The following is a 576,716-nucleotide window of genomic DNA, read 5'->3' on the forward strand; positions in this document are numbered from 1 at the left end:
GGTTTTTTACTTGTCTCACAGGGATGTGGTGGGTACTTTTAAAGCCTTTGAAAGCTGCTTGCAATTCCTCAGATGGCATCAGTGAAACTCACATTGGTGTATCTGGCTGGAGATACAGGGAGGTTGCCTTCACAGACTTCATGAATCTGGCTTTCCTCCTACATCTCCAGGCCATGGGAGGGTTAACCAAAATTCCCTTGTATGCTGTGCTTGAATGAAAATGCCAGTGAGCTCTGGTATGATAATATTTATATCTGAATCATTTCAGACAGTCTTGGGATGAATGAGAACTCACAAAGATGAAGGTTTGCTTTCCACTTCACTGTTTTTCCCTGGTGTTGCTCTTTTTCCAAGAGAAGGGACAGGCAGGAGCAAACCCCTTGGGGCCCTGGGTGCTGCCAGCATTCCAAGCAGGGCCCTTTGCTCCCTCTCCTGCCTCCTGCAGCTGGAACATGAGCTGGTATTGAAGGGCAAGAGGTATGAGTCCCCATGCTCACCTCCTGTGCTGTGGCTTTTTTGTTGTTGTTGGGTGTTTTGTTGGTTGATTTTTTTTTTTTTTTAATTTGTCCACCAGATCTGGAACTGAAACCATCAATTCATTTCACTGACAATCTCATTCTCAACTCAAGTCAGCAGCAGCTACCTCAGCTAGCACAGGGTTCTACCAACTGCATCAGCTATCCCAGCTCCTATGGGAAAGAAGATTCATGTGCTGTGATATGAGAGAGCATTTTTTTTAAGAAAGCAATGTGAGGAGCTTCCCTAGACACTCATCACACATCTTTGTGTCCTTCTTGGAGACACATTAATTAACTCTGCTGTGATCTGCTGAGGTGGAGCTGAGGAGAGGGGTGAGAGTGGGAAACATGGGGAAGGTCCAGCTGAGCAGATTTCCCCTCCTGAGCCACAGCACATGAATAGTGAATTAACTCCCACAGTCTCCAAGTGTGTGAGTTTGAGATCCATTTCCCAGATCACAGATCCATGTTCCTATCACTGCCATCACCCTGTGTCACACTGGCTGTGCTGAGAGGATTGAACAAGAGTGGGGATCACAGCACGATGGCCGTGGGAAGGAGCTCTGCTGTGTGCTGGTCTCACTGTGCTGTGTCAAATAGTGACAGTGCTGTTCTGAGCTCCAGAAACCCAAATTCTCAGTATCTGTTCTCATATCTTTCAGAGCTGAACCGAAGTCCTCTGAGATCAATGGAATTTTCACACTGGCGACCATGAGTTTTACATTCAGCTTCCTCAGATGAAAGTGCAGGAGACAGGCAGGAAATCATCCACTAGGAAATCTGTTTCAATCATCCCTTTTTATGACAATGCTTTGGAAATGATTATGTGCTGTATAAAGAAATATGGCTGAATTCATTCAGGGTAATTCTGAGCGATCCCAAAGCTCTTTTATACTGTTCAGGCTGTGTAAAGAGTCTTAACACACACAGAAATTAATCTGCAACCCATCTAAATCACCTTTGTTCTTTCAGAACCTTAGAAAGCAATAAGTCCTTAATTTTCACACTTGTATGTTGGTAAAGAGTGTGTTTTTCTTTAACTAGTGCAGTTAGGGTGATGGAGTGGGCATCAGAGTGATAGGCAGGTAGAGTAATTCCCTAGGGTGAATGTGGTGCTGGCTTTGTTCAAGTCTAATTTATCCCACTTCTCATAAAGGAATAAGTCCCACACGTATAAACACCTCTATAGAGTTACAATTCCAAGCACAGCAGGGAAGTTTCCTGCTTTCCCACATGCAGCACAGGATTAAAATAAACCCTGAGGTCCAAATCAGCAAGGATGTCCTTGTTGCATATTGTGGGATGAGTTCAAAAGAAAGCAGTGGGACAGATGATTAACCTTTTGACAAAAATCTCATTTGTGATGGCCTTGACAAAATTCTCTTGCCTTCTGTTTGCTGGAGTTTCATGTTATTTGCCACATACCTTGAAAGGTCTCCAACTTACATCAGTGGGCTTGAGTCTACCTGAGAGGATCTTTGAACAAAGAGTTTTCTCATCCCCACCACCAACTCAACCCTGGGCTCAGGCAACTTCCAGCAAGAGCAATAAAACCAGGTGTACCAGTCAGGACTAAGTAAAGCTGGGTGCAAAGCAAAGGGAGATCACAACTTATTTTGTTCAAACAGGAGGGCACTGTTTCATTCCCTACCTGACTGTTTTGGGACAAGCTTCCCAAATCCATCTGAATCTCAGGAAGGACAGTTAAAATGTCACTTTTGTTCCCCACTGCAGCATCTCCAGGCTTAGGACAGCACTGAGCCCACTGCTGCCAAAAGGCCCCTGTGCTACTGGCACACAGACTGGTCACCAAAATCAACCTCCCTGTGTCTCCTCAGACTGAACCTGCATTAATGGCTGGCTTCAGCCAGGAGACATCTGGCACAAGTTGGGTGCCTGCCCTGCTTCCCAGTCCAGACAGAGATATTCACCATGTGAACCACACTGCTACTCAGTCAAAACAACTCAAAATAAAAGCGCCATCGACTAACAGAGAGATGAACTTTTTTTGTATAGTTTACTTGGCAAATAACCTTGTACTTCAGATACATCTCAGGAAATCATGAGCTATTTTTGGATGACTTTTCATGTCCACATGTGGCAAAATTCCTCTAATAAATCAGTTGTGGTGAATAATTTAATTTAATTGTTGTTGTTGTTATTATTATTATTATTACCTGCTTTCTCCACCTTAAATATTCTGAGACAAGATGAAAGTACTGAAACTTCTAATGCCTCCCTGCTGAGTCGCTGTTGTAGGAGTGAAAAAGAGCAGAATGGATCAGCTTTTAGTAAAATCTCTGGTTTATGTAAAGCATCTGATTCAAAACCTATTTTCTATGTAGCCTTTTCTTGTCGACTGAAATAGTAGGCTGCATTCAAGCTAGACTTTGAGCTCAGTGAAAAGGAAACGCTGATGAAAATCACGACTCAAATACCCTTGCATCATATAATTCTGTTTGTTTTATTGGTGAGATACAACCTAGGCCCCATTCCATGGCTGCAGGAGGAAACTCAGCCTAGGGCAGCAGGCCAGGCTCAGGCTGAGGCAGTGGCTGGACAGCAGTCAAACCCAAGGGGTGGAATTTGGACCAGACCAAAGTCCATGGGTACTTCACCATCAGCTTTCACGGGCCCAGATTTCACCTTAATGACCACCCCAAGGGCAGCTCTGCAGAAATAAATGTTTCTGTTGTTAACACAGGTGTCTCTCGCAGAGTTCAAGCTCTCCCAAGGACAGCCCCTCCTCTATCTTGGCATCCAGTACAAGTGTCAGAATGCAGACACACAGCAGGTGCCAGGTAAATCCATGCCCCACTTTCCTGCCTGTGGATGGTGGGGTTCCCCTCTCTTCAAACACCCAGGCAGAGCTCAGGGCATCTTTGCTGGCTGCCTCAAGGCTTTGTGTGCCATTTGCGTGACTTTTGGGACTTGATATGTCTGCAGCAACTGCAGCTTCTGAAAAACATTTCAAACATTCCTGCCTGGGAGGCTTTTGGCTAACAGGTCATCATCATTTGGGAGAAGTGAAGCTAGGAGGCAAACCCTACGTGCAGTGAGTGTGCACACACGTGCTTGTGCCTGCAGAGATCTCGGCAGGAATCGCCGTTCCCTCTCATCTCTATCATCTCTCATTCTAGCTTGCTATTTTCAACATATGAAAAAAATATTTATAGCTATCAGGGAAGTGGTGACACGAACTCATCCTAAAATGCCTTGCAGCAGAAAAGAGACAAAGTTCTTTGTTGTGAGTGTTGGGCAAACCCTATGACTTGTTTCCTCACGTGAGCAGTGCCACGGTACCAGAGGAGCTCAGTTCAAGGGAAGGCTGTTGCTGTGCTATGCTGTGGAGCAATGATGCTCCACATGATGGTGAGGTGTTGCCTGCTAGGAGGAAGGACTCTGGCACTGTGCAGTTCCAGGAAAAGGATATCTCTCTAAGGAACCTGTAGTCAACACTTGAGAGGCTGCACAATGGTCATAAAAGATGCTCAGCCCACAATGCCTGATGAAATATGGATCAGTGTAATTGTTTCTTAGGCTGCTGAAGTATATCAAAAAGGAACAGAGAGACTTGAAGTCCTGTATTACTACTGCACCCTTCACTGGCTACAGCTAACATCTTATTTTTATTTCCATGCTGACAGCACCAGGGAACTTGATTTATTTTCTGGGCTGTATTAAATATCAGAGGAGATATGCGTCTCCTAGAATCCGAGGCATGGGATACAGCTGATGAGCTAAATGCCTGCTATCCAAAGCCTCCTTTTGATTCACTTTGACATACCTGAGTGTTTGCTAAGTGAAGCTCTTCAGAGCATCTGTGAGCACATCCACCAAGGGTCTTTGCATGTGGCAACCGTGATTTGCTGCCGTGGCTCAAACAAGCCACAATTGCACTGATCATTTCCTACTCCCCTCTCTTGAACTCCTTTGTTGTACACTTAACAAATATTGCTCCCAATCAAGAAATGTCTGTGAATAGCAGATTTAGATGGAAGATTTGTTTCATTATTATTTGCCTTCTGGCTCTGAAGCTCTGTGGAGATGTTTTCAAGTTTTCTCTTCAACCACAAGATTTAGAACTTGCTTTTCTTCCCCCCCTTTTTTTAAAGAAAGCTGAGATTCTTATGTAATCACTTACCTTCAGCATCTGGGACTTAAAACACAGGACCAAATATGGCTTGAAGTGGAAACAATGAACGATCAGCTTTTCTCACATGAGTAGTCCCTTTGAAGGCTAAGTGTCTGTGCTCAGGAGCAAAGTTACATGTATATTGTGAGAGCTTGCAGAACCAGAACATGAACAAAATACAAAATCTAATTGACCCTAGAAATACAAACCTCGTATAAAGTTTTCATTATGTAGTTAGAGGAAATACTCTTTTTCCTAAACTAAACATACTTTTAATCTTTTTTTCCTTCCCTTTGTAAAAATACATGCTTTGATACAGAAGTCTTGTAAGCCTTACTGTTAAGTCTTTCATTAAATGTTTCAGTATTAAGCAAGCTTAAGGCAATAACAGAAGTTTATGACTTTTTAAAAAGAGCTTGTTTCTTTTCCTCCCACATTATGTTGGGGTTTTTTTATTTTTTTTTTTTTAGAGTCACAAAACCTACATCTTGATCTGCTCCAGTCTGAAGGCTTCTATTTATAGTTTTTGGTTATGAATGTTTTTTCCTATGAAAAGGTCAGACCTCGCACATATACAATAGTGGAAAGCCCTGCTTATTAAAAAGCAGGCAGATGGATTTGTTAAAAAGAAGTAATTTCATAATGCAGCTGCTGTGAAAGGAGGCTGCTTTAGCAGAAACATACTCATGCTGCTTTATGAGAAAAACAGGTAGAGGAATTCTGTTTTGTGGTGGAGGAGTTTTTCCTGTCCAAGCCTCCATCCTCATTCACATGGTGAGTTTTTCACCTCTATTTACACACTTTGTCCTATACACACACACACACACACACACACTCCCTTAGCCCATTTTTCCCACCTCTGCTGCCCTGGAAAGGCTGGAGGAGGTAATGGTGCAGCAGCTCAGTGTATCCTGCATGGATCAGTGACTCCTGATCTGCTACCAGGGCTCACCCAGTACCAGCCACACTCAGCTTCTCCTGCCCAAAGCCATTGTCCAGTACCTTTGGTCACACAGGAACTTGGGGTGCATTGGGAGGTGGGTCCTGGCCCTGGGGCTGGGGTCGGCAGGCCAGGACCACGCCTGGCTGAGCATCTCTAGCTCAGGGTGACCTGTGAAGAGTCAGTGTTGACAGAGAGATATCCTTCACCAGCACCTGGAGGGGCTGCTCTGCTCAGACAGGCATGGGATTGCTCAGGGTTTCAGGGTAACAGCAACCTGCAACTTCCTGCATGATGACAGCCAACAGAAACCTCTCTCATTTGATAATGGGAAAAAAGGAGAGGTCTTGGCTGCTTTGTCCTGGCTCTTAGTGAAGAGCTTTGATTAACTGAACAAAAACCACTTCATCCCAAAAGCTTTTCTTTTCCTCCTTCCTCCTTGAAGCACCCTAAGCACTCCACACACCTGCAGCACCCTGGAGTGATGGAAACAGCACATGTAGCCTCACATTTCCTAAAAATCTGTGCTATTAGGGAAGATCTCTTCTGTGTTGCATGAAATCATATGCAAAATGCTCAACTCCTTTAAATTAAAAGTTGAAAATAGCTACTTCTCACTAATTCTGGCTACTTTGTAAAAAAATAGTCCCCAAACTCTGACCAATCTCTTCTGCTTTGAAGGAGCAGCCAATGCAGGAGGGGATGGGGTCACTGCTGAATGCTTACGGTGTCCTCCAGCCTCCAAAGGCACATCCCCATCAGGGTTTAACTTCCAGGGGAGTGTTGCTGTTATGTTCACTCTGAAGGGCTTTGTCTGCATCAGCTCCTGCTCTGCAGCATCCCCCAACAAAGTTGTTCCCAGGGTGTTAAATTCCACCTGAGAAGGAAATAATTTGCCCTATTAGTGATTCCACCACTGCTGCTATCCATCATGTCAGTCCTGTGAGGAAAAATGAGGATGGATTCACTGAAAACCTCTCTCTCCAGAGTGGGCTCAGCCCAGCACCTCTGGGCTTATTAATCAGCTTCTCCTACCATGGAATAATGCTCTGGGTGCCTCCTCCACATCCATCCCACGGGTGCCAGCTCTGCTCCCATCTCGCTGGCTCCATGTGAAGTGGCAGCAGTGGGAGAAGGGCCAGGGCTGTCCCCACAGGCACAGCCTATTCCAGGGAGACAATAGTTCTGATCAGCCCCAGTCAGCACCACTGACCTCCCTCTGGATGGTGATGTGGGTGGGCAGCTCCACCACCCTTCACACCTGCTCCTGGATGTGTCTCTGCAATATCTCCTCACTCAGGGCTGATGTGGTCCCCGTGTACCTGCAAGCAGAACTCAGCATTTCTGGTGGAATGCCAACTCACCTGAGCTTCCAGGAGCAGAGCCCAGCAATGCCAGTCAAGTTATTCATGGAGAGGTATGGCTGCTTCCACTTACCTGCAGCACAATATGAGTGTCAGCACATTCCCACCCACAATTTTCACCTGGTTTCACCAACAGGGTGAAAACACAAATATTCTGTAACAACAGAACTCAAGGGATTTAGATCTTAGGTGATGTATGGATATTTTGCCCCAGGTTAATCTCACCCATTTTGAAATCTAATCCAACTTCTTATGGGATCTCTTATGTACTGATGGTATCAGTCACCAGTACAGCTGGAAGAATAGCACTGGAGATGGGCAGGAAATGCACAAGATAAGTGGATCTAGCCCAAGAGTCAGTGAGTCTGGAGTTTGGAAGCATGGAATGAAACATTGGCCTTCATGACAGACCATGTAGGTGTAGTAGTCATGTCTTTATCTCCACTGAAATCAATAAGAAGGTTTAGTAAGGCAAAAGTGGAAAAACAAGAAAAAACAGTCTTTCCAGGTGACCTTGTCTTGATTGTTTCAGATATGAGCTTCTGATAGCCATTCAACCCTGGCTTTAGCTCACCTCACATGTTGTGTCCCACTCCCAGCTCCCAGGCTCCTGCATAAGCATTAATTACTATTGCCTTTGCAAAAGAGAGCATCTAATTTCACCACAGGACCTGGTACCTGTGCAAGAGGATACATCAAATTACAAACCACTGTTCCTCTAAGCTGCAATGTCTGTGTGTGCATTGGGTGCAAGTTACTCTGGCAAGAAAAGACTTGTTACAGATTTGTAAAGTGTGGTGTGCATTAGTCAAAGTGGTCATTAAAGCAAATATTGCAGTTGTAGGGGCAGATGTTAAAATACTTGTATCTTTCATGGTAACCATGCTAATCCAAGAGGAAATCAGTTTGTGATCAGTTTGTCAATAGCTTAGAGTGAGATTGTCAAGGTTTCCCCCCCTGCAGGACCACAGAGGAGGCAGCTGTGCAGCCCAGCTATGCCATGCCTGCCAAGCCAAACCTTCCCTTGCTCTGAGCATCCCTGGGACCTGATCCCCACCTGATGGCCCTCAGCATCCCCCACGTTACCCTGCCTTGGTATCCTCAGACCTCTCTGAGGATTAGGAAGCTGTGAGCCATTGACACGCTGGGGAAGAGCCCCCAGATCTGTTGGAGAAAGGATTATGCTCAGCAAGGCTGGGAGAGGGCAGGAGGTGTGCAGGGCTGTACACCTGCCTGCCCACCTGTGAGCTGCAAACCAGGGGAAAGTGAAATAGCTCTGCCCACACCACTGTCACTGCAGGGGGCTGGGGAGCGGGGAGGGCTTAGTAATACCGAGAGCAGAGAAGTCTGCCTTAGTCAGATATTTTTAATGGTTTCTCCCCACACAGGGCAGGAAGTGAAACTGAGGTCCCAGCCAATGTGCTGCCCCGGCAGGGCCCGCCGTGCTGGTGTGGGGCAGGGGGTGACACCAGCTGCTTCTGCCAGCAGGGCTGGGTGCTGGGACTGGGCTCCCACACCAGCACCAGCTCCCTCCCACCCCCACGCCACCGTGCTGCCCCCAGGAAGGGTGCCCAGGCAGGGCTGGGCCATGGGAGGGGGCCAGGACTGCATTTCTGACCTGCTGTCATATAATCTAGGATGATCTCTGCCTGACCTTGTTTCCAGCCCAAACGGGACCTGCAGGGCCTGGTAAAGCCCACAGTGACCATAGATCCCAATTCTCGAGGGACTGTGTGAACAAGCTGGGCCTTGGCCATTGTCCTTTGAAATCTGTGGCAGCACTGATTTTATTGCTGCCATGCTGGAGCTGTCCCCCCAGCTCTCCTGCTGACCTAACAGCAGGTGGTCACAGATTGGAGGGGCACCATCTGACCCTGTGCAAATGAAACCCTTTGTGGAGCAGAATGCAGGTGCTGTGTGATGTTGCACAGCCAGAACACCAAGCAGCTCAAAGCAGACACTGGAAGGAGAGCAGGCTGGAAAGCAGGAAACTGTTGCTGCCTGCTGAGGCTCCCAGGTGGAAGAGCAGTCCCAGTGCTCAAGCTTTTACCAGCAGAGCTGCAATCAGCTGTCTTGTTGGGAAAAGCCTCTGGGACAAAACACAGACTTGATCCAGCCCTGTTCTGTGATTCAGCTTCAGTTGCTGAGGGTGGGTGTCTCAAAAGTGGCACAAAGAGATGATGATTTGGTCACCTCAGATTCCCAGGAAGATCCTTGGAAACTGAAATCACTTGAGTGTAAGTGGACTGAGGAAGACATTGCATTAGAAGCTCTTCTCTAGATGCTTCTTGATATCTGTTCCCATGGGGCAATTGAAGGAAGGGAATGTCTTAACCTCCCATCCCTGTGCTGGACCCTCAGGCAGGTGCTCCAGCCTCCCAGGTGAGACCCTGCAGGTGCCCTGCCCCCCTGGCTTCAGGAAGCCACAGCAAACTGTTCAGTGCTGCTGTGCCCCGGTGGCTTTGGGTGGTCAGAGCACATTCCTGCTGTGCACAAAGAGGCCAGGCAGAAGAGATGGCTGGCAAGCAAATTGGGACCACGGGTCCATTCCCTCTAACAAGGTCAGCTCAAGGGAAGTGACCGAACAGCGGCACGGTCCTCCCCTCCTGTTAGCCTCATCTGCAGGGCTCGGGCAAAGGTCTTTTTATTACTGTTCTCTGCTCCAATTAAAACATCCTACAGATTGTGCTTGGCAGGCTCTCAACACCATCCAGAACTAAAGCCTGTTAACAGGATACAATCAGCAAGGTTCAGGGCTTGAAGTAAGCCAGAGGGGTAGGGAATGTTTGCCAACTGCAGAGTGCCAAGTCCTATGGCCTGCCCATTTTAATTCTGGCTGTTAATTGCTTTCTAGAAGCACCCACAGGTCCCAAGTGACAATCAGAAGCCGGTGGCCAAAAATGCACATGCCCAGAGCAAGAGGAAGTCGAGCTTCAGAGAGCTGCGTGTCCCCCGAGCACCCGGGATGTCCCCATGGACCAAAGACGGGTGGCAGGGCAGAGTGGTGGCCTGTGCCAGTGGATTTCTGTCAAACCACCACGGTGGCCTTGAGGATACAGTGCCCCCCTGCCAGCTGAGTGCTGCTCAGTGTTATCTCAGGTGTTTCACACACCCTGATGGGATTGCTTGGGCTGAGTGAGAATTCAGCCCTTGCAGGAGCTTCCTGGGACACGTCAGCTGCTTCCCAATGATCACCACATCCCTCATGTCTGCACACAGCTCTGCAGAAGGATTCCACCAGCAGCAAAGCAGCCAAGTAGCATTTCTCTGGGATGCAAAGGAGGAATTAGAAACAAACAAAAGATGTAGTCACCTCATAGTGAGAAATAGCATCTGAAGTGACAGAAAGAGATTTGTGTCCAGGAGTCCCTTTGTGACAACTGAAGCCTATAACACCCAGAAAGAGGGTTTCTTAGAACCTCTATGGGAGGGGAGAGAAAAGGAGTCACAACCAAATTCCCACATTAATTGGTTTATTGGGAAAGCATCTAGCACAGGGTCTGAGGACCCCTTTGACACGTCTGGGGCAGGACCATGCTGCCTCTGCTAAATGCAGCTCTGGCCAGGGGAGATGGAGGGGAGAGGTGATCCTGAGCTGTAACACATTGGCACTGCCATGGGAGAGTGAGAGATGAGGTGAGCACGGGATGCTCTGCCAAGCTCCTTGCTCCTGATAGACCAGCACAGCCTTGCAGCAATGCCAGGGATGGGCAGCAAAAGAAACACACAGATTTGAAACATGAAATGACCAGTCTGATTTCTTCACACAAGCCAGGAGAGATACAAGGTGTGAACCAGCCCCTGAAAAAATAATCAGTGATTCACACCAGTGTGGAGGCTGTAGGGTCCAGCAATTTTCTTTCTAGCTCAGTTGTAATGACAAGTGAATTTGATTTGTACAACTCATTCACTTTCAATGACCTATGGCTGTCATTAATGACTGAGCTCAGGACACAACTTTTGGATAGAAAAGGCTTATGTTGACAAGTGGGTCTTCATAATTACTTCCTCTTGTTTGTTTTAGTTTTCTCTTCATTTCCAAACATATACATTTTCTTTATTGTTTCTGACACCTGTCAGCAAAAAGCACAGCCTTGTGTATCTCCTGCCATTCCCAACCAATGTGCAGGGAAATAGCTCTGCATGCTGCGTGGGAACTGTGCCAGCAATTCCAAAGATCAAGGAGAGAAACAGATAATGCAAATAAATCATAATGCAAATAAATCACAGGCGCAATGGAAGACTCTCCCTATAGGGACTGGTGGCCTTAACCTCACCTAGACCAACAAGAATCAAAGGTTAATGCAGGTGTCACTTGAAAGGTAATTTTCTATTGATTTGCAAGTAAGTCCCTGACCTACTGACCTCCCTGGTGCAGGAAATAGGAGTTCCCCTGGAGCAACATATGTGCAGGCAAATGTGTTATTTACTTTGGTAGTCCCTCTAGTATTTATAGGCCCAGGCAGGACCAATAGAGATAACCTAAGGAATGTGGTAGCCCTTGTAAAGATTTCTGTCTCACGCTTAAATATTTGGGCAGCAAAATTGCAACCTTGATCATAATTTGACAGAAGAAAACCACAAGGGCGCTGCCTGATTTCTACATCCTTTTACAGGCAATAAAAACCACCCATAAATAATTTTCATGCGGTGCCTCAGGAGCTCCTTGCAAGGGTCAGCTCAAGACTCGCTGGACATGACTCATGTTGTGCAGAGGTGTAAATCAGTGCAGAGCTGTTCCTGGGGTGCACTTTGGGAAGCACTGGATCAGCTGGATTCAGGAACGTGCAGCTGAACTGATGGGGGCCAAGGTTTGGGCTGGTGTGATGAGGCACTCCCAGAGACTCAGCTCTGAGCACCATCCCTGGCTAGACAAGCTCTTGAGTTTGGAAGCAACAGTAAAACTGTGGCTTAGGGTTGGGGACTATGAAGTGGGAAATTTTCCACCTGTTTGTTCAGTAGGAAGTTGGGGATTTTTAAATGAAAAACTGAAAGCCTCAACAGGCTTAGCACAGAGAGTTGGCAGCAGCTCTCCCTGAGGATTTTAATTACCTCTTGCTCTCCCTCTGCTTGCAGTGCCATTGATGGTCCATGATTCACAGCTGATGGGAGAGGAGATAGCGTGTGCAGGGACTCACCTCCCTCCCGGGAAGCACGAAGGGCGTAGGGCTTCCAGCAGCACATTTCCCAACGCAGAGAGATTTACACTTACAAATGGAAAGTGAATGTTTTTGGTGGCTGGAAGAATAAGGAGAAAAGTGATGGAGAAATACACAATTTTTGACGACATGCAGCGGAAATGCCTCGGTCACTTGCACATCCTGGCCTGACCTCTATTTTCTCTCAGCAATTAAGCATGTCAGAGTCTACCACACTACTGAAAGCTATGTTTAATAGCCCTCCTGCTCCCATCCCTGGAGCTCCAATGCTGCCCTGGGTACTCCTTATGCTTCTCCAGTCTGTCTCCTTCCCATGCAATGTGAGGGGTCAGTATCCAGGAGCTGGATCTGGGGTAATGCAAGGAAAATGGCACAGAACATGGGCCTTCTCCTCCACAGGGTTTTCTACCAGCTGGGAGGTGACAAAGCTTTGCAGACCTCTTGCTGTCATTCCCCAAATCCCCTGGGTACTGCTGAGAGCAAAGCTCAGGGTTGGGGATGCTGCAGAACCGTCATGGGAAACATCTGGATCAGGGCTCAAGTTTGCCAGCTCCAGGGGAATCCAAATCTTATCCTCCCACAGAAAGACTCTCAGATGTTTCCCTTGAGCTCTTCTTCCCACAGCCCATCACAGCCCAGTTCTCATTCCTGGTTGCTCTCCTTTTCCTTCCTACTCCCAGGGCCTTGATCTCCCTGCCAAGCTGGGTCTCCTCCATCAGGCTGCAGCCTTCTGCCAGTGGGGCACCCAGACTCAGAATTTGGGACACAGGGCCTGGCACCTGCACCCTGACCCACCCAAGGTGGGAGTCTATGGCAGCCTGGAAACCCAGCCCAGTGAGTCAAGCTGCTCACTACCTGCCATGGCATTATATATCCTGAGCTCCTGGCTGGCTTCCCAGGAGACCCAATTTCACACAAGGATTTCAAGGATGGTCTTGACACATCGTGGTGGAGTTACAGCTTCAACCCAGCCAGGCAGCTCCCTACCTGGAAAAGCCAAATGCAGCAGACTTGTCCACCTGAGCCTGTCTTGCAATGCATCCCTTCTCTCCCACCACCCCACACACCTCACTGCTCCATGGAGCAGGGAGTGCTTTGCTTTTCCTCTTGGTGCAAACCAGGCCACAGTGGAGGCATCATTGTGCTTATTTGCATAGCAATGGAGTCATCACAAAGATGCCAAGCCATCTCTATGATGCTGGGAGGGGTTAATGCTCCCAGAGCCCATTTGGCTCTCTAGGGAAGCAGGAGGGACAAGTATTCAGTGGCTGTGTGACCCAGAAAATTGTTTATGATGTTTTTATTCTCTTTGCCTCCAGCCAGGAGTGTGGGTTATGGAGCAGCCCACCTACAGCCTCTGCTACCTGCTGGCACAAAACCTGCTCTACACAGCCTGTGAGCCCACAAACAGGCAGCCCTCTAAACATAATTTGCCCAGACCTGGAGGTGTTATCCCACCTGCAAGCCTGAAATGCTACAGCACTAGATTTGGGGAGCCAGAGGATCTGTGATAAACCTATTGTGAAGGGCTCTGCTCCCTGATACCTCTCCTGCTCATGTTCCTCCTGGTACAGGAGGGAACATTTCTCTCCTTATTCAACAGCTGCTAGGAGCAGTTGCTCATTTCTCTGATCTTTAGGTCGTGAGAGAAACCACTCAGTCCTTGCTCATTCCAGTGCCCCCTGAGGCAGCAGAGATGACTGAGGGATGGAGAAAAAGGAAAACAAGCCTTCTTCATGGGGCTGAGTCAGTGTCCACCAAAGACCCCAACCAGACTGCACTGCTGTCTGCATCCCTGTGCAGGATTCACCTACCTTCTGCCAAGAAATAGGGGTGATATTAATTTGATTTTACAGTGGAAGAAACAAGTCACAGGGAGGTTTAACCAGAGCTTTTCCAGAGCTGCCCAGTCCTTTTGTGGGACCACAGGGAATCCAGGTGTGAACTGTGTTGGATACTGCTGAACTTTTCTCCCTGAGATGTGCACCACCTGATCCATATGCTGCTGTTGTTCCTTGGCTGAAAATGGTATTTGCTCACTGAAAGAAATCTCTGGATAAAAATATTTTTGTATTAAGAGTGAGGACAAGAAACCCTACACAATAAGCAAGTTTAAACAAAGCTGTCACCATAGGTGACTCTTTTTTAACTCCATTGCCCACAATTGGCCAGTGCCACTGCAAAGAGTAACATAGCTAAAGATGAGGACCAAAGTACAAAAACACACTGCCAAAGCAGTGGCTGTTCCCACCAGAAAACTTGCAGATCTGCCACAGCTGAATTCTGCTCATCACTGCTGAAGGCCCTGACTGCTCCAAAAAGGTGCTCTCCACCCATATTCATATTCACAGGGATGCTCTTCACAGCCTTCCTTCTGTAACACTGTCACCTTTTCACTGATACAGTGGGCACCTTTGCCAGCTCCTCTGCAAAGGGCAAAATGAGGTTTCAAGTGCAAAACTGGGGCATCTTTCAATAGGCCACAATAGCAGAAGATGGGTAAAGTAGGAGAAAATTCACAACATAGCCCTCCCCTAGAGGAACCCTTCTAAAACAATTACCTTGCAGCCTTTGACCCCTTTGACACTCACGAACCCAGGTTGCAAAGCAGAGGGATGCTGCTGGGTAGTGTTAGAGGTTGATGGCTGCTCCTCCCTGCACAAGCTCTCCCAGATGCTGCTGAGGAATGGAGCAGCAGTTGGTTATTATTTTTAGCCCCCCGTTCACGTGGCCTGGGGATCAGATGCACATTCCCAGATGCTCATTGTAGACATGCCGAGATCCCTGCAGCCCTCGCCGCGGATGCACAGGGCTGGCACAGCTCCTCACAGGGTGGGGGGACAGCAGGGGCTGGGATGCAGCTCCCCCAGCCCCAGACCCACTCCTACACGTGCATGGACACGCCACCTGCTTCTCTCAGGAAGCCCCCAGTGAAAAGGGCTTTCTAGGAAACTTGGATAAATGAGCGTGAGGAAGTCAAACTGAATCAATCCATCAGGCTGACGAACAGCCCGTGTCCCCTGAGGACACAGCTTTGTCAGGGAGGTGAAGGGCTGTGTTTCCATGGGAGAAACCAGGCAGAGGCAGGGGGAGCAGGGCCTGTGGGAGGAGCAGGATGTTAGGCAGGGATGCAGGAGAGCAGGAGCTGGACTGGACCATGAGGGTGAACCAAGCAGCTGCAGTCCCTCTGCCAGCTGATTCTGGGATGGGCACCAATTCCATCCCTCAGAGGAAAGGCTGGTCCAGGAGAGTACAGAGAAGGAAAAGAGAAAAATAAGCTCCTGAAGAAGTGAAGGGCACTGAGTGTATTCTTAGATTTATCTCGATGTCTGCAAGAACTGTCTGAGGTGTGGGGAGCAAATTGGGCACGTGCAGAATATCCAGAGGAAATGCATGGTCAGTCTGACTCTGGGAAAATGTGTGTGAGCTCCTTCAGCCATGCCCACACAGCTCTGTATGGGCTGCCTGGCACCTGAAATGTCAAATGAGAGACTGAAACCCCCACCCTCCACACAGGCAACATTTCTGGGCAGGGAAAAGTAAAGCCTGGGGTAACCCTGGTCCAGGGAAGTCCTGCTGGGAGGTGATGTGGAATGGGAGTGGAATGACACCAAGCTTGCCCAATTAGGGGAGGTAAAACAATATCCAGTGGCTGCAATCTGAAGCCAGACAAATGCAGATTAGGTATAAAATGTGTTTCTATTAGAAGGCTTAATTTAACACTGGCACAACTTTGGAGAGCTGTGATGGATTCTCCATTACTGGCAAGAGCCCCGTTTGCATTTGGAGGCATCTCTGAGCTCTCTGCTCTTGTTCAAGCACACATATTGATCGAGTGGTACAATTGTCAGAGAAAAAGCCTGAGGCCTGGGCTCCCAAAGCAATCAGCAGCAGTGGAGCATTCTTGATGGTGTCAGTTTTGGCACCAATGGATACTTGAGTTGGCACCAAAACCAAGAAGAGACAAAGCCTTACAGATAAGACTCAGGATACCAAAACACCTCTGGTCTCAGTGGTGGATGTCAAATGACCTTGAAACCTCTAAGAAGAGGAAAACATGTCCCTGCTCTGTGGAGAGGCCATCCCTGTGAAGTCACTGCTGAGAGAAAGGCATGGGTGCCCAGGGCCAAAAGTGAGCATGGCTTTGCCAGCTCCACAGGCTGTGAGCAGTCTCCAAACCATGCCACCCTCCTCTTCCCCTGCTCAGGGTGATTGCACAGCTGCTGGGCTGGGAGAGGTTCAGGGTGGGGTTATGGGCTCAGGGGGACTTTTCCAGCTACAGAGTCTGCCCCAGGCTTGAGTGCTTGAAGAAAACTGCTGACCTTGCTTATGGAAAATTGTGTTTTCTTGCAAGGCTCCTGTCCCATAGACGAGTTTCTGACTGGCAGATAGCTATGGAGTGAGTCACTTCTCTTTGTGCCCCAGTTTCCAAGCTGGTGAGAGGCTGAGTCTGTTCACCTTGATTCATAGTGCTGCTGAGGGAGGGGAAGAGGCTGGAACAAACCTGGAGCCTTAAGCCCACTACTTTCCAGGGGCAAAGCCTCACAGCTCTTGATATCACACTTCTCACCAGCACAGTCATCCTGAGAGGGTTGTTGTGATACCCAGAGAGGCTTGGAGCCCACGGACACTCAGCAGCTGTGACTGCAGCACAGCACTGCAGTTGTGCATCTCCCTTGAGCTCTGCTCCTTCCCTGTGTGTCCAGGCACCCCAGAGCCCAGTGCTCACCTCAGGGGACCACTGTGTCTGTTCCAGCAGCTCTGCATAGCCAGCCTTGAATGGAAAATGGAAGAAAGGGTGAAAAAATTACTTCTGATTAGCCAAGCTTCAGGTTCACAGCAATCCAGAGCATCTCTGGGGAGCAGGCAAACCTTTCCCAGAGGCAGCAGGATCTCCACATGTATAAGTGATGCCTGTAATAATCCTCACCAGGGCATGGCATTCTTCCCATAACAAAAATTGGACATACTCAGGCTAGTAAGCAAAGGAAATGTTTGCTGCTTTTATTAATAACCTGAAGTGACCTGTGCCTTCTGTTCTTTAGCTGTATACCTTCAGCCCCATGCACAGATTTGCTAATGATCCTCCAATTTCCACTCTATTGAAACATATAGAATAATTTATTTTCCCATTTCTGTTCTGCTGAAGATCAGTAATTTGTGAATTACTGCAGCAGTGCTGCAGCCTCCTGTGGGTCAGGAGCACTCTCCTCTGTTGAAAAGCACAAAAAGGGGATCAGACCTTTCTGCCTACCCAATCTCCTGTGCAGCAAACAAGAACTACAAATATTGTGAAATAATCTCAGAAAGAAATCTGGTTGCTGTTCCAGCCTTTAGAAAGCACTTTCCTGTGTCCACTGCTGCCCTTTAAACTCCAAGCTGCCAAGGCAGGACCTGCTTTCCCAGCTGACCATTGAATTGATTTCCTCTTTGTTTGTTGTTGTGTCTGGGATCCTTGTCTCTGTAAAACCTGTGGACCCACAGTCAAACACACAAGCACACACACACACACACACACACACACACATCCTGCCCATGGCAGATCCCACCTCTGCTCCAGGGGCAAATGTGGTCAGTAAGTGCTGGGGTGGGGGCAGATCCCAGATGTGAAGAATGCATCTGTGCAAAGTGTGTGCCTCAGTTTCTCAGTTTGGGGGGTGTGTGATTCAGATCTCCTTCTCAAGGTGCTTTCAGAGTGAGAGACAAGAGGAGCTGTGTTGTGTCAGTGGTATCTGAGCCTCCTGATTCTATCATTATTTTGCATCAATTTGATGCCCTTGAAATCAAAATATCACACTGTGATTTCATTAGGTTTCAGAGAGGATATCAGCAATCTTTGTCAAGTGTGTGCATGAGTCAGGTGAGGGGCTGAGGGTGGTGGAAGTTACCTGAGATGAGTATTAATGACTAACAGCTCCAAGCTCCAGCACTAGAAGTGGGAACATCTTAATCTAGATTGAGGTGCATAATTAAACCTTTATTAAACTTCCTTCAATGCATGGGCATAATTGTCTCTTGCTTTTTGAAACAAGGATTTTTGTCCTTTCACACTTAGGATCATGTTACTTCTACTTTATAGTAGACATGAGTTGGTATTTGAGGAGTAAGAGCTGCCAGTGTCCACCTCTCCCATTTCATCACTCCTGGCAGCAAAATTAAAGTCCAGAAACTGGTGTTTCATTGTATCAAAGCCCTGATGCAGCCAGAGTATTTGCAGGACTGAGGAGGTCGACAGGCTGTTTTTGGATATCTGTTTCAAGGCAGCTTTACATTAGGATTAGAATTCCCCTCAACTCTGTTCAAGAGTGTCTGGACTCACAGGATAGAAGATCCTGCTGCCAGCCAAAGTGGATCCCAGCCCAGCTACGACCCATGTTTGTCAGCATTTTGTCCCAGTGGCTTTTGTAACCCGTGTATAAACCTTCATTTGGCACAGCCCAGGAAGGTGGCCCTGCGGTGCTCCTGTTGCCATGGCTCTGGCTAACCCACAGAAATAATAGTATTAAAAATCCCTAGCATCATTAAGCAGCTATAATAATTAATCCCTAGTACTTAGCCCTACCTTTTATGCTTTCAAGAAACACAATGATATTCCCTGACTGTGTTCATTCACCTTTCTTCTCCTTGGAGGAAACTCTGTGTCACATGCTCTGTTATAGAGGGAGTGAAGAATAACACGTCCATGGCCATCCATGCATTTCAGTGCACCAGATGGGAATATGGTATTATGTTTTAAAGAGTTTGCTGTCCTTGAGTGGCATTCCCAGTGTTCCCTGATTCATGAGGAGCTGGAAAGTTGCCAGGACAGCCCCAAGCCTGCATCTAGGTCTTGCAAGTTTGGGCAGATTAGCCCAAAGGATTCCTCTGAAGATCTACCCATGCTAGGAGTGATTTCTCTGTTGTTTTTTTAATTTTTTTATTGTACAAGAAATGAAAGACATATTATTCTGGAGCTGTGGTGAGTGCCCCAGCTGTGATGTCTAGAATGTGCTTGGAGCTTCAGGAGAGTGAACCTCCTCAGAGAGAGGCACTGGTTGAGTGCTGCTGGTCACTCTGCTGGGCAAAAGCAGAGCTGAGCTGGGCCCGTGGGACACGATCCTGCTCCCTGGTGCTGTGCTCACACAGTCTGAAACACGGGACACAGCACAGCAAGGCTTTTGAGTGTGCTCAGCTCTGAGCAGAGGAGCAACCTACAGCAATACAATACTGGCTTTGGAGCCTTATCTTTACTTAAAGGTCAAAGCATGCTTAATGTCTCAGCAGCTTAAGGCTTCAGCACTCTCATGAAGGCAAGTTGAGAGCAGCTGTCCTTGCCAGCAAAGTGAAGCCTGAAGAGCTGGGCTCTCCTTTCCCTTCTTCCCAGTCCCTTTGTTGATGTACACAGCACGTGCTCTGAATCTGTGCTGGGGCAAGGGGAGCAGGACCCAAGCTCTTCTCTTTGCACTAGAGGGATGGTTGGACCAGTGGGGTGAGCCAGATGGGAATAGCCCCTGCTTCCCAGCAGAGCCCCTACACCACCCTTGGCTCAGGCATAGCAGCCACATCTGGTGTGCTCTGGTGCCCTGGGGGAGGCACAGAGTGCTGCTCATCTCCCAGGAGACCAAAGCCTCCAGAGACCTGTAGGTCAGAGTCTGGGGAGCCTGGCAGGATGTGGATGTGGCCACGAATCAGCCAGTGCTTGCCCGCCACCCGCAGCACATCCTCTGGCTGCCCCATGGTGTCCACCAGAGACCCCCCTGCCCCCCTGCCAGGAGGTATTTTGAGGGCCTGTTTTGATCTCCTTTGCATGTCAGTTATGCTATTTCTGAGCAATTTTATTTTAATTGTTTTCCGGTGGTGAGCTTGTTGTCTTACACTCTCGCCTTGATCTTTTCCACTTCCTCTCGCTTTCATGCCTCTTTCTTTCCCCACTGGGCTGACAGGTTGGGTGTTTTTGTCACAGCTGGTGGATGAGCTGTGCCCATCCCACGTGTGCAACCCCCAGTGGAGACTCCTCGGGGTGGTGGGAGTGCAGAGTCAGCCCCGGGGGTGTCTGTGTGGGTGCGTCACCCTCCTGCCTATCTCGGTGCCTTACCTGTTTCCAGCCACTGTCATGTGCAGAAAGAAGTGTTGACTCATTAATTATCACAATGTAGGTTATGGTTAGATGAGTAAAACTTCTTCCAAGTGGTGCAGCACTGCAGAAAGGAAGGCTTTGCCCTTTAATCACTCAATTCCAGAAATGGTAAAACAGCAGGGTGCTGCTGGAAGGGGCCATTAGGTGACCACATCTGCTCCTCACTGAGCAGACTCAGCTTTCACCTGGGAAATTCAACTTCTCTTTCATTTTGGCTACTCTAAACAGTCATTCTTCATCCAAAAATGGGGAGAGGGAGAGCTGAGGGGCACAACGTTGTTTGGCAGCTGAGGCAATAGAAAGAGAAAGGTGTGTCTTGAACTTTCTTTTGGCAAAACCTGCCTTTCTGCACCATTTTGTTGTTGTTCCTCTACAAATCCTCAAAAAAAAATTTTTTTAAGAATCTAGTTTTAAATAAAAAAGACCCTGAATCTAAGCAAGTATCAATGCCAAATCTGTTGTAACCTTAGCCTACGTTCAAGCCTCGTGGAAGAAATGCACTACCATGAATCATCACGGTTCTGCTTTAGCAGGGTTTTATTGAAGCAATTCATGTGGTGAGATACAGGTCAGAATCTGACACGCTGACAGGATCAGCACCCACATTTCCACTGAGAAGGGGCAAAAACCCAAATGGTGTGACTCCAGGACACCAGCAAAGACCAGCAAGCAAGCTGTGACCCGGGTAAGTACTGCACACTTGTGGCAGAGCCAGCCTGGATGAGCGCTAATGAAAGCCCGAGGATTCAGTGCAGCAGAGAGAATTGCAATAACAATGAATCATTTGTTAGCATTGTACCATCAGGTGGTTAGTGAGGGTTTTCTCTCCAGATAGACTCTTGTCTTCCTGTGCAGCAGCTGGGATCAGCCATTTGGGGAGGCAAATGAGTGGCATGCATGCCTTGAGAGCCTGAGCCAGGCTGCTCAGCCTTAGGCTCCTCTGAATAGCCAGCAGCTCCCTGCAGAAGGGACAACAACATGCCCTTCCTCACTCTTCCTCACACTTCTGCTCTCTCCTTCTCTTGCTTCCTTTTAATCTTGCACTTACTGGACCTGGTCTCACTCTTTTCTAACTCACTGTAAGACCACCAAAATGAATGAGGCAAAATCCTCCATGGCACATGCTGGGCTGCTTCCAAACCCTTAGTTCTAGCCCAAATACAGGGCAGGTGGTTAGTTAATAGTCAAGTGGCAAGTCCCTAGTCACTTCAGTTAGGGTCAGCAGTCCAAAAGGTCAGGTGGAAATCATCTGATAATCTTTCCCAAGGGTTTGTTTCTCATTTATAGCTGCAGGGGAAAGCAAGGACACCTACAGCAGGGACAAGACATGATAAAAGCACTGACACAACCCATGGTGCTCAGATGCAATGATACTGGCAGTCAGAGAAGTGCTGAAGTTAGACAGGAGGAGGGAAAGGGGACTCTGGATTTGCTTAGGTGCAGTTTGGATGGTCTGACCAGCTGATCTCCATCTTCTCTCCAACCCTAGACAGGTCTTTAAGGAGTATCAGCTTTTTGGGGACCTATCTTATTCCTGTTTTCTGGAGTAGACTTCTTCCCTACTGTCTGTGCTCTTTACCCTCACTCTCCTTCCTCAAACAGATGTAGTTCTGCAGAGTTCATCAGGTTTGAAGCCATATACCAGCAAGAGCCCACAACAAGTTTTTCTTTTTTAAAAAAACATGAAGATACCTTCTGCAAAGCAAATCTTGCTCATCTTTCCCGGAGAACCTGCTCCCCAGGGCTGGGTTTGACCGTGGGTTTGCAAGTGTGATAAAACAGACAGGAAATTCAGGGTCTGGCTTCAGTGCACAGGCACTGCCCTTTAGAGATGCCCACACCTGCTCCAGCCCTGCTGACACACAGCCTGCGAGCAGGACAGTCCCACTCATCTCCTGTGGGCCTGAGTCAATTGTGCTGCAGGGGAAAGCAGGTCTGTCACCTCCAGCAGGGACAGAGCTGCCACGAGTGCCCTGCTGTGGGTGCCTGAGAGAGCAGGGTAGCTCTGGATAAAGCACAGTTGGTGCAGATATACCCATCAGTGGCAAGACAAGGTAGTCCCCTTCCTCTCCTCTCACCTGGCTCTGTCACCTTGGCTTCACATCTCTCTGCAGCTTCTCACACCCAGCCTGTGTCAGGAGTTTAGCCATTCATGCCTGGCACAGCCTTGTGCTGCCCTGATCCTCATTGTATCAGACAGAAACGCCTCCTATCCCTGGCTCCATGCTGTGTTGTGTCTGCTCCTCAGGCAGCGCTGGCCCAGGAAGAAAATCCCAGACCAGGATTACCCTGCCCAAGCCCCTGCACTACCCTGCCCTGTCTTTCTGCTGTTGTGATTTCTGCTGAGCAGTGCTGCTCTGAACCCCCTTCCACCCACAGCCGCAGTTCATCCCTCAGCCACCTCCTTCTGCTTGATTTGGGTGTTAACTTCCCCCCTGAGCAGGGTAGCTTTACTTGTCTCTCCATAAATTCACTTCCCAGCCCTGCTCAGCCCTGTCCTTGCTGTTCTTCCAGCAGTTGCCCTGCACTGTCCAGTGCTGCCTTTTGCTTGAGCAGAGCCAGGCAGGAGCCCTCAGCAGAACACTCCTCCAGGGGCAGCAGCACATGCAGGGGAGCAGTGGGGATGCAGGGATAAATTCCAGAGGGGATGAGCAGAGGAGCTCGTCCCACTCCCTCCCCTCAGCACAGCTTGATCAGCCTCTTGCTTTTTTCCAAGTGCTATATTCCCACATGGAGTGAGAGAGGTTTCAGGAAATTTCTGCTCCTCTCAAAATCACTTCTGATTTTTCTAGTAAAAGCGTCTGCCAGCCTCCTGCCGCCAAGTTGGGTTTTTTTTAATACATATACGATTCAAGCTGCGTTGGCTCTATTCCTGAAGTCTGGCAGGTGCTCAGTGACATATGTTCTGTGATAAATGTTTATTACATAAGTTCATTCAAGCTAACATGGATTTTGAGATATAGTCAGCTCTCATTATACAGCCTGCCTTCAAAGCTCAGTGTCCAGATTATGTCTTTTCTTGTAGGGATGTCTCCCAGGGTTTGTTTGCTCCTTCCTTGATTTAGCCAACTCTTGATTGGTTCATCAAGGTAGTTAACGAAGCACTCAGACCAACTCAGGGGAGGGGAGGAAAAGGAGTAATTATAACTTCAGCTTGTTCCAGCTCATTATTTTAATCACTGTGTATCATATTTGGTGAAAACATCTCTCTACAAACATTAAAACTTCGAAGCTGTCATCGCTCAGAAACAAAGGGTCTGGTTTTGCTGATTCCCAAGCACTGGTCCTGCCTTAGAGGTGGATTGCATCACTGTGTCTCATTGGAGGAATTCCTCCTGATTCCTGCTCTTTCAGGGCTATGGATACAACTCACAGTGTCCAAGATTTCCAAGTGTGTTCATCTTCATCCTGGCTGTTTTAAAAACTTCTTATATTGTTTAATCTTGTTGTAATGAATTCCAGTCACTTTGTGAGCTGTTCTTTGGAAGGATGAAATTATAAGTGCTGTACCATAAAATCCTGAGCACCCTGCACAAGTCCAGCACAACACTGGTATCAAATTTCTCCTCTTAATGTGCATCAGATGGTAAAAATCAGGATAAACTCTTCTTTGCTCTGGATGAGGAGTTTGGGAACAGCAGGAGCCAGAGCTGCCTTGGGGCTGCCTCCCATGTCACCACATCTGAACCGCTCTCTGGGCTTCACAGAGACTAAAACTCATTTTGCTCTGCAGTTTTTGGCAAGGTTCACAGGAGAGGTGTGTACATGTGTCCAGGAGCAGTGTGGTGTGCCATTCTGGGGAAAACCCTGAGTCTTGGCTGTGTGGGACATGGATCTCCATGTTTGCTCTTAGGGATCAGGCTGATCCTGCATGTTATCACTCTTGATGTGCAAATGCTTGTGCAAACGGGATGATTCACATACATTTTGCAAATGCCTTGTGACTCTGGACTCTCTGGTGAGTCCAGCCTTGCTGAGGCAGAGCTGGGTTTTGGAGAGTACAGCAGCAATGAAGGTGACTTTTTCTCACAGGATCCCCTTAGTCTCATCATTTGGGGCTATATCAAAATATCAGGACTGTCCATAGGCAGGCAAAATCCTGCACAGGAGGAACTCTCTCCAGTGAGGCTGTCAGGGCTCAGCGAAGGGGAAAGCAGAGTGTGCATTTTACACTTGATCAGTTAGGGCCAGCAGTAACAATAAACATTTTCTAGTCAACACATATGTCTTATCTGGAAAATTCTGAAGCAAACACAGGGCAGCTGGGCTGTTACTAAATGTCTGTACCTCTCTTGGTCTGCAATCCATGCGTTTTCCTCCTATCTTACATTTGCTGCTTGAGATCTCTTAGTCAGAAACAAACCCAACTCTGGAGACGTGGCAGATCTGCAGATGGGAGGTTTGCAGTTAAGGGACAGCACTGGACTATGAAATGTGGTTAGAGCTACAATGTGTGCCTGGGCTATTATGGTTGAAGGGGCAGGGTGTTTTTAATACAGCTGCATAAGATAATATGTCAAGCCTTCACTGAATGCACCAGTTTTAGCAAGACGTGTGCACGTTATTCAGAGAATCTAAGGTTCAACTTGCTGAGCTGCAAGTCTCAGTGACTGGCATGTACTGCAATTCCAGGGTGTCCTGAAGCATGCCTAGGAAAAGGACCTTAGGGTCCTTGTGATCAAAAATGCAGACTGCAGAGATCAGCTGACTCTGCTCATGCTTTAACCTCATATTTTGGAGGTTTGGAAGGGATAAAATCTAGTGGGCAGAAGAGAGAGGATGCAAAAAGGAAGAAAGGAGCATTAAGGAGAAAGCAGTGCTGCTGAAGACTCCAGACTGGTCTTTGGTTTCTCTTCTATCTTTGGGAGGAACTGGGTGTCCTTCCTGCTGAATAATGCAGAGTGGAGAGTACGCCAGAAACATCTCCTGCACAAATGGGAAGAACCCAACTAGAACAGCAATTAATGTGCTTTTTTAATTGATACAGGCCAAAACTCCCCCTCCATGTCTCTTGGAGTGAATAAAGCTGAAGTGGGTGGCCATCTCAAATAGACATGGTCAAAGCAGGAGATCACGTGTTGTACACCAAATCATCCCTTTTAGAGAGTTGCCTCAGAAAAGGTTGTGGAAAAAAGAAAAAATTATCTGAGTTAAATCCCAGCTGTGAGAAACTGGCAGGTCTTGAGGGGCAATTTGGCACACTCAGTCCCAAAAGTTGTGTGGGTTCAGAGTTTCTCCCTAGGACAGGGATATGCTGGGAGCAGGGATGGGAGCAAGAGTCAGTCATGAAGTGGGACAGGAGCATCTTTGGTTTCACATAATGTGGAATGGAATAAGAGCACTGAAAATAATAAACCAGCATCCCAGAAAGAGCTGAGTAATTAACCTGTCTCTCTTGTGAGCTTCCCTGCCAGGCTTCCCTCTTTGTTGTAACTGGTGTCCAGCCCCTAAAGAGGTCAGGAAGCACCTGCTTCGGTATTTGCATGCACTACAAGGTTTTTGAGGCAGGGACTGTCCTTTTGTGGCTTGTGCTGGCAGCCTTCAGAGCCAGAGGTCCTGGCTGGGGCACACCTGCAAGGCAAACCTTAACAACCAGGTGCCCATCTCAGCCACTGAAGGTGAAGCATTTTGTCTCTGGCTGGGCAGATGACTCAGACCCAGAGCAAATTAGAGTTTGCTTAGGTGGAAGTATGATGTGAGTGTCTAGCCACCACTTGTGGGGAGGGTCAGTCACAATGTCACAGCTCCATTAGGAATGATGCAGGCATTTCTCCACCCACAGAGAATTTGGCCCAGACCTTTTAAGTCAGATCTTTGTGGTAATTTGATTTCTCTCTGCATTAAGGCCATTAACATTTTAAGTGTCTTAGTTGCTGCTGTGACACACAGACCAGTGGAGATGGTCGTTTTGCTTGTGCTGACATTCAGCCCCTCCAAGCAATGTCCCAAACACCAAATCACTTTTGGAGCATCTTTGCCCCAAAAAGAGCTGCTACACTACTGAAATTAGAGCCCAGATCACTCTTCACATAATCAATTTGTCTGACAACCCTGATCCTCTGGGGATGTGACATTAGTGTGGTGGCTATCATCAGTCAGTCTGCTGCTGAGGACTCCCTGATCTGCAGGCATTTGAGTACTCCCCACTCTGGAATGGGCCACTGAAAGCATTTTAAAACTCTCAGATTTTGGGAAATCCAGCCTAAATTTTTCAGGAGGCACTGTGAGGAATGAGACCAAGAAAGGTATCACTGGAAATGGATGTGCCTTCAGGCTTGCAAGACTGCTCACTACAGAGTGCTTCAGGGCTTTGTGACCTAGGTTAAGTTCACAAGCCTCATTGACTGTAAATGAAAAGTATGAAGCTGGTTTGATGTTTATTTGGTTTTCCAGAGGGTTCAGGATTCAGGCTTTGTTATTGAATGGACATCTATATTCTCTGTCAGGCATGAAGCAACTCCTTCTGTTGTCTCTCCTATGAAAAGGTCTGGCAAATACTAGCTTTTGCTGCACAGCCTTGGGATTAAGCTTTTCAAAGGCAACTCTTCACCATGGGGCCTTCATTTCTGAGATGCTTGAGCACAGCTTGCAGGAACAGCCTCTTCTTTGGAGGTCTCCAGCTGCTGCATCCTTCAAAGATCCCTCCAGGGAAATGCTTCAGACACAGAGCCTCCTAAAGGTCTGGTCACTCCTGAAAGCCCTGGTATGCCTGTAGTGTGACTTTGCTCTCTCCCAGACCTTTGCTCTTGCTCGTTCAGCCCATCCTCCAGTCCATTTTTAGTTCAGCTCTTTGCTGAATTCTCTCACACACCTTTGCTCTGCTGACTTTCCTATTCAGCATGTGGATGCAGGAATCAGCTAAGACACTGGTTGTGGTGGATTAGGCATTAAGTAATTTGCATTTCCTCACCACTGCCAATTACTACTATTGCAGTAAAAGACAGAGTGCACACTGACTGTGGCTGCTGCTCCTGATGGGAAAACCAGAAGGGAGCACTCCTTCCGTCATAACATGCGCTGTGCACACTGACTGCAAGTCCCTGCATGCTGCCAGCTTGTTTTGTGTGCCTCTCCTTCATCACAGCAATGTGCACACTGCAATAACCACCCCAGCTCCCTCAAAAACACTTTGGGGTTTGACCAAAGGAAAAACACCCTCCTTGGCAAAGAGCTGATATGAGGGAAGTGATTTTGTCAGAGCTGCTCGCTAAAGCACGTGGAGACAACTGCTCAGGGTCAGCCATGGATAACAAGCCTTCAGATGACAAATGGCAGTCCTTGGCTGTACAGTAAGGGGTGTATGTTCCCAGCATGCTCCCTCTGAATTATTGCAATGGCAGCACTCACTTCCCTTCTCTGGGAAAGAAACAAGAGCAAAGCAAGCAAGAACTAGCAGCAGATGGTCCCTCCTGTGCCCAGATCGTTCCAGCCAAAACAAATCTACATCCCCAGCTGAAGGGAAGGGTACAGGAATAGAACAGGAGTGTGACTCAGATCCAGTGACTCAGACAGCAAGGCGAGGGGAGAGAGGGAGGGGGAGAGGCTGAACCTGGCGCAAGAGCCTCTTACGGATGACAGTGATTATTGCTATTATTCCTGCGAGTGCTTGCGGGCACTGACAACTCTCACTCCTGTTCTCTTTTTTGGGGTTGTTTTTCTCTTTTATTTTTTTTTTTCTCTGTGTCTCTTTCTTTCTCACTCTTCCCTTTTGTGGGAAAGCTGTGAGCACCCTCCTCTGCATATTTATCTGTTTGTGAGCTGGTAAATAGCTGGCCAAACACTTGTGTGCCAGATATCAGATAGGCTCAGCTGTTTGCATGCCAGTGGAAAATGCCACATACCCATCTTCCCTCTGTTGGGGCAGCAGCCTGAGAGATTCCAGGCATGGTCCCCAGCTCTCCTCCCCCTCTCATCCCCAGGCCACTGGCCTGTGGCACTTTTGCCAGGTGCCTTCCCACAGCAGTGGTCGTGTTGAATGAGGATGATGTTTGCCCAACCTTAGCAAGTCAGATTTTAAATAATGAGCTCCAGTGCTGAACTGTTGGTATTATTCTGTCAGAGCTGCCACACAGGTCAGATCAGTTACTGTCACTTACTCATGGCTAAGATGTTTTTGTGGGGCTTGGTTTTACCATGGAAGGGTGGATTCACATCTTGATACCCCTCAGATTATATGAAAGGCTTTGCAAAGCTCCTGAAAAGCACTATCACTAGAAAAACTAGGCCATTGGGTGAGATCATGCATTAAGCACTAGGGGCTGGCTGAACAATCTGTCCCAGAAACCAGCCTTGGATTAGTGCTGTGCTGTGCTCTGGCCCTTGGCACAAGCACAGGTGGGACGAAGGGCCCAGATCCTGCCTGACCGCATTGGAGGAAAATCCCCCTGTGGAGCAGAACATCCTGCCTTGCCAGGTGCCCAGGTCCTGAGCACGAGGGGGCTGAGCAGAATGTCCTGTGGAAAACCAGACTCTGATGTGAACCAGCAGAAATTCTGTTTCTCCATCTCCATCCCAGGTCATCCTCCGGGTGCCTTCTCCACCCACCCAGGCAGAACTCAGAGGCTTCTAATTTGTGTCAGACCCCAAACTGCTCCACGGTAACCCTACAAATAAGCTCTATGCTATGGCAATATGCTCTGTGAGGGCTGGCATTGTATGTTGGTTATCCCTGTGCAAAGTCCATAGTGAAGATGTATAGCCAGCACACACAGCTTGTGCTGTGCAATTGTGTCCACTGGGAGGTTTGGAAGAGTCAGAATGGCTGGCAAAAATTGGTCTCACTGACTTCCAGCTAAACCAGCTAAACTGAGTAGAGTTAGTTAGCAGTGCATAACCCATACATGTTTTGGATTTCATGGATGAGAATAATCAGCATATGTCTGTTTTAGGTCGTAGAGGTGTTTGAATACACAATCCTCTCTCCTGAAGTGGGTCCCATGACCAGTATAGTGCCTCTGGACCCAGCAGAGCTGGCTGGGGACTTACAGCTTACTCATCACGAATGCAGACACTGACACCCCAGTCCTAAAGTGAGGGGTCCTCAGGGACAGGGCCAAGGCACAGAAAGGAGCATGATCCAGCCCACACACTGCTCACCAGCCAGCAAGGGCTTCAAGAAAGCCCTGTGGTCACTGGCCCAGCCAACACATCTGGGCTGAGGGAACATGACCCAAAACTTGAGACCCCCTGCCTGCTGGGTTTGGAGGGTTTTATCCTTGGGGTAGCAAAGAAGGAAGGCAGAGACTGTCAGACCTTGGATCATTGCTGAACAGCACCAGCAGGTGGGATTTGGACACCCAAATTCAACACAAGTTTGAATTTATATTTAAAAATATATAGATGCTGTTATAGAAACTGTATAGCTATTTTTAACTTTGGTACCCACTCTGGGTTTCATTTAACCGAACAGGATACAGGAGGTAAAACCTTTTTCAGGGTTACATGATGTAGAGGTCCAGTGGCCGTCACACATGAATGGCTTCCCCCTTCTTTGCATGTGTTGGTGACACATTATAGGCCATGGCAGTGCTATATTTTCACACATATAATGTGCTTTTTTTTTTAAAAAAAAAAAGTGATTCAGCAGTAATGCAGTCTGCATGCACATGTGGGTAACTCAAATGGAACTTTAACATAAAGCCCTTCTCCCCAGTTACTGCTCCAGCCCTGCCAAGGGCATGAAAATACAACATGTTTTCTTCTCTTTCTGTTCTTGACCACCTTGTATCATGCTGTACAGGATGAACTGCCTCAATAATGAAGGATGAGGGAGAGATCAAAACTTTAGGGTCAGACCATCCATCTGCACTGGGATGTTGGGAGCAGTGAACCTTTCTTTCCCAGCCTGAGCTGATGGCTTGGAGGCACAACCTTTACAGCACATACACTAATGCATGATCTGATGCTGCGTCTGCCACACCGTTCTTATACCCAGAGGCTGTTTCTGGGTGAAAGTTTGGATGACCTAGATGCAATTTTTTGGTTCTTTCAGGGAAAAAAGTGTCTGAAGTCAAGACATTTGGGTGGGAATCAGGGGTTATTTTACAATCAAGCTCTAGCTTAGACTTCCTATGTAAATTCACTAAACAACAGGGATGCTAACTATGTGACCTAGGGTGCTGTTCAGATGGACAAGGATCTCTGTGTGATATCAGGAATTGGTATCAGGGCTGAGAGAGTTTGGGTGGGGGGAAATCATTAGATTGTAGTCTGACCCATAGAGTGAATAACCATTGCTCTTACCTATCTATCCCTTACTTCTGCTCACCTAAAGCATCTCTGCCAGAAACATGTCTAGTCATGGTCTGAAGATATCAAGAGAAGGAGAAGCTGCCCCTCCCTTTGGTCATTTGTTCCAGTGGTTGATCACCTCTTTGCTAAACACGTGCATCTTGCAGCTAATTTGAATTTGTCTGGTTTCGGCTTCTTGCCAGTGGTGCTTGGTGTTTATGCTATTATCTACTACAATGCAAAGCCCTGTTGCACTCTCTGTTTTCATTCAATGGAATTATATGCTGATCTTAACTCACTCTTCAATATTCCCCTCCTTCCCCCTTTGGGTGCATGAAACAGATCGAACAATTTCAGTATCTTGCTCTAAGGCATTCTCTCTACTCCTTAATTCATTTCTGTGGCTCTTTCCTGCCCTCACTTTAACCACCTTTTGAATATTAAAATGTGAGCCCCAGGCCTGGTTGTGTTATCTTATCCACTTTAGTCTCAGTGCTTTATGTGAAGGAAAATTAACCTCCCTGATCCTACTTACTACTTTCCCTGTGTGCTTAATCCCAGGCAGCCCTTGCCCCCATTTGCTAGGAGAGGTGTCTGCACTGAGCCTCTCATCCATGACGACCTCCAGCCCTCCTTCAGGAGCTCTGCTGTGCTTCCAGCCAGTCCTGCTGATAATGAGCAGCCTCCCATCTTCCTCCCTCCTGGGCTGCAGCAATGCACTGCAAGTGAGCCCTGCTTGCCCAGCAGCCACCATGCCCTGGCACAGCTGCCTCTTCAACCGCCTCACCACTAAAGGTGGCTATCAATGACCTCTGCCAGTGCCCTTTTACATTGTCTTCCAGATTGATGATAAAAAAAACCATGGGGTAAAGCAGGGCTGAGTCCCAAACCTGCTTGGAATTTGTTGTTTGGTGATGAGTCCTCACTGACAACAACATTTTGAGATCTGTCAGTTATCCAGCTCTCAATCTGTCTCACGTATCCTCTGGTTCATACTATTCTGTGCTATTTTTTAAGCAGGATGTCATGGTTTTAGCTCAATCCCCTTGTAAAAAATCTAAGTATAGCATATCTGCGTAGTTACTTTTATCAGGCAACTTTGTAATCTCCTCGAAGAACTAAATCAGGTTTGTTAAGTGCTATTTTCTCTGCAACAACATTGAATCACATTCACAGAAGAGGGGAATGCTGAGAGGCTACTAAGTTTATTATTCTTAAACTTACTATTCTTATTTTATGTATTCTTCTCCTGTCCTCAACTAATTGGGAAGACTGATCTTATACTGTTGTTTTCTTGGATGCAGGACCTACCAGTAGAGCCACTGAGCTGGACAAAGCCCCCTGGCCTAGGGGGTGGCAGTGGCTTGGTGGGTGCTGTGCACATCACTGGGTTTGCACTGGAGAGCACAGCCCAGAGCAGATTCTTGTGTGGTACAGCAGGACTGTGGATGCTGCTGCTGGGTGCATCTCTGCTGGCCATCTCTTGGGTTTGGGGATGTGCCACCAAAGCATGCTTGCCTCAAACACCAGCTCCAGGACAGAGGGGGGGGAAGGGGTTCTCCTGCTCCTTTCTCCTCCAGGTGGTCTGTCAGTACCTGATCAAGGGGATACCATGTCTTCATTGTGATAAAAATCTGGAGAAGGAAAACAAAAACAGGGATGTTCACAGGTGTTGGATGCTGTCTTTCCTGCAGAACTGCCTGGGAATGGCTGTGCTCGGGTCCCTTGGGTCAGCCCAGCTTTAATACACTAAAAGGCAAACTGAAACCTTTGGACCTAAAGTTTCACTGACAGAGAGAATGTCCCACACGTTTCTAACACTGCCCTAAGCCAACCTGCTTGGTGAATTTTCCCTGGTGAGAGTTGTAAAAGTTTGTCTCTCCTTCCCAGCTACAAAGGTGCAGTGCAAGGAGGCAGTGGAAGACTGTGCAGCACCTGCAAGGACCTAGTCCCCTTCTGTGTGGGATGTGACAGCAGCTGAAGAGCTGAGCTCCTGCTTTTCTTTATGTGCTCTCCTGACTCAGCCGATCTCTGTTACAAGCACAGCTGCACTCAAGAGAAGAATATTTTGTAAAGAGAGTTCAAACTGGCTCTTCTGCTGTGGTAAGTTTTCAGCTACCACCTCTGAAGCACATCCTTCCTTCCTGATGGCCACGTCAAATGGTTTTGCAAAGACACCGTGCAAAGGACACGTATGCAGTGTTTGACAGCTCCTCTTTGCAGAAATGCTGAGGGTCCTCACCACCTCCTGTCTTTGTGTGATTATTAACAATAAAACAAGTCTGAGGGATGGGCAGATTTCAGCAATTAGAAGAGAAACACCCCAGCCTATGCCTTCTGAACACCCCAGATGTCACTGGCCTTGGGGTCACGGGGCGCTGGGAGTTCGAGTTTTGTTTAACTTGAGCTTTAAGTCTTTCCTAGGAAGATGGGAGCTCTCACGATTTGTGTCACAGTAACCAAGATCTAAAAAATATGCCATGTTTCCACTGCAATTTTCTCCCTCAGATGTGCCAGCTGCTCTCTTTTCACACTTTTGCTGCACATTTACGAGAGTGAGAAGGAATGCACACACACACACGCACATACACACAGCTGCAGCTGTGAGACCAGCCTGGCCTTAGCCCACACAGTGCTGTTAAGCCCAGAGATGTATTTAGTTAGAGCAGAAGAAAGAGGAAAAAAAAATGAAAGAAAAAAGAGCTGGTGTAACTATGTCTGGATTCCCAAACACCTGCATCAGGGTTTCCTGATATTTCTGCAGACATTTGCATCAGAGATACAGCTGCCACAGTGCTCACACAGACCTTAACCTTCATTTGATCGTGGCTCTATTCTCCTTTCATTTTCCCTTACTTAAAACAGAGCTGAAATCTCATGTGCACCCAGAGCTGCAATGGTTAGGAGTCCACGCTTGTGAAAAGTATCCAAGTCTATTACACCAGTTTAACATCATTTAGTCAAAGGCCTGCAGGAGGCTGTATGTGCTCTGTCAGCTTAGTTGTATTTGAATACATGAAGAACAAGCTTAAACCACTATCTGTAATGGATTTTAAATAAAAGTGAAAGTTTGTGTGCAAAGAAAGCCTAATTTCTTAGCTTTAGGAAGGGCAGACCTTTTTGCTGTTTTAAGGGAAGAGACAAGTTTTAATTTGTGGTATTTTTTATTCCTTCTGCTCTATTGCTTTCTAGATGAATACATTAGTTTATCAGATGCTGAGAACTTAAATAAGATAATCAGGGCCAAATTTCCACCTGCTGAATACATTTAAACAGGTTTTTCTCTCAGGTGTTTAGAGTTTTCTCCTTCTACTGACTTTTCTGGGGCATGACAATATTTACCACTGTGGTCCCTTACTGAAAACTGCCCAGGTATATCAGAGCTGCCTTAGACAAGTAGTGCCAGGAGTGAGAAATGTGTCAGGCAGCTCATTCATTCATCTTTCTCAGCTTAGAAAAAAGAGAATGGGGACTGCCACTTGGTGTTTCTACACAGTTTCACTCTCTGATTCTCATGAGGTAGCAAAAAGCTGAGGATTCTTTAGAGGAAGTCAAGCAAACAATTTCAAGGAGATTTCTTTAAAAGAAAAACAAAACAAAAAAACAAACCAAGCCAAAAAAACAAGAAGAAAAAATCCAGAGCAAAACACAACAGTAACAGCTGAAATGTTTCTCTTTTTCTTGGAGATTCCTGCTTAACTAAACCTAGATTTGGAACCTATACCAACCTGAGAGCTTTCTTTAATTAAAACCTCATCCGCATTTCAACTTAGGAAAAAATACAATGACAACAAACACAAGCTTCCAAAAAAAAAAAAAAAAAAGAGATGACATCTGTTCTTTAGGCAATACTCCTTTGTCCTGAATTCTAGAGAGCTGGTTATTTAAGGAGAGAATTATGTGAACAACTAAGATTAAACAGCAACACACCCTGATGCAAGCTCGAGGGTGTTGAAATTGCTCTGCTCTTCTCCTCCAAGACATTTCAGATCCCATTTCTTGAACACTGTTTGTGTCGAAAGCGCTCACATTCTGATTTCCTCCACAGCCAGTTCACTGCTCTCTGCAGTCTCTAAAAGCATCATCAAGCGTTTCCTCATTAGATAATATCATCACACACCCTAATGATTAGGCTCAATGAGTCACCTTCCTTTTTGGAGCCCTGCATTCAATCCAAAATTGTGTATCCTCTCTCTCTCAAAGAGAACTCCCTCCACACAGAGATGTCTCAGGAGACCAGCCCAGCTGTAGCAACAAGTTCATTAGCCAACCTATTGTGGTGGATTCTGAAACCCCTCTGTGAGACACCAGAGACAGTCAGAGCAGTGCCAGGGCTGGGGGTGCTGTGTGCTGGGAGCTGGGTAGACACTTCAGAAAGCCTTGAAGAGCTCTGACATCTGAAAAGCAAGAGGCCAGCTAAGTGGTTAGTGAAAGCTTTGGGGACCAGGAGGATGACAATCAGAGTAACTGCAGGTGCTTGGGGTGAGTGGAGAGAAGGGACTAAATATACCACGCCTATGGGGAAGGGTAAGAAAGAAGAAAATGCTCAGTTGAGACAATGAAAAATGTTGTAGGCAACAAAGTAGAGGCTAATAGAAGAGGAAAAGGGATGGGTCCCTCGTGTTTGATTACAAAGGCATTTTCCTGTCATCTTGCTTGCAGAACAGGTTTTATTATTTATCTCATTTATTTTATTTCAGGCAGCATTAGCAGCAATTATAAAAATAATAGCATCTCTCTTGCCATATGCACTATTTACATTCCTGTGAAGCCTACAATCAGGGGCCAGGGAGAGGGCCCTTCTCCAGGGTCTGTGGCTAGCAGAGGGGACAGGCTGGGTAGGGCAGTGACCCATGGCCACCTGCACAATCAGCCAGCTTGGCTGGGACAGTAGCCAGGAGGGGAAAGCCTGTTACTCTCACTGAGGTTTTCATCAAAGGGCTTTCCTGCCCTTCCCCATCAGCAATAGTGAGTAGTGCACTCTTCAGGACTTTTTCTGGTTTAATTTATTTTTATTTTATAAACATTGCAAAAAAAGAGCTACACTCCCTGAGAAATGGCTGTTTGCATCCCCTTGCTCACAAGTATTTATAGGGCTCCCCACTCTGCAGCTTCCTTGTGTTTTTAATTGGATCCAAACTCAGATTTACCCCTCCCATGCAGGGTAGTTTTGTGCAGGCACATACAGCTGAAACTGAGGCTGTCAAGTCCAAAACATAAACCTAGAAGTGGCCACCCCAGATGCCATTTAACACCTCCAACATCCCAAAAACAGATGGAGAAAGACCTTAATTCCCAGAGGGACACTTTCTAGAAGATGTTTTCTGAACACACATAAGGCTTGCACCAAACAAGTTGCTGCCCTTTTAGGGAGGATGTTTGGATGTTCCCTCTCCCTCACCCAACCCACTGATAGGATGTGCCACCATGCAGGAACACATCCCCACTGCCAAGCCACAGGGCATGACTCCCTGGTGTTCCTGGTGAAGTGGTGACTCACTTCAGCCTCCTGGTTGAGGAACTCATGAACATCCCTCCAGTATCAAATGAGGTGTGTTTCTTCTCTTCATAGAATCACAGAATGGTATAACCACTTAGATTGGAAAAACCTCCAGGATCATAAAGTCCAACAATCAACCTAACACAGCCAAGCCCACCACTCAACCATGTTCATAAGCACCACATCTACACATCTCTTAAATACCTCCAGGGCCTATTCTGAATTAGGGACCTGCTCCCCATTATACCCCTGATCCTTGGAAATCCCCCACCACCACAGGGGGTTTCATAGCAGAGGATGGAGATGTGGGACCAGCAGCCCCATGTACCTGTTCACAAACCAACCCTCCTCTCCAGCAGCCTGGGTGCTGCTGCACAAAAGGGTTGGAAAGGTGCCCATTTTGGGAGCCTGGGTGCTGGTCAGAGGCTCTGTACCCTCTGTACCTGCTGCACGAGCCATGCAAACAACTTTGAGTGGAGGGTTACTGGCTCTCATTGAGGACAGCAGCTTGCATGGAGCCAACTTGTACCTGTCCTCTGTTTTTCCCTCCCTGGGGAATCAAGTCTCTCTTAAGCTGCCTTCCTGATGTTGCTGAGGACTTGTGGTCCTCCTGGCTCTGTGGACCCAGGACATTTCTCCTGTTTCGCTCCCCTCCTTCCTCAAGCATTGCTTAGGTTTTGTTGTTCTCATCACCAAAGAGGACCTCTCAAACACTGTCCCAGTCAGTCTTGCCTGACAGAGGAGGTTTTGTACCCTGCAAACCAGGGAGAGGCACAGCTGCTCTGTTTTCTGTCTGTTCTGCCTTGATAATTTTTTGCTCCCAGTCATCCGCCTCCTCCTAGGTCTTTTCTCCAGAGGAGGTACTCTTGTCTCCCTGTCATTGTTTCATAGACACACGCTTAGAGATTTCCCAATGGTAGTATGTGGCAACAATGAATCCCCAGTGCACGGAAATGCACATGAAATTGTATTAGTCACACACAATTAGGCAACGCACAGTCACCATGCAAACAGGGGAAGCCTAGATGCAGATTATTGAGGTGCAGAGGTTTTTGATGAACTGTATTGTCACCCAAAAATGCTAATATATGAGAAATAAAGCATTTTCCCTGAAAGGGTTGTCCTGGGCAGATTTTTCAATTTGAATTGTATTTTTAAGGTTGGAAATTGCCCTTTTATCATTTCCGAAATGAAAAATTCATTTCATTTAAAATTACTTTTGATTTCACAATTTAAACTAATGAGGTTTTTTTTTTTTTTTTTTAACGTGGCTGAATACAAAACACTTCAAAGTTATCAAAATGAACCAGTGCTGATTGCCCCCATAGAGCTTTTATTCACACTTCCATTGCAAAAATGCTTATCATCACCTATATTTGCACATAAGGAAAAACATTTAAACACTGAAAACGTTTGCAGGACAGAGCAATCATGAGTTGCTCAGCTCTAACGCAACAGCAATTTCACCACCTCCTTGTTACATGATTGTGATATGCACTCTTGTCTTCTTGACATCTTCCAGAGGATTCTTGCTTTCTGTAGGAGAGGTTCCTGGCTATGCAGTATTTACAAGCTGCAAATCCACACCAGACCTTTCAGGACACTTGCTAGACCATGCAGAGATGGAGGAAATGGATGTGGTTTGGTTTGCCCGAGCTGGGTGGGGTCTCAGTGGGACTCCAATTGCAGAGCAGAGGGAGACCTTTGCGTGCTTTTCAGTCTCCAAGTGAGATTTCCAGCATTGTTTCCAGGCTGCAATCGGAGAATTACCCATCATTATAATTCCATTATAATAACTGGAGGCATGTTCAGTAGCTCAGCATGTTTCCCAGAGGTGGAATATTTGCACACTCCTCAGGTGCTGCTGGTGTTTTCTGGGACACAGGGTCTCCCCCAAGGGGGGCTGGGAATGCAGTCACACATGTTTGGGGGAGATGCCCAAAATGCCTGTGTGGCATCTTGCTGACCTCTATGGAGCCCTCTCTTTGGAATATAGAGCCAAAAATCTTGGTCAGAAAACTTGGTATCACCCTGTCTCTGTTTTCCTTGGATTGCCCCCTCCATCCTACACACCTACAGTGTCACCCAACATGTTCAGCTGTCACAGCAAGGCCACACTTGCAGGAGAGCCTGAGAAGTCCCTGGGCACTGCTGAGGTGTCCAGAGCCATTAAACTATGTGTTCCCTGAGAGCTGTTGTAATGGGGAGCAGCAACATTAATTAAAGAGCAGCAAAGGGGAAGTGCTGGGATCAACCTCTAAGGTGCTGCTTGCTTATTTGAGCTTCAGCCAATGAAGAATACGTGGCTTTAGGAGCCCCAGGGTTTTGCTGATGTGGTGTGTTGGAAATTCTGTAGAGCAAACCTTACTAGCATAACATTTGTGCTTTGGAGTTAGCACAGGATGAAGGGATGTTGGGGGCTGCCTGACTTTTTGTAAGTGGCCTGTGCAAGGCACCAACAGACAGTAAATTGTTCAGCTTGGGAACAGATGCCAGGGAATCTGTATCCCAGTCCTTTCCCTTCCTGAACAATCAGTTTTTCTCCTTTGCTGTACAGAACAATTTATAACATACCAAGAGACACTGTGTCTGATGCTGACCAGAATTCTTTTCAAAAATCTTGCATAATGCAGATGAAACCAAAACTACAGTGTGCTATGAACAAAGGTAATCCCAAATGCAGTAAAAAACTGAAAGTCTGAGATTTCCCTTAGAGAAGTCTCATATGCCCAGGCTTCACAGGAGTGAGGTGACAGCTAGAAAAGAAGGCTGTGATGCCTCGACAGCCATTGAGAACATGACAATAACCAATTTGTTTTGAATTATCTTGCATTCAGTATTTCACAGTAGGAACAAGACAAGGCATAAGACAGGAAGCCCAGTAACCATGAGCCTTTTTCAGCAAGAATAAATACATTTAAAATAAAACAAAATCAACATCATTAAACCCCAAAATATTTATGTTTAAATATTATATTTATGGTCTCTTTTGAAATACTCTTGTTTCAAACTCAAGAGGCAGGGCTGCTCACATGCTCAGCTGGCAGCATCTGTCCTTACTGAAGCAAGAGTTGTATCAGTCATCTGATTCCCATCTTACATAACCCAGAGCTCTGCCTGGCCACGCTGCAGCTGGGCAGGGGGTAAAGAACCTGAGCTTTGCTGAAACACATTGTCACAGTGCTGTGTTAGTGTTGGTTCACCATGGTGCTTCCAAAAGTTTATTTCAGTAAAGATATACAGGGTGTTCAATCATATCAAGAGGCCTCTCCTCTAGCTGTAAAAAACCAGGAGTTTGATTGCTCTGAAGTTACTTATTTTTGGACTCATCCTGCCATGTGGGCTATCCTTTTCAGAAAGTCTGTGTGCCCCAGGTAATTTGAAGGGTAACATGCATATATACATATACATAAACACATATTTACATATGCTTATGCCTGTGCTTATACACACACACAGATACTTATTATGTGCACACATTTTGGAGACCCTAGCCATTCTAGCTCAGCTCAGAACCCAGCTGGCACTTGCACAATGTTTCCCCAAGGCAGTCTGACCAGCTCTTGTGCTCCAAGATCCCTGGTCCTCAGAGGCTGAAGAGCAGAGTCAGGGCTCAGTCCTGGGACAGTTGAAAAGCACAAAAAAGGTTTGTTGTTTTGGCTGCTCCCCAGGATCTGCTACCCTTGCTCAGAGTTTCTTACCATGCCCACAGCTTGTACCCAAAGTTTCCCCAAGCATTTTGGTTAACAAAGATGGCCTGACCAAGAGGAAATTAAGCTCTTCTTTTTTTTCCTTTTATGCAATCACACATCTGTCTCTCTTGTCCTGTCACCACAGAGGAGATGTGGTTGCTGGATCCTGTGGTTGCCTCCCACTGCCCTCTGAAGCAGCCATAGAGGACAGTGTTAGACACATAGAGGAACAGCAGGAATTCCAGTCCCACCACAGTGTGTCTCACAGCCTTCAGACGCAGGTTCCTCAGTGGTCCTTAAGAGCCCTTAACATAGGTGTAGGTTTGTGAACCTGCCCTGTTACCACATTTGTAAGAGTCCTTGTTTGTCTTGGTGTAGCAGGAGTGCAAAGCATTTTGAATTTTGCTTATTAAAAAAAAAAATCTTGCTATTGTGTAAGCTCTGCATAGGAGGATCCTACTTCACTCTAGAGTTAGTTATCATTTAAATAGGAAAGCATTCATCAGGAGTAAGGAGAAACATCTTTTCCTTACTCTGATTAGCCTCAAGAGCTCAAGGAAATCTTGAGCTTGAAAGAAGAGCAAAACTTGGGGCTTTCTGCTAATGCTGCCTTTGAAGCACCATCTCTTTTTCAGTCTCATATACACATCCACAGCAGCACCTGTGCTTGTTGGTGTATACTCAACTGACTAATTTGTCCTGATATGTGAAATGCAAGCCACCATGACTCACTTTCTGCTTCACCTCTCAGGTATGTGTCCATACCACAAGAGCAGAACACTTCCCAGGGCTGTCAGCCCTGCACAGGCAGATGCTGCTCAACTTATGGAGCACTTCAATTCCTCTCCTTTTCCAAGTGGAGGAGACTTTACACAGGAAAGGTTTGCACAAGGAGGGGTTTACATCTTCAGTTTTTTCACTCTCTGTGAGCTTTTGCTTCTCTCTGAATACCACATGGAAGCTCTGCAAATTGCTACTCTATGGATAAACCAAATCCCCTGGAAAATATGCTTCTCCATTGACCTTTTCAATCCATTGAGCTTTTATGTGACTTGGATGCTTTCTTTAGCTAAATATTTATATAGTAAACATTCAATGTATGGATGATTGTTAGGATTGCAAGCTCTGTGGGACAGAGGCTGGTTCCCTGTTCTGCACCTTGCACAGCCACAGCCAACACAAGGCACAGCTACAGCAATAACATTCCTATGCTTTGGAAGGCACAGACTGTGACTGGCTTTGTCAGGCACAATGGAGCTGCTATCAAAAATTGCTCTGAGAAAGAACTTTCCAAATTCACCTTCTCTGCAACATCTGAGGAGAATGGAGGGGGTGTTGAATTCTATCACGACAATATTAGAAAGGAGATGAGTCAAATATGCCACAAGGGTGTCCATCAAAGAGCGGAGATAAAAGTACTGAATCCCAGCAGCAAATTGTGCCTGGCAGACACGACGAAATAATGCTGCTTGAAGGGAGTGAGGGGAAGTGTCACGGCACCCCAGGTGTCAGAAGTGGCTCTGTGAACTCCACAAGAGTGAAGCTGTCCTGGCTGCAGCACTGCAGACTTTCTGTCTGACGCTGAGTGAGTCACTGACGTGTGGCTCACTGCAGGAGTGCAAGTGCCTGACTGCTGTGGAAGCCAGTGCAGGTCAGGTGCTGAGAAAAATTTAAGGATCTGAGTGTCTTCTATGACGTACAGATGATACTTCCTCTTTATTCCTCTTTATGGCAAGGCCTTTGAGGAATTAAGTCATTTATGCTCAAGGCTGAGCTTTGGGGACACTCTTCACTGTTGCTTTGGTACAGCAATAGCTGGGGAAGTCCAAAATTTGGTCTGTTGATTGTGGAGAAGGAGCAGCTTGTGGACACTGCAGCCCCAGCACAAGCTCTTCTTGCTTGGCAGAGTGGGTAAAATCCCACATGGGTCCAGGTGATACACAGAGAAACGACCTGGCACCCTCAATGGCCCTAACTCTGCTCCAGCGCCAGGGCAAGGGAGCTCTGCTGTGCCCCACTTCATGCAAACAGGGTGCCACACTCCTGGTGGGCAATGCTTGGGTTTCCCTGTCACAGAACGATGAGCACAGCCAGTGCCTGGGAAATCCTCCCCTGACGATCCCCCGTGTCTGCAGGGCACACCCCGTGTGGCCAGGGCTTGCCAGCCAGCCCTGGAGGAAGCTGCCTATGCTGTGAAATGAATTTTTTAACCAAGAAACAAAGTTTCCTTTCCTGTAACCCCAGACTTATGAGTCAGCACTTCACACATCAATTATTTACAACAAAAAGCAAGAAAAGCAATTTTAAGATTTTGTAGGATGGAGGGAAAGTGGAGATATAGCCCACACCACTCCGAAGTTAAATGCGTTCCCTTTCACTGCTCTGCAGGTCCCCAAGAAATTTTCTTTATCTTTGTACAGTCTTCTGTGTGGAGCAACTCCAGGGCTCCATTTATGTTTAGCCTCAAGGTCAATGCAAAGCAAACATGTTTTACAGTTAGGGAAACTAGGCACAGAGAGCTGCAATAATTTGGCTATGCCTTTAATTTCCCGTACCAGCTATGTCAGGATCCAAAAGCAGCATGTGTGCACTCCCTCCTAGGAGACACAGGAATTCATGTGAGGACACCTCTTCTGTTTGTGCAAGGTAGCTGAAGGCTTTCATTTATGCACCCTTTGGTAATGAGTGCACACCTCTGGGCTGTAAATGAAAACTGCTTTGAGTTGCAAGGAAAATCCATCCAGCCCAGAGCCTGCCTGTGTAACCGTGCTGCTGAACATGGAGCCACGGAGGCTGACGGGGCCTTCCTCAAGTGACAAAGGCATCATTTGCTGCCTAATGCCTTTTCCAGCTTCCAAGAGCTGTTTGGCTGCCGTGATGATGTTGTGAGGTGGTGACAAAGGATGCAGGAAGTTCTTATGAGAAGGACGCTGTGATGAGGAAGCAAACAAGATGAGCTGTTAATGAAAGACAAAAAGCACTGAAATCCCTCAGAATATGTGGGGATTTTTCTGGTGAGTAATACCAACATTTTAGGAACAGAAAAATGAGTCACTCCTGCTCCACATAAACTCTTCTCATCCTGCCATGATTCAAGAACAAGTGTAGTCCCATGGAGCCTCTCACCATGGGATAGAGTAAATGATCTCTCCTCTAGGGAAGCAAAGTTTCAGCATTGCCCCAGACCCCTGTGTCCTGAGGCACCTGCTAATGGGAAGAGTCATTAGGGCCCTAAGGGAAATGTAAAACACCTTTGGGCTCTGTCCAGAGAGAAGAGCAGCTCTCCTGCTCTCCCACCACCCAGCTGGCAGCACCAAAAACTACTTAAGGGATTATATTACAAACACCTTTTCCTCTCTTCCTCCAGCCCTCAGTTGTGCAGGCTGTGTTGGGTACTGTGGATGTGAAAACTGCCAGCCCCATGTCGTTTGGAGTGATGCAGCTGGTTAAAGTAAATTGGGTGGGTGAAGGTCTTTGTTATGATGAGCTGGTCATGGCCTCTTGCACAGGACCTCACGGGAGGGCTGTGAGCAGTATCTGTAAACAGGTTTCATGCAAACATCGTTATCCTTGGCAGCTGCAGTGAAAAAGCTGTGGCTTAAACGAGCGTCTGGTTCCTCAGTCTTTCCTGTGCTATGATCTCATGTTACAATGTGAGCAAACTTCCTATCTGTAAAGAAGGGAAGTAGAGAAGCCTCTGGGGAGCTGAGGTGGATTTTCCCTTCTTCCCATCAGGTGCTACTTTTAGCACAGGGCTGTGGTATAACCAGGAGCCCAGGTCAGGGCTGGTCAGGGGCTCCTTGCAGCCCTGCTGGAAGATGCTGACCCTCCATGCCTCTTGCTGAGTTGCTGCTGTGCAAGAAGTGTGTGGTGTGGCCTCGGGTCCTGCCTGCTTTGGGGCACTGCCCTGCCCCAGTGGGGCTGGGCTACCTTGAAGAAGAAGGCATGGGAAGAGATCAGCATGTCCAAACAGAGCCTCCAAGAGGCAGAGGGCTGGTGCTGGCATGGAGGGGCTGCATACAGCAAACCGTTCTGGCAAGCTGCTTTGCACCTTTATTTTTATTCCTAGTTCAAGATCTGGGGCTTTTATTGTGCTTAGGGCACCCTGGTCACTCAGGGAAGAGGGGAGGGTCTGTGTATTCCCATACAGCAGGAATACTGGAGACCCATGGCAGTGTAGATGGGAACGGGTGAGTTTCAAACCATCCTGGATCCAGTGCTAACCATCTACAGCAAGAACTTGTCTGGATACCTTTGGGATCCAGGTGTTTATTTTGATAGCATGGCTGTGTTTGGATTTGTGCTTGTGATTTTTCTTTTTTTAGAAGCAGAGTGGATTAGTCTTGGCTTGTGCAATTGTTGTACCACGCTCTGGCTTTGTGTTGTGCAGGGCTCGGCAGTGTGTCAGGAGACATGCCCCTTAAGTACTCTTATTATTTATCCTCATTGTACAAGCTGCACCAAATAAGTACCAGGCATTTCCAGAAATTGCTATTGATTGGGCAACTGCGTTTACAAAGCTAATCAATAAGTTCCCCCCCTCCACAATTTATTTGTGATACAACTGCTCTCTTTGTGTGCCTCATGTGCTTTCCAGAGCTTGTAATTTGTCCAGTGTAAATAGCTGATTTCATTCTTTTTCCTGGGGAAAAAATAGCCCTGCTATTATAATGCCATGCCTCTTCTGGTGAGGGAGGTGTATGTGTCTTCCTGCCTTTAGGGTGGGTAATCTCACCCTTCACAGGAAGAAGATGAAGGGATGGGAAAGAGCCTTGTTGTTTCCTGAACACCAGAGTTACTGAAGTCTCCTGTGGATTTTTGTCCTTTGGCCTTTTCATCCTACTTCTGTTTCCATCATAATGAGCCCAGCTCTTTTCACGCTGCTCTTCCTGTGGCTCCATGACACGGAAGATAACGTAATGCTGTACTGGGACAGAGCTGAGCAAGCTCTGGTTTGCCAGGCAGCTGCTCCCCAAGGGCTGTTACCACGTGCCCTTCCACACTGGGAACTCCTCTGCATCTCTACCTTCTGCCCTCTGTGGGTTCTGCCAAATCCTGTAGGCACTTCTTGTCGAAATTTCTACCACTCTTCCAAATGTGACCCAAATGAGTCAAAACCTTCAGAAGTTCTTTGAGAGGGGTGGATGATGGATTATCTGAGTGTCAGTCCAAAATGAATTTTTTGTGTTGATGGTTGAATTGCCAAAATATTTAGAGTTCTATTTAGGTTTCAAATTAAGAAGTATTTGGACATCTTCCTCTTCTGGCCTCAAATTACTTAATTTATGCTGCCCCTCCAGGCCTGGTTTGCCTGTGTCGAGAATGAGAAAGCACATAAAGAGCTTCTAAAGGATTTCCCCACAAACTGGAAATGCCAGAATTTTGCAAGACCTTTTTCAGTAGCGTGGGGCTATGACTAAAGAGACATTGGCTTTTCTTGCTCCACTATGTCTGACTATGCCCTGTGTGAATTTGGATACATGAATGTCCCAAACTCTCTTATCCATTGAGGAGAAACAAACCAACATTTGATTTTCAAAACCCCATGTATCCCACATTTCTTTCGGAAGTTTCTCAGTTTGATTTCTACAGTCACCACATTTACTCCTATTTTGCACAATTCACTTACACACAGATCAGCTACTGGATCCAGGATGGAATTTAAATCAACAGGCTTACGTACTGACAATATTTTTCTAAGATTTTGAGAGATTTTCTTAGGAGCTACTGCCCTGGCCACAAAACTAAGCAAGGCCAAAACCAAAGTAGAGTAGAATGTGGCACATAAGAATATTAATTATTTTCAAAATAGTAACACTGGTGTCTTTATTGTGTTTTTTCAGAAATTGTAGAACCAGTTGGTCAGCCAACTTAAATAGGATAACCCAAATAGTCCTTGTTACAAAAGCATCTTAAAAATCAATGGAAAGGCAATAGTACACTCTGTATAAGGGACTTGGGGAATTTTCAAAAAGTTATAGGTGCTGTTTGGCCAAGTGGGTTACTGTCCAGCTGGAGCACAGATAGCCTAAACCAAACCACAGTAAATGCTGCTTTTGTCCCAGATGATCCTCACAGGCCATGGGAAGGAGCTGACTGTATTGGGAAGGGGCAGAGTTTTGAGAGTGCTATGGGTGCAGGGCTGGATGAGGGGAAAGTTGTGGTGACTGCACAGAGAATCTTGAAGCACTGAACAAAGAGAAATGTGGAGGACATTAGAGTACATGTGCTGGTGGAGGGAAAGGACGTGAGATGAAAATTCTTGGATAATGAAAAGAAAAATCTTGAGGCCTGAAAAAGCTTGGAAAATAAAGGTGTGTGATGAAATACTTAGTTTCTCCTTCTATTGCTCATTTTCATACGGTTTTTAAACAACAAAAGAGCTTTCTTTGGCACTAGGTACAGTATAATACCATATCCTGAAAAAGTCAAATTGACCTGTTTATAATTAATGCTTCTTTTTAATATACATGAAGGCTTGCAGCCAGTGGAGCTAAACTCTTAAAATGTGAACCTTTGTCTTCTGACTTTGGTTGAGATTACATTAATTCAAGGGTCTAGACACAATTAAAATTATGTCCTATACCTTCCTTCTGCTCCTCTGTACACTCAGTTGCTTGTCCACTCCCTCAACTTCTTGGATCATTGACTCAGATGTTTAAATGGAAAAATACTTAGCACAAGTTTATTGCAATGAGCAGGAGCAATGAGGGTCTGCAAATATCTTGGTTCTTTGTATGCAGCTGGGTTCCCCTTTGTTTACTTGACTTCCCAAGTTATTTCCAAGCTTCTAAGGTCATTGCTAGTTAATAGTTGGCTAGAAATCAATAGACAGAGAGATGGTTAAAGATAAGTTTTAATAATGGGTGCAATCAAATTCTAGCAACTTTTATCTCTCTGCTGCTGCCAGTGGTGGGTGGTTTTTGTGCATTGACTCCATTTATCTTCCAGCTGTACAAACTCCAGGCAGGATTTTTATCTTTGTAAACTAAAAAGTAAAGCCCACCCTGATGCTTAGTGCCCTGCTGCTGCAGAGCTGAGCCCAAAAGTGCTTCAATGCTTTCCATCAGTTTCAACAGGATTTTCATCCATGTTCACCATCGTCCTGCGGAGCAAAGCCCCTACACATGGAGAAGAGCATCATCATCTTTTGACTGCTCTCTCAATGGATGGGGCATCTCCAAGCTTCAAGGAGCTTTGCTAGTCAGCTCAGTTGTTAAGTGGCTTCTGCATCTTTAATCGAGCATTTTGTTGAAGTTGGATTTTAAAATCTTCATCTTGGAAGAGAAAGTGCTGAGATTTGATTTATGCCTTTAAACACAGGGTTTGCTTGATTTGGAGTGCGTGCAGGGCACTGCAGAAGTCTAATAGTTGTCTCCTGCCAGCTGGACATTGCCTCACCAGAGCAGATCTCTGCAAACCGCGCTGGTGTTGAGTGACCGCGGGAACGAGCGTGTTCAGAGGGTGCTGCAGACAGTGGCTGCTCTGGGCTTGGCATCAGCTGCTGCAGGAGGCTGCTTGTCCAGAGCTTCCCTGGCTGCCCACATCTCGCCTGCAGATCCCGTGCCTGGCACCAGGTTCTGTTCCCAAGGGCTTTGCAGAATTGTGTTGGGCTGTGACACGGTGGCTTCCCTCCTGTCCTGCTGCAGCAATTCACCCACAGAGGTAGGGCTGGCACTTCCCTGCATGCTCAAGCAAGTGAAAATCTTACATCTTCTGCCTAAACCCTGCCAGATGTTTTCACAAATATGACAGGCTGTTGGGTTGGCCTGGGCTTGGAGTGCCTGCCAGGAATTTGAGGGACTTGTGCTCAGTTCCCTCTTCTGTCCCACACTTCATCTCCTGCCCCAGGCAAATGACATCAGTGCTGTGGTTCAGTAGTACAATGGGAATAGCAGAGTGCCCCAATTTGTGGGATTATTGTGAGGGTAAACACCTCTAAGACTGCAGGATACTGTGATCAGGACAGCCATATCAGCAACTGTATAAAAAGTGACTTGAGCTCTTGTATCTCCCAAATGCTTCAGGGAATGGTTTGACTTAAGGGAAGGTTTTGGGAGTGCTGAATCTGCTCCAAGGTGTGGGAAGGGACTAGGTAACCATCTGGGAGCTCAGGACCTTCTCCTGTGAAAACATTGGCAAATCTTGAAGGTGTTGCCAAACTGGTAGGTCAGCTGAAAATTAGCAGAAGCACCACAGGCACCTGAGGTTCCCCTGTTGTAAAAGCTCTGTCCAGGCCATAAATCAGGGAAATAAATTTAGTCTATGAATTCAGGGCTATGGATTCATTCTGTGAGTGAATGCTGCAGGGCATAATTATCTAGCCAAAACTACGTCTCAGGAACTGCCAAGAGCCTGCAAATGTTTTCAGCTTCTCTGGAGTACTGAGACACTTCAATGGGTGCAGGGTTGGTAGGAACTTGCAAAGCTACCAGTGGCTGCACTGCCCTCTCAAAGCTTGCAATCTCCTTACACACATCACATCTCCAGAAGAGCTCTTCCTCCTTCCTACCATCTCCACCCCTCCCTCCCTCCCTTCTCTAAGGGTTGGTCTGCCTGGACAAAAACCTCCTTGCCAATGGTATCACCTGAGAATCCACTACTGGCAAAAGCTGGTTTGGAAATTTCAACCAGCCCAAGGGACACCTGTTTGAGTAACTGAGGAACACCTCATTACTTATAATAGTTTGCTGGTGGATAAGATGTGGACTGTTCATTACAAGCCCTCCTTGAGATGCATGTTCTGAATGAGTCTAATAGTAACATCTAAGTAACTACATAAGGTATTAGATAAATGCAAAGTGGCACAACAAAGAAGGTAGAAGGTCTTGGAGGGAAACTTGTTGAACACCCAGACAGCATATGGAGTCCATTTTCACTATGAGACATAAATGAAAGCTGTTCACATGTTGACTATTTTGCATTTATATGTAAATAGAGTATGCCTTTTCAAAATTAATAGGTGAAAGCTGAGTTACCAGTTTGTTGTTACTACTTTGCAGTAACAGGACACCTCAATGGATTCAAGGCAGTCCTGTTTGTATGGGTATCCTAGGATGCAACCTCTCTGCACTGGCATTGTCTAGCACACCAGCTCATCACATTGTCTAGGAATTATTTCCAAGGTGGCCTATCTCTTGTGTATGAATTTTAGTTCACCTTAGGAGTAAAATCTCTGCATTAATGCTCCCAATAATACATTAGAAGAGAAATTGTCTTGCCCCAGTTTTACCAGCCTTCCTTCGCTATGCATTTTGGCCACAGAGTAGTAAAATTGAAATACAGCTGCGAACCTACTCCTGCTTTCAGTGGGCAAATTGTACCATAGCTCTCAATCAACCTGCTAAATACAGTTCAATTCCTCCTGATCCATCTTGCAAGGCTAGAGGCCGTTTGTTTGTCCGTGAGGATCAGCACGTGAGAGCAGAGTTTCTAAAGGACAGCCTGTAAGCCTGTGCATGCTCCGTGCCCCTGCCTCTGCTGCTGTGAGTGCTGTGTGGCCAGTCACACCTGGCACAGAGCCACACCTGAAACCCAAACCTTTGCTGGGCTGATAAGCCAAGCCATGTAATGAGAAAGGAACGCTCTGCCTTGCTTTTGAACACACTCAAGGACGCACACAATGTCAGCTTGTCCAAAGGCAGGAGGGATTTGTTTGAAAAGAGATGCAGGGAAAAAAAGAAAGTAAAACCCATATTTTTTTAATACTGAGCAAACAGAGTGAGGGTTGGGATGTGTGTGGATTAGGACTTAAAATCTGTAAGCATTAAGCTTTCATTTGTTTTGAATAAGGCCAAGGTCACAAATGACCTGAAGTTGTGGTTGCATTGCTTTGCATGAAGAACTGGTTAGAATTTGTGAATGAACAGTAAATTTGGCTCAAAACTGCTTCTCAGAGGCCAAGCCTATTTGCTCCTTAGCATCAAATATGGTTTGAGTTTTGGTCAAGGCAAGAACAGGGATGTTGGCATCAAATGGTTTCCCATGGCTTGCAGACATCATTTTGACTTGTGCTTCAAAAGGATATTTTTGATGTGCAAAATTTGGGTTTGAAAGTGCAGAGAGAGGGAGGGCAAACTCCAAACACAGAATGTTGCTTATCAAATTAAATGTTTTGGACAGTCTCTGAAGTAGGTTTCCCAATAACCTTTGTTTGTCTGAAATTGTGTGTTTTCCACTTAGCCGTCAAGGGCGAAGAAAGGAAAGTCTTCCTTGTAGTCCCACCTTAAATCAGAGTATCAGCCAGGAGATCACATAAAGGTTCTGGGCTCATTACTTTGGGTGCAGCACGGGCAAGTAGCAAAAACAACCTTCCCCTCCCTGACGAACGCCTGAACAGGAATTAGACAGGATGCAACAAGTGGGCCAAACGCAAATGGGAGTGCTGGAGGAGGATGAAATGAGGAGGAAGCTGTGCCTCGCCACGGGCGAGCCTGCTGCCAGATGGGTGTGAGGGGTAGGCTTGTGGCAGAGAGGTGTTTGAAGGAGCTGTGTGAAAGATGCCACTCTGCCTGTTGATGTGAATTTTGAAGCCCACATGGTAAAAAATAATCTCTGCTGTTTTTGGCATTAGTGACTGGTAGTTTCATCAACAAGACCTGAATGTGAATGCTGTCATGGGAGTTTCTGTTTTCTTCACTGTCTCAGATAGTGCTATAAGTCATGCTCAAAGCTTGTTGGCGTTGTCTGGGCCCACTGCCAAGGCCCATGCAGAACTATCTGGGGGCAGGGGGCTTTCTCTCGTGGGCAGTCAACCCAAAGGCTTTTCATCTTCAGAAAATGTCAGTTAACAGATCGAAGATGCTCAAAAATGCCGATTGCTCCTGGTTCCTGTTGTCTGCAAGCTGGAGTGCTGGGTGCTCAGGTCATGGCTTGAATAAACATCAGAGTAGGATTCTCAGCAGCAGCCAAATGCCTGAGCACTGTGCAACCCAGTGGCTCCCAGACACCCACAAAGATATTCTTGTTGATCCTTCAGCCAGTGCTGAACTGGAGACTTAGATCAGACTCCTGCCTGGAGCCTGTGATTCTCAAAGCAGGAAGATACGTGCAAACTTTTGACTTGGTTCAGCTCCCTTTGACACCTCTGGGAATGTACAGTCAAGGCAGAGAACAGGGATAAAATAAGAGGCAGAGCAAGATAGCACTCAGCTACTAAATAATTGTCAACACTTTTTCTTCCAGGGTAACCCACAGCTGATCAGTAGGATCAATTAAAACTGTGATCATGATCAAGCAGTTGATCTGTCCTCTCAAGGCTTCATAATTATGTTGCCATTCAGATAAGGACCCTCTTAGTGTGCTTCTCCAAAAGAAATTAAAAAATAGCTACTAAGCTAAAGGAGAATGCTATTTGCTAACCACAGATCCTGGGCAGATAATTAGGAGAAAGTTTCTAGCGGAGTTTGAAATTTCTTCCCAGTGGGAGTGACCAATGTAAGAATGTCCTGCACAAGGATGTGGCTTGAAAAACTTCAAAAATTTTTCACAATTATAAGAAAAAAAGTTTGCAATAGCAAAAGCTTAAATGAAGTAATATGTGAGTCATTCCAACTTTCTGTTCCAGTTGTGATCATCCTGTAATCTTAGCTTTTTTTTTAAAGAAAACTGGACTAAAACTGAACTCCTTGGTATCATTTTTAGTCTATTCCCATCCCTAACCAAGCTATTAACTTGCAGTATTGGTTATTAAAGGCACCTGTGACCCCCTACAAATCTCCAGAGCCAACTGGCTGCCTACTTCTCCTTCCTGATCTGGTTTGAGGTCAAGATCTGAATATGCTTCAGCACTCCAGTCCAATTAAAAAATTCAATTTGTGTTTAAAATTTGTTTGGGGGTCTTTAATTCCCTGCCGTAGATTCCTCCCCTCCTTGCAAAGTTGTAGGGAAAGGCATGTTCAGTGTTATTAAATGACTCACCAAAGTAGCCCAGTGGCTTAGAGGGCTTATGTGAGGCTTAGTGTACTCAATGGAGCACGGTGGGATACCCAGCACTGTCTGCCAGGTCAGGAGTTGAATTGGAGCTATCTGAGTGATATTATCCAGGATGCCTGGGGACAGAGGAAATTAAAAGTCACTAACGCTTACTGCCCTGAGCCAGGACTCAATTGCAGAAGCACCTGCAGGGCTGGCCTGCACACCTACTGCTATTTTTTTTTTTTTTCCCCTTGGTTGACTCTTAAATGTGATTTTATTTCCAAGCCAGCGGATGGCATAAGGCTGGCTCTGGATGGACGAAATAGTCAGGGAAGTGGCAGAATGGGATTCACTGATGTGCAAAAGACCTTGGACACTGTTGGGAGTGAAGGAGAAGAGTGATGGGAAATGAGCAGCTCTTTCCCTTTTGACTTGTGATCTCTAAGCCTACAAAAAATAAATGTGGGCGATGGGCATTGCAGCTTGACTGGGAAGGGTGGGAGAAGTGAGGGAGAAACAGGCTGAAGTTGTCTCAAAATTTTCATTAAAAGATTTTTTCCAAGGAAAATCTGGGGTTTCAACTGATCACAATTTTCTCTTTAGTGGGTGAAATATCTGCTCTTGATTTCCTTCCCCCTTCCTCTTCTTTTTTTAGCTGAAAGTTAAACTAATGGAAATAGTTTTGGATCAAATGAAGCATCCCTCTCCCATTTTTTGCACTTTTAAGAAGATAATAAGTTTTATTTAAAAGATATTGGAGTAGAAATGTGAAATATCAAGGTGAGCTGAAAGTTCTGGAAAAAAAAATTCTTCAGTTTGACTCAAAATAAAACCTTCAGATTATTCTGAACTGCCGGTGAACCGAAAAATCAGTCATTTGCACTAATGATAAGTAACTGGCAGGTTGTTTTGCCTGTCAAATTCTGTGTCTTGTGGAGTGAGCACATTGTTGTCTGCTGACATGATCTACTGAGCTGTTTTAAAAAGAAAATCAAATACAGCTCCTCTCTGTTGGCAATAAGGCTTGCTGACAGGTGCAAGGCACTTGGGTTCTCGTGTCTGGGCTGCAGGGATGAGGGACCCCAATCCCAGTTGTGTTCTCAGAAACCACCATGGCCTAATAAACACACCAAAATTTTCCTCTGAGTGGTGATGTTCAGACACTGTCACAGCAATAAGTGCTGATTATCTGGATGGCAGTGCCATCTGCATGCAGCCACCCGTGCCAGGGCAGGACACAATACCTCAGTGTGTCCCAACAGGGAAATCAGAGGAGAAGGTGCTGGGGGAGGAGGCAGAAACTCTGCTTTACTCAGCCCTCTGCTGATGGCTGGTGTCACCTACCACCACAAAAAATCAGCTGGGCTGGCCAGTGAGGTAAAGAAAAATGCAAAAAAGAAAAAATGAAAAAAAAAAAAAAAAGGAAAAGAAAAACTGGGTGTCTCCTGTTTCCTCTTTCCAGTGGGAGATGGATCTGTGTGTTGGGAAGAAAACTACCTTTTCCCACACATGTATATTACATACCCCATATATTTTGACACTTGTACCTTGGTGCTTGCACTTGTTTACCCTTGGGTGCTCTTCTGATAACTGTGCCAGGGGAGCAGGCTGCCTCACAGACTAGATGGACAGGAAAGAACAGGGGAAATGTAATAACTGTAATTTCGTGGTACCTCTGCCAGGTGACCCGAGACTCGCTGAGTGAGGTGGTGTCTGAGCTGGAAGGAAGTTCTGGGAAACTGTGTGAAGGTCTGGGTTTCACCTGAGGTGCATCTGGTGGTTGTGGTTAAGGCAGAAATCTGGTAGTTTGGCAGCTAAACCAAATCAGAGTTTAGGGTTGTGTGTGAAATGAGCTGCCAGTGTGGGCTGGATCTCTCCTCTTCATATGGTTCCTTCTGTCTGCTGAGCAGCTCCCAGGGGGTTTGTGGCCCTACAGAAGCAGAGGCAGGAGCTGCCAGTGCAGCCCTGGGCTGGCTGCTGGGGAGGCTCTTGGCAGCTTTGCCACAATTTGGGGACAAGCCTGAGGCTCCCCTCCATGGAATGGGAGCTGTGGCACTGGATGGTTTTGGTAGTATAGTGCATTTAAGGGCTCTAAAGCTTAGGCTATGTTGGTTATTGGGTGTTTCAGCTCTGCTAGACCCTGGATGGTTGCTGCCCTAAGGAAAGGGAATCTGTAGAGATCAGAGCATGCACAGGAGCCAGGTCTGATCTACCTGCCACCTCTGGGATTCCCTGTGTAGGTAAAGAGCAAGACCCAGTAACTATAAAACTTATTTCTCAGGAAAAAAAATTAAAATCAGATCATGGTAAAAGAAAGTTTCAATTTGGAAGCTAAACAGGCTGCAGCAAACCAGAGTACAGTAACACAAGGGACTGTGCCCCCATCTCCCACTTGAAGAAAAGAATTCCTTTCATTTTTTTTCCTCCACTTAGCTTTATTCTCTAAAACATGAGGTGCCAGGTCCATCAGGTGCCTGTGAAGAGGCACAGTCACTGTGAGTGTGGTAGGGGAAGGGAGGGCAGGGCTGGAGCAAGTACTCATGGTTCATTTCCTCAGAAGCCATTGTGCACACAGTTTTCTTTGTCTTTTGGCTTTTTTTCCCTAACTTAAAAAATTGCAAACCACCGTCTTGGGTCCTTGGTGCCTGTTTTCCCAGACCAGCTGGGTACCAAATCATGGTGCAAGTAACACTGCCAGTAAATGGCTGCTTTCCTGTGCACCCTCCTGGTGCCCCCACACTTTTTTTCTGAAGCAAGTGGCACGGAGGCTGCAGGAGTGTTGGTGCTTTCTGCAAGCCCCATGTGAAGGCTGAGGAGCTGGGTCCAGAGGCAGCACTGGCTGCCAGGTCCTGCCTTCACTTGCTGGTTGCATTTCCTTATCTGGTGATGGCTCCTGGTGCCAAGTCCTGACTGCTCTCACGTACGCTGGCGACTTTCTGCTCCTCTGCCATGAATGTGACCCAATTCATGTGCTCCTGCTTGGTCCTGACCCTTGTTGTGGGGAGAAAGGACAGCAAGAACTAGCTCTTCATCTTCAGATGTGCTTGGTATTCACACCCTGGGTGCTATGTCATGCACGATAATTACCGTGCTCTCCTCAATCTTACTCCTTTTGCCTTCCTCCTGTTACACTTGTCCCTACTGAGCTCTCAAGCTGAAGAAATAATTTTTGGTTTGTAAGTTGCACAGGTCATCACAGAACAAACACATCTCTTTTTGCCTCTTTCCTGTTAGTCACCTAACAGGATCTCAACTCCAAATAACCCTCTAGCCCTCAAGGATCTAGCTACTTGTCTCTTCTGCTTCCTACCCCTGCCAGGCACAGGCTGCCCACAGTCCTTTCTGACTCAGCTCTGCTCAGGATGAACCAGTAGCCCCCTTCCTTGACCACTTCTGCCAAAGGTGGAACTTTCCAGATGGATTAGAGCTGTAGCTTAAGAGTTACAGCACAAAATGTCTGTTGAGCTTTGATAGTTTCTAGAAAAAAAAAGCCAGAACAAATTAATTTCATTTGTGGAAGGACCATCTACTGTATTTTTAAAAATCAATACGGAAAAAAATCCCATGTGTTAGTGGGGGGGTGTATATTAGTCTGCAGCTATCACTATACCAACTTGAGATCAAAAACTGCCAAAAGGTTTGGTGACATTCCTTAGTTACACCAGACAGGATAAAAACACCTGGGGAACACGTGCTCCAGGACAGAAATCAGCTGTCCCCTTACCAGTGTCACCTATATGTGCACCCAGATGCTTCATGAACAGTTTGCCCCATCTCAAGAAGCAGCAGGTGTTGACCATGCAGGTCATGGGTGGCAGTTTCCAGGAGAGAAAGAAATAAACTTATCCATAGCAGCCAAGTAATTCCTGACACCCAGGACAATGTGCTGGGTCAGTAAAACTTGTAGCATCTGGTCTGTGCCCCGTCTCTTAAAATAATAGGCTCTGCCCTGGAAAACAGATTATAGGATGTAATTCTGCACCACCAGGAAGAGGACAAGGCAGGATTACTGGGTCTTTTTCACTTATCGTAACCTGTGACCTAATTCTCCAGAAAGAAGGTGAGTAGGTCAGGCTGGAAGGGGTGACAGCTCTTTCCATAAACCTGATCCAACTTGGAAGAAATTGCCTACACAGCAACAGGAAGGAGTTAAACTCTAAGACAGGGATGCAGAAAATCTCCACTGGACAAAAAAAAAAAAAAGAAAAGTCATGCTCTTTAATTTTTAGCTTTTCTTTATGGAAGTGGCAGGACTTTGTTTACACTGAATGTAAAGCCAAACCAAGATCAACATGTCCTTGATTTTGCTTTGCATGTTAAGTACTGCATATTTACCCCTTGCCACCTAATTTGTGAATTTGCCAGGAATCAAAACAGCCATTTAAACTAGCCTGGAAGACAGCAAAATATGAGTACAGCTAGATCATTATCTAAGGCATGGTTATGATGTACTGAGGATGGCGTTTCAAAGTCTGATGAGCTATAAAAATGCATAATAGGAGAATAGGAGAATAGAACAAAAATTAAAAAATAACACCACCACTATTCCCTCCCCTCCCACCCAAAAAAAAGCAAACCCACCAAAAGCAAACCAAAAAACACCACAGAAACATTTTAGTTGGTCCAAAAGCTGATTGTTGGTAGGAATTATACTGGAACATTTCAGGTTAAAAATACTTTCCCAGTGGAAAAGCAGTAGAGGCTGGGAACTATCCAAGGTTGGATGTTGCAACCTGCTTTGAAACAGGCCCATGGGTGAATTCAGCCTCTGCTGAAACTCTCTGGCCTATTCCCCAGGGGAGAAGGAGGCTGCAATTCACCCTTGGGCTAAAAATCTGGTAGGAAATGGAGTCCATCTGGAGACCAGGGGAAGAGAGACCCCTAATCCTCAATGTTTGTGCAGGCCAAGGGTTTTTCAGGGCCTGAGAAGGAGTGAGAGGTCAGCACAGGGTGGAAGTGATGCATGAACTGTACACAAAGACTTCAGAATTCTTTATTTTTGTGGTGCAGTTGGTCTGATTTACCCTGAGTTGTCTGTCTTGATGAAGGTGCCATGGCCATGTAGAGAAGAGTCTGTCTTGTTTACATGGTTCTTTATATTCGGTTGGTTTTCCCCTAGAAACAATTTGGTAGGGAACAGCAGGTTGTGAAGTTAAACCTAGTCTTTATGAGAAAATGCTGTTAAAAATGTTTTTTATACAACTTTCCATCTTAATGATCTGGGAGGATTTCTGACTTTCAATACTTGCAGTACTTAATATTTCTCAAACCATAATGTTCAACAGGGGATAAAAAAGGTAGCTTTTATCAAATCTGAGACTGTTAGCACTTTATTCTGTTTTTCCCTGGTATCAGAAAATGCAGGTATTGGTCCATTAGAACACTGAACTGGGAAAAACTTAGTTCCTTTGTGATCTGTGCAAGTGTTGGGATGTCTCGTGATATTTGATGCCTTAGTTTCCCCATTTGTAGAACAAAAATTGTTATGGTTTTCTTTTGTTTTCCAAACACCTTTGAAAGCTGGACAGTGATGCCCATATAAAGTTTTAGTAACCAATTCATGAAAAAAAAATATAGATGAAATAACATAAGCTAAACATGAAATAAAGGAGATTTTTACTTTCTAGCTCTCTTTGTAACCTGTCTTACAAAGACAGGGGAAATCCTTCTGCAGCTCAGGTTGCAAATTGAGCTCAGCTGCATTATTAGACATCAGAAATCCAGCCTGGCAGGAGTAAGAGGAAGGCAGCCTTCCTACGCATCCCTGTCAGGGAGCTATTGCCTTCACTCCAGTGTGGGGGTAATGAATTATCTCTGCAACTGTTGGGCTTTTTATTTCTGCATGTAGGCTCTCAGGAAAGGAAAGTGCACAGGATTTTCAGGACTGCCAAGAAAGCAGCAAGTGACATCAATATGAATCTTATATTGTTGTTGCTGCACAATGGAAATTAATCAGGTTAGCTGGAAGTGTTAATTGTTCTACACTGCTTGCTGTCTATGCTTGCTCTGGAAAATTCATGCATAGCAGCAGCTGAAAACTCAGCAAAAAGTGCTTTAACAGAGGAAATGGGCAACATTTGGCCCAGTAAAATCATAATGCAGGTGGCTGAGAAATCACTCACTCAATTATATGCATGAGGGGGACTCCATTTAAGAGCAACATTTGGAGCTTTATGGGCAACATAAAAGGAGAGAGAATGAGGTTTTTATATCGCTGCTCTCGGTTGTGGAAGAAGCAGGAGGTTGTTTCCCAGCCTTTTGCATATGCTTGGACTGTGCAGGGAAAATGAAAATGTCTGCTCAGAGATTTGGATGACACCTGGGGAGGATGGGCTGGAGCTGTTCCAGAGACCCCCTGTACACTCCCTGCTACATCCCCTGTTACAGAGAGATTTGTGCGTTCATGACTGGGCAATGGCAAAACAAAAGCCATACTCTAAAAATAAAATCTTTGGCTCCTTTACTAACAGTGAACTCTCAAAGCAAAGAAGTTTTCAAAAAATATGATCATAATTAATTGCTGCTTTTCCTGTCCCTTGGCAGTTGTTACAGCAAGCAAAGTAAGATTATCTCCCAGCAAGCACAGCTCCTGCCATTTTTATCATCCTTCTGTCTCCTGTAGAGACCCTGCCCCTGGAATATCACAGCCAAATCTCTTTATTAAAGTTTACTTTCTAAGAAAAATTTCAGCTTATATTGACTGAGGGAAAAAGCACAGGTAAGAGACTACACCTTCCATGTCAAAGTACTTGTATTTTCCTATGCTTTAAATTCTTCTAGTGCCTTAATCCCTGACTTTTGTGAGGATGGGGCTGACAGTGCTGTAATTCTGACACTGCAGTGGCTGTGACCATCCTTTCTTCCAGGCATGCCAGTACCTGCACACTCCATCCATCCTTCCTTTCTACTGTGGATTAGAGGACCCAAAACATTTTCTTTTCTGCTGCTGTGGACAGTCCTTTTAATCTGTTTAGAGAAGATCCATCCACTAACTCAGTGCTGTCTTCTTAACAGAGAAGTGCCTAATTTATTTTTATATTAAACAAAATAAAAAACTACCACAAATACCTTATTTTTTTTTCCTGCTGTAAAGCTTGACATCTGGGCCTGTAACAGCTCATCAGTGGATTTGTGAGATGAAGCAAATGACATTTCTATATAGAGCACTGGCTGCTGTAGAAGTCAGATGGTGAAATGGAACTGCAAAGAATTTGGTATTGAGTGATGATCTCAGAGTACAGGAGTCCCCACTTTGCTGACACAGATGATGGGTGGCTTACTCCAGCATGCACAGCAAAATTGGCTTCACAGCTGAGTGTCTCTGGAGACCTGCACACAGAGCACAAGCACTCTGGAGCAGGACTCACATTCTGTGTTTTATGAAGCTCTTTGCTGTAACAAGGCTCTGACCCTGGTGTGGACAGAAGTGCATCTGTAAGTAGCTGTACATGCAGCACTCAGTCCATCCTTGATGTGTGCAACCCACCAGGGTGTTTGGGCTGTGCCTTGGCAGAAGAGAACTTGCACTTTGCTTCCCTGCACACAGGCTGTTTGGGCTGTATTCTGTACAAACACTGTGTCTGTGTGTAAAAACACAGCAAGAGGTCACGGCAGCACTGCCTGCCCTGCCCTTGCAGCCCCACTCCAGAAAAGGGCTGGAAAGCAGTTCCCTGCAGAGCTGCTGGGAGTACAAAGCCAGCCCAAAACCCAGACTGAAGCAGTTTTAAGATGAACCTGGTGCAGTCCTAGATCTGTTTACTGCCAGCAGCAGGAGAATGGGCTCAGCAGCCTGAGTGTCCTCGGTTTGTCCCCCTGATTGCTGGTGCCCAGGTCTCTGTCCTGGCCGCTCCTGGTGGTGTCTGGGGCTGAGTCCAGGCTGAGCTTTCCCCTTCCCGCTGGTGCTGAACGCTCAGCTCTGCTTCCCCAGGAGAGCTCCTTGGTGGAGCACAGGGAGTGCTGTCCCAGACTGCAATGCCGTCACTGCAGAGAGGGGACCAGGGGCCAGCTCCTGCAGAGCAAACCCAGAGCAGAGGCACGCTGCTGGCAGGGGTTTGTGCTCCTCAGGATCGCTCTGTTCCTCCCCAGGTGCCCAGCAGTGCTGTGATGGTCCTGCTGCTGCCTCTCTGGAAATTCACTCTGGAAATGCCAAGCTCTTCACAGCACACAGGAGTTGGTGGAGTTCAGGGATGCTCCTTCCACAGGTATTTTCCAGTGTGTGACTGTGTGGATGGCAGGGAGGGTTGGAAGGAATGGGGCACACAGTTATCACCCCTCTTCCCAGTGCCAGCAATCTTCATGTGTTGAGACACATGATTATATCCTGATTATCACCAATTACAGCACCTCTGTGGTTCTGGTGTTGCTGAACAAATCCTCCATCTCTCCCTTCTCCTTTTAACTTCTGAAGTAGCTGGGCACTGCCAGGCAAATTCTGCCCATGATGATGTTCATAAATCTTGTGCAAAGGTAATTAATGTGTTTCAGCAAAGGCTGGAAATCTAGTTCTGTTCTCCAGCTTGTATATTCAATACCAAAGACATTCAGACCCAGCTGCACCATCTCAAGCCACATCTGATCAAATCTGAATCAGCAGTGAGAACTTGCTGATTCCCAGAAATTCCATGCCTTGTAAAGAAATAGTAGTGATGGTTGTCTGTCAGCCAGTCAGTCAGCACTGTGCTCCAGCCCCTGGCAGGACGTGAGGGTGTTAAACTGCTGTCCTAGGAGGACATTAGTGGCCATCAGGAGCTCTGTGGCACTTTGCTAGAGAAGGACCATTTGTGTGACTCCTGCTGCCTCCCATCCTGGGGAGTTACATTGGCTTTTTTCACTTTCAGCTGAACCTTCTGTTGTAAAGAATTGAAAAGCTATGAGAGTCCTATTGTTACTGAGATTTCAGTTTTGCTATGACACAGGAAAAGGTTCTGACAACATCCGTCTTCAGGTATTTTTAAATGAAACCTTTCAACTTTGATTGCAGTGACTTTGCATGTAAACATATGTGAAAATACAGACATGTATACATGTGACCAATTGGTAATTTAAAAAAAATACATCTAGTTGGAATTTCATTTTCTGGAAGATATTTCAGTGTGATCCCTTTCTGTCTGGAACCCAAGCCATGCTGAAACACCTCAAATTCTCCTGTGGAACTGAAAACATTTCTTTACCTTGCATGCATCTCACCTGCCTATTAAAGGCCTGGATAGGGCCAAAGCAGGTTTATGGCTTTAAAAACTACTTTGGAAGCTGTTAGGAGCTGTGTGGGTATTAATGGAAGCCACCTCAATAGCTGTGAAAGTGTTTTTTTGCTGTTGGACCCTACTGTGTTCTGATGAACTGAGAGAGTTTTCCTTCTTTTTGGTGCAAACACAAAGTTCAGCATTTGGAAGCAGGAAAACTCAGCTCTGTTCCTGCTCATGTTATGAGCTTTCAAGTGGCCATTGCTGTTTCTTTAGACAATCTATAGGTGAAGGCATGTCCAGAGTTGTGTGCTAGAGGTTCTTTGCAGTTCTAAAAGCAAGTTAGTGATGAACCCAGGGCAAACTGAGTTTCCTTTCTGGAAACATTCACTGTGCTGAAGTGGCTCTGAAATATGTAAGACCTGGAGAAGTATAGGAAGAGACATGCCAGCTTGAGTCTGTCTAGAGAGGTGCAGAGTGATCTGTCAGTGGAAATCTATCTTTATGGAGCTCTTGTGAGGTGGTCCCTGCAACCCAGCACTCTATGCCTGACAATGCCTCATCACTTCCCTAAGAGCAAGGGAGATGAGGAAATAAAAGAATGCCAAAAATGGCTTTATCAACTAGCAACTCTATGTCAGGTTTTCATTAAAACAGTGGAGAGTGGGGCCAGCAGTCTAGAGCTTTGCTTGGTAAAGAGATTTCTAAACATATCAAAAGAAAAAATTGTTGCAAACGCATTACCTTTTGTCTCTGTTGTACAATAGCACCAAGTGGAGAGTATTAGTCACTTCTGGAAATGGGAAAGAAATTTTACAACACAGAATCACATCTTGCATCTCTCTTCCTTTTTCCAAGATTTTGTCCATCTGTTCCCTTTTTCAAAAACAAACAAACTATTAATACATTGCTTTGATGGAGCCTTCTGTTCAAGGCTCTTAAAGGGCTGTACAGATATTCATTATTTTATTTGTCAGGAAAGGCTCCAAGAGATAAATATTAAATTCCTTGGTTCCCATGGGGCAGATGCCAGAGAGGTTGTGTGTGTGCATGTGTGTAGTGCTGACATCACGACTGGCACCCTGACTTTAGACTCTGGAGAACTTGCTCAGTCCCTGGCTTTAACTCAGCATTCCTTTTTCTCAGCATGTACTCAGGATTGTACACTAGCTGCCTATTCCATCTGTGTCTCAGTTCCCTATTTGTAAAACACAGGCATTTCTTTTCTTTTGCTCTTCCTTGCCATCTGCACACTGTGACCTGCCTTCAGCTGATGCACAGGCACACGGTGATCTGTTCCCTGTGGAACTGCCCTTGGCTGGGGCTTATTCCTGCAGTGTGGCATAACCAGAGATTTTAGTCACAAAATACTTGGTGCTGGACTGGCTGGGTCAGCTACCAGGATCAGTGTAGTCCTGGCAACAGCACTCACTCACAGCTACCCTAATGCCTGCTTGGACTCCTAGGCAGGTTTTCTGCCTGCACCAAGCTCTTTGCTGCTGCTGTTGGTCCTAAAGGTAACTCAGAGGGGTCAGAGCCACTGTTGCTCCTTCTTCTGCATCACCACCTCTCCAAATCCAATGTGGTACAAGGATATGGGACAGTGCAGCTTTTGGAACCAGAACCCCTGATCCCAAATCTTGCTGCATTTTCTTTAATGAAGCTACTAGTGGCACCTGTAAAGCACCAAAGAAAATGTATGTGTGTGGGGGACTGCAGATTGAGGATCTCCCCTGGAAATTACTTCCTGAAAAATCTCCTTGTTGACTGAAACATCAGAGCTAGGGACTGCCAGCCTGGGACTGTAGCCCAGTCATGATGCTGTCTTAGTCTTATTTTTTTGGTCCTTTTTGTTGGTGGAAGAGACAAAAGGATAAATTGCATTAGGTACCTCAGATAGAAGGCTTTTGTTACCAGGGAAAAAGCAAAGGCATCCAAGAAAGGAAGGAACCAAATATATCAAGCACTGAAATGTATTCAGGAACATCCCATTTGCTGCTTATCAGAAGTCAGAACCATGGAACCCCAAAACAATGGCATTTTAAATCCCTTAATGAGAGAACAGCCAATTTGTAGTTTTGGGTTTTATAAAGAAAGATACTGTCTCTTCTCACTCTGTTTTGGAAAAACTCATGGTGGTTTCCAAAATACACTCTGCAAGACTGTGTTGTCTTGTGAGCCATTTATTCCAAACACAGACCCACAAATTTGGCCTGACCCAATTGAGAATGGTTTTCAGCAGAAGTGGCCAGTTCTGGTTCCTCTATTGCAAAATAGTTACTGCTGGGCATAAGTGGCAGGTTCTTCTCAGGAGCCTGGGTTCAGGAGTGTGGTGGGACTGTAGGATGTGGTCAGTGTAGCAGACAGTCCTTGGGTCAAAGAGAATAAATGAGCAGACTTTGTATTAACATGGAGGCAAAACTGCTTGGATGGACTGAGTGGCAGTGGAGAGCATCTGAATCCTTTACAGGAGGGCAGATATCAGAGTGTCTCCATGCAGGAACAGGGTAAATATGGTGGAAGTATTCAGTGTGTATCTAAAGCAGATGCTCACAGGCAAAACCTACTGGATAAGAAGACACTTGCTGAAAGGATCAAATGTTTTTTTCTTTGCCCCAGTAAGAGTCAGTCTTGAGGGAAAGTGCCTTTTTATCACAAAGATAACTGGGAGGAGGCGAGGCTCCATCAGAAATCCCAGCCTGCAGGACTTGGGTGCCTGCATCCACTTTTAGAGTGCGGGGATCGACCCTAAACTATTTTCTTTTCTTTTTTTTTTTTTTTTTTTGGCTCATGAACGTGCCACGTGTAGGCAGAGAGGACTGAAAGAGGGAATATGGGTCTGGTGGCATTCCAGAGTAAACAGAGAGGCACTGCTGGAGAGCAGAGTGGAGAGACTCCTGGGCAGCATGTCCATCTCTGGAGGGGTGGGAGGAAATGAGGTTTCAGAGGTCAGCTCTGCTCCTTCTCTGACTCTCACCACCTGCCACCATAGAACCATGAAAGCCACTGAACCTCTAAGCAAAGTCTCTCTTTTATGAGATCTCATGACTACTTGGTGGCAAGTGACAAGGTATCTCTTGTATTATGGCAAAACAAGATATTTCAGGACAGGTAGAGAACAGTGAGAGTTCAGCACAGTGTGTACTGGAGAAATTAAACTAGACAGTGTTGTGCAATTTCTTGTCATGACTTGGCATGACCTCCATTATACCCATGAGATCACCTCCAGTGAGTATCAATAAGCTCTTCCACTATGTCTTAATGTATTTTTAATACCTTGTAACTGCCAGAAAAATCATATTGTTTCTGGAAGCTTTAACTGCAACATTTACTTATGCGTTTATCCTATTGTGTATGAATTCAGGATCCTTAGTTACCCTGAGCCAAACACCTGCAAATGGAAGTTTTAAAATAAGATTGAAAGTCTTTGTTATTTGTCCTTGTTGAGTACAAAGTCTGATATAAACGATGAAAGGCAATTTCTAGCATCTTGACTGGGATATTTTGAATTATTGTAACTTAGTGATGAACTGGTCAGTTAAGCCTTTCACATAGCTTTAGCTTCAGCTTTTTAAGTTGTTAATCAAATACCAGACCTTTTCACAGCACACATATTTGGTAGCATGTGAATTGTATGCTCTCCATCACAAGTAAGCTCTTGTAGGTTTTTTTGCTAGGTCTTTGCTTAGCTCACACCTTAGGATAAAGTGTTGCCCATCTTAAATCAAAATTAAGTGGGATTTATGAGGCTGTATAAGGACCCAAAATGTTCCAAGCAGTAAATATGGATTGGTGAGAAGAGAACACATAAAATGAGTGATGATAAGGACTGTGCCATAAATATAACTAATCTTACAGCTATTACCTCTACTTCAGTTGACTGTGACAATAACACTTAACACCCTTGATCAGGGGACCTCAGGTCACTCTATAAGGAATTCTTGTTCACATTATGTACCGGCAGTGAAAATTCATATCTGGGAGATAGAGTGAACATCTGAGGCTTGAACAAACCATTACATAATGTAGAATCATATAATAATATGGGTTGGAAGAGAACTTTTGAAATCACCTAGTCCAACCCTCCTGCCAGGGGCAGGGCCACTTTTCATTATACCAGGTTGCTCAAAACTCCTTCCAACCTTGTCTTGAACAGTTCCAGGGATGGGGCATTCACAAATTCTGTGGGCAACTTGTTCCAGTGTGATATCACTCCCATTTAAAGAAACTTTCATTCTATCCAATCTGAACCTGCCCTCAGACAGTTTAAAGTCACCATCCCCTGCCCTGTTGCTTCATGGCCTTGGAGAAAGTCCCTCTGCAGCTCTTTCATAGGCCCCCTTATGATACAGAGGAGTACAAACCTCATTTCCCTGTACTTCCAGTGGGATGTCCTACTCACTCGCCATGGTAGATGACTGGATGGGATTACAGACACATCTGTAAGCAGAGACAGCTTCAAAGCAGAATAGAAAAGTCTCAGGCATCCCAGCCAGTTCCAGAAATGCTAGGTGGATGGCACATGAAAGAACTAAGGAGAGAAAAGAGGCACTTTTTGATGGCTTTCCTGGTAAGGGAATGAAGTGGAAGGCAAATTTTTATTTTCTCTAAGCTAAAATCTCACAAACTCTGATGTTCTGGTCTTGCTGGAACAGGAGACAGAAGCACAAAGAGCCTTGACCTGGGATCCAGTCCTGCTTGGGCCTCCCATGTCTTTCTTTGTTCTTTCTCTGTCTGTCTCTCTGTAAATCTGCCTTCTGATGTCTCTGTGCCACTGCAGTGTAACCTGCACCTTGTGAGCAGCTCAGCTCAGCAGATGCTGAAGGGATGAAAAGCTCCCTCAGAGAGCCCTGGAGAGGTTGGCAAGAGCAGGTTGATAGCCTGATTCAGCGACAGCACTCCACCCTCCTCTGTAAATGCCTCCTATCTCCTGCTACCAGTCATTACAGAAACAGAGACTTAGCTTTCCTCTGGAGGATCTAAATGTCCTGGCTGCTGCTTGGTAAGGGGCATATTTCTCCAATTAATTATTAAGTGGAGCTCTGGCTGGAGGAAGGGGCTGCAGAGATGTCAGAGTGAAAAGGGGAGAGTGTTTTAACCTTTCTGGAGCTCTCCTGCAATCGGCAGCAGGTTTGCCTTGTGGGTGCTGGCCAGTTCTTGTTCTACAGCACATCAGCAAGGCTGGCCAGCAGAGAATGGCCTCACGGGGACCCTGCCAACTTCCATGGCTCATGGGCCATCTTTTCTCCCTCCTTGGCAGCTTAAAAATGCTGCAAAGAAGCTGTTACTACAACACTTCATCCTGCCCTTATTCTCCCGAGCTGCATGGAAGCAGGGGAAACACACCTGGAAGAGCAGTTGTAGGGACAGGGAGAAGATCCATCACCTGAGAAGGAGCAATGAGAAGGGTAGCATGGTGTACTGGACATGGTGCTAGACTGGAGTCCAGAGACCTGAGCTTTTATCAACCAGGATTACAAGGACAAAGGAGACTGCAGTGACCATGCACTGGCCCTCATTCCTTGGGAGCACTATGGGAAAGCTGCAGTTCTCCAGGAAATCAGTGTATCAACTCATGCTTTGGTTTTTTCAGCAGTAAAAGAACACTCTGCTATGCTGTGGTTCTACAATGAAAGGCTCTTTTCAGGGGTTGAAGGGGGAAGGATTAATTCTGCTGTCTTTTCCAGATAGCCTTCCCAGGCCAAGCCTTCCACTGGTATGAATCAGCACAGGTCAGTATAGAATATTTACCTTTGGACCCCACAAACAGGAGGATTTTTCCTGACCCCATGCTTTTTTTTTTTTGAGATGACTTAACTGTCCTTACAAAGAATATAGAGGAGAATGTGTGAGACAGGGTTCAGCTCCATTAATTACAAAACAGGAGATTGTCCTGAATCAGTTGCTGCCTCACTGCTCCTCCTGCCTAACCTGTGTGACTCATATTTTTCCTTTAACCTGTTGGTTTTTTGTGTGATTATCATGTCCAGAGTTGCTTGTGATCCTGTACACCCTTGTTTTGGAGCAGTCCCCTTTGGCAGAGAAGGTTGCCCAGTGATCCTCAGGTTGCAGTGTATCTCTACATCCAATTTCTGAGCTATGTCATAGAATTTGGGGACAAGCTCCTTGCATTTGTGTCCCCTTGTTGCTCTCATCAGTGCAGTGTGGTTGGTGACAGCTCTTTCTTGCAAAAACACCAGCAAAGACACACTTTGCTGGGGGCTTTGGAAGACGAAAATCAGCCCAGAGTAGGAAAATATACTGACTTTTAACATTAAGCTTTCAGCAGGATGTGCTGAGGTGTTTAAATATTGATGCAAACACGAAAGAAAAAGTTGTCTTCTTCCAGGATAGGTGAGGGATTTATGGTATAAAGCATCCCAGAGCTCTTTGCCAGCACTGTGTAGGTCACAGCTGTCCCTCCCTTGTACAGCACATGAGAATTGTAGGGATGGAAAATCTTCATCTCCTGCCTGCACAGACCCAGAGAGCTGAAACCCAAGTAGGGCAATTCTTGGAATGGCACAGAGTCGGATTCATGGTTGAAAAGGCATTCCTGCACCTGAAGAGAAATCCCCAGTCTAGGGTAAAAATACAGTGGAAATGTTAGGAGCTGAAAATGAACCTCTCCTTTGGGTCTGGATGTGACTCTCTGTCCCAGGAGAGGGGACAGAAAGCTGCTGAGCCAGAACTTTGCTGTCTAGGAGATGGAGTTTTGTTATTCAAGCCTCCCACTAAAATCAAATATTTGTAAATGGAGGGAAACATTATTCCTGGGGACGTTTGCAGTGGGCTTCCTGCTGAGGTTCCTGCTAGTAGTTTGTAAGTGTGAGCCAGAATCACATACACGAATATTTTGGCATTTTTGTACATCCTAATACTCAGTGTTCCCCACTTGTGCCCAGGAGAGGTGCAGAAGAAACCTGACTTGTTCCTCAAGGATGTTTTTCATAGTTCTATGCTGGCACAATTGAGCTTCTTATTCCTGCTGTTTTTCTTAAAATGTTTGGGAAAGGGGAACGTAGAGGAACTGAGGGGGCTTGAACAAGGTGTGAAGGAAGGTTATGAGCAGAGCCAGGCTTTAACCATTTTGTGGGCACTTTGGATAGAATGTCAACTTCTTTGAGAGGGTGGAATCAGCTGCAAGTGTCAACTCCTGGCCAAACCTCTACTCCTCTTAGGGCCAGTGCCTCCTTTTGTCATATATGAGAATGAGCAATAACAGGCTGGCTTCACCTGGGGTCAGCATCATGTGCTCAGAAATCTCTCCTGAGGCCATCCTCCACCCACCCAGCTCGGGGGTTTCCTAGGCTCAGCTCCTGGCTGGCTGGCAGAGCACCCCTGTGCACATCTGCACAGACAGGGCTCATCACAGCCTCAGTTGTATTTTCATAATGCCAGTTTTTCTAATTATAGGCCTGTGGCTATCAGCCAATCGACTCCATCTTTGAGACTTGTTATTGGACTTTGGATGTCAGGCTGAATTTTCCCTAACTGTCCATAATAACAGTAATAGCTTGACTTCCACCATGAGACAATTAACCTTCTTAAAGTTTAGTGCCTCGGGCTGTACCTCAGAAAGATTCCCTCTACAAAGCAGACAATTACCTTTACTTAATAACCTTTCTCTTTCTAATCTGATATTAGTGCCAAAGTAAATGTAAAGGGCAGTGCTCTATGTCCCCTCTTAAGTACTTTAAATGCCTGTCCATGAAAGCTAATGAGCTGCCATTTTGCTTAATCTAGATTTGCTGTGGATCTAACAGTACTTTGCAGCATCTTCCCCTTTTAAGAAACTTAATAAAAGGATATAGAACTGTTTTAGCTTGTATTGAAACTTACTATGAAAAAAGGAAAACTGATGAAGTGGGAAGAAAAATAATGATGTCCAAATAACAAAACAAGAAAAAACATAATCAACACTGGTCAATTGCTGGCTTAAGGCTGGTTTCAGTGGGAAGTGCTGTCAGATTCTGTAAAGCAGGAACTTGTTGCTGAGCTTTACAGGGTTATTGGCAGCCCCTCCTATCGACTCTGCAGATGTGAGGTGGAGAGACAAGGCTGGGGAGTTTTTCTGTGCATCTCTGTCCCACCAGCCAGCAGCACTGACCTCTCTGCTTACGGCTGCAGCAGACCTATGGCAGAAGCACAACTCCTCTGTAGATGTAATTTCTTCATGGATTGCTGCTCACAGTAATTAATATGTATAATATTAGTAACTGTTGAGACAGAAAATGCTCTCTCAGCAAAGAAGTTATTGCTCTGTTGACCCTGTGTTCTGTACTTTCAGTGCGGGTTCTCTACTAATATTGAAAATTGCTCAAAGATTTCTGAGATAAAGACAAAGCTGTAGGCATTTCTTTATCATGTGAGCAAACACCATTTTTTCAAGAATGCTAGCTAAAAACAGCAACAAGAAACAAGTTTAAAATCCAGGAAAAACAAGGCTACAGATGCTCTTAGCAAAGATGCCTAATTCCTCAGTAAGTCTTAGACATATATCTTGGGATGCAGAGTGTTTCCCCACACAGCAGAATGTCACCTTCATTTGCTTTATCATTGTGTCCCTGCTAAGTCCATTCCCTGCTGCTGAGCCAACATTTACTCTCTTCTCGTAAGAGTGCTCTGGTTTCATCATCTCAATATAATGAGGTTTGTATTATTTTTTTATTGTAATAAAAGCAGCCTCGGGTCTTAATCAAGATATTGGGCTAATTGCTATGGAAACCTAATTAGGCAGACCATGCCTCAAACTCTGTAAATATTTATACATGCACTTAACAGTCTGCCTGCAAACCAACCCACCCTGGCCATGGGAATGGGGCTCAGCACATGCTGGAGTGTTGATAGGGGTGGGAGCTGCTTTTAGACAAAGTTTAGCTGTGCTGCAACACGTAGAGAGGAGCGAGTAGCGGAAACCAGATTGGGATCGTGTGAGAGCAGGCAGGGCTCGGATCAGATAGGGGCTGGGTTATGGGGCTGGGTTAATAGCTGTACACAACTGCTGCATTTTTAAAATTATCCTATAGAATAATAATTTAAAATATGTGGTTCTCTGCACCAGACACAAGCATTCAATGATAGAGAAATGCAAGGGTGTATGAAGTCTCCCCTAGCTAGAATAAAATAACAGATGCCCTATGCTGCTTCCCAGCATAGCATTTTAAAACATTACTCGAAATTGTTCTTGAACTCAGTCTTGGAAATTGTTTGCATGCATGAATCAGTTCATATTTACATGTTTATTGCAGCAGAGAGAAAATTCAGTGTTAGCTTTGGTACAAACACTTTAGATCACTCCAGTATTAACTCTGGAAGCTGAATATATGGAACTAATCAAACCCCTTTCATAAACAGTTTAATGAGGAGACAAAAATGCACAAGTACAAGCTGCTAGGCTTTGAACAGTCACATCTTCTGCATGTCTTTGTTTATTTATTTAAGTTAACAAGTATTTTAATTGGTTTCATTACATGTCAGGTTTGGGAACAATGAGGTGGGGTGAATTTGCTGAACAGGAAGAGCTGCTGTCAGATAGAAATATAATAATGTAGATGGAGATCTCTGCATGAAACCCCATGCTGATCTTTTATTTATGGTTTTTCTCTCTTGGTTTTCTCTCTATTATGGTTTGCTGCACCCTCTTGTCAGAGCTCTGCTCTCTCATGTGGAGCCCTTCAATTTTGTGTGCAATATTTGGTCTCCAAGGTGTGAACAGAGGTAGAGAACAAGGAAGGGCATTTAATTTAGCATAACCAGTATGACAGCATCCAACCAAGAATAGTAGATGCTCTACCACAAAAGCTGAGGATCCCTTTCCCAAGACTTTCTGCTCAAGCATGTTGTCCATTTATTGTCATTTACTTCTAGTAAATAACCTTCTACACAATGAAACACTCCAAGAAAAAGAATGAAAAAAAAAACCCTAAAAGCAAAATTAAAAGAAATTACTGTGGCCTGTTGGTAAACTTTGTGTTTGGAGGAGATGGGGCCGCTCAGAACAAACGTTTCCTGTGCTGGCTGAGTCACTGCAAGGTTCAGCAGCTCAGTCCTGCTGGGGACGTCTCGCAGACCTCACTCCCCATTCAAGACTGTAAATTTCCTTCCTGAGTTTGTTAGCTGCAAACAATGTGTGTAAAAAAAAAAACAGCCCCCAACACCCAAGCCCACTGTAACTGCTGGTATTATGCAAAAGAACTAATGCATAAGCAATCTGCTGCCCTTGGAGGGGCGTGCAACGTGACACCAGCCACCACAGAGGGCAGGGCAGCAGCTTTTCCAAACCTGGAGATAGAGAGGGGTTCTCTGTGGAGCTGGCTGGAAATTTTCCATTCACCACGTTTCTTTTAAACTGGCTCTTGAGTAACCTTATTTTTTCCTCCAAAGTTATGTCATTTCTGTACAAAACATCACCTTCTTACTAAACCAACCAAACAAGAATCTCCTCTCTCTTTGCTAATCTGAATAATTTTGACCCTGGGAAAATGTCATGGGATATGCCTTGGCAAATTTTTAGTGCACACACACCAAGTCCTCTTCAGACTTCAAGGACAGGTTTCCAACCTGTTGTCCTAACTTCAGGAAAGGCTCTGAGGAAAAGGGTATTAATGGGCAGGAGTGCCAGATGCTGCATGGGAAACCAAGTCTGGGCAGGACAGCAGGCTCTGGGGGAGAATGGGGCCTGGATCTTCATCTTCACAGACAGCAAGCCTTAATTTCCATTTCCCATTTTTCAGTGTTTCACTCAGTTGCCGAATTTTTTTCTTATAGGAAAATTACATTCCAATCACTGCTGAAGTTAACCTAAGAAACTTCCAACTTTTTTTTCTAGCTGAGATGTCTCTTTCAAATTTTGCCTAAAGCTTCAAGAAGAAAGAATAAAAGCCATGGGATTCAGAGAAACTTGATATTTCTCATGTTTAAAGGGGAGTTAGTCATATTAAAGTGAGTTTCTCTTTATACGTCAGAAAAGAGAGTAGCAGAAGTGACAACAAAACACACAGCTATTTTTTGATTTCCAGCTCACTGTGAAGAGTTGTTTTCACCCTCTCTCCCTTCTCCCTTTAGGAAGAAGTGTTAAATTAGCAATAAAAACAGCACATTAGCTGACAGGTACTGCAAATAATCTGATCATGAGACAGCATTAAAAAAACCTATTCAGCATGTTGTGGATATCAGGGTTATTCTCCTCAGCAATTACATCTCAGGGAAGCTCTCCTTAGATATTTAATGGGCTGGAGCTAAAGAATTTTTAAAGCACATTTCAGATTTGCAGGTATTGAAAAGGATGAAGTATTTCATAGTCACTGCTAAGTTTTACAATTGATTATGGCACATCCTAAGTTAAGCTCCTTCAGAAGGAAGCTGACAGGGCCTAACACGGAATTCTGCCGAAGAGTCTGTGTAGGCATAAAAGGAGAAGAGGCAGAACGCGATGCTGGGCATCATGAATAAAAAGCTTATTCAGCCAGGGCCCAAAAGTGACTTTTTATAATGCTTATTTTTAACTAACTGTGAACTTCTGCAATAAGCACAGAGTGCTATTTGGCTCCTTAAATAGCTGCAATGATGAGCTGGCGCTCGCTTCTGTTACTATGTGAATTTATGGAGCTGTTGTCACACGCTTTGTTGGAGGAAATATATGGTGGTTCTGTCATAGGGACTGGACACCTATAATTCTCACTTTCTTTGCCTGCTCATAAATCCCTGCTGCTCAGCCACAGCATTATTATACTTGGTTGCTGCTATAATCCCCTCTCTGGAGCAGTGCCTTGCAGGGGAAGCGCTGAGTCACCAGTATTGCTCCAGTGGAGATGAAATGCTGCTGGTGACTGCCTGCCTGGCAAAGGAGATCCAGGCACGTAGATCTGCCCCAGGGGCATGCTGACAGATAAATCCCGGGCTGAAAGGCACTGGGTGCCTTGGAAATGTCACTTTGTGTGGGTTTTACCATACTGAATGAGGTTTCATGGGTTTTAGTGCCTGATGGGCACCAAAGCAAAGGTGCAAACTTTGCTTCTTGATTTTTTTTCTGTAAGACTCTGCCCGAGAAAGGGCATTTGCTGCTTCTTGTTGCTTGGAGAAACACTTGTCTTACTGGATCACAAGTCTAAGGAGGAGCAACTGATGGAGCTGGAGTTGTTTAGTCGGAAAGAAATGGAGTTTGGTGGGACCTTATTGCTCTCTACAAATACTGGATGTTGTAGGCAGGTGAAGGTCAATCTTTTCTCCCAGGTGACAAATGATAGGTCAAGAGGAAAGGGCTTTAAGTTGCACCAAGGGAGGTTTAGATTGGACAGCAAGAAAAGTTTCTTCACTGAAAGGTTTGTCAAACATTGAAACAGGCTGCCCAGGGAAGTAGTGGAATCACTGTGCTACAAAGCGATCAGAAAATGCATAGACGTGGTGCTTAGGGATATGGCTTAGTGGCAGATGTGGCAGTGTCAGGTTTATGGTTGAACTCAATGATCTTAGGCATCCTTTCCAACCTCTACTCTCCTATCCCATCCCATCCCATCCCATCCCATCCCATCCCATCCCATCCCATCCCATCCCATCCCATCCCATCCCATCCCATCCCATCCCATCCCATCCCATCCCATCCCATCCCTCTTTGCCCAGGCTGGTGCAGCTGCTGCAGAGAACGTGGTTGTAGCTCATTTGTGTGCAGAAAGCCGTGCCTGGCCCCGCAGGGCTGGGGCTGCCAGCACAGGAGCAGTGTGAGATCCTTTATTGCTCAGACTCCGGTCTGGGCTCGGGATGGGTTTGATCTCTGGGCTGCTCTCGGACCCGGCGCTCCTTTGTGTCTGATGCCGGGGCTGTGGCTGCCTCTGGCTCTGCTTTTGAGCCGCTGCCATCTCTGCTGCTCCGGCCCCGGAGCCCTTTCATCTCCGCACTGCAGCCGCCTCCTTTCATCTCCCCATCTGCCTGTGGGAACAAATGTCCTTTGGGCAGCGCTCTCTGCCTGGTCCCGGTCTGGAGGAGCAGCCCCGGTGCAGGGACAGGTCGCTCTCTGCCTGGTCCTTGTGCAGGGGACACTGTCACTGCTCACCCCGTGTGGCAGTGTCACCTTGCCGAGCCCCTCGCCACCCCCCTGCTCTTCCCTGTGCCTCTGTTTCTCCTCCTGGCTCCCATCCATCTCTGTTGCTCGGGCTGGAGGCTGCAGTGTGTGACAAGGCTGGTGGTCCATGGCAGCCTGATCTCAGCTGGGAATGGGGCCATAGCACAGATAACAACCACAGCCTGTCCCACTGTAAACCCTGCTCAGTCCCTGTCTGCACAACTCCCATCTGCCTGTCTCTCATGCCCACTGCTCAGAGACAAGAAAGCCCTCCCAGGGAGAGGGTTTGGGTAGTGTAACCCTTCCTGCACTTTTGTGCGAACAGTAAAATCTAAAATGTGTCTGTGTTTTGCTCCCAGCATCAGGATGTCTCGGTCCTATGTTGGAGGTAGGCTGTGTCTACCTGGATGGCAGTCCAGGAGCCACCAGGAGCAGCACCTGGTGTGCTGCTTGGTGGGCTTCTAGTGCTCCAGGTTCTCTCCAGGCTCTCAGGGAGCTACTGAGCATCTGACCATCCCAACAGCTTGCAGGGAGCCAGACTCAAGGAGAGCCAAACCCTCAGGAAGTGAAACTCCTGAGGAGAGAGGACCACCACAATTTTTGTCTCATGAAGCTTCTAGCCCTCAGGAATGACACTGTATTATCTTAAGTGGCTCCTGCAGAGACTTTATGCATGGCACATTCACCACCACAAGGACCAAATCCTGGCAGCAGCCATGCACTGAGTGTCCCCTCAGCCTCTGGGTGGCTCAGGGATGTCCCCCACCTGTGCTGTAAGCAAGGCTGGGCAGAGTGGATGGAGACAGGGAGTCTCTGTCCTCTCCTCCAGCACTGTGTGTCAGCCCATTGCGCTGGAAAGCATCTATTGATCAAGATCCATTGCCAGTTATTTCCCGGAGAAGCAAGCAGTGATTGAAGAAAAGTCTGTGCCTCTGAGACATACTTTTCCCCCTGGAGCAGTGCACTTATCTCCTGTTCCACCACCAGAACAAGAGGGAAGGGCATAAACCAGCCCAAGGCCATCGTTGCCTTATAAAAGGCAGTGTTGGAGATGGGCACCAACTGGAGGGGCTTAATCCCTGCTCATCCCATTCTGACAACGTTTTGATAATAAAAGCTTCCACCTGAAGAGCTTGATGAAAAGCACAGGGAAGTGTTGGTTCTAGGCAGGAATTTGCTTTGCTATTCTGCTCCTCAGGAGCTTTCATAAGTAGGTTTCTTTGCTACCACAACAGAAAGAACACCCCTTTCATAATGAATTTCCTTCAACTACCATGAGCCAAGCTTAGGGGTTTTTTTGTTTTTGTTTTTTTAAATGTGGGAGCATAGAAAATTAAATCTCTGTTGCATTTTTTAAAGCAATTATTTTAAGCACTGTGAATAAACAGGGAGTGTCTTACAAACACCTGTTATTTTTCCCATCGTGAGTTTGGCTGCTGCTGAACAGTCAGAAATGCTGCTCTTTATAGGATAAAGTGTGTTTATCTGGCAAAGAATAGGGTTTGTTTTCACCACAGAATAATGCACTGGCTGCTGTATAAAGTGCAGCACCAACTTTTATTGAATAGGAAGCATTTGTTCCCTGGCTTCCTCCTGGTTGCTGACAGATTGGTGAGACTCAGTTGCTCCCATCCCAAAAGAGGCACCTCAGACCTGGGCAGAAGGAAATGGGGCCATGTCACTGCCAGCTTCACAAAGCCTCTGGGTTTGCTGTGAATATGGAGACGAGCTGCAGAAGTGATTCAGATCCAGCCCTCAGCCTTCTTTCTAGAGAAATCAGAGGGTGCCAAGTCTGGACTTCCAAACTTTAGTAGGAGTCAAGTCCATCTCCAAGTCCATGCTCTCAAAACTGCAAAAGGAGGATATGGAAACAGTTCTGTGAGATTGTCATGATCAGCTGCTTTCTCTTTACCCCCTTTCCCCATCTCCCTGTCTGGATGCTGCAGGCTGACAGTACCATGGGGACAAGGCTGCTGCTCATACAGTAGCACTCAGAGCACGAGCAGAACAGCACAGGGACCTGAGGCAGAGGGATTACAGCAGCAGCTGGGTGGCTGAGCTGACCTGATTGAGCTGACACTTCCTTCTTTTTCAGCCTTAACCTTTGCTGAAAGTTGTCACCTCTTCTTGCCTGTCCTCCCTCCGGGTGGGGGGAAGCTGCAGAGCAGCTGAGCAGGAGCCTCATGAGCAGGACATGGCCTGGAGGAAGGGAAAGAAGAGGTCAGAGGTGGCTGGGACTCCATAGATGAGACAAAGCACAAGGGCTGACAGCAATGGATTTGCAGCATGCACTTGGTATTGCAGGTCAGGCTTGAGGTGACCTGACCAGTGACCATTCCACAGAGACAGCCGGGATCCTTTGTCCTTCTTCCCCCAGGTAGCAACCAACCACCAGCATTGTTTCTCAAGTACATGTCTAAAGACAGCAAGGCCCTCTAACAAGCTAAGACAAGCATCACATTAGCCCCTAGCAGGGATGATTTTAGCAGGGACACTTGCAAATCTCTATTGTAGCCGGCCAACAAGTGCTCTGCCTCCTGGGTTTTGCTAGTTGAGAGTATGGGAATAGGTTTTTTTACTCCATTTTCCTGCTTCTCAAGAGCTTCCAATAAATCAGGGCTATTTCTGAGGCTCAGTTAAAGACGAGAAAGGGAGTATATAAGAGAGGAGAAGGGGCACTGGGATTAACTTGTTCCTGTTGGTGCTTGTGCTTTTGAGCAGTTCAGATATCCACCTGGCCAATTTTCTCCCTTCTCTTACTGGTCTGTTACTGGTTTTGCACTGGATCTGTGCTCTGCCAGGCTGAGGTGTCCTAAGCAGGACATGGTAAAGGGACAGAGGGGAGAGATGATGCCATGTGTGAGATAGAGCAGAAGTTTACACACCAGACATGCTGTTTTAACAAAGCACTGCAAGTCAAGCAAAGCTGCCTGGGCTCTGAAGAGCTGAAAATGAAGCAAAAAAATCTCACCATTTTTACTCCTGTTGTTGATCTTTTAAAGTCTCTAGCTGAAAGCATGTAGGCAGCCAGCCTGCACTGCTAACTCTGAACCTCTGCATGGCAAATGGGGACACTCAGGAGCCTTCACCTGAGGCTTGGCTAGTGGTAGAAAGGATGTTTTCAGTGGTTAAGGTGTAAGACAGGTAGCAGAGACCAGGCTTCCATCCTGGGCGTTGTTACCAGTAAACTGTGTGTGAACAAATCCCTCAGGCCAAAATTTTCATTGCCCTGCCCTTCTGAAAATCAGGCCACAAGTTGCGTAAATATGGGTGTAGGTACCTAGCAGTAGGCAGCCAGTTTGGAACATTCTGGCTTTAATCCCTGTGCCTGAGTTACCTCATTTATAAAATGGGGATAATTCTTTGCTACCTCGAGGGATGCTCTGAAGCACAGCCCTATTGATGCTGGTGAAGCATGTCCCAGCTCGCTGGATAGCTATTATTCTACACTTGACAGGAATTGGATATGGCAGAGCTGAACCAGTGCTCTTGGTGTAGTTTTTTGTGTTGCCATTGGACAGCCTTTGAGTCACAGTTCCTCCCCCTCAGCAATGAGACAGAGCAGACCAGGGACACTTTTGGCACTGCCACAGATCCATGGTGCAGCTTTAAAAAAACCGAATACCCCAATAGTTCTGCCCCTGTTACTGTTCCAGGGTACTCAGATTGAACACAGGACATGCATCTTTCCCCCTGGGGAGGGAGATGAGTTGCCAGCACACTGGGCTGGGTGGCTTTGAAAGCTCCTTCTGTTAGGAACAAATTGTGTTTGTATCTTCTCAAGTTTATGTGGTTTGTTTTCATGTAGCATGAGCTCAGCATTTCTGCTGCAGAGACAGACGTCTGCACAAGACAATTAAAAGAGCAAATTGATTCAGAATAGCTCTGGATTTTGACACTCTTCTTCTGTGAAAAAAGGATCTCTTCTTCTGCTTCACATGAGCTGTTGATACGAGGAAGCTTTCCCATCAATTTTCCGATATGGAAAAATATTTAATTCAGCCCACGACTTCTACATCTTTTTCATAATCAGCAGCAAGACATTCTTTCCAATAGCACTGTGCTCCTTATTCCTTCTTCCCAGCAACTTATCCCAGATACTCCTAGGAGAAACATGGATGATACACCACTTTATGCTAAGAAACATAGATTTATATTCCAAAAACTCTAATGCCACAGGATTCTTATTTGCACAATGCTGGCAAAATCTTGCACTTAGAGCCACTTTCAGACTTAAATCAGAAAATGCAGGGAATAAGATTTCTTTTTAATTGAAAAATGCCTGCTTGGTTTTCATCTTCTGTCCTGCTGGAAACTAAAGCATAGAGGAAGTCTTGGGAGAAGTGTGTTCCTAGGACTGCCTCCCTGGTCTCACCCTGGGGCAAGGTGATTTCAGTTTGGGTCCCTATCTCTAATGACAGCTGCTCTATCTCCTGAGTTTCAACCCTCGACACAATGACAAATGAACTTCCATGCCCACCTTTGCACCCAGCTGGTTTCATATCAGGCAGTTTCACTGCCCACACATAGGTTAGATAAAAGAGGAGTCTTCAACCCTTTCGCAATCCCCTTACCTCCTCAGAAACCTTCTGCAATCTGCATTGTCTTGAACAAAGGGTGAGCTAAAGGATGAGTGGGATACTTCATTATAACCTCTGGCTGTGCAATGAGTCACACCTGTGATTTTGAAATACAAAATAATAAATTAAGAGGGCAGTAGTGAGATTGAGCTGACAACCTGATAATAAAAATACTGGGCAACTTGTCAACTTCATCTGAGTAACCAAAGAACGACACTTTCTGCCAGGCAAATGAAAGGCTCTCTTTGCTGCACTGTTTTCATGATGTGGCCAACAGCAATGTCTAGTGGTTCAATAAAATGTAAACACTGACTATATTTTCTGGAGCCAGTTTCTCTTTTTGTCCTCATGGAGAAGGAACATTGGCATCCAGGAGTCTGAAGTAAAGATTGAGAGCTGGGACTCTGCCTTGTATTTATGCCAGCAGAAAAATCTCTATGACTTTGTTTACCTAAATGTAGATGACTCTATAGATAGGATTTAGAAAAGCATAATTACTATTAGCCTGATTCTCAGAGGGAAGGCATTCATAAATATTCTCTATTTATTAATCATCATATACAGTCATTTTCCTTCAGCTGTCAGACTATAACTGTCAAACTCCTCTCTTCATTGACTTCACTTGCTCAGTGGTACAAGGGTGTGTGGTATGGGACAGTTACCTGGGCCAGCTCACTGTCCACAACACTGCAAAGCCACACTGCTAACAATTTGGGAAAATTCAAAATTCAGTTTGACACTCCTTACATAGTGATGCCTTAACAACAAAAAAAACCACACCCCACCCCCCCCCCAGAACAACCAACCAACCAACCAAAAAAAAATAAACAAAACAAAACCCAAAATACCAAATAAACAAAAATGCCCAAACAGAATTTGGGTAAAATTAATATTCTTCCCTATGGAAAGAACAAAAAAAAAAAAAAAAAAAAAAAGGGATAAGACTTGTCACCAACACATATTCTCCTTTGAGTGACTACAGGAATAGGTATTTGCTACCAGGAAAGCCTCTGTTGTTCTGGGCACAGAGCTCACTCTCTTTGTCTGTGAGGGGGAGGAATGCTCTCGGTGTTTCTTGGCAGAAAGGTGGGGCTGCAGCTGTGTAACTGAGATGTTCACGTGGAGATTTGGCATGACCCAAAATTGTCACCAGGACAAAAACATCCCCAAACAAAACAGAAAACTTCTCAATGGAGTAAAATGCCTGTTGAAGGCCTGTACAGAAAGCCAATCTCAGTAACAAGGTGGCACAGCTCCTACCAGAACCAAAAGATTTCTGGACTTAAGAGTAAAACATAAACAACCCCTCCCCCCCCTCAAAAAAAAAAAAATTGCAATTGTTTTTCTTTTCCTATTATTCCAATAAATGTGATGTTAGGGAATGGACCTTCTGGTATGAGGAAGACCCACTGTGTCACTTGTAAGTGGACAAAGTACAGGCTACTTTTTAACACTCTAAGCAGGATATCTTGACTTTTGAGCATTGCTCAAATAAAACAAAGCACTGGAGTTTTTGCCCATCATTACAACTGCACGTTTAGTTTCATGATTGACATCTGGGCTGACCATGTATATATTCTAATGACAGAAAATCAACATTTCCAGCCAATGGGACAGTAGTGATTGAACTGTTAAGGATGTACCCATTTGTACCAGCTGTGAGCTGGTGGATGGCTCATGGAGTGGAGAGCTGATTTCTTTGCATTTCTGACCCAATCAGCACTGTTCCATTGGTGATTTCGTGTCTTCAGTTTCAGAGCTTGTAGAATGATTTGGCTTGCCAGGGACTGGACACTGAAATGACAGAGACAGATCTAGATCGAGTCTAGTTGGCAAGTGGAGCACACAATTTTAGCAGGAAGTACATATTTTTAAATATGGCAGTGAGATAATCTATGTGTTACACTAGGTCAGCACTGTCTTGAAGGATTTGGGGCCATAGGATTTGGGGCAGTCTGTACCCCAGTGCCAATCACAGCCCCATGTTCACAGTACCTCCTGCAGTAGGACATGCCTGTATCTGTATTTTACTAAAAAAAAAAAGCTCCAGGTCAGGATGCCAAATTTTTCTTGAAGCAAGGGAATCTGGCAGCCAAGAGCGAGCTCAGGCCATCTTCTTGGACATAAAATGGTGATGGAAAGGTGAGCAAGACAGATGGTGATTGCTATGTCAGGCACTTAGCACTGCTAATCCTCAACTATTCTGTCATTTTACCAAGTGCAAACCTTAAGAAAAAGCCCCCCTTTCCCAGGAATGTTCAGGAATTTAATCCAATGGGGCCAGGAAAAGCCAATCAGCCACACACCCACAGCGAACAGCCCTTCAGCAGGTGTCATGGCTACACTTGCAACCTGTCACTTCTAACTTCTCCAACTGAGTGGCCACATATTTATTTACATCCTGAGACTGGAATTCATACTCTTACCTGGGCAGTGAGACATATATCTCTTTCTCCACCGCTGCTGCTTGCCAGGGAATGCATAGATAAAGCAAGGTGCTCCCTCCTGCCACCAAGGACAACGTGCTCTTATTAGCCCTGGAGGCTGGACACGCTTCTTGTTTCAGCAACCTGGAGTGTACATGGAAAGCACCTGGCTACAAGGGCTGTAAACAAATAGAAACCTGACTGGGAGTTGCCACATAGCACAGGAGGTTAAAGGAGATACAAAGCCAGGCACCTCCTATTACTAAGGAAAATTCAAGCTGCCATTTGTCCCGGCACAGTTCTGTTTTCCAGTGCCAACACACCCCAACCTGAGACAGTTTGGCATGGAGGATTCACTGGGCCTGATGCAATGTTCCCAACCTGGGATCAGATTAGTCCTAACCCAGGATCTTATGCAAATCCGAGGCTGAAGGAAGCTTGAGAATGAAATAAGAGAAAATCCCCGTGATCAAGGTTGCTGATAAAAGCAGCCGCCTCCAGCCGTGAGCAGCACCGCCCGCAGCCGTGCTGGCGTGCCACGATGGGCAGGGGCTCAGGGCTAACCCCATCTACTTTCTAGAGTGGACAAGATTTGGGAGTTAAGAGGGTCTCCAGTGTGCCTGTGTTTCCTACCTGCTTACAGACAGTACTCACAGGGTGTTTGTTGTGGTGCCTCTTTAGTTAGACGGGTTCTACTCCAGATATCCCAAATATTAGGAGTGGAGCTAGGTCCCACAATCTGTTTCACACCGATAAATGATAAACTTCTCTCCTCTGCTCTCTATGCACAGGGTACACACACTGCAGCGAAGTAGAAAGTGCTGCAATTGCAGAAGCAACTTCTAGTAGCCACTGTGATCCCTGGTAATTACTCTTCCCAACCTCCCCTGGTGCCTTGCAGATGCTCGATGGCTGCTCAGCCAAGCCAAGCCCGTGTCCTGCCTGCACAAGGCTCTTGGTATCTGGTATCAGCGTGACTAAGACCGACCTGCAGGTTCCATCCCTTACCATTCCCAAGAAACTTTCTCCCGGAGGCAGTCAAGGCACAGGGCTGCCACAGCAGGTATTTTGCCCAATTAAGCAAGTGAGCAGTGCTATGCGGCTGGTTGATATTTAGAGCAGAGCAGAGGAAGACAGACTGGAGGGAGATGTTGCAACCTTGTTTGTGTTGGCAGAGGATGGGGTTGCGAAAAAGCCCTTAGAGAAAGTAACAAACAAAGGGTGTGTCTTGAAAGCAGGTTGAGTTCAGAAAACTTTGCACAACGTGCAAGCAACACGTGCAAGAGCCAGGTGATTCAGAGCTGCCTTTCCTACGCTCTTGTGACCTAAATCCCCCAACAAAAGGGACTTGTATGTGCGAATACAACAAGAGCCTCCTGGCCTCTGGACCTGGTTTTCCAGGAAGAAAACCTGGCCCTGTTGTACAGAATGACACACTGAGGTGCAGCACAGGATGTACTTAGGGCTGTGTTTAGAGACTCCAGGACTGTTTAAGATTAGACTCGGGGGCCCGATATTTTTGTTTTCATGTGGCTGAGTTTTTTCTAACATAAAGCTCCTCTTTACATTGTCTCTTGTAGGTCAACAATTATATGAATATTACAGATTCTTTCCATTTGATTATTTTGTTCTTGGTTATTTTTCTGGGGGGGGGGGGGGGGGGTTGGTTGGTTGTTTTGTTTTGTTTATCCAAAATAGGAAACAGCATCACACATATGGAGTGTTAACCCTCCTCTCCCCCAACCAAATAAAAGCTTTCACACAATCGTAGAATAGTTTGGGTTGGAAGGGACCTTAAAGAATATCTGGTTCCAAACCCCTCTTCATGTGCAAGGTACCTCCCAGTAGGCCAGGCTGCACAGGGCCCCATCCACCCTGGTCTTGGACATTTCCAGGGATGCTTTAAGAAATATTCTCTCAGTCCTGAAGGAAGAATTACCCTGTACCTGTTAGTTACAGGGGGGAATATACTTTGCAGCTTTTTTGGAGCTCCAGGAGTGGAGTGCAAGTGTTCCTTGTTCCTTCATTTGAACACACAGTGTGAATTATTGTTCCATCTGGTGTGGGAGCACTCCTGTAGAGCACTGCTGTGTTACTGCACAGTAAATTTTTCTGAGCCCGTGTTATTTCCTGGAAGGGATGCTCATAAGATGACCATGAGTTTTTTAATCCCATTGGGAATCTGTTTAGAGGTCCCTCTGTGCTTTCACGATTATGGGCAGCCTTTCACCCCACCTTGTGTTGCCAAGAGGAGATCACACGGAGGTGCTGATTCAGTGCTGTGGAGAGGGGTTGTGTCAGGAGGCACTGATGAGGTGAGATGAGGCAGTGATGTCAGAAGGGCGGCATCTGCATATCCTGTTGGAATAAACAGATAAATGCCAAGTCAAGCTCCTCCATCATCTCTTGCTTTTTAGATTTTTTCACTGTCTTGTTTGTGATTCAGCCTTGGAGGCACCTGGTGTTTGTCTGTATTTTTCCCACCACTGAATCATGTTCTCATTTGCACATTATCCCTTGCCTGAATTTCCCCAATCAGTGTCTAGACACAGATATCGCTGCCTTGTGGGGAATACAGGTGGAAAAATATACTTTTATTCCAGAGGATCTCAGAAGCTTTTCTGAGAGGCAGAAAGTTTGCTCTCTTCTTTGAACAACACACAGACTATCAAAACTCAGACCACGACATGGGCAGAGATAGGAACACAATGTGTAGGAAACACAATATTCAGGTAGGGCAGCCAACACTGGGCTCGTCTGTGCCTTAGTCTCTATAAATCAGCCAGATGTCTCACAGGCAGAACTGCACAAATAAGGTCTCCAGAAAGCACTCAAATCCAGTGAAAGGAGAAACTTTATGAATGAGCATGGTGTGCACTGAGGTCAGTGAGGAGAAAGGCAGAAGGACATTAACATGAGAATAATCATTTGTTAAAACGCTGCAGCCCTGAGAAAGCAGAGAAGGAATTGTTGATTTCAGAGATCGTGTGCAACAACTGTGAGACAGGGGACTTCCCTTCTTCTCTACTGGAGTATGACCTCCATTCATACTTAGCTGCTCTGGTTTATATCTATATGTTGTAGCTCTAAAACCCTCAGAGCCGAGTTCCTCTGCAATATTTTTTACGTAAAGCATTTATTTTAACAGCTTCCCTACATGGACTGTGTGCAGTTCTTTGGGGACAAGGCCATTTTTCAAAGTTAGTGCTGCAGAGACAATAAAAAAGAGCTAAAAGAGATTAGAGTTTTGACTCTTACTATATATCAGGGAAATCTTACTGGAAACCTCAGACAGATGCACAGTAAAAAGGCTAAGCATGCTGCTTCTGTGATATATTTGCCTGAAATTGCTAGAAGACTCATAACTTTTCCCTGTTTGCACTTGAGAAACAGATTGCTTCACTTCTTGATCCAAAGTTTCAGCAGTTCATGCTTGAAAAACTGCAAGCCAAGGGGCATTGGCTGATAATCATGTAATTGTGCTGGTTTTTTGTCTTTTTTTTTTATTTTTTATTTTTTATTTTTTTAGTGTATGTTGACAGCACATAAATCATCGTAGCTTTCCAGATAGTTATATTGGTAGAGCTCTGCTCCCAGAATTTAAAAGCAAAGTCTTGCAATGTGAGGGCTGAACATCAGCTGAGCCATGGCCACTATCACTGTCAGCTTAGGTGACAATAAAAGGAGGTTAATCCAAACTGCATCGACTGCAGGCCTATGTACAGCAAAGTCACGCTGGCTTTGTTTATTATGGGCTAAGAGGGAGCACATGGGGAGTTACCACAGCTCAGCTTATATATGGTAAATTGCTAAGCTTGTAAGCCTTGAGTCTCTATTTTCTGATTCACATCTGACACAGGAAATGGAAGACAATAATTAATGAGTGGAAGAGGAGATATGACTTTACAATAGAGAGAGATGGTGAGATAACCTTATTACATATTTCACTGGATCTTTTACCAAACAGATGATAGACTCATTATAAAGGGTGCACAGAACAAAGAGAACATTGACATTTAAAGAGATTCTGCTCCGGAAAGCAGCCACAGAATTGGCATGATGGGTTTCCGTGACTTTTATGTTTGGCTTTCGGGTGAAGGAACAGCTTTGTGCCTATTAGACCTGCAAAGTGTTGCAATGTGGGAGTTACACTGATTTTTAGTCTGATGAGATGTTGGTCTTGAAGTATGCTTCTGTTCTTTCCTCCACCTCTTTTTTCTTTGTTTTCCTTTTTTTTTTTTGGATTTCATTTTCCATGAAGACCAGCTAGCAGCAGCCATTGCTCCACTGTTTTCTTTCTTTGTTTTTTCTCACTTGCTCACAGGGCAGGGCTGCTTTTCCCACTATGCTGTTGCAGCTTCAAAACAAGCTTCACACAAGCTGATACCACCCTAATTTAACCAGTGTGAACTTTTCCATTTGGTGTTCTATATCAGCAGTAGAATGTCCTATTCTTGTTCATTTACAAAACTCTTCTAACCAACCAGAGATGAAAAATCAGCTCTATTGGTACTAAAATAAGAGGGTCTGCATGGCCTTGTGCCCTGATTTAGTTAAGACTTTTTAAAGCTTCACTCTTTTAAAATTTAGTACCATTGATATGCACTCGATATGTTGGAAATATTGTGTCAGGGCTCTACAAGCTATTGAGTTATATCTTTTGCTTTCAGTGAGCCCAGAAACTGAGAATTAAAATGCTTGTAAGCTTGAAGTCTGTGAGTGCACTGGTAGAATTGAAGCAGTGGCAATACTAGAATAATGCATGGGGTGAGAGAAAACCTCACCTGGCTCTGTGTCACCTCTCTCTTGCAAAGAATCCTCGGCAGACACCACAACTCCCTGAGTGACTTTGGGAACAGTGGGTGCTGCCTGGTTGGGTTTGGGATCACTTGGAACATGATGTGTTTAAAGCTAGCTTAGTCTCATAAAAACCTGTAGATAACACCCAAACAAAAGGCTTCACTGAGGCCATTTTGCACTTTCTGAAATGTTTCTCAGAATTTGGGCTCACAGGAAATTGCAACTTTCCGGTCTGATTCAGGAAAACATGAAATGTCAGATTTTTCTGTGGAGCAGAGATTTCAGAGCTGATTCAGCTCAGCCAGCAGGTGAGAAGAAGCTTAACAGTAGCACATGGAGTTAGTGTCCACCACAGCAATTCCTTGAGCAACGAGCACATGAGGCTGGAAAACTCTGAGAGGGAAGTCAGGATGACCCTAAGGGCAAACTTTTCCTAAAGGAAACCACATCTGTTCAAGCTGGCATGGAGGACTGTTCTCAGGAGGAGCCAGATGCAAAGTTCAAGGGAACTGCCTGAGAAGACACACGGTGACGGTGCTGGGTTATATAATGTGCCTTAGTGTGAGGAAGCTCTTTGTTCTATTTACAAATCCCTGTATTACTGACAAGGAAACTTTGATGGCTGCTTTCCAAAGACAACAATGAAGAAAGAAAGAAAGGTGGGTTTTCCTTTGTCTTGCACCTCCCATAAATCCCATCCTATTCTGAAATGTGATTTTAAAATTGTTTTTCTTTCCCCCATGTGTAATTCCATTGCAGGTTTTACAAGTATAATTACAAAGCAATTAAATGTGGGAGCAGTGAGGAAGGCTGCACCAAGGAATGCTGAGCCTATTTGTTTGTAAGCTCCACAGGTGCTGGTTACAGCTTTGAAACACCAAGGTTCTTGTGTCTGAAGAGTATTGTTTCATCCACAGAGAGGTCAAATACCGGAGAACATTCTTGGATATTATGTGAGATTTAAGTGAGACTTGTTCCTCAAAGACCACCTTATAAACCAGTTTATCTGATACAAAAGCTCCCAAACTCTGAAAAAAACTCAGGGTGAGAATGGAATGCCAAGGAAGAGGGTAGAGCAGAGGTCACAAAATCATGATAAATGCAGACTAAAGTGATAGAGAATGAATAATCAGTATTTGATACATCACAAGAACAGTGATTTTCATTAAAAACAATCAAAATGATTTTTCTTTGCAGCAACAGGCTCTTATTAAACAGACTCCTCTAAGCCAATCTCTGGGACTCTGCCTCTACCATTCACTTTTCTGTACTCCTCACTAAATATTTAGACTCAATGTCATAAAGCTGTAATATACTCTGGGAACAACCCTTGGTACCTTTCACTAAATCCATTCTATATATTTTTTGGTGAACAGTTTGGCTGTAGGCTAGATGCTGTTCTTGCTATTCAATCAGCCCATAACAAAAATTTATTTTGTGAGATTTTCACTGTTATCTAAAAAGAAGTTCCCTTTAATTTCCTGGGTGCTTTGGGGGGAAAAGGCATTTATTTGGTAAAAATATAAAGAACATTATATTACATTATAAAGAATTACAAGGTAGGGATAGTCCTTCCAAGTTTTGTTCAAACTCCATTTCAGACATCATCAGTCCTTTATCTCAGCTCTCTATCTAGGAAAATATTTACCCATTATAATGACCTAATCACAGGAAGGGGCCAGGGCCCAATTTTCTCGTTTGCCTGCCTGTCTCATTGTGGGGTGAGGCTTGATGCAGGGTGTGTACCCATCCCAGATCCCTGTGCACAGCCTGCAGCTGGTGCTCAACACCTACAATGTTAACCAATGCAGTGCTCTGGGTGCTGGGGACAGAGTCTGAGTGCTCTCAAACACTGCCTGGTGGTATTCAGCTTCTCCATCAGTGCCTTTACTATGTGAGCAGCACGACCACCTCATCTAGGAATCTCTGGAGCAACACCAACATGGCTAAAGCAAGATTGTTATTCCTACCCAAATGGAAAGAATGAATGAAAGATCATAACTGAAAGACATTGGAACCCTTCTGCTTAGGACAAAAGCAGAGCAGGAAAGAGCCCAGATGAAGTCATGGGCATTCAAAGAGCTGAGCTGCTGTGTTTCCACAGGTGAAGATGCAAGCTGATCTCTGTGTAATAAGATAGGGTGGGAAAGGTTATATAATTAGGTTGCTTGTTCCCTTAAACCCTTCTTCTCTGTAATGCTAAATAAAATAAATGCTTCAAGGATATAGGTCATTATACCTGATCAGCTGCCCAAAGGGAGGAAACAGGATGATAAACAGCTGACCCATGGGTGCAGACAGCTTTTGATTTAATAGTGGAGAAAAGTGGCATTTTCAGTCTATGCTTGGGAGGGATGAGATGTTGAACAGGTGAGATGGGCCTCCAGAAGTTCTGCAAATACTGGAACCTTGTGGCTGAAATGTTGACTGGAAAATGCAAATACCAACTGGGTTTTTTTTTCACCTCTTTTCCCTGCAGTAGATGTGGGACTAAGAAACAAAGGTGACACTAAAATGTCAGCTTTCCCGAAGCTTTGGAGCCATTTGACTATCTCTAAAAGCTCTATGCAGATCAGGTATTTGTAAGCATATTGCTTCAGGCTCACAACCTCAGCCAGCCCTTGCTAGGAGCATTCCTGGAGCTGTGGTGGCTGTGGTGTGTCTGTAGCATCAAGCAGATACTGGAAGTGTTCTGAGAAAGGGGTCAGAATACACATCTGACATCTTAAGGATTTGCCAAGGCACCAGTGAGATCCTAAGGTTTCTCCAGTGCAGCCACACACTCAGTGTTCTCAGGTTATTACTTTGAAGGGAAGATGGTGCTTCCAGCACATATTTACTCTTAAGTTGTCCACTAGATTAGAGACAATTTAGAAGAGATCTATGAGCAATCTGGTTTAGCTCTCTGCAGACATTCCTCTCCAGCCACAAGTAGCTCATGAGCAGTTTGAGCCCAGCTCTGGTGCCAGGGATCTGTCACCTCACTGGCAGCAGGGCTGGGCTGTCTCACTGGTGATCCAAATTTTTGGTGGTGTGAGGAAATGTGCATTCAGGGATGGCTGAGCCTGGCAATACTGAGCTGCCCTGCATTGCCTCTGTGTCCCAAAGTGGGATGGAGCAAATGGAGCAGCCTGTGGGCAGAGACACTCTTGGTCAAGGTCAAACATTGGTTGAAATGGGTCTATAAAAATTCTTGAGTCAGTCCATACTTACCTGCTGTAAGGTATACAGAGTTCTGAGAGTAACTAATGGAGGCAGGGAGTCATTTTTGTAGCCCAGGGTGATCTCTCAGAGCTTAGGAAGGGCTGTTGTCTCCTTTTATTGATGGTGCACTGAGGCACAAAGCTCCAAAATACTGGGGAGAAACATGTTGGACAAATGTTTCTCATTAAGAAATGTTTACTTGTCAGACATGATTCCTTTCATGTAGTGTGTGTGGGAGTGTATCCATTTTAGCAAGATACTCTAGGAAATGTTTTCTTGGAGTCAGCATGGAATTTCTGGCTGAGATGGTCCTTTGTGGTGGCGTGGTCATTCCTGGGCTGGCTGGGAGTCTGTAGGTCAGGTCTTAGAGCTGAGGCTGGCAAGATGGGGAATTAAAACAGGCAAAACTGATTCTCAGTTACTTCTGGCACTGTGATTTGCTTTTCACTGTATGCTTTTTGTCCTCTGTTACAAGGGAGAAAGTCCTCCAAAATGTTGAGAAGTCCTGTTTTTGTCACAGTGGAGATGGGAAAGATTCCAGACTCTCCAAGATATTGGCAAATGATGGAAGCTTTTCCAGCTCAGCTCAAGCTGCAACTTTCCCCAAGTCCCACATCTGTTCTGTTGCAGATCCACATACTTAACTCTGGTTTTCTGTACAGAAAATTATGTAAATAAAACAATTTGCTGTTGAAAACTATTACTGCCTCATTGCCTGGTGGAGAAAGGGCAAAGCTGGCAGCCAGAAACTGGAGACCCAGCAACCATGTCCTCTCCTTTTGACTTCATTGTCCTCTGTTTAGAAGCTGGTATGTCAGATTGGTCAAGCTTTCAATTCTCAAGGCAGTTGTTTTCCAAAGTAAATACTTTTCTTTACATAATTTTCATTGTATATATATTAAGCATAAACCAAGTTAACCTCTTGCTTTTTCAAGGCTTTAAGTCATTTAGGACCTGTGTAGGTGACAGGTGGGTGTTTTGAAGCATTCCATGGAGGACATCTCCTGATGCAGCAAACCCAGAGCTCTGCTGTGGCATAGGGCACTGTCTGATGGCACCGTGGGATTTGGGCTCCCTGCTCCTCTGGGAACATCCACCTCAAGTTACTTGTCTTTGCCATTACCAACTGCAGAGCTTTTGATTTCTGAAACTCTTCTCATCAATCCTGTTCATTACTCAAGTCTGCCCAAAGGCTCAGAAAAGGAAATGGAAATGTCCAGGGGTCAAGCGCAGAAATCAAGTTTTGTTCAGACGAAAACTATCAAGAGACAATGTGCTACCTCTGAGCAGGGAGGCCATAGGGTCACTGGCTTATTTTGCAGTCTTGCCAAAAAACTCCTCTTGAATCTGTTGTTCAGTGCAGCTCAGACTGATTTTCATCTGGAATAGCTCTTCATATTTTAATTTTGGTTTCCTTTTTCTTTTTTTTTGTTTTTTTTTTTCATTGTGAATTATTTATCCTGTGTTTCACCAAAGAAGTCTAATTTTCTCATCTCCCTTCCCAATATTTAAGATCTCTCTAGGTGTCTCTGTAATGCACCCGTGTTCCCTGATTGGAGCAGCTACAGACAAAACCCACAGTTGGCATTTTTAGATTGCAGAGATAATATTTTCGTGGCTGTATGCATTTCCATGCACTGTAACTCTATTTACTCTAGCAGAAGAGCCCTTAAGATTGACGAATGAAGAAACATATTTAAAATATGTGTCTTGCAAATGTGTTAATGCCTATATAGGCTATAGGTCCCTGTGGAAATAAGAAGAGGCATTCTTTTAATAAACAATGGAGTGCATCCAGTTTTTCTTCCTACTTAGTTATTTCCAGCACATTCACTAAAATGCTACCAGATTCAATAATATTTGTCTCTTTCTTGGCTTCTTACATATATAGCTTTCTTCCATGACAACAAGTCCAAGATTTTTTGGAGCCAAAGCAGGAATGATGATGTGTTTTTGTTGTTGTTGTTCTTCTAACCAGCTGTCTTTGCTCATCTTGCTGTCACTAGGAGAAGACATCTGCTTAGTACATTCAATATTTTCACTTTGATTCTCAACAGGGAGGTCAGAGCCCATGCAAAAATGTCCCCCACAATATTTTGTTGCCACAAACATTTCTTTTAAGACTGGGGTACTTTGTTTATTCAGTGTAGGCTCCATGAAGTATTTAACTGCTTCTCTTCCTGTAAAGCAAAGCACTCATGATATCTATGCTCAAATCTGGACATGAGACATTTACCATTAGTGAGATACTGTGCAAGATACCAGATGGTATAAAATACAAAATCTAGTGACTTCTGCTTTAATTATTACACGTCATTCTGATGAGATACTAGAAACCAGCTTTTTTGTCCCCACTAAACTGAGACCCAGAGAGTGAGGATTGTTTATGAAATTATCAACTTCTTTACCAATTCTTTGGATTAATTTCATCAAAATTCATTTTGAAAAAAGGAGTAGTGCTAGTAATGGTTTGGATGTGCCAAAATGCTTCAGGCAGTTATTTTTTCTAGGCACTAGCAAGTCTCCTTCCTCATTAACCAAAGATACAGTCTGGCAGAACACTTCAATCCTTAAATCCACACTGTTCAATGGAACGCTTAAACCTAAGCTGAAATCTCTCTGGGCTCAAATTGGATTTAAGTATGTCTTTAAAATGAAGTATGCAACAGTAGCACATTGCTCAACTGTACTTCTCAGCATTGGAATATAGCAGTTTAACAAAACTTTACCATTCCTGAGGCACAGGTCCTAGACTGTAGATGGAGCAGAGCAGGGAGCAGAGCCTAAAATGTTTGCAGGAAGGTTTATACTTCTCTGAGCTAGCCCAAACTCACCATGGCCAACAGTGAAACTATCTGGAATTAGACAGGACAGATGGCCATGTAAAACTGAGCATCTTGTGAAGCACTTGCAACTACAGGATGTGCACTGAGATGGAGGGTTGGATAATGGTCACTATCTCTGATACACTCTCAGAAAATTGAGGAGTTTGTTGGCAATAGAATTTCTCATCAGTGAAGATTCCCTGGGGGTTTTGGCCCAGCCTCAGTTGCTGTCAGAGCTCTGTGACTCACTGAAGCCTGCTCAGTACTGTGCCTTGCATTCCTGTCTGGGTGCAAACATACCTGCAAAGTGGGGAATGACAAAGCTTGGCCCCACTGCCATTTCTAGATTCCTTCTACCAGGCAGCACACTCGTGTATCTCTCAATCAGAAACAAGCATCCTGGTTGGAAATTAATTCAGACTTGCAGGATGAGTCTTTTCCCTCCCGTCTGCCTAGTATCCATGCTGGTGTTTCCTCATTCCTTCCCAGTGCCACAGGAATGCTACTGCTGTGAGCTCAGGTTTTGCATGTGCTTCCAAGAATACCCTTTGGAGACTGAATGGTCAAGTGTGACACTGCATGTCTTGGAGGAAACTGGCGTCCTCCTGGCGAGGAGGGTGAAAAGTGCTGTGGTTTGGGGCAGAGGAGGCTCCAGTTGATCTAACACTAATTGCATCTGATCTTTGTCTGTAAATTAGGTGGCAGCTCTCCCAAAAATACATGCTTAGTGTGTTTTCCAGCCTCTTTGGCTTTCACCCACAGAAGAATTAGTTCACCAGGTGGGAGACTTTCCTGTTGTTCTGGAATTGTTGCTAGTGAGGGAATATGTCAGTTCCCCACAACTTCATCTGATTAAGAGCTGACTTGCAGAAAAGTGACTTGGGTTAGAAATGAAGTAAACATATCCAACTGCGAAGCTCTGGATTGGATCCTCTAAATATTCTTATGAGCAGGGCAGGAGAACCCCTGTCAGGCACTGCTTAGGTAGTGCTGCTTCTGCTCTATGGCCTGAGAGGTGGAATTACTGTGTCTTCCTAAGGGCTCTTCCCATCCTCAGTTTTTTGATTTGTGAATTTTTGCGTATGAGATCTCACTGAAAAGGAGACCTAAACTTTGAAAAGCAAGGTTTCACTTGCTGCCTTCTAGAAATTTTGCACAGAATGGGGTCTTATAGTAGGTCATGGTGTGTCATTCCCTGTTCTAAACCTTGTGCTGTGGGTTTCTAAGGGCTCCTCCAGACGTATGAAGATGAACTGACTGGTCTAAAGTCACACGGTACAGGGAAAATAGGAGCAGAAGCCAAGTTTCCAATCTCCTAATCATGCACCTTAAACACTAAAAAACTCAATTTCCTTGAATTAATACTGGCCCAGCTGACTCCTGTATTCCTGCCCCCTGACTGGCCTATGCAATGTCAGGCATTTCAGTCTTTTGCTGTTTAATTCATTTTGCTGTATGGTAGATATTACCAAAGGAATGATTGTATGTTTGCCAGTATTTTTGATTCTTTCCAGGCAAAGAGCAGATTTTCACAGCCAGGCTCAACACCTTGAATTTTCTGCTTTCAATTCCAAAGTGTATGATATCGGTCATGATAGGAAACTGAAAAAAAAACCTCAGAAAACTGATGCTGTGTTTGACAAGGCAGTGACCATTCTGAGCAGCACGTCACAAGGGTAATGGGCTGCAAATCAAACTTCTGCTGCTGTGCTGCAGAGGATTAGTCACAGTTCATCTACCAGCAAAATGGAGGTAGTAGTAGTTACTATCTCAAACTCTGGAGGCTCAAAGCTTAAAACTTTTGGGAATCATTTAAAGTAGGCTGCTATGGATGGACACAGTATTCTATCTTCTGTTAACGGCACTGGAAAATTTCATAAGCTTGATGGATAAAGAAGCAATAATTGTTGGATATGGGACCAGGAAAATATTTTACCACTGGTCTTGTCTGAAATACTAAATGGACAACACTTGTCTCTTATCTCAGGCCAAAGGGGTTTTTTTAGTGTTCATATACTTCCCCTAGATACCAGTTGACACAACATAAGGGCAGTTGCAGCTCTGCAAGAAAACTTGGAGAGAAAAAAACAGAACAGGCAACAGTTCTGTGTGTATCTGCCATCAAGAGCTCCACCACTCTGAGGCTGACAGACATGGGTGCCAGGAAACCCCTGGTGATGACCACTGTTCCTGGTGGAAGAAAATCCCCTTGTGAGTTGTGCTCAGGGCGCAGTGGAGGAGCATGACCTTGCAGCCCAGCACTCAGCTGGAAGGAGACAGGTGAACTGCAGGTCCTGCAGGAGGGAACTGGGTTTACAGGGCCTCAGGCAAAGGCTTTGGCTGCTCAGCTGGAGCTGGTGCTACAGTCTCTTCCATGTGGAAATCAGCCTTGCCCTGTCTTTCACAAGAGGCCACGATCACAGAGCACTGCTGGCTCTCTAGGTAACACCTACAGCACGGGGCCCTGGTGATTCATGCACCATTCAGCTTTGGTTTGGGATCCAGCAGGGTCTGAACACCAGGTAGGTGCCTAGGACAAGGCTGAGGTATTTCCAGAAAACACCTGCAGCCATGACTGCTCACAAATTTAGCTGCAGTGCTTCTAAGAAGATAACCTGGCCCTGGCCTCTGTACCTGGAGGGAGTTTAGCACCCTTGGTACACAGGGTCAGTGTGGGACACCAAATCAACCCTAGATGGGGGGTTTGCACTGAGGACTGAATTTGAGAAATGCCACGCTTTCCCTTCTGAGGAGTCTGCCAGGGTGGGGTGAAATCTCTTGGGGTCTCTGATTGGGAAGTACACTGGTTTTGGCAGCCAGGGAAGGTGGAGAGAGGCTGAATCACCATTCTCTGCTACAGCTTAAGTCCTTTAGGCACTTACTGTCCTTTTTTTGTGTCCAAACAAGCAGTCTTGCCCTCCTGGGGCTTTCAAGCACTGACTGCGGACATTAAAGCTGGTAATGGGATAAGATGTAAACATCTTCTGAAAGCACACACCAGAGTCCTTTATTTTAAAAATGAAATACATTTTGAAGTGCCTACAAACTCACCCAGAAATTTCTTTCCAAATGAGTAAGGCTTGGCAAGGCTCCCCTCCACAGCCTGAACACAATGTAACCCTTCTGTCTTCCCATTCTCTTCAGGGCAGATGCAGATAGCGAACAGCTACTTAAAGGGCAACATTCCATTATAAAAACAATCACACTCAACATCCCAATTTATTTTAATTGCACTCCTTAGAGATAGCCACAAAACAATCAAACAGAAAGCAATCAGAAAATAGTTTCCCTTCCCCCTCTCCTCAGTATTCCTGACAAGTCTTGTTTTGAATCTGTGAACAGGCAGCTCCTTTGGAACTCCCTGCACCTTTTACCTTCCCTCACCTTGTTCTTTGCCTCAGCTGGGCAACCACAGATTAAAAGTTGGTTCGAAAAGCAGCCAAAGAATCAAAAGCAGTCCCGGACAAAACTTCCCTGTGAAAAGCGGGGTCGTGCAAGGCACAGGGTGCATTTCTGTGCGGAAGGCTCCCCTGGCTCCGGGATGCAGGAAGGTGATGCTCGCAGCCTCCAGCCCCGTTCCCGGTACCGGGAGCCGCCGCCGCCGCCCCCCAGCCGGAGCACAGCCCCCTCCCGTCCCGTCCCGTCCCAGCCCCGGCCCCAGCCCTTACATGGACAAATCTGCCTGCAGGGAAAGGCAGGAATTTGGGCCCTTGACGTCAGCCGCGGGCAGAGCCCGGCAGAGCGGGAGGCAGCGGCCGCCGCTTTCGCTTTTTGTTTCGGGGCCGTCCCGCCGCGCTCGGGGCCGCGGGCCGCCCCTCCCTGCGCCCCGGGGAGGTAAGGGCCGGGGGGCACGGAGGGATGCGGGAGCACCGCGGCCGGGGGGATGCGGAGAGGCTGCCGGACCGGAGGGAGGGACGCAGGGATGGGTGTGCGGGGCGGAGCGCGGCAGGGGCGCGGGGGGACCGCGCTGGAGCGCGGGAGGGGCCGGGCGGGCACGCCGCGGGCAGGGGCCGCCGGCGGAAGGAAGGGGCCGGCGGCGGGGCCGGGGGCGGGCGGTGCGGGTGCGGGGCGGTCCCGGTGCCGCCCCCGGCCCGCCCCCCGCCGCCTCCTCCCGCCGCCGCCGCCGCGCTCGCCTCCGCTGCCTCCTCCCCCGAGGTATTGTTGCAGATAATAACTTGCCCCCTTCCTCCCCCCCCCACCCCCGTCCGCCCGCCGAGGCAGCTGTGCCACAGCTGGAGCCCCCGGCCGGGGCGGGGAGCGCTGCCGGCCGCCCGGGGGGGCCGCCCTGGCTCCTCCCTCCGCGCGGGGCGCCGCGGCCGCCGGAGGGGCCGGCGCGGAGCGCTGAGGGCTCGGCCGCGGGGCGGGGGCAGCGCCGGCCCCGGGGCCGGGGCCGCTTTCCCCGGCTCGGGCCGCCCCGCTGCTCGGCTCCCGGCCGGTGCTGCCGGGCCGGGCCGGGCCGGGCCCCAGCGGGCGGGCCGGTGCCGCAGGTGCACCTGGCCCGGACTGGGGCTGGGGCTGGGGCTGGGGCTGCTCCCGCCCCGCCCCGCCGCCCGCCGACCCCCGGCCGCGGCTCGTAGTAAATAATAAGTTGAGTAAAGCTCCGGCAGCTTTTTATATGCCGGGGGAGGCCCTGCCTTCCCCACCAGGTAAGGACGGAAAACTTTCCCACACCCTGACGTCACCCACGGATTTTTTTATTTTTTTTTTTAGTATGAAGTTCTTTTTTGCCCTCCCCTTTTCTTGCTCTCCTCGGTTAAGAGGCAGACCGTACCGTGCCGTGCTTGGAGCACTCCCCGCGCCCCGGGGCTGTGCTGGGGAGCCGATGATGGAGCAACTCCTGCCTAATTGCTCTGCCGCCTGTACCTCGAGGTGCAGCTTGGCCCTGCCGCTGAAACTAACCAGAGCTGGATCCTCCTGCTTTGTTTTGATTAGTTTTTGTTTGTTTCTTTTTTCCCACACCTGTAGAAATTGACTTTTTTTAGCCCAGTGGTGTTGTTCTTGGCTTAGTTTCCTGTCTGTTTCTTTCTCTTTTGCTAGGCAGTTCTTACACAAAAGTTTAAGGAGTTTGCAGGAGCCTCCTGATGTGTCTCTCTGGACATCTGCAACACCTTGGTCTCTCTCCACAAAGGGGTTTTGACCCATGCAAAAAAGGAAGGTCTCACACAGAACACAAGTGTTTTTGGACACATTCCAGAACTTCTTTGTTTCCGTGACCTTATTTACCTATAGAATTTGTCCTTATACATTCCAAGAATGATTTCTGGGGCAAAATCTGAGAGAGTAGGGAGTGCCTGGGAGCCAGGTGATACAGCAGGTGCTGGCTCACCAAGTCATTAGAGAAATGGGATATTAGGAAAGTATGGGAACATGCAAAGCTGGAGAAGAGGACACAGCATTTCATCTCTATGTTAATAAAGTGGCTGTGTTCTTGTTGAAAAATGTTGGCTGCTGTCCTGTATGTAGCTTAGCCTGCTGTGCAGCAGCAGCACAGTTTAGGGATGTGGGGGACTTTCTAATTATCCCCACCCTTGCTGAAGCAGGACTGGCCCACAGAAGGCTAAACAATACTCTGGGATTTCCCTTGGGAAATAGTGTGTCTGTGGATAAAGATTTATTGTTGAAAACTTCTCTCTGCCTGTCTGTCTCCCTCTGCCCACCCCATGACCTTAAACCCGATTGCTCCTAAATGTATTAGGTCTGTTATTCCCCTATGTCAATTGTTTAGCCTTTGTTGGAGGGTTTTTTCCTACGGGATGGGCCATCAGCAGGTCATGGTGTGGGTGGTGGCCACTGAGCCACCTGTCAACAACCCTCCCTGTCAAATCCTGCCTTTAACTTTGTTATGATGCAGGTGCTGCTAATGGACCCTTCAGGCCTGTTGCCCTTGTTTCACAATGGTTTTCCTTTAATTGTTTTATTCAGGTTTTCTTTTTCCACCTGACTCAGTTTATGTAGGCTGGGTAAAACTGCCAGATCAGGGATACCTGGGTCCAGCATAGCAGTAAGTTGCCATCAGTAATGGTTCTGTGGAGAGCTGCTTCCCAAAAATCTCTCCCACCCTGTGTGTTGTGTGGTTGTGGCATGTTGGCTGTGTGTGTCCCATGTTGCCAGCACTCCTGGGTGGTGGCATGCAGCCCTTGTGTGCTGCCTGGGTAAACTCCTAGGTGGAAATGAAGGACATGTCCAGGAAAGTGGAGCTAAAACTGTCTCATTAAAGCTTCTGTAGGTGCAGCTCCAAGCTGCTCTGAATTACTGATGTTCAGTCTCCATGGTGCCTGGGTCAGTGAGAATTACTGATGTTCTCACTGTACAGCTGTCTCTGTCTTGCCAGCCCTGATTGCCTGGTGTGGTTGGTACTGGCAGGGCAGAGATGCTGGTGTTGAGCTGGGAGAGAAACTCCAATTCCTGTCACACAGAGGTGAGATTTTTACCTTTGGAACATATTTGGAGATCAGTCTGAATGTCAGGGTAGGATGCTGGTGGACATGCCCATGTCAGTGTGGGCTCCAGCTCTATGAGTCCTTTATCTTATTTGTGTTTGGTGCAGAGTCACCCAGCTTTAGGGGATAAAAGTATTGAATGATGTCTGTGATGTGCTGTTGTGAAATGGGGAAAAACTGGCAAAAGCCTGGCTTTAGTATGTATTTTTATTTATACCTCCTAGTAAGAATTATGGTGTGGAGGTTCATGCTCAGAGTGGAGACACTATTCCATTTTGAAGCCTGGCTGTTGTCTTGTTTATTAAAATCACTGCTTGTGTTCTATCTGCTTTATTATAAAACTTAAGATGTACCCTTGTAATCAGTCAAACTTCATGTATGCAGTTTTGGAACGAGATAGTAAGAATGGTTGGGAGCTGGATAACCTGAGGGAGTTTTACCAGCAGTATGGGATCACTCCTATTAACAGGACACATGCTAGGAAAGTGTCAGAGAAATGGTAAGTGCTGTGGAAAAGGGATGTCTATTCCTTTGTACAAATGAAAATGGTGGATTCAAAATGAAGAAAGTTAAGTGCTTTTCAGTGTAAGTAATGGTGGCATTTATCATGCAGAATGTTGCTGAGAACAAGAGTTTAGCCAAGTCTGAAAAGAAGATGGGATGACTGTACAAGTGTCAGGTACATTCAGTGTTGTACCAGCCCGTGGTGATGCCCATTGTACTATTAAACATCTAGTTGGAAAGAAGAAACAGTTTCATGTAGGTTTCCATGAGGTCTCTGGCTGGCACTAGATAGACACAGATAGAGAAAAGCAGTAGCTTGGGTGGATGACACATTGTTCCAAGAACACAGTTTCTGTATGTCTGTGGAAACAAATACTCTCAGGGTGCCCGCAGTGGTTTCTCTATTGTTCGACCCATCATGGTTGTGTGAACAATACATCCTCATTTTGTTGCTCCTCAAGCTTCTTCTGAAAGCCTGACCTACACAGCTATGCCACTTTCCTGAGCTCCTTCCCTGATATGGCTTTGAGAAACACTTGCACACTCTTCCCTGGCTGGCCCCAGATGCTGGGTTTCACCTTTAATTGCTAATCCAGGCTTTGGTGTGCTCTGTGGCAGCCCTGCTAAGATGGAGCTTAGTCCTTGTGAATGCATGGAGAGGTTTTAAAGATGGCATCAGGATGATGAAGAAATATACACTGGGCAAGAGTAGGTCCCTTCTAAATCATAGTACATTCTATGATTCTTTAGGTATGTGTGTGCTTTTTAAGTACTTTGTTTTGGATGGGGCAAAACTTTTGGGGAGGTAACAGGAATATGAAGTCTATGTGACCCAGCAGAAGTCGGTGATTCATCATCTGTATTTGCTGTGTGCATGCAACAGTGGTGCTCCTGTCTGCAAGACAAAGTCCTCCACAGCCAGTCTTTTCACCCCAGTGGCTTCCTCATCTGCCTTTGCTCTCACTCTTGTAGCTGCATAATTCTGTGAAAAGCTAGAGAGATTACTGCAATTGCAGCCAGAACAGAGGAGGAAGGAGCAAAGGAGGTGGAAACCATAATTTATGAAAGGATGTGGGTTATGTGATGCACAGATTCACAAGGAATAATGCCTTTAAAGAGTGTGGCTTATACATAGGCAAATGCTTGAAATAACTTTACAAACAAGGGCTCCAGAGGAGGAATTGGAGGGAAGATCTTGTGTTTGGTATCCATGGTGCATTAGGGTGCTGGAGGAGACCATCAATAAAGTTTGAAGAACTCAGTGTTTTCCTCTTTCTGATTTAGGAAGCTCTTTGTTTTGCAAAACAGAAACAAACAGAGAAAAGAAAACAACAAATCAAACCGAAAACCACAGACCAGAAAAAACCCCACAAAACATTAAAGCTTTTGAGAGTTTATGCCTGCCTGAGAAGCAGACTTCAGCAGGCCTGGTTCTTTTCATTCATCATGCTCCTAGGCATTGCAGGCCATGTAGGGCTGGTGATGTTTTCCAGTCCAAATATGAAAAAAAACTAAAACCCGTTACCCACACTTAATCGTTGCAATTAAGGTTATCACTAGAGACAACTCAGTGAAGATTCTGTTTTGATCTCCAAGAGCTGGTTTCGATCAGATTCTGAGCAACTGAAAGAGCTGGCATGAAAATGATCATTTTAAAGTCATTGTCAGCAAGTCTCTGTCATTTTAGACTGTCAGTATCTGTTGTTGGGATCTGTGGGTGACAGTGACACACATGTGTGAGTCAGAAGAACTCCCAAACTATCACAATATGCTCAGGGAAGGAAAACAAACATCGGTGGAGTTGTGGGCTGCTGATAACCTTTTCTTAGACAAAGTTATAAGCTTTTGAGTGTTGCAGGCTGTTAGGATGTTTTCTATTGCCCTTGATGGCACAAGAAAACCTCGAGATGCTGTGATTCTTTAGCTAACAGATAGATTACTTAGGTTGGTTTGGGGCAGGGAGTGATGCATGAGGGTCTCTGGCTTATGCTAGTTTTGTTGCTGTGTAATAGCCCATCTTTGGGGTTTACAGATCTGGCTGGGAGGGATCTTGTTGTGTGTCTAAGAGAGTTTATGCACATGAGCACCCTCTAAGTGGGTGCCATTCAGTTCTTGGCTGCCTTCCTCCCCCTACTCCTGTTGCTCAGTGATGCTTCAAGGCAGGAAAGCTTCCGCCAAATCTTGGATGATTGTGCTGCCAGTGGAATAGTTAGTTGAGATTTAATATGGCCATTATCTTTAGGTAATAAAGTATCAGCTAACTTGCCATAACTATCTTGTTTAATGTCTATTAAAAGCCCCACATACTTCACTCACTGGGTGAAATTTAATAGAAGTTCATCTGCGCATTTACTGCTTATTTAATTTAAAAATAAGTTGATCGCCATGACTGGAGTAACAGGCACTAAGGATTTAATTAACATTTAGTAAACTGCCCTGTTAGCTCTCAATTGTACAGTCAGGTCTTGTTTATGCATCATTTTGTAACTACCCTCTCCTTTATTTATTAATTTTTTTTATGGCCACTTGATCTCATTGTGGGGAGCTGCAGTCATCTTCTATTCTCCCTCTGCTCCTGATCTCTTCTCACATGGAAAGCCTGTGTCAGGGCTGGGAGCTGGAATAGTGCCGAGGAACCAGGACCCAGCTGCTCACTTGTGAGACCAGCCCAGACAGCTGGGCAAAGGCAGGTGGGATAGAGGAGATTGCATTGACAGGTCCCACAGGCCTTGAAAAAGGATCTGTGGAGCCCCATGGGGTGGGTAGGGTTGCACTGTGTGGTGGGGTAGAAATGTCCAGCTTCAAACCTTACCTTAAATTTCGCTTTTGTGTTTGAGTATGTCCTGTAGGGCTTTTCCAGTGGTGTGGCTGCTGCATGGAATCCAGGTTGGCGAGGTTTGTTTTTTGGATGGAGAGTGTTGGGGTGTTGTTGCAGGTGATTTGTGGGTGGTCCTGTTGCAGTGGCTGTGGTGGTTGTACCCCAGCTGGGGAGGTTTCTGTGTCAGTAACTGCATGTGCACTTTCAACGTGCTGTGTGCACGTACCCTAAGGAGCTCTCTGTTTCAGCAGTTTATTACCTCACCTTAACAGATTTGAATTACTCCACTTAGTGAGGCATGAATGAAATCAAGGAGTCTCCCAGATAGCTCAAGCAGCAGTGGCTGGGTTGGGAGAGTGATTGAATTAGCAGCTGATAAGTGGTTGTAGCTCCAGCTGCTGCATCATCATTGCCTCACTAGCCTTGGGTGTCAGTGAAGTTCCTGTTCCAGCTCTTTGCTGAAGGACATTGGCTGGCTTTGGGTTTAACACACTTTGTTGTTTGAGATAAAGATTTGATTTGCTTATCGTGGGTTTGAGCAAATCTTGAGAGATACCTGAAGGTATTAGTGTGGCCAAGGCAAGTCTATAATCTGGATAGCCCCAGAAAAAATGGATAGTGATTATAGCAGCCGTGTGGCAAACCTATAGTTAATTGCATGCTGTTAACTTTGTTAAAAGAATGGTGTTAAAGTTACGAAGTCCAAGTGCTCCAAAGCTATGAAATGCCCGAATGAAGGTCGTTCAAAGCTTAATTTCAACCTCCCCTGCAAGCAGGTATTATGATATAGCCACTTAATTGCCAGAGCACCTACTCTTTGTGTCCAGAGTGGAAGGTGATACTTAATGAGCATCTTTCAGTTGCTTTTCTTTTTGCGCACTGTGTGGCCTCAAGTCTTGTTTACCATGTGCTGTTCAAACTTGAGACAGAATGCAGGCTTAATTTTCTTTTTGTGCTTTTCTGGAGTGTTCTTTGCTTTTTCATTGGGGTGCTTTGGAAGTTGGAGGAACTATTTTTGTAGTGCCTTCCCAATGTGAAGGAAAATTGCTCTTTTTAGCCATTTTACTGATGGGACACTGGAGCTTGGAGAGGCATGAAACTAGCTGTCTCACATCACCCTTGACACTGAAATCATGGAGTAAAAAGAGTTAGACCAGGGTTGTTCTCTTAAGTGTGCAGTCATAACTGATAATAAAGCAAAGAAATGGTTGGGAAGAATTGTTTGCAATTACAGACTGAAGTTAACATCCTTTCTGCTCAACTCTGGAGATTATGCTGAACTATTCCTTTCACTTATACTTGCTTTCTCCCATATTTCTTGCCTCTTATGCATTATTATCATTATCCTTGAGTAGGGGCAAAGCCTGTACTTACCTTGCATGACTATTATAATACCTAGCTCAGTGTGGAAGCTGGCCTTTGGCATTTGGAGGCTAGAGCAGCTTAGTGCTGTTGGAACTGAAATGTGGTGGTGAGGAGATCCAGAAATGAGCCACAAAGGTGATTAAGGTCCAGGGGGTATTTATGTATAAAAACATATTTCAGGGAGCAGAAGTAATGAGGACTTCACATTATCTGCTCAACACTTCCTCAGTGACTTGTTTTCCCATGTACAGTGTGACTGACATTTTTCAGGGTAGTTGAAGCTTCTTTTAAAGCTTTTTCATCACTCCTAATCCTGCAGGATATTTTATGGAGAATGAGAATCATGCCTTCCTTAGCACTGTTTCACTTTGGTGCTTTTTCAGGGAATCCATTTATTTTTTGAGTTCCTTGGGATACAGAGCTGAGCTTGGAAAACACAGCATTGCATCTTTGCCATTTAAGGAGGTCTTGGTGAACCTTCTGCATAGTAAGTTTGAAATTCAAGTGTATGAGTAATCCAGCTGAACTCTGCAGTTACTTGTGTGCCTGAAGATAAGTGTTTTAGCACTGTCCTGTACCCAAATTCTAACCTGCTCCCAAGGCAGAGGGGTGGGGGACAAATGAAGTGCAGAAGGGTTAAAGTTACTGGGGAGATGTCAGGCTTCTTTCCTTCTGTAGTAGGCAGAGCCTCACTGCAGTGAAGACTCATCTTATACAGAGCAGGAGATCCTATTGTGAGTGGTGCAGGCATTTACAGACTTTTCAATGGCATTCAGTAAAGGACTGTGGGGCAGAAGCATATTTGGGAGCTAGGAATGGTGCCTTGGACCACTGCATTGCTGCAGGAATGAACACAGGGTTCTTGGCATGTGGTGCCTCTTTTGAGTGTCTCCATCTGCATCTGAGGTTTGGGAATGTGGCCAGAGCAGCAGGTGAACTTTAAACAATAGAAATGAGCATGTCTTTCTGAGGCACCCACTCACCCAGGTCCTTGAAGTGTCTGGGTGAAGGAATGGCAGCTCACAGAGTGCCTGTGTGCCTCCTTCCATAGCTTGGCACAGCATGCTTTGCTCTGTTGTGTGGGAGAACTGTGAACCTGGGGTGTTGGAGGCTGGGGAAGTTAGCTGAGAAATTTTTGAGGGCTACATCGTTCATGGGAAAAGAGCAGAGCTTGCTGCCTTACTACACACAGGGATCCCTGAAGGGTGTGTTCATTTATAAGTCATTCTGGATGAGGTTAGTTACTCCATGCCCTCATTGCACACACGGCCTACAGGCCGTGTGTCATGGGCACTGCTCCTACAAATGTCCCTGAGAATGCAGGGCAGGTGGCTTGATATCACCTCACCTCTGCACTGCTGGGTTTATTGCTTTTCTGTGCTCTACCCTGGGATAAGATAGAGAGGATTGCTCCAGTGTATTACAATGATCAGCTGTGCTGCTTGTCCCCACCCTGTCTGGAGTCAGGCCACTCTCTGGGCTCCTGTATCCACATCACTCTGCTTTCTGGATGCCACGGCCCAAGCCTCCAGTCTGTATTCATTTGCACACCTGAGGTGCTGTTTTAGGGCTTGGGATATGCTGTCAAGTGCCAGAAGCTCAAGTGAAAGTGATCTGCTCCAGCTTTATTGGCTTCAGGGCAGCCTGTTAGCTGTTCCCTGGCCCTGGAGCTGCAGTAAGGCACAAGCAACCTGATGGGTTTTTGCAACAACTCTTGATAAATTTTTTGTGTCTCACGTGATTTGATTCATACCTGATAAAGGGTGTGCCCACTTCCATGGGTGGAGCTGGATGTGCAAAGGTAGCTGTGTTATCAGAAAGTCACTGGCTCACCTAATTTAGTTTCAACTCCCTTAGTAGAGGCACGTGCTAGAATGGGAATATATTTTGCCTAATTTAGTTGTGCAAATTCTATCAGATGTAGAATGAAAGTGATTCCATGTGTTTTTGATCTCCAGAAAGATAAGACCTGTCCATCTAATGAAAAACATAAGTAGTTCTGGGTATGGTTTTTGTATACTCCTGTGTTCCTTTCATCCTTTGTTTTTGCTTCCATATCCCATAGCCAGCATTTTCTTGTGTTGTCCATATCTCTAAATTTGACCAGTAGCATCTTGGGCTGGGCCTGGCACTTGTTTTGCTGCCTGAAGGAGAGTTGAGTCTGCAATCAGTGTGCATCAAATTCCTTTGAACCCTAGCACAGAGCACAAGTTGCACCCATGAAGTGATGTCTGGGTCTGAGGAGTTCCTGCCCTGGGAGATGAAGAACGGTGAGAGAAGAGCCAAATGATTGACTTGTGAACATACTGACTGATAATGAGCAAAGATCAAAAGGGTGTAAAAAGCAGAATGTGACTAAGATAAAGACCTGATAAGTATTGAAATGTGTGGAGGAAAGGGAAGCAGTAGCTTCTGACAGAGCAAATGTGTACATGTAGGACTTGCAACTTGGTGCAAAACAATTCTGGGTCGTGGGAACGTATGGCTGCTGTGGCTCTGCCACTGTGAGCCATTGCCACTTTTGTCCCTTTAACAAATAGGCATGGTTCAATCTGGAACCTGCTAGAGCTCTTCCCGTCCTTCCTGGGCAGTTCATGTTCCCCATGGCTGTTTATCACTTCAGTTTCTGAGCTGTGCACACTCACTGTCTCATTCCTCAGCCCTTACTCACAGGAGTGTGTGAGGGAGGGACACCCAAGAGAAACATGAAACTTGTAAAGTCCCTTACCACAAGGAATTTGGGTGGCTGATCTGCTGCAGCTGGGTGTTTGGGAGCCTGCTGGAGGTCTGTGGGCTGTGAGTGTGATCTGCAGCACTCCAGAGCGTGGGATGGAGCTTGGGGGAAGGTGGTTTTCCCCTGCAAAGGGCAACCCTCATCTGGGGGCTCCTGGTAGAGCTGTGCTGGCCCAACCTGTCAGCAAAAGTCAGTTGTGCATTTGGATGGGGTAAAGTGGAGGAGGGGAGCATTATGACTCACTGAAGTTATCAGGGACCAGAAGTAGGCTGTGAGCTGCAGGGGATACCTCACACCTCCATCCTAAAGCAGTGAAATGTGTCAGGGGAGATGCAGCCATTTGTGCAAGTGCAGTGTGGGGCTTTGGGTTTTGGTCCAGCATTGGCATCCATAAATAGGCCAGCCCCTTCCTTAGGCTAGTGTTTGTGTGCACTTCTCAAACATGAACCAGATAATCCCAACAGATGTTTGGCAGCCTCCAGAGGCCATAAGGAAGTTAAATATCACTGCACTTTGCTAGGGAGATGCCCAGGATTCCTGCTAGAAGATCCCATTGGAGCTGTGTGTTGGTGGCTGTGTGGGCTCAGCTCAGCAGGGCACCTGCTGCCATTGCCTCAGGCTGCTCTGTCAGTGTGAGAGGGCTGGGCTGGGCTTCCATTGATATCAAAGACACAACTTCCTTTAGTTTGTGAGGGAGAATGGGATTTACCAGTATGTTTATACACTCCCACTTTAATAAAGTTGAAAGGACGGAGCTGGGGATTTTTTTTGCTGCCTGCCTTTGTCCATGTGCTGATGTGCCCACCTCTGTGGGGGTTGTGTGTGAAGTCATGATGCTCCTGGTTGGCCTGTACCCTCTACTAGCCTCCTTCTCTTTCCCCAAATGTCAACATTTAGTTGCAAGCTTAAACAGCTTCTGAGGACCAGAAAGTGGTGATGATTTATTTTGCAGTTATCTCTGAATTCTCTTGTTTGTGATTCAAGAAGGACTGAGGATCATATTCATTTGTCCTGGCCTCTGTTTTATGCTCTGGCTAGGTGGCTGTCCTGATTTTTCAGGCAGAGTTGTAATTATAAGGCTGCTAAGTGAAGTGCTTGGAGCAGCAGCAGGATGATTCTGGATTACTAATAGATAAAAAACTTTCCTTTGGTGTTTCCCCACTCAGTTCTTTATCATCTCCATGAAATAGCAATGATGGCTCTGAATACCTATGTGTGGTTAAAACTTCCTGGAGTCCCCTCAGGGCACAGACCTCACCAGTTTTTGCCATTCAGCACCTCAAGGATAAGTGTTGGTGTCTTCTGTGATGACAGAGGCTCTGTGGGGCTTGTCCTGTCCCTCATTTCTCTGAACCTGCTGCAGTCCCTCTGCTGCACCATGTGTGCATCTGACTCTGGCCTGTGCTGCCAGTGGCTGCTGCCCAGCCTTTTTGTCTGCATTAGCTTAATTGAGTGAGGAGCTTCCAGCAGAAGCTATTCATTCCCCTGGTAACTGTGCTTGACAATCAGAAGTTATTCTGGGGGTGAAGGACTAGTACAAATTTGTTTTCCTTGGTTGGGGATCCATAACCCTTAATAGTTTCTTGCTCATAGGAGCTGAGTGGACTTGGTTTGCTGCTAATTAGAAGCCAAAAGGGTACATAGTCTTTTCCAAAATAATTACCATCTTTGGTGAACAGAACAAAACTATGCTGACTTCCTATTGGTTTCCAAACCCTTTGCTTGTGATGTGTTACTTTGCACTGGCACATAGGAGGGCCCCATCAGGGCCAGCAGCTCCATCCTGGTGCACAGGGAATTTGTGCTTGAATCCTTTGTTTGCTGTTGGACCAACAGATAAATATAGAAGAAGCACAGGATTGTAAGAAATGTTATGAAGCTAATAATTACATTTGGAATTGAGGATGTGTTTTCTTGGTGGGAAGCCATTAAAGGTGATAGAAATGAGTGTGTATACCCTGTGTGCCAGAGTGTGTTTTTTATCTTGGCTTTTTAAGGGCTAAAAGCCAGCCAGAAGAACAAAAGGTTTTGAATGTATGTGTGTGCTCACACATTCAGTTCCTAGACAGTTTCATTTCTATCAGTAATTGGTTTCAGCTATACATGAACTTCAATTCATATGTTGAATTGGGCCTGCTTTTACAGTGGAAGATGCCTCTTTTCCTTTCTGTTTACCCAGTCTCTGCTTCTGTCAAGTTTTTGCCTCGACAGGACTGAACCTGCAGCATGAGGGAGTCAGAGGGTCTTCTCCTTTTTTGGCTGGTTCTGAGTGTCCATGCAAATGTTTGTGCTCCTTCTGTGTGAATTGGAAGGGTTGACTGGTGGCACTGCTGGGTTGAGGGCTGGAAGATGTCCAGTCCAAAGTGGCTGGGCTCCCTGGAAGCAGGACCTCGAGCTCTGTAACTGCTGTTTGCTCTGTGTGTGAAAAGCAGAAGCACCTCTCCAGCCTTTCATTTATCCTCACTGTTTACCACACTCACCATACCTCGTGCTGGGGTTTGGGCTCTGAGCCCCAGCTGGGGTAGGAGGAATGGCTGGGTGGGCAGCAGTCACTGGCTGAACAGACATCCTCTTGAAGGAATGGTACCAGGATGGGCAGGAATCTCTCAGGACTAGGTTCAGAGGCTGGGGCAGGATCAGCTCCTTTCAGAATGCTCTGGAAATGAATGTGTTTGACCTGCTGTAAAGGCTGATGATGGCATATGTGCTCACTCATCTGCAATGCCCCCTTTTGCATTCCCACCCTGGGTACAAAGTGAGTTGTGCTCACTTTGCACAGGGAGCATTCCCAAAATTGCTGTGCTCTGCTGTGGCATGTGCAGGGAGCAGCAAAGGGGCTGTATTTTCTTAATCTGCCTGTTTGATGAGGCAGTATCTGGCTGTGCCCTTAGCAACGGTTTTTTTCATGCAGATCAAGTCTCCTGTTTTAATTGACTAAGAATAAAGAACTTGAAGAGGGTATGAACCCATGACCTTGAGATAAATAGTTTCTTATTGAGTTCCTGAGCCCCTAAGCCGCCCCCTCTTGTGAGAGTAGCGTGGTTTAATCAAAGGTCAGAGGCTTTGTTGCCTCTGAGCGCCTCAGTAAAAGAGGGTGACATGAGCGAGTTCTCCCCAGTCCTCCATGACTGCAGTCATTTTTGGCCTGTCAAGTTCCCTTTGAGCTTGCTGTGCTTGTCCTCTGTTCCTGGGTGATGGCTCTCTTGACCTTCTGTGGTCTCTGTGAATGCTGATAAAGACCTGGTGATCTGGCTATGGGCAAATGGCTTTTGCAAGGCTGCTGTGAGCCCTGTGTGCAACATGCAGATTCACAGCCCTGACAGGACACAGCCTTTACTTGCCAGCTCTTCCCACTCTGCTCCCACACGTGTCTCCTGTTTCTAGGCTAAAGGCCAAGTGTGGTATCTCACACAGTGCTGTGTGGTCAGTCTTGGCATGTGCTGACTTGTGCTTGGCCACTGATGCCTAAGATGCTGCAGTTGCTCATGAAGGTTCTCCCCTCATTTTATTTGATGCTCCCTTCTTGGGTGGTGACCAGGCCTGTCTGTACCTCTTGTGAGATGAGCAGTATTAGTCTGGCTTTCTATCTCCTCCTCTGCCTTCTGTTTTTCTGACTGCAGTCATCAATGCTCCTCAAGCCTGGCTGATGGCTGTCATGGAGCTGGTCTTGCTTGCACATTGGATGCTGACTTCCTTGGTGCTGTGCCAGTTCAGTCTTTAAAAATACTGTCTGGCAAGTCCTGGAGAGATCTTTGCCTCCAAAAGCTTCCACGGCTCTGTTCTAGTTTTCCCCATCACCAAGTAAAAAATAAAAACACTTGGCTCAGTAACAAATGCTGGCTTCAAATGCTAGCAGCAAAATTCCTGCTGACAAGCTTAGTATGGTAGGGTAGGAGTAGGTGAGGACAGGTGTGATGGTGGTGTTATGCTGTTAGGTGCTCCTGTGAATCACACAGTGAGACAGAAGAAGGCTGAAGAAACCTTTCCTGGTCTCGAGTGGTTTGTACCTTTGGTGTGATGTTGCAATCACACCCTGTAGCAAATGTTTGAAATGAGTAGATCTGCACTCTTCCAGAATACCGTGCTCAGGTGTAGCAGGTTGGAGGATATCACATGGCAAACTCTTGGAAGAACACAGAGATTGAGGAGCCAAGAAAGCTTTGTGCTGAGAAACCATCAGGTACATGGGAAGAAGCGTGATCTCTCCCTTCAAGCACCAGTGAGATCCAGTAAGGGTGCTGGGAGGTGTGTAATTGCTAACTTTGCCACTTTGCAAACCATAAGCCTCTTTCTTCTCACTGAGAAACAGGAATGCAGACAAAGTGAAACAAATCATAGAGGTTCAGGGGTGCAATTTTATAGTCATTGGTGCTCTAAATAAAGGAAATGCAGTGAAAGTCCAGTGTATTTATTTCCCCATGTCGAGGTACAGTGACATCAAAGGTCTAAATCCTTTTCATCATCTATTTTTAAGAAAAATTGCCCTTACTGTGCTGAAAAATTACATGATAAATAAGTCTCCTTTTACAGACAATTAATTAAGCTCCTTCAATGGGAGAATATTCCACAGAATTCTCATGGAAGTCTGTGTGTGCTGGTTCTCTTGCACAAGGTGGTGAAGGAATATCCAAGCTCTGCCACCTTCCCTTTGCTTGTGCCCAAGTCCCAGCTGGCAGGATGGGGCTGTTTGTAGGGCTGGTGTGCTGTCCCCACCTCTGTCACCTTTTGGGGGAGCAAGTCCTTCCCTGGCATGCAGGGGAAGTGTGTGGAGCTGTGTGCCATCCTGCAGGCAGGTCAGCAGGCTGTGCTGATAGATGGGTGTTGGGCACCTGTGCTGTGGGATAGCATGTGCCTGGTCCTGCTGGGCTGGGACATTGGGATGGCTTTTCCTTCCCATTGTGCTGCTGTGAGTGCAGGACACCCTCTCATTGTCCTTTTTTCTAGTTATTAGTGTCAGGCTGGGGTTTGCACACCCCAGGGCTGGTGTGGTGATGTTCAGGTGTCCTTTGGGGAAGGAGAGGGGCAGTAGCTTTGTCTGTAGTGAAGGTCCAGGGCTCTGTGTGATGGTCATAGCAGGTTGTCACCCACAGCAAAAGGCAGCACCTTTGCCATTGTCCCTTCCCCATCCCTACCCTGGAATGGGGATTCTGTGGGAGCAGCCCAGTTCTCCATCACATGGAGCAAAAGCATAAAGCAGAGCCTCAAGTGCTGCCCTTATTATTTGTTTCTTTTTTTATTCCTTTGGCATAAGGGCCAAAAACAGGGAGTCTGGCTTCCAGCTGAAATCAGGATAATTTAGAAAGTAAACCAGCCTTTTAATGTATCTTCTGCATGTCTCAGTCCCCATCTGTGATGGAAGTAATGGTGCTCTCTTGTTCAGAGCTTCTCTGGCCCTTGTACTTTTCAGATGTAATGAGGGCAGGTATTAGGGCTTGTCAGAATTGCTCCAGAAATTTTTATCTATATTTGGAATAAATGAGTCCTTTCTCAAAATTGAGCTTTCTGAGGGAAACGTCAGCTTGCAACTCATTTCTTGTAAGGAAAAAAAAAAAGCCTTGGGTTTTTTCCTATTATTCTATTTGTGACAGTAAAAACATTTGTTGAAAACAGAAATGTTTTTACGAGGTGCAGTCAGTGGTGAGACCATTCCACATGCTGCTGGGCTATTGCCACATGTCCACGTTTACCTGGGCCTCTCTGCCCCATCCAAGCTTTTTCTTTTTTCTTGAGGGAATATGCTTCTTTGGCCTCTCCAAGCAGATGTTTGGAAAGGGGAGCAGGAACACTGAGAGGATCTTATTTTATTTTTTTCATTTTTAATACACTCTTACCCGATCTGGAGGCATTTGTTCTAAGTCTGAGATAGGGGCAGGCTAGTCCTGGACTTAAATACCTTTGCTATTAAGATATAAAGGTGAAAGAAGATGGTTAATGCTTGGAGAGAAAAAACATTTCTAAACCAGAGAGATTTACTGATCCTGGTTGATTGTGCTTTTTTAAACATCTCCATGGATTATAATGTTTTCAAAAATACCAGGCCTGACCACGTGGGCACAGGAGTGTGGAATCCAGTTGTCTGCCAGCTTTTTGTTGCTATTTTCAAATGATCTGGCCAAAAATTTAAGCCTTTAACAGGAAGGCTGTCTAGTCTAGGCTTTAAGTTTTGAGTTTCTTTTACAAATCATTTGAAGGACCACAATAAGAGGGCCTGCCATGCTGCCAAGGGTTGCATTGAGGTGGCACCTGAGCAAGCCTGGGAGAAGGTGTTTTCTGCCTTCAAATTTTGGCCATGTAAAATCAAAATGGTTAAAGGAGCATCATGCTTTATAATAAAATGCCCAATAAAATGCTTAGACTTGGCACAGCAAACATGAGCCACCTCTGCCCTGGGAGATTTCAGCTTTAAAGTGGGTTGCAGAAGACCCTGGGCTGGACTCCTGCCTTGGGCACAGCTCTGCTCTCCTCCCCTGTGCTCCTGGGCACTGTCAGTGTGTTTTTCTTGACCAAGCACCTTACAACACAAGAGGTGTATTAGGGCACTGTTCTGCTGGTGCTGCCTGAGAGGAGGATGACTATTCCTTAGGAAGTGAGGGAATGACATTTTTAATGTTTTGGGTTGAAAAATGTTATCAGTTGTTTGAAACCCAGAATCTGTGGTACTCTGATACTGTATGATTGATTGTCCTTTTTTGATTAAGAAGCTGGGGTGCCTTGAAGTGAGAAAGTGAAAGTGCCTCTCTCTTGCTCAGGGTGTCTCTGACCAGGCTTAGTGAAATGCAGACATCAAGCAGTGAGGGGGAAAAAGAAAAAATGAAAATAAAATTCACTGAGGTGGTTTTGAAAATCTTGCATTTCCAGTAAAGTGAGGGAGTGTGAGCAGCGTGAGGTCAGTAGTCTGTGCTTGGAAAGGCAGGATCCAGTCCTGGTGTCAGTTCCAGACATGTAAATCACAGGCAGCACTGCTGGCACTGATGGGAGCTGCTGAAAGGTTGCTCCAGCATGGGACCCGCAGGCTTTCTGGCACAGGCATGCTGATTCCTCTCATTCCTTAGCCACCCTTTTTTTCTAGCTGTCCTTGGGCATTTATAATAGCAGCAGTGCAGTGTGGCTGGTCCTGCTTTTGGGTTGGTTTCTGGCCATCATGGCCCGGTGGCTCCTGGCTGCTGGGATGCCATAGGTAGGGCTGTCTCACAGCTTCCTTAGCCACTGTTTAGATCTGTTCTGCTCCAAATGATCTTTTAATTTCCTATAATACAGCAGTCTCTGGGGAGCTGGATGTCATCTCTTCTGTGCTGCTGTGTTCTCTTTTCCCCCCTTGTCTCCTAATTTTCTGCCTCTTGTTTTAGTTACGTTTAATGAACACCTGAAAATCAAGTGGGACAGCAAAGATGAAAACATGTATCCTGGTCCCAGAGCCTGCTGTGCACTGCTGGAGGACCTTGGAACTCCCTTGGGGCAGTGCTTTTAGCACCAGGCTCTGCACCCTGCAGCACGTAGGGGCTGCCAGAGAGTTTGCTCTATTATGGGAGCTCATTTTCTCCACCCAAGCTGATGGTCTGTGCTGTGGTCGCCATCAGCCTTCCTCCAGGATGAGGGCTGGAGCAGGAGCTCGGAAGTGATAAGCCCTATTATAGCTAATTTTGACACTTGGGGTTGTGGTGGGATTGGAAGCAGCTCTGTCCTGAGTGTTGTCTATCTAGGAGGGGTGTGTGCTCCCTTGCAGACTGAAACCATTCACAGAGTCACTGCTTTTCACCAGCACAGGATTTGACAGCCCACAGGGCAGCAGCCGGGCTTTTTGTGTTGGTGACTCCCTGAACAGGTGCCGTGCTGGCAGCAGAGTGGGGGAAACACATCCTCAGCTTTTGTTGTCTTGTGTGATCCTTTTGTTAAACTTCAGCAGTGTGCTGTTGAACCGAGCAGTTTAATTTTAATCCATGGAACCTGAGAAGCACAGATGCAAACACAGAAAACTGTTAGGGCCAGACTCTGTGTGTGTCACTGGCCCAGTGCAGAAGGAGGAGTACCTGTCTCTGTATGGCTGTGCTCAAGTGTAAAACTACCAATGCTTGTAAACTGAATTTTTAGTCAGAGTGGGACTCCAAATTTGCGTGAAAGGGGTCTGATTTTTCCAATGTGTGAGAATGTGGAGACCTCAGTGGCTGCAGTGCCCGAGGGTCAGGGCTCTGGCAGTGGAGGAGATAACGTGAGATTTCTGAGTTTGGGAGCTTTGGCCAACAAATAGCACATATATTGGCACAGAGTGGGAAAGACATAAAAAGACATATGTCAGAACAGGGCAGGCTTTTAAGTGGTTTTCATTTAAAATGAAAAGGTCAGATTGAATGAGGTTGGCATCTGGGAAACTGTTCATGCACCTGCCAATCAAAGAGAGGGGGGGACCCATGTCAGTTTGTGCTGATGAGTGACTGGCTGAGAGCTTGTCTGTGTTTAAAACTTGGTGACTGGAACAGTTAAAATGACAATTTTCCTTGTGGCTGTCAGGTTGAGCCATCTGCCTCATGAGGGAATGGAACAAAGGATCCCAGCATGAGGCTGCTTTATCCCACTTCAACTGGTGTTTGCACTTGGGCTTCAACAAGTACAGCTATGCTGACTTAAGATATAATAATAGTAATAAATAGACTCTAAATATTGGTAACACTTTCAAGTGTGAAGGAGATTAAAAGTGAATGCAGCTTTTGAGTAGTCAGAAAAACAGATGCCATTCAAACCAGGCTGTTCTGGGAGAAGTGTAATTAGCTGAAGTCATTTTCACAGGTAAGATTTTTGATTTAAAGGGACTGTGGTGTCTGGTTACTTCCATTTCTACGTGGCCACTGTGGGGTTGTGTTAGGGACGCCCTGTTTGTCTGAAATTGCTGACTGCTGCTTTTTGAAACTTGGAATTCTTGCAGGGGATTTTTCCACTGTTCATTCCTGAAAAATCTGAACAATCTAAAAAAACTCAACCCATAGTGGAGGACTGATGCTTAAATTCAGGCATTGTAAACTACTGGTTTTAGATTTAAATCTGCAAACAGAAAAAGTTGCTTTCTGTACTTGTGTGTTAAATTCATATTTATTTTTTCTTGAAAAACATTGATTCTTACTGTCAGTAATACAGTGTGAGTATTGTCAGCCAGTGAGTGAATGAACTGCTTCTGATCATTTTGTTGTTAATGGAGTTTGATAGAGTGGCTCTGGTGGATATTGCTGTGACTATTTGGGCTGGCCCTGTCCTGCTCACCTGTGGATGTGCTGCCAGGAGGGAGTGCCTGCAGTGCCTGCCTGGGCATTGGTGGGTGCTGGGCCCTACTTGTTGCTGAGAGGGTGGTTTCACAGCAAGTTTTCAGCCTCAAGGAGCATATGTAGTGTCCTGCTCACCTTGCTGCAGGAACCCCAGTCACAAGTGACAGGGACAGCTGATGTGGGAAGCAAAGCCAGGAAGATGCAGATCAACTGCTCAGATCCTATCAGTAGTCTTGTAAATATTTTGTGAGTTAAATCTGGTGAGAGACAACCCTGAGCCAAGATTTTTTAAACACGTTGGGTCCCAAGAAGTATTGTCTTACCTGGAGCTCCTGGAGGTGCTGCTGTGAGTTGAACTGAAATAGTGTTGGAATCAGCAGGGAGTGTTGTTGTCTTCTGCCTTTGCAGATAAGACTGAAGGGCATTTTGCCAGGAGCCTGTGGGAAGGACCTAAATTGTATGTAACTCTACATAATTTTAAAATGAAAAGTAAACATGCACAACCATAATATTTGCTTGTACTTGTCTCCTCGTTGATGGATGGAGAGAAATTGCTCTTTGGCTGAGTTCATCAGCAATAAACCTCTGCAGTTACTCATCTTCACCCCTGCAGTGAGTGGGAGAGGCCATTGCAATTTCCAGTTGGTTTTGTCCTTGTAACACCTGAGGGGAGCTCTGATGGTCCTGGGGACATTCAGAACCCCCTGTCCCTGTGGGGTTCAGGGCTGGCTGCCAGCACAGGGACTGAGCTGGGCCAGAATGAAGCTCAGTGTGCTCTTGTGATGTTGGCACAAGGGACATGTGCCACTGCTTGAGAAAGCAAAAGCTCTGTCACTCGTGGCTGTCATGGCCTCAGACATTACATGGGGGACAAGGGGTGTTGGAAGGGCAGGAAGCCATCTCACTGTGTGACAGGAGTCACTGTGAGCCACCAACATGTTTTGCTCCTTATTTGTTGTAGTTTTGTGGGCTCACATGCACCATCATGAACAGCACAGGTACAGCAAACAAGTCTGAACTGAGCTATTTCATAGTGACAGCAGCAAATAGCAGAAACTTTCTCTGCTGAGCTGTGATGACAAGCCTGTGCTTGTCATGGGCAGAGATAGGGCTTTAGAGTGACCAGGATGTGGCTGGGATGGGATGCTGGCCAGGGACTGATGGGGACAGGAAGGAGTGTGTGCCTCAGATGCTGCTGGTCTCTGTAGGATGCACCCTGACATGGGTCCTGGCATGTCCCATCTCACGTGCAAAATAGTGGCCACATAGCCTGGTGATCCCCTCTGCTCTAACTTCATCATCTGCAGAAAGGGAAAACACAACATTGAGCAGGTCACACCAAGAAAAGGTGGTGTCTGCTGCTCAGCTTCAGGTAGGGCTGAGATAGTTCCCACTGAGAATTGTACAGAGCTCCAGAGAAAAAAAGCTGTGCTGAGGGAGAGGGCTGGTGGTGTAGCTCTGCTGACAGTAGCGGTAACCTCATGAGCTTCAAAATGCCTTAAATGGCACCTTCTAGCTCTCTCACTCTGCTCAAGGCCAGAGATGGTTCACCCTGTTCTCTTATTTTATGCCTCATTTGGTATCTCCTTATTCCTCTCCCTTCTCAATGGCATTAGGAGCAGTAAAGGAGTGGTGCCTTGAGGAGGTGTGAGTTGTTGGCCAGACTCTGGCAGCTGACATTTCTGGTCATTGCTGGTCACTGGCCCAGCTCAGGGTGGTGGGTCTTACTTTTGGAGGTGCTGAAAAGAGTCCAGGAGTATGGACACTTCTGCTTAAGAATGCTGGGGAGGAAAATGCTGCTTTTCCCAGAAATTGTGTGGGTTAAACTGCTGGCTTCAGAGAGAAGCTGTTGGGAAGCCCATACAGTGTGCATCACTCAAGTCTCTCTCTTTTCAGGGCTGGAAAAGAAACCCAAAGTCGTGAGTCTGGTGGAGCCCTGCGTGTTTCCAAACTCCCTGCTCTGAGTTCATCCCACCAGTAAGGCTGTGCAGTGTGAGAACTGGTATGTAAACACAATTCACAGGCACAAGGGACAAGAAGGATGTCAGGCTATTCTGACAGTGGCACCTTGTTCGTGGCTCTTGAAGTTTGGAGAGAGAGTGGGATCACCAGGAAATACAAGACAAACTGATGGCTCCCTGGTGGTGCTTGCACCCAGAGGCTTTGGTGGGGAAGGGCTGAGCAGTGAGTGGCTGTGAGTGTCCAGAAGTCACCCCAGGCTGTGGTGCTGAGGCTTCAGACACACTCTGTGATGTGTGGTGTCATAGCACGCACGGAGAGGCAACGTGGGGGTAATGACAAGTGCACACACCAGAAATGCATACACACACAGACACAGGCTGTACAAGTGTAGGCACATGGAAACAAAGATGGCAATGCATATATGGTATATACTATACAGTGGCATATGAGAGCTTGGGGGTGTATATACCAAATGTCTGTATATACTATATATGGTGATTAAAGAATGCATATGCATTCATGTTCTCTTTTTTCTTTCTGTCTCTTCTGTCTTTCTGTGGAGCTGTTGCAAAACTACCAGATTCAACCTCCTGGGGAGCCTTTCTGGCCAAGGTTTTACAAGCCAGCACCTGCTTTGCCTGCCTGACTTCTTTCTATATTTATTCCTCTGCACCCGGTTTTTGCCTTTGCCTGCGGAACTGTCACAAACATTTGTGCTGGCTTTTGACTGCACAGGACTTCAACTTGCAAGTCCTAAATCTGCCTTTGTGCATGGTGGAGGAGCAGGTGTGTGTGTGCATGGTTGTGCATGTGTATGTCTGAGCATCCCTGGTTCTTGCTGTCTGCATTACATGGCCTGTGTCCCTGTGATTCTGCAGCAGTCCCTCTGTTCTTTGCCCCTTCAAGATGTTTTTATGAACCAAATATTCTCAGACATCCTGCATATGTAATTTGTAATTTTTCATTTAAATTGGCCACCCCTGACCCAGTGGCTGCTTTGTAGCAATTTGTACTGCTGTTCAGGAGGCTTGAGTTGGATTTTATTCTCCGACCCCCAAGGTTTCACTTCCCAAGCTTAGTACTGTGGCAAGGAGGAGGATTTGTGTTGTTGCCATGTAGCAAGGAGCTCCTGGTTAGGCTATGGTTGGACATGGATGTGTCCATCCCTCTGATTTCTCTCTTCTGTGTTGTTTGGAGTGGAAGGTGCTCTGAAGCAGAATCACTGAATGCAGGTGCTTAGGTACCTCTGGTTATAGTGATCACAGTAGCAAGGGAGAGGGTGTAAAGCCATTTCAGCTGGAAAAAGGAGAGGAGATCCTAGTGCTGTGCTGGGGAAAGTCAAGCTGGGGGAGTAGCAAGTGCAGCCTGGAAGAGACATGTGCTTGTTCCCAGTTCGATGGCTATAACTTGCACACACTGAAAAGCAGTGCTGGGCTGCCTGCCAGGAGCTGGGGAATGGCTTGTCCTCATATGCTCAGGCCCCTGCACTCCCACCCCTTCTTAACAGTTCTCTTTGCTGCTGAAATGGGAGTCCCTCTAAGGTCACAAAAGCATTAGTCCCAGGTTTCAACCCCAAGAGCCATAAAGCATACCCTGCCTGACCCCTGCTCAAAGGCAAAAGCCATGTGAGCAACCCTCAATCCCCTGGGTTTCGTGTCCCTGTCCCCACCATGTGTGCCACTGCAGCCTGCATTCCTCTCCCATTCTGTAAGCCCTCTGCCTCTCGTGCTGACACAGCTAATGTTTCTCTGCTGGCAGGGCAGGCAAGGTGGTGGCATTTAACTCTTAGGGAGAGCTTTGATCTGTTCATCTCTGGTGGGACACCAGAGCTGTTAGGGCTGGTGTCTGCCTGTGATGGGGATTTTGCTCTTCCAGGTGTTCCCCTTCCATGCTTTTGTTCCTTTCCTTTGACAATTCTCTACTTCATTCCACTGTTTGTCCTTGCAAAAAGCAGTACCTTGGGGATTGTTTTCTGCAGAGGGCTGGAAAACTTGAGTCAGAGTTGGTAAAAAAAACCTGCACAAACCTGACACTTTTTACCTTGGTTTTGAGAGTATCTCTCGTTTCTGACCATGGAGAAATCTCTGGGTGACCCTGCTGCTGTGGGAGCACACAGCTCCTGTGGGAGGTTTAAGTGGGCTTTTGGAGAAATAATTAATCAGCTACACATGGAGAGCTAGTCCCATTCTGCAATGCATTGAGGTTGTCCTGGTGTACCACTTAGTGCCACTTGGACTGTTGGCTCTTTAAAGCTGCTGTTTTGACCACCAGTGTAATGAACGTGTGCTGGGGCTGCTAGGCAAGGTTGATTTTTTTATTTTTTTTTCCAGTGGTAATAATGGATCATTGAGTTAAACGTGGGTGTCTTCTAAAAGGCAGAGACCTTTGTTACCTTTTAAAGCAATGATTTAAATGTTTTCTGTCACCTGTGGGTGCTAAACTCTTGCTGCCACGGGCCCCAACCACTGTTGAGTTCCTGGAGGTAATTGCAGAGCTTCTGTCACTGCAAGATTTCAGCTCCTCCCAAAGCCTGTGCTCCAGTACCAGCGAAAGCCAGATGTATTGTAGTGTCACTTTTTTACAGTTTGTTTTGGCCATACATGGGCAGAGTCAGCTCTGGAATTCCTTCCCTATAAATTCAATAGCATCTTGTGGGTGGTGCTGGGGAATCACTCTGGTCTGGTTGGATCGCCTTGCCTCGGCAGCCTGTTTGCCTTGCAAATGTCCTGCTGTGCACATTCCTGAGAGGCTGCCTGCCCCTGGAGCCATGGCTGCAGCTACCAGGAGGCTGCTGTCCCATGCTGGCAGGCAGAGTCAGCCTTTGCTGTTGAGGCTTGGTGCTTGTGGCAATGCTGGCATGGGCATGTTGCTCTGGTGTTTGTGCAGGCTCTGCAGGGAGAGTGATGCCCTCTGAGGAAACTGCCTCTTAAACTTGGTTATGAGTTTGAGCATTGACACTCAAGTCCCTTTTCCAGGGGTGGGGAGGCTGGGTGCTCCCCAGTTCCCACCTGTGTGTCCCAGCAGGGTTGATGGGTGCTGCCGTCCTGGGGCACCTTGTACCTGCAGGGATCTCTTGTCTTGTCCTTCTGTTTGTGCCTCTCTTCAGAGCTGTCTTTTGTTTTTGTGGGACTTTTTTCCCATAATGCAGGTTTGAATACGTGCTCTTTATAAAGCCCTAGCTTGATAAGCCAGGTGAGGGGAGGTTTCCCTGTGCCAGGTGAGCAGCCAGTGTGGGATGTGGTGTGACTGATGGCTGAGCCTGCCTTTTCTGGGCCAAGATGATGTTGCTATAACCACAGCCTAAATCTGCCTATTTGCCTTCAGAGAACACTCCTAAAAGTAGTTCTAGGAGGCTTTCTGTTGGTGAGTAGAGAGATGAGAGAGGTTTGTTGCAGGAGTTGAGTAGCAGCAACTCCTGGAGTTGCTCCCATTGAATCTTCTGCGCATCCCTCGTAGGGGACAGAGATGCAGTGCCACCCATCCTTCCAGGAACCCCTGAAGTGCAACTGAAGGTGATTATGTGTGGCCCCATGTCCAGGCTGTGTGTAGGTCAGCAAAGGCAATGTGCTCAGCTCATGCTTCAGAGGGGCAAATCATCCCTGTGCCAAAGCCAGGGAGAGAAGGGTGATTTTTTTTTTTTTTACATCCTTTGGAGTTTTGATCTCCATATTTGGAAATGTTTACCCATTGCTCTGATCTATTGCAAGGGAGGGGAGGTGACTCAGGGTCTGGTGGAAGCAGGATTTGAATTCCTGTAGTAAGGTTTTTTTTTTGCCCCCCCCCCCTTTCTTGTTTTGGAAGCTTGTTGTGGTCAGTTTTCAGTTCTCTCTTGCTCCTGGACCTTGTTCCAAATTTGATGTGCTCGAGAGGGAAGCATGTTAGCAAAGGAGCTTGTCTGAATGCTGGTAAGTGCATCATTGCTATTATAGCAAGCAACTTGGGATTTTTTTTTTGTTGTTTTATTTAGTCAGATGGATTGCATCAAAGTTTGTGCATTGCTGGTGGAGGCAGGCATGTGGTTCAACAGCAAGGGACCCAATGAAACCTTCTGTAGCAGGGAAAGTTGGCTTAGTGGATTGGTCTCAAAGGCAAAATGTTTCTTCAGGAGTAGGTATAAAGATAATTTAAGCCAGCTCCCATTCAGTCACACTTTTCCTTCTAGTTTCACTGGTTAGTGCAGCAAGGCAGTAGATCACTATAGAGTTAAAGGAGGATATATTCATGTGGTCAGCAAGGAAAACAGCTTATGTATGATTTCTGTCTCTTAAGGAAGAGTGTGTGTGTTAAAAGGCTGCATAACACATGGACATATTTCTCTCAAAGGTTAATATTTAACTCTATACTCTTAGTTGAAGTTTAGCTGCTGTAACTGGATAAAGTTTGAGTGTCTGAGTTTTTTCTTTTTCTGTATTTTTCCTTAGTGTTAGGTTTCTAACGTCTGATATTGTAGCTGGCTGGTTCTTTTTGCTCTTTCCTTTCTATTTCCTGAAAGGAAGCTGCAGTTCATCCAGACAGTCAGGAGTGTGGGGGGAACCTGGAAGATGCTCCTTCCTGTTTTATTCATGGCAGCTAAAATCATGCTGGGGAATCTGGAGCAGAGATCCACCATCCTGCATTCCTCTTGTCTTTTGGAGCATGTAACAGAGTGCTTTTAACACTGCTCTGGGGGTCATGGAGCAGCCAGTCCTGTGCCTCAAATGGGAAGCACTGCACTTCATCCTTTTACTTTGCAAGGGGCATTGGTGAAAACCCTTTTATAGTTCCCAGTGCTGGTTAGTAATCCTTATATCTTCTCAGCTAACTGGTACTTTTAGGCTTCTTCAGACTTGTTGCTTCATACTCTCTATCTTAAATTTAAGACCACTGTTAGCAAGTTAAACCTCTTGTCAATTTTCATTTGCTCTTTTAAATAGGGCTTAATGCTCATTGTTTTTTCCAGAGACGTGGATTTGTAGCAGGTCCTTGAGGTACAAAGCTGTCTAGATTGTCCTGAAGAGGGAAAGATAGTTTGCTTGAGGGTGGCTGTGTGATAAAAAGCACTCGGCCACAAAAAGTGATGAAGGACTGCTGGAGCCTTTTCTGTGGCTGGGACATGCTGGGGGTTTGTAGAGTTCAGCTGCATTTTAATCTTTGTTGTTTCAAAAGACTGATTGGATTACTGCAGCTTTTGGGGTCAGGGCCTGGCCAGGCTGAGCTTGGTGCAAAGGAAAGAACTGCTGTCCTGAAGAGTGCCCAGCCTGAAGGGGCAGGGCAGGTGATGAGTTAGGAAACAGAGCCCTGGGAGCTGTCACAGCACCTGAAACCTCTGCCCAAGGACTCCCCCAGCAGACACTCATCCTCTGTCGTGCATGGGGTGCCAAGCTGTGGAATTCTGGCCATGGGGCCATGGTCTGTGTTGGTCCTTGTGTGCTGTGCTTGCCTCTGTGTGTGCACACGTGGCCCTGTGTGCTGGCCGTGCTTCTGGTGGCACATGGATGTGGCACACGCAGGCTTCACCAGCTGCCTGTGGCTGAGCTTGATGCTCTGGGAACAGCATGGTGGGGCTGGAAATGATGATGTTCTGTTCCCCTCGCAGTTTCCTCCTTTTCCTGCTCACCAGGACATGCTGTTTGCTGGAAGACAAGGATGAGCAGTGCCTGGGTGCTGTTAGTCAGTGCTCCAGGCAGGGCTAGTCTGGCACGCCTGGGAAAGCGCTTTGTGAATCTTAATGTTCACATGCTGATCCTTCTCTGTGCAACATCTCACCCCTGCAAGGATGTGACTTGAGAGCTGGACAGACTGTGAAGGATGAGCTCCCATGTGCTGCCTGTGCCCCCCTTTCCTGGTGGGTGCTGGGCAGAGCTGGGGGAGCTCAGGAGGACGAGGCGATGCCCACGGCTGGGACTGCAGGCTGCCAGGGCTCTCCATCTGGTGTTTCTCCAGGACCTGAGCAGATTCAGTGACCACTGATGCTATCCAGGATCCACAAAGGATTTTCTCCTGCTCCAGAACAGAGCCATTAGGGGCTGACCTGTAAATTAATACAGCTGTCTAAAGATTTTTTTTTCCTCCTCTAGCCTGGCACCTGGTAAACACTGCAGCCTGAGAAGCCTTCCATGGCACTGGCCCTCGAGAATGTTCAGAGAACTCCATGCCTGCCCTTCTTAAGCTTCTCTCAGTCTCTATTAATGATGTATTAAACGCCAAGGACTTGCTTTAGCTCCCATGTAGGGAGGTTTGGTTCACAGCCCATCCTTCATCCTGGCTGTTGCCCTGATCAATCCAGGGCTGGCACTGCATAGTTGGCAAAGGGGTTACACCAGCACTGTGATTTGAGTGCTCTGAGGGAGCTCAGAATGCACTGAGGGCTGGTGTTTGTGCCCCAGGGCAGGTAAGAGCAGCTGTCCCAGATAGCAGGGGACTAGCACATGTGGGTGGAAGGGGGTGAAGGTTACAAACCTCTGCACATCTTATACTTTGCATTTCTTTAGGCAAAGGTTTTGGATCCCTTAAAGTACTAAATTGTGCCTGAAGGCTGAGGGAAGTGGTGTTATTGTGGTGTGCAGGCATAGAAATTAGGGCACTGTATGGCAGACTTGGGAAAAGTGTAAATCTCTGTATTTCATGTGATGGATTGTGCTCAGCTCCTGCAGACAGGTGGGTGCTTTGTGGCCTCAGGCAGAGTGATGCTGTCAAACCCATCTCTTACTCTAATAAAGTCATATTTAAAATATTTCTGCATCAGTTGCTTAAAGGTAAATCAAGAAGCATTGAGTATTTCATAAAGTTGATGTGCGTTGCTAGTGTATGACATGATCTCCACAAGTGTCATTACATTAGAAATTTCCAGATGGCACTTCACCTAATTGTAGGGCTGCTCTTTCCTGGGATCTGAGTGGAGTGCAGGCTTTTAAGAAATGTCTGTTGTTATTAGCTTTATCATACACCTTCTCCTGTACCAGCTGGTCACACAGCAGGAGGTTTCACTCACAGCCAAATTCTTCAGTCAGCTTTGGGGGGGGACTTCACTCCTGTGAGTTAGGTATTTGCATTTGGGATGAGATCTTCAGGTGAGAGCAACTTATTTGCCTCCAGTGAGTGTGTTGGTTCAAGGACTAATGTGCCCAGAAGGAGGAAAGGGATTGCTCTTGTTGCTTTACTGATGCCCTGGAATAGTTAACTGTGCTTACTGCTTGTCCTGGTGGGGGAGGACAATGTTTTAAAGAAATATCAGGTTTCAGAAGCCTGGCTGCCTGTGGTGGAGAGGAAAAGAATCCTTGTGCTGTGCTGTCTCACACCCCTACTGCAAAAATATCAGAGGGACAAGTTCGGGTGAAGCTGCCTGTTTTTGGCAGCCACTTCCCTCCTACATCCTTGTTCTTCAGGTAAATCCCTCTTCAACTCCATTTGCTGTTCCCCTTTCTTCCCTGAAAAGTCATTAGCATCCCTTGAAATTAAGAAAAGGACAGGAGGAGGGAATAAATGGATGTTAAGAAGTAGAAAACAATCAATTAAATAGTACATAGCATGTAATTTTGCTTGGAAACTTACCATGAAATTGAGGAGCACTTTAACAACTAGTAATTTAAATTGGATTTGAACACTGTTAATGAGTTGTTTGCATAGAAATTTTGGTCATTTCACAGCAGGTTGTTGTCCTAGGTACCCCTTCATTCTGTAAAAAAAATTAAGAAATTTCTTGATGAGGAACATGCTGTAGTCAACTGGTCCAACTACTGGTAGTAAAAGGTGGTACCCTGGACATTTTGCAAGGCCGTGTTAGATTCAGAGCCATTTACATCTTTTTGCATCAGGACTTCCAGTGTTAAATACATGGGAATTTGATGCTTTTTATCTAAAAAAGCTTGTTAGTGCTAAAAGGTAGGAAAATAACATTTTCACTATTGCACTCACGAACATGATAGAGTTGAGGAGGCTGAAGAAGCTCCTCCAGGCTCCTGGGGTTGGGGTTTGCAGCTGTGGGACTGACCCATGAATCTCCTAGCTCAGTCCTTATTACCTCAAACAAATCAAAGCAATGCTTTGGGATCTGATCCTGACTTGCTCCACCTTAAGAGGAGCAACAGAGAGGTGCTGATTGCCTGTGGGGTATTTGTATTTAAGTTATTAGTCTTGTTTTTCCAGTGTTTAATGCTTTCCTCCACCACTGTTTTACTTCTAAAATGCCAAGTATTTTCAGCAAAAGGCAATATCAGCCTGATCATGTTGCTGCTTCGCTGCTGATTGTGCTGGGAACAGGCTCTATAGGAAGGCAAACGCAAGTTCCTTGTCGCCTGTTGCTGAATGAACATCCCGTTTTCAGAGCAGGGTTTTTGCAAATCCGTGGGTATGCTTAGCATATGGAAGGGGGTTCCAGTATCAAAACAAATCTGGCCTCCTGTTTCTGAATGTGTAGGTTGTTTCTTAGAAGATGGAACCTTTAAAATCTGTCCCTGCAAACATGGCTGTTAAATCCTGCTATTTCGAGAGGTGTGAGGCAGCTGTCTGCACTGAGATAAGCTATAAAAAGGCAATATTTTCCAGAGCTGGCTTTTTTAGCTATACCTGCCAGACATCTTGGCCAGCAGGAGTTCACCAAGAGTGTCACCACTGATGCCCTTTTATGCACAGGGTTCTGAGCGATGTAAAAACTTCTGGGCAAGTTTCCAGGGTCAGCTCTTCCATCTCTATTGGGTGAAATGCTGCTATGCAGGAAGGGGCATTCCTTATGGAGGAAGGGGGCTTGTTGGCTTGGTGTTCTTACGTGGTCTCATGTTATTTTCTAGGTGATTGTTTGGCTTTTGTTCTTAATTTTCTTTGTGTCTTTCTTGTTGATTTGGCGACCATGTCTAACCACAGGGGGATTTGAATGCCCTCGCTGTTATTTAGTGGAGGCATTCCTGTTTGCTATGTAGTCCTGAGGGTAGCTGGTGAGTTCAGATTAAACCAAGAATAAAAATTGCAATTTTTCCCTCGGATGAGGTTTCTCACTGTTGTTATCACACAGGCTTCCTGACACGTGTGCTTCCTGCAGTGCTTTGTTACTTATCAGCCAATTCTCTGGCAAGATGTGCAGGTCTATGAAAGCTGCATCAGATCACCTTGCAGAGGGATGGAGAAGGATGTGGCTTTTGAGCATGTTCCCAGTGAAGTATTTCTGAAAGCTGGGAGGGCACTGGGGATGGGTGTGTTGAAGTGACTGGAGCCATTCCTCAGGTAGGTGTGGAGCTGGTGTGTGTGGGGAGATGGGTGAGATCCATTGGTGGAGGAGTGCAGGGAGCCAGAAACCCCAGACAACCTAGGTGCTCATGTTGCTAAAAGCTGGTTCTTTATCTCGACTCAGTGAGCTGCCTAACAAGTACTTTTGCCCTCTTATTTTAATTGAATGAGCATTTTATCACCTTGATTTCTGGGAAGTGCTCCACCTGTTATGCAAATCCCCCATCCCGAATGGCTGTGGTTGCCAACCAACCAGCCCAGTTCTGTGCATGGGTGGAGGGTTTTGTTTTCCCTCTTGCGATCTTTTTATTCACTGAAGCCCAGGCAGCCTCTTAGTCACCTCTGGATGTCCTGTGTGTTGTGGGGAACCTTTTTTTTGTAATTATTATTTCCTTACCCTGATTTTCCATCTATACAGTCTACTCGCCTCTTTTCCAGCTTCCTTCTAAAGGCAGACACACACTCAGCTGGTGGAATTGGATGTAGATTTGATAATTTCTCCCTGAGCAAACAGGCATGTGTGTCTGCTTGTCCAAAATCCTACTGAAGACTGAATAGAAGTGAGATGTGGGGTTTGAAATAACCCCAGTGAGTTATTTCTAGCTGTGATCTCTCCCCATGGTACTCCCACCAGTTCCTCTACATCTCAGGGTTTGAGCTGAGGTTGAACTGGGCTGTTAAAGGCCTTTTGTTTCCCCACCACCCTGTCTCAACTTTTTTTGAAAAATGCAGATAAATTTAAGTGATAACCTTGTAACAGAGATAAGGAAGAAAAAGTCTTACTGGTAAATTAGTCTGCAGTGGAGGGAAAGCAAACACCGAGGGAACCCACACTGAGCTACCCTGAAATGCTGAGGTGGCTTATTTATCACTTACTAGCCCAGTAAATGTATCCTGGGCTTTACAAGTGGGGAATATGACAATCCTTGTCCTAAAGATTCTGCAAAGCAAGGCAGACAAATGTGCACTTGAGGTCTGTGGAAGGGCTAGCACAGGTAATTGCTGGAGATCAAACTCCAGATAAAGCAGATTCCTGGAAGAGAAAGGCTTTTGCTGTGGGAGTTGTGGGTGATGAGAAGGATTTTTCAAGTGCTGGAGGAGTGGATCGAGAGAGGAAGGTAAATGGGTATGGAGGGAGGTGAGAAGACCTGAAAGGAAAGAATGTTGAAGGGGAGGGTAGAAAGTGAGAAAAAGAGTAGGAGGAAAAAAAGAGCAGCAAGTCTGCTGTGGGAGGGGATGGTGTAGATGTGAGCAAGATGACCTTAATGTCTCTTCGTTGTGTGTTACAAGCTATGCCATAACTCAGCTACTGCAATTAGTCATCTCCCAGGGTATGAAGTACCAGTTTCTTCTCTGGATGGAGTGTACTGGTCCTGGCTGGAATCCAGCACTGGAAGATCTCTTGGCCAGATTGAATGCCCCATGTGGTGGGGTGCTGGGTGGTCAAATCCTGTCTGTGTCCCACTGCCAAATGTTAATAGGCAAGTGCATAAGCAGCTTGTCATCCTCTGCTTTATACCCTCAAAGTTAGATAGTCCCCTAGAGACTCAGACAGCAAATCAGAGATTGTGTGTGTGTGTGCATATGTAGAAATGTACCTCCAGCTAGCTTATCTTTTTCTGGGGCTTGTGTCTGATCCCTATCTATTTTTGTGTGTCTCCTTTTACTGTTGTTCCTGCTCAGATTTTCCTTCTGACTCCTCATTTCCCCTGCAAAGTAGTTGCCCATCCTTCTAGTTCTTTCCTAATTGCCCCATTATTTAGACACATTTTTTGTAGCCTGTATACAGCGTGGGAGCATGTAGGACATCTCTGGAGCTCAGTCCATCTACTGTCACGGCATGCTGTTCCAGCAGGAGAATAACCTGAGTTCAGAACATCTCAAATTGCCCATTATCTGTGCTCATTTCTTGCAGTCCATAATTTGGGGGTGGGGAAGCGAGGGGAAGAGGAGGCGAGTGGTTCTAAACATGACTCATCCCACAGTTGATCGATACAAAATGTTCCATTACATTTTCATTGTCAAAAATGACTCTCCTCTCCTACTCTCCCTTCTGTGAGGTGCTGCAAAGGCTGCTTTGCTGGGCTTAGTGGTGGTGGCATGGCCAGCTTGGTCAAAGGTGTCTGAGTTTTGGTTCAGACTTCACTTTCTGGGTGGGCTGAGGTTGAGCGTGGTGGAGGTGACCTGATTTCAGAGGGGAAGGAGATTCCTGGCCGCTCTCAGGAGATTTGGTGTTGCTCGAGGCACGGATCAGACCTGTTTGACAAGAGGAGTCACTCCCAGCCTTTCCCTTGGGGAGAGAGGCCAACAGATGTGTGAAATGTAAGGCAATATTAAGGGACATAATAGCAAGTATCATGGGCTGTCTGCCAGCAGCCCCTCTGGGCTGGTGCCACAGATCACTCCCTTGGGTTTGAGAGGCATTTCACTGGTGAGTCCTTGCTGGATTTCCTGCTGAGTGCAGTGATGGGGTGGAGATGAAGCTGCTGGGTGTTCTCTTGCCTCCAGGTATGTTTAGGGCAGTGATTTTATGATCTGTTTACTGACCAGGAAGGGTCAAAGCTCACCCAAAGCTGCACAGATGTTGCCAGGTGTATATAAACATTTATGTGTAGGTACGTATATGGCATGGCAAAGAATTGATCCAAGTTTTATGATTCCATTTGTCCTGTCCTTCTTCCTGGCATCTTCATGAGCAGCTTTATGGGCAGCCCTTATGGGTGGCAGTTGGCTGTGATCGTACTTGTGTACAGGAGGCTCTCTGCCACCCTGGCATGAGAGGGGAAGTATCACTGGGCTGACCTCAGCAGCATCTTCAAAAGGGTACAAAGGATTTGCAGTTATTTCACATCTTCCACCCACCATAGTCAAGGCCTGATCTGTGGGTGAACTTGCAACAGCACTTTATTAAATAAACCCCACTGTTAACAGGTAGGGTTTTGTTGGGGTAGTCTCAGCCTGTGAGGGAGCAGGCTGAGTTTGTGAGCCTGGGCTCCTGACAGTGTTTCCTGTTGGTATAAATGGCACCAATGGCATCTTCTGCTTCATGCTGTGCTGGGAGAAGGTTCTGCCAGGAGCTGGGCTGTGTGGTGTGCTGTGGTGGCAGGGGCAGGACCCAGGATATTCAGCAGTCCCTGGTGAGATGTGTAGGTTGCTGCTGTTCTGTTTTGGAGCTGCTGTCACTGCAGCAGAACGTTACAGGATCCAGGGCGCACACAAATGTGTTTACAGAGCAAATAAGGGTGGGAGAGAAAAAAGGAAGAGCCTCAAAGTAGCTTTGGGTGATTTTTAAGTGGTAAAGCTGAAAAATTCCTGAGCATATGCAATTAATGTCTGTTTAAACAGAGACTTCTTTAATAGCTGAAATATCAGCTCCTAGGGAAGATCTTTCCTGGTGGGTTTTTTTCATCTGCAGCCACCTGCCCTGCTGGTGTGTGCAGGGGGATGTCTCCAAAGGTGCCTGGCTTCATGTTTTCGGTTGGGCTCGTTAGGTGTTTGCAAAGGGCGATGCCGCCCTTCTTTCCTGGCTTGCTTCCACTTCTCTGACTGTCTGGAGGTAAAAGTGGTGAATTCCTATGAAAACTCACCCATATGGGTCAGAGGGTCCCACGCCTGATGTAATTTGTTTTTATGAGATGTTGTTATTTGCTCGGATCCCAGAGGAATATGATGCAGAATAAGCTCAAGGGCTTCTCTCCTGCTGGAGCTGTGTGTGCTTTGTCTGTGAGCAGGCTGCTCTCCGAGCAGCAATTCTGGTGAAAGCTTGTGAAGTTCTCAGAGCAAAACCACTGGGGAACGGGGTATGTCGTGGAGGCAGGAGAGGGTGGGAGCAAAGTCTTTGTAGGCTTGACCTGCCTGTTAAAACTTCACAGGGTCTTACTGGCTGTATGGATGTCAAAGCAGCAGCCTGCTGTGGACACGATGCTGTTTGTGTGTATTTTGCTTGATTAAAAAAAAAAAAAAAGTCATGAGGATGTTTTTAACAGTCTTGCTGAGCACCACTGTCGCCCTTCTCATTAGCTACAGCAGTGACCTGGGGCTTTCTTCTTATGCTGGAACTTGCAAAGGTATGCTTTTTCCCTTTTTATCTTTTCCTTTTACAAACACCATTGAAGTGCCTCTCTCATGCTTCAGCAGCAGTTGCTTCAGCCTGTGCTGTTGTCCACGTGCAGGTTGGAGCCTCCTTTTTTGCTTTGACACGTAGCTAGCTGTGAGGAGTGGTCTGCAGGACCTGCTTCAGTGGGGCTACACCACACCTGAGCTCAGTGATGCACAGGGCCACATCCCTAGCAGGTGTGAATGGCAAAGTGTGGCACCTCACAGCCTGTTTTGTCAAGGCTGTTATTCTCTGAGTATAAAGAAACCACGTTAAACTCCTTGCAGTCTGTAAGGCTTTGAAAGCATGACAAGGACATGATATTCCTCTCTGAGCTGTAGCTGCCGGATCACTTGGTGCAGTTCATTTGTTGCTTCTGAGTGCTGGAAAAAGTCGTGCAACAAGCCATGCTCCCTTGTTATATCTCTTTTTCCCTAGAAAAACAGGTGGAGATGTTTATCCCTCTGTCCCACTTTCCTTCTTCCTCCCAACCTTGGCACTGCTGTCCTGCTGTTGTGGATCACTTGTGTCATGCACCAGTGTAGCATTTGTCCCTCGAGAACACACCAGTCACTGCTGATTTGCCTCAAATCATTGTCCTTGCAGTCTTGAATAATACCACAATAAGCAGGTGGAGCTGATACAATCACTTCCAACGCAGCAGCTGACGGCAGCTGGGTCAGAGTCTTTCTCACTGTTTCCTGCCAGGGGAGAAAATAAAGCACACGTGAAGGCAAAATACACGAGTTTTCCCCTTTGTCTCTCCTCCCTGGCACTCAAGTCATGGTTTCCACAACAATGAAGAAGTCTCAGCCAATCTGTTTCACGGAAGAGGCAGAATTTCTTAGAGTCAACGTTTCCATGTCTGACAAAGTTAAAAAAATTTAAAAAAATAAAAGAAAGAAGGCAGAAAGGGCAGAGAGACTACATGTGGTCTGGCAGGCAGCCAGGCAAGGAGTGCTCTTTGGGGTTATTATTAGGCAGATAACTGAATCAAGAGCTTAAACATCACCCTGGCTTTGATCGCTGTGGTGCTCTTCGTGAAGTGCTGATGCACATTTCATACTTGTGAAAGAATGTATCGTAGGACCTGAAGCCACTTTTAAAAACCATTTTAATTTTTCCTTTTCCCCTGCAGTAACTAGGCTGTCAGCAGAGTTCCTGGGAAGTGTTTACAGGTGCTCCATGGGGAGCTACTGCTAGTTTGGAGCTTGCAAATTCTTTTCCCACTAGCACCTCTGTATTTCTGCCCCTGATAGGAACCATGCCTAGAGTTTGTATGTGTCAGAGCTGTCCCTGGGTGAACTGGACTGCTTGAGGATTTTCTAACCCCATCTCAGGACCTGTCATGGCACAGAGGAAGTTTTGGGGTCTGTGGGTTCTGGTTTGGAAGGTGTGTGTACAGAGGGGTGCTCAGAGCTGTGGGGACACCCTGTCACCTGCAGTGCCCTATAAAAATAGGGGACATGTGGGAAGTGCTTTTGATGATGAGAATTAACACACTTGAGGAACAGAATCCGATGGAGAAGAGTACAGGGTGGGATGACATGGGCGGAGCTGCTGGCTGGGAAGTTTCTTCTCAAGTCCTGGAGACCAGCAGAAGAATGTCTGTTTGTAATGCTGCTAGATACCATGTATCTGTGTTCCCATCTATAGATGGTATGTGCAAGGCTATATATAAATGCTGTGATGGCTGGTATTTTGGCTGATACACTCACAGTTTTGTGCCACATTGAGAGATTTAAAAATATCTCCCTGTTCCAGGAACATCTATACCATGGCAGATGTCATCTGGCATGGGGAGTGGCTTCTGTAAAGGGAGCTCAGCATTATTACTATAAGCCTCAGTAGTCTATTAGAATATTTATTGCTTCACTGCCACCACAAGACATGTGAGGTGTGTTATTTCTGCCTGTCAGAGTTTTTTCACACATGCAGGCAGGCAGCATCTGTCACTGCTCACTGCGAGTCACTATCTTTCATTCTCAATGAACTTTTTTTTCCAGCTGGAAGGATGGCAAAGGCAAAAGAACTACACAGAGCTGACGAGAAAGGAGTTCATCAACATTTATTTACCTTGGAGTTGTGCCTCTTAGGACTGTCTTGTATCTGGGTCCTTCTTGGCCAAGACACAAGTCACCTTGTTGCTTGCTGTTTTTTGATTTCGAGGAGAGTCTTTCTACCTGTTGTGTCAGGCCCTGTGGAAACCTGATATGAGTCAGAGGTGTCTCTGTTGCAGGAGACAAAGAGTAGGACGGGAAACAAGTGAGAAATTACATGCTCAGGACTTTCTTTTGGGAGAAGCTCTCAGGTTCCCCAGGCCTTAATTCATCAGCTTAGGGCCTGGCAGCACTGCCTCATCTCCAGTTTGTGTCAGTGTGAGCAAGTCCTGTTCTTGTGTGTCCTCACCACAGAACTGTGGTGTTTTTGTGGTGGCTGTGAAGCATTGGCTGTGCCAGCCATGTTGTGATGTAAGAGTGTGAACGCTGGCATCACCAGCAAGCTCTGCTTGTACACATGGGGTAATTCTCCCTTGCTTGTGCTTAGGACAGGGTTTGGATGGAGTCTGTCAGACTAGAAGGGCTGGGGAACATGCTGAGGTTTGTCCCTTCATTCTAGGGAATTCCTGGACCTGCAGAGAAAATAAGGCAGTAAAAACCAAAAAGGAAACATGTGAGAAGTCACACTTGAGCCTTGACCTGGATCTCTTGTTATGGGTTGCCTGTGAGGTGTCAGTGCTCTGTTCAAATCCTCCTCTGTGAGCTGACATGAGATGCTTGTCTGTAACTGGAAATAAGGGAACCAAAACTTTCCCTTCTGTGTTGGGTGAGAATGGATGTGGGTTCATTCCCTGTGTTCACTAGTGAAGGGGGAAAAATGATCAGTGGAGCAGCAAAGGTGTGGAAAGCAGGATGAGATGTTTCATGTGAAGATTGCCAGGTAGGAAACATCCCTGTTGGGCTCCTTATTTTTCTGAGCCCATCAGGTCTTCCATGTTCCCTGCCCAGTTTACCCCGTTTGTTTCGATGGTGTCAACAATGGCTAGATGTCCCTGTCTGCTGGCTCTTTGTGGAGCAGAGGTGTTATTTGGAGAAGGTTGGCTGCAGAGGCTGGAGGCAGCCTGGAGCTCCATGGAGCTGGCTTAGTGAGTCACCATGGCCACAACACTGGTGCTTGGCAGGTGTTGAACATCCAGAGGGGTTCTGCTTCCTGGGCAAGGGCAGAACAGGAGAGGAGTATTGTGGGTTTACACCTGCTAGAGGCACAAGGGGCTCTTGGGTCTGGACCAAAGTAGAACTTCAATTTTTTTTTTTTTTTTTTTATCACTTCAATGATGGACAGAACCATGTCAAGAGCAGAGGGCTGTTTTGTGGTTTTTCTATGCATCTCCTGTTTCTTGCATCCAGCCCATAGTTCTGTCCCTGACCCAGACCCTCCTGCTGGAACAATGAGCACATGTGGTAATTCAAATAAAAATAAGTCTGGTACCTCCTTCTGACCTGGTGATGGACTTGCAGTGTTCTCCTGACTGAAGAGGAATGGGAGGAACATATCTTGGGACTTTCTCCTCCCTGCTGCAGCTGGGGATGGGGCATACAGCAGACCTTGGGGTTTGGTTCAGACCCTGTCCATGCAGCCCAGGGAAGGCTGTCAGCTTTCCCAGCAGAGGCTGACACTCTGCTGACACTGCTCACCACCCTTGCCGCCGTGTCTCCGCACAGACCCCGAGCGTGCCCGTGGCAGCTGAAACCCAGAATGCGCAGAAAGCCGGGCTGGGGTGGGCGTGCTTTGGGCGAGCAGGGAGGAGCTGTGGAGACATCTCCGGTGTCGCCTCGCTGGGTGCCAGGAAGCGAAAGACGAGCCGGGTGGGCAGCCCCGGCACACGGGTGCACATTCTGTACATTCTGCAGCCTCCCAGCCCGCCTGGCATTTCGGTGTCCTCACACCCGCTGAGCCTCTCTTTGTGCCCTTTTGTTCCCCGCTCCGCCTGTCACTGAGGTGCGCCTGTTTATCCATCGGGCTCTACAGCCTATAAACAGGATGTCTCTGTGTTTCCTTTAGCCCAGTAACACTAAACCACCCGGGTGCAGATAGCGCTTTAGGAACCCTCCTGCTGGCTGAATGAGCCTGGTGTTGGTCGTGGCCAGCTTAGATGAGACAGCACATGCCTGTATATATATACATATATATATATATATATATATATGCATCTAATAGGGATGTGGTATGAGTTGGCCACGGTGAGCAAATTCACATTGCTGTAAAGGAAGTAAGTGCATGTTTTAGGCAGGGTGGCTGAAACGGGACACCGATTTAAACCGGATCCTGAATATACAGTTTGTAAAAACAAGCTGTTGTATAAAACTCTAAGCCTGTGAAACCTTTTAAGGGAAAAAATTCGGCAGTTTATTTTGTTTAAATGATGCTTCCCAAAGATTTTCTCACTATGCCAGAGTCCTGGATACTGAGAGCCTGTCAGTGAAAAAGAGAGTGTGGAAAGGCGTTGCATTAACTAGTGCTTGCAGTGCTGAGTGAAATTTTGAATGGGGAAAACAAAATCAGAAAACAAAAATGCTAACACACTATTTTAAAAAAATTTCCCATTCAGAAAGACTGAAGTGTTCAGGCTGTGTAAAAGCAGCAAAGATAGAAGTCATTCTTCTAAACCACTTTTTGGTCTGACACCTTGCAATCACAAATAATAATAGGCAAAATGGAGTTTTGATATATTCAGAGTATTAGCTTTAATGTTCAATATGTTCAGTGGTTTCTATTGATTCTATTGACAAGCTCTGCTATAAATCAGGTCCTTTACATCTCCTGCATTTCCTTAAATCTGTAATTTCCTTTAATATCTTATCTTCTATTTGAAATAAATGTAAGTTTCTGGGCCTTGTGGTTGTGTAGCGATGTTTTGGAAAAAGGAATTTCTTTTCCCAAACAGGAGGTAAACTTTAAACTCAATAATTTTTATTGTATAGTTTTTTAAACTGTTCTTACCAACACCGGGGCTGGACTAGTGACTTTTGAACACTTGAAGATGCAAAGCAGGCCTCTAGAAAAGAAGTGAATGATGTATGTTTGTTTTTTTTTCCCTTGGATCATGGTGCCCTTACTTCAAGGGAGTTGTCAGTGAGTGCTCATGCTTTTGTAAAAGTTTTAAGTTTCTACCCACCGCTTCAACCAGGTTGTGAGATCAACATGTCTCGTTTACAGAGATGTGCTCTGGATCTGTTACTGAGACGTGGTTCAGAATAGCTGTTGAGGAACAACTTGTTCTGCCACAGCTCTTCTGTGAGTGCTTTGTGTGCATGCAGCTTCATTCCAAAATGAACATGCCTTTCTTGACTAAGTTCAGGCTATTTTGGAAGGTGGAGTAAGCTAAAACATGGAGGGGGGAAAAAAAATTCTGTTCTTCCAGAAATAAAGTCATTTGCATTGGGCGTATTTTCTGTGAGCATTTTGTGTTGTGAAGTCGCTGCCTACCTGAGCGGGCAGATCCCAAGCCATGTGCCTGGCCCTGGAAGTTGTGCAATTCAAGTTATGGTGGCAGAGAGTCCTTAGGAGATCAGCTGTTTTCTATAAAAAGCTGGATCATGGTGATTTTGCTAGAGGGGTCAGCATGCTTGGCACACAGTCCTTTTGTGTGAGCAGGCTGGGTGAGTGATGGGGCTCATTTGTAGTGGTTGCATAAGGCTTTGACACAAATGGATTGGGTGACGAGGCTGATGGCACCTGCCATACAGATGCCATTTAAATAAAGATGTCCCCCTGATCGCAGAAGCATTTACCCATCACAAGGGCTGGCAGTGCTGGGTAATATTTAGGCTGTTTCGCTTAGCTCATGGAAAATAGGAGTGGATTTCAGTGTTGCCTTTCTGGGGGGGCAGTGTGACATTGCCAGCGGTCATGGGCCTCCTGGGCAGTGAGAAAGCCTCGTGGAGCTTGTGGTCAGGGGAGCAGGCAGTGCTGGAGGGGTGGCTGATGCTCTTCTGCAGCACCTGGGCTTGTGTTAAGGGCCTGTCCCTGCAGACTGCTGGGACACTGGGGAATGCTGAGATTGGGCTTTGCTTTGCCATGGTTCTGTGTAGCCCATCCTGCCTCTCTTTCAGTGTGGCCAACTGCCATTGCTTCTTTGGTGAGGTATTTATATCCACCCCATCTCCTGTTTCCCAGGAGAAGGCAGAGCCAAATGGTGTGAGATCTGTAACTGGGCTAATTGCCTACTCCTGTTGGCATGCAGATGAGAGAGAATGCTGGATCAGTGGCAAAGCTTCTTCTTCCCTCTTCCACACCTGGGTATTGTAGCAGGGCTTGTTGCTGCTCTCACACAAGCATTCTGTCACCTCTAGTGTACTCCACCCTCCTTTTTTTTTTAAAATCCTTTTAGGAAAGGTGTAGAGCAGATCGGAAGGGGAAGGGTAAAGCTGGACTTGGTGGTGAGTGCTTAAAATACTGACATGTGCTGTAGGAAATAAAGCAGCATCTCTTTAGAAACTTCAGAGACTGTGAGGACAGCTCCTGAAGAGGGAGGAAAAATAAGTCTTGCATCCATGTGTAGGAGATGAATGTTAGAACAACCCCTTCACTTCTCCTGGGTAGAAGTCACTCTGGATATAAGGTGGTTCCCCTTTCTGTTTTCCCTGAGCCCAAGCACGTGCTTGCTGTCCTGGCCACTCTCAGTGGTCTCCATGGTTAAAGCTGCTCTGTGCTCCATTCATTGAAGCCAGGAGTTGTGCATTTCTGTTCTCTCTTCTGTGGTGTAGGGAAGTTCACTTTCCCCACTGCTCGCTTTGGCAAACATGAGGTGCTCTTCTCTGACAATAGCAATCACTGTGTGGTTTGTGCTTGAGCAGGAACATAAACTGTGCTAAAAGTGGTAACTTGTCATTGGTGTGCCTGAGAGGGGACAAAAATTGCCTTTGTCATGTTTCAAACATTTTCTGATGGTACAGGAGTTTGAGGAGGTGATGTGGCACCATAATCTCTGAATGCTTCCACCTTCATTGGGTTGGTGGCTGACTTTTGTTGACAACACAAGGAACTTAAAAAACTTTATTCCTAAACCTTGCACTCCTGATTTCTGGAGTGGCTTTAGAGGATTTGTCTGTTGTGTGTTCCCAGTGTCTGAGCTGCCCTGTCCCTTGGGGAGTTTAATAACTGTAGGGACAGAGTATCTCATGTGAATAAACTTGGTAGAAGACAAAAGGCAACAGCTATTTCTAATGCATTCAACAATGGTAATTGACAGGTGGTAGAAAATAGAGAATGTATAGGCTAGGCATCTTGGTAGATAATTTCTCTGCAGCATTATACATTTTGGTGCAAAATGTATTTGAAAAGTGCTGCTGCTGTGTAAGAGTAAGGGCAGTGTTGCATCAACCTAGGGGAGAAAGATGAAATGATTGGTTTCCTCACCACATCCCCCCCACCCCCTTTGCTAACATTTAAAGTGGAAAAAGTCATCTAGTTTGAAAAATGTCACTTGGTTAAAGAGAAAAAACAACCAACCAAAAACTCAAAGCAAGCATTTACTACATTGCTTGTTGGTGGGATTGTGGGACCTACACAAAAACTGCTCAGGAGCTGGACTGACCCAGGAAGGAGTGGGGAGAGCACTGGGGCTGGATGGGCAGAGTCAGTGGTTCTGTTGTGCAAACAAGATGGTGCAAATGGTTCCTCCTCCCAAAAATGAGATGACCTGATTCAGTCCACTGCTTAGTAATACATAAGAGGAGCAATGATTAATCTGGTGGGGAAAAAAGGAAATCTAATGTGGGCAGAAGATTAATATGGAGTCTGGAAGGAGGGCATTGCTAATCCTTGACTCTTTGAATGGTTTGGGTGCAAAAGGATGTTAAAGATCATCCAGTTCCAACCTCCTTGCCATGGACAGTGATGCTTTCCAGTAGGTCAGGCTGCTCAGAGCCCCATCCAACCTGGCCTTGGACCCTTCAAGGCATGATGGAAGCCTGTCAAAGCACTTGTAACCATCACTATTGGAGCAGAGGTTGTTGCTGTGCAGATCAAAATTACTGCCTGGGTGGAAAATGGGAAATATTTTTGCGTGGGGGAAATAATTTAAAAAGAACCCCTGCCTCCCATAAAATCCACAGACCTTTCAGGATCTGATTTTTCAAGCTTTCTGGTACCTTTTTGGTGTAAGAAAAATAGTACAACACAAAGCTCCCTCACCTCCAAAATACTGAAATCTTAACTAAAAATTGTTGTTCCCTAGTGTTGTTACTTGGTGGTGGCCGATAAATGGAATACTCCCTGAGAATAAATGGATGGTGACCTCCAGGTGCTGTCTGGAGTTCAGATGCTCTCTGCTGCTCCATGGCACTGTGTGGGTTTGCTGGGAAGAGGAGGATTAAGTTTCTGGAGCATTTTTTAAAATCCTGGTGGATGCTGTGTAATCTGTATTTTAATGTAATTTTCATGGTCAGTTGTTCCAGTTATCTGTGCTTTCTGTATTTTGGGAACCTAACAGTATTCAGCCTTCCTTGGTGTTTTTATCCTCCTTCTCCTCTCAGTTGCATAACTGGGTCATCCTGTCTGGTTGATAACCCCTGGCTTCAAGCTCTTTACACTTTCCTGCTGACTTAAGGTATCTCCTCCTCTTCCCTCCCCAGTTTCCTCATTGCCTGCACCCTGCAGAGGTGCTCTGAGATGCTGGGTGTGGGTTACAAGTTTCCTGAGAAAATCTGTGGGTAAATAATTAACATGTTGTAACACTGAGTCCCCCTCTCCCCTCCCTGGGGCATAATGGAGACAGTGCATGTTCACCTTCTGAGCTTGTCATGCCTGTCCCAAACAGCAGATACCCCTGATTGGTGGGTTTTTTGGGGTTTTTTTGGTTTTTTTTGTTTTTGTTTGGTTTTTTGTTTGTATTTTTTAATTTTTCTTTTCTTTTGGCTCATCTTTGTGAGAGAAAATAATGCTATGAACTACAATGGAGATGTGGAATTGCAGATGAGGAGCTAACTTCTAAGTCTCTGAGCTGGTTATATCCCTGCTCATCAGAAAAACACATTCTGGTTTGAAAGAAGGTGAAGTGAGTTCTGACAAACTGGTGCAAGGATAAAGCCACTCTGTGCAAACAGGCACATTTGGTTGGGGTCTGGTTTGAGTTTCAGAGCAAACTTGCATTGGGAAGCAGCAGCTCCCAGACCTCCATGGTGGGATTGCCTTGTGTGCTCACCTTTGCTACCTGCTTCCTTCTGACCTGAGCAGGGTGATTGCTGAAAAGAGAAACAGCACTCCAGAAAGTTCCATAACCAGCCTGGGCTGGAGCAGGATGTGACTCTGCGTGAGCAGCTCTTCCTCTGGCAGGAGGCACACCTGAAAGTCATGCTGGCTGCTGTAAAGGGTGTTTCATGAGTTGGACCTGAGGATGGGAAGGAAGGAACAACAAATGGGGTTTAAAATCTTGGTGGGAGTAATGGCCTGTAAAGAAGCGGCACAGGAAGTTTTTGAGGTAGATGTCACTGAGCAGTTCAGTGCAAACTCTTAGCATGAAGGGGTGACAAATACCTCCTCCTGGGTACAGCAGTTGCTCAGCCAGTAAGATGGGCACTTACTCTGGCAATGATGGCTGCAGAAACACATGCTACTGGTGAGACTGAGAGGAAGAAAATGGGAAATACCCAATGTGTCTGCAAAGAAAAAGAACCTAAAGAGTTCTTTGATCTCAAGCTTTTGTGGGTTTCTCTTTATTTGGCTTGTTCATGCTCCGTGGAGGATTTTTGGAGAAGGTCCAGAATTCAGCCTTGATGAAAGCCACCTTCAGATTCCAGGCTGAAAGCCACCTTCAGATTCCAGGCAACATCCCCAGTGGGGCTGAGTGTCTGTGGGGAGAGGTCTGGCCGTGGGGCAGGCACTGCTATTTCTCTGACTGCTTGGACCAGTTCCTAAAGTGAAGTACCAAAAGCAAGGCCAGACAGATTAAGTGTTTCCCCTACCCGGTGGTATTTGTTGTGATGTAGAACTGGAATGGTTCCTAGAAAGCATTAAAACACAAATAATATTAACCAGGACTGAGGGAGAACAGCCAGTCACTCGGAAATGAGAAATATGTTACGGTGCGAGTGGGTCAGTAGGAATGAGGCCGTCTGGTTTTTACTACTAAATCTGCTACTCAATCCCTTGAGAGGCTCAGTGAAGCCTGGTCCAGCAGGAAAGGGCATGAGCAGGGTGCTTGTCTGTACCAGTTGGGATTGGGAAGCTTCAATTGCAGGTGGTGCTGCTGGACTGGAGCATACTGGGCAAGGTTGGCCCTGCCTGAATATTGTGATATCCTGGGCTGGGCTGTTGATCCCTCTGATTCAGCATATTTGCCTCTTGGCTGAGACTGATCCAGCCCACCCACCCCAGGAAGGCTTAAAAAGAGCATTTCCTTGTAATGCATTTGAGGATCCTGGGAGGTTTCATGCTAATCACATGCAAAGTGCTGTCCATCAAATACTCAGCTGTTTATTGAGATATTTACCTGGATGATAATATCTCTTCCCCTTCCCTCCGATAAAATGTGCTTGATAACTCACATGAGTGCTTATAAGGCTAGAGGGACAGTCAGCCCTTTTAATCTGTGCTGTCATGAAATAAATAACCCACTGAGCTAATTCCCTCGAGCTTGTCCTAATCTCACCTCACCCTCATCTTTGTTCACATATGCAAATGCACCGTCAGCAGTATGTAATGTGCTTCCCTTGCAGCTTAAACAATAAATCCTATAAGACCAAAGCTTTGGAGATGGAAATTGCATCGTGTTGGTGGTCTTGGGCGTGTGATTCAGGTGACTGAAGGTCAGCTTGAAAGGACAGCACTGACTTGAAGGAAATGTATCCCCTTCTATTGAAATTTCACACTATAATTTGGGGAAAAACATTTTTTGAGTTTTGCTTCATACTAAATAGATGTGTGCAATCATGTTTGTGTTTTAAAGTATTTAATTTCTAGCATGTTTTTTGCAAGACTTTCTCACAGCAACCACGGGAGAAAGAAACTACTGAAAACCACTGGGTTTTTTAAAGTGCATTTTGACATACTAGAAAGGTTGGCAGGGGACTCAGTGTAAGTGTAGATACTGAAACTACCTGTGTTTTTCTCGAGTCTTACCCTTTGTTGATACTCAAATAAACTTGATGGTAGAAGGAGTGTGTTGCTTTGAAGTGAGAAGTTGCAGCATCCTGCAACTCCTCTCCTCCTGTCTGTTTGTCACTTCTGTTTTTATTTGATCTGTTGTCACCTTTGGATGATGATGATGGCTTTCTCTGCAGGGGCTGAGGGAGGAGGGCAGGCAGGCGCCTGTTGTGTTGCTGTAACAGAAATCCATATTTAAATGGCAGCCAGTAAACTTTCCTATTTTCATTTCGCTTTTGGTTGGTGTGTTGTTTTATATGTTGGGATGCTGCACTTCCCTGGGGCAGGCTTGTAGCAGTGGCTCTCCTCCCTGCAGTCACTATGTAGTCTCTCTTTCTGTAATTTGTCTGATCAGCAGATATTTTGACACCCTTGTGTTTTGAGAGGGGAAGACAGGCATTTAGCCTTCAGTTGGAACAAGGCTCAGCATTACTGTCCATTTCATATTTAGGGCAAGACTCCCACTGAGACCCTCCAGTTCAAACCTGTTCCTCTGTGTGGGAGTGCATGTTGAGATTCTCCTCAGGTCCGTGGGCCCCCAGGCTACTGGAGATGCAGAATCCCCTTTTGCAGGGTGCTGGAGGTCCCAGAGTGGGGGGAAAAGCCCTGAAGCTGTGTTGCAGTAGGGAAAAGTGTTGCTTGCCCTCCTCACAGCTGCCTAGGTAAGCAACACCCTTGGTCTTTTTGCATCCCTTGGGATGCACAAAACTGGGGGATCCGGCATCCCCACTGCTTCTGGAGCCTGTTCCACCCCACCACTTTGGGGAGAAGTCATTTTAAAGACTGGTGTGGGTTTGAATCAGACACCAATCTCGGGCATAGAGCAGTTGTAGGTGTGCTGGAGTGTGTGATTTGCTGTGTTGTTCCTCTCCTGATGCCTGGCAAAGGACTTGACCTAATACTTTGATATCTTGAATCTGCAGAATTTTCTTATCGTAATATTTTCACTGGGTGGCATCTGTAAGAAAGAGAAGGATTTCAAGAGGTAAAATACAATCATCTTGCACTGCTGAGCTGAGTTGGGTTTTGTTCAGCTGGGGCTTCCCCAAATGGAGGGTTGGGCTGAGCCATTGGACTGGTGGAATCCAAAATCTAGCTGTACTGTTTGATGTCTTGCTGTGAAGTGCTCCTTCTCCTGTGCTGTCTTCAGCACTGAAGAGCTTGATCCCTTGTTTGGGTTGGATAGTCATTGTAAGGGAAGGGAAGGTCCAGGACTGGGAAAGGATAGTGTGCATCCCTCTTCTGGGTGAGGAACTCCCGAGGTGGGTGGATGTGGGAGCAGCTGGGCTGTAAGTTGTGTCATTGAGGAATGAGGAGTGGTGAAGCCATCTAACCTAGAGGGGTTTGGGCTCTGCCCCAGTCTGCCACAGTAATCATCAGTGTCAACATCTGGCACATCAGTTTTTCCATTAGAAACTCAGTTCTTTGTGGGATTTTAATATCTTGGCTATTTCAGATCACGCTGAGAAACAGCATGTGCCCATGCAGGCACTCAGGATGCTTTAGTTGTTTGCAAAGCCGACATATATAATATTAATTTATTGCACTGCCTTGAGAATAGGGAAGATGGGAAAACCAAGCCCCTACGTAGCAGGAGTTCTTTTCTATTAGCTAAACTGTAGGAACAATGTGCTTGCAATTAACTCTAATAGCAAGAGAGTAGCTGGTGAGGGGAGGGGTTGGGCAAAGGGGCTTTTTTTGGCTGAGGTTCTATTTTGAAACACGAGAGCTCCTTGGTTGTAGGTAGGCTCAGGATAATTTAGCAGTTGCCCATGCCCAGTGGGGTAGAAGGCTGAGGGAAATCCTATTCCTCACAGGTAACAGGGAGAGGTGTTGAAACCTGGTGTCCCATTGGGTGCTGAGAGACTTCCTGCTTGTAACTCTGTATTACTCTGTGTTACCTTGTTGATGTGGGCAAAATTTTGTGGTGTTTTGAGGCATAACCCCACTAGAAGTGGTGGTTCAGAAGGGACCAGTGAAAGGCCCTCCTGGTCTCTGCTGTGCATTCACAGCCTGTGGCTGGTCCACAGTGTGATTTAGAGCAGATGGAACTGGGTCTTGCAACCATCTGCAGCTCTGGGCTGTTGTAGGCTCTCTCATGAGTCTTAGCATCACTTACCAAGTCCAAAATTGAGTCAAACCTTCACAAAGTCCCTGAGGTAAAGCACTTCCAGACTTCAGCTTTAAGTAAAGCTCTGGGTGAAACACTTTTGGCCATAGTGAGGCACAAAATTCAGGCAGTCTGGTTTGCAGCCAGAGCTTTCTTGGGGGCATGAGCTGCACGTGTGTGTGTGGCAACCCTACAAAACAGGATCTGGTTTAAGAGAGTATTTCTGTACAGGAAAGCACATAAGTATATGCTTAAGTACTACGGAAGTCAAAGCAACTTAAGCACATATTATAGTTAATCAGGAGCTTAAGTGATTTTCTGAGTTGGCCTAGATCTGGAATGACACATAAAGCTCTCCTGAGTTGGGATTCTGTAGTTTGTTCCCAAGGAAAGTGATTATTTATTTATTTTTAATTCTTGCCTTAAAGAATGATCTGTTTTGGTCTTACTCCTTTGCAAGTCATTGGAAAGGCAGATGTAAAAAGGTAAAGCACTCTGAGCAACATAGTCCTTTTGAAATGACAAAGAGATTTTGTACCATTCATTTCAAAAGGACTCTGTGCATGAAGAATAATGCTGTAACAGGGATGTTTCACTGAAGGATACTGTTGGAGTTGAAATGCTGTCTGGTGTGATCAGAATGACAGCCTGCTTGGAATTGGTGCTGTGTAATGTACTTCTATAGATTGCTTCTCTTTAATATATTTTTTTTTCCTTTCTGATGTCTCTTCTCTATGAGTGGGATACTTGCAGCATGGATTTGAATTGAATGCAATGTTGTGTAATAAGAACAATAAACAGGTGCATTGTATAAAATTTAAGTGGAAAGCTACTGCCTAGAAGGGAAAAGTGATGTGGTTACTGCTGCATCTTTTCCCCATATGAGCATTGTTCCCAAGCACTTACGGGTTTCCCAGTGTGATAGGTTTATATAAGGTAAACTCCTATTCAGGTAAATGGGATACTGTGCTTCTCCATTGATTTTTTAGTACAACTTTTTATGGCTAGAACAATAGACAGTGCTAATATATAGGTTCTTTGTAAGAAGACTAACGTGCTGCCTAGAAGTAACAGGATCATTTGATGAATGCTTGAGTGTTGCTAATGAAAAGGGGTGGGAGAGGAAATTACCTTTAATAAGGAGTTGAAGTGACATTTTTCTTATAGAATGCCACTGCTCTTGATTTTCACAGAAGCAAGGAACCCAAGGTGTTTGTGAGGCAGTGTGGAGCAGCTGGGTGCCTGAAGCCTTCCCTTGGCTTCCCCTGTGTGTGCCTTACCCCATCCTTGCTCCTGGCAGGTCGGTGCTCCCTGGGGCACACCAGTCCTGGCCAGCAGCGTCCCTTGCTGTCCAAGGAGAGCCCAGCAGTTGCAGTTCTGGTGCTCCAGCCCATGTTTGCAGGGCACTGTCTGTTCTTGTGTTTCATGTCCCTGCTCAGCCTGGCCGGGAATGAACCTTGACCTGCAGCATCCTCTGGCAGGAAGGCTGCCAAGCGACTTCCAGCTGAAAACACAGTTTGTTAAGAAAGGGAACGAGTTACTTTTTGGCTTGCCTTTTAGACCCCTGGCCTCCAGACTAGGCAGATCTTCTTTCTAGTCCTTACTGTAGTTAATCCAGTCTTGCCAAGACCAGCAGTGACCCTAGTTGTCTCTCCAGTGCTGGCTAGAGCAAAACCTTCCAATGTTAGGTCACCCTAAAGAGGAGGTTTGCTCCTATAAATATGCCTGAATAACCCCCTTTTACTGAGGAAAGTTCCTGGGTAATGTTTAAAATCCATGCTAATGGTACTTTAGAAACAGAAGGACAGGATCTCAGGGCTTTCAGCTCCATGTGTAATGTGGTGCTGAAGGCTTGTTTGTGCTGAGCTGACATCTCCTAGCTGGACTGCTTATGTTTCTTTGCAAGTGACCATTATTTTTTTATTACAAAAATGGATTTATGAATCTAGAAGGGTCTTAGGCTGCCTTTTGGGAATCAAGGAAGTTGGCAGAAACTGGGAAGTGCCAGCTTTGGACTGCTGAGAGCTGTTCAGGGGTGTCTGGACTCTCTGAGAAGCAGCAGCTCATAGATTCCCTTGGTGCCTCATGGCTTGCACGTGCTAAAATGGGAACAAAACCCAAAGCTTGTGTTGTCACTCTAGAAGGGTGATTGCTTCCTCATTATTTAAAGGGAAAGGCTTGGGTTCTTGGGAGTGTGTGTCTGTGATAAGCTGGCAAAAGGGGCAAGCCAGAGTTCTTTCTTGGACTTTAGTACTTTGTCTCTCTGGCAACCCACTGTAGGTACACAGATTTCCTTCTCTGGAAATGCAGTTATAGTTTATTGTTAATGACATTCATAACGAACTTGTTCTTGCATTGTATAGGTACAAAGTTTAAGTCCTTTGTGATTTTGAGATATTGGCATGTTTAACCCAATAAATTCCAGTAACTCTCCAAGGAAAGTCTTAAAACTGTGGTAGTTCATGGGAGGTACTGGTTCTGATGTTTCCACCCTGACCTGCAGTGGGTTATTTCACTGATATGTTGAATCTCTGGAAGTTGCTCAGGGTGTCGTCAGCAGCTCAACTCTTAATGAAGAAATATGGGGGTATGTCAGAGGAGGTGAGGGAGAACTGAGTCTGAACCAGATACATTTTAGGAGAAGAATATGCAGATAGCACATTGTAATTATTTCAGATGTTAGTAAAGCTTTTAGGTAAAGGCACTGCTCAGCACTTGCCTGATTTTGGCTATCTGAGCACACGGGGATCCTTCTACTGGAGCTGGAAGCAGTTTTTTAAGAGGAGGAGCAGTTCAGCTTGACATCAGCCATAGTGCTGGTTCCCATCTGCCTGTGCAGGAATGGACATTACTTGCACTCAAAAAACTGGGACATGGAAGGTGACAAATTCTGAGGTGAGAGGAAAAGTTTTAGTGCAGTCTTATGCAAGAGAAAAACTGTAGCATCTATTTCTAAGGGCAGGATCTGAATAATCTGATTTTTTTTTCTTTTTTTGCTTTTTTTGCCACAGCACCTTCCTTGCTGGCTGGCACTTCCTCAGTCCTTCCAGCTTCTGTGCACTTACCCACTGCCAGACTGTACCTGGTGCCATCATCCCACGTCCCTCAAGCATCTCCTTCTTTTCCATCCAGGAATGAGTGTGTTAGGGCAGTACAGCTCCAAACTTCACATCTTGTATTGTTTTTTGTTTTCTATACACTTTTTTGAGGATTTTGTTTTGTGTGTGTTCTGTTTTGGGTTTCTTTGGTGGCTGTTTGTTTTTTAGCTTCCATTTCTCCTGTCTGCAAATTGGGATAGGATGCAATGCTTTCCATGTTGTGGCTGTGGGGCTGCTGGAGTTGGTTCATAGCTGAGCAGTGGCTGTGTTGTGTTGGCCACGTGTGCTGAAAAGGCAAGGCAAAGCCCTTAAACTGAAACCTCCGGGAAGTCACGTCACCCAAGTTTGTTAAGCCATGGTGACTTTTGGTTGCAGTCACCTTGGCATTTAGAAAGTGCTCTGGTGTCTGAGAAAGTGTATTGTGGGACTTGTTAGTTTTGATTTAAATGGTTTTGAAATACTGGAGACTTCAGGGTAAAAAGAAAGGAAATTTTGGTTTTCTAACATACCAAACCTGCCCTGGACATGGTGCAGAAGCTGTGTGGCTGCTGGGGACTTGCTATCTTAGCTGTGATATTTTTGCAGACATGGCTTCAAGTGCAGTTCTGTTGAAGTCCTTTGTACCCTCCAGTGAAGGGAATTGCAAAGTGTTGGCACAGCCTGGCTTCAATTTCTGAGCATGTGAAAGCAAACAGTGTAAAATGCTTTTGGCTGGCTTTTGAGGGCATATGTCTGGGCACTGCCATTGTCATATAATGATGGATCTTCTTTATTTGGGTTGGATGTTGCTGTCTTTTCATTGCAGCAGCAAGAATTTTTCTGAGTCCATGGTTCTGTCTCCAAAAATGGCAAAGATTTTTTCTGTTAACTAACAGCTTCCTTGACAGTGATGTGACTTTAATCCCTTATGGAAATGATTCTGTATTCATCCCATAGGAGGAGCAGGGCTCAGATCTGTTGGGTGTTCCCAGAATTGCTTTTACTGCTGGGCTGTGGCAGCTGTGAGGACCAGATTTGTCCAGTGTGTCCTCATGGGAAACACTGGAGGAATCTGGATCTGTTGTCTTGGTGGAGATGACCATCATTGTGTCAGGAGATTGGCTCTGGAGCATTGCAGCTCTGTGGTAGATGCAGGAATTTGCTCAGAGCATATCTCTGGGAATGTTCTGTCCTTGGGTTGATATCCACATCGTGCAAAGGCGGCGGCTTTGGTGGATGGGCCAAGTTTGGATTGATTTTTGAAGGCCAAACCTTCTACAGTGGAGAAAGAGCTGTAGGTGTGGCTGTGTGAGAAAACTGATGCCTTCCTGCTGTGCCGTGGTTGTGCTCTCTTTCTGTTGTTGGTCAAAGGCAAAAGCAACAATGAAGTAAAAGGAGCAAAAGAAATCCCAAACTCTGAAATTTCTGGTCAGCTGGGCTGACTCTGCTTATATCCTCTGCTTTGCAGACAGGAGAAATGGAAGATAAAACCTGTGAGGGTACAGAGCAGAAACACTGAGGAAAAAATGAGTATGATCTTGGCCCTGAAGGAATCTCTGGTCCTCAGTAGTTTTGCAGTGAATGTAGGTGGTTGCCCTAAAGGTGATGTCTCCAGGGAATGCTTTTGTCAGGAAGGTGGTGAAAGAGAAGGGAGATGGTCTTCCTGTTTCTTGTGAAGATATTGCTTTTAATTCTTATAAAGAGGAATGAGTAGATTCAATCTCAGGATTACTGGCCAGCCCTCAAAGGCAATGACTGTTGTACTGAGACACAACAAACTGAGGTTTCCCAGTGGCAGCTTATCCCAGGGTGTCAGGGCAGGGAATGTGGGGTGAATGCCTTCAGGAACCCTGAGGCAACCAGCTCACCTGCAGGAGCTGTTCCTGAGAAGTCCAAGGCATGTTAGTCATTTGTTGCAGCTCTATTTTTTTCCCATTTAAGTTCTTAATGCTGTGTTATTTAGAGACCAGGGGTGAGTAAGTTTCTAAGCTGTCTGCTTGGAGCAGGGTGATTGTTGACCATCTATTCCTGGGCAGGAGGTGACATCCCTGGGGAGGCTGATGGTGGCTGGTGCTGAGCCACAGGGCACTGCCTGGTTTTCCACAGGTGGGGGAAAGATATACTTTTTAGGGACATGTGTGGGGAAGGAAGCATTCACTCATGCTCCTCACAGCACACAACTGTTTTTTAGCTAATCATTCCAGCCCACAGAAATTTTTTTTATACTGATTTTTGTTGGTGGTGGTTCTTTCATTCAGTCATTATTTTTTTTTTTTTCTTTTCCCTCCTTTAATTGTTGAAGCTGTTTTTAATCCCTGACCATAATAAAGCCACACTGTTAACACAAGCAGCGGGGTAGCTGAAATTGCAGCTGTACTACAAGCTCTGCTTTTAATTTCAGGCTGTTATTAATGAGGCTAGAAACTTTCCCTTCCCCCAGTTGAGTTTCGACTGTGTGTCTTCATCCAAGCTGCTCCATTCTGTGCTACAGAGCATCCCTGACTCCATCTGGATATAACAGGTGAAGGCTGAAGGCTGTTTTCAGATGTCATGAAGAGGTTTCTGGCCACTGTCCTTCCCTTTTCCTCATGCAGGCAGCTCTGTGGAGGTGGAGGATTGGGAGCAGGCAGCTGCAGGGGCTGGACAGAACCTCCAAAGAGAGAGTGGCAATGGGGAACTGCAGCCCAGAGTTGCTAATGCTGGGAAGGAGATGGAACTTCACATGTTTGACAAAGGTGGGAGGGCAGGATAAGGTAGTTGGATGGGTTTGGGTTGGTATTGCCATCCCATGGGGCAGCACCCATCACTCTCTGTAAAGGGAGTTATAAGGTTATATGGTGGGTGCTTTTCTTCTCCTTTTTGCTCCTGGGTGCCCACAGGAATAGTCTATTGTTTACAGAAGAATCTGTAATGGCAAAGGTTTTATGTTTTTGGATGGTAATACTATAATTGCATTGGGGATATGGAAATCCCAGTCTGCTGCTGAAATTGCTGCAATAGACTCAAATTTAGGGATTGTCAGGACTCTAGGAAAAATTCCCACCAATTTGCATCTCCAAAGTGCAATCCCATACTCCTGTTTATAACCTGTGTGTGTTAGAGAGGACGTATTTCTCTGTGGCCAAAGGCACATAACCCTCCCAGCCCCAGGTGTGTGCACTCAAGGCCAGGCTGGCCTTTATTTCCTGTGCAGGTATTACTTGAGTACTGCAAACCTGTGAAACAATCCTTTAGAACTGCAGCTGCAATAGTCTCTAGTTTTTAAGTTAACTCTCCCCCCTTCCCTGCAGTGTAATAAAGGTAATTACTGCCTGTGCAGTGCATGTGTTTGCAGCTCTGCAGGAGCACTTGCTGGGCTGGTCTCATTCAGCTGGCTGCTGTTTGGATCCTGCATCCCCAGACCGTGACGTCTGAGCCTGACACTCCATGGTGTATGCACTAGCCTTTTTCCTAGATGGATTTATTGGATTTCCAGTAAAGACAAACAAAGTCTGAGGTCTGACGGTGCTGAGCAGGCAGCGCTGCACTGCCTGGTCCAGCCTGCTGTGCTCAGCTCCTTATACGGCCAAAAAGAGGAAGAGGGAAAGAGGGCGCAGCGTGAATACCAGACATACGATGCATTCTTCCCAGCTGCACGCTTGGAATTTGCTTTTCCCTGGAAAGTGGGCCCTCTGTATATCCATTAATTCAGGCTCTGTACTGTTGAGCAGGAAGAGGGGAGCCAGCATTGAGCTAGCTCTGAGCAACACTCAATTGTCTTATGTAAAGGAATTTCTTTTCTATGAGGTTTTTCTTGCTTTGGTGAGAGTCAAAGGTGGGATGAGGAATGGGAGAGGAGGCTGGGTTCTCCTGAAGCTCACTCTGACTTGGCAAGCTGAAGCAGGTAGACTGCAATTACATCTATTTTCTTCATCTAAAAATCAATTTGATTCATGATTAGCCTCTGCCTTTAAATGATCTTTTCCCTGAATAGCATCTTCCGGTTAGTGGGAGGTAAGACAATCGATCCTGTTACTTCATTCATAATCTGGCTTCAGCCTCTGTTTGAGTCACTGTGGGCATGAATAGCTGTGCTCAGGCTGGAAATACAGCACACAGGTTCTCTATCTGTTGAATGTGGGCTCTGATATCTCCAAGTGGGCCTGGGTTTCCAAAGCACTGCTTTGTTCTCTTGGGTGCAGCACCCTTTGGAGAGCTTGAATGAGGAAGGTCAGGCCAGTCCCTCCCCTCTCCTGATCTGTCACTGGTTCACAGTGTGCCAAGGAACTGGGAGCTGAGCTGCCATGGCAAGTGTGGTGGTTTCCTAGATTGTTTGGAAACCACATTGTGAATTGGAAGCCACAGCAGGGTGAATCCTGGTGCTACCTGTGCACTGTCAGCTTGCCCGTCTGCCAGCACCTGGGGCCATGTTAGCAGGGACACATCCAGCCAGCCCTGTTTGTGCCTGTTACCCAAGGAGGAGCTTTTTCAAGACCACAGATGTGGCTTGTGCATCTGTGGATGGCTCTCTGTGTTTCACGGGGGGGCCAAACAGGTGGGAGAATTGGGCAATTGTCACTCAGCCAAAAGGCATTTGGAAAAAGCAGCTTGACAGCCTTGAGTCATGTTTTACTGCCTCGGGATCAGAGTGCCTGGAAAGCAGTTCTCTATTGTCTCTTCACAGGCCTTGTGGAGGTGATGATGCTACTTAATTTCACAAGCTCCTTTCATCTAGCTCCTGCACCGTGCTTTCCCATCTCGAGGATGGGCTGTGACAGCACTTGACTAAGGCAATCTGTGTAGCTTTGTGAGGATCCCATCTGTTTCTCTCCTTGACAGCTGGGTTGTTCCATGTTACTTGCCTTTTTTCTTTCCTGTAAAACCCAGCACCTTATTAGGACCCAAAATAGTAGCTGCTCTGGGCCATGTTGTAATAGGAGGGTGTTTCATGATGACAAGTTCCAGCATTGCATGAAGGCAAAGCCCTTTTATACATGCAAGGAAATAGCAACAATCTGCTTACAGGTCATGCATGGCCCAGCTCTTTGAACTTCTACATTGTCAAGTGTTTGCTGTCTCTGTTCTTAGAGACTGTATTTTGCAGCAAGCACTGTAAATTATCCAGCAAGGATAATAAAGGAGCTTGATGGTAGAAGAAAGAGAAATGAATGGCGAATCTATGCTAATGCAAACATCTGTTGGGTATTCTTGTTACTCTTTCCCTATCCGTCCCCACATGCATTCGGAGGTTGTTTAAAGCTAGGTGGAACAGAGACTTAATTTTTTCCTCTGAGTGGACCTTAGACTCTTGTGTATAGATTGGGTTAGAACTGTCAAATGGGGGTTTTTTTGGGCACTATTTCATATAAGTGCACACTTGAGCATTTTGCTATAAATGTGACTTAATGGTGCTCCTTGTTCATTAGCCAGAGCTCCACAAAAAATCGGATAGTGGGCTTGGTGAGTGTTGGATTTGGGGTACCTTAATGTTTTGACTGTCTGAATTCTTCCTGGTGGTGTTGATGTGAATGGCAACTGCCAGTTGAGAACAGGAGACTGGCAAGACTCCATTCCTGTGTCCTCAGATGGGTGTACTGCTTGCAGAGGGCTCTTGGATGCTGCAGTTACCTGACCTGTGTGCATGGTTTAGAATCATCATGAGTTCTGTGGGGACTGTAAAGTTGCAGCCTCTCTATCTTGCTTCCATTTCTTCAAGGTTTAAGTGAGTATAAATTTCCACTGGTTGCTTTTCTAATGCAGTGAAATACTGAACTGGTGGAGTAGGAGAAAAAGGTGACTGGTAAATATTTCTATAGGCATTGGGATGGTTTTGTTTCCAGGATGTTATGTTCTTGTTGGGGAAAAATGTAATTTAATAAACACAATGCACCCTCCAAGTGTAGGGGAATCCTGTGCTTCTGTTCTTTTTCTGGTTTTGATTTTTGTGGTACTGCCTTAAGGTGTCTTATCAGAAGTATGGGCTGTCATTATTAGAGAATCCTGTAAAACAGCTGTAATAATTGCACAATGTTCTTTATTCCTGTCAGGTTTATTTAGAGACTTTTTTTTTTTTAAGATACATGAGAGACTGCCTCTGCACACATCATTGATTTTGCTAATAAAAGCTTATATTTTGATGGTACATTTCATTGGAAAATCATTAACTGCTCTATAAGACTTACAGTATTGTGGGATGGGAAAGTTTCCTGTTGCCTTGATGGAGAGATTGATCCAGATGGATTTCTTTGATTTCTTAACAGCTGCTGGGAAAGGGCACAGAATCATCTCTGCCCCATCTCTGCTCCAATCTTTCTCACCAAGGCTTTTCTTCCTGCAGGGAGTGGAGAAGGTGCTTAAAACCTGTCTGAAATGATTCCAGTGCAAAACGTGGGGAGAGGGCACCTGTTGGACCGTGTTGTCCCCAGTGGTCCCTCCATGTGAGGTTCCTGCTGGCAGCTGTGACCATAGGTCAGCTGCTCAGGTGGAGGGCATTGTTTCTATCCAGGCTCTTCAGGGACTGGAGGCAGGTTAAATTTCCTGTGTCCAGTATCAGCCAGGACATGCTTGAAAGCCTCAGTCTGAGTTTTTGCTGCCCCTTCTAGCTGAGTTCTTCAGGTGCTTGGATCAGCAGCACATGGTTTAGATCCTCCTGCAAGCCCAGAGCCCAGAGTGAGGTGAATGTGGGAGCCACTCTGGTTTATTTGGCTGTTACAGAGCTTTTCCCCTGTAAGTGTTGGTCTGGCAGTCACAGAGCCACCACTGAGCCAAACTCCAGTCCTGTATTTAGTAGCAATTAGCAGATTTGAGCACGTCCTTCCTGCAGCCAAAAATACCTGGGAGATGACACAAGTCTGTATTTTATTGTATTCATTAATTCAGTGTGTGTGTTGTATTTGAGGGAATGTTTAGTGTTCAGGTTTGTAGAGCTGAATCCGATTCCGTTTTACAGGAGACAGCCCAGTTGTCCATAGCAACCTGAAATTGATTTTTCCCCCCTTGCCTGCTGAAAGCTGTTCCCTCTTGAATCATCCCTTTAATTCAATATAGTGAACAGGATGTCCCTGCATGCAGAACCTTTTTTTAACAACAAGTAACCTGGGCAAAAAAAAAAAAAAAAAAAAAAAAAAAAGCTGTATTTGAACAACAGCCCTGCCTCTGTCTTTATTGCCACTTGGCATTAGTCCTTGCTGTGCTGTTTCCTTGTGCTTTGTTTCAGCCACTGGAGGATGTTATCAGTATTGGTTAATCACTGCTGCTGCCACAGGGGGATGTCCCCCTGCACACCTTGGCCAACATGGCAATAGGCCCCTCTTTGGCATGAACCCCTTCAGGCTGCCCTGCTTTGTCTGAAAAATCTATTTTTCTGTAATGTGTGCTTTCCCCTGAGGTGTGGTGGTGCCCACATGTGGTTCTGGCTCTGACTTGCCTTTTTTTTTGTGGATCTCTCCAGTGCAAGCAGTGGACCTGCTTCAGAGGAGGCTGGTTGCAAGGTATTGGGGAAGAACTGCCTTGCTGTTTTGTTCCTATTTGCAAAAGAAATCTATGTCTTTGTCATCTGTGTGGTGCCTGAGGACTCCAAGGGAGTGATTAGCTTATTAGAGGAGTGCCAGGGATGAGGAATTTGGGACATTTGTGCTTTTACTACCTGGAAGAGCACTTGACTACCTTTTGGAAGATCGACAGCTTGTGCGTGGTCAGTGTAGAATGCAACCTCTTTCCACGTTTGCTTGCCCCTGGGTTTTGCACAACATGGCAAGAGATTTTTTCCCTGTGTTCTTAGTTCTTGCCTCTCTTGTTGCAAAGCAGAAGGGAGAAGGTGTTGCTGGGCTGGGGCAAGGTGTGCCATGGTAGCAGTTGTCCCACCAGACTTGTCCCTGTTGATTGTTCCACACAAAGAGAAGCAAGCTGCTGCTTGCATCCATGCTTGGGCCATTAATACAAATTGCACCAATCTGTGCTGTGAAATCTCTGCCTTTTCCTGGCTTGTTTTGTGAAAAGTTAAAGGGGAAAAAAAGAAGCACACAAAATCAATATGGCAGAGGCTTCAGTTGCGTGTTCACCTGCTGTCACTGTGAGATGAAGCCATGTCACTTGACATGCCTTGTGATGGCACTTGTTGAGAAGATAGTTATTTCATCTCTGTGGTTTTTTTCACGTCAGTCAAAAGATGGTTTGTTTCATGTGCATCATCTGAACGTTGCACTGAATAAGCTACCCAAAAAAGGTTAATTCTGTACTGCTTTTACTGTCACATCCAACTGCTTCAAAGGCAGTGATGAGTGCATCTCTAATGATACTTCCAGATACACAGGTAGCATAGGCATCTACTTTTTTTAGGTGCCAAAACTGAGATTTACAAGGCCTATTTTTTCAGAACACTTCATGTTTTGTAGTACATGGTTATAGTACAAGTCTTGATGAAAGGCTGAACACAGAATCTCAATCCCTGTCTACTAGTTCTTGTCTCTTCTGGACATAGTCCTTCTGTATCTTTATTCAGCCACAAAAGGCACAGCAATAAATATGTGGGAAAATTTGATATATGTGACTTTACTCTTATTGTTCAGAAGGTTTATGGCAGAGGCACAAACAGGATCTAATCTTTACAAGTGATGCTCAGCTGCCAAACCACACAGCTTCCTTTCTGGTCTCCTTAGCCAGCCTTGCATGCTCTCTTCTAAAAACTGAATGAGGGGGAGTAAGCCACTGTCCCAGATGGCTGCAGCCTCCTTTTTGACATGACTCGGCTCTCATACACCACTAGTGTGTAGAGTGGACATTGCTCCAGGTGTCAGTGAACTTCCTTGTCTCTTGCTGTCACTCCTCCCTTCAGCAGGAGTGCTGCCTGCCCGAGAGCAGGGTATGCTCTGGCTGAGTTATGCAGAAGTTCCTCGACTGTTGTCTGTAACTTCTGTCAGCGGGATATTTGTAAATTTAAGCGCTTCCTCCCAGAAGTATCAAAGGGACTGAGGCCACTTTTCAGCGTGGACATGAAAGGCTTTCGCGCTCTGGTGCAGCCAGGATTGCCATGGAGAACAAAGGCTTTTGCTAATCGCTTCTAATGCCTTTCAAGTTTATGCCTCATTTTTTCCCCTTTTTCAGATGGCCTCCCAGAGTACTGAGACTTCACTGACTGACTCACCAAATAATTAACCGGAGGAGGACTCAATCTCTGAAACTTTTGAACACCTCTTTTAATTTTCTTGAATAAGCCAGTACTCTGGCCAGGATCCAATTTGTGTAATTACATTTGACCTAACTTAATCCCTTGGCAGTTTCAATTGCATGTGGTAGTTGTCTTGGCTCCCTGTCCTGGGCTGCCATTCAATGCTACTCCATGGTTTTCAACAGCTGTCTTAATTCAGCTGTACAAATGGGTGTATTTTCTTGGTGGAAGCATTCCTTGTATCTTTATCCCTTGCTAAACATCCTTATCTCACTAGTATTTCAGAAGGTAACATGTCTGATGCTGCAGACAATCTTGCTGAAGTCCTTGGAGCTACTTTCACCCTTAAAGATGGGCATGTATTTAGAGTCTTTTATCAGTTGTCCAACACACATTTTGAGATTACTTTGAGTTTTTCACCTTCAGGCATTTATTGCTCAGTCTTCTCAGCTACAGTGTGCTGGTTTAGAGATGTTATTGGTGCAGGTATTCCTCTTTAGCCTTGGAAACAGCACTTCTGCTATCCAGTCAGTGCTAAACGGGAGTGTTGCCTTCCTGTGCTGACAGCAGTTGGGCTGGCTGGCTGTAAGTGTTGGCATTGCTAAGAGTGCAAGTGATGAAGGAAAGCAAAAGCCCAGGACAGCTAGATAGGATTACAAAGGATGAAAAAACCATCCCAAGCAGAAACTTGGAGATGGACAAAGTGTGGTACAGTCAGATGGATGATCTGTGCAAAAGACAAGGCACTGAGTTCTTGCATTGGCAACTCCTGAGATGTGCAACAAGCATCTTGTTTTCACAGCAGGTGACAAATTGAGTGTTGGCTTCAGCCAACAGAAAAGGTGTATTTGTTGTGAAGCCACTTGATCCTTTGGGGGCAGGAGCAGCTCCTGCTGGGGGGAGACAGGAATTTAGATGAGATGGGGTGCAAAAGGTGATCTGCTGCTGAAAGGTGCTGTTGTTGCAAATTGTCTGCTACCATCCAACTGTTTTTCTGAGAGCTTCCAGAAGTAGGATGGCAAATCTATCATTGCTGCTCTCCCTTGTTGCGTGTTATTTTTCATAAAATTTGGGATGTTTTTGTCATTCAGAACACTCCCCTGTACTTCTGAACACTGTTCATGTAAATCCTTTCTTTACCTTTCTACATTGTCACCAAGCACTTGGGCTCATGAGAGATTTCATTTTTTGCTAGGTAGAACATCCTGAAGATCAGGAGGTAAAGAGCATGTTGTGAATACAAAAGACTTTCATCAGGCCTTTTATCCTCTGGATCTCGCCCATAATTACACACATTTAATCTCAGAGTAGACTGGAAATCTTGCCTCTGTTGGTTTCAGTGAAACTGTAAATAAAGTCACCAACGGTAACATTAAAGTTTGTCTTCTGTCACACAGCTTAAAGGTTTGGAGTCAAAGCCATTTGATCTTGATATGTCCTGGGTATTGCTTGTACCTTGGCAGAACTTTCTGCAAAGTCCATGAACACTTTGTTTCCTGGAACACAAATTTATCAGACCCTTATGGTGGTTGTCAGAAAAAATGTAGCCAACTCTTGAGTGGTGGCACATGATGTATCTAACAGTCAGTGATGTCCCTTTTGAAGATCTGTTTGCATGCTAAATAATGGGGTGGGAAAAACTGCACTTCAGAGTTGCTGGTTTTTCCTTTTCTCCTGGACTGGAGTCTACCTGCCATCCTGAAGACAAATCTTTTATTTTTCTTGTTTCAGAGTACTTTGTAACTGTGCGTGCCTGAATGCATCAGCCTTTGGAAGTGAGCACTTTCCCTTGAAACAGCCTCCTGATATCCAAGTGCCTGCTCTTTTGGGGTAAGGAACAACATACAGAGATTGAGAATGTGCTGTGAGCAGAAGCAGAGTGGGCAAAGAGAGGACAAGCAGCACTGCTTCAACTTGTAAATTTTGGAAATAGTGAACTTGTCATGGAGAGAGGGAATAAACTAAGTCTGTCCACTGTAAATAAAACAAATTATAAACTTAAGTTGCAACAAGGAAATTTAGCTGAGGTGCCACTGAATGATCTGCATTAAGGATAGCAGAGTGCTGGAGTGGATCCCCCAGGAGGTCAGGCAGTTTCAGTCACAGAAAGGTTTAAGACCAAGGTGGAAGAACAGTAGCAGATGTGCTTTTTAGGAGAACCATCCACCACATTTTTCCATGTAGTGGAAAAATAGATTAGGTGACTTCTAGAGAGTTCTACCAACCCACTGATGATTAGAAATGGGTATGTGTGAAATCCTTATCTTAACAACCTTATTCAAAGCTGATAAGGTGAAAGGCAAAGCCAAGTGTATCTGTGCAGAATGAGCTGCATGGTTTGATGAAAAATTGATGCAGCAGCAATTAATGCTGGTGTTCAGTGTCTTTGTTACCTGAATGGTGATGCTATTCTGGGGGGAAGCATAAGCTCAGGGGGAAGGAAGAGGTTTAATCCTCCATTGTTGGCATGCAGTGTAAACTTAGAGTAAAAACAGGAAGCTGTATCAATTCTGGCCCCTTTGTAGTAAGTTTCTGGGAGTTTGGGTCCCTTCCAAGATCCATGTAAGGGATTTACTCTTACTGTCAAGGGTGTAATCTCATCTTTTTTATTGTGACATGAGAACACAGTGCTACAAATGTAGGTATACTGGGCAAAACACATATCATGTGGAACACGGAGAGAGGAACAAAGTGATTACTTTTCCTCTCTTTCCAGGGCTGATTAAGTGGAGAGTTTAATTTTTCTTCTCTTGGTCTTCTGTTCATGTTCTCCATTGTGTTTCTTTGTCTTGTCTTGACAGCAAACACAGCAGGCTTTTCCTGAGTTTAAAAATGCTGGCTCACCAGCTAAGTCTTGAAATTATGTCCTGAAGATGGCTGCTCCTTTATTTTCCTTGCTTCTCCCTCCTTCATCCCTTCCCTGGGAGCTGCAATGACAAATGGAGCCTGGGCTCAGGCAGTCTCCAATGCATCCTATGACAAGAGGGGTGTTCAGGTGCTTTGTCTTCCTTGGTCTGGTTAAGATCAGTGAGATACCTGTCTTATCTTGTAGGACATCTGGAATTCAATGGGAAGTTCTTCAACCTCTTGTTGGACTTTGGTTTCTCTAAAATTTGCATTTCATCCGTAATGTCAGCAAACACTGGTGACTGCCCTGGAGTTACACCAGTGTCTTATTGTTCCTTATCATCTTCTGCTTAGCAGAGATAAGCTGTTGTGTCTCAGGGGTATGGGGACGTGGAAGAAACTTGCAAATGGCTCTAAGAAATGCAAATGGTGTCAAGAAAAAAAAAAAGGAATGCCTTTCTGAAGTCACCTTTGTGCATGTTTTTTCTCTTTTCTTTTTTACCTCTTCTTGAGCTTTTCAATTCCTGCAACTATCTGCTCAAATCTTGAAAGCAAAATGCGTTCATGGAAAGATGCAATTTACTGTGTTCCCCTATGATCTTTTGATCTCAATCAATCAAATAAAACCAAGACCTTGCAATTCACCTTGTTGCAAGGACGGTTAATAAGTTGAGGGGTTGTGCCAATGGTAGTGATGGTTTTCCAGCCTTGTGCTTTTTTTTTTTAAATTGTTATTCTTTTTTATGGTTCTGACCTTTTGGACTGGTCAGGGTAAGATTATTTCCAAAGAGTAGTCCATAAATATGCCTGTCAGGACTGGAGTTAACGTTCAAGTATTGCTGCTTAGCAAAAGAAAGCAATATGCCAAAGTTCAATTTAGATTTCCCTGCAGGGTTGAAAATAATGACAAGACTCACTTAACATGGCATGGATGAGTCCTGCCACCTCTATGGGAGTGGCTGCTGTGTGCAGCACTTTGTAGCTGTGTGCTTGGTTCAGTTGTCTGCTCCTGAAATTCAGTGTCTGGCATCTCGTGCTGTGGCTTGCTTGGGGTGGAGGAGCCCTGGATGCATCTCCTGGCTTTTCCAGCTGCTCAGTCAATTGGTAGCTTCCCTTGATTTAGCAACTGAGGGTTTTTTTCTCAAGTGCTGTGCACCTTGTAATGCAAATGAGGGTTTGTGGGGCTGCTCTAAGCTCTGTCCTTCAAAGCCACCTTATTCCCATCCTTGCACTCCAGCCTTGCCCTCAGTGCAAGCATGGCTGAAGAGAGCCCATGAGTGTCCTGTGGTGTTTTGTGTTGTGTCCTGTGGGTTACCTGCTGTGATCTCTGAGCCCTTTGGGAATCCCAGATTTCAATGGAAAGCCAGTTGGGCTTTCCCTGCTGTGACTGTTCACAAAAACAGTTCCTAGACATCTCTCACCTAATGTTTGCTACCATGGAAGAGTGCATCATCCAGTGGTAAGAATCTTGCTTCCCTGTCAGGAAATATAATGGTGTTTATTGATGTTTCTGCTGTCCTGTCAGCAGAATTGACTCCTGTGGGTGAGAGCAGCATGAGGAGTGAAGCTGGAAACCAGCAGCTGCTGTTTAGGCATTAACATGCAGCACTTGAAAGCTACACAGTCCATTGTGTACAAATGGTCTTTTTAGAGCCTGGTCATGAATGTAAGTTTAGCTTGTCTGAAGCATGTGGCTCTTCTGAGTTTATTTTTTTCTTCCTTCTGTAGATGAGAAAGTCAAGGTGCTGAAGACCACTTGAATTTTATTCACAGGAATTTCATGGCAGTGGAGCCCTGAGGCAGGGTCTGAAACTTTGGCCAAAAAATCCCCCTAGAAAATGTATATAATGTAGTGAAAAAAAATGATGCCACCAATTGAGGAAGCAGACTGGGACTAAGTGATGAAATAAAGGTGCAAAAAACAATGTAGCTTGTGGAAGGTCACAGAGCACCTCCATGCCAGACCCCTGTGACAGCTCAGCAGCTCTTGGTCCAAATCAACAGTGCTGTAACTTGCAGTGAAATGGATGGGTGCAGTTCCCTGTCAGCACTGGCTGAAAAGTTTTGGAGTAAAATAATTAAATTTGTCTTAAGGTCCATCTTAAAATCTAGTAGTCATTTCTCTAGCACCTGTAAATAATGGAACCCTTTGCTGGATTTACCTGCCTTGCACATGAAAGGAGAGGATATGGGGGAAATAGGTGAGAGGGTGGCAGAGCAGAGCCTTTGTTGTGTGGTGTCACACCCCCACGAGGCTGGTGGCCATGCTGAGAGTTGGGGACAGCTGTCCCCATCCCCACAGACAGCTGCCATCCTCCAGGTGGCAAAGGAACAGCCCTCCAATGTGCAGGAGTTTTGCATGTCCCAGAAGGCAACACTCCCTTTTCTTATTCCAGAAGGGACTGGCAATTAGCAGCAGGGGTAATAGCCACCTGGAATTAAATTCTGTGGAGGCATGAGAAATAGTAGGGTATATTTGGAAATATCTATTGCATATATATATTCCTCTTAAGAGAAACATGTTGGAGGTGCCATATCCATAAATACTAATAAGGCTGTTTGATTCCAAATTTTCAGGTAAGATTAACATTTTATTGAGTATTATATCTGTCACATTCAATGCTTTAGTGTACCATCCTCTCAGACTTATTAGCATAATTGCAGTGCTTAAGCAACAATAAAAAATTCAACAGTAAAATAGCGGTTAGCACAGGCAATTTGTTATCAAAAGCTTTTACTTAAGGACAGCTTTTGAGCATATTTATTATCCAGTTAGGGCTATACATTATTTTTATTTAGAAAAACAAGAGGGAAGCAATGCAGAGTATTTTTTTCTCTTCAGTGTCTAAATCAGAAGGCCTGAGAATTGGTCACTGCCTTTTTCTTAGAATCACCCAGAAGATTCACTTGGAGTAGGGAGGCCAGATAACAGAACAGACTCAGGTCTGGAGCAGGGTTGTGATGTTAATAACTCAGCAGAACAATTGTGTTAAATTCTGATGCCGACTGGAGTGCCCTTTTAAAATTCCCTGATTGCATCCTGGACTCTGCCATTTTGGTGGTACCCAAAGCCCAGGGTGAGCATCTGCCCTGGTGATGCCTTGATTGGGCTCACAGTCTGGATTAGCAGGACAGGTAAACTTGTCTGGTGTTTTTGCTCCCATTTTGCCTGGTCTAAGCTCACTGTGAGGAGAAGTGAAGGCAGCACTGCTGCCCCAGGGAAGAAGCTTGTGTTCATAGTGAAACAGGATGTGCAAGCAGGTTGTAGGAATTGGGAAGGGAGCACATGGAGACAGGTGAAACTAAATTGGGCACATATTAGAGAAGTGATGTGCTTGTGGGGTCCTCTTCACAAACACCCTCTTCTGTGAATGTATGAAATTTGAAAGGAGCTGGTTGTTTCAGATCCCTTTTTTTTTTTTTTTTTTTTTTGAAAGGGGTAAAAAACCCAATGTTATTCAGAGATAAATTGCATGTTTCAGATTCTGGGGTAGTTGTAAGGCTTTTGCTGGTACACAGATCACTCTGATGAAACTGCCCAGCACTGCATGGTGTTTATACTTTCTTTCAAACAGAGAGCTTGGTGATGCTCCTGAGACTGTGAATAGACAGAAACTGACTGTGGAGAGCTCAACTTTGCTCTTGGTGGAAACTGTGATTTGAATTGCAGTTGAAATATGTGCTATCTGCCTCCATGAGTACCCCTAGGAATGGGGACTCCTTGCTGCTGTCTGAGGAACAAGCAGGTTCCCACACAGCCCTGCAGTTCCCCATTGTTTCTTGTGGCTCAGCTCATCTGGCTTTAGTAGCCCTAAGGCACCTGAGCATCTCCTGCTTGCATTTGGCCTTGTGGCTGGGCAGTGCTACAGCCAGGGAAGCATCCTTCTGGGCACAGCCAGAGGGTTTCACATCCATGGCAGGAGCTGAGGGACATGGGAAGGTGTTTTCTTGAGGTGTTGACATGGCTGAGGGCATTTCTGTGTGGCTTCTGCCTGAGATCCAGATCCATCCAGCATTTTAGGCAGCAAGGATCATGCATGTCTCTTGTGCAGCTCCTGGCTCAAAGCAGGGCTGCCTTTAAAGTGGGATGACGTTACTCAGAGCTTGTCAAGACAGTGGTGACCTGCTGTGGCATTGAGGGATGATGGTTGTGTCTGTCCTGGTAACAAAAAGACACCTTATGGAGGGCTCTGTGCTCTGCTGCCAAGGGTGGTGGAGCAATGACTTTTCTGTGAGAGGGTCTGTGTGAAGGGTTGAGACAGAGTCTGAGCACTGACACAGTGATTGCTACATCACATTCCCCTTGTGAAGTGGGGAACACTGTGCCCAGCTCTGCTGGGATCTGGCTACCACTGCAGCTGCTGGTGACACTGCACAGCTCTCCTCACTGTGGATGGGGAGGGATGGGGAGGAGAGGGTCTGTGGCTGGAGACCACTCCACATGTGAACATGTCCTCCCCCAGGAGGAAAATGCCTACATGCTTCTTGTGGGGAAAATATGGCTGAAAGAATTTAGCAGTGATAAATGTCATAAAAAAATACTTATGCTGGAATTTGTAAAGCCTGGAACATCTGTTCTCAACAGTGCTTTGATCACGTTGTGAGGCTTTTAAAATGATACTTCCATGAATTAAGTGAGATCCTTATGGCTGCAGGATTCCTTTCAGTGCCCTTTTTTTCATGGAGCAAAAAGGCAAATTTCACAGGGAACATTACATGACTTGAAACACATATTTTAATGGTTAGTATCAACCAAACAATGTTTTATTAGGTGCTAGAAAAATGTTCCAGTTCCATACCCCAGGAAGCAAAGCACTCCCATTTACTTTTTTAGCTTATGGGAGCTGTATTTTGAAAAAAAAAAAAAAAAATCAAGAATTCATTGCTTGTATGTTACTGCATTCAAAACCAAACCAAACATGGTGAAATAAGCTTAAACATTTTGAAGTTGTTGTCAGAAAAGGTCCTTTTTGGGTTTTGTTTCCAGGCAGAGCTGCAGACGAGGCAGGAGATCTGTGTGTTTTCTGGGACCCACAGCAAAGAATGGCTAGACACTGATGATTTACTTTGCTCAGTGCACTGCCTTGGATGGTGGTTTGCTTTTCTCTGAGACTTGTGCTTTCCCCATTCCTGGTTGTTTCAGCAGCTGTGTAATTGGGGCTGAAATGTTGTAATACCAAAAAACTTAGGTGGTTTAAGGAGCATGGAAAGCTCTCATGGCAGTTCTTTGTAGTGTCACACCTGGCAGGAGGATATCTGCTCCTCTGCCTTCCTGCTACGTGCAGGGAAAAGAACATCTCCTGGGCTGTTTGCAGAAACAGCCTGCAGGACAAGAGGGGCAGCAGGAAGGAGGGAGAAACTCAAGAGGAAATGTGGAACAAGGGTGGGTTTCCTCCTGTGCTACATCTGTGTGTTCATACTTGAGAAATCCTTTCCTGCTGCTGCAGCAGCAAGTCTGGCAGCCTGGGCAAGGCTCCTTGCTCTCCTCTCCCCTTCCCTCCCTGGGATGAATGAACAGACCTGTGTGTGACCCCACGGCTCCACCCAGCAATCAGAAGCCTGGGTAACTTAATAGTTTCTCATTTAAAGACTGTCCAAACTGTGGAAGGAGGAAAAGTTATGGTCATAAATAGCAGAGAAGGAATATGGATTGGCTTTCTAGTAAGATTCTGGGTGTCAGGAGTTAATTTACGAAAACTAAATTGTTTAATTTCTCCAGCACCCATCAGGTGAACAGGAGGCTTATTGCTGTGACATATCCATTTATAGCAGTTTTCCTTTGCTAACACCTGTGACTCAGTTCTGTTACATACTTATGCTGCCTGTTAATTATTTACCAGTGATTTACAAGTACAGAGTGCAAATAAAATGCTTTTATGCAGGAGACTGCATTGTACACACAGGATTCCTGGGAATTAGGGCACCATACAATCCCATCATCATCATCATCCCTGGAGTTCTGATGGAGGAGTTCTTGTATGTACCTGATGAAGAGACAACCCCTTGCCCTCCAGAACTGGCACTCAGAGAGGCTGTGGTGTTAGTGAAGGGCTTACTACACACAAGGCTGTGGTAGATGAAGGGATTTGTGTCCTTTGCTTCCTTGCAGATAGATTTTTGCCATTTAAAATTACTTTCTTCCTCCTCGACAAAGGCTCATTCTTCTTCATAAATGATGGCAGCAGCAAACTGTTAAAAAAAAAAAAAAAAGCCCACAGCATGATGGGCTTTTTTTTTTTTTTTAAGAATAAAATAGTATAAAAGTCAAGCAGCAGATAGAGTTCTGACTCAGCTCGTAACTTATGATCCTATTTCTGTAACATTTTTAGCTTATGACCAAATTTTTCTAATATTAGGACATTGCCATAGAAAGTGTGTCAGTCCCTGGCTGCCAGAAGCTGTCACTGTACAGAATATATACACTTCTAAGCAAGTGTGCAGGAGCAGGCCAGTAAGTTGTCTCTTGTGGTTTTGAATTGCTGAAAGGTTTTTTTTGGTTTTTTTTTTTTCCCCTTGTATGTTTACTTTTGGTTGTTTTTGTTGATTTGCTTAGCTAACAGAGTTGTGCAGAACAACATAGCTGCTTTTTGTTTCTCATGCAGTCAAGTACTGAGCTCTCACCCCAGCTGTGCCTCGTGCAACTGGAGTTGCTTTGCTGGTAGATTTTTCAGCCAGTGCAAACTGCTGTAACTTAATTCAAGCTGTATCAACTCTAAGGATTTTATGGAAGTTGAGGATCTGGTCATACAGCTTGTGGTTTTAGTGAGGAAGAAGTTTGGGAGATGGTTGTCCCATTCTAGGCAGGCAAGAAAGTACATGCAGAGTTTCTCTAACCTCAGGGAAAGCGTGTGTGAACAAATAAGCATCTGTGTTGCAGAGAATGCAATTACTGAGGAAATCCCAAAGTTTACGAGTAGGATTTTTTATAGGTTCAGATCTGCTGTGGTTTCAGACACTTAAGGACACTTAAAATAAAGAAACTCCAGCCACACATGCACGACACACAGCAGCAATGCCATCCTTGTGTTTAGCACTGCTGATCAACTCGCTAATGCAACATCTGCTCTGGGATTTTGCATTTAATTTTTGTCTGGATAATAAAGAGGAATGCAGGGCTAATGATCTGTGTCCTGTTTCCCTTCAAAGTGCTTTTATTTACTCTTTGTGGCTGCTTTTCATGGTTCTTTGCAGCAGCCCTAAAATGTCAACTGACCTGAAGAAATCGACAATGGATGCCTAAAAAATGCAAAAGAAAAGAGAGGAAGGATGTTGCTTTCTAGCTTTTCATGTGAGCACCTTGTAATCAGACTCCCTTTGATTAAGTAACCAGCGAAGCCTATTCATGTGTACTCCAATTAAAATTTAATGAAGCAAGAGGATGTATTTGTATATGCTGACTAATGCAGGAGGAATAGATTCCTGTAACTCTGCTCTGCAAACCCTTTCCATTGCCATCAGGGCTGGATTTACTAGAAAGCTCCTCAGCAGCTGTGGACCTCCCCTGGCATGAGCAATCCTCACGAGTCTGGGCTCTTGTGCTGACAGCAAGATCTGATGATGTCCTGAATGTGGAAGAGCACAGTTCTTTTGTAGGACACAGCCTTACCAATGAAGCCCAGCTTGGCTGGTTGCAAGGGGTGAGGCAGGCCTTCTTCTCTACTGTGCTGCATTGGAAAAGATCAGGGAATTGCTGGATATGTGTGCTGTATTTGTCCTGGGATGAGCTGGATGAGTGGAGCAACACATACCAAGAAGGGAAGCCTTGTGGATCCTGTTTTTTAAGTAGGAAACTGGTGTTCAAGAGGAGTCTGTATGACAGCTGAGCTGGTGTCAGAAAACAGCCAGGCTTTTAGTGCCTCTGCCTTTGCCATGGATTTATTGGGCAGTTGCTTTGGTATCTGTGTTCCCAAGGGAAATGGGTTTGCTCTGCAGAGCATTTTGTTTTTACCATCACAGGGAACACACAGACATCTGTGTGGAGGATGAAACGACCTGCCAGGAGGGGTGCAGAGGCTTGCTTAATTTGACACTGTCTCTATCTCTTCCCGTGTGCATCTACCTCTGAGACAGCTGCAGAGCTCCTGCATCACCTCACACCCAGGATGGGGATCAGAGAAATGATTTTAGATCTCACCTGCTCATTACACAGTGCCCTGGGACTTCAGCTTTGTGCAGGGACTGATATCCCTCCTCTGGAGTGGAATGTGGCAGTGGGGTGATGCTGCACAGCTATGTTAAATGCCATTTTTGGACAAGCAATGAAAGATCCTGCTGTGTCCACTCACAGCAATGGGCTGGGTGACAGAACGGAAATGCCATGGTGGAATTTGCCTTTGCTGCTGACCCTTGCATGACATGCAAGAGCTCCTCATCACCAGACCTTTGTTTTGCCTTACTCAGAATACAAAGCAGTGTTTCATTGGCATGGCTGGCTGTTTTCCTTCTGTCTTGACTCAGTGGCAGAACTGCAGCAAGCTTTCCAGAGACAGGCTGAGTTTTCCAGTTATCCAGTTCTGTCCTGCCAAGGCTCTCTTCGTGCTGTTGCAGTGAAGTGCTCAAGAAACCTTCAAAGGGAGATGCAGCTCTGGAGCTGAGATCTTGGCCTTCATTTTTGGCCTGGAAAGCTGCTTTTGGAACAGTAAGCATGAGATTTCTCTTGAAGCATTCTTTGTGTGCCTTTCTGAAGAAATAGCTGGAAGGAGAAGACCTGTCAGTTGAGCTCTAAGAGAGAAACCTATTGGCTCTGAATACACTAGGGACATTATTTAAGGTCAGTTGATCTGTGAGAAGGCACAACTTATCTAATGCAGCCTAAGGTTAGTTATGCAACAGACAGGCTGTTCTTTGTTGTGAAGAACAACTTCAGTGTGTGCCTGTGAAAATCAAAAGTCTTGCTGAAGGCATGTTGTGTTCTGGCTGGAAGCTATTGGGTGTCCTCCTCTAGTGATTTTCCTCCTGTGGTAGATTAGCATCATGGAAAGGTTTCCAGTGGGAAAGGCACTCAGCCCTTGCAGGGTGGAGCTGCCAGCAGATGTGTGCTCTGGTGGGTGCTGGTGCAGGACCACATGCATGTGGTGTTTTTCAGACCAGATTTTACTTCTGTCTGTTCTCACCTGTGCATCTCTGTGTCATAGACCAGGTCACTGGATTGTCTAGATGCCTACACAGGGCAGTATATTAAAGAAAACACTGCATAAGGAGTGTTTTCTGACCTCTAAAGAGAGAGATGTAATAATTTGTTATTTATATTGGTTTGAAATATGACATTTTTGCTGTGTGCTGGCTGCATGGCACGGACATCACCTTTCTTGGAGATCCTTTCTCTCCCTATCATGTCCTATTAAACATACTGCCCTGCCAAAGTGCCATTATGTTTCCAGAGAGAATCAGCAAATAGAGGAAAGGGTATTTTTTTTCTTTTAAACTAGAATTGGTCTCCTGTGCCTGGTGGAGTAGGTAAGATTGAGCAGTTCTGGGTGGGTATTTTTGGGTTTGAGTCTGTGTGTAACAGTGAAAAATACATTATTTGTTGTGCAAAGGTAAGTATGGTATCCAGCAAGATTGCCTGATATGCTCATGGATTGTCTTCTTTCCGTGCTTTTTATTTGTGTGGTATGTAGAGTGAGGTTTAGCATTTGCAAAATGAGGGTATTTTATGCAGCTTTTCACAAATACTAGTCCTGCATAGTTTGTTAGCTGTGAATTCCTGGGCAAAACTGCAGGGTGGTGAAAATAATCAAATACCTTGAGTGGTCTTTTTTTGTTGGTTTTTCTTTTTCTTTTTTTTAATTTTTTTTTTTTTTTTTGAGGACTTTATGTAAGAGATGGAAAAATTAAACCTTAAAAGGAAATAACCAAGGTAGATAGTAATAAAATGCTTTTTTTCCTCGAAGTTCAACTTTATTTATAGACACTTTGAAGAAACCCATATTGTCTGTGATGGAAAGGTGATGACTGTGATGTGGTGTGACAGTGGGGGAGCAAACTGGGGTGGCTGCAGCCATCCCTGGTTTGGGTGCCTCAGAGATGCAGATGCTCTGAGCTCAGTGGGAGTGTTCCCATCTCCCTTGATGCAGCTTGGGACCAGAAGGGTTTTCCTGACTTGCCTCTTTCTCTGAGAACTTTACTGTTTTCATAAGCTTGCTTTGAAGTACACTCAGGTGTTGCAGTTAATAAGAAATTTCCTCTGCTTTGCCAAGCTCAGACCCTGCCTTCCCCCTTCTCAGCATCCAAAATGATTAGCAGCTCCTGTGAATCCAAACTATGGATTTTATGAAGACCCCTGACAGCTAGGGGTGATTGTGTCCTCCCTGAGTTTTTCCTAAGAAGGAGGAAATCAATACATGAAGGGGCACTGTGCCTGACATCTATTAATTACACTGTCCCCTTAAATCTAACACACTAGAAGAGGGTCTGAAAGTCAGTCCCCTATGCCCTGGCTAATTGATAGAGAAACAAATTGATACAAATGAATTGAACTGGCTAAAAAAAAAAAAACCAAAAAAGGAAGAGAATGTTTGTTTGGTAATTGGAAGGATCAGTTGCAAACTCAAGTACAACACACAGCAGTGTGAGACACTTGGTTGTGGCAGCCCCCCTGAAGGTCCCACCAGCCCTGTAGTGCCCCACTCTAAATGCTTGGGGATAAAACACTTCTGCTGTTAATGCTGCATCAAATGAAGGCATTGTGGAACATGCCTGGGGCAATAGGCTGGGGGATAATTACTGTGTCCTTCCCTTAGATGAGCTGATTTTGAAGCTTTACCATCCTGACTTTTGCAGCACACATTCAGCTGAGTATGACATCAGTGTTAAGAACTGTGGCACTTGTGGTTACAGCCTTGGGATTCCTTATATTTACTTTCTAGGGAACTAAAATTCAAAGCAGCTTTTATGGCTGTCATGACAATACTGTCAGTTTCAAAAGAGGTGGCTAAATGTGCATTGACCTTTAACTAATAGGCCATATCCTATTTTCTGTGTGTTTCCAATTAGGAGAAGTATGCCACGAATTTTTAAAAGAAATCGTTAAAAGAGAAAAGTTACTTAACTGTAAGACTTCTGCTTTTTTTTCCCAAAATAAAAACAGTGCATTTTTGTCTTAGTGCAGAAGGTTTCATACGACTATTATAAGCTGGAAATCAAGATTTAATAATAGCACGTACCATCTGCCACCAGTGGTGAAAGAACAAGAATGAACCCTTGACTGCTGTAAGCACTTTTAATTTGCAGCTTGGAGTGAGGATGCAGAGCTTCACATCCCTCTGTGGAGGAGAGGATGGGATTCTTGGTTACCACTGCTGATTCTCTTCTGAGCTCTTGGGATTTTAGCACTGTAAATTGCAAGTGCAACATCTTGTCTTGCTTGGTGTGGTGTTGTGCCTTCACAGTAAAATAGAGGAGGGTGCTGAGTATATCAGGCTTGACCCAGCTCTTTTTGAAGCCAGCCACTTGTTACCAGTAAAAGCTGGAGCAGCTCTGTGGGAAGCCCAGAACAAGTTTTTTCATGTGTTTTGATGGGCACATCTGGCTGAGATGAAGAAGGCTCTCTACCCATGCTGCTTCTTAGAGGCCACATCCCTCCTCCTTATTTTCCTGGATATACATTGCAAAATAATTTAATATCTTTGTTCCTAAGACTTGGGCTCATTTTCGTGAGCCATGGTGGATCTTTTGCTATCTTAGAAAAAGCAGAGCATATTTTTCCACTTTTTAAAATGTACTTTGCTAAATAGGTATTTTTGTCAAATTGCAGTTTCCTCCAAAACATAATTCTTTATATAGAAAATGGGATTCCACCTCTCCTAGACCTTTGCTAACAGCTGTTCTGCTAGCTAAATGTCACTGAATTAAAAAGAAACAAAATAAGAATATGATGGCTTTGGATAGATTTTAGTTGACTGTTTCAGTCCTAGGTGGAAGTAATCCTGCTCTCTTCTGAACGTGGGGATATTCTGGAGATTACTACCCTGCTATTTAACCCTGCAGAGCATTGTGATAGTGCAGCATTTCTGGAAGGCTGGGATATGTGTATAACATGTACATGGCTTTTGCCAGCCCAGAGAAGTGCTGGGGCAGCCCTATGGACACTGAGTGTGCTGCTGTTTTTGGCAGCTCAGCCTTTGAAGCTGACCTATAACAAAGTTGATGCAATGGGATAGTTTCAGGTTGGGGTGTGTAGGAAAAGGGGACCTGTGCCAGCCTTTTGAAGGTTGCTTTGATTTGTTTCTGGGCACAGTGAGGACTCCTGGAGTATTATCTGAGGATTAAGTGCAACATTAAACATTGGAGCTCACTTGTCAAAGAAAGGGCAGGTTATCAAAATATGATTTATAACCAGCAGTTTACTACTGGCTACAGTAATTAATATGGAACATGATGGGGCCCATCATTAATGTGCTTTGTTGTCTCAGCTTGCATGACTGCTGCTGGCAAGGCCAGCTTCTGAGGCTAATGAGGGACAGGGAAGAAAGAAATCTGTGTTGCTGTTAGCTGCTGGTAATATCTCTCCAGGTCACACACTGTACCGTGCATTGCATCTGATCACAAATCTCAGCCAGACATGCTGGTCCAGTAAAGGCAGCTTTCCCAAATTCTTGCTTAGAGAGACAAGAATTACTGTTTGTGCCAAGGTCACTCAGAGCCGGTGACAAACTGTTAGAATTGGGATGGGGGACAGTGCACAAGCTGGTCTGGAGGAAGAGGAGAAATGTTGTCAGTGGTCCAAATCCCACTCAGGTTATCGATGAAGGAAGGCAGTTCATCTTCAGTGGTGGTGATTTGTGAACTTGTCCAAGGCAGGAGAAAAACGAAAGAGGCTTTTCCAACATTTTCTCGTGGCCAAGCGCCCAGATGAGGGCAATGACTGGTGCTGTGCTGCTGCTGGGAATCTGCTGGCAAGGAGCTTGTGGTTGGTTTGAGATGGGTCCCACTTCCTGATTGCCCATCTCGAGCTGCCTGAGAGCCGTGGGACCTCAGCAGAAGTTTTATTATCACGCCAGTTTCCAGAGAGATGTTTGGAGCCATTCCCAGCGCTGGGTTTAGCTGCAGTAGCAGCTTGAGTTCCTTTCTGGTGTTCTAGTGAAGGATAGGGCAGCTGATGGCTCTCCTAAGGTGTGTCAAGAGTTCATGTTAAAATAAATAAAGCTGTTCCCATCATCTGTTTGCTGTATGAAGTCTGGGTTTACCTGTATTCCAAAGACAGATCCCACAATGTTGTCCGAATTTGAGGCTGGAGGGATGCAGTTTGCAGTCAGGTCTCCTGCATGAAGATACAGCAGTGGGGAAACCAAGTGCCTTTGAAATTTGGCATGCTTGAGCTCCATGGTCACCATGATCAATTGTGACAGTGACTTAGAAGAATATTTTTGGCTTACTCACCCTTACTTTAAACGTTTTGGTTAAATAGCACTTTTTGACCTGCAGCTGCCCACAGTGACAATACCTAGCTGGGGCACTTTTACAGCAGAGTGTGGTGTACCTTAGTTTTATTGAGCATTACCCAAATAGTTAAGAAGGATGTCTTAAAACATCTTGTGATAATCCACATTTAGCTGCTGGTATTTCCCAAGTTCATCAGGGTTGTCTGTGGGAGACTTTAAGGTTTCAGCAGTTCTGCTTGAGCTAGAACCAGGTAAGCAGTAGTCTCATGGTCCTCTCTATACATCTCTTCCAAATATGTCTTTTTTTGGCATATTTGGTGATCTAATCAGATACATTCATTTAATGTTAAGATGGCATGATAAATGATACATTTACCAGTTTCATTTCCATGGCCTTGGTTAGAAATGGTTTTTGCTGTGTGTATTTAGTCATCTCTGTTGCTGACTGTAAAGGGTTGGAGGGATGTGTCTTGTGGGGGATTATATACAACCATTTTGTCCTTTTTTATACAACTTAGCACTTGATCTCCTTACTTGTCCCATAAAGGAGTCTCTTGAGCATTGACTAATCCCACTGGGGTTTATGCAGTCTGGCTGAGCCAAGTCCTCCCTGGGTGGGTGCAAGGTGCATCAAGGAGTTTGAGTATTTGTGTCCTGTCTTGCCTGAATTAATCTGAGTCACCAGCTGGGTGACTGGGTAGTGCAATGTAATGCCATCATTATTAAATTAATGCCAAATAGGGCTTGATGATTTTATGATCATTAATAATATTTGTATTCGAACTATGAGGCTGGCCCAGAGAAATGCAGAATGGGGCATCACTGAGACGTGGAGACTTTAGTGTGTGCATTTAGTAGGTTCAGACTCCAGAGTTGACCAGATAACTCAATATAGGATTGAAAACCTTGTTGTTGCTGGTTTACTTTGCTTCTTCAGAAGTATTTAGTATTCTAGTTGGTTTTAGATTATTTTTTTTTGTTGAATTGATGTTTGTGTTAGAAAATTTGGAGACTTTTTGCTTTAGGGCCTTCAGTATATTTGACAAAGATACATTTCTTTGAGAGCACAGGGAGAGCACAGTCAAAGACTGTAGAGTAGAGCACATGGCCAGAAACAACTATCTGGAAATTAACATTTCTGGCTAAAATATCAGTGCTCTTGTCTGTTGAGTAGAGGGCCAAAATGCTATAAATGACTTAGTTTGGTTTGATGCTAGAGCCAGTAGATTACCCATCCCCAGTAATCGCAGTGTCCTTCCCATTTGGAGGGTTCTTCAGAAATTTTTGCTAGAATTAGATTTGTACTTTGCAGAGGTGGGAGCAAATATTTAAATCTTTTGAAAATAGTAGCAATCTAATCACAACAAATGGTACAATAGTCATATATGCAAAGTGGTTCAAGTATTACTTAATAATCTTTACCCACTGCATGTGGTGCCTTGGGCCTGTGAGCATGAATTTAAATGGAATTCTAGTTGCTTTTCTAAACATAAAAATAGTCCTTTCCCCCAAAGTAAGGTTTGTGTTTGCTGCTTCATGTCTGTATAGACAGACACATGATAGGTAGACTTGGCAGTAGTGATGTCTTGGGTGGTTTCATGCTGTATTAACGAGGAGTGTGTTGTCAGCAAGTTTTCCAGTATTTGTTAAAGGTTTGCACGGGTAATAAAGTCTTGTTGGGAAAATTGATCTAATTTTGAAATTGAGAGGTGTGAGAATAAAAGATGCTTTACTGTAAATTGTAGGTAGATAACAACAGAAACCCGAATATTAGAAGAAACTGGGTATCGCACAAACCACACACTTTCACATCACTAAAACAAGAGCTGTGCTCACACAGAAACATGAACCTCTTTGCAAACCGCAGAAAGTAAAAGGGAGCTCTCCTCTTTCATTATTGATCTAATTGCTCCTTTCTTGATATGAGAAATGATATGAAATGCTCTTGAATATTCCAGTACGCACAGAAACAGACCATTACTTTTGGAAACTTTTAAAGGCATAGCACATAGTGGTAAATAGCAAGATAATTTATTTCTGAGATTCACAATTGCCTACCTAATGTCACCTAATTGTTCTACTGGAACTGAATATGAGAACTTTCCACTTGGGAGTGATATTAAATGGAGGGAGCCTCGGCCGTGTTTTAAATCAGTTTTGGGAGATCTGTTGGTGCAATCCTTTTAAGTAAGTCCTGTTTTAATAAAAGATCTTCTTTTTGGAGTACCTCAGTGTTGGAGTGCTTTAAAGCTCCCTTCAAACCCAAATTGCTCTGCAGTTCTTTGTAGTTGTTGCCGTTATCTATAATCTCTTTCCTTTGGTTTGCAATCCCATTTAAGACCAAGTTTCCCGAGTAACCCGAAAGTTTGGGCCTGCGGGACTTGTGCAAAATGTGTGTGGTCAAAACCTCGCCGTGTTTGCCTGTGAGAACAAACATGTACAGCAATGAGGTTCCTGGGTTGATCCAGCCCAATGTGGACGTGTTTGAGAGCTGAGAGAGCCTGAGGAGCACAGCTCTGGGGGAGCTGTGAGGGTGAGCTGAGTCTGCTCTCACTCTGTGTTTTACAACACTCTGTGCATGATCTCTGCTCCTGCCAGCAGCCTCACCTCCCACTCCGTGCCAGCCTGAGCAGATTCTGCAGCTGCTGCCTGCAGGCACTGCCAGCTCCCCGAGCCCTTCTCCAGCCTCTGCAGGGCTGCACCAGGCACCCGTGCTTCTCCTGGGGTTTTGGAAGTGGCTTTCTCCAGTGGCACTGGACACTTGTTCCTTCCCTTGTTTCATAGCTTCTCTCTCACTCAGTTTCTACAGCTTGAAAGCACCTGTATCTTACCAAGTTTGGGACTCTCATAGAATAGTTTGGATTTGAAGGAGCCTTCCCTGGGCAGGTACACTTTCCACTAGTCCAGATTGTTCAAAGCCCCATCCAACTTAGACCCTCAACTACAATTGCACAGTGGGCTTTATTTTTTTTATATTTTTAAGTGGGTAGTTAATCTGAACTACCCAATGGTGAGAAAGAAGCACAGTGCAACCTTTCATAGAAGATTTTTTGAAGCAGTTTAGTTCATTTTGAGAACTACTTTTCACTTCCTAAAATCTCCAGCACTTCAAAATGGTCTTGAGATTTGCAGAAGAGATCACTTCCAGCAGTAGCTAATAATAAAAGGTGGAGAGGAAGAGTGACTTCTCTTAATAGCTTGTTCTTAAGACATCTCGATGACTTGTTAGATGAGTCAATGATTAATTTCTTTTTACCTGAATCTCCCAGCAATTCCCTTTACCTGTATGGCATGTTAAGCTCATTGTAATTTTCCTTTCTCGTTTATTGATTTGTTGATTTTCATTTTTCTCTCCCCACCAAAACCAAAATTAATTAGGTCTGCTTAAATCAAGATGAGGACAAGTCTCCCAGCTGGCAAGAATGTGATTGCATGGTTGGAGGGATGTCACTGCTACAAAGAAAAATGGCTTGGTAGTAGTTTTTCAAATTGGTGTTCAAATCTATGTTCGTTCTAAGGGCATTTTCCCTTGAATTGTCACATAGTACCAAGGTGTTGAAGACAAACTCAAGCCTATCCAAAAGTCAGCCTCTCAGAAATCTTTAGAGCTGACTTTGGGTCTCTCCTGAGCCAGCAGAAGAGGAAGCTGGCTTTTGGTTTAGGCAGATCAGGCCAAAAACAGATTTGTTTGCATTTGTGCACCAAATTTTGTTTTGTTTTCTTTCTGGAATAGCAGCTGTATATATAATGTAATGTGGGAAAAAATTAAGCAAATTCCTTTAACAGACATTTGGCAAAAAAGTAAGAAAAAGATGATTTTTTCATTGTTTCCTCAGAGCTCAGCAAACCATTCTTTTGAGTCAAGGTGAATTGCTGATGTGTTTGCAGGACTAAATAGCAGTTTCTAAGATGAAGATAAGTAGTCTTATCTTCCAGATGCTGCCAGGAGGAGAAGTAAACATTTAGCTTTGGAAATGTGCAGATCACTTGCTCAGGTCCCCTGCCCTTGAAGGACTTCTGTTCCTGTTGGTGTTTCAGCAGCACGAGAAGGGCTCAGTTTGGGGCAGTTCTCTGTGGGCCCCATGGCAGAGAGGTGAGCCACAGCCACAGTGGTGGGTGGGAAGGGGCAAAGGAGAGAGGTGAAAATGGTGTTTCTGTCAGTGTTTCAGTATATTGAAGTGCAAGGCTGGGGTTCATTAGCAGTGCTGAATGGTGATGCTGTGCTTGCTTCCAGCCTGTTCCTGAGAGTGTTGAGTATTTCTGTGCCTGCTGCAGGGAAGCTGGGGAGAGGAGAAGCCTTTACCCTAAACTCCATGTGGAGAGAGTGGCTGAACCAGGGGGAGGAAATCCTGACCCTTCAGCTTTGTGGGATGATAAGAAGTTAATTCATAATCCCCAGACAGGTTCAGAAATTTTAATCCTCTACCTAGCTGCTGTTTCCTTGCCTTTGAGTCAGAAGCTGGAGGATACCAGCATACATGAATTGGATTTCCATCTTTATACACCCAGTCACTTAAATTTTAAGTACAACATCTTGCTCATGTTCAGGTGCTTGCCCCACATGGTGGCACTTTGAATTGTAAAAATCAAAAATGAAACCCAGCTTCCAGTTTCCAGAAGAATGGTGCAGTTCCCAGTGAAGGATCATGCTGTCCTGAGCTCTCTCACAATTTCTGCTTGATGACATTCTTCCCTCCATCACAAACTGAAGCATGGTGCTGAGTACCCATCCACACAGAGCCATGTTTCACAGGCAGATGAAATTATTCCTGGCTCTATGAGTCTGTAAAGCACTTTGGGATGTTCTAGAATGGAAAGTGGTGTTGTTTGTTTGTCTGAGGCAGTATTTTCACCATGTTTTATTTCAATTGCTGCTGTTATATGTGTTGATTTTCATTATATCTTCAGATAAGGCTCAAAATGGGCTTCTGTTTTGTTTTCTCACCAGAGGAGTGATTCATATTCAAATTGAAACGTTGTATTGCTCTATGCCAACCTTCTCCCTTGCTCTAATGGGAGGAGAGGGAGAGACAGGCGTGGACTGAGCAATATTATTTTTCTCCCACTGCATTTAGAAACTTTCCAAATGGCTTTTCAGGAAGGCACATGGGCTTGCCTGGCATGGGAGAATGGTGATCTTGTATGTTTTAAAAATATCAGATAAGCTGGAATCTCCTCAGTTGTCTCTTTAGGCTGCTGACCCATATGCTACTAGCATTGTTCTCAAAAAAAAAAAAAAAAAAAAAAAAAAAAAAAAAAAAAAAATCTATATATCTATATATATATATAGATATAATTTATGATTCCTTTTAAGTTGAGGATTTTTTTTGTGGTCCTATATTTTCTCTTTACTCATAACACTAGTTAAAAGAAAGCTATTTGCATTAGTTTTGGGGCAGTGACTCCACAGGCACCTTCTGCATCATGGCCAAAGCTATCAGCTCATGATCTCTGCTCCTACCTGATGCTTTCTCCAAGGGTGCTGATTGCCAGAGAAAAATTGCGCAGTGTAGCAGATGTTTCTGTTCTGGTTAGACCTGGATAGCCCAGTGCAAACTTCCTCAAGAAGCTTTACCACAGGTACTTAAAAAATAGAGAGAAGAGATGCTGAGATTCCAGCTGGGGTCTTGTGTGTATTTAGAGCTGTGTTTTCTGTCACCTGCAGCTCAAAGTGAATATCACTGTAGATCTTGTGGAGCCTCATGCTTGTCCAATAAGCACCCAGACTGAGATAATGGTGTATTTAATGGAAATCAGTAAAATACATGTGAACAGTCTCAGCTTAAAGTGACCTGAGCCTACTCAAGAGGTTATTTACCTTTTTTTAAACTTAATACACAGCTCATTCTATTTCTTTTCTTGGTCCTTCCAGGCTGGGCTTGGGCAAGTGAAATGATCTTCCCTCATTCGCCCATTTCATTTTCACAGAGTTTGTGAAACTATTTGAACATTCCTGAGGTACTCTCATGTTTTGAGATAAATGAGGAGACACTGACACCTTTAAAGGAGCACCTGAGGAGCTTCTGCCTTGAATGGAATAGTGGTGACTACATCCTCTTTGCTGCTGTGACAGGTTAGCTACACCAACAGGCTGAGGGCATTCCGAGGGTTGAAAGTGTTCTGCACTTTTGTTGGCATAAAATAAGAATTTATGAGAAGGTTTTTCCAAGGAGGAAAAAAGAGAAGAGACTGTGACATCTTCTACAAGCTGATTGTAGGTTCATTCAGCACAGGAAAGCTGGTTAGACAAATGTGAGCCCTTGGTTACACGTCACCTAAATACTTTCTGACTTCAGAGCATTTCATCTGGAATCACTTGCAATTAGCATGGGCTTGGCAGAAACTGGCACTGCTGCTGTTTGTGCAGAAACTGCTTGCACAGTCCAGTTGTGCCAGGGGGAAAACTGCTGTAAGCAATTAGCACAGGGGTAGTGTTGAGGTGGCGTGTGTGCTCTAGCTACTCCTGGAGCAGCTGATGTCCTTGATGGCACAGCAGCAACTCTCCAACCAACAGCACAGCTGTCTGTCACCCAAACATCATGGTCTTTAACCTATTTATCATCACAGCCACATGTATTTTAGGCAGCTATTGCTTGTGAGAACCTAGGCATGCACATGGTCCAGGGAGATGAGACCATGGCTCTGCTCTTCACAGTTTTCCCAGCTGGCTGTGGTCAGGCTGAGGTGGAGTACAACCTCTTGTAGGCTCAAATGACCCAGCTGGGAATAATTGCTCAATTGACACAATAAATTATATCTAAGTCTGTTAAATTAAGTAAATAATGAGGATCACCTCGATGAGGGCACCTGCTGATCCTTATAACCTACGTTGTGGAGGTTGGGCAGAGTGCCTCCTGCCTGCCTGATGGAGCCTAGGAGCTTGTGAGTGGGTGGCATGGGAACTTGGGACAACTGAGGATTTGCACAGGGATGCAGAGTTGTTCCTTGGGGCAGAACAAGAACTGTATGATTCTTGGCCCTAGAATGAAGAAAGCAAGACACTGTGGACTTGTTGCAACCTGTGCAGTCTGCGAATGTTTTCTTTTTGTCAGATGCTGCTGTCACATCAGTTATTTTATTGCCAAAGGGCAGGGAATGAATTAGCAAAGTGGGATAGAGGGCTGCATGTTGTAGAATTCAGTGCACCAAACGTGCAATTCTTTTACTTTCTGCTTTTGCAGTGTTTATAGGGTTTGGGGTGGCAGAGGGGTTGGTGGTGTAGGACGTACATCTGTCTCATCCAGGAGAAAGTGCGTGTTCAGATGAGAAAGCATTATGCATACAATGCCTGAAATCAGCCCTTTAAATAGCACACTCCACATCTTAGTAATGTATTGAATATATCTGGATAAGAAACAGTCTGATTGAAGTATTGAGCTTATTGTAGTGTGTCTGCTGTGACTCATCAGGAAATTGAAAGTCTTGGGACAAAACTCACCCCCCCTTTTCGGGAGAGACGGGAATTAGTCTTAGATGGGAGGTAATTAATTGTTTTGTGATTGCCGTAAATAGGTACTGAACAACAAGCTCATACTGAAATATTTATATCCTAAGCGCTGTCTTGTGAGCCAGCTATCCAGAGTCTCCATCAGACAGAGACAGTGAAAAAGAAAGTTCTTTGGAATGAGCAGCACTTCCACCTACATGCGTTTAAGAGAGACTGGTTGGAGGTGAGCTGGTAGGCTGCATGCTGTAATGAGCCATTTACTAGGATAATGGCTGATGGCTGTAGGCTACAAATGCTGTTTCTACTTAGTCTGTCTATTCAATGCAAACATTAAAAAAGAAAAAGCTCTCTCCCTCAGTAAAGTCTATAATACTCTTAATCCCCAGCGTACTCCATGAATATTAACTCAGCCAATGTCATAACACCCCATGGGGGCAGGTGATGCATGTGCAGCCTTTTTCACCCACCAGAGAAACTCAGCCACTGGGAAGCACCTTGAGCTTGTGGTTTTGGACTGGGGTGAAATCCTGGGCAGGAGCCTGGCTCCATGGTGAGTAAGCACCTGCTGGCTGGACCCTGGTGGGAGCATGGAAGTTACGATTTTCAGGGTCTAATCCCATAAATTTAGGGTTTAATTTGGAGAGATTTGCTGCCTGCTGTTGCAGGAAGTGCTGCCCTGCTTGTGGAGTCACAGAGGGTGCATTGGCACAGCTGGCAGAAGTGGATTGTGAGGGGATGAGTATGTGCAGGAATATCTCTGTAATTTAATGAGTAGCTATAGCCTTTTTGTATCTGTCTGACTGTAGGATATTGCTGGGAATCCAGATGTTGAGAAAAGAAGCAAGAGAATCAAGATGATCAAATACCTGTTTAAAAAAAAAACAGCGCCCAAGGAAAAGGAGTTTGATGGCTTTGTGTTTGTCTGCAGTGAAGTCATGGCAACAGAGAACTCATTTAGCAAAATTAACTGTTTCTCTATCTTACAAAAAAAAAAATCAAATGAAAATGATGCAAGGGAACATCCTTTTATCTAAACCAAATGAGTCCATTTGTGCCAAAGCAAAGAAGTAATCCCGGGGAGTTTGCTCCAGAGAGCACATATTTTATTGGTACAGAATGTAACAGTTGTCCCAAAGCCATAACTGTAAAAGCATGGTGCCTTAGGCAAGCACTTTCAGTAACAGGAAAACCAAACTTAGGTTCCTGCACCTGCATGGTGTTGAAATAGAAGCATGATTTTAAGCTTTTGGTTGTTTGAGTTTTCAGCTAAGATCTGGATGCATCTTTCAGAACTATAATCTCTTTGAAGTTCCTTTGAAATTATCTAGGGACAAAATGCTGATGCTGCATTGGCTTGGGTGCATCCAAATACTTGTAAAAACCCTGTTGTCTCGAGGTTCCTTTGACTTCCATTAAATCATGGGCTTCTTTGTGCCCAAGACTCCTAATTTAACTACTATTTGAAATAATTCTCACACAAGCCCCAGAGATGACTCTTCTGTGCTACTTCTGTTTTGACATTCACTGCCCATCTCCAGGCACAGGCCACTGTGTGAAGCAGCACAAGAGGTGAACCATACTGTGACTGTATTGGTAGTCATGAAAGTTCATTTTATGTCACTAAGAATCTCATATTTGGAATTCAGAAATTGTTCATCTTGGTAATGAGCAGGGGCAAGCTCCAGGGAAAATATCACGAACTCAGATGTGTTGCTTGAGGCGCCTGGAAAGTGGCGTTTCTCTTAAGCAGTGTTTTCCAACCAGATTTTACTTTGTGGCTCTCTTGAAGATGGTTTTAGGCAACACCTTATGGTTTCCCTGAAAGTGTCTGACAGCAGAGATGCAGAGTTTTTATCTGTGTGAAGGAGTGCAACAGTTTGGGGGAGATTTTAAGGATGATTCAACTTTGAGATGGCTTCTGTCAAAAATGTTGGGTAAGCTTCAGACTAACTGGAAACCTCCCCTTTCACTGAAATCACAGAATCACAGAATATTTTGATTTGGAAGGGACCCACAAGACTCATTGAGTCCAAATCTTGAGTCAGTGCTCACCAGGTGAATGTAAATTGTTTTCTATTGGTTCTCACACCTGGATGACACTGATGCCTTTCTCCTGCAACTTTTAACTTTGCTTTAATGAAAGAAAAGTTAACTCTGAGTGTAGGGAAGGCATTTTTATCAGTGAAGGAAAGCCACAATCGTTGTATATCCAGGTAGATAATTCAGATGTTATTTTGGAGATGATCCATGTCAAAAGCCAATGTCTAGGGGTTGTTTTTGGAAAGCATCCCTTTCAGGAGGTGCCTCATGTGAGTAGTGGAGCTCTTCACACTGCTGAATCACACTTATCAGATGAGTTGCACAGGCTGGCTGGGGATTATTGACACTTCCCAACTCACCCTCAGGCTGGTGTATTTGCAGTAGTGACCTGTTTCTTTCCACTTGTCTTCTCATCCCCTGGACACAGCCCTTGGTTTAGCTGTTAACAGTGAGGGATGCAGGCTGAAGCATCCTCCTGGCACAGCCATTCCTGTGGGCTTGGGGATTGCCATCAGGAGAGAGGAGAGCAAGGGAGTGAGGGTGGGGGTGCAAAGCCCAGGGGGTTGCACATCAGATGTTGTCAGAGGCTTTTAAGGAGTCACAACTCACGTATCAGGGTTTCTTCAGTGAGGGGTGGGTCCCCAGACCAGCATGTTCCCAAGGAGGCAGCCCCAGCCCTATGGGCTGTCCCAGCACGCCTGGGGCGGATAAGCACAGCGGAAAAGCTCGAGGAGCTGCTGCCAAACGACTGGGGAGATGCAGCCCACGGTGTCTGTTGTGTCTGAGAGCTCTGTAAAGTCTCTCACATCTTTCCTCAAGTTTAGTTTTCCAGTGGAGGCTGTTGCAGTAATGAGAATGTCTCCCATCTGCTCCTCACATGGCTTGGCACATTTAGCCAGAATATATATATTTTTATTATGGGGTTAGCCAGTGGTAACCATGACAATTAGACTTATCACGCAGCAGTTTTTTTCCCTCCTTGAGTCAGTTTGAAATGCTGACAATTAAATGGATACAGTACACTTTAGAGATCCATCAGTCTCTTTGTTGTCTTGACAACCAGAGTATATTTAGAAATGTAACAAGTACATGGAGTTCAATTGCACTTTTGCTAAAACATAGTTTTGTAGCTTGAGAATTTAATCTGTTGTTTGTAGATCCAGGTGCTTATTTGAGCTATGCCTTTCTCTTTGGTCTCTCTGGGAAGCTCCAGTGTTGGCTGGTGGAAGGAAGGTCCTTGTCAAGCAGGGACCAAACCTGCCCACTGTGTGTGGCAGGGGCTTGGGTGAGGGGCTGGCAGCCCCTTCCTGCTTGGATGTGCTGGATGCTCTTGTGTGCAGTGCAAGAGGAACATGTGTGGTTGTTGTCCCAGATGTTTGTTCCTACAGATCCAGCTCAGGGAGCCATGAGCAGCATATCCAAACACCCTGTCCCAGATGAGCTGCTGTCAGGGTTTAGTGGCACTCTGGTACAGGAGGACAGTGCCATGTTTCACGACACTGGCAGACTGATGGCTCTCCTCCTGCCCCTGAGCTACCCAAGCTTTGGTTGCAGCTGGAAACAACTCTTGGCCATGGGAGCAATGGCAGGAACTGTCTCTCTAGATAATTTCTTCTGTTTTGTCTTTGGTTTGATAAGGGTGTGTTTCTTTGATTTTAACAAGATACTACTACTAATTTTTTTTTTTATTCCTTCCAATATGACTGGCAAAATTGAGCTCATCCTCTCCCTGCTGAGCTGGAATAGCAGTGTGTGGGCTATAGCTGTCTGGAGCTATGGATTTTTAAGGCTGCATCCAGGGCTGGAAGGGAAGGAGGGAATTACGATGGAGTGCACTCTGTGGAGCTCTCAATAAGCCTGTCTCCCAGCACCCCTGTGCACTCACACTGGTGGTGGGTGTGTGTGGAGTTTCTGTGTTACTCCCTGCCCTTTCCCTTTTGAGCCAGGAGGGAGCTGCAGTCGGTGCAGGCACCGTGTGGGTGTGACAGCCAGACAGCCAGCGTGTGGTGTGCCAGCCCAGGGCAGCAGCTGGCATGTGTGACCCCATGTGCTGCCACCCTGGAGCCCAAAGGCTGTGACACAGGGGCTGGCACCTGTGCCCTCGTTACACTCCCAGCACAGGACCTGCTGCTGCCACTGCCTTACCTGATGCGCTGGCTTCAGATCCACGGCAGGACATGGGGAGCAGAGTATTCCCTGGCTTGAGTGATAAATGAATAAAATGAAAATCAGATGAGGAAACAGCTCAAATGTTTCTGGCTGACCCGTAGTTGTCCTGGTCAGGGCTGTCCCTTCAGGAGGCTCGCAGGTTGAGGAGCTGTTAAAAGGAGCTTCTTTGTGGTGAGGTGTTGATGGCCTTTCATAATTGGCACCTGAATCCCATGGCAGGGCCTGGGATGTTCATGTATTTTCTGTAAAATGTGAAGCAAGACTCCTCCATTTCTCTTAGGCTTGGCTGTTAATTGATTCTTGGCAATATAATTTGGTCAGGAGAAGTGAAAAAACCCAAAGAGAATTCTCCTTTTATCAGCAAAGCTGTGCCAAAGCAGCAATGTGAACAGGAGATTGGTTACAGCAATGGAGTGGCACTTTGCTGGAGGGAGCCATCTTACTGGGTGAGGTGGTTTAAAGACAATGATTTTGCTTCCTTCTTCCCTGTTTCTGTACCTGTCAAATAATGTGGTTGATTTCTCTCATTAAGTCTGTATGCACAGCTCAGTCTACTTTTTTTTTTTCTTTCTACTTTTTTTTCTTTCTTCTCTCCATTTTACCAATTTCCCAGTGAAAATCCCAAACCGTAGTTATATTTCTACTCCAGTTCTGTTTGTGGACTGTTAACATCCCTTGTTCTAGTGTTTAATAGCTGCTGGGGTTTATTCTTAAAATATAACCACCAAAATCCAATGATCCTAATGAGTATTCAAGACTGCTTTAAACAAGTTATCCCAATCCATCTGACAAGGATAATAGTCTTCTATTAGAAGACACTTAGCTGGAGGTTGGATGAGCTGTAATGTTTATGGGTCTGCAGATCTGTAACCAGACAAACTCTGAATAACTCCTTGGATTTCAGTGGAGCTGTATTTGTTTATTACAACTGAGGCTTAGGCAGTGCTTTAGATGCAAATTGCAGCCTCTGTGAAGTTAAGTGGGGTTTTGATTTAATTTCTGGAAGCAGTAATGTCAGCAGAGAAGTAAAGAGCTGGGACCCACACAGCCTAAAGTCTGTAACTCTGGGTTGCTCCCTTTCCCTTACTGTCAAGATCAGATTCCCTTGGTTTGGGCTGCTGATTAAAATGCAGCTTCTCTTAAGCATCTCCTAAAGGCAGGCAAGAGAGAGTGGAATTGCAGCCTATGCAGATTATGTATCTCTCTCCACACTTTGCAGAAAATGCCAGTGCTTGGGTTGTTCTCTCTGCCTTGTGGTTGGGCTGTTGACCTGGAGCTTGTGCTCTCAGCTCCAAAAAGGCAAAGGCACAATGCTGAGTTATCTGGCTCTGATGTAGAGAGAGCTGAAATCTCCTTTTCCCCAACTTATCCATGTCCATGCAGCAGTCAAGAGTCATGGACCACTGCTCATCACCCCCACTGTGTGTGGCATAAGTGATTCACCATGCATTCATTTCTGGTCACATAAGGGGCATCAGTTTAAAGCAGGCTTGAGACATAGGTTAGTGTTAGCTATTTGAAGTCTGAAGTCTGAAAGCAACATCAAACAGGGAGCAGAAAATGTATCATGCACAGAAAAATCTCTGGGATTTGCTTCTCCCTTTAAAAATAATAGTAATAAATTCCAAACTGTTTGCATATGCTGTCTCCTCTGTGGTCAGGACACCTGTCTGCCTCTTTGCTGATACTTGATATAGGCTTACAGAGCTTGCAAAAATGTTAACGTGAATTTTTTGCCATGGCAAATATGAAAAGAATATCCAGTATCTGTGTGGGCAGATTCTCAGCAAATTTTTCTCTGCTTTTTGCACTTCGGTGTGGATCTGAAGCAAGTGCTGAAATTCTGCTGCCCTTCCTTCAGCAAATCTACTGCTCTGCCAGACCTGGTTCTCCTAAGCCAGACAGCTGAGGGTGGGGCTAATGAGTTTTAGCTTAGCTTCATTAAAAAAATAATGTATTCAACTGGCTAGAAGTGTCTCTCCTTCTCTTTAATGATTTGTGATCTTTGGCTGATGTCAGGAAAATAGGGGTGAGGATGCAGCTAGGAGGAGCTGGGGGTCACCTGGTGACACCAGGGGCATGCTGAGGTGGACCTTCCACTAATCATCACTGGTACTTTTTAAATTTGCTCATTTCTCCTCCAGGACTAAGATTAAAGGAAATAGAAAACATCACAGTAAGCTCAGATATCAATAAGCTGGAAGTATTAAAAAGCTTGTGGTAACTTAAAAAACCTGTGTTTTCTCTCTAATTGTGTATATTTGGAGGCACCCAGCGAGGAAACCAGGGCTGGAGGTGGAGGTAGGGTTTGGGCTGTCCCACCCTGACTCTTTTCCCACAATGGCTGTGTGTTTAATGCATCCCATCTCTGCTTTGGTGCTCCTTGATGCTCACAGGCAAAGGCAGTGCTGTGGGAGTGACTCATGCTTGGCCTTGAGAGGCGGCTGAGGCTTGGGAAGAAGAGGCCCTTTAAGCATGAGAGGCAGAAGGGCGTCTGGTCAGGCTTTGAAAGAGACTTTGTTACCTGCAGCCCTTACGTCAGTGCCTTTCACCAGCTCTGCAGTGATTTAAAACAAGTAGCTTCTCTTCCAAATAAACCTCAGCTACTCCAACACTTGCTCAGATGTAATCTGTGCTGCCAATGTGTGAAAAACCCCTGCTTGGGTCAAAACAGGGCCAGACTGACACATGAGTTGTGTTAGAGGGGAGGAAAAAGGGCTGTGGTCTGCTCTGTGCAGGAGGGCACTGGCCTTACATGCCCTTTTGGGGCTGTTTTCTTGGCAAGGCGTTACAGCCAGCTTGATTTACTTTCTGCTTTTACGATGAGCAAAACATTGATTCTGACCTTTCTGTTTGCACCCACAGAGGTCCCTTGGAAGAGCCTGTGCGTCTGACTGAGTGCCTGACACAGCTGCCTTGCTTCCAGGTGAGGAATGGATCCACTCCCAGGGCTTTTGCCAACTGCTGAGTTTAGGGACAGTGGGAAGACCTTGGTACCATGTTCGGTCCTTCAACAACTGATGTGGCTCTCTGCTGGCTGTAGATGTTCCCAGCTGGTGATGGAGAGCTGGCTGTATTGTTAGCTGAATCTTACTCTGTTTCAGTGGACAAATAGAAATTAATGGGAGGCACAAATGAATTAATTCTTCAGAATTGCCAATTCTGTCAAATTAACTGGAGATATTCAGCTGTGACTTAAGGATCATCATGATGAACCACCCCAAAGTATTGTAGAAGTCCCTTGCTGGATTATGTGCAGGATACAAACTGTCCTTTGTGCCCATCCCATGATATCATGGTTTGATTGCAGGAAGGGTAAGATTGCAGAGCAGGACCAGTGTCAGGGCACTGTCCTCAAGCCTCTCTCTGTTGTGCCACCCCAGGAGACAGAAAGGTGCTGGAGGAGCTGCAAATTCGTGGCAGTGGGGGGAAAAAAGCAGCTTGTGCAGCCCTGCTGAGGGGCAGAGAATGAGTGACCAACTACCCTGGTGGTTTTGACCAGTGGGGATTTTTGTTTGCTATGATGTTACCTGACTTTAGGACCCTGAGATGTCTGTGTGGCAGGCCAAAATCAGGAAGAGTGAATCTTCACTCTGTTGTGTCACTGAATTTAATTGCACTTTTATTCTTCTCTTTTGATACATGATGTACACCCCTACTTTCTGCCCTTACCCTCTTATTGAGTCAAATTTTTATGTTTTCTTTTTTATTTTTTTGTGGGTAAATTATGTCTAGCTGGAGATGAGATTTCAGTATCCTGTTTACTGCAAACAGTTGGGGTCATTAATAAATGTTGACAGACAAAGACAGACCAGGGATTAATAAGTAGAGGACAGGAGATTAATAGCAAGAGCATAGAATCTGGTTCAAGGCCTGATCTTCCCAGTTGCTGGCTATGGAAGATTAATGGTAGCTCTTCTGCTAGTCTCACTCTTTCTGCAGTAGCTTGCCTGACTAAGTTTAATAAACCATCCCATTAGGTTGCTGTAAATATGAAGTCTAGGAAGAAGCCCGTCATTATATTCACTAAATATGTCCTTATATTAACTAAATGAGACAGTATTAGTTTTACTTTCTAGTCAGCACTTGAGCAACATCAAGTGCATTTGAGAGTGAAGTCAGATTTTTCAGGTGCTTACAACTCTTCTCAAGACAAAAACATATCATAAATGTATCTTGCAAAGCAAGCTGTGTCTGACAAATTGGTTTTTTACTCTATGTCCTGTGCAAGAGATCGATTTCTCTTCTCTTGACTGGGTTTTCAGCTTCATTTCTGTGAAAAATTGGGCTCTTGACCTGTTGCATCTGGTCTCTCATTAGGTTTACTGTGAGATTAGATCATGGCAAGAAAACACTAGCTTTGCAAAGAGTATTCCTGTTAAATTTGTAGGAGAACTGTAGAGCATGGGGCTGCAGAAAGTTTTATTGTGATAGAAGGGTATGTGCTGTTCTGGGTATCCTATATAGAAAATGGGCTTCAAACTCTTCCTTTTTAGGCTGGAACTATTGATTTAAGCACTCCTGTAGTCTTTTGACCTCTGCCCTCAGGTATTTTCCACAGTCTCTGCAAAGATGACCCCAGCCCTTGGTGCATAAGGTTATAGTGATATATAGGTATGTTTATAGCCGTGTTGGGAGGGAAGCAGCTGTGTCCCTGGAGCAATGAGCATGATGCAGCTGGGACTAACATCAGAACTTCATGCAGCAATAGCTGAATTTCTTTTCCAGGGAAGAAAGCCTTGGTGGCCCTGTAACAAAGCTTTTCCCCTCTTGTCTGCTCTTGCATACAATGCCCTTGGCTTTTCAGAAGTTAATTGATTTGTCTGTATTATGAGTCTCTCTTTAATTTTATTTGTGTAAAGAAGCACACACGCTAATCTTTCTCCAGAGAACTGTTTTGCGTTGCTCCTCTTTGAACGTTGGCCCTGGGTCTGCCGTTTCTTAATGAGTCTTTAACTAAACAGCTCCGGTTCCCCCACGCTCCAGCCTTGACACACACGTACTTGCACAGCCACGTGCCTGCTCCCAGCTGAACCCAGCCTGCTTTGGGGCTTGTGCTGGCAAGGCAGCGCCTCCCTGGGAAGCCCTGCGGGTGAGAGGGGCTTTATACCCACACAGACAGACAGCCTTGGCCTCCCATCAGCTGTCCTGTGAGCTCTTTACCAGGCTGTCCTCCCTCCCTGCCTGTCTGAAGTGTGTCTCCAGGAGTGTGGGTGCCTGTGGGCCGAGTCACTGTCTGGAATGCCCCTGGCTGCCGGATCCCTGATTGCTTGTTTTTAATGAAGATTCCTCCTGTAATTCCTAGAATATCTTGCAGCGCGAAAAAAAAAGAGTGGTGTGTGTATTTTGCTGTGGGCTGAATTTTTTTCCTGCTCTTCACAGTTCCCTCCGTGAACAGAGAGGAAGAGGGGGAAGCAGCTGACTGCTTTTTTTTGTTGTTGTTGTTTTTGTTTTTCTACTTGACTTCTGTGAAATATGTGGCGATCAATCGCTCGCGACTAACAAAATGTTTTTGTTTCTCTTTGCAAAAGCATATGGGAACTGCAGGAAAAGCATATGGGCGTTTTTAGGAAAACATATTGGTGAATGGACAAATTATAGTGGTGCCAATATGTTTTGGATGTCTGGCTAGACCACTACTACTACCACACTTGCTGGCATGTAGACACATCCACAAGGTTTCCAGCATGTGAGGGGTGTGTGCTGCTCCTGGGAAAGGCAGGCTGTGCTGGATAAAGCCCCTGCTGAAACAGTGATGTGATCCATCTTTGGGGTGTGTGACAGCCTCATCATGTCCTGGGGTAGGCTCTGGGCTCGTGTTTATGGCAGCGTATCCATTCTGTCAGGAGACTGAGCCCAGAGCTCCACTTGCAGCTGCCTGCAAGCAATGATAATGGTAACCATTTTTCTTTCCAAAGCACTGGACTGCAGTCCTCATAACACCTGAGCTTCTTGCAAACAGCTAAGCAGCCTCTGGTTTTCCTCTGCTGCTCTAGCAAGATCTTTGTGTTAGCTTGGGCTGTTATTTTTAATTTCTCCATTGAGTGGTTTGTTTTCAGGAAATGCAGAACACTGGCAGTATTGTTTCTGGTCCCAGTCCTGTTTGCCCTGGTACTGGTGATCCAGGGAAAGGGATCCATAAGCAGGAGCTGTGAGGGGTTTGAGTTGTCTTGGCTGGTGGGCTCTGGTGGCTCACAGCATCCCTGCAGTGGGAGCTGCCTGCTGTGGACCCCTGTCCTTGATGTCCTTGGTGGCTCTGGTGGGGCAGCCCTTCCTGCCCACCCCAGCAGTGAGGGAGTGCTGCCTCTGTCTGGGATGGGCATGGCCATGCTGGGCTGCAAAAAGGGGCAAAACACAAGGCTGAACATTGAGGGGAGAGCAAGATGCACACTTGGGCAGTCATTTGGACCTTTTGTTGTTCATCTCAGTTATGAACTGGCACTCAGATATTCTGAGTGGTAATTCGGCACCTTTTAGTGCTCTCCCTCTTATGCCAGCTTCAGGATGATTTGCTGGTGAGTAATTTTATATTATTTAATGTAGCCACTTTCCTTATAGTTCTTTTGTTCTGTGAAACAATTCCCTATTTTATTATGCAAACAGTACATTAAGATCCTTGTGGGCCCAAGTTCCCAATAGTGCTTGAGATGATGGCAGAGAAGTAGGTTATTTCAGAAATCATGATTCTCTCCTCTAGAAGCTTTCTTGGAGTTCTGCTTTAACGGCTTGTGATATTATATGTGCCTAAAAAAAAAAAAGCTAAAAAAATTCAGTACTTCCTAAATGTTATAGAGCTCAAAAAAATACACTGTATGCCTTGTCACAATATTTAATACAGAGTGCTATTTACAGTAATGAATCAAAATGTCAGTTTTTAAAATATGAACTGTCAGAGTGTTCCTGCTTTGCAGAAAACTTTGATATGACAGTTTGTTAATCATATGACTATTACATCAAATGTGTCTAAGAGTACTTTTGCTCGACAAAGTCTTTTTTTATTCTTTTCCCCTCCCTTTTCCCTGTTAATTCTGGCAGGGTTGTTTGACTGAATGTACTCTGATTAGAGGTCAGAAGAATCCAGAGCTGAATGCTTTTGTTTGTGGACAGAAGGGATGTCTTAGTGCCTGTGCTTTTGCTGGTCATGGTCACCTAATCTTAGGTACAGCCTGGTTTGGATCATGCCTCCCTTGTGAGCATGGTGGAGTGGTGCTGATGGCTCTGGGGTAGCTGCATTTGGGGCAGCTGGGCTAAAACTGTCTCTTGAGTAAAATAAAGCTGGATTGTACTGTAGCATTTCTAATCCCCACAGCTTTAGCATGAGGGCACAAGTTAAAGATCTCAAGGCTGCCTGTGCATCCTTGATGGGGCTGGTGGTGCAGGGCAGGGCTGGTGTTGTTTTTTGAGCAGGGGGCTGGGGATGCCAAGGTCCTCTCCCCAGTGCCTTTGATTACTCTGGACCCAGGTCAAGGAGTGGGTTTGGGCTCTGATTTCCCTTCCATTAATTTAGACCAGAATGCTTCGCTTTTTAAATTCTTTTGTTTGCTTATCTGCAAAATGGGAGTAATTAATTGATATTAGTTAACTCAGAAGTCTCCTTAAAGCCGATTAGTCAAACAACTGCACTTCTGGTGAAGACAAGGAAGAGCTTATGTAAATAATCGTGCTTTAGAAAACAGCCTTTGGAAGGAGCAGAGGGTTCAGCCTGCTAATGTGGGGACTGGAGGCCAGAGAGGAGTCCCAGGTGGAGCAGAGTCGTGTACCTCTGCCCAAAATGTCTTTGTGCCACATTGCCTAAGGCTTCAGATGGATTCTTATTGCTTGTTAAAACTCTCAGTTACCATTGCGTAGGTCTTAGAAGTGCAATATTTCTGAGTTGGAGTTGGCCCAGCACAGCTATGGGAATAGGAGGAGTCTAAAAAGGCAAAAGCTGTGTGTCAGCAGTCCAGAAAAGAGGAGTGTGGGCAGTGCAAGACTAAATCTTAGAATTGAAAAATCATAGAAAGGTTTGGGTTGGAAGCCGATTTTGGAGACCCTTAAGTTTGAACTCCCCTGTGATGGACAGGGACACCTTCCACTAGATCAGGTTGTTCCAAGCCCTGTGCAGCCTGGTTTTGAACACTTCTAGGAATGGTGCATCCATAGCTTCCCTGGGCAATTCATTCTGGTGTCTTATCATAAAACAATTATTTCTAGAGCCAAATCAAATGGTCTTGATTGTGGGTGCTTCTGGGGGCCTGATTAACTTGGAATTTTGACTGGGCATGTCTATCAAATAACAACCTCAACACTAATGTTATTGAAGAGATGATAAGATGTTTTCAGGGGTGTGGTCACATACTGAAGTGCACTTTTGAGCAGCACATCAGTGAGCCCTGGTGTGTGGAAGGCCCAAGTAAAGGCACTGCACACATCTGAAGTCTGATATGCTGAGGCCCACTGGGTCTCACTGCTGGAGGGAGATTTGGGAAGGTGAGGGCAGTGCTGTAGCATTTATCCCATTAATATCCTGCTGATAGAGGAGGTGAGGAAAAAAGCAGAGGGGAAGAAAGCAGGGGAAGGAGGTGCTGGAGAGTGAGGTGATGACAGCAGGAGAGGCTTTGCTGATGGTGGTGCCTGGTGTGGACCACCAGGAGTCCTGAGAGAAGCTGTCGGGTGAGCCAGTCCCAAAAGGGCTCACACAAACACGGGGTGCAGGGGGCTGCCAGCAGCGAGGGCCACTGCAAGGCACGTGTGAAGGTGTCCCTTTTCTTTGTCACCTCAGTCAGGCAGTGCTGCTGCATTCCCTCATCCCACAGAGGAACATTGATTATTGCTCAATTTTCATTTTGGACAAACCACATTTTTAGCGCGATGATTTTTCTTTTATTATCGTTAGTGGAATGGATGGAAAAGGAGCTCTAACAGATGTATGATTAGCAGGGCATGAAATTAGAAATGTTTGTGTACAAGGAAAAGGTTGTTTACTACCAAATTCCTCATTTGAAAATGAAGTGATGCTAAGATTGGCAGTGTGATTCTGCAGCAGGCCCCCAGTCCTTCTCTGTCCCTCCCTTAGCAGCATTGGCTGAAAAGTAACAACATTTTTATTGTTGCTTTTATTAAAAAAAGTAGCATAATTGAAAATCCAGTACCTGCCTTTGGAGGCAGATTATTTAACAATGTTGTACTCGTGCTCTGGCACTGATGGAGTCAATTTAAGAAAATATTTTGACTGATGTTTAAACCCCACTGATTAGGCCAAATTGAATATTTTATATCAAAATTCATTTGGGTGGAAAATAAGGTTCTGATTGAATAATTCTGAGTGTGGGCATGTACCTGGGTGAATACTACTTGTTGCCAAAATGTTGAAAAATTCATATCTGGAGTTGCTGCTGCTGCAGCATATGCAGAGGGTTGCAGATTGGTGTGTGGTACTCAGTTCTTCCCCCAGTTTGTGGGTCAGTCTTGTAGTGGTTTTGCACAGAAATGGTTTCAGGCTCTGGTAGAAAGCCATCAGCTCTTAGATTTTTGTCTTAGAAGTGTGGGGGTTTATCCCCATAGAAAATATTGTCCTTCCCCCCCCCCCCCCCCCCATGATAATGAAATTTTTAGAAATTTTTGAGAAAATTATTTTTTTTTCCTTAGGAGCTTTGCCTGTGATGTGCAATTCTCAAGTGCAACCAGTCTTCTTTGATTTTTTAAAAATGATCATAGAGTATGCTGAGTTGGAAGGGTGGATCAGGATCATCAGGTCCAAGTCCTGGCCCTGCACAGGGCACCCCAAAAATCACACCATGTGATTGAGAGTGAATTTTGGTAGAATGAGGTGAAGAAGCGTGCATCAGGAACACTTCATTGTGTTATTCTGGTCCTACCTAGGGCTGAACATTTCCCAGGTACTTCGAATTTCTCACCTATCTCATTCTTTGTCCTCTAACACCTTTGTGGCCAAGTTCAAGGCTGATGCTGGGTGAAATGAAGCTTCACCTGGGTGAGTGTTTGCAGGACCCAGACCCACGGCATCATCGTGATGGATTCTGCCCACTGAGCTTGGATGGCATTGAGCAGAAAATAGGAAGAGGGCTAAGAGATTGTTCCTGCACTCTGGGAACAATTGAGACAGAAAATTGCTTCCAGGATTTCTTCACTTTTCCACAGAGAATAATCAGCCTGTGTAATTCTCTGCCACAGGAAATACTGCCTGAATCTGTTACGCAAAGACAGCAAGCAAAGTTCAGATAGCAGCCTGAATACCAAAGGTGCTGCAGGGCAGGGACTGTCCCTTCCTCAGGGTATTTTATTGGTATACCATCATTTTTTGCTTATATACATGTAGGACTGATAATTGAATAATGGCTTAGAGAGCCAGTGTGTTCTGGGAGCACATTTATACTTTTGTGCCCTAAACAAGAAGACAAATTTATATGCTGACCTTGTGAATGGAGTTTTGCTTAGCCTTGTGCTTGGATTCTACACCTGAGATTGTGGGGCATTTTAGAGCAATTCCAGTGAGGTGATGGAATTCAAATGCTAATTTCAGTGCTGCTCTTGGCTTGTTTTAATCTATACTTCATAGATGTAAGCAAATCACTACTTCTGCACCTTTATTTGTTAATCTGGAGGATGAAGTAGCACTTGGGGCACTTGCTGGAATTTTTGTTATGTTTCTAATAAGGCCTTTCAACCATGTGTTTTATTCCAAGTTTTAAGGGAAATTATTTAAATTTTTTGAGTGAGAGTAGTTGTGGCCAAATCACTGCATGAGCATTATACCTGCTGAGTTCCGAAATTTGATTCCTGAATTTCCATTAGCAGGTCATACTCGGCCAAAGGATCTTGAACTGCTAGAATAGAAAGGAGTAAAACAGAATGGAGTTGGTGTTTGGTTATGGGCTCTGGATGTCATTGTTCCTGACTGTTCATCTGGCTAATGTTTGCTTTTGTGTAGTATCTGTCTGTGTCTGTGCTTCTGTGCACATGGGGAAAAGGAGGACAAATATCACTGGGGTGGATTAGCATTAAAAAATAGTTAACTGATCAAAGCCATAAAGCTTGTCCAAGTGAATTCTTCAGAGAAATAGTTTTGAATTTCCCAAGCAGCCGCAGGCCATAAAAGCGAAGCACTATCATTCAGAGATGCAAAAAATCCCCTTCTGTTGAGTGTTGGACCTATTTGTTCCCTTTTAGGAGGGGTTTCAAAATGTTTTCTTAATTTTCTTCTGAACAGCTAACTGCTATCCATCATGAGCCTTTGCCAGCTCTGCTCCCCTTCAGTTTTAACCCTCCACTGAGATCTCTGCATCCATACTTAAAATTTAGGATGGCTTTTGGCTCGGTGCACTTTGCTCTTACAGACCATACCTTGTCTGAGAGCTCAAAATGTTGTAAAGGAGGGGCTAAATGTTATCCTCAGTGCCTTGGTGGAGGTGACAGGGAAGGTGGGATGCAGCTGCCTGGGAAGGTTTCCCACACTTCCTGGAGGGATGGCAGGGGAGCCCTGTTCCTGATGCCATGTTCTGTCTTGTTGCTGCTGCTGCCCCAGCAGGAGCATCAGCCCCAGCAGGTCTGCACAGCAGGTGGGACAAAGCAGGAGGGAATTTCCTTTCTCTCACATGGAGGAAGGAAAATATGTTGTTTGACTGCTCAAAGTTATTGAAGTCTTATACTGAAGGTTAAGCAACCAGCCTCTGGGAATTGGGCACATAAATTTTGCTTTATGCTTATGAAAGTCTCTTTCACAGTAGGTTTTTTTTTTTTTTTTCCCTTAAGATGTAGAAGAGAATGAAGTGCTGGTGTATGGTCCATACACAGGGTATTTGGATGACACAGTCATTAATAGGAATGAAAATTATACTGTGTTGGCTCAGAGCTTGCCAAGAAACAAAAGAAAGGAAAAACTCTCAGAAGACACAAAGTGCTTTGTAGCTGGAAGTGCCTGTTGCCCTACAAGGACTCAGCTGTCCTTTTCAGTCCCAGTCTTCTATTATTGAAAATATTTTTCTGCCTAATACCTACTAGCTTTTTAATACTACTTAATTGTATGCACACCCCCCCAAAAGAAAGCCACACAATTTTCTGTTTTTGTAAATGTTCAGCTTTAGGGCCCCTAGATAGGGTGTTAATGGCTGTGTCCTGGCTGCCTTTCATGTAGAGAATTCCACTTTTACTTTCCTTCTGAAATTTGGAGTTTCATTCTCCAGATAACCAGATTTTAATATAACCACATTTTAAATGCATGTGTGTGTGTATAAATATATAAACATTTATTCATTATATATTGTATTTAATCCTGAGTCTTAAGTATATTCTGGAAGAAACTGAGCTCATCTTTGTAACAGGTGGGCAGTGCATGGAGAGCCAATCTGTGTCTGACAGGTCTGCAGCTTTGAGAGAGGGATTGGATGTTTGCACAAGTGTGGGCATGGCATTCGTGTGTGCCATGTACACACATCCTTGGTTTCTGTGGTAGAGCAGAGATGATTTACCCACACAGCAGGGCCATTTGCTGGGTGAAGTCATCAGTGCTGTGTTCCTGGGGCAATAGAGAAGTGCATCCATATATAGGATAGTGCAAAGTAAAAGGGAAGCTCATCCTTGTCCTCTTGCATGGCCACGTCCTACTCTGAGATGGGAGCAGTGCTCAGCTGTTGATAACATGAGGAGGAATTGAATCTGGAGCCCAGGGCCCTTCTGCACAGGGAAACCATTGCAAAACAAAGCCAGGGTGTGAATTTAAAGTGCAATAGCTGTTCTGAGTGTACTTCTCATGTGGGCAGTCTCATTCTGCTCTGAGAGGGCCTTTGTGCAGCTCTGCTTCATCCAGTGCCAAAGGCACTCTGAGTGCAGAAAGAAGAATGCCCACACAGGGAGTGGATAGCTTTTGCAGGCTATTTCACCAAGCTGAAGAGTCCCAGGAGATGCCATGTTTTCTTGTCCCCAAGAGTGTTGCAGGAGCCTACCCTTATTCAGCTCACTCTCCACTGGGGCTTTCACAGGAGACCTTTGTGAGGGTGATGGAGCTGTGTCCTCTGGACTCTGCCAGGTGCAGTGTGCATCCCTCATTTGCTTCAACACTTGGGGCTGATCCCTGAGGATCTTGGTCTTGTCTGGGCATTCCTGGTGTTGCAGTTTGGCATTCTCCATCAGGGCCATCACCTCTTGTAGTGTGTTCCAGGCTGCTGAAAAGAACTCCTGTGATATCGTGCCTGTGTTCATGTGTTGTTCCTTTTCCTCTGAAATTGCCAAGCAAACCTGTGTACTGGGTATGATCGTTATCTGAACACTGTTGAACAGGGAAAAAAAAGCCCATCTGTTCTACAAAGAGGCAGTGTAAAGAGCAGGCTCTGTGACTAAATAAATTCACATCTGTTTAGCAGAACCATCAAATGGTGAGCAGAGGGGCCTAATGTGAATCACATGTTGAAACCACAAGTATGAGTGAGATGAGCTGCAAAAGAGAGAGCCTGGAAGTGTTGATCCATGTGAGCAACTGTTGGTTTCTCTCCTTATTCTTTGCCTCTACCAGTTTCCTGAGTTAATGATGCAGAATAAAAAATTCAGGGGTGTGCACGTCTATGCATACTTATATGTGTAAGCCTGTATTCATTGCATGATTAATTAACCCTCCTATGTTATTTTGAGCCATTGGATGATAACTTCAATTGGAAGGGCTCTGGGTGGTGAGGGGGAGCTTCAGAGGAGGGACAGTGGGGCTGACATGAAGAGAGCAGGTAAAGCTGTTCCCTAGTGGAGATGCTTCATAAAAAATGGCCCTGGGGTATCTTGTTTTAAAAAAAAAGTTGACTTGGAAGTGATTACTTGTGATGATGTCTCCAGCAGTGTCATCTCAAGGAACCTGATGGAGCAATCTAGAAGCTTCAAAGGGTGGGTTATGCCTTCACATGCTCAAGCTAATTTCAAAATAGGTATCTGTGTACCAGTCCTAACAGACTGCATCTTTCCATGGATCAATGAAATTTGTTGCTTAGGTTTTCTCCTTAGTGTTTTAAGCCCTGCAGAAACAAAAAGCAGCTCAAGTTTCTGTATTGGTTGCATTTGCAGTTTATTTTTCTTTTGTGCCAAGAACATATCAATACAATTTCAAAATGCTGTATTTTGTGACTTGAGGCAGCAGTTTCTAACTTGAAAACAAGAAGGCTGTGGGGATGTACACACAGCTCAGGTGCTTTAGTGAAGGTTATTTGTCTGGTCTCCATAGCCCCTTAGTGTCCATGCAGAGGAGCAAGCATCTTCTCTCCCACAGGATCTCATGAAAAGAAACACACAGTGATTTTAGTCTCAAATGTGGTTTCTTGATGCTGCCTTGCCTTTTGTCCTAGATATTTTGCAGCAAACGAGGCCAAACTTGTGGAAACAAAGAGTGGTGGAAAATAGGCTGTTAGACCTGATTTGCACAGATCCTGCTCTCCTGCAGCTCAGGCTGCTCTCTGTAGCTGACAGGGAGCTGTGTACAGCTCAGCTGGGATGTGAGCTCTGCAGGAGCTGCTGGAGGTAATGAAGCACTTAAGGGCTGATGTGTTGAAGGTCCCCAAGGAATGATTAAGGTGTTGGCAGCTGTGTTACTTTGAAAGAGAAATATGTGCATTACACAGCAAAGGCATGCTGAAATGCCTTTCAGAGGCTTGGTTGTGTGTGGGAACATGCTTTGCCTCAGACCTGAGAGATAGTGGTAGCAACTCTTGAAGGGCATTTGATAAATGGAGCTGTGTGTGCACTTACCAGCTGCAGGACCCAGCTGCCTGCCCTAGCCCAGCTCAAAAACAAGTGCTTGCCAGCACTGGCTAAAATGCAGCAGCATATAGATGTCTTTGGATATATTAAAAGGTTGGTTCTTCCTTCCTTCTAAAAGCCCCCTCTGCTTATGATTCATTTCTTCTCTTCCATCACCCCCTGCCAGGCTTTTCACAGAAAGTAAAAGAAGGTAAAAGAGCATTGGAATATTTTTCTGGAGACTGTCAGATTTGAGCTGTTCCACATCTAGAGAACTGATGTGGCCAGTCTAGTATGAAAACTCTTTTGTCACAACAGAACTTCCTACTGATTTCTGGAAAAGGGAACAAGTTAATAATTTGGATGGTCAAAAACAGAAGGCAGCAAAGCAATAGTGGTGGAGCAACTGGAGTCAGCTTTTTAATAGGATGAGCTTGTTTAGCACACTCACAAGGCCAGTGTGGATGCCTGGCTGGGATAACTTCACTGCTGGTACTGTGGTTTGCACCAGCTGGGGAATTATCTCCCAGAACTTTGCCTATCACTGTTCATGAATGAATGGACACTGAGTTAAAAGGGAAGAGCAGCAGTGCCTTGGGCTGGTGCTTGGTGTTTTTGAGTTTCAAAGTAGAATTGAAAATCAAATTTCAAGCACTTGTTTTCTGTCACAAGTTTCTATTCAGAACAGAACTAATGCCCTATGGATACTAAACCAGAGCTTTATCTTCATGCACTCCACAGTGTCAGGATCAGCTTTGCCTTTGCTTGTAATATTTCACTTCACCCATTTTTCTGTGCTTTAAGAACACCCCACCTTTGATCAGGTGTCTACTTAATGAGGTATATTTCATGTTTATTGCAAATAGCAAAGGGGTAGCTAAGACCACCATGTGACTTACCCTTTTCTATCCATGTGGCCATGGCATTGTGGAGCTCCTTCAGCTTAGACACCATCTCAAAATATGCCTTGTATTCTTCTTTATTTCTTGACAAAAGGATGTGGAGCAGGCAGTGAACACCCAGTCAAACATGAGTCCAATGTGTGCCGTGATTGTCAATAAGGCAAACTGGATATGGGGCTGCTTCAGGAGGAGCCTGGACTGCAGACTGACATGAGTTACTGCTCACCTTCCTTCACTAAAGCTGAGGCTGTTACCCAGTCTTGAGTCCATCCATTGAAATGGGATGTTGAAGAGTTGGAGAGAGTCCAGAGAAGGGTCAGTCAGGGGCTGAGAGAGTTTTGGCTTCTGTCTCTGATGGAAAGGAGGCAAAGGAGTGATCCAATGGCAGTCTGTGACTATTGCCAGAGGCCTTAAGAACATGTCAGAGCCAAATGCTTCCATCCACATGCAAAATAAAGTGCCATGAACATGAATCATAGGAGATTCAGCTGGAGAGCTGGAAAAGCATTTTCCTTGGGAAAGTAGTGGAATACTAGTACAAGTCACCAGGTAGCAAGGAATTCTTCATTTTGGAGGTTTTTCAGGACAAAGCCACAGTAAGCCTTACCTAGAGTTTGAGATAATTTAGTCTCCTGCTAGAAGCAGAACCTGATAGCCTGCAGAGATCCTCTGTCTTTCCTGACAGTACTTCAGGTTTTCAGCTTCTTTAAGGAGGAAGGAATTTAAATCTTTATTTTTGCTTTGTGTTGGAGAAGGGAGACAAGAAGACATTAGGGTGCTTGTGTGTTGATGATGTCAAGTCACCTGTTGTCATGAAACTCAAGAGGAATGCAGTCTTTTTTGTGACTGTTTGTACAAGGAGTTTTGTATACTTCCTTTCTTACAAATATCTTGCTTCCATTAGCAATCACTCTGCAGCATCAATTGCCAGTCATCTGGCAGCAATCACTCTTCTGTGTTTTAAGATACAGGATTTTCCATAGGAAAAAGGCTATTTTCCCTGATTATTTGCAAAGTGCTGTGAGCTGAGCTACCAAAACCAAGGCACAGGCTGGTGCAGTGCTCAGGAAGAAGTCATCCAGGGATTTGTTGTTCTTGAAGCTGTGACTTCCAGGATGGCTTAGGATCTGAGGGAAGAAAAGTTAAGTGGATCAGGTGGGAGGAAGAAAATCAGGGATTAAAGATTTTTATCCTGGACCATTAATAGATTTAATTGCATGAATTTTAGGCAGTATAGTGTCAAAGTCTGGATTCTACTGCCAGCTTCATTGCTGTCAAAAGGTTATGGTGCTGATGGGTCCACACACATGGTTCCTTCCTGAGTGGGGCCTGTGCTGTGCCTGTGTCCTGAGCTGCAGCTCCTTTTCTGTTCACAGAAATCCTCTGGTTGGCTTGGGGTTCAGACTGCCAGTAGCAGATGTGTGTTCTTCCACGTGGGACAACATCTGACTCTTCCTGCAATCACAGCTGGTTTAGAAGAAGAGTGAAGTGCAGGGAACCCCATCATAAATACAAACCCCACCTGCACCCAGCCAGCCTTGCTGGGTAGGACCTCAAGCTCAGCACTGTTTGCTTGTTCACTCTCTTGAGTTTCCCACTGAGCTCAGATCCCTGCTGTTTCTCCCCAGGCTGAGCCACACACACACTGCTCTGCAAAGTTAATACAATTATCTGTGTGTCAATATGCTGCCACCATCCCATTTGGTCCCACTGGGGTCTTGTTGATATCTCACAGCTGAGCTGCATGTTAGTTCTGCACAATTCCTCCTTGTTTACAGCCAGCATTAGCATCCAAAGTACCTGAGTTTGTTCCAACAGCCTTATCCTTGCCATTTCTTGTTGTCCTGTTTCCTTTTCACTTATGTGAGTGAGACCCTTGGTATGCCTGATTTCAGTACATCTCCATCAGTTGAGAAGTCCAGTCCCTTAATAATTTTATTTGATGGATAAGCTCTGTGTTGCTTGGCAGCCCCTTGCTGAAGTAGGAAGCCAAGTACTGAGCTGTGCTATAGGCAAGATATTGAATAAAGGCAGCTTTTTTTGGCAGAGAGGTCTTGAAAATAAATTCTATGCAGGCAAATTGTATTTGTGTAAGGGAGCTCATGATCTGAGACTCCCAGAATAACCTTTCTGCATCATCCCCAGTTTTGCTGTCTCTTTTAATTTATTTTCTCTCTTATTTTATATATGAATTTCTAAAACATCCATGTCAAACTTTTCTTTGTGGTACAACAACATGCTCACAAACGTGTATGTCAAGTTATCAGCAAAAGAGGCTTTAACAATTGGAAGAAATCTGGCTGGCTCAGAGCTACCTGGCTTATGTCCTTAGGTTCAGGGATAAACTGCACCAGTAGGTCTACCTCCTCCATTACAATTGGCTTGGGGTTTGTTGTGACCACAAGTAGCTGAGGCCTTGGGTTGATATTTTATCCAATCTGATTATGTTTGGAGTAGCTGAGGATTGTCTCGTGCCACAGAAGCCAAGAAGCAGCTTGCTCTCTGGTAAAATTGCAATGCAGTCATTAGAGTTGTATTAGATTAGATCTATCTATCTATCTCCAGGGGGCCAGTATGATCTCTTTGTTTCAGTTCACATGGACAAGTCAAGTTCAATTTATTGGGATTTTAAAGCCTAGTTTGTCATCTGACACCAGGATGTGATATGGCTGTAAAAGGAAGATCTTGTTCATCAGCTTTTAAGCATGTGTTTTGCAGCAATAGCTGAATTCAAATAGCCAGCATCTAATCTCAAAACTACTAATGCAATTATATTGGGAAGGAAAAGAAGTTTTAGAAGTTTTATGCTTAGTTTGCCCTTCTACCTTTTCCACTGCTGAAGCTGATACAAGAAAAATGAGGTAAGAGTGAAACATAAGGGTGGGTTCTTGGTTGATATCAAAATTGTCCCACCTCACTGCAGGTACAGCTTCCTCCTGAGGGGAAGAGCAGGGGCAGACACTCATCTCTGCTCTGTGGTGACAGTGACAGGAGTGAGGGAATGGTCTGAAGTCGTGTCAGGAGAGGTTTAGGTTGGATATCAGGAAAAGGTTCTGCCCCCAGGGGGTGGTTTGGGCACTGGAGCAGCTCCCCAGGGCAGTGGTCACAGCACCAGCCTGGCAGAGCTCAGGAAGTGTTTGGAATATACTCTCAGGCACAGAGTGTGACTCTTGGGGATGATGCTGAGCAGGGCCAGGAGTTGGACTCGATGATCCTTGTGGTCCCTTCTAACTCAGCAGGTTTGTGGTTCTGTGACACCCTTGTGAGTGCAGATGAAGTCATAGCTGGTAGTCTGGGGCTTTTGAGTCACAAAATAATTGATTTTGATCCCTCAAGGGATCTCTGGAGGTCATCTGGGCCAACTGTTTACTCAAACCAGGGTGCACATTGAATTTAAGTCAGGTCTTCTGGAGGATCACATGGAAGTTTGAAGCTGTTAAAGCCAGAATGAAACATTAGCAGACTGTATTCTTTGAGGAATAATTCATCAGTGCTCTAACTAGGTTTCTTTTTCCTTTAATTCCTCTGATTACATTAGTGATGTCCCACAGCAGGAAACAGGTGAATGCTCTCAGTCCTGTTTAACTGAAGAAGTGACTTTGATTTTGTTAACTTATTTATTTATTTTACTTTGAGGAATTGGGTGAAGATACAAAACCTTGTCTTATCCAGGCAATTGAAAAAAACTATGAATCTGAGAGAATGAGTTAAACTTGCTTCAGCTGATACCTGCTGTGAAAAACTACAGCAAATCATCAGGAAATGTACATAAACCATGTAAAATGGGTGCAAGCAAAGAAACCTGGTCTTGGGGAGGTATTTGCCACAAGAACTCGGAGTCCACATGTGTTGAGTTTGCCTAGGGTCAGGAAGGCAGTCACTGGAGGGTGATGGTGTTTTCCATTCCTCTTCACCTCTCAAAGTCTTGTGGTGGCTCAGTTGACTCCTTAATCTTCACTGTCACTGGTGGTAGAAGGGGAGAGGTAACACCTGCACCATGTACAGGAATCCCAGTGCTCAGAGTTATTCCTGGAGCTTTGTGGTGAAGGTGGGGAGTCAATTTGATGCTGGAGGGGTTTGAGGGAGGAGCTTTATTGGGCTGGTTAATATTGCAGGAGTTAAATTCAGAGAGCTGTTGTGCAGATCAACAATGATTAAGGGAGTTCCAAAGGACTCCCAGTTCCCCAAATCACATAATTTGCCATATGATATAGAACTGATGAGAATAAGTAGTACCATATGGGAAAGGTATCCCAGGAGAGCTTGTGCTGAGTTTATAAGTACCTATGGCACTTCCTCTGTTTGGTTAAAGACCTCTAATGAGACCTGAATTTTGACATTATACCTTCTTTTGAAGGCCACAAGAAGTAGAAGAGCATGGCTAGAGATCATGTGCCATAAATGAGTGAATAAATTCATTTAACCTTCAGAGGTGAACAGTGCCAAGAAAAACAAGCAGCTCTGGGAGTTTGTAAAGAGTAAATCTCTGGTCAGCCTCAGTGACTGCATTTGACTAATTAGAAGACTGGAGGTGATGAGGACAAAGCAAAGAACTGTATTTTAGCAGGGCATTTGAGGTTTGTGATTTGGGAAATTTCAGGGAGAAAAATGAAGACAAATCAACTTAGAGGAGAGACATCCAGACATGTAGGTTGCAGCTATAACAGAAAGGGACAATGGGTGGCATGATTTTTGCATTGTGAAAGATGTCCCTTTCGTTTATTTCTAGAGCTGCTCTTTAAAATTCATTTGTAAAGTCAAATCTTTGAGTTCTTTTACTTGGATGGAAGAGATGGTGGGGAGGATGCAGCTTGCCTTTCTACACTTAGAGAAAAACTTGAGCTGTCAAGGGAAGGTGATGCTTGTATTGTGTATCAGAGAAAAGCCCAAACACAGCTTTCAGTTGCATCTGCTATCAACAGACAAAGTCCTAATCCCCTGTATTTGATCAATCTCTTGGCCTTGGCTTGATGGCTCACTGTGCATGGGTGATTCTAAGACAGAACATCATAGACCTACATCAAGCCAGTGAATTTAGGAAAGCGTGGGATGGAAGACAGAGCAGACAGTCTGTAAGCACAGAAGGTTGTTGCTCATTTTTTGTTAAATACTGTTGCTACCCGCTATGAAGCATTAGCTTAATTAACTCAGGGACAGAATCTTCTGTCTTGGCAAAGCCCATCAACATCCAAGGAGTACTTGGTCCATGTTACAAATATGAAAATGAAATGAAGATTTATATGGGTATAGTCTAATCACAGAAAAGCCAGCCTGCCTCAGAAATGAATGTACTAACATTTTCAAAAGTAGACAAATTGGTACTCTACCCTTCCTTTGCTTATCAGATGTAAGGATAAATTGACTTGAAACCCTCAGTTTTTTACCTTCGCTTCTCAAAGGTGAATGACATCCGGTAATTAAAAGTAAAAACAAGCTCTTATGCCCACACATTTGAAAAAAGAAAAAGGCAGTGAAAAAGCCTTGTCAGGCTGTTATTACTGCATGGTATTATCTGCTATTGATATTCCTGGTCTGACATTTTTAGATAATGCGGTCTCAGCTTGGGATTCGTGGATTCCAGTTCCTCTGCTGCGGTGTATTCTTTCATGGTTAGAATTTTCTGAACTTACAGCATTAAGATTGTCCTAATGATAGAACCAGAGCTTACTGTTTGCCTTATTTATGCAGCGTGATTTCACTCTTTGCCCTTAATGCTATTTATCATGGTTAGTCTGGTCTTATCCTCTGCCTCCAAAAGTAGGTGATGACTAATGCTTCCAAGGAAGGAAGGATAACAGAACCTCAGGCGTCCACAGCTGACTTCAGTCAGGTTTTTGTTTTTGATATTATTCATCATTTTACCTCTTCTAAGTTATTCTTAAAAAGGGTCCTTCACTATCAGCCACCATTTCAGAAAAGGTAGCTGGAAAATTGAAGAGAGTTGAGAGTAAACATACATGAAAGAATCAAGAGAAATCTGCTCTTTACAGGGAGTTTAATTGATACTTAAATGCTTTGGTTTGATTTAAGCAATGATCTGGCTGCATTCTGAAAGGATCTACATAAGGAAGAGAGGCAGGTCTGTAATGCAGATGACAGGAGCATAACAAAATGCCATGGTTGAAAGTGGATCTAGCTAAATTTTAAGTCAGACATAAAGGATAAGCTGTAATTATGGTGCTAATTTTTTATCCAAACAATTTACCTAATGCTGTGTTGGGTTCTCCAACAGTTGCGTGGTTTCACTTGAGGCTGTGTGTGCTTTATAACAAATATTCTTTAGCTCAGCAGAAGCTTTGAGCAGCAGTAGTTGGGGATGGTTCAGGGTGAGTCAAGATGATCAATGAGAGGCTTTCAAAACTGTGGCATAGAAAAGATTTAAGAGATTTTCTGGGGAGGATGGGGCAGTGAATTTGGGAAGGGGGTGTTGCCAGAGTGATCAGTGAGTAAGGAATCATAGAAGAAGCTTGTAGCAGTCAGATGAGGAGCAGAGCTGTGAGTTAAGGTGACCAAGGAGGGTGGCAGGCTTACAAGCAGAAAGCTTCAGCCAAGACAGAGGAAGGTGTGGCACTGACAGGGAAGCAAGAGGTGGCTCCTGACACCTTGGTTCCTCCTGGAGGATTCCCAGGGACATGGGCTCTGCTGGCTAAGGTTTTTCCAACCTTGCTGTGTTAACTGTTGTGTGGCTAGATCTACCCAGGGTTGCCAGGAAGGGGCTTACTGAATGCAAATTACTTGCTTGGAGCAGAAACGCTGTAGATTTAATCTGTAGGTTAACATTTCAGTGAAAAATAAATTTTAATGGAAGAAAATAGCTCAAAAGTGGAGCTTGTTTGCTGGCTAGCCAGAACAGCACTGCTGTTACCTTTTGGGTGTTTCTGTCCAAGGGCAGCACCACAATGACACTCAGGCAGTGACATGTGTAAGGGAATTAGTTATAGGCCCAAGTTTTCCTGTGTTCTTTTGATTACTTGTCCACATCACAAAATGTTCTGCTCCAAAGAAGCTTCTCATGGAAAACCAGGCAGTATTGCAGAGAGTGCAGAGAGAGCACTGATGGCTTTGAATTAGCCAGAGTGCTCCACCATGGACAGTGGAGTCTGCTAAGAGGTGGGGGACTGTGTTTGTCTGCAAGTCACTGTCCCTTACATTTTCTCCTTGCTTTTGGTCCTTTACCAGCTGACAAAATGGAGTGAAAATAATAACAAACCCAGAAGTTTAGCTTCAGCTTTTATGAAGAAATTAATTCATTTTCTTTTTCTGTGATCTTGCAGAGTAGTTAGGCTAAATTTAATTGAGGCTGGGGAGCTGGGGCTGGAACAGATGAGGAAAAGGGAACTTGCTGAAAACACTGTCAGGGCACAGATACCAAAACCGAGTGGCAGTAAATGCATAACAGAAAATGAGATGGGAAGAAAGAGGAAGAGAAAAGGCTAACGGGGAAACAATTAGAAAATACCACCATGGCCAAAACAAAGGCGTTGGAGGTTAGCTGAGAGGGAGCTGTGTGCCAGCTTGCAGTCAGCAGCTGAGTTACAGCACTGTGGTCTCTGCTCCCAGGCTGTCCATAGGAGCAGTCTGCTTTTTAAACTCATTCACTGAAATTCTCTCATTGTCTTCAGCCATCCTCAGTGCTGTGCAACCTAGCTACTGAAGCAGACATTCTTGGTTTGTGCATCACACAGCCCATGCCTGTCATCAGCCTAGCAGACCATGAGAGTTCAGTGGGACCAAGGCATGCTGCCTGGGGGTTGTTAAGGAACATTCCAGAGCAAGAATGGTGATAATCTAGTCAGTACTGGGATTTTTTTTTCCTTTTAGCTTTGGATCAGTGTGGAGGTAATGTCCAGGGTCTGAGGGTACTTCACTGCAGCAGGAGGCTCTTTCATATGAGGTGTCAAGCCAGAGGCTGAAAACCTGTCAGAATTAAAGTCCAGGATGCTTTTAGCAATGGGTAAGGTACAGTTATCTTTGGATGCAATAACTGTAGAGTGCAGGCTCGTCCTGTTTAGCTCTTAAGGCTGACTGCCCTCATTGCTTTCTGCTCTTAAGACCTAGATAGTTGCCTGAGTTTTATTGCTGCTTTTACAGTTTTGAAGGATGTAGGAGGAGGAGACAGCAGTGTAGGTGAATCTTAGTGCTGGAGTGACAGTCTTTTTCCAGGTCCAAAGGGGCTGATGTTGGTAATGGGAAGTACCAGGCAGTGGGACTGTGGTTTGTGTGCCCTCAGCCCCCAACTGCTGTGACTGGTTTCCTCTCCTGCCTTGTGGGGAGGACCTGCCTTTCACTTCTTGCTTTCAGGATGATGCTCTGCACTCTCCCTGTGGGTTGGACAGCAGGCCAGTAGAAATTACTCCTCAAGTGGGAAACTGTTTCCTGAAGTAAATTTGCTGGTTGGAATAAGGACACGTGTCTACCCATCAGTTTTAACAGTCATTGCTCTCAGCTGAGGTACTGACCCTGCACTACCATGTGGAAACCTTGATTCTATCTCTTGCACTGATCCTTTTCCATGATGAAATCAAATCTTCCCTGATCTGGGTCACAGGTGCCTGCTGGTTTTGGTAGCCTTAAGGGATTCTAGCACCAAAGCTTCATGGGCAGAAGTGACAGGGTGCTAAAGAGCTGCAAAATTAGCATTGACTTTTATCAGTGTGGGATCTTCATTTCTCCATCAAATCTCCAATCCAGCTCCCTAGGACCATCTGATGGTGCAGTAGGACTGTCATGGCTACCCAGCGAGTGTGGTTTGTGTGTGGTGAAAAGCACTTGTTCATCAGAATTAACAGGATTTTTATGGGCAACATTTTCAGCAGCATCTGAACCCAGTTCTCAAAAGTGATGTAGGCTTTTAAGAGGCCAAAGCCAAGATTTTCATAAATAAGTAATGATTTGGGCTGCCTCTGTTTTTTGTTACACAAGTCTAAAAGGAGCCTGGTTGTCAGGGGTTGTGAGATTCTGGCATTTATTCAAAATTGACATGCTTTTAAAATGTCTTAAGCTGGGCATTCAGAAATGGAGGCATCAAGAGTGATTAGCTACTTTTGAAATCTGTTTTCTTAAAAGTCTGAATGAAAATCACTGGGGCATGGGGTCCTAAATGACATGTGAAAAAGTGCTAAAAGTGTATTTTGGAAGTGTGTGTGCCTGTCTGTGACTAGACTTGTCCCCAGAGCACCTGCACTGTTGTGCATTAATGTACTCAAAAAGGCCTAACAGGCAAAGGCAAATATATCACTAGTGTGCTGAATGCAGGGTGGGACTGATGGGCTGCTCAGGGTATCAGCCTGTCTCTGCTCTGGTTTGAGGAAGAAAATAGCAATGATTTTTGCAGGTACCAACAATCAGTAATTCTGACCTGCTGGGGAGAGAATGACAATTTTGCATCTAAAGTCTTATACATTAGGAACAACATAAATAAAGTTAAGCATGCACCAGTTAAACGTGTTTGAAGGGTTTTGTAGGATTGAGTTCATAAACCAGAGAAATAGGATTGCAGCTGTTTCTTCCTCAGCCTGGATTGCTGATGTATAATGTAATTGCTGTCTTTGTGTCTGCCCTCAGAGCTGAACCATGTCCCACCCGTCCTGGCTGCCACCCAAGAGCACCAACGAGCCTGTTGGTCACGTTACTGCAAGGATGGAGACCACACACACCTTTGGGACCCCCAGCATTTCCGTGTCCACCCAGCAGACCCCAAAGAAGTTTGCACCTGTGGTCGCCCCCAAACCAAAGTACAACCCATACAAGCAACCAGGAGGTGATGGTGAGTATTTATTTTCTAGGAAGGAATTATAACTGCCTAGCTCAGAGGAGCTGTCTGCTAACACAGGCTGTTCTTGATTTGCTCTTTGTTGATGAGTTTGTGGGAGCTTCTCTTTCTGAGATCATTCAAATCAAGAAGAATGTGAAGGTGTCTCTTCCCCTTGCTCTGGCTAGCTACCCTCCTGAGAGGTGCAGGGCTGGGAGAGGACACAAGGACAGATCTTCCTCAGCTTTAATTGAAAGCACATGGCCTATGTCCAAGACTGGTACTTTGCAAGGGGTTTTACTTGTTTGGTCCCTGCTGACACGTGATGAGCTTGGGCTCAACTCTTTTCAGTATTGGTTCTTTCACCCCAGCACAGTGGGAATGCTTTACAAACAAGGGATTGATCTGTGGGAATATAAGTATAGCTGAGGGTAGTAGGGCATAAATTTGGCCAGTGAGTCTAGAAGTGTTTTCTCTCCAGTCTGCTGGCTGGATTGTTTTACTTTTGTTCTTTCCCTCTGCTATGGAACACTCTTGAATATGAAACATTGGGAAGGTATCTAGATGACCATTGCAATGGCCTCTGGAGCTGTTATGTCAGCAAAACAAATGGTTTTTAGTGACCATGTGTCAGCCTTCCTCTTCTTGCTGTGGAAGTCCTCCTTTCCTGATGTGGTTGAGCACCAAGCATGGGATTTGGTTCCCACATGGAGAGAGGGAGTTCCCAGGAGCAGGAGTGCATGGCTGAGACCACTTCTGGAACTTGCAACTGGAAACCTGCATGTTAGAGCACCTGGGATGCCCCTGGCTGACAATGGAGAGTTTGTGATAGAATTACAGCAGAAACAAATGAAGGCTAAGAATTTTAGGGGAAAGTGGTAGCTGCTTTGGCAAAGCATGACATTTCTATTCTTGGTGATTTACTGTGGTAGGAAATGGGGGGAAGTTCTTCTCCTCCTCCTCTCCAACCTTTCTCCAAAGAAAAGCTCAAGCTCAATTCAAGAAAATTGCCTAAACAGCTTTTTTATTTGGTTTTGGATGCTCTACATTGTTCCTTCACCACTTTTTCCTCTTTTATGTTGAATACAATAAGATAAATATCACCTGTATATTTTTTCCTTTTTCTGCTCTATCTTTTGAAGGAGTATGCATTTTTAGGAAGACTATGGAGTAATGGAAAAAAGAAAGAAAAACAAAGCAACATATTAAATCTTGCACTGGAGTGATTTTCTAAAGTTAAGGACATTTTATAGGAAAGTTGGAAAAGCCTGATGAGTGCTTTGGGTATTTTTCATCTGCTGCTCTAACTTCGGAGAATTCAGAACGAAAAAAGAAAATGTGTTGGAGGGGGAAAAGCGAAGTCATATGCACCTGTTCTGCTGCCTTCAGTAACAAAACTTAGTGAGAAATAGGAAGAGAAAGACATTTGGAATTTAAAAAGTAAAAATTAGTCCCTGAAAATGCAAAGAAAATGTCACCTTCAAGTCAAGTTGAAGTTTTTATTTTTCTAATTCTCTTGCAATTAAAAATAATAATGAAAAATGTCCATTTTTTCCCTATGAAATCTATTCTTGATCAGTCAGTATTTTTTTTGTGTAAAAAAGGTCAGTATGTCTTAATTGTCAGTGTTTCAGTGATTATAGGTCTGATTGTGACTCGGGAACATTATCACCTTCTAAAAAAATTCAGTGTTTCTTGCCATTTTGGGAAGGAGGTTTTCCTGCAGAGCAGAGCAGGCACTGCAGGCTGAGAAGGGGAGACAAGACACTCAAACCTTTCTTGTGCAACCCAGAGTACCTGGTCCTGCAGGAAACCAGGAGACAGTCAGGAGCTGCCAGGGGACTCTGTCAGTGCCAGTTCCTTGCCTAGTCTGATGCTGGGCTTTTAGAGATCCCATCCTCATCTGACATGCCTGGAAGAGCTCAGGGTTGGCCAAGACCTGGTCAGAGGTAGGCTTAGTGATGTGACAACATGCCTGCAGCTTTAGCTAATCCACTTGCAGAAGGTGACATGCTGCTGGTGGCTGTCAGCAGCCTGTGCAAAGCCATTACCCAGCCATATATAACCCTGAGAATATGAGGCTGTTGGGATCTGGCAGGCAAGGGCTGGGGGGGAAGTGAGAAATAGTTAGCCCAATGTGCTTCATTCACTTTCCATGGCTCCCTTCTCTCTTCCAATCTCTAATAGTTTTTTTCAGTGACCTTGATTTCTTCAGCAATCATTCAGTCTGGGAGATGGCTCCAGGCCCCATTGTTTCCCTGCTTACAGGGGCACTGCCATTCTGTCTCAATTTGTCCTCAGTTGGATGCAGGTCTTTCCCACCTGGTTAGCTGTGAGTCTGTAGGTAGAGGAGAGGCAAAATCCCCTTGAATCCCAGTGTGCTTTCCTCTCTCCTGTCTTGCAAAATCTGTTTATCTGGAGAGGCACATGAGCTTGCCATGCATCCTTCTGCTGGAGATGAGTGGGAGCAGCAGCACTGCTCTGGGGAAGGGCTGTCCTGGGGCTGTTATGGGTCAGGGGGTGGCTGTGCTCATCACAACCTTAGCTGCCCCAGCAGTGTTGCTGGAATTGGCTCCCTGCAGCCTTTGTAGTATCTGGAATGTCTCTGAGAGACTGATAAATTTTGTTCCTGGTAATTTCTTCAGCTCATGGCTTTTAACATTTAGGAATGTGCATGCTCTGGCCTTGTGGACCTTATTATTTTTTGGGTGTGTTGCTTGTATGTAGAGGATCTGTCCAGCTGATTATGTTCCTGGTTTTATTTCTTGATAATATTGAAAACAGAGGAGAAAGACACTGGGGTGACAGCCTGTGGAGCAGGTGCTGTGTCTACTCCCCCTCTCCCTCCTAATTCCTACCAAAGCATTTCTTTAGTCTCACCTTGACTTTAATTTTATTTTTTATTTCCTGACACCTGCACAAAACTCAGCCAGAAGGTGCTGATTAGAAGCTGCTTAATGGAACTTTAACAGAAGTTAGAAATGGTTACATGACTGGAAAAAAAAAAGTGAAATGGCAACAGCCAACAGTTTAAAAACCAGGAGCATTTTACTGTTATTTGAAGCACTCAAGGCATGTGTTTATACCACTGAAGTAGCAATTTTCCTGGTGCTGCCAGCCCTGCTCCTCGCTGAGTTGCTGCAGCTTGTTTCAGACCAGATTTATCCACTCATCAAAGCACAGACCATGTCTTGCTCTTGCAGGGATCTGCTTGGGGGCCCTGGGTATGACTACAGCAGTGGTAGAAGTCATGATCATAATTGTAATCATCATCAATAAGACCTGAGCCCTGTTTAGCATTCTGCACAGTCTCTGCCATGCAGGCAGCCTGAGAGGCAGGCACAGCCTGTTTGTGTAGGTCCTACAACACCTGCTGTGCTCTGGGCTGGGTTCTGGGGATTTAGTGCTGCCACTCCCCACTGGGGCAGTTTGTAGGGGTCTAACCTTGCCTGGTCCTGAGAGGTGTGAGCACCACAGCTCCTGGGAAGTGCTGTTGCTCACCATCTTACACAACTCTGTATTTACCCCACAGAGAGAGGAGAGCTGGTCAAGCTTGGGGAAGATGTTTATCTGCAAGGTGAACAATTGTGCATTGGCAGGAAGTGTAGCTGCTGAGGAATTAAGTTGGAAATCAAAATTACATATCCAGACATCTGAGCAGCAGCTCTAAGAGTTTAACTGGGATCAGGGATGGTCCTTGGATGGAGTGAGATGTGTTTGAAGTTTGAGAGCATCTTCTCTTCATGCTGGGAGAAGATGAGTCCTGAGATGGATGAGGCATTAACCAGCCATGGGTCCTGAGAGTCTGCTTCCTATAGATTTGGCCTCTTTCTCCATGCTCACATGTTTGGTGTTGCCTGCCCCCTCCCTCTTTTCCTCAGTAGACCCTGTCCAGCAGTGTGCACAATGGGTTTTGTCCTACACAAAAAAATCTCTTAAAGAAACTGCGATTTTTTCTTTTTTGGTTTTTTTTTTTTTTTTTTTTGGAGGTGTTGGTATTACTTTTGTTTCATTTAAAAGTGCTGGATGCCCCATCATTTAAAGTGCTCAGGGTCAGGCTGGACAGGGCTTTGAGCAAACCTGATTTAATGAAACATATCCCAGCTGATGGCAGGGGCTTTGGACTGTATTATTTTTCAAAGGCTTTCCAATCCAAACATTTCTGTGGTTGCTCTTCCTCCTCTGCTTGCCACTTACTTCTCTCTTGCTCTCCAACTTTTAGACTTAAATTGGTATTTCAGTATCTTCAACAGAGCTGCAGCCTTAGGGAAACACTGCCACACAGCTGTTCCTATCTATGCTGGGCTCAGGAAGATAGAGAGGATTTATAGCTTGCAGATGAAGCAAATTCCATCTTTGCCTTAGTTCCAGAAAATGGGGCCTCACCCTGAGGGGCAGGCTGAGGAGGCATCTGGTGTGGGGTGAGGTTGGTGGTAGCTGATCTGCTGGCTTTGTGCCTGCCACTGTGGGGCTGGTGCTGCTGGGGTGGCACTGGGGATTGTCAGGCTAGAACTGGGGACTTCAGAAATGTGTAAAACTCTGTTGTCAGTCAGAGGTACTCAGAAGAGGCTGAGTCAGGACTGCTGGATGGCTTGGAAGCAAAATGTGACAAACTTTGCAGTGTGAGTTGCCTTTTGGTTTGGATCCTTTTGTTTTGAATCTTGTTTTGGTAATGACAAAAGTTCTTTTCCCCCTTGCCTCCCAATGAAGCTCTGCATGTCCAGCAGAAACAGGCAGAGCACAGTGGTGGGCTGGGGAGGCTCAGGGGGATTGCAGGGCTGGGCTTTGCAGTCCAGCATTTGTGAGCACTGGTGCAGCTCCCCAGGGATTGAATGCACCTCCTCTGGCACTGTGTGCAGACACTTGAAGGATGGTTTCATGGTGGTGGGGAAGAAAGGAGTCCATCCTTGTCTACCAGCAAGTGCTAGATCATTGAATGGCTCCCAAGAGGTCTCCTGCTCCTGCAAAGATGACTCTTTCCACTCCTAGAAAACCAAATCTGTGCTATTCTTGCAATGTCTGTTGTTCTTATGAACAGGACTATGTGTTTTTCTCAAGCTAAGACAGGTGAGATGCTGCAATGCCAGCCCTGGTCAGAAAGGGATGTGCAGGCAACACCCCTCACAGGGCAGTCATGCTGTTTGTGGGGTGCCCAGTGCTTGGGGGTGCTTCTCTGTCACACTCTGGGACACTCAGGACATGCTTTACAAAATTAACCACTTTAATTTATGCTGCTGGGTACTTCTAAATTCAGTATTTATTAGTGCTGGTGTCTTTCCTTGTAATGGCTATATTTGGTGAATATAGTATCTGCAGAAACACTTAATATGGATTTAATAATGGAAACTAAAGGAAGGGATGAGACTCAAAGCAATCTCCTCCTTTCTCCTTCCTTTCCTTGGCCACCTTTCAGATATGGTGAACAACAGGTCTCATGTGAAAGCCTTTGAGGTTTTAATTACTTTTTTAAAAAAAACATTTCTTTTACCTTGGTTGGAGGAGTGGACAAGTGGCTCATGGCAAGACAAGGCAAATCATCAGGACCAGCTCCTGGCAAGGCTGTTCTGTGGATATCAGTTGCGTGTTCTTGAACCCAGCTGATCCAGGTTTCCCAGAGCTTGACTCTCTGTGCCCTCTTCTTCTTCATGGGTGTGGAGGCTTTAGAGCACTGGCAAGTTATATTCTGCTATGGGGACTGGAAGCATGAATTATCAGGCTGTTTGTTGTTTTGCTGTTGTATTTGTGGGGGTTTTTTTTGTTTTTTGTTTATTTTTTTTTTCCAGGCAGTTATACCTAGTGGGTTTTGTTTACAGCAGCTGCTATCAGTAGCTCTGTCTTAATTTTTGAAGCTTGGGTATGGATTTATTGGACTAGATACCCTGTGTTATAGCTGTTCCCTGCTGTGCAGGCTTTGACAGTTCATAGAAGCCAACAAGGTGCAGAGTCTATTCATTATTTGTATTGAGAGCCCTGAAAAAATAAGTTCATGCTGACCTGAAAGGTTCTGTGGTTTTTCTTTTTATTTTTTTTTTCCTGTTGTCTGTGCTGGTTCTGTTCCATAGCAGGAGGAATTCTCCCTGGTGCAAGGGCTGTGTTGGCTGAGAGGCAGAGGGGTGTTGTAGCTGCTCCTTGGAGTATCTCAGGAGCTTCTGCAGTGCTGTGCTGGCTGTTGGAGGAAGGCTGGGCTGCAGGCACAGTGACCTGTCTCATCCATGCTCCTGGGGTGGATGTGTGTGCATTGTTCAGCACTAACATGAGATAATGCAATTATCCAGACCTGGACAGCCAGCAGGAGCTGGCAGTCTTACACATGTTAGGGGTTATATCAGTGGACCAGATGAGGCATGGGAATGTGTTACTCTGAATTGAGTCCTGGGAGTACCAGAGTATTTTCACAGGGATCTGATCCCTCTTGTTCCTCGTCTCTGCTACTAGCTGAAACAAAATCATTGATGCTTCATGGAGGAGGCAGTGCCTCAGTGGTGGGACAAAAAGTTAGGCTGAGAAGTGCTCTAACACTCTTCTGGTCCCACCAATTGCAGTGGATGCTGTGGTCCATCCCTCACAGGACTGAGCTCATGGAGCTGAAAAATGCTGTGTGAATAAAGAGGTGAACCTTATGTTGCAAATCATCCTGACTGGCCCTGGCCACAGCCCTCATGTTGGGGCTTATTTCTTAGAAAAAACATTTTAAAAGTGTGTGTTATAAACTTTTAAAGTCTTTCTTAATCCCCCCTCGTTTTTCTATGTTTCTTGTGCTGAATGAGATGCAGCAGATGAAGCAATACTTTATTCATTAGTGTCAGAACTGCATCATCCACAGGCTCTTACAAAATGCAGCTGGTGAAAATGATCTTGAAGCTCCAGCTCTCTTTGTGGTGGGCTTGCTACCTTCACACAAGAGCACTTAAAGCACCAACAAAGCCCCTGAACAGAATGAGTGGGAAGGTAGGTTCCCTTGTGAAGGAGCAGCTGTGTTCCAGTTTGGGGCACCCTTTTGGAAGTGTCCACTGATTCCTCTCAAAGGAGAGAAAATCCTCTGTCCTGTTGGTTAAAAACTGAGCAAAACCAGTTGGAAATGAGTGGTGGTTCTCATTTGTATGAAACTGGATTTAAGCTGCCCCAAGCAAGCTGGGCCATGTTGGAGAGGCATGAGACCAAGCTGGTGCCTTTGTGCCTGGGCAGTGTTGCTGCTCTCAGTAACTTCTGAGTTACAAGGATTGGGAGTTTTGCCCAGTTGTCTCCAGCACAGTGACCAATGTCAGGACCTGTGATCCTCACCAGTGTGAATGAACTGGCTCTGTGTGGGGCCTTCTGTCCTGTTAGCAGCCATCCCAAAAGTTGTTTTGTTGGATCTGCTTTTTTCTTTTTTTTTTTTTGGTTTTGTTTTGTTTCGTTTTGCCAGAGACAAGTCCACAGAACTGTGTCTTGGCTTTGCTCTCAGGCTGAGCATTTTCTTTTTTGAAATACCACCTCAGGAAAAGGCCCTGGGAAAAATGCAGTGTAAAACAAGTGCATAAAAACTGTTATTGAACCAGTATACTTACCTGTAGTTCAGAAAATGTCAAGTCAAGCCACCAGGTTTTATTAAGTATTCTGACTGTGTTTTGTTAGAATTACAAATATTAAATTTTCACAGGCTCTGGAACACATTGCCTCTTATTTGGGAACTACTTGAAGAAGTGCCTAGCCTTGGGTTTCATTCCAGTCAGTGAGCTTGTATTTTCTCAGTTATTTGGTATCATAAAGCAAACATTGCACTTCTCAGCAGGTAGATTCTTAATTTTTTTTTCTGCCCTGACTATTTTTTCTCATTTTCTCCTATCCGTCTGTTCTTCCAAGATATTATATTTAATTTTTCCACTTCATTATTTCAAACATCAAATAGTGATTCATCTTAGCAGTGTCCTGTTCTGTGAACCACAATCGTTTGGGTATAATAAAGAAAAAGGGCAAAAAAGGGAAGAGAAGAAGAGAAAGAGAAGACATTTCTGACACACTGAAATGGAATGGAACCATCATTTAATAACTTGAATTGCAAACATCTGTCATTGACCATATCAAACCTTGTGTTAAAAAGATAATGTTTGTCCTGTATGTAGTTTTACAGGGCTGTGGTGCCCAGTCAAAGCAAGAGAGCAATGCTAATGCAGAAATAGCTTGAATTCAAGCAGGGGGCACTTGTCCCTTTTATTTTAATCTGAAATGTTAATATCCTCCAGACGCCGGTCTGTTAAATAATAACAATTGTTATACTACAGTTAACAGTCGACTAATATTTTTTTATTTTTTTGCCCTTCACACAATACTGCTTTTCTACTCACTGAAAACTAACTATTATAGTAAAGGATTATATGTATGCTTTTCCTTTTCTCTGCCTAAAGCTTTTTTTTTTTTTTTTTCTTTTTTTTGTGCCAGGCTAAGTCCTGTTAAATCAGAGCAACCAGTAAATGTCTATTGGATTATATTACAGGTTGGTGTAATAAAAGGTTGGAAGAATGAATGAGCAGCTCTTGAAGCCACAGAAGCTGTACTTGTGGCCAAAGAGCAGGCATTTCTAGCAGTGAATCCTACACAATTACAACTTGGACTAAATATACAAGGCATGAAACATTTGTTGCTAAGCAAAGCATGTTTAGATGGACTTGGCACAGGAATTGAGGGTCCCTGAGCAGGACTGAGAGTCCTGCTGCTTGGCCTGGGGAGGGTGATTTTGCAGGAGACGAGCAGGGATCTGCTCTAGTTCCTATTAAGCAGTGAGTTAGTTTCCCACTCTCTGAAAATTCCCCTTCTGTTTTTTCTTTAACCAGCACGCACACTGCAAAGTCACGGCCGTGGAACAAAGGGCAGGCGTGCTCCAGGGGCTCAACTGGGGATTTACCCAAACTATTTGAGGAGCTGAAGTGCAAAAGACTCACATGTCTCGTCCAGTTCTTAATTCCTGTGATGACAATGACTAAGGAAAGATTTTGGTTTTGTCTAGACATGACCCAAATCATGAAGCCAAGCCTGGTGTTAATGGCTGGTGGGTAGAAATTGCACTGTCATGACAGCTGGCATTTGTTGTGCCAAGCACTGAATTTATGGGAAATCACATGGAGATGAGGAAGGAACCTGTGCTCTGTGTCATCTCTGTTACAACACCCACTCAAGAAGTTTTATCAACTGGTGTTTCTGAATACTCTGCACTACCTGTGGTGTAAGGGTCTGGCCAGAGGTCTTGCTACAGGAGTTGTCCTGAGTGAGCTGGTGAGAGGAGAGAAGGCCCTCAAGAGTATGAAAATGGTACCAAAACAGTGGAGTAAACACAGTCTTTCAAAAGTAGGTTTAATAGAAGAAAGTATAGAAGTTTGAAAGTTGTGTTATAAAAAGTGAATGTGAATTCTTCTGTTGAACTTTTACTAAGTGGAGATTAATTGTCTCTGACGTTGGTGGCCCTGTCCTTAGAAATCCAGTTCTTTGGTAGTAACATCAACAAAATCAACTTTCCTCAACTTTGTGCCCCATGTACTCCTCAGTACAAGCTCCCAGTTTGTGCTCCAAATTTCCTATCCCCTCCACTGGCTCATCCCCTATTCTTTCTTGCAGAGGACACAGTGTCAGGCTGTGGCTGCTTCTGCATGAGCTGGGAACCTCTTGACCTTCCCAGTAGCTTCCTTGGGACCACTGGACACCTGCAGCTGGATCTATTTCCAGCTGCTTTCCTTATCCAGAGCAATCCATCTCAGCTCCCCTCTTAGCCCCTCAAGTGTCACGATCAGCTTTACAAAGTGCTGTCAGACTCTTCAAGGGAATGTTCTGACCCAAACTGTGCTGTGTATTTGCAAAGTTCAGTTTTCAGGCTGGTGAAAAGGAGTAACCATTGTTTCTAGGCCACTTCTTGGGAAGGGTAAGAAAAGGAAGGTTGCTCAGTGAGGATCCATTAACACTGTTCTGGCTGTCAGACAGTGAAGCACAGGAGGTAAAAGTCCATTCTTCTCCCTTCCCAGTCCTGTGATTTAAAATGTTTGAACGTGCACTTCAGAAGCTGGGGAAGTAAAAGCCCCCAGTTGTGCCTGGAGACTCTCCAAAGGCCAGGGCGAGCAGAGGGGCTGTGAGTGTTAATACAGTCCATCATTTGTAAGGAGCCCGTGTTCTGCACCAGCGTGTCAGGCTGTTGTCTGCACGCTGTCTTTGCTGATCACAGTAATCGGGTCATAAGAGAGGGAGAAGTAATAGCGCGTCTCTTAGCAACCAGCCCCAGGAGAAAGAGAAAATTACTCAAACAGACTATCCAGCCAGGGAAGTAGAAAGATGAAATTTTCTGAAAGTCTGTTGGAAAGTGCTCAGGGACATAATTCTTTTATGTGTGAGATCCTTACAGGCTGGATCCAATGGTATCAGACGCGCTTTTTTTTTGTTTTTTGTTCTTCTTGTCTTTCTGGTAAACTTTTATTTTTAATTGGCCTCAGAAAAAAAAAAAAAAAGAAAGGTGGGGAGAATCCTATGGAACAGACACGTTTTCAAAACATAAGGGACAGATTTTTATATTTTGGACAATGCCAAGGAGAAGGGAGGGAGGGGAGGTCAGTGTGTCTCAGGCAGGAGATGAGGGGGAGCCTCTTATCTCCGCACGAGTGCTTTGAATGCTTCCCATGTCAGTGCGAGCCAAAGCATGCTGCTGTATCTGCCAACGCTGCAGTGGCATGTGCAAAACAAACTTGTTGGGTCTCTATTGCATTGCACAGGGTGTCATGTCTCATGAGTGTCACACACTGAGCTGTGATGAGTGACAGCTTGGCAGAGAGCTGGACCCGACCTGCCCTCCCGGGGGCTGTGCCAGGAGAGCCTGGCTGAGAGGCCAGGCAGAGCAGGTACTGCTTGAGTTCCTGCCAGCAGCCTTTTTCTCATTATCCTGGCTTTTTGTCCTCATCTAAGCTACTGGTTTTGTTTGTCTTCTCAAAGAATTTTTGGCTAATGTTGACCCCAGGTGTCAGAGGGAGGGCAGTGGTAGGAGCAGTCTGGAAATCATAGTAATAAACTGAAGCATTTGCAAACGTATATGGGATGGGGACAAGTATGTGTGCTTGTATCTTGTACTTTAAAACATTTCTTTTTAATTCCAAAAGTTTCAGTTCTGTCTGTGGTCAGCTAGTCTGTATCCTCCCCAGTGTGGTATGCTGGCTGCTTAGGGAAGGGGACCAAGCCTGGCATGGCCTGCCCACCCTTGCTAAGCAAGTGCATAAATCTATGTGTGCTTAATGGAAAGAAAGGGAAATACTCTAAAATGGTTGAGAGTGCCCAGATTTGTGGTTGCATCCTTGAAACTATTGCAGGAGCAAAATCTTTCTGAAAGCTTGTCTTAGTCCCTGGTTCTGAGGAGACATCAGGGCGCTGTTGCACATGTGGAGGGGAACAGGCACTGTTCCAGCTGGTAGTCTGTGCCCTTCTTCTGCTTTTGTGTGCTCTGTGATGCCAGGGCATGTCTAGTTTGTGCAGGGGTACCAGCTCACTTCTGCAGGTGATAGTTTGACTGTCAGTAACATTTACTTGCAGATTCATGTGGTTTACTGAAGGGTCCAGCCATTCCCCCAAATTAGGATCCTGGACTGTTGGTAAAAAGTTTGGGGTGATCTGGACTGCCGTGGTTGAGTTGTTGGTACCTGGGTTCATTCAAGTCTTGCTAAAGTCTCTGGAGAGGAGGCTGACTTCAATGTCTTATCCTGGAAATAATCTGCAGAAGATGGGAGAAAAACCTGAACCTTGAAGCTGTACAGAATGAATATCTTAGGAACAACATCTACTACTGCCAAAAGTGAAATAAGGAAGACTATTAATTGTGACTTCTTTCAAGAAAATCATAGAGGCTGCTGCTTTGCTGTGTTGTCATAAAGAAGAAAGACTTTTTTCCTTAAAAGTTTAGTAATTGAAGACTTTCCTTGCTATTTTTGTGAGTACCAGTAAGTGATGTTTCCTGGAAATTTTCCCCCAACTCTATAAATACCACCCCAGGGCTTACAGAAGTGACTCAGTTTGGGAAGTCAACACCATGCACTTCCTCAGCACAGCCTGGCAGCTCCCCAGCCAGAGCACACAACTTCTGCAAAACTGCTAATTGGTTGTTAATCTGCAGTACAATTGGGCTGCTTCTTGAAAACTGAATTCCTGTTGCTCATTCTGACCTTCCTGTCATGTTGGAGATGATGGCACAGAGTGCAGAAGAGGCTGAAGCACACTTTGAGTCTGGAAAGTTGTAATTGGTATTTTGAGGTGCCACCTTTCCTCTGGATAACAAGCTCATCAAATGACCCCAACTGACAGATAGATGAAATGCTCCTAATTGCCACATCTCACTGTCCTGGGACCATGATTATCTCACAGACCTTGCTTTTGTAATTGGGTCCTTTCTGCCTTCCCGTTACACTTTTGACATCACTTTTGTACCATCTGGGCACAAATGGAGCCATTTGTAATTCTTTGTGTAGTGCCCATGGAAAAAGAGAACCTGGCTTACTGAATTAATTCTGCAGGCATATGGGGAAAATTACACTGGGAGCTCAGGTTTGGCACAGCTGTCTTTTGTAAAAATCAATTTATAAAGACAAGAGGCAGTGCATGAGGGAGGTGTGAGTTGGGTAAAATCACAGCTGATCTGCATCTCCTCTGGTATCAGCATGGGTAGGATGCCATGCAGTCCTACCAGATAATGCATGAAGCATTGTAGTGTCTTCCTCATCTTCTGCTTTGTCCATTCAATGCCTTAGATTTGAATTAAATTCACAATTGATCTCTTCTGTTAACTCATCCCTGCCCACAGTGATCCTGCAGTGTCTGACACCCTTTTCTACAGCCAAAGAACCAGTTGGGTTTGTAACAGGAGAATACTTGACCGAGTTCTCTTGGTGCATCAGGCACTCACCCTGTGTGTAAAAATGGGACACAGGCCCTCAAGAGGGAGAGGTGACCTTGTGGCAGCAGGAGGGACTAGGGCTGGTGGATCTCTGGCTGCCAGATCTATAGGTTTTGTTCAATTGTTTACATCTTTTATTAGGGTCAAGAGTCTTTCAGATTTAGCTGTAAGAACGATTGGTTGGGCTGAACCTGAAAACTCATGATATTTAAAACATTTCTCTGTACCAGTAAATCGTACTTATTGGATAGATAGAAAATACTTCAAATTTAGCAGCTAATCCAAGACAAGGAGTGTGATGCGTGACCACAGCTGAGATATTTCCTGCAAACAGAGCTGGACTTTTAAAACAAGGAATCTCCCAATCATCATGATTCCATTCTGAGTATATGGTGTTTTCCTGAATATCATGGAGACAAGCTGATGGAGAGTCGATTTGCCTTTTTACGCTTTCTCATGTGGGAAGACCATTATAATATTCCTGTTTCTGGTGCACATTTAGCACTGCCTCTTTGCATCCAAAAGTGCACTGGCTAATGATCCCTTTTGCCTCACTGAGAATGTGTTTTGTAACTGCAGTAGGGAAATAAATAAAAGAGAAATAAAGTAACAGGGTGACTATTTTGGGAGATGAGCTTTCGTTTGGTATGTTGATTTTCCAAAGAGATATGGCACATCCAGTACCTCGTGTAAGTTGACCATCCAGCATGGCATGGGACTGTGGAGCAGGAATATTCCATTTTAAGACTCTGTTGGGCAAGACATGGGCTCATGTTTGATGAATGTTGCCAACTATTTGGAGTGTTGTGAATTCGACCTGTGAAACTGGAGGCGGAGGTGACACAAGTAGGAGAATCTGGACCTAAATGTCAGGGCCTAAAGGTCACTTTTCATCAGAGCAAAGTGCAGTTGTCACCACAAATGTGGGGCTGCAGGAAGGGCATTGTGAGGCTCCCTGTCTGTTTGATCTACTGCTACTTGACCAAATATGCTTAGTTTACACTAAGTCCAGAGGGTTTTATTTTTTTCTGAAAAACCTGTCTTGTGAATGTGGTTCTGATCTTAGGACTGAAACTCCCTCCCTTTTTTTAGGCTTTTTTTTTCTGCTGGGTCCAAGAGCTGTGAAGAAGGTTCTGGGCATTTGGACAGTGACTGAGATGAAACTGAAATCAGATCTTTCTCTTGTAGCAGTTCTGGCTCTGTCATGCCCAGAGTAATGAAAGCTCTTTATGAGAGGAGCTGGAAAACTCATGAGGCATGAGAAGGAGCAGGAAGATGCATCTTATTTCTCTAAGCATTTAATTGCAAAATCTTTTCACTACTTATTAAAATGATTAGTCAAGACTATTGGAAGGCAATGAATGTCTATTTGTGGGAACTAGGGAAGGTTTGATCGTTTCAGATTTCTTACCTCCTTGTTTTCCTTCTCTATTGCAAATGGTAAATGATTAAAATGAGGGTGTGTTTTGAAAAGATTTCTAAAGAGAGCTTGGAGGATTCTGTCCTTGTTTGTTAATTATTTTGTATAATCAATTATTTCGTATAATGGTGAATAATCACCTTTTGCAAATGGCCAAGAAACAAAAAGCATTAGTTTGCTTCTCCCAGTGCTTTAGCATGCTGTTTGGGAATGGAATCTTAGTTTTGTGTGGCTGTCCCTCACGCAGTGGCACTGCAGGGCACATTTCCCTCTGACACTTGCACAGCCCAATTACTGCTTGGTTAGGTCAGCAATGGCTCCTCTGAGAGGATTTGTATAGAGGAAGACCTGAAGCCCAATACTTCTTGTCAGGGTTGGCCCACTAGAGCTGAGAAAAGGCACAAGCTGCAAGGAAGTGTAACACTTTTAGCTTTAGCCAGTAGCTCCAGTTTTTATTGGGAATAATCTGCACTGGGACACAAATGTGTTTACTGTGAAAATGTCAGTTTTATATCACCATATTGGTGTGCTTTTAAAATATTTGTTAGAAAACAGGAGAATTGAGTTTTCTGTCTTTGATTAAATATTTTCCTGTTAAGGTTTGGAAGCTGTGTCCCAGGGGGCTTATTCACATGCTGTGCTTCAGCTGTGGGCTGATGTTCTTGGGCACAGGGTTTGTTTCATGGTTGGCTGGCATGGGAAGATCAGGGACTGCTGGACTCTCAGTGGGAGCTGAGTGTTTTAGTTCTCACGTGAATTAGCAAGTGGAGTAAAGCTGGAAGCACTGCATTATCTTCAGGTCACCCTGTTCACTCCAGTGAATGTCACTGATCACAATTTTGTCATTTCCTAGTCACCCTGTGTGTGTTAGTTATGTTAGGAAAGCATCTTAAGCCTGAAGGGGGATCCTTACTGGACTGCTCAGGATCAGGAGCATGGTGCTTTCAGTGCAGGTGGGCTGGTGGGTTTGTATGGGGCAGCTGCACAAAGCCTTCCCTGGGGGCTTGGGATACTGCTTTGAACATGGTGGAGAAAGCTGATCCATTTCTTACCATCTTGGCATGTTCTTCATGGACACTGGCACCTGCTGAAGGAGGCGTTGCCTCCATTGACACATTGTCTGTTGCCTGTCATGTCATAAATCTCCCTGTGAAGCTCAAAGTAAACACCCCTGGGTGGAATCAGCAGGTCATTTTTGTGGCATTTCTTGTCAGCTGAACAATAATTCATTAAAAATTTAATTACTGTTTTGCTCTGGAGAGGAAAAAAAGAGAGCTGGCGCCTACCTTTCAAGTTTCTGTCTTGTTTGGCAATTTTTTTATTTTTATTTTGGAGATCTTTTTATATTTTATTTTGAAGGAAATCAAGTTGATAAACTAAAAGAAAGCCATCTTATTACAGAAAGCTTGAGTGTTTCTGAGAACATTTAAAACAAGGATGACTAGAAATGACCTTTCCATCCTGAAGCGAACTTTGAGTGTATTCTCCCTTTGGCATTTCTAATGATAGACTTTCCATCTGGTCTTTGCTTAAAAGCTAAGATGCAGCTTGGGTTTTTTCACATAAAAACCGTACATACTCTAAAATTAATCCTCTTGATCATTTCACTTCAGGGAGAGGAGTGCAGGAACACTGGGAATACTTGCTTATTTTTAGCAACTTCAGTCCTCCTGAGAGCAGATTCCTTTTGTCCCAAATAAAGTAGATTCTGATTTGAGGGAACCCTGGATTTCCCTCTGCTTAAATCTGGGGAGATTATACCCTCTAGAGGAGATTTTTAATGGAAATTGAAGAGGTGGCAATGGCTCTGGTGGGATCTGGATCAGTGGGGAGGGATTTGTGGTTACTTTAGCTACCCTGGGCAATACTGTCATTTCTAATGCTGAGAATTCCCTGCTCCCAGTTTCCCATAGTGATTCCCCAAAGCTGAATGTACAACAGGGAAATCCTAGCAAAATGAATGCTTCAGGGAAGAACTGGGGATCTCCTGAGAGTTACCACTGCAACCATTTAGCCTCATTTCAGCAGAATCTTTGGGGAAAGTTCGTAAACCAATCTTTTTGCTTAGCAAAGCATTCCAGCAAATGCCTAATTTGATACATACTTTGTGAAAGCCCATGGGACATAACATTTAAGAATGCACTTGAACTCAGGAGTGTAACTGAGCCCCTGCTGCATGCAAGCACGTGCGTGCAGGAGGGGAGTGTTTCTCTGGATCACATGTAAGAACATCAGACAGCAGATTTTAATTTTTTTTACTTCTCTGTAATGCTGCTTGCCACTCAATGTTTCTCTCTGCTTTTTATTTTTTTTTTTTGCTTGGTTGGTTGGGTTTTTTTCCTTTTCATCTTTCCACTCAATGAAATGCTAGAAAAATATATGTAGGTGGGAGATTACTGGTGAGCCATCCATTCCTCAAATGCTTTTGTGGTGGGAATAGCCAAAAGTAAGTCTGTTAGCAAAGTCACATTTCTATCAGCACTGCATATGTGGCATGCATAGAAAACAGGTTTTTGAGCATCAAGAAGGCTGCAGAACAGCAGATGTGCTTTGGGGCTTTTGGCAGGTAGATACTCTGCTGAGGGTATTGGCATTTTTGCTGCAGGTTCTTCTGGTGACCAACTTTATTAAAACAATGGGAGGGAGAAAGGATGTTACAGATTATGGAAGAGAACAATTCTGGCACACGTAGCTTCCTCTTCATAAAGCTGTTTTTCCCTTGAGGCAATATATCTTGCGTCTTATGGGAAGGAAATCTTACAATATAAAAGGAAGTCTGAACTGCTTACCAGTGAATTTAGAAGCGTAGCAGTTGGATTCCTTTCATGAAGAGATAATATGGGGCCTGTTCCAGTATATTAGGGAAGCTTTTTTAAGATGCTTCTCCAAAAATAGGAGGACTCTGGGAATCACTTCTTTAAAATAATATTTGTGGGTGGCTTATGTTAATATTCCCGGAACCTTAGGGGATGTGTGCTCAGCATAAGGAAGGTGTTCAGAGAGCAAAAGCAGCAGCAGTTTGGTCCCTTTAGCCTGGGCTGCAGGGCAGGATGGCTTTGTGTTCCTGGGGATGCCTCAGACGTGGGCTGGCATGGTCCGAGGGCTGTCCTCGCTTTGCTCCCCTGCAGCAGCTCCTGAGGGGCTGCTCTGCCTCCAGGAATAGCTGGCACATGGCAGTGCTCTAATTAGGCTTGTTCTCCTGCTCTGGGATGACGTGCCTGCTGCCAGCCCTGCTGCCCAGAGGATGCTCCTCTCCCAGCTTTGCTCCGAGTTACAGCTCCCCACCGTGCATCACGGCAAAGAGCTGGCTCCATCCAAAGGTTTGCAACTTTTTAGCTTCACCCCGGTGCTCTTGTGTCTTCCCATTCTCCACAGTTAAAAAGAGCAGAGTTGATTTTCTGTGAGTAGCACAAAAGGTGAAGTGCAGATACCCTCACGTGGCTATGCCTACTGAAGTTATTTCATACAGACCTTAGCAAACTGAAAACAGTAAACAAACAAAAAAGAAGGGAAAAAAGTGACTAGAATCCTTCCAAAGAATTTCTGCAGAGTACATAATTGAAGGGGATTTTTTTGATAAAGGCTAAATTGTGTATGGACATGAAAAATTCATCACGGAATTTAAACCATTTCCAAACCACATAAAACATTAAACATTTCAAGCTCAAGAGTAGCTTGAATATGGCGTGCATCATCCCAAGCTTTAAGCAGTCATCTGATTTTTCTCTTGCAAATGTTAAATATATAGTAAACGAGAGCCAAAGTAGGTTTTATTTGCTTTCTCATGATGACTGTGGAGCCTTGAAAGGTTTTGCTGGCTGACCTGACACACACCTTTGTTTACCTCTCTTGGCTAGATGATTATAGCTGCAGCATTTTGAAGAATGAGGGGAGCAGATATTAATGCTGCAGTCACAGTGTCCCATTCTGTGCTTGTCATCAGCTCCAGCCTTGGTATTTTATATGAGTGTGTCTCAAACTAGCCTTTTAAATCCAATGAAATTAAAGATTTTAATCAATCAAGATGCTAATCAACAAGACATGATGTGATATGTATTGCCTGATAAGGATATGGAGTAAATCTCATGATCTTGTGAAAACAGAAAGTCCCGTTCTTTAAAAGATCATCAACATCCACATTTAGGTTTTGCTCAGATGTGTTGCTGGATTTTAAAGTCACGTCATGCCTGTATTTTAAAATCTAAAATTTGTCCTTTGTGTAGAAATATAAATAGTGGCAAATTTCAGAACATTCCCAGATGCAGTCTCAATTGCTTTTTGTTTTCTTGACAGCCCAGGTGCCCAAAAATGAGATGTTTTCTCTTTAAAAATTGTTACTCATTTGAGTGTCTTTCATCAGGGAAATCTGACTGTCATTGTTTAAATCCTCTAGGAATGAGCTTTGCTTTTGCATAAAGCAGTCACCTTGAATGACTGCGTGCAGCAAGTCATGCATTACAAAATTGAAGTCAGTGTGAGTTTTCAAGACTTGCTTCTTTTGGGTTTCATGTAGATACCAAAGGAGGGTGTTTCTGCTCTTCTCTAGGAGAGCACACAGGCTGTGACTCAAGTTTGTCTCACTATGCTGAAGATGGTCATGGAATTGTATCACAGAATCATCAGATGGTTTGGGTTGGAAGGGACCTTAAGGATCATCTCATTCCACCTGCCCTGCCTATGGCAGGGACACCGTCCATATCCCATGTTGCTCAAAGCCCCATCCAACCTGGCCTGGAACATTTCCAGGGATGGAGTGTCTACAGCCTCTTTGGGTGAGTTCTGCCAGTGCCTCACCACCCTCACAGTAAAGAATTTATTCCATATATCAAATGCAAATGTACTCTTTCAGTTTGAAGCCATTCTCCTTGTCCTAGCACTACATGCCCGAGTGAAAAGTCCCTCCCCAGCCTTCCTGTAGGCTCCCTTAGCTCTCCCTGGAACTTTCTCTTCTCTGGGCTGAGCTAAGCCTGTCTTCATAGGAAGATCTGCCAGCTCTCTGACCTTGCTGTAAGGAAACTCTGCACCCTTCAGTATCTCTGTGTGCACCCTTGGCAGGGCAGAGAATGTGCTTTGTAAAAAACACCACAACCTTTCCACTGCTTCGCTTGGGGCTGGAAAAAGGCAAAAGAGTAATTGTAGTCCACAGCTCCAGGGCACTGCTTGGGTCGTGGGGGAGACGCTTCTGTCTTTGCTGTGATCCATGAAGAAGGTAGAGACATTGACTGGAACATTCTCAGAGCTGATAAGCAGCTCTGAATGACGTAGGCTTCATGATTCATCACAAAGCCTCAGCACACCGGGCATTTCTGGGCATTGAAATAATCTCCAAGCAGTGAACCTGCCTGGTGTCTCTGGCTGTTTGCGCTTGCTGATAATGTCAATTTGGAAGTCATTCTTCCTGCATCATCATCTCTCTGGTGGAGGGAAAGGCCTCTCTCTCACTGGTAGAGGTGTTCTTTTGGGTGGTGAGATGGACCATCACCTCTTGTGTTCTGCTGCCAAGCACTGTTTGCTTGCCCCTCACTGCTCCAGGCATGTGGAAGCACCAGGAGTTGTGTGTGTGACAGTGGATAACCACTGTCCATCACCACAGGCATCAGCAGCCCTGCAAGTGTGACAGAGGCTTTTGTCATCAGAGAAGATTTATCCTCTTCTCGTCCTCCCTGAGCACACACTCAAACAATATATCCATTTTAATTGTTTTCTGAGAGGTTATTAATATTGGAGTGGGGATTTAGAATGAAGATCAATCATTAATCTGAAAAGGATAGATTTGCACTCTCCTGTAGTTAAGATGGAAAAGAAGTTAGAACAAGAGAAAATCAAGAGAGGTTGTCCACCTAACCTAATTTAATTTTTTGTTTGACTAAAATTATCCAAGAAGCAGTTCTGAGGGAAAACCAAACCTCGTACTGAACATTTCCAAAGTCCAGCCTAGAAACTGTAGCAATATGTTACTACAATTTGTTGCATTTTTTTTCCACAACATTTTATTTTAAGAATAAGATCTCTGGCTTTTCAAACAAAACCACAATCTTAGCAGAGGATTTTAATTTTCTTCCGCATTATTCCTTTTAACAATATCCACAAGTATTTCAGTAATTTGTTTTCTGTCAGTTAAATAGAAAAGGTTTAATTCAGCCTTGGAGCGATCTCACCCTGATTTCTCTACACCAAATAGTTGACCCTGCTTTTTGGTGTGGTGTGTTTCATGGCAAGGGCATCCTCTCAGCTGCTCTGGGCTGATGCCAGACCCTAATACTTTTTCTCTGGAAGGGAGGCACCATATGCTGATCAGAGTTACAGTAAAACTGCTGGTTTGATTGACTGCTCTCTCAGGATGGTCAGGAGGTTAAAATGTGTGCTTGGGTAACCAAGGCCATGGCCATTCCTGCTGGGAGTGCAAGTGGGGAGCCACAGTCCCCCAAAACCAGCACAAGTTCCATGCTGCACTTTCTCCCTGCTTGTATGCTGAGGATAGGCAGTCTGCCTATTCACTCTAGGGAGTGCATTCTATTATCATCAGTGTCCTGATGGGAAGATGATTCTCATCCTTGGCAAGTCCTTTCTGTACCTCTGTTATTCACCTCTTCCTTGCCTGTTTTAAGGTGCTCCTGATGGGAAATGCTCTCTCTTGTTTTCCCCACCACAGTGCTCTGGACTCTGACTAGAGACAGAAGAATTGGGTGGTTCTTGGTAGGAGAGTTTGTGGAGTATGGGAAAATATGCATAGTTACTTGTCTAAAAGGTCAGTTTACTGTGTTTTTTCCTAACCAGTTACTCTGTTGAATTATGCAAAAGTGTAAATTTTAAAGCATTTCTGCTCACAGTGTGGCAATAACTGCAAGTATAAGTGTGTATAGTAACTTTGGTCTGTTGGAAAATAGTCTTTAGTATGGAAAGATTGTGAATCAGTGTTTAGGATACAACTCATCTTGAAGAAGAGAAAGTCTGCATCATTTGTTTTCTCCTCTACTTTCTCTGTTATCAAGAAGTACAGTAGAGAGGATATAGAGCACCTCCAGGTAGTACCTCCTACCCAGGGAGAGATACAACCCTTGTTCTTTTTTATTTTCTTTTGATTTTAATCCTGATTTTGTTCCATTTTCTAGCCAGATCACATGGGACATATTTAGTAGGTACCAGCAAAATGAACCAAACCACCACCATTCTAAATAAATATATGTTTCTATACATTTATACAGGGAGCTAGAATCATAGAATTGTTTAGGCTGGAAAAGATTTTCAAGATCATCAAGTCCAGCCATTAACCTAACACTGCCAAGCACATCACTGAAATTTGGATATGGAGCATTGCTATTTAATTTGAAAAAATATGATGGAGATGAATTCTATGTATCTAACATTTAATTTTATCTTGAATTATCTTTAGGGATTAAGGATGTAAGTTACTATTCAACTGCTACACCAGTGAATTAGAAGGCGATTAATTTTATAGCAGAAAAGAAAGAAAATCTGAATGCTTTTCTGCTCCCCAGTAGCACTGACTGACTGCAGTGGAAGGAAGAAAGCCAGTACTGTTTGTATTGGTGTAAACAGTGAACTGGGATACATTTGATGAAGACACATTTTGCTTTCATCTTCCAAGACTGGATGTTTTTAAGTGTGACATAGGGAGGGGTGGCAAAGAGGATGGGAGGACTCAGAGGATGAGTGACCCAGTTTGGAAACTAGTCCGTGGGGATTTGTCTGATCAGCTCATTTGAGCACTGCACTTGCCTTTCCTGCTTGCCAGGCTCTCAAACCAGGAGCAGAAGACTCAGTGGAGAGAACAGCTGGAAGGGAGGTTGACCCCCTCCTCCAGGAATGGTCTGCTTATGGCAGTGGGTTTTGTTGTCTCTCTCCTTTGCATTCTGGGCAAAGAGAGTGGATCCAGTCCTTCCAGATGTTCTGCAGCAGAGGCCACTGCTGACTCTGAGGCTGAAGCCAAGGCTGCAGCACACAGGTTTCCTCTGACTGCTCAGATTGCAACTCGCCCCCAAAATGGGAAAACAATACAAAAACAGGCATAGGCAGAGATAAATACAACATTGCTTAAAACTATTGGCTGCAGTTTCCAAAAGTTGAGGAAGTCCCTTGACAGTGAAGAGCTCTGAGAGATGGGTTTCTTGTGATCTGTGCAGTGTTTTGTATTTCATCACTAGGGACAGGGAGGGCTTGGTTGAAGATAAGATAGGTTGTGTCTTAAGGACATGGTCCCCATCTTCCCTGTCTGCTGCCTCAGGGGAGAAGGCTGACCAAATAAACAGACTCACTTTCACTGTGCTTTGCAGCAGCAGCCAGGGAAAATGAGGTCCTAATTCAGTGGTGTAGCTCATTTTTTTCAACTCCTTCACAACAGCCCTCTTTAGTAAATTAATGCATATGTCAACTCTTGTCAGAAGCTCTTAGCAATGAACAAATGAGTTCAACACCATAATCTAATAAACAAATAGATAACCTGTTCCAGTTTGTTCTGAGTGAGGCAGTGTTTCCCTTGTTGAGTTGTTTCATGGACCCTGCACTCTCAGAGGACAAGGATGGTATGTGGGAATGCAGCCCATTTCCTCTCCAGGACAGGGTTTTCTCCTCTGACTTTGATGCCCTGATTTTCACTTGTTTGGAAATCTCTCCCTTTTAGCAGGCTGTTTTCTGTCATTAAAAAAAAAAAAATCATTCAGAACTACTTATGTCCTGGTTATTGGATCTGAGCAGCTGCAGCTGAAAGTGAGATCTCGTTGTACTAATTGCTGCACAAGCAAGATGAACTTGATGCTCACATCTACAAATGAACACTGCAGAGAAAGCAAAGAGAAGCTTTTCATGCTGGTGGATAGAGACACAGTGGGGTTAAATGACATCCCCAGTGCCCTAAAAGAAGTCTATGACAGGGAAGAGTGCTTAGAGCTTTTTTGTTAAATCTTAAGGGTTCTTCTTCCATCTTCTATTTTAGCACAGTTTAAAAACTTTTATTGAAGTTTTAAAGTTCCATGTAAGTTTTCAAGTTCACTGAGCTTTAGTAAAGGACTGTTGTATTTTCCAAGAGTCACATCTATGGCAGAGAAGTTGGTGTGGGGCATTAGGTGGAGTGCTCTGTCTCACATGGAAAAATAAGCTAAAGATCAAAATGCAGCCCTCTGTCGATGGCTTTGTGCTTTGAGTGTTGTAAGCCTGCTGTGTAGGAAGCTCTGCTGGTGTGCATGTGGGAGGACAACCCAGCACGAGGTTGTACCTGCCTGCCCCTCCCTGCCACCACTGGGGCTGCAGGAGCATTGGCTGGGATTTGCTAGGAAGGACAGCACTTGGTGTCTACAGCCACCAGCTGAATGGAAACGCAGTCTCATCAAAAATACCCATTGTTTTCACAATGAGGGGCATCCACTATGGTGAAGCAGCTGAGATTTTGCATGATTTGGGGAACTGAACCCTTATCTTTTACCCTCATGCTAATTACTGCCTTTGGGGTGTTTTGAGAGGAGGTCAGGGGATGGAGAGGGTTTCCCTCCAGCGTTGGTGACCAGAGCTGGAGTGTAAGCTCTGTGTACAGGACACTAAAGGCAGTGTCTGTACTAAATCAAATTGCTCATTAAAAGCTGCATCACTTGCAGTCAGCATGACATGGTGTGCCAATGCTGCTCCTTTTGACAGTCAAAAACTTGCAAGGGGCACAGCTTCAGTCCCACTGGCTATGCCTGAGTGGTGAGAGGGAGTAAAAAATGGCTTTTGAACTGCTGCCTCATCTCAGACCCTGATGGCAAAGCAGCCAGCGCTGGATCTTCCCACTGGCACTCTCCCACATGGCTCCTCTGTTCCCACCAGAGTCTCATCTGCTTCTCCTGAAAGCTTTAGTACCTTATTCTGGCTCTAGTAACACTGGAAGAAGTCCAGAGCGATTCCAGCAGAGCTATTTTGGATTTGCATTTGCAGGAGGAATTGTACCTAGAGGTTTTGAGTTAATCGCACGGTCATTTTTCTGCTGTATATTTAACCACTGCGGTTAATTAACATTTCAAAGTTTCACAGACTGCTTCTTCCATTATCTCAGCCAGTTGTGAAAGGCAGTGTGGCAAGAGGGTGGTAGTCTAACTGCAGTTGTGCAGATGGGAAAATTGCTGGGAATTGTTTCCAGGGAATCCCAGGGGTTTAAATCCTTGGATGGCAGGGTGAAGGTGGAGGTGAGGATGCATAACCATGGTACACATTTCCTATTGGCTCTCCATGTAGTAAACAAAATTACCAGATTATTGTTGGCGTGTGGTGGGTTTTGTTTTGTTTTGTTTTGTTTTTTTTGTAATTTAAAGAGAATATTTTAAGCAGGACTGCGATTCATAGTCCTGAACTGTAGGGGACTAATGTTCCTGTTCTCCAGCTGGGAGAAACTAATTCAACATCTTGTGTTGTAAACACTCACTCATTTTAACTGATTACACCTCCAATGTTCCTCAAATCACTGAAATTACTAATTGCTATTCCTTACACATCAGAGAGTGAATCCTGAATAATTAACCCCAAATAAAATTAGATGAATTGGCCCTTTTAATTAGAATCCCTGCTGCTGTTTGTTCTGAGCTTCCTTTTCTTACTGTTAAGAGACTTTTAGAATGATTAAAACTGTTTAAGACTTAAACAGCCAGTGACCTTTTAATACAATGTAAATCCATAAAAGCAATATTTCAGCTAGCAGGTGGTGAAGTAAATTTTCAGTGCAACTACCTGACAGACTCAGTATTCCTTTTTTAAATGCTGAGGATGAAATTAGCCAGTGCATTTTTTTTCTTCCTTATGCTTATTAATACAGTAGCTGATTAGCACAAGTAGTTCAAATGGTAGGATTAGTGATTGGTAAGAGTGGTAATTTAAACAGTGCTTTGGGTTGTTGGAGCTGCTTTATTTTAGGAATCGCAGGCTAATGTGGTATATTTAGGTGGATTGTGGAGCTGGTGTGTCATCATGCAACAGTTTCCCCTGCACTGATGTGGTTTCAGTGACTCCTCACAACATGGATGGGGCCAAAACATGATTTTAATTGTGTGTTTTCCTTGCCTAGTAGTGTGTGTTAAGTTCAGATGCTACAGGAACATGTTCACTTTGGGAAACTTGGTAAAATGTATGTTCACATCTAGGAGGCACCAGGTCACATTTAGCTGAAGTTTTCTTTAAAAATCCTGTGGTGTCACTTTGCAGCAGGAAGTTTCCCAGCCCATGTAGTAATACTGGGATATTCTGCAGAATATAATGGTCACTGTGGAATACAGGTTCATAGTAGCCTCCATCAACAGGATTTTAGCCTAGTGTTCAATGAATTAGGGTTTGGGTGTAAATCTTAATTATTTAAATGTAGAAAGCTTTGCCTTTCTGCAGCAGAAGGTAAATACTTGACTGAGCAATGCCTCAATCTGCTCGGTACTTTGCCAAATGGGGTCTGTCTGGATCAGAACAGAAACACAGCAGTGGGGGTTTGCTCCATCTATCCTTACTCTGGTCTCTGAGTCAGGGCTGAACTGTGTTTCTCAGGTGATTCAAACTGATTCTGAACCACCTTCAGAATCATAAATTATCAAGATGACAATCAGAAAGGGCTATTTTTGCTCGGAAGGAGAAAATTGAAATAGCATCTGACATATAGTCCTCAGATGCCAGCCAGAGATCTGGGAAGATCAGTGTAAGCCCAGTTTTTTTGTTTAATAGGTTTCATTAACTTATTGTTTCAGTGAAAAATATGGTGCTTTTCTTTTTTGTGTTTTTCTGTGTTTTTCTCCCAAAGAGTCTCTTTTACTGAACATGTGAGCCCTTCTTCAAGTCTAGAAGTTTCGAAGCTGCAAATCTTCTTGTCTAAACAACTGTGTCTGTCAAGGGGGGAGGCAATTACTGTGCTACAATTCATTTGTTGGCTGGCAGATATATCTCCTGAAAACAAAGACTTGAGACATGAGCCTGATCCAGCAAAAAATGAAGTGCACTTAAAGTTTTAAAGGTTAGCCTGTAAGTGAGAACAGTGTTTGCTGCATGAGACAGGATGTTTTTCTCAGCTCATACTTGTACCCAGAAGGTATCAGGCAGCCAGTGGCAAAAATTTTGTGAGTTTTTATTCACCCTGACAGGTTTGTGCTGATGTAGGTGTCTGTTAGGGCTTTGAACAATTTTATATTTGTATAATTAAAAGTGTAACAGCAAAATGTTAAAAGCTCCTTGGAAAGTTTAAGAGGGGAGATTTTGGGGCACAGAGGGGTAAAATCTTCCAAGTGCATCTACAATGGTACAATTTGATTGAAGCCAGGAGCCAGGCTGGGGCCTAGGAGGCATCATTTCTGCCAAAGGCTCTGCTATTGCTTCCTAACAAAACCATGATGGACTCACCTAATTTCTGCCTAATTACTTGTATTTATGATACACAAGTGTTGTATGGCTGGGGGTGGGCTGTTACTGGGCTGGCAGTGCCATCCCTGCTGGCTGCAGGGAGTGGTGCTCAGTGCAGGAGCTGCAGGGGTGCTGAGGGGAGAGTTCAGAGCTGTGGTTTCACTGCACATTGCTCTGCTGTATCTGAAATAACCAAGCTGGGCTTGTGTCCCACTGCACAGCCCCCTCGTAGGTTGGCTCATGGCCTTCACAGCTATATGAAGGGGAACAAGGTCTATTTATTTTCTCCTGTTAAACATATGGTACCAGGTAGAGATTTCTTATTGTAAGAGCTGAAGCCATTTACAAGGTCCTAGCCCAGGCTGCCTGCATGGACTTGCCTTCCAAAGGCAAGTCTCTTCACCTGCCTTGAAGTACCAATTGCTTTCTGGAGGTACCTTGATACCTCTCTGTTGATAGAACTCAATGCAATCTCTCTCATAACGTGAAATAATCCAAGTGTTCGGGTGGAAGTCAACCAAAATGCTAGTCTTGGTGCTGAACAATAATCAAAACTATTAAGCCTTTTGCCCATCTTATCCCTTATTCACAGAGGGACAATCTAGTTAAATCAGTCAGAAGAGGGTGAGTGTTTAGGATGGGATGTGTCCTCCAGCAGCCCATGGTTCACTGGTAGCCCCAGAGCCCCATTGTGCTGTGGCTGCTGGTGCACCCGAGCAGAGCAGGGATGGTCCCTTGCCCAGGGGTCCTGCCTTGCTCTGTGACACTGAAGGTGGTCAGCAGTGGGTGGCAGTGATGTGCTCTGCTTGGACAAGGGCTTTCCACCTCCTCCCATGACTTGCTCAGCTCTAGGTAAGTGAAATCTGACTTGCAAAGCTCCAGGGGTTGAGAGAAGGTCCCAAAGGTGCACTGTAGGGACACTGTGCTTAAAGGGACTGTAAGCTGGCTGTCAGGTTCTTTTCCTCTTTTGCTCCCTCAAACCTAGAGCTGTTTCTTCCCCACATGATCTAGAATGATACACTGCTGAGGACACGGGTTTGAGTCTTTGCATGCTTCCCTCTCTGCCAGAGAGAGACTTCCAGCAAAGCCAACAATAACAATGCAGTGACAGCTTTCCCTTCTGCATCCCAGGGAATATTCTCCCAGTGCAGTGGGAACAGCATCGGGTCCTGTGGCTGTGTGTGGGAAAGAGGAAGGAGCAGTGGCAGAATAAATAACTGGAGCTGTGAAGGAGAAAGGTCCATCTGTTCACAGAGGACCAGGAAAAGGCCAAACATCTGCAAGGTCCCCCCAGTTCATCAGGCATCTGCTCTCTGCTTCCCAGTCTAAAAACCTTCCCACTCGTGGGGAGAGTGGAGCCAGCAGCTTATCTAACACAGGATGGAGTCAGCAGAGCTGGGCTGGGATGTGGTAGAGCCAGCTGTCTCCTACTGCAAAGAAGTGTTTTCTTCCAAAGTCTAGGAGAGAGCTCTTTTTCTGCTCCTTTTCTGAAAACTCTTGCCAATATTTTGTTTTTTCTTTCAGGAGGAGTGGGTCTTCCAAAGGGGCAAAAATGGTATTTTGTTTATGTTTATTCTAACAGTCATTGTTAGCTGCAGATTCTGTTTATGCAGAAAACCTTCCCCTTACCCTGTCTCATCTCCTCCAGCACATTCTCTACCTTGATTTTCCTTAGGTGTTTTGAAGGGTTGTAATAAAGCAAGAGTGTCTGACTAATGTACTGTGCAGGGAGATCAGTCTGGCATTGGAGCCAGGACCAACTGAGAAACATCATCTGCAGCATAATCGTGAGAAGTCTGTCATTGGAGTTGAATTTGTTTGCAAAATCATGTTGGCTGATTGGAGGGTCATTTTCAGAGCAAAGGAGAAAAGTTTAAGAAGCACTCAAGTATCCCAGCATTTTTAGAACTAACCCCTTAGATATTAATTTCAAAATCTCTCTTCTTTTTATTTCATATTGTATTTCACATGATTCAAAATAAAAGATTGAATTAATTATAGGGCAATGAGGAGGATACTGCAGATATTATTGGACGTAAGTTTTTAAAAAATCAATCCTGAACTCTATCATAGCATGAGCCAGTGGGTTTCATGGGATTTTATGTATTGGAGCATCATGATTGTCTTAAATTAATTTTCAGCATGTTGTTTTTGAGCTGTCTTTGAGCATCTGTATTTAGGATGATACTTTCTTAGGGATTCAGAAGGGGTTTTTTGAGTCCCATCCATGCTCATTTTGAGGAAAATGGGAAGGAATTAGTTTCCTGGTAAATAACATCTCTGAAAGTCCTAGGGGAAGTTTGTGTCTTTCAGAGAGTGATTCAAAATAGAAGAGAAAAACTTTTGAGGGCTGCAGACTCATCTGCTTCCCATGGCAGAGAGCATGGAAATGCTGTGCTGGCAGTACTGCCCAGCTGGTGCCTGTGCCTGGGCTGGGCTGAGCCTAGGGCTTTAAACCTGGGCACAGGTGGCCCAGAAGGCTGCAGGTCACAGGGGTTTGACTCAGCACCTTCCTGAGTGGTTTGGAGCCTCCTCCTTGTCATTAGGGGTGGTGCTTTGGGCCTCTGGCCTGAATGCAGTGTGATGCTGCATGGAGATCTGGAGGGTCAAGTAGGGAGCTCCTTCCAAAAGCAGCAGTTCCTATATATGTGAAATATCACACTGTTATTAGTCTGAAACCTTCTATCCCAGATGCTGCACGCACAAGAGCCAACAGCAAACAGCTCCATTTAAAGCATCAGTCTTCATAAGAAGAAATAAAAGCATACCAAAGTGGCCCAAATTGCAGGCAGCTGCCTTCCCTGGAGACAAATCCATTGCTAATGGGAAATGCTCTTTTTCCACCATTAGGAGGTGCTTTCAGAGCCTAGTGTCCTGCTGCCTGTGCTGCTCTGTCCTTGTTTTCTTTCTCCTTTGTGGTCCCACCACAAAGGGTAATTCCCACAAGAATTTCATTCCCATGAAGTTCTCAAGGAGAACTTCTCCCACCTCCCATCTCTGTGCTAAGCTGGATGACTTCACAGCCAGTATGTGCTGCTTTGTCTTCCCATCAGCACTTTTGGAAGATTAACATGAGCAAGTTGAATTCTAGAAATTTTGTACATCAGCCCCCTTGTAAAAATCCAGAGTTAAGAGAGGTGGGTTCATGTGTGCTTGCACCTGGCCCATCACGTGGCTGTTGTCACTGAGAAGAGCTGGTGATCTTCCCAGCAGTTCTTCACATGAAGCTTTGAGGTCCCTGTGGGAGAGGAAGATGCAGAGTGTGGCTGCCTGCCAGCAGCAGGGATGCAGGAGATGGGCTGATCTTGATTCTGGGCTTCTGCTCCAGCCCTCTGTGTGTCTTCTGCAGAGGGAATCCCTGCTTTTGGACAGCACCTGATGCTGTCTTTAGAGGCATCAAGAAGAGCTGGCATAATTTAGCACATGGGGGAAGTGAATTGGATGGGATCCATTGCAAGGTTAGACATGGGGTGTTCATTAGTGCAAGTTTTGTTGTTGCCTGTGACAGGTTTGAGATGTGACTTGGATCTGTGGAGCTGCTTGTTGGTGCCTTCAGGCTTTGTGGCACATCACCTTTTGCTGTGGAATCTGAGCACCCCTGAGCCATCTGCTGCTGTCACTGAGCTGTGTAGCCATCTCCTGAAGCAGTGAAGGGTAAAGCTGAGCATTAATGGTTAATAATGTGTTATGTCCTGTGCCACAAAACTGATGGGCAGAGTGAAAGTATTGCAGTTCCTCCTGATCATCCATGTCATGATGTGGGGAAATGCTGCTGGGTCTAAGTTCTCCCATTCTCTCTCCTAGGGGACTTTCTTCCTCCCCCACCCCCTCCTGTGGATGACCTTGGGAATGTCACATCATCACAAGGTGCCTTTCCCCCTCCACCCCCTCTGGATGACGTTTCTTACAATGTGCAGGTAAGAACACAAGAATTTTGTCATTTGTGCAGAACCAATCCAGAAACTGTGGAAATGAATGAATGATAATAAAATGAGGTGGCAAAGTTCTGGTTAAAAATCCTAGGTCAGGAATAACCAAGTCAGCTTTAGCAAGCTGTGTTTCCCAAGCAGGGGATATTTCCATTCAAAACTTGCTGGGCTATTAAAGGATTTTTCCCATCCGGCTTGAATTAGAAGACTAATTGCCTTATGTCGTTGTGATGGCAAATGGGAGTGAAACCTTCCCAGAATGAATTGTTTTCTGGAATGGCCATCTCCTTCCATGGACTGTGGAGAGACTTTAGGGTGGTAATATGATCCTAAAAGTACTTTGTTTAGATGCCTAAAATTAAGTGAAGCAAATAAGCCCTGGCCCAGGCTCCAGTGATGTGATTAAATCCCTTTTCACCCTCTTTTTGCTGGCTTGGGTCTTCTAGCTTGGCCATCTGGATGAAAATACAACTTCTAAGATGCATGAGGTGATGATGGCATGTCCAAAGGGAATATGGACAGGCCTTGAACACCTTTGAAAGATAGAAACACTTTTGTACAGGTATTGCAGGTTTGCCTAGAGTGCCAGATTTATGTTTGCTCAGGTAAATTCTGGAGAAGTGCATTCAGACTTCTAGAACAAGGCAGTCAAGGTAATCAAGGAGCTGATCTTCCCAGTGGAGACCAGAAGAGTTTATTTTGTTAGCTGACCGAAAGGAAGGCTGAGGATGGGTCTGGTTGTAAATTTGAAATGTACTTGGTGAATAAGCCTGTAATTCATCTCTGTGTGGGTGTTGGTGGAGGAAGAGGAGAGGCTGAGCTTGCCAGAAGTACCTCTATGCTGGTGTTCAGAAATTTTTTAAGCACTGGGTCTCCAAAGATCTGGAAATGCCTTCTATGAGAACTAGTGAGAGCAAAGAGAGCATGGTCGAGGTTTGAGGCTGAGTCCTGTAACCACATGTCCACAGACAGGGGGCTGCCCTTGATGGCCCTGGAAGATTGTGGCAGTCCTGTATCCCTCAGTGGGTTTGAACATGAGAGCAGACCAGCAGGCAGGCATTAAACAGGATTGAAAGGGCCTGACTTAGTTCCTGAGCCTCTCACTGACTCTAGAGTCAATTTGCCAGCATTGTGCCTTGGGAAAAACAAAGCATTCCCCTCCCTCATGGGCTTACTGGGATCTCTTGCCTGTGGTAAGATGTTCAGACACTATAGCAAAGCCTCAGCATTTCCTGCAATGGGCTCAGTGTTGGAAGCAGCCTTCGAGCAGGAAGGGGTTAACAGGGATTGTGTTCTCCCTTGCCAGGAAAGGCTGCAGCATCAGGGACATTGCCAAGTGCAGAGCATGGCTTTTCCCAGCCTTGGGGGAATGAAGTAATTCCCCAGCAAGTGTTGTTCTGTCTTTTATCTGTGTGAGAAGAGTGGCCCCCGTGGGAGCAGGGAGCTTCCAGAGCGCCCTGGCAGCTGTGGAGCAGCACTCCTGGCAAAGGCAGGGCACTGCCTGCAGGGTGCCTGCACAGCAGCCTGGCCAGCACCAAGGGGTCCTGGTGCCTCACAGGCTTCCTCAGGCTCAGGCTTCCCCCTTCCCAGGCCTCCCAAGCAGAGGACCTTGTGTGTTTGTTGAAAGGAGCTCACTCCTGCCGTGGCTCCAAAGGTGTCCTGAGCCACTCGAGGCTGTCACGGGGATGTGCTCCTTGGTAGAACCACTCAGCAGGACAGCTCTTCCCTCTGAGATCATGGAATTGCTATTTGTCACACCCTTTCTCTCTGGCTTGGGGAAACTGGGACTGGAGCTGTGTCCAGTGTTGGGTTTTTGCAAGAGCTTGGTTAGAGCAGGATTCCTTTGCATGGTGTCCTGCTCAGAGAAGGGGAAGCCTACCTGTTGTACCTGAGCAGTCCTGCCTGTCACCACCCCAAATATACTCTTATGTACCAAACACAGCTGCCTGCCTTTCATCTGTGCTCTCTGGTCACCTACTCCCCTTCCTTTTCCCTTCTGTTTTCTGTAGGAAATTGGGAGCTGGCTAAAGTCAGGAGCCAGCAGGGTTTTGTGTTGCAAGATCAGCTCTTTATCTTTCAGGAGCTGCAAAAGTCATGCTGAAGCAAGATGTAAAGCCCACGAGAGAAGGGAAAGGGCAGGTGGTGCTGGAGAAAACTGCCCAATGCCTTTGTGCATCAAACACAGTAATTTTCTCAACTCTGGCCTGGTGTTCTAAAGGAGCAGAACGAATGGTGACTGTGTTCCTTCTGCTGTAAGGACATGGCTGTCTGAAATCAGGGATCTCATGAGCATGTGTTGGATTGGGCTCCAAGAGGCTGATTTTGCTCTCCAATGCCACCCCATGTAATTTCCATGCCTCTGTTTCCCCACTGCTAAATGTAAGTGTTGCAGCAGCAGACCCAGTTCCTGAGCATTGACCAGACCTGAGGCTGCTGTTTGGGATGGTTTGGCCCCTATGGGCCTCCAGATCTGCTCCAGAGTTTGAAATTCACCTGTTCCATCAAATTAGCCATTTTACATCAGAAATTTCTCTCTGGATGGGACAGTGCTGATGATAGCTTAAAAAGTATGTGTGCTGTTGGGCTCCAGGTAAAGCTTTTCTTACTAGGTGTTAAGTTGATGAGGACAGCAGGATAGATGTTTAGTTTACCATCAATGTGTTACTGTTACCAGAGGGCTGAAAGCTGCACAGCTTATTACAGTTTAAACTAAAGCTTAAGAGCAGCAGTTAAAATAATAATACCCAGTTTTCATGGACTTGTTTATCTCTGGATCTCTGTTTGGACAGTGGAACTGGCTACTTAGGATCACATCCAAAAAGGTACTTTAGTATCTGACTTATGCTCTGATGGAAATTGGAAGAGGGCTGGGTCATGAAATACCTCTGTGATAGATCTGGCATTTTCTTGTAATTTCTGTTTTCCCATCTAGATCCGTCAGATTCAGATTCACAGCAGAGCTGCGGGGAGGAAAGGGGAAGTAGATTCAAACTCTTTTTTATTAACTGGAATACCCTTTATTTTAGGACAGAAAAAAAAAAAAAAAAGGAAAGAAAAGGCAATATTTATTTTTAAAAGAGTGTGTTTGGGCTGGGGGAGAGTTGTGTTGGGAAGTTCCCCTTTGGCTGCAGGCGGGGAAGGCAAGGACTTGTTCCCAGAATGGTGGTGAGGGTGTGGTGGTGGCGTGTTTGACAAATAAGGACATGAGCAAAGAGCCTTTTGCCACGTTGGCCTGGGCTCAGTGTAAAAGAGAAAGAAAAAAAAAATTCTGGACGGGAAGAAAAATGAAATCACTGTTTGTCAAAGGGAAATAGATAGATCTGGGAGGGAGGGAGGCAAATTTTTATTATGTGTTTGCCTTCTAGTTTCAAAACAGGCATCTGCCTAGGCCAGGGAAAGCAAAAGGGAAAAACTCTCATCAGCTGCCTCTCAAGTACCCTGTTTGCTCTCAGACAGGGACCCTCACTCATGGCTCTGGCAATTCCTTCCTTGCTGGCCAGGCAGGGATGAGAGTGCACAGCTTTGTGAAATGCCAGTCCCTGTCCCATGCCCCATCCATGGAGGCTGTCTCGGGAGTCACGGGTGCTGCTGGCTTTGAAATGACCAGTTCTCTTTAGAGGTGAGGGTCAGAGCCCAGCATTTCATGTTGGGGTAGAATCTGGGTGGCTCAAAGCAGATGTGACCCTCAGCTGCCAACTTGCCAAAGACCACCTTGGGAAAACATCCATTTACAGATCTCTACTAATTACCTGCACGTGCTGCATCTGCAGATGGGTCTGGTTTTCTTTTGGGATCTGAGATGCTACCACAGCATGGAAAAGAGAGGATTGTGTTGAGCTGGGATGGCACTTCTTTCCCAGCAACCCCCATCTGTTATCAGTGTGTAAAAACAGGCCACAAAACACTTTACAAAAGAATTACCACTCTCTTCCTGATAAGGAAGCTGGAGCAGGGAAAGTGCTTTGCCTAGGTCACCAGACTGACCTGTAGCAGGCTAAAAATAAGACTGAGATCTCCTGCATCCCAGAGCAATTCTGCCTGCTACATCCCAGAGCCTCATTACTGCAATAACTGCAAATTAATGCCTAAACACCATCAGTGCCTGAACATAGGAACAATTTGGGATATATCAAAGTGGATGTCAAAAAGTGGCTTTAGGTTGAGGGTTAAAGTGAAGAAACAATCTGACTTTGAATAGTTGCATGAAGTGCAATATAAAGAGTTTTAAATAGCAGTTTTTGTTTTAACAATCTGTGCTTGGAAGGGCTGCAGCTACATGGGCAGGGAATTACTCCCACATTCAGACCTACTGAACTCACTGGTCATATCTTCCTGTTGTGATGTGCAGAAAATCAGCCAAAGGGCTCGAATCCCTTTTGGGAGGAGGAAAGCCTGGGCGTGTTCTGGAGGGGTGTGGCTGCTCCAAGGAGAGCAGACCTGTCTCACTTCTCAATGTCCCCACCCTGGAGAAGGGGGAATGTGCTGAGAGATGAGAGAAGCAAGAGCCTCATCCTTGCTGGGGAAGAGGCTGCCAGGTGTTTCTCTGTCTGACTCCGTGGCAGTGCCTCTGTGGGCTCTGACTCAGTGGCTGGAGGGACAGCCAGGACACAGGAATTGCTGGGGTTTTGTTTTGTATTGGTTTTTAAAATTTATTTCTTAATTTTGGATGCACATTTAGGCAAATAGCTGGGGAGGAAAGAGCATGAATTTTGCCAGTGGGGGTTGCTGCCTTAGATGGCTCATCTCTTGTTCAGAGGCTGGGCTCTGCCTGCTGGTGCTGGCCTTGCTTTGAATCACCTGCCTTTTAATGTCTGGAGAAGCTGAAAAGGCCAAAGAGAGCAGAACATGTGTTCAGCCTCCCTCTAGTGCTAGATTTTGTTAATCATCGGGGTTATTGGCCTGGTTGTAGGTGCTCCCTGGTGAGGAATGTTGGTACCAGAGGGCAGTTCTTGCTGCTGGTGGGGCTGCCTGATTCCAGGAGGGATCAGCATCTCCCAGAAACTCAGTAAATAAAGCCACAGTCTGTGTGCATTGCCTGCAATTTGAGATTCAGCTTTTGCAGATTTCTGTGACTTCTAACCTGATTTATTAAAATCCATATGATAAGCATCTGCCTTTTGTCTAAATTGAAGCTGTGTTGAACAGTATAAATAAATTACCTGGTAATGTTAACCATCTTACTCAAACCTTGGCTTTGCAGGAATGCTTTTTATCTGTTTCCTTCCTGCCTTCCCCGTGTGTTTGAGAAACAGGAATGTGCTATGCTCTAAGTTAGACTTAAACAAATAACATGTATGTTCTCTGAATGTTTAAATGCTCACTGGGTCTCTACAGGTCAGTAAGTGCTCTATAATAGGGGTTTTTAGGTTCTAGGGTGAGAAAAATCAGTAATATAACATCTGTATATGTTGATGAATATTGGGATGAATGAGAAAGAAAATGCACAGATTTATTGCATGTGTGTATTTGTATATTTACACCATATCGATATATGTATGAGAAGTGAATCCTGAGTGAGGATGTAGAGTAGACCTTTACATTATTTGGAGCAAGAATGCACATTTATCCCTGTTGCTTTTTCATCCTTTTTTGTGGATAGCATGACCAGTAGATCCAGGATCACAAGAGAAAAGGAACACTGAGCACTTCTTTCAGGCAGCTCTTGATGCATCCCATCTTATACGCATGTTTATTTTACAATGCCAAACCACATTCTATTTTAAATCTTTAATGAACCTCTGTTCCCATCCATGTAACTTTCCAATCCTTACTCTCTGCAGAATAGACAAAGATGCTTATTATAAACCACAAATTTTACTGAAAGGGTAAACTGGAAAAGTTTTAATTGTGCAGTGTAAGTCTGCCATTCATCTCCCTGCCCGGCTATTAATATCTTGGCAATGTTATAATGCAACACAGCCTTTAATAGCTGAACCTCTCAGCAAGGACTACAAAGTAAGCAAGGACCCAAACAGTTAACTGTGCTCATTATTTTCATCATGCTTATTACTGTGTTATTTAATGTATTTGTTATGTTATTGTTTAATAGTCACCCAGCACAAAGGATGTGCCAGGACCTGCCCAGTTGTGCCTTCTTTGGGAGGAGAGCTCTGTGGCTGAGCCTGGGAGATGCTTTCAGAGATGAAATAGGGCAGCTTTTGATAATCTGCCATACAGCGGTGATGAGATGAAGGAACAGAAGAAAGCAAAAGCCTGGTACATATCATGTGTAAATCCAGGTATGGGACCTACTAAAAAGTTGTAAGAGGAAGCAGAAAGGTCAGAAGTGTTGCTGCTTATGATAGTCAGAGCTGATCAAGGTAAATCCATCTCAGGGTAAGGCACAGTACATGTGCCAGCTTGGGTCCTGACAGAAGGCTGGGCTACCCCAGTGCTGTGCCCAAGGCTACAAATGCTGGTGGGCATCTCCTTGGTCCTGTGGGCACATCTCTGAGGGACATTGTCACCCTGCAAATGATGGAGTCAGCCACAGCTGGCACCTGCAGAGAGTTTAACCTGTAACCTGGATTATACCCGTGGATAATAGAGACGTGAATGTGGAAAGTGATAGTGGAGGCATGGAGAGCATGCAGAAAAAGCAGACAGTTTTATTCTGTCAGAGCTTGGCTGGTGACAGAGAAAAAGCAAGCAAATACATCATTGTATCTAAGGTAGAATTATTTAAGCAGAGGGAAAATAAAAAGATAATGAAGATGTGGGAATTCTCCTATCAAAGCACATGAGCTGTGTATCTGATGTGGCAGAGTAAGATAACATGACCAATGCAGAAAAAGTTTTCATTCTTCTCATGTCTCAGTGCTCTTAAAATCTGCTGTTGGATTAGTAGGTCCAAAGAAAAATCTCTTGCAAGATCGGGTGCTGTTGTCTCAGATCCTGGGTAGTCTGTGTTGCATTAGGGAACTATAATGCAGCAGACTAAAGACTAATACAGACTGTCAGTAACAAGAAGGAATGCTAAAAACTGCAGCAGACAAATTATTATGCCTCTTCTGTGAAGCTGTCTGGGACTGGAAGATGTGGTTTAGAAAGTCAAAGTCTTTCTGTGCATCTGGGGCATGGTGGTAGTCTGGAACGTGACAGAGCAGAGTCAGATTCCCACCTTGGGTTTGGTGCTTTAAGTATTATAATGCTGTGCAGTGTAGAAAAGAGCTTTGGCCAAACAAGATAAAATGAAATAGAACTCTACTGATTGGGGAATCCAGTTGTGGCCTAAATTCAGTTTTAGAGCCCTGGAGTTTTTCAAAGAGTAGGAAAAACTTCATCCTATTTTTGACGAAAATTTTATCTGGCAGCAATGAGATGTGGATATGGAGAAGTTGTGAGAACATCTAATTTCCAAGAATGGAAGTGGCTGAAATGCTGGTTCCTGTCTCTGTTTTTCAGTTTCCATTGCTGGTGAAAAACAGCTTCAGCTGCCATGAAGGGTGGTTTTGTTGTTAGAAAATGTTGTCTCTGTGAGGAGTGTGTGGCACAGTGGCTGAGCAGGCTGGAAGGTGGTAGAAATACCAATGAGAAATGTTGCAGCCAGAGCTGAAAGAATTTGTTCCAGACATGATTTTAAGTGTCTGCTACCATAAAACTCCATCTTTGAAGGACCATTCTCCACAATTATATTTTTCAGTTTGTTTTGCTGATTAAAATGCAGGATGTTGATTAGCTTTAACACACAACAGGTAAGGGAGAGCATCTGGAAAACATCATGTGATGGTTTTAGTATTGGTTTTAATGTTGAGAGAAGTAAAATATAAATGTTTGAAAAACACTGTAGTGTTGCTGAAGCCAGTAAACAACAAAGGTGCTTTACAAACTCCTTTCATTGAACAGTCCCAAGGCACAGCTCCTTCCCTCTCCATCTCTGCATTTCTCTTTTGCCATGGGAACAGTTTCATGTCTTGTCACATTTAAGGACTGGCCTTCCTCTCCAGCTTCTGAGCTGCTTGCCCCTTCCTCCCCCTGTTTCTAACTCTGAAAATTCCCCAGTTCAGCCCTGCAGTGCCCCTCTCTGTGTTCCCAAGGAATGTCTGCAGATACCTGGGTGTCTCAGGTTGGTGGGGCTGCCTTCAGGGAGCAGCATGTGGTCACTTCTGAGGTTGGGTGAGCCTTTTAAAGACACTTAGGTCAGGAATACACTTTCAATGCTGGAGTTTGCTTCAGTGGCATGTTGGCCTCAAGCACAGGTAAAGTTAAATGCTGTTTTCCTGAGGTCTAAATGTGTACTGGGGGTACCACCTTTTCTGATGCATGAATTCTATTGAAAGACAGCACTTTACATTCATTTATCTGCATGTGGACAGTATCAAATTAAACTTTGGAGCTCACCCAGGAGGGATCTGCACACTGTAGAATCTATTTTAGGGCAGCAGAAATTATCCATTGTTCAGCTTTCTGTGTATTTCAGGTCTCTTTTCTTCAGCTGAGGTTTCCACCTAGGAGATGTGTAGAATATAAGGTGTACAAACAAGGCAGCTGCTGTTAAAAAAGAAATAAAAAAAAACATGGTCAGCCAGCCAAATCCAGTACCAGACACACATCTGGCAGCCTTGAAGGGAATGTAGAAGTGGGCCTAATGGTTTGGAAAACGAGATTGAAAATTTCTTGAAGGCAAGAACCTTCTTCATTGAATCAGACTGTGGGGTTTGCCCAGCTAAGGTCTGCCTGCCCCATGAACTGCAGCCACTAACCACCCCAAAAATGGCTAGACTGAGGCAGAGTCCAGATTTTCTTCTTCTCAGCTTTGAGACATGTAGTAGATTTTTAATATGATTCATTTCCTCAGAAGCCAAACCCAAGCCATTGACTTTCATGTAGTTTTCTACATCCATTTTGCTGACATTTTGCCAGGTTCACTGGGAATCCTTGCAAACATTTTGGCACTCACCCCTTCCTATTACAGCAAAACAAGCAAAGAAACTCAGAAATATGTTATATGTTTAATTTCTGGACCTAGTGCTTTCTCAGGCTGTGAAAATTGACCAGCCAATTTTAATTTTACTTTTTTTCTCACTGATAATTTCCTAATAGCTTCACAGCCCATGCTCAGGAATGCTTTCTCAAATTCAGAGAAACTTGGCTGTGTGCTAAACTTCATTGAAGTTGATAGAACTTAAGCACACGTGTAAAATTAAGCACATGCTTATGTTTTATACAGTCTTTTTGCAGGTGACACAAACAGCTGCATATGGATTTCCAATATGTGATTAAGTTCCAAAAGGAGTTTTAGAAACCGTTTTAGTCAACCTTAATTTTCTGAAATTGGTAGCTTTAACAAAACCTATCTTTTTTGATTTAAATTGCCTGAGACGTGTGCCTTTTAAAAAGCTCTTTATTTAACTGTCACAATATGCAGTCTTGTGTGTGATAGAGTTTGTTCATGCAAATTTAATTTCCAGTTAAAGTGGTGCAAACACCAAGTGATGTCAGTAGATCTTTATGGACTGGCAGAGCTGTTTCTTTCTCACCTCTGTGGAGGTGGGGCCAGCAGAGCCATTAAATTGTCAGCTGTGCCCTTCTGCTTATCACAGATCATAAAGCTTTGCCTGGTCACCCAGGGAGACCAAAGGCATCCAGCCTTGATCCACAGACATCAAGAGGTGGAGAAATCTTGGAAGTTTGTTTTAACATCTAATTGCCTGCAGTGTTGCACATAAATGAGTATCTCTGTTATTTCTAAATGGAATTTCCCTAGCTTTGGCTTCTCGACTGCTGTGTGTTTTTCTGTTTTGCTACATTGGACAGTCTTGTGGTATCTGGCATTTTTCTGTTTTTCTAGATTGGACAGTCTTGTGGTATCTGGCATTTTCATTCTGTGAAACTCTTTAGATATTGCTATTGAGCTACTAAATCTCCTTTGTAGGTGAAACTGAGTTCTCTACGTGTCTCCTTTTCAGCTGTTCTCTGCTTTTTGGGGCGTCTCAAGTTCTTTAACTGCTGCTCCCATACTGGACACAGTATGCCAGACTCACCACAAGTGTTGAAAGAAGTGAAATCACCTTCAGCCCTGTGCTTTCCTTGTGCCTGGCAGGAGGTGGTGTTTGGTGTGGTTTTCCCCTCTGGGATATAAATCCAGAGTCATGAGGCTGGGTGTGACAGAATGCCTTGTGCACAGGTGTGTGGAATTTGTGGCTTGTCAGACACATCCTGTGCTGTCCAAAGCATCCTCCTCTTACCTCTTTTCTTGTGCCAGAAAAGGAAAGATGAAGATCACGAAGATGAAGGGAGTCTCTGCTCTTTGACATCACCAATGGATCTTTTAAAAATGAAACGTTCATGTCATATGAGTCAGTGAGGTCTTCCATTATTGCAATGGACACTTAATGAGCTGTTTGGTTTCTACATTGATTAAACTTTGCAGCTGAATTGGGGTAATTGACTGCTCTTTGGTTATGGTTCCCCTTGGAGGCAGATGATGAAATATCCTTTATATTCTCCTATTTCTCAGATTTTCTATAAGCAGCAATACTCTGTGGGGAACATCAGTTCTGCTTGATGGCTAATTAAACATTAATTTCTGATGATATTGGAGCAGATTTTAAGTTGGTGGGAGAGTGGGCAAAGAAAGGGGAAACTTTTAACAGTCACTATAATTGTCAATAATGAGTCCTAATGTAATTGCATTAATTAAAAGAAAAGGAATATATTCCCTGCTGCTGTAAAGTTAAAGTCAGTGAAAGTTGTGCTGGGTCAAAATGACTTCAACAGGGCTGTTCTTGCCCTGTGGACAGACAAGTAGGGCTATCCTGCCCAAGGTGTAAAGAAAAAAATTATATGTCCCAGTTCTTATTGTATATTCTGCTGATGAACAGGAATGTTTCATAAATTCAATTTAATTCCCAAGGACAGGTAATTGTAACTCCACCCGGAGAATATTAAATTGCCTTGATGGAAAAAATAAACCGGTTTCATTCTCCCCCTTCTCTCCCCACCTTCCCCAGTCAGTTTTCAAATAACTTTACGTGCCTCCTTAGTTTATTAATACAATTCACATCTTGCTGCTGATTTGGCATCTGGTAGCACTTAACACAGACAAGACTCCCAAAGCTTTTGATCAGACATGTTAAGTAAACTCTCAGGGCTGTCGGGTCTGCTGCTCTGGCAGATGTTGGCTCGTGGGACTCCTCCCCTCTCTTCATCCCCTGACTGTTCCTTATCAAATCCATCCTCTTGCTTTCATGTGCTGAGGATTGTGGTGCCTTTCCCCATGTATTCTCTGGCTCACAGCATGAAGATCCTCTGGTCAGCTGAAGGGCATTTGTTGTTTTGCTGATTTTTGGTGTAGAGGCTCAGAGAAGCCCTGCACTTTTAAAAGCCCCATTTAGCCAACCTTAACATTTCCATTATTGTCTTCTGTGATCAAAACAAAACAGTGAAAAACACACAAAAGCTGGGTGCAGGTTTCCATGCCCAGGTGGAGGTGTCAGCCTGTGATGCACAGGGAGCTGGGCATCACCATCCTGAGGCAGAGCAGACAGGGCTGAGGGGACCAGACAGCACACAACCTCTGTGTTGGCATCCCCTGTGTCAGGGCACCTGCAAACACACTCCTGGGCTGCAGGGAGGACTTGTTGAGCACTGTTTCCTGCATCTTCTTTATTCCTGTTGAATAATTGCCTTCTGTTGTCCTCAGGGGTGGCAAAGGGATGGGGAATATTGCAGGTCTTCTTGTGATCTGTGGTCCGTGTCCCATCAAACCAACCAGTCATCCACTCCTGGTGTTTGATCCAGGGCTTCAGCAGAGCATACCCCAGGGCCATGGATCCTGTTGTCTAAGCTTCTATGGTACCCTTCCATCCTTTTTAAATCTCTGCTCATCCATCTAATATCCATGGCCAAATCCCTTGAGAGTTCTGGAGTAACCACAATGTTTGTGGCACAATCTTCCCTCCGGTGCTCGGGGCAGGAGCTGCAGGGAAGGGGATGGAGTCCTGGATTGTTCTACTGCCCATCCACTCTGGGGGCCTCCTGACCCACCAAGGTGCTGGTGTGGGACTGGGGCCCTGCCCAGGATAAACAGAGAGCCAGAGCTTGTTAAACAGTGATGGAAGATGATGACAGGCTCCACTGGCCCACAATCCAGTTGCCATGTGAAATCAGGGCCGTCCTGCAAGAGAATTGCAGCTGGAGCTTGGATGGCTTGGACAGGGGTTTGCTTTCTTCTGGCATGTTTTGTCAGGTCTCAGATGCCAAATACAGTGAATGAAGTGTCCTTTAAGGAGCTGGCTTGGCCCAGGGGATTACTGTCTTTGTCTGGTGGCCTGGAGGAGCTTGGTTCTATCTCCGAGTTTCAGCACCTCACTCCCACTGCTCTACCTGCATTCCCTTCCCAGGGCTGGTATCCAGCTGACAATAACCTCCTTGGGACAGGGATGTTTGCTAGATATTGTGTGTGAACAATGTCTGTCACACTGCTCTCTAGGGAAATATAAATCATTATTATCATACAGATTCATAACTGCAACTTCTATCTGTGCACCCCAGGAGACTGAGTGTTGTTGGCTGTGATTTCTGTTATCTCTGCTAAAAGAAAGCAAGAAATGGCTTTCCAGGTGTTGGGCCAAACCCTGGCACTTAGGGCTGTGGTCAGTTATTTACCTGCAGAGGCTGGATGTACCCACCAGCAGATGTGACTCCTGGCAGGTGTCAGCAGGTAGATAGAAAACACAAGTGGAGACTTCATATGAATGTCTCTAGAGCCAAATCAATCACTAGTGACCAGAGAAAAATGTAAAAGGCAAACACGGAACATTTTATATTTATTATGCATCTTGGAGTTTTCCTCCATGTGTTTCTCCTGCTGCTTTTGAAATCCATGTAAACTCATAGCAACCACAGTGTCTTGCAGCAGAAATAGCTCTGCAGCTTAGCAGCATGTTGTGTGACAAAACACCTACCCCCTTTCCTTTGTTTTGAGACTGATGCCTCCTAGTTTCATGCTTTCTTATCTGCTTTCTCTGTATTTTTTCTTTTTAAAAATGTTTTTATTGTTTGTCCTTTTCCTAAGCGTCCTACACCACAGTGAGTTTTCAAATCAGTTGTTAAGGTTTTGCAAGATGTCTCCTCACTTAACAAATAACTTTCCTTCCTCTGCTTGTTTGTTAGCCCCAGCTGAAAGCCCGTGCACTTCTTTACCACACCTTGTTGCTTCAGAAATGAGTTCAGTCTGGATACCCAGTGCTGTTTGTGTTTTCCATGAGTGGGGAAATTGGATGTGGGGCTGTGGCTACCCCAGACTGATTGCTGTAGGTGTGGCTGAGCACAGCTCCCTTCACCCCACTGTGCCTCCTGCAGTTTGTTGTGGCACAGCTGCTGGTCTGACCTTTGCCAAGGGAAGATATTTGGCACATTCATTGGCCCTTTTTGGGGCCATATAGGCTGGTCTTTAGTAGATGATCATCCCCTCCCTGTTCAAGCCCTGTTCCAGGTAGGCACGATCTGCCTTTTTACAGTGAAATCTTCAAAAGTGGCCAGTCAAAGAAACATTGCTCAGTTAAATGACAGTGGCACCCAATGGTGCCTTGGAACAGCCCTCTTTAAACTTTTGAAGTGCTTTCCTTTGGTCCTGCTTATATCCAGCAACACAAACCAGGTAAAACTATCCTCTGCCCAAAAAAATGAAAGAGCAAGGGGAAAAAATAAATCAAAACCTAACTTCCCTTAGGCTTTTATCCTTTATGTCATCAAAAGACTAAAAAGGATATTTCAGGCCTGGCTTCAGCCTGATGGAACAGCAGGGAAGTTCTTTTCTATTAGATCCTTGATACAATCACATCTGGTGAAATCACTGTGGTCACATCTGCTGAAATCTTCCATCATTTCAGATTTGTTTCAAAAGACTCAATCTTTCTGTTTTTAAAGGGCACGACTTCTTTTCCAGCCCTCCTTGGAGCCTGGAACGGGGAGATTAGGCATCAATCAGACATCTCAGACCCCCCTTGCCCTGAATGCTGCAGTCAGCTCTTGTCTCCATGTGCGTGGGGGGGCAGCCTCTTGGGACTGTTTAAATTTACATTAGGGAATTTGAAAGGAAATGTTTACACTTGTCTGTAGGCTTAGGGGAGAATAGACACAGGAACTCTTAAGGGTGCTTCATATTCCTGATAGATGCCCTTCAGTATGCATGTTTTTTGCCACTGCAGTGTCTTTTGGAGCTTTAGATGGCTTTTGTGACCTTGGAAAGAAGAATGAATAAGAGACGAGGTAGCTGGGCTGTGTGTCTGAAAAGGACCTTGCCTCTGGCAGTGATATTGTTGGAGAAAGTGCAAAGAAAGAGAAAAAAAAGAAAGAAAAACTAAACACAACTCCCAGCCTGAAGTATATCAAGACCGAATCACTTCTTTTCTTCTTCCTGGTTAGCATTTCTCCCAGCCTCCTCTTGTCAGTGCAGTGGATACTATTGACATCAAACACTTTTCTGTCCCTCACCTGTCCCCAGCTAAAATAGGAAATAAGAACTGCATCCTTCTTGCTCTGTCTGCATTCCTGTCTAAGCCCAGTGCCCAAGGAGCACAAGGAGAGGCTCACTCCTGTTTTATTTGCTCTTCCCACCTCCTCAGAGCCTATCCCAGGATTACAACAGCCTGCAGTGGGTGGCTGCCATGGGTGCAGCCTGGTGGAAGCAGGCAGTGGGCACTGAATTTATCAGCCTGACTACCTACTCTGTGGCTCACTGGCTTTTACTTGGGGAAAACACAGTAGTAAAGTCTTTCAGAGCAGAAGTACTTATGTACTGTCTACTCACTCACAACTCCTGATTTGTCTAAATTTCGCTTGCTCCTCTTGTTACTTTTATCCTTGCTTTGCCCCAGAAGGCTTTTCTGCTTTTCCCTATTCTTGGATGTATAAATGCAGAAAGTGTTGATGTGTTGCAGCTCAAAGAGAGCTCCCAAGAACCTCAGGCTCCCAGTAAAACCAGTGTACCAGGAGCAGAAGGCACTGTGGCCCCCAGCTTTGTTTGAGTCATTAACTGTGACCTTTCCTAATATCCATGGTGTTCATCTCCAGTCTTTCACCTGAGAGTTAGGAGGTTATCAGTGACCTGTGATAGCATGGCATGTGGAGTGAGCTGATGCTATGAGAAAGATTGTGTGTTTAGCTGCAGCTCTGCGTCTTGGACGTGTCTGCACAGATAAACCAGCTCTACATTTCCCACAGATGACAGCTCACGTTCCTGGGACACAGTTCAGAGGATGAGCTGGCCACAGCACTCAGGAAATATGCAAATGTGCTGAGCCCAACCTCTGTTAGAGAAGACCTGAGGTGGATGGAGATAGTGGATATTGATGCTGGAAAATTGCACTACAGTGAGCAAAATCCTGATGCTCCCAAAGTATTCAGGAGTTTGGCCATTGCCTTGTGTTGGTAGAAAGTATATGCTGGGGCTCTGGAGGTACTTGCAGCCTGTCATCCATGACAGCAGGTTGCTGCTGCAAAGCCACTCTTCATGATTCTGACACAGCAACACCACCTGGCAGCCCACATTGCACCTCTCATCCCAGGGGATAATGCCTGGCCCGAGCTACAGCCCTGCAAGGCAGCAAACAGGGCATGGAGAGGGGAAAAAGGAATAAAAGAGAGACAGCTGGGCCTGGGTAGGGAAAGGAATTTGGAGCAGGAGCTAGGAAGGACATCTGGGAGCCAGATTCTTCTCTTTGAGCCCACTGCAAGGAGCTGGCTTGGTTAAATGAGAGACGTTCTTGTTCCTTTGCTGAAAGTTGCAAAATATGATGGGAGGAGGTGATCTAGGGTTGTAGGAAGAGGTGATATCTAGGGAAATCATTGTGCTTTTCATGTCTTTTAGCCTGGTGAATAGTCTTACAACCTTTTTAGCACAGCGAGGCAAAATTTGAGACCCTGTGTTGACGTCTGCGCTGCATGTTCTATAATGAATGTTCCTTGGAGTGGTGTGGGGGGACCTGTGCCACTGACTGCTGTTGGGTTGTAGGATTAGCAAAAGTAAAGGAAATTTTTGTCAGAGCAGAGTGGGTCGATGGGGCTCAGGAGTGGATTGCCATCAGAGCTGCTCTGAGCTGCACACCAGGAATTCAGGGGCAGACAAACAAGCCAAGCACTGAAGCTCTCTGCTGTTTTTCTCTCTTTTGACTCAGAGACCGAGCCAGGGGATGGGAGTGTAGGCGTTGCAGAAGTTCACGTGAGTGGATAGTCTCTGGCATGAGTAATTTGTTGGACTGGGTTGGCTTACATTTGCTTTTTGTCGAACTCACGTTGGCTGAGCCAAAGACAGCATCCTTTTTCTTTTCAAACCCCTTTTTCCATATTCTTCTGGCTGGAAGAGGGGGCGCACAAGCGACATGTCTGCAGCAGTGCCATAAATGCAGACAGAAATAGAATGAGCAGCTCCCTCTGGTTCCGGTGTTTGTATCTGAGCTGGAGCAGAGCTCTGCGAACCTGCCTTGGGACCTGGGCTCGCCTCTTGTTCCAGAACAATGTCATAAAACTTTTATAGCAGCGCCATGACAAAGAGCATGGCAAGAGGAATAACTTAACCCTCTCTTCTGAATTGCTGTTGCAAATGCTCCAGTTTGCCCACGCGGCAAATCCTTCGGTTGAATATAGAGCACTGTGGGGAGAGAGAAAATTCAAGATTTGTAGGGATGGGGAAGAAAAAGCAACCCGAAATTTGTCTTTGTGAGGATTACCACTTCTTAAATGTCTCTAAAGTCCATTTCTGCCCCAGTAGGCCCTGGCACACATCACCAGTGTCATTTGTTGGCACTGTTGCACTGCATTATATTCCTGCATTTGTAGAGTTGGGCTTTTAATCTATGTTGATTATGTTTTAATTGAATAAATAAATCAGAGCCCAGAATCAATAGAGATGCTTCTATGTTGTTTTATTTTATTTTTCTAGGTTTCCTAAGGACATTTAACTTTTACAACCTTATAACTTGTTCTGCAGCATTTGCTAGTCAGCTATTGCATAATTGTTCTGGGGAATGAGAACCTGGGAATAATATGGCCCAGAAATGCTAAGAAGCAGAAATTAAATTGGCTGATCTTCTCATCTGCCACCATCCCTTCTCTCCAGGGTCAGGGTACCACGCAGGTCCTGTGTGGACTCCAGTGTTATTCCTGGGTTTGCTATTGACTTGATTTATCACCTCACATGTTGGGGCCTTGGATGCCCTTTGCATCTCCCCTTTCCTTTCCAGGCTGACTTTTGCCTGCTTAGCTTCAAAATTCTCTGGAGTGGAGCAATCACAGATTTTCTGTCTGAGAAGCCTGTGGCACTTACAGGCCAACAACTGGAAGATGGAGAAAACCCAAACAAGGGCCATGAAGTGGAAAAGAAGTACTTTTGCAGATTTAAAAAAACAGGTGCCTGCAGTTAGCCAGGAGTAATGGTCTGGGCTAATTCCTGTAAAAAATATTTCCTTTTTGAACAATGGTTTGGATTGAAAGATTTTGGCTCTATAATAAAAATAGGCAAGAAGAGCTTCTAAGTATTTTCTAACCTGACTCTCAGCCTTCTAAATGGTGTGTTCTTGCATAAGCCACACTGGAACTTCCATTTTCTTGTTAGTCAAGCCAAATATATTGTAATCCAATAAGATTTAATAATCATTAGGAGCTAATGGATGCCTCAGCACGTATAAGTTTGGCAGATCAGAGGCTGCCTACTTTGCATAGCCTGTCTCTCTTTGACCAACTTGCCATTTTTGTGTCAGATCCATGACTGGGGAGTTCTTTAAAACAGGTCATGATTGACTGCTCCTAAAATAAAATTTAAATAAAAACTATCGGCCAGTGAGCCAAAGGAAAAGGTAAATTTTTGGCTTGGAAAATTGAAGTAACTTGGTGAGAGTGAAGGCAAACAGAGCTGGATTGTCTGTGAGAAGGTGCTGGTATGGTCTGACCAGTTTTTACAGTTGAAATTAGGGGAGTTGTTAGGTAATTTTTTAGTATTTTTATTATTGACAGTGTTGAGCTCTGAATGGGTTTTTCTGCACAGAACTCTGTAGTTGCATGTACACAGAGAGACTCTGTCCTGTCCAGGGGATTTGCAGGTAAGTAAGACAGGGAAGAACAGAGGAAAAATAACTCGGGTTGAGAAAAGACTTTCAGTGTAATATTTGACTTGATTCCAGAACTGTGGTTTCTGTGCATGCCCTGGTGGTGGCCTGGCTCAGTGGGACTAGCCCCTGGCACCTGCTTTGTCCATGGCAGGGATCCTCAGCTGGTTTTCTTAAATTCCCCATTCCTAGTGCAGCTGCCTAATTCCCAAAGCACTGAAAACGTTGAGGAGGATGTTTCCTGGCCTTTACCTGACCTTTTGAGAGGTCCTTCTGTTGGGTTGGGCTGTACAGTACAAAGGTCCTCCCCAGAGGTTTTGGACTAGGTTGATTTGTCAAAAATAAAACATGCAAATGAGTCCTCTTGAAAAATGCTTATTCTAGCAGGGATTACAGTGCTGCCCTTAAACAGTGGCTTAAGGTCACGTGTTCTGCTGTGGGGCTGAGTTCTGGATTTTACTTTTTGAGGTGGGTGGTGTTGGTGGTGGTGGTGAAAATTCAAGTCTCTTCCCTTACAAGTGAGTGACCCTACCAGCCTGGGTACAAATGGGACTGGGCTGTTTTGAAAGCAGAAAGAAGGCAAAATGTATTGAATTAGGGTTCTTGTCTGCATGTTGGCATTTGCTCTGGACATGGGTTTTCCTGCATAAAAGCCTTTTCACAAGGACCTCACTTATGTTAATTTGTGACTGCTTGTTGCAAATCCCACCCTTCACCTTCAATCTGCTAGAAATGGATTGAACTTTTTCACTCCTCCTTGAAGGAACTCATTTTTCAGATGGAATTTGTGAAGTGTTGAATCAGACAGGTGCACCTACCAAGAATTGATTTAAAATAAGAATAGGTGCACCTGGCCAATCACTGGCTACTGTGGCTTGTTGCTCTGTTCTGTTTGTGCTTTGCCTGAGATGAGAACATTGCAGAAGAGATGCTCTCAGCATCCAGGTGCTCCAAGCCTGTCCCCAGCTTTGTCTTTCCAGACAGGTATCATTCTATAACCCATCTTCTCCATCTCACGGTGTGGGGATTGTCCTGCCTCTTCAGCTCAGCAGATTGCTGAACTGCTAATCCTCCAAATCAGTTTTACACAATGGGAAAATACGTGAAGAAAAGCCCCAAAGCAGCATAAATTTCTGATGGAAGCTTGCTGTTAGTTCTGGAGGGAGCTATAGGATTTCAGCATGTTTGTCCCTGCAGCCTTAGAGTTATTGCTGGGCATGGGCGCAGCTCCATGAGGACAGTAAGAATCCATGTGCCAGGCCAAGTGGTTTGAATAACTGGAGCTTTTCTTTCTTCTTTCAGGTGAATCCTGGTGGCAAGACACTCGAGGAGAGGCGGTCCAGTTTAGATGCAGAGATTGACTCTCTGACCAGCATCCTGGCCGACCTGGAGAGCAGCTCCCCGTACAAACCTCGGACTCAACAGGTTAGTAAACACACAGTGGGAGAGGGGCCAGCATCACTTCTGGAGTCAATTTGCTAAGTGCTTGGTATTTGCTGTGAGCAGGCCTGCCAGTTCCTCCTGATAGCATCCAGATGTGGCTGTCAATGGGGAGAAGGGCGCAGCTGCTCTGAGGGGGCACCGGCTCAAAAGCTGCTGCACCTCTGAGCACAGGGCTCTGATCCGACTGAGATTGTTCAAAAAATACTCACCAAAAATGGCATTTCATTTGCCCCAACTTTCACCCAACAGTGACTCGTGAATTAAAACCTTTTTGGTTCACAAGTACTTTTGTGCTTTTGTTTTCTTGTTGTTTTTCTGTTCTGCTGATTTTTGTCTGTCGTGCTGCCAGAAGGATCCAGATACCCTCATCTCATGAAGTGTCTTGGATCTGAGCTCAGCTGTCAGGGTGGCTGTAGCCCAGCAAGGCAGACTGGAATTCACACTTCTCTGCTGTGTCTAGACGAGGACTGCAGGGGTGACAGCGACTTGGCTAATTGTTGTCACTCATCTAGGTAGTGCTTGAGTGGAGCTATTTAAGTTCTGGTTAGATGTCATCTATTTATCAGAGGAAGTGGTGACACCCCAGTGGCACTTCTAAAAGGGCAGTTCTTGAGATCTCATAAAATCATCCTAGATGTGTTTGTGCCTTGTCTTTCCTTCTTAGTCTCATGACTGGTCTCATTTCTTATATGTGTGTGGGTCTGTAAGCTGTATATGTGGGAGTCCAGGGTTTTTCCCTGGCTCCTTTGGGGGTGCAAAAAACCCCCCTGGCAGACCCCTCAGAGACCCCTGAGTGCTGCCCAGGAGCTGCAGGGGCTGCATTTGGCTCCTTGGGAGAATCTGCCCACATTGAGAGAAGAGACACAGAAAATAATGATGAGTAGAGTGTAAATTAGAATGTTAGAACGTAGATAAATAGGTTTTCTTGAATGTTTATGATAAGGGACACATGGCCAAGATGGAGAATTTGGGGGGTGGACACCTTTTCCTCCTTCTTCTCCATGTCATCCATGTTGGGTGACACATTGGCCTCTTGGATTGGTTGGGGTCAGGGCTGGACCATTTAATAAAATTGTATTGTATTGGTAAAATTTTGTAAACATGTAATACGTAGTACTAACTATATAAGATAAGCCCTGCCTTGACCAGGCAGATTCCACCATGGATGCCAGGCTGAGCAGACCGCTGCTGGCCAGGCAAAGTGTCCCAGAGATAAGAAACAATAAACTGTCCTTGGAAAAAGAGAAAACTGTCTCCGGCAGTCTCTCTTCGGCGGCTTCGGGGAAAACCAGGGTTTGAACCACCTTCGTGTCCCTCTGGGGTGATCTCGGGGCAGAGGAGGAACCCCAGACTGGGACACCTGGCGTCCCTGGCTGAGCATTGCTGTATTTCTCTTACTAAAGCCCCAAAAGTCAAGATTACTAAAGGGATAGGTGAGTGATGGGTGCACGCCCACCATCCATACAAGCCTTCTCTTTGGTTTGTCTTTTTTGGTTGTTTTCACTGCTCCATTTCTTTTAACTGAAAAGTGATACTTTTATAGCAGAACTAAAATAGTGATTGGAGTCTCTTTTGATTTGCTTCTCTTCAAGTCTTCAAATGGAGCAAAAGCAGAGTGAAATCAGATTTGTGCTCTTTTGAAAGTGTCCCCTGCACACAGTGGCTCTGAGTTTCCATCCTTTCTGCAGGGACCTCCCTATAAACCTGTCTTTCCTTTTAGTGGAATGTGCACAGTTGTTGCATAAACTTGCAGACTTGTCCTTGAAAAATAGTCTAATTTGGGTTAGTCAGTCAAAAAGACCAACAATGTAAGTCAGATACAATTCAGTATTTTCCCAGTGGGGTTTTGTTGTTGTGATAAACAAGATGAGTTCTGCTGGGGCACTGTGGTGAATAACCCATGTTCAGTTTGTTTGCATGGGCCAAACACCCACCAATGCACACTGTTACTGGGGAATGCTTTATAGACTCCAAACACTGCAAGAGTTGAGTGGAAGAGATTTGGGCTCCCCATTTTCTTCAGCAACACCCACAGTCAGCTCTGACATCTTTATGGGGACAGCTAACTTCTGTACCCATTTCATGGAGCATCTGCAGTTTGCTGACAGTGCTGCTGTTTCCTGATGCTTCTTCCTTTGGGATCCAGGGTTCTGTGAATAGGTTGTTTTTTTTTCTCTTTTATTTTACTCTTTTACCATTAAAAGAAAAAAAAAATTAAAAATCAAAGCATTCAAATGCAAACTTCTGCAGGTATATTTGAGTTTCTGGAGGATTTTGAAGTCATAACCCAGGTTTAGGACTTCTGAAACTCATCACCCTCCAAGATGATGTGTTCATTCCCATTCATGCACATGCTTGTTCCCATGGCTTTCTGCCACAGCTTGGGTGGGGGCTCTGCAGATTTGTCACCTGCACCCAGCAGCACCTGCATGGTGAGACTCCCAGGAGCATCACACACTGTGTGGTCTGGTGGGCAGAAGAAGCTGAACTCCATCTCTGGGATCAAATGCCAACTAGATTTGTTCAGTCTATCTGACTTTTCAGCATCTCTTTGTTAACTTAATGATGTCCTGTAAAAAGTACTGCTGCAACAACTTCTAACTACAGCTGTTAGAGAAAGAAAGTGCCAGAGTTGGATGTATCATCTGCTGTAATTAAAGAGTACTCAAACAAGTCCTTGAAAGGTGGAACTAGAACGTAAAGCTTTGATATTTTCCTTTGTTTGATCTGTACTAAGTATTAAAACTGGTGAGTCATTTGATGGTCTTATAGTAGGATAATAGATTAGGCTGCAAATTGTAAGGTACTTACTTAGAACATCAACACATTTATTGGATTACACCTTAGCTGACCTTCCCAAATTTATCAGGATAATGGCTGCAGATAGGAAGAGAGAGCTACGACTTGTTTTCAGAGATGTTTTCAGTTGTGCTTACACTGTTAAAGCATTACAATAATTTTATAGGGATACCTTGCCCTTGGGGATACTCCTGTTTTGGAATAAGAGAAATTTTATTGTTATGTTTCTTTTTTATATTATCTTCAAGACAATTTTAAAGGAATGTAAGATAAATCTTAGCATAGTTCTCTCACTGGGGTAGGAGTGATAGGGCAATGACAAGTAGTTTATTTAACATGTGCTGCCCATTGGCATAAATTCACACAGAGGGAAGCTCTTTTGATCCTTGGTACAAGTTCAAAATTGCAAAGACACACACTGCACCAGGGGGTGTCTCTGACACAGAGGGATGTAATGTTTCTCAGAAAGGATGGGCCAACATCAACACTAGACAACATCCCTGCCATCCCTGCATTGCTGACCTGGGTGTCACTCTGGTAATGTTTCTTGTGTGCCAGGCAGGTGACAAGGACACTGCCATGACCTGAAACTGACTACCATTGATAGAAGGCAGGGAGAGAGAGTTTGGACATTTGGCATCATCAGTGCCCTCCTGGTACCTTGTGGTGTTGCCTAATTCTAGGCAGATGAGTAGGAAAGCAAAGGTTACCTTGGCTGAGTCCATGTCTTGCAAGCAAAAGTCTCTCTGAATCACAGAAACATTAAAATCACATTGGAATCACAGAAGTGATTAAATGCAAGTTTTTTCCTTTCAAAATTGCACATACCTAAAGGGACAGAAAATTAAAAGACTAAATCATCATCTTTAGCCTCAACAGAGCAGCATCTAAGGATGTTTTCTGTCATGTGAGGTGGTGTAGGTGAGACTATATTTAAAGAATTAAGCTAGAACTAAATCCTTTTAGAAAGGATCTACATGACCTTCACCAGCATGACCAGTTCTAGCCCTCTGGTACAGTAAATTGGAATGGTACAAGATGACCAACATGATCTCAAAATTGCCTTGACGATAGTGGCATATGAGGTTTAACTTCCTGCAGATGTTTTGTTGGAAGAACTGCAGATGCATTATGAAAAAAATTTAATTAATATTTTCCTCCTGTTTGGTGCAGTTTGGAAGTACTAGTGTGATGAGTAAAGTACAGAGCTCTTCTTGTGTAGCTGCCATGTGCTTCTGTGTACATATCACACCTTCCAAATTGCAGTAACTCATTGGAAAGTTCAGAGGCAGAGAAGCCGCTGTATCTTTTATTAGTAAAAGACATTAGGTGCATAATTTCCATGTATAGGAGCAGGGGCAAGTCATAAATTGTGTAAGCCCCCTAAGCAGAGTCCTAGTGAATGCTGTGGTCATCTGGCTCCTCTATTAAAGGGTGTTTTCCCCTGTTTTCACTTGTTCTGCATAAATCCTTGTGTAAGAGATCAGTGCAGCAAGATCTTAACCAAAAAAAAAAAAAAACACCCCAAGCCAAACATGCCAAATTTCAGCCCATAAAACAAATGTTTGCATTTTTTAAAAAACAAGAAAACTTTGTGACTCTGGAGAAGGGCTTCCAGCAGAGACTGGGAAAATGAAATACTGGAAATAGCAGCACACGTAAGCTCAGGATTTTTTGTCCCTGCTGTGAATTATGTATTGAATGATGATTGCTTTGTCTGGAATTGGACACCTACCTTCCAAAACTCTTGAGTTTTGTCCTGAATTTCCAACAGAATGTCTGTTTGGCAAAACAGCACTTTGTGGGAGGTGTACCAGGTAATAAGATGTGCCTGGTCTGATGTTATTTAAGTTTTTTCTAAAAGCAAATGCTCTGTGACCAAAATTTGTGAAGTATTTAAATAGCAAAAAAATCTTGTTTGACCATGCACCATGATCAAGATGAAATCTACTTGTGTACAACTCTTGGAGGCAGCTTGATCCAGAGGGAGCTGGGCTGGCACTCTAGAGACCTGTTTCATTCCCAGCAACAACTGCTGTGCTAAATGACCTTCAATGTAGTGTTTCCCCTCTCCTTCATCTCAAAATCTCTTCTGTCCTTGTAGCTTGGCAACCACTGCAATGTGATTTGCCTCTTACTCCCCCTGTGCATGGCATGTAGCAATGTGGAACCTTGGTCTGGGTTGAAGGCCTTTGGGTGATGTGGTTGTGCAAACAGGTGGGGAACATGAAGGCAGAGTTAGGCAAGATATCTAAAGATTCATGCCTGCCTCTGTGTCACTGCCCCAGTACTAGACATCTGTCACTATCCAACACTTTAAGCCAAAGTGAGCTCTATTTTGAAGGAAAAGAGGCTCATTCCCAATGTGAGTTACAGAACAATAAAAATATTAAGAAAATTAAATTTAAAAATCAGTGATACATTTTCATTAAGTTTCAAGCATGCTGGGGAATAATGTCCTGTAGTGACTGATATTTAAAAGGGATTTAAATGTTTGACACTGCTGGTGGTTATCCTGTCACTTCTTCTGATAACCATTTAGGGATAATAAAAGCAGAGAAAAGGCAATGGACATATTTTCTTGCAGAGTGGTGGGACAGGATTGAACAGTTTCAGCTGTATGATGGCAAACCAAAGCAAAATACTGAGTGCTGAAGACAAAACAAAACATGGAGAAATGGTCTCTTCCCAGTGAATTTCTAATTGTAGTGCCCCACTTACATCTGTGTCAGGAATGCACGGCTGAGAGTTCAGGTGTTTTATCTTGGTTTATGCAGAGCTGGGTCTCCAACCATGATTAAAGCTTCCAACCCAGCAAGGGGAAGCACATTCCCCCAGCTTTGAGAAAGATCTTATGATTGTTCTTGGTTTGGGCTGTGAGGCTCTATGAAAAACAGATCACTGAATCTGAACTCAAAGCAGTCTGTGCAAATTTGCTACTCCAGGCTCAGAGTCACTTTCATTGTTCCTGGTACTTGCCTGAGCCTGGCTACTTAGATTGGTTTGCACCAAAAGGATTTTGGAAGTGCAGTCCACAGAGTACGTTACAGAACTCCAGTTGCTGTCAGGAATGTGTTTGTTCCTTTTAAGAAAGAAAATTTAAAGGTACAAGCAGATTGAAATTGATTTGGTGGGTTCACAATGAATTCCTCCCTCCTGTAGCATTTATGTGATGGAGAGTTTTATGGTTCCTCAGTTATGGGACTCAGGGGGATATGGCTTTTTCAGATGTTCTGTTTGGGCTGAAATGGATAGCTTAGCTTCTGCCATCTTCACATATGATATTTAAGGTAAATAAAAGTTTCCTGGCCTCATTCTGCTGGTCTGAGCACTTCTAACTGCTGGACATCTGCACAGCTTTACCAAAGAGTCTTCAGTATCCAGCAGCACAGCACAGTAGCCAGGCAGTGCTTTCCCAGTTGCAAAGGGCTCTTTGTATTTGTTCTCTTGGGGTCTGAGCATTTTGGGCTTTGCAGGCATTTGAATCTCTTTGTTGTAGGACAGAGGAGCTCATTGGAAACAAGCTCATCTTCTGAAACTGAGAAGCATCCACAGTCCATCCTAAAGGGTTGGTGACCTTTCAGTAGGACCATGCAGCTACTCCAGAGCTTTTGTGCTATGCACTGGTTTTCCTGAAGGCTGTGAGTGCTGCTGTTGTGCTGACTTGGATGGCTCATGTGGACACAGAGGGGTGACAGTGGCTCACTGCAGTGTGCCCAAGCTGGTGTTGAGCTGGTGAGCTCCAGCCCTTGCAGCAGCATCAGATGGCTTGTGCAGACTCACTGCTGGGTGCTGACTGTGGCTGTTCTCAGTGGGCTGTGACACTTTTGCCAGAGTCATGGACATCAGGAATTGCATGGGCTGTTCTGAAGATGGGGTCACCCTTGAGAGCTGTGCTCCTGCTTCTGGCTGCAGTACACTGGCTTTGTGCTGTCTGGAAAATCCGAGTGGATTACTGAAAGTAGGAAAAGAAGCATCCCATCTGGAATAATTTCAGTAAGTTCCTCCCAGCACAAAGCCTCTCCATCCTCCTGTGGTTCTCCTCTCCAAAGGCAGAGTGATATTCCCACCCCACATGGGTGGGTTTGAGGTGGTCCCAGGGTTGGATCTTTGTGGGAGAGCCACTGTGAGTGCACTGTCTGTGAGCAGCACATCTGACCTGCCATCCCTGACATGTCTGCAGGTTGGAGTGTGCACAGGATGCTCAGCCATGAATGTGTGAGTTGGGAGGCATAGCCAAGAGATGATTTAATGTATGTTTGGATTTGGTCTTTCTCTATAAGAAGGGAAACCTTTCTGCAGTCATCAACTCCAGCCGATGCGTGCAGCAACTGATGCTGCTCTGATTAGCAGATGCCTGAATCGGTTGCATCTGCTGGTATGTATTAAACCTTAATCCTTTTGATAAGAGCATGTCCGTGAAGATTTTTAAAGAAAGTTTTCTGAGATCCTGGATTATCAGCCTGTCACAGATGAACAGGATAAGAGTGACCTTTGCAGGGTATTATTTCTTCCTCTTGTACTATCATCAGAGTGAAAATAAATCAGCACTACTCCTGCTGTTTCTTTTTCTGATATATAATCAAGTTCACAGAAATATCAGTAAGGTTTTCTTTTTCATTTTTCCCTTTCTGTTTTTCTGCATCCATTTTGGTTTTCTGCCTACGTGTTTGGCTAAAACTTTAGATGACGACTAGTGTTGGATATATTGGACTTTAAAATCTGTGCAGGCATCTCAAATTTGTATATGGATAAAGATAAACATTTACTTTGGGAACAGTGATAAAAAGCAAATAGAAGTGCATAATTTGGTCTTTTTCTCATTCCACATTTGTGATTGTTTTGCTGTGAGTGGTTGAGAGCTGAGCTCTTATTCTCTAAAGCTTTTCAAGGCCTTCTACCTATTGTTATGTTTTGTTTTCTATCCTTTTCCCCACAATGGGACTGAGCCACTGTAAGCTGTCATCTCAGGAAGCCTGTCATCGTTTCCCCATCCTTGTGTTTTGGCACTGGCTGTGGTTTGGCTCTCTCCTCAAAGGGCTGCGGCGCGCTCCACGAGCTGTCCGTGTGTCCAGCCAGCAAAGAGCAGCTGCCTCTGGGGCAGGAACCTGTGCTGAGCTGGGACCAGCCTCTGCTCGTGCTCTTGCAAGGGTCAATGCATCCCAGTGCTTCAGTGGCACCAGGTTCACCACCATGGCAGCAGCCCTGTGAAATGGGGAGCTGCACTGGCTGTGTCATGGGCAGGGGAGGAACCTAGGCACTGGCAGATCAGATGACTTGGTTTGTGCCTGAATCACCAGAGGAGCTGAGGCCACACCATGGCACCCTGTCATGGCTTTATCTTCATCTCATACTCCATGGGCAGAGTGTGTGTGAGAACACCCCCTGTCAGGAAGATTTAAAGAGGTCTGAGTGTGGGGTTGATTTTCTCATGTGTGGCAGCCACTCTTCTGCCCAGTGCCTGCCAAGGAAATAACTGGAGCATTTTGAAATGAAAGCACAGTTGATTAATTCTTCCTACCCAGCACCAATTGGTGTCCAGCAGTTGGCTGTTACCCACATATGGCTTGATTTCTGTTCTTGCTTTTAAATGGGTCTGTGGGAGGGATAGCTGTGTGTAGAATTCTGTGGCTGGGGAGGAGGGATCCCTCAGATGCCTGTCCTGGGGAGCTGCAGGGAGGGGCTGGCTGTCCTTGCCTGGCCCATGGGGTGGCCCCAGTGCACACGTGCACAGCGAGCTCCACGCCTGCTGCGTGTCCTGCAGGCAACTTGAACTTTTGCTCTTCCAGACTGTGCTGTAACCAGGATCTCTGACCTGGAACATGGATTGTTTGGCTGACACACACAGACAAATGCCAAGGCTAATACTAGGGGGAGAAGGGAAGTGAGGGGGGGGCAGTCAGGAGAGGTAACAGATGAGAACAGGAAGGGTCAGAGTCTGCTCAAGACGCAAGACACAAGTCCATAGGAAATCAGGCTTCCTTTGCTCTGCTCTCTATGGTTTGTGTTCCTTTTGTGTTGTGTTTTTCTCTTCTGTGCTCAGGAGGAACCAGCTGCGTTTCCCTCCCTGCTAGGGAAAGGAAATCGTTCAGCGCCAAGGGAACAGCACAGCAACTTGTAGAAACACCTGCATGGCAATACATCACTTGGGACTTTGCTCCCACTGTGCACTCTGCTGGGCTAATCCCCAGGCCATTTCCACCAAAATGGGAGTGATGACTTTGTGATTCCTGCATCAGCTCACAGCAAGGAGGGCATTGCCTTGGTGTGCCTTCAAATTGCTTGGAATCTATCCAGAGACCATTGCAGGGCAGGTATAGATTCCGTTGATGGGAATTCCTGTGGAATTGTTCTCTTCAGAAGAGGAGGGCAGCTGCCTTCTGCAGTGGTAGTTTCTAAATACAATTTGAAAGGTGGAGGCTTAAACACACTGGGAAGCCCTGGCATTTAAAGTATAGCCTTTGTGACTTTGTCCTTTATTGATGCCTGTTTGCTGGAGTGCTTGCAACTTTCCATGTGTTTATCCTTGTTGTGCCCTGGGGGGGGAGAAGTTTGGTTCTTTTGTTCTGCAGATGGAGAACTGAGGCACAGAGACCTTGCAGCTCATTGTAAAACAGGGCCTTGGACAGACATCAGTGACATTCTGGGATAGTGTTGTCACTCACTGGTCCATCCTGTTCTCCATGGTCTGTTTTTCCAGGGTCTGCCTTGAGCCCTTCCTGGCCATTCCAAAGGCAGATCAGATCTATTCACAGCCTCATTTCAGGTAGGGCCACCTCTAAGGACCTAGAGCTCCACGGAAAAGTGAGACCTGGCCCTGTAATTTCTACATCAGACTCTGCTATCAATATGTAAATAAACCTGATCCATTTGTAGCCTGAATGTATCTCAGGATTGTTCCAAGATGTTCTAGTTCAAAAACTAGTTCATTAAAGTAAGAGGCAGAGGCATCTGTGAATGGCTTGAGAAGCAGTGTCTATATTTTCTCTTATTGATTGCCTTTGGCCTTCCTGTCTGGAACCTTTTGAGAGATGACTGTGACGCTGAAATACATTGTCTCTTTCTGTATATTAAAGCTGCCTAGGCTAAAAAAAAAAAACAACAACCCAATCCACATCTAGCCTGTATCTGAAAGCCATGAATTGATAAATCCTTGCTCTAGCTCTTCAAGTAACTGTAAATTACTCCAGGCTGTTACAGTTTCATTGTAAAGAAGTTCCTTCCTTGACTCAGACTTCTTTGCATCACAGTAAAATGCAATTAGGTGACGTACTTATTGTGGCTTGGAAGCACTTACAATTCTCTCAGCCTTATGTTGTCAACTTTTGCTCAATAGCAGGCTTGTGGACTGTGTCACTGTGCCTGTGTTAGCATATATTATCACCATATGGTGTTTCAGTAGTGAATAGGAAACTTCTATGAGTATGTAAAAGAGGATTAAATGAAAAAAAAAAATTACAGTAAGATAAAAGTAGCATGCTGCTGAAAGTGAGCACTCTAACTAACTGCTGTTTCTATGGGAAATCAATAGTGTGTTGGTCCAATGGGTATTACTGTCTTCCCCCACAGATTTAAAAAAGAAAACTAAACAAAAAAAGGACCTGGCCAGAAAAAGGAGATTTTGAAGCAGTTATAAATACTTCTGCCAATGTTTGCAGTCTGATACTGATTCCTCCCTGCCCAAACAAAATATTTTGAATCTTACAATGAATTCTTCACTTGGAAGGAAGCAGATTAGTGTGCATAAGTGCAGTAAGAGCAAGGGCAGGCTGTGCAGTTTGCATGGCACTGTGTGCTTCACAGGCAGGGTTGTTGCAATCATCTCACCTGATTGCCAGCATAAGCAAGGTCAGAGACTTTGCTGTCGTGCCATAAGTTGCACTGTTGTTTCTCTCTGGGTTGACAAGAGGCTGAGTATGTTAGCCCCTCTGGAGTGATTTGTAAGGTGTTGATGAGAACCCATTCCTGTCCCAGGCAGCTCAGAACTGTGAAGAATTGCCATCTTGTGTATCAGCAATCACTCCAGTCATCCTGGGGTCGCAGGCAATTTTGATGCTGTCTTCCAAAACCATTAACTTGTGATCCAAGGAGAATTCAAGAAGGATGGGAGGCACAGTTCTCTTTCCATCCAGCAGAAAGCCAGGATGCATGTACAGCTTCAAGCTGTGATTATCAAGAGGGGAAGAGAAAATGTTGGGGTTGATTGCTGTGCTGGTTTGCAGAAAGATCAACTGTTCATTATATGGAATATCTGTGCAACACTTTCACAGTCCTAAAAAGTGGTAGAAAAACAGTTGTTCAGATGGATTTTTTTGAGCATTGTGTAGTTCAACAGGGAGATAGTACAGATATTATTTTGAATTATGTTTAATCTTTTTCTGGAAAGATTTTGACTGCACTCTGCATTGGCAGCTCACATCCAAAGTGCAAGACAAGGGATCTGGCTGTGGAAAAGGGTTACCACAAAGATCATGGTGTTTTATGGGGCCCCAGTGACAGCTGCTACCGTGCTCAAGACAGCACTCTCTGCTTCCTGAGAAAAGCTGTGGAGATACCACACAGAGGATGAATTGTCAAGTGGTTCTTTTGGGTAAATGTGTATCACTGTTAGGTTTTGGAGATATTTGGAAGAGCCAGAGCCAGTACTGCAAAGCAGGGCTCTTTAATACTGGAAATCATCAGACTTTCTGGCAAGACTTGCCTTTGACAAGACTTGGCTTTGACTTTGTTGAGTAATGTGGTCATTCTTAACTAATGGCAATAAAACTTTAGGGAACACCTGCTGTTTGGATATTGAACATATGTGTGCGTGCTCATGTAAAATCACAAATGCAGGCAGGTCTAGAAAATACAATTTATATTTGGCATCTTTCCTACAAATTGTGTTTCAGAACACCTTAAAGCCTTCCTGTAAATAAAATCATTTCAGAATTGAGCTCATTAATGGAGAGGAGATGAGGTAAGACACAAAGACAAAGAAGGAAAAAGGTGGCTTTTGTTTTGTTTTGTGGGCTTTTTAAAGGAAAGGCATCCATTTGATGAATTCAATAATTTGCTGAATGTACTCAGTGATTTCTCAGGAGGGCATATGGACAATCTCAGGAGACTGTCTATATGCTCAGAGCTGCATGGAGCCAAAAACAAAATGATGGGTTGATCGCTTAAAAAGTATAAATGGAGGGAACATCTGAGGATCTCTGGCTGTTTTCCTTATGAGGCAGTGCTGGATTATCCTCTATAATCAGTGCTTTCGCCAGCCCAGTTTCAAATAAATTAAATGTAAATATCTCATTGCTTTCTTTGGGTGATTATTCCAGACTGAAATGTATACAGCTGCTAAGAGCTATTTGACTTCAGCATTTCCTTTCTTAATTTAATCTCCTTGTTCTGAGTGACAGTTCATATATGTGTCCATGCATATGTCCTCCTACCATATGGACACATTCCACGTCTGCACACACGGAGTGTGAGGAGGTTGAAATTCCCCAGTACAGACAGAGCTGTAATAAAAGGACTGACAGACTGAGTCTGTAATGTGCCTGACCTGACAATTAAGCAAACTTATTACCATGTCAGCCTGCCAGATGGATCATCTACTCATGATGTAACGTGTGTTGCTTCTTGAATATATTGGAGTGCAGTTTCCTATTTTATGTTTGTTGAGCTGAGAAAGGGAGAGGGAAGAGACAGTTTTATTTGAACTAAACCCACTCGTTTCAAGTGTGTTTAATGATAGCAATATGTGACAGATAAAATCCTAGGCCCTGGTCCATGTTTATTTTAATTTCAAGCAATGGGGAGAGATGGAAGAGATAAAATTACAGGCTAAAAATGTCTCTTGATATAAAAAAGCAGCTTGAGTCCTGAGGGGGCTTTCCTTGCTGCACCCTGCAGGGTTCTCAGATACATTTGTCAGAGTTTTGCCAGGTAGGAATTTGGGGCTTTGACTGTAAGAAAAGTCAGGTTGGACTGATTGACATCAGCTGTATAATGGTTTCCTTTTAACTTACTGAAGATAGTAAGGCTACACTGAAAGAGTGGGGAGGAAAGTAGTGCTCAGTGTGAAGCATCCTTCACTAACCTGGGCTTTCTTTTAACCAAGTCCCACCCTGAGCCTGAGGAGGAGGTGTAAGTTGTTTCAGTCCTGTGTGGTGACCCTGAGACTGCCAGACCTCTTCCTGCTGCTGTGTAACCTTGACTGAGCCACCTTCTGCCTCTGGGCTGCTCTTCTGTTAAATAGGGAAACCCCCATTTCTTTGCCCACCTGCTCAGTGTGTGGTGTTTGGGTGAATGTCCAGTCCCTGGTGCAGTGAGGATGTGTAGGTGAGATGCTGTTTATGACCTTTAGTATTTGCATCTGGACTGCTGAGGTTTTCTTCTCTCCCCTGCTCTGTGACAGCAGCATGGGTGGGTTGGGGTAGTGACTCTCTCCAATGTGGAGCACAGCCTTGCAAGTTTGTTCAGCTATTTCACCTTTCTGCATGGCTAAACTGGCAGAGTCAACAGCACCAAGGTGCTGCTCTCTATTTTTAAGCTGTTCTCTGCCTGAACAGCTCAGGAACTCCCTATGCATCCAAACCAGGTCCCTCAATCTGCTCGTACACCTCTGAGGAACTGTAATCCAATGGCTGAAGGAAACATGAAGGTGATCCTCTTGTTCTGCAAAGATGCTTGAACTGGCTTTTGCAAATGGAATGCTGTGACCAGCAGCTGGGAAGTTTTCCTGCACACAAATGCAGAATAGCAAAAGGGAGACAGTAAAGATTAGTGCTCAGAACTGTCAAGTGCTTTGGAGATGCATTGTGTGGGGCTGTACCAGTGCATCCAGCACTGGCTCCATCACATGCTTTTGACTCCATTAATTGCACTTGTATGCAGAAGACACTGCAATTTCACTCTTGGAAGCCTGTCCTCTGGGGAATTTTTAGTATCCAATTTACCAGTCAAGTTTTCTTGAGTGTCTCAAATGCTGGCTGTTGTTAAGATTCAGCTTCATCTCTGGCTTGGCTCATCTGATGAAAGCATTTTGGTATCCTGGACTCAGATAAATACTCTTGTTGTAGGATTTGTTGTCTGCAACTGAGCTTGGAGGGAAGTTGAATCTGGAGGGTGTTTGCTCAAATACATTTATTCCTGACTCGTATCATTATAGTGCTGGTCAGCTGCTGGTGCTTTTTCAAAGGCAGAAGTAGCAAAAGTCTGTTTTTTGGAAAAATAACCTGCCCACATGAGAAACTGGGATTTAAACCTTTGCTTTTTAGTATCTTTCTCTCATATGCCAGGGTCTATAGGCCTGGAATTAAGAACCTGGCCTTGCCCACCCTGTGTCAGATGAGTGGTCACTCCAGCTCAGTGTTCTTCCCCTTCAGTACCGAGGAAAGAAATCAAGAGTGGTGCAAATTCATATCCACACCTCCCCAGAATATTTCCCTTTATCTAAGAATTTGCTGTTTACAGAGAACTGGCTTGATTTATGTCTTCCTTAATATTCAGTCAGGGATTTTTCAACTATCAGCTCATCCAATTGTTTTATGAGCTCATGTAAATCTCTGGAATTTAAAACATCCCATAGCAAAGAAGTTCAATGGAGGTGGGGCAGACCCACCTTATTCTTGTTATTTTCCCTTTGCCTCCCACAAGGTGATTTCCTGTTGCTTCTTTCTAGCACTGGAGGTGACAGAACAATCATTCCTCCTGTTTGTACCAGTCTGAGTCTTAGCAGTCACTTTTCAAGGCTCAAGGATACTTAGTTATTTCAGAGGAATGTGAAAAATGTAGGTTCAGTATCCATTTGTTTCTGATCAGGTATTGCTATGTAGCTGCTAACTGGTAAGTTTATATGCCAAAAAAAGTGGAAGTGGCTATCGGACCTGTGTTATTTTATTTGCTATTTACTCTGAAACAATGGCTTAACTGTGGATTTTATTTATTAGAGGTGAAGTCTGTGATTCAGCTATGGCACTTTCAGAGTAACTTCCATAATTCCCTGCTGTTTTTGGTTTGTTTTGATGGTTTTATTTATTTGATGTTTTATTTCTTTTCTGCAATCATTGCAGAATTAAACAATTTGACTGGATTTTGACCTCTTTGCCAAACTTTTTGTGTGATAATTTCCAAAGACAGTATCCATGGACACTTTGCCTGCAAATACAAAGTGAGAGGAGAGATACAGGATGACTGATTTGGGAGAGGTCTGGAACAAGTTGAAATCTGCTGTTCTCCCTTTCCTCACAGATCTCTGACATGTCCCTTTATATTCAGTCAGATTTTTAATTTTTCTAGCATTAAGTTTTCCATCTGTAAAACAGAGGTGGTAATAATAACATATCCCACCTGGCTGTCTGACTTCAGAAAGGATTTTCAAATCTCTAGCTGAAAATTCTTATGCAAGCACAAAAAATATTACAGTTTTGCCAGCTTATGTTAAAAAAAACTTGTTTCTTGCTGTAAAAAACCAGTATATCAAACACTTTTATTTTCTGTAAGGGAATTCAGCATCAAACTCTTCCAAATGTGTTAGATAATGTTTTGCATTATATATTGTGTGCTGTTAATTTAATTTCAAGTCTTATGCAGAGAAGAAATTGTTGAGTGTACTTTAGTGATTTATACTATGATTTGATCAATGTGTTAGTAGTCTGGCAGATCTTAACTTCCAGAAACATCTAAGAGTTCAATACATTAGAGATGAATAAGCTATGTACATGAACATGTGTGCTTTTATTGCTAAAGCTAAATTAAAGCTTGAGCCCTTTTGGGCTGAATTAGCTAGCACTTCTCCAGCTCTTTTTCTGTCTTTCAAAACTCTTCTGTGCAACCAGTATGATTGTAATGTGCTCTGCATTATTTTTCTGCTTTAACATGAAGACCTGTAGAGACAGTGAAAGCTCTGTATAGAGTGTATTGTACAGTGAGGGAGGGAGCCCAACAAAGCTAATTATACAGACACTCCCACTCTATTACCCTTTAGAGAAATTGAGCCTAACATTCTGCTCTGAAGCTTGTTAAACTATTCTTTTTGGGTGCAAGGAGCTTATTGAGGGAATGAAATAGCTACACTGTGTAATCAGAATGGGAATTGGAGCAGATCATTATATTTACTCATTTGATTAGCCATAAAATAGCTACTGAAGTCCCCATTTTAAATCTGCTTAGCAATTGTGCAGCAGGGCAAACTGGGTCTTTTAATTAGAAAAGAAAAGAGATTGCAGTATTTTTTATAAGTAATAAATATATAAACACACACACAGATTGTGATCCTGTTTATGTAAATAACCTCTTCCCTGTGGGTGTTCTTGCCTCCTAATTGTTCAGGGTCTGTCTGCTTCCAGCTGCAAAGAAAAAGGGAATAACACATCTACACTGGAAAGCACAATGTGTAGGACTTAAAATCCAGCCAGAGATTTAGATTACCCATTAGGGTAAAACTGCTATAGGAAGGATAGATACCCCCAGAACAAGATGGCCTGGAAAAGCAGAAGATCACTGATTACTGGGAGGGCTTTAGGTCAGGTTGTGCAAAGGTCTCCCTGGAGTGGTTTAGGCAGGGTCAGTCCTGCCTTAAGGGAGAGGACTGGACTGAACAGACTCCTGAGGTCCCATTCAGCCTGTGAGATTTACTCAAGGGAGTCATTCTGCAAAATCAGGGTTTGCCCTGAGCGGGTCCCATTCCCAGGGGAGCTGGGGGCTCACCTGGGGCAGTGCACAGCCCCCCAGACAGTGAGACCAGCAGCACTGCCTGCCTCTGTGCACAGACACAGCAGGGATGCCCTGCCTTCTCTCTAAGAAAATTCAGTGCCCAGCCATGGCCATAAAGGCTTGGAAAGGAGCCATTACTGGAGGTTTCATTTTCTGGCTTCCTCTGCTATCTGAGGAACTTGCAGATCAGAGCAGATGTTCCAAAGGCAGCAAGTTCTGTAGCCTCTGGTATCCCTGATCAGGATGGTCATTATCTTAATATTTCTTTAGTGTAAAATACACTTCTAGAAAGTCAAAAGATGTGGAAGTAATTCAGCTTTTTATTTTTTTAATTTGATTTTAAGATAACTTGAAACAGTGTAATAAGCTTGGTTAAAGTGAGCAGACTTCTTTTGGAAATGCATTAGACTATGTGGAGGGCTGACCATTGGTAAGAATGTGTTGTACTTCTGTGGGTCACTGAAAAGTCATGTTCTTAATGACAATAACAATATTATTCTTTTGATGTTGCCTGTGGGTGACAAGACCTTTGGGCAGCAGGAAGGGGCAGAGTAGAGCTTTACCATTACAATTGTAAGGGATGAAATAAAGATTTGGCCTAGTGACTAATTTATTTTTGTGGACATATTCTTTAGTATTTCCTTTTTTCTAATTTATTGGACCAGTCCATGGGTTAGAACCCTCTTGCAAATCCTACTATGTTGAGAAATCATGTCCAGAGTGGCTCTGAGCAATCCTTCCCAGATGTGCTGTGGGGACCTAAAAGACCACACCTCAGGGGAAGAAGTGCCAGCACTGGCTGTTCTGCATCTGCCAAGAAAGATGATGGTGCCTGGGGATTGTTACCTTGGCATTTTTCCACAGCACTAAACTGTATAAGCAGAACATTGGGCGAGCCAAAAAAAAAACCAAAAAAAAAACAAAACCAAGGTGCCGTTATTAGGCACAAAATACCATTAGCTGTAACTCACTGGCCAAGAGAACAAGCACCTAACTATGAAGAGGTTAGAAGTGTACTGTAAATTTTATTGAAGGCTTAATTCTCTCTTTAATGTGGCTGAGACACCTGCAGTGAGCTGGGGCTGTTCTGCATTGCTCTGCATCACTGCAACCACCTCAGAGCCCACCTGGCTGTCAGGAGGAGCTGGGTTAAAGGGAGTTTGCATGGTTCAGTTTTCACTTGATTGTGACAAAAAGGCTTTCTCTGAAGTTCTGCACACGTGTAGCTGCCATTGAAATTAACAGAGCATTTGACATGGATGCCAATTTTTCTCCTTTTCTTTCCATCCACCAGCCTACTCATATCCTTTGTGTGCCACAGGGGTGGAGAGAGCCCTAGTCTAAGTCTCTCCAGCACAGTGTATGCAGAGTAACTGGCCAAGTGAGGATCCTGGAGGAACATTTTTAATGTTACATCTTCTTTTGGATACGAGCCTTCCCCAACTGAGCTACTGCTCTGCACCCGGGGAAGCAGGATTTGTGTTTGGAGCACGTCTGTGAATTGCAATTGTTGACTGGATCAAGCTGTCACTGTGTCACTTAAATGTTACAATCTCTCAAGCTGTCACCATGACTTTTAAATCGAAGCAAAGGTGATGGCTTCCTTCTCACATCAACATTTCCAGTGCTGTGCGTTCTGGCGCTCGCCGCCCGCCTTCTGCTCTGAGCACTTCTGTCCTCCAGCCTCTTTCCTGGGGTTATTTGTGTCTCACCTGCCTGGCTGCTGCGAGGCCACAGTGAGATCAGGACACACAGCTCCATGCTTTCAGTATTCAGGTGCTTCCAGCCAAGAAAGTAACTTTCCATAATAATTTGGTGTTATTTGCATAGGATTCTCTCCCTTCCAGGGAAGAGTGTACTTCTGTAATCTGATCTAAAAGGATTCCTAAAGGAGTTATATAGCTATTTCTCTAGAAATATGTAATAAATTTCCCAGGAGGACTGGTGCTCTTCTGCATGGTGGAGGAGTGAGAAAGTATTTAGTGAGATTTCCCAAGAGATGAGCCTGAATGTGTCTTTTCTGTAGACGTATCTGCTAGTATTGCTCATTGCAGTTTACAGAAGCAGCTTTGACTGTTCAGGGGTTCTGTCACTACAGAAAGGGTTTCTCCTCTGAAAAGCTGATCTCACTTATGCTTGAGTCCAAACACTTGGGTACCTCCACTCACTGAAGAGGTGCTGGGCTGGGCTGCTGACGTGGTCTCGCCTATGAACTCACCTCAAGGTCTCCACCTATGAGCTGCCCTCAGGAATTACCACACATAGAATGCTTTTAATCTGTGTAATGAAGGCAGGGGCACAACTATTTCTGTACATGTCCAGTTGAGAAGTCTCTCTGGATTTTTTCCAAAGACTGTGTGAACTGTATTTTGGCATTTGCAAAGCAACAAGTCTGATGTGTGTTTTCATGCAACAGGCAGTGGGAATTCATTACACTTCTGATGAATCCATCAAAAGTTGTTGGTCTCATGCTAATCCCTTAAGATGCTGCCTGGACTTGAGCAATACCCACCAGGAGCCTGATGGACCTGAGGTTATGGTGTGCACTCCTGATCTGGTTGTAGCCATCAGTGCTTTTTAGGTGAGGACATGGTGACTTGCAGTAAGGGCAGGTGAAATGCCCGAGATGCTGTGGCAGCTGAGCACTCAGATGCTAGTGGTTTTGCTCATAGTTGCTAGGATTTTGGGTAGGAAGAAAAGAAAATAAATTCTTGAATGCTATGGGAAATTTGGTCTTTGGCATCTCAGTAGGAAAATGTTTGGCATTCAGCATCCACAGGGAACTTGATGCTCAATCAGGCAAAGAGCTAGAGGAGCTGAACAGTATGACCTTCTGTCCATTTTAAGGCACGGTCACTGCCTTTTAGCCCATTGAGGCTAGCATTTTCCAAGGAATGTTCTTTCCCAGGCTAGGCTGGGAGGTGAGTAGGCTGCTGGTTTGGCAGAGCTGGGTGAATGCAGGAAGGCCCAGATCCCCATTTCAACCCTCCTGCAAAGGACCAGGTCACCTCTGCTTCTGTACTGGTGACATTGCAGTAGATTTTCTCCCTGGCTTTTGGAATGCCCAGTCTCAGGTCACCTCCAGTTTTGGCAGAGCAGGAGATGGTGTAGAAATGCTCCCCCCTGGCAGGGACAGGCAGTGACTGGATTCACCATTGCAGTCAGCTCTTGGTCCAAGCACTCCATTGATGTAATTAATGCTGCATAGAGGGGAGCAGTCACTTCTCTGAAGGCCTTTGCAGGATCTCTGGAATCTGCCTGTGCACCATTTCTGCGTGTCCCTGTGCCGTTCGGGGTTGGAGGAATGACTGAGTAGTGCTGACGACATCAGTTGTTGGCCTGTATTAATTATTTCCGCGGGTTCTATTTACTTGCCTGTTCCCTATGGGAATGTTGTGCATACAGATCACAGCAGCACTTAATTTTATTGCAGTGAGCGGCTGAGGCTGGGGAAGGGAGGGGTGAGAGGAGAGAAAGGGTCGTGTATGCGTCAGCCCTGTCAGGCTTTTCCTTCTGTTTCATTTGTGCTGAGGTTTTTATTATCATTAAGCCGATTGTATCTGTGGCACAAAGGGCTGAGTTACCTCGGTAACCACACTAGCTGGGATGGTAATCCATTTATAGCATCACTGCTCAGGTCTGATTAAATTAGCATGCTGATGACGTAAATGCTTGGCTGGGTGATGCTGATGAGGCTGCTCCTAATAGGAACCCTCGCCCTTACATTTATTCTCATTTATTTCATGAGACCCCTGCAGGAAATGTACAGAAATAAGGCTACAGATGATTGACTCTTGTTTTCAGAACAACTTGTGCTGCTAGCAACAGACAGCGCTTGATCTGAATGCAGACAGCAGCCTGCACATTTTGCCGTGTTTCTTCCCGCTGCAGAATTCCCCACACAGCCCTGTGTGGCAGAGCCCTGCTCTCCAGCCCTGCTTGCCATCTGCCACAGCAGCAGCAGGAGCAGCTCCTCTGGCTCATGGGTTATTTCCAGACGCTGCTACAAAAGAAATAAAAAAGGTAATAATAAAAGAAAAGGAACACCCTGGTTCTTTGCTCCCTCTTGTGAGATTCCTGCAAACACAGGCATCCTTTTACTCACTCCAAACGAGCCAGTTATTTATGTCTGAATTCTCAGTGTCGAACAATACCGTGCAGTGCTCACATGTGGATCAAATGCTTTCAGCATCTTCTGTCCAGCCCCTTGAGGGAAAACACTGACAACTGCATGATCACATCGCTGTGCCTGTTGTTTGATGAAGTGGTGAGAACAAGAGGGCTGAGAGTTGCTGAAACTCCTAGTTTCTCTTCCCAGCCCTGCCTCTGATTTACTGGATAAGGAGTCTTCCTAGCAGACTATTTGGGGCTCCCAGGACTTCAATTTTTCATCTGTAAAAAGAGAATTTAAAAGGGTGCTTCTTTTTTTTTTTTTTTTCCTTTTTGCAAGAACCATGGGAGTGATTAAGAGTGTTTAAATTCCAAAAGTATTTGGAGATCCTCAGGTGGAAAATCTGAGGGTTCTGAACAATTTGCCATTTTAATTGTCAGATTTGATTTATGCAGTTGGCATAGAAGGATTTTAAAGGAATTCTTGAACAAAAGCAGTTTTAGGATGAAGGACTAAAAATGCAGTAAATTCTAAGTAGCAATAAATAGTTTGGCGTTTGCCCTGGAGTATGTGCAGATGTGGTTGCACAGAAACCACTGGACTACACCTGCTTTTGGTCAGATTTGGACATGGAAATCTGTTGTTTGTGAAATAACGAGCGTGGTTTTGGGCACAAATGTGAATATGTCAATACTGTCGTTTTCTGGGCCTGCAAATTCTTACCAAGAGCTCACAGGGCTTTTCCTTGGTAACAGTGGTGGTTGGGTACGTGGGAGCCCTCTGACATGCCTTTCCTAGCTGTGCTTCAGAAGTGTGCAGTGCTTGGACTATGCCCAGAATCTGCAGCTCTACAAAGATGAGGGGCTCTGAATTAGTGGCAGTGCTTCACCTGCCTGGCAGCCAGCTGAGCTGGAGCATCCCCACACTGCTGCATTTGCTCTGTGATCCCTGCAGTGACAGGGAGCAGCTGAGCTGGGGATGCTCCTGCTCATTCCTTGGGCTGGGTGGGACACGTGTGCTCCAGCCACAGCCCTGCCAGCACCACGCTGAGAGCTCGGCTCTGCTCCCCAGCCTCCTGCCAGAGCAGGTGCACTCCATTAATGAAGGTATTTCAAAGAGTTTGATTCTGCCTCTGGCTCAGTTCAAAGCATCTTGCTGTCAAGAAGTCCTGCACCCATGGCCTGGGGTGCCTTATCCTGAGACTTCCCTTTAAATTTAAATGTCTGTGGCTAATTCCATTAATTTACTATTTTCAGTGTAAAAATGTGTAAGTCACCAACAGCAGCATGTTTAGGAGGGACTGTGGGTACTCCTTAGCTGGATTCTGCTTCCTCCAGAAGTGACAGGCATGAGAAGCACTTTCCTGATTTATTTCCTGGATAACCTCCACCTCCTGGTAGGATGAGCTGCTCCGAGGGACACAGACTCATGGGCACCCACCCAGCACAGGAGGTGGTGGAAGCTCTCAGAGGAAATCTCCAGCACTCAGCAAAAGGGACTCCAGACTGTAGTGAGGCTTGGGAAGTCATGCTTTACCTCCTCAGATCCACAGCATCTCTGCTCCATAAGTAAATAATCAGCTCTCTTTTGATTGCCACCCTTGGGTTGATTAACCTGTGTGCTGGGCTGACAAGAGCGCACAGAGAGGAGATGGCTGTTTCTGTTCCAGCAGCATTCACAAGCTGACTGGCAATATTTTGGCATCAAAATCATCCCTGTTCATTCCAGGAACATCACAAGAGCCTAGCTGAGCTCGGAGCCCATCTTTTCCAGCTTTTTATTTTCCCAAAGATTTATCCAAACTAAGAATATTTTGATCTTAAGGGTCTGCCCCTGATTTGGTTGGCTGAAAGAGAAGTTGCTTGGGCTCTGACAAACTCAAGTCAGACAAGGACTGTAGGGCAGGAGGGGAAGTCCCACTGAAATTCCCCTCCCTTCCCCACGGGTTTCTGTGATTTTTGGCATGAGTGCATTGCCTTAAGAATGCCTGGAAATTTTCATTATAGGTGAGCAAAATTTCAACTCATTTGTCTACCAAATTAGAGCAAGGCAGGAGATGAACAGTAATAAAATTCCTGTTTGTTGAAACAACCCATTCTTGCTCATTTGAAGAAAAAGAAAAGCCTCTCATGGTTGCCTGTGTTTGGATTTTGATGTTGCTTGAGCCTGGTCCCTCTCTTTTCTGATTTCATTGGGATATTTGTGTCTTATTCCAGTAGGAGAGGAATCTTTTGGTGGCATTTGTTTTAACACTATAAGGATTTATTTTTTCAGTGGAGGGGGGGGTAGCAAGAATTGGATTTTTCAAATTATTTTTATTCTTCCAAAGGAAGGCTTGCTGCTTATTATCTCACAAGCTTTTGTCTGGTGCTGAGTCATGGAAGTGAGAGAATGTGTAGGCGTCTTAGCATAAGAGAGAGTAATACTGTCATTTACATTTACAGACAGTTATGCTTTCCAGAAAACTTTTTTTTTTGTGGGTTACAAAAGTGATTAATCTGCTGTTGAAGATGTCAGAGGAGGTTTTCTGTTTAAGAATTTTTTGAAAGAGAGAAAAATCTGTTTCTACTTATAGGAAATAATAAGGTAGAAATTGAAATTAAAAAAACATACTGAAAGAACAGACAAGAAAATGTTCCCTTTCCTAATTATATTTTTCCCTTTTCTTTTTATGTATCTATCCATCTGTCTATCAGCCTATATATCTATTCTTCTGTCTCATGGAAAAATCATGTGGACTTTGATGCAAAGCTAAATATATCGGAATTATGGCCAAGTTCAGTATTATCAATTCCAGCTGTTAAAAATATTATGGGATCAGTTTAAAATCATTTTTGTTTTCTCTTTTTCAAGAAAACTTATTTCAGTTTCTTTTTAGTTTTCCATCAGGCTCTTTAGTTTTTATGTTTCAAGCTTTTTCTGCACTCTTGAAAACTGCATTTTTTTAAAAAAATCAAGTCCAGAGCCCTCAATTAAACACTTCTCTGCTGTAGTAGTAGGATAAATAATTTCTTTTATTTTTCTTCATCCTTTTTTTAAATTTTTTTTTTAGTTTTTCCTTTGCCATGTTTTTTTTTTTCTAATTGCTATTAGGTTTTTCTTTTAATATTAATAAAAAAGGAATTAATTACAGCTGAGACAAATCTTTTTCTCCTTAGGACATATTCTCAGTGTGAGAACTTTAGTGTTGGAAGACTAAGAGAGTTTTCCAGTTGCAACCATATTGGTATAGACCATGAATGGCATTATTAGCTGTGATTCTTGTTTGTTGTACCCATTCCTGAGGACAAACAGAACATGAACTATTCAGCCTGGAAGTTGAGTGATTTTGTCCCTAGCAAAGTAGCAGTGATGTTTCCAAGTGATCTTCAGTAGGAGTGGGAGTATAAAAACTTGCTCTACTTTCAGCATAGTTTATCCCATTACGAAGGGTTTGGGATGCCCAAAAAAAAAAAATCTCAGTTTTGGGGGTTCCAGTGGAGCTGACACTGTGTGGTGGAAGCAGGGCAGGGAAGCAGGGTGCTGTACTGGCAGCTGGGGCTGTCCCAGGTACAGAGAGGAGAGCTCATCCTCATCCTCATGCCCAGGGACAGCCTGTGGGGCAGGAGGATGCCTTGTCCCATCTAACTGAAACTCTCAGCCCAACCCCAAATGGACTTTTGCCACAGGCATGTAGGGACAGGACAAGGGGGAATGGCTTTAAAATGAAAGAGATTTAGATTAAATATAAGGAAGAAATTCCTCTCCAAGTGTGACAGGGCACGGGCACAGGTTGCTCATAGAAGCTGTGGCTGCCTCATCCCTGAAGTGTTCAAGCCCAGGCTGAATGGGGCTTTAAGCAACCTGGTCCAGTGGAAGATACCCTGCCCAGGGCAGGGGTTTGGAACTGGATGGATGTTCAGCTCCTGTCCAACCCAAACCTTTCTCTGACTGTATGATCAATGCCACATCTGCTCACTTGCCTTGGTTAGAAATGCTGTTTTTAGCATATCCCTTATCTCTGCTCCTGTTAAAGTCTCTGCTCTCCTCATCTTCTGTTTCTCACAGCTGCCCTTTCTCCTTCCCCAGCCATAGTATCTTCAACCATGATCCTTTAACCTTCAGCAGAAAATTATTTGTGCCATGTAAGAGGAATATTGATTTTTACATCACATGGCCCATGAGGCATCAGAAATCACATTTTTTCCCATAAGTGTGGCTTATCTCTAGCTTTTAGGAAAAAAATTAGCTTTGGGCCCTGTGAGATTTCCTGTTCAGGGTGAATGGGTTCTGCATTTAGACCTTTTCACTGGAAAGCCACGTGCTGCAGCTGGACTTCTAAATTAAAGGGGGAAGGGAATTAACCTGGCTTAACCTGAGTTTTGACAATTCCATTGAGAGGCCAGTGACTCATTTAGAGAATTCATTGAGTCCACAAGGGTTAGAATGATACTTCTGAAAGCTTATAGAATGTCATTGCTTTGTGTTTCAACAATTGGGTCCTGCAGTGAATTTTTGTGGGTTGTTATGGAAAAAAGATTTATTGATGACTTGCGATGCCAGGATGTTTCCTCTGTGCATAATTTTTTTCTCTAAAACTACAAATACATCATAAACCACAAAAGAGAGAGAGGATAAAAAACAAACAAACAAACAAACAAAAAGATGTGTTAGAAACTAGAAATTAAATGTGATTTAATCCCAGGGTAGATTCAGACCTAGAACCTGAATTCTCCTCACTCCTCTCAAGTTCAGGTCTGGAGCTTAATTTGATCTGTGACAAGAATTAAAGCCACAAAACTCAATTTTGGATCAAAAATTCGTTGCAGTTTATGGGCATCAACTACTGAGTTTTGGAGAGCCTTGAGCCCTTATTAGAAACATTGTTGAAGCCAAGCTCTCAGATTTAAAATTAATACTCCCCAGTCCCAAAGTTTTTTAGCATTTAGTACTCCTGCCCCAGGGCTAGAAAGTCACTATTCCCAATTCTGGAGTTAAAAATGTCAAAATCAGTTAGACTACAAGTTGCAGTAGCCATCAGTATTCATTTATACATCCACCACAAGGGAAGAAGTGAGGAGAGAGGGAGGATATGTCTGTTTGTTTTGAGTTAGCACGCTTGGGTTCAGCTCCTAATGCAGAAGGGCTCGTGGCTGGTGCACGGGTCAGGGTGCACAGCTGGAAGTGCTGCTGCTGGGACAGGCTGAGCTGAGTCCTTGGAGGTGCTGAGGTTTAGTCCAGAGCAGGTTGTCTTTAATCTTGATTAGAAGTTTGATTTGCTTTCATTCAGGCTGCTGCAGAATGAATGGCCATTCAAAGATCTCCAGAGTGTTGAGTTTTGAGCAAAGCTGAACATTAGTACCTGGAGGAGGTCGGGTTGGGAGGATTCATCACTGTTTGCATAGAAACCTCTGCTGTGTTCCCAGTGGGGAGACAAACCTGGTGAATTCAGAGGCAGTAGAAGGCCAAATCCAGATCTGCAGCAGCCAGTGCATTTGGAGCAAATCTGCTGGAATCAATAGACACACTTGAGCTGGCACCACTGTCACCAAGATCAGAATCTGGCTTGATATAAAGCACTTTTAAAAAATGTAATTCAGGCACTGAGGAGTATGGAGGAGTCTTTTACTGCTAAGCTGTGACTGTGATAACCCATTCAGCAAGCCGTGGAGCAAATGTTTTGCAATGTTATTTTGGTCCAAGAGCAGCATAAATGGGAAAAATTACAAATCATAACTTAATTGGGCTCATTAGGTCATTAGTGATGAAGTTTAAGAACTTTTTTCTTCCTAAAACTTGCTGAGTAAGGTGTGGCAAGGGAGATAGCCTGGTATTAGACTAGAATATACTTAGCTATATCAAAAAAAGTTGAGATTTTTGGACAAAGTATACAACCTAGTCAGCAGTATCAGTCAGTGAAAACACAGCTCTTGCATTCTGGTTAAGAATTAAGGGAAGGGTTTTGTTTGTTCTTTCATATTTTTTGTGGTTTTTTTATATTAAAGCTTACAATGGCTATTTGTGGTCTCATTTCCTCAAGGCATATTTAGGAAAACTGGATTAATTTATAATGCCATTTGCAAGAGAACGAAGCCTGGTGAGGCAATGGATTTGACATTCCTTTACACAGGCTTTTTGCAGTGATATTGTTATGATTCTAAATTTTTATCAGTGTGTTATTTGAGTAAACATTTTATTTACCATATATTTTATGTAATTATATGTTCTATGAGAAGAGGAAAATAGTGCAGAAACAGTGATTATTCTGAGTTAATACTTGAATTTAAAGATAATCTTGACTTTCTGTATTGTTTCATGCCCAAGTATTTCTGTGGTACAGATGTCTTTCTTTTTTACTTGTGCTATAAATTAATGCTCTCTCTTTCACTTTTTCTGACTGGTTATAATACTGCCCTGGTGTTTTGACTAGAAGTGCTGCAGGGGGTTTCTATGTGTCTTGCTGTATGTATTTATATACCTGGAGACTAATTTTAAAAGTTGCAGCAGGTGAAAGAAAACCCTTCCAATCAGATTTCTCAACATTGTGCTTGGAGTCTGTGATACTGTGGAAAGATTAAGGTATTTTGGGCAGTGGTGATAACCCAGGCAGACGGATAAATGAGGGAACGTTCCACTCCACTTCCCAGAAGGAGCCATCTGGGAAAACTGTTAAATCTGACCTGTTGCTGGAGCTCATCAGCCTTTTGGAAAGGTGTACACTGAACCTAATAGGAAAATAACCTCTTTGTCACATATGCCTGTTGTTTATGGGCTTTGGGGTTTTTTTTGTTTGGTTTTTTTTGGGTGGTTTTTTTTGGGGGAAGGGGGGTTTGGAATTTTTTTTTTTGTTTGTTTGACTCTTGTTTTTTTGGTGTTATATAGTTTTTTTCCTGATGCTAATCATTCAGCTTATTAACTTGAACCATTTTGTAGCCCACTAAAAATACTGGCAGATGACAGTGGGTTCTGGACCTCAAGTGAACCATAAGAAAGCAGATGTTGTATGAACACAGAATTGTTCACTGATGCTTCTGCTCTTCTGTACTGCTATTTGCACAGGCTTTAAAATGTGGGGAAAAGAAAAATGAAAACACATGGTTTTCACAGGAAATAGAGACAATACTAACATTCGAAAATGCTTATGCCCTCTGGTAGGATAATGTTTTAAATCTGGTTTAATAGAGTTTTGGAATTCAAAAAGATAAATAGGTTATAAATGCAATGCAGAAAATAAATGGAATCGTAAACAAATAACAAGTAACACAAAGTAACCAAGTGGTGTCTGGGTGCATATGTATTTTATGTGTGCATATGCACACTTTTTTAGTGTTCTCTAGAATTAATAAAGGAAGGAAGCTTGTATACTCTATAAACACTCTACAACTCCTTTGCAGTTTAGTAGGAAACAAGAAGTTTTTATAGCGGTTTTGGGCTGTTCTTTGTATCTGTTGTTCAACACACAATAGGAGATGATAACTTTTCCATATAAATTGTAGAAGATTTCTCCAGAAGACTTCATGTGTGTGTAATTTTGTCCTGTTACTCACAGGTGCAGACCTCTTCCCTCACTCATGCATCTTCCATTATATGTTCTTAATCCACTTTTTGTAATCATGATGTACATCCAGAGATAGCAGTATAACCCTCAAACTTGCCCATATTTGTCATGCACAGGAACTTCTTTTCCATTACAAATATCAAATTATAAAAGGAAGGAAAAAAATTATGTGGGTGCTGTAATTATGATACTTTAGGTTTTACAAGCTTAGTAATAGCAAAAGTAATAAAAATACTTTGCTTACCCAACGTTCTTATTTATAGGGGGGTGGGGGCTTCCCCATTGTCAGGCTTAGCAATATTTGCCTAAATTAAGCAAGGGGATTTGTTCAGCCCATTAGAAGGGCCCAGTGTGGTGAATGGAAATGCTTTGGACATTCCTACATTGCTAAGACTTAGAGGAGGGGTTCCTTAAGGAGCATCTTAATATGCTCCTTGCACGTTGTGACTTGTCCTCACATGGTGCAGTGCTGGGTTTTTTGTGGTCTTTGCTTCTGGGACTGTCCTCAGTAGTTCTGCCTTTTGGTGTGGCCAAAGGACTGTGGTGCCTTTTAACAAATCTTTATGTCATTGACTCCTGAGTCCATGTGCCAATGATTAAATCTGTGCAGGGGGCTGCCATTGCATGGTCCTCAGGTCCAGATGGGTGCAAATAATGTCATTTTAGTAATTAAAGTGGGAAATTACAGAAATATCCCAAAATTAATTCAGAAAATGTTTTAACTTCTCTTGACTGGCATCTTCTGTAACTTTTTGACAGTTGTCTCATGCTGATATCTGATACTCTTGTAAATAAAATTGCTACTGCATTTGAAGTGGTTGAGTGGAATTGCTTAAATCCAAGAGTTTAAATCATAACTAACTCTTTCAATGAATTAAGCTAGAATTATGGACCTTGACTGTCCACCAGCATTAAAAGTATTTAGGTCAACTGTTTGCACATCTTCTAAAACTAGTCTCTCACAGAGTCCTTCTCATAAATACCAGATGATCAGTCATCAGAAGAGGAAAAGCAAATAAAAAAGCTCAGAGTAGTCATCGTAGTGATAGTATTAGGTAAACAAAAAAGTAAATATGAAACTGAGAAGGAAATTCTTCCCTGGCATAACACAGTTGTGTTTTGGAGACCAAATTTTTCAAATGTGTTCAGACTCTTTGGAATTAATGGAGTGTTGCAAAGTGGAAACCCAGATTGCATAGAACACTCGACACTGAAAACCCGCACTGAAAGCTGAACCAAGGTGTGTGCCTGTAACTGCACACATCAGATGTGGAAGGCTGTTTTCCATGATAAAATATTGGAGGTCAACTCTTAGCACCTTTTCTTCTGTGCACCATCTCCCATGGTTTCAGGCTGGGCCATCACAAGAAGTACAAAAGAAGTTATGGACAAAAACATTAACAACTATGTTGACTCCTTTTCCACCTGTGGTAGCAGCTGAAAAACAAATCAAAGCTCAGAAGCAGTTGTGTTCTTGTAGCACTTTATGGCATTTGCAAGGTATTCTCTTCAATTGAGAACCAGAGATGAACACTTTATTAGATTTCTCCTCTTCTTTTGGTGTAATGCCTGGGAGCAGTCTGTTAGAGTACCTTGATTGCTTCTGGTGATCAAGCCAGCAAATTGAATCCCACATCTGTGAAGTCTGAGTGTGGCTGCTGATCCATGCACAGCCTGTACATCCGTGACACTCGCTTGTCAGCTGTAAACTAGAAATGAGAGAATGATGAAAGTGCAAAGAAAAACTTCATATGATTATAAACGTGTTTTGGCTAAGGGGTTTAAGGTTTGGACCAGACTTCAAAACTTTGGATTGGGTTCTAAGGACATTTTGACACTTAAAAAAAATCAGTGTTAGCAACTGAGCTGTGTTGCACGGCATAGCAGCACTGCAGAGTTGTAAAGATGTGTCCTCAGTGTGCTTGGACTGTCTGGACCGTATAAAAAAGGCCAGGGAATGCTGTGTATTGAAAATGCATCAGGTATGCTAAATGGGAGCAGTCCATCCACTCAGGATCTGTTGGACATGAAGCAGCACAGCTGGAGCTCTACCAGGACTCCAGGCATCTGCAAGTCCCAAATGAGAGGCCAGATTTCTCATTTTCACCCAGATGTTATTTCAGACAGAAAGAGGTTCAGACAGGTTCAGGGGAACTTGGCCATGCATTATCACTGGCAAAGCAGCTTGTTCAAATACAGAATTTGAAGTCAGCAGGAGGTAGGGGTGTCTGCACATCAGGAAAGCCCCTAAAATGCCTGTTCACATTTTCAGGTACCTAAAGGCCCAAACTTCAAAGCAGAGTATTTTATTTTTATCTGGGGTTATCTTTCCCATAGTGAGGAGGAGCTGAGGTTTCCTACCTCAAGCAGAAGGGAGGCTCAGCCCAGATGCTGCTCCTGGAAAAGCAGCAGCTCCAGTTCTACCAGGAGCCACTGCTCAGCACAGAGGTAGGAGAGGAGGTGTCCCTTCATGTCAGCCCCCTTCATACACTAGAAATAAACTTGATCCACAATCTCTTGGTCATGCCTTGGCTACAGGGTGCAGCAGGATCCTGGCAGATCATCTGAGCTGCTGGCACTCACAAATCCCTTTGGTGTGCTGCTGTAGCTGAGCTTGAGTGGCAGGGCACTTAATGCAGGGAAAAGGGATCTCTGCTTCTTACAGTCACATCAAAATTACCTGCTTATTGTGGAATTTGTCTCTAACTAACTTGTGCTGTCTAAATATTCAGTGTCTTGTCTTGCCTGTTTTTACACTTCTTTTACAGTCAGTGGAGTGAAATAGATTCCCACAGTGGATGATTCATCTCCCCTGTTTTAGGCTTCAGTATTAGAATGGGATAAATGACCTTGTGGAAACGCATTTCAGAGAGAGAGCTTTAAGCACCTCCAGCTAGCCAAGGTGAATGCCCATCATTGGTGTTCAGAAAAGCCAAGTTAATTTTTCACTGTTTGCTGCCCTTCCCACCCAGACTCCAATTTCCACCACCTTTGAGTGCTACTTGAAGGATTTCATTTGGCCAGAGCTGGCCCTGTGTTACAGCCCAGCTTGTATCAGTGGACCATGCAGGAGAGGGGCTGAGTTAGGAGGAGAGGTGCTGCAGGGGCCCGTAGCACTGGCAGCCCCCTGAGAGCGCTGCATCCTGGGTTCAGCCCACCCCTAGTAGCCAGGTTTCTGCCTTTCGAGGAAGAAGAGTTGTTTCATTCCTATCCTGGAGTTATTAGTGACTGAAATGCCCAAAAAAGGCAGCCCCAGCTAGAGCCGTGGTTCTCAACCTCTGCTCTGGAAACCCTGGGGGTCCATGGATCACTCTTAAGGTAACTGAGAAGAATTCAATGAAAGGTAAATGAAAAAAAACCGTGTTTATTGTCAGTAGATTAACTTTCTCCATAAAGGAGCTTGTCTCTGTTGAAAAAACATTTGGGGGCTGCCGAGCATAAAGGTTGAAAATCACTGAGCTGGAGTACTGTATCTTTATATGTGATAATTTGACAGCTAAAGGGCTAAAGCTATTCAACTGTACCTTTATGAAAAAAGTCTGGAGAATTTTATAGAATGTGATAAACTTTGTATTGGCACTTTTGATTCAGTCTCTGAAACTTGAGTAACTGAAGGGATTCTATAAAAATAATTCTACAAATGTGTAAAATAAAAGAATGAAGTCCTTTTCATATGGATTTCAGCTGATCATATGAGCATCATGCTCCAAGCTCATGCTGTAGACTGGGATTATTCTGTACCCTTTTTAAGATTTAACCCTGACAAATGGTAAAGAATTATAGGTTAATTTCTGTAGAACAACAGGTTTCATCCCTAGGACCTATGCAATGACTTTTTAGTTTTAGATGTACATTGAATTTAATTTTAAGATCTATGTAAATAATTTCTTCACAATGAGGAATCAAAGATACTCAGGATTTTGGGTTTCCCCACCAGGGTAGCTTTGAATGCAGACACCCAGCTCTGACCATCAGATCCCTTGGACACTGTGGCTCTGTCACAATGCCATAGACTTTTCCTATGATGGTTGGTACAAGAAACTCTTGAAAATGTTTATTAACCTCCTCTGCATTTATGAAGACAGGGCAGGATTTGCCAAGCAAAATTATTCCCCTCATGGTTATACATGGTAAACCGTTTTAGAAGTGTTTTGGGGTTTTTTTTCCTCCCACATTTGATTGAGTTTTACTTGATTTTGTCAGTATTAGTTCACCTTTACTTGAACTGCTGGATAATTCATTTGTAGAAGAGGCAGTACATTTAGGTACTTCCATCTGTGTTTAAACAAGGCTCTTGTGCTTTCCCATTAAAAAAAAAGATTTTGTATTATAATGCTTGTGGTAGATGAGGTTCTGAATTTAACTCCTTCCTACTCTAGTTTCTCTTAACGACTCTATGTTATCAACACCTGGGGTTTCTAGTTTACTCTCTTTGCAAATATGAATTTGCAAGAAGGGGTTGATGGTAAGTAGCGTGGTTTTAATTTGCACTTGCGAAGTGTGTCAGACAGTTTCATCAGGGCATGGTGAGCAGAGGAAAGCCTGTCTTCCTCTGAAAACAGCCCTCAGAGGGTGTCAGAGAGTGTGTTTGGCTGTGATAATCACTTGCAAATGCAGTATGGTTTTGAAATGAGCTGTCCAGGAGCTGCTGGAGAAAGGAATGCCTGTGCTCCTATGAATTCACTCTTTGTCTTTCTCCTTTTTCTTTCTTCTGTTTCTACTTGTTTTCATGTTTCTGGGCTGTCACTTTGATGTGCTTTTGGATGAATCTACTTTGTTGTGTTGGTGGAAGTTCTATAGATTCACTTGGATGAAACATTTGTGACAGTCATCTGTTTTGCTAGACTGTACCCAGTGATATAGATAGCCCCTTCCAGCCTTCTGTTCATTGCTCCATCTACCTAGCATCTTTACAGCCTCATCCATTCCCCCTGTCCTCCTACTACCTTCCAGACAGCTGTTGAAATCTCTCTTCTAGTGGTATCTGAATACCCTTTTCTCATCCTTCCACACATTTTTGAGCTCAGAGCAGGAATCTTGTCCATAGTTACTGTTCATTTATAAAGATTTTTCTTGGTCCATTAGTAGTCTTAAGGTTTAAGCCTGGGGTGATATTTGAGTGCATTGCTGGACTGTGGCCACCCTTCTCTCTCTCAGGCAAAAGGGCAGAGGATTTATGGTGATACCTCACCTGTGCCCTTGCTCAAGAGCTACAACCAACTTGCGTCCCCATAAATCATCAGTGCTCCAGTAGTGTTAAATTCCCTGTAGCCTGTCCCATTTCTCTACTACACCACATCAGCTAGCCTTACACCTCCCCCCTAAACCCCAGCTTTCATCACACACTTGCCCAGCGCCCTCAGAGGAATTCAGAATGAGTCACACAGGGCGCCTCTGGGGACTCCTACTGATGCAAACTTCCTCCTCCTCAAGGCAGCCTGTGGTTTGATGCCACAGTGCAGCCAGTGCCTGGTAGCTTGGGCCTTCGCTGGGGAGTTGATAGCAAAGCTTGGGCTCTGCTCCCCCAAATTGCCACCTTCCTTCACTGGATTCTGGTGCAGGAGGGGATGCTCCCAGCTCATCCTCTTTGTGGTGTCAAGCACAGGAGCTGCTCAGTGCCGGTCCATAGATTGTGAGGGTTTGGGGTTTTTTTTGAAGAAAGGTTTTTTATTCATTCGTAAGGTACATTCCAGTCCAGGCAGAAGACTGGCATCAGCCCATTAAGTGAAGTGTTATATGGATGTTTATATGTGAGATTAGAGTCCCTCAGTTCTTGAGATAGGATCAGAAGAGCTTTAGTAGTGTCTCATGACCTGCTTCCAGAGTCTGCATTCAGAAATACAGAATGTAATGAACAGGACCCACTTATGTTGTTTTGATTTGGTCTTTCCCCCTCCCCCAGACAGACCATTGTCTTTATAACATTATCTACGTTCTACCTCTTCACATGGAAAAGAAAAATGCTTTTCTGGTGGTAATTACACAGTGCTGCATTGTGGACCTTTCATCCCATTACAGTAAGTGGACAAACTACTATAATTTACAAGAATGAAATAGGTGAGGAAATGGGAAAGTTTCTGGCACTCCCAGACATAAATGCCAACCTGACATGGGAGAACAGCTCTGACAGAAAACAAGTTTGCTTGCTAGCAATGAGGGCTAGTGCAGTTGTGTCCTAATGCAGGGATGGAGAAGTGCTGGCTTTTCTTCAGGTGTTTCAGACGAGGAAGAATTGGGCAGTATTAAGGAGGGCTACACACCCCTAGCCTGTCTCTGGCCTTGCAGTTGAACTGAGACACGCTTCAGCTCTTCCTTGCTCTCAGTTTCAAAATCTCTTCAGTCTGTCTGTGTGCTGCCTTGTCATGGATCTGTTAGCAAGGTCAGGGTGTGAATACATTGAGATTTTTTTCTCTAGCAGAAGTTTGCTGCCTTATTATTCCCCATATCTGAACACACACCTTTTACACCTCTCAGAACAGGCTGATGCTTTTATTTGCCTGGGTTTTTTTTGCTGATTTATAGTGTTTCCTTGTGGGAGGTTTGCCCTGGAGGTGTGATTGCAGGAGTGAGGTCTTTACCAGTGCATTAGCAAAAAAGTATTTGCACATCACCAGGGAAGAGCTGCCAGTTGGGTGGTGGAGCTTCCTTATATATATCCCTTGGGTAGACTTGCTTGTAGGCTGTGCACTAGAAGCTGAGTGGCTTGCACTTATCTTCTTTTTCTTTGTGTGAGGTGGTTACCAAATGCTGGGGGACACAACCACCCTGTATAGGGAATTAGTTCCTCCCACCCCGTGCAGAGGATGAGTGTGGAACCCTTGGAGGCTCAGGGTGGCTGAAGTTCCCCCAGCCCCCTCTGGGTGGTTTGGCAGCAATTAATTGCCGCCACCTGCTGACCAGGCACAGGATTTCTCTGGCCCCAGTACAGCTTGTGCACATCCCGAAGAGTCCTCACCATGCCCTCCCCAGCAAGAGGGTGGTGGAGCAGTAGGTGGAGGTCAGGATGCCTGCATAAAGCAGGAACACCCTGGGGACAATACAACATTGGTCATTTAAAGGAGTGCACATAAACGTCAGTGAAGGTTGAGCTGGTCTGCTTTTGGACTGCTGTGAACTTGTAAATTATCAAGTGTATCATGGATGAGATCAAGCCTGGTACAGGAAGTTTGAATGAGATACAACCTCATATAACTATGGTGTTAAGTGCAGTCAAATTGCATGTCTTACTTGTATTTCTCTGTAGAAGGCATAAAGTTCAGGTACTATTTTAGAATAAAGAAAATGGAGAAGTAAGAAATTTTACCTAATCCTAAACTCTAGAAATTCAAGTTTACTCTTCTTTTATTTAGTGAAAAGTCATAAAGAATGTTAGTCACTGTTCTTCAGAAACTATTGTTAGCTCTTTAACAAAGATGTCTTTTCACACTGGTATTTTTTAAAATTTAAATGTGAGGTAAGCCAGACAAACAAGTGCATTAGACTGAAGGATGTGCTCTGCCTATTAGGCAGCGTCACTGCAGCAAAGCTTCGTTCCGTGGCCAGGTTGCAGGAAGCGGCAGCATTTGCTGTGATCCTGTTCCCGGCTGCCCAGCATTGCTGTGCCCGGGGCACTGGTGCAGGGTTACATGGCTACTGTGGTAGGAGCTGACTTCTGAGGCTCTTGGAAATCCTGACCCGCTTTCTGCCCTTTAATGAAGCATGTGTAGCATTTAACTTTTCTGGGGTCACGCCAGGTTTTCAACCAGTACAGCCAGGGTAAGGACACCTCAGTGAGTTGCTTTGATTGAAGTTCATTCTTCAGCCTGGGACCTGCTTGCAGGCTATCCCAATCTGCTGCCTCCTGCACAGTTAAAGGAGTTCCTGTATTGGGGCAGAACCCTACAAGTGCTCTAAGAACCCAAGGAATTTCATGTCTCCACAGAGACTAAAATCTCATTTTCTCTGTTCAAAATGGCATCATATTCACAGGAATGCATGGGGTTTTCCCTAAATATCCTCTAGCAAGTCTCCGTTTTTTTTTTTTTTCATGTATCACTTTTTAATTTGTTTGCTTGTTTGGAGGAGGAGAACCCTCTAAGGAGAGATGAAATGCCATGCACGGCAGTTCTGCTCGGCTGCTTCAGTGCCATCCCTGTTCTGTCAGAGCAGGGGAAGGTTCTATTACCATTCTATAACACATGGCCCTGGATTATTCTTGCTTTCCTGAGCAGTTTGAGTCGCTGCACAGATGTTTTTGTAAACCCCCATTTCCACCCTCATTGCTCGACCCAGTGCCCGAGTGACCCCCCTGCTGACCCTGTGTCTCTCTCCTGCTCTCCAGGCCTCTGGGACCTCAAGCAGCTCCGCCGCCGCCACCCCATCCGTGTCCACTCCTGTCACCAGCCACAAGCGGATGATCATCCCCAACCAGCCTCCCCTCACGGCCACCAAGAAGTCCACTGCCAAGGGCCCGGGGCAGCCAGCGCCCATCCCGGTCACTCCGGTTGGCACGCTGAAGCCGCAGCCGGTGCCGGCCTCCTACGCCACGGCCTCCACGCCGAGCCGCCCGGCCTTCAACGTGCAGGTGAGGACGGCGCAGCCCAGCCCGCACTACCAGCCGCCCAGCCCGCAGCCCGGCCCCTACGGCAGCCTGGGGCCCGGCCAGCCCTACGGCGCCGCTCCGGCCCGCCAGCCCGCCGGCCCTCAGTACGGCGCGCCGCAGCCCCAGGGCCCTGCCTACGGCTACGGCCCCGCGGGCCGGCCCGCCGAGCCCGCCTACGGCTACGCGCCGCCGCAGGGCCGCTACCAGGAGCCCTACTACGGCTACGGCGGCAGGAACGGCGCCGAAGCGCCCTACGTGCCCCAGAGCTCCTGGAAGGCTGAGCCGGCCTATCCTGCCAGCAATGCCATGGGCCAGGCTCCCCCTGGGCTCTACCAGCCGCCGGGCGCGAAGAAGACCTACATCACTGACCCAGTGCTGGCCCCGCAGCCACCCGCCCTGCAGCAGAAGGTAAGAGATGCCAGTGGGCTCTGGCATTCCTGGGAGAGCCACGTGGCTGGACGTGGCCTGGGACACTCCCTGGAAGGTGGTGGAGGTTAAGGTGGCGCTGTCAGAGATCTGGGGCAGGTCTCCCTGTATGTGGCTTCTTAAAGCTGGAAATAGGGAACTCTCATCTGCTTTAAAAAGAGCCTCTGCAGGGGCTTAGAAAAGCCATCAGTCTCAAATGGTGAGATGGTGTCACGTGTGGAAGCATGGTGTCAGACCGTGGGGGGGAGGCTTTGTCCCTGTGACAGGCTGTTGCCCAAGGATCTCCCTGGCTGTGCTTCCATAAGGCATCACTGAACTGGAGCCTTTTCTTGGAGCACTCCCAAGATGAAGTGAGAGGTTGGGTGTGAGCTGCTTCGTGTGCTTGTGGACATCCATGGTTCAGCTATTAATCCTCCCTGTCCTCAGGCAGATAGGAGGTACAGGAGAGGCTGGTTTTGATTGTGGTTCAGAGTCATTGCGGAGGTTGTCCTCTGGTGTGTCACTTTCAAAGATCACTTATCACTGAAACCACATGGAAATGAGTCCCCACAGAGCTCAGCTCTGGTTTTCCTCTCTGATGTTGGTACAACGGGTGGGCCCCATCCACTTCAACAAGTGTCTGGACCTCACAAAGTGAAGTCAATTTGAACTAGAAAGTTAAAGTAGGTCTCCCTGGTTTCTCTGCCCAAGCTCATCCTGCCTGGCTTTTATCACTTCTGCTGATGGCAGAAGTGGCTCTGGGAGGACAGCTGGTTGTTGTAGCTCTGTGGGGTCCTCATTGTGTATGGCAAGCTGAGGTTTCACAAAGGGCAGAGATCCATTTCAGGGAGGCAATGATGCTGTTGCTGCCCAGGCCCACCTTGGCATGTCTGAGCACATCCATGCTCTTGTTTGTGGGTGCTCACAGGGAAAGGGGAAAAAGCTTCTGATTCATAACAGAAAGCCTGTCCCTTTGTCATTTCTTTCTCTAACAGCACACAAATGGTCTTCCCTGAATTCCAGGTTTCCTGACAGTGGGAACTTTGAAAGGCAAAGACGTTTCTCAAGGCAGTTTTGAGAAGGCAAGAAATATTATCTACTACCAGCTAGGAAACTGCTTTTTCTCTTTTCTTCCCCTTCGTTAACAAGAAGCTTTGAAGCAGGGAGAGAAGCAATAAACTCTCAGCTCTACAGGTACTTGGTAGAGAGCTTAGACTGAAAAGTAGTGAAAGGCACAAAATTTGCACATAGCCTTAACTGGTGTAAATGGTTGTGGTTCCAGTGGAGTCTCTGAGGAAATGCTGAGGTACAGCAGATCCATATTTAGATTTTTATAGATACAAGTAGGCATATATATATATATATAAAAATTTAAAAACTGTAGTTCAGTCAGCATCTCTATGGAAACGCAAATCATCTTGAACCACAAACAGCACAAGCCTGTTAGTCTCATTTGCATTACAAAGCTGGAGGGACAATTTAATTTAATTTAGCTCAAGTTTGGGGTTTCATGTATGCCTATATATATTTATATGTACATGTTTGTGTGTGTGCACGTGGCAGTTGCAAATACACAGTGCAGAAATACTTCCTAAGTGTGTCTATAAAAAATTATTTCGATTCTTCTGCAGAGCAGACTGTCATCTGCTTGATGATAAATCCCTCCCAAAACTTTCTTTCACTTCCAACCTGCTAAATAGCTGTTTTCTTACCTATTTCACTTTTGAGCTGACAAATCTTCTGTAAAATATTGGTGGCAGGTTTTGCCTTTAAAGCAGTGTTGTCCAGCCTTACCACGTTCTGTTCTCTTCGTTTGCAGAATAACTCATTCATAAAATTGACTTTGGGAATTATTTCATTTAAAAGGGGAAAAAAAGACTATGTTAGAGCCAGATATCTTCTAGGGAGAATTGTCACTGTAATTTGACTTGGCTATCATGTGAATTTTGACGTCTTTTCCTATACACACACATGATTCTGCATTTGATTGTGTTTTGCTTTTTCAAGGTCGATTTGAGACCTTTCAGTTAAGGAAACAGAAAGGGTAAGAAGCATTAATACATATCACATAAAATGTAAGATGACCTTTAGGAATTTTTCTTCTTGCAAGGGAATGATTTTAAAATATCAAACAATTTCTAAATGTATTCAGGAAAGTGCGTGCCTAATCTTGAACACAGTTTGTGTGCAAATTATTAAGGATGTTGTAGCAAATCCATCTCAGGTTAAAACTTCATGGTCCTTAATTCTAACATATACCATAATCCATCACTGTGAGGGACAAAAGTTTCATTAAATTAGTTTCATATTTTAAAGGGTAGAAAAAAAAAACAAAAAAGGTTTATATTTGGCATTCTGGCTAGGAGGAGGTTCATGACACTGTGGCTCTGTGTTTTTTGCTGTGTACTAATCATGTTGAAGTCGCTGCTGATCCAAAATAAATCTGGATTGGTATGGGAACAGCAAATAATCTGTACTGGTTCTTAAAGCCTGCTGAAAACAATGAGTTTTACTCACACACAATTCCACACTGCATTCTGTCCTTGGGCCACTTATGGAGTGAGCGTCATGCATGTGAAGCCTCTGGGCATTTTACTCTTTTGCAGCACCCTGTCTAGCATTAGTGCCCAAGTCCTAGTTAGGAAATGATCTGGTGGAGTGCATGTCCTCATTTAAACCTTCATGTGCTTCAACAGCCAAAAAACCTCAGGAGCTTTCTCTTCTGGATGGTGGGTGGTGGGGATTTCTGTAGGAGCAGCAGCAGAGTTCTCATGAGACCGTTTGGCTCCTCTCATGCTCTTGCTGTGGAGTTTCCCAGAACTTTGCCCTGTGGCCAAAGCAGGACTGGTAAACTCCCACTACTGACCATCTCATCTACCACCAAATGTTTTTGTGCTGGGCTGGTGAAGACATGGAAAACCCTTGTTGAGTTCTCTTATCTCCAAAGTGGTCTAGGTCTTTTCACCATTTTTGGTCATGTTTGAGCATTTTTGACACACTATATTATCTCCCAAGTGGATCTGTGGACCTTTTAGGGACCTCATGTATCTCGTGGTGTATTTGAGGGGTGACTCTTGGAGATCTGTTCTTAGATCTCAGATCCCAACTATTCTCCTAATTCTGCTTACAGGCTTTGGGAAGCACATTCCTTCGTAAAGGGACCTTCATGTTCTCAACATCTAGACTAGGTACCACTGAAGCTCTAGTCCAAAATGGTGGAAATCTTAACAAAAACATTCCACATTCCTTTGCTGCATATTTGCTGGAGGGAGAAAGGAGCCACTGCTTTGGTGCTGTGTCTGTTCTCCCAGACATGGCACAGGTGCCTGAATTCCTTAACCTGGTCAGCCACGGGTCCCAGTATCCCCATTCATACCTATAGAGCCACATGGAGCATGACCTCCTCTTCAGACAGCCCTTCAGTTTTGAACACCTTTCCAGTGTGCACCACAAAACGTGGGGAGACAGCTATAAGCCAGGAGATTTAGTGAGGCAGCTCATGCTTGTGGCGTGGTGTAGGTGCCGGTGGCCACTTGTGACTAGCAGACCTCAGCCAGCCCGTGGTTTCCACGCTGCTGGAGGTGATTTCTTTGCTGCCTTTGCTGCACCCAGCCCTGACATGGTCTCATGCAGCTTGCAGTGCCCCAAAGGGACTGTGACAACTTGCTGTTTTCTCATTTTACACAGCTTTTGTCAGTTTTTCCACTGATTTAATACCTGTGATGGAGACATTCACTTGGAAGCTTCATCTTTGGCTCACAAACACATGCTCGCCAGTGCCCTTCGCTATGACTGATGCACTTCTCTTGTCCTGGTCTAATAATTTTTACAGTCTGCCATCACTCATGTAAAGGAGACACCTCCAGCACTTGCATTTGAACTGAGGTTAATTCTCTTGCTGTTTGCTGTTAATTTAGCGACTAGAAGTTTTTCTTTCTCTGCAGATGAATAAAAGCAGTCTGCCAGATTCCCTCCTGCTGTCACAGGGATATATTCCTTCCTAGTGTTGCTTTTGACTTGTGGAGAAAGGCAGGCAGCTTGCTTTGAGTTGCTTGCCTCCCCCAAAGTGTCTTCTCACCCAAAGTTTTATGTCTTCACCCAAGTGTCTTCTTCATAAAAGTCACATATCAAAAATTTTCAATGGATGCAGTTTGGAGACAGTTTAAAAGGATGATTGAAGTTGGTTTTCTGTTAGTGTGGGACAGTGGCTTCCCATAGTTTTAATATGTTCAAATAAAGCAAAACAAAGTAGAATTAAAATAAAATATTCTACTTTGGCATTTAATGAATTAAAAGAGACTGAAAGCTAATGTAAAATGAAATAGAAGGTGAAATTCTGAAATTCAGAGTTGAATCTGCGAGTTCAGTGTGACATTTCAAAATTTCCAGATGAATATGCAGTTCCTTTCTTTCCTGAGAATAGCAACAAATGTCAAAATGTTGACATTCTTCACAAAACAGTAATTCAGAGTTCTAACCAGCACTAGCTGTATATCAACTGCTGACTCTGTCATTGCTTCTGGGTGGATTAAATTAAATACTGTTGCTTCTGTTAAAATGAGGAGGAGGGGGAAGAAGGCAGTTACATCTAACAATAAGATGAGAAACTCAGGACTTGTGGTGCTGTGGCATTGAGAATGATGTTTTCCTCTTCAAGTTATTATAAATCACTGCATGAAAATCTTTGTGGGTTTTTTCAGGTGAATAGGTGCTGGCAAGAGATGCAAAGAGGTGTTTTCAGAATGGTGTCCTTATCCTGACTGCAGGAATCTGACACAGTCTGGTTTCTAACCTAGACTTTTGAAAAAGCCCAATTCTTGGCTCGAAATGTGTTTAACATGTTCATTTGAGAGCTTTACTCTTTGTTCTTTGTATTATATTTTTATTATTTAAGCACTCCATATACTAGCAGGAACCAGGTGATGACAGAGCAATTAATCAGTTTTTTCTCTTAGGAATCATATATTTGAATTGTTTTCCTGAAATAGTGAAACAAAGAGTTGCCAAACAATTACCTTGAAGTTAAAGATAACAGGGAGCCTGCAGTTACAGGAGTAAGTCAGGTCAGCATATACTGAAAAACCAACTTAAATTTACAGTTTCAGGATGCAGCTTTTGCAGCTTTAGCCTTTAGTCAGCCACAATGGGTTAGAAATATAAGAGGAATAATTGAGAAAGAGGCTTTTAGCATAATACCTGGATGTTCTTTCTTGCTCCTTCTTAAAATAAGCTGAGGACAATGCCTCCACACATGATAAGGCATGGGGCAACCTTGAAGTTAATCAAGGGCTCTGCTTCTGTGCTGGTTAACTCTTGATAACCAAGTGTCTGCCTTGATAGATCCTGCCAGACTGTGTTACAGGCTAACATCAGAATTTTGGGTCTGAGGTTATAAGATGCAGTGAGTGTATACTTACACAGCATCTCCCAGGGAGGCTGGCTGGTTTCCAGGCAGTGGGGCTTGCCTGAGTTCTGGGGCTGCCTGAGCTCAGGTTTTTGTGGGGGCAGCCTGGTCTGTAGCATGATGAGACAAGAATGGTTGGCCTTGCTGCTGGTTTACAGCTTTCAGTACAGAAAGCAGCACCCACAAAAGTGAGTGCCACTTAATTTGCAGGCAGACTCTGGCTATTGTGTGTGATGGTGCTGCTGATTACTGGAGGAGCTGATTCCTTCCATTTAAAAATACACTCCAGTCCAACCACGTTGTAATTCTTTCAAAGCCAGAGCACCAGAGCGTGTGAGGAAGCTGTTCTGTCAGATAACCTCTGTGTCATTGTCAAGTTCATTGCAATGATGCCAGAACCTGAATGGGTAGAGAAGCTTATCCAAGGTTAGGCACCAGCTGATTAGGAGAGTGGGGCAGAGCAAGGAGACATGGAGCATCCTGGTGTCATTTGGTGGCTCTTCTGTTTGAGGTGAGAAGGTGTCTGGCTGCCCTCTTGGTGTGGAACTCTTTGGACTTAGGACCTGATGGTAATGCCAGTGTTAAGAGAAGTCACTATTCTCACAACACAGTGACAACATAGATGATGCTTTGAGTGATGTCCTATTTTGGCCATGTCATTTGCAGTGGATCTTCCTATATTTGGGTGGCTTTCCCATTGGCCTCTGTGAAGCGTATTTGCAGTATCAATCCAGTTTTTAATGGCACGTAACATACAGATAAAATAGTAATGGTTGTTACTGAAGCACCACCTTTTGTAGGGGGCTGTGCATAATTTAAAAGATGAATTATTTTTCCATGAATAGATTGTGCATAGATAGGCTCTTGAGCCTAGAACTTGAATGAGCAGGCAAGTTAGAAAACTATCATGGTGCACAGTGAGCAGTACCAGCCGTGTAGGATCCCACCAAAAATAGATATTCAGTTGTAAAGATTACAAAGTAGTCTATAATGTCTACTGATATAATATTGGTTTCATCCAAGAATAATGATATGAAGCAGTTGCTAATATATGGTTGCATTTACTGATCATAAATGTGCTGGTATTAAACTAACTTTGGCCTCCACATAATGGATTTCCTGTTAAGATTTACCTCTGAATAACTGTAAAGAAACATGATATAGTAAATTTAATAGCAGCCTTTGGGGGGAAAAAGTTTTAAAAAAAGGAGAGGTTTCCTATCACAGGCTGAGAGAACTCCTGCAAGGCAAACAGAATCTGCAATTACACTGACAGTTTTGTTCTTAAATGAAAATAATAGTGAATTATAAAGCTGTAAAATTGTTTTCACAACAATATTTTGTTTTTATAACTCATACTATTTCACTTAGTAGCTGCCTGGCTCCACAGCAAGTTACATAACATGATATTATGAGTATGATACCTCAACTTTTTGTCTAGGGAATTAATTTAAGGGCTCTAAACTTTCCAGTCACATTTTCTTCTTTGTTCCAGACACAGTGTATTCTCTCTGCTGGAAAAAATATCAGATGAACTATGTCTTGCTTGTAGCAGAGTAATATTCATATGCCTTTTTATCCACACTAATAGGGCTGTGACTTAATTTCACATGGCTCCTCAAAATAGTCCAGATTGAAATGGGCCATTTAAAGTCAGCTACACAAAACAAATTAGAAGAGTGGAGCTGCTGTGTGTTAGCTGATCAATGCAGCATTAGCAAGGATTTTCCACAGTGTGGTTTAGCACCAGCACAGACAGATGAATTATTCTTACTGTCAGTATCACTTCTACTCCCAATTAACTATTTTTCTAAACAAACAAACAAAATTTCCTCAAATGAGTTGTTTGTAACTTAACCTGACTTATTAGGATTAGTTTAGTCATCAGTAAAATGGAACCACACCTGAGCTATAATATACAGCAGATTAGCTATCATAATTTTCATCTTTTTTGCTGCCTAGAGTCTACTTTACCAACATCTGAAGAATCTTTATTTCAGGAGTTTCCTCCAGCTTTGTGAGAAATGGTTGTTCATTAAATTAATAACTTTCTTTTCTGTTGTTGCTGCGATAGAGCTTAAAGTGAAAACTCCTGCCTTTTCCATGGAGAAAAATGGCCTAAGTGGACAGGGAATCTCCTGCTGTGTATATGCCACTGGTGGATTCCTTCTAGGCTGTCACCAGGAAGCCTGGTGGGTTTTGTTTTGTAGTCCAAGTCAGCCAACAGAAGAAATCTCCATGAGTAAGTGCCCTACAACATTTATATTCTTATAAACCTCTGTTTTGTGTGTATCTGCAAGACTCAAAGATTCAGGTGACAATTGTGTTTTCTGATCTGATGATCAGCATCAGAAAGGTGCCTTGCATCTCCTTCTCCAGCTTGTGTTAGAAGGCTGCTTTTCTGTTCCTTGCTGCATCAAAATCCTTTCCCTCTCCTATTATGCAACACTCACTTGTGACCTCTCTTTCCGCAGGCTGCATCCCAAAAACATGCTTTAGAGACACATCAATTCTTTCCCGACCTCATTTGAATACTTCAGTTAAAACTTTCTCCTGAACCCATTTTCTCAACTGCATTTCCCATCATCTAGATTTTTCACAACTTTTACGTGTTTCTACATCACTTTCCCTCAGGGTTCTTGTCCTCCAAGGCTTAGGCTTAAAATTAGGCCTTTTGCTGCTGTAGAATTTCCAGATCACTGAGCAAGTGGTGGAGAGTCTTTCTAGTAGATTTTTCAGTACAGAGAAATAATGCAGTTGTACTGCAGGCCAACATGGCCCTGTAGGTACCAGAGGGTGTTGAGAGTGCATCTGCTTATGTTTGTTTCTTCGTGAGGTTGCTCACCAATAAATATGTCCAAATATAGTTTTCAAATCTAAATTCAGCTTCCCACCCACCTTTCTGTACCATTTCACCATCAGGTCAACTTCTACTGAATAAATACAGAACAGCAATCTAAACCATACATGTAATTAAAAGAAATTAATTATAAATTTAAACAGCATGAAGATAAGAAAGGTAGAAGGGTAAAGACAACTGGACGCTCAGTTCTTTGTGACCTGCTTTTGAATAAACAACATTATATTCCACAGTCAATTATCCAAAAAAGTACAATGTGTTCTGTTGCCAAAAAAAGGTTGTCAGATAGAAGTGGTTAGTCAAAAGGACACATGCACTGGAGTGAACAAGTGAACATTAGTCTATTGTATTCGGTATAATATTATACAAACAGAGCTGGCTTATTACTGGCTTTTTTCTTTTTTTTTTTTAATTTTTGACCACAGATGTGATTATGCAGTTTTTTAATATTACTTCATGAACATCTAATTGCAGGCTTCAGCAAGAGGTGCAGACCTTGCTAGGGAAATCAAATAAGGTATGCTCTGTGCAGCCCAATAATAAGGCTTCCAATACAAAAGTGGAAAAACAAGTCATTAGTTACAACCATCGAACAGAGGTCTAATGGGAGCCACAGGATAAACATTCCATTTTATTATGTCTTCGTTATATGTTTTGCAAGAATCCGTGGTTATAAATTAAAATTGCTTTTTACAGCAGTGGCTGTAAAAAGTTCAAAATCTGTGAATGTACCTATTATTTTTATTTATATCACAGCATGCTGCTAGCAAAATTAACGGTTTCTCCCCCTCCTGTTTGTTAGTTAAAAGATGGAAAAAGCATACAAATGCATATCTGCAGGCAGCACTCAAAAATGCTCCCCCAACCTTTTTTTTGCAAAAAAATCTAGATGGCATCAATTTAAAGTGGGAGAGAAAAGAGGGGAGGAAACCCAAACATCTCAGATAAAATTAACTTTTTTGCCGTTACACAAGTTATTAGGGTCTAGTGTTTGTTTAGAAATTTAAATTAATGCTAGTGAAGGCATCCAGACTGTACTTTGACAGATGAGACAAGGCTTTGCTTGAGACCATGTCGCTGACAAAGCAGAAGAATTTCCAGGGCTCTTCTCCAATTGAATTGGCATTCGTGGAGACCCTGATTACTAGCAAAAAAAGCAGTATTAGAACAGGATTTTCCAGTGCTGCCTTCTGAGCTGCTGTGTGAAGGAATGTGTTCAACCTCTTGCTCTGCCCTAGACTCTCTCTTGAATCTTCCAGCGAAACAATTAATTTTTTTGTTTCTTAATACAGAATTTGGAAGTCACTGCCCCAAGGTAATAGCCAGAGCAAGAGATCTGTGGAGTGGAAACTTGTGGTGGTTGAAAACATCTGTTTCTCCTTTTAGAAAGGATACAAAGATATGCAGTCGTAAACCTTCATCACCCTCATCAACCCTTCTGCTTCCATTCAGGAGTTAATTATTAGCTGAGGCACCCTGGGCAGCTTCTCTTCTCGAGGAGAGAGGCTGTCCTGGACAGGGGATCTGTGGCTTTCAGTGTGCAAATCCCAAGCATCAGCAAATGACTTCTGAGCTGTACTTCTCCTGATCTAGGAAAGACTTTTGTCAGAAGCTTAAATTCATTATGTGGAATCTGCACGTCCAAGGGAGAAAAATAATTGTATGCAAATGTAAAAAGGCAAAAGCCTCACTGCCATGGAGACTTTGTTACTCTTTCACATTAGCATTCCCATGGACCATTGAGGAAGCAAGGTAAGGTACTCTCACTTGGGCTGGAAATTCCTCCTCTAGGCAGGGTTGAGGTACATAGACATCTTTCTCCAAGGACTGGTCAGAAGGAGCCTCCAGGTAGGGACCATAGAACATCTGTAGGATGGATTAGATTAAAAAATTATACATGTTTCTGAGTCACCACGGTGCTGCTGTTGCTGCTCCCTGATTATCACCATTGTAATTCTGCTAGTGATGCTTAGTGTCTGTTCTAAATACTAGATAATGCCAAGAAATCAATACCATGGGACCTAATTGTTTTCCTGTCATTGGTAAATTAAAAAAAAAACTCCATGTTTAGTGATGAGGAACCTTTTTTAAGGTGAAAAACCTGGATTTTTCAACATAGGACGAGTTCCTGCAGGCTTTGCCTCCCACTGTGCTGCTAGTTGCTGAGAAATTATTTTATTTCCCAATTTAGATGTTGGACAGTGACTCAATATGCCCTGGAAATACTATCATTCTAGCAATTTTCTCATGTGGTAGCTCAGCTTAATGTCAGAGAAATGGGTAGTTACGAGTCCAGACACTATAACGTTGGACTTGGGTTCTAAAAATAAATATTTGGTTAACTTTTAGTCGTCAACAATTTTCTACTGCCACACATGTTAGAAAATGGAATAAATGGCCTCATGCAATTCCAGGCACCCTCTGTGGTCTGCAGAAGCATCTGCAGAAGGTTGAATATGGTGGTAATACAGATAAATGCAGTGGCCACTCTCGCCGTGTGACATGCACACCCTGATGTTTAGAACCTTGAGAGCAGAAGAGGTAACTGTTCAGTAAGAAGAGCAAGTGAGCAATTGTGCATCTAGAAAAACCTTACTAGCATGCCTAATTTCTCAAATGTCTTCTTTCTGGTTTGAGACTTGGTGGTTTAACCTTTTTCCGTCTTAGTTTCCTCTCTGAAACAGGTATAATGTTTACCTCCTGTATCACAGTGGGAGTTTTGAGACTTGATTGTCTGCAAATTAGTTTTAAAGTCTGTAAATGCAAAGTAGTGATCCTATTTTCTCTGTGAAAGGCAATGAAAATCATGTGCAGAGCCTCTCACAGCAGGCACAGTGGTTATTTGAAATGAAGGATATTTCTGCACCTTTGTATGGAAATGAAAGAAAGATCTCTCTTAAATCTGTGGCTATTAAAAACTGTTAACTTTTAGCATTTATGTAGTGTTTTATATTGTCAGAGCTCTCTTATGAATCTCATCTAAATTCTTCACAAAGCCTCTGAAAAGCTTATGGCAATATTCTGCTATTATGATCATTTCCCCAAACCCACAGAGGGAGAAAGTGACTCAGCCAGGCTCATATGGGTAGCAGCCCCATGGCTTTCTCCTCCCTGGGTGACAGACAGAAAGCAAGGACCTGTTCCAGGCAGATAAAAAAGATTCCCTCAAAGGTGGAGAATGAGCTATTTAATCAAGTCATGCAGTTTTATGAATAAGTCAACATTAGGAGAGTAAGGTATATACATTCCCTGAGAAGCAGTGCAGAACTGTGACCTTGTCTGGATCTAAGGTCTTTGGTGGGATTTAGGATGAATGTGGCCCACTCTCCCACGTGCTGAGTGTGTGCTTAGAGCAGAAATGTGCAGTGCCTCATAGTGGCTTAAGTCCCTGTTTTATTTCGTTGCCAAGCATGGGGAAAGGCCAGTGAGATCAGGCATGAACTACTGACATCCTCAGCTTTCCTGTTACTGAAGCATCTGCATGTTCTATGGGGAACCAGATACAAAGAATGTGGGAAATGAGGAAGAGGATAAATGTTGTTGCCTGGTGTTCTGGATTGTTCAACCAGTTTCCTTTGGTCTTCAGTCTGGGATGGTTCATCAGACATTTGGTAGCCATGTTATGCCCCATTTGGTTTTAGAAGGCCTTAAAACAAACTCATTTATGGAAGGAGCTGTGTTGCAGCTGGAGTCAGGCAATCTCTGTACAGTAATTCCAGCTGTTGTTGGAATGAGATGAGAAACCAGGAATGGAAACAAGCAGACATCCAAAAAAGCCACTGCACATACAACACCTCATATACGAAGCACATATACAGAATTTGTATAGAATAACATTTTAGCAGTGAGTTTGATCTATCCTATGAAAGCTCCTGAGTTGTAATATACAGGTTTTCATTTTTTGTGGTGTGTATATTGGACCAGAGTGATGTCACTGTAGCAGTATTGACTTTGGAGCAACTCTGTTGATTTAGTAACAGCTGGGAGTATAGATCAGAGGCTAACATAGTATTGTCATCTGAGGTTCTCAAGCAACAACTAGGAGACTAAGTAAATCATAGAGTAGCCTTTTCTGTTCTCTTATTTCCTGCCTGCCTAAAACAATTACACATTGAACCTGTTTCTGGTACAACAGTGACTTTATGGTTAGCTCTAGGGGAATCAACACTTTTTCCCTGCCTTAACATTTTTCAGTACTTTCTTTTGTAAGACATTGTTTCTAAGCAAACAGAGATTTTACTTCATGTATGGGGGATATCTCTGTGTGAGTTTTGTAAAGAAGGAAGAGGAGTGCTCTAACAGGAGAGCTCAAGTAAATGACACTCTGTGGTGGAAACCCATCAATTTCTGGGAAGTTTTGCTCTAGCATTCAGAGTGGGCTGTGAGTGATTTGGGCTGCTTCTGAACAGACACCATCAGTGGTGTGAACCTTATCAGAGAGGACTGTTGGCAGTACAGGTAGAGAGCAGAGGTAGGTATCAGGAGGGGTTGGTTGTGAACATGCATCCTCACACATACTAAGCAGAAATGAAAACTTTGGCCATTTTTACAGATATACATTTCTTCCTAAGCCTTTTTTCCATGCCCCCTATTCCTGATTTTCCCCAGAAGGATTTCTCTGAATCTCACATCCTATTTTTCTTGGACAGAGGTTTTTTTCTGCTTCTCTTACGCTCTGCACAAGATGCAGCTGTTCACTCCTCCTCAGTGATGAATATATAGAAGGGTCAGTATATAGGGTCCAGAGCATTGTGATGACAGTGAGCAAAGCAGCTACACTGAGCTTTTGCTGATGAGAGTTTATTACTCATGGTTTCATATCAGCTCATATCTGCCTCAGCTGTTCTGCAGATGCCTTTCTTCCCCAACAATGACTTTACACTTGAATTGCAGAAAACTGCAGTTCCTCAGCCAAGGTGTGTGGCTTTCCTCAGGTCTGTGTCATTGCCACTGGGTAGATCTAGATTGGCAGGAGCTCAAGAGATTTGAGTGCTGGGAGAACCATGAGGACTCAAATTATAAGACTGCAAGAATAAATACAAAACCTACCTGACAAAAAGAAGCAACTTGGCAGTTGCCTGGCATACGTTTAGTTGGGGGTTTGTTGTGGAATATTAACACCCAGATGCATGCACATGTGTATAGAAAATATCAGCTTGGTAATAGCTCTTCTAGAGTTCTACCCATGTCCTCAGTGTTGGCTCATCATCCATGATTTCTACTCTTTTGTGCCTTCTATTCATGAAGTTTAAAATACTAACACTGAGGACTGACTCCTATGGCCTTCAGCTGAATATGTGCAATGAGTTGTTTTTGACCAAAACATGATATTTGAGTGGCTAATGTCAGCCTTTAGCACACTTGATCAAAGAATTCACCATCTTGGTTTGACAGCTTGGACTCTGTATTACCTTCCTATTCCCTGGGGGTTACTGTGGATGAGCTGTTTCACACTGGTTTCTCCCACCAACCTGCCTGCCCCAGATACAAGCAATTCAGGAGGTTCATCCTCCTTTCATAGGAACTCTGGTGGGCTTTGCCCTAAAGGAAGAAGCCTGGACATTACTGTGTGCAGGCAGTGAAGGACCCTAAGAATGCCTCTGAACAGGCAGCACTCATCATGCAGATGCAAAAACCAAACCTTGTTTGGGTTAATTAACATGCCCAAGTCCAAAGAGAAAGTGGTGTTGAGGTGGGGGAAGTGAGCCCAGAGGTTTTGACAGGCAGTGGTCTGTGCTTCCCCTGAAAAGGGGAAGTTGTAATGGCACCTGTAATGTTTGCCGGGTTTTGTGTGAGGCCATCCAAACCGCCAAATCCAAATTTCAGTGTGCCTTGTTTTCCTCTGTTCCTGCTTCACTGGGCTCTCAGAGAATCTCTGAGGGAAAGGGCCATGTCTGTGTGTCCTCCTGGGAGCTGCTGGGCACCACTGGTGAGCCTAGGAGCCGAAGTCCTGATGTCTCTGGAGCGATGCTTTGGAATGCCATTGCCTCCCTGGCTGGGTGCACAGCACAGGGCAGTGGGCAGAGCACACGGGCTGCGTCTGAGCGTGTGTGTGTTTGCTCAGCAGAGCACAGCTGCCTTGTCTGCTTGTTTCAGAGCACAAGGGACAGGGGACAGCCAGCGGTCACCAGCCGCCTTTAGTAAAACATGATCTCAATTAATCCTTTGGTCGTGGTGTTTATTAAGGGACAGCACTGCCCACACAGCATGTAAGTTTATTCCCTACCTTGTCTTAGTCAAAAGCCTAGGGCAGCCTGACAATGCAGCAAGCCCAAAATTCCTCCTGTGGATGACACTGAAAGAGCAAACCTCAAGAAAAGCTTTCAGTGTAGCTCAAGGCATAGCCAGTCCTGCTTGTTTGATCTCTCTCTTGCCACCAGAACACACATTAGTACTTGCTGATTCACAAATGCACATATTCCCTCTCACTCTACATCTCTCTCTTGCATTGTCTAACAAACAAGGAGTTTGTACAGCTGTCTGGCTGCTGGTGAAAGCACTGAGCACCTTGCAGAGCTGACCTTCAGCGTTTTTCTTGTTGCAGCATGAGTAGGTTTAACTTAAAAGTGACAGGTCAAGACCAGGGCCAGACTTCTATCGTGTTTGATACTCTGTTTGTCCAGCAGTATTTGTCTTGGTTATATTGTTGTAGTAATGGTGAATTCCAGAAGTTCACTGCTGTTTCTTTTCCTGTGTCTTCAACATCCTGATCAGTAATACCAGTAGTCCTTCTTTTTTTTATTGTTTCCCCAAGCCAAGAGACTGTTAGAGATGCCACCTTCTGCAGTCCTGTGTTCTGGAAGGCCACTGCATATATCCATTGCTCTCTTTATCTGGGTTATTTGCAAATCTGCTGGTGCCTTTTATATAGATCAGACTCTTGAGAGACCTGCTATTTTCCCCACCAGTGTGTGAGCTGTTTTGGTCACAGTCTTTGCTTTGGAGAGTTTTCTGTTGTCACTCAGTGTCTAGGGAGCTGCTGGCTTTCTTAAGCACCTTTGTTGGCTTGTACTGGGACACTGGCACTTGTTTAGCTGGGGCTGGTGATCTGTGTGTATTTGACATATTGTTTGCTCTTGTCACACCATGTGTCCTCTAATTACACTGTCTGGATGGGTGCCAGCAGGAAAAGGACAAGACATACAGCACAATATGAGATGGCAGAGAGGTTTTACTGGTGTGTGAGGAAAGATTTTATCCTGCCCTTTTAGCAAATGTTTGATATTCACAGGAATGTCCAAAGTGCTCTCCTTGTTCTCAGGAGCTGGGGCCCAGCTCCAAGCAGTTGCAAACAGCCCTCTCAGCCTTGCACAAGGCTCTGTGATGTGAACACATGGCTGTTTTCACACAGGTCCTCCCTGGGCAGGAGTGGTGTCCTTAGTGCCAAATCACCTTTGAGCCACAAAGCACTTATTAATCCCACCAAAGGCTCTGTGACTGACTGAGACAAATTCACCTTTGAAAATTGAACTAATGCAATGTGATGACTCAGAAACATCAAGGGATTTTTTTTATTTGTTTGTTTTGAACCACAAATGGTGCTGCCTGAGGTTTACCTAGGGTCAAGCTACAAACTATAGAGCCAAATTTTGACTGTGCTGATCTTTGGAACTTAGCCCATTACAGAAAAGCCAGTCCTTAACCGGGATACATAATCAGATTTGAATTTCACCTCAGAGCCAAGAACTGATCTCTAACTTCTACAGTTCTGCATTTTCTGTAAAGTAGTTATTTATAGTCAATGTGACACAGCCACATGACTGGTAAACAAGCAAGTCCCAAACGTAAACACGGTAAAATAGGAAACCTATGGACAGTATTTACATCATCAAAGTTTCTCTAAATATTTTCAACTGTTATAATTTGTCTAATGTTGTCATTATTTTTTGTTTGCTTTTTTCTTGTTTTTCTTAATTGACTTTGTATAGATTCCTTCTAATGTGAACTACACCCCATGTTCTGCCCGTATTTTGTCAGGGAGAAATGTTCATCTGATTTGGAGGGAAATTCTGTTCAGACATGAAGATAAAACAAAGATTTGTGTAGTAGGTGCAAATTACATTTGTTTTCATCCTATATTTTCATATGAATATAGCATTAGTTGGGGAGAGCTGATGCTCATTTCTAGTGCTAAACCAACTGTTGATCCTCCTTAACTGACAATCCCAGCGAAAAATAAAGAAGAATTTTTTGCATTTCAGACTGGGGAACGTAACTTTTGCTTTTCGTATCTTCATGTGTGATCTTGCCAAAATTTCTAGCATGCTCACAGTGCTCTGACTTCATTGCTGCTTTGCTTTTTTTGACTTGTGATCATTTCAGCTTCATTACTAACAACTAACCCCTTTCATCACTCTCTCTTGCTGTTTATTTAGAGATTGACCTTTTGAGTGTTTGCACTAACAGTTTCTCTTTGTGAATTGTTCAAACTCTGAAAATAAGTTCCAAGAAAGGGAATGTTATTTTTCTCTTGCATACTTGCCGGATTCAGAAGCTGTGCCTGTGCACCTGCTTTTCAAATGAAGCACACCCAGCTGCTCTTGCCTATTCTGGGATGCCCAGAGCTTAGGAGACAGTCCCATGTAATGAAGATTAGCAATTCTGGCTTGGCCTAGAAAGTGACTTTAGGTTATATTGATACCAGTGATAACAAGTGAGTCAAGTACTTTGTTTTGCATCGCCTTTGAAAAGTCTCCTCTCAGGGATGCACAGTTTCTCCAGAGCTGGACACATGAACAGCTTTTTCTACCATTTTTAGGGCTGACTATGAGAAAGACTGCACAACCTGCAGCATTTAGAAGAACAAAAGACATATTCTTGTTTTCCTTACAGCACCTGAGACACAATAAAAAGGCGGAGAAATCTTGCATATGGAAGAGCCTGTGCATTTTCAGCTTTTTGTAATCCTTGGCTACAGACAGAAGTAAAGTGTACATGTGTTAACAGGACAGTGAAGTCTTGGTCTGGCAGTCATTCTAGAGGTTAATGTGTTGCCTTTTGAACCATGGATAAAATTTCCTGTATGAAGATGAGGAGGCAGAAGGTTTCAGCAGGAAAAAGCAGAATTTCAGATCAAAGTAGAGGAGCAAGCTCTGAAAAAGCCCAGAAACCCTGTTTGCTCCAGAGCAAAGCAAAGCTGAGGAATGGAAGCCACAGAGAAAGCAGGACACTAAGGATTGATGTCTACCACAAACCAAAGCAGCTTTGGAATGGTTATTGCACAGGACAGCACTTAGGAACCCCAGTGCTCAGAATTAGGCTAGAATGACTGTGAGGGCTTTTGACAGAGCTCTAGGATGCATCTCCTCTGTTAAGTGTGAGAGAAACAAGAAACCACAGGGAAATGACTGCAAACCCCCTTGTCAAAAGCTTTGAGAAATCTTCCTGACTTTTACTTTTCCAAACTTGACACTGTTATTCCTAAATCTGTTACATTACAAAACACAGCACATGTGCAAGCTGCTGAGTTGCTGTTTAATGAAGCATAGTTTCCTATTGCCTGTGAGACAGTTTTTACAGACATGAGGTTTGCACTTTGGTTTGGCTACTAGAGCCAAGCCCTGAGCTCGAGGGACTGCAGTGGTCTCAAGCAAGGGACGATCATTCTGTTACTTTTGCACCTCATTTAGCAACCCTGTTGAATTATCTAAGACTGACCAGAGGAAAGCCAAGGTCAGATTCCACTTCTTCAGCCCCAAGAAGAGCTATGAGAAGTTAATCTTTGTGGTATGTGGTGTCACCATTCAGCTGCATTGTCACCTGCAGTGTTCTAACCGCATGGTGCAGGAAACAGCAATACATTGAAAAGAGAAAATATTCTGCTCCCGTTACAGTCATTTCAGGCCCAAAGCTGGGTCTGGCCATGTCCTCTGGTGCATAAAAACTTTCACTGGCTGTGGGCTCTGGCATCTGCCTTGCCAGAAGGTTTCTCAACCTTCAATCTATTGGCTAAAAGACATGTTTTGTTTAAATCTTATGGGATTGCAGCTGGCTGGGTTGGTTATGCTGAAATATGTGAGTGCTGTGCCTTGCAGGCCCCTGTGATCCATCTGCAAGAGAGATTAACCTCCTAGGTGTCCCTTGCCTAAACCCTGAGTGTTGACATGGCTAGGTTTTTCTTCAGCCAGTAACTCATGCTGGTGCTGGTACCAATTTCCCAGTATCCCTGGGTTAGCCTGTAAGGTTGTTGCTTTCCCCTTAATTCATCTACTTTGAAATCCAAATGCCATGGATTAAGCCAAAACCAGTACCCCAAATCACACTGTCTTTGATCTTGATTACACTAGGTTTGGCTTTGCTTGCTGCATTTATACTTTTCCTTTCTGATTATCTGGCTGTAGCTTGCATCCCCAGGATCCATTATTTATTCATTTGTCTGCAGCTTCATTTGCTTCTTTGCTGTGGTCCTCACCCTTTTCCTTTTTAGCACCTCTTCTGTTTAGATGTCTGGGTGGACTGTCATGAGTGGGACCACTGGTTAACACCAAGTGTTCATGTTCACCCTCACACATCCACCATCTGCTTTTGTCCTTGGTGAGGATCCATCACTCCTTCCTTGTCACTGCTGTCCTGCACTGACAGCCATGCTCAGAGAGTTCAGTGCAAATCCAAGCAAATTAGGCAGAAATGTTCCCACCCAATCGATTTCTTTGGGTTTCAGGTCATGTTACAGGAACAGACTGAAGCATTTAGTGCCCAACATGCCACTCATGTGCTGGAAGCAAAATTTTAGCAGTGTGGTCACCACCCTGACTCTGCTCCATCACAGGGCAGCAACTCCATAATGCAGTACCCAAGCTGGGCAGCCTCTGCCCTTCCTGCTTTTTGGTGGTGTTAAAAAAAGGATGCCTTGGAGATGGCAGATGTGCACAGCTCTGTGACCTTTCTTAGGGACAGGGCATCATTTAATAATTCTGTTCTGCAGCAGTGGGGAATAGTGGAGAACTGGGGTAATGCTGACCAACAGTTTTGGGAACATGGCAGGGACTCGGTGTGGAAAGAGGCAGGGACAGGGAGCAGAAATTCCCTGTTTAGAGAGGGATGTAACTAATGGGTCCCTGCAGCTGTCTTCTCTTTTTGGCTACACTTTTGCTCTTGATTTGTAGCATAGAGAGGAGAAGGGGATGCTAAAAGTCTTTGGTGCTGCCAGAGAGGAGCAGTTTGGAAATCTCTCTGCCAAAAATGTACATTCTTGAGGGAACCAAGTGTCATTCTTGGGTGACACCAATCCAGGTGCCTTGGTATCACCCAAGATGCCTCAGTTAATTGAATCTTAAAAATGTAAAATCTGGGAGGGATGGTGACTCTCAACAGACACTATCTCAATTCACATCAGAAAAGCAGGATTGAGCATATTTCAGGGATGACTTTCTGGATAGTTCTACTGGCAAAGGCCATTTCTAGTTGGGAGTCCCAGTGTTGCTACCAAATAGCTGCTGGGCTCCTGAATTCCTGCTGGTGTGGTACTGAGAGGGTGCCCAGGCTTAGCCAGCCCTGTCAAGATATTTCTTCCATGGCAAGTTTAATAGGAACAAATGTGGGCCTGACATGGGAGTGGTGAGCTGCTTTGGGGAGTAGATTTGGGAGGGTTTGAGACCTAGCTGCCTTGTCTTCTCTGTTCCCCAAAACAAGAACATTTTCATTTTTGCTGCCAAAGCATGATTTTTTTTTCCCTCCAATATAAAATCAAGGCCTCAGGCCTGAGTGTTGCAAACACAAGTTAGCACCTGATCTTTCTCACTAGAAATAATTGTGCAGTGAGAGTATGATACTGCTGTAACACATTGCAATCCCTCTTCTTTTTCTGTCCTTTGAGGCCAATTTTTTTTCTCTGGCACCCAGCATTAGAAGCAGCCCAAGGTACGATTTTCCATACTACACTGCATTTGACTTCAGTAGGAGGTGAGGGGATGCAGCAGTTCAGAAAAGGTGACCTCTCATTTAGTGTTTACAGATGAATTTCAAAGCTTGACTTCAGGCACGTGAGTTTGAAAATGTTTGACCTAAAGTCCTTTTCCCCTTTTGGCTTACTGCCAGCTCTTATCTGGTCTTTACTGTAGCAGGTCACCACATTATCCCTTACTAGCAGATATCAGTAAGTGTCAATTCCCAGCAAATGGATTCAGCAACTCCACAATATTTTTTTTATGATGTCTATTTAAAGATGACAAAAATCATAAATCTTGTAGGCTTGTCACTGAGAGTTTTTATTGAGTTTGTTGATGAAACAACTTCACAGCTCAGCTGAAGAGGAGCAACTGGGTATGAAGAAGCAAAAGACTTTTGATAGTGTGCAGTAGTCCAAGAAATTGAAGATGGAAACCAACTTGCTGGCATTCTGCCCATATTCCTTTTCCTGGTCAGAGCAGGAGCTTCTCTTCACACCCCTGTGAGAGGCAGAGCATTTTCCAGTCCCTCTGAAAAAGAGGCCAATCCCCACATGAAGCTGGGAGTTAGAGAAGGGGAATTAAGACCTGGAGGGTGGCAGTCAGGGCGAGCATCACCTCCCTGAGTGCAGCAGTGTTTCCTTCTCTCCTTCACATCCTGCAGTGGAAACTTCCATTGCAATACTCTTGTTTTACAGCTACAAATTTAATTTTCTGAGGAAAGTTTAAATCTTGTGGACATTTTGATAACAGCCCATTAACTTTCCTCCATAAATCTGTTTGGTGAATTCCCTGGTTGCCATTTGCATTCTCATTCTCTGTGCAGGCCAGTGACTCTCATTGACACTTACTTTTTTTTGCAGTCAGCGAATTGACTGGCAGAGTTTATGGAGTAACTGCAACATTATGCAACAAGTGGGAAGGTTTATGGTTTTCTGTAGAAGGAAGATATAATTGTTAACAACTAATATAACTGCTTTAGCAACCATCCTGACACCAGGTTGGTCCATAAAATTCAAAAATTGGATTGAAAATAGTATCTAAAAAGTGTGTCTCAGGAATAAATTTCTATTTAACAGAGAGGAATGGATGTTAGATGGTTTTAACTGTTATTTTAGTATATATTTAGGAGTTATTTTAGGTATCATTCCCTATCCTTGAAAAGCAAGGATTTGCTCATCCTCCAAGCTTCAGCAGACTGATGTTACTTAAAACTGTGGCATAGTGGTTCTGCAGTTGTATGTTTATCAACATTAATGTAGTAAATGTAGTATTAATATCTTCTGCTGTAACAATAGTTATCTGGTGCATCCTGTTCCACTGTTCATTCAGTGAAACAGTCAGTCTTGCATTGCCCACCAAAAAAGCTGCATTCTGCAGAGATAAAATCAGACTATGGAATAAATCCAATACTAGGTTGTGCTAGTCTCTGAAGAGAAATTACATTTTCAAAACCTGGCCTTGGCTAAACTCCCACTGACTCTGGCTGAGCCAGAATTTAACCTATGATATAGTAAGCACCATTTTTTTTCCCCTTAAGTAAAATTGAGTCACATCAGAGGTCCTTTAGGTGTCCTTGTATTTTCAATCTCCCTGCATATGATACTTGACCAGTGCTCCCATAAAACATGCATGCACTTAGTCAAAAATCCAGCAGCACTGACTTGTCTGTGTCCAGAGTGCACAGCTTCCCTTTCCTCTCTGGCATGCTGTCTCAGAGGATCCCAGCTCCAGTGTCTGAATGCTCTTGTCTTCTGAGATGAATTTGGAAATGCAAAGGTTAAATTCCCTCACTGATATTAGGTCTAAAGACAAGTGACTCCATCTTTTAAACAATGTTGTTGTGGCACTACCAACTTGCTTCATGAAGTTGCCCAGATTCATGACCTACGTGCTTTACAGGTGGGTGGGTGTGTTTTTATAGCTATATTATATTTGTGTATGCTGTATATATTAGACATAAGTATAATATATACTTGGGATTATATTTTTGAAAAGTCTTGGTCTTGCTCTCCCACTAGCTCATTTCTGTAGTATCCAAAGCAGAGCATGGAGAGGATATGTTAAAAAGGTTCAGACTGAAGGAGTAGAATTGGGATGTTGCAAGTTTGCCCAAGGGAAAGAAGTAATATAAGTTTAGTACAAAGCATTTCACAACATTGACCTCTGGTACATCAGGCCTAAAGCCTTTACTGCATTTGCACGGGGTTTTGTTATTGCCAGTTCCTCAGCTGGGTTATTTTAAACTACTGAGCAAAACTACAAAACCTTTTCTGTGTCATTGCTAAAGTATCTCAGGAAACTAATTGTCACAGCAGAGAGCTCTGAACTCTGACCCTTGGCCTTAGAGCTGCAGTAGGTTGCTGTCCTGTGTGTGGCACAGCACAGAGCAGCAGTGTAGGCTGCTGCCCTGGGCTGGTTATCAGGCACACTAACAACTAGCAAATTTCTCTCTAGTCATGCCTATTTAAAAAATGCCATTTTAATAACTGAAGGCTTAATGCTAAACTTCCAAACTTCTAATGTTTTTTACACAACAAACAAATCAGACCTATTTTGACAAGCCCTGAATCTTTGTCAGGTGCCATTACCTTGTTTTACAACAGCATTGGACTTTCAGGAATTGCAGTAAATAAAGGAATAAAATTAAAGCCCTGTGGTGAACTTCAACCAGGGCAGTGGATCCACTGGAGGCTGTCTGCCAAAGCAGAATGCCACTTCATCTTCTCTGATGAATCACCACGTTGTGTGTGGCATTAATAAACAAGTGCCAGAGAGAAAAAAGAGTGTTTTCTAGATGTAATGAACTCCTGAATTGACTGGAGAAGGTGACATGCTGACAAGAAGTCATCCACTACGAAGCAAGACAGGCCCCCTCACCTCTGGAGCCCAGTGATAGGTATCACAAAGCCACTGTTATCTGAACAATTATCTGTGGAGCCAGCCCTGCATGGTTGCCCCATTAACATTTCATGTGCAAAGAGATGAAGCTGTGAATGCTTAAAAGTCTCCCAGTGGCTGAACTGCAAAGCTTTTATATTTTCTTTATTTGAAGACTTAGCACACAGGCATGTGTGTGCACATAATCTTCAGCCTGGAGATTTCAAGCTGTTAGGTAAATGAAATGTTTCAATGACAAATTTTTTGGGTTTTGTCACTAGATACTGTTAGCCTTTAGTAAATTAGGAATAAATACTTGCGAAGAGAGTTTCATTTTTCTTTAGCACTATTTTCTGGTGGCAGCTGGACAGATAATGCAGCCATGAAGTGAAACTTCTTTATAAAGAAGTGCAAGTACAAGCTCTTCTGAGGCTTGCAGGCAAACCCCTGCAGCTTCATAGCAGTAGTCAGCAATATTTCAAACAGTGAGAATATAATGGTCACTTTGAAATGTAAGAAATGGATTTGGATGGTGAATTTCAATACCAAGCACTGATCCAACAATTGTGACCACATCTGATTGCAGCAGTCATGCTGAAGGGGGGCCTGAGTCATAGTCACACTTGAAGCCTTTGTTCATCACTCTGGTTGTAAAAAATGGTTCTGAAGTGGGGGTTAACTAATCTGCACCTGCCCACTGCAGGAATTGCTAAAAAAAGGTGTAGAGCAAGTATGAACCAGACGTCTTGTGGACAGGAAAATGATTTTTTCAGTTTATGGGCACTTATAGAACTTTCCCCTCTTGCAAGTAGGTGAATATGGTTGTCTCCAGTATTATTCTGCCCGCCTTGATAAGAGTGGGCTGCTCAAATTGTCTGAGGGTGTTCAGTAGTTTTTTAAAAGCCCAGTTTCTTTGAGAAGTCCAGCAGCGAGATGTCTCAGTATCTTCAGCAAATGTTGAGTTAGGTTTTTGAATGTGTTTAAGGTACTGTGAGATGATAATTAGCTTATTTTCTTAGTCTGTCCTGTCCTCTTGTCAACCCAGATGTTCTGCTTAAACCCAAAGATGGGGAAAGTGCATCTACCCAATGTGCCTGTAGGTGAGAGATTTGCAAAAAAACAGTAATGCAGGCTGCAAATTGGAGAGAAGTCTGAAATGTCAGATTGTCTTTCTCATGCATTCCCACAGCATGGACAAGTCTTTAAAAGCATGTGTTTTCTAAAATGTCCTGTTTCCCCCTCTGTAATGCTGCTGCTTCTATCCACCCAGCATGAGTTGAGCCATGGAGTCCTACTGCTTTGTGCATTAATTACAGAGACAAAATCTGCTAAAGGAAGGGAGATGAGAGGGTGCAGTCACAGGAGCCCTGTGGCTCACGTCACTGCTGCTGCCACAGCTCTTTCAGCATTGGACAGAGCTCTGCAGAGCTGCCACAGCACAGCAAACACCCCAGCTGGTCTGGCAGCAGCAGGGATCCCAGCAGGGCTTCCAGGGTGTGCAGCCTCTGCCATCCCAGCAGGGCTTCCAGGGTGTGCAGCCCCGGGCCATCCTTCCTGAACTTCCCCAGGTTTTGCCACAGTTCCCAGCAGCACCAGCAGAAAGCCCTAAGAAGCTCAGTTCTTTTCTTGGGCAGAAACTGTTATGGAATTTGTTTTTGGCTGGACGTGTATTTTGTGTGATTCTTTGATGGTATCTCTGATAACCTAGTGGAAACTTGGAGATTCACTTATAAACCAGTATAAAAATAATACTGTCCATCTGTTTAACTAGTCTTGGTCTGTCTTGTAACAGTTCACTGACCATCTGTTACTGTGGCTTAGAGATAGACATCGTGAATCCACTTGACTGTGTGGATTTCAGACTTTAGTTTATTTTTGGTTGCTGGTACATATGGACCCTGTTCTGTTACTCTTAGTGTGTTTGTTCACAAGGACTTCTTAGCACAAATTTCCCTGGGAGGGGTGTTTCAGAATGGAGGAAGAAGGGGAAGAAAAGCAATTAATTTTCTACTTCAATAATCATAAATAGTTTCTAATTTGGATCTCATCTCACTGTCTTTTCCCCAACAAGCTGTGTGGATGGATGAAGCAGCCGGGGGAGAGTGGCAATCCAGATGTGAGCTATCTGATTAATGAAGTCACTGTCAGGCATGCATGGTAATACTCAGACAAAATGAATCATTTCAGAGTTCTCTTATCAGTGTTTCTGCTGTCTCCCCTCTTTCACATGGTGTTAAAGGCTGGGCAGGGTGTCTGGGCCCTGCCACAGTGCTCCGTAGTCTCCACATCCAGTGGGCGTCTGAGAAATTAGAATGGTACTTGTCTGGTTGGATGCATTTGCAAGGCCTGCTTGTGTTACATGTCTTTGGTTTTAGCAATGATGCTCTTGGTTGTATTTGTGATGCTTTTAGTAGCCCAAGTCAGAATAGTCTCTGCACCAGGCAAAGATCAAGAAGAAATGTCTCCTTTCCTGGGCAGCCAATGTTATGAAAAAGAGCTGATGTGAGGTTGGATTCATGCTGCATGTCACTATTTGTTGCCTCATCTGTAGCGTGTGGCTATTTTGTTAACCCTTTCTTAGTTCAGTCTTGTGAAAAGCATTGGAGGAAGATTTTTCCTAAGATCATAATGTTGTTCCCTGTGGACAGCTTCCTGGCAGAGGCTTCATGGTTCAGCAGAGCTGGAAGAGGCACTGGCTTTTCTTCCTGCAGCCCTTTCACAATGGAGTGAAAATTCACATCTGTAGTGTCCCTGCCTTTGGGTGGCATGAGGTGGAAGTGAAACTTCCTCAGCCTGGCCATGTATGAGCCAGGAAGCTGCTAGGCAATTAAGCTAAATGTTGACACAGTCTCCATTCCTTTGATGGAAGAGTTTTAGAATGGCTGTGCAGGTGATGCAGGAACATTCCAGGAGTTGGTCTGTACTTGTTCCTATTGCTCATGAAATCCTTTGTGCTTTCTTTCCAAGTTAGCCTATTTAGACAAGCAGCAGCATTCATTCAGGCATCACCTAGCTCTACAAAAGAATCAAGTTCAGCTCTAGATCAGCTATAAGCCATCACAACTCCTCTTGTCAGGAAATGCTTCTAGCACACACAAATGCTGTGGAAAAATACAGCCATGATAAAGGTTGCACTGGGAGACACAACATGAACGTAGAGCAGTGTCCCAGAAAACTATACTTTCCAGGCTGAGTGAGGCATTTCAAAATTCCACCAGGGCCCACAGTATCACTGTGCAAAAAAGTGAGTTCCTATGCAGTGAGGAGGAGCAACCAAATCCCCTCTCATTGGGAGCCAATAGCACTCCTCTGTGTGTAACTATAGCAGAACATGTAGGCAAAACAGGATTATAGTTCTGCATTAGTTATCAGATAATTAGCCTCTTGTTTTTAGACAAGGCTCACTTTATAAAAATCAGGTGAGAGGATTTCTTGCATCTATTACTTTACCAAAGCTTTGTTAGCACCTCACCACCTTTAATCTCTCACCATTCATATTTGTATTTAGTAATCTATCTGAATTAGAAGTGGTGTGACCCATTCTCTGGTGAGGTCAGACTGCCAGCTTATAGAAATTACTGAAACGAGGCGCCAAAGTAATGTAAGGACAAATGTCTCCCTGTACAGATTGGCATGAACACTGGAGGCAGCATTTGAGCGTAATATTGACTAATTATTTAACCATGAGTGGCAGCTTTGAACATTGTGTTCTTTTTGCTTCGCTTCCTGCATTTACTGTGAATCCTAATTACGAAGGGAACAAGTATTCCTTCTCAGGTCGCTGAAAACACAGCAGCCAGCTTTGGGAGAGTGCATGGGATGCAAAGGGAGGCAGCCGTGAACTGTGCATCAGCTACTTCTCGTACTAGAGCTAGTACTATGTGCTAGCACTAGTACTCACGGAGCAGAGAGCAGGTGTTGGTGGGGATCTGGTCTGAAATTAAAAAGCTGCTGATAAAAGAAAAAATAGATCATGGATTAAAAATGCATAATTTGAAATGAGCCATTTAGTTTTTTAGCAACATGATTTTTTTTTCCCCACTCCCATTTTAGAAGGCTTGGCTTTTTAGTGATTCTTTCTGTGACGTTAACAAGAAATGTCCCCAGTTGGATGCTTTTCAGTAGAGGTCATGTCTATCAAGAGATCTGATCCCTAAAAGAGGAATGTAAGCTTCTGGCATTAACTTTGTGCAGAATATCTCTGCCACAGCAACTTATCTGTATTTAAAGGAATATGCATGTACAGCAAACAGCTGGATTCCCTGAATGAGAAAAGAAAACTGACAGTTGCTTGAGAAGGCAGATGGTTATCTTATTCTTTCCCTTGCTGCTGTCTTTTGGCCTCCTAACCCATGAGGTGAAAAATATGACTTTAGCTCCCAAAGAACTGAGACAATAAACATGGCAGTAAGGTGGGAATTAATGTTTAGTGCTGCGCTGAAATTTGTGACACCCTGAGCAATTAGACAAATACCTAATAAGAAAATTGATCCCATTTATTCTGAAGACCCTAGAGAAAAAGACTGTCTCTTCAAGTGTGTTTGTGTGCAGTCAAGTCAGACTCATGGCATGGACCTCAGTGGAGATTGTGTTCCTTAGGACCCCTGGAATAATCTCCCTAAGTGCTAAATTAGTCTTGATGTCTCAGCTTTTAATTGAAAACTATGCCAATGACATGGCCCTATGCCTTGCCTCTGTCCTTGGAGAAAGCCTGTCTTCATTATAGGATTTCTTGGGTTCAGAGGACATGGTTTTAGCCCAGCACAGAGATCAGCTGTGACTCTTGAGTCTGTGTGTCCTCTCTGGCCATGTGCACATTGTTGGGCTTTCCAAGGACACCCGTCTGCCGCAGCTCGTTGTGCAGCTGCCAGCTCAGCCTCTCTATGGCTTGTTGGCTTTCTCTTCTATAAGCAAAAAGTCACCTGGAAGACTTTGCTTGGCCCTCAGGCTCATTCAGAGTTGTGGGAGGCAACTGGAAGACAGTGAGAGCCTCAGTGGTGGAACAAGGTGTGCAGGATTGCTATCCATGCTCCAGCTCCCCCCAGCAAGCCTGCCTGCACACACCTCTGCTTTTGGGCAGATTGGCACAGGAATTGTGGCAAGCTAAGGACACCACTAAAAGATTGCATTGCTGCTGCCTTGAGGTGCATTCTTGGCAGGAGTCATGTGCAGTGTAAATATATCCTCTTGCTCTCATCTGGGGTCAGATGATGCCAGGCTATTATATTAAATGCTTTGTTGCAGTATGTACTTTATGGATGACTTTGTGAATGATACTTTTTTTCCACAATAAATTAGTTGGAAATCCCCTACCACTAGACCAGGGTGTTGATACCAGTCACAACCCTTTGTTTCCATTAAGCTTGATTAAGTTAGCTATGGTTGCTACTTGCTGATTTTCCTCTGTGAGAAACCTAGTGTCTATCTTTCCTGGAAGTGCCCAATCGATGATTTTAACTGCAGAGGTTATTGAGATATGCCAAGACCAAGATGTCAAGGTTGGCCTTGAGCATTTGTCTCTGTATTACTGGAAAATTTATTTGTGATGGAAAATTATTGCCAGAAGCCCATTAGATAACTTGATGTCCTCTGTTCCTTCCTATTTCCAAAGTCTGCTGCAGGGCTCTGATTCCAAATGCACTTTTAATAAACTTGCAATTGCATTGTTTGTTTTAATTTAAGGTAGCATTTCTGCAAACATGGAGTTGTACCACTTTCTTTTTGTACTTGATACTGAGTTGGTTATGAATATTAATTAAGGGCCATTAGCAGAGCAAGTGTAGAGCAGTGCAAGATGTGACTGAGCACATGTGCTGTGCTGCAGTCTGCAATATTCTGTTTTGTACCATTTTTGATGAGATTTGAAAAATTGCAAGTGAAAACATACTCTTCCTTTATTAGCCACTATTATTAGAACCATATGGCTTGAACTGTAGAATAAAGTGTGCCTGACATGTATCAACCTAGCATGTGTCTGCAGGTGAACATAATTTTTGAAATGTAGATTAAAGGGGAAATGAAGGTGGGATAGTAGCATTCACACAATTTCTCTGGGAGTTGCTGGCACTATTTCTCATTTTTAAGGTCTTGCTCCAGGGTCTCTGGAGGATGACACAGAAGTGCAAAGCAATTTCTCAATAGGAATGCTAATATGCAGGCATGCATTTGCATTCAGATTTTTGTATTCCCTCATAAAATGGAACTCATCCTTGTTTGTGGAGAGTTTGACACGTGATACATAACAGGATTCCATGGAAGATATTTGCATATTGGTGTGCTACTGCTGTGCTATTGAGTGAAGTTCAAGATCAGACCTTGACCATCCTTGCCTGGCTTGTCATGAGATAAGAGACCATGCTGTCACACTGCCTAAGAGGCACTGTTCTTAGGAAGAAACAGAAATCCTCCTATCTCAAAGCAGTCTAATTACAAATTTCCTGGAGTGAAGAAGAAATCAGTCTTTGACATAGCATTTAGTATTTTATTGTTATACATTTCTTGGATTTTTTTACCTCTTCATCATCAGGCGATGGTTATTCTTGAATATGCAGCCCTACAGTGGGTAGAAATTGCATCTCTGGCCAGCCTAGGGGATCATGTGAGTTTCCCCTTGTCCAAAGACTGTTATGAGTACAAGAACTATGAGCACCCAAGGTTTGTGGTTTGCTCTTGCTAGAAAAATGAAATGCTTCTTCCTCTGTCTCCAGAATTAACGTGTCTAACAGGGTAAACATGTACTTTATTTTATTTCTTCTTGGGATAAAGGGGTTCATTAAGCAATCTCTCAAAATCACTTCCAAATCTTTTCTCTCTTGTTATTTCTTAGTTGCACAGGCTTGTTAGGTGTCTTCCTCTCTGCTGCTTTCAGGGTTTAATTAAGTCCCTGTTGGTATTGAAGGATGTTTGTCCAGGCCTGCAGCCTTGGTGTGTGAGAACAAGTCTGTGGAGTCAGGCACTGCTCTGCCCTGATTGTCCCACTATCTCCTCGTGCAGACAGGGATTCCAAGCAGCATCCTGAGATGAATGATATCCCACTTCCTATTGGCATATTTCACCCAGCTGCCGTCATAGGAGAGCCTCATCGATCCAATGCAAGCCTAGCATCAACGAGTAGCTAAAAATAATGCAGTGTGGAAAAAAACAACTAACATCTAAATATAAATCTCTAATGCCTCAGTAGGAAGCATTGCATTTCCTAATCATTCAGTCAATTTGTTTAAAGATTGATTAATACTGGAAAGCCTTATATTTCCACCTTGGTCACTGGTCTCTCCTCCCAGCTCCTTTTTAAGAAGGCAGAAATTTCTTTTTCCTTCCCTCCCAGTTCTCTGGTAGCTCTTCCTTTGCTTGTGTGCCCTTTTCCATAAGCCCTGCGGTCAGTGGAGCAGTGGGAGCACCATGCAGTGCCCAGCCACATTCGCAGAGCTGTGCTGGCTCCTGCAGACACCTTCCAAAGAGCAGCACGTTGGGGGAAGTGAAGGGGTCCAGGGGACACAGTGTGACACTCAGGGCACCAGTCTTGCCATCTGCACGCTGACAGAGCTCCCACAAGCTCATCTTGTTGCGTTGTGCCACCTGGGCTTGCCACCCACCCTTAACTGTAGCACAGGTGGAATGAAATAACACACAGACATGGAGAAAATGGTGAGAATGGATTTATTCCCCACCCGTCAGCTGGCTGCCTTTGAAAATCAAAGGCTAGAGTGATTTCTTTCCTCGGGAGCACATGCCAAGCAATCGTGCTCCATTGTTGCTGGCAGATTTGTTTCTGCACACTTCAGACGGGAAGAGCGGCACTCTCGGGGCGAAGACCCTGGCGCAGCGTGAGCGAGATGGGAAGGGGGGAAGGAGCCAGCGAGCGAGCGAGGGGAATCTGCAGCAGCTTTGCCACGTTCCCTAGCAACCCACGGCCCCAGAGCCGCTTCCAGCGGCTCCTCTTCATCAGCGCAGCTGCATGGACGTGCAGCCTCACCGTGGTCTGCCTGCCGCTGTTCTGGGTGGAAAACACGAAGCGTGTGATTGCAGCGCTGTCGTGGGTATAAGGGCTCTGGATTGCTCTCTTGCACAGATGGGAGCAATTCACAAGGAGCGTTGGGAAAGTGACTTTCTGTTCTTGCTTGAATGTTGTCTGGTACCAGCTAGTAAATACCGTCTTGTGGCATGAGGACTTTGCAATGGGTAGATTCGATAGCTCCCCTAGCATTTGTTTTCCCCAGAAGGTGGTATTGCAGGGAGAGCTGGTGTTTCTGGAGTAACTTCTTTCCTTCAATCCACTGTGGATACACATGGGTTTTTGCACAACAGACACGTGGAGCATTTTACAGTCTGAGGCACCTATGGTGATTTTCTGAATGCTTTTTGCCTGCCATTTCCATGCTCCTGGCCAAACTCACTGCATCCTGTCTAGCTTCTGGGAGGTTTTAATAGGGATTCAGCACCGAGTGCCAGGTGGGCATTCCTGAGGACTAGGACAAAAGATGCCGGCTGTTTGTCAAACACAAATATTTACTAGCCATACAGTGGGTGCTCTGAATGTGCTGCCTTTTGCACCTGGAGTCAAAGTTGGAAATACAGCATTTTGGAGATGGTAAAAGCAGGATAGAGCCTGCCTAAGGACCCAGCCTCTTTGTCTTATCATTGCTGAACAAACTTCCCTTGATTTAGTGTTTGGAACAAAACCACCAAGTAACTCAACACTGCATATGAGCTTCCTTTGCTGTAAGCAGCTTCAGCCCTGAAGATGATCCATAGGGCTTTCAGCTGGCTTTGCTCAACTCTGTTGCAGAATATGTCACAACTGCTATCACAATCACAGAAGCATAAACAGTAAAGCTGGAGCAGACTTGAAGATCTGTCTGCTGCTCAGAGACAGGATCAACTCTGGCTAAGTTATTCTTCACAAATATTTGTTTGTTCCTACTCTGAAAAAGCCTTGGTGATGGAAATCACAGACTCTTTTCAGGCAATCCCTTCCAGCACTTTGCTGGCCTCACTTTCTCATCCTCTGTGTTGCAAACCCTCTGAAGTGTGTGATTTTCAGATGAGGGTCCTACACAGGGAGGGGCCTGAGTCCCTTATTTAATAGTGTAAAACTAATGCAGAAGGGCAGAAAGACAGCATGGAGAGAATATATTGTGTTGAGAGAAAGAAGAGGAAAGAGTCTGTAAAGTGTTTGATGTTCTCAACTGTTTTTCTAGACATGCTGTTTAAATTTGCATGGCTCTTACAAAGAAGTGTAGATGAGGAAGAACGTGGAGGGGGCATATTTGCTCTAAAGGTTCTCTCAAAGAGGGAGCTAGCTCTTCAAAAGGAGCCAGGAGTGAGGAGGCCCTGAAAAGCATTTTAGCTTGAGCTGGGAGTTGGTAACAGGAGCCCATGAAGGCCAGACTGACACATGCCCCACAGATGGGGACAGAAGCTTTTAACTTTATATTTTAAATAAGCCCTGGAATGTCACCTGCAAGGAAGCTGGTTTCAATCACCCATGTCCTCAGAGAGGGGGGTCTTTGTCTGTGATGTTCACTCTTAGTCTGGCAGACTGGAAGCCAGTTTTCTTTCTGTGTCATATGTTCTGTGAGAGACAAATGCAACTGAGAGCTCAGGGGGTTGCAGTTAGTCTGGTCTGGGTTTGGACAGCATTGTTGACTCAAATAGTACCTCTCAATCAGCCAATGCACCCCTGAGTAAATTGCTCTCTTCGGCATGTTTAGCTAGATTCTCCACTGCTGTGTAAATCAGGGAGTACCCTGAGCAACTCTGATTTGCACCATCTGAATGTCTAGCCCATCCTTTAAAAATAAATTCAGCAAAATTTTATATGTACACCTTTGTTTTTCCCCTTCAGCCTTTGCTCAGTCAACCTGTGAGCTGCTCAGTCATTGAAACACAGGAGGCTGCTGCTTGTTGTGGCTGAACAGGACATGAAAATGGTTCATGGACAAAATGATCTTTCCAATACATCAAAATGGTCCAGGCATTGTGTTGTGTCCAGCAGAGCCCTCAGCCTCCTCAGCTCTGATTGCACATGCCACCATCTCTGCCAGTTCTCTCCATTCTCCATGAAGTACTGCTCGACCAATTAGTGAGATAAGCCTGTCTCCAGCCCAGCATGGATGTGGACAGCCTTCTTAGCTACATCTCTGTACATGGAGGAATGTTTTGACAACTAAACATGGATCTTTTTTGAGCTGTCAGTTTGACTAACTCTCCCAAGTGTCTCATTTATTGAGCCATCAGGCTCTTCCTGACCTCCTCAAGAGTCAGTCCCAGCCTCACACAAAAGATGCACAGAAATACAGCTTGAGCATGGCCTTCTGAGCAGGGTGAGTTTCTTCAAGCATTTGATGCCTTAAACAGTGTAGATCATTAGGTCTTTATGTCAGTACAGTGACTGTGCCCTCAGGATGGCAGCAGCCTTAGAGGCTGCAGCTGGGGAAGTTAGATTCCCTTCCTTAGTGCACTGCCTGGTTTGGCTGCCATGATCCTGGGGCTTTTTTGGGAAAGCAGAGGATGAGGAAAATAAGTAGAAAAGCACTGAATCTAGGGAATCCCATATTCTCTTCTGACTCCAGCACCAAGCAGAATTCTTTCTCCTTGCCCTTTATTTCATAGGTACTTCTGTACCTGTGGAACACACAGCACAATCCCCACAGCACTATGCATTCATTTACCATATCGAGCATCATGACCATAAAAGTAGCTTTCTGTTTGGCTGGAAAGCATACTGTGACAAATGTGGGATCACACACTGCATGTGGCAGGGGAAGTGAAAAAGAGGATGATGTGACATTGAAACCCCATGTACCACTTCCAGGAGGGAATCAAAAGTGACACTGAGTGTGTAGTGCTTTGCCCTGGGTACCTGTTGTCCCATCAGAAACACACACACGTGTGTGTGTGTGTGTGTGTGTGTGTGTGTGTGTGTCTGGAAGCATCTGACCAATCCCATAGACTGAAACTGCTGGGTTTTGTTAGCATTGGATTAGTTCCTGTACAAAGGAAATTATTCAGTAAAATCAGCTGACACTGATGCCTCTCCTTTGGTCTTGCCTTCCTGTTTGCTCCCTGCTCTGAGGGTGCTATTAGTCCATCTTTCCATTTCATACAGCTCCCTTTGCACATTGGTCTTCCCTAAGCCACTCTCCCTGTGGTGGGTGCATATCCCCATGTGCCCTCTCTGCATGGACTCTTGCCAGCTCTGGAAGCTCCTAGCCAGGCTGCACTTTCTTCTCCTTGCTCTCTGCCTCATCCTCCCCTTTGATGCTGGACTCTGGCTCAAATCACTTACTGCATGCTGCCTCCAGAGTGGTTTTCCCCTCTTCTTACCAGCACTTCCTTCTTGCCTTTGTAGTTCTGCCTTTTTAAATTGCTGTATTTGTGTTACTAAATGCTAATTTGCTCTTTCCCCTGCCTCCTTCTCCATGTGTCCAGAGCCCTCCTTCCAGATCTGACCTTCACTTCTCTGCTCCTGGGGTTCTTCTCCTCCAAAGGACATCTCCTGCCCTCTGCACAAGCAGGATTCATGGGATCTACAATAGGAATAAAATAGCCAACACTCTCTTGTTCTAGCAGGTTACAGGTTGAGACCCTTTCAATATTGAATATCTATGGTGAAACTTCCTGCAGCATTTTTTGATAGCACATAATCCCTGCTTCTTTGCCTCTCTGCCACAGTTTGGTCACCAGGGATGTGCTGGGTCTTCAGCCTGTGGTTCTCTCTGAGGAAAAATCATTCCTCTTCTCTTGCTGCCCTTTTCTTAGCTCCCTTCCCTTGTGATTGTGGGAAATTCCTGAGCAGGGACAGTTTTTCAAGGGAGACTTGGAGCTTTTATTTGAGTAATACTTTACTGCCCTGGACTCTATTACAGGAGAATTATGACTTTGTTGAGAAATTTCTACTGCTGTGAGCCAAATGAGAGATCATTTTTGTAAGTACATTGGGTGAAATAAATTATAATCTAGATGACGGGCATTTACCCTGGCCTTTTTCCTCCAAGTGCAGTATAGAATTTGGCACGGCTTTGTTCTGAAAATATTATTTCTGATTATCCTGAGGTAATTCATAGTGAAACAAGTACAAGTCTCTTCTAAAGCAGCAGTGCTTAGGCTATCAAGATGACACTCACTCAATATTGCGGCCCTTCACTTTTTCCTCCTCCTTTTCTCCCTTTACTGCCAGTATGTCCTGTCCTCTGCCTGATGTTCCTCAGCATCACAGTAGCACCTGCAAGTCCAGGTAAATGCATTGTGAATGCAGATGTGCCATGAGCTGGCTGCCAGACCCTTCCTCTCATGTGAGCAAGCAGCATCAGGTCTGTGAGCAAACTATTGGCTTTTGGTGGGGACCTCCATATAACAGAAAGTGAAGGGTTCTCTAACTTTTTAATCACCAGTGATGGACAATTTCAGCCTGGTAATTTTGTGAAAAGGCCATTGTCCTTGCTTGGGCTGGAGATAAAGAGGCCAGGGCTTGCTGGTAGCAGTGTGGTCTGCTCAACACTGATGGGCCAAGTGATTTCTCCTCATTTATTAAATAACACGTGTTTGCAAATGGTACTTGACATGATGTTAGATGACTGAGCTGAGATCCAGGCAACCTACAGATACCTTCAGAGGGCTCTTCATGAGGAGAATTAGTTGTTTTAAATGCAGTAAAGCTTCAGTTTCTTAAAGGTCAATAAAGCAATTCAGCCACAAAACCATCCATATAGATGGTAAAAAATATAGAGATGCTTTAATTGAGGTAGAGATGAGATGAACTTTGATCTTTACTGCTTACATATTGTCTTGAGCTGTGTCAGTATCCTTTGAATAATCTTCTCTACAGTCTTTCACCACAAGACCTGGAGGTTCAAGCAAATGAGGTCTCCCTCTGACTTTGATGAGTAGCAATCTTCTCATTATTATTTGCAAGTTCTCTTTTCTCTTGCATCACTGGAAAAGGTGTCATTTTGAAAATTTTTTGTCACCTTTGAAGCACACCTTGGCTGAGAGATGAGCACAATAAGATGGCCTAAGCAGAATCCAGATGTCTGGACTGTCTCTTAAATTTCTGTCTCCTTTTCCCTGTCTCAGTTACCCGAGAGACTCAAAGTCAAATGAAGGATCATACTCAGTGCTTATGCTCTCTGGCATGTTTGGAGCTCCCTATCTTCTTTCCAAAGGAACTTGTGCCCATTTTGTTAAAAGGGATTGGTATCCTCCAGTAATCTCTTCAATAAACATGGCCTGTGCAAAGTTAAAGGAAAAGCAGGGAAGCTCTTAGAATGAAAGCACTATACAAAAGGAAAAGAGAACAAGTGATTCTGGGATTGGAATATGAGTAAAATGGAGAAATCTCCCAGTTCTGAAATAAGGAGGAAACTTCTGAGTCCTGGAGAAATGTGATTTGCTTTTTCCACACTACTGTTTCCTCAAATATTATTCTTATCACTTTTATTTATACAAGACTCCTGAGGGCATGTTGGGAGACCAGTGTTTGTTTTGAAGACGTTATAATCTTAAAAGACAAAATGTAGGCACATGTGAATGAAAGGAGGCACAATTTTGGCTAGTAAAGGTAATTAATAATAGTCACGATTTGTACTCATTCAGCATCTTTCATTCAAGGATCTCAAAGCATTTTGTAATGAAGAGTTCATTGAGCCTCTCAAACTCTCTTGAGACAGCCAAGCATTATGAACACCATTTATAACAGCAGGGTGCAGGATCAGACTGGTTAAGAATATTGCTGAGGATAAAGCTCAGAAATCCTACCCTCTATTGCTATGAATGTTGAACCAAGCACCCACTCCAGTCTGAGAAGCCTTTTTTGTAATATAGTGTATTCTTTATATATAATCTCTTAATGTTAAGCAAAATATGTAGTCTTCATTTAAGTCATTGGTGTCCTGGGAAGTGTAATGGCCCATGTCACAGTTGACTAAAAGCGAGACTACAGATAGTGGGTTAAACACACTTGGTTAACCATTTGTTTGCTGTTACAGTTTTCACATGAAAAAACCTTACATTAAAACCTGTCTTGGTGATGGAAAGTGATGTGATTTTAAGTTTCTTTGTGTATTAAAACAGAAACACAATTTGCATATTTTAAGTATCTTTTCTAGCCTATTCAGGCTTCTGGCAAGAAAGCTATATTTAAACTGTTAATGCAGTATGAATGCAACTTTCACATGCAAAATTAGTACCATTAAAATGGTGAGATTTATTTTTCTTTTGAAACAAGCGATGCCCCATCACTTCTGTTTTTGTTAGCTGTCAAGCCCCGCAGCTGGGGCGGCTGTTTGTGCCTGGGGCCGGGGCTGAGCCGCAGGTGGTGCTGCGGAGGCGCCGGCTCCAGCCCCGCCCGGGAGCGCTGCCAGCTCCCTGGGCACCTGTCACCCCTGTCACCCCTGTCACCCCTGTCACCTGCAGTGCCTGTGGAAACGGCTCTGCTCTGCCTTCTGGCCAGCGGGAGCACAGAGGTCATTCTTCCCCTGCACTGGTGAGGCCACACCTCGAGTGCTGTGCCCGGTTCTGTCCCCTCAGTTTAGGAAGGACATTGAGATGCTTGAGCGCATCCAGAGGAGGGAACAGGGCTGGTGAGGGGCTGAACACAAACCCTGTGAGGAATGGCTGAGGGAGCTGGGGCTGTTTAGCCTGGAGAAAAGGAGACTCAGGGCTGACCTTACCACTCTTCACAACTTCCTGAAAGGTGGCTGTGCTCAGGTGGGTTTGGTCTTTTCACCAGGCAGCAACTGACAGAACCAGAGGACACTGCCTCAAGCTGTGCCAGGGGAGATACATGTTGGATATTAGGAAAAGTTTTTCACAGAAAAAGTGATAAAGTACTTTGCCTGGGGAGGTGGTGGAGTCACCATCCCTGGATGTATTTAGAAAATGACTGCATGTGGCACTTGGTGCCATGGTCTAGTTGAGGTGTTAGGGCATGGGTTGGACTTAATGATCTTGAAGGTCTCTTCCAACCTAGTCACTCTGTGAATTCTGTGAATTCTGAAGGGCTTTGCAAATGAAAAACCCAAAAAAGGGCAAAGCTCAGTTATTTCCTTGGATTTTAAGGGTGCTTCTGGAAGGGTAGGCTTTGGAAGGAAGGTGCTTCTTTCAGTTGTTTCATTGTGGCAATGAATCATCTGGATGAGTTGAGTGCTGCATCAGCGAACACATCTGTCTTCATCAGTATGAATATTGGAGCATTCCCATTTTTATTAGGTTTTCCTCTGTGCTTGTCCTATTAGATGGGAATATGGCTTGGTTAGTGGTGAGATCATGAGCCCTTGGAGTGCCAATCACTGCCACTGGAGCTTGATGCTGTCATTAGTGCCACCTTGGACTGGCACAAGGGAGCCCTGTACAGGTCTTGAGGCTCACCACCTGCCCAAGCAAGGAGTCCCAGATGCACTGTGCCCCCCAGGATCTATAGCCAACATGTCAAGAAGTGAATTCAAACTCTTGTACTGCAGTTTGCTGTGCAGCTTGGGATCAAAGCTGTGAGACTGTTATCTCCTGTGGAAGCTTATGGCTCCTACTCTGAAATGCAGATTTTGACCTGTTGATAGCAGTAAATATAATGCTTAATTAATTAGTCCTTTGAAGGCCGTTCTGGTAGCCCACAGTATTATGATGGGAAGAGGAGGGAAGTTGATGAACAGCCTGTGGGGTCTTTACTGCTGGTGATGATCCATGGGAGTAAGAGAGTGCTTGACTCTGAGCCTAGAGAGATGTGGCAATGCAAGCAGCTTAGAGCAGAATAAAGCCTTTGATCTTGAAACAAATAGATGAGTAAGCATTGGACCTCCTGATGTAATTTTATGGAGCTCTTCCAGCCAAAAACATGGGGCTAAAATGGTACAGTCTCTTTATTTGTCTATGGGTATAGTAGTGCCTCATTTTCTCTCTCTCAGTAGTACCATCCAGCTGTTCCTTGAGTTCTTGTTTTTTTTTTTTTAAGTGCCTAAAATATCTGTTACCAAAATAAGTGGGGTTCATGGAAAAAACACAAAACAAAACAGCCTGCTCCCCTTTTCACATGAGATAAGCCTTGACAAGTAAAGCATATTTGTGTAATGATAGGGCCAAGAGGCCCCAGGCAAGATCAGGCACTGCTGCATTTGTTTCTGTATATACATTTAAGTACCAGTGGGACATTAAAATGTAGTATTTTATATGTGAAATATAGCTTAAATCTGCTGTTTCCTGAGATAACATGTAAAAAATTTATTACTTGGAGAACCAGCCACTGCTTTGTATTTTATAATGAGAAATGGTCAATGTTGCTCCACAAAAATCTTGCACATCTGCTGTTAACCTGGAATATATAAACAGTCCATAGTGTCCAGCAGGAGCAAGGACTCGCCAGAATAGCAGTGGAAGGTGTCATTTAACACAGTCATGCTCAGTGCAGAAGCCAGAAGCAGATGGTGGTGTTTACAGAGTATCCTGTTTTTATAATACCTACAAAAATAACCAGCCCTTCCAGATTCAAAACATTAATGAGAATATGAAGAATAGCAAGTAAAGCTACTTAGTCTATTTACATCTAATAGCATAAAACACTCCAAGGACAAAGCAGTCATGTTCATTTGTTACCACGCTTGATGTTTAATAAAATGCTCTGTCTCTGTGCAGTCACTTATGTCACAGAAGCTTGAACAGCTCTGCAGTGCTGATTAAGACAGAAATATTGTTAAACCCATTTTACAGAGTGATTAGGGTGCATGTATGGTGAGCCTGTTGAATTCAGTATCAGTACACAAAGACCAAGATTTTGGGTTCGTGACTGTAAGCAAAAGCTGTGCTCTGATGAGTCAAAATAAACATCTGTATGAGCAACCTGATTTTTAGAAGTCCAGGAAACTTCTCAATTCTATAGTGATTTTGCATTCTGACTCTGCTGTCTTTTAAAACTATCAACAAGATACCTCCCCTTCCTACCTGTCTTCATCCCAGTTTCACAGTGTAAAAATAGGAGACAATTGTGCAAAATTGCAGGCTGCGAAGTTAAAACAGAGGAAAATACTTTTATTGTTATTATTACTCAAATTCTGTGTAGCTTAATGCCACAAGAGATCACTGAAACTAAGAGCTTAGCAGGATTAGGACAGGCAATGTGCATGGATAGCTAAGTGAGGATACAGTTGCAATAATGAAGTTTAAAAATAAAGAAAAATATCCTCTAGAGCTTTGAAGCAGTTACAAAACTGTCCTATTTCAAAGGCAGGCAGTGTTAAACAAATGAGGGCTCTGCTGGCAGAACTGCTTGTTCTGGGTTGCTGGTTTGCTGTGGGGTGGCAGGGCAGGTCAGCAGTGAGGGACCTGGTGGCTTGTTCCACTCTGGCATGTCCCAGAAGAGCCCTCTCTCCTGGCAGCCCAACACTTGAAATTTTGGTCTTTTGGTGTGGGCTGGAGGGCACTGGCTGTCAGTGGGTGTCTTCTCATGCAGGGCACCTTCTTCAGAGGCTCTTGATGAGCTGTCCTCTGACCAGCAGTAAACCCAGGAACGTGCATACTGCAAGGATTCCAGGCAAAATCCTCTTTTCAGGAATCTTTATGTACTCTGGCAGCTGTAACCTTTCACTGGAAAAATAAATCAAGAATTGAAATTTTTTTTTTCTAGTGCATCTCCTCTGTAAGAGTTGGCCTTAATTATAAACTGAATTGCAGCTGTAGGCAATCTTGATACTTCCTTGGGAGCACAACTCATGAGAGTTGTGGCACTGTGTTGGATTTCTTGCTCTGAAAGTTTGCAATTGTTTCGGTCAGTCAATAACTTTAAAAAAATGTGGTCTTTGTCAAACCATTGAACAAAATACTATGCTGCAATACTTTTTAACTGATTATTAGTTTTGGTGAGTGAAGTGAAAGGACTAACTTTTTGCAGTTGAAGCAGGAGGAAAAAAATGAAGAGAAAGTAACTATCAGTGAAAGATGTTTCTGGCTGCCTTTCAATTCCAAATTCAGCTAATGCTACCTTCTGAAAAGAAGATAATTTCCACTTTTCTGTAACTGAGAACACGTAATTGAAGTTATTTTCTCCCAGAGAGAAGAAGCAAATGGACAAGAAAAATGACCACATACAGTGTATTCTGAATAATGGTGCATTCATCACAGCATCATATTCATATGTCTTTGCAGATTTTGCACTGCAGTTTTTACCCATATGGGTAAATATTTATGTGGGGTGGGGAAGGTTCTTGTTGGCAAATGCACCAGACTGACTGCAGAGCTCCCTTTTCTAGGCAGGCCTTGCATCTGAGACAGGTCTGGAGAAGAAAACATATGCCAAGGAAGCACTGAAACAAGAATGAGCTTTGTGTACCAAAATAATTATGCAGTGATTCCACTCGACTGCCTCTTTTGACCTGGCTTTTCAGGAACTGAACTTTAATAAGGAAGATGAGCCAGATGTTGTTGCAGCATTTTGATAGTGGCACAAGCGATTAGCTCACTTCCTTTGTAGCATGAAGATACTTTCTGCTACAGGGCTTAACCCTGGAAGTGCTGATGTATTCCTTAACATCCCAACTAACTATGCAGGACAGTGTTTATTTTGGAATGCTTTTGCAGGCTACTGCAATCCTGTTCTCTTCCTGAGCTTCCTCCTGCAATCTTCTCTTCCCTGAAGCTGTTCAGTGTTTGATGACAGTAGCAAAGGAGGCACACTGGTGCCTGTGCTTCCAAAGCATAGTCCCTCCTGCCAGCCTTTTGTGAGTTCTGTTCCATTTTTGGGGTCAGTTTATCATCCCTGCTGCTGCTGTGGTTAGCCAGACAGAATGGTGCTTGGGGTCTACAAGTCAATGCAGTCCCTTTCTTTGAGTTGTGTCTAGCTAAGGAAGTGGATATTTGTGTGCATTGAGGCATCATGGAGAAAAGAGAATGCATGAAGGTAACTGGTAGATCAGACAGCAAATTGAATTTCTAGACAGCCTTGATTATTGTACAGATCAGGAGAAAATAGAGGAAGTTTAATATAAACAACAACACCACAACTGTGTTTTGTAAGGGAAGCCAGAGTTATATTTTTACCCTGACCTAACAAAGGAGGAGGAAGGAAACTGTTTTGCTGAAACAAGCATTTTATACTGGCCTTAGCATACACTTTACTCTCTATGTTTGTGTACATTTCCCAGCAAAAAGTATGTTCATATGCATGAAATGCATTTTCCTGGAGGCATGTAGTCAGCATGTGCCATGGGAGGAGGAAAAAAGATGTGCCTAGCACTACCTGAATGCTGGTCCAACAGGCATAGCATTTTAGTCAAAATAAGTTAAAGTGTCTCATAACATTGTGGTTGGTATTTGTTATTTCTGCTGACATTGAGTACTGGATAGGAAATCTGCCTGGTTTGGAAAACTGCAATGTAGATAAAATACGAGAGCAGCCTATTTATTGTGTGTATGAGACAGTGTGGCCTCCAAAACCAAAGAGAGTCAGACAAAACTGAAAATCTGCAGATTTTGGTCTTTCAGTTTAAAGGGCCTAGACCACGCCCTCATGAATTAGTCATGGCGGGTTCTGCAGTTGGGAGGTGTGGGAAGCCAGCCTGGAAAAGAGGGAGAGGCTCCACTCACCTCCTGCCAAAGCCTGGCTGTGGTGGGCTGCAGGTGCAGTGGCTTTGGGTTGCAGAGTGTTCAGTGTAGGTCTGAGGCTGGAAAGTGCAGGGTGCAGGATTTACCTTTGCCAAAGAGCTCATGGGTGATGCTTCAGCTCCATGTATCTCACTGCCCTTTTCTGTGAACAGACTGTGGCTTGTGCCTTCTGTTTTGGTCCATTTATATTTCAGGGCCCAAGAGTAAAGGCAGTGTTTCAGATAATGTGTGGATAGAGCCCAGCAGAAGAGGCTGGTGATGACTAATGGGAAATACAGGGATGGGGGCCATCATCAGCTTCAGACTGTGCTATCTTCTCCATGCCAAGTCTAGTAAAAAAGTCACTGTTGATGGAATGACAGTGGTCATTCTTTTCTGCATGGAAACTGAAATAGGTACAACACCTGGAATAGAACCTCAAGAAGCTCAGTTGCCAGATTGATTTCTCAGCCTAATAAATGCTTGGCTGCACTTGCTGTGTTAAAATATATGTTCAGGCAAGATTCGTGATCAGCTCTTTGGAACAAGAGAGCAAAGGGAAAAACTAGGTTGTTCCAAGATTGTCTTGCATTTGACACCTTTAATTGACTTATTAATACTTTTTTTTTTTTTTTGATCATGCTATGTATTATTTCTAATGAAATAGTCATAGACTAGCCCTTCTTAAAAAAGTGACAAGCTCTGGCGAAAGGAGCCTGGATGTTCTGGGTAAAATACCTGCTTCTAGAGCTTCTAGTCAAATGAATGGCCTTATCCACTCCAAAATATGTATCCCACTTACATGACTTAGAAGGCAAATGCAGGTGCATCATACTGCCTGCATTCCCATGTGAAAAAGATTGTGGTAATACAAACACATCAGCATGGTTGCATTTGTACAAAAAAGTTTACTGCTCTGTATGTGGACATACAACATTTCCAGATGCTCAACAGCTTCCTCAGAACAGCTGCTAGGCAACTTGAATTCCTGGAGAAATGCACAAAATCCTTAAATGTTGTTCAGAAAAAAAATCACAGGCAGCAAGAAAGAAAATATGTGGGAAAACCTGAATGTGTGTTAGGTCGAATCTATGTTCTCAGTTAGAGAGTATGAATTTGTGGCAAACAGACCTTGCACAGCCCTTCAGGGAAATTCATCCATGGGGGTTATTCCATATACACTTTTTTTCCCCAGAGGACCATGCCACCCCTCTCCCTTGTGAATTGCTGCTACTCTGCTACAGAGTGGGTTTTGGGCAGGCAGTGGGTGCAGCTACTGTGTGTGTGCACAGCAAACCCAGCCCTTCCAGGGAGCACCTGCTGAGGCCAATGAGTGAGAAGGGTGGTGGTACAGCTTAGCATGGACCCTAGAAAAGTGAGTATGATGGGGTCAGGTGTTTGGGTTTGGGGAGTGGATGATTAAAGTATTATCACAAAGTGCCATTCTGAGACCTTCCCTAATTGATTGATGTCTCATTTAAAATCTCCTTCTTGCCTGGAAGAAATAGGCATGGAAGCATATAGTTAATTCTCTTGCAGTGCAGTGCTTTAAAGCTGCTGTTTGCTATTGAACATCACTGGCTCAATAAAGATTCATCATGTCACACGTAGTCCCTAAAAGTAGTCAGTGCATTGTTTCTCCAGTGATTTTATATTTTCTTGCCATTTAAGTAGTTAAGGAGAAGGGAAAAGTGTTTCCTTGTTTCATATCAAAGGTCCAATCCTTGATGTAGGCAGCAATTAATCAATGAAATCACTTGCTTTGCTGCAATGATGTGTTTTAAAAATAAGTTAGTTTTCATATGCAAGTCTTTCAAGAAAACAGTGCACACAAGGAGAGCTAGTGTCAGCATTTTTTAATCCTGAAATGACAGAGTTTCTCCTTGTGGACACCAAACTTAGCTTCTAAGAAACTTCTAGGCATATGACTATTTCTATGCTTTTCAAAATATGCCATACTTTTGGTGTTTTCCAGGGAGAAGACTCTCTGAGACAGGCTGCAAATACAGTAGGCAGCTGTTAGCTTATGAAGGCCAAGAGATCTCAGTTTTTACACACATATTAAAACCTTTGTATCTCTAGTACTAAAAATCTGTGGACCAGCTCCTGATGTTAACAGCAGGATTCGAGTGGAAACAAACTAGAAGAGAACATAACTAGGAACTTGGGATTATCTGTCTTTGTCCATATACTCTACCTCTGTAGAATTATCTTTTATGTTGTGTTGTTAAGTGATGGAAACTTTACCAAGTCCAAACTTAAATGCTTCCAATGCCTTTTTCAGTTTTGGAGAACGTTTGTATCAAGTTATTCTTGGAATAGTCTTCTGCTTTATTTATTATTATATGCTACCCAGTCGACATCTAATTATGAGGCACAGGATACTTCCCATCCTAGGAGGATATATAGTAGTACATCACTGGATGTTCTTCAGAGTCCATTTTCATTACATTAAGTAAGGTGCTTACTTGCTTGAATCCCTTGGTTCTTAAAAAAAAAAAATAAAACAAAGAATGAAGTTCAATACTGAATGGCCAATATGAACCCCTTATTATGTGGGGATGCTTTTATACCATATCACAGGCTTTTTTTTTTTTTTTTTTTTTTTTTTTCTTTTCAGAGTGGGTACCCAACCTCTGGACCTGCATCAAGCACTCCTGCCTTCAGGCCTGAGGATGAGCTGGAACATCTGACCAAGAAAATGCTGTATGACATGGAGAATCCTCCCTCTGATGAGTACTTTGGTGAGCCATGTCACAAGTGTCTGTGGCCCTCTTCTGTGTTTACTGGGTTCAGTGATGGCAGGCCTGACAGCTGTGCTGGTAACGTAGTGACACTCGTGTTGATGGATGTGCTTTCCATGCTTGGGCTGGAAGTGTAATCATCCATAGGAATTCCTCTGTAATTTCAGCATAAATCTCATGCTCACTCACTGTATGTTTATAGTCTTACTGGATATAAAGTTGAATTTTTCAGTGTCTGGTTCACTTTCACACCATCTGTCCCCAGCTTCCAGGCTACCAGTCTGAATTCAGGTGCGGTCGCTGTTGTGCCTGCCTGCCCCATCCCTTCTCATTGCAGCTGCAAAAAAATCTGGCAGTGTAAATGTGTTCTGCTTCCAAGGCATGGATTTTCATTTTCTCTGTGCTGGCACAGATTAAAAGGAAATCCATTTTGAGTCAATCAGGTTGGTTACACATGGGGACCCAGAACTGGGTCCAACAAATACAAGTAAGACAAATCTGGACTGATTGGTTCATAACGCTGTCATCTTCTTTACCTGGAAAAAGATAAGCATCTAATTTCCTTCTTAAGTGTTATAGAGTATAATTATCTTAGGCATCTATCGGTGTAGAATTATATCTTGCCTTTACATGAAACATAGGTGATAAGGCCTCTGAACTCTGCATTGAAATCAAGAGTATTGGGCACTATTGAAGGATCTGCCTGTGTGCTTAGTTTCTTACAGACTTGGGTAATGATGTTATTATGAAAAAAGCTGCTGTAGTTTGTAGAGTTAAATACTGGGTCAGGCCATTCATTTTGTGTTCATTATCTTTATCTTTATGTCATCATTTCTTAAAAATTCATTTAAATTGCCCCCAGGTCTATTTGCTATAGAGTTTGGTTGGACCGAAATATTTCTGGCTTAAAGAAACTTTTGTGGTCTCGGTTGATCAAAAAGTGGGTGGGACCATAGTTTCACTAACAAACAAGGATCTTGCAGTGGCAAAGATCTGATAATATGAGAAGATTAAGGTGTTCTCATCAAACAAACATTGCCCTTGTAGGTGGGGTTAAGTATCAGTCTCAATTCTCTATCAGTACCTATAACCTTCTGTGGGCTGTGCCCTAATAACCAAAATGTCTTCTCTGTAAACACTGATAGTCATCAGAATTGATGACTATTGCAGATCTGAGGTGTGAGCAGGAATGGCTAACTGAATAGAAAATAGCCAGGGATCATTTTCTGTGTTGCTGCCTTTGACTTCATGTCTGCCCATAGCCATTTGGGTTCACTCTCTGATGTTTTAAACATGAAGCTACAGCCAAATAAACATAACATGTACTTAGCCATTAGCTGGGCAGGAAAGAGGGAGAAACTTTTTTTCTGCCCTCTTCAGGCAGATGGCTGAAGCCCTGAAGCATGAGATCTGATTACAGCAATTTTCTTAATGTAGAATTGTATGGCAGGAATTGGTTGATAGACCAAAGCCCATTCAGTTTTCATTTTAGCCCAAGAAGGTAGGCAGATAAACAAAGATTCACAGGCTCCAAGGTCAGAAAGGACCTTGCTATTATACTGCCTAATGTCCTACTCTCAGTTTCTCCCAGAAACATGATTGAATCATGACTTAAAAAAAAAAAAAAAAAAAAAAAAAAAGATCTAATCTTATCTTAAAAACTTCGAGCAATGGTGAGTCAACCACCTACCCTGATAAGCTGTTCTAGTGATTAATTTTCCTCACAGCTTGGAAATTACTTCCTGAAGTGAAGCTTTAGTTTTATTTACCACTTGTATTTATGAAGCTGCAAAGCTCAAATTTTGCAAGCTAATATTGTATGACTAAGATTGCTCTGCTCTGTTTGAGAGGGTGGTACATCAAAGTTTCTTCATCCAAAAGGGATGCATGGCTGAAAGGGTGGGAACATAAAGTCTCTCAGTGTTAGGTAATCAATTTGGCTATCAGATGGGAGGTCAGACCAATGCCATGCCAATAGCTCTTAATTCAGCAGGAGACAAGAAAATGGAAAGGAGGCTTCAGAGCACTCAGAAGTTTTGCTAGTGTTATTTATATAAACAGTAGCATAATCAAAGATGGAATAATCCTGCATGATGCACTGTGGAAAAATCAAACAACAACCTTAGTCTTACCCTTAGTCCTACCCTAATGTGTAATTACCAACTACACCTGATTGATCTTCTAATTGCACTGTGTGCCACTGAAATTCATCTCTGAGGTGCTGTCCAGCCTTGGCATTCCTGGTGTGCCAAAGAACCATGTGTTGGGCTGGACATCTCCTCAGCTCCCTAAGCATGCTGTGCTCCATTCAGCTTTCTGGGAGCATTTCTAGCTAACAAAATACAGAATGCTGGAGCACAACTGCTTTTTTTGCTTTTAGGTATGCTTAGTGAAAGAGGTAGGCTTCCCTCTTCTTCCCAGGTTTGCTCTAGCCCAGGCTCCTCCCTGGATCTCTGGAGTCACAGTGGATAAAGCTTTCTGATACAGCAGTGCAGGCTGGGAGTTTTATACTAATTCTGGCTATGTCAGAACTAAACACCCATTTCTACTTGAGCTGTCAGCCAGTGCCTTTCAGTAACTTCGTGCTCATGTGGAAAGAACAAATTAAGTGTGGGAGGGAAAAAAGAGTCTTTCAACTTTGGTTAACTATCTCAACCGGTATCTGCCCTTGTTCTTTAGTTGTCTGGCATGGTAGTGTGGACTGTACAGTATTCATATGGCACATTGATCAAATAATCCGAAAAAGGACAAATGGGCAGAGACATTGACTCTGATTTGCATTAAATATCTTATGCCTGAGGTCTAAATGCCATGGTAATTGTAGCATACCAGATAGCTGTCAGCTAATCACTTTTATTAGTTTGAATTTAGAAAACTGGATTTCAGCATATTAAAAGTTGGTTAAGAGCAGATAGGTTTTGAATTGAGGAATCTAATTAACCTTGCTAGAAAGCTGCAAGGCGTTATATTAAGTCATGAAAATAATTTGTTGGAATAATTACATTTGAACTGTCAGGCTGGAGAAAGGTCATTTTACTTGGTCTGCCAGCACTCTGGGATGTTCTCTGTAACCAACTTCCTTCTGCAAGTTCACTCACCGTATCTCTGGTTTTCTGTCAAACCATTTTGGTTCTGTAGTCAGCAGGTTCTGCCCAGCAGTGGACAGGGTGAGGGTTCCTGGGAAGGAAGAAGAGTAGGAGTCACTAAAGTTGTCTTTTTGCCCTGGAAATGCTGTCTGGTACTGCTGGCAGACCCAGTGAGCTGAGCTGAGCTGAGCTGAGGAGCAGGACAGCCAACACTCCATCCAGTCTCTGCCCACTGCACCTCTCTGCAGCTTCTCAGGTGGAACCAGTGAAGGTGGTTTCAGAGTTGGAGGAGCTGTTCTAGGCAAGGGTTGCTCACACGAGCACACACAGCTGGCAGCAGAGCATGGATCACACTGTCCTCCTGGGGATCCTGGGAGGATGGTGGGAGCCAGGAGCAGTATGCTGGAGACACTTGGGTGCAGCAAGATCACAGCTGGCTGCTTTGTCCTGCCAGAACTTACCACAGCAGCATGATCCAGTCACTGGGAAATCCTCTAGCTGCCATTGACAAGGCAGTGCTTAAGCATGGAAATACCACTAGGCATAATAATTTTTTTAAATTCCTATGAATTTTTAGGAGTTAAATGTGCATGTTGGGTATTCTGCCTAACTTAACTTTGTTAAGACTACACTACTATAATAAGTCTAAGCACCCCAATCATTGGTGTATGTCCCCTCCTACCCCCTTGTAGGTTCTGGGGTAACTTGTGGAGTGACTCCTCTTGGGAAGTCCTTGACAGATCAGCAAATTAAAGTCTTTTAAGTCTAAGCTGCTCTTCCTTCTTTACTGATGATTAAGTTGCTGATCTGTGGTAGTTGGCTGTCTTTAATCAAATCCCTTTTTATTAGAAAGGATTCCCAAATGTCTTATGCTCTGTGCAGTAGGGATAGTTTCTCTCTATCACAGCCCTCCCTTTTGATAAATGTGCTATTGTAGACAGGCATGTCTGATTTGTTTGGAAAAAATAATACTTAGTGGAGTGGAAATTGGGTAAGGTTGAGGGAGGAGAAATGGATACTTATAGGAGATTAAAATGAAACTATCAAAATTGTTTGTTGGCTGCCATGGGAAATTACAGCCCTTGATTTTGCATTTTAGAAAACCCAACCAAATACACACACACAAAGATCACCAACTGTTCTGGACCACTGTTTCAAGTCTTATAGAAAAAAAATACTTCTGGCAGCTTATCAGTCTCTATCACCATGCAGACAGTGCTGATTAAGACTGGAAAAGTGCCATTGGGGCCCCTCATCTCCTGTTGCCTTCTGGACTATGTCCCAGCTGAGTCACTCCCCACAGCAGTTTCCCTGACTGGTGGGAAGAAACTCTCACTGGTATTTTACCATACATGCTCAGAGCTACCAAAGGAACCACCAATTTTATGTATTGGATAATGTAGCAGTCTCCTTTTGTAGTTCCAACATGCTGTGGGGATGCACGTGGGGAGAAGAGAGATGCTAAAATCATCCTGTGGGAAATACTCAGTTTGTGCAGTAAAGAAATCTTGATTTAACTCTGAACTGATAATTCAGGATATATAGGTTTTTTATATGTATTTTCTGTGTACCCTGGCTTTGACAATGGGAGAGGTGGTGCAGAATTGGGTCAAAGAGCAAAGCCAAGAAACAGGAGGCTAAATTTTGTTTTCTACTTCTCATCTTGACATCTTGACCTGTGGCAGATCATTTTATTTTTCAAACCTTTTTTTTCCTTTTTCACCAAATTTGCTGGAGATAATTAGCAGCAGTAGTCATATGTGCATCCCCTAAGGAGAAGCCTTCATTTCCAATGGTCTTTGAAATGCCATGTCACAGTTAAGATAAAAGAATGATAAGGGACAACAGTATTGAATCTGCAAAGACTCTGCCAACCTTTCCCATCATTGGCTTTGCATCTTCCATTTGTCTTCCATCTCCTTTTAGCTAAAATTCCTTCAATAGGACCAGTGACCTGGTATCCAAACAGTGATGAATATGTTCCCTAATTTTACCTCTTGAGAGTCAAGACATGGGTTAGCAGGTAGCAGTCCAAGTCAGGTATGGGAGGGAGTGTGTTAGAGTTGTAGGAGATTCAGCTGAGGAGACACACAGGATGTCCCAGGTATGGCTTCCTTTGGTTCGTGGTGCCATTGTTTCCTTTGGCATGGCTCTGGGCACCGTACAGTTCTAGAGGCTCTAAATTGAATGATCTGTGTTGCATTTCAGTCATATCAGCAGAGACTAAGAGGCACAAGTAGCCACTTGGTTTCATCTGAATTATTGCCAAAAGAAGAAACTGAAAGTTGTCATATCTTGCCTGTACTCTTAGATCTGTTCTGAAAAGGTTATCATTAAAAGAAGCATATTATTATTACAAGAGCATAATTACATTGTAATTTTGCCATGTAATGTGACTTGTCTTTTGTCTAAAGGCAGGGGTTCTGCTGCAAGATGGTGTCTGTCCTCATTTGAGCAACATCTGGGTCAGAAAATAGTAGGTTAGACTTTCAACAACTGATGAGCCGACAGTCATTTTCTGTTATGTAACCGCTCACAAAAGCAGGAAGAGCAGACATATAATGGGAACCCTTTTCTCCATTGTACTTCAAATCATTATATTTTTATGTTCAAGCCATATTCCAGCATTTGCACACAGGCTACAAAGCCTGGGAGGAACCTCTGCTCAGGGAGGTCACAGTGCAGCATCATCAAGATCCAGCGGCCCTGTTGTGGGCTGCCGCAAGGGGACTCACCCTCCCTCTGCTCCCCAGGGGCTTTCATTATCTTGCTAAATGGCTTTCAGAGCCTGTTTCTTCAGTCTCACTTCTGTCAATACTTGCCACCCTCGTCTAGCTTCTTCAGGCAGAGAGTCCTCTGCCTGCTGGCATCCTTGCACAGCAAGTGCAGGTAGAGTAAATTGATAAGGGTAATCTCAGTGCAACCTAGTCAGTGAATTTTAGCCCACAGTTCCAAAGTAAGAAGACAAAAAGGGTAGGCCAGTGAGTGATGTGAGAGCAAAATATACCATATCTACATGCACTTACAGCCAGCCATGAGAAAGGAAAGAGGCTGTGACCTGGTCTAAGTTTCTTCTCAATCATTTGAAAGCCTGGAAATGGATGCAAAAGTTTGATTCTTCCTGATGTTTATCCTATTCACATCTTACTCTGTATTAATTCTGGGAAACATGTTTTATGAAGCTGAGTACCTAGATCTTTTTATGTCATGAGTATTAGCTTTATAAAGGCTTGAGTGCACATCTTTTAAATGAAGAACCAGCAGGTGTAGCAGTCAGGAATGAGAGAAAGTTGCACTTCTGTAAGCCTTGAGCACCTGGTGCCCACATGGGCCAGGACACAGGAGACTCACCTTCCATTTTCCTTTTCTTATCCACACAAAAGTGGCCAAGACTTTGCATCATGAGTGTTTCTGAAGCACAGTCTCTTCAGAGACCGCTGTGGCTTCACAGATGGGATCTAAATCTTGCATCAAAACCACAATTACCCTTTGTTAGTGTAGGTCATAAAATCCCAGCTGGAACAGGTAACAAGCAGCATGACTTCTGTGCTTTTAATTCCCTGGTTTAGCTTGAGTTGCTAGCAGTCAACACAGACATATTCTTACTTTTAAACAGAACTGATTTTTGATGCAGAAGTTATTTAATGGACAATAAGTTCAGAATACCAAAGTAGCATTTTATCAAAGGGATTCCCATGATTACCTGTATGCTGTGAAAGAAGGGTGGGTTTCAAGCCATGAATGAAATTAGGTTTGTTCCGAAAGTTAGTAAATAAAAACTGATAATTTCCTCTGTCTTCTAAGAGGAGTGAAATGTGATAATAAAATTCAGGAATATGTCTTTCTAAAGTACAGCTGTGTTGTACATGATTCTTCAGCATGTTTAAAAATTAACATAGTCATGGAAAAAAAAAACCCACAAGGGTGGTAGATACTTCCTTTGTTGTGAGAGGGCTCTTAGTGTGTTAGAACCTGTACAGGTGGATAGGAAAGCTCATCCTTTTCAGAAAAACCTTTGAATGATGATGAGGCTATTGATCAACCCCCCATACTTATGAGTCCTCCATGGAAACAAACCAAATCTTTCTATCTTGATTTGACAAACAGCTCCAAGACAATCCAGCTTGTTCATGATGAACTTATAAAATAAAGTAAACTCTCTGTGAACTGAAAGGGCTGAAGAATTGATGGTGAGCCATCAAGTCTTCAGCTGTAGTTCATTAATCTGTGGCTAACCCAGATCAGTAAAAAGCAAAATGGGACCAACCTGCTGGCTGTTTCCTGCTCCACATGAAATGAACTGGCTGGTCCCTGGGGATTATCTGCAGGGATGTCATTACTTGATAAAAACTATTGCATTAAAAATTGTGGCACCTGGAGACCCCTGGTTGGGAATCTCCTTGGTGAGGCCAGGAGTTGAAGATGGACTGTTAGTCTAGGACATACAGGATGGAGAAGATTGGTTCTCCTGTTTTATGGAGAAAAATGCAACCAAGAGTTTCCTCCATCTGGGACATCATAAGCTCTAAATTCTCACATACAGGTATTTTGAGAGGGAGTTGTGTGTATGCGTGTGTCTATGAATGAGTGAGAATGTTTTTCTGGACTGTATTATTATAGAAGTAATTTTCACTTCAGATAGAGCTTTGTAGTGTTTAAAGCCTCAAGACATTCTTTTGTCATGACTTGTAGCTAAGTTGTCAAGTGAGGCACAGGCATTCAGTTTTGGAGATGGAGTTAGAAACCCTCCCAGCCATTCAGTCTTGGATAAATCATTGTCCCAATAACATGAAAACAGTTTAATTTGTTTCAAGTTAGTTGTATACATGACATGACAGGAAGGAACCTTTTCTTTTCTTTTTAAAACCAAAACCAGCTCACCTGTTCTTTGAAGCTGGATGTACTAAATTTGCAGTTTGCTCTCATGTTCCACTATGGCTCATTGTGCTGCAGTGGCATCCAAGGTTGTGGTCACACTGTACTGTGTGCAAATTAAATGTGTAGGAACAGGGTGCATCCTTCAGAGTTCTGAAACTGAAAATATGTCAAGGACCAGGAAATTACTGTCCCTAATTTACAAATGAGGGGCTGACTGGCAGAGTTAAGATGACTCACCCAGAGTCATGCTGAGATCCAATAGTGAAGTGGGAATTGAGCCTGGAATTCCTTCAAGTTCCATGCCTTACCCAAAGTTGTGGCCACACTCTTTATTTTATGTGAAAATCCACCAAAATGGGCTTGTGAGCCTTGTCTGATAAGAAATCACAACCTGGGAAGGCTCTTCCCAGCATGCAGAGCAGAAGCCCTATTTTCCAGGGTTAGTAACAAGGCTATGAAAAGAAGAAAGGGGGGAAAATGTGCTCCAGGATCACACTTGATCATTTTAACTGCTGTTAATGTAATGTACCCACTAATGTTATCACACTTCAGCATTAAGATAGTTCAAGGCTATTAGGAAAATTGATAATTCACCATAGTAATCTGTTACTTTCCACTCTAGCAATCAGTGTTCCACGGAAGTGGGGCACAGTGTGGCATTTGTTATTTCTTCTTCTGGTGGCATTTGTCTCATGCTGTCATTTTTTGATAGGGTGGTTTGTCTTTTGCAAGTAGCTTTTGGGGGTATTTTAGTGTCATTAACTCAAAATGAGTTATTTCCAGTGGGGGAAAAGGACAGATTTTATCTGAGAGTGAAATATGTTAAAAAAAAAAAGAATTAAATAGGACTGTCTCATTTGCTGAGTGTTCTCTAGCCTCTTCTCTTCTGATGGAAATGCATCAAAACTGTTTGGTTTTTTTATAAGGAATTGCTTTGACTCAGATTCTGTGAGATGAATCATAACCCACTTTCTCATCTGAGATGTGAAAAAAAAAAAATTCCAGCTCTGCTGTCAATGTCAGCATAATCAATACAGAGTGATTCTCAGTGGTGCAAAGAGGTAGGGGAGGATTAAAAGAATGAAAAGAATCAAAAGTAGCCAAACTTTCCTGCTGGTTTTGGTAAGCTGCTCTATTTTCATGTTCCCAAATGCACCTTGCTTCTCATCATGTCATGTCATGGACATATGTTTTCATGTCTCTGGCTGCAAGCCAAGGTCACAACTGCTGCTCAAAAGTCAGGAGACTGTCATCTCAAACTGGCAGGCAGATCACGAGAAGCCAGCCCTGGCAGACATTTGGGGTGCTACAAGCAGCCAAGAGTAAACCTGTTTTGATTTGTGAAACCTGCAGTTGAGATGTCACCTGCCTGGATTGTGCCAGCACAGATTGTGTCAGCTGAGCAGGAGAGAGTGGCAAAGCACCGTGCCTGTCCCGTGGCCCTGCCTAAGGCAGCCCCACTGGGGGAAACAGTGTCAGTAGCAATAGGATCACTGTGGGTGCAAAGCAGAGATGGGAGACTACATCTGATACCTTGTCACCAGCTTTCATTTAGGAATTTTCTCATTTGCTTTTTTTTTTTTTTTTTTTTTTTTTTTTTTCTCTTGTGTATCTGCCAAGACAAGCACAGAGATGTAGAAATAATTACTTCTGGAAGTGTGAGCTAAGAGCCAAACCTCTGAAAAATTGTGTTCACAGCACCAGGGTCAAAAGGGGACAGCACAGGTAGTGATATGAATTCTGACAGTTGACAAAATGTATCTCCCAGTGAACACGAGTGATTCAGTAAAACACCATGCTAATAGCAGACCCCTTTGTTGAGAGTTTACAGGTATGGGTACAACCATCTTCCCCAGCCTAAGTCACTGTCCTCTGCTAAAGACAGACACCTGGAGGTGGGATGTGAATTATTTTGTTTTGTAGATCCTTCCAAATCACTGTCCCAGCCATGCTAAACTGTCTGTTTAAAGCTGTGAATCAGGCTGTGTTCACTTAGCAGCAGTGTTGAACTTTAATATACAATTCCCTCAACAAATTCTGGTTCCAGACAATATCTTGAGAGGTTAATAACTTACTATCTGCTCAGTTCATGTTATGATTCTGTCTGCACTGTCAGGGCCAGGCTGTGCAGATGATGTGCTGCATTCTTTGTGAGTGCAGGTTGAAAGAAGGGATACTTTTTGTGGGGGGTTTTAGTTGCTTCTGTTGTCATTTAAAATTACACTTGAAAAAACCCCAGCTTTTTAAATGTCTCTATTTCCTCATTATGTGCTTGCCGTGAAAGACAAGTGAATTCAGCATGTGACTGTCAAAAAAACTGCAGGAAGCCTGAAGCCTTTTACCTTGAATTTTCACTTGTGTTGATGAATGGTTGAGACACAACAATATTGACTTTCCACTCCTTTTAGTGCAGAGATTGTGATCACATGAGCTGAGGAATTATCTCTAGCTGAGCTGGAGGGAGACATTTAGAAAGGACTCTAGTGTGGATCCTTTATGCTGTGCAGAAGACTGTCATATGAAGCCAGCTCTTCTGGACAGGAAAGTCCTAGCAATCGTCACTGCCAACGTGGAGCTAATTCTGGTCATGTGTTTTTGTTGTCATCTCCACGAGCTGGGCAGCTGCTTCTCATTTCTGTCCCGTGGCTGGAATTAGTGAGAATCTAAAATGCGTAAATAAATCTGTGTGTACACATATATATAATGCAGAATACTACCTGGAGCCTGATTCTAATGGCATTCCTTTTCTTCCCCCATTCTCCATCTCAACGTCTCACATCAACTGATGCAGCTTTTGATGCCTACATGGGTGACACTGGCAGATCTGATGTGTGTTATTTAGAGGAGGGAGGAAGGCATGGTGGAAGGGCAGGACTGAGGAAGGTATGACTACAAAAATAGTGGATGTTTGGGTGGGAAATTTTAAAATACTCCATCTTCTTTTAGTATATGCCTAAAACCATTGTCTTCTTCAAAAGATAAAATGGCAAAGCACAGGCTTAAGTGTGCTGTGCTTTTGTAGTTGCATTTGGCCACTACTGATGCTAAGACCACTATAGCCTCTTATTCTATGTATACTCAATTTCCATACATGGCAAAAAAAAGGGGAGGAGAGTGAAAAATGAAGGTTGCTCCTGGTCAGATTTATTTCTACTGTTTCTTCACAGGCAGAATTCAGTAGGTGAAGGAAGAGGAGCATGTGCATTGCAGATGTGCACAGCTGGTGCACTGCCATCTCCATGGCATCCCTCTGCCAGAAAGGCAGCTGAGGAGAGCCACAAGGTCTGTGTCAGTTACATGGCCAGCTCCTAGTGAAAGCTTGTCATTTGAACTCTTTCAGTCTCTCTCTGCCCTGCTGTCTCTAAATTGAGTGAAGCTGCTCTGTTCACTCACACAGGCAGGAATCACATACTGTCTTGAGGCTTAGGCAAAAAGCTGCACTGTTAATGAAGGTTTTAGGAGCCTCAGCAGGAGGTCAGAGACAGGCTTTGGAAAGAGGCCACCCCCAAACTTAGGCCAGAGGGACATTGCTGCTCTGGGTTTGGAGATCTGTGTCCTGAGCTAGCTCTGGTCATGCCTGGTCATGGGTAAAGGGTTTTTTGTTCATAAGGCCCGTTGATCCAAGTGTGGCTTGGTCTTTCAAACAAAAACAATACTTCACAGAAAGCCAATTAATCTTGGGATCTCAGTGGATTTTCTGTTATTTCTTTGCTGATTACAGCGGGACATTGGGTGAGGAGCCATAACTAAGCTGTTTCAAGTCTACAGACTGCTTCCTTCTGTTTTGTACAATTCAGTGTGTGCACACAGTCTTGCTGCCTGTTGCCCTTTGTGGCACAACTTTCAGGGAAGACAAGGCTGATCTGTGGCCTTGAGTCCTTTGTAAGTGACAGAAGTCCTGGTACTATGAGTAACAGCTGTTAGCTAACAAGTAGGAATGGTGTGCGTCCAGCAAATGTCTGATTACAAGAGCTGTTCTGGCCTGGGGAAATTGCAGAACAATGTGCTCAGAGGAGCAAACATTTCACAGGATGGTGTTTTGGAGCATGGTCTAATTGTGGCACATAGTGGCTCACATCTCAATAGGTTGACTAGAAGATGCTGCAACTGACATCAGCTTGGTTAGAGTAAAATCAGTCTGGTTGAATAAATACAGCCTAAACTCTTAGGACATCAGTGTGTGCAATAACTTCATTCTTGTGCTCTGGGGACGGGGGAGAACAGAACAATATGCAGCACAAATAAGACTGTAAAATGAGATATTAATATTGTTTCCCCATGGCAATTTACTAATTTTGTGTCACTCTTAGCTGGGAATATCGCATGGTGACCCTTAGTACCTCAGACAGGATTCATCTGCATGAAAAGGAGCTCATAAGATTTTATTCTGTGATTTCCAAAATGCCAGTCTCTCTCTTTTTTTTGCTATGGTGAAGTTCCTTTCACTTTCTCATTGAGCAATACTGGAACTCAGTTTTTTTTGCAGGTTCTAATGTTTGGACATGTATCTGAAGCTTATCTCAAACTCTTCTGGGGTCATCTGGTCTAGAACATGGTCGTAGACTTCCCACAAGCAATGTAATGCATTTTGTTTTGTAGGCCCTCATCTGTGCAGGGATGCTTAGAACAATGGAAAACAATGAAAGCAATTTCTAAAATGTTTGAAGTCCCAAAAAGATCTGTTTTGAAGGCTTTTTTAAGTTGTAGCTTTCCACTGGGACAAATGTCTCCCACACTTTTTCCTATGCTGGAGTGGCAGTAATAATAGCTTCTCTGACCTACCCATCACATCTGATTTTGTCAACATAATAAAGCTGCATCATTTTATGTGAAAATGGAAACCTAGTGACTTAAACCAGTGTTGGCTTTCTGGGTTTGGTCATATAAATTCAAAAGAAGTCGACTAAGTTTACACCAGCTAAAATCAGGCTTGGTATAAACTTTCTCTGCATTTACGTCACATCTAAATTTGGAGGTCTAGTGGATTTCAAATGATTCCATTATCACATGTAAACAAGTCCATCAGTTTTCCCTACTGTCACACCAAAGAGTTTAGTGAGGATTAGATACCCTTACTGTTTTCACAGTGAACTCCCATGAATGTAGGAAACAGTAAAGAGCACCCTGAAAGTTCAGAGCGATTTGCCAACTTTGCTTGTACAGAATTGCCGTCACTGGTACGGCATGTTCAGGACGTTTTCCAACACCAAGTTTTTGGCAAACAGTCCCTGCTGATGATGGCTTTTTCTAATGTCTGCTCAAGGGCATTGGACTGGCAGAACTCATCATGAGTTCTGGATATTGAATCAGCCCTTTCCAATTGGTTCAGCCATGGGAGGGGGGAGGGAAAGCTTTTGCGGTGTCAGTTTCCATTGGCACAAAATTTTTGGGTCATGAATTGTGTGAATAATTCAGGAGACAGGGGTTGATGCCCTTAGCATGGAAGCTCTTAGCATGGACGCCAATTCAGGAAGAATCTTCCATCTTAGTCCTACTAAGATGAGTGATGAGTGATGAGTAGTACTTCAAGCACGCCTTTGTAGATGCCGGTCAACATCAGAGCCTCCTCATAGAGAACTTTAGGTGAAATGTCAGGACAGTCTTTAATCATGATAAATGGATCAGTACCCACAATTCTCATGTCTCCTGCTGTTAGTCAAGAGGCCCTGGAGTCAAAACTACCACCTTGAACAGATCAGACTTGATGCCACTAAAGAGCTTTGTTTTATGGTGTGAGTTTTTATTAACTTATTCTTTTTTAAGCCTTGCTAATTTTGAATCAAAACTGTAGGATGTGTGAGAGTGACACATGCAATTGTGCAGATGGATTTCCACATACTTTCTTTAAATAAAATAATAATTGTTATAAATATGTGTCTCATATTTTGCACTAATTCACTTGTAATGGAGGCCAAGCAAGAAAACTTTGATATCCTTATGCAGCAAGCTCTGAGAACGTGACAATCAGGTGAGCATAATGTTCTGTGGATACTTGATATGAGTGCTCCATCATGGACTCGAGATGAAGCATGTGCCACTGGGAGGTTATTCTCAAATTAGAGAGTTATCAGTATTACTTTCCATCTACCCTGGCCAGTAAAAGCAGGTCCCATGACCCAAAGGAGGAGCAGAATTATAGTTATTACTTAATTACATCAGTCTAATAAATATGGTGTTACCAACATCAAATGACATTTTAAAAGGGCTTTTGCTTTCAATACCAGTGTCACATTTTCAGATCATGACATGTGTGGTCATTCTGAATAGGAACAAATATTGAACGTCTCTTGCAGAATCAGAGTGCTTCTCCATCCCAGGTTGTAAAGTTCCTGTTCCTTGTCCAAGAGAGTAAGCAAATATTGGACCTTGTACCTGGTTGGAAAGGTCTCAGATTTTGGAGTGAAGAAGGAAACCTCTGTCTAGTAGGTTGCTTTAATGAGGGGGAAAAAAACAGCATTAGTTGATTCCAGCTACTGGGAAATTTGGAGTGATGGAATTCATTGCAAGGAACAGTGGATGCTCAGCATACAGGTGAGGTGGTTTCCAGTGCCTGAGGGATGTGATTTATGGCAGGGCTGCTGTCAACACACAGACAGCGCATGTTTCAAAACAGCAAGGAAGCTTTGGGCTGGTGCCGGATTGTGAAAGGCAGGGTTTTCAAAAGACCTGAAATAAATGAGGTGCTGGTTGAAATTCGGTGTGACATCTTCTAATGCAGCCAGGCACCTTTGAAAACCTCAGGCCTAAATGTTGTTTGGCCTATGAGAGCTGCCATTTGTTCAGGACACTACTCTTTGTCAGATCCAGCCTTTTTTCACTTTTTTTCTTTCACTTTTGGCAGTGGGGAGATAGGTTCCCTCCCTGTTTTTTGGGTTTTGTCAGATGTTTTTCCTCAGGCAAGCATGCAGGAGGCATTCCAGGTTGGTAGGCCAGAGCCAATGGCAAAGGAAGCATCTCTGACTCAAAACTTTGCTGTTACTCAGGTGATTTCATCTTCACCCCTGAACAAAGCCTTTGGTGAAAATCGGTTCATGCCACAACCTTCCCAGTGATGGCACAAGGCAGAGATGAGCTGCAGAATACCAGCTGGAGCACAGTCAGGCTATGGAAGAGTGAATTGAGTCATTCATGCCCAGCCATAGATGTGATTTTTGGCAGTGCTTGAGTCTGCTTAACGTACTGATGGTGCCTGTCCTGGGCTTATGAAATGGTTTGGCTGGGCAGGGGGACAGAAGTGGTTTGAAGTGCCCTTGTGCAACATGGACACAGTTGGAGATGAAAGTCTTTGGGACTGGGGACGTTGTTTGCTGTGTGTTTGTCCTGCACCTAACATCACAGAGCTTCACCCCAGTGCTTGGGCTCCTTGAGCCTGCTTTCATGCTGGAAATGGCAAAACCAACTACAGTCCTTAGGGAATGTGGTAAAAGACATCTCATTTTTTGACCTAGACGTAAAGGCTGCTGTCTGTATCGGTGTGAGTCTCAGCTGGTCCCCTCTGACTGCACTCTTGATTCAGCTCTGTAAGAAAGCTGAGAGCTCAGGAGAATTTGATCTATGTTTAAGGTGTGCACTGAGCAGCAGCACGAGCCTATGGACAGCTGGTCAGTGGTGCTCCCCAGCTGGAGGAATAGCTGGGAGAAGCTGCATGAAGCGAGCACCAAGCCTCTGAGGAGAGCAGCTTGTCTGGCCTCCAGCTCTGCTCTGTGTTCCAGCCATTGCTTACGGACAGGGTCAGGTGCAGCAGCCCCTGAAATCACCTCCACTGCTCTAGAAGCAAGGCTGGTGTCCTGGGCTGGGACAGCACGCTCCGAGAGACACCTGCCAGAGCACCCAGGTGGGCTGGGCAGAGCTGCCTGAGGCTGCTGCCACTGGCACCCCCGTGATGACAAGGTGGTTTTTTGTGGCATTCCAAAAGAGGATCCTGAAATTTGGTGCAGCATTACAGAATGAGCTCAGTGGGCCAGGGGATAGCTCAGGAAATGCTTCCCTGCCTGTGGCCCCTGATGAGGGTGGGAGATGGAGTAATTCCTGCCTGGTATCCTGCCTTCCTTTCCCTGCAGGAGATTGATACAAGCATGGTTGGCTCACCATGTGTGCCATCATGTGTTTGCTGTTTTCACTGTCCAGGGTTTATCATGCAATATGACTTTGCAAGTGCGAGTACAAAGAGAGTGGCTCAGTGGTTGTTGCTGTTGGGATCACCAAAACTGCCAAAAATTGTCTGATCTGCAGCTCAGCCAGCAACTGTTCACTTTGCTAAGGTCCTTCCTAGGAGGGGTAAACCCCCACAGAATCAGCTTTGGGATGAATTGCCCAGAGGTTTCCAGCCAGCCCACTAGGACTTGGCTGGTAGCCTCACCTTCACCAGGGCTTTAGTAGAGAACTGCTGAGGTTGTTCCCCGTGTGCCACATATTGGTAACTTCTTGCTAAGAAATAAGATTTCAACAGTAGTGGTGTTTTCCAAAGAGAAGAGTAATTTTTGGTTTAGAAAGTCTAATTTTCCTATGAAAATAAAATAAGAGGTTTCTCAGCTTCTGAAAGCATGGGAAAGGCCCACTTTCTTACAAACTTTGTATTTTTTGCCTGATATTTATTTTGAAAAAAAAAAAGTTTTTATGTGTCTTGCTTTTTGAATTTACTATATGCAATCAGAGAGGAGTAATGGCACAGGAATTTCGTGAAAGTATACATTTTTTTAATTTTCTTTTTTTCACCAAATGAAATGATTGCACTCCTTAGTTAAGTATTTGTTGGCTGGGGCTTTTTTGTACAAATTGGCACTTTGAAAGTCTTGCCCACAAGCATGAACACTTTTAATGAAACTAATAATTATGAAAAGTTACTTCTTTCAATCCAACTCTACACTCACAACTTAAAGCTACTTCTTTACCATTGCTGTGCCAAATTCACCCAGGCTGGGAGCAGTGGGAAGGGGAAGCAGAGAGTGCCCAGCACACAGCACCGTGCTGGAGAGACAAGGGCTGCAGGAGGAATTGCTGTGGCTGCCAGGGACACCCTGAGCCCGGCCCAGCTGGGCTAGCAGCTCCTTTCCCAGCCTGGCCTAGCTGGGCTAGCAGCTCCTTCTCCTTCCTGAGCCTGGCCCAGCTGGGCTAGCAGCTCCTTCCTGAGCCTGGCCCAGCTGGGCTAGCAGCTCCTTCTCCTTCCCGAGCCTGGCCCAGCTGGGCTAGCAGCTCCTTCTCCTTCCTGAGCCTGGCCGAGCTGGGCTAGCAGCTCCTTCCTGAGCCTGGCCCAGCTGGGCTAGCAGCTCCTTCTCCTTCCCGAGCCCAGCCAAGCTGGGCTAGCAGCTCCTTCCTGAGCCTGGCCCAGCTGGGCTAGCAGCTCCTTCTCCTTCCTGAGCCTGGCCGAGCTGGGCTAGCAGCTCCTTCTCCTTCCTGAGCCTGGCCCAGCTGGGCTAGCAGCTCCTTCTCCTTCCTGAGCCTGGCCCAGCTGGGCTAGCAGCTCCTTCCTGAGCCTGGCCGAGCTGGGCTAGCAGCTCCTTCTCCTTCCTGAGCCTGGCCCAGCTGGGCTAGCAGCTCCTTCTCCTTCCTGAGCCTGGCCGAGCTGGGCTAGCAGCTCCTTCTCCTTCCTGAGCCTGGCCCAGCTGGGCTAGCAGCTCCTTCTCCTACCCTTGCCCGGCTCTTCACTGCACACACAGCCGTAGTCTCTGTCATCTAGCAGCTTTCATCGGCATTAAAGCAAACATTTCTAAAGGAAATAGAGTACATTTTACTCTCTCTCTTGCATTTCCTTGATCGAGTAGCAAAGGGAGGAATGTTTCCTCTCTCCCACTCTTTTTTTCATCCTCTTTTTTTTTTTCCTTTTTTTTTTTTTTTTTTTTCTGTCTCCAGATGTAAGCGGGGCTCTATTTCAAGCCGTTCGCACATGGTAAAACACGTGCCAAAAAGTTGACACGATGTAACAATAACAACAGGAGAAAAAAAAAAAAAAAAAGAAAATGCAAAGCGTGCTGCAAAAAAGGTGTTTGGGACCTTAAATCTTGTAGAGCATCACTGACCCCCACTGGGCTGGCACACTCACTGCACCTCAGCGGCGTGTGGGGCTCGGGGCACACACAAGGCTGCAAGGGGGGCATCTTCCAGCCTCTCCTTACAGCTGCTGCATACACCCGACCTGTCTGCTTTCTCCATGTCCATCTGAGTGAAAAGGCACTGGCTTGGCTTGCTGCGGGGGGCACTGTGCTTGGAGGGCAAAAAGGCTCCCTGGTGGTACCCTTAGCTACTCACTGGGGTTTTTTTTTGCTTGGTGAAATCTCTCTTGCTGGAGGTTTTTAGGAGCAGGTTAAACAAGTATCTGTTAAGAATGCTGGAGAGAGAGTTGGCACAGCCTTCAAAGCAGTAAGATCATTTCCATGTCTTCCCAAAATCCTGTTCAATCTGAATTTTTGTGTTTTTTGGGGAAAATCAGGAGTGGTTTTCTCCATTTTGTGGCAGTAATACATTGTGGCTGCAATAATTTTGGGAGGTAGCTCTCATTGTAATCTGCTTTATATCAGAAACAAGCTAAATTGTCTCTTGTGTTCCAGGATCTTCAGAAGAGGAGAATATAGATGGGTAAAGAATCACCACCACACACGTGTTGAAGGAAGCAGAGGTCTTTCTTTCTCTGTCAATAAAGGACAGAGACAGTAGCAGAGGCACAGAACTCTGTGTGCTCATTTGCTGTGTGGCTCAGCCAGGCTGCCAGAAAGGGATGCCATGGTCCACACGAGGAACAAATTTCTCCTCCTAGGGAGGAGATTTTAGCAAGACTTGTGCTGGGAGCTCCCTCTAAAAAGGAGTTTTTATGCCACAGGCCCTTCTTGCCATCAAGCCTTTTCAGAGATGGCCTTGTGATTAAAGAAACCAGACAGTGATTGGGAAGATATGGTTTCAGTTCCTGGCTCTATCATAAACTTCTTGGAGGGTTATTTAACCTGTCTGGGTCTCAAGCTCCCTGCCTGTATGTTGGGTGTCCTAAGAGTCCTCTATCTTCCCTGGGGTGTTGGAAGGGTTCACTGTGAGGCCTGGAGATCAGCTGGGACAGTAATTGTGTGATGAGCAGCATGAAGAAATGTTTGAGAAGGTAAAGTGCTGGCAGAGTGAGCCTGCACAGTTGCAGTGCGTTTGCTCTGTGGTGTGGAATGGGACCTCCGGGGCATACTGAGAATGTGTCAGGTTTTTACAGCCAAGCAAAGTGAGAATATGAAGTTGTATTGTGGTTGGAGGAAAGGGTTGCAAACAACATGAGAGTGCAGCTACTGCACAGTGCTGTACAGTACAAATGACAAGTAGGTCACTGCAGGGACCTGTACATCTGGAGTACAAGTGCAACACAGTTAAAGCAGAATAACCAGGACGCAGTAATTAAATCATGGCCTTGGATTTAATTTATGAAGTGTTTCAGGCACACATTGCAGCATGAAGCTGTGTTTACTGTGAAAGATTGTGTTTTCTGACGTCTGCTGAAGAAGAGGGAATTAAGATTGATCTGTCTCGTGTCCAAAGGCTGTGTAAGACAGCTGATGCATACAGCCTGCTGCTGTCAAATGGTGACACTTCAAGCTTGGATCCTGGCACAATAAACCATTGCCAAGGGCTTCCCACTCAGTGAAAAGTCTTGAGTTCAAAAGAAAGAAGAGGGGAAGTTAGGAAGGCAAGGGTAAGATGAGCTAAATAAATAATATAGTTTTCTACAAAATGTACAAGATGCCTCTGGGTTTCCCTTTGTATGATTATTGCAGTGCCCTGAGTGCCAAAATGTCAGAGTTACTCTGGGACTAATATGATCAACACATCTGTATCTAGCTTAATCGGTTAGACACATACCTCCCATGCACTGTAGAAGGACATAAACCCTTCCTTGTGGATCAGAGATCCCTCTTCTATTCCCTTTGGATGAATCAGAGAACTCAGGACCTGTTGGGTACTTCTGAGCTGCAGAAGCTCTGACACTGGGGCTTAATTTGATTAGGGTGTACTGAGCTAAGGTCTGCTGTTACACTGTTATCCTAACAGTCCATTTCTGCTCCTGTATCCCCTTCAAATGGAGTAATTGTATCTGTCTGACACAGGTGTCCTGAGGAATCCCATGTGCTTGGGAAATGCTTGAAAACCCTTGGATAAAAGTCTCTAGGAAAGAGGAGGGAGAGAGGAGAAAGTCTTGTTACATTGTTGACTTATGGTCAACGCTGTCCTCGAAATGCTGTTTTGTCATCAATATTTCTTCATTAGGAATAATGATTTTTCCACATTTACTGCCAGCTGATTCAGAGCCATCCAAAAGCAGAATGTGTCATGAATCTCTAAAATGCATTTACTGGCGAACTCTAAACAGAGATGATTAGAAAAATAATGCAGCGGAAATACTGGGTGTTTTGAGGCTGCTAGGGGAACTTTTAGTGAGATATTTTGTTCAATGTATTTATATATTTTAAAAGTGTTCTTGGTACTGTTTTGAAAAGGCAGCGTGCTGTATCTTTTTAGTCCTTTCCTTCATTGTGTATCAGGGCTGCAGTGAGAGCCAGGGAATACACTTAGCTGATCAAGGGAAATTGTGTAATTGATAGGCACCGAGGAGATGACCTTGTGATGTATTCCCATAGAACATTAGGTGGGAAACAGTTTTTTCCATCATGCAGAGTTTTTTGAGATATCAACATTTTTTCCCCACATTTCAGCAAATGCAGAACCTCCCTACTTTGATGCTTTTATCAGAAAATTATCCCCTATCTCTTCTCTACATAGAATGCATGCTTTGAATTCATGAATTTAAGCCTTTTGTGCAGGGGTTTGCCCATTCTCTCTCTGCTTTCTCTGCTCTTGGCATCTGTAGTTACTGCCTGAATTGTCTGTGTTAGGCACTGTACATCACAATGGTGCTGCCAATGGCTTAGTGTCTAAGTAGGTATGACAGAAAAATAATGCTGTAGCCTAGAAAAGGCTACTGAAGTCCCTGGATGTGCAAACAGGAGCATCTCAAGCCACCTGTGTGGAGTTACATTGCCTTTATCTTCAACTCCAGTGTGATTGCTATCAGAATATTACTGCCATAAGCATTAGTATGACATGTACTTATTCCATCATCCATTTCAGTGGTGGATGTTTGTCCCATTTGCTTGTGTTCCTAATTTGATGTTTAAAAGTGATATATATCCTAGATAAGGTTGGATACCCTGTGCCTAATTCCTCATCTTCAGATTGTACCCAGTTTCTCACCAAATCTTAAGAATCTTGCTGAGTAACAGTTCAGATAGGCCTTTCCTATTCATCTTCACTGTTAAAACCTGCATCCAAGCTCCAGTGACCTTGAGTCTCTGCAACATCCTTTTCAAAAAATGCAGTTTCTCTCTATTCATGCTCAACTAGCTGCAGAAATAACCCTCTGGCTTTTAACTCAGGCCAGATAATTTCTGCCTCTTAGTCGTAGAGTCATAGAATATCCCGAGTTGGAAGAGGCTTACAGGGATCATCAAAACCAACTCCTAAACATCTCTCCTCTGGTTTAATTTCTGCCTCATATTAAACAGAAGCTTCATGTCTTTACCTGCATGACCTGTAATGACCTATTCCCACCCTTCTTCCTCTGGTATTCTCTAGTGACATACCAACTCATCCTTCCCATCTGAAGGTGTCTATGTTCAATCTTCAAGCACTTACATTCTCTTTTGTGTTGTCTTTGTCCTCTCTTCAGAAGCATTCCATTAAACTTTCTTTAAACTCCCTCCGGGTCCTCTTTCAAATTCTAACTTAACCTTTTCCTTTGCTGTGATGTCTACAGATTCCTTGTCAACAGCAAAACATTTAGAGTGTTGAGGCCACAGCTTCCCTTGCTGACTGGTTTTGTTTGATTGTTTCCTTCTATTCCCGATCAGTACCTGGTTGTTATTGCTTGTATTAGGTTTTAAACTCCTGCAGTTGGGCCCTTCTTTAAATTCTGTGTTTTTCCAGTACCCAGAAGAATATATCTTTTCTATAATATGAGCAGCCAGGGTCTGTGGGGATATAGGCAAAAATCATGTAATAATAGTAATGAGATAACAAGAAGTTAGAACATGGCATTGTGTGCAATATGAGCTCCTCTTCTCCCTTCCCCCTCTTCCTTCAGATTCACAATATTTTGATTTTTTTACACAACAGAAGACAGTGAGTGAGGAGGTTTCAGACTAGAGTATAGTAGCTGATGTATCCTTTCAGCTGCTGAACTGTTTTGTGTGATCCACTCACTGATGGTGGCATTTTCAGCAGGGCAGCCTCTGTGGGCACTTCTGTGCCCCCAAGATAAGACCACCATGTGGCAGCCAGGCTGGGCTGAAGGAAGGTCACAGCATGGCCAAGTTTATGAACCTCTTTCATGCAAAAATAGAAGACTCCGGTCTCCCAGGCTTGCTGCCAACATATCGCCTTCTAGTTTTGCTGAAATGATCTTGAAAAAGGATCTAAAAAGGGCTGAAGGGGCAAAAGAAGAATGTTGAAATGACATAGTTTCTCATCTTCATGCAGTTTAGTGCTAATTTTGTCCTTTGTCTTTAAGCTGCCTTTTAAATGCTGTTTGTGGAAAGCAAATGGGTCACGTTGTTCTGTGTTTCTACTGTAATACGCTGCCTGCTATTTTTCTCTTAGATTATTTGTGTAATCTTTTTTGTGCAATCTGTTTGTTCTTGAGTCTTGCAAACTTTGCCTTTGCTACTTCTTTCCCAATAAGCAGTGCAACTTGTTCTGTGTTCACTCATGGGTATTCTGCACACAACAGACTGGGTTATTTGAGCCAGTGTGAAAATATTAAAATGGGGAACATGTGTGGGCACTTAATTGTGGTGAGCCCAACCACAAATACCTTCGCTGTTGGTAACTGGCACACAGGAAAAGCAGACTTTTGTTTTGTTTTTAGCAGACATAATGATAGATACATTGTTTTTAGTGGGGTTTTTCTGGTTTTCTAAGGAAATGAGGCTTGTGCAATTGCACTGCCTGTGTGCATGTGCCTGAAGTTCCTCCCTCACCAACACTTGAAACTAATAGGCATTTTAAACTGCATTTGAGCAAGTTGCAGGAGTTGGAAGACAAGTTTTTGCAGAAGTCTTGTGAGTTCCCAGATTGCACCAAGGTCTGCAGAAGGTACAGTCTCCAGTGATCATATTGCTGCAAAACAGATCAGTTGTATATTTGCCCATGTGCCTTTAAGTGGATCCAACTACCCAACTGTAAGCTCCCAAATTTGAATATTTTGGCTTATTTGCTTTTACCTTTTGGGTGAGTGAGTCAGTTGGGAGAGTTGCTAGGCACAGAGCTTGTGTTTTAATTCTCACTGGAGTGGCCATGTCTCATGAAAAACATGGTTTGCTCAAGGCCACAGTGTTATAATTTGCATATAAGCTTATAAAAAAGGAATATTTCTTTAAGCTTTCCTGTATGAGGGTTTATAGGAGTATTTCTGTCTGTGTACTTAATAGCAGAAACAGGACTTCTCATAAATGTAGACAGATGAAGTCTGTTGCTGCCTCAGTGGGAATCTTCTGTGGAAAAACCAAAAAAAGAGGAAGGAAAGCCTCAGGAAGCAAACTTAAAGGGGAGAAGTTGGCCAAGACTTGTGTTATGCTACTCTTTGGTTTGTATCTGACCACCAGCAATGTAGTTGGGGAATACCTCAGAGCTATGGGGGAGTGTAGCCACAGGGTAGCTTTGGGAAGCAGAGAAAATGTCTTTATGCCCTTTGCTCAAATAGGGGACAGAGGTACAAAGGCACTGAGTGACTTGTCAAGATTACAGGACTATGTATTTGAGTTAGAGAACGGATCCAGGTCTCATGGCACAAGTACAGCCAGAAGTATGGTCTAAGTATGGTCTCCATGTAGGCAGCTTCTTCAGCAAATGGAGAGATGCCTTGGATAAAGAGGAAGATAAATGCTGAAGCACACAAGAGCTGGCTAAATTATGAATGTGAGAAGAGAAGGAGGGGTAGAAAAGATTCCCACATGTTCTGCTCAGATGTTAACAAAGAAAGCTGAGAAGTGTTTGCATAGACACTACATTATTCCATGTCCAAATGCCTCATAAAAATAATACCGGATGATCACAGAATGGCACACTAGGGAAAATAAATTCTTCAGCGGAATATTCCCTCTGGAAAAACACTGTGTAAAGTAATACACTAATGGCTTTCAATTTCATGTTTTATATATAGAGATATTAACTGCTCCCCAGACGTCTGTTCGTATTACAGCCCAGCTACACGAGATGTTTGGAGAAGGCCCTGGAGCAGCTCCGTGCTGTCCACACGCAGGGCTGAGCACGGCTCTCCTGGGGTACACAGGAGGTGTCTTCTGCCTCCTCCTCAGTGCACTGCTCGCTCCTCTGGTTCTCTCCAGTGGGTTTGGGTTTTTTTTCTTTCTAGCCCTCATGGTTTTTTCCATTCTTCCCCTGTGCTCTGTAGCCTCACCACCATGCTGGGAAACCTGAATTCCTTTTCTGCTCATGAAAAAGAGTCCTCTCTAGAAGTGTTACAGTGGATTAAACACAACAGTGACAATCCTAATAACAAATGCTAAGGAAAGTTAAGTTTAAATACAGCATTATTAATTCCATTTTGGGGATTTCCAGACTTGTCTGGATTCATCTAGTGAGTTCTCCCTCCACGTTGCTCAGGCTGGGAGACGTTTGAGCCAACTAAAGTTATGCCATTGTAGCAAATCGTAATGATCTGGGTTCTTTTCCAAGCTTTCCTAATATATCTCAAATGTGTATATATATCATCCTGCCACTTCCTGAGGGATCCAAAAGTAGCTTACATGCTTTGTTCCCTAAATGTAGCTTGTTGGAGTGTGGGACAGGCAGGAAAGAAGTCATGAGTGTGGGGACATTGATACACACAGTGAAGGAGCAGTTCTGCTTTTGGGATGACAAGACAGGTCTGAGTCCCTGTAGGAAGTTGTGTAGTATTGCATGAAAAGGCCAATTAACAGACCATGGTATAAGAGAGCATTGAATCATTACTGGATTATGTAATTATTATCAGGTACATATTATTTCTGTATGCTTTTATGAATAACTGTGTATTGAATTCAGTCTGCTTTCCTGCCTGTACATCAGTTTTTGCTTCCCTTCCCACCATCACTGGCCACACCACTCCACCCATGAAGCCTTCAAGAGTGCAGGGCCCCAAGGCTGGGGTCACTGCAGTTATTCTTAAACTGGAGGGCACCATTTTGAGTAGGACAATGCCCCAGATCATAGTTGCTCTATTGCCTTTGGTGGGTTCTCCTGTGTTGTGTGGCTGACCTTGTCCTTAATGCCTTCCATTTTCAATGTCAATTGTTGTGTAAGGACATCAAAACTTCATGGACTATCTCCATTTTCTGGAACTCAAATGGCAGAGAAAATGGCAAAGGTGTGCCTTCTACTCTCCTCTTCCATCATCTCTGCACCACAGTCTTCCCTAGGGAAATGTTTTTCCCATGTGTTAAGGAAATCTTGTCTTCACGTTAAATCTATCTGCCACATAACATCTTTAGCAACAATCTGAGCAAAGCAGCAAGTCTTTTGTGTGTGTGTCTGCAGACTTTTTGTTATGCATTTGTATCTGACATTAAGGACCTTTTTCAAAAACAGACAGAGCTCTTAAGGCTTGTCTGTACTTCAAGTCTTTACCAGCAGTTTCTGATACACCTTTCTTGAAGGATGGAAAGAATAAAGTATCCACACATCAGTTTCTTTAGGAATAGTTTATGTGCTTTAAATAGACAGAATATCTTAATCTGTATTAATCTTTGAACAGAAAAAAAGAAGTAATTGGCTCCATTGAGAGAACTAGTTTAAACTGTACAAGCAAAACCTTCTCTTTAAATTGTGCTGCCACCAGATAGCTTTATGAAACCCCCTATGACAAAATCCTTTCATGGGGAAGCAAGGCTTAAGGCACAGGTTTATCCCATCTATCTGAGGAGCTGTGGATGACTGTATAGCTGGGTTAGACGATAGTTGAGTGGCTTGTATCTGGAGCTCAAGATCTTTACAATGATTGCTGGCTTCCAGCAGCACAACTGATACGAGTGCTGTCTTGGGAGCCAGTTTCAACCCTTTCTAGATCTTTTCATACGGACCAGCACCAGAGTGCCTTCCAGTGGTGCTGGATCATTGCCAGCACTGGCACAAATTGTATTTCTATGGACTGAGCAGCTGCATCCCCCTCACCTGCTGTGCAGCCACAACGAGTGGAGGGATCTGTCAGCTGGCACAAGGAGCTTGCTTTGACTGCTGTGCTTTCCCTTGGTGCCAGGACGCTGTGCCCGCTGCGGGGAGAACGTGGTTGGAGACGGCACGGGCTGCACAGCCATGGACCAAGTCTTCCACGTGAAGTGTTTCACCTGCATAACCTGCAAGAGCAAGCTGAGGGGACAGCCTTTCTACGCCGTGGAGAAGAAAGCCTACTGTGAATCCTGCTACATTGTGAGTACCTGTTCCTCTTTGTGCCCTGATTTTAATGCACAGACACGGGAAACATTTATTTCTTTCATTGCTGTGGAGTTGCCTTACAGTTAAAATCTTACAGCCCTGCGGCAATACCATGAGCAACAAGTTTTTTTTATGGTCTTCAGAAGAGCTCTGGTCTTTTCAGCTTACTGGGTGAATTACATTTCCTGGTCTGACCTGCCTCTGAAATGAAGTGGACACAGCAGGAGAAAGAGCTGGGTTTTGTGATTGTTTCATCTCTGTAAGGAGTAGACTATGCAGTCATTTTTTAGCAGCAGTGTGGCTCTCAGCTTTCTGTGTTGAGAAACCTGATACCAAAATGGTTACAGTCTGTGGTGCTCGCTAAGATTAAGGGTGCAATAAAGCACTAAAACTTCTAAAATCAAGACTTTTGCCTTGCTTGATGGAACACTTTCTACTCAGCTAAGGGTCTTTGGATTAGATATTGAAGCTTACATTACTCTACAATTTAATTTCATGCCTCCAACAAGGTCATAAAGCAAGCAATTAACAGTTGCTCTGAGGAGCTGCACATTTTAAGAGGCTCCCATAATAAGTACCTGGAACCAGTTGCACAGGTGCAAATTAAAGAAACATCCCATTATGTGCCTGAGGCTTTACCTTAGTCTGACCTTAGCATCCAGTATATAAGGATTATCCTTGTAACTTAGAGTAAGAAAAGAGCAGGAGCATTCTTAAAACACTGACAGATCTTTCTCTAAACTTTCAGTCTGGAGTTCTTACAAACACTGGACCTGAGACTCTTCCAGAATTGGATTTACACTTCTGAAAGTAAAAATTGATGTTTTCATGACATTTCTGTCATTTCAGTGATAATTACAGCAATAATACTATAATATTTCTGAAAATGCCACCAGCATCTCATTGTTCTCTCTGTTTTTACAGAGCCTTCACAGTGAGGTTGTTACTGAAATATTGAATATAAAAAGGAAAGATTGTGTCTTATTTACAATGGCAGAGATAGATGGGCCTTGTTAATTTGCTTTTACAAGGTAAATGGTCTTTTGGTGGAATATGGACCTTTTAAATAATTTCTATTTTTGTTTGCACTAAGATGATTGCACCATAAAAAATTTAAGTTTCATTTTGTGGCAAGTTTAACCACGTGCAAAGCACTGAAGACTTTAGAAAGGTGCATTCATAATATAGTTGGAGCAACTTTATGTAACTGGAATTAAACATTTCATTGACTTCAGGCTGGAATTGACTTCATCTGCTTGCAGATTGATACTTTCTTTTCTTCTTTTTTAAATCAAGCACGCATTCTACACCACTCATCTGCTTTAGTTTGGGGAAACATCTGCATTAGCCACTGTAGTAATGGTTTAAGATTATTTAATCCCATTACTTATACACTTCATTAGCCTGAGTGAATTGTTGGCAATGGTTCAGTAAACTTCCTACATTGGGAGATAAAAGGATAAAAAAAGAAAGGGAGAAGGATTCTGTTCCTCATTTTCTTTCAAATTTATCTTCTATCTATTTAAGGGATAAAGGAACGATAATTGCTTGGTTGCATCTGCGTTTGTATGTTCTGTGATGCAGCTTTGCAGCTCTGAGTACAGAGGAGAGAGTAAACGTTTAATAGCTTCCTTTTATATAACCAGAAGAGGCCTTTGAATGTTTATCCATGCAGTCCACAAAAACATGGTTATGGCATTAACCCAAAACACATCTGGATCCATCTGCTGCTGCACATGCAGGGGAAAGGATGTCAATGCTGATGGAGCTACATGTATGTGGCTGGGCAGCTGGTACTGTCTGTGGAAAATGGGAAGCAGGAATCTGGCAGTCTGATGCAGTAAAGAAAAAAAAAAACAACAAAAACCCAAGTGCATATTAAACTATTAAATGTGGAAGAAACAAGTGTTGTGAGCCTATGTCTCAATGTCTTTCAGAAAGCTCAGGGCTGCTGTGTTGAAAGCCAGATCTACAAGGGATCTAGGCTTCTGCCATGCTACTGGCTTGAGGCCTGAGGAATTTGTGTCCTACAGCATATGTCTCATTGATTTTTCAGAGGAACAAAGCCTGCATTGGCTTCAGTAGGATAATGAATGCCTGAGTACACTGAGGCTTTGAGCTAGGCTTGCAAGTTGTTCTTGCAGATGAATGAGACCCTTAAATTGATGAGGCACAGTCTGACTGCTTTTGTCTTTAGATGCCTTTAGATGTGTGATGCAGTTATCCTGAACTCTGAGAGCTAATGACCTGCTTAAAATCTAGCCTGTCTAGCCATATTCTGCTGAATTGTGGCCTCTGATTATTTTTGTTTTGGTTTGGGTTTTGGTTTTTTTCTGTTTCTTTTTGATTGGTTGGTTTTGTGGTGTTTTTTGGTGTTTGGTTTTTGAAGGTGGGTACGTTATTTTTTGTTTCCCAAAGTCCCTGTATGAGAAAATAGCTTGGATACTAGGAATTCTAGATCTGTAGAAAGTCAATGGGACTGAAGTACCCTTATTCAGATTCCACTGGACCTGAATTCCCATGGAAGGTGCAACAGATGTGGCTGGCCCAAGACTGCACAGCTAATTCATGGCAGTGGCCAGCTGAGAAAACAGGGTTCTCATATGGTGTGAGTAATTCAGTGAAACTTGTTTCTGGACTACGTAATTCACACTGATTACTAGCACATATCCCTATTTCCCCAAGTCAAAAAGTCCTGACCTCTTATGCATGTCATAGAGGTTTCATTTATGTAAGAAAATAAACTAGTACTCTCCTAATAACCCTTGCCTAGTTGTGATATATAAATTCTTGAAGCCTTTGATTATTTTTTAATAATTCACTGTTGTGACTTGTGGCCTTATGCACACAAAAACTATGCACAAAAACAAAAATAAATGTTTTTCAACAATTAGAATTGGCTAATCTTCTCAGTTTGTTGTGTGACTCTTCTTAGCTGTGGTGTAGTGAAGCCATAATTAAGATTACTGTGAAGAGCTGTATTTAATTACTGGTTAGTCAATACCATGCCTAAATAGCCTGCAGAAGGGGTTTTCTTTGTTGTTTTTGTTTCTGGTTTTATTTATCAGTGATCCAATTAAGATGAAATTCTCCAAAAGTCTGAATTAGCATCTAAGGAAATCAATCACCTGTTTGAGAAGAAATATTTTCCTTAATGGGAATCTGAGTACCAGAGTTAATTTATTTCACACAAAAATCCTCCCACCCAAAAGCCCATCACTATCATTTCCTGTTACATCATCTGAGTGCAGCGAGTTCTGTTGCCAATGTGTTTGCTGGTTTTGCTCTGCATCCAAGGATTCTTTCATTATTGATGTTATTTCTAAAAGAGTACCAGTCTTCTCCATTAAGACACTTCTGCTGAACTAAAAGCAACTGTAAAAACTAAAGTGTTAATAGGAGACAGATGTTTCCCAGTCATTATGACAGTCAGGTTAACATGTGAAATACCATGATAGGGTTTCCAGTGTAGCAGTGCACTGCTGTGCACGTGATGAACACCATGTCTGCAGTATGTTATCAGCATATTTTCCCCCTCCCTTACAGGGCAAATTACTGACTAAAGAACATTTGGTTTGCTTCCTCTAAGTAGTTGAAGAGATTTTAACGCTGGACTCAGAGCAGGGAAAAGGCTGAGCGTAATATCAGTGGAATTGTTATAAAAGACTGAAGAACAAGATGTTGAGCAGTGCCAGCTGTCTGCTGTCCAAGTACTGTGTTATCGTAAGGACTGAACACAAGGTTAACCAGACACACCAGTCTGGCAAGAGTGATGCTGCTGTTTTGTGAATGGGGTGTTCTTTGATGTCCAGATAACTTTATCCAGCATGTGGAAATTTTCCTCCGTTCGTTCTCCCCTCTCCTGGCAGTCTGGAGGTTGGCAGCTGGAGATGTGCACTCTGAGAGGAGGGCAGGGAGGGGCTGAGCTCCTGCAGTTAGTGCAGAAAGCAGCAATATCTTGCTGATGCTCCCAGCCTCTCATGGTCTCTTCTGTTGTGTCCAAGTCAATGTGACCCACCTGAGGAGACGACCACGGTGGGACTGGGGAGGGTACAAGAAAGCAGAAATAACCAGGGTCAGATGAAAGACTTCAGAGAAGTGGTGGGCTAGAAATGATGAATGATTGAAGGAGAAGAAAGAAACTCATTTCTGTCAAGCTAGAGCAGGAGAGATGATGGTTGTGCTCTACAGAACCCTGTGGAGACCCAGGGATCGAAGTTTCTTATTTCTGCTTAGCACTGTGAGATATTGAGGACAATATCTTAAACCCATCCTCAAAGATCATTTACAAGGATTTTTTGCAGGTGAAGTTAATTTTTCCATAGTACTAAAGCTGTGGAAGTGCTTGAAGGAAGAAGAATTATGCTAGGAAATCTTGCCCCAATTATTGCTGTTCCCTGGAACTTGGGATAATATTCCCCCCAATCACTCATTTTGTGAGCAGAAAACCTGTATATTAGAAGGGATTTTTTTTCTCTTGGAGTCTTCTAACTTCCTGGCCTATCAGTGGCTGTAGTTCAGTAAGAGAAGACAGTTCAGAACAGAGCACAAAAGAAATGCTGATGTTTTAAGAAATGGTACAACGAGAGCCACTGGTGCCATGGAGCATCCTAGGAAAGCTTAAATTTGCTAATCATTCAAAAATGTCAGTGTTAACTCAATTTGTGCTCATTGAAATCTCTGGTGAGACTGCTAATGGCTTCAGTGTGACTGGTATTGTAAACCTCACCCTGTGTGCACGTGAGTGTGGTTGGTTGAAAGCTGTACAAGAGCAGCTTCCTGCAGCACATAGGGTTTAAAGTGTAAGGTTGTTCCCTGCAGTAAAACTACATCTATTTTTAAAAATAATTCTGCAATTTGTAAGCAGGGATTACAGCACTAATTTAGCAACTATGTAACAATTTAAATTGAACCAGAAAAGAGAAACTATAATTTAAAGATTTTTTTTTTTATGATACAAGTTTTCTTCTTTTTAAAGTAAAAAGCCCTTTATTCTTGTTTTTGTCAAGCAACGTATTGAATTTGAGAGTAATTTATGGAAAGTGCTGCCAGCATGGTATTGCAAGTGCTCCACAATTTGAATTTAAACTGCTCAATGGGATCATTAAGACTATTATGCCTGCTTTCCAAAGAGTTTGAATTCAAAATGACAACTGGAACAAAAATATAAAATAAACTAAAGAGAAGTCACGCACTCTTTGCGTGGTGGAATTTTTCTGCCCTCGAAATATTTCATTGAGATCAATGCTGCTCTTCAATCCTCTCCTAGAAAAAAGCTGGTGTTGCTAGTTTTAGTTTGGAGCTCCTGTGTGAGTCATCAGCAGCAGGGAGCTGAACCTGTGACCCATGGATCGAAAAGCATTAAGGCTCAGCTCCTGTGGCACAGAGATGGAGCTGGGCTGTGCCAGGCAGCAGCAGGCTCAGCCCTGGCTGTTCCTTACCCTCTACAGAACTGGTTCATGGGCGTAGCAGCTACAAAACAGGTCCAGAGTTTTGGGCTCACTGGTGTTTTATTCCTGCTGATTATTGGCATTGATAATTTTGCTAGTCTGCACTCACTTGGTACTTCCTTGGGAAAAACATAACGGCAAGGGAAATCTGTTACATCTAGTAAACTGATCATTTGTAAAAGTGAAAAATTAGTGAATCCCTTCAGAGTGTAACAGCCCTTTCTATTGACAGCACTCAGCAACAGCTGATATAAAAAACAGAAACAGAAGATGGAGGAAGAATGGTGGCCAATAAGCTCAACTCTACTACTGTGAGTGGTAAATGTTCTTGTGCAATCAGGGCATAGATAGAGGAGGAGGGGATGCTATTGCATAAGCTGCACCTGCAGCTTCCAGGAGTCCAGGCCTAGGATGTACAAAAACGTGTGAGAGAATATGTCGATGAAGCAGCTTCTGTCAGAACTGGGACAGCTGAACTTAGCTGACCCTCTGGAAAACTGCATCTGTTTTCTCAGTGGCCTACCAGCTGTTACAGGGGATGGGTCATGCTTCTTATTTTGTCACGAGGCAAGGGAAAAGTTCCTTTGCAGGGGTGGGTGAATGGAGGAGTCAGCAGAGGTCAATAACCTCCTTTCTAAACTGGAATTATAAAGAAAGGGGAGAAAGTGTACCATGAGATGATGAGGTAATGCTTTACAGGGACTCCTCTGTAGAGACCCAGAGGCTCATTTTAAAGAAGACAGTCCAATTCATCTTGCTGTCCAACAAGGACAGGACAAGAAGTCTGCAAACCAAGCCTGTAAGAAGGAAAATTCATAGTGTTCTTGGAAGACATGAGAGTGAACCCTGCCAAGAATTGCACTGGGCTCACCTTGGTGATGGATTCTGAGACCAATGTACCTTGGTGTAATTGACTTTCCAGAAAGCTGACTAGAGTGTTGCTTTAGAGGAAGACCAGCTATGGATTGTGGAGGTAAAGGAAATTGATGCTACCAATGAGAACAGTGTCATGAGGGGGATATTTTTGGAAAAGTACTATAGTGCTGGACAGCATTTTAATAGATACATCTGTGTTGGAAGACTGGGCATGAAGTGCTGACTAACTATTCACTGATGTCTTGGTAGTGCAAACTTTTGTTAGGTATAGATATCACTTTTCATTCCTTTTCATGGCCCCTATTTTAAAATGCGTCCATATTAAGTGACAACTCCTCCTCCACACCTGGGCTTGCTTGAGATTTTTGTGATGGCTTGCTAGAATCCAGATCTTTCCTCCTGTGTGTCTTGGCAGCCATAACAACTTGAATTGTAGTTTTGTCTCTGCCTTGTGCTTTTATACCTAGAGGCATTTTTCATATTTTGATTACATGAACTAAGCATTGATTTGACATGTATAATCCAGAAAAACTATACCATGGGAAATGAAGAGTTCTTAGTGACTGAAAAGGAGGTACTGTGAAGGACCAGCTGCTGCCATTCAGTGAATTTCTCACTTCACAGGGTGAATTCCACTGACCAACTGTATATTCTTTGAAAGAAAATAGTCTTCCTTTCTGCAGGAGGACGAATGGGATTTTATGGCTCCTGGCTATAAATCCAGTTATGGATCATGCTACAGTAGAGGGGATGGTGAAGTCATTTAGCAATGGATTTTAGCTGTGTGTTGAGCTTTCCCTATGGAACATATCTCAGAGCTTGCTGCCTTTGCAAGTTAGCAGAAATGGCTTATAAGGAAAGAAAAACATCTTTGTCGTATCTTCCTCATTTGCAGTCAAGTGTAGATGGGTATTGGCAAGTTACATCCAGTGTTTACAGTGTTCATCTCTTTTCCTTCAACTGTTCTTCACCACCTCCTCAGTGAACTACTTGTTGCTTTCACTCTGCTGCCTGAGCAGCATCTGGAAATACCACTGTAATAAATTCTCAGTGTGGTGTGTCAGTGAAGGAAAGTCTCTGCCTCCGAAAAACTTCTTGGTAAACAGCAAGTCTGTGGAAAAGGCAACAGCATTGTCTCCATTTTGCAGATGGAGATCTGATCCTGAGAAGTTTAAATGCAGTTTGTTTAGATCATGGATCTCCATTGCTGGAAGCCTTCCAGTACAGGCAGGACAAACATCTCTTAGGAATAGTTAAGGTCTAGGCTATGGGCAGACCTAGGGCTGTGTTCTGCCTTAGTTGTTCCGATTCTGAGCTTGAATGATTGTCCAGGACCACAAACACATCCTGCACTGGACAGCACAGGTTTTCCATGCCCCAATTTTCAGCCTGCCAAGATCTTGAAGTGAAGAAGCTACCTTTCTTTTCTTCCCCTCTTCCAATCACTGCTGTTTAGTCATTGGATATGAATATCAACGAGCATATGAAGGCTGAGTGGGGGCTCTTGGAAAACCCAGGAGGGTGGAAGGTACCATGACAGTGTTCCTTTCCATGTGTCCTACTGCTTGCTTATAACCCTGCATAATTATTTTCAAATTCAAACTGCTGTAGGCAATTATTCTGGAAAGGCTGTGATTTATTTGAAATTGGGCCTGTAATTTAGGTGTGTGTTTCCATCAGATCCATGTATTATGGAGCCCTGTCCTTTCTAATGCAGTGATGTCAAAGCGCTGCAGTGTCCAGACATAAAAAAAATTGTAACTCACTGAAGTAAACAAACCATTAAGTATTGGTTATTTTTACCAGTGCCTCTGTGCAGAGCTGCTGCCAAAGCATACTGCAGTACCTGTGAGTAACAGAGCTGAATCTGTCCTGGAATGGATGTGTTTGGATGTAGCAGGTATGGTTCCCTCAGCAGCCTTGAAGAGAGCAAAATTTTGTCTTGCTCACTCTCAATTCCAGATGCCCCTTCATTCAGTCCAGACAGTGATTTGCAAGCCTGAGTGCCAGGGAGCCCAGCAGGCTCTTGCAGCATGCCACTTGAGCCGTCTCCTTGGTGAAGCCACACTCCAAGGAATTTGCTCTGGCAAAAGCTCAGTCTGTGAGTCGATCCTCCCTCTAGTGTCTGCCTCTGCTCTTCACTCCAGGACATGATTTGCGTGCGTGATGTTTGTTTGCACTGGGGGAAACTGTTTAACTTGCCATCATGCACACAGAAACCCCAGTGGGCTTGGGAGATTTCTGGTTAGGAAAAAAACAAATTCATACCAGTGTAGGGAAAGTACAGCAAATGGGAATTGTGACAGGAGAAAATGTTTTTTGATTTTAAGAGTGTGGGGAGTATTTGGTACTCATGTAGGGACAAAGCAAATTGTGAGATTATTGTTTCATCTCATCTGCATTGATTACAAAGCTCTGGGCCAAGTACAATATTGACAGAAGAGAGAAATCATCCACTAGGGTATTTTGGGCAGAAGGAAAACCAGATTATAGCTCAATTCTGATGCTGTGGCATTTTGTCCCCACAAGAGATGATTGTGCACTGGTAGGTAGCAGCCTTCACAGGAGCAGAGAGGTTGATGTGGTCAGTGAGACCTTCATTCCTGCAGTGTGTGCATATCTCTGCGAGGCCTCTCTGGGGGTCAGGCAGGGATGGCACCATGTACATCAGTGAGCTTGGAACTCACAGGACATCTGGGCTGCTGGAAATGAGTGATGAGATCTGCTCAGCGTTGTCTCTGCTTTTCCTGGCTGCTGTTTCCTGACAAACATTTGACACAGAAGCACCATGTAGGTTTTCCACACCTGATGCTGTAACTGTCTTACCATACAGACTCACCACACAGCTCTCTGGGGCAGATAAGTTAGAAACTGGTGGCAGTTCTTATGTTACATGCCCATATTCCAAAGGCTTTTGTTCTTGTTAGAAATGGAGCTTTATGGAAAGAAATAAACTGAAAATCTTTGTGACCTCTTTGGTCTGAGGTTATAAAGCACAGATTCGATAGTCTTTGTGGAAATGTGCTCCTGTAGATGCTGGCCATTGAAAAAAGTCTTTGTATTGTTTTGATTTTTATTTTCTTGCTGAAGTCAATCTACTAATGTGTTTAATGCTGCAGCTCATTGTATTTGCATCAGTGCTGTTCAGCTTTTTAACACTGAGCGGCCTTCCAGATTCTCCTGTCACTTAACATTCTTTATGTAGGTATTTTTTCAAACCACTTCGAAGATGTAAAAAATAATGGTTATTGTGCCTAAAACCTAAATTTGCTGCTGACCAAACCCAGCTATTTTCCCTTGTTTGTGAAGGGAAATAAAGCAAGAGGGGAAAAAATAACAGTGTTGAAATGTAAATTAATTCTCAGATGTTATCAGGGATTGAGATTTTAAGTATGAATATTCCATTAGCTCCTGACAAGGTAATTTTTTTGTTTGAGGTCGTGTTTGAACCAATACACCATCTTGGCATTCCACCAACAAAGGTATCTGTGTAAATGCAATCTGTGTTGAAGCCAGACAACACTTTCAAAAATTTATTTAATATTTCCTACAGCAAGCCATCTGTGACTGGTCATATTTTAGGAAGCAAACGAACATCATAGAAACATTCACCAATCTCTTTGAGTAACTTCTAGACTTTTTAAATTAAATGTGCTGCCAAATATTTATATTCTGTTGTGAAAAGAAAAATATTTGTTTGACATCCTAGTCTCCCTGGCAATTTGCAGTCAGTTGCTCCTCTGAGGAGCTGTGCTTTTCTCATGGATGCAGCAGGGCCAAAGGAGGATATGGGAATCCCTACAGGTGCTTTTGGGCTCCTCAGCAGGGAATGGGAGCAGCTGTAGCATGATGGGGCTCTCTGGGGACTGAGAGAGGCTGAGCCCTGGGTCCTCCCGAGGAGGGTGTGACAGGGGCAGCCTGGGGGCCAGGTTGTGCCCAGTGCTGACACTGGTGAGTCAGAGGGTGATGGAACAGGCTCAGGTGGCCATCACAGCATTCCTACCAACGTGCAAAAGGCTCAAGAGTTCCCAGAAAAGCCAAACCACTTTTCAGGATGTCTTCCACTGCATCTGCCACAGGCACTGCACCATCACCAAGGCAACCAAGTTGCCAGAATTTAGCAGCAGCAAAACAGAAGGAAAAATTAGTGATGGCTGAAATCATGGCTGCTGAATGCCCTGATGGAGCTGAGCTGTGCTCTAAATTATACCTAACATTTAGCAATAATTTTCAGAAAAAGTCTTGGTTTTTTATCCTGTTCCACAGATTTATGGTTGGCTTAAACTTGATCATTCTATAGCAGCAAAATGCCTTTGTTCAAGGGCCTGGAAATCAGCATTATCCTCTTACTACATATAGGTACTAACAAACAAGTAAAATATCTAAAACTGTCCTGAAATAATGAATTCTGTTTTAGAAAGGCTGAAATGTTCTGAAGAGTCCCTGGTGGCACAGCATCAATTTTTGCTCAGTACTCATTTGAAATGGTCCATATAATTTGCCTGTACTTACCACCTTGGGACTGTTGCAACCAGCAGAAGTCCAGGTGAATCACCAGCCCATAACCTGTCCACATGTGTCTGTCACCCAGAGGATCAATGCCATACACAGAATGTGCATATTCTTATATTCTGATAAGAGGCCCTTGCAACAGAGCAGGGAGAGAAAGCAGTCCTGATTTGCTCTATTACCTCTGACAGTTTTACTTTCACTGTGGCAGGGCAGTAAGATTAAAGTTTTATAGCAATATCACCTCCATCCAGACAAAAAAAAATTAAACCTTTCCTCTCTGGTACTTAGATTTCAAACTCTTTTTATAGAGCCTCTGCATCTGTTAATAAAGTTCTTAATTCATTTTGAACATTTTATTGTCACTTTGGATAAAAGTTTAATCAGATAGAATTATTGCCCTTCTAATATTCCCTTAACCTTTGCATTTTAGACTTAAACCATATCATTTAAATTTTAAAATCACTCCTTTATAGACTTGAATGCCCCCATCTCTTTTTTAGAGGGTACTTTTGCACAGGAATGCTGTAGTCTGTCTTGAGGTCATGTGAAAACTTAAAAGTCTCTAATGCAAGCACTGCTCACTTTTCACTGAAATGTCTTGCATGCCCTATTAATTACTTTAATGGTGACATGCTGGTTTAAGGGAGTTCTTTATTAATGCCACTAAATCTTTTTTTTTATTGTTGTTTAAACACTTTTTCTTTCTTTTATGTAGATGCATTTAATCCTTTCTCTCTTTAAAATAAATGAATGCGTAACTCCACACCAGGTGTTTGACATTTGCATCTTTCCTTCTCAGGAGGACATGGGGAGGACTTTGCTCCTTCATCTGCATTGTCCATATCCCACCAGAAACATGCCCATCTGTACTGTCTGTCTTCATGTGTTAAATTGTTGTGGTGGAAGTAGTATTTGACATCTGATCTCTCTCTTTCCAGAAATAATATACAATGAATTTGCTTTTACTCTTCCAGGATGTTGAGATTGTGGAGGTTGGTTTGGATTTTTTGCTGAAAGTGCAGCACTCCTAGTTCAAGAGAGGATTTGCTAATGTCTGAGCCTTTTCCTAGTAAGGAGGACATGTTAATTTGCTCTCCTCAACCTGAACTAAGTAAGAGTATTCTAGTAGTCCATTACTTCAAAGATAGCATTCACTATCCTAGATTATTTATAGAGCAGCCCTTTTGCTGAACTAGCTAGCTGGTAAAACACTGACATCCGTGCCTGCTGCTGGATTTTAGTCTATCCGATTTCTGGTTTTCTTAAGGTGAAATATTTTACAAAATATCTATTCTTGATTCATCTTAGTTGCAGATGTTCTTGCAAACTTTTTCAAAATCACATAAATGATTGAGGAATTGACTGCTTTTGGTTTGCTAACCCACCCTTGACAATGAGACTTAAACTCTTAGTAGTAAGTCATCTAAGTCTTCAGTCCCTTTAGAAAGTGTTGTGTCTCCAATAACCGTTGATGGTTTCACCATGGGACTCTTCACATTTGAGATATATGAATAAACTTTGCTGATTTTGAAGAAAATCAGAATGGATTGTTGAAAAACTTGTGAAGAGGTTTCACCATCAGCAATTATTTTTTTCTTTGTGAGGGAACAGTGGTTTAAGGCTGGGTGTTGGGATTTTTTTGTTTTCTTTGGGCAAAGTATGAAAGCTTGTATTACACTAAGGGATTTCTCTTGACCTCCCCTCTCCCAGATGACTTCCAGCTCCTAAAAACATCTGTGCCCAGCTGGGTAATAGAGTTTTTGTGCAGTCCTCCATGGCTAATGCATACCTATACATACACACAGACTTGCACAGGAAGAATCTGGAAGCCTGAATTCAATCTGAAATTATTTGGCATTTGCCTGGGAAAGGTATTCCTTCCTCTCATGGGCCTTCCCTCAGGTTTGTCCAAATCAGTCTTCTGTTATCAGTATCACACTTTGCTGTTGAGTGGGCAGAGCCTTGTACTCACAACTGTTAATTTTGGGAGCAGGCACTACACTTATGCACTTATACAGTACTAAAGGGTACCTTTTGCATTTTCAAACTTTGCTAAAAGGCACCTTTTGCATTTTAGAATAAAGTGGCTAATTAAATGGCAATGAGTGCTGTTTGAGCTATGGGTCAGAGTCATTCTAACTTAGATAAGGGACTGGATCCCATAAAACAAATTAGTCTTAGTTATGGGTGTGCTCACACTGATCCAAATTTAATTTTTTTTTTATATGAATAGGAGCTGAATCCAATTTGTGGTGCCCAAGACAATGTGGCTAATGAAAGACATGAGACATAGACCTCATCTCACAAAGTGATCCTCTTGAGTATGTGTAGAACCTAGACTGGCTTGATCAAAAGAATTTTCAATTTCTGTTTTTAAAAGTAAGGAAGCTCAAGTTAATTTTGGTGGAAATTCCCTAAAATTAACTGAAAAGCTCAAAATATACTTTTTCCCCCTCTAAACTTGTTTCCTTTCCTTTTCCCATGTGGCTACCTTGTTTATTTTTTAAATAAATAATCATATTTTAAAGCAGTGTAAATAAATTGCAAAGTGTGCTCCAATGGGGTAGATAAATATATTCCATCTGCTGGGGAGTGATTATTAAATAATTCACCAGTGGCAAACCCAGGAGTTGTTATCCATTTTCCTCTCATTCATGGGTAATTTTTTCTACATCCCTTAGGAGCTCATTATGTTTTCTTTGTACATAATGTTTAATAATTTTAAAATCTGGTACTAACTCCTCCATCTACAGATTCTTCAATTTTTCTTAAGTATTTGTGCATGTGTACACATGTATGTATTGGCAGAGGAAGATATTTGTTTTCTTTCTTCCTTCTGTTTTTTGTTTGTTTTTTTGGTTTTTTTTTCATCTTGAGAGAAGGTGAGAATTTGTGTATGAAGCAAGATGGGGAGTTGGAGACAAATTTTTTCCAGCTATGCAAGGGAGTTTCCTCCTGCACAGATGGTGGATGGGTCACATCCCTGGTCTCACCCTTGGGTGGCAATCAACAGAACTTCAGGGCTATGGCATTAGTATGAACCTCATACTTCAGCATTTGTAAATTAAAGGAATAGGAAGCAAGGTGAGGGAGTGTGGCATTTGAAGGGCCCTGTCTCCTTTTTCCTAATGTTAGGACGAATTTGGTTATCTTTTGAGGGACCAAGAGTGAGCCCAGCAGGCTGGTCTGTGAATAAGCAGCAAGCTATTACCTGATTGAAAACTGGAGCTGTATCCCATCAGTGGAAAAATTGCCCCAGGTATGTGGATTGGTGGGGTTTGAATCTGACCTTGAGGGAAGAGTTCAGCTCCTGGTAACAGACCCAAAGGCCTCCATGGGCTTTGATCAGACAGGGTGGGCAGCTGGGCAGAGCTCTGGATGGGGCTGGCTCAGAGCAGGAGGCTGCACACAGTCAGGAGCTGGCAGCTCCAGTTCCCATTTCAGAAATGGTTGTGTTCCCATGACTGTGTGTGCTCCACGGGGCAGGAGGTGAGGGACCACCATCCTGTCCTGCATCTGCTCAGTGCCAGTGCCCCAGGAACTGTGGTCAGAGCTGGGCTCTCCCCCAGCCTGGAGACAGATGTTTGCAGTTAGAGGACAATCACTACCTTGGTGCTAGAATGTGTAATTGGCCACAGGAAATTCTTTCCTCAGCTGATGAAGACAGGAAGGTAAAAGTGTCTCTTAATGCTTCTACTGTTTTTCCTAGGGAGTTGAGTAAATCCGTCTGCCCTCATAGAGGGGAACAGCAATCCTATTCCCCAGCAGGTAATGATCTCTTCTGTTCTCTTGCACATGTCTAGATGTCCATGCTATTGGCCAGAGAGGAACAAACCCCTCTCACTGTGAGATAGGGAGCTGTTTTATTTCTGTGTTCCTCTTTTTCACATTCTCTGTAGGCATGTGCAGACCCTGGGTTTCAGAGGCAGCTGGGCTCTGTACTAAGCAGGAGCAAACAGCTTTTCCCTGGGACAAAGACCAGATCCAAACAATTTGGTTTTGACTGTAATTTCCATATAATTCTTGACCTGGAAATTTCTCCTTTTGTTATTCTGCTAATCCTTTTTACTGCCTGGGGAACAGGTTTTGGTGGGAAGAGGGGAAGTAGTCTAGATGTGAATTAGCAGAACCTTGAATATTTTGCTTGTTTGTGAAGGAAGGCTCTTCTTTCTTTTGCACTTCCCAAGATCATATTCTGGCTATTTCCATCCCATATCTCCATCATAGTCAAAGCCAAAATAGCACTTTCCATGACTGGTTTCTACACAAAACATGAGTTTTAATATGCCCAGTATAGGAATGAAGTGCTGCAACTACTGAGGCTGGTTCTGGCTTTGAGCTCCCTTCTCCATCTCATTTCCTGCTCCAAATGATGCTCCAGGATGGCAGAGCACAGGGAAACTACTACTCAGGTGAAAGAATAATGTTGAGTGATCAGATTGATGGCAAAGTTCCAGAGCAAATGAACAGTGTGTTGTTCAGCACTGTGTGCACTATGGACATGTGAAAGAAGTTGCACCTTGCAGAGTGAGGACTGGAGGATAAGGTAGGGTGTGCTGGCCAATGTGCCAGCTGCAGGAAATGTGTGAACTGGGGTTTTGTGGAGCTGCTCTAATTTAAACCTCAATAAACTGGTGGTAGGGAACAAAGAAACCAGCTGTGGTCTGGAATGGTGTTTGATGGATCTGACAGGAGCTGGGCAGTACGGAATTACTGCCATGCTGGCTCCTCTGTGCCCAAGGCTCATCCTTACATCAGCAGTTCTCCAGCTGTACAGCACAGGAAACACCTGTGCTCTTGCAAACCCTGATGGCACTTCCATCAGGAATGCCCTGGAATTCTCTGCTGATTGATGTCTTTGATATTAACCAGAGCTGAGCACTGCCACTTAGATGGAGCAGGAACAGCAAGCTCAGCTCTCTAGAAACCTGAGCTTAGGGTGTAGACAGAGACATTTCCATTATGTCCTTTTTTCTTCTTAGATGCACATGCTGCCTCTCCCCATGGACCTTGCTGTCTTCAGGTCTCTAGGTCCCAATGACAGCATTTTTTGTGTGAATTTCCTGGCCATGATGGTGATCCAGTTGTTCTTTTGCCTTCTATCAAGCACATTCAGAGTGAGAGGAGATCTGGTTGGCTCAAATGGGCAGGATAAGTCCAAGGCAGAGCTGGGAAGCTGTTTGGAGCATTCCCACACCCTGTCCAAGGTGTGCATACATAATTCAAGCACCTTTTCCTGCTGCTGTTTGTGAAGTGGCCCTGCTGGCAGCCCCCCTGCCTAAATACCCACAACTCTCCCCACACTGACATGGAGCTGGGCAGTGATGTGCTCTATAGCCTGTATTGCAATGGGCCATTAGGAAAACTGTAGTTGCTAAATGTTTCTGTTTTACATGAAGCTATTCCACCGAGGTTATCTGATTTTTCTTTGGGGCTGAGAAAAGCAGTTGAATCAGACAAGAGACCTTGTGGGTGGAATATATTATGTCCAAAAATCAATCATAAGGTAAGGTAGGAATAGAATTGAGTTTATTTACAGTCTGTTGACTTTTATAGTTAGCACCATTTATTAGAGAAGATGAAGAAGAAGAAGAAAATTAAGCAGAGGGCAGGCAAATGTTTCTTTGTGATATTTTTGTGCCTGGCAATGGAAAGAGATGTGTGTACGAGCTGACAATTTATCTTCTGCCCTGAAGAGAAATGACTTGTTCTCAAATGGGCATGAAATGAAATAGTGCAGAACACGATAGGAACTTTTCTGAGTAAATGGGTCAATTTCCTGTCATTCTCTCGATAATTGTATGTAGAGCACACTAGGCTCCAAACACTGGCAAATGTGATTTTTTTTTTTCCCCCTCCTGTTATTTTACTCCTCTTGTAAATGGGTGGAAAACATATTCCAGTGCTGGCACTATTATAATCAGCTTTTGCCAGTGGCTAATAGCAGTCCATTTTCAGTGAATGCTTATTACCTCCAAGCAGTCCAAGACACTGCATAATAACCCAGCACTGTGTAGACTGGTACTGCTAGGAATGAGATGCAGTTGTAGGGACTGCATTGCAAATGCCCCAGAACAGCAGGAAATTTGCTTGTCCCTTTATCTTCTCTTGTCTAATTGCAAAGTAAGTCCTGGTGCTCTAGCTGGAGAAGGAGCCTTGTTTGCCTTCCAGAACTTCCTGCTATGGTCAGGGACTTTCTGCCTCACCATCCCTTAGCAGGCTGGTGCATTTTCCTCCACTTAGAGCAGCCCTCACTGTTACTGAAGGGACATGGATTCAAGTCATATTCACTGAGGACTGAACTGGTAAATTTTTTTTTGGATGTGGTTAATTAAAAGTAACAGAAGTGTTGTATCAGGTGTCCAGTGGGTGACAATTAGGATCTCTGTGGCAGATTGGTGAATCTCATTGGAACAGGCTAATGCAGTGAGAGATTCATGAGTGCCTTTGAACCTCAATCTTAGCAAAAGGGAGAGAATACTGTAGAGTTGTCCCCAAGGTGCTGGATTCTGGCTGTGGAAATATCTGGATAAATCTCAAATATTTGATTTCAATAAATTTTCTTCCCCTGAACTCCAAGCTAAGCAAGATGTAGACTTGTCCAGCCTATCTAATCATGCACAGTATTTTGCTCCTAGCTGGAGGTTATAGGAAGGATAAAAAAACCATCCCAGCCTGATAAGGACTGCAGATACTTGAGCTATGATGTATCACCTGATGGGGTAACACAGCCCTGTGAGAGCTAAAACCCATCCCTATCTCTCCAGTGACTTAGGGAGAAAGTTGTCCAAGAAATGGATTTCAGCTGAAGATCCTTGAGAACTTCAGTTTTCACCCCAGTTATCCCCCAAAACGAAAATCTTATATCATATTTTGAAGTTTAGAATCTAAAAGCTTTGAAAGGAAACCCCAAGAACAGATTTTTTTTTTTCTTTTTTCTTCCCAGTAGTGAAAAGATGATTCTCAAAAGTGTGGCAGGATTAGACATTTCCTATGCAAATTTTTCATTTAGGAGGGGAAGTCAGGGGCCTTTCTGGAGCTTTATACAACACTGTTTTTTCTTACTGGCTGTAAATGGAACTCTTCTGTGAATACAACCCAGGGTCAGTGTCACCTTCTTTCTATATATGCAGGACAGGTTTCAGTCCAATACAGGTTGGGTTGAGTCACAGCTTAGAAAAGACTATTGAAAAATTTTCAACCTCTGATTTTCTTTTTTTTGTAGTTGTTGCTTTTTTTCTTTTTGAAATTTTTCCACTAGGATAGGAAAATGTCAGCTTTTCATAGCTGTCTGTAAGAACAGACAGGTCAATTTGTCTTGTATGTATAGTGTTGATGCAAATGGACTGGAAATAAGGATACACAGAGCAGGTCTTCATCTTCTGCATGTGCTATCAGGAGAGGAATTCATGCAGCAACCCCACTCTGTGAATCAGCAGTTGCTGAAGTATGCACATAACTGCAGGATGGAGCTGGCCCCACTTGGCTCATGTGTGAGGCTCCAGACTCCTCACAAGTCATGAGGAACGGGAAGTAAATGATCTCTGACCTCCCTCAGCAGGGAGCATGGAGAAATGTGCATTGTTTATTCCACCTGTCTTTGGAAAATGCAGCCCTGGAGGACTGATTCAGAAGACAGTTATGCTCAGTAATTCTGGAACAGCTCAGCTGCCTGGGATAGGATCAGCCCACTGTAAAAGCCACCGGGGGAATTGGGTCAGAATTCGGCCGTGCTGCTGCTTCGACCAGAGAATGAGTTCTAATGACTCTTACTTGGAGCAAAATAGGAGAAGATCAAGGGCAGAATTAGTCATTTTCCCCATGTTACATAACAATATTTTAGCAAACATTCTTCTCCCTGAGCATTTAAATGTGTTGCTTGAATAATCACTGTAGACAATGTGGTAATAATATGTTCCTGATGTGTTGGAGGCAAAGCATTTACTCTGGTTTTACTTTTGCAAAATATATTAAACTACTTAGTTTTTGGTGATGTTTACACACAGGGAGTGTGGGGGGTTGTTTTGGTTTTTACTGCTATTTCTTTAAGGGAGCACAAGGGGATTGCTGTTAAATGGGTCTGATGCTTATGGTGGAATTCATCCCAGATAACTTCATCTCACTGCAAGCCACGTGCTTGGGCTGACATGCATGTGCCTTGGGAGTGATGGTGGAGAGTTATTGGTACCTCCTAGGAAAGAATATTTTAACCAGCCCTACCCACAACTCTTGCAATCACCCTAGTGCTGGTGTCACCTTTTTTAAAGTAAGCAGCATCTGAGTACCTAGAAAGTAGGTTTTCTTCCACCTTAGCTCCCACATGGCCTGCTTGTTCAGTCATGCTCTAATTCACTCTTGTTCAGGACTCACTCCACCAGAAAAAGCAGTTCTGACCATTTCCTCTGATGCAGCCAGGAAGAGAAAGTGGAGTTGCAGTATGTCCAGGTGGTTTTCAGTTGTTAGGAAATGGGCTCTGGAGATGAGTGGATCCAAGCTCTGAAACTGCCTCAGCTGGAGGGGAAACCACCCTTTCTGAGATGTAGGGGAGATGTGACAGAAAAGACTGCTCCAGAAGAGCTCTTGTTGCAGCTCCAGCTGAAGCCAGCATGCAGAAAATACCCTGGGATGTGCCAGAGAGGGTCAAGACAGGGCTGGAAATGTTTGTTGGGATGATGTGGGTCAGGACTTCACTTGTCTTCCCACCTCTGTCTCCCAGCCTGCTCCACCCTCCCACCTGAAAAAACACACAGCAAATACAGATGACTGCAAAAAGGAGGTGGAGAAGGGCCTTAATCCATGGGAGGTGTTCAGTGGGCACCACCATGGCCATGGCAGTACTGGAGGGGTGAGCTGGATGGACTGCAGTGCTTCCTGTGATCAGAAGGTGGGTTAGGAAGGCATGGTGTGATTTCTTCAGCTGGCTGGGTTCTTATTGTCAGAAATGGATTTTACTGGGCTTGAAACTTGGATTAAAAAACGTGTCTTTATTAGCTCCAGACAGAGATGCGTCCTGGAATTTTGGAAACTGTTTCGCTGCTGTCTTTGGGAGAAAATTTTGGCTTTCCAAGTTACAACATGACTGATATGTTCTATTTGGTTTTTTGAGCATTTTTTCATACTCCCATGACTCAAATCCTTTTGAATTTTTCCTTCAAACCATGTGTTTGTACGCTCTGACTAGCACAGCATTGCATTGGATATTCTGGCATTGGGCAGTGGAGGATGGACGAGTGTTTTTCCACTGCTACCACAGAGGTCTTCAGCTCAGTGTTGCAAAGCACAACTTTCAGCACAATCCACCACACTCAGACTGACACTTCCCAGGGGTAGCAGGCACAGGGGTTTTGATCCACCAAGACCAGCACTGCTGAATAGATGCTCTACAGAGAGAGGCACAAGCCTTCCCTCATAATGTGACAGCTCTTTCTGGCCTAAAATGTGCCACCTCTTCCTCTACCTCCGTTTTGCTGCTTTTATGTGCTTAAATAGGGTCTGTGCTTTAATGACATAATTGTGGAGGGGTCTTCTTCGCCCACCCTTGAGTCCTCTGCACTGTTCACAGACTGCAGCTGTAGGATATTCACCCAGTCTTCTGTCCCTGCACTGCAGGGTGCAGGGGGTGGTTTAGGGCACCTCTTATTTGCACAGGTAAATATTTGCTGGGCCAGAGCAAGACAGAGAGAGGAATTGATGCCATTACTGTAAGGTCAAGCTATTTGCTAGAGAGAGAGAGAGGGAGAGGACATCAGCCCTCCAGGCATGTTCTAAGAACACACTGCAGATCCAGCTCTGCAAACAAGATGTACAAGGACATGTCCCAGTTGTGAATTGCCACCAGCCCTGAGTCTCCAGCCAGCATTGAACAATCACCACATAGATGATTGTGTGAGTGCCTGGTGACAATAAATGGAGGCACCTCAGGGACTTTATTGAAAACCTACGTGATTTCCCTTCCTGCCATGTGCACCAGCTCCCCAAGGGCTCTGAGAGCTGAGTCTGCAAGCCCATTTACCCCCTTACGTGCTGTTTGGGCAGTTGGGAAGGCCTGGCAAGGCTCTCCAGGAGATCCTCCCCATGTTAGCAATGTTACCACTACCACCAGGGTGCCAGCAAGGGAACACAAACACCCCTCCTGATGCCTGAGAAAGCATGGGAACCATCTTGATTTCTGGGAGCTGTGTTGCTTGATGGGCTAAAAGGGGTAACAACTTATTTTTGGGTTACTGCTCTCAGCTGACCTGGCTCTGATGCACCTGTGTAAGCAGGCAGAGTTCTCACATCTGTACTGTTTGCTTTAACATGTCAAATAGCTGATGCTTTTCCAAGGTTTCCCTAGCTCCTTCCTCCCTCCTCTTTTCTACTGTCTCTATAAAATAATGCTGCTATAATCCAGTTTGACTCAGCAGGATCCCTTTCACGCTGGCTAATCCCCATATATAGGCATCAGTTCAGGGAGGTGCACCAGAACGCTGCAATATTTTCCCTAACATTTTGTTTAACCAGGATGACATTATTCAGACAAATTAATTCCTCCAAGACGTAAACTTGTTCTGACTGAGTGCTGCAGCAGCCTCCCTGAGAGCAACAAACCATGATCTGACATCTTAACAGCTCTCCACACAGTCAGGGGGAGCCTTACATAAAAGATCTTCAGCTGTGCATATCTGCAAGGTGCAGCTGCCCCTTTCTGCAATACACTTCTTTTTCAGCAGGTTTTGGTGGAAAAAATATCTTTTTTTTAGGAAGTGAATGGGATCTAAAGCACAAGTAATTTAGGAAAATATCCCAGCGTATAAAAAAACACAGTAGAGATTACCCTACCCACTGAAATCTTTGCCAAAGGTTTTAAAAATGGGGTTCTACTGTGGTCACTCTCCTTCCATTCTGAATTGAGTTCATCTTGTATGTCTGAGCTAACATGTTGCTCAATGGGATTTACAAAGCTCAGGGCCTGTGTGGGTGTCAGCTGTGCCAAATGGCAGCACCTGTTGGAAAGGAAGAGGAAAATGTAATAACTCCTTCACAAGTCTGCCAAGAGAAGGAATTCTTGGTCTGCCTCATAGAGAGGAGGTCCTGGTGTGAGAAATGGCCCTGTGGAGCTGCTTTTACCCCATATAGGGCATGGATGGGCAGGTGAGGTACCCTGTGCCCCTCTGCAATACCAGGTGTTTGGAGTGGCATGGCCAGGCTGCCAGAGCTGTGTTCAACACTGGCTTTCTGTCCACACTCCCCTAAGATGTTTTCCTGGCCCTTGAGTTGCCACTTGTACTCTAATGTCAGGGTTCTGGGAGCCAACTGGGAAATGCCTTTTTCCTCTTCTTGCCTGACATTCCTTCCCCTTGGTGCTTCCTTAGCTCCTAGATCCAGCATCCAGAATTGAGCCTGTCTTGCTGACCTCAAATGTGCCAAAACAGTTGAGTGTACCCTAGAGGAGGAGGAAGGAAAGAAGAAATCTGATTAAGTAGCAGAGCCTGAGCTATGTGAACACAATTCTGGGTCCATATATCACAGCCCTGGCTTCTCTTCTGAATTCTTCATTGCCTTATGCCTGTTTTTTTGCTCTGCTTGAGTTGCTTCACTATGCATTAGTTATACATTCCTGAGAAATGGGTTGATGTTAATTGTTTGTGCGTTGAGATTTGCATGGAGTGACTTCAGAGGGCTTAGCTGACTGGATGGCCATGGTCTTGGGGTGCTGGGAGCTTCTAGCTGGATTTCTCTTCTGTGCCTTCCCATCTCCTAGGCTAGCAAAGACAGCTAAGGGAGAACATGTTCTCATTTCTGCAGCAGTGTATTATTGACAGAGGCATCATTAGGGACTCCTGGTACTCCAAGTACCTTAATGTAATATCATCAACATTAATTCAAACTGTGTTAAGATTACAGCAAGAAACTGTACCATCCAATAGACAGTGAATAATTTAAAAGCTTTATAAAGTTGAAGCTTACAGAAATGAATTTACAGATGCACAAAACTAATTCAGATTAGTTTCAGAGGTTCCCCTTGCTCAGTATCAGCTGTTGCAGATGTTTCCCACTTGCTTCCCAAGGGAGCTTTCACATCTTTTTCTCCTGGTTCTATTTGTGAAAGATTTAACATTAGGACTGCACTTTCTTTTACACTGCAGTTTTGTCTTTTGGGGAATAGTCAGTCTTCAAGCTCTCTCCATGCTTTTAGCCCTAGGATCATCTCTGCATGGTGATTCTGAGCCTTTTACTTTCTGCAGACATAGGCTTGACCAACAGCTTTGAAAATGTCATTTAGATATTTCATATCATCTACACAATAACAGCCAGACTGAGCTTGCTGCTTTCCAGGGGCTTGGTGGAGTAATTACCAATTTATACTGTAGTAAGGTAAAGTACTTTTTTCTCCTGTTGAAGCAATTCTTAAGTCTTTCTGGAAAAAGAAGTCTTTATTTCATAATAAATGTGTGGAGTAACTTTCACATATTATAGAAACTCTGAAATGTCATTAAATCACATAGCTGATTAATGGCTTCTGCTTAAAATTCTCTGGGATGTTAACCTGGGATAAGCCATCTCTCCCCCAAACACATCTTTGTGACCAGTGCAACTGTCCCTACAAGAGAAACCATGTGAATGAGCATGGCTGAAACAGATTTCTGGTGTGGTACTGCAGAGCTGTTATGTCTGATAGTATTTGGTGCTTACCTATAGTTTGTTATTAATAACAAAGGAAAAAAACCTGCTGATAAAATTAGTGTATTAGTAAGATCTCAGAGAAGTGGTATGGAGAGGCATGGACTGATGAACATCCCTGACTCGTTTGAACTAAATTGGTTTAACACACCCAGCTGTGAGGCCATCCATTTATTCAGGAACAAAACCATCTTCTGGCTCACCAGCTTTATCTCCAGGGGGAGGTTCCTGTGGCAAAGTACCTTCCTTAGGAAGGATCAGAGCTTTCTGTACAGCCAGCTAAGGGGGTCTTAGCAAGTGGTAAGTCTGTGTCTCTTGATCTGTTCAGGCTAGGCCTGAGGACTGTGATGGAAGTCTTGATTTAGTCAAACCTGTAAAGTGCTAAAAATCCTAAGCAGATCAGTTGCCAGGGATTCTACTCACAAACAATGCTGGTATAACACCAGGGACCTCACAAACTGTGGATTTGGGGTAGAAGGAGTGATGCCTTGTTTGGTTTTCTTTATGTCACGTTCCCAAAAGAGAGCAGAGAGCTGAAGCACGGTGGGAAGCATTCAGACAGGGTACTGACAAGATCCTTGTGTTCTGTACATGGCACTAGCTAGCACATTCCTCCTGTTAGACCATTGCCACAGCAGGTCCAGATGTCAGTAACTTCATCTGATACCACTGAAGAACAATGATTTATGGCCACTGGAGATTTGTCTGCCTTTGTTCAAGGAGCACAAGAAAAGGACTTGGAGGTTGTGCTTGGGGTGGGCAGCTATCTAGGTCAGAAGAGGTAAAAGCTGCTGTTTTCAAAAATTGGTCTTCTTTACAGCTGTCTTGTGGTTTGTCGTCTCTGTCAGAGAATATGGGTTGCTTTGTTTTTTTTCCAGGATGCTGAACATACCCCAACTCAAGCTGCTGGCTTGAAGTGTCTTTAAGAAAAGGTGGTTTGAATTAACCACCCTAAAATATACAACACCCTATCCCTGAGGACACTTTGCAGTGTGTGACTATTGAGTTTAGTCATTAAAAGGAGGGCTGTACCCAAAATGAATTAATTCTTAGATTAGGCCCTGAAAAGATCAACTCTACACCCAGCTGTAGTCACAGAAATGCCAGGTAAACAGTGGAGTTTAAAGTGTATGGAAGCAGGGGAACTAAATTGTGGAGGGGCAAAGACAAGCCTTTGGTATCCAGGTAGTATTTCTTACCAGCAGATCTCAAAATGCTTTCCAAAGCCTGGTAAGAACAAGGATATGTAGGGTTAGATGAGCCCTGGAGTGAATACCTTATTTTCAGTCACACATTCCAGGTCTCAGCTCAAATATTTTTGTGTTGGGTTTCTTTCAGAAAAGTGCAGAAAAACCCTGGAGCCAGAAATACTGTATAAAACACTCAGGATAATTAAGCAACCTCCTGGAAACATGTGAAACTTTAATAAAACTTACACTCCAGTTCCTTCCCACAGGTGGAGTCCAGCAGTACTGTAGGCAATGTGCACAATTAAGCTATTTTTATGCCTCTTCATCTAAAAATGTGAGTGTTAAAGCATATGTAGGTAAAGCAAATGGAAAGCTTAGACTTGCCTGCGTGCCATGTTCATTTGAACTCGCTGCATTAGCCTGGATTGCTGCTGAGCAGTGTGTGCTCCAGCAAAGATTTTGCAAAGGGAAATGTCTTCACCTACAAACCTGGCTTCTTAAAAAGCCCTATGACTTTGTGGCTCCAGAAGATACTGACTTTCCCTGCCAACCACAAAGGAGAATAAATGACTGAGAGGGCTCAAGTAATTATACAAAGTGCCTGGATCAACTTTTCCGTGGGGATCCTGTAGCTACTGGTCTGATGGCTTAATAATGTGCTTCTGAAATGGCTGCTTTCCTCTGCTGTTTTTCTCTGGGGCCAGATTTCCAGCAAGACTCCTTAGCTGCCCTTGCAGAACTGGCAGGACAATGCTCACTGGACTCATGCTACATGTGAAGGAGCCAACAGTAACTTTTCCATAGGAAAACTTGCAGGTAGGGCAGAGCTGGACTATGCTGCTCCAGCAACAAACTTTGAGAATGAGAATGACTCAAAAAGTCCTAGATAACTTCTTCATTCCTCACTCTTCACTGCCACTCCCTCCCCCTCTGTCCTTGTTCCTCCTATCTTTGGAAGCTGGTGTGGCAGTGCATGTGACCACTTTGCAGCACCAGTGCAGCAATAAAATGTGATCCTTCCATTAGGAGACCACCAGCACTTGTCCTTATGGCCTGCATTACCTGGATCAGTCAGGCACCTGAGCCATCTGCTAATACCGTGCTGTCTTGTCTGTTTTTGCCTGTCTATAGCTAGAGCCTGATGAAGAGTGGCCCTTCCTTCTGTTGTTCCTCATAGGTCCTTTAAATCAGAAGATGTAGTCCAGTTTTACTTTGCAGGAGCTGCTTGGCAAAATATAAGGGTCAGATTACTCTGGGTGTTTAGATGTTCTTGCAGGGGAAATGGCAAGTTCTCATCCTCAGAAAGGAAAGTTGGAAGTTGTATTAGTATGAAAATGAGCAATTCAGCAGTTACGTTGGGAAACAACCATTGATGCAGGTGATCCCAGACCTTTTAAAGTACTGTGAGAAGCACTGGAGCATGATCTTTTCCACTGTTATGGAAAGAAAATCCCCATAATGGAATAGAACAGTTACAGATCAGAATGACCCTGCAATAATGTTGTTTTTTCCTCTATTTTCCATAACCGCTGTGATTTCAGCCTAAGAGTCCATACACTATTAACTTGAGAATGGACATGTTGTATAACATCTATTATACATGCAGTGTGTTTATATAAATACACATCTCTTATGTAACTGTGTCACTAGGAAAACAGTGAGCTTGGACAAGTTGGTTGCTCCTGCCATTGCTGCTCTGCTTTGCTTGTTGATCCTTAAGCGCTGTCACAAGACACTGCAGGTTGTACTGCTGATGTCTGGGCCCAAGTGAATCTCTTCAGCAGCTCCATTCACTTTGGGGTTTGCTGGGTTTTTTTCTCAACTGTTCTTCCTTTTTCAAACTGTAATGTTTGGCAGAAAGCCTTTGGTGTAGCTTCACAAACATGGAAGTAATCTGGTTAGTAAATACTATGGACTGACAGTTGACTAGCACAGCGTTCAGATGCTTTGCTTTTCAACTTGAAATAACATCCAGGGCAGCCTCCTCAAGTGATGTAAAAGACCTGGTAAAGAAATGCCAACTGTCAGCTTGATTTTTGGTCTGCTCTGCTCTGACATAAACCTTTCTGACAGCTCAGACCAGTGTCCTTCATATTCCAAATTAATCCAAAATTTCTCATGGTAATGAAAGGGAAAGAAATTACTTTAGAGTGCATGTTTCCTGCTCTGAACATCCTTGACTAACCCTGCAGACACCAGAGAATTACCACCTACTCAGACATGCCTGTCTGCTCTTGATGCAACTCTTGAGTTTATTTGCATTCCAATGGTTTTTCCATCCAAGATCTCTGTATCTAAGTCTCCATATTGTCTGTACAAAATAGGAAAAACTTTTATATTTTTCAGGGAGCCTTAATTTTTCTAGATTGAGTGCAAAGGAACAGTGCCAAGAGGTTGAATCAACTCAGTGAACAATTGTGTTGCAAGGACTCTTCTGCCCAACTTGCCACAGCAGTATGTTGGACAGTAGAGCAGCCCAAAGCTCCTGGTTTACTTTCAGTTATTCAAGGAAGGATCTGATCTATTGCTTGGATATCTCTTTGTAAGGTTAGAAGGAATAATGTGCCATCCTTTCTCTCCCAACTCTACAGCAAGCTGAGTTCCAGCAGAAGCACCCTCAGAGGTGGGCAAGAGATGGAGAGGGACTGATGTAAATCATCTTCTCTATCTCTGTCTGTGGATGAGATTATCTCACAGAGGAGGAAGGAAGGTGATGGACAAGTTCCCAGAGTGGAACATCAGTCTCCAGCTTTTGCTTTTCTCTCATCTCACTTGACCTCTTTGGGAAGTTCTCTTTTCTGTGTCATGCCTTGTCTGGGCTCTTCTTACATAGCTGTCTCAATTTTTTGGTTTTGTATCCCTTCCTTCTTTGTCACTCTTATCTCAGCAGGTGCCTCAAACTTGCTTTCCCAGACAAGGAACTGAATCAAACATCCAGGTCAACTGAATGAAAAGAATAGGGATGTCATTGCATCTAAAAATAATCTCAGTACCTGGTAGGTGACATATTTGACCCTGGGCTTAGTCAGCAGCCTGGATTTATTTCCAATTAGATTCTGACTCTAAATAGAAGAAGGGGTGTCGCTCCAGGAAAGAATTCAATTCAAACCTCTGAAGAAATCCTGCCTCCCCAAAAAATGAAATTTCTAGTCTTGGTGTAAAGGGGAGAGAGTATAGTACAGTTCCAGCCTTACATTGACTCAGTTTGGGGTTCTGTTATTCTTGACAGTGGCCAGTCCTGATGGTCTGTGGCTTTCCAGTGTTCTTTCAGAATCTTTAAAAATAGGTATTTCACTCAGGAAGATTTCTTCAAGAAATAAGAAACTCCCTCTTCCTCTCCCTTTGGAAGGACCTCAGAACACCCACAAAGCTTTCAGGCCACATATTTCAGGCACAGATAAGTCTCCCACTGCCCCAAAGGCTCCAAGACATTCTCCTCACATTAGGGACATAAATGTATTTGGCAACTCTTTAGAAAACATATCACAGATTTGGGCAAATCATATTCTCACTGTCAGTTCAGGTAGCAGCAGCATCCAAGTGTTGTGAGAGTTTTGGGTGAGGTTTTTTCCCAAGCTTTGTACTGGATTACGTTATCTATTAAAAGCAGCTATTTTTATGCTGAACTTCTGCAATGACCTGCATTTCACAACTTGCACGTATACCCTGAAAAAACCATTATCTTGCACTCAAAAGGTGTTTCAGTGAAAGCTCCATGAAATTCTGTGCAAAATCTCATTACCTTCTTGCTTGGGTTTTCATTTTGTTTCAGTTTGGGAAGGTGTTTATTTCTTGGTAGCTCCAGGTGCCAACTTTGGTGTTTGCAATAGAGATGTGACTTCTGTCAGGGCATTACACACCTCCTAATAGCTGACTAAAGCCACTCCATAGATAATATGAAGAATAGAGGAGGAAAATAATTAAATTATTCTCTGAGTCACTGGTGAACCAAGGACAGAAGCCAAACACCCTTAGTTTCCAGTGTTCTGCCCCTACCACTAGAAAAAAATCAATTTCTCTTGTGATTTGTTTGAGATCTTCAGGAGAAGCTTTGCATTCTCTTTGTTTGAGCAATTAAGGTAGAAGGGGGAGCTGCTAAACTGACATCCAGCTGGAATATTTAATTTATTTAGTAGCCATTAGAAGTGACTTAGAGATGCCCTTATCTGTGACTTGAAATAAGCAGAGGAAAATAGATTGTGTGCCTTTCCTTGTGGCTTAAAGAGATGAGGGGGTTTTATTCTCTAGGAGCGAGGGGGAAGGATTCTGTCTCTTTCTTTTTTTTAGTTTTTTTGTCTTCTTACAAACTCTTGAAGAACCCAGAGTCTCAAGCAGTAGACCTGTCTTTCTCCTTTTCCTTCTTTTTTTTTGTTTTGGGTTTTTTGTTTTTTTGGGTTTTTTTTTGTTGTTTTGTTGTTTTGTTTTTGTTTTTGTTTTTTTGTTTGTTTCTCCAGGAAATATCTCTTGGAGAGCACACGAAGCAGAAAAAGCCAGCTTTAAACAGGTTGTAGCTAAAAGGCTTGTAGAGTTCAATCTGTAACCAAGGCAAGCCCAGCTTTGCTGGATACTAATTTACTGTCAAGAGTTTCCAACTAAAATTTGTTTTCCATTTTAATCAACAAAGTTCCATTTTCTTGATGGTTGTTGTGTCACAAATTCTTGCATTGCTCGAACAGTCCTTCAGGAAACGCATGGCAGGCGAGAACTCATTTTGAATGTAAAAATACCAAGAAAGAGGAGAGTGAGGGAAACTATAAATAACCACTGAGATGTCAGTGTCTCAGTCATTTTTTCCTCTGCAAGTCAGCTTTAGCAGTTAAGGTCAAGATAACATTTCCATGTCAATGGTCAGTTACATCAAAATTCTAAAACGGGAAAATAGAATGGAATTTTCTTTTTTTTTTTTCTTGTATTGTGCCCGGATTTGACCAATTTATAGTCTCTTTGGTCCGTCAGCTCTGAGTTCCAATGTTATTTTGGTTAAGCTTCTTGCCAGAGTGGCAAGCTTGGATTGGAACATTGGGTTTATTAAAGGCTATGAAATTAAATTCCTCACCAAAATAAAAGAAAAAAATACCCACTTCTTGCCGATAGTCACTTCTCTGTTTCCTTTGATGTGGTTCAGTTTGACTTGAATTTTAGCCTAACAATTTGCTACACAATTTTGTTTTGTTTTCACAAAGTTCTAATCAGCTTAAACTGCAAGCAGTTTGAAATGCCTCTCTAGCAGCTTCCTTGGTATTGCTAATTAAGCTTGAAATCTCTGTGTTGTCCACAATTGGATCTAAACAAGGAGGAGAGTGTATCTGCTCGATGTTTGCCTCATCTACCAGCTGCATGTAATTCTGCTGCCTGTGCAGAAAGTAATCACAATAGGACAGAGCCTCTATTTAGGCAAAACTCTCAGAGCTGCCTGCGAGGTCAGGCACATCATGTTTTGAGGAATTTGGGGGCGAGAACAGGTAATGCAAGCAACAGCACAAGGATTGGGAGTGCTTGGGAATAAGGAACAGCTTTGCTTTATCCCTCAGAGCACTTTGTTCTGCAGAGCCCTGAGTTATGTATGGTCTGTAGGTGCTCTCACCTGATGTGTGGGTGTTAAAAATAGATAAAAGCACAGGCTATCAAAACCTGCTGTGTATTCCCCCCATCCCTCGAGAGCAAAGCTAATAGAATATTGTAGTTTTTAAAGCTACCAAGGTTTACTTCAATGGAAAAAGAGTCCTAGCAAATCCCCAAACACATCTTTCTTTGGGCAAAGCCATGGGCTGGTTTCTCCCTAGGTGGGGAGCTCAGTGTGTGAAGCAATCCTAATCTGCTGAGGCATGGCTGCTGTTGTGAGATGCAGCCCAGGGATTTCCGTGGCAGCTCTCAGCCAGTTCGCCTCAGCTGCAGGAGCCTTGAACAAACTGTTTACCTCTGACATTCTGGAAGGGATTTTGAGGGATTTCCTTCAAATTAGGAATCTTCGAAAATCAGCATCTTGTGCCAGGCGTTGTATTATGCAATGTCTTGGAATGAAGGTCTGCTCATGCATTTAGGATCTCCTTGTACTGAAGGAACCAGAGATGGAAACTGTCTTATCAGATCATCCCTCCCTGCCAAGGCAGGCTTGTCTCCTGTGCTCTGCTAGTGCTGCTGTGCTTTACAGATGCTTTTCTCTCCAGTGCTCTAAAAGCCTGTCCCAGCTTCTTGGTTGGATGTTTTCTGGGCCAGTTGCAGTCCTGGTGTGACCGATTTCAGGTGGTTATACTGGTTCTTACCTGGGGTGTGGTGTGCTGGCAGTGCTAACAGCAAGAGTGAGCTCTGCTCACCAACATGCACAATGTGCTGCTTTGATTCTCTGGGGAGCATGAAGCTCCCCTCTCCTGGTGGCAATAGACAGATGTGAGTAGGTTTGGAAATGCAGCTTCACTAGAAAATTACTGGAGGAACTGGAGCTGATTACTAAGATATTTAGCAATGTTCTTTTACATAGCAATTGCTAAGGATGCTTTCAATTGTTTGGCTCACTGGAGTATTCCATGCAACTATAATTATTGTTGCTGAAAAATTTTCATATGCATAGAAATTTTTATTCTCTGTGCTATTTTAAAGGCAACTGTAAGTTAGAAGCATTTCCTCAGTATTAAGCTAATTTACTCTTGCAAATGGCTGTAGCCACATTGGAGTATTCTGAATAACATTTAGGCACACAGACTACTTCACAACTGAAGGTTAGTTTTATCAAACCTAACAATATCCAGTTTCTCATGGGGATATGTAACTTCTCCAGCCATTTTATTTACAGGCCAACTGAGGCACAGAGCATGGGAATGCTTTGCCTATGGCAGCTACTTGGTTTAAAAGCCAGAAGTCCAGGGATTTTATCTTCCAGCCTACTAGTTTAGAGGACAATTCCCTCATTTCTTACATTCATAGACTCTGCTGTTTTAAAGGGACAAAGACCTCTGTAGTCAGAGCAAGGAATGTCCAGAAGATGAGTAGCTTTGAGTGCCAGAAGTCAGTTAAGTAATTTCCAACACAGGGCTTCTTGTGGATTTTTAGCTGGAAGGAGTGAATGTGGCTGTGGTTGGACATTGAGCATAATGCAGAGCAGATTGTTTAACTCTGATGCTCCTTCATCACTCTCAGCTTGGTGGTGCTGGAAAGGGGTGTAGGCCTCATCTAAACTGGCATGGAGCATCAGTCACCCAGTCCCTGTCTCTGCTGCTCCAACCATTAATTACATTCAGCATTAAAGATATAATTCTTTCTGCAGTATGGCCAGTTTGTGTGCCTGCCAGGCCCAGCAGCCTTCTCTAAGTTTCCTTTCTAGCCTTTGGTATGCTCAGACAATGGCAAAGCTGTCCCTCAGCCTTCACTTGATAAGAAAAATGGAGCTCCTTCCTCCTCTCACTGTAGAGCATATTTTGACATCTGCTTATCATTTAAGAAGCATTTCTCAAGCACTGTTCCATTTTCATCATGGCCTTTCTGTTATTGCACATTTGTGGACTCAGTTGCATGCCTTTGTTATCTTTGCTAACATAAGCCATGAAATACATCCAGCCTTTCTCTAATAGTTACAGGGCAAGGGGAAGAGACTCCTCCATCCTGTATGCTGAGCAGACTTTCTGCCAGATTCACCTCCAGCTGCTTTGAGTCCAAAACTACAAAGCTGAATTCGGTTTTCCTGACAAGAAAAGCAAATTCCAGCAGAGGAGAAGCATGCCAGCCGTGGTATTGCTACTGTGCTGGGAAAGCCACTAAAAACTGAGCTGAATGGAAGAATGGTTTGAAAGCCACTGAGTACAGTAATCCCAGGGCCTGAGTCTGCACTGTGCAAGGGGTAGCTGTAAGCACAGCTCAGACCCATTGCCAGCAAGCTGATAATGGTGCAGGGTTGCCCATGTAATTGATTCCCTTCTCTTCTTTTCCATCTCTCATATAACATATATATATATAGCAAATCAATCCCATATATATAGCAAATCAAGCTATACCATGTAAAGAACTGCCTCACTGCTCACCACTGTCAGAATTAGGCTGTCAGGGGTCACATCTCTTGCCCCAACCCACTGATGCAGCTGTGGCAGCATGGTCTGAAGGTCAGAGCACCAGCCAAGGTGCTTCTGCAGTGCTCTCCCTTGTTAAAAATACCCCTGAGAGCAGCAAGAAGGGGAGTGTCAGTCTCTGCTAATAATGTGTCCAGCTGGTCAGGTGAAGTAAAAAGAATTAACTCATGGCCAGGTTCTCTCCTCAGACATGCAGGAAGGAATTTCATGCTGGCTATTAGTGACTTAAATGTTATGTTTGCCAAGATTTAACCCATCTGTGGAGATAGCAGCTGGGGAGCCTTGGGTGGAAATCAGGTCTTGGTTTTCCTTTTCTAGAAATAATGCCAAAAAAAGTGTTTTAAAGTGTCGAAATGACATCTTGACACTTAACCCTCTCCACCACTGTCTGCTTTATATTTAATTTATAATGCAACTATATATTTTCAGACCCAAAACCTAAACAAAACCATTTGCAATTACTTTGAAATGCAGTTTTTCAATTGACCTGATCTAATTTGAGGTTTATAAATTCACCAGGCTTCTTGAGATTAAAGTGTTCTGTCTTCGCTTAAGTACGGAAACGTTTTCAAGCCTCAGAAAATATCCCACAAAGGGAAAAATGTCTGCTGCTCTGCTCTCCTTGCTGTCTGAGGGAATGAAGGACTGAGTCACAAGATTTAAAGCACGTCACTTACCACACTTTACTAAGTTACAGTTCAACTATAGTATTCGACCATGTGCCTGTTTTTAGCACCACAGTCACATTTTATTCATGCAGCTTAAAACCATCTCCTCAGTCACTTCGAAAAATGTGTTTCTTCTGTAGTGCTTACAGAAAGTGAGTTTGTGTCCCTGTGCATGAGTTGCCAATGGAATTTATTCCAGCAACCTCCCTCCTCTCTCCCAGCAAAATAAGCAATTCCATGCTCACATCCCTGTGCGTGAGCTCTCCTCGGTCTGCTGTTCAGAGTGCAGGAGACATTATTTATGTTCCTTAAAGCTTGGGATGAGTTGCCAGTGCAGAAGAAGCAATGACTAATCTATGTGGCTTTTCTTCTGCACTCATTGCTGGGTCATTGTGGGAAAGCCCTTGTGCTGGCATGATACTGTGAGTTACTGCTGTCCCCCAAATTTGGTTAGGAGGGGCTATAATCTGCAGCAGGAAGAGCTGCAGCCCCTGGGCTGTCCCTGCACCTCTGCTCCCCAAATCCTCTGCCTCCTTGTCATATGGAGAGGACTCAAACACTCCCCAGCTCCAATCTTCTGTGGCTCTTGCAACCCAGAAGTCTTTCCCAGCAGTTGGAGTTTTTACTTTGTGTTCCATGTTTAAACCTAAAATCTGCAGAGCAGCTCCCTGTGGCTTTCTGTGGTTTCTGAAGGGACAAGTATTGCTCTAGGGAGGTCAGCTCCAGCCACCACTTGCTAGATGCTTTTTCCTAAGCATCTTCTTCCCACTTTGCTACTGATTGTGCTATACATGTTTCAGTCTCTTAATTTTGACTTGCAAGATGATTCATGATATTCTGATCATTACAGATCTTTCTTTGTGTTTTAGTGTATCTTTGCTTGGGGTTATTTTTCTTGTTGTTATTTAGGGCGCATTATTCTCCCTCTGTGAGATTCTTTTTCTTTGCCATGGATGTTCTGCCCTCAAGAGACATGGACCCAGACTCAGCCTTAAACTTTGTGCCAATCTTCCATTTAGAAATGGATGACTCCTTCTCTATGCTTTTCAAACCCCAAAAAATTATTTGGATTTGGAGTCACAAGGGCACTCCCTGTCTCTTGGCCAAAAATATGGGGAAAGAGTGGTAAACTTTACCCTCAGCCCACACTAGATTTGTGGTCTATATTCTTATGACAGGAACGTGACCACAACCCTTAGGTATGATGTTTCCTAGCTGTTTCTCTTCTTTCTTCTTTGTTCCTTGCCTTAGCTCTCAGTGTAGATCATCAGATGCATTCAGCTCTACCTGTTGATTACAGAGCAGGCTTGCAACAACAGCTGGAGAGAAAAGAAGGAAAATAGACCTGTTAGGCATTTTTCTTCATCTTGTTTGGCTTTTTGAAGGTCTGAAAGCTCCAGGAGGTGCTAGGAGAGTTAGACTAACTGTGAAAGAGAGCAAAATCAAGAAGCCAAACTTATAATCCTACAGGGATGCTGTTCCCATCATGTGCAGGTTGTTAGCTGCTGCAGCAGCACTTAGGCATGTGGGATAACTTGATTAGAGAATCAAAGAAAACCCTGGTAGCTTCACAGGCCAAATCCTGCCTTACAGCAACCTGATGTCAAATGGGTATGAATCAAGGAAGCTTTCCCTTTGGCATAATCTGGTAACACCTTGAAGAGAAGGGTGTGAGCCAGCCAGAGTTCTAGCAAGGAGAGAGGCTTAAGCAAATACACTCCCAGACAGGGAGTGAGCTGGAGTCTGAAACTAATGACTTTGTTTTTCCTTACTGGTACAGACTTGGAAGGATGAAAAGAATTAATTTCTCAGGTCTGATTTTCAAGTTGTATAGAAGGTTTAATCAGGAGTTGGTTAATGTAAAATGCTTGTCTTAGCTGTGAGAATGTCAAACTGTGACTGAGCTGAAGATGTGTGTTTTTAGAAGGTATGATCCAGCAGGGTGATTGCCTGCTGTTGTGGTCTCTGCAGAGTTTCCACCAAAATCATTGTTAACATGGGATGTCAGACAGGATGGCTGTAGTGATCCCTTGTGTCCTTAAACTCTGTGTGCCCAAAATGCATGAGCAGGAGTTACATTGGATCCATGGTGAGAGCTGTTACAGCCTTGCTGTTTGGTGCTAGACCCCTCTGCAGGGTGAATTGCTGCTGCAGGTGCCTGCTCTGGTCACACTCCTGGGTGGGCTGCTGAACAGATCAGTCCCCAGTGTGGAAGTGAGCCATGGAATTCCCAGATGTGTTGTGGGGGATCAGTATTTATCAGAATTCAAAAATCAATTAGGAAAGTTCATGGGAGAAGCATGCACTTGAGGCAAAGTATGGGGAAGCCAAGCTCTGACTCAGGAAGTCCCTAAACCAGTAATCAGTGGAGACTGGAAGCAAATCCCAAGGAATTTCTTTGTTTTGCTTACCCTGTTCTCAAACTTTGGCCTCTGTTGTTGGCAGCTGTTGAAAATGAGGCAAGCAGTGACTTGGTGAGGCAAATGCTCCATACCTGTGTGTGTTCAGGAAGTTTCATGGCAAATGCCTTACAAATGGCACAATCTTCCATCAGTATCCACAGGTATCCTGCCTTCCCTGCTTGGCAGAAAAACACAGAGAGCTGCATGGATGCGGACTGAGATGATGTGATCTGCTTATGCAAAGCAAAATGGTAAATCTGCCAGGTTATTTCTCCATGGAGAAAATTATTGACCTTGCTTTTTCTGGCATACCAGTCATCGTTATAATGATGATGATGGTGACAGCAAGCAGACAGAAAGACCAGCAGTCATTCTTTCCTGCCCATTATTACAAGGTATAAAGCAAAAACCAGCCTGAATTTGATGCTTGTCTGGCTGTGCTCTCCTTATAAATGCATGAGGCAGTTCTCATACGGGTTGAAATTCAGGACTTTCCATATCAACCTTTCCAAAAACAATCCTTCTGATCCTCTGATAGGGACTTGTGTATTTCTGTTTGTACCTTACCAGTGATGTGCAGCCCAGAGATAATGTCTGAGAGTAAATATGTGAGTGTAGAACCTTCTGAGTTCCTGGGTGATTCATCTCCTTACAATATATTCTGGTTGCACATGTAAGGACTGGATCTTGCCCCTGAGAATCCTGGCTCAAAGAAGCAATAACAATGCAGTCAGTCAAAGCACTACTTTCTCTGGGAATTTTGTGGCATGAGGAAGCAGGATTTAGCCTTCCTGTGTTTGTCCACAAGATCTGCTTTTCAGCACCTTTCTGTACTTCTGTCCTGTTAGATTTTTTCCTTTTTTTTTCCACCTCCCTATTTCTGTCTATCTAAATAATGATCAATAGTGTAATGATAGATTTTTCTACCTCCCCCAAGATGCAAATGCTGGTTGATAGCATTATTTGAAAACTTCAGGTGCATCAAGCAAGAATAGTAGGTGAAGTTTGCTTTTCTAAGTCCAGTGAAATTACACAAATGATTGCCACACATTTATTGTTTGTATCTATGTGGTTTGCATCCTCCATTCATGGCATATGTCTTTTAAAGTGCTTGCTTTGAAATGGTTAGTTACTCAGCTGGTGTCAGAAGGGCTGCTGCAGCTCACAGACAATCATCTGAAACAAAATTATCATGGTGTTTCTATAATTAACTGCAAGGGTGAGTGAGAGTTGAAATGAGATGAATCATTCAATGGACCCCACTTGAAAAGTGGGATTTTTTTTGGCTCCAGCACTTTAGGAGCAGGCTAGTATGTAAAACCTGTGCAGCAAGGATCATGGCCTTAGAGCTGGCATTTCACAGTCATTATCTCAAACATTGTGGGCCAGAGATAAATGAAGCATTTAAGTCATCCTGAACTCCTGTCCTTGCAGATGCTTTCCTTGCAGCCGCTGATTTGTTCTCTCTAAGAAGACTTAGCAGTATTCTCTGTGGTGAGAGAGGAAGATCAAGATTTTCATACAAAGCAGATAAAGATATTTTTATGGAATCTGCATTGGCAAAATAATTATAGGGTCTCTGTGTAGCCCCAGGAGTTTGCACTTCAGTTTAGCACTGCCCTCTGTGGAACTTGTCTCTAATGAACTCTGCTGCAAAAGCTCTCTCAGACTGGGCAGTCCAGAGGCAAAAGCCCAGGCTGGCTGCACAACTCCTTCCTTCACCTGGTGAGCCATCTCTGATCCCTTGTCAGAGCTGCTGAGAGAAGGCTCTGGTCTGTGTCCTCACACTGTTCTAAAGGCTTGACCCACGCCCTGTGCTATCATACTCTTTGATAATTGTTGACTGTATTGCACTTTATCTGGAAGAAATGAAAATAAGGCATCCAAAGCTTCCAAGAAGACCAGCAGCAGCCTCCAACCCAGCTGACCTTTGTAAGAGTCCTGCTGAGATGGTGCTCACATCTGTTGTTTTCTTTGCAGAATACACTGGAGCAGTGCAGTGTGTGTGCAAAGCCCATCATGGAGAGGATCCTGCGAGCCACTGGGAAGGCTTACCACCCCCACTGCTTCACCTGTGTGATGTGCCACCGCAGCCTGGATGGGATCCCCTTCACTGTGGATGCTGGTGGCAACATCCACTGCATCGAGGATTTCCATAAGTAAGGCCTAAGCTGCTGTCAGTGCTTTGCTTGGTGACTTTGTTTTTTGCCCCTAAAAATTTTCCTTTTTCATACTGAGCCTTCAGGAAGTTCTGAACCCTATACCACTTCCTCCCAAGGCTCTTAAATAGCAGGAAGAGCTTTGCTCCAAGCAGGCACACCATGGCATACAAGGTTAATTTTTTAGGGGATGATTCTGCTTGATGTCTGTTTTGCTTAGAGCTGAATTGAGGGATAACCTCAGTGTCCCTCTGTTTCAAATGCTCTGCCTTCCCCTTACCTTTCACTGTGCATGTTTCTCTTCACTGCCTCTACCTGCACTTTTACATCACCCTTCTTCCACTGAGCAATTAAGAGAGGTCCTGTCTTCCTGCACTCTGTGGGTGTTTGCTTACCTCCTAGAGGGATCTCAGTGGCCACAGGTTGCTCACAGCTCCTTTTGTTTCTAGTTGCTAATTAGCTTTTTAAAGCTACTGAAAATACAGCCCTGGTAATAATTTATAGTGAAACTGCTATTTAAAGTAAGTTGAAAGGTATAGCTGCAAGTAATTTCTGTCACTGACATGCTTCCACCCCCATCATCACAACTAATCTAGGGAAGACAGGTAGATATAATCAGAGCACAAATGTTTGCCCTGTATGGGAAAGACAGATACATTACACCCCTCAATTAAAAGATGAAATCAATACTGACAAATGTGAGTTTACATCTCAGCCATTTACCTCTTAATTTCTAGGGGGGTAGACTTAATTAGAGCCTCATGACATCAGTGTGTGGGTCTGAAAACTCAAAGAAGCTGGCTGACTTGACAGAAAGGGAAGCAGCCACAATTAACTGGCATGTTAGAATCCAACAGGAGGATGTTCCCTGTAGCTCAGCTAGGTTGGGTTAATTGGCAGCTGCTGCATTGCTTTGCCTTTCTATGCCACCAGTTGTGTGTAAGGTAGAATGTGGTCCTGAGCACAGGCCCAACAGGAGTTTTATGCACCACTCAGGTACCTGAAGGACTTCCCTCACACTCCTTCAACAATTTGCAGAGTGTCCCTTCCAAAGCTGAACATGCTTTCAGGAAAGAGAGAGCTGATGTCCCATATTGGAACATCTTGGCAGTGACTGCATATGGACCTGGGGGCTCTGAGAGTGGAAAGTGGGAGGCTGTCAGTGCAAGGAAGGACATAAAAATCGTTGAGTGAAGCATTGAGGGGAAGATGATGGGAACAGCACAAGACCCAATGTGACACTCAGAATGTCTTTGGCCAACCACACATTTTGCAGTACTTTGACCATCCCAGTTTTAATTTATTAGGGATGACATGTCCTCTGATGTAGAGGTTGACTGTTCTACATCTACATCCTCTTGATAACAAAACTGCAGCTGATGCTTACTGGCTCTGTCCCTGAGCTCAGGCCCCACAGTAACAGATCCACATCCCCTGAAATCTGCAGGAATGATCTCAGGATCCTGGGAGATAATATTTGTCTCATAACGAATTACTCACAGTAGCCTGGACAAAGAAATGTTGAACTATTTTTTAAGTACCACATTTGAGCTAAATGGCACAAGGAAGGGCCTGCATGAAGCAGCACATAATTAATTGCCATCACAGCTCCGGTCATATCATGATCCATTTAAGTTATTTTTCAGAGCACTCGTTATAGCCACTGTTTAATTCATTCTTTCATTAGATCACAGCTACACAGGCATCTTTCATCTGCTGCCAGTGAAATTAATATTTTTCTTTATTCCTAGTACAGATAGATTTTGTTTTTTTTCTTTTCTAAGATAGTTAATTCTGAGGTGGTTCATGTGACAGGCTGGGTGGCAGAGTCAATCCTTTCTAGGCATTTCAGAAGAGAAGGGCTTTTGATCTCCTTGTGTTCTGATGTTTGCCATGAGCTTTGCCCTCTGTCACTCCACAGCCCCTGCCCCTGGCTCTCGTTACATGGCAGCAGATTCTGTGGGTGTAAGTTTCCTTGTTTGCAAGCAGAATTTGCAGCCAGGAAACTGGTACCAGTAGATTTTGAACAAAAACAGCATATAATGATTCACCACAGGCTAAATGCTCCCAAGCCTAGGAGCAGAGATGGCCACTTCTCATGGGACTTGAGGGGAGCAAAACCAGAGGGAATACAGAACATGGGTGAATTATCCAGAAGGGCATGTGGTGAGCAATAGAAGGGAAAAAGAAAGGGCTGTGTTTCTCTTGATCACTGGGCTGACCCTGATTCAAGTCAGTCTCTTCATGCAGTGAGTTATTGTCACTATACAGTTGGAAGTCAGGGTGGCTGGAAGAGACAACATTGAGGTCTTTGCACCCAGACCTGTTCCCTTTTAAGCATGGACAACTATTGGATAACTGAGTTTGTTTTAGCCAGAAAATGCAGAAAGTCAGAATTGCCCTGATGCTTCTTGTCTGAAAGTGAGCACAGTCAGTGCTTCTGTGTGCATAAGTGGATAAGATGGCTTGGAAGTTTTAAGGGGATGGCATAAACCTCAACAAATTAGTGTTAGTGCAAGGCAATTCTTTTTACCATTTCTTTTCAGACTTTTAAACTATTTGTTCCAGTCTTCAAATTTTAATAGTTTGATTTTTGTTTTCAAGAGATGTTTTTGAAGCAGACCCTGGTCATCTTTCTAACCTTGGGATTTGTGTGGGTTTTCTTAGAGGCTGAGGGTCGTGGCAGTGTATAGGTGCCACAATCAAGGGTCATTCAACAGGCACTTCAGTTAATTAGGACAGCAAAATGCTTTGCTGCCTGTCAGAAGTTCTATAAGTCCTCTAGTAATAAATGTTCTTTAATATCCTACATACCTGAAATTGCCTTGTAAGGCTAAAGTGCTCCTGCCTGTTTTTTTCAAGGAGGGAGCTGTGCAGAGCTCCAGCCTGTGTTGCGTGTGCACGGACATGTGCGTGTGTTGGTACAAATGCACACATTTCTGGCTGGCTGGTCCAGTTAACCAAAACCTTTTCTCCAGGTTTGAGGATGACTGTGCCTGTCTCTTGCTTCCTCAGGAAATTTGCCCCGAGGTGTTCTGTGTGTAAGGAGCCCATCATGCCAGCCCCGGGACAGGAGGAGACCGTGCGCATTGTCGCCCTGGACCGCGACTTCCACGTGCAGTGCTACCGCTGCGAGGTTGGTGTTCCAGTCACAGCAGGACACAAAGCAAGGCTTGCCTTAACTTCATCACCACCTGACACTGCTCACACAACAGCCATACCCTGCTGTAACACTCGCTCTACAAGCAAATTACTTCTTTGACTTCAGCAAGCAAGGATTTTTCCTCATTTATATCCATGCAAATGAGAGGTCCCTTGTTTATAACAGGTTCATTAGGAGAGCAAAAGAATGTGACTCAGGCAATTAGGGCTTAATAGTTGAGAACTTCATAAATTATAGCCTGGACACAAATGTAGCTCATCTTTATGTTCTTAAAATGAAAGCTAATGCATGTTAGGATTTGAGCAAGATTGTACAGGAAACTCAGCATATGGCTCTGGGTTGAAGAATTTTAATGGACACATAAACATGATCATTCTTGTTTTGTGCAATGCTTTTTGTGCTACTTCTCCTGTTCAGTATCATTACACACTTCATGTAATTTTGATGGTAAGAATCTGAAGACAGAGAATAAAAATCACCTTAAAGCAATTAGCATGTGGGAACAGCTGTGTAAGGGAACATTCAAGAATTCTTCAGTGCTAGTGTTACTTGTTGGATAATACATCAGCCAGATGGCAGGGTAAGAAAATGAGGCCAAATATATTTCTTATTGCAGTTGCAGGTTTTAATAACCTTAATTGGAAGGAAGGATGGACTAAGGTTTAAAGGTCTAGGCTGAAACTTGAGGCATCTGCTTCAATTCTCCATCTGACCTTGGCTTTCAGGGTACATATCAGCCCATTACTTAGGCCCATTATTTTTTAAGATGCTGGGGCATTCTTACACTAAATTTTGTAGAGCCTAATTCATCATACAGCACGTCCCCATGCTGGCTGCTGACATATCCAGGCTTTCACACACATGGATCCATCAGTCTTGGGCCAAGCAATTGCTTGATCACATGGTGAGGGGTAATTCCCAACTCTTCTAGCAGCTGTACTCAGTCTTAAAGCTTATAGGCTGAGGTCTCTGGAGCAGGTTTGGGGGCCTTTGGGGTAGTGGGGTTTCCATGTTCCTGTCTGACATCCTCCTTTTTGCCACAACCTTTTTTGCCAACTTTAATACAAACACAAATGATAGTTCTGGTAAGGGGAGACTGGCAGGGACTTAGCTTAGTTGCCACCCCTGGAATGGAGGCTGTAACTTTGTGGTGTTAACTCTTCCAAAGGAGATTACCTACAGTATGATACTGGTACTAAACTTTTTTCCAGTGATGCTTCTCTTTTATTCTTTTTTTGAATTAATAAATATATGCTTTAGTTTGATGTTTCTCCAATGCTAAAGACCTTTGCTTCCTCAGAAATGTGAAGGGAATAATCTCCTTTTATTTTCAATTGGATTAAATTCAGCAGAGAGCTTGGGAACCCATCTTCTCTGCAGCATTGTCTCTTATCAGAAAATGGCTTAATCATAAAAGACATCACATACTCAGCCTCATGCTTTGTGCTGACTCAGGCTGGATCCTGTTACCAGGTGGAGAGTGAGGAGAGAGATTCTTTGGCTAATACATTCTTTGCTTAATCTTGCTCTTTCTTATTTACTTTGCTCTTTGTGTTCACTTGTTTCCTAGGACTGTGGTGGCCTCCTGTCTGAGGGGGACAATCAGGGCTGTTACCCTCTGGACGGGCACATCCTGTGCAAGACCTGCAACTCTGCTCGGATCCAGGCTCTGACTGCCAAGGCCAGCACTGACCTCTGAGTATCGACTGTGACCCTCCCCAGGATGCCCATTGGGGGATATTGCACAAGCTTTGCATGATTTCTTTCCAGCCTAGGGTCTGAATCTCTGTTATTGAAGAAAAAAAAAAAAAAAAAAGAAAAAAAAAAAAAAAAAGGTAAAACTGGAAGGCCTTGGAACAAGGGGGCAGTTTGAGAGGCCATGTTCAGACTGCCCATGACAGGCACCTAATTTAGACACAACTGTTGAGGAGGGCAGTGAGTGCATCAGAGCAGCTGCTCTATCTGCAGCTGATGGAGTTAAGGGTCACAGCACCTAAGTTAACTGCCTGTAGAAGGAGGTCTGAACATGGTCCTTACTGTGCTTCTGTGTTTGATTCCTGTTTCCTAAGTACATGAAGGTAGAGGGTGAAAGATAGCTGAGGTGGTTAATTCTCCCAAGTTATTTTGAGACCCTGACCAGCTCTCACTGAAGTCATGGGACTTCAGTGTCTGCTGATGACTTTAATAAGATCTGTGTCACCAGCAGAAGTAGCTCCACTGGCCAAGAATGTGTGAGAGCAGACCCAGCATGAACACAAACAGTGCAATGCAACTTTACTGCACCTGAGTGTAGGTGTGATCGTGTGTCTTTGGAACACAGATTGGTTATTTCTTAGGCCCTTCCTTGTCTCCACTCCCTTCCAGTTCAATAGGGTTTTTCTTTTACTCATGAAAATCTTTTTAGCTATTGCATAAATTTATTCAGTAGTGATGCTTCCAATTCACAATATATGAGCAATCACAGAAAGATGTGAGCTTGCACACACTGTACACTACACACACACTACACACACACAACATGCTTTTGATTTACTGGAGGTATAAGCCAGTCACATCCATTGAGGAGCTCTTTAAGGGATGTGGGGCTGGAAACACATTTCTGAAATCCCAGTGGTTAAAGAAAAGACAAAATGAGTACATAGAACTGCAGTGCAAAGCAATGCTCAGAAATATCTTACACCACTCTCTCATACAGCCCCCTGGTGGGACCACTGGCAGTGTTGGTCTCTGGGTAGGCATTCAAGCAATAAAGTCTTGTTCCATCTCCTTTTATTGCAGTGGGAGGATTTTCCTTCAACAGTAACAGGGATTGAATCAGGCTTTGGGATGATACACATTTCTCTGATGTTAACACATGCGATCTGTATTTTTCAATTAAAAAAAAAAATCAGATCTTGTTTCAAAAACAAAAACGATCGTCCTAAGTACATGTTCAGTTTTCACCCTAAGAAAGCTAAAGAAGGTATTAAGCCCTTCACTGTGCCATTCCAGAAAGAAATTCTTTTCCTCTCCCATTTTCACTTATAACTTGCCTCTGGTGAAATTCATGGCAGTAAAGTGCTGGGCCAGCAGCAGCATTTTCATCTTCAGTCCAGAATTAATATATATGCCAAGGTAAATAAAACCTGGGCACAGATAGTCCTTTATTCCCTATGATCATGGGTTTGGGTCTTTTTTTTTTGGGGTTTTTTTTTTTTAGTTTGGTTAATTAAAAACAAATCAAAAAATTAGAAATCCATGGCATTCTGAACAGCTATAATAGTCTTGTTCATGAAACCCATAATAACTAAGGTGCAAATTACATAGTGAGGGAGTAATTTTCATATCACAGAATTGACATTAATATCTTATTTGCAGATGTAATCAAGGAAAATACCTTTCTTTGCACTTAAATTAAAAAGCAGAACTCAAACAGTTGCAGGCTGATTGACCATATAAGTGACAAACTGGCACTTTTCAAGAGTAAGTTAAAAGATTTTTTTACATGCATCCCACAGAAAAACAATAAGAATGTGATGCTTTCCTCTTCGTATCAGGCTTCTGTTATAGGGAATAATTATATCCACTAATACTGGAAAGAACAGTTAGATGAGCTGAATGGATAGGAGACAAAGGAAAAATTGTGATGGGATACTGCAGCTCCTCCAAATGGTGCATTTCCTTTCAGTTTAGCACTAACTTTCTGGAAGAGCACTGTAATATTCAGTAGCTTCAGCTGTCTGTGGTAAATTCAAATGCAGAAATACCAGTCTGAAACCTCCATTCCTTGCATGGTTTGTATGTTGGCAAACTTCACCAGTGTCAGGGAAGTTTCCCAAAATTCACAACTTGAAATGAATCCTTCTTTGTAGAAGTGTGGCATCATTGAGCAGACTTCCTTCACCACCATAGGGGCTGTGCTGAAGCAGTTTGACTTTTTATACTGGATTTCTACCCTGGCCTGCAAGAATGTTACTGCCTCAGACATAAACAGATTTTTTGGCACCCTGGCTCCCACCAGGTTCCACCTGGGCTGCTGCTCCCTGAACCATGGCATGTAAGGTCCTTCTGAGCTCGCTTCTTGACACGCAGTCTGCACCACCAGCAGTCCAAAAAACCTTGCAAATACTGAGCAAATTTAGTTTGAGCAAACCCTACAAAAACAGGGGAGGTCAGTGCTGGGATACAGGCACAGGTGATAATGTGATGCATTTGGGTGCAGAATGAGCCATTCATCAGGCAGAAAACATAGCTCTGATCTTCCTTACTCTTGTGGGTGTTAAATCAAGTGGTTGATGAGACTCTCCTGAATAACCCTGGTCTAATTGATGGGAACAAACTGCCTGCCTTCCAGCAGAATGTGGCCTAGACTAAGGAGGACTCAAGTTCAGAGCCTTTGGGCTTTTTACAGCCCTGCCACAGGCTGGACTGGAGCAAGCCATTTGGCTCCTTGTCTTCTGCCCTCTGCATGACAGAGCTGCTTTGCAGTTTCCCAGAGACATTATGGGGATTAAACTAGTCACAGACTAGCCCAAACTGCTGATTTCTGGAGCTCTATTTTCTCATTACAGAAAAGTTTACTGGTATGTAGGCCTGGGATTCCAGCCCATTTCAATGCATGTGGCCAGCCAGGAGATCAGCTCTGAATCCTCTCTGTTATGAGAGTGCTGTGGTCAGTTGGGCTGGCATGCACAGAGGTGAGAGCCAGAATTTTCAAGCATTAAATACTTCATGGATGAAATAAGATTGACAAAGATTGAACAGTGTTGTTGTTTGAGGTGCTGTGGCTGGTTCTAGACCTGACACATCTGTGCAAAGATACTGTGATGGGGTTTTTTTTCACCCCTCAATGCCAAAGCCATCTGCCTGTTGGAAGCGGTGTCCAAAACCCTCTTTATTCTGTGTGGTTTTGTTTTCCAAAATTGCTAGAAATATATTTGAAAGATATTGTATATGCATCACAGAGGCTCTCATCACCCACATGTATATGGAAATCTCCATGCTGATGCTTTGGGATTTAATTAGAAAATGCTGGTGGGATTTATCTCAATTGTACTGCAATTAAGAACCACTGGGATATGGCTTCATCACAATATTTATCACATATTTTTAATATATCATTTTTATCTGTTCCAAAGAAGGAGTCTTTTTGCCAAAGAGACCTTGCTTTTTTAAAGTTGGACCTTCTTAGCCATGACAAAAATTCACATCATCTGTGGCTGTGTTAATGTCCAAACTGTCCCTTTCAGAAAGAATTGGAAGATCACACAAACATTTCTGTTCAAGTCTGCAGTTTCTGCTTATGTTGCTTTGTCTAGTATTTGTTGGCAAGTAGGGCCTGATCCCATGATTTGTGTGATCAGACAGGGCCCAGGATCAGGTTCTAATTTAGCAAAATATTTAAGTCCCTGGGGTTTGTTTAAGTGCAGACTTAAAGCCATTGCATGGTGTGACATAAGCCATTAATACCAGACTGGTTCTTTGTCCCCTGATCACACAGGTTTGATCTAAGTAGGATGTGGGCACAGTCAAACTTCTATCAAATTATCCAGAACACAGGAAATGGCTCCTGTGTCACCTTTATGCCAATTGTGGAGAGCACCACAGCTGATCAAATGTAACATTTGGATGACGGGGAGGCTGAGCTGTTACAAGATGAGTGCTTTGTCTTGGATGGCTGTGGCACTTTCCTATGTCACAAGTAGCCCTGCAGCCAGATTTACTGTATCTTTGAGCAATGGCTTTAAAACTGACTACTTAAACTTTCTCCAGGAGATTGGGTTGCCTTGGTTACAGCCCAATCCTTAAGCATTTCCCCAAGGCTAACACTAGTATTTTGTGAATGTGATAGTTTTATTGTCACTTATTTTATTCATTGAACATTGCTTTTAAAAACAGAAAGCCAAACCAATTCTTTAGCCTATCAGATAACACACCTTTAATTTTGGTTTTGGGAGGGGTGTTAATATTTTAATTCTTAGATTTTTATCATGGCTGCAAAACACTTGGGTAATGACTTAATCATAGAGGTGTGGGAGTACCAAAGTGTTTGTCACTCTACATAATAGTGTTCATCGTGATAGTAGGAGTGAGGCTTTCACAAAACACAGGCCTGAAATTGACTTTCTGCCTATCAGCAAAATGTGCCTCAGAAGAATGAGATGGAAAAAAAGTGTCTTTAAAGAAGTGATGGTTGCTGAAGGCAATATGCAACAAGTCTGTCTGAAATCTCTTTGGACCTGTAAGCACTGCTGCCTGGCTGTGGTTAGCTCAAGGCTGGCTTAGGTTTGATAAATGCGGGTTCCTTTTGATTTTGAAGAAGTCTCTTAGGCAAGAGGTAACAGGACCCAAGAGAAGGTTCTTGAGAGAAATCCCATGTCAAGGATAAGTGTCCAACACCTGGTGCTTTTGCTGAGTGGCTCAGAAAGAGTTTGAGTTGCTGGCTGGTGTCTGTTGGTGTTGGTTCCTGCAGTGGGGTCACAGTGTTGGTTTGTGTGTGTTCAGCAGCCTGGCACCTTGCACAGGTTCAGTGCTGCAAGCTGGGGCTCAGAGAGGGGGTGCTGAACCATCCCACTGTGCTGAATCCCCATGAGAAAACACCAGCAATGGTAACTGAGGGTTTGTTGTGGAAGGAACTGCTCCATAACCTAGAGGTTAGTAAAATACAGACCAAGAGAGTTGTGAGAACACTATTTCCAGTTAGAGCTGGTTGCAATTTTTACACTAAATTACATAATATCAGAAGGGCCTTTTTTTTTTAATGAGAAATTCTCTCTTTTTGCAGTGTTACCCACAACATTTTTTGGGCATTGTTTTTGCTGTTATGATTAAAATTATACTGAATTTTTATCTAAATAAATTTCAGAATTGTTAACAAATATTTTTATTTCTCAAAGATCCATGCCATCTTTTACAGTTTTTTGTAGTTCTTGGGTTTCTTCTGTTGGTAAATTGAAGTTTCCGTTACAATTTTGAAAATTTATTTGGATAAATTTGGATAAATTCTACTTAAAACCAAGCAAAAGTTCTTGGGAAGTGGTTCAGTATTGGACCTGGAGAAATAACAAAAGCTTTGAAAATTTTCACAAGATGTTTTTTCCCTATTTTTAACTAGTTCTGCTAATTTTGAAGTCACTGTTTCCTTTGTTAGAACAATCCAAGTAATGTGACTCTTAAAATAACAGTGTTACTTCTGTTGAGTTCATTTTTCTTATCCGTCTTAAAGCCATGGAGTGACTGGCTGCAGGGACTGCCAGTGCCTTTTTCTGTGGCAGCTGCAAATCTCTTCTTTGTTTTTATCTTGGGGTCCCTTTCTGTTTGGTTTTTCCCCCTGAAATTGCTGAAGAATATAAGCACATTGTGGCAACTGCCATGAAAATCAAGAGATACTGATTGAACTTAATCTGTTTTCTGGGTTTGGGAATGGCATTTTTCCTTAAACATTTCTAGAAATACTACCTGTTTCCCTCACCATTTCAACTTTGAATTTGCAACAGTTGGTTGCCCAACTGGCATTTGGAGCCTGAGAGAGAACAGACTTTACACCTGTGAAATTATAATATTCATCCAGTATCTAAAAATCTAAGAGAAAAAACATAACCTCAGTAGATTTCCTGGTGGACATTGAGGAACAGCTGTCACTTCAGTCTGGAAATTTTCTGCTGTGGTCGGAAAAAAACTAAGTTCCACTCTTGCAGAGCAGTCTGGCATACAGACACATGTCAGGTGTTCGTGGGGCTACAACTGAGTAGAAATACAGGCTGCAATATTGACTCTGGGCTTTATTCTGACTACGTGTCCCTGTTCTCTTAGACTTCATGTAATGTGTGGAAGCACAGGGTTTATCATGGGGAGCAAGAGCATCCAGTTAAAACTTTTTTTTTTTTTTTTTTTTAACTTTTGCTGTTTTCCCAGTATTCTCATCCTACTAGATATTTTAGAAAATGAGGAAGGAAACAGAAGCCCCAGTGGTGGCATTACCTTCACATTTCCAGGGGTTAGAGTCCCTCCCCAGGACCATCACACTTAGGGTGTCTCTGCTTTCCTGCCTCTGCCTCCCCTTGTCCACAAGCCTCTCTCTTACCCACTTTTTCCATGTCCTCAATGTGCACTCATCTTTGCAGTAAAAATGGTTTTTTACTTACTTCACCGAGGTATTGTGAGTCTTAGCTAGTAGTTGGAAAAACTTGTTCAGATCTTTAATCAAGTAGTTTTGTGCGTCCTTAGTATCAGTGGCCTGCCATATGGATATCAAAGAAAATTGTTATAATTATTGCTTTTAAAATGATTATGAAATTGTGCCTTACTTTTTCAGTCATATTTAACCATGTAATTTAGAACCACATGATTGCAGGGATTTACCATGAAGAAATATGTTTGAAGGATAGTTTGTTTTTTAATTTTTTTTTCCTCAAAAAAATGATTTTACTAGTTTTCCTCTTTTATTTTTTTTCCTCTAGTTATGTTCCTTTAATATGTTTTTGTAAAAGGGCAGCCAGAATTTGCATTCGTGAGAGACAGAAGATTTTATTTGGTCTTGGATGTAGAGCTTTCATTTTCTTTTATGTTCCTTCAGGAAAATTCCTCTCTCTCCAATTACTCAAACTGAGATGTCTTTAAATGCAGGCTGACCAGTAAGGGTTTTTTGTTGTTGTTTAATTTAGTGTGTGGTTTGCTTTGTGGTTGTGGTTTTTCTTTTAATTAACCAGATATCGGGTGCTTGGGAGGCATTGCACATTAATGCAGAACGTTAATGCTAATTTTCACAGAAAAGACAAAATTAGAGTCTTTCCCTGTCTCCAGTGCAGTTTTGTTACTGCTCTGTGTACAACACTAATATTAAGCCAGACTGTAAAGGCTAAATACTCAGAGTGACCTACTTCCATTCACCAGCAAGAATCCTTTGTCAGCTGACTGCTGTTTGTTTGTTCATTTTTAAATGTCGGATTACAGAACGAGCATCTCCTAAAGATGAAAGAAAACAGTGTTTTCATGTGCAGGAAATTTGGGGTTGCAGTAACAGAACATTTTCTTTGTGAATTTGGATGTCATGGTGTTTTAAGCTCCTGCCTGGAGCCTAAATCAATTTGGCCTCTCATCCAGTTCATCTAACTGGTGCTCCTAAAAGGCTGCAGCCCTGCAAAAGCTCATGCAGCATTTTTGGCTGCCTTCCCTTGCTCCCATTTGGTACATATTTGCACAATTTAACTGAGCTTTTCTTTCTGCTGAAGGTCAGATGCAAGCGATACGAAACACTAAACTTTATAAACAAGCAAAACCATTTCAACCACAGCATTTTGGACTAGAATGGATTTTTAGGTGGCGCACTGTCTGCTGGCCTTTGGAGAGGGGATCCTGAGACTGCATTGGACTGGAACAGGATGCTAAGCCACAAGCCTTGTTTTTTTTAATAAACTACTTACTGTAATCCAGCTACACAGTTTCAGCCTCACACTTCAGAAGAAGCTTCCAGTAGCTATGCACGTACAGGCACTTTCTCTCTTGCAGAAAGTGAAACTTTCCCAACCAGAGTAAATTTAACCTATTGCATAAGATGCTGGAAGTTGGTTGGTTTTTTATTTTCCTTGGGATTCTCACTGTAACCTCTGTGTGCAGAGGATGAATAGCTTTTCTTTTTCCCTCTCTTTTTTTTTTTTTCCTGACAAGATTAGATGTTGCATATTGATGAGCTAGCATTTCAAAGGTCCATGGAGCTTTGGAACATATTAAGAATCTCTGAAGTTTAATATTCACCATGTTTTAAATATTCAGAAGGAAAAATCTGCATAAAATGGCTTTTGATAAATATGTTCTAGGGATTCTTTCTTTCTGTCTTGCACAAGCGTTATGGGGATTGTGGCTGTGCCAGTTTTGTTCCAAAGTGTCTTTTGCTTTGGCGTTTCAGGATCATTTTGGTCCCATTTGTAAGCCCAGTACCAATCCTGAAATCTGTTATAGTTTTTACTGGGACTTACAGCAGGCAGGTGGATGTGACCAAGAAAAAGGCTCAGCTGAGCATTGGAACTCCTGAATATCTGCTTGGGGGCTCCCTCCTTATGACAGCTGGGCGCATCCAGCCCTTTTCTGTGCCTGCTTCTCGTGATGGGGTTGGGATCAGTCTGGTGGTCAGGCCCTGAGGAGAACTTTCTGCAGAGGTGCTCTATATCAGTGGGGTTTTGAGGTTGGAAAGGGCCATATCCTGGGTGCAGGGGCAAAGCAAAGTGTCATTTGATGCATTCAGTGTCCCCTTCCTTGGAAGACTCTTTGGGGGAGAATCTCACCAAAAAGTAGTAAAAGAAGTGCCTTGAGGAGAAATCCACCCCTGGGGATGCTCCATTTGTTCTGCTCATGAAAATCTGATTCAAGCTTTAGACAAGGAGGATCAGTTGCTGGCTGCAAAGGTGCAGCTATTTTGCTGTATTACCAACACATGTCCTTACCCTCCATGTCCCATGGTACATGCAGTGCTGCTGCTTTGGTCCCCCTCAGACCCAGCCTTGACTTTGTCACACCAGTCCCTGTGAATCAGTGCCTGGTGTTTGTTCTCAGGACTGCTCTGGCTCAGGCCAAGAGCACCTCATGCCTCTATGCAAAAGGTGGTGCTTTCAGGTTTTACCTTACAAATAATGCAGCCCTTTCAAACTCACCTTTCTTCTCTCATGTATTCTTGACAGAAGTAGGATTTTAAATATTTCATAGCATTCTTCTTTCTTCTTCCTTTTTGCCAGATGCCTTGAAAACATTGTCAGATTACGATCTAGGGGGGATCAGGATCAGTTTCCTTTCCTTCTTGATTGCATGGTGTAGGTTTGCAATGAGGGTTTTGTCCTTTTTTCCTTTTTTTCTTGTTAGTCTTACAGAACAGATGCCTTCATTTTATGCAGAGAAAGATTGTCTATGATTAGAGCTAATCCAGGATGGCAGGATTGGACCCCCACAGTGAAAGCTAGAAAAGTGATTGCAAAAGTATTCTGTTTCTCCTTTATTAATTGCACAGGAAGTTTCCACCAAAGGCTCATGTAGCCCAACTGGCCTATGTAATAAGTAGCAGGGCCTGTAATTACAGTCTGTCTTCTGATCCTATCTGTGCTCTGACTTTCTAGGCACTGCAGTTCTATTTACATCTGGCTCTTTGTCACCTTTTTAAATTTTTGATTGGTCACTAAGGGAAGGAGAGCACCAGCCGTGAGCCCTGCGAGGTGCAGCAAGTACAGACGAGGGAGTCCTTGTCCCTCTCAGGTATCTGCCTGATTTGGGACACAGAACAGAGCAGGAGGGTTTTACCAGCCCTGCAGCACAGGAAATGGGCTGCCTGCCAACTGGATATCTTTCAGGTCCTCAGAGGTCTTTTTACATCTGGAAATCTGAACCTTTTACAGGTCTTAACTAGTGTGCTCTCCTGTGAGATAGTTCATCAGCGTTTCTGTGTTCTGAGCTGTTCCTACAGAATTTGACCTTTTTTCTCTGTAAGATTCAAGGTTTTACGGTTGCAAAAAGATCCTTCCCCATATGGCATGAGGAGGGAGATGGCTTTTGGCATCGTGCAGAGAAGCTGTGTTACAAATCCTGCTATCAATGTTGAAAACAAGAGTAACTTGAGTGGGAGAGTGAAGGCAGTGATTTACACGTGGTTCAGTACCAGGCTCACCAGCTCTGAGCACCAGCAAGCACAGCCTCAAGCAGAGGAGCTCCCTGGGGTGTCAGTTCTGAGACCTGCAAGAGAATAATGGGCTCCTCATGGGACTGTTTGGTGCTGGTCACTTTGGCAGTAATCTCTTGTCTCATTTGGAAACATGCACGAAACTTTGGGTAAAGTACAGAATGGTGCCCCCCAGGCTTTTTCCTCAAGGCAGACTCCCGGTGCTATGTTTGATCAAGAGGAATGAAAGCCATTAGGCAAATATTGTACTCTGCAAAAAACAATCTACTATGGATACTTTTAACGTCCATTAAACAGTTACACAAATTGTCCCTTTTCTACTGCTTGCACTGTTATTTCATTATTTTGAACCTGACTTCTGTTTAAAAAATACCCCTCAATTATTTTTTTTTTTTTGTAACTCTGCTTCTAAGAAAGTTGATGCTTTAAAGAAAAAAAAAAAACCTTAGTTTCAAACATGGGTTTTTCAGGCTTCTAAATTAATAATTTCTACACCTGACCCAGTTCCTGCAGCTGCCAAAAAAGAAAAGAGAAAGCTATTTAAATTTCTCATAGAACCATTTATCTCTTAAAATATGCCAAGGCAATTTGAGGTGGGGGTGGAGACTCAGCTATTTATCTCAGCAGCTTGATTTTTCTCTTTATGTTTCTAACTGTCAGGGGGAAAAAACCGGTAGGAAGCTATTCTTGGGCTATTATTGATGTATTGTGTTGCCATTATGCAGGATGTCTGCTTTGCTATATACGGAAGGACATTAATAATAGCCATCTCCCCTGCCCCCACCCTCGGTTCCTCTTTGGGAAGATATGGTTTAACTGGAGCATCTGCTGTGTTCAAATTGCTGCTCCTTCCTCCCCTTCCCCCAGTTCATTCCCAAACTAGTTTTGGGAACCAGGGCTAAGGAAATAAGGAGACATTATTTTTGCCATTTTTCTGCCTACTTCTGTGGTTGCTCCAGGCAAATAATTTCCATGCCCTGTACCTGTCTACCCTTTTCCTTCCCATGTATTGCCCCAGCTTTCATTTTAACTTCATCAGTGCAAAGAAAAAAAAACCTTCTTTGCTGTCTTTTTCTTACAAAGGCTGGCTGGCAGAACGGGCTCAGCAACAGACCTCTGATTTGTTATTACCCAGCATTTCATATCCACAAACGTCAGTTTCATTATTTCCAATTAGTAGGAAAATGTATTCCCGTTCCCATCCCTCCTAGCCCAGGTTTCAAGCATTGTTATGAGACTTTAAAGGGTCCTTCTGCTTGTTTAAAGACTCGGATGCTTGTTTTATTTTTGGAAGCAGAGTGTACAGTGAACAGGAATAGTTTGATGTTTAAAAAATAGCCCCAGTTCAGCATTCCCCAGAAGTGCGGGAAGTCCTGTCTCCACAGGGCTGTGCCAGCAGCGTGACAGCCCAGAGAGCAAAGCCAGCTTGAAAAGGAAAGAGAACTGGCCTGCCCCACTTCATCTGTGAGAAAAGAGAGGTGAAAATAATAAACGTGGCAAGAAAATAAAGGACAGAATTGCTCTGATTTTTTATTTTAATGGTTGTTCCTATGTCTCCTGCTGATTTTGTTCCATAGTAGCTTTGCTTATTCAGCATTTTTGGTAATCAGGACCATGTGTTTTTTCATGGTATCATTATTTTTACTTTTCATTTGTTGAGTTGTAGTCTTGCCTTAGTCCCCATAGGGTATGGAGACACTTTGGTTTGGGCACTGAATGAAAACAGTTAGGAGCTCTAGGAGAGCTTACCTATAATTTGGAACCAGCAAATGCAATAAGAATATTTTCCAGTCTGATATAAAGAGGTTTTCAAAATAGGAATTCTACATAGGAGGAATGCCTTCACTGGAGAAAATGCTTAGATTTCAAAATGAAAGGGAGATAGCCATTCAGTGTAGTTTCTTGTTGCTTTTATAATCTTATCTTCCTTGGTGGTGCACAAGGAGAAAAGTGACACCCTCTGTTCCCTAAATTAAGCCAGAGCCCAGCATCTCCTCTGCAAGCATTTGCTCCAGCTCCAGCTTTCCACAGTGCTGAGGAAAGGCATGCTAAGGCAGCAAGGTCAGCCTCATCCTCTCCACAGCCAGTACTGCTCCCCATGGTGAGTCTGCGTCCAGCCTAGGGATGATCTTGCCTTCCTAGTGTGAGTATTTTGCCAGAATCAGCTGTTTTCCCTCTGCCATTGTCTATGGGACTGTGTGCAATGATGAGGATTTGCAGCGAGGGAGGAGAAGATCCTGTTCCAATTAGGCTGCCTTTGTGCTAATGTTTCATTCAGGGCTGCATGAGATAAGAGCAGTTTGCACTGAAATGCACAGCCGGAGGTTGTAGTTTGCCTTTCAACTGTGTTGAGATGGCACCCGTTGAAAATCCAAACTGGGGTGCTTTTTTCATCTGCCAGTGCTTTTCTGACACCTCTGTGTGAGCTGGAAACCCATTTCAGTTTGGCAAATGGACATTTTGTGCCTTGTCCCCAAGTCTGATGCACTTCTTTGCTTTGTCCATCTAAAAAGTAGTATTTCTAATGGGCCTAAGTAGCTAAGCTCCTGACGAGCATCTCAACAGAACAACCAGCAAGGTGACAGGTAGGCTATTGACAGAGCTGCCTTTACAAAAAGTGTATTCCACTTTCTTCACTGTGTGCCTTTTCAGAGACCTGCTGTGCTCCTTTATTGACAGCAGAGAAACAGTTCTAGTGCTGAGCAGGGCTGGGAACTGTGAGGGTGATGGAGAAGAGAAGCAAGAGGCTAATACTGAGCTTCTGTTCTCCATGGGGATAAGCAAAGCAATGGCTTATCCCATCAGTACAGCTTGTCTTGCTTTATACACCCTGTTGGGCAACTGTTCTGTAGCAGAGGTACTTGGGTATGTCTCCTCAAACATCTCTTCCTGATCAGAACTGCAGAGTCATTCATATCTGAATAAGTTTTCCCTTAATATTGTCTCTTACAAAATTTCCATCACTCATTTTTTATATAATGTTAAAAGAGAAAATCTGAAGATTAACTGAAGTTTGATTGGTGCTACTGTATTAAAAAGGCTGATATGCTCTCGTTTTCAATCCTCAAAATAATGTTTTAGCAAAATTTTTCCCTGCTGTGATCAGACAGAAAATGCAAGATGTATTGGAAATGCAGTAAAGGGGAAGATTTGATGTTTTGATGCTCCAAACTGCAGCACTGTGACCTCCTCTGCTGCCTCTTTGGAGAGTGAGAACTGAGTATTGGTAGAGGTATGGGCAGAGCCAAGTAATGCCTGGACTTTCTCTCATAGTTTTGCTAGAAAGGATCTGCCTTGGTGAGACATCAACTTCCTTGATGGTCCTGTACTTTCCCATGCCACAGCTTGTGTTTAGGACAGTCAGAGAGACTGGAGAGCAGCCTCCAGTGCCTTCCCTCTAGCTAATCAAATAGAGACCCCGAGTACTAATTCTGCAGTTTTATGGAAGTCACTTTACAGAACAGAACAAACAGCAGAGGGTGGAGACCCCCCTAAAGGCTGGGAGAATGGTTCAGCTCTTTCAGACTGCAAGGAGGAAGTGCCCCCAGGAATATATTTGTCCTATGTAGCTGCTATGCTTTGGCCTGTCCCTGCCAGTTGCAGACCTGTCTGCTCGAGGGCTCACCAGGGGTGATCTGTTCTGGATGTGCAGTAATTCACAGTGGCCTGAGTGTGTTTCAGCTCCATGGTGGTTGTTGGCTTAGCCCTTGAGATGGAGAAGGTATTGCCTTGTTGCCTCAGTTGAAGCTGGGAGGGAGCGTGACTGGCCACTCTCCTCCTTGTGTGGTGTCAGCAGACAGAGGCTCTCAGTGGCAGGGGAAGCATCTTCCTTTTAAATGTGAATCACTAGCCTAGGGATCTGGCAAGGGGGGCACAAGGAAGCACTTTCTACACAAGGAATGCTTCTGCTGCACGCTCTATGCCCTCAGATCCTAATGAAGTATCATTACTTGAGCTTTTAGGACTGGTCTTCTGTCTGCCAGGGCTTGGGGGTACCAGAGTTTTACTCCTTGCTGAGCAAAAGCACTACCCAAGTCTGTGGGGGTCCTAATCCTGCTGCCATTGGAATTTTCCTGATTCCTGTGAATTGCTGAGTGCACCTCCTGTGAGCTGCTGAGTAGCCTCCCTTGTCACTGAACCCATCAGGCCACTTGTCTCCCTCACTGACTGCTTCCACAGGGCTTTGAGGGCACTCAGGAAATGCAATCAGCACCTTACAGGATCGATCTGCTAGGCAATAAATGAAGTTTTTTCTCTGGTAACTTGTGTGCATGAATTGAAAATCATTTATTCCAATTTGTTCTGAGGACAGATGCAGCATATACACATTTTCTATATTTATAAATATATATAGATATATATTTTGTTCTCAGCTAGTTACCTCTTCTAAACTGCAATTTTCAGAGCAACCGGCATATATTTTTTATTCAACACATAAAATGACTTTTTACAGTAAGAGAATGAAAGCTGTTTTAAGCATGTGTTTTCTGTATTTTTATTATGCATTATCCAATTATATTGAGATGTATTTTCCTCTTTGCTCTGCTCTTTCAGTTGTTATCCTTTTTATCAGTTATGCTTTTCAAATGTTTTGTAAGGGAAAATAAATATGCAAAATCGCCAGATGCCTTTTTTTCTTTGCAGAAGAAGTATCACAAATGCTTTTTTATTACATTTTACCAATCCAATAAACTTCTTATAAATTTCATTTTTGTTTGCTAGTGTGTGAAATTATTTTTTCAAGTTGAATGGTATTTACTTTCTCCCAGCCTCCACCTGCAATTATGCTTCATATCCTTCATCTTTTTATTTTAGGTTCAAAATTTCATTGTGTGGATCCTGAGCATACCTAATTCAAGAGTCTGTTTCACTGTTGGATGAAGTAAGGATGGAGAGTGTCCCAAGAGAGTCTCTCCCTGTCATATTGACCATCTCTTGATGAATTTTGCACTGCTCCTGAAAATGTGTGCCTTTGCAGTGGAGAGCACTCCATTCCTAACCCATGCAGTCATCTGCAGAGTTGAGTTTTAATAGAAAGGCGTCCACAAATGTTCTCAAATTTGGGTTGTGATGGGGTGACAGCAGAGCCAGACACCCCACTCTGCAGCTGACTGGAGGAACATTATTCAAACTACTATGGGGAGAGTAGAAAGAAGTGTGGTTAACAAAGGCTATCTCTCTAGAAACTTGTTTCTAGGGTATCATTGCAGTAAATAATCAGGACTGTTCCCATCTGCTTAAAAAATATCACAGGTCTCCACACAGCCTAACCTCCACCTCTCCAGACAGAGAACCTGGTGCAGCACCAGATGCTCTCCCTGCTAGAAATGCCTCATGTGGTGGGGAGTCCAGTGTATCCTGATAAGCTTTTCCACAAATGCATTCTAAATATCTGCACCTTGCTTATAGCCTCTGTTTTTCTACCCTTTCTATCCCTGGAACTTTTTATAGAAGCCCTTTCCTCTCAGAAATCTCCTGCACAGATCATCTTCCAAGTGGGATTCATTTCCATGAACTTCAGCAGCCTGGAAAGCAGCTTTGTTGTCTAAGGTGCCCTCCTGTCAGTGGAGAATCTGTGTCATCTGTTCTTTAGGTAAGCATCTGAGACAGGTTTGCTTTGTGCCTTTAAGAGTTAAATGAGATGAATGCAGTCCTCCCTATCAGTAGAAGTGGAAATCTGAAAAGAATTTTTGGGAGTTGTAGAAAGATCCCAAGCCACACAATACAGCTAAACCCATTCCTTCCATGTTATCCCCATGAAAACTTTACCTAGTGTGACCTTGAAGACATCTGCATATGGAGATCCCACAACCTCCCCTGGCAGTCCTCTCTGTAGCAGTGCTGTCTTCACCCTTGGACAGTCTCTCCTACTGTCCAGACCAAATATTCCTGGCTGTAAATTAAACACCATCCTTACTTCCCCACCACCAGGGAAAATGAAGGACTTCTTTAGTAGGTTATGTATTGCCAGGGGATGCTTTGTTAGCCATGGAAGGAGGCACAGGCAGCAGCCTTACCCCCAGCTGCTCCTCCCCTTCCCCAGGGGATTTAGGAAGGGCCTGTGTTCTCCCTCAGGAAAGGACAAACTGCAGCTTGTTCCTACAGGACACGGGAGTCTGACAGGGTTTGTCTTGGCAGTAAAGGGAGTGTGATGGTGTGGGCTTTCAAGTCTATTCAAACTGCTGTATAGTTTTCCAAACTCGATATTATTACTTCCTTTATAGCACAAGGTACTTTTTCCTAAACTTGTTACAGTGGAAAAGTTCCAGGGATACGTTGTCCACACACAAATCAAAATGCATTAGCAGGCCAGGGGCCAGAGGCGAGGGCCAAGGGTGGGGGAGCTATTAATTCCACAGTTTGGCACTGCTTTTCTTGCAATCAAAGGCTACCAGAATCCTTTGAGGACAATGAAAGCTTGGGGAGGGAAGTGTATCTAAAATCCAGGTGCCAGTGGGGGCTGTCCCGGGGCTGAGGAGGGATGGAGGCAGAGGTGACTGCTTGGCTCTGCTGGTGACATCCGTGGTCAGATGAAAAGCAGGGGACCCCTGTGTTCTCCTGGTGCAATGGCTGTCTCCAGCTGTGGCTACTGGAGATTCAACCACCTGGCTTTGAAGAAATGTGGGCCTGGGATGTTCATCTTGATGTTTATCTAGGCTAACCTCCTGTATGACATCTGTGTAAAAGCAGAGTTTTATTTTGCTTTCTAGTCAATTTTGAGAAGATTTCAGGAGCTTTCTGAGCTTCCTCAGGGGTTTTCAAAGCAGAAAAGAAACCTGGAAGGCTGAAAAATCTGTCCCCAGTGCTGGTGTTAGCAGGCAGTATTGGTGTTCTGGGAAGGGTGTGGAATGATAGTTTGGAAGGGAAGAGCCCAATGCAAGAGAGCAGCAGGGCTCTCTCTGTGAGAGATTGATGCTTGCAAAGGGCCATCTCTCCAACTTAGCTTTGCAGGGTGAATTGCTTTCTGGAGAGGTCTCTCTAATGCCATTAACTGTCAAGGAACTCTGAAAGATCAGACCAGACTTCTTCCTTTTAGACAACTGAAACTGGAGAAGATGAATGGATGAGTGAGTGAGCCCTTTCACTGCTCCATTCACCCAAAAATGGCAAGTGGCTGCACCACACAACACCAGCATGGCTACAAAAGGGGGGAAAAAAGAGTTTGGCTGTCAGGAGAATTGCTGCTGCTGTCAGTGTCTGTCACAACCTGCCAGGGTCATGCAGAACAACGTGCCACTGCTCCAGTGAGACCAAGGAGTTCCTTCCCCAGGGATCTCCTGTGAGGAAGACTGGGAGCTCTGCCTCTGGTCTGCCCAGCCTGGCAGTCCTGGTACTGGTGAGTCAAAGGGGGTGAAGGCTGCTCTTCTTCTGCTGCTGACAGTTTTTGGGGACAGTGTTTTATGGATACTGAATCCACTTAAAACACACAAGGTCAGCCCTGGAGCAGAGCAGAGATGTAGCCACTGCTTTCCAAGTGCTAACCCCCTCCAGTGGGATGCCACCAGGAGTTACACATCACACTGCTTTTCATGAGGTAAGGAAATTAAATAAGCCCAAATCATTGCATAGCAGAATGGTCTGCTTTTTTATCTTGCCATATTGTTGGTGTTGGACTGAATCTTCTGTCTTAAAGTATAAATATAAAGACGCTGCTAAATCATCACTATTGCAGCAACTAATTAAGGGCTAATGCTGGTGGTGCAGCCGTATAGGAGGCAATAAACGGCTCTGGCAGCTGATTAAAGGCTGGCACCGAGGCATTTAATTACAGCAAAAGCCAATTACCACATGCATATTCCAGCACCACGGACATTCCTCCTGTTCTGTGATGGAAGGAGGAAAGGCAATAAACCATGCTATAGAGACATATAGCACATGATCCTCCAGCTTTGCCAGCCCTCCTCTCCAGTGGCTCTGAGATGAGGACTTGGTCTCCCTATGGAAGGCTCAAAACGAAGTCCCAGAGTAAAAATGCTTTTTAATTTACAGGACTCATTTGAGATCTAGAAACAGAGCCAAATATTGCACATCCTCCCTACACTAAGGGACATTTCACCATTTATAGAGCCTAGCATTCCCACACTGAGGTAACAGGTGCCTTTAAAGCCTCACCTGAGCATATTTGCCATCAATGGGCAAGTCAGTGACACTGAAAGAAGAGGTTATGTGTAGCCTTTTTTTCCTTCAGTTATTGCATTGCAGAAAGCATAATCGGTTGCAAAACTCCACATGCCATTCTTCAGTTAATTGATTTAAAAGCTGGAGTCTGATTTTCACAGGCTTTCAGCTCTTGCACCATCCATTTGACTTAACCAGCTCAGCACCTCTTCAAATTAAGCCCTCGCTCTCTGTAACCAGTAGTGAATTCTTCCTTTTAAAGGAGTTTCCTAGAGAAATTCTCTCTTAGAAAATCCTTGGCACGAAACCTTAGCCAGCCTTGGCATGCAAACCTGCCTCACGCTGGCATTAACAAGCCTCTTATTTAAATGTTGATGAGCTCTTTGCTGCCAGTTAGCAACGGGAAATGCAGTCTGTGTGTTAAATGAGAGCTGGGAATGACTTCCAAATACCAAAATGTTTGTTAAACTCACAGCCCACCTCTTCCCTCCTTGGGAGTGGGAAGCTTCCCAGCAAATTGGCCCCATTTTGCACAGAAACTGCCAGGGAGGATCAGACCACGCATCCCTCTGGTTCTGTGGCCCATGTGGGACCAGTGCCAGGAGCAGAGCTTCCCAGGGCACCCTGTGCACCCCTGGCATGGCTGTCTGCCCTGGGAGACCCTTCCCTGACCCCCTAATTAGAGATATTCTCACACACTGAAAGCAGGCTCCCCCTGCCATCGTGTTCATTTGGGGTTCAATGATGGCTTTTAACCTCTCTCGATAACACAGGGGGCTGGTGGCTGTTCCTGTACTGAGAGTTGAAGAATTGCACCCTCAAACCTTCCTGGATCCCCTTGGTTCTCTGCAGGGCTTTATGGAAATTCATTCCACAAGCTGATTGTGATATTATGTTTATTGATATATTACTTTAGCTGGATAGACACCCCCTAAAATTCAGCCAGAACCTCCAAGGGTAGGTTCTGGTTTTTGCCATTTCATACCAAACACCTTGTTGCCTCTAAATGAGGAATATAATTTATGGTGGGGGCTCTTCTGTCCTTCTGGGACTCTTCCCTTTCATGGTGAGTCAAAGGATGAGATTCAAATACTAAATGCCAGGCAAGGGAGTCTCCCTGTATCCTTGTGTTACCTTTGCTGCCTTCTGAAATCAACATGTTCCCCAGGCAGGGAACGTGTAAATTCTTTTGGCTACTGCTCACTTTTGGATGAATCCCAGCTGTTCATATATACAATGGTTGGTTTCCTCAGTGTTTGAATGAACCAGAGAGGCTTTGTCTGCTATAGATGGGTGCTTTCAATCCCATTTATGGTACATTATATCAGCCCAAAATAGCATCTGTGAGGTCCTTCAGCTGAACCACCACCAGATTTACAGCCACTGCAGAGGAGTTAGCAGGCTGGCTCCAGAGAGCTGTGAGCAGTAACTATACTCTCCTGACATATTTGCTTTCTCTGCAAAGCTGACCTGAGGAAGAATCTGTTGTTCATTTGAAGATCTCAGTTTGTTCATTTATTCAGAGAACATCTTCACTTCAGAATGTGAAGAGATGAGCTCCAGAGCTGAGAGCCAAAGCCATGATTCTTGTTATCTCAGATCTGGTGACAGCTGCACAGACAGGGAGCTTCCCATAGTACATCCACTCATCTGCAAGGTCAAACATGGGGAATTGGAGCTTTTTGCTCATCATGGGATGAGCAAGGCAGTTCAATTACACACAAACTTCCTCTCAAACCTCTGCCCAGAGTATGCCCAGGACCTCATCTGAAAGTCTTTCTGCTGCTTTGGAGAGCACTTACAGCACCATGGCAAAGCTGCAACAGCAAGGCCAAAATAGGGTGCACCAAAAATCTTCCTCAGGAGCTTATTCTTTGGGCACTTCCAGTCTGTTGCTTACCTGTGCTCTAATGCAGGCCAAATTCAGGAGTTATCCCAACTACTGCCCTCACTGCAAACATCTGGGGAGGTTCAGGAAGCCAGCTGAGACTGGGGAGGCTTTGCTTGATGCTCTGCAGGCATGGCCAGTGACAGCCCTGCCTCTGATGCTCCCTGTCTAAGCAGACAGGACACATGAAGAGCAGGCAGTGCTGCCAACTCAAGCTGCCAGAGCCTTGGGTTTATGTGAAACTCTTGGCTTTCATTTAAAATAATAATGATCATCATAAAAAAATCTGACCTGCTTAGTTGGAAATATGATCCATAAAGAGTCAGAAACCACAAGGCCACTCAAAAAGGCACATAATTCATATGTATATACTTATAGTTCTTGATTTTTAAGCCAAAATCGTAGTGTTCGGAGGCTCAAATCAAGACTTATGAATTCCTAGAGGCTGACAGTACCAAGTGGGGAAAGGACAAAGTTAGCCTATGGTAAAAAAAAGAGTTGCCAAAGGCATGGCATCAGGTCAGTGGGAGAGCCAGACCTCCTGCCACCTCCTGCTCACCCCATGGGGCAGCCACAGTGAAAATCCAGAGTCCTTAAACCAAACCTGACTCTTTTAGTCTTGTGTTTCCATCTTCCTTTTGATGTTCTTATTTTCAGCAGCACATAGATCTTGCAGCATCCTGCTGCTCCCCATAGGTTGTTCCTCCATCTCTGGGGCTCATGGCCATGGCACTGTGTGCTGATGACAGCTTGTGGGAGTTTGCAGTAGCATAACATTTGCATGCCATGAATATGCAGTTCTGAGCATGGCCCAGTTCTCCATGCAGCCAGCCTGTGCATGTTTGCCAGGACAGCAGCATCCTGCATGTGTCTAGATCCCAGGAGACACCAGTTCCTGGAGCCCTGAGTGGCATTTTGGTGTACATTTAGCTGTTTATAATCACAAACACCTGGATAACCAGCTTCTTGCTCAGTACCCTGGGAAATCTGGGTTTGCTTTTAATCACAGCAGAAATCAGGGTCTTCCTGGTTGAGCAGCAATCATCCCTACCTGAGCTTTTTCCAGGATCTGATTTCTGCCTGCCAGCAAAGCATGGAAACCTCCTGGCACACAGCACAGCCCTGGCCAAGGGCACAGCCTGCCAGTGGCTCCTCTCCCTGTCACACTGACTCCTAATTTCTGTTTACAGCAGCACAATGTCAAACATCACAGCAGCAGCTCTGGCGGAAGGTGAGCCTGGTGGAGCTGAGGTGTCGCTTCCTCTGGTGAGGCCTCTCTAATAACGCCAAGATGCTTTCCTAACTAATTAATTACAGGGCTTTGGCTGAGCTGCTTTAATGATTCCCATCTTCCTGCTGCTGCTCTGCAATCAGCAGCACTTGCAGTGCTGTTCAGAGCAGCACTGATGCCATCAGAGCAGATGGGTGAGGATATGGGGCAGGGGCTGGTTTTGAAGCCAGATGTACTCTGAGGTCCTTGACTTTCTGCTCTCTGATGCACTTTCTTGGAGAAGAGGATAAAGATATGATAAGCAGGTACATTAAAGGAAATTTGGGGTAGTTTTTTCCCTATAGCTCCTTTTTTATTATTTTTCAGTTCTTCTAAGTGTCTGTATAGGTATTCCCATTTCAGTCCATGGGTCATGAGCCAAACAGAGGTGATGAGATGAAGTTTTGTGAGCTCTATAATTAACAGATGGTCCCCTGAGCAGCAGAAGTGATCAAGCCTGCTTTCCTATGGATCTATGCCATATGTGGATTCTTTTCTAAGAAGGAGGGAATTCTTTCTCCAGTCTTTTGCTTACAAAAGGCCTTATTGAGGTAATTCTCTTTGACAAAACACTTATTGGAATCTAGTATCTTTAAGATTTTTTCCACTCCTTTCTTCCCCTACAGTCTGAGGGAGTGAAATAGGGAGTCCTAGAATTATCAGAGGGTGGGAAAGATGGATGGTAAGCAAAAGCTGGCAAACAGATGAAAGCAGATGCCATAATGTATTACAAACCTCTTGGAAGGGAGTGTGTATATATCTGAAAGGAGATAAATTAAGGCTAGAGATCCATTTTCCATGATTCCTTCCTGGGGCACCTAAGATGTCAAATAAGTGGTACACTGGTGTCCAGCACACCAGCTCACCAGCTGAACCTGCTGCACATGGTGCAGCTCTTCCAAACACATTCCTTCAGCCAAATCTGCAGAGTCCTCCCTTTGCTACAGCTTCTGTCCCAAGTAGAAACTCAAATGCAAAGTGCTGTGACCTTCCTCTCAGTGTAATTGAAAAATATTAGCAGTGCCTTTGTACTGGCTTGAAGCTTTTGTGCTGAATTTGCATCTAATAAGAAGGGACCTTTTAAGGAGCAAATAAATAAATAAATGGAGGAAACCTTCTCTTTGAGCTAATTTTAGGCACATGCATGCTGACAGCTGCTCTTCCCTGATATATCTCAGCCACATCCTGGAGCAGCCAGGAGGACTAAGCTCTGCTCATGCCACTGCAGAAAAGGCCTTTGTATGTTTTATTTTTAAGGGACTGATGGTGGCTGGCTTTCCAGAGTGTCCCTTCATCCTGACTTCCATTATGACACAGGGGCAAGGAATGATGGCATTGTGTGGGTGTCCAAGCCATACAACGAGGGGTGGCAATTGCTGGTCTGCCCTTGGTGGCCTTTCCCCCTGGTGCTCCCTGGGGAAGAAACCCCAGAGCAGCAAGACAGGAGCCCTGGAGTGCAGGAGAGCTCTAGGGAGGGGAGAGAGGCAGGACTTGCTGCTGTGAGCCTCTGTTCAGCTGCCAGTGACTTGACAGATCTGTTCATACTTCTGGTGAGGTGGAGAGGGGTAGGAAAGGCTTCTTCCTCCTCTGGGTGTGAACTAAGCCAAAATATGCACCTTGCATTGCTTTCCCCAGGCTAACCCTTGCATCTCTCCTCAGTCCATCTCCCAAGACATATGGATGGACAAAACTCAGATGACCATGGTGGGAAAAGTCCCAGCCCATGTCTGCTTCAATAGTAAAAGGCAACAGGGCATAGATACTGCTCTTTCATCTTCACCTGTGGCTTGTTTTTTATTTTTTTCCCTGCTCAAATTAGAAACTCAGGACTTGTCTAGCTCGGATGATTGTTTCATTTCCTCGTCGAAAAGGTGATTACCCCTTTAGTTCTCATAATTACCTAATCAGCAAAAATCAAATCAATCAATGTTAATTTCAACCCTAATAAATATTCTCTGCTATTCTATACATTTATGTATGTCTCAAAACTCATCCTAATTTCAAGGAAAATATGATTTCACAAGTCAGACCATCTTGCTCAGCACCAGGCTCAGCAGTGTGCCACCCATCCTGTGAACACAGGGAGGGGTGGGCTTGTGACAGAGAGGAGCTGAGCAAACACATCTGGAAATGGGGATGGGAAAGGTCAAAGCATAACAAGAGGTCAACTGGCCCCTATCTGCCACAGCATAGGATCAGCTGGACCCAAGCTAGCTCAGACAGATGTTTGCCTCTGTCCTGTTCCTGAGGCATTTGAGGATACAGACCCCCTAGGCAATTATTTCAGTGCTTAACTGTGTCTGTTATTTAAAACATTTAGAGACAGGCCAAAGTCAAATCCTCCTCGATGCTCTTCATGAGGAGGGCTCATCTCCACCCTGAGCATCTGCTGTGTGAGGACATGAGCCACACAAAGAGGACTGGGAGGACTTTGCTGGAAAATTGAGACTCAGTGTGTGCCTCTACCCAGCTCCTCTTGGGGAGGAGGGGCTCCTTCCTTCCTGCAACCTGTGCCCTCCTCCCAGCTGTCCTACATCACGGGACTGTGTCTGGACCTTTTCATCCTTTGGAGGAGGCTGACGTGTGGCTTAGAAGTCAGGAGGGTTGCATGTTTGTGGTTAGCCAAGGCTTGTGTTTTAAAGGATGCTTTGGCCCCTGATGACTTTCTCTCTGTGGGGCTGGCCTCGAGGACAGATGCTCAGCACTGAAGTGAAGCAGTGCCAGATTTTAGATGCTGGCATTTACTATAGTTTTTGAGGAAGCTCTTCTCCATAAAAACACTCTTTTTTTTTTTTTTTTTTTTTTTTTTAGGACTTTCCTGAGCAACTCCTGGTACAGGTAAACCCAACTCATCTCTTCCTTAGGCTCCACACAGTGAAAAATCCTCCTAAAGCCATGTCTGTCTGGCAAGTGCAGTGAGCAACCGTGGCCTCCCATCACCCAGCCCCCGCGTGGCAGATGGAGCTGAGCAAGAGGCAGTTATGTGCTGGTTTGTGTCTTTCAAGGAAATAATTCCTCAAGAGGAGGGAGGGCTCTGCTCCAGGGAGATAAGCAGTCCCATTGAGCCAGGCCTCTCTGCTTCTTCTCTTCCCATTGCACAAGGCAGCATCCTTGGGATGGCACAAAGGTGCCAGCCTGTGGGAGCAGCCTGTGCCTTGCTGAGTGGGGTCCCAGCCCAGCCTCTGCTCCTGGCCCTGCCTACACCCCTTGGGCAGAGGTGAACAGAAGGTTCCCAAGTGTCCAGAGCTGAATTAGTAGGAGGTACTGCACCTAGGTAGCATGGGAAAACTGTGACAGAAATGCCAGCCTGGGAGAAGAGGGATTGCAGGAGTTCCTCTCAGGTCAGGACCCCAAGCTTCATTTTCAACATTTTCAACATGCAATGGTTCTGACTCAAAGAAACAACTAGAAAACAATGTGGTTTTAATCAGAAACATGGCAGAGGATGCCTGTGAGGAAAGGTTTACAAGGGCCAAGGGCATTGTAGTGCATGTTATGGCCACGGGATCTCCTTAGAGCGGGAAGACCCCAGGATGGCTGGGAGAGGACACCAGGCTGGAAACTGGGGAGAGGCTCGAGGGCATGTGTGGAGTGTGGGATCAGGCTGGTCTCTATCCATGGCAGGCATCAGCTGCCATCAGGTCTCTGCGAGCTGCATATTCAACCACAGCCAGGACAGCCTTCCCCATGGTCTGACCTTCCTTCCTTTACTGGGAAACTGTTGGGATCTGGAACAGCCAAGCTCACCAAGCACAGTGTGCCTGAGCAGCATCATGTGCTCTGGGTGCAAAAAGGTAAATAAAACACCATGTAGGAGCTTCATCCTCTTCAATCCCCCCACTCCCCATTTTCTTGTCTCTGTTCCTCTTGGGATACTGGACTGTCATTCAGGAAAGCAGCCCCAGTTCCCCAGCAGTATTTGTCCTGGGCACAAGGGCATCATAAGCAGAGCTCGACTGTCAGCAGATCCAGGAAGCACAGGCCTGCACAGTCCCTAGGGGGAAATTATTTGCTGATTGCATCTGTTTCCCAGAAGCATCACTCCAATTCATCCTGGGATTCATGTTTTATCCAGCAAATAAGCACCTTGGGAGCTTCATTTCCATCTTGGTTGTTAAATTTAGAAGTGGTGTTTCCCCTTCTCCCACCTCTCCTGCCCCCTCCCCACGACTCCCGTATCTCCCCTCCAGCCCCTCCCTCACCTCCAGCTCTCCCTCTTTGTCGCATTACATAGTAATCTGAGATGCATTGGCCGAGCTCCAGGGAACAGAATGTACTTGGCAGGGAGACGGGTCTTGATGTCTGCAAAATGTCGGGAAATGCAGCCAAGAGCTGCTAACTGGGTCATTAACCTCTAGAAGAAGAGCAAGTTGTGGAGCTGTGCTCTGTCTCCCTTCATCTCACCAATAAAAATGTCCCAGCAATGAGAGAGAGAAGAAGAGGTTTACAGCTTTAAGTCCTAAGCAGTCAATGCAACCACCCCTCCCTGACCCCCCTTCTCCTCTCCCTCTCCCCCAGTGCAGTATAAAACTCGTAAGTGGCCTTTTAAAAACCCAGCGGTCCCCAAACAGCTGTCCCTTGGTGCTTGTAAAGAGGCTACTGGAGCAAACCAGTCACTTCCAGCGCCGTGCTGCTCCTGCTGTTCGTGCTCAGAGGGGCTCCAAGGAAGGATTTTCCTGGGTACAGCCCCATGGCAACCCTCGTGCAGGCTGGGACCAGGTGCTGCCATTGCCCCACGCACCTGTGTACCCCTCTTTGGCATCCCCAGCTGCTCATGGTATTTCTGGCCACCCCATGGGCATCAGCTGCCTGCCTGTGCTGGAGCTGCAGGTTGCAGGCAGAGCTGGAGGATTCCCCTCCGTGGGAAGAGGTGCAGTGCTGGGAAACAGCACCAACAGGCCAAGGAGGGTCTGAGCTCAAATAACACAGCACACGTCACTTTGTGAAATCTGAAATAAAGCAAACCTGCTTGTCTGTGGGAGTGAGGGCTCTGCAGGCTGCAAAGGGTGGGTCCCCCAGAAATGGAGGTCCTGGCCAGAGTCAGCCAAGGGGCAGGGGGATGGTGTTCCATCTCCCCCAACTGCTCAGTGCTGTTCAGAGTGCAGGTGACGGGATGGAGGCTGGTGCATGTATGGGAGAGGAAAAGAGAGGTGCCACATTGCCAGACACCTTCTTCAGTGGCACCTAATTTCCATCCCTGCCCTCTGGAAGGGATCCATCCTTACGAGAGGTTTGGCTGGGCTGCCCAAGGAGCCCACCTCTCACTGCAGCTGTGCCCTCGTGGAGGAGGAGTTTCCTCCAACGACCTCCTCCAAACAACCTGAGGAGTTTCCCAAGCCCGGACTCTGGGACAGGCGGGTGCAGGTGATGCTGCTCCGCATCCCCGCGGCTCGGGCAGGTGCAGGTGATGCTGCTCCGCATCCCCGCGGCTCGGGCAGGTGCAGGTGATGCTGCTCCGCATCCCCGCGGCTCGGGCAGTGCAGGTGATGCTGCTCCGCATCCCCGCGGCTCGGGCAGTGCAGGTGATGCTGCTCCGCATCCCCGCGGCTCGGGCAGTGCAGGTGATGCTGCTCCGCATCCCCGCGGCTCGGGCAGGTGCAGGTGATGCTGCTCCGCATCCCCGCGGCTCGGGCAGTGCAGGTGATGCTGCTCCGCATCCCCGCGGCTCGGGCAGTGCAGGTGATGCTGCTCCGCATCCCCGCGGCTCGGGCAGTGCAGGTGATGCTGCTCCGCATCCCCGCGGCTCGGGCAGGTGCAGGTGATGCTGCTCCGCATCCCCGCGGCTCGGGCAGTGCAGGTGATGCTGCTCCGCATCCCCGCGGCTCGGGCAGTGCAGGTGATGCTGCTCCGCATCCCCGCGGCTCCAGGTGGGACCGGCCCAATCCCGCTCCGCCACTGCCCTCTGCCGGCCGGCCCGCGCAGCGCAGCCCGCGCACCGGGACGGGAGGGACCGAGGGGACAGCCCGAGCGGAGACCCGGGAACAGCCCGGGACAGCGGGATATCCCGGGGCCAAGAAACAGCCTGGGGCCAGGGAATAGCCCGGCATCGGGGAATATTCCACCCGGAGGGGATACCCGGGATCAGGGAATAGCCCGGGGCCAGGGAATATCCCACTCCCAAGGAATCTCCCGTGACCAGGGAATCTCCCACCCGCAGGGAATCTTCAGCTCCTGCTTCAGCTCGGTCTGGCTTAGCGTAAGGGCTCCTCTAAAGTCAGGGAATGTTAGTTCCTTCCTTGGCAAATGCACAGGTTAACACCTTCTCCCCCCGGCAAGGATAACTTTGTCACCTGCCGAAAAGCTTTTAAAGGCATGAAGCCTCCCTTTCTCCAACACGAAACATCCCTGTAGTCCCTCGTTGTCAGGGGCAGTGGCAATAAAGCCATGCTATCAATTAAGCCACTTTATTCCCTCCTCCTCTTTCCAGCCCCACACTGTAATAGCACGAGTTACCCCAGTTCCTCTCTATTTCCCAAGTGCATCCTTGGTTTCTGGGTGCCTTCAAAACTGCAGAGCAAATGCTAAAAATTAAGGAGCCCCTGCTAGGCTCTGTCTTGCTTGCACTTGCTCCAGGATGTCCAGCACTTCTTCAGGGATCAGCTGTAGGGACATGACAAGGCCAGTTGTTTCTAAGGTAGAGTGATCCCAGGTTTCTACTCATTGCTTGGACAAACCTATTTAGAAGAAATATTATCTCTGTGGGAGGAGCTGAGTGAAATCCCTGACCCAGATGAAGCAGCAGCTAGTGACATCCAAGCCCCATGCCTATGGCAGCAGCCAGAGCCAGTGTCCTCCTTTCAGCAGCATTTCACTGGGAGGAAATGAAAGCATTGGGAAAGGAAACGGGGCTGAAAAGGCTCCGATCCCCAGCGAGCAGCCCTTTGTTTTCCCATTGTGCTCGCCCAGCTGAGCCTGTGTTGGAGCAGAGCCCTCCTGCAGCTGGGCCCAAAAGCAGCAGCCAAGGAGAAACCCCGGCAACCATCTGTGCAGGAGGAGGGATGGGATGTGCAGGGGCTGGAATGCTCATCTGGGCTGGGGAGGAGAGCTGCAGGGCTGCTGGACCCACAGCCACATCTGCAGCCCCAGCAGGGCACAGCAGCTGTCTGCCCTGAGGAAATGGGACAGTCTTGCCCATTCTGGGCAGAAATCACAAAGAAGAAGCAGACAGGGATAGGTCAGGAGAAGCAACAGTTTTGGAGAGCAGGACATCACCTTTCAGTTGTCTTTGGGCCACAGTGACCAGCACTGACCAAGGATCCTGAGGGCCAGGGCTGTGATCTGACCTCCCAGACCAGAGCAGGGCTGCATGTCATGGCCACCAGCTCCATCACCAGCCCTTCCAAAAACAGTCTGTGCCTGTTTCTAGACATCCCAGGGGGTCCTGGGACCAAAAGTGGATTTTAAGAGCTGCCACAGCATGTTGGTGATGCATGTGCTGAGTTCCACATGCAGAGCTGGTGGTAAATCTGACAACACCTCTGGCAAAATAGTTTCTCTACTGGAAAGCCCCAAAACAACTGGGCATGAGCAAGCATCCTGCAGAGCTCAGCCCTGCCAGTGACCTCGCTGGCTTGGTGTCAGTGCAGGGAAAGTGCTGCTTTCTCTTTCAGACAGCAAGGGGTTAAACTCAGCTCTGCTTCCCCTCTCTGCCCTGAGGGAATGGTCTGAGAATTTGCCAAGATCCCACCTGCAGCACAAACCAAAGGGCTGAGAATTCCTTCCAGCCTCAACTACTGCTCCTTCTCTCAGAGGAGACCCAGTATAGATGTTTGATCTAGTGGTGACCTGCCCTAAAATGACCAGGTACTGCTCAGCAGATGACAAATCAGTGCTGATTCTGGGGGGCTGGGCAAAGGCCAAGAGATGATCCTTTCCCTCTCTCTGTGTCACTGCCAGATCTGTAGGAAGCAATGACTGGAGGTGGCAAGGATCCTGATGGCTTTAGCCTTCCTCGGGCAGAGCAGCCTGCAGGACCACTTCAGCAGCTCTGCTCAAGCTGGGGTGTCCTCAGCAGCCACCAGACCCTCCTCAGGTGTCCAAGCTGCCCTCAACCAGAGAAACTTGTATTTTTCCCACTTGGGTGAAGCCGGAGAATGGTGCTTTGGGAGCTTAAAACAACCCTGTTCAGTCTTTCTTGACCTAGCTGTGCACAACATGACTTAAATAAAGCAGCTAGAGACATAAGGACTTCTTAGTTCCCAGACTGAGGGCTGTCTGCAGTGAATTTGTACCTTTAGGAGGCTGTGATAGAAGGACTCTGCCCACTAACTTCTGCTTAACACCACCACAGCTGCTAAGGGCTTTTGCAGCAGAATGATGTTGCTGGTGTCATTGCACTGCCATGCAAATATCTGGCTGAGGAAGGGTCCCTGGGGCTTCAGCTCAAGTTTTCCAGTAGCAAAAACATTTGGTGGCTTTTTTAAGCCCTTCTTCCTGGATTTGTGCTGTTGCATGAATGTTTTTATTTATTTTTGGAGAAAGATCTTTTAGGCTGCAGAATTACTGTGGAAAAAGGCTTCATTCTTAAAGGCTCCCCAAAGTAAATAAATTAAAAGAACCGGCACTTGAAAATTTCTCTTGAAGCTAATGATAGGAGAGACTGATGACTCTGGGCCTCAGAACTCCTGGAGACAAACAACACTGCTTCTACTTCCTGAAATGCCTTTTTCTTAAAGAAGGGTGTTTTCTCCAGTCCATTAAGGACCTACAATGTTTTATTCATGCACAGCCCCGGATTATCAGCAGTGCTTTACATTTCAAACCAGCCAGTGCCACCACTTCCCCAGCTTGAGGAAGCTGCATTTCCTCAGTGTAGCTTGGGGCTGCTCCTAGAGAAGGTATCACAGCTATTATTGCTTGTTACCCTTATTTGTTAACCTCTGGGATGAACTGTTAGTGCCTGTCTCTGGTGCTGCCTCGGCTGGCTCAGTTCCCTCGATTTTTTTAAGCACCCAAAGCACTGTGGCAAGTGATCATCCTGGTATGAGTCAGTACTGATCCCCTGTGCAGTGAGGAGTCGGATTTTATCCAAATAAGGAGCTGCACTTCTGCACTGGGGAGAGCATTTCTGGGATGTACATGAATATGTAGACAGCAAAGCTCAGACACCCGTGGCCAGCCAGGGTATCTGGCTGCTGTCTCTGCCTGCCCAGGGACCACTTGGAGCCTCAAGTGGTCCCCAGTGCTCCCATTTCCAAACTGTTATCCCTCCCAGGAGTGAGAAATTCCCTTGCTGTTGTTAATCCTGGAGGGATTAAAACACACAATGAATTCTGATCATTAAAGAGAGGGAACGGTCCATTGTATTTGTAAATAATAAAGGCCTAAATGCTGACTCTTACTGAAGGCAAAAGTGGTTACAGCAGCCAGTAATTCAGCCATGAGAAGGAAATACATGGAGAAAACCCCATGTTCCCTGCTGTATGGTTACTGCACAGCAAAGAGGGTCATATATTAAAATTGTGAAACTGCCTAAGCACTCTGTAATTAACTGCTGTCTATTTAACCAGACAGCTAAAGCAAGTTAATTCAGTGTCAGTTAGGAGACTTATTAAGTGTCTGAGGTTTTTTAACAATTTCCTGGTCCATCATTAACTACCCCTAGATTATCTTGTCAAATTGATAATTAAATGCCTCAAAAATTCATTACAGACTCAATATATTAATAGGAATATAATTAAGTAATGTTTGCTTATGTGATCTGCAGTTTATTACCTGCATGCTGATTTATCTCCAAGGCATTCACTAAACCTTAGCTGTAGCCTATTCAGAATCAATACAGGCCCAGGAGTCAATAAACATTGTATTAGATCCAAATGAGCTGTTTAATTGGGAGAATGCATTGAAGTTGTCTTCTGGATCTCCAGTGAGTTTGAAGAGGGGAGTGTGACCTTACAAACAGCAGCTGAAGAACCTGCAGCTGATGATTTATCATTTTACCAAGGCACAGGTTTTTGGTCTAATTTTGTTGACTGTTTGGTTTGGGTTCTGTAGTCTTTTAGAAACTGCCTAAATTGGTCTTACTGTGCTAGTCAGTTGGTGCAGTGATGAATCAGAGGCTCTATTTTGTCTAAAAAGCCAGAGTTAACTCCTCTTGTCCTACATAAGGAAGACAGCCTAATGAATTCCCTAAATTTGAAAGCCTTGGACTCTGCATGCCATCTGAATTTTTCAGACAACTTGCAAGTTGCTTCATTGACTAGTTTGATTAATAAGATACTAAATTTTTTAATTATGAGGGGAAATAAATGCTTTTTTTTTTTTTTTTCACTCTGAATAACTGTAAAAAGGGAAGAAAACAACATCTGAGATTTGCTCCACTCTTTAACACACCAGTTTGTTATTAAGGCTCATTATCAGTGGTTACAGTCTGCTGGGATTATCCAGCCCTCAATAGGTTACTCTGTGGAGGAGCAATAGCCACCCTTCCCTCAGCTGAGTGTGCCAAGGGATGTTCTGGTGCTGGTGGCTTGGTGGGAGGAGGGCAGAGCCCATGTCTGGACCCTGCCTCAGCTGTGGCCTGTGCTCCTGCTGGGTTTGTAGCCTGGAGCTCCATCTAGGGTTGTGTAGCTCTCCTGGTAATTCTGGAGACCAGGGAAATGTCATTAGGATGGGTTTGAGCTTGTGTGTAGACATGTATAGAAGATGCATGTTTAAAAATAAAGGGTAGGCTGGCTAAATTGTTCCAAGTCAGTGTCATAAGCCCCATGAGGTGGACAGTTGCATTTAAAAGAAATTTTAAAAGGTTAAAGTTAATATAATTGTAGCAGTAATCTCAGGGACTTGAACTTCCTGTTGCTGTTCAGTGATGTTAGGAATCAGCTATGTTGTCATGAAGAAGATATTTCAGTATTCTTTGGCCCAGATTAGGTTAAATCATTTTTTTACATGGAAAGTCAATGCTTTTGTTGTACTATTTTGCCATTGTGGCATTATCACAAGCTTGGGGTGATGGTGGTGGCTGTTACTGCTTTGGTGTCCTACTTTGAGCTATGATACTTTTTCTGGAGGGAGGTAGAAGGGAAGAAGCTGATGAAGCATCCAGTGGTTCCTTTTCCCCAGTGCCAAACTGATGTTAATCACAAACAACCCACAAAAGAGTGTGTGAATACAGATCCAAAATAGGCTTTGGCATGGACGTGTTTTTTGGAGCATATCTGGGGTTTAATATTTTTTCTTCTCCAATTTTAGGCAAATATAGTCTTGGTTTTCACACTTAAATATATTTGGACTATTTTGTTTTCAAAAACTGGTATCCTACTGTTTGAATTAGATGAAAAGCTGGCCAGATCCAAGCTGAGCATTCCTGGGGGAGAGTTCCCAGCAAGCAGGCTTGTGTGCGTGCAGCCTTTGGTGTCTGCCAGGCTCTTCCATAAAGTGATTATACTGCTTCAAAAACAACAGGGAAAAAATAAAAAGAAGCAAAAACCAGCCAGGCTGAATTCTCCTCTGAAACCCATGCAGCTCCTGGGAAGCTGGCTGGCTGTGGGAGTAGAGCTGAGGGCAAAACTTAAATTGGTATCTTAAGGGCATTTTTCCATGAGTTGTGTATGTGCCTGCTCCAGAGGTGGAACCTTGTGAGTCCTGACCAGGAATGCAAAACTGCTGTAAAATTTACATGTGTTGTGTACCAACAGCCTTTGCATGAGGAATTTGGTTAGGAAATATTTTTCTGCTTCATCCTTTTCTGAGTTTTACTGGAATTAGAACTGAACCAAACTTTTCTGAAAACTCTGAAATGCTTCAGTAACTTGTGTTTGTTTTCCTCATGCCTCTGTACTTGGCTTCTGGCAAGGACTGAAAGCAGAACTGAGTCACTCAGTAAAGAAGTCTGTTTTGACAGCATCCTCTTGGCCTGAGCAGGAGGTTCTCAAAGTCTGAAGGCATTGAGAGTTCTGGATCTCGTGTGGTTAAAGCCCAGATGCACACACCCCAAGGGCATCATCAGGAGGTGTTCCAGCTTCTGGAGCTGCTCAGACCATGCAAAGCTGGCAGCCTGGAGAGCCTTGCCTGTCACTGGAGTTAGCTGAAAAGGTGGCTCCACCAGAAATCCTTAATCATACAGTAATTTTGAGAAAGAGTCAAATTCTTTGAAGCCTTTCTATTTTTCTAATGAGATTATTTTTTTAAAAAAGTGTGGGGTGTGGGGAGAAAAAGCTCCATCTTACTCACCAGATCTGCAGGCTCTGTGTTTTCTGAGTCATAGCTTCTGGCTGCACTGACAATGGCAGGGTTTTTTAATTTGCTTTCCAACCTCATTAATGCAATAAGAAGGGACAGAGCAAACACTGTGACAGAGATAGGATTGTATAAGCATCAACAAAATGATAAATTGGACCATTGGTTTTCCTTGGTGGGATAAGTGCTCAGCAAGGAGGAGGTTTAGTCTGGCTCCAGTAGGAGTTTTGCAAGGTAGAAGTTGGGAATGTAAGGAGGTGAGAGGGAGAGGAGCTCAGCAGCTCCTCAGTAACAGAGATACCCATTTATGAACACTTGATGTGCAGACTAAAAGGCAGCTGTGTTCCCCTGTACAACATCCTGTTAGCATTGCTTTGTATGAAAGAGGCACTGAAATTGATTTCTTCTAAAGCCAACTTCAGATTTGGCAAGTGGGTGTTTCCCATTGGTGCTGGTTTGTGACATTGTGGGCAAGTCACAGAGGCCACCTCATGTGAATCCAGACACCTTATTTTATCTTCCAAGATGATGAAGAAGGAAAAAATATGCAATATATGTGAAAGGGCAAGAGTTGGGTCTCTTTTCATATTCACTACCAGATGCCTGCCATGAAAAAGCAAATGCTTGTTAACACTTCCTACATGGTGGGATGTGGCACACCACACTTCTCACCCTGCACACAGAGGAGGAAATCACTGATAGCTGATGGTTTGCTGTTGGGGCTACCTCCTTCTAGTTATCTAAACTGTTATAAAATCCACGAGGGCGAAGGAAGGCAGCCCCCTTTCCTTTCAGTGTGTGCTAAATCTGCTCTTCTCTACTGAGCTGCCTCCATGTTCTCACCCTGAAGCAGTTGTATTTTAGTACCCAGTGCAGCACTTTGTAACATGTGAATGGCCATTTGCCCTGTCTTCCCATAGCCAGAATCCTCCAGTGGGGTTTATTTTAAAGCAGTTGCAGTCATTGTGTTCATAGACAACTTTGGGTACCATCTGGGAAAAATTGGTCTTTTTTAATTCCTCTTTATTACCCTTGGGATATGTATTTAAGGCATGAGATACTGAAAGATGTACTGAGGACTGTAAAAGCAGCTTGAAGTAAAGATGTAGGAGGAAAAGTACTCAAGCTGTTTTTCTGCTTTTGCAATTGAAAGGAAACTCATGATATGGCAAATTTTAAATGGCACAAGAAATTCTGCTGTCTCCTTCAACATGGCACTATTAGGCCAGCAACAGGGGGAGCAGCTGCTCAGCCATTGCATAATTGACATCACTGATAACGACCTTGGATTCGTAATTAGGGTTTGTAAGGACCAGGGCAAAAGAAAAAGAAAAAAAAAGAAAAACTTGACCCTGAAAAGGTCACAAACCTGTGTGAAATAGCATGTTGGAATGCAATGAAGGCTGAAGATATCCTGCCTGTCCCAGGGCCTGGTGGAGGATGAGATGTGGGCTCTTGAGCAGCGAGAGGTTCCAGCTTTCTCTTGATGATATTGAGCAGTTGACCAGAAGTGCTGACATTTTAGGGGAAGGCCAGAGAAATTTATGTTAGAGCACACTGATCTGAAAGAACATATTTTTTTCCTGGTGATGAATAAGCAGGCTCATGCCAGCAACACCAATCTATAGCATGGCCCACAGGGACCACTGCCTCTGGGTATAATCAGTGCTTGAAACCCCCATGCTGGCACATGTTTGCAGGTGCCTCCTTTATCACACGTATTTGAGAGCTCAGACTTTGCCACCTGAAACTGGATACTGTGGTTTTCTTTCCCCACCCAATGGGTCATTTGGTTATGATCCTGTATCCTTTCATGAAGCTCTTCAGAGTCCCATGTAACCTTTATCCTCTTTCTAGCAAAAATGCATTTCAGGAAATTCCATAATTGCACATCTCTATATGGTGAGGTTTGGCACAAAAAACCTGATGTGAGGTTGACTTCTTTTTCTTCCCTTTAACTTAGAATGTTTAAGTTGGGCTCCCTCACATTCAGCAAACACATTCTGCTGGGTCATGCTGGTCAAAAAGGGGAAGAAAAACACTCTGAGCTTTCTGCTGCAAGCTGCCTTTACAGAAATGCCATGGTATTCCTGTGCAGAGAGCCATGACCATTCAGTTTCCATTGAACTTGCCTGGAGCTGCAAGAAGCCAGAGATCCACAGAGGGGTCAGGCAGTGCTCAGAGCCCCCAGTGCCTCCACACTCTGGGTTTCTCTGGGGTTGTGTCCTAGACTGGGAACCCTCTGGCTGTTCAGGGAGGGGACTTCAATTTCCTTCAATAAATAATGTTTGCCTGTGTTTGGGAAATGCCAGTCATGCTTGGCAGCTACTGAAAACTAACATAAGGAAAGTAAAGATACATGAGCACAATCTCCTTACAGAACAGTTTGTGTTGCATTCCCAGAGAGAGTTATGCACCTTTTTTACTGTGGGGTCAGAGGTCTGGATCTATTCCTTTCAGAGCTGCCTTGAAATTTCATTAAATAGCTGCTTTCATGAGGCTGGTCTTAATCAGGCAGCCTCTGGTACCTTGTGGAAGATGGATCAAGCTAAATTTGGGATTATTTGTGATGAAATTAAAAATAAGGTCAGAAAAGATACTTGTGGTTTGAGACTCATAGAAAATATTTGTCTTGGTACTCACAGCACTTAAACTAGAATGATTCAAAATCAATGTGACAGAGTAAAAGGATTAAACACTGGCCTGGAAACACATCCCAAGATGTCATTGTAAACAGGAAATCAGAACTGAGGGGGAGTGTTTCTGGTGGGGTCCCCAAATGCTTTGCAGCTGAAGAGCTGACTGTTGTAAGAGTGGCCCAGCAGAGAGGGGCAGGGCAGGGTGGTCAGCCTGGCTGAGGACACACAGCTGGGACACACTCAGGAGCAGCCTGAGCTCCCCAGAGTCACCCTGTGCAGAGAGGGCAGGTGTGGGTACAGCCACCTCCTCCTTCAGTGTGAAAATGAAACAGGAGATGCTCCCAGGGGCACAGAGCTCCTCCCTGGCCTTCAGCCTGTACCACAAGAGCTGCTGGTACAAGATGGGCTGTGCCAGTTCTGGGTAACATTGCACCAGAGAGGAGCTTGACATGCAGAAGAGAAGTTGCTCGTGGCATGTGAAGAATGAGGCTGTTGTGGGCAGGATGCCTTGAGGTCCCTGGTCAGTGCAGAATGGACCCTTCTTTGCTGTAGACATGCATCAGACAAAACGTGGCTCACTCCAGCCAAACATCCAGACATTTCCCTGCAGACTTCTCCCCGTGCCTTTTGAACTCAGGAAGGAGATTTCTGCTCCTCAAGCACTGCTTTTTCCTGCTGCTGAGTTTTCCTTTTACCCTCTCAGAACAGGATGGATTGGTAGAGCTGAGACTTGGGCAGAGGAGCAGAGGTTAAATGTGGCATCTAACAGAAAAAAACAACCACAGGCTGTGGGGCTTATTAATGCTGCTCCTTGTAAACCAGAAATTACAGTGGTATGCATTTCCTGACCTGGATGGACATGTAGCTGGAAGGAAAGAGCTATAGGCAGCAGGGCCTGCAGATCTAGACAAAACATAACAGTATTTCCATTACTCCCTGAGATACTCTTCTATCAAAATAATTAAACTTAGGCTCTACAATCATCCCTGCTCTCTGGTAATGCAGGGGACTGGTTTCTTATTAGTAGTAGTAGTATTGTACCCATTTAAAGCCTGCCTCAGCCCTGCCACACAGGGGAGTCACAGCATGGGCACAGCGTGGGTTTGGTCTGTTGGGGACCTGGAGCAGGACCTGAGGGGTTCCTTTTGTGGGTAAGGAAGAGGAAGCCTGGGAATGCTCACACATCACCCCTACCACCATTGACTGGGTGCTCTTGGCTAAGGCTGTGGTTCTCTGCCTGCCTTACCCTGGCTCTGGCTGGATGCAGAGGAGCTGGTGGAGCACCAGCAGCAGCAGCCCTTGCCTGCAGACAGTGGGAATATTTTGATATTTCAGGAGTAAGGAGGTCAGGCTGGGTTTCTGGGCCCTGTGAGGCTATTTTTTTTTTTTTTTAAACAGCTTAGTTCTGTTTAGTTTTGCTTTTAAAGGGTGAAGAGGGGGAAAAAACAGCTTCCAGAAAAAAAACAACAGCTCAAGCTCCAGGAGCCAGATCTTAGCATGAAGAACCCGACCCAGCGTGGGGGAGGGCTGTGTCAGATCGCTGCATGCCGAGGAGCAAGAATTCACTGCCTGCTGAAAGCCACAGAGCTCGACCCTGTTTGAAAGAGTAACATCTTTGATATAAAAAAAATAAACCAACCAACAACAACCCAAAACCACCCAGCCAATAAAAAGCCTCAGACATACAGGATCCCATTCATGGTGGGAGGGATTTAGTGGAAGTATTTTCCTTCTTTAAGGTTTGGCACAGCCTTAAAGGAGTCTCTTTAAAAGCTTCCAGAGCCGATTATATTTTGGATTGTGTTTCAAATCACCCTTCCCCCTCAGGTTTGGTGGGTCCTCAGACAAGTTCCCAGAATAAATTAGACATAACGGTAGCAGAATTTATTATTATTATTATTTAAATTTTTTTTTTTTTTTTTTTTTTTTTTTACTTGAGGAGGAGGAAGGAATAAATGACACCAATTTCTGTAATGGAAAGAAAAAAAGAAAAAAGTGTGTATCGGAAACTGCTGCTGAGTGACTCATGCTGCCAGACAAACGGAACCTCACTCATCACTCCATCTTCATCCTCCTCTGGTGAGAGAAAAAGTCTTGGAAAAATATCAGCTCACCCCCCCGCCCTGCTGCTTCTCCCATGGCATCCATACACAGGGAAACAGCCAAGCCACAGTGATGGCTTCGTGTGCTTCTTGGGGCAGGCAGGAGTTTTTTTTGTTTTAATAGCCAACTAGGAAAAGCCTCCGAGGTGACCTTGGAAAAATGTATGCACCAAAGGAAAAAGTTGTGGAAAAGGGTGGGGGGGGCAGTGTTGGAGTCCTTCTGTGCCTTATGTTTGGAGACTTTTTTTTTTTCCTTTCAGAATTTTTTTCCAAATTTCCAGTGACATAGATTTGCAAGTTATTATTATTTTTGTTATGAGAGGTGAGGATGCACCATGCGAAAGGCAGAATAAGCTGGGCACAATTCTGACTGAAATAAATGCTGTGTCATAAAAGTAAAAAGGGTAAGGCAGAAAGAAGGGTGGGATACAAGAAAAATCATTCTGTTTCTCCTCTGTTTGGGAGAGTAATTAGCACATTCATGAAGCATATAAATTATGTACAAATCAAATATGTTTTTATTAACATAAAAATGGGGGTAGTCTTTCTTTCTTTCTTTCTTTTTTTTTTTTTTTTTTTTCTCTTCTCAAAACATCCTCACAAGTATTTGGCACTGCCTGACAGAAAGCCACTTAAAATGCAGCTTTTCAGACAGCCTTTGCAGCCAGCCCTGCTGTGGGCACGAGGACTCAGCCAGTGGCAGCCCCTTCCCAGCAAATGCCCTCTCAGGGTGCTGGGGTTGAGTGGGTGCACACAATGGCTCAGCTCTGCCTCACAAAAAGTCTTGCCTAAGGAGATGCCATGTTTTTACAGACTGCTGGTTCTTGTTTTTCCTCAACAGGTTACTTCTCCTTCCACTCTGAGATGCCTGGAGTTTCACTGTGCATGTGAGAATGGCCATGAAGAGGTGTGACACTCTGTTCTTCTCTGCTTTTTGCGGCTGTGATCAATCCCATGCCCTATCTCAGTGCTCCCAGCTGTCCCCCTTATTTACCCATTATAACTTTTCCCGTTTTTTAGTGCCATTCACTGTCTCCAGCTCAGGCTTGCACATCACACCATCTGCAGAGCTGGAAGAGCTCCTGGGACACTGGGTAGGAGTGGTGGAAGGAGCAGAGGGTGGCCTGTGGCAGCTCTGTGGCACCTTGGGGTGGCCAGAAGCCATCCTAGGATGCAGGAAAACAGCACTGGGCCATTCTGCCTGAGCAATGCTTGGGGTACACACAGATATGATAAGAGATTCTGCTGGTGGCAGCAGCTGCAAGTCCCTGACCCGAGTGGATCCTGTGGAGCTCATCTTGTGCTCCTTTCTTCATCTCCTGAATCTTCCCCTGGGCATCACAGCCCATGGCATGATGCTCCAGAGCCAGCTGCTGTCCCTGAGCTGCTCTGTGCATGGATGGGAGAGTGACCAGCCCTGCTCCTGCACCCAAATGCCCAAGGGCAGAGCAGGGAGAAGGGCCACATTTCCCAGCTGAGGTCTGGGAGCAGTTTTGGCCAAGGAATGACTTTCATCTGGAGCACATTAGCCATGGGTGGTGCTGCTGGGGAGCAGCAGCTCTACTTAAGGCATCTCTGCCAGCTGCCTCTGGGCTATCAGTGGTGGGGGGGCTGTGCCAGGATGGGATCTTGGGTGCTTTCCTGTGGACTGAAGTGCCCAGGAGATCTGTTCCCTTGCTGGGAAAGCCTTCCTGACTGTAAGTGCAAGGTCTGACCCACCTTCCCTCCCCTACCTCTTCCTTTGCTTCATTCCACAGGAAAGCAATCATAGTATCAAGTGTTTCTTAATAACTTTTTAGGTTGATGACTAATTTTTCAGCCATGCTGAATGATGGGTAATAGTAAGATATTAAGCCCTGCTGTGAAATAGGTGTCCAAGTGAGAAAAGCATTAGGGAAGCTACATAGGAGAGGGAGGTTTCTGAAATGTCCCAGTTTCAGGAAAACCTCCATCCAGACATTCTGTGCCTGGGAAACTGAAACCAATCCATTGCCAGGTAGAAAACCATAAGAAAATGAGTTTTGGTGGAGCTCATGTTTGTGGCCTTGCCTTGCTGGCTATGTGAGGGATACCTAAGAGGTTTTTTCTCTTAAAACCCTTATCCTACCCTGGGGGAGGATATTGGATTTCAATCCAGGCTTTTCAGATGAGCCTCAAACAAATGGCAGAGTTTGTAAAAAATGCAAGGGAGTAAGATGTGGGTTTGGATCCTGAAACTCCTGTTCCTAACAAGGAGCCATGTGAGTGCTGCTTTGGAGGCTTTCAGCTCTGGATTGCTGGATGCTCCCTGTGGTGCTTGCATTTGTGGTGCCTCACAGGCACTTTGGGCTGGACAAATTCACTGCTTTGGGGACTGTGAGCTCCAGGCAGGGCTGTGCTGTGCTTCCCCACTCTCCAGCTGCAGCCTTGCATAGGATTTAGCTGGGGGGAGTGGGGAAGGAAGCAAGAACAGGATGAAATCAGCTTTTTGTGTAAGTCAGCTGACGTGCTGTATGAAATGCAGGTCTAGGTTTCGAGCCTAGAATTGTCTTTAATAACAAACCCTGGTCAATGAGTGTAAAAGCCTCATGCAGAGCCTATTACTGTGTTAGTCATAGCTTGAAGCCTTTATGTTCCCTCTTCTAATGGCAAGTACTATCCAGCATGCCTTGTTACAGTGCAGCCTTTGGAGGGTGTGGAAGTAATGATGGTGCCTGAATGCTGTTCCAGAGATCACTGCTACAATTCACAGCAGATAATAGGAGCCACAGCCAGATGGATAATAGAACTGACTGAGACCCATTTATTGCTAAGAGACTGGCTGAATATTTGTACATAGCCCGAGCCACTCCACCCTCCTTCATCACATTTCCCAGGAAAGAGGAGGGAGGAAAAAAAAATTCCCCAAAACCTCAGGCCTAGGGCAGAATGGGGAGGAAGGAAGAGATTTGCATTCATATATTCTGGTTTTTATGGCCCTTGTCATAACTGAGCAAGAATGGTGTAGGTTGCTAATGTATTTACAGCCTGCCTGTGCAAGTGAAGGTGTGGGATGACAACAGGAAGCAAGTGGTGGATTTGGGGTGGGAGCCTGTGTGAAGTCTAAACCGGTATCTGAACCCAAAGCCATCTTTCCTTGCAGGTGAACAAGCAGCCTGATGGAAGGTTTCAGTGGTGGGCTGCAGGCAAAGCCAAAGTCCAGGATTACAGCAGTAGCCATGCTAGAAAATGTTGACCTGATTCATAGTAGATTCATCGTAGTTCACAGCCTCTCGAAATTTTCTCGGTTTTCACAAGCTTGCTAAGCTGTTTAGGCCTTGCAGAAGCTGTCTGGAGAGGTAATTTGTGTGCCAAAATATATATGTGTTGTTAAAGTTACTCAGGGTTTTTGGTGTTTGACTGACCCTCTACTCACCTTTCCCTGCCTTGGAAGTGTTTACAGTTTTTAAATAGCATAAAAAGTTGGGATTTATTTTTTTTTTCTTGCTGTAAGAGTATTTTCCAATGTGATCTTTGTGCATGTGGAAGTTAAAATACTTGTAGCTTATCCTGTTGGTGGTTGCCCTTTATCTTTCAAAGGGGCCCATGGCTGTGTTAGGCCCTCTCTTATCCTGGTGCTGGCTCTGTCTGTTCAGTACCTGCTGTTTCTGGGATGATGCTGAGGAGCAACAAACAGACAATAACAAAGTCCAGGGTAGCAACAAAGGAAAAACCAATGATAGCCTGTTCTCCCACTTATTTTTCAAGGTGCTGGTGAGCAGGGAAGTTAAGCTGCAGTGTTGCTGGCTCTGTGGTTTGGTGTAGGTTGAGGAGAGCAGCAGTGATGGCCACTGCTGGCTCCTGGCAGCAAACCTGGCTGTGCTGAGGCTCTGATGGAGGTGGCTGATGTGCTGTGAGAGCTCCTTGGCCTGCTGGCCATGACTGGCAGCCTCTCCCCCTGCCTTGGCTTCCTGCCCCCTCTGTCAGCATGGCTGGGTGCTGCCAGCAGGTAAATGCAGCCTTATCCCTCCCTTATCCTCTGCTTTGAAGCACACTGTGGTGTTGAGAGTGTGTCTGAGAGCCTCTGATCTGAGGCACTCATGGCTCCCAGATGCTGGAGCTGCTCAGCTGGCACAGAGACCTTGCCAAGCCTCTCTTCTGAGACCGTTCATTTTTACACACATTTTTTTTCCCAACCATCCCAGAGGTACTAAGTCCTTTTCTTTACTGATCAGTTTGTTAGCAGCACTCATTTTTCCTATAGTGCTTGGAGATCATTGAGCTTGTTCACTGGTGGTCCAGGTTAGACTTGTGCTGAGGAGGAAAAGTCAAGGCTGTTGTGACAGGCAAACGTGTCCAGGTGCAGGTCTGTTTTTAGCCCTGGCTCTGATCACATGCTGTCAGTTGTTGGTAGCAAGCCTGTGGGGGAGATAAGGGCTTTGATCACCAACCAGGGCTCCTGGCTCTGCCCTTGGCTGTGAACAGTGTGTGAACACTGAGCACCTCAGGACCAGGAGCTGATTTGGGCAGGGACAGCCTTTGTGTGCTGGAGGCTGCCAAATGCTGCTGTGGAGGACAGGGAGGGAGCAACAAGAGCACCTCTCAGAAAAGGGGATTTGTGCATGAAAATGAAGCAGCTGGGTGCTCACTTATCCCTGGATACAGCAGGGGAATATCCAGGATGCTGGATAATGCTGGAAAGTCCTGACCTGCCCTTATAAGAGTGCAACATGCAACCAGAAATCAGAATTCTCCATTGTAGGCTTCTTCTTCCATTCACCCCTTCTTTCATATTTTCCTTAGAACCCAGAGGTCTGCAGTATGGGGTATTGCACAAATCTGTAGCATAGCATAAAAGTCCCAGTATCTTGAATAAATTAATGAAGGCATGTTGTTTTCCAGCTTGTTGGGAGAGATCTTTGTCTGGAGAGCCTTTCCTCTTGTGAGACCTCCCCTGGGAGGTTATGTGCAACCAGCCTTTTGCTAGCAGCAAATACTGGTCTTGAAACATTCTCCTGAAGTTTTTGTGGAAGGTGGAGGGGTGGGGTTTCTCTTCTGCACTGAAATTAAACATCAAAATTTTACAACCCATCAGCCCATCAGTTGGCCTTTCAGCTGAAATATCTTGCCAATGCTCTGGGAAGACAGTGTTTGCTTTTTTTTTTTTTTTCCAGATGATATAGGAAGAACCACTTCAGGGCAGATGTTAAGAGAACTCAGATATTAATAAATAAGTTTATCACAAAAGATACAAGTACATTCCAGGCTAAATTTGGATTTTCTAAGATGTATTGTTGCCCAAACTGAAATGTGAAGTTTAGATTGTGGACATTCCCCAACTCCAAGAGCAATTCATTACATTTCTTCACATACAGCATGGCTCACTTACCAAAAGTCCTTCAGAGTTCTCACAACTCCTAGGTTTAGGTCAAACAGGCATATATGCTAAGGGAAATGGAATGTCTTGAACTGTGCTCAAAAACAATGACTATATAGTTTAAATATCATTTTGAGGAAGAGAATTTATGTCCCAGAGGAATGAGTTCTAGCAACTCCAGCACTGATGCTGTGTATGACAAAGTATTACTAAAATGTTTTTCAAAGGCTGCACTGTCTCTCCAGAGATGAGCCCTTTCCTTGCCATCTTTTGGAATGATGGTGGCCAAAATTTTTCCATAGTAGGAGTTGGTCAGTGGTCAGTCTCCACCACACTGTCTGCATGAAATTATTTTGACTTGTGGTCCAAAATCACTGAGGTATTTTTGAAATGTTACTGTTAGGCTCTTGAATCTAAGCTTGGGAGGAGCTTTAATGGGGGAAAAAAAATAACAACTCTATTTTGATTAAAGTTTAGGAGTTGGCAGAGGTGGAGGCTGCTAACCTTCAAACAGATGGCTGAGGCTCAGACTGTGCTTTCCTAGTGGCCAGCAAGACCTGAGCTCTAACTGCAGCTGTGGCTATAAATAAGTTGTGGACCACAGGCAAATTCTTGTGCTTGCTTCCTCCCTTCCAGAGAGGCTGAATTTGTTCTTAGAAACACAGCTGGTCCATCCTGCATGGTAGAGGCTGTCAGCATTGTGGCCTACCCATGCCTATGGCAATCCTTTTTTATCAAATTCTGAGTCCCTTAAAGAAATAAAGGAAAGGTGTGGATTCAATGAATTTTACCATATGGTTTTTTCAATTCAAGCCTGAAGTAGCACAAAAGAACCACAACTTTTGATGCAAACTACTAGGTTTCCTGACAAAATGAGTGTCCTCTTTAAAAAACATTGATGGACAGACTTAAATCCTTCTTCAAGCATGAGATCCTTTCTTGAATCATACCTTGCCTCTGCTCTCTCTGAATAGTCAGTGTATGCTGCTAGAAGACCAAAGTAAGAGAGCAGCAGCATCACCATCCAGATAAAAAAGTAGGACAAAATCCTCTTGAAATCCAAGACCTGAGCATGAACTTGCTTGCAGAGATGATCCAAAATGCTGTCTAAAATATGGCAGCCTGGAGAATTGGATGTGACCACCCAGGAACTCCCTTGGGTTTTATGCCCAAGCTGCTGACTACAAAGCTTTCCACTTGCATTGTCTACCAAATGCATGTGTAGTTTCAAGCAGAAGTATCTGAAAACCATCTCCATTAGTTTTGTTGGCTGGAAGTAGTGATCTGTGTTCCTTTTGTTCTAGATCCTACAAATGTCTCAAACATGAAGAACAAACAAAGTTATATATATGTTTCAGGTCTGTTCCTCGTTGTGGTCTCCAGTGTTCAGCTCTCACTGGTCTGGGCACTGATGGGCTTTGTGACCTAAATCCTGCTGAGCACCTCTTGGTACCAGAAGAGGCAGCCACAATTCCCCTGAAGCTGCAGTGCAGTCAGAACCCAGAACCTACCTCTAAAGGGCAGGTACCTTTTAATGTATGCTGACTTCAGCCTCTGCTTCAAATCTGGGCCAGGTGACTTGGTATTTCTCACAAAGGTCTTAGAATTAATCTTACTGATTGCTGTGTACAACTGTAAGTAATGAGAGGTATTGCCTGTAACCATATAGATTAAAAGGAAAGGTCCCAGTCTTTTGCCTGAAAATACAATCTACTGCCTAGTTACCCAGGTCAGAAAAAGATTTCATGAGCCTGGGAAGGAGGTTTAGAACTTAATTTGTCTCTTTTGCTGCTGTTAGGGAGGGACAGGCTTAACAGACCATTGCTTGGATCTCTTTGGCTCTTCAGACTTTCTGTGTCTCCCTAGGGAGTGATCTTGGTCCTCATCTGAAAAACTATGATGAAGGTCTCTCACTCCAAGCATTTAGATTGATCAGCTAGTTGCTATAAAGACAGCCCAGGTCCAGGAAAATCAGAAGGCTGCTAGCCAGGAAATACCCCTGGACAGAAAGGAAATTTCCAGAGTGGAATTTCAAATCCTCAGTTTGTATTAACAGACCTGATTCCTTGTTGTAGAACTGTACCCTTGAAAAGAAACTGAAATATAAAAGAGAGAATTTAGTCATGGTAGCTTAAATTCTTTTCTTTTGTACCACGTGAAAAGTCAGGAGGACAGGAAGCGCTCCCAGGGGTAATACCATCCAAAACTCTAGATGCCTCTGAATTAATAAAGTCCCCAAGTGGCCTGATACCACAGGATGCAGATGTTTTAGTTCTGGCAAGTAACATGAAACTGCAGGCCAAGTTTACACTAAAATTTTCTCCTTTTTTTCATTGACATTGCTTTTTTAATTTTTTTTTTTTTTCTTAAACCAAAAAAAACCCAAACAAAACCTAAATGCTCACCCAGACTATAAACCTTGTTTAGAAATGTGAATGGGTGTATGTTCTCCTGCTGGCTTGGTAATTTGGTAGATGTTAACACAATGTAAATACAGCACAATACAGTTTGGCATGGTGCTTATAAGGACATATGGGAACTATCATTTTTATGCAACCTAGTACTGGGTTTAGTGCTTCTGAAGGGCTTCTGCTTTGACTGTGTGTGAGCTTGACTGCAGTGGGAATGAATTATGAAGAGCAGTGAAATGTGCATGTCTTGTAAACATGGTAATGTTGAAAGACCCAGATAGATGGGTGAATGCTTTTCAAAGCCAATACAAAAAAAAAAAAAAAAAAAAAAAAAAGCAAATCTGAGGTCAGATGGCAAAATCTTTGAAATGCAGGACTGAGTGTTTCTCTTCCAATTGGGAGCATTTCTCTTTCATGCCATATGGAGAACAATCATTGATACTGCTTGTCAGTCTAGGCCTGCTCTGGCCCAGAAAAGAGATGGGCTGCCAGCTACAGATCCTACAATGAGCCCATGTCTTCACTGCTCAGTGATTCCCTTGTGCAGCAGAAATGTTGGACATCTGCTGCCAGCCAGAAAAAACCCCAAAACCCTTGGAATGTGAGTATGAAATGCACTGTCTGAATCAATGAATCAAAGTTGCCACAATCCTAATTTACTGCATATGAGATGTTTAGACCAGCAGGGCTGTCCTGGCCTTTGCTAATATAACATGTTGCAGAGCATCTCTCTGTATCGTGTGACAAGACATGAGTGGATGTATGTAAGGCAAAAAGCCAGCAGAGGCTTTCCAGTGCTGCTGGGAGAGTGTTTGCCAGGGCAGAACAGCTAGATGATACTGAGGATGTATCAAGCCCAAACTGCAGGGGGAAATAAAAAGACAGAAGTTGTTTTACACAGTGGCTGTTGCAGTTGGACTTGGAGGAGTTTCCTTCCTGACCCCAAATCTGGCATTTGGTCTGACTTTGCATGGGTGAGGAAAAACAAACTGGCTATGTGGAAGGCTTCTCAGTGCTGGGAGGAATTCCCCACTTCCTCATCCCCCTTCCCAGCTCATCTGTTCCAAAGATTGATCTGTGCTCTTTCTATCCAAGGTGAAATGCTTTGAGTGCCCAGGCTCATGGGTCAGAAGGAAAACATCTCTTGTGGCCCATATCATAGCTGGAGCAAGTCAGAGAAAAGTCCATTATTGTGTCTTCTGCCTGTAAGGGACAAGAGAGCATCGTTAGGAAGGGTGACAGCACAGGGTTTTCATTAGGCAAAAGGAAGGTTTCATGCAAAGCCAAGTTACTTTCATTGCTATGGAGGCTTCATGGCACTCTAGTTCTTGGGTGTGGGCTCAGTCCCCCCATTGAGACTTGTTTATTCCAGAGCTCAGTAGGTTTCTGGGAAGTGCTGTAATAGCTGGGAGGAGATCCCATGGAGAGGGTGGATTCTCTTGGACACATGCTGTTTAACAATGCCACTGTCTGCAGAGAAACAGAAAATAAACAATGCAGAATCCCTGCTGTAAACCATGCACAAACACCAGAATATGAATAGCCTCTTGGAAGGTGGCTAGTGCCAAGCAGCTTTGCTGCTATTGTTTATTGTGGTAGAGGAACTAGAACCAGCTTTTCAAAATAGGTCAATATTGCCCATTCATAATGGGTTAATGGTTTCTGCAGCTGAAACTGAAGTATAATGGTTCCTGGTGAAATGGGGGAAACATCTGTAGAAAGCAAATTTGGAAGCAATAAAAACTGCAATGAATTAATTTTGTTTTATTCAGACATCTTGGGCAGGGAGAATGAAGGCCCTGTTTGGATAGCTGTTGCAATTGCAAGCAATAAAGGCTGAGGAATTCTCTGAGGACTGATAATTGGAGCATCAGGCAGGAGAGGCAGGTGAAAGCAGTCAGACAGGTGGGAGCAAAGCATAGCTGGAGTGGCTCTGGGCTGAGTTCCTTCCAGCTCAGAGTGCTCTGTGATTCTGTGTCACTGGGCACTGTGAGTGGCACTGCAGGGTGAGCTGGATGGTGCTGAGAACATAAGTCAGTGCTGTTGGCATTTCTGGGGGTGTTTGACTCTGGATTAGCTCTACTCTCCAGTTCTTGGGATTGGATGTGGATGTCTGGAATGTGTTTGGTATGATCTGGCATGTATCTCTGGCCTCATCTGAAAGGAGCCTCCCTTGCACCCTCCAAGACCACCCTGTGAGCTGACCCCAAGTGCAGTAAGTGGGGATGAGCTGGATATCTGCTTCAAAACCCCCTGATTATCTGAGTGTAGATGCTTGTGCTGGTATCTCTAGGCATGCTGACGTGTCTGAGGAGGGAAGTGGCTCCTGGGGCATGGCAGCTGCACATCTGTAAAGCCCAAAAGAATGTGTTTGAGCCAAGAGAGTGTGCAGGGTGCCTTGATGCTACCAATTGCCTCTGTTCATTCTTTGCATGTGGGTCTGCTGAGTGGGGATTGTTTTATTCTTCTATCTGCAAGTTTTGGGCAACCCAGGGAATCCGTGGCTTTTGGAAAGCAGCTCCCTGAACTTTTGACAAGGGCACTGAAGCTTATCTGTGCCTCTGGGGAAGGATTGCAGGTGTTTAGCAGTGAGCCTGTGCACGCTCAGTGCCTTGGTGGTAGTGACTCTCATTTACCCTCTACTCCTCCATCCCAGCCACTTGCAAGGACACTTCATGCTGAAAGCAGAGCAGCTGCTGTGTCTTTGAGTGAACTGGAGACAAGGGCTTTCCCCAGAGGAGCCAGGTCACTCTAAAATAAGATAAACACCACCTATGCTAATTGCAGTGGAAAACTGAGAGCAGCTTGTATTGGGCCACTGTGTGTTGTCCCTAAGTAGGGATTATGCAGAGCAGCTGGGTTCCAAAAGGGCTCAGGAAAAAAAAAGATGCTTAGAAGGGAACAGTGTCTCCTGCACTGAGGGGCAGTTTTCAGGTGTGGGGGTTTTTATGAAGATATATTTTTAGGAGCTGCTGGTATCTGCATTTAGGTTGTGAGCCCTGGAGACTATTTTCTATTCACAAATGCATTCTGTAGTGAAAATCAGTTCGTCAGCACTCTTTTTGATTTATTCCCTCCCCCCCCCCACCCCCACCCCTAACATATGACCCACTCTGGGTCGTATGAAGGAGACATGGATGGTATATGACAAGAGAGAGGCTGCAGTCTGCAGCTGACTCTCCACCTTGGTACTCAGAACATTCCCAAGTGCAGCATCTCCTGCTCCAGCCCTGTGGGCCACTGAGCTGGACACAGCACAGGGTCAGTGCTGTATCTGGGACACCACTGAGCTGGATGGGGTCTGTATTTTGGTGAAGTATGACATGTTGAACATTCAGCAGCTCCTGCCCCAGCTACTGACATGATCAGCAAGAATAAACCCCAAGGGGTTATCCAGAGGTGAGTGAAATAAGATCCCTTTCCCTTCTGCATCAGGGACTGGTGAGTACACTGGAGTAACTTCCAGCAGATGTCCAGTTGGGTCAGGTCCTAAACTTGATAGTAAGGAGCTCCCAAAGCTTAGTGCTGCACCTTAGAGCTCTTTAGCTCCTCCCTATCAGCAGGTACTGTAATGCTTAAAGCTCTGAGATGGAATATATAAATGCCTGCAGCTGCTGGAGCCAGTCCTTAGGTCAGAGTTTCACTGCCTGGTTCATGGTTACACTTCTGCCAGTGATTCACACTGAGCATTATCCCAAGGCACATGAGTACTGCCAGGGTTTGTGCCATTCTTGCCAAACCATGTCTGCATTGGCCCCATTGCAAACCAGGTCCTGAAAGGAAAGAAACAAAAACCATGGGGGCCCTTTTGGGCCTGACCTGCAAGCATGGCAGTACATTCTGTTTGTCCTGCAGGCTCTCCAAAAATGAAGAAAGCAAATACCAGTCTGGAAATAGCTTGTCTTGACTCTCCAGTCTTGTTAGAGTGCAGACTAATACTGCTTGCCCTGCTGCAGTTGTGCTCTGAGCTTGCCTGCCAAGGACAACCATCCTTGTGCTTCAAGAAAGCCATGGTAAACCAGAGCAATGCACCCTCAAAATCATGCTAGACAAGCTTTTGAAAGCACAAGAATTAAGGAAGTCTGGATGGATGCAAGAATCAAAAATTCTTGAAGAATTATCTGGCCTCACAGGACAGACTGAATTCTAGCTATTTTAGGAGTAGATATTTGCAGATTATTATTTTAGGTACCCCTTCACTGAATTCTTAGGCATGCCTGACAGTCTGCTGCATAGAATACCTTGAAGAATTAGGGAAATTTTATCTCTTCTCAAACACCAGGGAAGTGAGACATATGGAGACTAAAATCCACATCCTCAAAGGGATGTAGATTTGTAATTTGCACTGGAAAGTGGTGGAGATAGCAGGATTTCCTCAGGGTTATGGTTAAGCTGATTGACTTTTCTGGTATATAGGCATGTAATTGATTATCTTGGAGGCTCTGGGTCTAAGCATTTTCCTTAGATGGTGTCTGTAGGGGAGGACAGAAAAGAGCCTGTGTTTCCTGAGCCAGTCTTCCCTCAGTTGCTTCTCTGAGTCACTGCTGCTGCCTGTGATGATGTTTCTTACCCTTGCCTCTGAACCAGCTGATCTGAGCTCTGTGGGAGCCAGGTGGGCTCTGGTTTTTGGTAATGGTATTACAGGCATCGTCTTTCAGACTCAAAACACGAGACCCTTCCCTTCCTGTTATCACCCTGTTTTCAGCTGTACAGTCTGGAGTGCCTGGACTGGCCTCGCCTCTCCTTGCCTAACCTCTCACAAACAGCCACGAATTTTTGAAAAGGGCTTTGGTTTGCTCTGCCAACACTCCTTAATTTTGCCTTTCCTCCTTGCAAGCCACACTGAAGCAGTGCTTTGCTATTCTCCAGGAGGAAAATTTAAAAAAAAAATTAAGTAGGTCATGGTGTCATGTAAGGCAGCTAAACAGTAACATGGAGCCAGGCAAGGAGAGAGATAAAAGGCCTCAGTGGGATGGGGGATGATGAGTGAGCAGCTGTGAGGGATAAACTGGGATGAGGGGATGGATGGGGAGGGGATGGATGGGAGCGTGGCAGGTGGAGGCTGCGCTGCAGGGCTGGGGCTCCCTGGACCACATGCCCTCTCCTGGCACAGGTGTTCCCTCTGGAGCAGCTTTCCTTGCTCTCACAACCAATGCTGCTGTTTGGGCTTGTGTCTTTTTTCTTATTTTATTTTTTATATCACGGTTGTTTTCCCCTCACCCTGCAGTTCAGTCCAAATAGTGCTCGCAGAAAGCATGGGGCAGGTGTGGAAAATCTCTTAGCACACCAAAATGTCTTTGGTTGCAAATAATTTTTACCCCTTTTATATGTTAGAGTCCCCTTGTTTATATCAGTTGTGTTTTGAAAGAAGGAGGGGGGTTTATGCCTGTTGGCTGTCTTGATTCTCACCCAGCATTACTCACTGGGCCTGGAACAGAGCTCTTTGGAAGATGGAATCAAGCCTGACCTTATCTCTGAGGCAGGATTCCACCCTAGTGTTTAAAGGGAGAAATTCAGGTCTGGAGATGTGGCTTACCCTGTAAGCAACCCTTAACTTGAAATACTGACTACAGTTTGGGGTAGATGATGAGCTCTGCTACATGCCTAATTTAGAATTTCAACCTATTAAAGAAACCCAAAAATTAAAACCACCAAAAACAAGGATGAGAATCAAACTCAAAAGACAAAAACATTTCAGAGCAGTGCCAGCTGAGAGAGCTTGGGGTGTTAATGTTCTTGCTGTAGTCCTGTAGATACAGGGATTGATTTTTGACTCTTACCAGCCTGTTATGTCATCACTGTTGTCACTCAAAACAAATTCACTTTGGATTTGTCTGGGGTCAAGACATGTTGCAGGGCTCCCAGTCCTCCAAAACACATGCAGCAAGGACAACTTACTTCTCCAGATCTCAACCCTCAGCCTCAGAACTGGGGTGGGAGCCCACTGGGAGGAGGTGATCCTGGATTAAGAAGCTCAAACTCCCAAAGCTTAGAAGTTAGACTTCTTTTAAAATTTGGAAGACTTGATTTTTTTTTTTTTTCCTGTAGCCCTGTTCAGAGAAACCAAAAGTTTTCTCTTTAGGGCTAGCATTTAAATCCTGCTCATAGCTCCCATCCTCTGGCTACAAATGCCTCTTCAGCCACTTGAGGCAAACCTTTCCTTGTCTGCAGTGTTTGGGGTATGAATCTATCATATTTAATATGCTGAAATATTCCTGTGTTTTTTCCCCCACTCTTTCCTTTTGTCAAACAAGGCTGGTGGAACAGAGCTGGGCAGTCTCTTAGTGTTGTCAACATCTGCTGCCTGAGCTGCAGAGAAACCAGTGCTAAAGTCCTGTCTGAATGTTTCTTGAAACCTTCATCTTTTCCTGTTCTTCAGCCAATTTACTTCTGCAAATGCTTGGAAATGCTGGTGAGTGGTGGAAGCAAAACAGTCTCCAGTCTAACCAAGGATTTCTACTGCTGCTGGCTCTGCAGAAGAGATTTTAAGGTCAGTTTTAAAATAGTTCTGCCTAGAAAGAGCTGGTTCAGGAGGATGGCACTCACTAATATGTACAGAGCAGAGATCTTCAGCCAGTTGTTCCTGTAGACAGCCTGTGCTGGTGTTTGAGCTGAGCCATGGAATGCAGAAAGCTCCTGTGTCCAGAGTGAGAGTCTCAGCAGTGCCAAGGGCAATCACCCCTTCCCTGTCTAAAGTAAGTGTCCTGTTTACTGTTTGCACTGGAAATTCCAGCTTTGCTTCTACAAGATGTTGGTTCCAATGATCTTTGAATGCTATGCAGACACCAGCAAGCCTTTGGGTGCCCCTAGGAGGCTGCTGGGTGAGGAGGACACCTTTGATTAAGAAAAAGGGCCACAAGAAGTGATTGGGGTGTCTGCCCATGCCTGTCCCTGTGCTGGTGCTCCTGGCTCCTGCAGCCATGCCTGGCATGTGACAGCCCTGTGCCTCCCCTGACAAAGGCACAGCTTGTCCTGCAGCCACCAGCCTGGTTTATGAGTGGAAACTGAGTCAGCACATGGTGCTCACCAGTGCAGGCCACTGCTGCCTCTCCTACCCACTAGCTGAGAGCCTGGAAAACAGTTTGAAACAGAAGCATAAAATGGGCTTTGTTGAAATGTGTTAGCTCACCTGGAGGCTCCAGAACCTGCGTGTGTATTTTTGGAAGCAGAATAACCCGACTTTACAACCTGCAGTATTTGGAAGCACAGCACAATTACGTGGCTGTTCCAGCCCCTGTGAGACTGGGAGATGAAAATAATGGTTTTTGAGGTAGTGAGAGGGGTGGAGAGAGCCTTTGGGAAGCAGCAGTAGATTAAATGGCATCTAAGCATTGCTGGTGCTCATTTACTCACCTAAAAGTCTTTAGGTTTTCTATTAGTCTCTCCCTAACTATTTGTAAGGCAATAAATCCAATCAGAATACTGAAAGAGGTTCACCCAGACCAAGAATTGTGTTTTACTATTCCTCCTAGTACATTACCTTATTAATCATGTTTAGAAGGTTGGCTGATGTCACTTTCCCCCTCATTTTGTGTTTGTGGTGATCAGCAGGTATCCTGATAAGCAGAGCTTCAGCATTTCAGATCCAAATTTGTGCCAAATAGTCTCTCTTTTCTAATTTCTTTCTTCCCTTACTCTTTAAATACTAGGAGTTGTAACAAAGCCTGCTGTCAACCTTTGGCTTGGATTCTAAATACTGATCCACATCAAAATTTTGCAATTGGTTCCATTTGTTACAATGGATGGAACTAATTCGCTGGATTCAAGTACAATTAGATAAATCTAGATCATAATTCCGGGCACTGAATTTAAAAAATAAGTTAATTTCCCTTTATCTTCTTCTTCTTTCATTGACTAATGATAGTCCACTACAAGCCTTTCCTCTTCAAAAATCTATTATGAGCCTCTTCAAAGGCCAGTGAAGCTTCTAAAAAGAGAGCATGACAATCTGGTAGGAGCAGCTTGTCTTCACACACTTGCAGGACCAAAGCAGTGGAAATTACATTTTTGGGGGGAGTACCCAATAATCTTTTTCTTATACTTTTGCCTTATGTCCTGCTCTCTGTGTTTTAACCCACAGAAGATTGTTTGATTTATCTGTTTTGACTTTCCTTGTTGAGAATTGCACAGCAGTGCTTTGTGCACTTTTCCACTGGACAGCAGCTGAGCTTTGTGCTGCAGGTCCAGTCAGTGCTGGGGATGCTCTGGGGTTAATACTTCCAGCCTAGAATGGAGTGATCAAAAAGCTGCCTGCTCTCTGTGATCTCTCTGGGTTAGCTGCTCTATCCCCTGAGAGATGGCTCCTCTGTCAACACCACACAAACTAGACACCCATGGTGCAGACTCTGGAGCATGGAAGACAGTTTAATTCTGTTTCAGTAGCATCATTTTAGTTCAGGATCAAACCCAGTAGCACCCCAGAGCTTTTAGGTTAGTTACTACCCTGCTAAAATAAAAAGCCGAGTTCATGGTGACCTTATGGTGAGACAGATTATTTTTTTTTTTTTCCTGGGGACTGATTCATAAAATATGCCCAGAGGAAACAGGCCAGGAACACATTCTATTCAAAATAATTCCTCCAGAGAATAGCTCATTTCTTTTTCTCTTCCAAGGGTATTGTCAGGCTTGTGTACTTCAAAACAGATCTTGTACTGACAGTACAGATAAGTTAATGAAAGTCTGCAGAATGTTTGAGGTTTTTGAATTTTCCCCCTTTAAACCAAGGGTGATGATAAGTTCTAATGAAACCTTATTTTAAATTTGGATTCTTTTCAACATGCCTTACTTGTACTTCTGAAGAGCTTTCCCCATCTTGAAGAACAGAGCATACTTGAGTTGCTGTGTAGCAGCAGGAGAATGCACGAATCTTAAATTTCTGAAGAACCATGAGCTAGTTACTCATGCAGTGTCAGGAGAGTCATCTGTAATTCTTTTACTCTACAGAGTCCTGGGGAAACAGCTGGAGCATTGTGTACAATTTGCTGAGCACATTTCAGGGAAGATGTGGACAATGGGGGGATGTCAAAGGAGAACAGGGAGAACAATTGTAGATCTTAAAAGCATAACCTCAGAACAAGGAGGGGGAAGAGCTGACTTAACTGTAGTTAAAGTACAAAAAGAGTTTTCAAAAAATGTAGAAAAACTCCTGCAGAGAGGGAGAAGGACACTTCTCCATGGCAATGGAGATAGGTTGGGAAATAATGCACTTAAATTGTAATGAAGAAGAATCAGATTGGACACTTGGGAAACCTGCCCCGTGGTAGACATTGATGCAGTAGTTTGGAATATTTGGGAATGTCATGGGGCTCTTGTCACTAGAGGTTTTTAAGGTGAGGTTAGCCAAACCTGTTAAAAACAACATACCTCATGCTCAGTTACCAGAAGTGACCAATATTTGCTTAGGACACTTTCTAATAGCTGTCAAATGCATAATTCCAGCTTTTTGAATTGTGGGAAACTTTTCCATCCTTATCATTGCAAACCTCAGCATTTATAATAGAAAAAAAATTGTTTTAAGCTAAACTACCTCCTCTATTGACTTCAACAGATCTTGGATTGTGTTTGCAGATATCACAGAGAATAAACCAGGCAAAAATACCCAAGGAGTTGAGGCCTGAGACCTCAGCTGAGTTTGGGTGCTTTGAAATCATGTAAGAGGAAGCAGAATTAGCCAAAATGTAATTCTCATGATGTTTAGCCCACATTAACTCCAGAGGCAAATATCAGCTGGTTTTCCCAACACTGATGCTTATTAGACCGTGAAATATTTTTCCCTCTGGGAGATACTTAGAAGTGAATTGGACAAAGTGCTGGAAAATGTAGGGTCCTGTATGGTTTGGAGACAAGAAATTCCATTCAGTTGGGGCATCTGAACTGGGTTCAGTTTCCCATTTTGTCACTGTTTTATTGTGTCTTTGCAGTGCTTTTATTTTGTGATCTACAGTTGGGAAGAGCAGGAAGTGCTAAGATACTGAGTGGATGGTCTGAAGTGGTGTAGGATTTAATCCTACTCCTGCTTTCAGGTATGCTGTGTGTACAATTTAGCAGCAGTGGTGCTGAGGAAAAACAGGGCCACATACATTCCTGTGTTTGAAAGTTAGTAGTTAAAGTTTATTACAAAACTATTACAAGACTATCAATCAGTCTCAGGCACTCTGACAGAGTGCTGGTATCTCAGTGAATTCCCTGCTGTTTTGGTTTTAGACAGCAGTGTTGGAGCTGTAACAGCTGTGTGGGGCTCATTTCCATCACTCACCTGTACAAGGGGCAGCAGTGAAATGAGAATGATGTCTCTGCTTGCATGTTGGTCTAATGTAGGTCTCAAACTCTCCTTTGGTCCAGGAGGTAGCAGTGCCTGTTCCTTTGCATTACCTATGGAGATAACTCTTCAGGAACTTATCCAGAGCCCTGCTCTAAGAGTATTTTTCCCAAGTGACTTGCAGTCTGGTATGATCTGGCTTTGTTTTTAATTCTTTTCAGAGAACAGCTTTAATTTTTGTTTGTTTGTTTTTGCTTTGTTCCTTTTTTTTTCTGATGTTGAATACTCCACCCTGAAGCACACAGGATTGATTATTGTCATGGCTTACCAAGCAATGCTACTTAGGATGCTCTTATCTTTCCAGATAGCAGCTGAGAAGCAGGCCTGTAGACTTGCTGTGACTTCTGAGCATGCACCTAAACATAATCAAACTCTGAAGATGTTTAAGCAAAAAGTCTGGATACACATGTCAAAAAAGATTGTTGTAATGGTCCAAATACTCCTGGATCAGTCATGTGCAATTAGATGTCAGAATTAAAATTGTTGTTGGGGTTTCTTTTGTATAAGGCTGGGAATAAAATGTAAATGGATCTGAAGGAGCTCTAAAATGGGGAAAAGTTATCTAACCAGGTTTATTCTTGTGTTCCCATTTAGGTAAGGCAAAGCCATGAAACCCACCAGGGTACCTTTTCTGCTGTTCTCTAGGTTTGTAGGTCCTGTACTCCTGAGTATCTGATTTCTTTGCCTGGTTTGGCTATCTGTTTTTTTATCCCAGCTTCATTAGAGTCTGGCTCGTGTCTAATCAGTCTGTACTGTCCTTCAACTTCTGGCTTTCTTACAAATCTGTGTAATGCAGAGATAGAAGCTGCTCCAGGAGGTTTTCTAGCTCAGCATGATGCCATACCAATATTAACATCTGAATGTGTGACCTTGTTAGTTCAGTATATGCAAGGTAGGTATTTTTCTCCTGTCCAATGCACTGCTTATTATTAACGAGGTGTGCTGTGCAAAACAGTACCATTAAATTTCACCCAGCTGGAAGCCTTACTTTGATGTTAACTTGCCCATTATAGGATTTGAGGAGAACTTGAGCCATGGATTAGAATAGAATTCTGGTAACAAATGATTCTGTAGCTAGGCACTAATGCTCTGTGACACCCTACAGCCATTGTATCAGCAGCTCATGAGCAAAGTCCTAAATTTGTGCATTAAGTACAAGGATCCTTCTTTGTGTCATGGTTTGTTTCTTGTGGGGCTTGCTGGAAGCTGAATGAAGTCTGCTCTTTCTAAAACCACCAGGGAGAAATTAATGAATCAACACAGTAAATAACTCAGTGCTTATTTCCTGAAACAAAGAGCACCTGTAACATCCAAGGGGTAGCTGCCTGGCAGGAGGCTGGTGGCACTTTTAGGCTATGAGAATGTTGGGACTGGTTAGAGAGCTGGGGACAAGTGGATACACAGAACCAAGTGTGTGGTTCGGGCTATGAGACCTTTTTGTCAGGTGTTGGTACCTCTTCAATGCCTCTTTCTGTTCTTGATAATAAAGGCCATGCTTGTGTGGGATCTGACCTCAGGGGAGGTCAATGCTTCTCCTGCTGAGCAAAGCCAAGTCACACTCCTTTCAATCCTGTTTGCTGTTGCTTGCAAAGCTGTTTCTATTTGTGTTCCCCTTTGGGTGTGATGCCTGCAAGGTGGGAATTGCCTTAAGCTTGAGTTGTTTGGTGAGAGAAGGAAGGCCTGTTTGTTGGGTATGTTCTCTTCTGAACTTCAGCTTTTGCCAGCTTAGTCCCAGCCCTCAGGCTAAAGACACAAGTGTGAAGTGAGGTGAGCTATAAAAAGAAAAACACCCAGAAACCCCAAAACACATGGGGTGGGCTTGTGGATGGGGAGAGGAGGAGGTTGGCTGCTGATTCTGGGTTGTGTGGAACGCAGTGAGGGTCTGGACATGTTTCAGCAAGCCAGGGTATCCTGAGCCCTGTGTGCACCTTCTGACAGTGCTGCAGCAGGTGGCTGGAGAGCAGGGTCCCTGGCCATGCCTGGGGTGGGAGAGGCTGCTTTTCTCTTTGTCTTTAAGGATTTAGTCTGCCTAGAGCAGAACAAATAATGTGGGAGCTGCCCCACACCAGCCCCTCCTCCCTGAGCAGGCTGAGAGACTGCAGCTTTCTTGTTAAACAGATTTAAGATCACCCTTGAAACCCATCTCAGGCTTGAACTGTAGCCTTTGCATGTGCATGATTCTGCTTCTCTGCAGTACCTCAAGGAGCACCCATGGACAGATACATCTTTAATGGTGATGTTGCACAGACTGGTGTAAAAGAAATGCTTTTGCTTCTTGGAGACTTTGGAGATAACAGTGATGAGTCTGTCAACTTTGTGTTTGAGTGGATTTGAGAGGAGGGTTATCTAAATCCCAGTTTCTCTTCTGGAGAAGTGGAAGTTGCTTAAGCAGCTGGTGACTCAGCTTCTCTGGCTGTAGGATGCAGATGAGAAATGTTGGCCTTCCACATAATGAATGAGATTTTCCCATTTGGGACATACTTTTCAAAATATAGGGCGTTAAAAATGGTGGTATGAAGGTCAGTGAGCAAACTCATATTCAGCCTTTGACCCTTCAGAAGATGACATAGCCATGTAGTAACCTTCAGTCTGATGGCCCAGAAGAAGACAGTGAGGTTGTTGAACAGCAAAAAGGATGAGCACAGAACTCCTTCTTCCATAAAACTTTTAATGTACAATTATATAAAGAGAAGCTCTGGGAGATAAGGAAATACAGATAAGGCGCTCACAAATCTTTTAGTGATGCCTTGGGAATCACTGTATTATGACAGACTTAAAAATGTTTGGGTGGTGGGAGCTGAATTACAGACTGGGGAAGTGGCTTTTACTTTCTAGTGGGACATGGATTCCCTGCAGCAAGGTCTTTGCTCCCCTCTTGTGTAATAATGACTTTCCCCTTGAATACTTGTGTTTAATGGCAATCTTCAACAAATACTGAAACAGAAACAGCTCTCTGAACAGAAATTTTGGGTGAGATGTCAGAGGAATGAACAGAGTTAATTCCAGCAAGTCCCTTCCCAACACTGTGGCATGTAGTTAGGCTCAGTGGTGAATTCTCACCACAAATCAAGAAATACTTTGCAAGATGCCCTACAGAGCAGTTCCCTGAGTGACCTTGCTGTGCTAGGTCACTGTTACCCACTGATGCCAAACCATGAGTGGGGTTTAGTGGAGGGAGAGGGAGGTAATGTGGAGAAGGGATGTTTGCCCGTTGGACCACTCTTGGTCATGGAATGCTGCTGCCGGGCGATTGCCAAGGTGACATGGGAAAGTATTTTGTTGATCATTTAAGCAGATGAATTATTGCTGTGTCTTCCCAAAATGGTGTTTCACTTTTGCACTTTTTTCCTGAATAAAGCTGTCCTTGTTTCCTACCAGGTTCTGCACTGGCATGTGGAGTAACTGTGCCTGGCTATGTTGGCAGAGATGCAGTGATCCCAGAAGAACAGGCAGGTATACAGGGATGGTGATCATGGTGCTCTGTATTTGTAAAAGGGAAATTGTGTGAATCCATACACCAGGGATGCTGACATCTCCTGGCAAAGATATTATGAACCCTAGCAGTCATCTTGAAGGCAAAAATTCATGCTACTTGGTCAGCTAGCCATGCTGGCTGTCTCCAAAGTTATGTATGTTTTCCCTTGTAAATATTTTCAGTGGGCTGTTTTCCCAGGACCATTTTGCTTACCATCTTCTGCATCCTCCCTGTGTGCAAAGTAATATTTTAGACCAAGAGAAGGGGAGAGGATGTTGTTTGTAGCAATCAGTGTTATAAACATGCCCTGTATGGTTATTTTGGAAGGTTAACAGTTCTTGCTGTCACTCTGTAGAGTGACTTAGCTCCCCAGAAGTATTCCTGGTTTTGTTCCCAAGAATAGGACAGTCTTGTCTTTCACTCAGCTTCCCTGCTCAGTTGAGGAGAGAAGTTGGAGCAAGGATTCAGTGTAGTCATGACTCCTTGCTTCCTCATCCTAGCTCAATGCAGAGCTGCTCTGCTTTAACACTGCTGGCAAAATTGCACTCCTGCCATTCTCCTATAATGCTGGGAATCCCCTGCTACGTGTGCAGCTGTGGGGTGGCACAAGCACAGCTTTGTGTTCAAAGTGCCATTTAGAAGCTGTTTTCTTATTGCTGATGATCAGAGCAATATCTGTCCCCTTGTTTACAAGGGTGGAATTGTAAGGTGATCAGAAAAGCTGGGTTTCTGAGGCTGCTACTTATTCTAAATACTAAAATGGATTCCTGCACCAGCAGAAAGAATCTCATAATATATAGATAGACCTTCTAATCTGTTCTGCATTAGCAAATGATGGAGGCAGTCCAAGCAGCAATAATGAAAGTTTGTCTGATGGAAAGCTGTCAAGATCCTTTTAGCTTCATCTTGGTGATTTAAGTTGGGCTGAGTGCTGTCCTGCTGAGCTCTTAGGCAGAGGTTTGACCTGGGTGGGGACTGCAGATCCCTGAGTGCAGCATTACCAGCCCTGCCTGGGAGAGCTGACAGAAGTGCTGGGCTGGGCTGTTCTAGTGATGCCTCCTTCAGTGTGGTGAAGACCATAAGAGGTGGTCTCTTCATCACTAGTCCCAGATGTTGTCTCTAGTACTGAGGGGAGAACCACTAGCTCTGGACTTTGAGCACATACTCAGACTTGCTGCAGTGCAGCTGTGCCTGAGAAATTTTTTGTTCATGTGTGGGCACCTGGGTTTGGAGTCTCTCTGAGGTTGCTTTCCTGTCACCTGTCTGTGTCTGGGCACAGTCCATGACTTCTGTAGATCTTTCTCAAAGTGGCACCTCCTGTTTCCCTTTTCTCATGGGAATCCTCATCCTGCCACTGATTGCCTGGTTTCTACCCTGTGTTTTCATCTCCATAACTCCATGGTCTTTCCCCGGGGTGGATGGAGGGGAAAAATTAAGGCCTCTAGTCTCTTAATGTGTCTGGACAGAGTTCAATTGTGTGGTATCTGTGGGATGTCTGGGCCCACATGGCTCTTTTTGTGGGCTTTAGAGTTCTTTATGTGACTTCCCCTATGTTCAGCATTATTTTCTGCACCCTTCCTATTGCTTTAGTTTCATCTGTTGCTTTCTAGTGTGTGATAACAGTGCCCAGCTCTTCAGGAGCTCTACCCCACACCCAGCAGATAAAAAGGAGGCATCAGTGGCTGGTGATGTCCCCAGGACTGGAGCAGTCAATGCATGGCTGTCCAGTCTTCACCTGAGGAAGCAGGTAAGCATGTGTGGGTAAACCTTATGATAAATACAGAACAAATGGTCTCTAAACAAAGAGTTGGAGCCTTTTCCTGCAAAGGACAACTTGCCACTGTTACAGGGAGGGCAGCGAGCAGAGGTGGCTTGTCCACATGTTTTACTGACTTTCCAAGTAAATGTGTATGTGCTTAGGGTGTTGATTGCAAAACAACCCCCTTTATTTTGTCAGTGGAGCAAATTATACATCTGTGTCAGCTCTTCAGGAAGCATCATGTCAGTGGGAGTGTGGAGTCTCCTGATCTCTTTTAACTCTTTGACCTTACTTAAATTCCCTGAGTTCTCAGCAAACAAGGATTAATTGAATGCCTTTACACATTCAGTGGAAGCTCATGCTGCAGTGACCTTACTGACTGATGTTACTAGAGCAGGGATTGTACTTGTGAGCTTTTACAGACACAGCTTTTTATCATGGTGCTGGGAGCAGATCTTGTCCCATGGGGAAGGAACATGTTGGAGTGCAGGAGGTGCTATTGTTTCTAGCTCTTTTGGAGGTTTAACTAGCAAAACAGATACTTGGAAAAACCTAGCAGATTAGCTGTCAGTTGATAGCAGATGAAGCAGCATAGCTTCTGGTGCCTTTAAATGTGTTTATTCTCAGTGCAAAGGCTGTACTGTAGTTTGAAGTGTCTTCTCTGTGGCCTGATTTGCTCAAGAGAAGGAAATATTGGCTAAAGAGAAGGTTAGGTGTTTGGATTAGATATTGGGCTGGAGTTCAGGATATTTTAGCTGTGTTTTTGGGTCATGTATCAATGACATGTGACCACAGGCAAACCATGAAACATGTCTATGACCTTGTCTTTATCTTATTTCTTGAATCTTAAGCTCTTTTGAACAGAGTCTGACATTGCTGACTGTTTGCAGAATGTAGTGCAGTGAATTTGCTTTCTGGGCCAAAGCTTTGGATGCTGCTGTTCTGCAAGCAGTAGCTCAAGCTCATCTGTTTCAAGTGTCATTAGCCTGGAGAATAACCTCTGCAGCTTCCTTTGCCCCCAGCTGCATGTTTGGAAGGACTGTGCACCTAGACATTAGCAGAGGAGCTGAGAGGCTGCATGGAGAGGCTGCATCCCATTATTGTTGAAGTATTTGTGCACTTTCTTTTAATGTGTGTTGCCAGTGCTGGCTGCCCTTTGCCAGTGTCATAAACAAAGCAGCCATTGCTCATCTAGGTAATGTGTTGTGTCCTTACAAAGTCATTGGCACAGGTTTCTCTGGCACTTACTGGGTTTTACCTCAGTGCCAGGTTCCCTCTGTCACCTCAGTGGTTGCAGTAACACCCCTCAGTAATGCTCTCCACAGTGCTGAGCCTCTCCTGAGGCTGAGTCCTCTGGGCCATGTCCTTATAGGTTTTTATTGTTTGTCCCCAGAGTCTTATGACATCACCATTACTTACACTACATTGCTTTAAAATGTTCCTCCTGCCTTACCTTGTTCTGCCAATCTGTCTCTGTCTGCCTTGCCTGTCCAGGCTGGAAGCTTTTGGAGAAAGGGTTTAGCTGTGTCACTCCTGCTCCACTCTTGCTTGTCACCTGGTGGGGAGTAGCCCCTGAACTTTCACTAACAGAACAGCTTTGATTATATTAGGCAGCTAAGGTCTCCAGTGCAGCCTCTAAGCACAGTAGTAATATACATAGTAATTTGGGTAGCTCTGTATGTTCTGAGACCTCATAATAACCAGAACTGGGGCAGGTCATATTTTGTGTTTTCCCTGAGTGTGTATTTTGATGGGTGCAATGGAGTGTCTTTTCCCTGAGTGTGTATTTTGATGGCTGCAGTGTGCTTGTCCTAGTAAAATAGTTTCTATTATGAGATTTCCTATTTGGAGAAGTGATTACAGATGCAATCCCATATAACACTAGGTCACACTCTCCTGATCCTACTGTAGTTATCCCGTTATGGGCCCAAGAGTGCTAAAACTTGTTTCCATGTATTTTTGCTTTCCTCAGTAAAAAAGCAACATAAATATCTGGTAATCTGATGTTTGACCCTGGGCAGTACAAACCCAGCATTAGTCCCCTGGCTACTGCACTTAACAATACTGTTTCTGGAGTAACACACAGTCTGGCAGAATCCAAACTTGCAGCAGCCCAGCACTGAGTGTGCAACCACTGCTGGATCCTTGAGGTAGCCTCAAAGACATGATAGCACTGGGGAAAATACCAGCCAGGGCACAGAATGAGAGCTTCTGCATCAGTCTGTGCATGGTCATGAAGAATCAAGGAGTTAGGCTGACCAGAGAAAATAAAATCTGATATGTGTGTGCTGAGGAAATTGCTGCCTTGAGCTGGGACATCAGAGTTCAGTTTTGTCATTCCAGGTGAGTTAAAAGAGGAGACCCACAAACTGTTTTTGTTATCTGGGTAAGGCCATGACAGCTGTGTCGTCTCTTTCTAGACACTTTCTAAAACTACCTCCTCTTGATCTGATCTACCTTTCTAAAACTAGAAAGGTTTGACCTTCTTGATCTGTATTTTAGCTTCTTCCATTCCAGCTGTGCCTGAAGCACATTCAAAGTGCTGTGACCAGGCACATGTCCGGTCACATTCACTTCTGGCTGAATTGTGATCCAGAACAGTGTTTACTTGGGAGGGATGAAGCAGGACAGCCTCTCTGATTACTGCTGAGAGTTGAATTTAGGTGTGCAGGCTCTGATAACCCAAGCTGGAAGCTGTCCAAGGACACTAAGGTGAACTGCTTTGGGGTGAACTGGCGTTAATTTCTCTAATGACCAGAGGGACCAGGCTTTGTTTCCCTTAAACTGTTATCATCATGGGGAATTTTACACTGTTTGCTTTGCAAGGAGAGGCAGAGGGAGAGAGCACCATTTTATTAAGTAAAGGCTCTGGGGGAGTAGAAAGGAGGCACTTTTCTCAAAACCTTGACATGTAGCACACTTGTTCTCCTCCAGCTATCTCATGCCAGCAGTACAGAGGCTCCCTGCTGGCATTCCCCCTTCCATCAGTGTCAGTCAGTCTCACTGAGGCTCGGTTCAGCCCTTAAACTGTGTTTTTCCTGCAGCTGGCACTGGCCCTGCTCTGCTCCCACCCAGGGCTGTGTCTTCAGCACCAGGAGAGCTCCAGCAGGACATCCCTGGGGGCTGGGGGCAGGCAGCCCATGGCATCCTCAGGTGGGGATGGTCAGTAATTGCTTTGCATTGAATGCATTTTAAATGATTCCATTCAGATTAGGGTTTATGCTCTGACTCTCCAGCTCAGGCTGGAGCATGTGATGGTCTTCCTTGACCTCCCCAGCTGTGCTCTGCACAAGTACTCTGTCCAACTCTTGCCCAAGCCTGGGCAAGTTTCCTGCTACTTTGCTCAAAGACCTTCTGAATTGGAATTGGGTTTTGCCTTAGATTTGCACTTCACTGCATTGCGTGCAGCACAGATCTGTCCTTAGAAGGGGAGGATCTGCTTCCACCTAGAAGAATCCTTTAAAAAAAGTGATTTCACAAAAATGAGAATAAGGCAGAATTTGCAGGACAGAGAAACCCTTATCCCAGAAGCTAAAGCAGGATCACAGAAAACATGAAGTGGTGAATAAGAGCAGGCAACAAAAACTTCAGCTACTGTGCATAGGTAAAGCAACATTATTTTTGGCCCTTGTCATGTATTTGGAGCAGAACTCTCTCTCAATGTGAAACAGAATGCCATGAGGTTTTAAGTTCTCCATGTGACCAGATGGGGTTTGCCACAACAATAGGGTTTCTGCTTGGTTTTGGGAAGGGCAGAAGTTTTGCTGGCATTTCAAAAGCCTGTGTGTGATAAAATAAGGAACCTTCTTTCTCCAGCACATCTGATTTATGAAACTGCATGAAATCAAAATTTCTTTGCCATTTGGATAATTTTTTTTATTCCTCCAAACTGTACTGGATGTTCTTCACATATTAATTTGTGGATTACAGAATGTTCTAGGCAAAACATCAGTGGGACAGTAAAATGTTAATACAAGAGTTCGGCTGACATAAAATAAAACCACAGTGTTCTTCTATCCTGCTTAATAATGACTCAAGTGAAATGGGGACAGTTGTGTGGTCTAGTGGCTAGTGAGGGGTGTGGTCCTCTGGATTCCTGGAGCTGCTTCCCAGCCCTTCTTTCCCATGCTGGGTGACCTTAAACAAGTTTACCCCTTGTAAATTGGAGCCTGATGTCTGGCTAGGAAGGCTTATTAGGAAACTTAATTTTTGAGAGAGCATTTTGGGAACTTGAGATGACAGGTGCTAAATAAAGATGCTTCTCTCTATTAAGTAGCTCTAAGAAAACACACTCAGATTCCAATTTTGTGACATTGGTACTTTGGGAACTCATCTTTTGGCTTTTTATGAATTGAGCACTCTTTATCTGGATGACAAACGTGGATACTCCTGACCATTTTGCTGGAATGATTGTTCCAATTGTCAGCACTTTGGTTTAATGGCATCAAAAAAAACAATGGTGTAATTTCCACGTCAGCAAATTATTCTGGATTTAAACAGAACTGTGGCAGTGGTCACAAGACCAGCAAAAGGTGCCCCAGAGCCAGGGCAGTTTAAATTCATTGTAAATGACAGTAAAGCAGACTGGCAGAGCTTTGCTTTCTTAGTTTAGTGTAAGGTATCAGTGGGGAAAAGCAAAGCAAACAGTAAGAAAAAGTGTGTTGCAGAAAATGAAGACTGGACATGCAAAAGAAATGGATTGTCCTCCAGAATACCACTGTTAGTACTTGGGCTAAATCTGCAGAGATGTATCTCTTGAAAGGGGGCAGCAAACATCCTCATATCTCAAAGACTGGCCATAATGAAGTTTGAATTCCCAAAATGCTGAGATGCTATGATAGTAGAGACCATACAGGTAGAAAGAAAGAACGAGCTGTGGAGTGGCTTTCTGGCTGAAGGATCTTCATGCAAGTTTCATCCTAATTAGCTTGTTTCTCTAACCTAAATTTTTCAACAAAGAACACTTTTTGCTCTTAATTTTCCTCTTCCAGTCCCCACCACTGAGGGAGCTCAGGTCTGAGTGGCTGATTAGAGCTTCTCCAGCAATGTGAGATGAAGGGTCTGGCTGCTCCTAAACAGTGAAGTGTGAGCTGAAGTCTTTGGGAAGAAAGTCTGGCACGCTCAGTGTTTGCACCAGAGTTTTGCCATTGGATTTTACTGGAAGTGGCTCAAGCTGTTACTTTGAATGTACTCACGATCAATTAATTTCAAGCTGTGTCCTCATCTGTAGCCAGAACAAATCAAGATTTTTTTTTTCTGTTCCTCCCCCAAATGCAGAAGTGACATCATATTTTTGGGTAAATGTTGCTTTCTTGTCCAGCCAGGAGTTTGTCCTGTTTGAAGTTGGGTAGCAGCCCCTGCACAGTGTGTACTGTACTGCACAGGACACCTGGACACCATGACTTGCATTTGCAAGTAGCTGCTATGTATTTACCAAGCAGAGAAGCAAAGATTTCTGATCTATCTGTGCTGGGCAGACAAAGGCAGGCTTGTGGCTAATTTAGATCTTGAAAACTACTTGAAAACTACTCTTTTGCAGGAATATGTTTCCAGCATTAAGATTTAGGCACTACTTACCTGCAAGGAGCCATTTGCAAATTAAGGTTTGCTCTGAGCTCTTGCATGGCAGGCCAGTCAGACTGTACAAACCTCTTGGCTGTGAGAAGAAGCTGGTGTAGATCAGAAAGTCAAAGTCCCACTGGAATAGAAAAAAAAATTTGTGATCCAGAATGCCCATTAATGAGGTCATCATGCCTAATATGACAATACATCCCTTCCAGAGGTGAGGGTTTATTTGCACTCATTTATCTTTAAAATCTATGTCATGAACAGGGTCCCATTTTCTTGCTTCTTCAATGAAAATAAAAATTAACTTTCTAAAAGAATTTTTGGAGTTCTAGTTCCTTGAAGAAAAACATCAAGATATCAGGACTACCAGAAAAAGGGACACAAGTGAAATGATTCACCCAAAGTCTTATGATTAGAAGCAGCCATGACTTCCTACCTGTCAATCCAGTTTATTTCATGGAGAAACTGCTACAGGTCCAGCTGTGTCCTGATCTTTACTCCACCCAAGATGGAGAATGAGTAAGGAGCAGGGCTAGGTTTAGCACCATCACAGTAAGAAAAGATGGTGAGATGTAGTTCTGTGCCTGATTATCATGGTCTAACATGGTCTGTGAGCCTGGCTGGTTCTGGAGCAGCTCCTCTCTGCTGTAGGAATCCAGCAGCAAGTTCAGCAAGGGAAACTGGGCAAATATTCCCTTGATAGCAGGGCTTTGGTGCATCTTTGGTACATGACCCAGTGGGTGCAAATACTTCTTGGGAAGGAATGTCTGCTGTGCCTCAGACTGGTCCTTGCTCCTGTCCTATCCCTCACCACTGAGCTAAGAGATGAGCTCTGCTTCTGGGCTGTCTGAGGGAAGGAGGTGTGCCCCTGAGGAACACCTCTTTGTGATTTCTTCCTGTTCTTAGTGCCTGTCATTCTATAGTGAGGCAATGGCTGGGGCCATGGACACTTCCAGCAGGATCAAACAGTGAAGAGTAGTTATCCCCTTCCAAACCTGACCAAGGTTTTGCAAAACACAGTCTGAGTAAATCACATTAATGCACCAATTTATAATATCTAACAGAATTTCCCAGTAGCCTGGGACTCTGCTACAGACAGATGTGTCACATTTTGCTGATGTGGAATTAATGATAGAATTATTTAGTGAGATAGTGATAAGGTTTTGACTCCACTGTGTCTGACTCTCAAATCTATCCTCTCCTATATCTATCCTCCATAGCCATTATTTGGAACAATTTCTTCTTCCAAACAAAAATAATTTTGGGAAAGACACATTCTCAACTCTGCTATGAAATGTCGTCTTTGTGGTGATGATGATTATGGGATGCAGCAAATGCATGCATAATTATTCTCACTGCTCACAGAGCAGCAGATAGGCCCATTTCCTGCCTCCTGAAATATATAACCAAACACTTTTCCTCATGCTGTCTGCTCTGTGAATTTTCATGAGCTTGTTCCCTAGGGCTTGTTGTGAAATTATTCTAATTTTTCGAAGTAGGGAGAAAAAAAATGAAATAGTTCTGTTGGAAATGGCATTGATTTGTCTACGAAGTCATTACAGCTGTTTCTCTCTTGAAGGCACAAGAAGAGGAATTCCTGATTTTTTTTATTAAGATAGGGAGGTGGGAAACAGTTTGACAGTAAGAATGCAGTGAATTTTGGAAGCAGTTCTTGAAGTGCTTTGCTATTATGCATGTGAGAATGCAGAAAAAGGATAACACAGTAAAGAGTATTTTCTGACTTTCAGAGGTATAGCTTGGTCTGTGTCAATAGTTTTAACTATCTTGGTGCAGGGTAATTTATTAGATGCAAGGGGTTGTGCTTGACAGACTGAACTTGTCAGCCTTGAGTCACATAAGGGAAGGCCCAGCAGAATATAAAATGCATATGTTCACATAGTATAATGAAAAATATCCTTCTGAACTATTTTTCATTAAAAATGAAAATTAAAATTACTTAACAAAACATGCTTTTTCTCCCTGTCTTTTAGCAACAAACAAAAGCTCCAATGTGCAGTCTAAAATTGCTCATCAAAGGGAGAGACCAGGCTAGGATTTAGTAAATGGCTTCTTTTTTTTTTTTAATAAAGCAATTAGTTTTAAAGGGAACATGTCATCTTCAGTACATTGCTAAGGTAGAACAGTCATTGTGCTTTCTGGCACTCCATCAAACTGCTCCTTGTGCACAGTTATTGGAGAAAGTGCATTTACACGTTTTGTCAACGTCCAGTGCCGGGAAGAGGTTTCTTAAATAACAAGACACAGGCTATTATGTGCATTAGCTTTATTATTTTTTCAAAAGTGTCTTAGCCTTTGGGGACTGAAGGTACTTAATAATATGTTGCAATTACAGTGTGCCAATGTGTTGTCGTCATATCTCAGGTGCTTGACAATCAAACAAGTGCAGATTAACCTTTAGCTGTCCATTGAATTTCCAGCTCACTGCTTTAATGTCTAGAGCTTGTGATGTGTCCACAGTGCAGCAAAACTCAGCATATATCTGTTGTCCTGGAGCATTGCCAGAGGCTGTCCCAGGAGGAATGTTCTCTGCCCTCCCCAGGTATGCTTAGCTCACTTAGGAGATACGAGCTCTGTGATTTTTTTGGATGGCCTGTGACCTGAGCAGAGGTGTAGGGTGCTCTGGAGATGGAGCATAATCAGACATCTTGCCTCAGGAAAGCCTGTGTTTGTGAGGGTGCTGTGATTTAAACCCACCTGGCAGTCAAGGACCACATAGCCACTCACTGCCCTGGTGGAGAGAAGAATAGAAGAAAAAACAATGTGAACCTGATGAGTTGAAGTAAGACCAGTTTAATAATGGAGGTGGTATCTGGTAGCCTGCTCAGACAGCATTAAGCTAAGAGTGAAATCCCAAGGCAGAGAATTCACCAAGGGGAGTTGAACTAGTGGAGTAGATGAAAACTGAAGTAAAATGCCCTGTGGACAGAGCTGTTTTGTCCCTAAATCAGGACAATATGAAATGAATTCTGCATTGTGGATTTTCTGCTTGTTTACCTCCTCCAGCATCCTTGGTATTGAAAAAGCTTCCAGAATGGATGTCAAGGAGTTTTTCTGTTGAAGCATGGCAGGTACATCACCCTTAAGCCATAGAAAAGATCCATTCTGAGCTGCTCTCTGAAGATATCTGGGTACAGCTTGCCATTATTTGCAGTCTGTATTTTGTAGCTGTCTGGGTGTGGACAGAAGGAGGCAAAGGGGAAAGCTGCTGTCTGTAGGTACCAAACAACAAGAGCCCAAAGCAGACAGCCTTTGTTTGCTGGACAATGTAAGAGCTTTTGTAGGTGGTGTGTAGTGTTTGTTATTTTTTCAATTTTTGATTTTATTTTCCTTTGGAGTATGAAAACAACTCTAGAGAAAGTTTGGATATGCAAGAAATCCATTTAAAGACTAGGTGCAGAGGCCAAGTAAAAGCTCTGAAGTAGTAATTGAGTTACAGCTCCTAACATGGTGCCTGGTCAGTAAATGAGCTAAAAGGACATGAATTCTAGAGTGGCAGGCACATTCTTTTTTGTTGATTTTTTTTTTCTTGTTTGCTTGATTGATTTGGGTTTTTTGTTTGTTTATTTGTTTAATTCTGAAAAAAGTTTTCTCCTGCTGAGGAAGCTTGGCTGGCACCCAGATTAGTCTTACTCTAATCTTTAGAGTGACTTTCTCTGAGCAGTGTGAAATGAGGTGATGTGATGGTGCAGTAGAGAAGCTGCAATACCTTGTCCAGGGCAGAATTCCTCTCATTTGAGTCAAATCTTGCATCTGCAGTTAAATCAACACTTGAACTCAGGCCTGGGATGTTTCCTTTATGCAGCAGCACTATGTAATTCTCCTCTGTGGTGCAGGCCATGCAGCAGACTGCCAGTCTTTATAGCATAGCATTGCAGGTAGAGGAGTCAGGATCCCCAGCAAGGTTAAAACTTTTCCATAAAAAGCCAGAGTTTGCAAGAGCTCCCAGGTTGCAGACTGTCCTGCTTTGGAGGAGATGCCTACTGTGCAAAAGGTCATTCTTCTCTCTCATTTTGGTCTTGGTTTTGGTTTTTTCTTTCTTTGTGTTTTGGAAAGTTCCAGTTAGAGTGTTCAGCTGTTTTGGAGAAAGAGACTGGAAATTGTTTGTTAATAACAAAAATAAGCTTAAATGTCCTCCTCAAGTTCCATATTTTAGAGCAGGATCTTGGGCTGTAGAGGACAAGGTTCATGGGATCCCAATGGTGTTAAGGAGATGCTTTGCATGACCTGTCTATGGGAGGCTGTGTGTTGCCAAATTATACATTTCTGCTTTCAAAAAAGGAAAAGTAGTTTCATTGTGTCCATTGTCTGCCAGCTAAGCCTCCTGATATTTCCCCTGCCAGGATGGGAATATGGGTGAGGCTGGACAGGTTTGTCTTTGGTGATGCTGCTCCCAGATGAAGATGCTTATTGTGGGGCCAGGCCCTGTGAAATGGGAAATGTCAGTCAGATGGACATGACCAGAACCTGACAGATATTCTCAACCACAATACTGGATTCCAGGGCCTTTTTAAAAGTGTGGAAAATACTTATCTTAACATCTTGCTTCAAAAAAATTAATGAGCTACACTTTTTTCTGTTTTCTAGTGTATGCATTATGAAAACCCTACTCTTTTATGATCATGTTAGATGCATCCTCCCTAAGACTAAGGAAAGCCCTTCTGTAGACTTGTGTTCTGGCACAAATGAGAGTTATGCTGCTGGTGCTGGCATGAACAGGGGAGTCTCCAGGGTCATTGGTTTCTCTCCTGGTTTCGCTGCTCAGCAGCAGCAATTAGGTCCTACAGCAACAATTGAAGTAAAGTCCTGTGCAGAATCCTGAGGGAGACTCATGAAAACACAGGTGAGACTGCTGAATGGGAGAAAGAAGAGGAAGCATGGCTCAGGGCAGGAAATAATGATGGATTTCATTAGTAGGAGAACCTCCATTGTGGAGGTTAGGACTAGACTTCTCAGGTTTTTTTATTTACTGATAAACTAAACTAAAGTAGGTCTCCATACTATTGACAATAGTAGTGGGGACTGGTCTCCACTGCTCACAGTCATGAGAAAACAATCTTACAATCTAAGAGTTCATTGCAGCTTCACAACTTTGCTTGGAGCAACAATTCCTTGGTGAGCTTCAGGAATCCACTTGACTTCCCCTTAAGGATTCCAGGGTAGGGGCTGCTCCTGAACGTGCTGTTAGTCCTTAGGGTTGAAATCCCTGGAGAGCATGGACTCTGGGGCATGTAGTGATAGGACAAGGGGGAATGGCTGCAAGATGGAGGGTAGGTTTGGATATTAGGAAGAAATTCTTTGCTGTGTGGGTTTTAGGCACTGGCCCAGGAGGGCTGTGGACTTGCCATTCCCTAGAGGTGTTCAAGACCAGGCTGGATGGGACTCTGAGCAGCCTGAGGTGCTGGGAGGTTCCCTGCCCACAGCAGAGGGGCTGGAATAAGATGGTCATTAACTATGCTTTAACACAACCATTTTATGACTGTGATATTTCTGGGTGCCTTGTTAGAGCTCTGATAGCTGTGATTAAGACTGAGTAATGAGGTGTGACTCAGTGAAAGAGCTGGTTATGAGAGCTGGCCACTAAGTATTGCTCAGTATTGCTCACCCTCAGCATTTGGATCACTGAAGGCCTTGGCTTGCTCAGCACACAACATGACCATCATGCTGCAGGGCTAAAAGGAGTCAGCAGCCTCACAAAGGAGTCCAAGCAGTGGAGAGAAACACTAAACCACCCATTCATATAATAAAAGAAGTGAAAAAATGAAAGCCAAGAACTGCATAAAAGGATGGGGATTTTCTACCTTCATGTCATGAAGCATGGTTGCCTGGAACCATGGAACAAGTTTCATGGGAGAAATCAGCTCCAGCTGGGAACTGGTCCCTGCTTTCATGTCTGCTTTACAGGTCTAAATGAATTTGTTCTGCTTCATGGACACCCAAGAAGCAGCCAGCTCCATGGCTTACTCCCAGCCAGCTCAGCAGCTGGCCTGCTTGAGTAGGATTGCTTCTCACACAAAGCTTCTTGCTGATGGCTCCAACAACTTGGGGCCCTTGGCTGGCTTCTCCCAGCAATTCCTATTGGTCTGGGATTGAGAGCTCTCACTGAGAGCTTTATCCTGGTCTCTTGAGCATCCCTAGGAAAGTGACTGATGCACTTTAGGTGCTATGGGGATAGGAAGAAGTCTTCTTTGTGGAAGTTTGATATTTGCTAGCCCTAAATGGATCATCCTAACTCCTCATGAAATCCTCCTGCTTCCCTAGGCATGGAGCCCCTGCCAACAGGCTTGTAGTCCCCATTCTGTGGTGTGAGCAGAGCTGGAGAGAATTTCTGTTTTTCTTACTGTCTGAAATCCTGAGCTCCTCTAAGATATTTTTTGTTGTTGTTTGGGGTTTATTAGGAGATCTCCTGGGAAAATGGCTCTTCTCTTTCTCTCTCTTCGTTTGAATGCTTGATTCCTGGGAATGTGTTTAGAGGGAGAATCTGAAAAATGCCTTTTGCCTGGCAGTGGCGTTGTTGCCTGGAAATGTAAAGCCAATTCCACTGAGCTATAGCTCTTGATTCCTGGAACTGCATGAGGCAGCTCTCAGAGCATGGGAGCTGCTGCCCCCTCACTAGTGCAGAGCTTCAGGGAATCATGCAATTGCTTTCATGCCTGAGCAGCCTGGAGCCCTGCATCTTCTGGATGGTGGTCACTCCTCTGTGAAACTACACAAGTGTAGGCATACAGCACTCTGTCTGCTCCTGGGGCTTCTGGTAACACATGGTGGGAGAGGCAAGGAAGAGATTGACCCCACTATGAACCTGAGAGCCAGTGCAGTCCCTTACGTGATGCATGTGTGGGAGCAATTCCTTCCTGACCTTGGTGTACATTTGGCTCATGTCCTCAAGAGCAGGATTTAGATCACTTTTATCTTTATTCTCATAGCTACAGGGATTGTTAATATCTATTAAATGACCCAGCTGCAGTGTTTGACTTGGTGACCTTCACTAACAATAAATTTTACAGACTGGCTCTACAGTAGGGGTGGGGAAAGCTTTTCCTTCAAGAATGTGAGAATGCTTTGTAGAGATGCTAGACTGGAAAAGAGACCTTGGGAGACTGTGTACTTCATTTACCAACACTGATCTAAGCAGCTGAAATGTGGGATGCTTTCTGGTGAGAGAAAGAGGAGGGAGTAGAAGACATCACCTGATCCATATGAAGCAAACCCTTTATCCCATGGAGCAAGGGCTGTGTTTACACACTGTGCTTGTGCACTGGTGTACATGGTTCTAATTCATGTTTAAAAGCACTCAAGTTATCTGTGCATTAGCACTGCCCAGGAGCTTTGCACAGTGAAACCACTCCCCTGTACTATCCCCACAAACATTGCCAGGCATCTTTACCTCGTCCTGAGTCTGTGCCCCTGTGGCTCAGGCCAGGCAATGAGAAGTCTTTGGCCTGTCTGCTTAGTCTGCTTGTTAGAAGGCCTTTAGGATGAGCTGAGCTGGGTGTTTTTGTGGCAAAGGCCTTGGACAGAGGCTACCAAGATGATTTATTTGGCCACATACAAGTAAGTGGAGGAGAGCTCTCCTCGTGTGCCTGCTCTGAGAGGATCCAATGGGGCAGATTTTTGCTCTCAGTTCATTCATTTAGTTGTACCTTCAGTTATGTGAAGTCTGCTGTAAGAGCTGAGGTACCCTTTGCAGCCAGCCCAGGGAGGCACTGCACACTCCAACTGGAAACCCATCTCCTCTCAAGCTGACCTATTTTGAAAGAGTAAATTCCTCTTCTCTGACTACGTTTACATGCTGGCTGTCAAGTTATAAGAGCAGCATTTGGGGGTGCCAATGGTGCTGTTTGTGTCAGCAGACAATCACCAGCCTTGCAAGAGTGTCACTTGACTAACAGCTCATGACATTATTATTCTTACTCCTTTATGGCAAAAGAAATGCAGCAGCAACTCTCTTCCATGGCATCCAGGTCCAAATGTCTGTGGCATCAGATCAGCCAAGGCTCTTTTTGAAAAATTTAACCATACTCCCCCACTTCTTGCTAACTTTACAGTCCCCCATGGCATCTGTGTGCAGTGAACTGAGCTGTTGAGACTAAATGCAATTTGCAATCAGGCTTCTGTTAGCGTGGAAGTGCACAGGCTGCTCTCCTGCAGCATGGATCCTCATGCTGTCTAGCATATGGTAGCATTAAACCCAGTCTGGAGTGCCTCTCCTTACCACACTGTTGAGTGGAGAACCCTGAAAAACAAGTGTGAGGGAAATGTATTTTGGGAACCAGCTCTCCTCTAGCACAGCTTGTCGGGAGCTATCAGAAGGAGACCATGCCTCAGAAACTGCCCCTGACAGCCATCCAAGCAAGTACAGAAAACTGATTTGAACACTGATGCAAAAGCCATGTACTTATCAAGGCAGGTATCGCACAGGGAGAAGGGGACAAGGAGAATCAGACAAGAGCAAGTTCATTATTAACAAGTTTAAAAGCTAGAAGCAGTCTATTTTTCTGCTACCAGTATGGAAGAGATTTTAGATTCAGGAAGATAGCCTCGGGTATGAAGCCAGCAGTTATGTAAAGACTTGATATAAATGTAGGCAAAACAAGAAATATATCTATCCTCAGAGGGGAAAAACAGGTGAGCCTTTTCACCATTAAGTGTTTCATTCCTGCTTTAGTTCACTGTATATCACGTAAAAGTAGCTGTGGAATTTCTTCAGTGTTAGCATATCCCTGATTGTCATGTAAGGTAGTTTAATTTTAATTTTGCTGTTTGAGTGATATGAATAATTCAGAGTGTTTTCTCACTGTCAGCTCTGGATGTCCTCCTCTTTTCTTCCCTGAGGCGCTCAGAGCACTGCCCATACTGAAAAAGATACAAGCTGCCTCTGAAGAGAATTGGGTTTGAGGCAAGTAATCTGTTGCTGTGGGCCAGCAGGGACATGGCATCTGAGTCATGAGCTCACAGTGCTGCTTATTCATTGCTCTCTTTGGTCAGTCCCACCCTGAAGACCACAAGCATCTGTTCTACATGTATGCCTGTGTTATTTGTTACTTGCAAAACCAACAATTTGTTTGGTGCCCTGAGCCTTTGATGTGTCAAGAATCTCAGTGTGGGCTGTGGCCAGAAGTAAAAGTTATCGAGTGAGTGCATTTGATCTTAACACCAGTTTTTATGAGACACTTCCCTAAAAGTTTCTTATGAGTGTTCTTTCAATGTAGACCTGTATCTGTCTGTTGAGAAGAGCTGGAGATAGAAGCAGCAGCATCAGTAGCTCCAGGAGTATGATTACACAAGCCTCAAATCCAGAGATACAGGAGGGGGAAATGGCAGTAGGTCAAAGGCTGCTCTTCCATCCTGGAATCTTCAACCCTGGATGCTTGACTGTAAAAATGATTGCAGTTTAAATAAGACTAATGTGCCTGTTGGACATTGCTGCTCCTTTCTTTATTACATTTCTCTATGCATGTTGGTAGAGCTAAGGCACAGGACAGTGTGCATTACCTGGCTTGGACTCTTGTGTTTCACTGGTTCTCACATCTGCAATTTTGCTTTGTGAGTACTTCAGTGTCCTGACCCATAATGCTGTGGTGATCTGAGATGGGGACAGATATGGGCAAATTTGTGAGAAAAATAGAAACAAGCTCTTGGCTAATGAAGTTTTTTGTTTTTTTCTTAGAGAATGCTTTTAGACAGAGAAAGACCTGGACCAGAGAGCAGATGAGGTAGTTTTTGACCTTTCTCAGCTCCAGATGGCCAGAATATTTCATGTGTGCTCACATGGAGAAATCCTGTACATTACATGGAGATAAAAATAGGTGTGCTCATCCCAGCCTTGACCCAGCCTTAACTTTCTGTTATCTTTACCTCAATTAAAAATGTGAGGATTGACCTGTCAGGGTCTCATTTTTGAGCCTTAGGCTAACTGCAGTTTTTACTATGTGTAGCTAGTGAAAATGAGGGTAATCTCCATCATGAGAGCTGAATAGACCAAGAGACATCTCATCTCCCCCAGGAGGTGACTAATCCAAACTTAATCCAGGGAGATAAAAATACGTTTTAAGGAAGTATCTTAGCGTAGGTTTAAAATCTGAAAAACATGATGGAATTCAAAAATAAATTTGTGAGTTTATGTGCTTATATGAATATGGGTAGCAAAGGGAGTATTTCCAAGTAACTTCCTATTTCAAATTCTTAAACCTCCTTCTGAGGAAACCCAGATGTCAGTCTTTTCCTGACTGTGAGTGGTTAGTTTGTCCACAGTAGCGGGAGGACGAACAGCTATTGCATGTCATGTTTATCCTAAATGTGACAACAGACAATCCCTAACTGCAATTCTCTCTCCTCCTCCTCCACATGGCATACTCACTTTGTTGCCTCAATGATTTCCAACTGGGCTCCATCCCAATTATTTGTTTTCCTGGTAATCATCCATATTTCCATGTTTAAAAAAAAAGGTAGCATTGGAATAACTTTGGTTTTGCAAAGAAAATAACTGAGCAGGCACTCTATGCATCTGGAAAGGAAAGAAGGGAGGAATCTTTTTGGGGGAAGCATTTTCTTTGGGTTTAACTTATATCCTCTGGTTCCCTCAGCAGAGACCTTGAGCTGTGCTACTTTCCTCTCTGCTGCTGTGCTTTGGGACCCCATGACAAGCACACACAGGATCCATGAGGTTCTGCAGAAGGCTCTATTGGAACTGTCTGCTGGGGAAGTACCTGCAGCCCTCAGACCTCAAATGCTTTGGATTCAGCCTGGCAGGATTCATTTCAGATGACTCAGATGTGCCCAGATGCCATCCCTGTCTTGAAAAGCAGGGGTCTGGTTAGTATGTGTGATGTTCTGACAGAGAGCTCCTCTGTCCTGGGTGATCTGAGCACTTCTGATGACCAGAAGTGCTTGGGCTCAGTGCCCCTTTGCCATGAGTGTCCTCAGGTCATGTGGGAGCATTGTCTGTGGCCACCTCTCCAACAGGAGATTCTCCTTTTGCTGATTTTGGAATGCTGCCTACCTGGCCATACGTGACTTGTGACTGAGGTTTTGATCAACTCAAGTAAGTTTCCCACCAGATCCACCTTCACAGTGGTTTTCTGCTTCTACCTTGCTGATCTTTTGCTACCTTTTCTCATTTGGTTTCAATCCTCACCCATTGCTGCAGCTTTGCCTGTCCTATTTCTAGTTCTGATTTCTGGTGAAGCTTTAGAGAAAGAAGAGAAATGCAGTTTCAGCAATAGAAATAGAAAAAAAATTCTTTGCAATTTCTGCAAAATGTCAAGAAGTTGGTACAGAGGAAGCTATAAAGGGCCAAGATGGACAGGTGCTATATCTTGGGCATTTTGAGAGTGCTGGTGAAATAAAAAGCATGAAGTTGAAGGTATATTTTTGGAGATCCATGGACCACAGCTACAATGTTGCTATGGTGTTGATTAAGGAACATCTTAGTTTACCTGTTCAGTTTAGCTGTTAGTTTACCACTAATAATTTAAAAGAAAAAAAAAAATGTTAAGAAAAAATAGAGTAGTTGTGACCTGAGGGTCATTGGGAATTGAGAGGCAATTTTTGATATCCTTCATTCTCATACTCTGATGCTGTGCACAGTAATTCACAATAATTTCTTAGAAACATGCATGAAGAAAAAGGACTGGGATTATTTATGCTTGATGGGATTTTCCTTTGTTATTCTGGGGACAAATATCAAAGGTTTTGAGAACTTAATAGCAAGTGAAGCCATTGATTCTCTGCTTCAAAAATTACTTCAAAAGTAGAATTGTAATACTGTAAAGTATTTATTTTTGATATTCATTGCTTAGTCAGTTGAGTTTCTATTGGCCAAACTTTGGATTAGGAAAATGAATTGCCAGAGATATTTACTTGTTCATAGCACGTGAAATGCTCTAATCATAGGCAATTTTTGAATGGTCAAAAATAAGAACTTCTCACTTCTGTGCAGCATGGTCTGTTTACAGAGTAATGAAGGGAAAGATGTCTCCATAGAAACCTGTAAAACAGGCAAGTCTACTTCTTCCACTTCAATACAGTCTTCAGTAAACAGATTTTACATCTGGTTTTTAAAAAAAGCCAATAGAATAAACCACACTTTTGGATTATGTGACTTCCATTATTACTACTAAATAGCTTCTGGGTTCAAGATCCGTCCCTCTGCTTCCCTTTCTTTGTTACATTTAAAATTATCCATGAAAGCAATAAATTTTAACAGATGTGAGATGTTGTTCCATCAAGGGTTCTCTGTCTGAAGGGTTCTTCTGCAGGTGGAGAGACAGGGCATTGTGAATAGTCTTTGAATGTGTAAACAGATACTGTTAAGAGAAAACATTTCTACTGACTGCAGATAAGATTGAAAGTCTTAAGCTTACCTTGAGACAGAAAATATAACCAAGCCTAGATATGCAATGGTATTTTCTGAGGGTAAGAGGAGTTAATGGATTTCTGGCAAGGCTATATAATTTTCCTTTCTTAAGATCTAAAAAAAGAAAAAACAAATGCACACACTTCACCTGCCAAAAAAACCCCAAAATCCAGCTCCCCAAAACCACACCAGAAATTCTTTAAGTGGAGATAACCATGCCTTGGGACACTGAACATATGGTATCAGTGACTTTTTGAGTTGTCAATTCAGTCCTGCACTCTACAATCCATTACATTTCCTAGGGGGCTCTCCTAGGACACAGGTAAGTTTTTTCTGGGCAGAAGAAATGAAAGCTGCCTGCTGGTTTTTATCTATTGCTGCTTCTGGCAGACAGCTGTGTGTGAACCTCTCCTGTTGGAAGGGCAGATACCAGGTAACAGAAGTGAGGTCTGGTACGTGAAAATAACAAAGGGTGATTGAAGGAGTGACTTCAAACATCATTGCTTTCAAGTTCAACTTTCACTTGGGGTAGAGGAGCCAATTAAACCGGTGGTGGACTGCCTGGAGGTTGGCTGTGTGGCACTGGCATCTGAATGGGGACAGAGACTGGAGAGACCCAGGCACCAGCCTCTGGAAAAGGGATGAGAGGTAGGGCTTGCTCTACAGGGTGTCCCAGTCTGTTCCTTGTACTGGTATCTGTACTCTTTTGTGTTTTTGTTTCAGTGCACTATGATCAAATAATCAGATTTCCTGTGTGACTCTGGACAGAGATGACTTGCAGGAGCTCTAAAATCCATCTGGTTTTCAGGTTCTATTGGTCTGAAGAAGATAGTACTAGGGATGCAGAGGGGACAAGTTTCTGGGACTCCCTGTTTCATCTGGGCTGGTCTGATTTCCCCTTGGTATTTCTCAAGATGGCAGATAAAAATGGAAATCAGAGATTCCTGGAAAATAATTCCAGGTTTGTTTTTTTTTTTTCTTAAAACTTCAGAAAGAGTTTTAATCTGGTGAAAGCTGATAAATGATGCGGGGGCCAAATATTTGTGTATCCTTAAGTTGTCTGAGCATAATTGACTGTCGGGACTTGGATAACATGTCTTCCTCGTTCCCTGGAACTGTTCTTAAAAGACTGTAGATATGTTTCTTAGGGCCATGGTTTAGTGGTGAACTTGGCAGTGTTAGGCCCAAGGTTGGACTCTGATCTCCAAAATCCTTTCCAACCTGAATGATTCCATGATTCCTTTAACTCCATGATTTTCCCCCCTTCCATTGGTTAATATCCACGTTCATTTCTGCTGCTCCCAGTATGTCCTGTTGCCAACTGTAATCCTGCATTCATCAATAATAATCAGAGCTTCCTAGTTGCTGCCATCTGTTTTCTCGATAAGGGATGTTTTTAAAACAATTCAACTTGTGGCAAAGCACTTCGAGGGTGTGGTGCGTGTGGAATTGGGTGGGGGCTCAGAGCCAGCGGGCGGGATGGGAGACAGCGAATCCCGGGAGGACGGGAGGATGTACCCGGGGAGCACTCCTGCCTCCCTGCCCAGCCCCGGTTACCGGAGCATCCCGGGAGGACGGGAGGATGCTCTCGGGGAGCAGCTCCTGCCTCCCTGCCCAGCCCCGGTTACCGGAGCATCCCGGGAGGACGGGAGGATGCTCTCGGGGAGCAGCTCCTGCCTCCCTGCCCAGCCCCGGGTACCGGAGCATCCCGGGAGGACGGGAGGATGCTCCCGGGGAGCAGCTCCTGCCCCGGTCCCAGCCCCCGGGAGCCGGAGGGACTGTCCCGCGTGTCCCCGGAGATGCTGGCCGGGGCTGCCGTGGCCATCTGCTGCCACCTCCCGTCCGGAGCGCGATGTCTGGGGGAGCACACGGGAAACCACCTCCAGCCTTCAGGCATGGTATTACCATCTCCTTGAGATTCTGGAAGTGGTGCCTATGCCTGCAAGGGCAGCCAGGGTCCCAGCCCTCCTGGGTGCTACTGCTGGCTGTTGAGCTGTCTCACTGCATTTTTTTTTTTCCTGTCTCCACAGTGCAATGGCCTAATTTCTTTCTGCAGTTTGTTCTTTCTGGGTACCTTGTTGACTCAGATCCCCCAACCAAAGAATGAGCTATACCAACAGCTTGGAGGCACCTGGCCATCAGCAGTATCAGGAGGTGAGCTGGCTGCTTCTCTCTGGCAGAGCAGCAGAGGGGAGCAGGGGCAGGGCTCCTCTCCCATTTCCCCGTTGTTGCAGCTCCCAGCTCCACTGGCCTTCCCAGCAGCTCTGGGCTGCTTGGCTGGGGCCTGGACACCAGAGCAGGGTGTGCCACACTCCTGTGCCAGAGCTCTTGCTGGCAGCCAGGCTCTGGCCAGGCACTGTCTTGCTGCTGGCCCACAGTGACTCGCTAGCACTAGCCACCAGTAGCTGTTTTTTGACTTGGATCCCTGTGCCTCCTCTCTGTTTTGGGAGGAGGGCAAGGACTATACTTTGTCCCTGCTTGCTTTTACTTCCTTGGCTTATTCTCTAATAGCTATTGCAGCTTCCCTGCTGCCTGCGGTGACTACAAATTTGAGCTGAATTAATCCCAGACAGAGCCTCAATCTGAGGCAAACTTTCCTTCCAAAATGTACAGTCTGAAAAGACATGAAAGCAGGACGGGCTGGCCACCTACCTTCCCCGTGTCAGTCTCATCCTGGGCAAAGGCTTGCTCTCTCCCTTCTAGCAGGACTGAGAGGCTCTTGGTGCTGTGCTGGGCACTGACCAGGCACACATGGAAGGGAGAGTCTGTCTGCCAGACCTCAGTGAGCAGACAAACAGAGAGCAGTAGCGTGGCTGGCACTCACAGGTTGTGCTTGCCGCCCTGGAAGCAGCCCTTGGTTGCAGCAGAGGTGTTGCTTCTCCTTCCCCAGCTGGCCCAGCCTGCTGGCACTGCTCAGACCCTCAGCCTGTCCTTGTGCAACCCTGTGCTGGCCATGTCTCATCCTGTTCAGTTATCCCTCTCCATGGCTCCTAGAAGCATCAAGATTTCAGCTTCGGTTTCTCCCCGTTTCCTTTCTCAAGGAGTCTTATTTCGTGGCGTCCTGCCCTTCGGTGCTGAGGTTTGTTTTCCTGCTGGCTGGCTGAGGTCAGCATCTGTTCCCACAGTCCCTGCCCAAGGGGGCTCTCTGATACCTGATAACCCAGATGCAGGCCACAGACCCTCTCTGATAACAGCAGGGTGTTAGATCCCAAACAGCCACTCCTAAATCAAACATAAGGAAACAAATTGCCTTCTTCTTCATCTCTGGATCCATATATGCAAGCATTCCTCGTAAAGGGAGAGGTACAGATGCCCTGTGATGGGGACCACCAAAGCATCCCTTTTCTCACAAGGATCCTCATGGTTGATGCTTCTGGCAAGGGCTTTTCATCTGAATTTGGATGCTGCTTCTCCTTGACCAGACACTAGCAAAGACCTCCTTCCAGCCCTATGCCTGTGACAGGTAAAAATCATCTGAGCTGTTTTCCTATGGGATCTTTGGAGTCTTGGGGATTTCTTCTTTGGCTTTTTGGGCTTTTTTACCTTGGAGGTCACAGTGCTGTCATATTTTAAAAGAGGCTGAAATGCCAGAGCAAAAGCACAGAAAGCCCCTGCATCCCCCTGCCATGGTGCTGTGTGGAGCATGTTGCTGTGCCATGCAGCAAGCCTTTTCTTTGGAATTCATAGATAATTGCTAGTCCTGTCAAGGGCCATTCATTTTAGTAGTGTAAAAATCACTATGGTTTTATTTCAAGCTTGAGAAACCACTTTGTCAGACTGGGCAGATTTTACCAAACCAGTATGCGGGCTGTGGGCACAGCTGGAGTTAAACAGAAAGAGCCCAGTGCCACAAATGCCAAAGGTTCTCTGCTTGGTTTGAAACTGGGAAACAAAGTAAACAAGGGAAGGAAGGGCTGGGGAAGTGGGGAGAAAAGAAGGGGAGAAAACTTCCTTCTTTCTGACAAAACTGCTTTCCCTTCTTTATTCCAAAGAGATTTTCTGACACACAGGGTTTTAAATGATTGTTTGCTATGCCTGCTTGGTTGTTTACTGCTCTGAGAGTCTGTGCTGCCTTTGCTGGCAGGCTCAGTCTTTCAGGGAATACGACAGAGTGAAAGGCTGTTTACTTATTTCTACTAGCACTTATTTAGCAGTGAGGTTGTTTTCTGATCCAGGTTTTGCCAGGAACTAGAAACTGTTGGAGGAGCATGATGGTTGTGGGGGTCTTAAGGGAGACCTATTGCCTCCTCTAGGCAGTATAACTTTCTTTATATGCTTTGCTATCACTGGTGTATTTGGCTCATGGTACAGGGGAAAGTTCTTTTATTCCTGAGTTTTTTCCACATGGAGAAAGAAAGGACTTTGCAGAGTAGCAGAGGGAGATGGAAGGTGGGGAAGATGTTTGTCAAAAGTCCGTGCAGAACATCCATGGGAGAGCCAAAGTTAGGCAGGAATTTTCTGGATCCCTTAGCCCTGCTCTGTGAGCACCCACCATCCTCACATGTACCCTCCACCAGCTTCTCCTGTGTGCCCTGGCCCGAGTGAAGGCAGGCTCTGTGCTGTCCCAGGGCTGGTTCCAGGGGAGCTGTGTGCCACTGAGCACCTGCACAGTTAATGGATGAGCCTGACCTTCCCCATCAGCTTAGGGCTAGCTCAGCTGGAAACTTGCACTTGTAGACAAGCTGGCTACTGTTCTCATAGAACTTCATCACCCTTACTAAGTTTCATACTCCTTTTGCCACATCTCCAGAGGGATGCAATCATTTCTCAGGGGCTTTTCCTTCATCCTCTTAACTGCAGTGTTGGGAAGGAGCATCTTTGCTGCTGAAGCCTATTGTAGTACACCTGCAGACTAAACAGCAATCTCTGCACAGCTTCAGGCTGGTCCATTGTCCCAACGTGAAGAAGACTGCTCTTCCTTCAGAATGACCCACTCTTTTCTCTGTTTTTCCACATATGAAGAATTAATTACACTCCATTTTATTAAAAACAGAAAGGAGGCTGTTTGCCTCTTTGCTCAATAGCCTTATCAATACTGCCCATGAGGCTGTCTGCTTGCTCTCTGGATTGGGTCAACAACATGCCTCTGACCCAGGATTTTTCCAGGTAGTAATCTGAGAGCTCCTGATGCTGTCTGAGTGATGTTATCCTGCCATTAGTCTGAAATTTTTCTGTTTTGGTGCTTTTCTGTTTTGTCATTTAAGGATCCTAAGCCCCAAATCTTCCATAACTGTCTTTCAAGGAGGCAAAGACTGCTTGCTATGTACTGGAATGTGTCCTTTATATTTGATATTAACTAATGGGGTTGAAATTGCTCTTGGCTCTTGATATTACTGAGTGTTCCCTTTGGGGGCTGGATTCCTTCCCAGCAAGTGGTAGCAGCCACCAGTAAAGGTGAGTTTGACATTGCTGCAAACTGTCCCTAAAGCAACCTATGCAACTGTGCCAGCACTAACTCCCTTTGTTCGGATTATTTATTGAAGGTGAACTCCTTGAGCATACAGAGCACAGAATGTTTTTGTGAGTACAGAAAAAGGCCCCAGAGATGTGCTGGGGGAAAAGTTCTCAGGGTTAAAACCATGTCTGGCACTGCACAGGCTGCAGGCTGCTACCTCCAACTGCTTTTGGCTACTTGGTTCCAGGCAAGGGGCAGCTTCCCTGGTTCTGAAAGAGCCTGTTGTTTCCCGTAACTGAGGGAGAATTACTTTGTTTATGGTTTAGAAAGCAGGGAGAAAGAACTGGGATACTTGGCCCTCTGTGCCTTACTACTCCTATCTATAAAGTGTGGGTGACAATATTGTACCTTCTTCAGAGGGACATTTGTAAGCTAATGGACAGAAAGTGCTCAGGAGCTCCCCACCTTGGGACACCTTGGCAGCCTGCCCAAGAGCTTTTAGATGTGCCTTACCCAAGCAACAAAGGGCATAAACACTTTGTCTCCAAAGTGCTGGCTGCTCCCTGCGTGCTGTGTGTCTGTGGGCAGTGCTGCTCCTGTCTTGGGAGCCTTCTCCCTCTGTTCCATGCTGCACAGAAGGTGCCTGCAATTCTGCTGGCAGAACTGCTTTTTTAGCCAAATGAGAGGGTTCCTGTGTTTCAGCATCACCATTAACTCAGAGAAAGTTTGGCTAATGAGCCGTGGTGCCTGCAGGCCCCTGAAGGCCAGCATGTTTCTGCAAGCCCCAGACTGGGACTGTGCCTGCTACCTCCAGCTCTTGCCTGGATGCTGGCATTTCTTATGGCATTGCCATTCTGCTCTCTGATGCCTCTAGACACTCAGACCTAGCTCTCTGTCATATCAGTTTCTCTGGATATTTATGCTGAAAGACTGGGAGCAGAATGCAACCCTGAAGGCTTTCAGCAGTGCTAACTTGCCCTCAGTGCTGGTGTATGAGAAACCTGCCATGCTGTCTCTTCTTTGATATCTTCCAGGGTTTGTGCTGCTCAGAGGCTTCTCTGATCTCTTCCACTAAATGACACAACCTAGAGCAAACTTAGCAGCAAAGGGTCTCTAAGTTTTAAAACCAGTGTAATATTTGGGAAAGGAGTAACTTAGATCTTTGATGGTCCAAAAGGCCTGACAACTGGGGCATGCAGGAGAAACCCAGTTGTTCAAACAGTGCAAACATGAAAAGTGTTAGTGTCAATCTTAGGTTAATTGGAGAATATTCAAAGGACTTTGTTTTGCTTAATTTTGAGGTTAGAACTTCCCTGGGGTTCTATGAAAAGAATGCAACACTGGCAGCTCCTTTGAAATATGTAGGAGTGAGCTGCAAAGCAAAGAAGTTGTTAGAGGGGATGTGACCTCCTCCTGGCTGGCTGGACAGCAAGAAAATGAAGATGAGAATGTTATGCAATTGCTCTTGCTTCAAGAGCAGTCTGTGGTGTGACATGAGTGGATAGGTATGAAGATACCATTTTGAAAACAGATCCTCTGTTCATCCTAATACCCGACATCAAAGATGAGGTTTCCTAGCTCCAAGCTCTCTCTGAGTGCACACATGGCCTGTGGGAAGCCCCAGACACATCAGGTGTGTTGTGACTCCACTGGTCTGTCACAAACACCACTGGCAGCATTGGTGGTAAGATGTACATTGCTCTGCAGTAAAAGACCAGGTTTTTGGATTAACTGTATGCCCTTGTTAAGGCCACCCTTTTTTTTTTTTTTTTTGTTATATTTTGTTTTCCTTTTTTGCTTAAACATGAGGTGTTTCAGGGCAGGGAGTGTCTTAACTTACATTTTTGGAGTATTCTGCAGAACCTGCTCGTGGTACTGGGGACTCTTGGCACTGCTGGCTGTAACCTGTGGGCATGGGAGGGTGGGAGGGCTCACCTGGCAAGTCTGGAGCCTGCAGAGCCAGTTCAGCTCAGGCAGCCACACAGGGGCTCTGTGCAGTGAGGGGGGAGCAATAGCACAACCACCTTATCTGTCCTCCTCCCTGTGCCTTGTGCCAGGGTAATTCCAGCTGGGCACTCTGCTATACCATCTGTGGTAGGACAGCACAAGTAGATGGAAATTTGCTATCATGCTGGCTAAGAAGAAGTTTGGGAGCAGCTCTTTAGCCAGGGAAAAGTTGGAGGAGCCTATTCAGACAGGAGGCAGATTCACTTTCCCAACCCACTTTTGAAGCAAAGGAAATTATCCAGGATTGTTGGGCTCTTCCCCACTGTATTGCCTCAGAAGCATTTCAAGCCTTGGAGAGCCTGAAGGCTGGTAACCATGTTCAGGGTGCAGTGTTTAACCACATACCCAGATTCAAGACATTGGTGGTGCAGTGATGGAAGGAGGACCCCAAAATAGGAAACAGTGCCTGGGAAATGACCACACCACCAGCCTGATCAGGACCTCCAGCAGACCTCCTGGAAGAGACAATCCTACAGGATTCTTACAAAGAGAAGTGTTTCTCAACCTTTTTCGCCTGTGTGCCAGTTCTGCTGAATGAAAAATCACTTATATTGATTGAAGAACTCTTCCTTCTAGCAGTTTGAATCACAGAATAAGGAAAGGGGGTGTTAGATCTCTCACAGGTTTTTGTTTCTTCCCCATTTTGAAGGCTGAAATGGGCTGTTCTAGTTTGATCAACTCTCTAAGTCCCACCACCAAAATCTGCATGGTTCTCCTTCTGCCAAGAGTGGGGCCCTCTGTTCTACCCCCTGAAAGGTATCCAATCCTGGGCTGCAAACATTCAGGGAAACAACCCATCACTTCACTTGTGTTGAGCCTTCTCACCAAAATCCAAGGTAATGATGCAGGTTTTGTTTTCCTCCTGAATTTGCCTGGTTGGTTCAAGCTCCTATCTCTCACTTATTGCTCTGCATATTTTACCCATGGTGTTAGTGCACTGTAGTAAAAATACTTTTCCCCACCAAGGGAACCAGACAGTACTTTTAGGCTATCATGACACTGTTCATCGACCTGCTCTTTTTGCTTCTGGAGTGCTTAGAAGGCTCTGGGAATACTCATTATTAGTGTTGTGTAATGGTCACAGTGCACTCCAAGAGTCAACAATATGTTGTAAAAAGGCCAAAAGCCAACACCCGTGTGGACTGCTCCCTTCTGGGCAACAAAAAAGTAACCTCTGGAGAATTTTGACCTCATACTGGCTGCTATTACCATTGCTTTCTCCTGTGTCATCCTCAATCAGCTTTCAATTTAGGTTGAAATGCAATTGAAGACAGCATAAAATATAGAAGAGAAAATTCTGGAGGAAAAACCCCAACCTTACACATTATCTATAATTATACACTGGGCATTGTATTAGACTGAGTACAATTTTATGTTTATAGAGAGTAGTATCCCTTCCTTTATAAAGATAACCGATTCACTAATGGAATAAATTGTCACATACAGCCAATAAAAGCATAGTTGGAAATTTTTGTATGTATTTCAACTCTGAGTCTTCTGAACTTCTGGCTTTGTTGTTACCTGTTTCTTTTGTTAATACTGAAGTAGAGGAGCTGCTTGGGAAGTCTGAATGATCCAAAACAACACAGAGGGAAGCTGTTCCTCTGATGGAAGCATAGCCCAAAGGGAATCAAAACCAATGTAAGCTGCAGTTTTGGCCTGAGCTTGGAGTGATGCCCTCTAACAAGATGTGTTGTAAACTTCAATTACATAAATGTCCATGACCAGTTTTGCAAAAGATGCAGAAGAGAGACATGAGTGAAAGCCAAGCACGTTTTCTGTGCCTTGGAAATGAATTGCCTCCAGTGAGCCCTCCTAGGAAGTTCAGGCTGTTTACCATATGGAGGTTACCATGCCCTTATCTTTGTGCTCCCACATCTGTGGTCAGGAGCTGGTCCAGCTGTACCAGTGCAGCTGTGCTGAGCTGCTCTGTGCCTGGAACCTGGGCGAGTTCAGCTTGCGTTCATCCCGCGGTGCTGAGCTGGGCGGTGGGCGCTGCTCCCGGCCACCATGCTTCATTTGGCTCCTTGCTAAAAGCCAGCTGGGGCTCCTAGGCCTTGGTTTATCTGGGTGTGCACAAAAGGGATAAATGACTATGAGACCAGAAAAGGTGGTGGGAGGATTTAACCATTGGTTAAATGAGTGTTCTGGTTTTCCTGGTTGCTTTCTCTTGTTTAAATGAAATCTGTGTTGGTCTAGATTTGGGTCGAATGTTTAATATTACATCTGCCAAAAGTAGCATTCAGGTTTGGATGATACTCTGGACAAACTTCCAGAGGTCTAGGCAAACTTAGAAGACTCATAAACTTGTATTTCTGTTGCCTGAGTCTTTTATAAGCTCTTGAATAACCTTCGCCAAAGTATTCAACCTTTCTGAACTTGGAGAAGAGCACTAGTCTCCCACGAGCTGAGTGGTGCAGGTTGAGATTCAGCTAATATTTGTTGAAGAGTAGGAGTTCTTTGGAGGCATGAGCGGCTTAGCTAATATTTGCAGAACACTTTGAGGTCTTGGGATAGATACTGTTACCAAAGGGTGAAGTGGTATTCACATGTTCTGTCATGTCTGTGTTGTTTACAAATAGAATAGAATGATGTTTTGAAGGTCAGGGACCTTGAGAACAATAGTGGGTTTGAAGCACTCATTTATTTTTACCAAGTTCAGATGCCTGGCTACACTAGCATTTCATTTATATAAAGGATCTAATCAAACATTTTGGTTGTTTAGAGGAGTTGTTTTGCTTGTTTTCAGGCTGTTGAAATGTCAGATGGCGAAAACAAGCAAGAGCTCCAGATGGAGCAACTGGAAGAGAAACACAACAAAGATGGTAATGGGAAAGCTTCAGATTCACACTTGACTGGGAGTCCCATGCTTGGGATTGGGAGTCCCCACCTGTGGCTTCCAAACCCACTCTCTGTGCAAGCCCTTGTGCAAAGCAGCATCCCATGAGGAAGTTCTTCATTGTTATGGTAAGCAAAGCCAGTAACAGTTTATTTTCACTGCTCATTAGTCCATCCGTGCTGGGAATTGTTTGGGAGCTGCAATCTCATCTGGAATACTCAGTTTTTATATGGCCAAGAAAATCATAAGCACTCTGCTTTAATGACCCCAAATTTGAATTGGAGTTTCATGACTTACATTAACAGGGTGACTAAATGCAGAGTAGTTTGATCTCATTCACTAGCATTCATGCTGTCTTTTTCACCAGCAGATCAATTTCAGTCTTCCTAATTTCTAGTGAGGATACAGACTAAATCTGTGTTTGAGTAATGCTGGAAGATGGGTGATATGAAAAATGTAGTAAAATTCCTGGTCATAGATACAGAAATAAAGGCTGGTCAAAAAATCTATTTAATCAGACAGCTCATTTAACACAAAAAAATTTGTCTAACTTCCTCTAGTCTACGGCCAGCTTTCTTGAAGACAAAGGGAGACGTAATTTGTGCTGGCAAAGCTAACCCTGATTTAAAATCAGAGTAAACATTTGGCGCAAATTGCAGCTTTTGTTTGTTTACACTTGAAGCTGTGCTAGTCACTGAGGGCTGGTGTTACAGCAAATTCCTAATGTATGCTGCCATCCAGTTTGTAATATTGGTGGTGGCTTATTCCCTAATGTTTTGGAGGCAGAGTACAGTACAGGAGACTGAGATTACCTCGCAATGACCAACTGAAACAGCTTCTTTGGTGGTGGTGATTGTAATATGGGAATGTACAAGGATGTGCTTGGTCAATCACTACTGTTTATTGTGTGTAACAATTATTTTAAGTATTCAGTTCTAAGTGCTTTAAACTTTTTCTATGTTCACTGAGACAGAAGCTGCTGAGCAGCTTGCATGGCTGTGTCCTTGGTTTCGGTGCCAGGCTAAGGGATGGTCAGAGAGGCTTTCAGAAAGGAGAAATTTTACATTGAAAGCCACTAACCTGTGACACAGCGTGAACGTAATCTTTAGCTCTGTTTTGGAGGCTGCTCTTCCAAAACACCAGCTCAGGAGAGCCATACTCATCAGTAGAGATATTCATAAGCTGCCATCAGTGGTTATGTGCCATTGTACCCAAAAGACAAAGGGGGGTGGAAATAATTATCCCTGAATCTGCCAGTTCAGAAGATGTGATGTATAGAGGAATGGAGCTAAACCCATGGGATCAGTGCTGCCTAATTAATGGCTGTTTGTTGCTGTGCCATAGCCTGTGCTGTACTGTGAGCACACACTCTAACAGGCAAGTTCCCTATGCCTAGGTTTGGATCTTACCAATTCAGGCTTGCCACATACTCCCAAAAACTAGTCTGGAGCTTTCAGCCACATAATTCTCTGTCTATGTGAGTCAAACAACAGGAATGTATGAAATCAGACATATAAGCACAGTCATAACTGAACTTTCATTTTAGAGGTTAGTATTCAGTGGGTTAAAACCCCAAGTGTAATGATTATGTGAGAAAGTCATTATTTACTGGCTTTGAATCCAGCGGTGGGAGGCAGATCAGAGGTGCTTTGGTTTAAAGGTATAGACAGTAACTCACAGAACTGAGTCCTACTTGCTGAGTAGAAAAAAATATCTGACTTTGTTAATTATAGTCCTTTCTGTCTAGTTCCTTTGCTTTGCATTTCTCTGTGGAAGGCAACTTAATCTCCTCTGAGGAAGACATCAATACAGTCAAATTAGAGCTGTGCAGGAAGAATGTTAGGGAGGATGGAATAATCTGAAATGGCCCATTCTTGTTTTGCTCCTGACATAAAGAGACACTAGTGCTGAAGCTTGTTGGGTTTCTAGGCAGAGGAACGTGTGAGGTCTAAGGTCTTCACACACCTTTTATACCTGAGGAGAGACAGAGAAGCTCCATGCTTTTTCCCCCCTCCAGATCTGCCTTTTGTGTCAGCTGCCAATACTAATGCTTCATGCAGAATCAGCCAGATTTTTTTTTCTTTGTTGTTTTCCTCATTTAACATTGCTCTAAATTTGATGTAGTTACAAGAAATCTACTGAAATAACACACATGCAACAAGGAATCCAAGTAAGGTAAAAACTTATAATCCAACAGATGACTATAATAACCTGTGAGGCTTTCCGTGCTTCCACCTCAGGTTCTGTTGTAATAACTCAAGATCTTTGAGATTGCTTTGGTAATTTTTAATGCTTTACTTTTGGTGACTGAAATATTGCTTGCTCAGAGCTAATTGATCTTTCCCTGTCATGAATTCTATGACAGAATGTCCGTGAGGATGTTGTGGCTGCCTTGCTGCTATGCACATGAGGTGAAGATGCAGATGATTTTTTTTTTAATTGTTTTCATTAATTGTAGCCAGATAGAAGATAGGTGAAGGGTAACTGTGTGATTTTTTTGACTGCTATGGAGTACAGGATGTAAAGGAAACTACTGTTAATTACTTTTTCTGTGAAGGCACCACCTACACATTTATCATTGAACTGATGACCTGGAAATCAAGCTGAAGCAGTTATATTTTAGCTGTGCTCTTTTCTTGCCAGGTTCACTTTCCTATTCTTTTGCAACATTCCCTGAGTGTTTGACCAAGGCATGGAAGGTGCATGTTTTCAAGAGTACAGAGCAAACTGCTCCATCTCCTCAGATTTGTTTGAGGGATGATGAAAGTTCTTGTGGAGTCAGGCTGTGGTGATGGTGTGGATGATGGGTTGTTGGAAAAAAGCCTTGGCCAGGCTGGCAGAGGTGCTGCAGAGTGATGCACATGAGCTTTGTGCACTCAGGACAAACACCTGCACTGTGCTGGCCTCAGTGCCAGCATTGCTTCACTTGTAGCTGGTATTTGGCCTAGCTCATCTAGAGGCACGTGTATATTTAGAATGCAGACCTATTTCTAATAATAATCTTTCTGAAGTGATTGCTAGATAAGTAATTATCTCACTCCTCTTAGAATGGTAACTATTAATTACTTGAGTTATAGGCACAGAGCAAAGATGATCAAAGCAGATGATGCAATGGGATACTGAGATCCACAGGGCAGTTTAACACTGATGATGTCTGTTCACTCTTTCTGAAATTCTTTGAAGATGGGTGATATGTAATGTTTCTAATTGATTATATTAGCAAGAGTGTTATCTGGAGGGCACTTGATAGGGATTCAGGATATCTTACCCTATTTCTTTGTATTTCATTGACCAACTGAGCAAGTTAATTCCTCTTCCTGTGCCTTAGTTATCCCACTGGTAAAATGCAGTTAATCACTCACAAAACTGAGGTAATTATACTGCCCTTTCTGAAAAGTGCTCAGACATTTATTGATTACAAATTCTGGATGCATTTTTAAAGTTATTACCTTTTTTTTTTTCCATTTAGATAATAACAACCAACATCAGTGAATCTGATTTGTTCAGAGCAGGCAAGGAGAGATGAGAACTTGAATCATTACTGGTTTCACATTAAAGTTCTCTGCTATTTCTTTAAAGGAAACAGTAAAAGTTGGTGCCAGAGCTCTTCTTTTTGCTGCAAATTGATGCTTCTCTGCAGTGCCTATTTCTAGTTAAAAGAATCCTAGCATTTGGCAAATGACAACTCTTCAGTCTAATAGGTGGCACAGCACTCTTGTCTGGGAGTGTAAATGTTCTGAACTTAAGAATCTTTGCAGGTGGCACCCTCGATTTAGCAGAGACAAGAATAACATCTCCTGCCATTCCTGACAATCCTTATGTCCCACAAAGCCATTTGAAAATGTAGAAGTAGGTAGTGGAGGTTCGTGTTTAGGGGCTTTGGAAAGCCATTGTGTACAAAATAGCTGATATTTCAAAATATCATTGAGGAAAGGCCTTTTTAAACTTTTCTTCTTTCTTACATGCTGCTTCCCTTTCTGATACTTTCTGAAAAACTTGTCATGTTCCTATTTGTCATCCTAAAGAGGAGAAGAAGAGAAGTCCCTTCCAAATCTAGAGTTAGTGAAGGTTAATGTGGTTGGAGGGAAGGTGGCCATTCATATCAGTAAGGGAATGGAGAGCTGCTGGTGGAGCCAACACCACTGATAGAGAGCTGGCATTGAAATGCTCACAGGTTATTCAAGGTGCTTGAAGACTGTAGAAAGGGGGAGATGCCTTAGGTCAGAATTACTGCAAGGTATCCATTTCCTCACAAAGTTAGGGCAGTGAATGCTTCCCACTGTTCTCCAAGATTGGATCTGCCTTTTTTGCAGCTCAGGCCAAGTCCATAGCCGAAACTCATTCTCTGCTTTGTTAGGAAGGGACACTTCATGTAAGAAGCATCACTTGCTCTTGTTGGAGCAGATAAAGTCAGAAAAGAGTAGAAGAGATTGAGTAAATGGCTTTCCCACCTGGAGAGGTTGGTCTTGCTAAAACAGTATTAAAATAATTCAATCCAGCCTTACTAAATGATCAGAAAGCTTTTTTTCCAGATGTCACTGAAACACCTTGTTGCTAAATCCCAGGTTGAAGGTGCTAAGTCTGCCTTTTATGTGGTGTTGTTTGCAAGAGGCCAAAACCAATGCTGCATTTCCAAGTGCTGGGTGATGTTCACACCAGCCCTGAGCCTTTGTCAGTCCCTTCTCCAATGAATTTGTGACTAGAACAGGCAAAGTGGGAATAAAGAAGGTCTTTTCACAAAGGCAATTTTTAGCTGGTATGGGCATAAAAGGAGCTGTTTTCAAAAATATTACTATTTTCCAGTTGGTGTGGACAGCACAGAGAATATATCCAGGTTTCTGCAACAGCTAATTTGACCATTTGGCAACAGAAAGATACACTGACAATAGGCTTCTTCCACTTGTTTCAGGAGCACAGTACCCTCTGTTCAATCATCTTTTCAAATATCTGCTCCTCAGGATCTATAAAGTTGTACCAGATAAGCTCTGAGATGCAGGGGGTTTCTGGCAGAAAACAGGAATCTACATCTGTGGAGTCTTCCAACACAAGGACTAGTTTTCTGCTCTAGTGCTTGGAATTTTGTCCCTGCCATTGAGTTTTGTCTCCTGCTTCCATTTCTTGCCCTTCTTTGCTGTCAACTCCTCTTCATTCTTCCTGGACTGGAGGTAATAGCTCCTTTTAGCAGTATTACCCATGTTAGCACTTATCTGTCCTTGCAATTGTGTATTTCTACATACTCGCTTTAATTTTCAAATGGCCCATTTAGCAAAGGAGGATGGCACAGGGGCAGATGCAATGGAACCTGCTCTTCCTTATGTGAAGTTGCTAAGGATGTTAGTCTCACTTATTGACCATTTTCTCTTTGGGACAGGCTGGTCCTGCGTTTTGGCACATCTTCTCAACAAGAAATGCAGTGGATTTCAAGCCAGTTCAGCTGAAGTTGTGATTTGTGTAAGGTTTGGAAATGTTTAGGAAATGTACTCTTATAGAGTAGATGTTGATCATTAGGTGTTGATGCCTTAATTTCTGCCTGTAGACAGAAATTTTTGTGCCTATGAAATACAGGTAGTGCCCATGCAGCTTTCACTGAGAAACTTTGGGGATGCAGGAGCTTTTGAAATTTTCTGTGTTGGCAAATAGTGGGGAATCAGGATACATAAAAATACGTGCTTGTAACTCACAATTTCACTGAAAAATTTATTTCTTTTGAGACCTCAAAATATTCCCCTCCTTTCCCAAACATTGAAACATGAAGTATTCTTTTCCTCTTTAGAGCATGAGCCCTGTGATCAGCAAACTAAGTGTCCAAGAGTGTCTTCACTAAAAGACAATACCCAAATAATCAATTAGCAATAAAATCAAACTAGTTTGACATTGCAACTTCTAAATATCTTTGGAAAATAAATTTCAGAACTACAGTTGTGTAACTGATTCTCTGGGAATGTTCATCTGAGAAGGACCAAAATGCTTCCCAAGTCTTGCATAGAACCTAGCATTCAGATCTTGTTTTCCCAGTTTTGAAAAGTGCTACTATTTGGGAACATAATTTCACAAAAGCCCTCAAAATAATTTAGGAACTGAATATACTTCACATTTGAAAATGTTAAGGCTATTAGTAAAGGCTTCTAAGTAACATTGACACTATCACAGCTGTTAATATCAGGTCCATTTAGTTGTTGCCTTGGAGCTCTTTCCAATACAAACCAGCTCAGTTAATGAGTCCAGTTCTGTGTTATTAGTTACCCAAAATCAGCTGGAAAAGCTGCTGGCTTTTATTTCTGAAATGGAACTGAATATGCTCTATCTCCAGTGATGGGAGCGAAGAATCATTCTGTCAATTCTCTTCCTGCCAGCTGATGCCAGGGTCAGAGAAGTAGGTCACACCTTTCTGGTTTTGAGATGGAGCAATACTTATTTTAGACCAATTTGCTCTGAGCACGGAGCTCATCTGCTGGGTTGAACCAGGGCATTGTTGCTTTCTCTAGTGCATTGTTCTGTTCTCCTGCTAATTATCTCCAAATGTTCCTTATGCCTGGAACACAGTAGTAGTGATGAATAATGGGCTCTCTTCTCTTAACCCTTCGACCTGTAATTTGGCTTTCCACTCCCACCTAGATGCTTTTACTGTCCTGCCTCCACCAGCACTGTGTTAGTCTGACACCTGCCTGTATCAGATTTGCTGCCCTATAACCTCCTCTCTTCTGCTCTGCAAATTGAGTAGGAGAGTGCAGGAGTGTGGTCTTGGCTCCAGCATTTACTGTCAGGGTCATGGTGTTTGCTTCACATGTGTCAGTGTGGATAAAGGGACATCTCACATGCCTGTGGCCCCAGGAAGGGAAATAGCCACAGTCACTCCAGACCTTCTGCTTTGGAGACCACCTGCCCAAGAAAGTTGGTCAAATTATTGGTTTGTAGGACTTGTTGCAAGCTGATTCTAAGAGATGGGGTTTAATTGCTGATCACTTTGGGTAAACAGTAGTGCCCCTCAGATGGGGTTTCCTTGTGAAGGGTAGGCTGTAGATATTAGACAGATCACAAATGAGCAGATATGTGAGAATTTAAGCCTGAAGGAAGTGGGGGGGTGACATCTCTGGGTTCCTACTGGTGACTGAGGTTTAGTGGGAAGAAGGAGAGGGGAGACTTGCTGCAGATGAGTCATGGAGGCAGTGCTTGGAGCAAATTTGACTAGGGCATATCCCATTCTACAAAATATTACAATGTCCAAACACATTCTCATTATACTCCTTTACACCGCAAATCCTTTTGCTTCAATTTGGTGGGGTTTTATTCCAGTTTAGAAAACTGTAACCCCTGGGCCAGCACTCCTATTTCAGCAAGAGGGCAATTGTGCCCTGGCTGGTGCAGTGTGCCATGTCTGTGCTGTATCCCAGAGTGATCCCTCAGATCACTGGCAGCACTTTTCAGCCTTTACAAAACACGCAGAAGCATCTGCAAGCCTTTCCTCCACAGAGGAGCACGAACACTGAGTGCTGTGAGCATCTGCTCTCTGCCTGCCTTGGTCCTGCACCATCCCATGCAGATTCCACAGAGAAATGCTCAGAGTAATTGCAAAGGCCAATGCACTGTCATCACATTTGGCTTGTTTAATAACTGTCCAGTCTCGTAAAGCACTGGCATTTGGTTGGGTTGGAAGCAGATCACAGCTGGAAGAGCACTGCTCCATGTCCTGGTGAGAAAGGCTGAGCTTTTGTTTATGTTGGTGCTGTCTGCCCTGCAGCTCACAAGGGCTGGGCTGAGGCTGGTGGTGCTTTTGGAAGACTCTCTGGAGGTTTCAATACGTTGAAACTGGCCCTTACCTCTTCTCCATCACTCTTAGGTATCAGTTCTTGTCCAAGTCTCTTCTCAGCTGGTACCACAGCCCAGGAACCAGTACTCTAGCTCAGGTACAGAATGGCCTGTCTGTTAACTCTGGACAATTCGGTGTCAAGAAGTTTCTTTAGGCTCATGGCTTTTTCTCTGTAGAGACAGGTAATGTCTGGGCAAGAGAAGCTGGAGTCCATGTGGCAGTCCTTGGAAATGCTGCCACTGTTATGTCCACACAGCCTGTGAAGTGAATTTGCCAAGATGGAAATCAGTCCTACAGCTGAAATACAATTCTTTGTGACAAGAACCTTGATATTTGTAGACTGTAATTACACAAAGAGACCATGCTGCTAATCTAATCTCACCTTCTGCCTCATTCAGACAAGATCTGTACCTGTAGTGTCTGCATCAAGGCTAATAATTCACTGTTAAGCTGCAGCACATGTTTTAGGATGACAGCAAATCTTGTTTTTAAGAGCTCTAAGGGTGGAGAATAAAACTCTCCCCTACATCATTTGTTCAAGTGATTAACTACTGGCATTATTGCAAGTTTTAATTTTTAAATACTGGTATTATTTCCAGTTCTTTTTTTTTTTTTTTTTTTTTTTTTTTTCCCAGCTTTTACTTTGAGCTTCTGGATCTGGTTATGGTTTTGTTTATTAGATTTTTGAAGTCCTTTAGCATCTCTCACAGTCCCCTGCCGAGAAATGTTAATAGAGTTAGATCAAATCACCTCCAAACCTTCCCTTTGGTAAACCAAATAGGGATATGGAAAGCCTTAGCAGCCTGATCTTTCTCGCTCGCTGCAACATCTGGAACTGAACGATGTGCGAGGCTGAATCAATCATCTGCTCAGAGCGGCATCTGACCACCTTGATGGCGCTTAAATAATCCCGCGGGAAGCACTTCTTTCCTTGTGGCTGTTTCCTGGACAGAACCATGTGTGGATATTTTGCGGTGCCGATTCCCGAGCCGAGGGCTGGGCCGGGGACCGGAGCTGCGGCTCCCGCTCGGCAAACGCCACCGGCCATTCCTCACCGCTCATCCCGATCGACTCCTTGCCTCCGGTTTTCTGTCGCTGATTTGCTATTGCCCTCTAGTGGAAATAGGATGGTCGGTGGCTTGGCTTCCCAAACTCTGTTTTCTCCCATGCCTTGCTGCTCTGGGACTGTCTTCTTGGTTTTACGTGATGTTGCAATATTGTTTACATGGATTTTAACGTATAGCCGTGTTATTCAGCTTTATTCTATGCAGGTAACCAATATCTGGTCTCTGCAATTGATAAGTAATGTGGTGCTCTGTTTGGGAGTAGAACAGACTTCTCTGCTCATCAATGTGCTTTACAAGGGAAACTGCAGATGATGTTCCCATTTCAGACTTAGAATAATTCAGTCGTTCAGAGTCAGAATTCTGAAGTGAACTTTGTGTATGCTGCCAGCACCCACCAGCCTGGTACAAGGAGTGATCTCTGGAAACAGAAATCCTGCCTTTTTACTGTTTGTATTTCTGAAGTCTTTGCTTTTATAATAGAGTGAACTATTTAAAGCACACTCTTTCCAATCAATCATTTCACTTTGTCAGACAAGCCAAATCATTTATTGAACGATCTTGGCTAATCAAAGCCTGTCTTCTTATAGAGATCCTAGAAGATGGTTTATTAATGAGACCTAGATTTTTTTTTCCCTGGTTGTAATGCAGGGAGATCTTAATAAGCAATGAATTGCTGTGTCTGCAATCACTTTTGAGAGGCTTTAAAGGAAAACAATAATACTATGACTAATATGATTGCTCTCCCTACACTGCCATCCGGCGGATGCAAAATTCATTTCCTTTTGTAAATGTGAAGGGAAATTCTCCTACTGATATCACAGCTTGCAAACTTGGACCAAGCTGATTCTCACTTGTAACACAATTTCCAGACCAGTGAGGAAAATGCTGGCTATTCTTTAATTTTAGTTGTTTCTTATTAGAAAAAGAAGATTTCCACTCTCTCATCTACAAAAAACATCCTCTGTCATGTAATGGAAACCTGTCTAGATCTTGAAAAAGGGCTCTGAAAACTTCCCAAATTCTCTTCTCTCAGCATCTGGCATGGAGAGCCCAAGCCACTGAGCACTGCTACTGTGGCTGATTTTGGAAAAAAGGTTGAGCTCTGATGCTGATTTTCAGATAATCAGTGTGTGGGATATTAACAACACAGCCTTGGGTCAGATGCAGCACTGCATTTTTGGTTTGGGGACAAGGATTAACTCTACTTTTTCTCTCTGGGACTGAAGACTAAAATAAATAAAAGCAATTTAGGTGCTCACAACCTCCTACCTGCTGGTCTGCAAGTGAGACCTCACAATGAGATACTTGCCAGTGCAGCAAAACTCGCTGACCACCACTGACTGTGTTGGACACTTCATTGTTCCAGAGGGATCTGGAGAAGTGAGTACTGGGAGTGGATGGAGCCAATGAAGGACTGAGTTCTTCAGCTGAGCCCACAGTTGTTTGGGCTCTGTCATTGCCTGCATCTCTCTCTGACTCTGGATCCTACATAAATCAGTGCAACAGCTGCAGCAATAAGATTTCCTGTGTTCTCTGCAGGAAGGCTGTGAAGTGGAGCTGAACAGGACCAATTCTGGCATTTTGGCTGCAGCAGGTGAGCCAGGAAAGCACCAGGAAGTGGCATCCACCCCCTGGAGACACCATGGCCCATGCTAGTCATGGTATCAATCCTTACATGGGAGCCTTGGGATTTTCTTCACAGCCCATCAGCTCTCCAAAGGGATTCTGCAGTGTGGGTATGTGGGGCCAGGAAGGTCCCAGTCTGGAGGTGGGGAGTCCTGCTGCCTCACAGTGCTGCCAGTGGGTTCCAGTCCTGAGTCATTGCCTTGCCAGTTTGCTTTTGGTGTTTGTTTATTTATCACCGAGGTGCTGGCCCAGAGCAGGCTGACTGTGCCGAGCTCCTTCGGTGGCCCAGTGGCTGCTGCCAGCTCTGTCAAAGTCCTGCAGTGCTGGGAGTGTTCCACCCAGAGGCAAGGCAGAGAGAATCATGTTCCTGTGAGAGCAGCACCACCACCAGCTCCCATCAGAAGCGTGCTTGGCTCTAGGGAACGGGAGCAGCAGCACAGGGTAAACTACTTTCACCCTTGCCACAGAGCCCCTGGCTCCAATCTGCTCCCTGAACCAGCTGGGGGGGTAGAAGGAGGTTAAGAAGCATATCCTTTGCTGTAATTATATCCTGTTGCTAGAGATATTGTGCTCTGCTTAAAGAAATCATCATAATGCAGCCTCCTGGAGAAGGTAATTACTGTGCATCTTATGAAGGGCTGCATGTGAATGTCTGCTCAAGCTGCTGTCAGCAGCAAGTTTCAACACATCTTACATACCAGGCATTTTACAGCCCTGGTTTTATTTGTTTTCATCACCCCTTGCCTTGTGCGTTAGTTTTCATTAATGGATCTGGGGGGTTTTTTGTTTGTATTGGTTTTCTTTTTCTTTTTTTTTTTTTTTTTCTTTTTTTCCAAAGAGGCCAGAGTTCATGTCTTTGATGGAGCATTTGGGTGGTGGCCACAGCTCTTATTTGCTGCATTTCCATTGCTCTGTGGTGGCTTGAGAGGGACCATCTGGAAGATGTTGTTTCTGAGCCATTCCCATATGGTAGGATCTGATTGGGCCCTGGTTTCCTGTTCTGATCCCAGAAAAAATGAACTATACCATTGCTGACAAAACTTGGTGTCACTCTACCTCTAACATAACTGCACAGATTTAAGCCCACAAGACAACCTATTTTTCCTGTTGTACTTTCTGAGCTCTTTTCTCTTATGTTGAAAAAGGATTGGTGAGGGATGTCAGACCTTTGAGCTTTCCAAAACCAATCATCTCCCTTGGCTGGCAGCCAGTGCACGTGTCACTGTGTGGTGGCTGAAGTTTTTGGAGGCTCACAGCCTGATTGTTCTGTGCATGGAGATTACCATGTCTTCAGACCCTCATCCTTGCTTTGCAGGGACATTTGATCCAAAGAGATGGGGCAATGCCAAAGAGCCCTGGTTCATCCCAGGAGGAGTGACCCAGCTACTTTTTCTTTCTCAAAGGTCACTGGTGCTTGCCTTTCCCCAGCACTGTGTAATTTGCCTTAATGTTGTGCATGTGGGGCCACAGTGTGTGACCATGGCATCCTGCATAGCTTTACAAACATCCTGTCCCTCTCATGGACAGCTCAAGGGAAATTTGAAACTACTTAAATTTCCTATCTGTGAAAATTACTTACTCTTGCAATGCTGAAGCTGAATTATCTTAGTACCCTCACTGTTTTTCTGTATTTGTGACCAGTCTTCTGTGCATGCTGAGGTGGTTCCATCCCGGTGCTGTGTCCATCCCTCTCTGTGATTCTTGGTGGAGCCTGAAAGGGAGCCTGGTTGCTGGAGGCTGGAAGGTGCTATAATAAATGTGAGCTCATAATGTTGTTGTTAAAAATAAATGGAGCTAAATTATAAAGAAAAAAATCAATCTTATTTAGTCCTAGCCCAAGGGGGAAATGGACATGAAGGATTGGGCAATCCTTCTGTAAGTTCTTTCTTTAGACTATATTTAAACCACACTGAGAGCCAGATTCTCAGCTGGTGTCAATTGTTATTGCCTTCAGTGGAGTGAAGCTGGTTTACACAAGTTGAAGCTGCTGAATGCCAGTATTTGGATGAAGCTGAGGCAGCTGGAATTACTTTTGCAGAAAACTCTAGTCTGATGCTGATTCAAAAGGTCTGACCCCTCCTGAGTGCTCGAGCCATTGGTGCTCTGATTTAGCAGCTCTTTTGGGATGTGAAGGGCTATGAAAAGACCTTTACTTGGGTCAAAATTTGCTCTAATCTTACTTGTGTTCTGCAACTTGATTTCTGTCATTATTCTGTAGTCACTGCTTTAGATGGGCTCCTCTGAAAAACTCAGCAAAACCTTTTTTACTTGCTACTTCACTGGCATCATCTCCTGTCTAGACACTCTAATTATGAGAATCAGGGAGCATGCAGTGTGATGTGTAGATAAACCTGGATAACTCCAAGGCAACCAAGTGCTGCTTCCATCCCTCCCTGACTGCCCTCCAAACTAGTTTTGCCCATTTGTTGTTTGCTCCAGTGTGAACATTAGTAAAGTGGGGACTGTACAGTGCTACCTGGGCAATATTCATTTGACTTTTGCATTTAGAAGGAAATTTTCCAAGCCATAGAAATGGAGAGGCAAACCTCAAATTGCAGCGGGATCTAGCAATAGTGGGTTAGCCTTCCCTAGTTCTGTTTTTTAGTATGCCTAAAAACTCCCTGGATTAAATAAACAACCTCCCTCACCACCACTGTCAGCAGAATGCATTAAATCTGTAAGCTGATTTGAGTAATTTTTGTGTACTCATATCCACTCTAATTCCCTTCTTATCCAAGGACTTGTTTTTTATTTATGCCAGCACAGGCTGTATCCAAACTCAACCTCTATCTATTTCAGCAATCTTTTAAAATAAAAGCTTTAAAGCTACTGATTTAAAAGAAGACCATAAAATAATCACTACAATATGGAATATTGGAATGCATTTTTTTGTTTCAGTTGCTGTCCACAGTATGTCACCTCCAGAAGTGTGTGACAAGAAAAAGGCACTTTTTTTTCTATTGCCCTTCTTAATTATGTCATCTTTCCTTATTCCTCACTGTAACAGCACAAAGAATTGTCTGTAATACTTAGCAAGGCCCCTGGGATTGAGGCTCTTTCTCAAGTCTCTGTGCTTGGGGTGCCACACAGGTTTCCATGGGTCTCTGCAGGAGCTGGGGCATGTGAGAATAATCTGTTTGCTGCATTTTGACTCCAAATCAATGTGCTTTGAAGTTTTTATAGGGAGGGATTTTTCATTTGCTTTTTGTTTTCTTGGTAGCAGCTTTTGAAAATCACTGTACTGGTCCATGGGAGAAGGACCACCATGCAGATCCTTTGCTCCAAGGGAGGCACTTTTTGCACTCCTGGCAGTGACATGGGGGAGTGAATCCTCTGGGATGTGCATTTAGGGTCCAGTTCTTTAAAATCTGGATCAAAAAGCATCTTTTTATGAGTCCTGGTAATAGAAACATGCCATGAGCTTGGATGACTTGAAAAGAATTGATAATAGAGAGGATTTATGGGTGACTTGGATGAATCTCCTAGCTTTGGGCTCTGACAGGAGCTGTTGAGTTTGAGCTGCACAGTGCTGCCTCTTTGGGAAAATTGCACACCTTTAATTAGATTTTTCCAGCTGATGGAAAAATCTATCTGGATGCTCTTCTTACAGTGTAAGCTTGGGGTTTCATCTAAGTTCACCTGGGATACATCAGAGAGTATCTTTATAAAGAGCTGCATTTGCTGGCTGATATATTGAAAGATATTGAAGATCTCCAATCCTGAGCCCCTAAAGTCCAACTCCAGGTAGGATTTCTAGACCAGTCCATGTGGGGATGTCCTCAGCCTGCATTTAGCCAAATCTGAGACTCCAGATGGAGCTGTGGCTCTGGGACTTTTCCCAGAGGAGACCTGGGAAATACCAGAGTCAAAGCCAGGCCAGCTCTAGTCCTGGATGGGAGTGGGAGCTCATCTTTCCACTCCCCAGCCTTTTCTACTCTCAGGCTGGTGATGTGGTTTGTGTTAAGTTGTTGAACACTTGTTAATATCCCAGAATTTGGTGCATGCACACGAATCCAAGGAAAAAGAAATCTCCATGTGAGGGAAATGCACTTCTTACCCTTCCTTTTTGCCCTACTACTGTATCACCACGTTACTGTGAGTGGGTCCATGGACATGGTGCTGGAATGGTTTCCTGCATGGGGATGCAGCTCTCAGCCAGCCCATAACCAGCTCTCCCATGCACCAGGGTGACCCAGCCACATCACCCCTTCTCCCTCTGTTGATTCTTGCAATGGATCCTATTTGTTACCTCTTGCATTGCACTGGTACTAAACCTGCAGCAAAAGCAGCAAGCTGGTTGGCATTATTCTGTATGAAACCTGTAGGAAGAGTGTGTTTGTACTTCCTACACTGGTTTGAGAATGAAGGTGCCAGGCTGGGTATGCACTGGATGCCCCATAATGGGTATTTTACCCTTTTCCTTGCTAGAGAATGTTTCCACAGTATGTACTATAGCAGGCTTTGATCCAATTTGTTGTTCCTTTGTTTATGATGAAATTAGTTCACTTGTTTTATGTAAACTCCCCATGAGATTGTTTACTTTGGCACAGGGATCCATGGGCTTTTGGAGATGCAAGGAATTCAGCTACCGGGAGCTTGTTTAGTTTAGTTTGTTGCATTTGCAAAACAGATGGTGGAGGGGAAAATGTATGTGTGGGGAGGCTTTAGGACAGGATTTGGTTAATGTTTGCTGCCTCTGTAGTTTTCTTTGTTGTTTTCTGGCTGAAGTAGGATGGGTTTCCATCACATGGAGAAGAAAGACAGCACATAAGAACTGATATGCATTTTGCACACAGGGAAAAATAAATATAATTTGGACTTGAGCTATCATTTTGTGGACATCTTTGCCAAGGTGGAACTCCCAGTTTCTAGGGCTGGTGGAGGTACAGGAGCACCATGGGGGCCGTGTACCTTGGCTTGGCTCTGCTCTCTGGAGCCCAGGGGCCTCAGCAGGCTCTGATAGCATTGCTATGCTGCTGCAGAGCAAAAGGAGGGAAATCTTCATGAGATGTGTGCCCCAGAGCTGGCTGGGGTAGGGTGAGGCCATCCCCATGACACTGGGGTGTCCTTTCAGCTAATGCATTTGGATACAGCTCTCTGCTGAAGTGAGAAAGGGCAGTTGTCCTTAGTGGGAAGCTGAAGCAGAGAGTAGATGAGGCAGGACCTATTCAAAGTCCCACAGAGGGTGCCTGAAGGAGAATGAGGGTGGATCTCTGCTCTTCTCAGCCAACTATTTGAGCCTTGTGTTGGGTGGATCATTTTGGAACAGGACAGAGTTTCCCTGTTCCAAGGGCCAAATTAGTGCCAAGTTGCAAGGGATGCCTGTAAGGCTCTGCCATGTCCATTTGTGGTGGGTTATGCACGCTGGGTTGTAGGGCACTGGGACTTTCCACTGCACTTCCTAACTGAAATGTGTCTGTTCTCATGGGCTTTGCCACTCTGCTTTATATATTTGGGAGACTTGGCTGAAATCCTCTCAAACCTTTACGTCTTTTCTCTGGGTTTGTTACGTGTGGCAATCATCTCCCTCCTTGCAAGATCCTCACAGGAAGGATCTTGGAGGATCAGCCCTAATCAAACTTGGCACTTCTCAGGGCAGGATCATATTGCCCTGCATTCCTCCGTGGATGTGGCAGGCAAAGAATCTGTCACCATGTCTGATGACCTTGCCTGCAGTGCGAAGTGCCAAGAATGCCCATGTTTTCTCAGGGTGGGGTGCTGTCCACCACCAATGGCCAGCACAGCCTGGTGGTGGGGTGAGCTGGGGCATTTGCTGGTGGGCTTAGTGGGGGAGGAGCCCACATGCCACCCCCTGGTTATTTTGGGCAAGGGACTGAGCTGCTGAGCTGGGTCTTTTGCAGCTTCACCCAATCTTCTGCCCCTACAGAAACATTTCTCAGACATTAAAGCTTTGCCCTTCTAGGTGTCATGTTTCTGAGAGACCTCTATGCTCCCAGTATGAGCCCAGTGCACATGCTTTTACCCTTCTTCAAATCTCAGAGATGAAGGACAATGATTAAAGGTGCTTGAGCTTTTTGCAACCTCCACTGACAGAAGGATGGCTGTCTTGCAGGCCAAAGAGTTTTCTGTCTGCTTATTGACCTCTTTTTTACCAAGGCTAGATGGATATTGGTTACATTTGGACAGAGGCTGCTGAGACAAGTGGGAACTTTATGAACAACCATTTAGCCTTTGTCCCTTTTAGATTTTTATGACCTTAAGAAGTCTTACATCCCTCCAATTTCCATATGAAGAAGTTGAGGCATAATGAGTTGCACTGGTTTGTCCCAAACAAGTCTAACTGGAAAACTGCTTGAAATTCAAATTTCTTCTTAATCAGTCAGATTCTTGATAATAATGCCCTTCTCTTTCTGGTAGTAGAGCCTGCTGGCATCTGTGTGAAGAAAGAGGGGATGTTTCCTAAATGGCAATTTCCAGGAGCATGCAGTCTTGCTTCTCCTAGTGTGCCCAAAATGAACAGAGATGGTTGGAGCAGGAACAAACCATTGTCGTGGATGAACCAGCTGTGGAGAATAACAAAAGTCAATGTCTTCCTTGAGCAAGATGACTTCTGCCTTGTGTGCTGTAGCACCTCAGTGCCCTGTGCAGGGGGTGCCTGCAAGGTGAAATCAGCCTCCAGGCTTCACCTCGGAGCACTGCTCTCCAGGATAGGCTGGATTTTGCCTGGCTTTGTGTGTAAGTGTGGTTGCCAACACCTGCACAAAGCAAAGGCAGAACAGATCTGAAGAGCAGCCTTGGGTACCTGTCTGACCATGGCAGGGTGCATGGCCAGGTGAAGGTGTGGGCAGCAGCAGCATGAAGGTGAAAATGATGCTGGCAGGGCTTTCTACTGGGCTCCAGCCCTGTGTATCTTCACTCTTCCCCCATCCTGTGTTGCAGCCAATCTTTCTCATAATTGTCCACCTGGGTCAATTACAGATTGAGCCCTGCAGCCAGCTGGGGGAAGCACAGATGTGTGGCACCATGCAGCATGTGCAGGGACAGCCTGGCCTGCTCAGTGGTCCTGCCTGGAGTCCCATGCTCACTTTGGGGACTTCTGTGGCAGGACAGGACAGGGCAGGACGCTTATTAGGAAGGGTAGGGGGTGAGAAGGACAAATGTACCAGGGATGGTAGCTTGGTAAGAGAAGGGCTGTGAGTCCTGCACAGATTGAGATTGAAAACTACTTTGTCATCTGGTGCAAGAGTGTCTGAGGCAGAGGGGATGTGTGAAGGACAGGAAAAAGGGGTGCATGAGGAAGTATCTGCAGCAGCTGTTGCAATTGTTTTAGTAAAGGAACATTTCCTTGAATTTCTCTTTTGGCACCTGAGGGCCCTTCCCAGGATGTCCTTGCTGAAGCTGCTGTTTGACTTCCAGGGCAAAGGCAGTGCATACACACACAGAGCCCCATCTTGTGCCTGCAAACCCACAATCCCATCAGCACATGGCTCCCCTTCCTTTTGATAACAGGGAAGGGGGATGCAGGGGTTGGAATAATGACAGAGCCGAATTATAGTTAATATTTTTTTAATGTCTGAAGAGTGAAAGGCCTGCCCAAGTCCCCCAGCTGAGCACAAGCCAAAGTGCTAAATCCCTGTAGGGGTGTGTTTTATTACTGACGCTCTGCGTGTCGAGGCTGGTCGCGGGGTCTGATGCTGTGTGTGTGGAATTTTTGTGGCTATTTTCTATTGTACTAATGAAAAGAAGGATCCCATCTGTATAATAAAAATGAAACTTGAAGTTTTCCACACCTACATGGAGGTGAATGCTTGCAACATTTTTTAGTAAGCATTTTGCCTTCACATGACTTTTCTGTGTGATCACCCTGCAGACGATGCAGCAGGGTCACTGGGGTTCTGGATGGTGACTGGATGTGACAGGATTCTCACTAAAGGCTTTGGCTGCTCCTTGGTTAGGCTGGCCTGTAGCTGGCCTGTTTTATAGTCTCATAATTCTTCACTTGGCAGTGTGTGCTGGGTTTGATTCATCCCTGACTCTTCCCCTTTCAGGAACAGAGCCCTGATAGAATGGTGGGGACAGGGAGGCACTGATGGCTTCCAGACCCTCTCCTGACCAGCTGGGTGATCTCAAACAAGTTGTTTGCTCCTCAGGACTCTGTTTTTGATGTGTGCTGATGTCCCACACAGATTGAAGGCTGAGCTGGGTAGGGAAGTTGCCCTTAGCCAGGCTCTCTACACAGTGTAGTAGTGGTGAGGGAGCTGCCCTTCCCAAATTTGTCCAAAGCCATATCCTCTAAGTACTGATAGCAACTGGCTAAGTAGCAACTGGCTGCAACCCTGTAAGCTTTCAGAGATCATCCAAACCTTTTGCATGTGAAAATGTGAGGAGGTCCAAGAGCATTGGCAACCTGGACTGTCTTTGTACCTTTGCAGCCTTTGGTCACTTGAAGCAAATTTCCACCATGAGTGGAAATTTGTGTCAGTCCCCTGAGAGAATGGCTGCCTGGACAGTCCCCAGGAGCTCCCAGACATCCCTTCTCTCTGTCCCATCACTAGGAAGGGGTGTATTGTCCCTGCTGTAGCTTGTTTCTCCTGCCACCATAGCATGAGAGCTTGTTGGGACACAGGCCCACAGGTGGCAGCTCACAGCTTCTGCACCCAGCTTCAGCCTTGTCTCAGGTAAAGAGGAGGATGTTTCCCTGTGAGGTGGCTCTCTGTCTTTCCCTTTCTATCAGCAGAAATTGCACCAGGAATAGGCTGAAGCACACCAGCCCTGGTGGCAGCTCCCACCATTCCAGGATGGGTCTCTTCCTCTCCCACACAGCTGGCCCACGTGCTGTTGTTGCTTAACCTCCTCCTTTCTGCCCTTTTGGCAATAATGTGGGCAAAAACAACCTATAAATCTATTCAGATTGGGAACTTCAGAGCCTGACCCTGCATCTCCAGTCTGTACTTGTACTGCCTGCAATGTGATCTGCCATCCAGGGCTGAGATGCTTTGGGCTTTGAACTTTGCACCCTAAGAACACACTCAGTTGTTTGATATCAGTCTGAGATTTCTCTGAAATTTCCAATGGAATTTTTTTTCACCTTTCAAATCCTACTTTTTTCCCCTCCTCTCCCCCAGGAGAGCATGCTCAGGAGCTAAAGGAGCAGGCTGGCTGGAGCAGGCAGGCTGCGAGCAGTGCAGGAGCTGCTGGAGAGAGGCTGTGACAGCACACGTGCCTCCTGCCCTCAATTAGCCTGTGTGGCCATCACTGTTGAAATGAAAGCACAGCAGGTCTCCAAGGAGCTCTCTCATGGGTCTTGCTGAACTTATAAGCTGGGACCACAGTATAACTTAATTTCCTGAAGTGTCAAGTGGCTTAAACTGGCTGCCTGCTCTATTGGTGCTGGTTTTTCTTTTTAATGAACACATTGTACTTCCATTTCCTGCAAAAAAAATTCCTATCAGTGTTTGATGATTGCTTAATAAGAGAAATCAGTAAGCACATGGAAAGTTCACGTCCTGCAGATGAATATAACAGCTATAAGATTTCTTTGGGTTGCCAGGGGTTGGTGGGTTTTTTTGGCCGTGGTTTGATTTATTTTTATTTTTTCCTTCCAGCCAAGAACATTGATCTAAAGCTGTGTTCTGAAATGCTGAGACCATTGTGAGCTGTAGGAGTCCTTCAGCAATCACCAGCTTTACCCCAGAAGGAAAAAGTAGAATTTGGATGAGCAAGCTGGGAGAAGGTATATCAAATTGGGAACAGCAACAATGTTGAGGACAAAACTGCCATGTTTATACTACCTGTCTTGTGATAGACTGTTGGTTTTGTTTGCTTTTGCAAGAGAAGAGAGCTTATCTAATTGTATTGTGGGTGTGAACTGTAAGGTTTGCAGGCAAGCCTGAAGGGTCCCAAATGGATTTGTTGTTATTTTTCATGTCTCTATTTCTAGACAAGCCTTTATATTATTTCATATGTGTGATTTCTGAGTCCTGTTAGCTCTTTATTTAAGATGAGTCTTTTATAATTCTTCTGTGAGCTAACACTCTTTTTAGACCAGGAGATATTGTGTTTATAGGGAACCTGGTATAAAACTTACAAAGCCTTTTCTTCATGTTAATTTTCACAACTAGCTCTAATACTCCTCTAGAGATTTCTCACTTCAAAGTGCTGTGCAGTCTATCTGCTAACTGCATGGACCAGGTAAATGGGAGGTAAATAAAATAAAACTCCCTGCTCCAAAGCTTTTGGATTTTTCATAAGTGTCTGAGTGTGGTGTTGAGCAGGGAGCCACAGAGAGCCACCCATTGGGAAATATTTGGCAGAGGGACTGACTGACACAGGCCTGAAAGGAAAATCTTGTGTTGTGACTGTTTGCTTTCCAAATGTCTCTTGCAATTTGTGTCCTCTCCCAGCTCTGTTTCATGGTTCTCATCTGCTTTCCTTGCACAAGACCATGGTTTCCCAGGCTCTGGGGGAGAAAAGAACTAGCCAGAAATTGTAATGGAAACCCTTGCCTGATTAGGTGTCAGGAACTTATTGAAAAGAAAGCAATTTTTATGCCACTTCCTATATTTTAGAACCCAAGGGCTGGTAAGAGAGAAAATGGTCAAGCAAAAATAAAAACAAAACTAAACATAATGATAATTTTAATCCTTAAAACATAATTAGCCTTGGTCTGGAGTTGAGGAGTGCAGCAGCTTTTTTTGAGAAGGAGCAAAGCACATTTTCTTATCACACCACTCACACAGGCATATTCTTTTGTTTGGCTCCTTCCCATCTCAGTGCCTTGTATATCCCATATGCAGGAGTATCATCACAGTAATGTCTTGGTACACTAAATATTGGAGAATGTTAAGACTCTGAGGTTAATGAATCTTGGGTAGGGTACTGCCTGTTGCAGAGGGAAGATTTGTTAATTTTTTTGTTGTTGGGTCCTTGTGTCATCCCTTTGTGTGTATGTGTGCACACTCCTGGATGTAGAAAGCTCCAATGTTTAATCACAATCCACAGAAGGCAATTTGAGATGATAAAAATATGTAAATAGAATATTTTTTTTAAGGAGTATAATTGCAAGAAGGTACTTCTACCATGGCAAAGCTTAGACAAGGTGTTATGAAAGAAAAAACATCCATCAAACCCCAGAATTTTGGGTATAGACTGTTTTACAATTGTCCTCTGGTTGTTCAGAGCCCTTTTTGACTCCAGAGGAGACTTTTTTACTGTCACAGAGGGTGAAAGGTGCAGTGACTGATGGTTTTGTGTCTGGCCAGTGTGAAGGCAATGGGCTGTAAATCCATGAGCTTCCTTACTAATACAGCATCACTTTGCATTAATTGGCCACTCTCACTGCCCAAATTTCTGTTACAATTTTATTATGGGTTACCCAGACCAAGGAAAGAGGGAAGTTTTGCCCTTCACAGGTAAACCATTTCCTTGGGGGCCTATGCCCCCCGTCATCCTCTGCCCCAAATGAGTTGGAAGCAGCTCCTGGTGGCAGAAGCCAGCTGAGGTCACCCACGAGCATTGCAAGAGACTCCCCTGTCTCCTCACCCCAAGGGGCTGAGATATTTAGACAGCTGCCTCACTATGAATGGGACTCTCTGGCAAAAGAATTAAGCAAAGATTAAATCAGTTTTAGCTGTTAAATGTGTGCTTTGCACAGCATTTAGCAGCTAAAAGGCTAATTATCTTTGAACTTATGCACGTGGTTTTAGATGTGATCCACACAAGTTGCTATTTTTTTTCTTTTGTCTACAAGGAGCTGAAAATCAGGATAAAAATGAGATGCTGGTGTCAGTAAGGGCAGAGCTTTGTGAGTAGGCTGGAGGCAGTGCCAGGTCTGCAGGGAAATAGGGCACCTACTAAACGAGAAGAGGTTAAAAAAATTGCTTTAACACTTGTCATTTAAACTCTCCTGTTCAGTGGAAGTTCATGCTCTTGATTAAGGAAGTGCAAGTGTGCATGAAGGTAGGAAAATGAGATTGCTCTGAGAGAAAACCAAGCTCCTAGCTAGAGGGAAAATTTACTCTGGATGTTGATGCTTGCAGGGCACAGAGAGTGAAATCTGGGAGGTGAAGAGCACTGCAAGACCTACATAGGTCAGTGCAGAGAAAATCAGATTGAGTTTTAGAAAGTGCTGCAGGGAGATAAGGAGGAATTTGATGCTGGGTTGCAGTAAAATAGGGAGAGGGTCTCCATGCCCCTGTGCAGCCTGGGCTCTTTGGAGAGCTGCTCAAGATAGCCATGTTAATGGAAATACAGACAATGGGAGGAGGTAACATGGTTCATAAAATGTTGGTGCCATTTAAAAACCCTTTAGGGAAGCAAGTAAGCATTGCCAAATGGTGATAAAAAATTCTGGATCTTGCCATCCTTCCCATCTAATATGAGCCAAATCATGACATAAGACAATTTTTTTTTTTAACCTTTAGATTATCCTTAAATTATATTTCAAGCTACTTTCTTAACCACAAAGCATGCAGTTGTTACAGAAATGGGTCCAGGGATCAAAAGTGAATTTTTCATACAGCCACTGATGGAGGGCTGATTGGAAGCCTTTTCTTGAAAGGCTTTTCACACAGTTGAAGAAGTGCCTCTTGCCCCTGTAACCAGCTCTCTCCTCTCCTAAACACCCCAGCCCATGTGTTTGCTGGAGATGGTTTCTCAGATTTCTTTTCCCTGGACTCTGTGATCTGTCCATTATTTTTCTTGAAGAGTGAGAGAGGCTACAGGCAATCCACCAGCCAAGAGCTTACCTGTGCTGAGCAGGCAGGAAGGATGCCTTTACAAGCATAGAATCTTGCAGTGATTTTTACTAAATTAAATCTCTCCACCCCAATTTTCACAAATTATCAAGATGATTTTGACTTTTGATCTGCTCTTCTATATAATGTCAGATCATATTTTTGTTATTTGTTTTTTTGTTGTTTTTGTTTTTTTTTTTTTTTTTTGCCTGCAGAAATGGCATACAATTAATTAATGTGATTTTCTTTATGAAACTATTGAATGGAACTAATTTCCAGAATCAAGGCTGGCAAGCAGAACACCCAAGATGATGCAACTTATGAAAGGCTTGTCAGGTGTACCAGCTACAACACTTCTACTCTGTTCAGGAGATTAATAGTTATTTTTCTCCTATCTTTTCTGTTTCATGAAAGCATCTCATGGGAACAAACAAACAAACAAACAAACAAAAAATAAAGTAGAAAGTAGTTAAAGAGCAGTCTTGAGCCCAGAGTCTGACCATCTGACATCAGCTCAGACCTTCTGACACCATGTACAGATAGATACATGTACCATCCCAGCCTGACCTGTCACCACCATCTGCAGCTTGTCATATCTCTGTTTTATCACATGTAAGATGTGGATCAATAAAGTTAGTTCTGTTAGCAGTGATGAAGTTTCCTGCATTGATGTCAGAGAGCCAGTGCTATGAAAAGGCCAGATTAAAGAAAATATCAACAAGAACATTTTGCTTCAATGACAGGCCATGCATGAATTGTAGGACAATAACACTATGATTTCTGAACTTGAGATTATGCATTTAGAAACCCATTAAGGGTTACTAACATGCATTAACAGAAGAAAGATCTCCAGCTGCAGCAGCTTTGATTTGAAGGTATCACAGGAAAACCAATTTCTTCTAGCAATTTAAAAATGCAAATTGGTACTAAGGTGATGATGAGAACATTAATATATTCCCCAGAGTAGGACTGAGCAGCAGCAAAGTGTTGGTGTGGCAAGGTTCACAAAAAGCATTTTTGAGTGACAAACACCAGTTTGGGCAAGAGGTTTTCACTCTGAGCCAGCCAGGAGAGGTTAGAGATCCACACAGGACATGTTCCTAATGACTCCACTGCTCTGCCCTTATTTCCATGGCTGTGCTGGTTGCCTACCACCTTGGAGAGCTGCTGCAGGCACTTCATAGTGGGCTTTTGTCATTGGTCAGAGATCTCTGTGAATGCAAACTCAGGGAGAGATCCATCCCATCCCTGCACAACTGATGTTTGTAGATGATGGGTGAGGCAGGGATGTCTCAGGGAGCTACACTGCCTTGGGCTATGATCTCATAACTTAAGCAGGGTTGGGCCTGTTTGTTTTTTGGATGGGGACTTAGAAGGAGAAGTTGATTGCTACAGTCAATTTGACTTGGTAATTCAGAAGGTGGTGCTCTTCCCCCTAGGTAGCTCAGGCTGACATGCCAGAATGATTAGGCTTACCACAACTCCTTACCTTTTGGAAAAAAATGTAAACCCAACATCCTCACCTTTCCAGAATGAACATCATGGGACTCCTGCTATAACCCCAAAGTCCCAACCAAATTCCATCTCAAAGCAACCACACCCTGCAGATGGAGATCCACCCTGCCCTTCCAGGAGGATAAGTAAACTCTGCTTTCTCTGCTGGGTCTCATGGTACCTCCAGCTGACTGCTGCAGAGCTCAGCACAGACAGTACTACTGGCAGGCAGCAAATATCCTCTCAGTTAACCTGTGCAAGTGTCCTCACTGTAAAGGGACTGTTTAAATGGGAAGTGTTTTCCACCTGTAGGGATTTTGGAAGCCTTGGTGATACCTGGTTTGAACAATGGCCTCCTTGTGCTGAATGTAGCAGCTGGTGCCTCTCTCAGTTTTGCCTTTGTCTCTTCCTACTGCATCACAGTGCCAGGCTTTCACAGCACAGGCACACTCTGCTGCCCTATTAGAGGGACAAAATACATTTTTCTCAGCTGTTTTGCACACCTTTTCATATTCCAGTGTGGCTACTTGGGCCAAATTCTGGAATGAGGTAAGTTGGTTAGCAGCATGTAGGTGTAAAGTGCAGCAATTTTCTGTTCTGAGTGGGTGGTAGGGTAGGGGTGCAGCAGGAAAAGCAGCAAAGAGAATGGCATTAGATACCACGGTCTCTGTGCCCAGGGCTGCTGGGAAGGGAGCTCTGATTGCTTTGGCCATGTCTAAAGGCAGATTTGCCCGGTATTTGTTTGTTTTCTAAGCTGTGAATGTGCTTGTGTGCATTCTTCTCTTTTGGTTTAGCTTAAACCTTTCCTAATCCTGTTAGCAGAGATAAATCTCCCTGAACCACAAGTGAGTGTCTGCACGGGAGCGAGTGCGAGCTGAATTCACTCCGCGTGAAATCGCGCAGGGTGTCCTCGTGTGGGTAAACACAGCCTCACGTTCCTTCCAGCATCCTTGGCTTTCCCTGCCCTGCTTTGCCTGCTGCTCTCCCCTCTTGGCAGGGCAGGTCACATTGAGGCATCTCATGCTCAATTTCCACAGGAAAATAAGCAAATCCCTCTTCAGCAGCAGGAAAAGGGCCCGGTGAACCCAAAGGAGGATTCTGTGTGGGGTCTGTTGTGAAGGGCTGAGTGCCAGCAGGACCCTGTCCCTGACCTAGTGACATGCAGGAGGAGGGGTGCTCCCTGTATTAGCCCTGCTGCTCCGTCCTGGCACAGCACAGTGGGAGAGGCAGCTGGGCTTAGCTCAGGATTTTGCATATTCTTCACCATGCATGTCCTGTCTTGACAGTATTTATGCAAATTTTTTAAATAGAGGAAAAAGCTGTCACGTAAAACAAAAAAATTCATCTGAAGGCCAAATATGTAGGTTGGTTGGCTTCTCTGTCTTCTTTTTTTTTTTTTTTCCTTTCCCCAATTAAAAATAAGGTAACCCATAAACCAACGATCTAGTTTAATATCCCCATTACATGTTCCAGGCAGTATCTGAGTCACACCGTTTGTGCTGTGCTTTGTACCCCTGCGGGGGATGTAAAAGCTCCATTTTTGGAATATTCCTAGGTCCACCCCAGTCAGATGTGCCAGGTAAGAGTTCCAAGTGCAGGATTGTGGGTAGTGAAAGTGAATCCTCTCAGGATACAATTGCTGTCAGGACAGGACCTGCAGGTCAGTATTTGAGGTAATTGGTTTGGGTGGTCCTGTCCTTGCAATCCGTGTCACCTTTTTGAGTGGAAACACACCTGAAGTCAAAAGAAATTCCCAATGGATTGTCTCGTCCTAATTTTTGTTTCTGGTTGGTGGAATTCCATTGAGTTTAATTCCCACCTAATCTAAGATCCATCACCTTTAATTGTTATCAAAAAACACAAGGAGCAACAAAAGGAGTAGCTGAAGGATGTCTCTTCTTCAGCACTGGAAGAACTGCTGTATGTTCTCCTGTTGTGGGCAGCCAATTCTCATCAACATGGACATTTCTTATGCAGGTAGGGGTCTTCTGGCTTGTCTGGACTATTTCACCTGGGTATTTTTGCAGAGATAATTAGTAAGAAGCTTACTGGTTAATACCAGCTGTGATAATGTGTTTTGGGACACAGATTCTCATTTGCTAAGAGCCAGAGTAAACCAGGCTTGCCTTCTGGGATCTGCATACCTCAACAGTCCAGAGATCACCATTGTGGAGACTTCTTTTGATGGAGATTCAAGGTCACAGTTGAGATACAGCAATGCAATAATTTCTTGCTGATCAGCTCACAGCTCCTGTAATGAGCCACAGTGCCAAACCTGCCATTCACATAACTAAGAGCATCTACACTGAGGGTTTTCACTACCCAGCTTATGTACAAGTGCCTTAATCTGTGGGGCAGAACTTGTGAGGCTTTTCCACCATCATGGAACACAAGGCTGAATGTTACCTTCACTTTAGAGCACTTTGTACCCAATAGGAAGGGGCTGGAAAAGAGATTCTCCTTTGGGCTATAGATCCCCCACCTGCTGTATCCCCATACCCCTCCCAATGTGGTGAGCTCCAGGCACTTGGCAGATCTCAGCCCTTTTTCCACTAGAATTGCAGTTTCCTCCTTGGGCTGTGTCTAAATTTCCTTGGCATGGAGGGAAGGGCTGACGTTACCACCACTCCAGGGAATGCAGCAGCATGCAATTATTACCTTTCAGATATGCTATACTGATATGCTTGGAAACCTCCATTCTTTCCTTCTTTAAAAATACATGGCTCCAGTTACTGCATTTGGAAGCTGTGGGTGTCTGACTCTCATGGTTTGCCTGTTGAGGGTGACAGCCTGCAGTGAATGTCACAGCTCACCCTTGCCATCCATCCCTGTGTCTGGCATTGAGCTGAACCAGCCAGACTCCACCAAAAACCAGCCTGCAGGACTGCTCCCATAAGGCAGCACAGCACTGTTGTGTTCGGCTTCTCTCTGTCCCTTGCAGCCCTTCTGTGCCATCCTCGACCTTGTGCCCTTGGCTGTGCCTGCCACCAGGCTCCTCCTGCAGCCCTTCAGTGCCAGGCAGGAGAGTCACCCCTGGGCTGACACACAACTCCCAAATTATTTTAGATGTGTTGACTTCAGGCACATACACAAGCAACTATTGTGTCTTATGGCCACAAGGCCAAGTGCCACAATTGTGGGCATGGCTGCTCTGCTCCAGAGCCAAGCTGGCCCTGGGTGGTGTCAGCAGGAGATGTTCTGTGCTGCCTGTCCTGGGAGGCTGGGAAGTGCTTGCTGGGCTGGGTGCCATTGGAGATACAACCTTTACCTACTAACTCATGAAATTGCTTTTCCCAGTGCAGGGGTACACCTGCATGCTATTAGAATTTAGAGATTTCAGGTTCCAGACCTGCTGCTGACTTCAATGAGTCTATTGTACCATTATTTGAAATATTGTCTCTTCAATTTTTTTTTCCTTGAAAGTTATCATTTGAAATTTCTTTTTTGATTAATGCCTAAAAGTTTTTCTTTACCTGATTTACCCTCTTCTCCTGATAGATATGCATGCATGAAAAATCTGACTTCTGGAAGTCTGGATACTTTCCTAATGCATTTAATAGTACTGAGGACATGAAATACTGTGCTGAGTCCTCTGGGAAGCCTACAATTAATGGGATGAAAATACCTTCTGTAAATGATTGAGCTCATGAAACAGTGTGAGTAATTAAAATGCTGTGCAGGACAGAGCTGAAAATCTTTACAGGATTATCAGTGAGGCATTGTTTAAAAAGTGTCCTTGGGTTGGACAGTGGCAGCAGCATTGAGTGCAGACATTACTCAGAGCCTCTGCTGAGAATGGAAGGTGCCAGGTACCATGTGCAGTACCTGGTTAATCTTCTGTTTTCCTCCATTTTTACCCTTGCTGTTCCAGCTAAGAAGAGCTCTTCATAGCTTATTTATTTCATCCCAGGAGGTCTGCAGATTGATTGATTAAATGTTGGGAGATTTTTGTTTGTTTGCTTGATTGTTGTGGTTTGTGTTTTAAACCAGTCTGTAATGGTGGTTGGGAATGCAGAGCCAGGGAAGGGACAGCTTTGAAAAGTTCTCTGTACATCTGCTTGTGAGGTGGTCTTAGTGCATGTGTGCATATGATCTTATCCCAGGACAGGCACCAAAGGGCTGCCCACAGACCTGGTTAGACCTCTAACACCTAGCTGAAGTTTCCATGCCTTTTTTTCCAAAGGCATTTTAGTGCCTGAAGATGCCTACAAAGCTTTCAAAGTGCCTTAGCTCATTGGATACCCAAATTGCTGTGACTTTGATGGGACTGATAAATCTAACTTTATTAGGATCCTTTGAAAATTCCTCTAGGATTCCATTTGCCATGCACCCAAAATCATTGCTAAGTATAATCAGGGTTTGTTTTCTGTTTGGTTTGTTTTGTGCCTGGAGCTGCACTTCCCAACATGGCAAGTCCTGTCCAGAACAGCTTCAGAAATGGCAAAGGCTTCAAGGTGCTCACACACTATGATAACCAGTTGGGCAGATTGAAAAGGACAGTGACAGGTTATGCAAGTGAGAAGTGGGTAATTTACTTTGTGAAGATATTTAAAACTCACCATTGTTTTGGGCTTGTGAGTGGAAGTTTATTATGATAAATTTGCTGGAGGATAAGGTCACATTTTTGTTTCCTGGGTGAAAAGTGAGGCCAGGCAAATACAGGAGCAGAGTTACAAACAGAGCTTGCAGATGTCTGCATCCTTTCAGGTGAGGGGTGGCATGAATGATCTGGTGGGTGTGGGCTGGAGGAGAGGTATGAAGGGGAAATGATTTGCACACAGGAGGCCTGGAGTGAATTTGAGTTGAACAACTTTGCAGGGAGGACAAGAATGAGAGAAAGGAAAGAAGACAGGAAAAAAGACATTTTCCTTCCTGGGTGAAGATGATGGGACTGGAGGAACTGGTGTGAAGATGTGTGTGAGTGGGTCAGACCTGAGCCATGCATGAGGGCAAGGGGGGACTGACTTGGGTCCAAAGCAGGTTAAACAAGGACACATGGCAAGGAGGTAGGAAAAGGAGAGGGAGCTGAAGGCTGGGAATGTGGAAGGTGAGCCCAGCCTGACCATGGGGGTGAGGTGGCAGGCAGGCCTTTCCTTTTCCAGAGGCAGTTGCTTATGAATACCCATTATGTCTGTTTTATCTCTCTGCAAGGAAGCTTTCCAAAAGCATGAATAATACCTTATTAGGTAGAGGGTAAAGCCCCTCCTTTTTATCCTGCTTTAATTCATGCTTCCTCTGCTTTGGTGGCTGCCTTGTACATGGTGTGTTAGAAGTGCAATTATCATTCTTCCTGGCTGGGCGGTGTGAAGGGCGTAGCCTCTCACAGCATCTCCTGGAGGCTTATTACCCAAGAGAGAGGAGCTGTGCACGAGAAGCCAAATTAAACTGGGCAAAGAGGAGGCCATTTCCACTGCAGGGATGGAACAGATTGTTTTGCTGAGGAACAGGGAGCTGGTCTGGGGGAGCATGTTGGGAATTTGTGCCGTGGAGTTGAAAGGCAGAACACTGTGGTTCTTTGTGGCTTAGCCTGCCTCTCTGCCTTTTGTCCACTGCTTTACAGATGTGGGTTGCTGATTGTCCTCTGCTTGACAGGGGAATATTGTCCTGCACAGACTTCCAGGCTCAAAGTTGTAAAATTCTCACCCCTGCCTCTGGTCTTCTTCAGCATCTTGACTGTTGCCTCTTAGAGAGCTATCCAGACCTAGTTTAAAGATCCCAAGTCATGGAAAATGCAGTGCATCCTTGAAATAACCACCTTTTCCCTTCTTTTTTTAAAAAGCATCACTTTTCTCAGCATGAATCCATCTGTTTTTTAGCTTCTTTAATCATTGCATCACCACTGTTTTCCCTCTGCTTTTTGGCTAGAGTACCTTACACACCACTCAGTGGTCAGCCTTGAGGGGTGTCTTTTGAGTGTCTCCATCTCTATTTGCCAGGATTCTAGATGTCTCTGAAGCTTTCTGAGCACCAGGCAGCAAACAGTTAAGGCAGCTGAACAGAACATTTTGTAGGGAGCCAGGTGAGCAAAGAACAGATAAAGGCAGCACCTGCCTATGGGTTTGGAACAGCCTGGGGCCATGGATAGAATGTAAATACACTCTGAAAATCTTATTGTCTGACACTCTGCCAGCGTCTTCTGGGCTCTTGTCATGGAAAATATTTCAGCTGAGGTCATTCAGTCAGCAAAAAACCAGGATTTAATACCCTCTGAGGTGCCAACTTGCTTCTTTCTTTGTGTCGATAAATAAACAAAGTAGGGTAGCATTTCATGTTGCCAGGATGATCTTTGTTTTATTAGGAAGGGCTTAAAGGTTGTTGATTTTCTTTTCGGTTTTTATTTTTTTTCCTTCCTCCTCTTTAAATGCAAAAACTGTATGCTTCTGCTCCCTTTCTCTGTTTGCTCTTCCTGGCTCATGCACACGCCCAGCCTTTAGAGTTAGAACTCATGTCTGCTTCTTGTAAATCTCTGTTGGCTGCCCCAGGCTGTGTTTTTAATTCCTTTATTCAGCTTTGAGATGAGTAGGAGAAAGGTGCAGCTTTTTGAGATGATGGAAGTTGCCATTTCCCTTCTTCAGTCAATTAGGCACTTTGGTTGTTTTCAGCTAATTCTCTGAAACTTTCCATTGATGATAGCTCTGAGGGGTGTGGGGGAGCTGAGGGATCTGGGAGGGAGAAGAGGGAGGGCTGGTAACTGGATTATCTACTGGTGGGATGACTGATTTGCTGCCTGTGCCTCTGGGAGAGAGAAACAACCTGACTTCAGAGCTGTGTTCAGGGCAGCTGAGCTTCTGGTCAGCCAGATTTATGGCTTTTGATTGTATTTGTGCAGTGCCTGTCCTTTCTCAAGAGTGACATGAGACGTGGTGATCCTGTCAGAATGCTCGGGGAAACCATTGCTTTTTCTTCCAAATCCCTGCAATGGGAAATGCCTTCAAAGTTTGCATGAAGCTTCCTTTAATTATGTGTCTTGGAGACCCTTCCTCATATCTTTCAGCTCCAGGCCCTTTCATCAGTGCCCATTTTGGGTAAGTCATGGGTGTGCAAGCACTGAGGGTGAGAAGGAACCATTTGTCCAGGGCTGATCCTTACCTACTGAAAGCCTTCACCACATCTGTATTTTGGCCAGCTGTCCCTCCCTGGCTCCTCTGGGCCTTCCTTACTGGCCTGCAATACCCAAGCCCCTCGTGGGTGGTGAGTGCCTCATACAGATGTTGTAGAAGTCACTGCAGCATCCTAACAAGCACTGGTGTTCCCTTTCTTCCACCGTGTTTCAGCAATGAGAGGAAGACAGGCTTTGCCTTCTGAAACTTCAGCTCTCTCTGCTTTCAGGCAGGAAGGAATGAGATCAGTCCTTCCACATCAGCACTTTTCTTTATCTTGTTTCCTGCCCTAAGTCTGTCAGGGTCTGTGGCTCACCTGGTAATGAGTCTGCAAACCTTGGGGCAGGGAATCGTCTCACCTGATTTTAGTTAGCTAAAATGTAGACATAAAGTTTAAGATTGTCATCTAGACTCCCTCTTTGCTCAGTGAAGAGTGATAAACAGCCCATGCCATTCACCTTACCCACTCTAAACATCTGCCTAGGCTGGGATGATTCACACTTTGGAAACTCCATGTGTTCCACAAACTGGGAGGCACAGGGGAACATTCAGATCTGGACCCCTCACTCTCACAAGGCTCTTATCCAAGAAATCCAGCACCTGCTTCTTTTTTACCATTTACCATGGATATTGTCTATGTGCTGGGTAGAACTACACTGTCACTTGTTTTAAGGAGAGTGACCTGTGCCCATCTGACTGGTTTTAAAGTGAGAAGGTACTAACTACTTTGTCAAATGTTGTCATTCTGCTATCAAATTTTTTTCAATCAATCAGGTGGATTTTAAGTTTCAGAGCTGATAAAAAAATATGGGGGGCTGGTTTCCATTAAAATGAAAGAGCTCAACTGCTTCATATTTACCCTTATGCTAATCTGTGATGTGATTGCTTATCTCTGTGTATATCTTTGAAGGGGAAAGACTGCAGGCATTCCCCACCCCACATGAGATACAGACCTTAAAATACAAAGGGGAAAACAGAGCTTGGAGCCCAGCTAATCTTCTCGGGTTGCTGCTGGGAGCACAATGGTGGCAAATTGCTGTGGCAGGGGACCCTGCTCTTCAAGCAAAGACAGGAACTAGGCTGACAGGACAATAATAGTGTTGGCTCAACTGGCAAACACACATCCCCTTTGGACAGACTCAAAATGTTACATTGAGAAGCAGTTAATACACCGTTGTGAAAAGTTCCTAATGGACTGGAGCCAGAATGCTCCATTAACCACACACATATAAAATATTCATTGAGCTTGGGTTTTGTTGCCAAGCTGGAGGAAGGGGGAGAAGCTTTGTGTATGGAGATAACACTGTCAGTATTGAGGGCTGAAGGGAGGAGTTGATGATGTGTTCTGAAATCTTTTATTCTTTTTAAGAGGAGAAGTACTTTTGATCCTTGGCAGGGGGCTGAGGGGTGCAAAGAGGATTAAATGCAATACTTGCCAGGTTTTACATTTCTTGTTTAATTGACCAAGGGTTGAAGGCACCTCCTGCCTCTGTGCCAAACTCCCTGATCTGTTCTGTACCATGTGCTTTCTGCAAATTAAACACAGTCTTTAGAAAATAAAAATATTGCAAAAACCACAATTGTGTTGCCCAGAAGGTTGGCTTCTAAGTAGAAGAAAACTTCCCTAAGCACAGGAAAGCAAGGACTGTGGTGACAGGTAGTATATGCACCAAGGTTTCTCTTTGGAAGAAACATGTTCACCTGTTTTTGTGCTGGTTTTAGGTGGATGGTGAAAGAAGCTTTGTTTTCTGGGTGCTAAATGTACAATGAACATTTAGAAGAAATTTGATTGGGAAAATTGGCTTGACTTGCTGTTGGTGCTTGAATTAGGAGACAATGAGGCAAATTGTAAAATCATGTACTCATTTCAGACTGAATGAGTAAACATGTGTGCAAAAGATACTCTCCATGTGACCCCTCTCTCTTGCCAGAAGGCAGCTTTGTGTATGAACTCCAGGCAGCCACATGCTGGAAGAGCCACAGCCCTGCTGTGTGGGATGGATAACTGGGAATACTGGGCCAGGAGGGAACATGCAGTGGTTTGCCTCTGCTATGGGACCTTTGTGTCTTGCAGTGTCTGGGCAGCCTTTGAGAAGGACTGGAGAGGAGCTGGTGATCTTCCCTGTGCATCATGTCTGGTCATGGCTGTGTGAGCACCAGGAAATACAAGGGAGAGGTCCAGGAGGCAAAACATAACATTTTGATAGGAAAGAATGGTAAAGAACAGCATTACAGCGTTCAGTGTCCCAGACAATGAGAGACCCATTGTCTGTCCAAGGAAGTGGTGTGGGAAGAAACAGCAGGGACAGCTTAGAAACAGGAGAGATGCTCAAAAATGGGTGGCAGGGATGATGTCTTCTAAGACAGGGCCAGCCAGGTTGGTGGCACTACAAATGAAAACAAGCACTGGGACAGTCTTCCAAATTATTTGAGATGAGGTCCTGGAGAGGAGCACATTCATCCTCATGGGCTTTCCTTCTGTGCCTTTATGGCAGGACAGAATAGTTACTGTAATAGTTACTATTACTGACATAATAATTACTGTTCAGATAATCCAGCAGTCTAAGCAAATGCCCAGTTAAACCAGGCACATGCAGACACAGACCAAAAGTATCTGTGCTTTCCTAGAAATATTAAATGCATATAAAGTGAGGATGGGTAAATTTCACTGTACTGGCCTCAAAGAAATCATACTGAATGAAGCTGCACTACCAGGATACTCATGATATGGAAATTGGATTGAATTGAATGTGGATTTTGCCGTTGGAGAAGTGACTCACAGTCAGTTGGGAATCAGAATCCAATAAGATAAATAAATTATCTGTATCATCATTTGCCACCCACTCTCTGTGAATTGGATGTTGCCACACCAAATCAAGAAAAACATTATAATAAACTTATCCTTTTAAACAGCTGACCATGGCAGTGAAAATATCTATTAAATACTTTAAAAAGATCAGAGACAATGGAGACTATGCAAGCAAATAGACTGCAGAAGATTTATCCTACTTTGGATATAAAGGGCAAGTTTAAATTTACATTTCTAAACAGACTGATAAAAGTGAAAATTAATTTTTGACTAAGACCTTGTTTAAATGACAGCTGTTGCACTGAAGAAGGGCTTGGCAATAGTGACCATTCATGGTCAATTTCATTACTTTACAAGAAATAATAACATTAGGAAAAACCCAAAGACCATGACTGTTTTTATTTCAAAAACATTTTTAACATGAAGAAATTTAATTTAATAGCATTAATGAGTAAGTAAATTAACTAAGAATGTAAGTACCATGCCTGCATAGTGGAGAAAATATACCAGTTCCCAAAACTCACCTAACCCTCCAAAAAGTTACTACATTTAAACAGTGGAGGAAGGGCACAATACAATAGTGTCCTCTAAAAGGTGGAAATTGTGCTTAAACAAAGAAAGCAGAGAGGGTTTTAATTTCTTACAAGTAAAATGTAGCAAGCTAAAATTGTTTGAGGAGTGACTCACAAAACCCATAGAAAACCGTAACAAATTTCCCTCAAATACGCCAGGAACTGACAGTCTGGTGGGTTCAGCAGGTGCTAGAGGTGTGAAAGAGAGTGGAGCTCAGCAAACCCACTGAGAGCAGAGCACTGCCTGCACAGCAAACAGCAAAGTCTCCAAGGGTTGAGCCCAATGAACAGAATTGTTAACAGAAAAGCTTTTAAAACAGACATGAATTAAATTAATAACAGCAAATCTCCAGGACAAATGATACTCACTCAAATGTTCTAATTGTGTGGTGTGAAACTTTTGGATTCAGTCAGCCTCAGTTACCTTACCCAGCAGAGCTAACTAATGTGACACCAAAAAGTGTTCCAGCAGGGATGAAAAAACCTGCAGGTGACTCAAGTCTGGCTTGTGTACCAGGGAAATTGAAAGGAAATTACAACAGATTTAGTGGCAGCATACCTAAATACAATATACTGTGGGTGTGCTAACACGAGCTCTGTAAATTAAAGGCATGCATTGCAAACCCTGGAGAACTTCAAAGGAATGAATAAGCATCTGGAAAAGCATGTGACATTTAATATAGTGTGCTTGGGGTTTTGAATGGACTTTGAAAAAGTCTCAGCAAGGTATGAAGGAATGGATAGCTGTAACTAGCCAATTTTCACACTAGAAAATGTTCATATTCCTTTTAGTGATCCTTTGGGAGTGAGGAGGGGAGGGGAGTCCTTGTAGAGTTTCTGCGGCAGGGGAAACTATGTTCTTCAACAGCCCTACCTGAAAAAAGAATTAGTAGGGAGAGCAGGAAAGTCATTCAGGCCAAAAAAATCATTATCACAGTGATAATTAAACCTTTTTGGTCCTTTTCTCAAGGATCTTTAGAGACTGGGCAATACTGTGGTGGACAAAAGTCAATGTTAATATATATAAATAACACAGGGGAAAATAATCCTGACCATTCTTGCCTCTAGGTTGCTATGTTTTCTGTGGTTTCAGTACTCAGGAAAATGATTAATAAAGTCATAGTTGCTCGTTTTCCTGAAATGTCAGGCAAGTACTAGAATTCCTATAAATATCAAAGAGAAATTTTTAGAGCCTTTTTGAAAAATTGACAGCAAGATAAAAAACTTATGCCACTGCAGTATATAGAGAAGAGAGACAGAGATGTGGATCTTCCTGTAGTGTTCATGCATCTTGGCTGCTGCATGCAGGACTCAATCTCAAAAAAGATGTATTAGAAGTAGAAAACATAGAAAAGAGCAGCTAGAGTCGCGAGAAGTATGAAATGTCTCTTTTTTAATGGAGAAGTCTAAATAAACTAATGCTTCTCAGCCTTAAAAACTGGAGAAGCATTTAACAGAGGCTTGTAAAATTATGGGTGATATGGAGGAGCTGAATGGGAACTGCCCATTCCTGCAATATAAGAACTAGGGGTGCTAAAGAAACTAGATGGAGAGTGGCATTAAATCAAAGGAGTACTTTTTCATTATTTTATTGTGGAATTGATGACAGATACTGGAAATTGCAAAATGAAATAAATTTAAGAGAGGATAAGTCAAAATTCTGCAGGATCCATTCACCAGAGACTACTAAACACAACAGGCTGTGTGGGCTTGGAGATTGCTTCAAATCCCTGACTTTCCAATGGCCAGGACCTGCAGGACTGTGAGCATTCTGCAGCTGTGCCTGTGGCTGTGAAGCACCTGCTTTGGGACAGAGTTTCAGGTAAACTGCTGGGCCAGGGAAGGCTTGGCTTTACCTGCACCACCATGGTTGTATCCCTATTCTACTAAGGTTGAACAGGCTGAACTCCAGAATTTGTTTCCTGTTTTGTGCTGTCCCGCAGTTCACTTGGAAATATTCTTGGAAATATTCCTTTTCCTTTCTGCAGGTTTGTGTGAGCTTTTGACCCAAATGATAATATTCAGCTTTTCCTGCTTGATATACAAGCATCCTGACCCTATGGATCCCTTTTTATATTCAGAGATCAGCACTGTGTGTTTTCTTTGTAAAATCACAATATTTCAGCCAAATTCACAAAATCAGTTGATTTATAAGCCTGAGTTAACAATGCATGTAAACAGAGGACTAACTTTAAGCATATGCTTAAGTTTTGTGCATCTCAACCACATGCTTAAGTGCTTTGCCAGATAAAAATAGAAGCATGATTTAACAGTAAGCCTGACTTTCCATTGTGCTATTTTAGTTTTATGCTGATTTAACTCCAGCTAACTCAGCCAGGATGCAGGACTTGGTTTGGAGAAGACAGCTTTGGTCTGAAAACAAGTTATTCCAAACCCTAGAGCTGGAAGAAATTCTCTAGGACCAAAGATTTAGAAGAAAGGGTGGGAGGGCAGTCTTAGACTGCTGCTTCTGGATCCATGGTATGAGTTTGAGTTTCATGCTGGAATTGCACAACACCCAGATACAAATGGGTGTCTGGCTGTGCTGACTAAGTTAAAAGCATCCAGATGTGAATGTTTTGGCTGTGGAAACTTTTGTGCTTTAAATGTGCTAGTCAAATTTTCTTTGGAGAATATTTGGACTTCTTCTTCTGCTAAGATTTCTTTTTCGGCATCATTTAAAATGTTGAGCAATATAGGAATTTGTCAATATAATATAATATAATATAATATAATATAATATAATATAATATAATATAATATAATATAATATAATATAATATAATATAATATAATATAATATAATATAATATAATATAATATAATATAATATAATATAATATAATATAATATAATATAATATAATATAATATAATATAATATAATATAATATCTGCCCTTTGAAAGCTAATCACAGGCCATTTCAACTGGATTTGCCTAAAATACAAACAGATACTAGAACAGAAAAAGTACTGCTCCTCTTTGGAACTGAATTGAACAATCAAGGAACCTCAATAGTACTTGAGAGAGGAATAGTAGAATATTGTAAATATTATGCTAGAACGATGAGATGCTGCACCCACCCAGGTTTGATAGCAGTCCAAAGGCATGGAAATTAGTCAGGAGACTGGATTCTTTAATTTCTAATGTTGCAAGCTCTTAAATCAGAGAATCTGCAGCCTGAATTTGTTTGTATTAGAGCTACCCTGCAGTTTGAAAAGGAGACATCAGATTCTTCAAAAAATAATCTAGATTTATACCAATTGCTTTCAGTTCTGTGTGAATAGCTTTTCTAGAATTTAGAATGCTACTAACTTGAAATTGTTGAGAGCTCTTAGTTTTATGTTATTGAATGTATTTCTTTGTTCTGAATCAATTATTTAACAGGGGAAAGGAGAAGGCATGAGAAATCCCTTGAGTCATTTCAAGGAAAGATTGGTCCCACTGCCCTGAAACTCTTGCTCTACAGATGTCTCCTAGGAGACCTTTAGTGAACATCAGACAAAGAATGGCAGTAGAATTTTCATTGCACTCTGTCAGGTAAGGGAAATGAGGGATCAGGAAAACAGGTGGAAACTCATAAGTACCTAAAGGATGATGTAGGGAACAGAGAGTAATATTTGTAATGCTTTGCAAGTGGCTGGGGGTTTTAAAATTTTTTTTTCCTCCAATATAGCCTGCAAAGGTCACTGATGACTAAATTTTGTGTGTTCCTCTAAACTAAAAATATAGTCCTTTAGTCCCCTAGGCTAAAAATATAAATGTGTTCATATAGAAAAATGGAAGGAATTTCTGAGTTTTGTGTGCAGCTTATCTTCTCACATTTGTACTAAAATCTTTCAGGACTGGTAAGATTAGTTTCCTTTTTTGGCTGGGCAAATGCAAACTAATACTAGACTGTGTAGGCAGCTGTGGATTGATATGAATGAATCATCAAAACTCATCAATATCTGCAGATATTTTCTTGACAGCAGTAGAAAACAGCAGGGCTGGAGCTACAGGGTGCTGGAATAAATATTTTTTGCTAGCACATATGGGAAGGGAAGTACAATTCCCTTGAGTCTAGAGGTAGGAAGAGTTACCTGCATGGAGATGTGTGGCAACATTTTCTTTCCATCCCAGCAGAGGAATGCTGAAATAGTGTCTTTCACTGTGATGATAAAGCCAGACTAGTTTTGAAATGAGTGTCTGCTGTCTTCAGCAAATAAGATTGCAGCAGATGCTTTCATTGCTTTCCAGCCCCAATCAGAAATATGAATTATTCTTAAAACAATGAGGAAAATAATATGAAAAAGCACTGCATGCTTTGTGTGCCAGTGTGAAATGCCTGTAGAGACACCATGGCTAAAAGTAGAGGTGTAAGATTTGCCTTTAATGGGTATTTATCTGGAGAAATTCCATAAACTTCTGGGCTTATCTTGCAGTTCTGTGCACAAATAAGTGTGTGCTCTGAACATAGCAGAGACCAGCCTGGGTCACAGAAATAGGTCAGGTCTTGTTCTCTGGGACCCCACGTTGGGTTTTAGGGATCTGAGCTCCATTCCTCATTTTGTAATAAAGTTTTTCCATGTCTTTCTCCCAGTTCTGCCAATTTATTGACAGGTACTTACGCATAGTACTATAGGCTAAAATATTTGTGCATCTAAAACTATATAGGGAGATGTGCTCTTGCAGGGAAGCAGTGGGAGCATTCCTGGGTGCAGTAATGTCACCCCTCTGGTTTTGGGACTGGAATCTCACCATTAAAGTGTTCTTCTGGAAGCAGCAAACAAAGAGTGGGTTGTCCCCTCCTGCTGCAGCATATCCCAAGTCCTGGTGCAAGGAATTGCTTTTCGTGCGAAATCTCCCTAAACATTTGCATACGTATGTGCATGCTCACTCTGTTTTGTTTTGGGTTTGTTTTTTTGCACTTAAGTGTAAAACACAAATTTCCTTCAGGTGTGAAACCTCCATATCCCCACCTCTGGTTTGCTGTGTACCTCACTAAGAGCAATATGAGTGCTCAGATAAAGGCTTCCTTCACAATGTAATTGTCCAGCTCCAATTCACTGCTCCTTTTCCCTTGCACTGAATTGCTTGCTAATACCAATGTAACCTCTGCTTCCCTCCCTCTCCATCCTCAATGTAAATTGACTTGCTGCAACCTGCTGCTCTCCAGAAATTACAAAGCCTAGGAAGATAATTTGTTGCTGGTGCTGATAGCATCTGTTTATTCTAATGCACCAGTCGGGCTGTGCTCGCCTGCACACGGGGAGAAAATGACCTTCAGTAGAACCACAAACTTAATTCTGAATCAGCATCTCCCTTGGCAGCTGACTGCTGGGAATTGAAGCCCCTGCTTTCAGGGAGGCAGCAGCCAAACCAGTGCAGAGTGGGGCTGCCACCAGGGAGGCAACAGGCAACCAAGGGCTCTTTTGAGAGTGAGAAAATATGCCTGAAAAAATGCTCTGCACCAAATCTTTTTAGGCTGCTTGTACTTGTTGTTTCCATAAGCATGAAAACTGCTTTGCACACCAATGACCAATTAGATTTCAGTGCTGGTGCCTCAAGGAAGGTCTGATTAGGTCATTCTTACTTGGAAAATCAGATAAATAAAGAAGATAATAGAATTTAAACTAAATAATCCATAGGGATTCAATTGTCTGACTGGTTGTGATAAAATTGATAACAGTGGCACAAAAAGAAGCTTCTTTGTATCTTATGAATAAACAGAAGATGAATGTTTTCTCTGGGTAATGGAATAATTTTCACTTCATTGGTACTTGGGAGTATATTAATCAGGTTTTAAAGTTACATATGCTAATCTCACTGGGTTTTTCTAACTCCAAAACCTAGAGGTACAAAGCCAAAGAGCTCCCTAGGTCTTTATTTTGATTTCTCATAAGAAACACTGGGGAAGTTCTAGGGGCTAAAGAAATCTAAATTTAGATCAATATTTTAAATAGACTGCTATGATCATTAATAATTAATACTAATTCAAGGATATGCAAGGAATACATAAGGAAGCACTAAAGCAATTTATCACATAAAGGGACATCTAGTACTTTTTTTGGAAATTAATTATGGTCACCTTCAGTTGGATTTAAAAAAAAAGAAATCTATCTGGTTGATTATTGCACTAATGTTGATAGAAGAACTTCCTCTATGCCTTAAACTTCCTTCCATACATATTCTTTCATAAATCAAATGGTACAGTGCCAAATAAGAAATAGATGGATTCCAACTGTTTCAGTTACAAATTTCAAAGTGGGATTTGTAAAGAGGCTTAAAGTATAGATATATCAAATAGTTGTGTTCCTAGTGGGATCTATTTGTTGCACTGGGTTGCTTAATGGTGTGGCAGTGATTGTTAGAAGGGGTGAACTCCACTCTGCTGGTGTTAGCAGATGACAGGAGGATCAGTTTGGCATGGTTTGAATCCTTTGGTAGAATGGAAATAGCAAATAATTTATCTTTTCAGGATCCTACAGGTAAAGGAAATTAAAAATCTGAGATCTATGTACCAGATGGAATAGACTGGGCTGAGAAACAGCAATCTGGAAAATGATAGAGGGCTTGAGTGCATAATTGGCTGAGTGTCATCTCTCACTGCAGTGCCGTGGCCAGAGGGTCTAAAGCAATCCTTGGAATCTTTCTAATGCCTGCTTGATATTCCCTGTCTCTATGCTCAGGGATTGCTTTACTGCTGTGTTTGGCATTGGTGCAGCTGCTTTGGGAACACTCCATCCAGCTGTGGTACCCACAATTAAAGAAGGATGTTGAAAACCTGGCGATCACTCAGAGAGGAGCCACAAGAATGACTGGAGGATGGGCAAACGCCTTTCAGTGCAGTCCATCCCCTCAGCTTACCAAACAACTAGTCAAGAGAAGTCTGGTTTTCAAGTATGCTATATAAGGAAGAGAAATTCAGAAACAGAAGCTCCTTTGGGCAATTGTGTAATAAGAATTAGTAGTTGGAAGTTGAATGAGTTCATATTGCATATAAGTCTTCAGCATTTAACAGCGGAAACCATTCTTGGAGCAAAAGTCAGGGCTATGATTTATTCCATCATTTGCAGTAGAGATTGGATGCTTTTCCCATCAGCTACGCTCAGGTTCATGCAGGACATTCATTCAGAGCAGTCTTGCTGCTGGCAGCCCTTCAGAAGTCAAACCTAGCTGACCATGGCTGCCCTCTGACTCTGTTAATTTACAGATCAGAGTTCTCACTCCAAACTGTGATCTAGAGACACAAAATCCTTCAACATACTAATTCTGCTGTCTCATGCTAAACCCCATTCTTCAGTTTCATGTAGGATTGGATAGAAAAACCAAGAATTTGTGGAAGAATTTGTATGTGAGATTTTGTTAGACCATATGAAAAGCGTAGGGATTAATGTTAATTTTAAAACCGTTTCTCTGTGTTTACAATTCCCATATCAGCACACAGCCTTTGGCAGGGGACAGGACAGAAGGTTTGGAATGAACAGTTAGAGTCAGGCTCCTTTCCTCAAAGGCTTGAAGTCATGGTCTGGCAGAAGCATCCACCAACATTTGTGAAATGGACAGAGGAGAGCAGGGAAGAGAGGAACCATCTCTGGTGCCAGGTCCTGCCCCTGTAACACAGCCTGACCTTGCAGTTTTGACTGCCACAGTCTCTGTGGTGCCCTGTGGCCTTGGCTCTTACCCTGCCTTCTTCTCTGAGGAGAGAATTCCTCCTGGGCAGTAAAAACAAGCACACTGGCTATGGCATGGTGAGAAATTCTGCCTTTCTGTGCCCATACTGTGCATGCCCTGTGAGAAAGAATTCTGCCTGAAATCTGCCCCAGCCCTTAAAAACAGAAATGGACATGGCATGTCTCAGTGTTTGTTGAGTTGGGATTGAATTCTAATATTCTTTGATCAAACCTCAAGTCTGGAGAATGTCTGAGCCTTGAATTTGGGTTATTGACATTTTAGAAATACTAATTTCTGGTCTGCTTCTCTAGGACCACTCAAAACTCTTCAAGTAAAACCAGATCTATGTTTTTTCTCTGCTTCCCTACTGGGTTGCTTTGATTTCTGAGCTCTGAGTTTAACAAATAGAGGCCACTTTGCTTCCACCTACAGAAAAGTATTGTCACCAGAATGATGTGAAGCAAGGAAATTTTGCTGAAGCCTTGATCTGAAATGTTTTATTTCAAGGGAGGTTTTTTTGCTTACTTTCATGTCTATATATAGCTTTCTAAAGGAGCACTTTTGTAAGATCCAGACTCTTTTATGATTGAAGTTGATTCTGTACTCCTGGTTTTCCCCATTTTTATTGGAGAAACTTCCCTTTTTCCATCCCTACCCAGACTGTGGGAGGGGACAGGGACCCACAGTTGGTTGTGGTCCTGCACCAGGCTCTCTGTGCTGACACCTACCCAGGGCCCTTGGCTTTCTTTGGGCCATTTATTTAATTGTGGTTATTTAATTACTTGGGCAAAGCTGGGCTTTTGAAATCCCATCCCCTAGGAAGTATAAGGGATACTTCTTGTTCATTTTTTCTCTTTAAACTCTTTATCACTGTGACAGATGAAGATGCATTTCCCTATTTCATCTGAAGGTATTTGGTATATCATGACTGTAAAGTAATATAAATATTTTAGTTATCAGCAGTTGATAGGCATTCAAGATAGGTTGTGGAATGATTACATTTGATACCATTGTGGAGCAATGGTAGAAATATCATGAATGATATCTTTTAAAATATATTCTGTTTTATAAATAAGTGATTTTGGTTTGGATTAGTTGGAAACTTCTGGAACAACCTACTAAAACTGGAAAGAAATTTTCCCTTTTTCAATATACTGTCAATATTGGCTCTCCTTAGTCAGTAAAAGACTGCTGTTAAAAATAACTTTGTGAAGATCCAGTCATAGCAAAAATAACACTGAAATACATTGTGTTGATTCTTACAAGACAAACATTCTTTCTGGAGCTGTTCTGGAAGGACATTTCACCTGGACCAAGAAAATTAGGTGAGAAAGAATTAAAAAAAAATAGCTCTCGGGATGTGACAAGTTTTGGTTTTATGTAAAATAAAAATATTGTACAATTAGATTGATGAAAGCCCTGTTTATATAAGGGTCAGAATAAAGTGATAAATTTACTTGTCATTTTCAGTTTTTCAAAAATCAATACCTTTCATATTTGTATTTCTCTAAGTTTCCAGACAAAGAGATTAATGACAGTGTGTGTTCTCTGGGATAATGTGTCTATCAGGGACCTTATATTCTCTTAAAAGATGCCCTGCATGGTAAATATTACCTCTTCACCCAAAAAAACTCTAATTGAATGTCAACCTTCCAGCTCCAAGCTGCTCCATTTGTGTGCAGAGAAAAAGGGTGAATCACTGTCTTAATTAAGGTCAGTGTGTGATACCTTTGCTATTCTTCCAGCTATTCTCAGCTGGTGAATAAAGAGTTAAAAATAGGGCATTGACTGTCCTCTTCTGTGGTCTTTACTGCTAGCATGTTTATAGAACCTTTCTCAGTGATAGAGTGTTTTGATTAATATTCACATTTCCATCCAGATTTTTCTTTCAAAGCCCAAGTTGAAGGAAGACCACAAGATCGGTTGAATTGTGTTTGCCAGCACATCATTGGCAAGTCAGGCCATCAGTCACACTGGAACCTTTTCCAGCCTTACTCTGACTTGATTGATCTTCTTATTTTAGTGCCCCTTGATAGGTTTATTTTTGTTTAAAGCACAGCAGTAGAAATATCTCAAATCAAATAAATTTTGGGACTCCAGCTAGAACAGTAGTTGGAAGGCAGGGTCAGGAACTTAAAAGGGAGGGGAGAGAGGAAAGAGGGACGTGGGTTCTATACCAGTGCAGCATTTTCTCCCAAAAACTTGTATGAGCTTCATCTCAGGCCCCAAGGGAAAGAATTTTCTGTTTGGCCCACAGAAGGGAGTGTTGATGTGTTGGGAGAGGCAGGGTGAGAAAGCAGCTATGTTGTTCTTAGAAAAGCTTCATTGGCAAACAAGCACAATAATTTTGCAAAAGAAAAAAAAATCTTCCCCAAGAAGGAGAATTTTGCTGACAAGGTGTTAAGAGATGAAATATCTGCTTTTATTTCATTCTGTTCTCTAAAGGGATTTAGAATTTTGCTGTGTAGCTGTTTCATACCAAACTAACTTTGAAAGTAAATCCAGATCCTCTGCCAACACACTTTTTAAAGGTGCAACACAGCTCTATTTTCAGAACTTAATCTTGTTTGAAGTTTGTTGAATTTCATTGGGGTTTTTCTGGCCTAAAGTGAGAGTGAATGCTTTGGGTTCTGTAAAAATAGTGGTAACATTGACTTCTGCAGAAGTCAACCATGGGCAGTCATTTCTACCATCAGATTGTGTGTGATTTCCTCCAGAGATGCCACAAAGGCTCCTTAAAGCTGCTTGGAGGCTGATCCTGCCCTCATCCCTCTGTTTCAGAGCCACAGTCAGTGGACAGTGCTGGGCACCCCTCACTCTCCCTTCTGGTGCTCCAGCTGGATCACTGGCACCAGGTTTTTAAGGTATGTTATGGCAATGGAAGCAGCAGTTACAAGATTGCTGGAGTGCTTGGATTCAGCTTGTTGGTCCAGCCTTTTCACATCTGGAATAGGAACAGAAAATGGTTTTGACCCACATTCCTCCTGCATTGTCTGCCACCATTCAGTGTCCTGCAGCTATGAGTATCTCTTTCACAGAGTGGGTGAAAACGTGAAGGAAAAGGGTGTTTTAAGTGTTCAACTCGTATCAGCAGTGAGGCACTTGTAGCTGTTCCCCCATCAAGGCATGCTAACTAAGGACACCTCACAAGGCGATGTAAGGATTGTATTTTATGACCTGAATGCAAAACCTGCATTAGTTTCAACCTGCTCCTGGTAACATGTGTCTAATGCTAAATTATCTCTTTCATGTGGTTTTTGTATTACAGGCTAACCTCAGATTGCTTTCATGTGTTCAACTTTCACGAGTTCAAGAGTTTCGCAGGAAGAGCAGCGAAATGTGTTTTTGTCAAACTCTTTAGTTTTTGGGCCAAGCTGGGCTTCCAGTGGGCAACTGGAAGAGCACTGACTGCCTGGAGGAGCAGGAGTCAGCAGCCTGTGTGGTGCAGGCATGTGTGAGTGCATGTGCATGGAAGTGACTACAGAGGATCCCATTTGGGAGGAACTGTAACGGTGCAGGGCAAAGGCTAGAACAACCCAGGGGCAAGCAGACTGGGATGCTTTGGGAAGTAACCCTACAGAGTCCTTATTTTCTTAAGCAAACATTTTTCTACAGATGCAGACGTGAGTGTACAAGTGATAGACCTCTCAATGGTTCATGCTGAGCAATGCTGTGCCACAGTAGGGGGTTGGACTGACAGCTTTAAGGCTGCTGGGCTCACTTCTTGCTGGCCTGTCTCAGCCTGACCTGATTTTAAAGCTAGAACTATTTTAGATGCCTCGGGAAATATTTAGGATGAGTGGCTTCCACAGCTGGTTATTGAGATAGGGTTGGTACCAGCATGGCAATAGTCACGGGGACTTTGTGCTTGTCATGGTGTCATGTGGATTTCCTGCCTTTGCAGCCAAGTATCCACAGCCCCTAACTCTACCCAGGTCACAGCCTTCCAGAGACTAGCCATGGAAAGGCTGAAGTGGGCAGTGCCCAGGGGTTGTATTAATGCCCACGGGGAGGCTGGGGCAGGGCAGGGTAGTGCAGGGGTTAAAGCTGGGCTCAGGGAAGGAGCAGAGGCATGCCAGCGTGCCAGGGATGCTTCTCCTAGACCGCCCCTGGCCAAGGGCTGTCACTGTGATGGATGCCATAGCGTGGGCTGACAGACAACATCATCCTTAGGGGCTGTCTCCTTTCTTCTGCACACAAAGAGCCCCAAACCTCCCTACTCACAGCACCTGCTTTGCTCCTCCATGCCACAAGTCCTCCCTGGAAGAAGAGGGAGGAAGAGGGACAGCTCCTCCTGTGTCTTCCTCAGTGGATGATCTCAGCATGAGTCACTTGCAGCAGGATGTGGACCCTGTTTCTTTGGAAGCAGCACCCAACTAGCAGCTGCACAGCTCAGCACATCCCTGACACAGCTTCTGGAACAGGGCAGGGCACCTTCCAAACCAAAGCATTCAAAGGCAAGGCTTGGGTATGCTCTAATTTTGTGAATGGCTCTCACCCGACAGCCGGATGCAATGACCAGAAATGGGTGGGGATATTGTAGATCCATTTCCCTCATTCTTGGTGTCCAGCTAGTACCCTCAAACTGCTCATTCTGAGCCTACAGGGAAAACCACAGGGGCAGTGAGCTCTCTGTTACAGATACTGACTGTAACACAAAGGGAGATATTGGTTCATTGATCACTTCATGGTCTTGGGTCATTAGGGTTTCTCAGTGGCTGAGGGTTGTACCTGAAATGTTCATTTGAGTCCCATCCTTGCTCCTGCTGGAGTCTTCTTTGTTCCTCATTTTAAATGTATCTCATGAGATTATCAAATACCTCCTAGACCAACACCTTTCTTTCCTCCCAGAGAGGTCTACCCTCCCCTTGAGTCATTGGAAAACACTACCCCAAAGCCATTTGCTTGGGCTGAGTGACATGCTGGGCAGTTAATGAACCAGCACAGCTGTGTCCAAGCATCCCAGCAATGAACACGGGCTAAAATAGAAGCCACAAGCGGGAAACATGCAAACCCTTCCTGTGCCAGAGACAAAATCCAGGGAATGCTGGGCTGGATTGCTGGCTTTTCACGCCTCTCACTAAATAAATCCCAGTCTGCAGTCCACCCATCCGCTCTGTCCGAGTTGGTGGCTCCTTAAATCTTTGTGGAGGCATTTCCACTGGGGCATCTTCCAGTAACAGCAGAAACCCTCACGCAACACCTTCAAGGTACACACACATAATTAGGCTGGTTTTTGGAAAGGTTGGTTTGCTACAGGCAAATGACCCATCGCAGAGTTTAAATGACCAGCTTGCCCAGTTTTTAACCACGCAAAGATTTTGTTACAGTTAATCCTTTCCTGATGGTCCCTGCACCTTGTTCCAAGTAACTTCAATGATACATCTTAAGTCCATTTAAAAGAAAGGGTGTAGTATTTGTTCCTCTTATTCCAGCAAGGAAACAAATCCAAGCCAGTCAGAAGTTTTCCACTAATATTGGATGATACTCAATATATGAAGATATTTGGGTTGTTTAATGATCTAAATGTGGTTAGTGAGTGGTAGAAAGTTGTCTAGCTTTTAATCAACATTTTTGCAATGCTGGAGGCAGAAGTGGGAGCAGTAGTTACTATGTAGCCAGTTCTCATAATTTTATTCTGAATTTTGCACTGTGATGCTATTGAAAAAAAATCTGCTAATATCTAAGAAGTTGAGTTCTCATAAAAAGCAACCAAGCAAACAACCCCTCTAACAATCCATAATGTTTCTAACCCTTACACTTATATAGAATGTGACCCATATACACCTCAAAGTAAAATAAAAATACCACACCAAATCTTACAGTTTCTGAGTCAAGCCCTGTACACTCATATTCCACTTTGCATTTAACTTCTTGTGGTGTTGGCATTTCTGCAGTTATGAGTGAAGGGCTGCCCTGAAGCAGTGATTTGATCTCCCTTGCCTGAGCTTGCCCCACCAAAGCCTATCGGTGATAAATATTATCCCAGGTGACTTGTGGTGTAAGTAATGGCATTCCTTGCCCAAAGATCACCCCAAAAAAATCACTCTCTGTTCATGATTGGAAAGAACTGCTGGGGAGAAAGGTGCAAATGATCCTTGCCTCTGCTCGTAATGTCAGGTACAGATCAGCAGGACGCCAGAACAAGATAGACTCAGGCAATCTCTAGTTCCTGATGTCTGCCCCTGTTTTGTTTGGTGAAGCCCATGTCCGAGGCAGTGCTCAAACCACCCTCTCCTCCCTTTTTTGTAAGCAAGTACATGGTGCCTTCCTCTCTTTGGCATGGCAGCCAGCTGTGCACAGATGTGCACCTTCCCAGCAGCAGCAAGCCAAGCTCACTCTAAGCAAAGACTGATGCTTTGGGCCTGAGCTTGGCCAGCAGGCACCAACAAGGAGAGAAGGACCTCAGACCCTGCATGGCTTGAGTCCCTGCTTTCACCAGCAGCATCACTGCAGCACTGTCCTGCAGAGGTTTCCATGCATCACTGTGGGACAAGCCCTGGCACTCCCTCCTGCATTGCCCACGGGAGGTGAGTGTCACTGGTGATCCTGTGAGGAAAGAATGAGTCTCCTTTTTTAGTACTCCTTCTTTCTTCCTTCTTTTGTTTGCAAATGCAAGTTGTAGAGGGGTGGGAGGATTTGGAAATACACTACTTCCATCTGTATTTTTAATTAAGCATTTTAGGCTTTCCTGTAAAATACGATAGATTCCTTCAATAACAATTACACTGGGGAAAAACACCTTCATCTGAGTTGCATAAGACTTGCTTTATCCAGGCATGTGGTTTTATAAGAGCTTAAATATGATTATCCAGGAAAGACTAAAAGCTTTTGTTTAGTGATAAGGGTCATAAAAAAAAAATTAAGAAAACACAAGTCATAAACCCCTCTCTGAAGGCTGTTTTGTTCCACCACAGCACACTAGTGATTCTTCCTGGAATCAGCATGTGGTTCCCTTATCTTGTGGTGGAGAGATAGACAGTCCCTGGGGAAAGCAGTAGACTGCCTGAGTCTTTGAGTCAAGGAATGGAAAACACTGTGTGATTCTCAGAGTCCCTGTCCCTAATCCATCCTTAAATGTTCCCATAGTTCTGTGCAGTTTGAATTCCCTTAATTGCGTGATGGATTTACAGTTTAACATTTCAGATATAATTACCTCTTATTATTGAAAACAAAGGAGACACGTGCCAGTCTGAAAGAGAAAAGACATAGCCCCGAGGAAAGGGATTAGTTCATCTTGTCTTTTCCCCTCACACATGCACATGCAGATATTTCTGCTCAAGTCCCTCTATACCTACTTGTCAGTGCATTCCTTTTTCCTTGGCTCCCAGGGCTGCTCTTTCTTCATGTGTCTGGGAGGTGATTGAAAAGTCCCTTGATTGATTAAATTCATGGTGACCATCATAGGCTCGGGCACCAACAGAGGTCCAGCTATTTGAACTCTGATATATGTGGCAAGACTAAAATAAGCTGTTTGACAGTGCTTCCCAAGGTTTGGACAACTGGAAACCTACTGGGCACCAGGGAAGAATACCAGGGCACTCACTGAAATCACTGTACCTGGTTCATAGAGTGTAAAGTTCTTCACAGGAATGCTGGTTGTGTGAGGCACTAAATCTCAGTTGTTAAATCCTCTCTTTGGAGTCATTTTTGCATTTAGCACAGGCAACATGCCTGCAGGATCTTCCATACCTTGCTTATTCTCTCACTGGAAATATCTTGAGTTACTCTTGAGACTTGGATTTTGAAGGATTGATTGCAAATGGAAGAAAGGCTTGACTCCAAATTTTGTTTGCATTTGACATTTTTATGAAAACTATTTGTTTACTACTATCCAGTCCAATCATTTGAGTTTACTCTTAAACATAAACATGATGACTAATGCCTTTTGCTACAGGTAGAAATTACTAAGATTGGACCACAAGTAGTGAAAATGAATTTTTTTAAAAAATGTACCTCTTAAGGTAAGCAGTGCTGGTCCAACTGAGAGATACTGATAGTAGGGACAGTGAGGTGTGTTTGTGTGCATGTAGACACACAGTCAGCTTTGGAGAATGACACTGAAGAATTATCTCCATTACAGCAGGGTGGTGCCATTTCTCATATCAGCCTCATTCATCTCTGTGTCCTGTGCCAGGAATAAAAGGTTGTGATGATCAGTGACACAGAAACAGCTACCTGATGGTCCTGTTGTGTACACACCAGGAGTGTTTCCCTGGAGACCATGTGGCAGTAAGGGCAGCATTCCTGCTTTCATCCAGACGCTGGGAGCTGCTTGGAGAAGCCTGTCCATCAGGGAGGTTAATTGGGGGCTTCATCAACACTGGCCCTCCTTGCATTTGGGCTTCTTGCTGCCCCTGCAGAGCTCCTAGAGGGGAACAACACCAAATTACCCCAGGAGCAGAGCAGAGCTGGGCTTTGGGCACTGTTTTTGGCTTGCAGCCACATGTGGCTTTGCTAGTCATCCAGGAGTGAGGCCACTAAATCCTTAGGGGTGTCTGAGCCTCTTCTGCCTGTTTGCAGCCCTCTGCCCTGCTTGCCAAGGAGCTGTCAGAGGGCTGCCTTGGCACAGCATGTGGTCCTCCAACGGGGATGAATCCCACTGAATGTGGACACGGCAACACCCACACCTGAGCTGTCTAGACACCCCTTCTACCAAGAGAAAAGCCAGAGGTGTGGCCAGGGACTGAGTCATTTTATCCTGACAGCCCAAACAAGCCTGGCTAATCTGCCCTAAAAAGATGCCTGTTTTTTTCCAGCAGCTGCAGCACAAGCCCAGAGTGCTCAGGTTGGATGGAGAGCCTGCACTGTAGGGCAAGCTGAATCCCTCTCCCTGGTTTTGTGTTGGCTGTGGCCATGTAAAGCATCAATAGATAAGAAAGTTGATTTTGTTCTGTGTTGGTCTCTGTGTCTTCCAGGTCTTCTGCTGATCTTGGGGTTGAGAAAGGAACATCCAGCTATCAAGTCAGTGCCCCATCTTGAATTTTTATATATCCCTCTTCATCTTACATGTGAAGATGTGCCTCAGTGTGGTCAGAGCCACCAGCTGGGCACAGTGCTGAGCAAAGACTGTATCTCCTTTCTCTAGCATGTCAGACCCTACTGAGAGCTGCCATCAGTTACACACAAAGTCCCCAAATATCTTGATGTCTCCTTTTCCCAAGCATGAGATCATTACCTGTTGTGGGGAGCAAGTTGGGCCCCTTAGTGAAGAAAAGCCCACAGGACCAGGCTTGAAAAAAGAGGGGCAATTCTGACTTTTAAGTGTGTGGCTGGGGATCTGCTAGGTGTTCTGCAGTTCTGGTCCTGGTAATAGGCAGAGCATTCAGCAGGAGCTCTAGCAGAGCAGTGTATAAACCAGGAGATGGATGCAAGGAGTCATCAAGGGTGAGGAGCTGGCCTTAGGAGTGTGTTTACACCCATCTGAAACCTGCCCCTGTCTGAGATGTTAACCCATTTTCTGCGCCTCTCATCATCATGTTGTGCTCTTTCTTTTCATTGAGTTTGTATAAAGAACAAGCCTTTGGGATAGAGCTTTTCTGCCTTTGACACTCCCAACTCATTCTTGCAAGTTTATATTTGTTGTTGTTGAGTAACCAGTATTAAATAATGTTTTGGTCAAGACTCTTATAATGGATTGGTGAACCTCAAAGCATCTCTGTGTTGTCTGTACCAGGAGGGTCATTCCTTCTGATTTAAAATTAGGTGAAGCACTGACATCCTAGGGCATTTTAGAGTGAGACTAAAAAACCAAAAATTTGTGCTCTATTGTATTTAGGGGGATGTAGCACTCCCTAACAGAAATCCTGCATGCCTGGATGTAGACAAATGAAGAAAGTCCTGAAGAGTCTAAAAGAAAATACCTCCTCCATCCAAAAACATGGGTTAGAAAGGAGATTTTTGCCTTGTGCCTTCTGCTTCAATTTAGAGTTTATCAAGCAACTTCCTTCTACAGAGAAAGTGTTTCTGTAAGTGGCAGAAGAAAAATATTGCAGAGAAAAAAACCCAAAACCCTAGCTCTTGAATTCCAAAAATACTGTCTCCTTTCAAAGTAAGATTTATATGCAAGAAGACAATCTCTCTTACAGAGTTTTTCCTGTCATTTGGAGTCCACTCACTGGAAACAAGCATACAGTTTAAAAATATATTGGAAGAGCAATTTGGACACAGAGAAAGGAATGACCTGTAGTCCTAAAAAACAGAGAAGCTTTTCAGTAGCTTGGGGCTTGGAACAAGAAGCTAAAAGTTATGTAACACCAGTAAAATTTGGGGCATTCTTGTTACCTAAAAAATAACCATTCTTGGCTTCTCACATTAGTATCTCTGCTTAGGGATTACGTTCACTGTTTTGTGGGGAAGCTGGATGGAAACCTGCAGCTGTGGTGGAGAGTTTTCTTCAATGTGTAAGGGCTGGGATGAGTGAGTGGCTGGGTTATTTGAGGGCTGGTGCTCCTGAGCCGTTTTTGTCTGGGATCCAGACAAGCTTTCCTGTTGAGAAACACCATCCTCCTTCTTCAGAGCAGGACAAACAGCAGCACAGCTCCAGCAGGGCACTGGAAGCAGTAAACTGTTTCCAGTTGATGCTACAAGCATGAAGTGGCTTCTGGAGTTATCAAAGCAGACGTGATACACCTCATTTTTTGCTCTGCTTGGTTTTATTAAGATAGTTTTGGTTCTTGCAAAAGTCTAAGAGGTGCTGTGGGGACTTTTGCAAGGAAAATTTTGAATGCCCATGTGCACCTCTGAGGTGGAAACAATGGGTACCACTAGCTCTGTTCAAGGACACCCAACTTCATTTTCATCATGAGTGGAAAGTATTTGGGAATTCTTAATAGCTTTCCCTAGAACAAAACAATAACTTAAACAAATTGCCCCTCCTTCAAAAAAAAAACCAAAACCAAAATCCCAAAACCAAGCAACAACCCAGCAAAAAAACCCAAAAAAAACAAACAAAAAAACCCCCAAAACCCCAACCAAACAACAAAATAAATAGAGGCATATGTGTTTCATCAAATAAAAAAACAAAACCCAGATTTTAAAAAAAGTACATATATATAGATGTGTATATATATACATATATACACATATATGATCTTTGGAACAGGATAGAGCAAGGACTTGTTTGCTATGTGATATGGCAGCCCAGCAGTGCCTGGCAATGACTCTGATGCTTTGGTGAGTTGGTAAAGTCTCATCAATGCTCTGAGGAGCACTCTGCTGGGTCCCTTAGCAAACACCATCTAGGAAATGGGGAAAGAGGTGCGTAAGATGCTTTGTGACACCTTTAAAACTGATAACTTGTGTCTGTAAGTTAAGCTGCTTTTTGGAACTGTCTCCAGGTTGTCATGGGCTGCTCGAGAAACCCCAAAATCCCACAGTACCCCCAGTGCTCCTCCCTTTGCTCCATCACAGATGTCCTGCACAGAGGCAAAACCAGATGGATCTGCCTTCAGTGGCTTTTGGTTTTATTCTTCCTTTTGTTTTTATTCTTTATGGTATTCAAACAGCAGAGTCTTTTTTTCTCCTGTGCCTTGTACACCTTTGTGACTGTTTAAAGGGGTCCACAGACTGTCCATATAAAAGCACTTGTGTGCATAGAGCTCATCTGCTCTACTGATGACTAGATGGGCTATTACATGTACCTTTAATAATTGTATCACATGCCTAGTTTTGTCTGTGTGAAAAGCATAGAGGTACCTATCAGCAGATATAAATGCCTGCTAAAAGGCTGTGATGTGGTAGAAGGGCTCTTAGCAGGAGATGTGTGGGAAGTAATCTTTGTTATGGCTGTACCAACCTTAACTAGCCCAACTGTGATCATCCCAAGCTGAAGAAACCTTTGTACCACACAGTATTTTCCAGTTAATTATATATATTTGTGCATCTGGGTGTGTGTGTGTGGACAAGTGAGATCATCCATTCCTGTGAGAGTTTTTTTATCCTATCCAGAATATTTTTCCTCTCACTAACTCCTTTCCAGAAGCTCAACAACAATAGGGCCAAGGGCCTTCCCTCTCATCTGGTGTCTGCAGTCCAGTGTCTCCTCTGGGGTATGGGCTCTCCAAGGACTGCTCCAGCCTGAGTCTGCTGCACTTCCAAGCTCAGATAACAAGGGATGTTTTCAGGCCAGCCTGGCTGCTGGCCAGGATCTTTCCAGAAGTGGGAAATGGGAACCAGGAAAGCAAATACTTTTTTTTTTTTTTTTTTAGTTTGTATGTGTCTGAATATGAGATTAAAATTACAGAGAAAAACTCTAGATTTTGAGCCATCTGGCATCCCTTAGTGATGCATAATTGAGGGTCTAGCTCACCTTTAACTTAGGTTTGATCTAAAGCTGTATTTGAAAAATTCTATTTTAGTACTTGCTTAGAAGTCTAGGAGTTAATTTTGGTTGATTTTTATAAGGTGGGTAGGTCTGTGTAGGATTTTTTTTCTTTTTGAAAATGGCACTATTATTTTCTTCTTCCCGTATTTTCTTGGATCAGAAGGTTCACTGAGATGCCAAACCATGGCTGGCTACAGCTTCAGCACATCTTGTAACAAGGCAGGCCATGACATGCCAGAGTGGTGGAGCGTGGTTTGCACAGTCCAGGAAAGATGTGACAGATTAACATTGCTGATAATGTTCACCACTCCGGATCTTCTAGTAAAATCCCCTTCTTCCAGGTAGTTTAACTCTTGAGACACTGATATATGAGCACCTGAAAAAAACAGATGCCTGCAGACACCCACCATCAGAGCAATATTTCATAAGTGTAGAGCTGGGCAAGAGTAGAAATATGAGTTCTTCTTTCCTAGCAGGGGAACCATCATTTCTGCCCAGTTTCTGTGTAATTTCTGGCACTGTGCTGGCTGGGATCTGCATTCTGTCCCTGCTTCCACAAGGAGTATGAGGAAGGCTGAGCAGCACCACCACAGCTTATTTCTCTTCAACACCAGGTCTGACAGCCCCAAAACACATCCTCTGCCCGTGGACAGAAAGGGCACTCACAGTCCTCCCACCCTCCCCACTCACCATCTCCCCCTTTTCACACCTGGAAAACCCAAAGTCTTGTGCAATTCCTGCAAAACTTACATAGAATAGGCCAGGCCTTGGAGAGGTACTTTAGTTCTATCTTGATTTGGGGGATACAAGCAGGGATTTAGGGATATAATTTATAATTTTGCTTTGGGTAAGGTGCCATGTACCAGGGAGATTCTACTGCCCTGACCTGCAGGCCAGCCCACAAGGGAAGGAAGCAAGCTGGATTGTGGGATTTTGGGTTCTTAACCTGCAAGAAGAGGGATGTGCAGGGGTGTTACTGCTGAGTATAATACACCCTTCCAAAGGAAGCTGCACTCTGGTCTAAGGAAGCCTTTACCTTGTGAGAGGCAATGAAAGCTGATTGCTGCACTCATCAGGCTCCTGGCTTCCTTTGGAATTTCTTTCACTCCCCAAATGTTGATAACATCAAGCTGGATGGAAGGAGAGACTGCAGAGATGGTCTGAATATCAGGATTAGTCACCTGCCCTGGAGAACTGATCTTCCAACTGCTCACCTGAGCAGTAGCAGGGCTCTGCTTCTGTTTTTACAAGAGAAGGTATATGCAATTTCCAAAATCTGGATAGGAAATACACTCACAGCTCTCCCTTCTGTAAAATAACTAGTGGGGGGAAAAAAAAAAGGAAAAGGAAAAGGGAAAAAGCATAATTATCATTACTGTGTTGAAAATAAAAATCTCCAGGATACCCTGGACCTGGGTTAGAAAAATAGTGTTTCTCCACCTAGCATTGGACAGGGTCAGGCCAGGCTTTAGGATGAATCCTTCATTTGGGATAGAAGCCCTGTTTCATCAGGAACACAAATAATTTTCACAAATCATAAATGAAATTTGGTGAACTTTGCCTGGCACAATTCAAAGATGAAAAAGAAAGGACAGATTACCAGAAGCAGTCCGAATTTGGATAATTGTGTTTTTCTGGAAAAGAAAGGAGAGAAGGAAACACTTGTTCATTTGTCATTTTTCCCTGCCTTGTCAAAAGAGCCACTGGTATGGGGAAACTAAAGCCCTGTTTGTTATTTGCCAGCATTAATTAATACATATATATATATATTTGTTCTTATAAAACAGAATCTTCACATTAAGATCCAGCCCTTTCTATTTACCTTCTAAATTATCTGATTGTGCCCATTTCTATGGCACTGGCTACTACACAGTCCATCCATCCTTGCATGTGTGCTGGAGAGCAAAGTTACTCAAAGATAAGATCAGTTATTGCACAGATTTACTGCACCTTATCTGCCCTGCTGTACCCAGCCACACACATGCCCACAGCCAGCAGCCTGTGCCATGTTCAGCAAGGACTTAATCAACTTCCCTGGTCCCAGGACAAGAGCTGGAAAAAGGGAAGTTACCTTGTTGTAAGTGGTGTGCTCTGAAATTACAGCCTTGCTCACCTTGCGGTAACTTGCTCGTGTAGTCATGGCCTTGAGGCTTTCCTTTAGTATCCATGGCCACGACATCTAAGCATTTTAATGGTACAGCACACACTAAACATTAATTTCAAATTATTGAGAGTATTTTCATGACTCAACAACTTTCCAATGACTATGTACCTTGTTAAAGTCTTGCAGCTCATTAATAACAAAGTTTTCCCTGATCCCTTGGTATTCAAGCATTCTGTATGACTGAAAAGAAAGGCATAGCTGAAGTGGTTTTTTTAGGACACTTCATTTAAAGTGAGCCCAAAGCAGCAAAGGACTCTTTGAACATCTCTGGAGTGGACACTCCCAGAAGTGTCTGTATACAGTTTGAATTAATTATTCTCTTCATGGAAATCGTACAAAATGTCCCTCAGGCTCTTTTTGACAGCCTTGCTGCCCTTTTGTGATAATCCCTTGCTATCCACTGGGCTTTCTGTGGTCCTAAACTTAACATACAAAGCCATTTTTATCCATGGGCTAGGGTGTGAATAAATGCAGGGAATGTCTCTCAACATGACTGTGTTTCTGAGCCTTTCTCTAACTTGATTAGAAATGCTCAAACCTTCTTGCAAGCTGCTTTTAAGCATCCTCCTGTGACACAGCTGCAGTCAGAAGGATTTCTTCTCCCATGGGTCACACGAGTCAGCAAGCAGCCAAGAGCAAAAGGGAAGCTTGGAGGCAGACTGGAGCCTTAGGAGATGGATCTTTTGGTCTCTATTCTTCAGTGCACCACAGAAAATGACCTTGGACAAATTTCCTTGCCACCCTTGAGTAATGCAGGTGTGACAGAGCTAAATGGTTTGCCTTTGCTGGGCTCAGCTAAACCCCTTTAACTGGGGTTTCAAGAGCACCTTAGAGAGATGGGTTCCCAGCCCTTCACTCATTTTAAATGGGAACACATGTGCCTCTAGGGTTCTTGAAAAACCCAACCTTTAATGTTTTGTGGAAAGGATATAAAGGGCCAGAAGGAGGATTTTGTTAACAGCACTTGTGATGAGTCCTTTGGATGGAGGGAATTCAGTGAAGCATTGCAAAGATCTTCTGCAGTAAGACCCACAACCTCCTGTCTTGAATGACCATCAACAGAGACCACACAGCACAACTACTTTGTACCCAAAATTGCTTTGTGCCTTCGGTGAGGCAGCAGACAGCAGCAGGTTACCTGCTTTGCAAGAGCCTCCTGAGCTCCTCCTGGCAGCTGGGCTGCTTCTGAGAATTTGAAAGGTGTGCAACTCTAGTTGTTTCATCATTTGAACATTGGTTGAGAAACAACTTCTGCTAGGCTTATTAAAAGAAACCAACCAAAATAACACAGGCAAAACAACCAAAACAAAAGCCAAGCACCAAAGCCAATAAAGCAATGTAACCAGCTTGGGATCTAGCCATGGCAGAGTTGCTGTTTGGGGTGAGTCAGATATGTGTCCTTGGGCACTGCCAGCTGTGCTCCAGCTGTGCTGGAGACCACACTGGCAGGTTGGCTGGCTCAGGTCTCAACAGTGCCTTGTACCTGCCTGGCTCAAGGCTTGCACAGGGACTCTACAGAGACCCCCCACAAGCTAGATAAAGGCTGATTTAGAGGCACCATCAGGTTGCTTGTGAGAGAGACAAAACACCTCCAAGCAGCAGCAGCCCTATCACTGCATAGGACCCTCCATGAATTCAGCCCTGCTGTGACAAAGAAATGGTGGTCTCAGATGTTCTGGGCCCATGAGAGCTGTGGCCGGTCAGTTTGGGTCACAGGTAACATGACCAGCATTCTCTCAGGCCATCATCCTTCTTATTTCAATGTAAACACTTCCCACCTGTCCCAAGTATGTGTGCCATTCTCCAAGACTCTCCAGCATTGCTTGCATTTGCAGAACTTTATTCCCTGCTCCCGCTCCCTGTGCCGCATCTGTTCCCATCACAGCTGTGGCCACCCTGTTCTGGCTGCTGACACCCAGGCCCCCCCTTCCCCTCCAAACCACCTCCCTTTCCAAGATCAAAATACTCTGTTTTTATTTATTTACCCTGCAGCTGTCAGTGTTGTGTCTGGGTCACTGCACTGCAACGTGGACAGACACAGGACACACGATATGTGGAAAATCCTTAAAACTGCAATCCTGGTAGTAACCAACATACATACTATCAACAAATATATCCCTTGGCCCCTTGCACATTTGAAAACAACAGGTCCAGGTGATGGAACAAATGACGTTGGAGGCTGGTACAAGATCCTGGCCCAAACCAGAGCTGTGTTTGCCCGTGGTCAGGGAGGAGTCACGGCTGGAGATAGAACCTATCCCACTCCAATGGATTTTGGCACTGCACAGAAATACACAAGGCAGAGATGTGGCTCTGAGATATCAATGCTTTGTTTTCTCTCTATCCTACCTGCTGCTTTTTGAAATGAAGGGGAATGCTCTCTCAAATGCTGTCTCAAGGTAGAAGATGCTGTTGAGGAACAGGAAGCATATGGGATGGTGCATGGTGGCAAGGAAAAGCAGAGCCCGGAATGCGTTTGGTTTTCTTCTGTTTGCTGATTTCAAGCTCATTATCCAGACACTGGCTTTGGAGGTGAAGCCTCAGCCCTGTTCAGCCACAGCACCTTATAGAGACAGGCTGGCACATGGGCTTGCCAGTGGCCTCTCACTCCTACATCAGTGCTTAGGAAATTAGGTTAACATCCCAGCAAATTCCAGCTAGCAGGGTACCCAACACCCTGCAGCCCTGCATGCAGAATATTCAGGTGATTGTTTTGGGAGGTTCCCATGTGTTCTCACGGCCACTGAGAACCAGGGTTGGATCAACTGGCTCAGGGTTACTGTATGTAGCAGCAATTGATTTTTTCAGTATGTTAGATACCATTTTATAGCAAATCACTCTGAAATCTCTACCCCACCAAAATGGAAATGCCTCCTAAAAATTAGCTGCAGTCTGCCCATTGCTTAAAGATGCTCACCCAAGTTTCAGCTACACCATACCCAGGGCTGTGGTTTCCTGAGCCTGAGGAGCTGGGTGCAGCTGAAAGCAGCATTCCCTGCAGGCCCAGGTGTTCACTCCTGCTGGCAGCTGTGATTCAGGCTAGGTAGGACACACACCACAGCACTTGGGTGTGTGGCTGCAAACCAGCTCTTCCTCAGCTGCCAGCCAGTGCCTCAGGCAGTGCTCAGGGCCACTGCAATTTCCTCTGTACCCCCTCAGCATGCAGGAAGAAAGGACTACATCCTCATGTAGCATAGGATATTGTTAAAAAAGGCTGGCATGGACAAAAGAATTTTCTTCCTGTCTTTCTCCTTCCCTAAGAGTAGCCAGTTTTTAGACCTGTTTGAAATCAAAACAAGTAAACTAATATCCATTTGAGGAAGAAGCTGGTAGTAGCACTGTGGCCAGGTCTCAGGTGCCCTTGGTCAAGTTCAAGTCTACTAAGCATCCCCTACCTTTTCACAGGTTCCTGCCCAAGTTCTGGGAGGCAACAAGCAGGTACCTCAACAAGAACCTTGCTGGAACCTCTCTCTGACCACCGGGACGCTTTTGGCATCCAGACTTTTGGGAAAGAGGACAGAGATGACTAGGTAGGCTATGGCAAATGACTCCAGGTAGGTGTCACAGAAAATGCAGGATGTCTGGAATCTGGCGTTTGATATGGGAGTAGGATTGGGAGACTGAATTAAGGGGTGTGCTCAGTGCCAGCTCCAGGCACCAAACTCTCACTGTGATAGTCAGCTGTGCTATCACACAGCTCTCTCTTCAACCAGGGAGGGATGTGCAGGACCCTGAGGGCTGCAGAAGCCATGGGGACAACAGAACCTGTGTCACAACTTTACTGCCAGGCACTCCTCAGTCTCTGCAGCTAATGCAGCTCATTGGGAATCACAGCCCAAGCCATGTCCTTCCTCCTTCTCCACCTTTGCCCTTCCAGCCATCAGGATGTGCCTCCTCCTTGCATTGTGAGGCAGTGGGAAGAGAGACATGCAGATGATAAGAGGTGGGAGAGAGAAGATAACTCTTTTCTTACAACTTGACTCCTTTTCCACCTGGTGTTGGTTCCTTCCTCAAAAGCATCCTTTGGGAACACATAACCCCTTCCAGAAGGTGCAGAGGGCTGACACCTACATTGATATTTATCTATTATTGTTCTATAGTGTATGTAAGTGATGAGAACAGCTACTGACAGCCTGGCAGGTTAGGCAGAAATAGATTGCCTGGAACTACAGGTTCACATCCAGCAGTAAAATTTGCAGTCCTTGAGGTGCAGCTAAACTTGTAGCCAGGAGCCTGCTGGGTGCTCAGAGATTGATGTTAATGACATGCTATGCAAAAGCATCTCTTCCGGGACAGAATCCTGTTCCCCAGCACAGTCCTTGCTGCCTTCCACCCCAGAATGGCTGCATGTCTGATTCTGGCCAAGCACACAGCAGTTTGTGAAGCATGCCAGGACTCCCCAGCATGCAAGGCATTACAGAAATGTAAGACAGGATCTGAGCTACAACAAGCAGAGTGCATGGCATCATATTCCACTGGGCAGCAGGGGAAATAGGGATGCAAAATATGTTCTTGAGCTGAATAAGCTATTTTGATAAAATAAGGACTGAGGTGTACTTTGGTCTTCAAATTTAAACCAAAGTAAGACCATAATGTTTCTCACATTGTTCTGTCACAGTTAACTCATGAAATTACCCCGCCTCCATTGCCACCAGTAGAAGTTTAATTTATCATTCTAATCACTGTAAAACACCCGAAAATTAGGGCAAAGCAAACAGGAAATCTTGTATTTGGACTGCAGCAGGGTGAGTAATTTCAATATTCAGTGCACTGTACAACCTCAGGCCCAATGATTACTTTTCATTTCTCTTTTGACCTCATGGGACTTTTTGTTAATTTTACTCGCTCTGTGAGAAAGCATTTCAGATGTGAACATTTTTTCAGGTCTTCTTGCTGCTTCATGATTTGTGGTTAGCTTGGTGCTGGAGAAACCCAGCAAAAATCTCTCTGGTTATCCCAGTGTAATCTAATCTATTCCAGCTGCAGCCCCCGAGCAACAGATTGCAACATTTTAAGATTTTTCAGGCCAAGCAGCACCTCAACACATCCAGTCACCACTTCCACCTGGAGCAAAGTAAAGATGGGAGCCCCAACAAGAGGATGATGTGTTTGGGCTCACACTGCACCCATGGGAGAGACACCCCCAGTGCAAAGCAGGGCCAGCCACTATCTCTGCTCTCAAGCAGGAGTTGCAATAGTGTCAACCAGGGACCTGAGCTCTCCATCCCTTGCTGGTTGCAGTGGTGAGTCGTGAAGCCTCATGCTCAGCAGCATCTGCAGTCTCTGTTTCTCTCTGCTGTGGGATGGGCTGGAGGATGCAGTGCTGCCCATGTGGAGGGGTTTGTGGAGGCTGATGGCTTTCCTGTGCTCTGTGGGGTGTATGAAAACCAGTAACACCAATGTGCACCAGAATCTCAGCTTGCACAGACTGGGGCTCCCATCAGACTCACCAGCATAGGTGGCACTGGGTGTGCAGAGAGGACAGCTGGCTTTGTGTGCAGCAGTGACAAGAGTTGACACCACTTCTCAGGGAGGATTTGCTGAGCTCTCTGCTATGTGTCTGTGTAGGTCTGGACAGCTCAAAGCTGCTTTGGCCACCCATCTATCAGCTGTGCTCGATGCCTAGAGTTGCTTGGGGATGTTTGATTGTCAAAACATTTTGGTGTCAAGGGCCTCTCCACACCCTCTGGTGTGATGTGATCCCTGATTAACAGACTGAGCAGGACTGTTTGGGAGCCCTTCCCAGTTCTATTTAGACCAGCACTGAGGGTAAGAGACCACGGTGTCAAAGCTGTACCTGATGTGACACTATCTGCTGGGGTGGGAGTGCAAACTGGAGCAAAGCACAAGTATCTGAGCTCATTCATCTGCTGTGGCAAATGACTGAACTGAAGACAGCAGGGCCCAGACCTTCCTGTCTCACCAGGGCCTGGTGCTCTTGGAAAAAATCAGAGAGGCTGTTTCTTGTTTGGGGGGATTTATTCCCTTCTGCTTTAGTTCTTTATGATCTTTAGTCTGGGCTTGCCACAGTTTTTAGTCCCTGGTGCTCGACCATGGCTCAGTGAGCCAGGTTCAGCTGTTGCCCTGTTGGGGTTGGGCAGCTCTTCATGTGCACCCCAGAGGAGAAGCTTGTGGGGGACCAAAAGCTGCCTCAGCCCCCAGTTCCGGGGGTGGGACTGTCTGCACTGTGCCCAGGGTGTGCCCACCCGAGTAACAAGTGGCTAAAGCTGGCATGTCTTGGGCCCTGTGCCCTGTCCTCTCAGTGTCTGCTGCTGCAAAGGGGCACAGGCAGCAGCTGCTGACATTCCAGAGCGCCCAGCTCCATAACTAAGCTGGCAATCTCCCTGCTGGTCCCCACTCTGTGCTCACTGGGTTATCACAGCCATCAGCAGCCCCAACACTGGCAGCAGCAGCAGGGTGACTCACCTGGCCTGGCTCTCCTTGCACTAGATCTTGCTATCAGGATGATAATCTGCTGGTAATTTTTGCTCCAGCTGAGAGCTGTAGAGCTGCTCTCACGCATCCTGCTCTCCCTGTAGGCAGAAAGCTTCCCCCCACATCACCCCACCCTTGCTCAGTGTACCCACAGCCTCTGGCCACTCTCCAGCACATTGTCTGGCTTGGAAACCAAAAACCTCTGCCCTAGTACCTAATTTCGGGAATTAGGCTCCGGAGGCCAGTGGGGTGCTGTGGAGAGATTCAGGCAAGTGCATTTTTGTGGAGGTTGCAGTGCTGAGGCCATCCATCATTCAGTCAGGGAGGCAGTGCCCACACTGCCCTGTGCTGAGCATAGGCAATGCTGAGCAGCTTTCCTCTAAAAGTTTCCTCCTGGCCCTGCCATGCCCAGACAAGGACATAGTGCACATCACACCGTGGCACAGCAGTGGCAGAAGCCATCAGACCTTCAGCAGCTCCAGAGCACAGACCACAAGCTGGGAATGCAGATGGGCATTGCTGCACTAGTAACTAGCACAGACCATGACAGTGTGTTCTGTTCTCTTCTCTGTTCCCCTTGTCACCTGTGTACTTCTCTTTTCTTCCTCTCCCCATCTCTCCTGTGATGTTATATGTGATATAGGGGCTTTGCTCAAAGAGGATGCTCTACTACAGGACTGGCCTGAGAACAGACAGCTGGTTTCATGCAGGACTGAACAACTCTCACTCCAGCCTGACTGGGCACTCTAGAGGTGCTGAGAGAAACTTTCTGAAATCTGTAACTGATTTTCCTGGTCTGACTTTGGAGTTTGGGGTCTTTGTGAAAAAAGAGCCAGACATACATATTCAGACCCTACTGTACAGTCACTAGCATTTAAGAAAAAAGAATAAGAAAGTAAATGGGATTTTTTTTTTTTTTTTTTTTTTTTTTTGCATTTCCTGATTCCTGGGAGGAGCTCCACATTGACCACTTGACTAATTTACCAGTTTTGGAGGTGGGGGGCCCTTTATGTCCTTGCAAAGGGAGTCTGAGTCATTTCCTCTGCTGGAAAATTAAGAGTGCTGAAGATGTGCCACCAGCTCTAAGCCCTGCAGTGACACTTGCAGGGATGGTGAGAGCCCCATAGGACAGCTTTCTGCTGGAGGCAGGTGGAGATTTCTCTGTGCCCAGAAGAGAAGAATCTTTTGTCCATAGGGATATCAAAGCAAAGCTGAAAGGTCTGACTGATGTTTTAAGAGCATCTTGGGGCTGGGTTAGCAGACTCTGGGATTCATCTGAGCTGGGACTGTGAGGATCCTTAATGATGTTTCTGTTTCACAGCTACTAGAGATGCAGGAAAGCAAATATCCCCTTCATATGTGAATCCACAGGCCAGGGGTAAAGATAAGGATCATGTGAATGGTCTCTTCTTGCATATCCCCTTGCTGCGGATCCCTTTGATCTAATTTGCATTATTATTTATTTCAGGGTGACCAATGTCCCACCTTGCCATGGAGGTCAATGGAAGTTCACTTGTTGATTTAATGCACAGGATTTCAACCCGTGTCTGTGATTAGTGATGAAATGAAATTCACAGCTTGGAATAATTTATCCAGCATATCCAATCAAACACAAACATCCTTTGTGCTTGAAAATGAATCAGAGCTGGAGGGAGCTAGCCTGCTGCAGAGGTTTGTGATAGATTAATGAACTGAGAACGAGCTGCCACCTCCACCCCCATCATCAGTGATTTTCCAGTCTGAGGAAAGGGATGCTAGAGGTGAAGGATACACTGTCTGATAAGTGCTGCAGTGGGAGGTGAGAAATAAGAGCTCCAAGTGGAGGAGGAGGGGGGAAAGGCAAGCACTGTCCTCTGTTAAGCAGGGTAGGGTTTAGGCAGAGCAGCTGCCTGACAGTGTCCTGGCAGGAGGGGCAGGGCAGGAGCAGCCCTGTGCTCCCAGCACCTGTTATTGAATGCTACCCGCAGGTACCAGGGCAGCACAGACCCTCATTTTCTGACTTCTTCCACTCACATGGGAAGGTCAGGGGCCTGTGAGACAAAAGGAGATGATGAAATGGCTGACAAGGTCTGCCCTCCGTGAGATGCAGTACCACCAATGCAGAAGGGCTCATATCCCAGCAGTTTTTTGGGTTTAAAGATGAAAATAAAGCCTGAGTGTCACCACTCAGTGACTTTTAATTGGGAAATTCATGTTACTTACCTTGGCTTTCCTTTCCCACTTAACATGCCAGCTCTGGCAGCATGTCAGAGGGTCCAGACTGTGACAGTAAGATGCTTCTCCTGGTGCAGAATGGCTGCACCATGAGCTGAGCTGAGCTGCTGGGTTAGGGTGGGAGGGTGATGAGCCTCTGGTTCAGCTGGGGAATAGTTGTGCATTAAGCCAGGGACAGTCAGCCACCTACACTTCTCTGCCCTCATCTCAGTATTCACTAACATCAAAGTGAAATTTTAGTTCCCAGATTAGCAAAGATTAGAAAATTTGAAAGGGTGAAATATGTATTGCCTGAAAGTGAAGAAGCCAGAAAGCAAAGCCAACCTTTAAATGATCGTTTTGAGTATACATTATTTGTGATTGTGGGGGTTTTTATATAACTGGGACAAATCACACTTCAGAGAGACTTTGTGATATGAGGCTTTTATAAGTGATGAACTGACACTGTAAGGCTTTCAACCAAAGAAGATGAAAGAGACATTTCAGGGCTGAGACCATGGGTTGAGCTGGTGCCTATTGAGGGACAGATTTTGAATTGGGTGCCACTCATGTGCCATGTGCTTGAACACAAGAACACTGCAGTGATGGACAGCTGGCAGGAGAAGCTGCTACCAAAAACAAAGCCAGGGAGCCCACTAGGTCTGCACCTGACAGCACTGCATTTTGGGCAGTTGTCTAAAATCTCCTTTATTTGCTGGGGGTCCACAACTGCATAAGGCAGGGGAAAAACCTGTGCTGATCCCACTGACTGGCTGGGGTCAGCATCTCCTGCCTGCAGGCTCAGATGAAAAAATGGTTTGAAGTTTTCCTTCCAAAGACAGCAGGTAAATTAAACCAATTTTGTAATTTAAAGCAGCTTCTGGTGTGCTCTACTTATGCATCTTCCTGGTGCTACATCTGAAACCCACACAGTGTGAGTGACAGGAGTAGCTCTTGCCAGATGTTGTCACCTTTCACAGCAGCCCTGGAGGGCTCTCTCCACTCTCAGGAGGGGTGGCCTTGCCCTGGTTCCTGTAAGGTCTCTTTATATCCAAAGAGGGAGAAGGAAGCTCCCACAAGACAGAACTTGGGGCCATCCTGGCCAGGGCCAAGAAATGGACTTTCATGATCCTCCTGAGCCCTTTCCACTGTAGGATACTCAATGATTCTATGAAGCTGCAGTACCTGCCACTGACTGGGCTCTGGTATCTGTGGGAACCAAGCATCTCTCCTACTCCCTTGAACCAGTTTCTGAAACATATCTCTGTGAGATGAAAAGAGCCTCATCACTGGAGCCCAGCTCTTGCACAGAGGCATGGAAGCAGTGCTGGCCCTCTTAAAGTACTGTCCTATCTGCTCTTTTGCAAGGAAATGTGAGAGATTTACTTTTAAGCCACATCTAGTAAAAGAAAAAAAAACAAAAAGGAAGTGGTTAGGGGAATATTTTACTGTGCACTAATGAACTGTAAAGGATATAGTCTAAAATTTTCAGATGTTTCGAAAGCAGTCCTGTGAAAAGCAAAAATATTTCACAGAAATCTACTTGACTTATAGGTTGTTTCCTACATGTTGGTGCTAAACCAGAATCTCCTTGAGCTGAGGATCTTTTCTTTTCACCCTCCTCCCACCCCCCACTGCGTTCTAACCGCTGACAGTGGGTGAAAATATTCACGTTTCAGTCCAATACCTTTATATGCATCTCACACTGGAGGGTTTTTTCCATTCCCCTGGGGTTGGGCAGGCCATGATTATCACTCTAATAGAGTTAATTAAGAGCCTTGAGGCCCTGACGTTTTGTTTTCTTTGGGACCATACCTATGGCTTGGGCCTCTGAGCTACCTGCTCTGCCCCATCCCTTTCCTTAGAAAAACAGCCAGGCAAAACCTGGCAGCTGGCTCTTGAGGAGCTGTGTGCACCCTCTGGCCTGAGCTGGTGCTACAGGATCAGATGTAGATGTCTCCTATCCTCTGGCTAAGGTAAGCTCTCTGGAAAGGAACAACGTGTGCTGATCCTTAACTCTGAATTGGACAATAGCTCCAAGAAATAAATTCACCCTAGGAAGCGAATCAGCAAGACAAGACATGTCCCCAAAAAGTCCATCTCTGGGATGGGTTTGGTGCTGGCAGAGCAGCAGTCTGCTCAGAGAGCAGGTGGAGGCCATCAGGTAGGGGCTGTACTCACCCTTAACACCTGGAAGAAGCATCCCCCAAAGGGAGCTTTTCCACTTGCTACAGCCTTGCTCAGCTCAATGGGAATAGCTGAAATCAGGTAAGGACTTTTTTTTTTTTTAATAAACCCAGGAGCATAGGGTCACTCCCAAATGTGGAATAAAATAATAAAACACTTTCATGTGGGAATCTTGCTGTCCTCTGGAGAGTTTTAGAGATCAAAGACTTAGAAGAGTGGCTAATTGCAGGTGAGGTTACTCCTGTGAAACAATTAGCCCATGTGCGTGTGTGAAAATGGAGAAGGTGCCTTGCTAGCAAACTGAACTGTGTGCTGAGAAACTGCCTCACTGTTAGGGAGTGTTAACTATTCCCTTGCTGGGTTGTGATTCTTTTAAGTGACCAGTTTGAGTCCACAAGGTCTTAGTACTCCACTGGCTCCTCTGCCCTTTCTTGGCTTGTAACTGGAATACAAGTGCAAAGAGCATGCACAGGACATAAACAATGGGGAGAAATGAGGGAAAACTAATGTGGTGTTCTGGAGATCATGTCCTTTAGCCTCTGAAAGATTTTAATGTAGCAAAGAGGAAAATGGAGATTTGAAACATAAAGTTTGGGGCCCTGAAGCCTTTGTCTCAAATCTTCACAGGACTGTTCAGTAACTTAAAGGATGAGAATAAACTGTGACTATGCATTAAAAGATAAACACACAAAACCAGGGTGAGAACAGATAGTTTTACATCAAACTGAAGGCCCCCAAGGGGGGGGCTCTGAGCTGAACAGTTAACCCTAGTTTGTTTACTGCTTCTGTGGAAACTGTGATGAATGGCAGAAAAAATGTCCTTTAAGAGTAGCAAGGAGAGGCTTCAAAGGGAGGGAGTTAAGCTGGTGACTGAACAGCAAAATGGTCTTGGGAATTTGTGTCTGAGATATGTGAGTCTGGAAAGGATGAGCAGAGCTGAACAGCCCTTAGATCCAGGGTGGCCAATGTTCAGGACACAAGGCCTGGGGCTGGCTCTGTGGTGAGCCCTGTCTGGGCAGAGGAACAAAATTAACAAGACCAGTGAGGGGTAGAAACCAGACCTGAAGTTTACAGGATGGTCATGGCCTGATCTAGGGTCTTGTGTTTCCACCTCATATAGAGGAAAGACAGAAAAAGCCAGGGAGGAGGGACAGGAACTTCAGGGACAAGGACTAGTTCTTTGTCAAAGCAAAGTGAAAGGCTCTGCTTATGAGAGATCTTAAGACAATAGAGAATTGCGAAGAAGTGATGAAATGACAAAAAATGAGGAAAGTGGACCTATTTTCCATTTGCTTTTCTTTCATATGAGAGAGATGCTCAGTGAAGAGGTGAACAACTAGCAGTTCTTCAACAAGCATGAAGTAACCAAAGGGAAGACTTCTGTTAGCTTTTAGGCAGTTGATTGTTTTGGGGTTTTTTTTGTATCTGTGAACTCTGCAGACTGATAAACTGTGAAAAGGCTGCTGACATGCATTTGAGCCTGGGGGGCCTATAGGCCTGTAAGAGGGGCACTAGTCACACTGTGTAGTCATTTGAGATCTTTGTTCAGAGACAGGAAGAAAAACCCTGTATCCTTGTTCCCTCCAGGGCTTTTGAGGTTCTGCTTCACATCCTCATAAGGTCTGAGGCGAGACACCTGTCCTCTGAGTTTAGGAACATGGTTGTGGCTGCCACTTAAGCCCTCTTCTCACAACAGGCATCTCCTCTCCTCCCAACACCAAAGGCCTAATTGCATGCATGGTGTTGACACAGGGTGGAAAGAAGAAAGTCTTTAGTTAAGCAATTAGCTGCTGCCATTGCAGGCCCTGCCACAAGATAATTGAGCACCATTAAGTAATGTTTGGTTCTCAAATGTAGCAATTAACCCAGTAATTGCAAGGACGTTCCTTGAATTCTAACCCATTTTTATTGACGTGTTGAGGGCTGCTGCTGCCATCCAAGACAGCAGGGAGAAGGAAAGAAGCATGTTCTCTGGGAGAGCCTGCCAAGAGTGATCATTTGGTGATGCTTTCCATGTTGCAGGCACCTGAAATCAAGCTGGCTTCACCCAGCTCTGGTCAAGAACTCTCAGCTTGAGCAGGGAGATCTTTCCCTTCCTAAGACCAAAGCAGAGCTGGAGTAGTGGAGCCTGGGATGGCATTCGACCTTGTCAGGTCTCTGCCTCCTTTCAAATGTGCAAGTCATTCTTGCACAGCTCCAATTTCTCTTCTGGTCTTGAGGGTTTGTGGTCCAAGTCCTCTCCTGTGCCAGGAGCGGCGATCCCAGCTCCAAGGGGCTGGCGCTGGCCACTAGAGGGTAGCACAATTAAAAGCAAAAGGAAGGCTCATTCCTCGGAGCGGATCCGGCTGCCCGAGGATGCTCAGCAGGGATGGGCAGAGCTGTGCACACCCCTGGACACGCAGTGCCTCCAGGCTGCCCGCTGCACGGGGCAGAGAGGAGCAGGGGCAAGCTCATGGCAGGGAGAGGACTTGCCATGATGGATGGGGAACATGTGGCAGAAGCAGAGCAGGGCTCCCCGTGCTGCTGCCGCTGCCCTTCCTGGCCACCATCCTCATTGCTCCCTCTTCACCAGAGTCCAGGCTCCCAAAGGAGCCTTTTGGCTTGGCTCTACTGTTATTTAATGTAATTTCTTGGTCTGTGGCACTGACTCCAAGCTCAGATGGTCAATACCAAGGTCTTTCTCCCTTTTGTGAGTTAACCCATCTATAAAAGACTTCTTGGGTTAAAAATACAGATTACATATTGTTCTTCCCTTGGCCTTTGCTGGCATGTACCAAGTGCCATGCACACTACCATATGAGAGTACAACAGTGTTTAGAATCACACTATTGTATGGATGGAGATAAATTGGTGGTGGGTCACAGAAGAAGAAAGGTTTTAATTTTAAAGCGTGCCTCTGGAGCCAAAGGTCAGAGTGGAGCCATCCTCCCTTGAACAAAATCCCCACCACAACACTGCAAGAACATGATACTCAAAAATGCAGCTGCGCTCTCGGGTTAAAGTCCTGGCTCTGCAGAGAGCACACTCAGGCAGGATCAGTTTCAAGGATGGAGAAATGCGGTGTCTGACGCACACTAAAATGTCTGTGCTGATCTGCCGTGCAGCCATGCACCAGGCACGTCTTGAGCCTGGGCTCTGCCAGCTGCCAGCACGCGCCGGGCGCAGGGCGCAGTCATGATGGCAATGCCGTTAATTGGGGCATGGAGAACTCTCTGAAGGAGAAGGCAAATGCTTTCCTTATAGTCGTGTGGCTCATTAGAGCAATTGCATAGCACTGGCAGTGTGAAAGAGCTTTCTCTCTTCAAGGGTATTCGTAGCATGCCAAGAAGCCTTGTTGCTTCATGGGGGTCCTGATGATGTTTCCTCGCAGTGTTCGGGACAGCATGGGGCCACGAGCAGGTGCATTGCAATAGCACAGTGCAGTGTTATGACACTGCTGTGAAAGAATCCGAGTGACTCAAGGTAGAAGTTTCTCATTGCATAGAAAAGGGCCAATTTGAAACTGATCCTCACTAGCTCCAGCACATCACCACTGTGGTAGCAAGAGCACAGTGTGCTGGTTTAACTGTGAAAGTACCCTTGTCACTCATGGGACAAAACTGTGGTCTTTGTAGTGTCTGCCCATTTCAAACCAAAAGTATTCACCAAATTGAGACCCATTGGGTTAATGCATCTTCAGAGGTCATTTCTGGTCAGCTGATACCAAGGAAAGTCTAATATCTTTTTTCCAGAGCACCCTTAATGTGAAGTAACTCCTTGCCCACTCACACACACACACACACAAGAGTCAACCTCCAATAATCCTTACAGTATTTCCCCATTTAGATGGGTTTTATATTATTCTTGTTTCAGATATATAATCCCCTTGGAGCAGTGGGGGAAGTCATGTTCAATCTCCACCTTGTTTTACAGACTGCAGGGTGACTTGAGGCTCTTGAGTCTGTGCTTTGGAGAGGATTCTGTGTTCTAGTGTGTTATAGTCATGTCTGCAATGAGGGTCATTGCCTTCTGGAAGAAAGGTGTCCTTCCTAGAGACATGGGCAAGGAGGCAAAGGACCTTGAATGTACCAGCTGAGGAGCACATTTTCCCTGTGCCTTCCCTGGTAGCCTCTAGCTCCCCTGTCCTCTTGCTGCATTGCTCTGGGCTGATATGTGGGCAGGGCTGCCCAGGGGTGGCCAGCAAAGCCTGGGAAGCTCTGGAGTGCCTTGCAGAAGGAAATGAACATTCACCAGCTGGAAGCACGGGTGTGAACCTTTCCCCTGGGACACTGGAAGGACAAACAAGCATGTTGAGTTGTGCTTGTTGGCTTTTTCCTTGTTACCTTAGGGAACAAACAAGCCTCTCCTTGGCCCTTGGGTGGCCTGGTCTGGGCTCTGTATGCAGAGTGGCACACACTGCTTCCCTGGCCTGACCCTGACCCTGGAGCACAGCGGGAGGAAGATGACTGGGAGGGGAGAGCACTGGGGCTATTTTTGCTCCCATATCACTATCTAGTTAGTCTCCAAGATGCTGTCCTTCACTGTTGTCTGCTGCCTTGCTTGCTCTGTGGCTCTCAAGTGTTTATCATTGACAGGCTGTGAGCAGATGGACTGGCAAGAAGAGATAAATTTGACCCAAGAAGATGTCACTTGAGGAACAGCTGAGGCTAGTGTTTCACCAGATGTCTCAGCTTTAACCCATTAGCAACTTCAAGGAACTCAGCATTGTCAGTGGCTTAAACACGCTCCATTACCATACAGGCAGGGCACAAAGGCTATTGTTACAATTTGCAGAATAAGCAGATATTCCAAGTTTTTCCAAGTGGGTTGCCATGAATTCGAGCCAAATAGGGGCATGCAGTAGTGCTGTGTACCATAGTTAATGATGTCCTATGCAACCTTGGCTCCAACAGCTAGAATTAGACAAAATGTTACCCATTTAGTGCTAAATGAATCTGTTGCTGCATGAACCAGCAGATACCATCTTATGGCAATACTGATAGATGCTCTCAAAGGCATCCATGTGACTGGGGGACTGGTTTTCCCCTCTGTGGCTCTGAATTAGGTGTCTCAAGAGGCTCTGCTGCCACATTAAATGTGTAAGCATGTGCCTGGTGGCAGTGTACCTCAGGCTGTGTCAGTGTGGGCTGTTCATCACCAGATTGTGCCTAGAAAATACTGCAGATCAGTGAATGAGCCTATGTGGGTGGGTGGATATGCACAACCACTGAGCTAGAACATAGAGAGCACTTTCCAGCACCATGGAGGGACAGCACACAGCACAGAGCAGTGATGGCTCTGCTTCTCACTCACTGTTTCTCTGAAAGAAGCTCTGCTTCTCTGGTCCTCCACGAAGGGCTCTCATCTGCTGCTCAGATAAATTTAACAAGCCACATTTAAACTGGTAAAAGGAAGTTGTGGCTGTAAGGTCATTCCTGAGTGTAGAGATGTGAGATTTCTAGATATTTGAACCAGTGAGACAATCTGGTTGTAGCCAGATCATGGGAGTATCTCCCACAAGGGCAGTATCTCCCAGCTCCCTCTAATGGCTTTATTCTGGTTTGTTGGAGGTGAATTTAGTGCTGGTTTTGTTGGTGTGGCAGCTCCTTCACTAGGACAGTGTTCAGGGTGTCAGGAGCACAGGCAGGTGTCTGTCATTTCCCCATGTCTTCTTGCTGTCAGTCTTGTCAAGACCTGAGCATCTTGGGGTTACTTCCTATGTGAAGTTTGAAAAATACAAAGTACCAGGTTTACAGTGTCTTGTGTTAAAGACCAATTTGTCACCTTTAGCTCTGATGAATCTACTACCATGTATAGTCCCAATTGACACAGAGAGAAAGCCTAGGGGAAACTGAGCACCCTTTCACTTGCTGGTGTTAGTTAATGGGTGTTTTTAACTTCAGGCAAAATTGAATCTAATCAAATTGCCCTTTTCAAATTAATTGCCTTGTTCAAGGTTTGATCTGAGAGGTGGAAGAGCAACTCCTCTGACTTTATCTGGATGAGTGTGAGGGAGTGTTTGGCACTGTATGAACCCTTTTCAAATGCAGCACTTCTCTTCCTGGGTCTCTACTGTGTGATTCTGAGGAATTCACAGGTTCAAATCTGTCTCTAGCTTTCTTCTAAACCCCAAAATGAGCATCCCTCCTGGCAGCAGTCTGTGCAGTTATTCACCAAATTTTGCAAAACATTTCAGGCCAGATTTTCAGCCACTATAAAACAATGTCCTCAGATCCCCAGAAATCCTTTTCCTGCTGAGGTGATGCCATATACTACTAGATCTAATTCTGCTCAGCTGGGAGAATGCTGGCACTGAACTCAGGGGATGGTGTGTACCAGCAGAATCTCTTCCTTGCAACCAGTTTAACCTGGGATTCTTTAAAGGAGCCACTCCTGGGCTCAGTCACAAAGCTGAGAGCTCCACACTGCAGGGATTGTCCTGCAGACAATTTCTGTGTCTGAGCAGGGCTCTCAGGGCTCGGCTGTGAATGCCAGCACTTACTCAAGCTGCCCAGCTGCTTTGGGATGTGTGTGCTGTTTACATGCAGACTCCAGCTGGTTGCTACAGTGGGATTAAGCCAGGCAGGGTCTGTTGGGAACAAGCTTCCCTCTGCTACAGAGATGAGGCAGTGTCTGTGTTGCTAGCAGGACAAGCTGGCTGCTTTTAGCACCCTGGGACTTGCCTTCTGGACATGAAAAGTCATAAAATCTGCCTTAGGAAGGCAAAGGAGTTAGTGGTGGCAATCTGTACAAAAGATGCTGGCACTCCCAGTGTGGGGGCATTTGATGTCTCTGCTGCACTTGTACTGACAGCTTTGCTGTGACTTGGAAGGGAAAATAAAAACTGAAGTACAGAAAGCTAAAACTCCCTTTTTCTGTCCTAGCAGTTTTGATTTTGGTCACAAAATCACCTCATTTCCTAGGTTTCACCTCTTTTCCTCATTTCCTCATTTCACCTCTTCCCAATTCTCCCCATCCCTTTGGATGTCACAGAGTACCTTCAAATGGGAAGATACAATAACGAGGACTGAGTTTCTTGAAAATAAGGCTCAGATAGGGATAATTTGAAGCTTTTCTATGCACTGGGCTGGGAATCCAGTGCCACTGTAGGCTGACCTTCCCAGACTGTCCATATGTGAGTGGGTGTTTTAAGTATCAACATTTCATTGGCGTTTAATTCAATGTTTCATTCAAAAGGGATTTTTTATTCCTCCAGCTTCTCTCCCTCCTCCCCAGGGTGCTGGGAAGTTCACCCCAGAAAAAAAAGAGCCTGGAAGATGTGTGTCCCTTGGGGTTTTTTTGAAAACTGATAAGAATTGTGGAAAGTCCCATAGATGTGCATTTTCCTTCATTACTCAATCAGACTTGGTGTTGATATTTCTTAGGAACCTGCTCCTCTCTATTTCACACAGTTTGATTGTTATGACATGCACGGTAGCTGAAATTGAAAATCCATTGAACTGGGGCCAACATCTTCTCAGTGGCCACTGACTGGGAATTCTGTGATTTTTTTTAGATACCTGTGGCAAATGGTTCACTCCTGCATTTCCAGAGGAGCTGAACATTTGTGACTGCTCTGAAATAGAGCATGACGTGCTCCTAAGTTGGCAGTTTTAATGAGATCTGTGGAGCAGCTCCTGCAATCTCATTATTCTACTGCCTAGTAATTGTTAATGAGAATTCTCTTTGCTGAGAAAGTGAATATATCGTGAGGATAAAAATTGCTGGAGCTTATCAACTACTTTCTTATTAGGTTCCTCAGTCAATGTTTTCTGATTAGAAAAAGAAGAATGTATTGGAAATGCTACTTTCTGGGAAACTGCTATTGAGAAGTAGAATTTGGAGAGTTTGCTGACATATTTCTGATGCAAGATGCAATTTATTTTGTTTTAAAAGGTTGCATGAGAAAATGTGGATTTGTTTTATTAGGGATTTTTTATTATTTGCTTCTAATCAAGAGCAAAACAATAGAATAAGATGCCTTACATCATTTTACTGAGCAAATGTGTTACTCTTTCAGTATGTTAAATGTATAGCTCATGCTATAGAGCAATGTTTCCTTCTTGATGGAAGTCAGAAGGCACTGATGTTATGGTCAAGGACAGATCCTGCAAGGGCAGAACAGTATGAACTGCCTGGTGACATCTGGGCAAGGTGCCTCTCTTGTCATTCAGACCATGCTCTCCTTCATCCTGCACGACCCAGATGCAAACCCACACGTGGGCTGTGGCTTCAGGTGACCTGGGAGCAGTGGGGGGAGACCTCAGTGCCTTGTGCTATCCCTCACCACGCAGCATCCTCAGTGCCAGTGGCACAGTCGTGTTTTGCCTGACCTGGCTTGCCCCTGCACCTCCTCCCTGCTTGCAGCAATCCCAGGTGAGGACAGAACCATTCTTAGAAAGGCCCCAAGCCCCAGAGCAGCTGAGGTCGGTGGTCCTCTGAGCTCA

General features: G+C 44.4%; 1 protein-coding gene and 2 long non-coding RNA genes across 9 annotated transcripts; 2 read left to right on the top strand and 1 right to left on the bottom strand.

Annotated features, from left to right (window-relative positions):
* Window positions 1-75,675: 75,675 nt before the first annotated feature.
* LOC306806456 lies at window positions 75,676-81,918 on the bottom strand. 2 transcript variants are annotated; one of them, XR_013775475.1, is made up of 4 exons: window positions 81,827-81,918; window positions 80,819-80,962; window positions 78,387-78,489; window positions 75,676-76,011 (listed from the first exon to the last, which is right to left on the bottom strand). It is a non-coding gene; the product is annotated as an uncharacterized lncRNA (long non-coding RNA). The 2 variants fall into 2 exon arrangements; XR_013775476.1 differs by lacking the exons at window positions 80,819-80,962; window positions 81,827-81,918 and adding an exon at window positions 80,046-80,183.
* Window positions 81,919-95,594: 13,676 nt separating this feature from the next.
* LPP (LIM domain containing preferred translocation partner in lipoma) lies at window positions 95,595-411,489 on the top strand. Of its 5 annotated transcripts, XM_079315245.1 has the most exons (16): window positions 95,595-95,802; window positions 116,656-116,761; window positions 117,284-117,333; window positions 120,523-120,626; window positions 157,224-157,322; window positions 169,445-169,550; window positions 186,243-186,303; window positions 208,556-208,757; window positions 239,213-239,325; window positions 258,687-258,809; window positions 295,293-295,961; window positions 341,171-341,294; window positions 367,530-367,699; window positions 405,504-405,682; window positions 408,698-408,818; window positions 410,416-411,489. In XM_079315245.1, the coding sequence occupies exons 8-16, from the start codon at window positions 208,565-208,567 to the stop codon at window positions 410,542-410,544; spliced, it is 1,821 nt and encodes a 606-aa protein (XP_079171371.1). In that variant the 5' UTR covers window positions 95,595-95,802; window positions 116,656-116,761; window positions 117,284-117,333; window positions 120,523-120,626; window positions 157,224-157,322; window positions 169,445-169,550; window positions 186,243-186,303; window positions 208,556-208,564; the 3' UTR covers window positions 410,545-411,489. The 5 variants fall into 5 exon arrangements, with proteins under 5 accessions (XP_079171371.1, XP_079171370.1, XP_079171369.1 ...); XM_079315244.1 differs by lacking the exons at window positions 117,284-117,333; window positions 169,445-169,550; XM_079315243.1 differs by lacking the exons at window positions 117,284-117,333; window positions 120,523-120,626; window positions 169,445-169,550.
* A 38,830-nt stretch (window positions 411,490-450,319) lies between these two features.
* Window positions 450,320-520,846, top strand: LOC306806453. 2 transcript variants are annotated; one of them, XR_013775472.1, is made up of 6 exons: window positions 450,320-450,374; window positions 462,803-462,913; window positions 463,013-463,118; window positions 470,120-470,194; window positions 500,071-500,288; window positions 520,227-520,846. It is a non-coding gene; the product is annotated as an uncharacterized lncRNA (long non-coding RNA). The 2 variants fall into 2 exon arrangements; XR_013775473.1 differs by lacking the exons at window positions 470,120-470,194; window positions 500,071-500,288; window positions 520,227-520,846 and adding an exon at window positions 464,605-464,897.
* Window positions 520,847-576,716: the final 55,870 nt, after the last annotated feature.

This window comes from Erithacus rubecula (assembly GCF_903797595.1).
Source record: "Erithacus rubecula genome assembly, chromosome: 11".
In the NCBI taxonomy this organism is placed as follows: domain Eukaryota; kingdom Metazoa; phylum Chordata; class Aves; order Passeriformes; family Muscicapidae; genus Erithacus; species Erithacus rubecula.

Bases quoted from the DNA above. Each gene is read 5' to 3' on its own strand.
- LPP (XM_079315245.1), top strand. From the start codon at position 208,565: ATGTCCCACCCGTCCTGGCTGCCACCCAAGAGCACCAACGAGCCTGTT. The intron at 258,810-295,292 runs GTTAGTAAACAC...CCTGCTCTCCAG, and splicing joins ACAAACCTCGGACTCAACAG to GCCTCTGGGACCTCAAGCAG. The intron at 405,683-408,697 runs GTAAGGCCTAAG...TTGCTTCCTCAG, and splicing joins TGCATCGAGGATTTCCATAA to GAAATTTGCCCCGAGGTGTT.